The sequence below is a fragment of the Aquarana catesbeiana genome, linkage group LG01, assembly GCF_042186555.1.
Source record: "Aquarana catesbeiana isolate 2022-GZ linkage group LG01, ASM4218655v1, whole genome shotgun sequence".
Lineage (NCBI taxonomy): Eukaryota > Metazoa > Chordata > Amphibia > Anura > Ranidae > Aquarana > Aquarana catesbeiana.
Window position 1 is genome coordinate 752,278,495 of NC_133324.1, and position 576,716 is coordinate 752,855,210.

General features: G+C 42.2%; 1 protein-coding gene and 1 long non-coding RNA gene across 16 annotated transcripts; both read left to right on the top strand.

The window, feature by feature from the left end:
- The first annotated feature begins 3,444 nt into the window (after positions 1-3,444).
- RAPGEF2 (Rap guanine nucleotide exchange factor 2) lies at positions 3,445-400,385 on the top strand. Of its 15 annotated transcripts, none has more exons than XM_073605965.1 (30): positions 3,445-3,767; positions 154,079-154,149; positions 161,381-161,437; positions 186,468-186,551; positions 249,171-249,246; positions 252,277-252,444; positions 257,122-257,139; positions 330,576-330,707; positions 351,283-351,460; positions 355,902-356,038; positions 357,832-357,990; positions 359,536-359,688; positions 360,510-360,674; positions 362,097-362,204; positions 362,433-362,636; positions 362,860-362,968; positions 364,924-365,170; positions 368,198-368,355; positions 373,510-373,750; positions 374,728-375,111; positions 376,343-376,554; positions 377,860-377,983; positions 380,824-380,847; positions 383,955-384,178; positions 387,835-388,014; positions 389,017-389,169; positions 389,448-389,667; positions 392,193-392,323; positions 395,327-395,647; positions 398,679-400,385. In XM_073605965.1, the coding sequence occupies exons 1-30, from the start codon at positions 3,699-3,701 to the stop codon at positions 398,702-398,704; spliced, it is 4,533 nt and encodes a 1,510-aa protein (XP_073462066.1). In that variant the 5' UTR covers positions 3,445-3,698; the 3' UTR covers positions 398,705-400,385. The 15 variants fall into 15 exon arrangements, with proteins under 15 accessions (XP_073462066.1, XP_073462073.1, XP_073462001.1 ...); XM_073605972.1 differs by having other exon boundaries at positions 395,345-395,647; XM_073605900.1 differs by having other exon boundaries at positions 3,446-3,767; positions 392,193-392,752.
- Positions 22,189-26,175, top strand: LOC141122123 (uncharacterized). The gene is made up of 2 exons (XR_012240622.1): positions 22,189-22,409; positions 22,444-26,175. It is a non-coding gene; the product is annotated as an uncharacterized lncRNA (long non-coding RNA).
- Positions 400,386-576,716: the final 176,331 nt, after the last annotated feature.

Here is a 576,716-nt window from a genome sequence, read left to right on the forward strand (position 1 = left end):
CCTTATGCCGTCACAGTCCCTGGGCATGCTGGGACTGTGACGTTTTAGGGGGCGTGGTCATCACCCGATAAGCCCCCCGCCCGCAGACCCCGACAACCAACGGCCAGGGTTGTCGGGAAGAGGCCCTTGTCCTCATCGACATGGGGACAAGGTGCTTTGGGGTGGGGGGGGCCGCAGCGCGCCCCCCCTCCCCCAAGGCACCACCCCCCATGTTGAGGGCATGCGGCCTGGTACGGTTCAGGAGGGGGGGGGGGGCGCTCGCTCGTCCCCACCCCCATTCCTGTCCGGCCGGGCTGCGTGCTCGGATAAGGGTCTGGTATGGATTGGGGGCGACCCCCCACGCCGTTTTTTTCGGCGTAGGGGGTTCCCCTCAAGGTCCATACCAGACCCAAGGGCCTGGTATGCCTCTGGAGGGGGAACCCATGCCGGTTTTTCATTTAAAATTTGGCGCGGAGTTCCCCCCTAAAGATTCATACCAAACACAGTGCCGGCATTGGCGGGGATCCAAGTCGGATCCCCGTTCATTGAAAGTCGGACACATGCCGGCTTCATGTCGCAGGGCAAAGTCGGATCCAAAGTAGGACGGCTGTCGTGTCGCACCAGTGTGAACCCAGCCTCAAAGTCGGACCAAAGTAGTACAGGGAGCATTTCTAAAGTCGGAACGACTTGTGTCGGACCAGTTAGGACGGCTCCCATAGGGAAACATTAAATTTCACACGTCATGCGACATGAGCTCCCAATGTCGGAGCGTTTGTCGGACCAGTGTGAACCCAGCCTGAGACGGTTCTATACCTTCATTTGAGTCCAGCTGTGTTTGATTATACTGATTGGACTTGATTAGTGTTGTCACATGAAAATATATAATAAAATATTTACAAAAATGTGAGGGGTGTACTCACTTTTGTGAGATACTATATATACAGTCTAGTGTGTGTATATATATATATATATATATATATACACACTCTGCATTCAGTGTAGCCTATGTATACAATGCATTCGGCAGTGTACAGTATATAATACACTTCAGGCGGTGTATTTATATATATATATATATATATATATATATATATATATACAGTTGTGTGTATGTATATGTGTATATATATATATATATATATATATATATATCTATCTATATATATATATAGATAGATATATATATATATATATAAACTCTGCATTCAGTGTAGCGTATACATACAGTGCATTCGGCGGTGTACAGTATATAATATACTTCAGGCGGTGTATCATTGTATATATTGTATATATTGATACACTGCCTGCACTGACTGCATATAGAGTATACACTGAATATATAGCCAATGCTAAATGCAGAGTGTATATATATAATCAAGTACACTGCCACTAACTGATTAACCTGCCTGCTTAATCTAACTCAAGCTATCTCTCTGTCCAGGCCACCAACACTATACACGGCCGCTAGGTAAGCAGCCTTATATAGTGTGGGGCGTGGACTTAGTCCCCCTGAGCCATAATTGGCCAAAGGCACCCTGCCTTTGGCCAATCATGGCTCTCACAGCAGAGAGCGCTGTGATTGGCCAAAGCATGCAGGTCAGGTACATGCTTTGGCCAATCATCATACAGCAATGCACTGCGATCTTGCAGTACATTATGGGGAGTTCCATGTCGCTCAAATTTCCCACGAACACCCCATAATGTTTGCTGTTCGCCCGATGTTCGAGTCGAATTTACGTTTGATTCGAACATCGAGCTCATCCCTATTAACCTCCCTGGTGGTATGATTATTTCAGAATTTTGATGCTGAAAGCGGTACAATTATTTTGCATGGAAATTTGGCGTTTTATATTATAGGCCTGTAATTCTTAGAAATAACTCACTTGAGTCTGTCCAAACCAGAGTCTAGTAGACATCCCGGGTATGATAAAGTTTGAAAAACAAAATCATAATTTATAATATAATAAGTAACTATAAATTATTGCAACAAATAATAATATAATAATAATAAAAATTATTCAATAATGTAATCAAATCAAAAACACTGAAATTTGCTCAGTTGCAGAATTGTCGCTTTTGTTACTTTTAGTGTTTGATGACGGATTTCCCCACAAATCACTATCGCTCAATTCTGCAAACGATTCTGATTTATTATTGCTGTTTTCTAGCTGGTCTAAAACCACTTTTGATGTAAAGGGACGGTTTTGGTTGCTATGGACAATCTCCAGTTTCCAGGAAGAAAGAACGGTATTTATGATAAAAAACTCCATGCAGGGCACTGGACAAACCACTAGGGACAAAAGGGATGTGAAATAAATTGATACAGTAATGTAATCTGTAAGATTACAGTGTACAGTATATGTATTGTGTGATTTACTCTCCGTCCCCATGTGTCACGATGCTCGCAGGGAACGGAGCCCGGCTCCGTGGTAGATCGAGCGGAGGACGGCTCGCTCACACAGCAGGGAGACATCGCAGGATCCTGGGGACAAGGTAAGTGACATGTACCAGGATATTGCAATGCGATCCCGAGTCTGGCTCGGGGTTATCGCTTTTGGTACTGAAAATCCACCCCGAGCCACACTCGGGAAAACCGCCGGGGAAGTTAAAAACCAGCTATTCTTCACACAGAATTTGAATCGGGCAATCATTTATTGACCGATTCGAATTCGAATCTTTCTGAAAATGTGGAATTTGTTAGAAATTGAATAAACGAAGCGAAATTAAACGAATTTCACCAAAATGACTTACTATTTCATTCGGATACATCTGAATCTCTGAATAACCCAAAAATTGTCCGAATTTACATTCAAACCGAAACAAATTGCTCCTGTCTAGTAGAATTTCCTTCAAAATGTTCAAACATTGGAACATTCATTTGTAGTTCTTATCATTAGCGGGGTCAAAATCAGGTTGGTTATCGTGTAACGCGAGGATTCTAAGGCGTGGGACAGGGAATTTTTGTGGAATGTATGAATTTCTACCAGTGAATGTTGTTTTCCTCCATATATTCCAAAACCAAACGTTAAAAGTAAATATAATCATGAAGTGCTGAGAATTGTTGTTGGGAAGCCCCTCTCATAGAGGAATGTGGATTGTCTGTATGTCTGCCATTGAAAGGATCACATATGTCTATCAATGAAGGATTTCTTTCAGTGAATAAACCAGGTAACGTGGTGTGTGTGTACATTAGAGTGTGTGTACATTAGTGTGTGTGTACATTAGAGTGTGTGTACATTAGAGTGAGTGTACAGTTAGTCGGTATACACGAACCAGTACGGCTGTGTGCGGATCAGACAATGCGGCTCCCCTCAGCAGTCTACTACCTCAGCATCAGCCCTCCCCACCTGTGTGTACGGCGGATGCCTGCACTCCCTGTGTGCTCCGCCGGAGGGCAGCACAGAGCCGACAAGTGCGTTCCAAGGCTGAGACAGGAAGGGGAAGGAAGGGGCGGTGTGTCCGTCTTGCTCCTCCCCCCTCCCTCTTCCTGCCCTGTGTGATGCTCCTGTGTGCCCCTCTCACCATGTCTGCAGTGCTGAGAGCCCAGTGTGTGCCCGCGGGGGGGATGTGCCCGCCCGGGAGTCTATGAGTGCCAGGCCGGGCCTCTTTCCCGCACTTTCAGCGCCGCACAATAGAGCTGATAACTCCGGACTAGTTGGTGTCGGGGAGGGCGGTGTAGCGGACTCCGGGCTCTGCTCCCGGGACTTCCCTCCACCGACATGGCGTCCTATGTGGATAACAGTTTCCGACAGGCTGTCATGAAGCCCCCGGCTGACAGGAGCCCCCAGGTATGAACTCTGAACTGTCTGTGTGTCCTGTGAGGGGGGGACCGACTGACAGCTGGGGGGGGCATGGACCGCCCGGACCAGGGCAGGGCTGATTACCTTCTGGATGTCACACCAACACCTTAGATTGTGCTGTAGATCTGGGGCCCCTCGGGGGAGTGGCTGTGCTGTAGATCTGGGGCCCCTCGGGGGAGTGGCTGTGGTGTAGATCTGGGGCCCCTCGGGGGAGTGGCTGTGGTGTAGATCTGGGGCCCCTCGGGGGACGGGTTGTGGTGTAGATCTGGGGCCCCTCGGGGGAGTGGCTGTGGTGTAGATCTGGGGCCCCTCGGGGGAGTGGCTGTGGTGTAGATCTGGGGCCCCTCGGGGGACGGGTTGTGGTGTAGATCTGGGGCCCCTCGGGGGACGGGTTGTGGTGTAGATCTGGGGCCCCTCGGGGGACGGGTTGTGGTGTAGATCTGGGGCCCCTCGGGGGACTGGCTGTGGAGTAGATCTGGGGCCCCTCGGGGGACTGGCTGTGGAGTAGATCTGGGGCCCCTCGGGGGACTGGCTGTGGAGTAGATCTGGGGCCCCTCGGGGGAGTGTTGCCGTGCTGTAGGACTTGGTCACGCTCCAGCCCCTGGGGGGGGGGTATAGGTCGCAATCCAGCTGCGGGGGGATATCAGGGGATATACTGCGCTCCAGCTCTGGGTCCCCTCGGGGGGGGGGGATGATAGGTCACCCTCCAGGTTTGGGGCCCCTAGGGGGGGATAAGTTGTGCTCCAGTTCCCCCTGGGGGGGGGGTAGGTCATGCTCCAGGTTTGGGGCCCCTAGGGGGGATAGGTCGTGCTCCGGGGGAAAGGTCAAGTCCTAGCTCAGGGGCCCATAAGTGCAGCTTTCCCATTCCAGTGTGCTGCAAGTCCCGGTCATTGTGGGACACTGGTTGGGTGTCAGTCTTCATTGATCACCATAAAGAAGTAGTATTGTTTACCTCTGGTATCTGTATTATTGTAACGTTCTCCGCACACAGTACAATCTGATTGTACAATTGCCTTTAGATCTACTAGCACCGTTTGTAGTACAAGCGACTCCTGATTGGGTAGACTAAACAGCCTGTCAAGTTACAAAGATCTCATAAATTTGAAGTTGATTGTGTGGGCAGATTGTGATGTGTGTGTGTTGACCTCTGCGGACTTTATTTTGGGTTGACTTTGATTGTATTCAGCCAAACTTCTCATATAAAGTGTATCTGTGTTGGGCTGCATTTGTCAAATTGTCGGTAAGCCCCCCACCCCCCAAACCTCTGTTTCCTGTGTGATTCTCCTTCCATTGTGTGATGTGTACACTGTCAGATTCTGCTGTCATTGTGTAATGTTTACTGTCAGTGAGCTGCACTAGAGGAGCTGTCAGTGTCACCCATAGGAAGCCCTCCCCCCCCCCCCTCCTCCTCCTCCCCCCCAGGACTGGACTCTTCTGGAAGGTGCATTGATATTCCAGTCCAGGTCCAGAGACTGGGATAAAGTGCAGCTCCTCACAGATCCTGACATGTGGCCCATAGTGCACTCATTGGTTTAGGTGAACTTTCCATAAAGTTCTGTAATAGCCCGGCCCGAGGATTCTTACCATCACATAGAAACTTTGACCACCACAGGTCTTTTTAACCCACGCTGCAACAAAGCCTAATCAATGAAAGGGATTACTTCACTGCTATGTTGAAGAATTCTTTCTGGTCCTTTGTTAGGTAAAGCTGACAAGTCTTCACTTAGAACTGATGTTTCTGAAGTTTGACTTATTGGTGTGACCGGTCTCCTTATTGTCCCATGACTTTGTGTTGATGGGCTGTTGCAGTTTTGTTTGTTGCTTGGGACATTTTGCAGGGAATTGCCTTCACATCGGATCTGCAAGTCACATGTAGTTATTTTATTTGTAACAAAATCACACAGCAGATGTACAGGGCTGTCATCCCGCAGTAGTCAGGATAGTAGTGTGCTGTGACCCTTTCCCTGGCTTGTCATTGTTACAGTTATTGTATTTCTTCTACCTGTGCATTGTTGGCCAGTCCCTCATTTCAGGGAGATGACAGAGGAATATGTTGGCCATCCTACTTATCTAGAGCGGCGGTCGGCTTGAAAATCATAGAGGGCTGCGCAAACAGCAGCTCATTTTCATGCATTTTTAGTGCATTGTGTTAGACAGCTTGTTCACAGGTTGTAGTGCACCTCAACATCTGAACATTTCAATCTTGCTATATTTTTTGTTAAGGGGGAATAAAATAAGCCCCATTGTTGGTGTCGGTGGTAGTAATAGCTACTTCCAGCAGTGTTGTCGCTGGCCACAATAGTATCCCCCAGCATTTTTTCTGTGGACACAAGAATAACCCCCAGTATTGGTATTAGTGACCACAATAGAAACACATGCATTTGTGTCAGTGGATGCAATAGTAACCCCCAACGTTTTTTGTCAGTAAAAGCAATAACCCCCCCAGCATTGGTGCCAACCCCCCCCAGCATTGGTGCCAACGGATGCAATAATAATTCACAACATTGGTCCTGGCGGACGCAATAATAACCCCTCAGCATTGGTACGGTGGATGCAATAAAGATAATAACCCCCCCAGCATTGGTGCGGTGGATGCAATAATGATGATAACCCCCCCAGCATTGGTGCGGTGGATGCAATAATGATGATAACCCCCCCCAGCATTGGTGCGGTGGATGCAATAATGATGATAACCCCCCCAGCATTGGTGCGGTGAATGCAATAATGATAACACCCCCCCCCCCCCCGGCATTGGTGCAGTGGATGCAATAATAACCCTCCTCAGCATTGGTGTCGGCAGATGCAATAATACCCCCCCCCAGCCTTGGTGCCGGCAGATGCAATAAATAACCCCCTAACCATAGTTGCCAGCGGATGCAAAATTAATCCCCAGGATTGGTGCCGGTGTCTTGTTCCCTCGGCGGATAAGTTCCCCCCCCTGTACTGTGCAGGCGCAGCGCCTGCGCAGTACATACTACTCTCAGCCGCCGGAGATAGCCGAAGCTCAAATGCTTCAATCAGCTGTACACGGCGCCTGCGCTCTGGGTCCCGGTTCCTTCCCCACCATCCAAGTGGACCTAGAGGGGGAATCTAAAAGTGCCGAGCACAGCGAGGCCGTGCCCGAAGCGTGGCGAGCGAAGCGAGCCCGCGAGGGGCCCTCTTCCAGGCACCGTGTACAGCTGATTTTCAGCTGTTGTGCTTCGGCTATTTCCGCCGATACCTACTGCGCAGGCGCAGTAGAGGGGGGAACTTATACGCCGAGCGGAACTTTCTTGGCAGAACACCGGCAGACGCAAAAATAACCTGCAGCATTGGTGCTGGTGGACGCAATAATAACCCGCAGCATTGGAGCTGGCGGATACAATAATAACCCACCCAGCATCGGTGCCAGCGGATACCATAATAACCCCCCCCCCAGCATTGGTGCAGACGGATGCAATAATAACCCCCCCCCGCATCGGTGCCAGTGGATACCATAATAACCCCCCCCCCCCCAGCATCGGTGCCGGTGGATACCATAATAACCCCCCCAGCATCAGTGGCGGTGGATACCACAATAACCCTCCAGCATCGGTGGCGGTGGATACCATAATACACCCCCCCAGCATCGGTGCCGGCAGATTCCAAAATAACTCCCCCAGCATCGGTGCCGGCGGATTCCATAATAACTCCCCCAGCATCGGTGCCGGCGGATTCCATAATAACCCCCCCAGCATCGGTGCTGACGGACGCAATAATGACCACCCCCAGCATTGGTTGCCGGCGGATGCAATATTAACCCCCCCCCCAGCATTGGTGACGGCGGATGCAATAATACCCCCCCAGCATTGGTGCCAGCAGATGCAATAATAACTAGAGGTCGACCGATATGGGTTTTTATCAGGCCGATGCTGATATTTAGAAATCTCGGTGGCCAATGGCCGATATGTGATGCCGATTTTTTTGGGCCGATATATTAGGCCGATTTTTTTTTTTTTTTTTTTCCCCTTCATCTCATAAAATCTAACAGTTGGACCCCTTTCACACTGGGGCATTTTTCAGGCGGTTTTGGGCTAAAAATGCTCTCCTGCAGTCTCAGTGTGATATCACCAGTGCTTTCACACTGAGGCGATGCGCTGGCAGGATGTTAAAAAAAAGTCCTGCAAGCAACATCTTTGGAGCAGTGTATACCACCACTCCTGCCCATTGAAATGAATGTGCACCGCTGCCGAAGCGCCTGCAAAGCGTTTCGGCAGCGGCGCTTCAGGGGCGCATTTAACCCCTTCCTCGGCTGCTAGCTGGGTTATAAGCGCCCCGCTAGCAGCCGAATAGCGCCGCTAAAATGACGGTAAAGCGCCGCTAAAACTAGCAGCGTTTTACCGTCAACGCATGCCCGCTCCAGTGTGAAAGCAACCTAAAGTGATACAGAAATTTTTTTACATTTAAACATTTATTAAACAAAACAAACCTCCAATCAGTTCACTTGTATGTAGAATTTAGAAAAAAAAAATATATTAAATATACAAAAACAGTTTTTTTTTTTTATTTATTAAAGCGGGGGTCCACCCACACCGCCAAAAAAAAAAAATATTAAAAGCCAGCAGTTACAAATACTGCAGCTGCTGACTTTTAATACATGGCCACTTACCTGTCCCAGGGTACAGCGATGTCGGCAGGCGACGCCGAGAACCTGCTCGGTTCTCGGCAGCTGCCGCCGCCATCCTAGGTTAGGGGATCAGGAAGTGAAGCATTGCGGCTTCACTTCCCGGTTCCCTACTGCGCATGCGCGAGTGGTCCCCGCTCTCTCCTGGGAGCTGTGTGTTTCCAGGAGACAGCGCAGTGGGGACGGGAAGAGGCGTAGACTCCCATGGGAGTCTATTGCGGAAGTGGGTGCAAAAACCTGTCTTAGACAGGTATCTGCACCCCCCTCCCCCCTGAAAGGTGCCAAATGTGACACCGGAGGGGGGGGGGGGTTCCGAAAAGCGGAAGTTCCATTTTTTGTGTGGAACTCCGCTTTAATGTATTTTTTCAAAAAAAATTGCGTTTGAAAGACCGCTGCGCAAATACCGTGTGACATAAAATATTGCAACAACCGCTATTTTATTCCCTAGGTCTCTGCTAAAAAATATATATATAATGTTTGGGGGTTCTAAGTGATTTTCTAGCAGAAAATACAGGATTTTTATTTGTAAGCAACAAATGTCAGAAAAGATTAAGTCTTTAAATGGTTAAACTGAGAGCTTCTACACAGCTCAGTTCATTCATAAGTGTAAACCTTGTATCCTTCAGGTTCTTTTTATCAGATTTGGCAGGCTGCCTGGAGGAGGGAGAAGTCACTTCACAGAAGATTTTAGGCAACTTGCACTGACTTCTATTACAGAAGTCATTTGCAAGTCGCGCTGAAGTTATATCGGCCTTTTTTTATCAGCACAATCGGCCGATGCCGATTAAGTAAAAAACACCAAATATCGGCCGATATATTGGTGCCAGCAGATGCAATAATAACCCCCCCCAGCATTGGTGCCGGCAAATGCAATAATAACCCCCCAGCACTGGTGCCAGCAGATGCAGTAATAACCCCCCCCAGCATTGGTGCCAGCAGATGCAATAATACCCCCCCCCCCCAAGCATTGGTGCCAGCAGATGCAATAATAACCCCCCCCCCAGCATTGGTGCCAGCAGATGCAATAATAACCCCCCCCCCCCAGCATTGATGCCAGCAGATGCAGTAATACCCCCCCCCCCAGCATTGGTGCCAGCAGATGCAATAATAACCCCCCCCAGCATTGGTGCCAGCAGATGCAATAATAACCCCCCTGGTAATCTGGACATCGCATGTCTGTTGTTTTTGAAAAGAACAAGCTCTTCTGCAGATGTATCAGTTACAGGGATGAGACAAACCATTTAACAATGACAGGGATGCTTGGAGGGTTCAGCTTTTATTTATGTAAAGCCTTTCAAATGGAACAAAACTGTTTGCTGCAACTGATTGTAAATTATTAACTGGAGTTTGGCGTCGGTTTGGTAGTGTATCTAAATTGGCTAGTACATCTAACATCCCCTCCCCCAGATTAACAATGCTGCTGTCCAAAGATGGGCACCTTCATCCAGAGTGGGGGCACTCTATTACAGGAGGCATGTTACTGTCCAGATTACCAGGTGAAAAAAGAAAACTAATTCAACCACCACATCTAATGATTGGTAAGCTGCAATGTATTACGTTTTTGGCTTAATACCGCTTTAATGATTTCATCCAGGCCGTCTCAGGTAAGGCAGTTGCAGGCGTTGCTGTACAGCTGAGTCTCTAAGCTGCCCCAATCCAGCCATAGCATGCAAAACACTGAGATTGCAAGCTGGAAGTGGGAAGGTGGGTTACAAAGGGTGGGATTAGCGGGCACAGCTGTGACAGTCAATGTAGGCGGACAGGAGGCAGGGCTAGTGGGCAGCGCTATTACTGCAATCCTCGGCTCCCAAACGGGGTGGGGGGACCCAGCCCAACACATGGCGGGCATATAAGGCACATAGGGAGGCCATATGTTGGGCACCAGGGCTGTAGAATAATAAAGGTTGATGGCACTTCCACTTTAATGCAGTCTGCTCCTTTTTTTTTTTTAAACACTTAAAGTGGTTAAGGCACTATGCTATGTTTATACCATCCCCTCTGTTAGATAACGTGTCCTAGTATCTGTGCTTTATAAACAAAAATGCAGATTTCTACTTGATTTCACAGCGCCTCCCGGTGCTCACGTGACTCCTCAGCTCTCTCCTCTCCCCATCTGACAGCTCTAACAGGCGGGGCCAAGAACTCCCACTGACGTCAGCCGGGAGGAGAGGAGGAGAGAGCCGAGTGCTGGGAGGCGCTGTGAAATCAGGTAGAAATCTGCATTTTTTTGTAAAGCACAGACACTAGGACACATGTTATCTAACAAAGGGGATGGTATAAACATAGCATAGTTTTATAGCATTGGGGAGGAGAGCAGAGCGTGGCGCTGGAATGAGTTGACAGGCAGGGAGGGGAGGGGAAGAGGAGGACAGGAGAGCTGAGGATGACGGAGGCACGTAAACTGACCACGGTGTCAGGGCTCAGCAGCCTGATACCTGTGGTCAGTTTACAGGTTGGAGGAAAGGAACCAGGCAGGATTAGCCAGGTATTTCAGGTGATACAGCGGGCCCAAATTACACAACATAAGCACTGTACTGTACAGCTGAACTCGCACGGTTTTAAACCGACAATGCAGTCCAACTTTGGGGGCGATTTGACAGACATCTGTGCGGGTTCATGCACAGATGTCTGGTCAAATGGCCCCCCAAACTCGCCTAAAGTGGTACAGGAACTACGTTTGGAAATTGGTGTGCGTCGCACTGATTTGGAAGGTGCCATTGTCAGCAATAGCTGCCAATTTAGCATGCGATTTGACACGGCCCAATGTGAATGTGGGCTAAGGCTGGGTTCACACTGGTGCGACACGACAGCCGTCCTACTTTGGATCCGACTTTGCCCTGCGACATGAAGCCGGCATGTGTCCGACTTTCAATGAACGGGGATCCGACTTGGATCCCCGCCAATGCCGGCACTGTGTTTGGTATGAATCTTTAGGGGGGAACTCCGCGCCAAATTTTAAATGAAAAACCGGCATGGGTTCCCCCTCCAGAGGCATACCAGGCCCTTGGGTCTGGTATGGACCTTGAGGGGAACCCCCTACGCCGAAAAAACGGCGTGGGGGGTCGCCCCCAATCCATACCAGACCCTTATCCGAGCACGCAGCCCGGCCGGACAGGAATGGGGGTGGGGACGAGCGAGCGCCCCCCCCCCCTCCTGAACCGTACCAGGCCGCATGCCCTCAACATGGGGGGTGGTGCCTTGGGGGAGGGGGCGCGCTGCGGCCCCCCCACCCCAAAGCACCTTGTCCCCATGTTGATGAGGACAAGGGCCTCTTCCCGACAACCCTGGCCGTTGGTTGTCGGGGTCTGCGGGCGGGGGGCTTATCGGAATCCGGGAGCCCCCTTTAATAAGGGAGCCCCCAGATCCCGGCCCCCCACCCTATGTGAATGAGTATGGGGTACAGCGTACCCCTACCCATTCACCTAGGAAAAAAGTGTCAATTTAAAAAAAAACACTACACAGATTTTTAAAGCATTTTATTAGACAGCTCCGGGGGTCTTCTTCCGACTTCGGGGGTCTCTCCGGTTCTTCTCCACGCTCTCCGGATCTTCTGCCGGGCTCCTCCGCTCTCTTCTGCTCTTTTGCCGCTCTTTTGCTAAAGCGGAGGAGCCTGGTCTTCAATCTTCTGCCTTCTGCCTTCTGCCCTCTTCTCCTGATGTTGACACGACGCTCTCCCCGGCTGGAATGCTCTCTGTGCGCTCTGCTCTGACTTATATAGGCGGTGACCCCGCCCCCTTATGTCGTCACAGTCCCTGGGCATGCTGGGACTGTGACGTTTTAGGGGGCGTGGTCATCACCCGATGACCACGCCCCCTTATGCCGTCACAGTCCCAGCATGCCCAGGGACTGTGACGGCATAAGGGGGCGGGGTCACCGCCTATATAAGTCAGAGCAGAGCGCACAGAGAGCATTCCAGCCGGGGAGAGCGTCGTGTCAACATCAGGAGAAGAGGGCAGAAGGCAGAAGACAGAAGATTGAAGACCGGGCTCCTCCGCTTTAGCAAAAGAGCGGCAAAAGAGCAGAAGAGAGCGGAGGAGCCCGGCAGAAGATCCGGAGAGCGTGGAGAAGAACCGGAGAGACCCCCGAAGTCGGAAGAAGACCCCCGGAGCTGTCTAATAAAATGCTTTAAAAATCTGTGTAGTGTTTTTTTTTAAATTGACACTTTTCCTAGGTGAATGGGTAGGGGTACGCTGTACCCCATACTCATTCACATAGGGTGGGGGGCCGGGATCTGGGGGCTCCCTTATTAAAGGGGGCTCCCGGATTCCGATAAGCCCCCGCCCGCAGACCCCGACAACCAACGGCCAGGGTTGTCGGGAAGAGGCCCTTGTCCTCATCAACATGGGGACAAGGTGCTTTGGGGTGGGGGGCCGCAGCGCGCCCCCTCCCCCAAAGCACCAACCCCCCATGTTGAGGGCATGCGGCCTGGTACGGTTCAGGAGGGGGGGGGGGGCGCTCGCTCGTCCCCACCCCCATTCCTGTCCGGCCGGGCTGCTTGCTCGGATAAGGGTCTGGTATGGATTGGGGGGGACCCCCACGCCGCCTTTATCGGCGTAGGGGGTTCCCCTCAAGATCCATACCAGACCCAAGGGCCTGGTATGCTCTTGGAGGGGGAACCCATGCCGGTTTTTTATTTAAAGTTTGGCGCGGAGTTCCCCCTCAAGAACATCTGAGCACAAGTCGCGTGCCAAAGTCGGATCATGCAAGACGGCAATCCGACTTTGATCCGACTTCAATGATAGTCAATAGGCTGAAGTAGGATCAAAGTCGGACCAAAGTAGTACAGGGAGCATTTCTAAAGTCGGAACGACTTGTGTCGGACCAGTTAGGACGGCTCCCATAGGGAAACATTAAATTTCACACGTCATGCGACATGAGCTCCCAATGTCGGAGCGTTTGTCGGACCAGTGTGAACCCAGCCTAAGGCCCCTTTCACACGGGCTTTCCGATCAGGTCCACCTGTCAGTTTTTAAGGTGGACCTGATCGGACCCTCAATTCAACCCTATGGAGCGGCGGATGTCAGCGGTGACATGTCTGCTACTATCTGATCCGATCCTCTCCGCCAAAACAAGACGGATGGTGACCCTATTTTCCATCTATCGGATCAGATGAAAATGGACAGGCGGACCATTCCTTTACAATCACTTTAAGGATATCACAGAAATGCTGAAAATGTTTTGAGCTGCCATAGGTGTATACTTATTCACAATTTTTTCACACCCGATTCCTAGACACAATGTTATAAGATCATATTTATGAAGCAGTTAGTGTGACATTCACCATACATTTCCTGGTGGGTAATCATTCACTGGATATGGAAACGCATTTGTCTGCAAAATTGTAGTGAATGTTTGGTGAATGTCATATTCCCAGCTTTCCACATACATCCATAAGTATTTATAACCTGATATGTACATTTAGCACTGCTGTGGATGGCAAGTAAACCTAATTTTAGACTGAAGCGCACAGCCAATCGGCTGATACTTTATTTTCTATGCTGTGGGGGATGGGGGAGGAATGAAAGGAAGCCAAATGGTTGCTATGGGCAATGGTAGAAGTTGCCTTGGACAGTTTTTGTTATGTCCTCCTAGGGAGCCAGCCATTGCTGATCTCTCCTATGAGAACATCACTCCCTGGGTGTCATGCTGATCCAGTGGCTGTAGTACTTTTGCAGATTCTGATTGCTCTGACCCACATGCTTGTCTCAGGTCAGTGGCCTAGAAAGTATTGAAGACAAAGGCAGTTGGACAACAAGCATTATCAGAAGGAGGTTGTCAGTACAGGTTCCCTTTACATCTGGCAAATAAGGGCTGCCTATGCTCCATGTCCTGCTGTGGAAGCTATATGGACATACACCTGTGTATGATATGGTGTATTTGTGTATATGTGTTGTGTATCTTACATGTAGTCTTGCATTGTCTGGCATTTTAAAACTCTGCAAGGAAGGCATTGGTTATTTATAGATATTCCTGCAAGACTGCACTGACACAAATTCTACAGAGCGGCCTGGAGTGTTAGCACACAGATAAGTTGGTTGTGGTTTAGGAGCACTTCTTTACACTCATCTTATCTCTATCACTTCCTCCCAAGATTTCTTGTATGTTTCATGTTACTTATCACAGGGACAGTCTGCTTTAAATGCAGCTGAAGACAAGTTAGTATGATGCCTGGTCCTGTGGACAGCAGGCCAATTAACACATCAATACTGAGTGAAACTACTCGCAACACAAGAAGTGCTGCATTGAATTGCTCATTGTTGTGAGGGAGTCACAACATGTATAGCTGGGTACACACTCTGAGTTTTGATTCCTACATCCACCTAAGCGATGTGGATACAGGGATCACCCCTACTGTGCTGTAATATTATGACAGCGAATACTGTTCTAACGATTGGCTTGTGTTGAACAGATGACCTCAGGCATGTTCATAAGTCCACGCGCCCGCCAGGAAAATGAGTCTCTGCAGCACTAATCACAGGCAGTGCGTCATTTCCTGATCTCTGCAGCCACGGATTGGGAAATGTCTCACTGCCTGGAGTGTCGGCTTCCTGGCGGGCACGTGGACTTGTGAACACGCCTGAGCTCATCCTTCTTGAACAGAAAGGGCTACACACAGATCAAAATGTATCTGACTCCTGCTGAACAAGCCAAATTTCAATCCATGTGTACCTATGTTAAAGCCCTGTATACACGGGCCGAATTTTTAGGAGACATCGGTTGGTTAAAAAAAAAAAAAAAGTCTGACATTTGGCACGAAAACCAGCAGCCGACCGACTCCCAATTAGCGCTCTCAGCCAATGGCAGAGATCGCTGATAGGAGTGTTCTGGTGGGGGGGTTGGCGTCGTCCCCCTGTCAGAACACCACAGCTTAGTGGGGAAGATAGCTATACTAACTTTGCATAGTTAGTACAGCAGCTCCGACTGGAGCTGACCATTTTTTATTTGTTTTGTTCAGTGTGTACCAGGCTTAAGTATGTTTGTTGTTCTTCACTGAGATATCTATGAAAACACTAGTACTAAATAGGTAACTTAACCTGCATTAAAGGGGAAGTAAACTCTCCCACTCTGATGCTGCTTTTCATTTAGTCCATTATAATAAGTAATTATCAAACTATAACCACTGTAATCCAGCCCAAATCGCATATTACTTACTGTTTAAAAGCTTTAAAAAATTTGTTTTCAGGGGTAAGGCAGCGCCATCTTAAGTATTGTTTTCTGAGTCCACAGTAGAGTGTATTTCCACCCTTACATTGAGCACTTCCTGTACTGTTAACCAAGCCTCCTTCTCAATCCAACGTTTCTATGGCGATCCTGCTTTACTGCTCATAGCTGACTTGTTTGATTTCATAGTATTTACTTGTGCCTATTATCTAGTGTTTGCCTTTGTCAGTCTTATCAGATTCAGCTGATAAGGCTGCAGTAATCCTGTTCAATGCCCAAGTTTACACTGCATGTGATGTCATATGGTCACATGGGGTGTAGTAGGAACCTCTGAGTGATTATGCAGTCTCCTGGGATTTCAGAGTTGTGCTGTAGGAAGATCTGGTAATAGACAGACAAGTATACAGTGTGTGCCATAAATCAGGGGAGATCTGGGCATGCTCAGTGAAGTCATTCTATACAACAATACTAAGCAAGTAAGGCGATATCTACAAGCAGTGTTCATTCGGGTTTTTTTATGCTGATTTACATGGGACAAAGTTATCGGGGAGAGTTTACAACCACTTTAAGCTACTTCTAACACCTTGAACAGTCATGGAGCTTACAAACACACACGTCAATGCACATTTGTTCGTGCTTTGAGGCGCAACTCTAGGAATTGCACAAAAACGATCCGTACAGTGCCCCCTCACACTGCAAGGGTTAAATGCTTAACTCTAGGGAGTAGAGAAATAAGGTACAATACTTGCCTTTTTTTTTTTTTTTGGCTCTGGCATTCTTCCCTCCTCCCTGACACTGGGCATTTCCCTGTCATCCTTTCATACAATGCAGGACTGTTGGCCCTGTGTTGTACTTGATAATGTCATTGTGCAACTGTCGACTGCTATTGTGCAATATAGCAGCCTCTATATCGGCAGATGTATTTTAATGCACCTAACCCTAGTGAGGCTGATCTAATAAAGGATTTGAGCCAGGTGTTCACAATACATTGTGTGAAGATTCACTTCTGTTATCCAATCATGTGCATATGAAATAAGTAAACAGAGGTTTTCTTTTCACATGATTGGGTAATTGCAGTAAATCTTCACACATTTTATTGTGTGAATATTCTCATATCTTCTAGGCCAGATTCACATTTCTTTTTTTCTGTGTGTTGTGCTGTTTTGCATTATGTCACGTTTTTGTTAATTTTAAATGGGCTGCCAAAACACAGGAGCTTTTGTTTCTCCTGACATAGCAAACCGTAGTGTATTACATGTATGCATTGTGGTACACTGAAATGCATGTATGTAGGAGCTGCATTGAATTAGCGCATTGGGATGCCATTAATGGAACTACCATACGCTAATGCATGGTACACAAAATGACAATGGCCGAATGAGTGTACTTTTTTTTTTTTTTTTGCATGCTAGTTCTCATATTGAAAATTAAGAGTTTACTAAACTTAAAAAAATCTCGTACGACAGATAAAAATTTGGAAGTGATGTAATGTGTTGTAGTGTATTTGTATTGTATTTTCAAATACCACTGTACTGATTAAATGAATATCATATGATCTGTTATCGTACGAGAAAAATATTTGTGCTTGTCCCATTGGATAATTTCGCATGAATTGTCATGATTGGCTCTCGAAAGCTGTGTACTAACAATAAGATTATTATACAATCGCTTCGAAAGCGGTATTTTGTGTACGATTTTCTGATCGTGTGTATGGGCCATAAGGCTGCCCCTTGGCCCTTAGCAAATTAACCTCTTTATCTCAACCGAGACAACAGGTCCTAAAGGAGGAGGGAATCTTTACTGAAGAAATAGTGTGGACATTCACTTTAAATATCCAAACATGTAAAATGCATTTGGAAGTTGCTTTTCAAATGATTACATACATTTTTTTTGTAGTGAGAATTCTTAACTTCTTTAGTAAATCAGTCCTAAAGCACAGTATTGCTTAATGCAAGCATCATCAGTAGTGATGTTCTAGTCCTTTGTGCATAGCTAAACATGGACTGGCTTTCATTGGTCCTATGAAAGGCATTTCCTTTGATAAATAGGTCCCGTTATTTTCCCTGTGGAGTAAATGAAATAAATTTTTAAGCAAATTGTAGTAATTGCCTACAAGACCTGAAGCCTCTGTCTGGGCTTAGTACCTGTCCTCATTAATCATCTGGTAGTTGTGTAGCCTGTATGTAGATGTATATTGCATAAGAGTGACGACTTGATGTGTTTTATGAATTCATGGAAAGATTGTGTTTCTAAATGTTGGCAAGGAGGTAAGTGACAGATTGTGCCTATTTCTAAATAAGGCATCCAGACGGTACCAGCTTTCCTTGTATCCATAGCTGGCATCTTATCCATACTACGACCACATGCCTTCTAAACTATTGTTTTGATGTAAGAAATAAAATGCTTGTTGCTTACAGCCCTCTTCTAGAAAGAAAAACTGCCTGCATTTATTGGGAAATAGTTTATTTTGAATGGAATCCTATCAAACAGTAGCTTATTTCACTATTTCTTTGTTTTGCCTGAAGCTGGTTGCTCTGATCCCCCAGGGAAAGGGAACACTGTTGCTTGCCAGTGATTCATAGATTTCTCTGGAGTACGGCTGAAAGGAAAAGTACTGCTTGGATTTAACATGAAAGGAAAAATACAAATGTTTCCAAAATGTACTAAGTGGGCATGGTCACATGTAATATGTGAAGGATGCATGAATTTGCATTTGCTGGTGAGAGGAACAGGATGGGGTTAGCACACAATTACCTGATCTGTGCAAATCCTTATTAAACAGGCTTATAGTGTTGTGCTGGCAAGCTACTGGTGATGTGGAGTGTTTCTTGTTATCTCTAGTGGTGTGTAGCAAGGACCTATCTGTCCTACTGATCTCTCCTTTTCAAAAGATGTGCCCTGTATTTTATCTGTTTGCTACAAGGGTTTGTCATATCACCCTGAGATATGCTTCTTGCGTATTTATCTGCTTTATGTTGAAAGGTCCATGTACATTGTTGCAATTTAATACTCATGTTGCAATGCACTTAAAAACCCATTCCCAGTACATTTAAAAAAATATATGTCAACTTTTTTTCTGCATTTTGGTGCATTTGGTGGTCTATAGATGGTCAATGGCGATGCATAAAAACGCATTACATGTATTTTTAATGCATTGGCAACAGGTAATAAAAAGCTTTGTGGTCAGTGGCTGTTAACCTGATCCATCAAAACTGCATTGAAAACACTCAACATGAATCAACAGGCATGTCTGTGCATAAAGAGAACACACATTGATGTAGGATAGTGCACTTGCCTAACACTACAAAAAATGGACCTGTACACATGTGTATAGATCTAAATGGGACCTAAAGGGTGCAAGGAAACAAATTAAGTAAATTGGTGAATTGATAGATGCTATCCGGCATACATAAATGTTAAGAAAAAAAAAATGGCCAGCAAGTTTAGAGGAAGCCTCCTATGTGCTTCTAAGTGGCTCGGCATCAAGATGCTTTTTCCTGTTCTGTCGGATTTTCTCGTCGCTTTTTAGAGCGATCATCAGAACTCGCAGTGGGTGGGATTATTACCTGCCCTGTACTTTTATAGTCTCAGTAATAGATGTTCCAGACAACACATGATAACTGGCAACAAGGTCATTTTAGGTAAGGGGGGGGGGGGGTGACCTGCTGTGCTATGGCTAGATAAAAAGCGGATGTCCTGGCAGTGTTCTTTGTAATGCACTTTAATGTTTTAGTTTTCATTGGACTGTACCTTAAGGCCTCAGGCACACTAGATGTTATAAAAAAAAAAGCCTGAAGAAAGCTGTAGCTGTAGAATGAGTTTCTCAGCGTTTTTGCAGTAGCGTTTTGGGATGTGAATGGAGCCTAATAGCTGAGAGGTTAGCCAATGACGGTATGGATCAGGAGAAGGTGTTTGTTGAATGATGGAAGTTGTTCAAATAGGAAACTAAAGTGGGCTCAAGATAGCTGTTACAGCTTCTGAAACATGCTTAAAGGGTAACTCCACTTTCGTGAAAAAATAATTAGCAATAATATAGCATATACAATTGTGACATAAGTCCTATTATAATTGATATTAAGAATGACATTTCCTTTTCAATGTGCAGCACTGTAATTTGCTGTAAAATGCAATGCATTTTACATTCCTTGTAACAGCAATAAAACTTTTTTTTAAAAGAAACAATGTAAAAAAAAAAAATTAAAGCTCCCCCGTCCTCCTGTGTTCGCTCAGAAAGACAAACGCATACTGTGGTCCCGCATGCATATTTAAACAGTAGGGCTGCAACTAACGATTATTTTCATAATCCATTAGTTGGACGATTATTGTTTCGATTATTCGATTAATCGGTTAATAACCTTAAAAAAAAAAGTGTGGTGTATAATTTAGTTAATATGTAAAGTTTTAAAAAAAGGCAATTTATTCTTAAATATCTCTATGCAGTGATAAATATAAATAACCAACTATATGGTTAGGGAGCAAAATATTGAATCGACTCTGAGAATAACAGACAGAAGAGATATACTGTATATACTATTAGAGGAGAGATATACTGTATATACTATTAGAGGTGAGATATACTGTATATACTATTAGAGGTGAGATATACTGTATATACTATTAGAAGGGATATACTGTATATACTATTAGAAGAGATATACTGTATATATTAGAGGAGATATACTGTACATACTATTAGAGGAGAGATATACTGTATATACTATTGGAAGATATATACTGTATATACTATTAGAGGAGATATACTGCTAAATCTGGTAAATATCAGACTCAGGGATCACATTTAAAAAAAACAAAAAAACAAAGTCTTCCTTCAAAAAACAATTTCATTTTAAAGTGGAGTTCCACCCACTTTTACAACTCTTCAGCATCCCTCACTAAACTGTGCACTGTAAACGAATTGGATATTTTAAAAAACATTTACTCAGCACCTACTGTATATCTGCTGCATTCATTTTTCACTTCCTCCTCCCTGGCCGTTGCCCATCGCATCATTTCCGGTTTGCAATGCCTTTTGGAAAGGGGCGGCAACTTCCACTGACACTGCCGTTGCTATGGAAGCCTGACCTGAAACCTATTACACTGCTTGTGCGGCACTGAGCATGTGCGAGATCTGCAAGGATGAGATCCAGGAAGAAATACAGTCTGGCTTCAGATGCCCACACTTAAGATGGCCACGGCCTGCTGTAAGTTTATAAAATAACAAACTACTGCTAGTGACTAACAAAACAGACCTTAGTTTACAGACTAACTTTACTAGAATACATTAAGCTTGTGTATTATAGGGGTATTTTTATTTAAAAAGTATAATTTCGGCCGGAACACCACTTTAAGAACGTTCGTTTGATTTTCTAATCGTTAGTGGGGTCAAATCGACATTCATTTTCAACCACGGAAAATTTGGAAATAGAAAACTTCTTGGTCAAAGGAATTTTCAGACAGTGTATGTAGTTTTCGTTTAGAAATTACATTCATTTTAAAAACAGAATGTTAAAAACAAGTCTTTCATTCAGCGAACGTACAAAGATTTTTCGTATGAATATTCTCGTCTGAAAATAGATCCGTGTGGCCAGCATAAGGTTCGGTATACACCTATGCAGTTTGCTTTTGATCTATTTCTACAGTGCTTTGTGCTGTGCATTATGATTTTTGCGCACGTGATTTTGCGGCGATTTGCGGTTTTGCATTTTTTTTGGCCAATTTGTTGGGCAAAAACACAAATTGCAGCAAAAACGCATTACATGCTTTTCTGCAGCTTCTCCATTGAAGTATATTGAACCAAAAAAAGCACCGTTTTGCGTTAAAAAAAGCACCTGACCCTTTCCAAATACAAAGCATAGATGTGAACGTGTCCCATAGGAAACCATGTAAATCAACTGTGGTGCATTTCTGCAAAAAGCACCAAAAAACACATAGATGTGAACCAGGTCTAAGACGTTTAGTAACATAATGGGGTAAAAAAAACTAAAATTAGCCCTTTATAGTAGAAAAAAAAGCAGATAATCACTACTGTAAGGGGTTAATTTTTTTACTGTAGAACTGTGAAAGTAATATTTACAGTAGCGATTCTTTGCTCTTTTTGTACTATAAAAGGGGTAATTTTTGTTTTTTAATCCCATTATATTGCTTGGTGATTAATCGATTCATTTCATAATCGATTAGTTGCCGATTAATCGATTAGTTGTTTCAGCCCTAATAAACAGCGATCGCACCACAGGTGAGGTATTGCTGCCAACGTCAGAGCAAGGGCAGTAATTCCAACACCAGACTTCTCTTTACCTCCAAACTGGTAAGCTGTAAGTGTTAGTGTCTCCCATGAGCGTGCACAATTTTCAAGTGTGACATGTTGGGTATCTATTTCAAAAATTGGTTATTATATTGTTTGTGTGCATTAACAAATATGTGTTCACGGCTTGAAGGTGTTATACAGGGGTGATGCATGCAGCTGCACGCATCACCCCGTACCATTTTTGAGAGCCAGCGGTTGGCTTTTTAGTGATGATAAACGATGCCGCTCGGCTGTTATCCTAAGGAGCGGAACATCCCCCCCCCCCCCCCCCCCTTCCGCCGCTCTCCCGTCCCACCGGGGAGGCCCAAGCAACCAGCCGACACGTCTGCCCCGGCTGGCCGAAGACCCAAATGAAGCCAGAATCGGGTCTCCTATCTAGTAACCAGGAAGTGATATCATGACATCCCTTCCAGTTTACTAGGCTGCCAATGGCGCAGATTTTTAAAAATTCCTAGTATTCCAAAAGGAGGAAAATGGAGGGATTTGGGGTCTTAGGCCCCTTTCACGCGATCGGACCGTTCAGGTCCGCCTGTCAGTTTTGACGGCGGACCGTTCAGGTCCGCCTGTCAGTTTTGACGGCGGACCTGAACGGGAACTCCATGTTAGCCTATGGAGCGACGGATATCAGCGGAGACATGTCCGCTGACATCCGACTCCGTCCGATCCGAAAAACGCAGACAGATGGCCCTACGTCTGGATCCGTTGCTGGCGGATCGGATGAGATCTGATGAAAACGGACATGCTGTCCGTTTTCATCCGATCCCTCCATAGGCAGCAGCGGCGCCTGACAAGCCCCTCCCCGCTCATTGAGCAGAGAGGGACCTGTCATCCGCCGGCACAGCGGAGATCAACGGAGAGATCTCCCGCTAAGCCGGCGGATTGAGGCGGGCTCCGTGGAAGCGGAGTCCGCCTCGTGTGAATGAGGGCTTATAGACCCCAGATTCCTCCATAAAGAGTATCTGTCACTGACTATTGCTGTCACAAGGGATGTTTACATTCCTTGTGACAGCAATAAAAATAATCCAAATTTTTTTTTTTTTTTTTTAAACGGTATAAAAAAAAAAAGTAAAGCGCCCCATCCCTCCGTGCTCATGCGCAGAAGCGAACGCATACATAAGTCGCGCACACAAATGTAAACGGTGTTCAAACCACACGTGAGGTATCACCGCGATCGTTAGAGCGAGAGCAATAATTCCAGCACAGGAACTCCTCTGTAACTCTAAACTGCCAACCAGTAGAAATTTTTAAAGCGTTGCCTATGGAGATTTTACCATACCATAATTTGTCGCTATTCCACGAGTGTGTGCAATTTCAAAGCATGACATGTTTGGTATCTATTTACTCACCATAACATCATCATCTTTCACATTATACAAAAAAATGGGGCTAACTTTACTGTTTTGTGGTGTTTTTTTTTTTTTCATTCATGAAAGTGTATTTTTTCCCCATAAATTGTGTTTGAAAGATCGCTGCGCAAATACCGCGTGACATAAAAAATTTGCAACTATCGCCATTTTATTCTCTAGGGTCTCTGCTGAAAAAATATATATAATGTTTGGGGGTTCTAAGTAATTTTCTAGCAAAATATATGGATTTTATCTTTTAAGCAACAAATGTCAGAAATAGGCTTAGGCACGAAAGGGTTTTCTTTTTGTAACCGCTGCATAAATACCTTGTGACATAAAAAATTGCAAAACCCACCATTTTATTCTCTAGGGTCTCTGCTGAAAAAAAATCATATGTTTATGGAGTTCTAAGTCATTTTCTAGCAAAAAATACAGATTTTTACTTGTAAGGGAAAAGTTGTAATAGTTGTAATTTACAAGTTAATATTTTGTTTTTATTTAGCAGTTTGTTCACGGTGTTGGGTTGCAGGTTTAGTAGGCATGATAACATTCAACTCAAGCACAATAAAAAGAAAATAAATATTTCTTTTGTTTTGAGTTAGTTATTGCTTAATGTTTAGGAGTCACTGACAGGTGTGGGTGAACAGGGATATAATGAGTAAGAAATGTATCAATTGGCTATGGCAGGTATTACAAAGATACTATTGTGTGGACAAAATATATTGTAATTTCTTTTGTTCTTTGTATCCTTCTTGGAAATACAAAATATCCTTGTGTGTGTGCGTGTGTGTGTGTATATCTCATTTTCAGAGTTTTCTAATTGCCTTTTAGAATCCAGAATCCTAAAGCATTACAAAAGATCTGTTGCACGTGACTGGATGTAATCCTGTTAATCTTCATGTGTAAACCTCTTTGTGCTCTGTGTAGCTGCAGCTTGGGCTACATACACATCCACAGGGCTGCATCTTTTCCTTTAATTGCTTTTGCCATGATCATGATCTGCTGCTTTATACAAGTCTTTCTGTGTTTGTTATTTTGTCGGTTTGTATATGATCACATCACGTTCTTCATATGGTCCAAGCTATATATTATAGATCCTCCCTTTCGCATTGTTATTGAATCTACTTACCCCTTGCATAGTTGTTGGTAAGTAGATTAATTGTACAATAAGATTAATATGGGTTGAGCCTTGTGAAACTGGTCATGGATTTTTGAAAAAAATAAAGCATTATTCATCAGGAATATGTTACAGCAAGTTATGCATTTAATAATTGCTTTGTATCATCCTTAGTATTTGCATTATTTTCTAAATGACTAAAAATGCAGATTAGTTTTATAAAAGTGGGCAGTTCTGATGACTGTTTAAGTATATATGTGTTACAAATTTATTACAGAATGTAGCTTTGATCTTACATCAAATAAGCGGTTTTATAAGTTCAATACAGTTGAATGTGTTTAACAGGGAGAGCTGTTCTATATGATTTCTCATCCAGTCTCTAATCTTTTTATTTATGATGTGCATTTGTCATGGTTTATACATTTCTTTCTTCCCTTTTCTGGTGACTTTTGCTCATCAATTTTCTATTGTCTTGGAACTTGGTAAATATTTTCTCATTACTCTGTATAATACCGGCCATAGATGGTGTGATTTTCTTTTGCAGGAAAGAAAATCGCTTGATTTCCCCACAAACAGCTATTGTGTTCTCCCTGCGGGGGGGAGCCATCCCTGCCTCGGAGAACACACAGTGATTATGGCCAGTGGCTAAAATCGCATAAAAAATCTGACAGGCTGGTTGTACCATGTTGATCGATCGATCCCTGCTGAACCGTCTATGGCCGGCTTAGGATCAGTTAAGATGGGGGATGTGCTCACCATTACCTCAATGATTGTAGGCTAAAATGTAACCTTTAGAATCACCATTAAAATGTGGTGCCTCACTTATCACACGTTTTAAACTTTCTTGTATGCATCCCTGACAAAGCTCTTAGCCATAGAGTGAAACCTTTTGGATTTTTTAAGGCCAGTACTGGGAATATCTAACATTTTTAGACTAGGGGCTCCTGTGGTCACTGAGAGGTTTCTAGGCACAGAGTGCTGTGACTCTGGAGCTGGACCAGGTGGTGTGTTTGGAGAATAGCTAGGCCTTACAGTAGGCACTGGATTCCTAGAATAGAGCTCCAAGCATTCAGAGGATAGGGGCATTGTATATGTGCCCCTTTGCGTGTCTGCAATATATACTGGTCCTCAGCTTGGAGATATATCAGTTATCTTGACCATGTAAGAGGGCCTTATGTCATATTCACTGGTGCTTTCCTTATTAATGAGTACACCTATTCTAGATCGATCTATCTATCATTTTAATGATGATAATAAAGGTCACGTTTTAGCCTATTGGCATTGATATGTGGGTGAGCTTTTTATTTATTTATTTTTTTACATTGGGTATGTATTCCTTCACTTCCTGTGTTGCAGACATAGTAGGAAGTAAGACAAAAACTTGCCCAAGTGAAGGAAGTTGTCACGGGAGGTATTCCTTTTGGAAGATTCCCCCTATATTACTGTCCTGGTGTCAACTCCACAATTTGAATTCCCCTCACTTACAAGTTACAGTGTTCACCAGGACAAAAATGTGAGTCTTCCAATGCGGCAAACAGGTGGCAATAAAACATACAGAGGTTCTAATCCATAAAATCCCTAACAACACTTGCAAAAAAAAAAAAAAAAACACTTCAGCCCCGGAAGATTTGACTGCTCAATGACCAGGCCATTTTTTGTGATACGGCATTGCATCACTTTAACTGACAATTGCATGGTCGTGCGGCGCTGTACCTTAACTAAATTGACGTCCTTTTTTTCCCACAAATAGAGCTTTCTTTTGGTGGTATTTGATCGCCTCTGCACTTCTTTTGTTTATAGCGCAAAAAAAAAAAAAAAAACAACAATTTTGAAAAAAACCCTATCTTTTACTTTTTGCTATAATAAATATCCCACATTTTTTATCAAAATCACAAATTTTTTCCTCAGTTTAGGCCGATATGTATTCTTCATATTTTTGGTAAAAAATCGCAATAAGCGCATATTGATTGGTTTGAGCAAAAGCTATAGCGTCTACAAAATAGGGGATAGATTTATGGCATTTTTATGTATTTATTTTTTCTCTAGTAATGGCGGCGATCTATGATTTTTACCGGGACTGCGATATTGCAGCGGACAAATTGGACACTTGTGACACATTTTTGGGACCATTGACAATTATACAGCGATTGGTGCTATAAAAATGCACGGATTACTGTATAAATGCCACTGTCAAAGATGGGGTTAACACTAGGGGGCAATCAAGGGGCTAACTGTGTTCCCTAGGTGTGTTCTAACTGTGGGGGGATAGGACTGTCTAGGAGGATAGAGAGATCGGTGTTTATACTTAGATCTGTGTGTTTACACACACACATCCCGGTTCTCGCTCTGTCACAAGCAGTTGCGGGAGACCGGCAGCCATCGCGCCCGCTGGGCACTCGCATCGGCTCCGGGCACACGCTGCAGGCCCCTAGTGTCTAAAAGGCAAAGTGATATAAGGTAACGTCGTTTCGCCCAGTCGTGTCATTCTGCCTCTTTAAAACTGAGGTGGCTGGTCGGCAAGAGGTTAAGTACACTTTTAGGGCTCGTTCAGAATATGCGGAAAAACACAGACTACCTGTGTTTTTCCAGACTGGATGAATGCAGATTGTCTATGTGCCCTGTTCACACCACATCGCTGGTGTGATGTGATGTGCAGTGTGGCACTGCATGTCAATGCATAGCAGCGCAATGTACCTGTGAACCTAGCCTAACCTAGTGATCACTTCATATTCATTTTGCACCTACTGTAGCTCAAACAGTAATCTTACTTTTGCACAGCATTTATTCAAATATTAAATGGTGCTCTTGTTTCACTATTATTAAAGTGATTGATTGTAAGTGATATATGGTGAGGGAAAAAGTATTTGATCCCCTGCTGATTTTGTATGTTTGCCCACTGACAAAGAATTGGCCAGTCTATAATTTTAATGGTAGGTATATTTTAACAGTGAGAGACAGATTAACATCAAAAATATCCAAAAAAAACGCATTTCAAAAAAGTTATAAATTGATTTGAATTTTAATGAGTGAAATAAGTATTTGATCCCCTATCAATCAGCAAGATTTCTGGCTCCCAGATGTCTTCTATACAGGTAACGAGCTGAAATTAGGGCTGGCCATACACTATACAATTTCCTTTTATCCTTATGATGGCATACAAATTGAAAGGGTTTAGGTTTAACCTCATATTATATGGTTTTGGTAAATCTAAAGGAAAGTTGAACTAGAAAATTGTATAGTGTATGGCCAGCCTAAGCTCACTCTCTTTAAAGGGAGTGCTCCTAATCTCAACTTGTTACAGATTGCCGACCAGCCACCTTAGTTTTAAAGAGGCAGAATGACATGACTGGGCGAAACGACGTTACCTTATGTCACTTCGCCTTTTAGACACTAGGGGCCTGCAGCGTGTGCCCGGAGCCGATGCGAGTGCCCAGCGGGCGCGATGGCTGCCGGTCTCCCGCAACTGCTTGTGACAGAGCGAGAACCGGGATGTGTGTGTGTAAACACACAGATCTAAGTATGAACACCGATCTCTCTCTCCTCCTAGACAGTCCTATCCCCCCACAGTTAGAACACACCTAGGGAACACAGTTAGCCCCTTGATTGCCCCCTAGTGTTAACCCCATCTTTGACAGTGGCATTTATACAGTAATCCGTGCATTTTTATAGCACCAATCGCTGTATAATTGTCAATGGTCCCAAAAATGTGTCACAAGTGTCCAATTTGTCCGCTGCAATATCGCAGTCCCGGTAAAAATCATAGATCGCCGCCATTACTAGAGAAAAAATAAATACATAAAAATGCCATAAATCTATCCCCTATTTTGTAGACACTATAGCTTTTGCTCAAACCAATCAATATGCGCTTATTGCGATTTTGTATAAAAGACACCTGTCCACAGGAGCAATCAGTCAATCAGATTCCAATCTCTCTACCATGGCCAAGACAAAAGAGCTGTCCAACGATGTGAGGGACAGGACTGTAGAACTTCACAAAGCTGGAATGGGCTACAAGACCATTGTCAAGCATTGATGGAAGAAACACAAAATAACTCAATCTCCCTTGGTCTGGGGCTCCATGCAAGATCTCACCTCGTGGAGTTTCAATGATCATGAGAACGGTGAGGAATCAGCCCAGAACTACACGGGAGAATCTTGTCAATGATCTCAAGGCAGCTGGGACCATAGTCACCAAGAAAACAATGGGTAACACACTATGCCGTGAAGGACTGAAATCCTGCAGCGCCTACAAGGTCCCCCTGCTCAAGAAAGCACATGTACAGGCCCATCTGAAGTTTGCTAATGAGCATCTGAATGATTCAGAGGAGAACTGGGTGAAAGTGGTGTGGTCAGATGAGACCAAAATCAAGCTCTTTAGCATCAACTCAAGTCCCTGTGTTTGGAGGAGGAATGCTGCCTATGACCCCAAGAACACCATCCCCACCGTCAAACATGGCGGTGGAAACATTATGCTTTGGGGGTGTCTTTCTGCTAAGGAGACAGGACAACTTCACCGCATCAAAGGGACGATGAACCGGCCATGCATCTTAAAATCTTGGGTGAGAACCTCCTTCCCTCAACCAGGGCATTGAAAATGGGTTTGTGGATGGGTATTCCAACATGACAATGACCTAAAACACATGACCAAGGCAACAAAGGAGTGGCTCAAGAAGAAGCGCATTAAGGTCTTGGAGTGGCCTAGCCAGTCTTCAGACCTTAATCCCATCGAAAATATGTGGATGGAACTGAAGGTTCGAGTTACCAAACGTCAGCCTCGAAACCTTAATGACTTGGAGATGATCTGCAAAGAGGAGTGGGATAAAATCCCTCCTGGGATGTGTGCAAACCTGGAGGCCAACTACAAGAAACATCTGACCTCTGTGATTGCCAACAAGGGTTTTGCCACCAAGTACTAAGTCATGTTTTGGGAAGGGGTCAAATACTTACTTCACTCATTAACATGCAAATCAATTTATAACTTTTTTGAAATGTGTTTTTCTGAAATTTCTTTTGCTATTCTGTCTCTCACTGTTAAAATAAACCTACCATTAAAATGATAGACTGATCATTTTTGTCAGTGGGCAAACGTACAAAATCAGCAGGGGATTAAATATTTTTTTCCCCTGTGTTTAGGAATGGGAACAGGGAAACAGGTATCTGAAAGTTTTTTACCTCAATGCAGAATGCATTGAAAAAAACAAAAACCTTTTAAACTACTTTTATTAGAATTTCAGCCTCATTTTTTTTTTTTTTTCCCCTGTGAATTTTTGGATAGAAAAGGAAGTGGTTTTGCAACCCTGAGATGTGAAATGCTAGTCACATGATCTGGTTGTAAATGATCATTTTGGCCAGATGATCCCTTTCGTTCCCCCATGTGAAAACAATGCTCCCCTCCACCTAAACTGAAATGTTCTACCAAGCAGAATATTCCTTTTCATAGAATGCTGCACAGTGACATTTGCTGTCAGTTTTATCCAGCTGCTTGACCATCCACTCTGCTGTGTTTTTATAGGCAGGTTTCTTTGCTTCCTGTGTTCTGTGTTCTGAGAGATTCCCCTCACTTGTCCCAGTGGCACCCAAAGTACAGACGGTCCCCTATTTACGAACAACTCCTACTTACAAACAGAGGGAGACAACAGGAAGTGAGGAAATCTACCCCTAGGAAGGGAAATTCACTCCTGTAATGCCTCGTACACACGGGCGGACTTTTCGACCGGACTGGTCCGACAGACTTTCCAGCATACTTTCGACGGACTTTTGACGGACTTTCTAACGAATGGACTTGCCTACACACGATCACACCAAAGTCCGACGGATTCGTATGTGATGACGTACACCAGACTAAAATAAGGAAGTTGATATCCAGTAGCCAATAGCTGCCCTAGCGTCCTTTTTTATCCGTCGGACTAGCATACAGACGAGCGGATTTCTGGGTCCGGCGGAGTTACGACGTAAAGATTTGAAGCAAGTTCCAAATCTAAAGTCCGTCAGATTTGCGTCTGGAAAAGTCCGCTGAAGGTCCGGTGATGCCCACACACGATAGGATTGTACGCCGGCTTTGGTCCGTCGGACCAGTCTGGTCGAAAAGTCCGACTGTGTGTACGCGGCATAAGAGATATTATGAGAAAAAGGTACCTCCACTGAAGCTTTATCACCAATCCTTGTTTCCAAAACAACCCAACCCTGTGATTGGGACAGAAAGTGAGGTGAAATCTTCTGAACAGGGCCACAGACAGCAAAACAAACGTTACAGGGGTGCTAACCCTTCCCTATGCTATCCAAAAAGCTTAAAAATATCCCATTTAATAATGTACCTGTTCCGACTTACAGATTCAACTTAAGAACAAACCTACAGAGACCCTATCTTGTTTGTAACCTGGGGACCGCCTGTATTGCTGTGCACTGAGCTGCTTTTTTTTTTCTGGACTGTCTACTAGGGGCCTGCAACCAAAAGATCAGTACACAGCAGTGTCATCACAAAATCAGAAAGAGAAGACCGATATTCCCAAAAGAAACCCAAATGGAAGGAAATCTTTTAGGCCTCCTGCTCACTTTTCACTTTTAAAGGCATTTGACATTTTTTTTCTCTGCCTTTAAACGCCCCTATTAGCCCATGTGTCCTTGCACACGCAGGTGGTTATAAGCGTTTCAAGGCAGGAGTGTTTACAGGAAAAAAAATACCTCCGAGCCAGTGCATTCAGGAGAGGAGCATTTTTGCCGCAAAAAAAGCCCAATGCGTGTAAATGCATCTAAACACTAATGCCCCGTACACACGGTTGGATTTTCCGATGGAAAATGTCCGATCGGAGCGTGTTGTCGGAAATTCCGACCGTGTGTGGGCTCCATCGGACATTTTCCATCGGATTTTCCGACACACAAAGTTGGAGAGCAGGAGATAAAATTTTCCGACAACAAAATCCGTTGTCGGAAATTCTGATCGTGTGTACACAAATCCGATGGACAAAGTGCCACGCATGCTCAGAATAAATAAAGAGATGAAAGCTATTGGCCACTGCCCCGTTTATAGTCCCGACGTACGTGTTTTACGTCACCACGTTTAGAACGATCGGATTTTCCGACAACTTTGTGCGACCGTGTGTAGACAAAACAAGTTTGAGCCAACATCCGTCAGAAAAAAACCTAGGATTTTGTTGTCGGAATGTCCGAACAAAGTCCGACCGTGTGTACGCCCTATAAGGGTTCATTTCAGTGGCTAGAATAAATGAATAATCTGGTGAATTTGCGCAGCGGTCTTTCAAACGCAATTTTTTTAGGAAAAAAATACGCTTTAATGAATTAATATACTAAACAGTAAAGTTTTACCTAATTTTTTATATAATGTGAAAGATGTTACGCCACGAGAATCGTGATATTTATTCTAAGGGGAAAAAAATGTGATTCTCATTGTGAACAGAATCGTGCAGCTCTATTAGTATGTCAACAGGGCCATCCACTGCTCCATATTCTGTGCATGGCCAGCTTCATACTGTTCTTTTATCAAAATCAAGACTAAAAAAGTGCAGATGTTTAAAGCAGTAAAAAGATCAAGTAGGATGAGCAGGAAAATGGCTTCTGGATTTTCGTTCATAGAGATGATTGGCTTACTTTAGTGATAGCAATCTCTGTGTAAGCTATAAGAAAACCAGATTAGAATGCTTAGATCAAGCATGCAGGTTAGGTGCAAATTATCACTTCATTTATGAAAGGGCACAGCAGCAAATAGATATGGCATGGTTATCACGTGATTTGTGGATGAAAATTTCTAGGAGTTAATGTTTATGTTAATGTTTTTCAGCTTTTGTTTTGATAATTTTTTTAAAGGGGTTGTAAACCCTTGTTTAAAAAAAAAAAAAAAACCAAACACATCATACTAACCTCCACTGTGCAGTTTGTCTTGCACAGAGTGGCTCCGATCCTTGACTTCTGGGGTCCCCCGGCGGCGCTGGTGGTTCCTCCCTGCATCGAGTGCCCACGTTGGAGAAGGCTCTCCTAAGGTGTACACCTGTGCGGGCGCGCCCCCGGGTCATGCTTCTGTGTACATTCACACAGAATGCAGGACTTGGCCTCGGTGCCCGCGTCATTGGATTTGATTGACAGCAGCGAGAGCCAATGGCTGCGCTACTATCAATCTATCCAATCAAGAGCCGAGACGACAGGCAGAGAGGTAGAGCATGTCTCGGCCGAGGGAACGAACGGGCTCAGGTGAGTAAAACGGGGGGCTGGGGGACTGCTGCACTACAGAAGTTTTTTCACCCTAATGCATAGGATGCATTAAGGTGAAAAAACACACAAGGGTTTACAACCCTTTTAACTTTTTTTTTTTATGACTTTTCGATTTCAGTCATGTCAACTCAACGTGGCATCTTTTTATGCTTCCTTAGTAATCACACTGGGCATTGTTGCCTTGCGTTTTTGAGGAGTTTAGTATATATCCAGTTAATAAACACATTTTTATTTATTTTATTACAGGTACTTATATAGCGCCGTTAACTTACACAGCGCTTTACATATATATTGTACAATTGCATCAGTCCCTGCCCTTAAGGAGCTTACAATCTAAGGTACCTAACTCACATTCATACACATACTAAGGCCAATTTAGACAGGAACCAATGAACCTACCAGCTTATCTTTGGAGTGTGGGAGGAAACTGGAGTACTCGGAGGAAACACACACAGGCACAGGAAGAACATGCAAACTCCAGGCAGGTAGTGCTGTGGTTGGAATTTGAACCAACGACCCTAGTGCTGCTAGGCGAAAGTGCTAACCCCTTAACCACTGTGCTGCCTCCAAACATAAATCAGTTTGTATGTCTGCATGGATATCCACTAATTGGCCTAGAATAATTCTGTTGTGGGTTTAAGGTCCAGTACTAATGTAAATTGAACTGTAAGCTTCTCTGGGACAAGGGCGTGTGTCTCTTGACAGCATGCTCTGATTGTGTGGATTGTGTCTCCTGACAGCATGCTCTGATTGTGTGGATTTTCATTTATCCCAAACTCCAAAGACATGCTAGTAGGTTAATTGTCTCCTTTCTAAAATTGGCCCTATTATGTGTATGTAAAAGTATTAGTTAGGGATCTTGGATGGTAAGCTCCATAAGGGTAGGGGCTGATGTGAATGTATAATATACAGTATCTCACAAAAGTGAGTACACCCCTCACATTTTTGTAAATATTTTATTATAAATTTTCATGTGACAACACTGAAGAAATGACACTTTGCTACAATGTAAAGTAGTGAGTGTATAGCTTGTATAACAGTGTAAATTTGCTGTCCCCTCAAAATAACTCAACACACAGCCATTAATGTCTAAACCGCTGGCAACAAAACTGAGTACACCCCTAAGTGAAAATGTCCAAATTGGGCCCAAAATGTCAATATTTTGTGTGGCCACCATTATTTTCCAGCACTGCCTTTAAAACCCTCTTGGGCATGGAGTTCAGCAGAACTTCACAGGTTGCCACTGGAGTCCTCTTCCACTCCTTGTAACACTAACGAGTCACATGACACCAGGGAGGGAAAATGGCTAATTGGGCCCAATTTGGACATTTTCACTTATAGGTGTACTCGCTTTTGTTGCCAGAGGTTTAGACATTGAGTTCTTTTGAGGGGACAGCAAATTTACACTGTTATACAAGCTGTACACTCACTACTTTACATTGTAGCAAAGTGTCATTTCTTCAGTGTTGTCACACGAAAAGATATAATAAAATATGTCAGATCTCAATGGGGAAAAATGAACATGCTGAATATCTATACTGATATGGACTGGGCAATGTTTTGGGTATGAAAGGATGCCACATCGTTTGATGGAAATGAAAATTATCAACCTACAGAGGGCTGAATTTAAAGACACCCCCAAAAATCGAAGTGAAAATAGGATGCAGCAAGCTAGTCCATTTTACTAAAATTTCATTACAGCAACTCAGAATGGTACTCAGTAGTTTGTATGGCCCCTACGTGCCTATATGCATGCAAAAAGTTTTCTTAAAAAAAAACAAAAAACCCCCCGCTAAAACGCTAACGCGGGAAAACGCTAAAAACCACTAATAAAGGCTAAAAAATGCTATTGCATAAACATTGAAAAAAAGTTGAAAAACTCACTGCAAAGCTACTGACGTTTTTATAACGTTATTTTAACGTCCAGTGTGCATGAGGGTGTGGAAGGACAGAATATACTACATATGCCTGTGTGCTTTTAACAAGTTTTGTGTGTGTGTTACACTTGGAGTCCACAACTGGTTAATGGAGTAGGGATGTAAATTGCTGTTTTAACTAAGATTAAGCATTCCTTGTACACTCAAAGTGGTTGTAAAGTCAAAAGGTTTTTTATCTTTATGCATTAAGATTAAAAGCTGCCTGTGTGCAGCAGCCCCTCTAATACTTACCTGAGCCCATCCCTATCCAACGATACACACAAGTCCCTCAGCCGTCCGAGACTCTCCCTACTGATTGGCTGAGACACAACAGCGGTGCCATTGGCTGACGTCGCTGTCCATCAAAGTCAGCCAATCAGGAGAGAGAAGGGCGAGGATGAACTGCAGCTCTGTGTTTGAATAGACACACGGAGCTGCAGCTCGGCTCGGGTGCCCCCATAGCAAGCTGCTTTCTGTGGGGGCACTCGACAAGAGGGGAGGGACCAGGAGCAGCAAAGAGGGACCCGAGAAGAGGAGGATCTGGGCTGCTCTGGGCAAATCCACTGCACAGGGCAGGTAACATGTTTGTTATTTAAAAAAAAAATAAAAAAAACAAATGACTTTACAATCACTTTTTAAATTTTTAGTGTTTGTGTGGTCACCTAGTATGATATAAGATGTGGAAATATTTCACGTAGTATTGGCCATGAAAAGAAGTGGATTGAAGCTCATCCTATATTACTATAAAGACCCCCACCTTTTCATACACGGTTTTAAAGCTATAAAATTTGTATTTCTCTTTACCAGGTTAGCCACATCTTTGAACACAAACATTGTTTTGTATAGTTACTTTACTTTACATATCACACTGGTAATCCGGAAGCTTCGCCTCAGCAACAAATCCATTTGTTTTGCTTTCACCTAGGTGATTAAATTGGCCTAGACACAGGGTTTTGGCATTCACCCAAAAGACCGGATCACTTCCCATGATACCTGGGCCTTACTGCCTAGATATTGATAGTGCTCATCTCATTGCACTAGGTCTTGTTGTTCTTACCTGGTTGTTGATCAGGTAGCAGTTTGCATGTGTTTGGAGTAAGTAGTATTCTATGCTTGCAGAAGCAATAACCCAGCAAAACGTTTGTGGGTTTTTTTTTTTTTTACAAACTACATACAGTTTAGCGACAACACTTTTAACCAATATACTCACATGCTACATTACAGAAGACCGTAGCGCTCTCTGTGAAGAACGTAGGCGTATTATGTATGCAATCTTTTTTAATTAAGCCTGCGGGAGCACAAAAAGGAAACCTGTCAAGTCAGAAATAATCAAGTTAGAAGATTCGGAGATCTAAGCTCACTTGTTGCATGCTTATGCCGAATAGCTCCAGACAAAAAGCTTTTTTTGTGGCAGGAATTACATTCATGCTTATAGTTTACACACATACAATAAATAAATATACATATATCATTTTTTTCTATTTGTTAGAAACAAGATGCCTAAAAAACAGTAATGACATTTTCCCTGCAATGTTGGCCCTCAGCCTACCCTCATAGCTGTTGTTGTGTGATTTCATTATTTTTTAGATTGTGTTCCGTGAGAAGGATTTTGTTTACACATCTACCTATTAAATACCAGAGCTGCATTGTTTATTGGAAATGCGGCAACATGCAAATTATTGTGAAGCAGCCGAGATGAGGTGTTTCATGCTACAGAACGCCAGTTTATTAAGCCTGATCTAGACTGTGACGTTATGGGCTTCTTTATTCCAGATATACAGAATTTTACCTTCAGTTTCAGATGAACTTCCATTTTTAAAATTATTCAGTTTACGTTTAATTCATGCAAGTTATCTTTTTGACAATTTTTTTTGTTGCATATACAATGAAGACCTTTTGGTTTTTTTTTTTTTTTCCTGTTTTTTTTATTTATTTTTTCCAGTAAATATTGAATTGTTAGAAGTGAGGACTATGCTATGGGTATTTTTCTAAGAAGTGCAATCCTGGTTCACACGTATGCAAATCTGATGCGGTTCTGATGCCTTCCAGGACGCATAGATTCACATGTCAAGTAAAAAAAACATTGCTTCCTATGAAGGCTGTTCACATACATACAATGTGATTCTGGTGTGTGATTCTGGTGCGGTTGAAAAGGGGTCCTGTGTGGAGGCTCTATAGCCGGGATATGCAATTAGTGGACTTCCAGCTGTTGCAGAACTACAAGTCCCATGAGGCATAGGAAGACTCTGACAGCCACAAGCATGACACCCAGAGGCAGAGGCATGATGGGACTTGTAGTTTTGCAACAGCTGGAGGTCCGCTAATTGCATATCCCTGCTCTATAGCATAACTTCTGAAAAGTACAAATCCTACTGCATTGATATTTCAAATCGCATCAGTGTGAACCCTGGCTCAAAATGGGATAGTTTGTATATAGAAATCTAGCGTGGCTTGTATAATGTCTTAAAGAAAACCTATTCTAAGGAAATATTTTCCAGGACAACTATTGGCTATGTCTGCTCTTATATCAAAATGGCATTTGTCACCGAGTTCAAATGAATATGGATTCATCTGGGGATAGAGGATCTTTACAATCTTTATAGGTATAAAGCAGAAATAAACATGCCAAAGGATTTTATCATCTTTTGTGCTGGCTATACACAAGGCAGATTTCTGCAAATATGAACCAGTTTTTATAACCTAAAAAGACAAAATCCTTTAGTCTGGGTTGACACTTGAGAACGCAGCGGCTCACAGCAGGAGTCCGGTGCATCTCCACCATTTCAGGTCCTATTTCAGCCCGAATTTTGGCTGAATTCGGACGTGAAACGAACCAAAAGATGCACAGGACTCCTGTGCAATTCGCGCCGGAGCCGTGTGAACCAGCTCCATTGAGAGCCGGTTACAATCTCCTGCTATGGGAATTGGATGCAGTGAAATCTGCATCCAATTCGCAATACACTGCATCCAATTCGCAATAGTGTGAACCCAGCCTTAATGAAGACAATAATACTTTCTGTTAGATAAATAATACAACTATCTGGCCCTCCCCCTATGCGAGGGTGATAGATGTAATCCTGGACTCTGACCTGTCCAGCCCTACATCCAATCACTGTCCAAATTGTGCAGACTTCACCTCCATGACATCTCCAAATTCACTTCCTTGTTATCTCTCCCCTTGACTACAACTACCTCCACTTAGGCCTACCTTTACAAAGGATTTTCCCCCACCAAGTTTATCACATATGCTGCTGCCAAACTCCTCTACCTTACTAACTACTCGCTGTTCACTACCCCTCCCTGCTATCCCTTCACTGGCTTCCAATTGCCCAAACAAATACAATTCAAAATACTAACAACAATATACAAAGCCACTTGAAACTCTGCCCCCAGCTACACCAGTCTTGTGTAAGTATATCTCCTCCTCCTGTGCTTGTCTCCAGAAATTCTCCAAAGCCTCTCCCATCCTCTGGAGCTCTCTACCCACATTCTGTCCTACTCTATCCATCCCTCACATTCATTACCTCTTTGTTCCACTCCCCCCCCCCCCCCCATTGGATTGTAAGTTCTCAGAAGCAGGACCCTTCTAACCCTTTTGTATTGAGTTGTATTGTAACTCTACCGTCTCCCTTTATATTGTACAGCAGGTACTATACACTAGAAATGTTCTTCAATCTCAATAGTTCTTGCCTATAACTATTGCATGTGAAAAGCTTCTAGCAGTGGGGTTGTGTCTGTGATTTCTTCCATGCACTGGATGTTATTGTCATGGTTCACTTGGCATGTCCTAGTTCTGCTAGTTATACAATTTGTGCTTTTTGAATAAAGTGAATTTTGCTGCTGATGCTGTTATTTCTTGTATCTAGATTATTTTGCTACAGCTTGCATTTCTCTCCAGATTCGTTCTCATCCTAGACCCTTCCTGTTTTCTGCATAATATATACATTGTGCAGGCATGTGAAAATGGCTGGAAGGCAATTGTCAGAATAATTATGTATTTATCTTTTCTTCTGTGTTCACAGTGTAATGAGGGTGTATTAAGGCCACCCGTTTTCTAATCTGATCCCTGGATGCTTTTCAGGATGATTACTGGTTGTTGAATGAGATGCTTTTCAGGAATATCATCATGGAAAGACCATTATTATTATTCTTTAGATTTCCGACTTAAGGATGATGTGACCAAAGCTCACCCGCCAATTAATGAAGCCATTGCTAAGTAATTAGATGGGATATGATTCATACCATGGATCATATATAGCTTTGGAATGCACACTTGTTGCACCTGTTAACCACACTGGTTGTGCAATCCAAAGAAAAAAACACCCACAAGAATGAGGGGTCCCAGCAGATGAATTCCCCTTCCTCTGCATATCTCACTTGCTGTACATGTGGTTGTGTGTACTTTACCACATCTTCAGTTTGTCATAGTGTGTGGGTATTTCATTTAGCCACGCTCTACTTTTCTTATGTTTCTGGGCGATAACAAAAATACAGAATTTTAGGGTACACGTTTCTAAAACTGGACCGTGAATACAAAATACACGATTACTGTGTCTAGAGAGCTGTATTTTGGGGATCTAACTTTGTGTCCCTTGTACCTGGCAGGGTGGCTGCAAACTCCAGTCACTGCCAGGGGAACTGAAGTCTCTTAGCTCTGCTCAAAATCCTGAACTCCCCAGAAAATCCTATGTATTATATTTTCAGAGTGGTGACCTGACCATTTTTATTCTCTCATGGATATAGCAGGGTATGAAGTCAGATGATCCTGAGTATACCCCACACTAGGCACCCTGCAGTCTCCACTTATCTTTAAATAGAGCACCATTCCTGTTTTGAAATGATTATCTGCAGCAGGAAAGAAATATACACAGTTAATACTTAAAATGGTATTAAGCACAAAAGCAAACATTTATTATATAGTGGCTTATCATTTCTTAGGTGCGATGGTTGCTTTTATTTTCTTTTTTAGGTCTCCTTTCTTCTATTTTCACCTGGTAATCCAGCCAGCGAATCAGTTGTTTTTCCAAAGAACAAACTCTCCAGCAGAATGTATCAGTTACAAAGATGAGACAAACTATTTAACACTGGCGAGGTGCTGACAATGTTCAGTTTTTCTTTATTTAAAATCTTTATCCCTGAAGGGAAAAAAAAATGTTTGCTGTACCTATTTATGAAGTATTAGCTGGAGTCTTGCTTAAATCTCAGTTCACACTGCTGTGACCCCATTGTCTTACAAATTCCAGTACAGTGTGACTTGCTTGCAACTCTCGTGATTAGAGTCGTTGGGGGCTCTAAGCTGCATTGAAACCGCATCAAAGCAGTGCAGGAACCTTTTTAGAAAGTTGCTGCAACTTGAGTGACATTGATTGGAATGGCTGCCATTCAAATTAATGTGTTTTCACTTGTCATGTGACTTCATGTGTTGCAAGTCACATGCCAAGTCGCACCAGTGTTAACAAGGGCTCAAGTTGTAAGTGTATCTCAATCTGCTAGTGCATCTACCGGTATATAACATGCATTGTTTTTAATTATTTTTTTCACATTTGCATCTAATTTGAAATTGTTACTAAACCCATAAAAGTAAAATCAGTCTGTATATGCAGCATAGCATGCTTGTTATACTCACTGTGGAACTTAAGGGGTTAATTTTCTACATTGTGTAAAAAGGCTGTTTTATCCTGTATGCATAGATCCTTCCCTCCTGCACTGTCTATCTGGGGAAGGCCAGCTAACACAGGTAATAGCCAACCTGCACATGCTCAGTTGTGTCTTTTTTATGCTGGAGAGAACATTTACTTGTTCTCAGAGCTGTACAGGCTGCAGTCGAAATCTCCTCCTACCTGTTTTCTCAGCACTGGAGAAACTGTGCAGTTTATCATGTAACCGTGGTATACAGATCATCAAAAAAGGTATATAGTGGCAGTATTTTAATGTAAAAGGAAGATTTATAAGCTGTGGGGGGACCGGATAAACTATTTTCATATTACTGGATTCAGTAACACTTTAAGGGATGTGGATCTAGAAATAGTAGTTGCAGAGAAGAGTTATTGTTAGCCCATAGCTTTCATGTGCCATGTGAGCCCTTCTCCCTCAACCACTATGTATATAGAAGGCCATGGTGTGACCTACATTCAGCGTTATATGATCATTGAGATCCCATCAGGAGGATGGAATGCAGAATAGTGCATTTTTCATTGTCCATTCTGGCATTTTGTTAGCACGGTGAGGAAGCTTTGCTGATGCACTTGCAAATGTTCATGAATATTTTAAACATGCTTAGATAATATCCGCTTACTGTAGACATGCAAATAGAGGAATATATGGGAAATAATACACAGTGGTAATATGTAGTCAGTGCAACATGCAGATCTAGTAATATGGTTTGCTGTCCCAGTAGTTATGCGCTTTTCTTTTCCAGGTGTATTTAGATACTGCGCATGTTTGGATTTACCTGGATTTATGTGCAGTTGTGGTTTTATTTTTTTTAACTTATTTTTTTTATATAGATGGTTAGTCTACCACAGAGTGTTCTTTTTTTTTTTTTTATGCTATTACAGTCACACATGCCAAGTATATGTCTTTTCATCATCATCAATCCCAACTCCCCCTCTCAGTCATTATTCCTATAATTATGCTTAAAGCTATACCCTAGTGATTTTTACACAACTAAAAAGGCAGGTTCATTCACCCACCGGCTTGTATACAATTTTGGGGCAATTTTTAGGAATTTTACCATGGCACCCCCTGAAGAAACCTCAAGGCACCCTGGTTGAAAAAGGCTGAGTTGTGCAGTAGTTGGTCTAGTAAGGCTCTGCATCAACCGCATTTGAACTAATTCCAGAGGGCTTGGACTTTGTGTGTCTAGCCACGGCACCCAGAGTCTTTCGTCTTTACCCGGACAGCCTCTGTGCCGATACACATAGGATTCACAAAATATCATTACTTTCTTGGTTGTGATTAGGTTGTATATGTCTGAATTATTAATAAAAACATGCAGGGATAATATCCAGTGCAGGGTTTAGTTCCTCATCTTGTTTTTACACAGTATGCAATCCAGTCCTATTGACAAGGGGTCTCTGAGCAGGTTTCCTACTGAATCAAAGCCAAACTAGATGTCAGTTTTTTTACATTTGTGCCTGTCAGATACAGGCAGACCCGTGACTGATCTATACTCGTTTACTTCAGGCTACCTCTGATCTGTTTAGATACACAAAAGCAGGTAAGGACATGGTCCTTGGCCCCCCCCCCCCCCAAAGCTTGACATATTTGGAGGTAGTTGGATGTAATACGTACAAGGACACAGGTCCTTTTACATCTGACTGTCCATAAGGCTGCATTGAGCTTCTGATCTGGTCTGCCTGAAAACCTGATTGGAAAGCCCATGTGAAAGGGCTCTGAAAATACAACAATAATTATCAAATTTTTATTTTCTTATGTTTTTTTTTTTTGCTTTTAATATTTTATATAGCGCTAATGATTTATTTAGTGCTTTACATATATAGTCTACATTCACATCAGTCCCTACCTTATAGGAGCTTACAATCCTAAGGTCCCTAACTCACATGCATGCATACACACACTAGGGCCAACATAGACAGGAGACAACCAACCAGCATGTCCCTGGAGTATGGGAAGAAACCAGAGTACCTGGACGAAACCCACGCAGACATGGAGAACATGCAAACTCCAGGCAGGTGGTGCAGTGCTTGCGATTTGAACCCGCGATCTTAGTGCTGCCAGGTGGACATGCCAACCACTTAGTCACTGTGCTTTTGTGGTCCCTAAGTCTGGTGGCTGTTGTCAGAGGCTCAGTTCTATAATGCCAAATAGTGCCAAAACCTCTTTTTAGTAGAAACCAGTTTAGTATTCAATTAAATCATTGAAGAGGTCTGGTAATAATACATGTGAACTAGAAGGTTTCTGTCAGGGGGAGGGATGCTTTCTTAAGCTCTTGCTTAAGAGCGGGGTTTATTTGAACTGGAATAGGTACACAGCTCGGAATGTTTATTAACTAAACAAGTCCAGTTTTCTAAGCCGCCTTCTTTTTCTGAGTCAGTTTCTCAAATCTTTCCAAACATTGACTAGAATTGCGTAGGGTTCATTACACGCCCTACATACTTTGGACGTGTACAGTGTGTTATAGGGCATCTGGAAACATTTGCTTCAAAGCATATTTTCAATGTTTTATCCAAATAAAGAGCAGAAATAGTTTCCTCTTTGCACTTGACTGTTGGTTTTCATTAGCTAACTACTTGGTAACTATTTTGTAAGCATTTCTGAGGGGGCGTGTAAAAATGGTCTTAAAATGGAGATGAATGTTATAAAGTTTTGGCAAGTGCGTTGCAGTAGTGGAAAAATATGTCAAACATGAGCGGTCCATGAATAAATAGCCTGAAAATACAGGCGTGTGAGCTTGGAAATGTGTTGTCTGGCTTTTACTACAGGTACCTACAGATATAAAACATATATCCAGTCACTGTTTGATGTTTGATTGACGACTGTTTGTCTGTAAGCTCTCCTTGACCACAGCAGACACCCTCATCTGCCACACACTTCTTGTTGGATTTTTCACCCACTTAGGTAGAATTCTTCCTGGTCTATAGTTCTCACCCAAGACGGGCCTCTACCATGGAAGTATTTAAAGTGCTCTCCTACCCTCCCGAAGCATACACATTGGTCCAATACAATTCTGCATGTTTGTGCCATGATCATTCCTTACAGAAGACCAATACCTTTGCTATAAGGACAATGTGGTTGAGATGACGTAACCTGGTGATCATTTTATCTCTGATCTAGCTGATCTATTAGATCAGACACCCATAATAATCTTCTTTTTCTATACCTTCTCTGCGCTCAAGTTAAACTCCAGGCAGAAACAAAGGACACAACGGGGTTTACATTGCTTTGAAAAAGTATTAATACCCCTTGAAATTTTCCACATTTTGTCATGTTGCAACCAAAAACATAAATGGAATTTATGTGATAGACCAACACGAAGTGGCACATAATTGTGGAGCGGAAGGAAAATGATAAATGGTTTTCAAAATTTTTTTTACAAATAAATATCTGAAATGTGTGACGTGCATTTGTATTTAGCCCCCCTGAATCAGTACTTTGTAGAATCACCTTTCGCTGCAATTAGAGCTGCAAGTCTTTTGGGGATGTCTCTACCGGCTTTGCTCATCTAGAGTGAAATTTTTGCCCATTCTTCTTTGCAAATAGCTCAAGCTCTGTCAGATTGGATGGAGAGCGTCTGTGAACAGCAATTTTCAAGTCTTGCCAAAGATTCTCAATTGGATTTAGGTCTGGACTTTGACTGGGCCATTCTAACACATGAATATGCTTTGATCTAAACCATTCCATTGTAGCTCTGGCTGTATGTTTAGAGTTGTTGTCCTGCTGGAAGGTGAACCTCCACCTCAGTCTCAAGTCTTTTGCAGACTCTAACAGGTTTTCTTTTAAGATTGCCCTGTATTTGGCTCCATCCATCTTCCCATCAACTCTGACCAGCTTCCCTGTCCCTGCTGAAGAAAAGCATCCCCACAACATAACGCTGCTACCACCATGTTTTGCGGTGGGGATAGTGTGTTCAGAGTGATGTGCAGTGTTCATTTTCTGCCACACATAGCGTTTTGCTTTTAGGCTAAAAAGTTCAATTTTGTTCTCATCTGACCAGAGCACCTTCTTCCACATGTTTGTTGTGTCCCCCACATGGCTTCTTGCAAACTGCAAGTGAGACTTCCTATGGCTTTTTTTTTTTTTTTGCCACTCTTCCAAAAAGGCCAAATTTGTAGAGGGCATGACTAAGGCCTCATGCACACGGACGTTTTTACAGCCGCTTTTTTGAGCGTTTTTTGCAGCTTAAAAAGGCCTGTCTATGTTAGTCTATGGCTTCATGCCCACCTAGGCGTTTTTGAGCTGCAAATGGCATAGGCGTTTTTAAGTTGTAAAAAAAAACCCAGGACCAGTGGGTTCTGAGAGACGTTTTTCAGCTGTAAAAACGCTCTAACGCTGATAAATGCTCAAAAACGTCACTCACCAACGTTTTTTAACGTTTTTGATCCATTGAAAAAAAAAAAAAAATTTGAAAAAAAAAACCACGCTAAAAAGCGCTAATAAATGCTAAAAAACGCTATTGCAAAAACATTGAAAAAAGCTGAAAAAAGTTTAAAAAATCACTGCAAAGATACTGGCGTTTTCATAACGTTATTTTAACATCCTGTGTGCATGAGGCCTTATAGTTGTCCTGTGGACAGATTCTCCCATCTGAGCGGTGGATCTCTGCAGCTCCTCCAGAGTTACCATGGGCCTCTTGGCTGCTTCTCTGATTAATGCTCACCTTGCCCGGCCTGTCGGTTTAGGTGGACGGCCATGTCTTGGTAGGTTTGCAGTTGTGCCACACTCTTTCCATTTTCAGATGATGGATTGAACATTGCTCCATGAGATATTCAAAGCTTGGGATATTTTTTTATAACCTAACCCTGCTTTAATCTTCACAACTTTATCCCTGACCTGTCTGGTGTGTTCCTTTTGGCCTTCATGATCCTGTTTGTTCACCAAGGTTCTCTAACAAACCTCTGAGGGCTTCACAGAACAGCTGTATTTATACTGAGATTAAATTACACACAGGTGGACTCTATCTACTAATTAGGTGACTTCTGAAGGCAATTGGTTCCACTAGATTTTAGTTAGGGGTATCAGAGTAAAGGGGGCTGAATACAAATGCACGCTACACTTTTCAGATATTTATTTGTAAAACATTTTGAAAACCATTTATCATTTTCCTTCCACTTTACAATTATGTGTCACTTTGTGTTGGTCCATCACATAAAATTCAAATAAAATACATTTACGTTTTTGGTTGTAACATGACGGAATGTGGAAAATTTCAAGGGGCATGAACACTTTTTCAAGGCACTGTATTTACTAAAGGCGAATCCACTGTGCACTACAAGTGCACTTAGAAGTGCAGTCGCTGTAGATCTGAGGGGGATATGCAAGAAAAATAGAAAACAACATTTTTGCTTGCATGTGATTGGTTGAAAAAAATACAATAAAATTTTCAGATCTTTCCCTCAGATCTACAGCAACTGCACTTCATAGTGCACAGTTAATTTGCCTTCAGGCTGCATTCACACCTGGGCAGTTTCAGCTTGTAAAATGCCAGAAAAACACCCAACAAGCAAAATCCCATTCATTTAAATGGCCCCTGTTCACATCTGAGCGTTTTGTAGCCTGAAGTAAAACGCCTGAAGCTCAAAAAAGTACAAAATCGGGGTAAGACGCTTGATTTTCTGCCTGAAAAGGAAATGCTCAGGTGTAAATGCAGCCTCAGTAAATAAACCCCAAAGTTTTCAACTCTATAAATTATGACGTAGGCCCGCTCTATACATTTATGCAAGGACTCCTTTACATTTGAGCGGTGTGCTAGTGCATGTGCATTAATACACATTAATGTGCTTTGCATTAAAGCGGAGTTCCACCCTAAAGTGGAACTTCCGCTCATCGGATTCCTCCCCCCCATCCGGTGCCTCAATTGGCACCTTTCAGGGGGGAGGGGGTTGCAGATACCAGTATAATACAGGTATCTGCACCCACTTCCGGGAATAGCTAGCTGCAAATGCACCCCCCCCCCCCCCCCCGTTGTGTTGTGGGAAACACACAGTTCCCACAACACAACGGGGACCAGTGTAGACGCGCAGCGCGACTCGCGCATGCTCAGTAGGGAACCGGGCAGTGAAGCCGCAGCGCTTCACTTCCTGATTCCCTGACCGAGGATGGCGGTGGGGGCAGCCGAGAGACGAGCGATCGATCGGCTTCGGCTGCCGACATCGCTGGACCCTGGGACAGGTAAGTGTCCATTTATTAAAAGTCAGCAGCTGCAGTATTTGTAGCTGCTGGCTTTTAATATTTTTTGTCTAAGGTGGAGCTCCGCTTTAAGTCAGGCCATTGAACCAAAACTTTCCAAATACTGGATGTCAATCAAACTGTTTTCCGTACTATGTTGGGCTGCAGTGCATTGTAGCTCATTGCAACGTGTGTTGCCTAAGTGAGTAGGGGTGTGATTCAAAATGAATGGCACCACAACACATCAATGCATGTAACGTGTTGTGGCAGGGTTGTCTTGGTGCATAGCTGTAATGTACCTGATTTTGATTTGATCTCAGCCTTCCTGATCCCTTGTATAAGAAAGCTCAGTCTAATTAGTGTCCGCTCACATTGGCAGTTTTAAAACCTTGGTCCAGTTCATTTGTGTAGTGTGAGTATCTGGAACCTTGCCTGGTAACATTTGGAAGAGGTGGTCCTGGGCATTGTTCATTTTTGGTCTGGAAAGGTTCACTTCAGTGTGAGCCCAGAACTCCCTCTAGGTCAATGAGCACAGAAGCAAATATCACTGTGGTCTGGATCACCGAAATGTGGCCGGGAACACAGTGTGAATATAGGCCGGGGGGGTTACAACTTGGGCATGGTTCGGGTCATGTGTGCCCAGTATGAGTGCACCCTTTTACTCACCTGCTCATGGCCCAGCCAGATGTCAGTTGTGCAGCTCATCGGTGCCACACAGCTGCTTGTCAAGCTTCTTCATCATGTAAAAGAGGGAGTGGGTGCCCTGCATATTGGTAAAGGTCCTAGTTGGAATGGTAGACTGTCTGTGGTCCTCCACAACATTTATTTCAAACTTTTGATATTGTTTGATCAGCAGATATGTGGCTGGCATCTTTTCCACATGTGTAGCATTTTAAGCATTGTAAAGCCCTGAAGCTACATATACATAACAGGAAGATCTGGGTCTCTGGGGCAGTTGTAGTGTTAATAAATTACATTTGCCAGATCAAAAATTGTGATGCTATGGTAGCAATCCCAAGAGATCTGATGTTGCATCACTAAACCAGCTCAGTAATTGCTGTGTGTGTTTTGTCTTTGTGTGCAAGTCTCTAGTGTCCACCATCATTCAGTGCTGGCTGCTCTGCTTCTCACTACCACTTTACTGATTATATTTGAACAGTCTTCTGTGCCTTTCTCATGGGGGCTCTCAGCTGAGTTTACATCAAATGTACCTTTAATAAATTAACTTTGCTTGAAGTGGGGTCCCTGCTGCAGCGTGTGTACACATTCCCTTTCTACCATAAGGATTAGTTGTTTATTGTTCTAGTGTAGCTTAGCATATTGAAAACTGAGCTAAAATTGCATTTTACTGCTCATGTTACTGGCAGATCATTTTCGGCATGTTTTTGTGTCATCTTGCGATTGGTTAAATGAAGCTGATTATATAATACTAGCAAAAGTGACAAGTGAGGAGGGCAGTGCTTGGATCCAGTGATGAGATGGAGGAGGAAAACTTTAGGGGAGAAGAATGTGTGTGCCAGTAGGACCAGAAAGGTGCATGCTCATTGAGGAAGCTAAGATCTGTTTCTTAAAGAGATGATGGGGTTGATTTACTAAAATTGTAAAGCGCAAAATCTGGTGCAGCTGTGTATGCTAGCCAATAAGCTTCTAACTTCAGCTTGTTCATTAAAGCCTCGTACACACTATCAGATTTTCCGTTCGTCCATTTTTTGTTGCATGCTAGTCTCATGTCAAAAGTGAAGAGGTTACTCACCATACGAAAATTCTCATACGACAGAATTCAACTTCAGAAGTGACACAATGTGTTGAATGGTATTGTATGTATTCTTTAGTTTCTGAGCATGCAAAGTCATGCTCTTACAATTTTTTTCGGACAAAAACCATACCAATTAAACAAAAATCGGACGTTGAGTTCACGTACGACACAAATTTTATAGTCTGCACATCCAGCTTTTGTCAGGCGAAAAACTAGAATCGGCTGTCAAAAGCACGATACTAACGATACGAAAATCAGCAGATCGTTGGACGAAATTTTACTTTACGATTTTCGTATCGTGTGTACGGGCCTTTAGGCTGGGTTCCCCACATCCAATTCGCAATAGCAGGAGATTTTGACCGGGTCTCTATGGAGCCGGTTTACATATCTCCACTGGGGCTCCAGTGGGAATTTGCACAGAAGCCCTGTGTGTCTTTTGGTTCGTTTCAGGTCCGAATTGGGCCAAAAATTGGGGCTAAAATTGGACCTGAAACTAAACGGGGACGCACCGGACCTCTGCTGTGAGCCCCATGTGAAGATAGTGTGAACCCAGCCTTAAGCTTTGACAAAAAACTGGAAGCCGCACTAGGTTTTGCACTCTTCAATTTTAGTAAATTAACCTCACTGTTTTCAGAAGTTACATATGGAGTTCTTGAGTAATTTTGTGCTGTGTGGTAGTCTTGTATGGGGGTTTGCAGCTTTAAAGCTGAACTCCAGGTATGATCCTAATTGTATACCAGTTTGGACCAATGTAAGAATGCATATCTCACTTTAGGCTGGGTTCACACCATTGCGAATTGGATGTGGGTGCCCCGTAATAGCAGGTGGTGTATAAAGTCAAAAAGATTGGAATTGTGTCGATGTCCCAATATTTATGGACCTGACTGTATCTTCTGGGGAACCACTGTGAAAAGGTGCAACTACGGTGATTGTCGCGATCTTCTGGGTCCTGTTTACCGAGTGACTGGCTCTCTATGGAGCCGGTTCACATAACTCCGGTGTGAATTTGCAGAGGAGCCCTGTGCATCTTTTGGTCCGTTTTAGGTCCGAATTCAGCCAAAAATTCGGGCTGAAATCGGACCTAAAATGGTGAACCAGGATGCATCGGACCCCTGCTGGGAGCTGCATACGACGATGGTGTGAACCCAGCCTTAGGGTGCGCTAAGGAAGCAGACAATTGCTGTAGTAGATGCTACTTCAGTGACCACCACAATCTTCCGAGTTATGTGTGCTTCTCTTTTGCACACTTACCACAAGGAGTTTATTGCTCGGCACTTAAACCATTCACAGGAAACCCTGTATTTTCTAAAATTAATACAAGACATTCTCTGACTGGATGTGGTCAAAATTGGGACATCATCGCTCCTTCTCTCCCCCTCATCCAATCAGAGAATACCTCATATTTACTGAAAAAAAAAAAAAAAAAAACGTTCTAGAAATAGTGCCGCTGCTGAGCAAGCACTCGGTAAACAGGACCCAGAAGATCGCGACAATCACCGTAGTTGCACCTTTTCACAGTGGTTCCCCAGAAGATACAGTCAGGTCCATAAATATTGGGACATCGACACAATTCTAATCTTTTTGACTTTATACACCACCACAATGGATTTGAAATGAAACAAACAAGATGTGCTTTAACTGCAGACTTTCAGATTTAGTCCTCATGCACACGGACGTTTTTACTGCTGCTTTTTTGAGCTTTTTTTGCAGCTTAAAAAGGCCTGTCTATGTTAGTCTATGGCTTCATGCCTACTTAGGCATTTTTGAGCTGCAAGTGGCATAGGCGTTTTTAAGCTGTAAAAAAAACCCAGGACCAGTGGGTTCTGAAAGACGTTTTTCAGCTGTAAAAACGCGCTAACACTGAAAAACGCTGAAAAACGCTCAAAAACGTCATTCACCAACGTTTTTTAGCGTTTTTGATCCATTGAAAAAAAAAAAAAATTTGAAAAAAAAAAACGCTCAAAAACGCTAACGCGGAAAAACGCTCAAAAACGCTAAAAAACGCTATTGCAAAAACGCTGAAAAAAGCTGAAAAAAGTAAAAAAAAATCACTGCAAAGATACTGGCGTTTTCATAATGTTTTTTTAACAGCCTGTGTGCATGAGGGCTAAATTTGAGGGTATTTACATCCAAATCAGGTGAACGGTGTAGGAATTACATGTGCCTCCCACTTTTTAAGGGACCAAAAGTAATGGGCCAATTGGCTGCTCAGCTGTTCCATGGCCAGGTGTGTGTTATTCCCTCATTATCCCATTTACAAGGAGCAGATAAAAGGTCCAGAGTTCATTTCAAGTGTGCTATTTGCATTTGGAATCTGTTGCTGTCAACTCTCAATATGAGATCCAAAGAGCTGTCACTATCAGTGAAGCAAGCCAACATTAGGCTGAAAAATCAAAACAAACCCATCAGAGAGATAGTAAAAACATTAGGTGTGGCCAAATCAACTGTTTGGAACATCCTTAAAAACAAAGAACGCAACGGTGAGCTCAGCAACACCAAAAGACCCGGAAGACCACGGAAAACAACTGTGGTGGATGACCGAAGAATTCTTTCCCTGGTGAAGAAAACACCCTTCACAACAGTTGGCCAGATCAAGAACACTCTCCAGGAGGTAGGTGTATGTGTGTCAAAGTCAACAATCAAGAGAAGACTTCACCAGAGTGAATACAGAGGGTTCACCACAAGATGTAAACCATTGGTGAGCCTCAAAAACAGGAAGGCCAGATTAGAGTTTGCCAAACAACATCTAAAAAAGCCTTCACAGTTCTGGAACAACATCCTATGGACAGATGAGACCAAGATCAACTTGTACCAAAGTGATCTAGAGTGATGGGAAGAGAAGAGTATGGAGAAGAAAAGGAACTGCTCGTGATCCAAAGCATACCACCTTATCAGTGAAGCATGGTGGTGGTAGTGTCATGGTGTGGGCATGTATGGCTGCCAATGGAACTGGTTCTCTTGTATTTATTGATGATGTGACTGCTGACAAAAGCATCAGGATGAATTCTGAAGTGTTTCAGGCAATATTATCTACTCATATTCAGCAAAATGCTTCAGAACTCATTGGACGGCACTTCACAGTGCAGATGGATAATGACCCGAAGCATACTGCGAAAGCAACTAAAGAGCTTTTTAAGGGAAAGAAGTGGAATGTTATGCAATGGCCAAGTCAATCACCTGACCTGAATCCGATTGAGCATGCATTTCACTTGCTGAAGACAAAACTGAAGGGAAAATGCCCCAAGAACAAGCAGGAACTGAAGACGGTTGCAGTAGAGGCCTGGCAGAGTATCACCAGGGATGAAACCCAGTGTCTGGTGATGTCTATGCGTTCCAGACTGTAATTGACTGCAAAGGATTTTCAACCAAGTATTACAAATTTAAAGTTTAATGGATGATTGTTAATCTGCCCCATTACTTTTGGTCCATTAAAAAGTGGGAGGCACATATACAAACTGTTGTAATTCCTACACCGTTCACCTGATTTGGATGTAAATACCCTCAAATTAAAGCTGAAAGTCTGCAGTTAACCTCCCTGGCGGTTTTCCCGAGTGTGGCTCGGGGTTAAAATTCAGTACCATTAGCGGTAACCCCGAGCCACACTCGGGATCGCATTGCAGGATCCTGGGGCGGCGTTACTTACCTTGTCCCCGGGATCCTGCGATGTCCCCCGCAGTGTCCGAGGGCTCCGTCCTCTTCCGAAGCCTCTCCGTGCCAGGCTCCATTCCCTGCGAGCGGCGCGACGCACGGGGGCGGAGCCTGGCGGCAAATTCAAAAAACTGTCAAAATCATAACACATACAGTACTGTAATCTTACAGATTACAGTACTGTATGAAATTATTTCACATCCCTTTTGTCCCCAGTGCTCTGGCCCATGCCCTGCATGCAGTTTTACATGATATATACTGTTCTTTCTGCCTGGAAACTGGAGATTGTCCATAGCAACCAAAAAGTGTCCCTTTACGTCAAAAGTGGCTTTAGACCAGCTAGAAAACAGCGATAATAAATTAGAACACTTGCAGAATTGAGCGATAGTGAATTGTGGGGAAATTTATTTTATTACTATTTTTTTTAATTTTTTTAAATTATTTATTTTTATTTATTATATTATAATTTATGTTTTTGTGTTTCAAACTTTATCATACCCGGGATATCTACTAGACTCTGGTTTGGACAGATTTAAGTGTGTTATTGTTAAGATTTACAGACCTACAATATAAAACGCCAAATTTCCATGCAAAATAATGGTACCGCTTTCAGCACCTAAAATCCGAAATAATCATACCGCCAGGGAGGTTAAAGCACATGTTGTTCGTTTCATTTCAAATCCATTGTGGTGGTGTATAGAGCCGAAAAGATTAGAATTGTGTTGATGTCCCAATATTTATGGACCTGACTGTATGCTTACCGACACTGGTCCAAGCTAGGTTTGTACCCAGAATTCAGATTTAACATGACTGATATTGCCTAAAATTTTAAGCCTGCATGTCAAAGATGTATGTTGTATTATGTCATGGAAGGTGTAGATTTTGATGACCTTGACCCTACTGGCTAATTGCAGACATCAACCAGGACATTTGATCTGGCAATCAGCACTGGAGGAAAGCTGCGAGCCGTCCCCACCGGGAGAAGACAGTGATTGCTAGTGGCTATAGTTGTTGCTAGTGATAATTGCAAGTAAATCCAGCGATCAACTTGGTAGAGTCAGCCTGCCCATACATGGTTCAAATCTCGGTCTATTCCCACTAAATCTACCTATATTCAAACCATCTATGGCTGCCCTTATAAGCACATATATTCTTTAAATTGGACTTTGTGTATTACCATTAAAATAAGACATTCATGTTAAATCCTGACATAGTAAAGTACTGCCTGAATGTCGACAATGCTATCTCTGCTTTTAAGCAATCTTTTTCTTCTGATGCATCTTGTTTTGCAGCTTCAATCTCTGGCTCTCATTATTGAGTGCAGTATGTCGAGTAGAAAACATTCCTAAAGGAATAGGAATTTTCCCCCGACACACAGGCTTTATTGATGGCAGCCTAGTGTCTTCACATGTGGGGCATGAGTATGTCATTAGGTACAATCAAATTTCATTGGTTTTGATTAAGCCCAGGTTCACACTGACAGGGGGAATGAAACTGTGCGAGTTCAGCTGATTTTATCCCCTCATGTCGATCCGACTTCGGGGGCGATTTCAGAGACGTCTGTGTGGGGTGCTGCACAGATGTCTATGGAAATCGCACCCCGAAGTGCAATTGCTGCCGACTTGGCATACGATTTGCCATGTCAAATCGTATGCCAAATCGCTCCAATGTGAACCTAGGCTTAAGGGAATGAAACGGAAAAGGTTAGCTTGAGAACAAGGAGGCTTTGTCCTAACCCAGGTTGGCAGATAACCATAGGAGAGAAATCAAATCTATATAGGAGGAGTTGCCTTAGTAAACGCTGTAGATTATTGACAAGCCTGTAAGTATCATATAGCCCTGGCTGTACTTTTTTGGGTAACATGTCTCGGTATGAACTTGGTCATGCTCTGTAATAAATATTATCACAGCATTACCTAAGGACCCTTTCACACTGGTACGCTTTTGCTGAGGTATAACGCACCTTTCCAGAGTGGAGAATGTGCATGAAAATTATTCCCCTTCAAACCCTGTGTAACTGTTCACGTTGATGTGCTGCGTTTTGAAAAGTCCGGCATGCCGCACACACCTACCATTAATTTTTATAGGGAACGCACCAAAAACACATTAAAATGCATCCGCTGTGTGTTTTATGAGTCACATGTGCAAGTTTTACAGGTGCAAGCTGGGAGACGGGAATCCAGAAAATGCATTGACAATACGCTAAAAATACAATATGCGTATTTTTAAGTGCACCAGCATGAATGGGAAACTAAGAGAGGCTTAGATTCACACCACAATTTCTGCATTCCAGATGCATTTCTGCATGCACGTTTTTGATGCTTTCTGGTGCATTTTTTTTTTTTTAATCTCAATTTAGGACATCTGCATTTCTTATGCATTCAGGTGTGTTTTTGATGTGTTTTGCCACGTTCCAGATGCTTTCCATAACCATGGTTCACACCAGATGCAGTCCAATGAGTTTTTTATTCTGCATCAAACATGCAGTGTTCCAGTGCAATCAACAAAAATAGAACAGTTTTTTTTGTATGGAACGCATCTGAGATGTGGAAAACGCATCACAAAAGCACCAGAACTCACATGTCCTCTATTGTCAATTGAAATAAGGGAAAAAATGCACTGGATCGCATCAAAAACTCAACGTGTACTTGTTGAAATGAATGTTTAGTTTTCCATTCAGAGAAAAGCAGAGCTATGTCAGCTTCTTTATACATTTCCATTTCCATTCAGTCTGAGACCTCCCTCACAGCCTTTCTCCAAGACTGTCTGACCATGATGTCATTGAGCTGTTCATGTCATGCAAGGACAGGGTTGTTTCTTAAGTCATTGCGGTGTTGGAATCGCTCTCGTTGACTGGCACAGGCCATCTTGCTTGCCCAGCAGAACATTCCCAGGTGAAGGTTATCCACTTGGAACAAGCCCCAGATTTTTTCCATAATTGCGAAGAAAAGTGGCTGCCAATGCAGCAGATTTATTTGTGGAGAGCGGTATAATAAAGTGCCTGTTCAGGATTTTAGCATGCCTGGTCTGTAAGAATTGCACAAAATAACTTCACCCTGGTCAAGCACTGTTGTTAGCAGGAAAGGCCCTGGTTGGTGGTATCTCACCTAGATTTTCTGTGCAGTAGCACAATTTTCATTATCAAGTTCTAGTTAAAACATGGCGCAATATTTTCTTTGTTTTTTGTATGCTTTATGATTTATATATATATAATCTTGTTGTTCAAGCGCCTATACTATAGATGACACCACTCCTTACTCATGTGCGATTTGGCTACCTGAGCTCACAGGCTCAGTTCACATATGCAAATTGGATGCGGTTTTTACCGCATCCAATTTGCATAACATGTGAATTGGATAGGCTTTCAATGGAGCCAGTTCACATATGTGCGGGGTGGCCATGGTGCGGTTTTCAAAAAGGGTCCTGTGCGATTTTAGGTCCGGTTCAGGTGTGATTTCAGGTAAAAAATTGCACCCGTGTCGCACCGTGGGGTGCAGGATTTGTGTGTTCCATTTTTGACAGCCCATTTATTCCAATAGGCTGCCAAATGCACAAGCAATTTTTAAAAATCACGCCGCACCAAACTAATAATAATAATAATGTGGTACCATGTGGTTTTATGGCTGCACGTATACTGCATTTGCTAGATGTGTTTGGAGTGCCATTCACAATTAATGGCACCTGTGCACATCTAGCAAGGGTTCCTGTGAGGTGCGGAAAACACGCATAGAAACATGCCTTTCCCAAACAATGTTATGGCGTTAACATCTTGAAAATGTGATTGTATCAGTAAAAAACCTAAGCTGGGTTCACACATGTCCAGCTGTGGTTTGAAGTCCGGTGCAGTTTAGTTCACTAGTACAGGTGTGATTCAGGTGCAAATTTTTGCTTGAATTCGCACCTTAACTGGATCCAAAATCGCACAGGACCCTTTTTAAGGGCCTCGTCACACTGCTGCAATGCCAGCCATCACATGTGATTCGCACCGCACTGCTGTGCAGATTGTATGACTGAATTTGCATCGCACTCAGACCAGAATCATGCAGGACCCTTTTTTTGTCTGTACCAGAATCTGATCGCATTTGTGTTCACACCCATGCGATCAGATTCCTGTCCGAATTGACAGTTCGCACTGCGATATATCTGAAACGATCTGTGGGTGTCATTAACTTTGTATTGACACTCCCAGTGGTTCGCATAGGGCAGTGTAAACCCGGGACTTCGGGTGTGATGCGGGAACCTGCACTGGAGTCGCAGGGTTTCCCACATCACAGCTGTGTGAACAGGCCCTAAAAACGCACCACTCCACACGTGTGAACCGGCTCCATCGAAAGCCAGTCTGATTCACATGTTATGCAAATTGGATGCAGTAAAAACGCATCAGATTGGCGTATATGTGAACCGAGCATTACTGTTCTAGGGTGACAATGCTCACTTACCCTACTGTTCCAGAATAACAGAAAAATTGCCGGACTCTTCCTCCTCCTCTTTTCTTCTTTATAACATAGAGCGTTTTCATTTGCAGTCAGAGACTCCACTAGTTTAGATTTAGTTCTGTCCTAACAGGAAGTAATAGGCAATCTCTCTAATGAGGCCAAAAACTACAACAACAGTTGTTTTCAGTGTACCGAGGAAGGGTTAGAAACTCTTTCGGGTTGCTATTACTGTTTGTTTTCTCCTGTCCCGGCTACCACTGCTTCCCTTATTAGTTGTCCTGTTTTCATAGGCTCACAGGGACAGGAAGTGAGGTGAAATCTTCCCATTGCTGTCAGGACTGCAATACAAGCTTGACAAGTGTATTAACTCTTCCCAAGTCCATCCAGAACTAATAAAGCTGTTTGGAAATCATGAAACAACAAAAAAAAATCATACTCACTTTGATGGCTGCAGCACCGATCCCAGCTGCAGCTGCCCCCCGCCACCTCTACAACTGAGAGATCAAACAGATCGCTCAGCTCTCAGTCCTCCGCATGCAGAGAGCTGGTGACTGTCAGTCTCTGGCTCTCTGCCCCTCCAGCACTCACTGGAGTTCTGGGCTATTGAGGGGAATGGCTCACTGAGAGGCTGAGCCAGTTGTCGGTCCAGGCTTCTGGGCGGATCCCGACCATATGGTGGGGATCTTTTCAGAGCCTGGACAAGCTCTGTGACATCAGCCGACAACAGACTTCAGCCTGCTGTCGGCTGAGAACACTTCGCAGTAGTGCAGAACTAACTGCACTCCTGTGACCCACAAGAGAAGTACAGCCAAAAAAGCTTGGGCCATACTTCTCCTTTTAAAGTGGAAGTAAACCCTCCTAACGTTTTCAGCCAAGGAAGCTGCCATCTTTGCCTCTGTTTAACCACTTGCCAACCGCTGCACGCCGATATATAATGGCACAATGGCAGCGGTGGGCAAATGGGCGTACCTGTACATCCTCTTTAAATGGTGGGGCTAGTGGCGCACACATCCGCCGCGTACAGCGTGACCGTGCCCGTGGGTCCCGCAGACTCGATGTCTGCTGGTGTCCCGTGGACTTGATGTCCGCCGGTGTCCTGCGATCGTGTCACGGAGAGGCAGAACGGGGATGTAAACAAGGCATTTCCCCGTTCTGCCTAGTGACATGACATGGATCTACTGCTCCCTGTCATCGGGAGCAGTGATCGCTGTCATGTCAGTGGTAGCCCATCCCCCCACAGTTAGAATCACTCCCAAGGACACACTTAACCCCTTGATCGCACCCTAGTGTTTAACGCCTTCCCTGCCAGTGTCATTTACACAGTAATCAGTACATTTTTTTTAGCACTGATCACTATAAATGACAATGTGTCAAAAGTGTCCGATGTGTCCGCCATAATGTCGCAGTCACGATAAAAACCACAGATCGCCGCCATTACAAAAAAAAAAATAATATAAATGCCATAAATTTATCCCCTATTTTGTAGACGCTATAACTTTTACGCAAACCTATCAATATACACTTATTACGATTTTATTTACTTATTTATTTTCTTTTACCAAAAATATGTAGAAGAATACATATCGGCCTAAACTGAGGAAAAAAATGTTTTTTTTATATATTTTTGGGGGATATTTATTATAGCAAAAAGTAAAAAATATTACTTTTTTTTTCCAAAATTGTCGCTTTTTTTTTGTTTATAGCGCAAAAAATAAAAACCGCAGAGGTGATCAAATTCCCCCAAAAGAAAGCTCTATTTCTGGGAAAAAAAAGGACATCAATTTTGTTTTGGTGTAACGCACGGCCGCGCAATTGTCAGTTAAAGCGACGCGGTGCCGAATCACAAAAAGTGCTCTGGTCAGGAAGGGGGTAAAATCTTCCGGGGCTGAAGCAGTTAATCTACAACTGCCATGATGCTGCACGTGTGATCAGTTATGACACCAGCCATTGGATGGTTTGACAGTTTGGTTAAGAACACAACCAATGGGAGTGTTAGATTTCCGGTACGTTCTAGAATGAAACAGTTTTATGAATGGGTTTACTTTTGTTTAGTTGTTATTTGGTTTGATTAAAAAAAGTGATGGATACCAATCTACCACACGTCTTGAACAAAAACCTTTGCGAGTGCAGGGACACTGGAGGAGCAGGTAGTTTTTCCCTCTGTATTAGAAAATTAAGCCTTTGAATAATTAGCTGAGTAAAACAAGTTGTTCTAAAACTGACGCTTGTTGTTTAAACCTGGATTTCTGCCATCCCGTAACAGAAAAGTCTTGGCACAGTTCCTTGATATATAATGACATTTATATAATACTGCTTTTCTTCTAATGGGGAGGTTGGAGAAGATTGTGCTTGTGTTTTCTATCGTTGTTATTATTATAATTATGGCGGCTTTTCACTTTGTGCTCCAGTAGGCAGTTACCATGCTTCTATTTTCTTGGTGGAATAGAAATCTTATTTAAAGCGCACCTGTGTGCATATAAACCAAAGATGGAGGAGTGCTTTGGTGGAAAAGAAATGACTGTAGGGGACATCTTCTGATTTAAGGGGAGTATTTCAAAAAGGTGTTTTGTTTATTTTAATAGGCAGTTTGTATTTTTTTTGAGCCGGACTGAAACAAATGTTGATCTGTGGACCGATACCCAAACACCTCTCACTAAAACACAGTAGGACCCCCTTTTAAACTTGTGTGTGCATAAGGCAGGCCATTCATAAAACGCACCTGCAGCTTTTTTGGCAACTCCGTCGATGACAAGACATGCTGTGTGCATCATGTAGAGCTGTACTGAAGCTACATGGGTGCTGGGGGGCCATTGTGAATGATTGGATCCATGTTACTGTGTGCTTTATTAATATGTGTATATTACTACAATGCATAGCTGTGAAGTCAGTCTAAATCTAGCACTGCATGCTCTGTTCCCTTGTTGTCGTGTAAATGCTTGTTACAGCCAACAAACACCCTCATTATCTAATGGACGATTGTGGTAAGTATTATTGGGTGCTTGAGATTGAATTGCTATGGCTGTTTCCCCAGCTCACCCCGTCTCATAATAGAAGTAGTGAGCACTATATGAAAGGATTTCTAAATAAAGCTTTCTGGTATTCTGAGTGTGCTCAGGAAGGATTGGCTCTACACCTAGAAATGCTTTCACAGTTGGATCATATGCTTTGATTTTCTACTGATGTTTCTTTTTCCTAGCCCTTTGCTGGTGTTCTAAATTACCTCATAGTGATTGTTATTGTAATATGTTGTGTTTTTTAACACATTATAATAATCTCATAATGATTTGCTTGTTTTTCTGGGTGTATCAATCTGCAAAGTTTACTCTAGTGGCTCAGATGCTGAGGTTTAATGAGTATACAAGACATTGATCTGCGTTTTATATTGGTGTCTCATAAATGTGTCACACGATATCTCGTTTGCTGACAACAGTGGAATGCATCAGTGAATTTCTGTGCATTTCACTCCTTTTGTATTCACGAGTGACACATAGTCAGGTGGGTGGACCTAAGTAAACCTGGGTGTGCCCAGCTGCACCGTTTTTAACTAATTACAGATAAAATATTGAAGAAATGTACCAAACTAGTTGGCATTTTTCCTGATATAAAAAAAAAAAAAACATATTTTACTGTCAACATAGTTTTATATATATATATATATATATATATATATATATATATATATGTATACATATATATATGTGTGTGTGTGTGTATGTATATATAATTTCAGTAAGCTATCTATATTATTGGCTTTGTTCATACTTTGTTTTGGTAATCTTTATGAAAGGAGAGCTCCAGTTAAACTGATTGTAAAGTCTTGTTTTTTTTTCCCCATAAAAATAATAAACAAATTATACTTGCCTGCTTTGTTGCAGTGGATTTGCACAGAGCAGCCCGGAGCCTCCTTTTCTCTGGTGCCTCTTCTGTGATCCTGGCCCCTCCCTCCTTTTGAGTGCCCCCACAGCAAACTGCTAGCTATGGGGGCACCCGAGCCGAGCCACCGCTCCTTGTGTTCATTCAGATACGGAGCCCTGACCCAGCCCCGCCCCCTCTCTTCCCTGATTGGCTAGATGACTTTGATTTACAGCCAATGGTGCTGCTGCTGTGTTTCAGCTAATCAGGAGGGAGACTCTCGATTGGCTGAGACACTTGTGGACATAGAGGGACCTCAGGTAAGTATTAGGGGGCTGAGGGCGCTGCTGCACACAGATAGCTTTTTATCTTAATGCATTGAATGCATTAAGATTAAAAAACCTTCTGCCTTTACAATCACTTTAAGATAAAAACACCACTATGAACTTTTCAGTGAAGTTGCGTGTACATTATACTTTTTCTGTTTCAGTTCACTGCACAGAACCCATAGAGCAGTGTCAGGTGGCCCTGTGTTATGTTTAGAGTGTCACTAAACCCACATAATAAAATAGGATCAAGAAATGGTGCATTACATACTGTTCAGGCTCAGTCATTCACTATGGTATTTGTTTTCTGTATTCTGCAAAAAAACTGGTTGATCCTGCTGTTCTCTATCTCTACGTTCTGTCCATGTCCCCAATTCAGTGAATGATTTTGCAGCTGTGGTGGCGACTCCACACATGCTGCACATGCTCAGTTTTCAGTGAGTTTCTAGGCTGAGCATTTCCTCCCTATAACATCTGTGTGACTCTATAGAACAGAGTCATATATGTGGCCATATATATATACAGTGGTAAATGACTCCCTCCCTCCTCCATGCTCACTAACCAGCTAAACACAATGGGGGCGGGATATTACATGTAGATGAATGGAGGCTTCTCCTCTCTGTTATTCTAAGACAAAGGCTGGAGGGTTGTGACACATTCTATGATTGGCAGAAATCCACCCACACCATGTTATTTTCACAAAATAATAAAGATTTGATTTCAAATATATACATAATTTGTATGACAATGCAAATCCGTTTATTGATATTATTCATTTTTACTCTGTATTCCAAAGCCTGTTTTTTTCTTTTTTGAACATGTGACCATCAGCAGAGGACTAGAAGCTCCTCCTTCTTATGTTTCCCTGCAGACAGGCTGGGAAAGAGCTGGGTCATGCGACAGCTGTATATCGATTAGGAGAAAGATACTTGGATGTTTTTTTTTTTTTTCTTCTTTTTTTTTATATTAAAAGTAATTACAGTGCCATCATCCATATACAGAAAAAAGAAGGGACAATATAAATTAAACAGTGTGTGTTTAGTATGACATTAACCGCTTTTATGCTGCATAAAGACCACTGTAACAGACTCCCGTTTTACTTCTACAGGATGAAAGGTCTTCAGGATGCTTTGTTTTTATCAAAACATCCAGACATCGATGCATTGAATTTGCTTCATTACTGATTTTAGTGTTTCGTACTAAGTTGAAGAATGATGATTAATGCACGTTGTGCTTGAGCTAAAATCTATAGTAACCCTTTCCTCCTTCTCTTTCTTTTCAACACTGACATAATTCTTCTCGGAATGCAAGTGGGTCTGTCTCCAGGTGCTGCTGATAAAGTGTTAGCAAATAGGGCAAAATGTGCTATTATAAAAAGACATCATGTCAGATCAGAATTGCTTCCCTCGTTGCTTTGATCCCGTGCCACGTTCTACTTTTATTCTTCTTTAGTAATTGTTTGAAGACAATCGTATAATTACAAAGTATTTCTCCTGTTCCTTCTAGGTGCATATATAAAGTAGCTATGCGTGTGTTTACAGGGAGAGCATGAATCTAGTACACCACAGCACATAAGAATGCATTGATAAAATATTCATGGGAGTTTTCACAGATGCTCCCCATTACTGCTATTACTAGAAATAATGGGAACAGCACCAAACAGACATAATAGCGGATGCAGGTGTGAGATGAATGCAGGACTATCCAGGAACCTGATTACTTGATTCTAAATGATCAGTTAACACCAAAATATAGCCAGCATTTGTCTCTGTATAGAGGCTTGTTCACACCAGAATGCATGTTAAAGGAGATCTATGGCCACACCATACACATTCATTTTATAACATCAGCATTGTAATAGCAGTGTTAACAATAGCTGTTTAATAAGCTTAATTGAAAAATCTCCTTTCTTATTGTAGTGCTGCCTGTTTGCTGGCCATCTCTTTCCACAGGTTCCTGGATTCCCAGCATGCTTTGCAGCTTCTCCTCTGCTGTTTACTTTTAGTTTCTGGGGACTACATATCCAATAGTACTTTGCTGCCTAGAAGCAGTGACTCCTGTACTGACTCCTCATAAAACTCCTCCTCTCAGCACCTCTGTAGGTCAGAAGGCAGGCTCTATGGAATGTGTGACACATTGGTGCCTATAAGGGCATATTTGATACGTGTCACTGAATTCAAGGAAGTAAATGTGTGGAGATCTTCACAACGTAAGTTTACAAACTTCCAGATTGTTCAGATTTATAGGAGTAAGCTAGATATAATTGAAATACATTGTGAAAATGACCTGTATTATTTTACATTTTGACCATACGCTTTAAAGTGGTTAGCTCACATATTTAAATCACTGGCATCCCCTCTGTTTTAGGAAAATATAAAGCATAGTATAATTTTTTTTAAATTATAATCCTAAATACCTTCTTGCACAGGTCTACTGTGCAATCACGTGACCTCCCTCCGCTCCTCTTTTTCTAAGGAGCGCAGCGGGAGGAGCTGAGATTCCCCTTTAATGTATGCCAGCCAGCAGAGGGATGACTGCACAGGTGTTTAGGATTATAATTTAAAAAATACTGACATACTGTGCTTTATATCTTCATAAAACAGAGGGGATGTCAGTGATTTATATACATTACTTTACAACTACAGCGGAATAATGACGGGAGCGGCGGGGAGGAGATTGGCTCTCACTACACAGACTACTGAGCTGACAGACTGGGAGGGAGGGGGACAGACTAAACACACAGCGGGATGGCGGAGGCACGAAAAACTGACCACAGTATTGTGGATCAGCAGCCATAATTACCGTGGTCAGTACACATAGGGGGGACACAGGAACAGGCAGGATCAACCAGGTATTTTACAACATAGAATGGGACAAATTACACTGCACAAGCACTATGCTATAATTGGATCATGTTTTAAAATTCAGGATATTTTCTTCTTTTTAGGGTTAGAGCCACTTTAACATGTGTTGTGCTTATTTGTATTTGACGGCTTCCAACTGAATTGCATAGAAAACCTACCCAGTATGCAGGCAGCAGGGTTTACTTTTAATGCAGTATAAGGAAAAGCATAGTATGAACAGACCCTACGGCTTTTCTCTTGTGCCTGCACTTTGCCTGTGCATAATGCAGCATTTTAACTACTTGCCGACTGGCTCACGCCGTTATACGCAGGCAGAATGTGTCTCCTGCGCAAACTGACGTACCTGTACGTCAATCCGTAAAGGCAGGATAGCGGGCGGGCGGGCGCACGCCACCAGAGCGTGCCCATGGGTCCTATGTCCACCAGCGGCCCACGATCACGGCAAGGAGAGGCAGAACGGAAAACTGCCTATGTAAACAAGGTATTTCCCCATTCTGCCTAGTGACATGACAGGGATCCTCTGTTCCCAGTGATCGGCAGTGTCATGTTTCAGTAAGCCCATCCCCCCTACAGTTAGAACACGTGGAGGGAACACACTTAACCCCTTGATTGCCCCCAGTGTTAACCCCTTCCCTGCCAGTGTCATTTTTATATTGATCAGTGCATTTTTATAGCACTGATCAATGTAATAATGTCACTGGTCCCCAAAAAGTGTAATTTGGGGTCAGATTTGTCCGCCGCAGATCACCGCCATTACCAGTAAAAACAATAAAAAAAAATTAAGTCCCTAAATCGATCCCATAGTTTGTAGACACAATAACTTTTGCGCAAACCAATCAATATACGCCTATTGCAATTTAAAAAAAAAAACATAAAAAATATGTAGAAGAATATATATAAACCAGGGGTCTCCAAACTTTCTAAACAAAGGGCCAGTTTACTGTCCTTCAGACTTTAGGAGGGTGGACTGTGGCCAGTGGCAGTAGAAAAGGTCCCAGCATCAGTGGAAAAAAAAATATTGCCCAATGTTTGTTTTAGTGAGAATAACTGCGCCAAATTATTGGTGTATCATCATTGATATCATTGGGCCCCATTGTCAGTGGGAGGAATTGTGCCCCATCGTTGGTGTCATTGGGAGGCAATGTACCCCCCCTTCATTCGTGTCAGACAGGGGAATTATGCCCCATTGTTGGTATCAGTGGATTAAATGGTGCTCCAAGGGCCAGATAAAAGCAAGCAAAGGGCCGCAGTTTGGAGACCACTGGCCTAAACTGATGAATAAATTATTTTTTTTTAATATTTTTTGGGGGGGTATGTATTATAGCAGAAAGTAAAAAAAAATTTTTTTTTTTTTTTTTTTTCCAAAATTGTCGCTCTTTTTTTGTTTATAGCACAAAAAGAGATGGTCAAATACCACCAAAAGAAAGCTCTATTTGTGGGGGAAAAAAGGACGTCAATTTTGTTTGGGCACAGCGTCGCACAGCCGTGCAATTGTCAGTTGAAACGATGCAGTGCCATATCACAAAAAGTTCTCTGGTCATTAAGGGGGGGAAAATCCTTCTGGGGCTGAAGTGGTTAAAGGAGTAATACATCAGAACCGTGGAAATGTGAGTAACCAAATTTAGCAATTCCTGTTGAAGTCCAACTTATTTTTAGCCAGTGATGTCAATGGAAGCCCAGGTGTACCTTTTTATTAAATACTCTCCTCTGGGCTGAAATTCTCCATCAATTTCTATGCCTGTGCAGTGAACCCTCCTCTGAGCTTCTCCAGTCTTGGTCTGTGAGGTTTCCTGCACAGGTTTGGTCAGCGGTGAAGGGGATGAGAACCAGGAGCTTGCTACTATCTTACTCTGGTAAGGTGGGGAGTATAGAGCAGATTAGTCAAGAAAGTTCAGGGAATATGGGTTAGTGTTTTCCTGAGAGTTTTTGCTGTTACCACAGGGACATGGTACATAGTGGGGTTGTTTTACGAAAACACTAATCAGCTCACAGTTTTTTTTTTTTTTTTTTTTTCGTCAAAGCTTAACTGAACCAGCTGAAGTTAACCTTGCACAGCTGCACCAGGTTTTGCACCCCCCCCCAATCTTAGTAAATCAACCCCACTGTATTTTTGTACTATTTATACTCCTAGGTCAGGTTGACTTGTAGTTGAATTCTTCATTTTAATGTCCACCTGGAATGTATAGAAACATAACCCTTATAAAGTTTGCATTTTCTGTTTGCCTGGACCTACAGAGTGTTAGTAAATGCACCAAAGAACAGATTCTAGACTCTCTCTAGCTCATAAGTCATATTTTGTGTCTTTTTTTTTTTTCTGGCCCATTTAACAGTCTCTCGTTTATTTGAGCAACTCTGTTGCTTTCGGGCTTTGCTGAGCTGCTTTGACTTTGTTCTACCATTCTCAGAAAGTTAAAGAATAGCAACTGGATGTGTGTCTGCTCTGAACATATCCTGTTGATTATGTGGATACATCCTGTGGCTGTCTAGTCCTGAAATAAAGCCTCTACATTGTGATATTCTCCTGTCGGGAAGCCTATTCTGCAGAATACTGCAAGGTCAATAAACAGGAAGAATATTTATAGAAACCGTTCATATTTTCAAATCCATAAGTATGCTTCTATCTAAACTGAGAGACAGCAAAGCTTTCTTCAAATACCCATTGTCACTGGAAGCACAAGATCAAGACTCAGTGGATGCTGTTTAACTATGCTGCTCGGCTAAATAGGTCATCATATCTGCAGAGTTTTTGAAAAGTCCTCAGGTGTATTGTATCACTAGCACAAGCTTCAAAGTCTGTGAATGGCTTAAAGTGAAAATGTGCTTTATCCGTGCTGGGCAAAGCAGAAGGTTCACTTTAACGCCAGTTGCCACAACTGTTACTACTTGCCTTCCCTCCCACATTGCTCCTTTCACTCGGCTGAATTAAAAAAAAAATGCTGAATTTCCACTTTAAAAGCCAGATTTTCTAGCCGGAATATTGAGTGATGTGAAAAAAATGTATGTATGTCATCTCACTTGCAGATGGACTTGCCTATTAATAATTCATTCTCCATAAGGGATCTAGTGGGATGTTTGGGCAAACATAGCTTTTAGATAAAACTGGGAATTCTTATGGGGAGCTCAATGTTCAATAAGGGATCAGCTTCCTCAAAACCAAAAGCTGAAATATCAGTTGTGGGAGAGGATTTTTTTTACCCATTTTATGTGCTTTGTATTGGCATACTTTTAGTTCAGTACCCTTAATGTTGTGTTATGTGTGTTTTACCCCTCCATTGTAAAATTCTGATTCACAGTCTGCTTGCATTATAGAAGTGAAAACCTATTCTCCTTCGCATGGCTAGAAAATGCACGCTCCCAAGTCCTTTTTTTTTTTTTTTTTTTTTTACAGCAAGTGGCATTGACACTCCGCATATTGACCACAGGTTGCTCAGGGAATGCTATGTGGTGCTATAGAGCTCTTAAATTGCCCAGGTGTGTGAAGAATGAAGCCCAATTGTAGAGAGACTTTCCAGCAAGTTGTGCCATCCTAATGAGGACATCCAACCACCAGTGATACTACTTGTCTGTTTCTTGAAGATCAGAATTAGTCAGATTTATGCAAGCAGTAATAAAAATTAGTGGAATCACTTGTTATTATCTGGCTGTTTATGACCAGCTTGACTATTTTATGTGCCTGTATAATATTTGAGTCAGTGGCTTTTGTGTGTCTGTGTGTGTATGCCGGCGTTTGCTGTTTCCTATAACACAGTTGATACTGTTTTAGGCATGTTACTTGGATGTTTTCTATATTATTAATCATACCAGGAGCAATTAGACATCAGGTATGCCACATGAGGTATCAGTAAAATGACATCAATGTCATGTAAACAGAGTTGAGTAATGAATGGGCATTTTCCTCTGAATACAGAAAATAGATTGAATCTCGACATTTGTTATAGTGGGTAATGCCAGTTGCATTTTTCTGATAACAGTACTGTAAATGGCTATGTATCTTTGCAATGGAAAAAAAAAAGTTAAGGTTTTCCATTAAAAAGAATTCTGCAATTCTGGTCTATAGGGGGCAACAAGCATAAGAAAAGGGATTTCCCAGAGAAAAAGGTTTCCTGGGAGCATTTTTAGTAGTGGGTGGCAATACCATCCTTACCTTTTTGGATACATTTTAATCAACCCTGTCAATCACCTGAAAAACTAAATGGAAGTTCCCTGCGAGAAAAGAGCTGTAAAAGAAGTGACGGTAGACATGAGCCACCAGACCACCAGTTATTCTATTGCAGGAGACTCCCTTTTAATTTTTTTTAGGTGTCTGCTGCTCTTTTGCCCAGTTAGTTCAACCCCATGTACTCTCATGTTGGTTAATGTGAATGTCCATCGCTTTTTGTGGTCCATAGGCAGGTAGAGAACACAGATGTATGCAGGAAAAAAGCATAATCATGCAAGTATAATTATCTTATTAGAACACTTGGGTTTCAGGGATTGGTGGTGTCTGATTTAAAGCGGGGGTCCACCTATCTATCGTTTTTTTTTTTTTTGGAGTTCATTCACAAACTTTTCTTCTCATGATTATCTACTCACATGTTCTGTGTAATAAGTCCGCCTGTGTCCGATTTCGTTGTAAAGAATAACTTATAAAATTCACTGAAGGCGGTTTCCATCTTCATTGTGGGCATTTGAAGCCCACAAGCATGTATTTCCTGGATGCAGTGAATGCTGTGCTCCCAGCATTCACCGAGATGTTGTGATGACGCTGTTGCACAATGCATGCTGGGAAGCCTGAGACTAACTCCCAGGGGACTGTGGGAGGTCTGGGAGAGGCTAGAAACACGCCTACTCCCATGGGAGGAAAACCAGGAAGTGCAAAGAAGAATAGAAAAAAAATGTAATTACGGCGATTTAAATTTTTTTACACAGCATGTCAGCATCTAGGCAAGGAAGATAATGCATAGAGATAATGTTCAAAATTTGGGTGGAACCCCGCTTTAAGGCTGCGTTACTGGTTCTGGTGAGACTACTATAAGTAGCCAGGAAATGTATTGTAAAGAAAAAGCTCACAAAGGAAGGTTCAGTGACTTGTACACATGATGAGAATATCAGATAAATTATCGTACAATATAATACAGATTCGGAAGTTTAGTAATGTGTTGTATTGTAATGTATTCTTTAATTCCTGAGCATGTCTTGGTCTTTCAATTACTCTACGAATATATACTCTGATTGAAAGAAAATCATTCATTCTGGTATCGTACAAGACATTTTTTTTGTTTGTCCCTTCAAATATTTTCACATGAACTGTCTTGATCGGCTCTCGAAAGCTGTGTACTAATGGTCAGATTATCGTATCATCACTTCGAAAGTGGTATTTTTCTGATTTTCTCATCGTGTGTACAAGGCATTATGTTGTTTTTTTTGGGGGGGGGAGAATTATAGTTGCTTTACAAATCACCTCTAACATAAAAGTGAAGTTGCATTCATGGAAATGTTTAATTACCATTGGTTATCTGTTGAAAATCTTTTTTTTTTGTAGATAAGGAATTTTATGACTTTTTCTGATGCCTTTGGAATGTGAGTACCAAAGTCGGCACTAAGGTGGTTGAAACACAAATCAGGAATACTGTGGTCAGGGTCCTCATAAGGAAAAGTACTGCTGAGCATGTTGTCTAGGTGAACTCTGTTACCTTTTGTGTTTCCTTCCTAAATCCTAATGCCCAACATTGTTTGCATAGTGTAGTTCATGGGTGCTCAACTTGTGGCCCTCCAGCTGTTGCGTAACTACAAGTCGCATAAGGCGTTGCAAGTCACTGACGATTACAAGCATGACCCCCAAAGGCAGAGGCATGATGGGTAGTTCCGCAACATCTGGAGGGCCACAGCTTACGCTCCCGTGGTGTAGATTCAATCTAGAGGGAACATGAACTGGCCCACCATCTAAGCTTTTACTTCCTAAACCAGACTTCTTGGCTTGGAGCTAATATCCGGTGACCATGACTGTCTTTGCAAACCCTGCTAGCAGTAACTGGTTCAGACCCAGCACAAACCCTTACTTTACTTCCTGATGAAGAGGGTAAATGTGTTGAATAATTATCTGAAAAATGTAGTTTTTCCTTAATGTTCCCAAACACTGCATTATTCAGCGTTTTACCTTGTATTGAGGCCAGCTGTAAATTCTATTTTTTTTTCAAATTTCTCTAGTTGTATTGGTAAGTTTTAGGACTTACGGCGATGAAGGGTGATGATGATCAGCTCTTTTTTTTCATTTTGGAACGTTTATGAAAAAAAAAACAATTAATGGCTGTGTGTCGGTGGTGCCACCCAGCTTGCTATAAACAATGGTGGCAGAGATTTTCCTTTCTTTTATAACTTGTGCCAAAACATGGTAGCCAGGAACATTAATTGTGACTCGCCTTGTAAGCTGATATGCCTTGGCTCAAGCTCTATATCTGAACAATAAAGTTGAAAGAGAAGCCGAAAAATAGGATCATAAATACAAATCTTCTTTGTCGTCTGTTTATGCCTTTGTATTTGGGATAAGCTAAATGCTTGTTGTAATTTATGGGAAAGTAGAATGCCTTTCTCTATATGATTTGAATTGAAATGTCTGTGATCCCCCAGGAAAAAATCAGTTTGTTGTAGAATTGTCCAGGTGGTTATTGTGCGCCTATAAAGAACGAATACTCCCTCACTTTAGTGGAAGTCTAAGTTGCGCTTTCTTTATCATACATCACAGGACACAGCGTTAGGCTAATATTCATTACCTACTGGGTTATACGCCATCTCTAGGTGAATGGACAATGGTAGACAAAGTCTTAGACAGGAAGTCTGCCCCTATATAACCCCTCCCATACAGGAAGTTTTTTTTACCAGTGTCTGCAAGGTGGATGGGCACATTTGTTGAGCTCCAGGTCTTCACTCCCAAAAATGGTTCTTGAATAAATCAAGGGATTGACCGATTGGATCCATTTGAAGAAAAGCTTTTATGCTTAAATGGTACCCGAGCCTCGCAAAGATGCATGGATTTTGCCTGTTAGACAACCTTCGGGCGCTGGACCCTGCGTAGTGGAATCCTGGACACCACAGAGCTAAGGCATTCCTGCAGGGTGCTGTACAGGTCCAAGTGGCATACGTCGAACCCTAAAACATTAAAGGATACCCAGTCCTTGAAGGTCCCCAAGTGACGGAACCCGCCGTGATGGGTTCAGATTGGGCTCTTAGTTTCTAAGGCTGCCCTGCACCTGGACGGGCAAGTGAAAACCCCCTTATTTACTTATTGTGGGGTGCCCCAGTGATTGTAACAATCAGTCAAGCTAGCTAGAGGCTGTGTGCGGTGACCACAGGGGGGATTTTGGGCTAGCTGTGGGTGTTAGTAAAGAGTACCTTTTTTACCTGTTGTCTTGGCTGTTTTTTCTTATGGCTGGTCCGCGCATGAGGGTGCGCCATTGCGCATCTTGGTTCGCCATGACGTACGTGTATTCGCCAAAGTGCACGAGAGTTCGTGGCTGTTTGGCGGCCATGGAGCACGCAGCTTTGCGACAGGTGTTGTGCGCACACGGAGCCGCCCATGCGCCATAGCCTAATCTTGGTGCATAAAGATTCACGTCATATGCGAATACAGCCGCGCCCGTTCGCCGGGAACGCACGTATATGCCGAACGTCCGGGTGCACAGCCAGCTTATTTTGGCTAAGTTTGGTAGACACTCGGTGCTTCCAGGGGACAGCTGTGGGACACAGAGCAGGCTCTGAACCAGTCATTTTCATCAGTTCATTTCTCCTTTCCCTGGTCACGTGAGTCACCAGGTGTTGCTTGGCAGGCTAAGGTGCTTAGCAGGATTGTTGCATAGGGGCTTGGTGAGCCCTATTAAAGGGTCTCCCTTCTGGGGTATGTAAATACTAAACCCAGGTACTCCCTTTTTGTGGCTTGCAATGTCTTCAAAAAAGAGGAGCGGGACTAACCCTACAGGGAAGGACACATCTATGTCGTCAGTAGCTCCTGAGGAGCCTAATCGAAACCCTCATATTGTATCCCCTGAAAGACCAGAGGCTTCCGGGCAATCTGAGCTGCTGCACCTGTTTGGTATTGTGCCTACGGTCAACGCTGCTGCTTCAGCCTTTATCACTAGGGATGATCTGTCCTCAGCCCTAGCGGGTTAGAAGACAGGATTGCTGGCATGATTGCCTCTATCTTGCAGGGTTGTAAGAAGCATGACAGAACCCCCTCCCCTTACCTGAGCCTCCTATCTTGGAGCAGGAATGGGTTGAGGATGGGGAAAAGCTAAAGGCCAAAGATTCTGTGAAGGGCCAGGCAGATGAGTCTGCTTCTGAGCAATCTGGGCCAAAAGATGTCCAGTTGGTATCAGCCTCTCAGTCGCAGAGGCTTTTGAGACAGACTCTTACCGAGTTGGTTCATTCTGCCTTTAAGTTGCCTTCTGCAGAGGTTTTTGAGCCCCCCGGTCCTCTTTGGGGTCCCTGGGGCCTCCTCAGGCCGCACAGGTTTTCCTCTTGCACCCACTGTTGGAACAGGCAGTGTATGCTGATTGGGAACATCCTGACAGGATTTTCGTTCCTCCTAAGAGGTTTTCCCTTTTTATATCCCATGAAGAAAAAATGTAAGAAGTAGAGCATGTCAGCCGTAGATGCGGCAGTCTCTTCCTTAAATAAGAACTTAACTTGTCCAGTGGATAACGCACAGGGCTTGAAGGACCCTGTTGACAAGAAGCTGGAGTCGCTATTAAAGGCTTCCTTTTCTTTGGCCATTTCAGCTATTCAGCCAGCTGTCGCAGCAATTGGAGTTTGCAGTCCTTAAAGGATCAGGTCAGACAGCCTGACAGACCTAACCAAGAGGATGATTCTGATGAAAGCAGAGCAGCTATACCTCGAGCACTGTGTTTTGCTGTTGATGCCTTGAAGGATTCAATACAGCTGGTTTCTTGTTTTGGCTCTCCTGTCTGTACACACGTGCCGACTTTTGTGGCTTAAGAGCTGGTCAGCCGAGCTTCCTTGTAAGAAAATATTGGCAGGCTTCCCCTTTCATGGGGAATGTTTGTTTGGCGATGATTAGAGGTCGACCGATATGGGTTTTTCTCTGGCCGATGCCAATATTTAGAAATCGGGCCGGCTGATGGCCAATATATGATGCCAATTTTTGCGGCCGATATTTTAAGCCGATTTTTCTTTTTTTGGCAGGTGGCACTGATTGGCACTGGCAGGTGGCACTGGCGATTGGCACTGGCAGGTGGCACACTGAGCCGATTTGTCAGTTTCAGTATATGTAACTGAATGCAGAGACCAGCTGTCAGAATTCAGCATGATGTCGGGGGTGGGGCGGGGCCCTGCAGCTATTAAACACCAGCCAATGAGTGGGCTTGCTTAAGAAAGTAGACGGGGCCACATACACGTAGCGGCCCGCCCAGATCCCAACCCATTGGCTGGTGTTTGATATCTGGGTCACGCCACCCCCGACATCACGCTGAATTCTGACCGCTCCTCTCTCTGCATTCAGTTGCAAATCAGTTTCACACACTGAGCACAGAGCCGCTCAGTGTGTGAAACTGTCAGTGGAGTGTGGAGAAGGGAGACCAGCTCAAAGTCTGAAGTATTTAGGTCTGATCCTAGATACGGTCCAGGCAACGGTATTTTTGCCACCCGTAAGGATCTGTGCCCTGAAGGATCAGGTGCGTTAGATAAGGGGCACCAGACAACCCTCCATTCGGCTCTGTATGAGTCTTCTGGGAAGAATGGTGTCCTCCTTCGAGGCAGTGCCCTATGCCCAGTTCCATTCCAGGCCTATACAACAAGACATCTTGTCGGCTTGGAACAGGAGGGGCAAGCCTGGATTATCCCATGTTCTTATCTGCTCGGGCACGTTTAAGCCTAAGATGGTGGTTGCAGGATCAGAACCTGAGAAAAGGAAGATCCTTCCTCCTGGTGTCATGGAGCGTACTGACCACAGACACCGGTCTCTCGTGCTGGGAAGCGACCCTAGAGGGGCTCACAGCTCAGGGGTCAAGGCTAGAACAGAGCTTGCCCATCAACGTCCTGGAGTTGCGGGCAGTACGTCTGGCCCTACGGTCCTGGACAGTGGAGCTTCAGGACTGCCCTATCAGTCTGATGGTGCCACTGCTGTGGCCTATATAAACCACCAGGGCGGTACCAGGAGTTGTTCAGCTCAGAAAGAGGTGAACCACATACTAGCCTGGGCAGAGGGACATGTGCTTGTTCTATCGGTGGTCCATATCCCGGGGGTAGAGAACTGGCAGGCAGATTATCTCCGCCACCAGCAGATCTGATCAGGGGAATGGTCCCTTCACCTGAAGGTGTTCCAGGAAATTTGCCAGCGCTGGGGATGGCCGGATGGTGATCTATTGGCATCTAGGTTCAACAAAAAGCTACATCAGTTTGTGTCCTTAAAAAGGGATCCCCTGGCAATGGGAGCAGATGTTCTGGTAGTTCTATGGAGCCAGTACTCCCCGATTTTATGGTTTCCCCCTGACCCCTCTTCTTCCACATTTGTTGGGCAGGATTCAGAGAGAGGGGGTTCCAGTCATTCTGGTGGCACCAGCCTGGCCCAGAAGCCCTGGTTCCCAGAGATTGTGAGATTGGCAATAGACGGGCCATGGACTATTCCGCGCTGCCCGGATCTACTGTCTCAAGGTCCTATATTCCACCCCAATTTACAGTCTCTAAATTTGGGTATTGAAACCAGGGTGCTGAAGGATCGTGGCATCTCGGGATCGGTGGTGCCTACCCTAGTGAATGCTAGGAAAGCGGTCACTAGGAAGATCTCATAAGGTCTGGAAGACTTATATCGCTTGGTGTGAAGCCAGAAAATGGCATCCTCGGGAAATACGTGATTGGGAGAATTCTCTCTTTTCTACAGTCGGCTGTGGAAATCAGATTGGCTTTGAGTACAATCGGAGGTCAGATTTTGTCCCTGTCATTATTCTTCCAAAGGCCTTTAGCCTCCTATTCACTGGCCTGGTCCTTAATGCAGGGGGCAACTCATTTGCTTCCCCCCATTAGGTCATCTATGTGTCCTTGGGACTTAAATTTGGTGCTGTCTGTGTTACAGAAGCCACCATCTGAGCTTATCAAGCTAATTCCATTAGTCTTGCTGTCACGCAAGCTAGCCTTCCTGATGACCATCATCTCGGCTAGAAGGGTGTCGGGATTGGCCACCCTTTCAAGTACGAGAACAATACCTAATTCTTCACCACAACAAGGTGGTGTTGCATCCTATTCCATCCTTCTTGCCAAAGGTGGTGTTGACCTTTCATTTAAATCAGGACATTCTTCTGCCTTTCTTCTCTCTCCGCCTCGTTCGGCAGAAGAGAGATGCCTGCATTCCTTGGACATTGTCCAGGCAGTCAGTTTGTCTAGATCTGCAGAGATCCTAGGATCAGACTACTTTTTTGTTTTACCAGAAGGACCAGGCAGCTTCCAAAGCTTCCATTGCCAATTGGGTCTGCCACTTGGTCATTCAGGCCTATGGTCTGAAACCTAGGACTCCTCCCTTTAGGATAAGAGCTCATTCTACCAGAGGTGTAGGAACCTCCCCAGGCTTTTCGCCATCGGGTATCTGTGGCTCAGATTTGTAAGGCTGCTACCTGGTCTTCAGTGCATCCGTTCACAAGATTTTATCAGGTAGATGTTAGAGCAGCCGAAGATTCGTCTTTTGGCCGTAGTGTACTACAGGCTGCCGTTGAAAGTCTGATGGCTATTTTTGTTTGGTAGGCTGTCTCCCTCCCCTCAAGGCTATTGCTCTGGGACATCCCAAGTAGGTAATGAATATTAGCCTAACTCTGTGTCCCACGATGTATGATAAAGAAAATAGGATTTTTCGTCATACCTGCCTGTAAAATCCTTTTCTTTGAATACATCACGGGACACAGAGTTCACACAGTAGTGCTTACTACAAAACTGAAGTACTTCCTGTACGGGAGGGGTTTTATAGGGGAGGACTTCCTGTCTAAGACTTTGTCTACCAGTGTCCATTCACCTAGAGATGGAGTAGTAACCCAGTAGGTAATGAATATTAGACTAAAGCCTCGTACACACGTTTACATTTTTGGTCGACCAAACGTCCGTTTTTTGTGTCGAAAGTGAAGAGGTTACTCGCAATACAAACTTTTTCGGACGACAGAATACAACATCAGACATGATGTAATGTGTTGAATAGTTTTGTATGTATTATATGTATTGTATGTATTATTTAGTTTCTGAGCATGCATAGTCTTGCTCTTACGATTTATTTTGTATGAAAACCGTACTAATGAAACAAAAATAGGACATTGAGTTTACATCCGACAAAAATTTTCTAGTCTGCTCATCCAGCTTTTGTCTGACGAAAAAGTGAAATCAGCTGTCTAAAGCACTGTACCAACGATCCGAAAATCAGCAGACATTTTTTCATCCGATTTTTTTGTATCGTGTGTATGGGCCTTACCTCTGTGTCCCGTGATGTATTCAAAGAAAAAGATTTTACAGGTAAGTATGACAAAAAAATCCTATTTTTTGTGGCTTTCCTCAGCCTGCACCGTTTTTATATTTTTCTGTGCACCTTTGGTTTTGGGGTGTAATGATTACTGTCAGCTTGTAGCTAGTTAATGGCTGTTTAAAGGCTCCTGTGTCTGAGGCTAGTAGCCGGATCACTTCTGCATGTAGTATTTCTGGTGCCAGGCTTATTATTTTGTCCTCCCGAGCCTGCTGTATCCATGACGACTGTCGGTCTCCTAATCATTCCACAGACCCTTCTCAGCAGAAGACTACCACATGACAATGTTGGCCTGTTGCAGGCATTTCATAAACTGAAAAACAGAAATTAAGCCAATTCTTAAAGCTTTTATGCTGTAAAACAATGGCCTTATTTATCCCCAGCTTACCCTTACCTAAATCCCCCTCCTCTCCCCCCAGCAGGAGTTCAGTAATGTAGGTTGTATGAAAATCACTTGAGACACAGGCTGAGCCTTGTCAGAGTAGGACAAAGATTAGGGGACTTGGAGTGGAGTATAGCTGTTTCGAAAACCATTTGTATTTAGTTATTTTTAATACAGCAATGATATTGTGCTTTAGAAACTTTGTTTTTTTTTAGCTATTTTCAGAACCCTGCATTTACTGGACAACAACACATCTTTGTCCTGTATTAGAAGTGGACTAAATGAGGTGAAATTATGGTAAAACTTTGGATAAAGCATTTTTCTAGTTGAGGATAGTGCAAAGAAATGTTAAAGTCAAACTCCAGCCATTTTTTGTTTTTATTTTAGATGTGTGAGAGTCTCGGTCTGTGGCTGTATTGAGGAGATTTTATCCTTGCTTTCCCTCCTTGTGACACCTATACAAGATATCGGGGTGCAGTCATATCTGGTGCAGAGAAGGAAATGAAAACAATGTCCGAAGTTCTATCCCATAAGCACTTCCTGTCCTGAAATATTGGGGAAAAATCGCCTCAGACACCAAAACATATTCTAACCCTTCCTGCCATATACAGGATGAAATAAAAGTTTTTTTTTGGAATTTGGCATTAAAATCGCTGTCCGCTTTCTTTGCTGTTTGTCCATTAGGTAGATATATTCACACATTCTGTCCTGGTGGCTGGTAGGTAAGTGAGGGGTAATACAAATGTTAGTGGTCACTGAACAGGAAGCTATTCTAATGTACACATGCTGGTAATGGTAAGAAGTGGTTAAACAGCTACACATTAACTTTGCCCCAGAACCCCAAAAGGTCTTATTGCCAGAACTCCGTAAATATTTAGCTGATGAGAGCTCCAGGTGGTCGGAAATAACTTGGCTCTTTGGAATGGAGGGGAAGTAAGGAAGCTTTCAAAATATGCTTTTTGAAAGTTTTATACTTTAAAGCCCTAGTGCACAACCTGCAGCCAGGGAGCTGTATACGGCCCTTTTGACACTTCTTGTGTGGCCCTTGGGCCCCTGCAGACCCCAATCTGTGTTTCCCTATTGCCTTGTTATAGCGTTGATCTCTAACTTTCTTGTGTAATGTGTCGCCAGTCTATAACTCTCTTGAAACATGTTCCCAGTCTAAAACAACTCCTATATCACTTTCACAGTCTCTGACCATCTTTTGTATCATGTCCAGAGTCTCTGAACATCTCTTATATCTTGCCCGCAGTTTTTGAACATCTCTTGTATCTTGCCCGCAGTTTCTGAACATCTCTTGTATTTTGCTCGCAGTCTGACCATCTCTTGTATGTTGCCCGCAGTTTCTGGACATCTCTTGTATGTTGCCCGCAGTCTCTGGACATCTCTTGTATCTTGCCTGCAGTCTCTGGACATCTCTTGTATCTTGCCCGCAGTTTCTGGACATCTGATGTATCTTGCCCGCAGTCTGACCATCTCTTGTATCTTGCCCGCAGTCTGACCATCTCTTGTATCTTGCCCGCAGTCTGACCATCTCTTGTATCTTGCTCGCAATCTGACCATCTCTTGTATCTTGCCCGCAGTCTGACCATCTCTTGTATCTTGCCCGCAGTCTGACCATCTCTTGTATCTTGCCCGCAGTCTGACCATCACTTGTATCTTGCCCGCAGCCTCTGGACATCTCTTGTATCTTGCCCGCAGTCTGACCATCACTTGTATCTTGCCCGCAGCCTCTGGACATCTCTTGTATCTTGCCCGCAGTCTGACCATCTCTTGTATCTTGCCCGCAGTCTGACCATCACTTGTATCTTGCCCGCAGCCTCTGGACATCTCTTGTATCTTGCCCGCAGCCTCTGGACATCTCTTGAATCTTGCCTGCAGTTTCTGAACATCTTGTATCATGTCAACAGTCTCTAACCTTCTCTTGTATTATGACCTCTTCCTCTGACCATCTTGTTTTATGCCCAGAGTCTTTAACTATATCCTGTTGTATGTTTGCAGTCTTTGAGTCTGAATAGTCATTTAACTTTTTGTGTTGCCCAATGGTGATGTTGGGGGCTGCATGTGAGGTCCTGCATATCAAGACAATTGACTACCACTGCTTTAAACTGTGCCTTTCCTGAGAAAAACAGAGACTGCTGTTGCATGACCTGCTGGCGTCAATGCTTTGTCACCGCCAAAAAAAAAAAGAAAGCAGAAAAAGACTTCTGACTTTCCTGATTTCAAAACTTATTTAGGTTATTCCAGTTTTAAAGTTATTGTAAACAATCACGTTGTAAAACATCCCATTCAGTTTAAAATAGAAATGAAAGGCAAAACATTTATTTATATATATAAAATATATTAATATTTTAGGGAAAGGGAAAAAGGCACTTAAGTTTTATATATATATATATATATATATATATATATATGTGTGTATATATATATATATATATATACACACTTAAGTGCCTTTTTCCCTTTTTAGAAGTGGTCACATCCCTACTGTTCTCAGCTGCATAAGAGTGGGGGGGGGGCAACAACACACTGAGCTTCCCAGTGAATAGCTGTGCAGTGGGGGCATGGGCATGTCAGGGCAAGTCTGTCATTGGAGGAGAGCACACAAAGTTCCCAGCATAGCTAGAAAACTGACTACGGTGTGTTCTCCTGCTTAGTGTGGTCAGTTTTTAATAGGAACGCAGAGGGAATTGGCAGGAACGTCAGGGATGCAATACAAAGAGAACAGGATACTTTTTCATACAAGTACATGGTACAGCAGATTCGTATCAGGAATATGAATTGTTGGGTTTACATATTCTTTAAGTATTGAAGGTTAGCATAATAACCAGGCAGCCAGAATTTTCTGATGGTGATCAACAGCGGCAGCCTACATATTTCTTTCAGGTTGGTTGGCTTGTGTAGACATATATTTGTTGTTGACATAATTAACATTTGGATAATTGTGCAGTTTACAGTCTGTCCATTTCATGAAATGATTCTGAATACTTTTTGAAGGTAATGAAATTTATATAAAGAAAAGTGACAGTGCATTTTCATAGTATAAGAATGGAAATTGCAGGTAAATATTTGAATCTTCCTTCATGTCCAGCTTTTGCAATGCTTTGAGTTGTGTTCAGGGTATACTGCAGTGCGTCCTGGAGGAAGGTTGGGAAGAGGGAAATTGGATAGTGTTTGGATGTATGGACGTTATCTTGCATATATGTTTTAGATGTCTGTTGCCATTGGCTCCTATGCATAGAAGTGATGGTCATGGGTAGATCCAGTGGAAATTGCCCATGTCTTTAGGTACCTTTACACACACATTTAGCTGGTTTTCTCTGTCAGCATTACTGCTGTTCAAGGCTTCCAATTGGCTGTGAGTGGATGGCTAGCTAGAGGCATGTGGCTTTGTGGGTTTTATTAGTGGCAGACTTGTTCAGTACAAGGAGGTGCAGCTGCTTTTCAGGTGGTTTGTGGATGACCTATTCAGCAAGAAAGAATGAGAAGAAATTGGAAGTTGGCCAGTGAAATATTGTGCATTACAATGCCTTCTTGTTTATTCCAAGGACAAAGAAAGGGAGTAGTTGTTGCAAAGTAATGAAATAAGAGAGATGCTGAATAAGGCATGGCCTCCTGAAAGGCAGACTTGTTCTTAGAGGAAAATAGTGTTTAGAATCCACTTCATCTGGAGAATGTTTAGGTTATTCCTCTCTTGATCATGAATTATGCACCTCCCATAGGATAGTGGAAATGTTAACTCTCAGCCCTTTTATTATGTATTATTTAGTAGGTCTCTAAGAAATAAGTGCTCCTTTTTAAACACTATGAGGGGCTTGCCCATCCTTTGCGTTTTTTCCCTACTTGATTGAAATTGTTAGATGCTTCTGGATCAGTATAGTCTGGATCAGTATATGAAGGCTTTTTATTTTCAAATCCTTTACTTTTACATTTGTGATGTTCAGAGGGAAGGACATAATGCCACATTATAACACTTTGAAGCTCTATGTGCCAGAGTTCAACATTGATTCTATCAGGCAATTAGATGGTTTAAATTGGCAATTTTCAACGGGGGTTGGTTCCTAACATATTTCAAGGAGGCTACAAGTGAAGGTCATGTAAGATGCCGTTGCATTGCAAAAACTGCTCATCAACTTAAAGAGCAATATATAAGGTTGAGCTTAGCCACTTAGGGCAATACAGAATATAATTCTTACATCAGGCACTTCATAAATGAAAGTGGTTGTGAAGGCTGAAAGTTTTTTCCATTTAAAGGCATTCTCTGTGTTAAAGTCATTGCACACATATGATTTGCTAAAAAAAAAAAAAAACGAAAACAAAAAAAAAAAACAATGACAAAAAAGAGATTCATCCATCTGGCGCTCCTGGCTCCTCCCCCTGCTGAGTGCTCCCATAGTTAACTGCTTACTATGGTGGCACTCGTGCGTGTTCTCTCCTGAGCCCCGCTCTGTGTATCAGTCGACTCCCTCCTCACTGGCTGTGATTGACAGCAGGAGCCAGTGGCTCCCTCTGCTGTGTCCAAGACAGTGAGAAGGGAGAGAGCCTCTGCTCTCGTGCACATCTCTGGATTATGATAGAGCTTAGGTTAGTAAGGGGGGGGGGGTAGCTGAATGCAGAAGGTTTTTTGTTTTGTTTTGTTTTTTTGTTTTTTTTACCTTAATGCAGAGACTTAATTAAGGAAAAAAACCTTCTGGCTTTAGAACCACTTTGGGTTAAAAAAAAAGGTTCTTTTGTCATCTTGTTACCTCAGTGACATGCTTGTCCTGACCTGGAGTCGTATTCCTAGTTCAGAATGTGTTAAAGTAGAAAATATGATCTAAATACAAGGTAAATCTATATTCCTGCTTAAATCCTGGTGTTCTTTGTGTATTTCTTCCAGATCTGTTCAGTTATCCAGTGTGAAACTTTGCCTGTGTGCATTCGCTTCCTGCGATCAGACCGGTCACTACTGCTCTTTCGCCGTCTGCAGGGTGATTGGTCTTGTATTAATCCCCAAAGTAGTTTTCTGCAGACAGCCTGTAGTGAGTGGGACTGCTAGGTCCCTCCCCAGCTCAGCTCTCTACCCAGGCATCTCACCACCATCTTTACAGGGTAATATCTGCATTCGCACAGGTATTTGGTGAACATAAATATATTTTTATCCTTTTGTGGCTTTTGAGGAAAGTATTTAAATGAGAGTTTTGTGCCCAGAGTTCAGATTTAAAGGGGTTGTAAAATCTTGAGGATTTTCACCTTAATGCATTCTATGCATCAAGGGGAAAAACCTTCTGTAGTGCAGCAGCCCCCAGAGCCCCCCTTTTACTTACCTGAACCTGATCTTTCCAGTGACAAGAACGAGCACAGCAGCTCCAGCCGCTGTCTCGGGTCCTCATTGGATAGAGTGATAGCAGCAGGAGCCGGGGGTGGGGCTGTGTCTTGCTGTCTGTGTCAATAAATGCAGCAGCAGGACTCAGGAGTGTGTCTGCACGAGTGCCCCCATGGAAAGCAGCTATCCGTGGGGGCACACAAGATGAGGATCCAGGAGCACTGCTGGGGGACCCCAGGATAAGAGGATCAGGGCCACTCTGTGCAAAACCCTTGCACAGAGGAGCTAAGTATAACAGGTTATTTAAAAAAAAAAAAAAAACTTCTACAATCCCTTTAATCAATAGAGTTAGCATTAGAGTCCAGCAGTTAGTATTATCAGAAGATCATCTGTGATGATAGCCTACAGATTTTTCTCCATGCAGATTTTGCTTGCGTTCTGTAACCAACGCCCTCCTTAGCCTGTGACTAGACGTCAGGGATGACAAGGCTTGTTCACACCATTGAGTTGCGGTAATGCAGGCAAACTGCGTTGGATATGATGTGATTCCATTCAATCCTAATAGAACCCCAATGTACCTTGTAACAGACAATTTGGGGTACTAATTCTTAGAGAGTGAAAAATCTGGTGCAGCTGTGCATGGTAGCCAAACAGCTTCTAGCTTAAGCTTGTTCAATTAAGCTTTGACAATAAACCCTTGTTCACATTGAATGTGGCTTTGAAATTGTTTTCAAAAATGTCAAAATTTCAAAGCCGTATTTCAGTCCGACTTTGGGGGGTGACTTGAAAGACATCTGTGCAGGTTCATGCATAGATGTCTATTGAAGTCGCCAAAAGTAGTGCAGGAACTACTTTTGAAAATCAGTATGGCGCTGCAAAGTCGGTGTCGCACCAATCAGGACGTGCCATTGCTGGCAATAGGCTGCGATTTGACCTCTCAAATTTTGCCGATGTGAACGGGGGCTCAAATCTGGAAGGTGATTGGTTTCTATGCAGAGCTGCACCATATTTTGCACTCTTTAGTTTTAGTAAATCTTCCCCACAGTGGTATTCCCCTTCATTGTACAAGAGAGCTCTGACTTGCTCCGGTGCAATTCCCTTTCACTATTTTTATTTTGATTATATTGACTGATTATTTTTTTTGTATCTAGCTTGAATTAAACTTTAAAAAGGAAAATAGAATGTATTACAACTGGTAAAGGTACACTTGAATTGCCAGAGTAGTTGTAGGATCTTCCACCTGCCCATGGGTGGGCACTGCAGGGTTGCTTAGTTGATAGATTCATCAGACTAACAATGTAATATCTGGAAACTTGTACTTTTGTTTTTTCTTATTATGTTGTTTTGATGTCTTTTTGTGTCACCTTTGTCAGCATGGCTGATTTGCTTGTCTTGGCTGTCACTCAATTTTCATGCTTCTGTCTGAGAACAAATGTGGCCATTTAAAGCTGCACTTATCTTTCCCGGAGTCTCATCCAGCAAACAATTTGCAGTTGTCTGCTGTTCTGTGTGTGTGTACTTTCCGTTTTCCTATTTATTAGCACAACTCCCACAAGCAGAGGAGGTGGAATAAATCAGCTGTCCCCAAGCATTGTCCCTCACTTTGTGACAGGAAGATTGAATCCGAGGTTCTAGAAATGAAATTGTAGATACGGGTCAGCACAAAGATGTTATGTTTGGCATATAGGCTTGTGGTCAACCTTTGTGACCCAGCACTTAGGCATGCTGGCTGTGTGTGTAGGGAGGGGGTGCCAGCCAATTGGAAGATTTATTTCAAGTGTCACAGATGAAGACTATGCCTTCGTTATGTGAGATCATCTGATTAGCAGGATAGTTTTACAGTATTTGTGTCCCATCATCATTTATCGTTTCTCTCATACGATGTCTTGTAGACTATACAGATATCCTGGAAATAAATGCTTTTGGGTGATGCTAGTTTTTTTTTTTTAAACACCATTGAAGATGTAGTTTTAGTGATACCGCTTTTCCAACTATCCTGTACTAGTGAGATTTCAGTGGTTGTTTTAAACATCTCTACATGCCGATTGAGGTGTTGGAAGCAATTTACTCACAGAATTTGGCTTATATACAATATATGTAATGCTAGGTTTCATTGAGTAAAGCCTTTGCAACAGCTTTTGCATCCATTGTGCCTGCTGTTGTTAGCAGATAAATGTGACAGTTTTGCTAACATGTACAGCATGGTTGCCACTGAACATGTGACAGGTTGTCAGGCTATATTTTATTGGTGCAGTTCTACTTCTGAGCAGTAGAGGGGGGGATTTTATGAATCAAGCTGGTATTATAAGAAATCTGACTGCTGCTCCAGATGTGTACGGCTATGAATTTTTCTGCACACTTACTTTATGATGTGTTTATTATATAGCAGTTGGGCACTGACTGCAAGCGGCTGTTGAGGGCATCTCTTGCCACAGGAAAAACACATGTTTATAATTATATTAAATGCTGTACACATCAAAATGGAAACTTCTGTGCTTTGGGCAGTGTAAAGTCCTGCATCAGTCTGTTTATCCCTATTAGAATAAGATGCAGCTCACAACTGGAAATGGGAATGAATTGGAGTTTTAACATTTTGTTAGTAAAAAACAAAGTCCCTTTATTTGTACCTGAAGTATGTGGTGACAGGAGGCCTTGCCAGACCCATCACAACAGACTGGGGAAAAGCAGGATTTTTCTGCAACTGATGATCATTGTATATAATATATATACATGTATACATTTATTTTGGACAGTAGATGCTGACTGGCCCACACTGCAGCACACCACAGAGCACATAGTAAAAATTTTGAGTGAAAAAAGTGCAGGTCTAGTGTGTGTTCCGTTATATGCATTGCCACTACTAGGGCTTGTTCACAGCATTTAACAATGCAGGCTCAGCACAAGTGTATATAGAAGATCTGGGGAAGAGGAGCAGGATTTTGCTGCGACTGATGATCCTTGTGTATGTATGATGATCCTTGTGTATGTATGATGATCCTTGTGTATGCATGATGATCCTTGTGTATGCATGATGATCCTTGTGTATGCATGATGATCCTTGTGTATGCATGATGATCCTTGTGTATGCATGATGATCCTTGTGTATGCATGATGATCCTTGTGTATGTATGATGATCCTTGTGTATGCATGATGATCCTTGTGTATGCACGATGATCCTTGTGTATGTATAATGATCCTTGTTCAGGCACTTCTGTTTTTGGATGACAACACTCTGTCCCATCCTCCCATTTGTGTTGCTATGTTTTTACCCTGTTGCAAGGACTTCTAGTTGAGACAGGCATGCTCTACCACCAGAAAACCCACATGCGATATGCCCATATAGCCGTCGCTGGAGTGCATGTATGCAGAAAATCTATACATAGAGGGTGGGGGGATTAGCAGCATTGGCATGCTTTAAGAAATTATTTTATTTAAAAAAAAAAAAAAGGCAATTTTATGATGCGTTGCGCTTGAACGAACCAATTTCAGTCATTCAGTTAGAGGTAAAGATCTACCTCAGATGTCTGACATTTGACAGCAGAATAGAGCACTGCAGAGGTTGACATGAAGTGACATCTGTAATTGCTCAAATGGTAATAATTAGATGACGTGTTCGGGAATAATGAACCCCCTCCATCTGAGCTGATCAGACCCTATATTTACGTTCATTGTACCCTAACAGTTGAGTTCATGGGCATTGGAGGTATGTGTTATGACATCTGGCACTTGTTGGCTATAGTAGTAATTTTACAGCTATTGCATTCTCATGTGTTTAGATGTACCTGGCTGGTAAGTGTAGAGCTTTAAAACGTTTAAACATTGAGGCTGGCAACTGTGTTGTAGTAATGCAATGCACACTGTGGAGTGCGTTGCAGTGCTATTTATTTTAGACAGTAGATGCTGACTGGCCCACACTGCAGCACACCACAATTCACATACTATACATTTTGAGGGAAAAAAAAGGCATGTCTGGTGTTCTGTTCTATGCATTGCCACTACAATCTAAGGCAGTGGTCTCCAAACTACGGTCCAGAGGGCCAGATGGAACTTTTTGCTTGCTTTTTTTCAGCCCTTGGGGCACTATTCCACCCACTGATACCAGCGATGGCGCACAATTTCTCTCAACGATGTCAACAATGGGGCCCAATAACATCAATAATGGGGCACAATTCTTCCCAATGACACCAACGATGGGGCACAATTACTCCAACTGAAGCATACAATGAGGCATTATTTTTTTCACACAGATTTCAGGGCCTTTTCTACTTCTACTGGCCACTGTTCAGCCCCTCATAAAGTCTGAAGTACAGTAAATGGACCCTTTATTTAGAAAGTCTGGAGACCCTTGTTCAAGCTCAGCACAAGAGCATATAGAAAATCATTATTCTCTATGTGGTCTGTGCATGCTATAATGTGCATGGCATAAAAATGCAGCATGTCTACATTTTGTACATTGAGGTCACCCATGTAACATAGTTTTCCAACTCTTCCTGGTGGAAAGTGGTCAGGTTCAACAGTCCTGATGGACAAGCAGTGCTTGTAGGGAGAGGATGATGTCGTACATGTAGAACGTGTCTGTGTATTATTGGCTTGGTGTAAAAGTTATAGCAATGTTGGAGTTAAATTCTATTTCACATTTATGTCTACTTGGCATATAAATATTTTAATCAAATTAAATATTCATAGTTCATCTTGCCCTAAAAATGTCACTGAAGCCTAAAAAGCAGACAAATGAAGCATGTCAGTGCTCTTTTCTGCTATAGCTAGTCAGAATTTACCTGTCAGTTGGTAAAAAGAAAGAGGCTTTATAAATACAGGACAGGGATCTTAATAAGTAACTGGTCTAATGATGAATTTCTCCGCTCTTGGGATTTATTTTGGCATTTTGTTTTATTCAGGTATTATTTAAGGTAGCAATGTTTGCACAGGGATAACTACTTGTACAAAGCTTTGTTTGATCCTAAGAAATGTTAACATAGAAGCCCAATAATGCAGTGAAAAAAAAAATGCTGGGGACATTTTTAAGATCATCATTAGTTCAAAACTCGACAATCTTTACTAAAAGCACAATTTTCCTAAATATTTAGCTAACAAATTCATAGAAATGCAGATTTGTTGTTAAAAATTACATGAATGTACTTTAATCCCATCTCCAGGCCCCTTCCACTAAGGCTGCTTGCTGTTCCCTCCTGATATTATTCTTTCCTTGGAGCCCTTCCTGCAAATGATTAAGTGTAGAGTAGATATACACAGCCTCCAAACTAACCTGGGCACTTATAAATTGAAGCCTACGTGGATGACCTGATCTTCTTTATGACATCGCCTTTAACATCCTTTCCCAACCTATAGACAAACTTAAATGTTATGGGTCTTTGTCTAATTTGCTGCATTGGGGAATGAGATGGGAGATACTATGCAATATCACATCAGTGACCACTTCCCATTTAAGTGGTCCACATCACTCATTCCCTACCTAACATTCCTATAATCCTCGGACGAGTCTTTGAACTTAATTTCAGTACCTTCACTAAATCCATCAATCAAGATTTCTGATGGTAGGACAAGGAAACGTTCGATTGGTTTCGCCGTAACATAACTATGAAAATTAACGCTCTTCCTCGTCTATTTGTATTTGATTCAGGCCCTTCCAATTCTACTACCAACTAGTTTTCTAAAAGGTTTGAGAACCAAGTTCCTTCAAGCCCACACACATCAAACGTTCAATATTAACACTAACCAAAAAGAAAGGGAGCCATAGGTTTCCCACCTTCATACAGTATAGAAAACAAGCAGAGCTCTGGAGAACAGTCACAGGCTGTGCTTCAGCGCCCTCCCCAGGAAGCAGGGAGAAATCACACTCAGAGCTTTGGAGAGAGAGAAGTACACAGTATAGAATGATGTGCTTCTTTCACATTTCATATCTGAGGTTTACAACCACTTTAAAACATAACAGACTTAGGCTACTTTCACACTGAGGCACTTTACAGGCACTTTAGCGCTAAAAATAGCACCTGTAAAGCGCCTCTCCTGTCACTCCAGTGTGAAAGCACAAGTGCTTTCACACTGGAGTGGTGCGCTGGCATGACGCTAAAAAAAAGTCCTGCATTGAGGCGAAAGCTCCCCTGCCCATTGAAATCAATGTTAATAAAGGGTAACAATCAGCGCAAACACATACAAAGAATCAAAAATTGCAAGCTGAACACTACAGGTAAACACATATGCCTGAGAGGTAACAAAAATATAACAGGATAAGTGCAGCGCAAAAATATATAAATAAATGAATCAAAAAGGAATTGAATATGTTCCCCAAAAGTCTATCAAAACAGATCCATATAAACTTCAGACGACAGGAATCGGTCATGCATACAGTATCCAATTGCGCTTATCAGAGATAGTGGACCTCTGCAAAGCAGGGGTCAAACTCGCATGTATCCCCACAGGGATGATGGTATTCCTGGTGGTGTCACTGGAGGAGATCTCTGTGGTATGGAAACCCAGATATCCAAAAGAAATGAGACAACCTTCCAACAGGGAAAAACCAAGGATGTAGACCGCCAGATTGGAGATGTAAAAAATAATAAAGGATACCATCTAAGAGTAATCCATCTATTTATTGTAAAGTCCAATGCTACACTGTAAAAACGAGCGCTCTCAAGCGCAGAAAGTTGAAAAAGGTTGGACTACAACACAGTGCAGTACCGACACACACAGTCTGGCAGCGGGTGACGTCCGTGACGAAGCTCCTCCCCCCGCGTACGTCACCCACTGCCAGACTGTGTGTGTCGGTACTGCACTGTGTTGTAGTCTGGTCCACTATCTCTGGTAAGCGCAATTGGATACTGTATGCATGACCAATTCCTGTCGTTTGAAGTTTATATGGATCTGTTTTGATAAACTTTTGGGGAACATATTCAATTCCTTTGATTCATTTATTTATATATTTTTGCGCTGCACTTATCCTGTTATATCATTGAAATCAATGGGCAGTGCCGGCAAAGTGCCCCTTTGCAGTCGCTTTTAACCCTTTTTCGGATGTTAGTGAGGGTTAAGTGCTGCTAGCGGCCGAAAAGCACCGCAAAAACGCTATGCTGCTAAAAATAGCACTGACGCCCGCCCCAGTGAGAAAGCGCCCTTACTGGCTGGATCAATGAAGAAATTAAGAGATGAAAATAAGGGGGGGAAAAAAAGCCTAATAAAGAAAATTAATGTTGCCCCCACATCTAAGAATTGGTAAGTTGCTCTAGTTTAAATGTTCGCTTTCAGGCCTATTACCACCTTAGTTATAAAGTGAAGGAAAGTCATTATAGACGATGCAGTGTGATCATATAGTAAAACTTCTCTCTGCCCCATGCCTGATTGGATAAAGCTGTTTAGCTGCTGTGGAGGATATGGATCATCCTCTGTATGTATGTATGTATTGCTGCAGCTTACTGTACACAGCCTAATATCATAAGTAGGCTGTTTTTTCCTGACTGAGTTCTCATTTAATTAGGTCCCTGATGCTTTCACTCATAACCATTAGTGTTTTCCCCCTCTGCCATTACCAGGCATAATAATGATAGCATGGTGAGTTTTGCAGGAATCTTCAATATGATCCGAGTTTAACATGGACACAATAGCCTGGCACTCTGTCATAGCCTATCCCCATCACGGATGGAAACAGATGCATCCTCTCTCTACAAATGGAAGCTTCCCCATTGTTCATGCCTTGTTAACGACTTGAACTCAACCACCATGGGAGAGTCTGAGCGATCCCATTCCCTTTACAAGGCTGAAATGTGAAGGAAGTCCTCTAATTTAGTGGAACAGGCTGAAGGTCTTGCTTTGTTTAATAAGAATAAAGCCACCTTTCTGTGGATGAACTTTTCAAACGGTTGATTGATTTTTTTCTTTATTGCTTTTTGTTGTGCCGCAAGTTGAGTATTAAGGGTTATCTACTTCACTGCTGCATTCCTCAGCTGCCGCCATGAATCTACATGTGAAGCAGGAACATTGTTCATTTAAATATTTCTGTTTTAACAAACATGTATGGCTGGCTGTATAAATGAAAGCAATTGCTGATAGTTAGCGTGTTAATTTAAACATTGTGTTGGAGTAGCTGCAGCATGGTAATTTGCTGCTATCTGATCTCTTATCATTTTAAAGGTAAAATTACAGACAACCTGTTGACCTAAATGTCATATCTCCAGCAATACGTTTAGGTACAGTATTCTGCACTGCAGTTTTACTATTAGTGTTTTCACATCTAAAGGAATGCAGGGTATGCTGTGTTTCCTATTACAACTGGAACTGATTCTATGATTAAGTTTTGTGAACCTTCACCTTGTAAAACAAACCATTCAGTTTAAAATAGAAATGTAAGGCAAAACATTTGTGTACAGAAAAAAAGTTATAAATACTTTTTTTTTGATTATTTCATTTTTTATCACATCACTGATCTTCCCAGTGAAGAGCTGTCCAGGGGGGTGCGAGTCAGCACAAGTCTGATCATTGGAGGACAGGCAGGCTGTTCTCCTAACACAGCCAGTAAACTAACCACGCTGGGAAAGATTTGCCTAGCTTGGTCAGTTTGAAATGGGAAAATAGGGCGACTGGCAGGATCACCAGTGATTTTGGTTGCCAGGTGATCCCAGCAACCAATCACCAGCCTGTTAATGTGAAAAGTTAACTTCAGCAGTTCCTGCCCCCATCCAGCCCTGTGATATCGATGTCTGCTTTCTGCACACCTGTGTAATGTAAGGGAGTTCTACCTACACAGCGTGTGTTTGTGGGGGACAGAGGACACTAAAGTGGGGGGGGGTTGCAGGGGACAGAGGACACTACAGTGGTGGGGTGCAGGGGACAGAGGACACTGCAATAGGGGGACCCCTTCTCGCTTGGGGACAGGGACCCCATCACCCCTGGGGACAGGGCCCACATTACCCCTTGGGACAGGGGCCCCCATCTCTCCTAAGGGCAGGAACCCAGTTTTCCCCAGGGACCCCATCTCCAGGCTATGTTGGCTGGCAGGGCTGGCATCAGCCACCCTTGGGTGCCTGGATGGGGGGAAGTAAAATCCGAATCCCCAGCTACATACTCCCTCAGGGTGAACTGGCTTTGTATTAGTGAAGCACCTTAAAGTGAGGTAAACCTGTACTGTTATTACTGTATTATCTTCATTTATTAGCAGGTGAATGCGGCCCTCCATGCACTCACATACATTGAATCCAGCCCTTAAGTGGAAAAAGGTTGCTGACCCCTGTCATACATGCTTATATGACCAAAGCTGAAGTCAGTTAAGTGGAATATGGCAGTGTTTTGCATACCTTGTCCCGCCCCTGTCAAGTTAAGTTAGCATAGTGAAATCATGAGACACAGTAAATACTCTGCACCAAATTTTAGTATTTAGAGACCACAATTTAGTAATCTCTCTGCTTAGGAAAAGGTGGTAAGGTCAGTGTGAGTTATTCTAACTGGTATGTCACATGTCTTGTTGCCCTGGCTTTAAAGGCTGTAAAGCAGTGGTACCAAGCCTGTTTCAGCTTGTGAGCCACAGTCATATCCTACAAGTTACACTGAGTTACGCTAATACACTGTAAAAAATTGTTCACAACTCCTGACGTTAGTATTGTATGAAATGTTTAGACAGGTGGTAGTTGTCACTAGAGGGTTCTGAAACATGGGTCTCACATTGTAACTGCTCAATAGTCCTGAGTTGACTTTGTCATATATTTCGTTTTAACATATGCCAAATATTTTCAATTGGTGAAAGGCCTGGACTGCAGGCCGGCCAGTTACTCTTCTAGTACGAAGCCATGCTTTTGTCATAGATGCAGTATGTGGTTTAGTAGTGACCTGCTGAAATATGCAAGACCTTCCCTGAAAAAGAAACCATCTAGATGGGAGCATATGCTGCTCTAAAACAGATTGATTTCTGGATGTTCTCCTGAGCCTATGCAGTGATGTCCATCACAGACTCGTGCCTGTTTTAAAGCGGTTGTATACCGGTGGAGGTTTTTTTTTTTTTTTCTTCCTGCAAGGTAAAGTCATAATGTGCTGGTATGCATCGCAATGTCAGCACAGTAGCCGCTTCCATTTTCACCCATCTTGCTTCGGGGTTCACAGGCTCCAGCTCTGTGATTGGCCGGAGCCACGATGATATCACTCCCATGAATGCACGTGGGATCCGCCGTTCACTGCACAGGGCTTGGAAGGAACGGCACCCATGGCCATTCCTTGAGAGTGCATATACCAGTGATGTCTCTGGCTGCATGTAATGTAAGTATCTCCTAAATGGTGCATGTTTAGAAGATATTTACACTACCTTATTATAGGCTTATCTATAGGTAAATGTTAGCAGAGGAAGTTTACATCCTCTTTTAATGCAGTGGCATCTAATATTGTGTTTTGGCCTCGTCAATGGCACACAGAGATTTCTCCAGATTTTTGGAATCTTTTGATGGCATTATGTATTGTAGATGATACAATACATGACCTCTTTATCGCTAACTCATTTAATCAACTCGCCATTACCAAAACTTAACTTCATGAATCCGACACTGCGTCCTCTGCTGCCCTATCCCATGGTGGTGTTCTCTGGACTCACTCCCCCAGATCCAGTAGACATGGGGGAGGAGGTGTCGGAATCCCTCTAGCCACATATAGCACCTTTCAGGTACTTCAACCACCTCCCTCTCTGTCACTCTCCTCTTTCGAAGCACACTGCATTCGTCTTTTCACTCCAGTTTCTATAAGGCTGCTTTCACACTGGGGCGCCGGCGGTTAGGTTTTTCGGCCGCTAGCGGGGCGTTTTTAACCCCCGCTACCGGCCGAAAAAGGGTTTGGCGGTTCAGCGGTGCTGCCCATTCATTTCAATGGGCAGGGGCGCTTTAGGAGCAGTGTATACACCGCTCCAAAGATGCTGCTTGCGGGAGTTTTTTTTAATGTCCTGCCAGCGCATCGCCTCAGTGTGAAAGCACTCAGGCTTTCGCAATGAGGCTGCAGGGGAGACGTTTTTCAGGTGCTTTACAGGTGCTATTTTTAGCCCAAAAGCGCCTGAAAAACGCCTAAGTGTGAAAGGGGTCTAAGGATAGCTGTAATCTATAGGCCCCCTGGACCAGTATCAACCTTTCTTGATGACTTATCTGCCTGGCTACCCTACTTTCTTTCTTCTGAAATCCCCACAATCATTCTGAGTGACTTCAACATCCCTATTAATACTAACTCTCCTGCCACTTTCAATTTTCTCAGCCTAACCTCCTCCTTCGTCCTGAAGCAGTGAATACACGCTCCTACTCACTCTGAAGGCAATACCCTTGACCTTGTTTTCTCTTACCTTTGCACTCCATGCAACCTCCCTAACTATCCATTCCCTCTCTCTGATCACTACCTTATTAGTTTCACTCTCTCCCTCTCCTCCACCTCCTCTCCCTCAAAACGCCTAAAAGTTACCCACAGAAACCTATGTCATCTCAACCCTTCTCTTCTCTACTTTGCTACCGATGACCTCTATGACAAAATCTTACCCCTATCCTGCACCAACCTAGCCACTTCTGTCTACAACGCTTTGCTTCTAGCCTCACTGGACTCACTGGCCCCCTCACAGAATCAGGCCCGACCCCTTCAACCTTGGCAAAGAGATGATACTAGAAGTCTGAAAAAACATAGTCGTGCTCATGAGCGCCTGTGGCGTAAGACTAATGCCCTGTACACACGATCGGACATTAATCGGACATTCCGACAACAAAATCCATGGATTTTTTTCCGACGGATGTTGGCTCAAACTTGTCTTGCATACACACGGTCGCACAAAGTTGAAAACACGTACGTCAGGACTATAAACGGGGAAGTAGCCAATAGCTTTCCTCTTTTAATTTATTCTGAGCATTCGTGACACTTTGTGCGTCGGAATTGTCCACACACGGTCCGATTTTACGAGAACGGATTTTGTTGTAGGGAAAATTTTAAAGCCTGCTCTCCTTGTGTGTCGGAAATTCTGATGGAAAAAGTCCGATGGAGCCCACACACGGACCGAATTTCCGACAAGCTCCAATCGCACATATTCCGTCGGAAAGTCCGACCATGTGTACAGAGCATAAGTCTCAAAGATTTCAACCAATATATATCTGCCCTCCAAAAATACAATTATTCCAGCCTACTCACTGCCATGCAGACCTATTTTTTCACTCTCATTAGCAACTTATCATCCCGTCCCCTTCAACTCTTCTCTACCTTCAACTCTCTACTTCGTCCTCCACTGCCTTCACCCGCCAAACTCACTCACTGCCCAGGAGATCGCCAATCATTCCAGACAGAAGATTGATACAATTTGTGAGGGGAACTCTACTGTTCAGATACCCTCCACGCTTTACACTTCATGCCCACAAGTACAATCATTACTTCCCTCTTTCAACCCCACCACTAGTTGCTAAACTACTTGTTAACATCCACCTTATCACCTGCCCTCTGGATCCTGTTCCCTCGCAAATGCTACGTTCACACTCTTGCTCTAGTATACACTCTCTAACCCACATCTTCAATCTCTCCCTCTCTTCTGGCATCTTCCCCAACTCTCTAAAACATGCACTTGTCAGCCCCATACTTAAAAAGCCCTCACTGGACCCATCCAATCTTAACAACCTACTCCCCATCTCTTTGCTCCCCTTCTTATCCAAACTCCTTGAACGTCTGGTCTACAACTGACTGAGCGTCCACCTTGCTGATAATAACCTTCTTGATCCCTTTCAGTCTGGATTTCGTCTTCAACAATCCACAGAAACTGCTCCCCTAAAACTAACAATCTACTAACGGCCCAAACCAATGGACGCTATTCTGTACTACTACTCCTGGACCTCTCTGCTGCCTTTGATACGGTTGACCACCCCCTCCTCCTCAAAAAACTCCACACCTTTGGTCTCCGTGACTGTATTCGCTGGTTGTCTTCCTACTTATCCAACCGCACCTTTAGCGTTTCTTACAACTCTACTTCTTCCTCCTCCTCTTAATTTCTCTGTTGGGGTTCCCCAAGGTTCTGTTCTTGGACCTCTCCTATTTTCAATCTATACCTCCTCCCTGGGTCAGCTGATCGCCTCCCATGGCTTCTAATACCACCTCTACGCTGACGACACCCAAATCTACTTCTCTACCCCTCAGCTCACTCCCTCTGTCTCCTCATGTATCACTAATTTACTATCAGATATATCAGTCTGGATGTCATACCACTTCCTCAAACTCAGTCTTTCCAAAACCAAACTTATAATTCTTCCTCCCCCATGTGTCCCTTCCCCTGATCTCTCTGTCAAAATCGATGGCACAACTATAAGCCCATCCCTGCATGCCAAGGTTCTAGGTGTAGTCCTGAACTCTGAACTCTCCTTTAAGCACCACGTCCAATCACTGTCCAAATCTTGCCACCTCAACCTCCACTACATCTCCAAAATACTCCCCTTTCTAACCAATGACACAACAAACTCTTAATTCACTCGCTGGTCATCTCTCCTCTCGGCTACTGCAACTCACTTCTCATTGATTTACCTCTACATAGTCTATCATCCCTTCAATCCATCATGAATGCTGCTGCCAGACTCATCCACCTTACCAATCTCTCTGTGTCTGCTACTTCTCTCTGTCAATCCCTCCACTGGCTTCCGCTCACCCAACAAATTAAATTCAAAATACTAACAACTACTTACAAAGCCATCCACAGTTTAGCCCCCAGCTACATCACTAGCCTAGTCTCTAAATACTACCCTACTCGTTCTGTTCGTTCCTCTCAAGACCACCTGCTCTCTAGCTCCTTCGTCACCTCCTCCCATGCTTGCCTCCAGGACTTTTCCAGAGCCTCTCCAATCCTATGGAATGCCTTACACCAATCTGTCCGCTTATCTCCTTCTCTATTAGCTTTTAGACAATCCCTGAAAACCCTTCTTTTCAGAGAAGCCTACCTACCCACACCTAACAACTGTATTTTAATTTTCTCCATCAGCTCACCCCCACAGTTATTACCTTTTGTTCCACTTGACCCTTCCTTGATTGTAAGCTCTAACGAGCAGGGCCCTCTGATCCCTCCTTTAATGATTTGTATTGTAAGTGTACTGTCTGCCCTCATGTTGTAAAGCGCTGCGCAAACTGTTGGCGCTATATAAATCCTAAATAATAATTATATATTTAAAGGCTTTGCAATTTTACATTAAGTGATATTTTTCTGAAATTAGGCAATTCTTAAACTCAGCTTTTCACAGATTGGTGAACCTCTGGCCATCTTAACTGCTGAGACGCTCTGACCCTCCAAAGGCCCGTACAAACGTTCAGAAAATCATACAAAAATACTGCTTTTGAAGGGATCGTACAATAATCTGATCGTTGGTACACAACTTTCTTCCAAAATTTTCTGAAGTGACAGACACGAAAATACAATACAAATACATTACATCATTTCCGATTTTTTATTCTATTGTACGAGAATTTTCATACTTTAGTAACCCATTTGTTTATCTGTATATGGAGACTATCATCCAAAAAAATAAAAATGGACGATCGTGTGTAGTAAGCTTAAGAGGCTTTATATTCTCAATCATGTTACTGACCTATTGCCAATTAACCTAATTAGTTGCAAAATGTTCTTCCAGATTTTCCTTTTTACCCCTAATGCTGGCCATACACTATACGAAAAATCGACCAACCCATTTTTCAAAAAACGAACATTCGGCTGTGAGCGAAAACAATAGTGCCATCATGTAATGACCGATAAACAGTCAGTGGACATAATGCATTTTTTGTTTGTTTTTTTACATATGCCTAGTGCAGTCAGTTCAGAGGGGAAACACATTAACCTTTCAATTTATCGTTCGTTCAGCAGGAAATTTCCAAACTTGTACTTCGTTTTGTCGGCTGAATGATTTAACTTGACAACTAGAAACCGACATCTAAAAGCGTCGGTTTAGCCGCGTTTGTGTCTAGAAGCGTTTGCGAATTAAAAAAAAAAATTGTTGTGTTTTATTTATTTTTTTGTTAAAATGAAAAACGACTGTAAACAAAACCCTGCTAAACGTGATTTACCGCGTTTAGCACCATTTACAAGCTGTTACAGGCATTTGGCGTTTCAAATGCCTCTGAACATCCGTCTGAACCTACTTTTTTGCATTCCAAAATTGGCTTCTAAACTCGACTACATAGAATTGACTAAAAATTACCCTGTGTACATGTACTGAAAAGATAACAGAGGAGAGTACAGGGGCAGCTGAAAAAAATGCCCAACTGCTCCTAAACGGCTGTTTACCAGCAGCTGTGTACAATGAGGCCTTAGTGCCGGTTCACACAGGGGCGACTTGTCAGGCGACCTAGTCGCCTCCCATTCTGTACAATGGAACCGTTCTAATAGGAGCGACGCAAGTCGCTCCGACTTAGAAAAAGGTTCCTGTACTTCTTTTGGGGCGACTTGAGGCGACTTGCATAGACTTCTATACAGACGTCGTTTTGCAAGTCGCCGTGGATGTCGTGTGCAGGTCGCCTCAGTGAGGCGACCTGCAAGTCGTGCCGCCCCTGTGTGAACCGGGGCTTACTTTGCCAGATTTTGTTGCCCTGTCACAACTTTTTTTGAAACCTGTTGCTGCCATCAATTTTTAAATTACCTTTATATTTTTCTTAAAATTGGACATGTTCACGGTTTAAACATTTGATATGTGTACTATTTTCTATTGTGAATAAAATGTTGGTTTATGAGATGTGCAAATCATTGCATTTTGTTTTTATGTAGATTTTACACGGTGTTCAAACTTATTTGGAATTGAAGCTGTAAAGGCCATGTCATTTTTGCCCAGTGAATCTGACATTTACCAGATATCCACTGCAGGTGAATCTTCCTGGTGGATGTACTGTATAATCCAGGGACCATGATTTATCACCAGTGAATGTTTTGTGAAAGTCACATTTACTGCTTCTAAATGGACCGTGATAACATGGATTGGAGAGAGCAGCGTTGTGAATAATGGCTTTTCATAGCAAGACTTTTTTTTTTCACTCCAAAGATAATGTTATATGAGGATATAATATTGTTTGGTAGGATAGTGTCATTACTTATGCTGAAAACAGATCAGATTTTATTTTCTGTTTTAGATGTACTGTATATTTTCAAAGGTTGCTTACTGGTGAAGGACCATAGAAGCTCCTGTGAAAGGAAGCTGCTGATGACCAATGCAGTGATGCTACCCCCATATTTCTCTTGCACCTGGAATTTTAGCATGACTAAGGACAGGGGAAACACGGAGCAATGCACTTTACTTTCGGCTAGTGTTTTACTAGCACATCTTCATGATTGTTAGTTTTACTGCTGTAATAATGCAGGCCATTAAAGCCCGGGGAGGGGGGGGGGGGGGGGGGGGGAGTATAGAGCCAGGTACTGAGGGGGGTCCACAATTTGCTGTGAGGCCCCTACAGCTTTAGCTACCCTGCTAAATTATTTCTGTAAACGGGCACCAGTTTTTCACTTTTGGGTTTGTTGTTCCAAGTGTGAAACGGCATCTGATGTGATTATGGGCATAGCCCTTTTTTTTGTCATTTGTAGCCCATCTACTTGCTGGTTCTACAGAATACACAAACGGCATGCTTTATGCTGTTTATATGAAGGGCCTCTATTAGTGGACTGAAAAGAGCGCTTCCTTTGATGGTGTGAAAGGAATAACACACAAAAGTAGCACCATCATTTGGCAGCTGCTGCATTGTAGAATACTGAACGGGTAAAACTGATGTTTTGTTATAAATTGTCTCTATTTGCCCTGATCATTTTTGGGATGTTGAAAAGAACACTTGTACAGTCAGGGCTGGTCTTCGGCCTGCTTGAAAGAAGGCAAGTGTCCTGCACAGCTGTGTCCAGAACCTGAGAGGACCCAGTTCTCTGCACTATGGCAACATTGCTGTTATTTTATGATTCCCTATTACAGGCAATGCAAAGTTTTTTTTTTATGTAAATGTAATAAGGACCAACTTGATTTATTGTATATTAAAAAAACAAAACAAACCCTGTACTTGCATATGATTTGTTATGTTGTCTATATTTAAGGGAAGTTCAAGTCAAACCGGCACTTTTGAGTTTATATAATAAAAGAACAAATTTCAAAGAGTTGAAACTGCATTTATATTTTGACATACTTCACTGCTACATTTATACACTTATTCCAGCGTTTAATGCCTGGAAAGCTTTGGCAAAGGAAGATTTGTCAGTATGCCTGAACCGTACTAGGACAGCTTGCTTACTTCCTTATCTGTGCTAAAATGAGGAACTCTTTTAGGGGTCTAAAGAGGTGGAAATCACTCGGAGCGAGGTACGGGCTGTAAGAGGGATGTGGCAATACCTCCCAGCCGAGTTGCTGCAATGTGCACAGTGTCCTGAGCAGTATGAGCTTGTGCGTTGTCCTGGAGAAACAGTATGCCCTTAGTGATCAAACCATGCTGTTTTTCTTTTTTATTCATTGAAAAACACAGTGCTCCATTATTCAGAACCATAGGAGGGCTCGTTTCCCTTTGGCACCCATAAGCCATCTTGCGAGGCGAAAGCATTCCCTTCTCCCTCTTATTTTTCTAAATTTGTCCATGAAGACTGGGAGTGTCCAAAGTGCCCTTTGTGCTTCCGAAAACGCTTGCTGTGAGGTATCCCTTTGAGGAGTCCCTCCTTCAGGTGTGGACTGTTCCACCAGTAGTGGACCCCCCAGGCTCTAGGCTGCTCAAGGCAACCATAATTCCAATAGAGGAATCTCTGGCAGCTAAAGATCCAGCTGACATATCTAGAGGGGCCTGGACCTGTTGGGCTAGGCGCTGCAGTTTGTCTGCTATGCCTCTTGGCCGCAGTTCCCCTGGTTGGTGAGCTCTCTGTTTCCGCAGTGGTGCTTAGACGTGTATTGTGGGGGGCTATCCTGGATGACATCACGCGTCTTGATTTTGTCTGGTTACAAGATGGTTTTCCGGCCTTGTTCCCCAAGAAGTTTTTTTGCTTCCAATGTGCGTCTGTCGCCGGACCCTTTGCTGTTCTCCTCGTGGAGCTGTGCAAGCCGTGTTGCTTCAGAGTGTGATTGTCCCGGTTACTGTGTCGGAAACAATTTCAGGGGTTTTATTCAAACCTGTTTACAGTCCAAAAGATGGAGGGCATGGTGCATCCAGTTCTGGACCTCAAGGCCCTGACCTGCCTTGTGTGGGTACAGAATTTCAGGATGGAGTCCGTCCGCACGGCGGTGGCACCACTTCATCATGGGGACTTTCTGGCTTCTATTGACATCATGAATGCTTACTTACACATTCCATTATGTGCTCGACTCCAGCACGTCCTCTGTTTTGCTGTGGGTGCTGAGTATTATCAGCGCATGGTGTTGCCTTTTGGTCTTGCCACCACTCCTCAGGTGTTCACGAGGTGTTGGCCCCGGATCTGGCGTGGTTACATCTGGGGGTTTGAGGTCCTGGGCTGTCCTTGACTACCCCATTTACTGTTATCTGGCAGGTGGGCCTCCCTGCGGACCTGCATGCGGGTGTTGGGTCTCAAGATATCTACCTTTTTAGGCGATTCCATTTGCACAGTTCCATACAAGCTCCCTTCAGGGAGATCCTGGCATAATGGGACAAGTGCCCAAGGTCTCTGGACAATCGGTTTCGGCTGAGCCAGGAAACCAGAGGCTCTCCCTGGTCTGGTGGCTTTGCTCTCTGGTTCTTCGGCAGGGTAAATCCTTTCTCATCTTGTATTGAACAGGGTGACCACCATTTCCAGTCTGTCCGGGTGGGGAGATGTCCTGGGACTGAGCTTTGCTCAGAGTCGGGGGACGCTGGTGGAATCCCGACTACCGAGCATTATCCTGGAACTTTGAGCGATCAGATGTCTGGATCATGGACGGATCGATTTTGGGGGCTCCCGGTATGGATTCAGTCAAACAATGCAACAGCGATGGCTTATGTCAATCACCAGGGCGGGCCAAATAGGGTGTTGGCAGCCCTGGCAGTTGCCAGTATTCTCTGGTGGGCAGAACGTCTCTTACAGGAGTATTCCAGGAGTGGAATACTGACAGTCGGATGCCTCAGTCGGTTAGGGTTGGACCACGGGGTGGGCCCTTCACTGGCCCGTAGAATTTAATTGTATATGTCTCCGATGGGCCACTCCTGAGGTAGATCTGTTTGCGTCCTAGCTCAACAGGACAGGACCAAGGTTTCTGGCAAGGTCACGGGATCCTCTGGTGGGCGCCCCAATCGCTCTGGTGGCCCACGGGGCCGGTAAAGTTTGTTCTATGCCTTTCCTCCTCTCCAGCTTCTGCTGTGGTTTTTGCACAGGATCACAGCCACGGGGGTTCCGGTCATTCTATTGACTCCAGATGGGTCACGTCGGTCTGGGTACACCGACCGGGTGCCCCTGGTCGCCGACATTCCTTGGCGACTGCCTCTCAGGGAGGATCTACTGTCCCAAGGGGCGTTCTTCCATCCTGCTTTGGAGTTGCTATTTTTAACGGCCTGGCTGTGATGAGCCAGGTGCTGCAGTTCCGACACTGCTGATGGCTAGGCATCCTCCGCATGTGGAAAGCGCATATATCCTGGTGTGAGTCACCGGGCATTCATCCTCGTTCTTTCTCGGTGGCTCCGATTCCGACCTCCCTTCATGGGGGGTTGAGCAGGAATGGGCCTCGAATACCATCAAGGGCCCGGTGTCAGCCTGGGTGGTCTTCTTCAGCGTCCATTGGTCTCTCACTACCTGGTGCGTACCTTTTTATTCTATGTCTGTTTCCACCGGTGGGGTCTCTTCTACCGCCATGGGATCTGAACTTGGTGATTTTGCTTCTCCAGAAACCTCTCTCTCAAAATATTCTGGAGATTCCACTGCTTACTCTGTCTCAGAAGGTGGCCTCTTGGTGGCTATCACCTCTGCTCGCAGGGTGTTGGTAATGGTGGCGTTATCTTGTCGTATACCTTACCCGGGGCTACACTAGGTTAAGGTGGTTCTGCACCCTTCTCCATCGTTCCTTCCTAGGATTTCCTTTTGAATAAGGACATTGTGTTGCCTTCCTTGTGTCCCTGGTCAACACATCCTAAGGAATTTGACTTCTCTGCCCTGGATTTGGTTTGGGGGATTCGATTTTATTTGGCAGCCACTTTTTGGAGGTCAGACTCACTGTGATCACGGACGGCCAAGAAAGGGGTTGTCTGCTTCTTCTGCGACCATAAGACAGATGATGACTCTGGCCTATTCTGTTGCGGATCGGGTTGCTCCTTTCCCTGTTACTGCGCATTCTTCCTGGGCGCTTAGTGCTTCTTGGGCCTTCTGTCATCAGGCGTCCGTTGCGTAAGTTTGCAAGGCAGCCACTGATCATCGGTGCACACTTTCACAATGTTCTACGAAGTGAATGTGTTGGCATCTGCGGGTGCCTCTTTTGGCCGCAAGGCTTTGCAGGCTACTGTTTAGAGGGTCTATTCCCTCCTTGATGGGGTATTGTTCAGGTTGGGCTCCAGCTTGTTCTGTTTTGAGCTCCTGTTTACCTGGTTGGCTCTTGTGTTAGCCTTGGGATTTTTTGTTGTCCCACTCCTCGTGTTTGGCACTGCTTTGGGACGTCCCTATGGTTCTGAATAATGGAGCTGTGTGTCTGTCAATGAACGAAAGAGAAAATGGGATTTTTGACTTGCCATTAAATCCATTTCTCTGAGTTTAGACAGACAGACACAGCACCCACCCCTCTAAGGAGTTTTAATACTTCTGACACTGCTTGTTACTAAACTGAAGGCCTATAGCAGAGAGGGGTGTATATCACCTAGGACTGCCCATAGGCATAGCCAAGTCTTTTTTCTGCCTAGTGTCCTACTCCTGTAGGGGGCGATATAACCCTACGGTTCTGAATAATGGAGCGCTGTGTCTGTCAATGAACTCAGACAAATAGATTTTACGGTAAGTCAATAATCCCATTTTTTCCGCAGACGTATGCACGTCATTCAGAACACGAAAATATTATTTACTGTTGATAGTGGCACCACGGGGTAGAAAATACATGAGTAACGCCACATTCACAAAGGTTCATGAATGATTGTGTTTGCCGTTCCCGCAGAAAGATTCATCTCTTGTGCAATTTCACGACAGGTTATGTGTCCGTTATCCAGGATCAGGCATTCCATTGAATGTTCACAGGAATGACTGCTGTGGCCTGGGAACCACCACGGCTGTTATCGTCTACGCCGTTAACGGCTATCCTTGAAACGTTTACACTATTCAAATGTCTTGCTGCAGCTGAGAGTCTCATCACCCTACTGTGCTTAAAGTCTTCCGTAGATATCCGCGGGTTTTATGCCTTCGTTCACAAGAAACTTCATCACCACACTCTGTTCCATGCGCGCACTAAGGCTGGCCATACATTATTCAATTTTCTTCTACAACTTTCCTTTAGATTTACCAAAACCTTATAATATGAGGTCACACCTAAACACTTTCAATTTTGTATGCAATCAGGGCGGCCCTTGCACTACATAGTTGAAGGTAAATCTAAAGGAAATTGAACAAGAAAATTGTATAATGTATGGCTAGCTTAACACTGTTGTCTGCCATCGTGATTAATGGTCTCTGGACTGGCCCACGACATGTGCGCCGCCTATCAGTAATAGGACACACTTGCCACTTACTACTGCGTGTAGTACCGCCATTCTAGCATCTTTTTTTATACCTGTAAAATTAAAAGTCCTGGTTTGACTTGAACGCCCCTCGTATGTTTCATGGGGGGGCAGCCATATTTGTTTATTATATATGCGAACACCTGTTCTAGTGTTAAGGGGGTTGTAAATCCCTGTGTTTTTTCACCTTAATGTCCTCCAGTTGAATGACAAGCTCTCTATGTAATGCATTGTGTAATGCCGCGTACACACGACCGGACTTTGTGGCAGAAAAGGTCCGACGGAACCATTCCGTCGGACATTCTGATCGTGTGTGGGCTTCATCGGACCTTTTTTTCCGAAAATTCCGACGGACCTAGAAATAGAACAAGTTTCAAATCTTTCCAATGGACTCAGTTCCTATCGGGAAAACCGCTCCTTTGTATGCTATTCCGAGGGACCAAGAACGACGCAAGGGCAGCTATTGGCTACTGGCTATTGAACTTCCTATTTCTAGTCCCGTCCTACATCATCACGTTTTAAACAAACAGACTTTGGTATGATCGTGTGTAGGCAAGTCCATTTCAGCGGAAGTCCGTTGGAACTTCGTCGGAAAGACCGTCAGACTTCGGTCCGCCGGAAAGACCGGTCGTGTGCATTAGAGTAGTAATACAAGCAATATGAATGGTGGAGTGAGCAAGCGATGCAACTTTTCTCAGTAGCAGTGGCTGTTAACCTTCATAGTGCCGGAAAACAGCTGCTCAGGGCAATATTTGACGGCTTTCGGGGAGGATTTTTTTTTAACCAGACACAGCCTCCTGCAGGTAATGGGGTATGCACCATTGCACATAACTAATGTGTTTGGTGCTGTGTCCCCAAAAAATGATCAAAATAAAAAAACACAGCTTTAAAATAAACCTTTCAATTCCATAAAGGTACAATTCAGTGGCGGATCCTGTTAATGTCAATTTTTTAAGAAGTTGATGGCTGGCCCACTTTTTTTTTTTGCCTGTTTCTATTGTCCCATCCCTATGATGGGGCAGCCTTAGTGACCAATAGGAGCTGGCAGTGTTGTCCAGCTGTCAAAGTCGGCAGTATTTTTTAAAAATGTATTATCCTTTTTATTCTAATTCATTTTTTATTTTTCTTTATGGTCAGGCCTGTATATGTATAATTATCACAGTATGCTTGGACCCTGCAGTGACCTAAAAGCTAGGGAAAATGAGTCTCACTTGTTTGGGTCTGAGCTGTGTACTTATATTCATAAATTTCATAAGAAGAAGGGTTTTTTTTTTTTAATTTAAGCAACAGTCATCCTGTGAGGGTGAATCGTGGTTTAACTCCAATGATTAGGAAGATTTATCTTTTGTTTAAGGCTGCATAATTTATATATAGTGGTTGTCATGCATGTAGGAATGGAGGACATGGAGGAATGCATGTTGTACACCTTTTGTCTCTTGAAAGTATGGTTCAGTTATTTGAAATATAGACCCAAAATCACTGAATAGTTCTTAAAGTGGATATAAAATTGGACAGCCAACGATAAACAAAACTTACTTATTACATTTTGTGAGGACACGGTGAATGAAGATGACATCATCTGAAATATTTCAATGTAAACATTATGTGGATTTGTGATGTGTGATGAATGCATTTGTATTGTGAAAACAGTCTTGGTGTCATAAAACTGTCAGGAGAAAATGTATGTGCATAACTATTAGGAAAATTGTGAACAGAAAAAAAAAAGAAAAACCTGACCTTGCATGAAATATCAGTTGTTTATTTGAATTGAACAGAAGGGAGTTGGCATACACATTGACAAAGTGCATCAATTATTCCACTGCTAGACGTTTTTTTTCCATCTGACACCCATATAACTCTACATACCTGTATGTGGTCATATCATTTGATTCAACAGAGGACAATAGGAAATCTGAAATTTACAGACTAGGGCCACTGGCATTTTTTTTTTCTTTTTTTAATCCTCCATTTAAAGTGATATTAAACAGAGAAGCGTTAATCGATTTCCATACTGGTTGGCCTTTCTTCATCTGACCTTTGTTCAGGTATTAATTTATACGCTGTATTTATCGGCGTATAACACACACCCCAATTTTAAGAGGGAAGTTTAAGGAATTTTTTTTTCACAGCCCCCTTTAAATTACACAGCCCCCCTCCCTCTGCACATTACACGGCCCACAACTCTGCACAGTACACAGCCCCCCACCTCTGCACAATACACAGCCCCCCACCTCTGCACAATGCACAGCCCCCCACCTCTGCACAATGCACAGCCCCCCACCTCTGCACAATGCACAGCCCCCCACCTCTGCACAATGCACAGCCCCCCACCTCTGCACAATACACAGCCCCCCACCTCTGCACAATACACAGCCCCCCACCTCTGCACAATACACAGCCCCCCACCTCTGTACAATGCACAGCCCCCCTGCACTCCCAGGAGACCTCGAATCTCCTGGGACAGCTTGCAGCTTACTCTGCAGTCAAGAAAAAAACACTGCCAACCCCTTCTACACTACTCCTCCTGTGTCAATGTCATTGTAAAATGAAGCTTCTAAATACCTCAATAGTTCAGTTTTTTTTTAATGACCCGGTCACATGACTGCTCTTCTCTGACATTTCCTAGATGATCATGTGACTGCTCTCCTCCTCCAATCTAAAGCTACACTCGGAGGAGGAGGAGAGCAGCCAGAAAAAAAAACAGAGCTATTGATGTATTTAAAAGCTTTGTTTTACAATGACACAGGAGAAGCAGTGTAAGACAAGGGGCTGGCAAGTGATTTTTTTTCTCAACTTTAGACTATGCAGACAGCACTGTCCCAGGGCCAGGAGAGGAGGGGCGGCCAGCCTGACACCCCCCAATGGCTCATGGGGTGGACCTCCCAATCCCCGCCTCCCCCCCGTTGGTAAAAAAAAAATATCGGCATATAACACGTAGGCACTGTTTACCCTCTATTTTCAGAGGAAAAAAGTGCGTGTTATATGGTGATCAATACGCTACCTTTTGTTGTATGATCTCCACATTTGTTGGATCGCTGATATTGTGCACCACTAAGTGGTAACTGGACCGCTTTTGGACCTCCCGAATGTTTTCGAAGTCCTATGATTCTCCTACAGTATTTTTGTACTTCCCACAAAATCTTTTGAAGTCTGTTAAAGGACACAGGACTTGCCCCCTCTGTTATTGCTTTTTGTACTGCTTGCTCTCAAAACTGAGGCATGACGGTTGGGGGTTCAGGTGATAAGTGGTCTTACTTGTCCCTCATAAAACTTCAAGAAGAATGTGTTGCAATTAGTGCAAACATCTTATGTTGATTGAGGTCTTATCAGAGGTATTGGGTTAAAGGCATTTTGTGGGCTCTATGACCCTTCTGTACATATCCTTAGTTCAGATACACCAGCGTAAGGTCTTGATCTGCTGAATGTGCATTTATTGGACATTCTCATTTAAGTGAGACATTGAAATCAGGATTTTCCCATGTTTCTAGCCGTATTGTAAAAGATACAGGTGAATAACATGAGCTAAATAGTGGTAAATATGCAGAGAACAGGCACATTTTGTCTGGGTTATCTTACCACAAATTTATCTTCTATTTCCCTGTTTAAAGAAATAGATGCTGAAAAGCAGTAAAGATTATTCTTATCTATATTGATTAACTCTGCCTGTCAGGTAAGCAGTGTGGGTGAGATACTGCTCTGTCTGCATTGTCCTATTGGTATGGCTGGACCCTGATGTAAGGGGGGCTTTCTGGGGACCCTGATGTAAGGCAGGGAGGCTCTCTGGGGACCCTAATGTAAGGAAAGGGAACATTAGAATGACTATCTTGTAAGAGGGCTTCCACTTTCTATTGATCAAAAAGCCTTTTGAGGCCATTAATGGCCTGTTATCAACAAATACCAGTAGCATAAGTTGCAGAGCGCTCTATCTCTGTCCACTCTCTGGCTCACACAGTAAGGGTAAAGGTTCCCCTGAGACCTCTGAGGTAAAAAGGTTGAGAGAGGCTGGTGTCGGGGTAAGTAAACCAATGATAATGACCATTTGCAGACGTTGGCCACCCACTGATACGCTTAGCGTTTTGCCATTTTATGCAGCATCTATTGAGCAGTCAAGCTGGGACAGAGATTAAATGCAGGTCTTAGTAAGCATACGTTTTTTAATCTGTAGAGATATCTGCTCACCTTATGGCATGTCCTCTGTCTTTTGTAAATATACAGCGGGTAAAATAAGTATTGAACACGTCACCATTTTTCTAGATAAATGTATTTCTAAAGGTGCTATTGACATGAAATTGTCACCACATGTCAGTAACAACCCATGCAATCTATACATACAAAGAAGCAAAAACAAATACTGTAAGTTCAGAAATAAGGTTATGTGTAATAAAATGGAATTGCACAGGGAAAAAGTACTGAACACGGTAACTGAAATGTATTTAATACTTCGTACAAAATCCTTTGTTGGTATCATTACCAACAAAGGATTTTGTATGAAGTATTAAATACAATTTCAGTTATTATTATAGCATAGCACTGTACTATGTTATATTTACAGAAACTGTGAAACAGAATAACGGCCTTCTGCCATATTTCTGTTATGGTTAGTTGAGAGAGTTGTTCTTTAAAGTACACTACTTACGTGTACATGGTTTGTTGAAGTTCTGTTGTTGGGCCAAACTGTGTCATTGTCTCTCTGCTCTCTCCCTAAGCTGTCAGCCCGCTGCATGTGCAAAACTGTATGTTCTGTATCTGTGGCTGTCTACATACAGTACTATATACACTATACCGCACTGTGTTCCGGGTATGGACAGAGACTTCTATAAACACAGACTAGTCTACATTGCTTGCTGTGATTGGCTGATCACCACTGTTGTAGACTAGTCTGTGTTCCAGGATGTCTCCGCCCATACCCGGGGCCGGAACACAGTGCGGTCTACTGTATGACTTTGTATGTAACCCGCAGCTACATACATACATTTATCGCACATCCAGACGCTGACATCTTAGGGAGAGAGAACTGAATTACTAGTTCTGATGTAAGTTGGAAATTAATAAAATATAAAAAAAGTCAGTCTTTGGCATTTTTATATTATTATATTAATTATTATTATTAATATTATATATTATTATTTATTTTATTTTTTTTATGCCTGTTTTATTTGGTATGGTGGTGCAATGTTCACTGACTGCAGTCTTATTTTATTATATTTTTATCTTCTGTGTCCACTGTCCAATTTTATATGGGTTACTTTTTATTAAAGTACTTTTTGACATTACTGGATTGTAGTATTCTTTTCTTCATAAAATTAATAATTAAGTTGAATATAAATAATATAACGAATACGAATGTAACACAATTTTGTATATCCAATAATTTTTGGGTAATATATAAAAAAAAGCCTATTTCGGTTTCGGTGCTGTTTCGGTATCGGTTTCGATTTTGGGAAACGAGGAAGATTTATTTTCGGTATCGGTTTCGGCCCCAAAAAACCCATTCGGTGCATCCCTACCTGATACTGTAGAGGATGTAAAGTCATAAGGCTCTGAGCAATCCTCTTATCTTTTTTTACTAAGATAAAAACAACACACAGATAAATGTGTCACCACTTCCGCCACTGCTGTGACTGACATCTGATTTCCTTATCTCATGAACAGCATGGAGAGTGTTATGAATCCTCCATTTTAGCCGGCAACGAGTGTATAGCACATGTGCAGGAGTGACGGGGCCGTGAGCGCGCTCTGCTTCTGGCCAAAACGTGCTCTGCTTCTCCTGCGCGCACTTTTCACTTCCCAGGTGCGAGGTTCCTCCTCTCGACGCTGCATGGCCAAGGGGAGTGTAGAGGTGAGTCTTGTGACTTCTCAACCCCGCCCACCGAGTTTTGCAGGGCTCCAACTACAGAAGGGGGGGGGGGGTCATTTCAAAAGTAGGGATACATGCAGGAGGCGTGTATATACATGAATAGTACGCCATTAGTTTATAAATGATGAGCGGTGGGTTTACATCCACTTTAAATGCATATTTTTACAGGATGTAAGTCTTTTGACAGCTGGTAAATACTATGATTATGTATGGACATTTAATTTGTGCTAAAGCTTTTAGAGATCAAAAAAATTAAATACATTTTTGTCGCATCACTTTTCTTTCATTATCTATCAAAGCAATTGGAAAGTGGTCATCCGGTTTAGTTTTTATATTTTTTCTGCATGTTGGTGGACAAAAAGATCAAGTACAATTTCTTCACTACTAAAGCTGGATATAAATTGCCTTACCCCACCCTTATCTGACTGAGCAGTGTGGAGCTACAATGAGCACTGGGTCATGTGGGGGTACACATAGGTGGTCATAACGATCACCTGCTCATAGAGACTGGAAAACATGCCTTCTGCCTCACTTTTCACAACAATAGAGAATAGAGGTTTCAACCATGTGTACAGCTTTAGAAAGGTTTGTTATGGCAAAAATTAAACTGGAACTTTAGTCAGAAGATTAAGTCCTGATAGATCACTACATGCTGGCCCCTTTTTGCAGGTATAGCTATGAAAAATAAGTGCCTATACGGTTTAAAATACAGTAATACACTGCCTCACCCCGCTCTGCACATGCTCAGTTGCTTTCTGTTTTTAGGCACTGGGCCAAATTTGTAAAGGTCGATCTGCTGACAGCCTAAAGATTTACTGCTGCTCAGGGGCTCTGGGCTTAAGCAATATGGCGGGCTCCAGCAAGAATAAACAGTAACAATGCTGGAGGCAATTTACAACACACACTAATTTTTGGTAGCATAATTGGCATATGTGGAATGTATGTTCCTAAAGAACAATTATTTTTTATCAAGGTGTTATGGCTAAAGTTCCACTTTTGTGGGCAGTATTTTGCAATAAATTTCTGATGTACAATTCATTTTACATGTTCTAACAGCTTCATTAGCCCAACTACATGGTGGTAGTTTGTATTGTGTGAGAGCAATGTGATATAAGAAGGAAGTCCTATTTAAATGTTGTTTTTGATGTTTGTAGTACACTCCTTTTAGAATGAATTGGGGTGGGCACAATGTGGGCCCACCATCATGGGCTTGCGGCTGCGGCTCTGATATAAATCCCCCCCAGTCAGATGCAAACTAATTGGGACAGGTGTGGGGCCATTGCCCCTTTAATTGTAGCAGCTTACCTGTACAGGTGTTATTGATTTCTCCCTTCATCACAGGCCGTTCTGAAAGTTTCCTTGGCTGGAGGAAGGTTATATAAGCAGCCTTCCCTGGAGAGCGGTCCTTTTCTGAGAACCTCAGGACAGCAAACATCCACCCGCCCTTGTCGCTGGCACTGTTATGTGGTTTGTCACCCTTGAATCAAGGGAGGACTTGTATTTGAAAGACTTTGTTGTTATCTGGCTTGAGTCCTTTGACTAGGCCTAAGTAGAATATGCCATTTTAATTTGTTATCATTTTGATTAAATCTGTTGGATATGTATTTTATTTTGTAAACCAATAAAGTACCACGGCCAATTTTTTGCCAATTTCTGGTCTGTGCATATTTTCTCTAATGGTATTTGTGATATTGTGGCCATGCAACCTGCAATCCCATGATGAAAATCTTTCATGGTTTTGTTTCTATGTGCCCCACAAAATATTTCCCAAGTGAGAAATTTCGCATTTCCCCCTCATAGGCAATACAAAGCAGTTAAGTCTTCCTATCCACGGATGACTCGTGCCTAGGTAAATTATTTGTGTAATCGGCCATCTTTAATCCCCCAAAGGCATGTGTGCTCAGTTTCTCTCTCAATCTGTTGTAGTTGAGCTTGAATGGCTGTGAATAATGCATTTTAAGTCAATAAAGCAATTAGACTGAACATAGCACAAATGACTTCTAAAACCAGCCTGAAACCATTTGCCCATTGAGCCGCATAGCTCTGTATATAATGCCAGCCCGTAGAGTGTCCTAACTTTTTCCACAGTCGTTTTCTTCCACTTGCACGTTTTGTGTGTACTTAAGAGAAATAAATCATAGAAGAAACAAGTGAGCAAAAGATGGTGCGTGGTTGTACTTCCTGTGCTTTGATTTCAGAAAAATGCATGTATATAGAGTTCGTGTACAATGTATGCCTTCAGTATTATGGCCATATAAAGATTAGGTTAAGGGCTGAGTTTGAGCTTATACTGTAAATTTGTTGGCACTGCTCTTCCAAAGCACAGTACAGAAGCAAAACATTGCTTTATTGCAATGTTTCTCAACGTTTTTCCAGTCGCAGCAAAGTGTATCAGCAATCTACTGTGAGTCTCCTGCAGCTGTTTGCTCGTACCTCCACACGGGCAGACAGACAGTTACTCAGCTGCAGGAAGTGTCAGTGGATGAACAGGGCACCGATGAGTGCCCCGGTAGTTCATTGAGAACTACCAGCCATCTGCTGTGGTGGCAGACGGGACTTGTAGTTAATTTGTTCACATATCTCTGAATGAATGACTGTTGTGTGGGTGGAGCCCTGCACAGCCGTGTTGTTTTAAAATGTGACAGCGAGAGTGGAGAGAGGATTCCCCACCCGCTGTCACAGATGCTGATCAGGGGGGTGAGCAGGGCTGCTGCATTAGTAACTTGTTACATGTGGGAACTCAAATATGGATGTAATATGTTACTAAAGGTGAATTTATCCTTTAGAATTTATCCTTTAAAGCGATGTTGACTTCTGTGGATTATAAGCTCTTCTCTATATTATGGTGATTTGGAGAAGGGGAGAATTTCTGTAGTCCTAACACAACTTTTTTGTCTTAACCACTTGCCGACTGCCCGGCGTCTAATGACGGGGGCAGAATGGCATTTCTGTGCAAATCGCCGTAGCTGTACGGCGGGCGCTTTAAGGAGTATAGGGGGCGCATGCCCGATGCTCATGCCGGTGGCCGCGATCACTGCCGGGCACCCGCGATCGCTCCTGACAGAGCGAGGGTGGGGATTTGTGTGTGCAAACACACGAATCCACGTCATGTCAGGGGAGTGGAGACAGATCGTGTGTTCCTAGTATATAGGAACAACGATCGGTCTCCTCCCCAAGTCAGTCCCATCCCCCCACAGTTAGAACACAAAGGCAGAGGGAACACATTTAACCCCTTGATCGGCCCCTAGTATTAACCCCTTCCCTGCCAGTGACATTTACACAGTAATTAGTGCATTTTTATAGCACTGATCGCCATATAAAATGTCAATGGTCCCAAAAAAAGTGTCTGATCTGTCTGCCGCAATGTCGCAGTCCTGATAAAAATCGCAGATCACCGTCATTACTAGTAAAAAAAAAAAAAGATTATAAAAATGCCATAAATCTATCTCCTATTTTGTAGGCGCTATAACTTTTGCGCAAACCAATCAATACACGCTTATTGCGATTTAGTTTTATTTTTTTTTTTAACAAAAATATGTAGAAGAATATATATCAGCCTAAACTGATGAAGACATTTTTTTTTAAATTTGGGATATTTATTATAGCAAAAAGAAAAAAATAATGTGTTTTTTTTCAAATTTGTCGCTCTTCTTTTGTTTATAGCGCAAAAAATAAAAATCACAGAGGTGATCAAATACCACCAAAAGAAAGCTCTTTTTGTGGGAAAAAAAGGGTATAAATTTTGTTTAGGTACAATGTTGCACAACCGCGCAATTGTCAATTAAAGTGACAGTGTCAAATCGCTAAAAATGGTTTGGTCAGGAAGGGGGTAAATCCTTCCCGGGCTGAAGTGGTTAAGGTGACAACCCAGTTTGTCTGCCTAGGACATGCTATCTCAGCTTGGATTCATTGAATGAGTTTACCAAAAATGTAAATATTGCAGAATATACAGCCCCATACTATACAACTAAGCTCCATTTCATGCTGAATAAACTAAATTATTATTATATCTTAAATAGGAAGCTATCTTTAGATAGATTTTTACTCCAGAAGCTTTTTTTTTAAATAAATTTGATAATAATCAAAAAAAATCTGATTTAAATAAAAAAAAAAAAATCAATTTTTTTTTTTTTAAATCATTGATTTATATGCACTCTGCTTTTTTCTGTATGCACCAGAATAAAATTAAAATGAAACAATCCAAATGAATTTGAAGTGCAGACTTTCAGCTTTAATTCATGGGGTTGAACATATATATCATGTACAAATTTTAGGAACTGCAACCATTTTTATACAGGGCTCAAATGTAATTGGACAAATAAATATCATAAATAAAATGTAAATTTGTAATATTTTGTTGCAAATCCTTTACTGGTAGTGACTGCCTGAAGTCTGGAACCCATGGACATTATCAAGACTGGGTCTCCTCCTTTCTGATGCTTTGCTAGGCTCTAACTGCAGCTGTCTTCAGTTGTTCTTTTGTGGGTCTTTCTGCCTTTTAGGCTACTTTTACACTGGGGTGGTGCGGGCGTCGGCGGTAAAACACAGCTATTTTTAGCAGCACTTTACCATTGTTTTAACGGTGCTATTCGCCCGCTAGCGGGACGCTTTTACCCCACACTATCGCCCGAAAAAGGGTCAAAACCGCCCGCAAAGTGCCGCTGCAGGGACGCTTTGCCGTTTGGTTTGGCGGCACTGCCCCATTGATTTCGATGGGCAGGGGCACTTTAGGTGCGGCGCTCCTACAGCGCTGCAAAGATGCTGCTTGCAGGACTTTTTTCACCATCCTGCAAGCGCACCGCTCTAGTGTGAAACCCCTCGGGCTTTCACACTGGAGAAACAGGAGAGGCTCTTTATAGGCGCTATGCAGGCGCTATTTTTACTGCTGTAGCGCCTGTGAAATGCCTCAGTGTGAAAGTAGCCTTTGTTTTGCCTTCAGCAAGTGAAATGCATGCTCAATGGGGTTGAGATCAGGTGATTGACACAGCCATTGCAGAAAATTTTACTTCTTTTCCTTCAAAAGCTCCTGGGTTGCTCTTGTAGTGTATTTTGGATCATTGTCCATCTGTATTATGAAGAGCCGTCCAATTAACTTTGCTGCATTTGGCTGAAGCTGGGCTGACAGTATATCTCTAAACACTGCAGAATTCATCCGGCTGCTTCTGTCACATCATCAATAAACACCAATGACCCAGTGCCACTAAAAGCCATGCATGCCCATGCCATCACACTGCCTCCACCGTGTTTTACAGATGACGTTGTGTGCTTTGGATCATGAGTTTTTCCAAGCCTTCTCCACACTTTTTTCTACTGATCATTCTGGTACAGATTAATCTTAGTTTCATCCGTCCAATGAATGCTTTTCAAGAAGGGGTCTGGCTTTTTTAGATTTTTTTTTTTTTTTTGGCAAAGTCTATTTTGGCTTTTCTATTCTTCAGGCTTAGGAATGGTTTGCACCTTGTGGTGAACCCTCTGTATTTGCTCTTGTGAAGTATTCTCTTGATTGTAGACTTTGACAATGATATGCCCACCTCCTGGAGAGTGTCCTTCACTTGTCTGGATGTTGTGAATGGGTTTTTCTTTACCATAGAGAGAATCTTGTGATCATCCACCACTGTTGTCTTCCTTTGGACATCCAGGCCTTTTTATATAACTGAGCTCAACAGTGTGTTCTTCTTTCCTCAGAATGTACCAAACTGTTGATTTGAACACGCCTAATGTTGCTGCTATCTCTCTGATGGATTTATTTAGTTTTTAAAGCCTTACAATGGTCTGTTTCACTTGCAATGGATATTCAACTCCTTTGAACGCATGATGTAGGTTCACAGCAATAGATTCCAAATGCAGATACCACACTTAGAATCAACTCCAGACCATTTGCCTGCTTAATTGATGAAGAAATAACGAAGGAGTAGCTCGCACCTGGCCCTGAAACGGCTTTTTATTCAATTGCCCAATTACTTTTGGTCCCTTGAAAAAGGGGGATGACCATTCTTAAGGGTGCAATTCCTAAACCCTTCCTCCGATTTGGATGTACATACCCTCAAATTAAACCCGAGAATGTGCACTTTCAGACTATATCCATTATAGAAATATAGCTTGAATATGTTTTGGTAAATACCTGAAAAAAAATTAAATTGTGTCCTGTGTCCAAATGTATATGGACCTTACTGTATTTTACTGATATGATCACCAGGTAAAAGAAAATGAATGCAGCCATCACATCTAAGGACTGTCAAGCTGAAGTATATTACATGTACACTTTAAGTTGTCTAACTAGGATCATGATGATGGTCCTGGGCTCGCACCTTCAAAAACAAGTCAGCACTGGCAGCCTCAATGTTTTTCCTTTTCCAGATTCCCTTTAAATATGACTGATGTCAGTGTAGGAGGATCCAAGTGGCCCGCTCTCCTTACCACCTCTGCACTGGCTAGACTTGTGTCATAAGTGGAGACTTGTCAGTGAAGTCATTTTTCCATGGTTGGGAGTTGTGCCTGTTAAATTTATTTAACTTTTTTTTTTCTCCCATTCTCCCTTCTCATTTTTGGAGAAACCATTAGCTGTTAAATATTTTTTTTTTTAACCTTACACTGCGAAGAATGGAATATAAACTTCACTGAACTGTGAACTTTGTTCCTCCTGGTAAAATGGAAAAAGTCACGTTTCTGAAGTTCCTTAAATTTGTATAATTGAAAATGATTGTAATGGAAATACCAAATGCCACTTCTAGTCTCTCTAATATAGGCTCATGCACACAGACGCATTTCTTCTTAGTGTAAACACACTGGCTTATTTTGGTGCCGAAAGCCCCTGGAACTGTGTGCAGCCATCCATACTCTACGCTTGTAGACAGTTGTGCGCAGTGAAAAGTGGCACATGTGTGCAGACGTAAGTCTCTGAAAGCAGACCGTCTACATTTACATCTATACAAATTAACCACTTTTCCCAAGTAGTGTAACGTACCTGTGTACAGCCACCTACAACCATTCATGTCTATGTGCGTCTGTATGCAGCAGAGCTCTGTTAATAGCTATATTTAAATAGGCAATGTAGAGTAATGTGTGCTTCTAAAATTCACTTTGCCTCCTCTTTTCAGTTCACATTTTTTTTTAAAATAAACACCACTAAATATAAAACCTAACGTGCCTCACAACATAGAACAGCAGTTGTAGGTAATTGTGATGTTGATTACAAATAACCACTTGCCTGTGCACATTAGTTGTAAATAAGCTTATTTTAGAGCAGTAGTCTCTTGGGGCATAATTCCTCCCATTGATGGGCACCATTCCTCCCCCTAATCCCAACAGTTGGGCGCCATTCCCCCCCCGACCCCAACAGTCGGGCGCTATTCCTCCCCCTGACCCCAACAGTCGGGCACTATTCCTCCCCCTGACCCCAACAGTCGGGCGCCATTCCTCCCCCTGACCCCGACAGTCGGGCGCCATTCCTCCCCCTGACCCCGACAGTCGGGCGCCATTCCTCCCCCTGACCCCGACAGTGGGGCGCCATTCCTCCCCCTGACCCCGACAGTGGGGCTCCATTCCTCCCCTTGACCCCGACAGTGGGGCGCCATTCCTCCCCCTGACCCCGACAGTAGGGCGCCATTCCTCCCCCTGACCCTGACAGTGGGGCGCCATTCCTCCCCCTGACCCCGGCAGTGGGGCGCCATTCCTCCCCCTGACCCCGGCAGTGGGGCGCCATTCCTCCCCCTGACCCCGGCAGTGGGGCGCCATTCCTCCCCCTGACCCCGGCAGTGGGGCGCCATTCCTCCCCCTGACCCCGGCAGTGGGGCGCCATTCCTCCCCCTGACCCCGGCAGTGGGGCGCCATTCCTCCCCCTGACCCCGGCAGTGGGGCGCCATTCCTCCCCCTGACCCCGGCAGTGGGGCGCCATTCCTCCCCCTGACCCCGGCAGTGGGGCGCCATTCCTCCCCCTGACCCCGGCAGTGGGGCGCCATTCCTCCCCCTGACCCCGGCAGTGGGGCGCCATTCCTCCCCCTGACCCCGGCAGTGGGGCGCCATTCCTCCCCCTGACCCCGATAGTGGGGCGCCATTCCTCCCCCTGACCCTGCCCCCCACCAACGTCTAAAGGAAAATACACTGGGCCTTAGAAAGTTTGGAGACCCCCTGTTTTAGAGTTTTTCTGTGTAAAAGTATTATCTGTATAGTGTCCTCCCTAATTTTTCTTGATTTTAGATGTCATTCAGCATAATGGTAGATATGTTACCTAGGGCCATTTTATGCTGACCATACATACATACATACATACATTATTTTTCTCTTTCACTTTACGGGCTAAATGAAAACAAATGTGATAGTTTTCTCCATCCATGCTACACAGCATGAATGGATGAATCTGCTGTCTATCTCAATACCTATATTGTGCCAGCATCTGATGCCGGTACTGTTTAGCCACCAATTTTCCTCTGCCTTCTTTGACTTTTAAATCAAAGGCTGTCTTGTGGAAGGGTGCTGACAAGGTCATCCATGGAGCCGGAATTTGCTCCAGTTTGCACCTGTCTGGTCTGCTGATATGTCAGATTTGGCCATCAAAGGGTATTTCCACATCTGTTGCATATTATTAGACTGCTCATTGTTGCACATAGGTGGTTTTGGTTGGCTAATCTACTAAATGTGTGTTCACAGCCTAAACTAGTGAGTGTTGGTGTGCGCAATTATTTATAGTCTCTAGACAAAAATTTTATATTTGCTTCTTGTTTTTTTTTTTTTTTTTTTTTTTTCCATACAAAGTTATTTGCATATTCTTATACAAGGAAATTTGTATTTGTGGGTGAGGGGGAAGTACGAAATAAACGTATGTATAGTAGATATCATAAAGTGCCTGAATGTACCATTACTTGTGATGGCAATCCTACCAAGATATTCCAGCTTCCTGGCTACAGGGAAAATAGGTTTACCCCTCTCTATCCTGGTGAGAGTCCCCCAAGCACAAACACTGTAATGCAAGGGACACCGAGACACCTGTGCAAATACTGACTCTAGGGTCTTTGTGACCATCAATAAGATTTTTGTTAAATGGTGCTTAAAATCTAACATAAAAAGGTCTTTCTGTACAATGTGTGGTTGTAGTCATTCTGGATTGGATGCTCTGGGTAGCAGCTGTACTTTTACTTTCTTTTACTGACACTGCGTAAGCAAAGGCATTCAGAATACATTTCATAATTTATCTAAAGCTGAAGCCTTACCTTCATTCTTGAGCAGTTGTAGAAGATCCTTGCTTTTAACTGCAATTGCTTAATCTGTTTGCTTTAGAAATGGCAGCAAGTCAGAGTCCACCTTCTTTTTCTGGCTGGACATCATCTTACCCTTTCCTCCCCAGTCTGACTGTCCATGGCCCACCCCTTTCATTCATTGAATTTAAGCTCTTTCAATGATGGACGCTCAGCATTACATATGAGTGTTATATAGGGCAGTTTGCATACAAGTGCAACCTGCCTAGGAATGCTCACTCCTCCAAACTGACAGTCACCAATTAAAGTGGTTGTAAACTCTTCCGTATACCCAGTGATGTGACTGGCCTCAGGTGATACAGAGATAAAACAAATCCTCCTACATAGGTTGTACCTGTATATCTGCAGTCTTCACTTCTCTACATCTTTCCAATGTCAAGAATTTAGTGAGGTAAGCTCTGAGCGCTGATTGGAGGGAAGGGACACACCTCTATTCACACAGGAACAGAAGCTATGAGTAAGCACTTGGTGTAAGTGTGAAACGCGTCAGCTATTCTTGTTCCACCCCACAGTTGTGTTTTGTGTACCCCATGATCCTGTATTTTGAATAAAAGATGGATTTATCCATTCCGGTGTGCGGCTGTCCAGGTCTTCTTGTTCTCTTCTACTTGCATCAGCATTTAGCCAGCACCTGGGGCTCTTCTCTTCCTGGAGGTAATGAGACACAAGCACCCTGGTTTAAGCCCCTCTTTGAGTGGAGGATCCCACATCACACAGGAGCAGAGCTGAAGCTGTCAATCAGCTGGAGATCTCTCCCCCTTCACCTTTTTTCTCTTGGTGTCAGGAAAACTTGTCAATGATTCATGCTGATAACAGAGGAATGAAGCAGCAGACAGCAATGACACTTAGTGCACCTAATTGAGACAAGTACACACTATAGAGGGATATGCTTTGTTCATATTTCATGTTTGAGGTTTACAAACACTTTAAGGCATTTTGATATTTTCATAACACCTCCCAAGAGCTAGCATACTGCTTGTACCAGGACTGGATGCTCTTGGGGGAAGTACTGAGACAAGGTTCTTTTGATGTTTGCAAGAAGCTGCATATAACACCCTGCTGGGCCCTCCCACCAGCCATGATCTTCCTGCATAGAGAAGCACAGGGCAATGGTGAGAACATCACTAAAACTGGCCATTCATGGTTTAATTGAACAAAAACTGAACTGATTCCCCCATCCACACATTGAAGGTGGACACGGTAATCCTCCCTGCTATGCCATTGTATCCTCACAGTGGGGAAACTCCCTGCTGTCAGAATACACAGATCAGCTCTGCAGTCACTGATCGAGCTGCGTTTATTGGGCAGGGTGGTTGAACAGAAGTCGTTCGGTAGATCGACTTCTGTTTAACTGCAGTTGCCACACATGGATTGAAAATCCGCTTGTCCTTGCTGCCAAATTTCGATCCGTCTATGGCCACCTTTAGTCTAAAATAATGTACATATGAAAAAGAAATGCTTTATGTAAAAGTGAGCATGGCGATGACGGGGGAAAGGATGAACAAAGGAAGGCAAAATATATGCAGATTAAATGTCAGCTCTTCTTCTATCCTTGAAAATAATAATGTAACATTTTGTATTTAGCATAGCCAACTGATCCAAAACAGAATGCAAATACCTTTATGTATTATTTCCTGAAATGTTTATTGATCCATTCTTTGAACAGAGATCTTCCCAGGGAAACATTTTTATAGTCTAGGAATGCAATAGACAAATATTTTACTTGTGAAGCCATTTGTAGAGAAAACAAAACTTTAAAGAATGTGGTTGCACCACTAAATTCTCATTGTGCGGAAATGATACCGGTTTCTATGTGATGTCGGTAACCTCACCAATTCCATTTTTACACAAATCGGGAAAGAAATGAAACAGGAAGAACCAGTTCTTTATTTGTGTGTCCAGCTCATGTAGAATGTGAAGCTAGTTGTTCCTCTTCCTTCTCATTCTATAAAATGCTTTCAGGGTTTTTTTTTACATTGAAAAGGGGAAGACTACTTTGCTGTAGGAGTCATGTCCTGAGCATCGGGTTTTACTTCTTCTTTACACAGAACTTTGCTGTTCTGTATCTGTGATTGGTCAGAGCTGGCTGGGTTTCTATAGGTAAAGTGACCCATTGCCTCTATGCTTGACTCCCAAACTCTGCAGAGGTTCTGTTGGTTTTACCGGAAAAAAAAATCCATTGTTATTAAAGGACACAGTTTTGATTGAAAAATTAAGGAAATCAGTAGGTTGTACTACTACTTGTAGGGGGAGGATACTAAATGCAAGTAAAAAGCCTTAAGAGGGGCAGCATCACCTGGTAATCAAAAATCTACAACTGCCAGATAGACTTGGTTTTTGCCTGGCATCCAAGAAGGAAGGACCTCTCTCATCTAGTTCTGTGGATTCAAGATATTCCTATTTAGATCTTCTATCAAGCAGCTGGCTGGATGTCCGTCAAAGAGAAAAAAGAATTTTTGTACTCACAGTAAAATTTCATTCTCTGGTTCTATTGAAGGACACAACTCCTGCCCCTCTGGTTTTGTTGGGCCTGTTGCTGATGCTTACAATTTTTTTCTTGTACTGTTTGCTATAGAGATGCCCTGAAAACTGTGTTTTCGGCATTTTGCCAATAGAGAAAAATGTGCCGGTAATAGCGCAAAAACCGCTTATGGTGTATTTTTCTTAGGCCATGTGACTCAAAAACATAACGGTGTATTATTAATACATTGTGTTGTGTTTTCAATGCATTTCAACGGGGAGGAGCATTTTGGTGCGTTTTTTTTAACTGACCAAAAACGGAGCAGGCAAGATTTTTTTTACACCACAATGGAAGCGCAACAGACCAGTGTAAAGACATACATAGAATTTAAAGGGATGCATTTTTCTTGAGCTTTTCTTGCGCTATAGGTGTAGATAATGGGCGACAATAAATTCATATTCATTCATAATGCCATTATATTTAAAAATAATATATATATATATATAAAAACTGTCCTTTTCAGTTTTGCCCAGTTGCATCCTAAATTTTCGGTTTTAGGCACCAGAATTTTCAATTGGTGCACCTATAGTTTGCTACTAACTGAGACTTTCTGACAGTTATGTGTGATTTTAATTGATTGATCTAAGCCAATGTTTCTCAACTCCAGTTCTCAAGGTGTCCCAACAGGTCATGTTTTCAGGATTTTCCTCAGATGAAAAGGCTGTGGTAATTACTAAGGCAGTGAAACTGATCCAATCACCTGTGCAAAAATAATGGGAAGCCTGAAAACATGACCTGTCGGGGCACCTTGAGGACTTGAGTTGAGAAACACTGATCTAAGCTTTGTTCCTTGAATAAACTCAAAGAGAAACATTTTATAGTGAGCACAACAATTCTGTTCATCTTGGGAAACGCTTTTGAACTGTAAATTTATTCTCAGAGAAGTGCATTTAGGAAGTCGCGGAGACATTTGCCCATTTGAAAAAATATCCTTGTATATAACTGAAACATTATCTATCGTTTTAGGCCTCATTCACACTTGAGCAGAGCAATTTTAAAGCGGTTTTATGCCAGGGTTTTGCAAGCATATGACAAGCAATGTACAAGGGTATTCAAGTTTCAGGTGTTTTCATTTTAGCCAATTAAAAGCACCAGGGGAAGGACAACAGAAAATGTATACTCAGCGCTACCTCTCTAAATCATAAATATGTAACAAAGTGCCAATATAGTGCAAAAAATGCATTCAATAAAGTTCAAAAAATACAATATAAGGTGCTATCAATAAAGTTCATCAAGTGTGTGGTGCAGGGCTGGTGACAAGTTGATGTAATCTTGGTGGCTTCCTGTGCTTCCCTCCTGGATCCCCACTCACCAGATAAAGATGATAAATACGCCTGTGTATATCAAGATGGTGTCTCCTGTCCAGCAGATATGTAGATTGGTTGTGCCTCAGAGAATGGAATCTTCTCTCCTCCACCACTTGATGTAGATCCTGCATACTTTACTTGGTCAAAGACAGTCCGGGTAGTAAAGTTTGGACAAGTGAAGAGAAGATGGCATATAGTGTAATACTGCAAGGTTTATTAAAAAGTTTAAAATCATTACACTTACATCAGAATCTTTAAAATGTGCAAAAATTGCCGCCTTGGCATCAAAACAGCCTTCACAGATTATCCTTAGCTTGACATGTTTCGCCCCTCCCACTGGGCGTTATCAGAAGCTCCAGGGGGAGGAGATTAGGGGTGGAGAGCTGATGTTTTGCCAGAAAATATGCAAACAAAAAATGTTCAGCGTTTTCCAGGCATTCCCATTGAGGTCTATGGGGCCCAATCTGCCTAAAAGAAGCTCTTGTACTTTTTAGAGCGGCAATCGTTTTGCTGCAGGTGACAAAATGCTCAGATGCGGCCATTGAAATGAATGGGATTTTATTTGTTGAGCATGTAAGAGCTGCAAACAGAAAATCTCTCAGCTGTGAGTGGGACCTTATTATCACAGGAGAAAAAGAAATGTTAAATTGTTCAGATCTTTAACTGTTTGCCTAGTGCTGTCTGCATGTACCTTGAAAATTCTTTCTCTGACATCCTTGGAATGTGTTTCTATTTCCTCTTTACTATAATCAGCAGCTTCACTGACCTATAGGAATATGGATGTGATGAAAAAAAACTGTTTACCACTTTCAGGAAGTGTAACAACTAGTGCTTATAGCACCCTCAGATTCAGGCCCAGAAGTTGTGCTGTGCCTGCATTGCAATGCATTAGCCTGCCACATTTTGAGCGTCCATATTTGTCTCCAAAGACATGCTGGTAGGTTAATTGGATCCTGTCTAATTTGCCCTAGTATGTGTTTGTATGAGTTAGGGCCCTTAGATTGTAAGCTTCTAGAGGGCAGGGACTGATGTGAATGTAACATATATACGTGTGTGTGTGTGAAGTGCTGTGTCAATTGACGGTGCTTAAAGCGGGGTTCCACTCAAATTTGTAACTTAATCTTACCCCCTTCAGTTAATTGCATAGATGTTCAAATGCTGCACGAAATTTTTTTTTTATCGCTGTAATTATCTTTTATATTGTACTTTATTGTGGCACTTCCTGTCTCTCCTCCCATGGGAGTTGGCGTGTTTATTGCCTTTCCACGGCGCTGCACTACCTGGGAGCTTAGTGTCAGGCTTCCCAAGATTCAGTGCGGGAACAATGATCATGCGTGTGAACAAGCTGTGAATGAACAGCATTCACTGCATCCCGGAAATCAATGCTTGTGGGCTTCAGATGCCCACAAGCAAGATGGAAACAGCCAGCATCACATTTTTTAAGTCATTCTTCAGTACGAAAACAGACAGAGGCGGAAATATTACACCCAAACTGTGAGTATTATTTTGGGGTTAGCAAAGTGTCTCAATGACCTAAAAAAGCTTTAACGCTTTAAGTACACATAAATGGATAAAAATTAGGCCAACCTTTACATTAAAGGATCTAAAGCAGAGATCTCCAAACTTTTCAAATGGCTAGTTTTTTGTCCTTCAGACTTTAGGGGACCAGACTATGGTCAGTGGAAGTATAAAATATCCCAGCGTCAGTGGCAGTAAACGATGCCCCAGACATGGTGGTCATTGGGACTAGGAATAGAACCCCATCTTTGATGTCACTGGGAGGAATAGCACCCCAGTGTTTGTGTCAGTGGGAGGAATAGCACCCCAGTGTTTGTGTCAGTGGGAGGAATAGTGCATCATCGTTTGTGTCAGTGGGAGGAATAGTGCACCATTGTTGTTGTCAGTGGGAAGAATAGTGCACCATTGTTGGTGTCAGTGGGAGGAATAGTGCACCATTGTTGGTGTCAGTGGGAGGAATAGGACACCATCGTTGGTGTCAGTGGGAGGAATAGTGCACCATCGTTGGTGTCAGTGGGAGGAATAGTGCACCATCGTTGGTGTCAGTGGGAGGAATAGTGCGCCATCGTTGGTGTCAGTGGGAGGAATAGTGCACCATCGTTGGTGTCAGTGGGAGGAATAGTGCACCATCGTTGGTGTCAGTGGGAGGAATAGTGCACCATCGTTGGTGTCAGTGGGAGGAATAGTGCACCATCGTTGGTGTCAGTGGGAGGAATAGTGCACCATTGTTGCTGTTGGTGGAAGGAGTAGTGCCCTATCATTTCTGTTGGTGGAAGCAATAGTGCCTCGTATCAGTTGAGAAACAGTACCCCCGTCATTGGTGTCAGTTTGAGGAATAGTAATTTGTATCAGTGGGTGGAATAGTGTCACAAAGGTCGGAGGAAAGCAAGCAAAGGGCCGCAGGCCACAGTTAGGAGACAACTGATCCAAAGGTATTGGAAAATACAGCCAAGTGCTGTGAGCATTAAAGGGTTATATCGGATATCCTTGTTACACAATAGCTAGTTAGATATTTGAAATGGTATGCTCCCCTATAGGGAAAAGTGCTTCCTGCTGCAACTGTAATGTTAACTACCACATTTCAGCAAGCTGTTTGTTGCTTGGTGTTTTCTTCATATTAGAACTTCTCTGTAGGCTTAAATGCCTTGCTGCTCCTCTGTGACTCTCCGCTTTTACCAGTGTATGCTAGTCTGAAACAGATAGCAAGGTCAGTTTTACTTAATTATTTCTGATTTCTTTTTTTTTTTATTTTTACATTTTTACAGGGAGTGCTTTTGTTTTAAAAGTGTGTCCATTATTTTTAATTAAGCAGAAGTCTTGTCGCATTGTAATGTGAAGGACATTGTACAGAAACTCTTGCTTATGGAGATTCGGCACTCTAAAATATTAAAAAAGTCATTACATTTTACCAGATACAATCTCCATTTGTTATTTTTTTGAGTTACAAAGGGTGTCGGTACTTAAAAACTGAGATCTTGATATATAAGTGGGGGTTTGCTATATTACGCATTATGGGTACTTGTGCACAGTGTTGATGTATGAAAAGCATATTCTTGGCAGAAAATTCCTGCGTAAAAATGAGAGGATGGGCAGTATAGTAAATTTAAAAATTCTTCTAGTTTCTTGGGATGTCATATCCGCGCAAAATACTGTCCAGCAAAACAGATTTTTCTTCCAATCTATATGCAGAGAAAGTTTACATGCCTGTGTGTACAGGCACATTAAAAACAATGGGTTGCAGTAAGATCAGTTAAAATAAACACCTGAATGCCTAATAATTTTGTGTTTTTAGGCATCCGTGTGCAAGAGACCTTTGAGCAAACTCTGGTTAGTCTACAGAGGATGTTAATGTTACAGTCCAAAAAAATCTGGGACTTTCTTTTTAATGCTAAGCTATGCTAAGCACTGTTTGCATCCTATTTGACCACTAACAGCCATCCAAAAATTAGGAGCTGTTTGTGGCTACTCTCTCTTCCTGACAAGTCATAGTAAAACCAATCCATATTAGAGAAAAATCCTTATGTGAAATCATAGATGCTCTCATTTGTGTCAGTCATGATGACGCAAGCCAAAAGCTGCATGCCCCTACACACAGGTAAAATGTATTGCCACCTTCTGGTGAGCACACTGGCAAATTAAGTTGTTAGGTCAGCTCATATATCCTCTCCAGCTCCCATGCAATAGCCAGGCTTTTGCTAGTCCACTTATGCATGACCGCTGTCCTGATGGCAGGTTTTTGGCTTATGATTCTGATTTTCTACCTGGAAGTTTAGACTACAGGTCCAGGGCAATGGCGATCTCCACCAGTGTGACCCTTTCCTTTAAGACCCCCTCCATGGAACAGGAGGGTATGCCCTCCTGAAGTGGGGAGTCCCTATCTGCTGGGTTCTCCCTTGGATATGGTGAATCTGGAGCTTTGCTCTTTCCGCTGTGCCCTTCTCCCAAAATTCCTTTTACATATCCCCTCCTTCCTTTCCTGGAGGTAGTCCTTGGACAGTGAGCTGTATGAGTACCTTAGGATGGGAGTAGAGTGTCGTAGGGCTGCTATGACACTTTTTAAATTGGGTGTTATAGGCATGCTGCGCCGTGCAACCCTTTTTTCTTTGTGTGATAGTTGTGTTGCATCCTCTGAGTCACATTTGGACAGGCGGTAGCCTGCTCTGTGTGTATAATTCTTCCCCTGGAGTTGTTACCTAGGTACTTCTCCACAGTGGCGCTATTTTGAGCACAAGCAATGCTACAGGACCGGGTACTCTGCTGCTTCAGGCACCGCTTAATCTGTTTTTGAGGCCCTGGTCCTATCTTCTGTCTTCAGACTTTGGGCGTAGGGTACATCCTCTCCAAGTTTTGAACCAGATTCTCTGGTTTTGGGCCTATTGGCATTGTTTGCTGTCATGCCTACCTCTTAGTTGTTTTGCTTGGGATGTCCCTTGGTCTTGAATAATTGAAGCCTGTGTCCTGAATTGTATTAATTTAAGAAATAACGATTTTTATTTGTCTGTAAAATACTTTTGTTGGAGTACAGTAAAGGATACATACCACCCTCCCCTCTGCCCTGGCATCTTCCTCCTATTGCTTGCTAAAAAAAGAATTGAGCATTGCTGGGAGCTCAAGGGGTCATTTTGGCTGTCTTAACAACTTTGTTTTCCCAGTGTCCTCATCTAAAGGTGGCAACATATAACCTATGGTCTTGATTAATGAGGGTCTGTGTCCTGTACTGCACCCAAAGAAGGATTTTACAGACAAGTAAAAAACCCTTATTTTCTTAGCCTATACAGTTGAGGGTGGTTTGCCACCTGCTTTGATACTGGATAATGGTATTTCCATATTTAAAACTCAGAGTTTGTGGACCCCCCAGGGCACTCGGAAATTAAGACCGCAAAGGTAACTCTCAGTGCTAGCTTTGCATTACCTTAAAATGCTGATGGTGTTTATGTAAGACATCCTGTGCAATTGCATACACTTGCATTTGTTACAAAGAGATGTATCCACTAGTAGTTCACATAAAAAATAAAGTGAATATCTAGTGAACATACAGTATTGCAACCTGTTTATCTCTTAATGGCTGTAATGGGGTTTAATGGGAGTGTTATGTGACTGGATTGAGGCTTGGCCAGTATCTTTTGTGGCTGACAAGCCATTGATTTTACATCGTAAGGTCTATATTGTAGATACAAGTCTATTAATAAGTTCCCCTAATCACAGATTCATTCTTGTGTCCTGTGCTTTTGAACCGGCGTCATGCCCTTTCCACTGGTGATGTATTAATAGGGCAAAACATTGTGTAGTTCCCACTATAATCTGCTAACAGGCCTCAATTTTCAGTTCTTTTTTTGGTATCCATGCTACTTTCTCATTAGGATGAGTCATTTTCTTCCGTGTGTATCTACTCGTTACCTTTTTTTTTTTTTTTGGGAAGCAGAAAACATCTTAAAAGTCAACGTTACCTTTACACATGCTTCCCAAAAATGTCCCCATGTGTCAGTGTCCTCCTGTATATTAAAATGCCATGGTCCGCTCCTCAAATAAATAAATGCCCACCTCTTAAAATGTTGACAGAAATGTCTTCCCCAATCTGTCCTGCAGATTGGCTACAGAGCCAATAAAGTGACTCTTTCTGGAGGACAAGCTGCCAGTTCTTCACTTTATACCTCCATATTCATAGATCCAGGGTTATAAGGTTCTGTGGTAATTGGGCATTCACAAAGCTTTTAGGGGATAAATTCATGCGCTGCTGTAGTTAAAAAGCTTTTGGACATGCCCCCCTTGGATATACCCCTATAACCCCATCCTGCTCCATGAGACCCTGTTTTTTTGCTAGTGTCCTGTAGGTGATGAACCTCTTCTGCCTTATTGAAGGGTTTCTATGCTGTTGGACACCTATGTGGCAAATTAGGTTTAAAGTGTTACTAAAACCTTGTTTTTTTTTCTTTTCATTTTTTTTTTTTTTTTTACATGAAAATAAAATGTTATACTTACCTGCTCTGTGCAATGGTGTCAGGTCCCGCGGCTGTGCTCCTGCCCCCTCCCTCCTGCCGGTTGCCCCCATAGCAAGCATCGCGGCTCTGTGTGTCCATTCACATAGGGAGCACTCTTTACGTCTGGAGGAAAAGAGATTTAAAGCAGTATTAAACCCATAGCAGTATTAAAGACTTTCTTTCCCAGCTATTTAGTCCATTTTTCAACAGAAAAGCTCTCTTGTAGTTACAAGCATTGGACCATTTAACATTGGCAGGGGTGCTTAAAATGATCAGCAAGACGTCTCATCTATCAAGCCCCCATTACAGTGCTCTGCTTTCTTACGGATCTCAATCTAGTCCTCTCTGCTCTGCATGCATACCTCTGCAACTCACCTTGGGTGATCGCTCCTGCAAAGTGGCCTTATTGGTGAGTATCTCGTTTATCAGATGTGCTTCAAAGTTAGCGCCCCTTTCTTTTTGGGAGCCTTTTCTAATTCTTCACAAGGTTAAAATGGTCTTAAATACAAGATCCTTCTTTCTCTCCAAGGTGGTAACTCTTAGTAAAGACATTGTCCTACCTTCCTTGTGCTCTACTTCTAAAGCTGGCCATAGATGAGGTTTTATTATTTTAACGGGGTGAATGAAAAAGAAAAAAAAAAACTCTTTCTCCATCCCTCCTCCCATTCGGAGATTATTTTATCTACCTTCTTTGTGTGGATGGAGAAATCGGACAGTGTATGGTCAGGTTAAGGTACTCTGCCCTGATAGTAATCTGCATGGAAGGACTAGGTGAATGGTAATTCAGTGCAGCAGTAGCCTGCAGGGGGATACTGAAGACACCATTGTTCCAGGAATTCCCGGTTGAGAAGCCCTGATATAATCTGTCTATATAATCTACATATTAAATATGTAATTTAGATATTTAGTTGCTTTAGTTAAAAAAAAAAAAAATCACTGAGCAAAAGTACCGGTAGTTAATAGTAAAGTCGATAAATAACAGCTGTGCTGAGGCTGGTGCCAGGAAAATGCTGTGCAGAGATGTCTATAAAAGAACAGCCACTGTCATTTTTCTACAGCTTATATTCATCAGCTTGGTGCTGTGCTCCACTATCTTACACCCTGTAAAATAATAAGGTTGTCTGCGGCTGTTTTTAATAACATGCCATTTTATATGCTAAAGATAACCACATTTACCTCTTGCCCTTTTAATAGATCTATCTTATGCATGCAATTGGGAAAAAGTCAAATGGTGGCTCTTATCTGCATCAAAATGTATCCCAATCATTAAGCCTAGAATACAGTGAGGATTCTGTGTATTCATTGACATGTGAGGATTGCTGAGGAACTTAGTAAAGCGAAAAACACCCCCTAACAAGTACAGCAATGTGTTTTCATTATTGTGTACAAAAAAATTACAGAATTCAGTTGTATGTTCTCTTTTACTATAAGTACCGTCTTTTCCTGGTACCTTTTATATATCAACGTTTTCATTGTATTTTATTTTTTTTTTGTTTTCCAATGTCCAGTTACTTTTTTTTCCTAGCTCTTTTATTCAACTTTCATTACATTAAAGTGCCCCGGCATCATTTGCCCCGTCCACTTTATTTTTTAGGACTTCACCCACCTCATGTACAAACATGGCATTAATTGTTTGAATTAAACAAGCATTGTTGAAAAATAAAGAATGTGCACACCTTCACCATACACCCAGGGTTGCACCGATGACCCCTAGGCAAGGGTGACATTTCACAAATAAAACAACACCCGGGGGGGGGCGCAAGCGCCTAGTGCAGGGTTAGGCAACCTTGGCCCTTCAGCTGTGGTGAAACTACAAATCCCATCATGCTTCTGCCTCTAGGAGTCATGCCTGTGATTGTCAGGGTCTTGCAATGTCTCGTGGGACTTGTAGTTTCAAAACAGCTGGAGGGCTGAGGTTGCCTATCCCTGGCCTAGTGCAATGCCTGAGATTTAATAATAGAAACACCAAAAAGCCAAATGGATACTCACAAAGGACAGAAGTAACAAGCATGACAACATACCAAGTGGTCAACCAGTGTAGCAACAATTGACCTGACTGTGGCAGTGTCGTTAAGCAGATACTTTTCAGGTGGATAGTGCTGTAGGGGTGCCTTTGCATTTATTAGGAGGTGAATACCATTCGGCTATGGCTCTGAGGAAGGGGATTTGTCCACAGTCAGATCACTCGTTGCCTCACTGGTTGACCTTTTGATTTTTTTTTGTTGCTTGTTACTTCTGTCTTTTTTGAGTATCCATTTGACTTTTTGTTTTTTCTATAAATAAATCTCGGGTAATGTACTAAGCGTTTGTGCCCCACAGTATGTGTTTTTTTGCAGTTTATTTTGGGTTCCCCCATCTGAGGAGGGCAGCATCTTTGAAGCATTTCACCAGAGGAAGTATAGACTCTGCACAATAATTTGATCTGGTGACTGTCTTTCTGAGCACTGCAGTGGTCAATTGTTTTTTCAATGGTGACATTTTGGATGTACTTGAGAGATTCTGGGATAAGCCAAGAATCCCAAACTTCTCATGCTAATGCTCTGCTGCAGTGATTCTCAGTGTATCCTACAATCTCACTGGAAGGCCCGTGATGGCACCCTTGCCTAGGTGCTGCAGGTAGACTCCAAGGTGTAGGGTTATGTTTATTATTTCTCTTTTGATGTTTGATACGTGATTTCATATGAATAATCTTTTTACATGGAAAGAGCGTCAAATAGATAAATGGACCTTGCATTTTACCGAATGGTCTGCTATAACCTCAGGTTTTCGGTATTGCTGCTGACCTAGTTGTTGTTGAGGGCTGTTGCTTATAACAACAAAACTGTAACTGTATGTAAATGAATACACACACACATATATATATATATATATATATATATTATATGCCCTTATCTGTTCTCTTTAGAGAAGGTTGGGAGCTCTTGGAGCAGGCATTTCTTGTTGCTCTGTATAAGTTTGTTGGCAATCTGCCATCTTAATTTTGTGGAGAGTTTAGATAAGGATAATGAGAAGAGGGAATCTAATCATTAGCTGCTCTTTAGCATGCTTCTTCATACATTCAAGGTATTACTGCTGCTAATGAGCACTTGGTGTAGTGTCTCTTATGCCATATGATTTGGAATTTGGAATTATACTGCTGCATTTCACATTCATTTCTAAAAAGGTACTGCCTGTTCTGGTAGCAAACAGTTAAGTCTTGTAAGCTTGGCTGATTCCTCATTAATAATTTTGGTACAACTACCTTCTTTTTTCAGATTTGTGAGCACTACCATTGTGATTCCAAGGGCATACCCACAATGGCCTTTTGGCTGTATCTGCACCACATTTGGGCATGTTTGATGTCCGTTGTATTCAGGGGTGTAGATAAAGAGGGGGAGGGGTGCCAGACTGTGGAGGGGGCAGGAGCAGCTGGCTCAGGATCTCTGTGGCTCACTGAGAGGCTGTTCGAGCTGCTGGTCCAGGCATCTGGGTGAATCCTGACTTTAAAGTTAAAATCTTTCCACAGCCTGGACCTGCTGAGCGATGTCAGCTGACAGCGTGCTATAGCTGGCTGATGGCTAAAAATGGGTCACAAAAGTGCAGAACGAACTGCACTCCTCCCCAGAAGTACAACCAAGCGGTATGCCATCCCTTCAGAGTGCATGCACTGGTGACATCACCGGCTGCTTTCCATGTGAATATCTCCTAAACACCACAAGTTTAGCAGATATTCACTATATCTACAGATAAGCATTATTATAGGTTTACTTGTAGGCACAAGTTCAAAAGCTGGGTTTGCTACAGTTTAAGACCAGGTACAAAGGGCACCATCCTGTGGTAGGCAGTGCACAATATTTTTTCATCTCTTAAAATATTTCATAAAATTTCTTAGGAAACATTTTTTTAAGGTTTAAATAAATCACTGAATTTACTGCCCACCACAATATGTTGCCCCTTGTACTTGCTCAGCTTGCACAGTTAGGTTAGCTACAATCCAGTCTCGGGTCTCATTTATACATCCTACATGACCATGGGGCAGCAAATATACTGCAAATACCTGCACCCAGGATCAGATGTTCTAATATCTGACAGCCTGTACACCTGAGTGATGGGCTGAAAAGAGCCAAGGCTGTCTGCTGCTGTACACATGTATCCACCTGTATCTGCACATTCAGTGGTTACCTGCAGGTAGGGATACATTTTTGCCCTTGGATAAAATCTCTGCATCCAGGGTCAGACATTTGTCCCTAACAGCAGGAAACCACTGTGACCCACGGTTTGTTAGTGTGTAGCTCAGGCTTAATCGATGTGGGGAGTAATGTAGATGATACCGAATGTGCTGCAGGAGTGCCGGCGAGGGATGGAGCTCATCCCAGCTCCTGTAGTCACTGAAGGGAAGAGAGAAAAAAACATCCCTGGTGCCTCACATCCACGGAGTCCTATGGTATTGTAGTAGTGATGGGAGAGACCTCAGCCCGGGTTCCCGCCAGGGCACACCCCAATGTGTTTTGCTTTGTCCCCCGTAGCTTAAACATGGGGACCACTGGATGTGCAGATACATGTTAACAGCAGGGGCTCTCTTCAACCCATCACTCAGGTGAACAGGATGAGCAGCTGACAAAAATTGGAACATCTGGGATCCTGGCTGTAGGTATTCATGGTATATTTGCCATTCCATAGCCATTTAGAACATATGAAGGAGATCTAAAGCCTGGCTCACACGGTAAGTTTTTTTTAGTTCAACCCAGTGGGCTGAACGAAAAAAAAACTAGGGAGTTTAGGAGGAGCTCGCTGTACTAATGAGTACACTACCGCACCACAACTGCGTGCATTGCGTTCTTTTCAGTTGAATGGGGATAATTTTTGCTGCGCTGCATTGCAAAGCCTCATGGCCTCACTCTGCTGTCACATGTTTTTACTGTACCTCCCTCAACATAAAAGTGTAAATAATGCAAAAGACCTGAACCCCCCCAGAAAAAAAATTATCTACGGCCCTGGTTGTATTGTAAATACAGAAGCTACACTCTACACTGTGCTGCTTATTCTATTCTGGCGAATGCAAGTTATATGCAGTAGTGTGCACCCTTCCTGCATGCATAGTACAGATTACTTCACTGATCAAGCCTTTTTGGACTTTTTATGATGGAGGAAGCTTAATAATTTTTAGGTCTTGAAGTCCTTGTAAAAATCGTTATCTACAGCCCACCGTACTGTAGCTTGAAAAGTAAGTTGTAGATATGCCTGTTGCACACAGTAGTAAAAAAAGCCATGTTTTTTACTGATCTGGATATAGATGCATTGAGGTCTAAGGTGTCATTTACACAGGCTGTAAAAATTTTACTGATGTTATTACACGTGTTTTGTAGGAGAAAAGGTCCTGCGTAATGATCAGTAATATACTTGCGTATAGATGCAAATAAACACCTAAAGATGTGTATGCATACATAACTCGTTTTTATGGTAATTTATTTTTCCCCTTTCTTATGACTTAATTTACACGCGTACAAATGAATTTATATGCGTAAGTGTGTAAATTGGATGTTCTTTGATGCAGATTTTTGGATCTGTGTTACGGATCTAAAAGCAGCTCATGTTTAGGCACCTGTGTGAATGGCTTAGGTGAAAACAATGCAGCTGTATTCAGATCCGTAATTAAAAAAACACTTTGTATATGTGTGTTTTTACGGGCGTGTGAATGAAGCCAAAGGCCGGCCGTAGACGGTTAGAATCTAGGCCGGGTCAGCAGAAACCAGACAAGTTCGATCCTTGGATGGGCAGTCTGAATGTACCAAGTTGATCGATCAACTTGGGTACAACCAGCCTGACGTATTTTACAGGCAATTATCGCTAGTGGCTGCTTTACTAAAGCAAAAAAGTAAAGCAGCCAATAGCGATAATCACGGTCTTCTCCCCCGGCGGGGACAGCTTCCCCCGCTGGGAGAATACAATAGCTCTGAGGGAGTGATTCCCCTGTCAACACTATTTGTTGATGGGGGGATAGAACCAATGGGTACAGGAAAGAAATTCGCTCCATGTATGGCCTGCCTAAGGAAACATATACACACAGCTGCATTAAGATCAGTAATAGAGAAATGAATACAGAGCCATAAAACAAAAATAGAACATTTTACATATGAGTGCATATATACACAAATACTTGCAACAAAAAAGAATTTTAACATTTTATATGTTTACACTCCTACACGTGGTTGACGAGAGGCCTTGATGGAACATTTAAAGTGTTACTAAACCTAGGACCCTGCATTCACTATATCTGGTCTCCCACAGTACACAGAACATGGAAATGCAATTATTTTAGTAAATATAAACTGCTAAATACCTTTTCTCATTAGCAGTATATAGCAGTCTTGTGATGTCTGTCAGTGTCTGGTTAAAGCTTGTAGGAGGAGTTTTCATTCTACTCTGACTGTCCTATGAAGCTGCAGAACCACTGACCCTCTGTCTGGACAGTGCTGATTGCACCCTCCGATGAAAAAAAAACCTCTAGCAATACACGCCAAACTGAGCATGTGCTAAGTGACTCCAAAGGCTCTGTTCTATTGAGAGATAGATTGGGTATCGAGGAAGAAGGGGAGGATCAGAGAAGACAGGATCAAACAGTCTTTTTACACAATGGGGGGGATTAACCCCTTAGGTTCCACAGTGAGTAGAACAAACATGCTTTACTGTATATAGAAAAAGGTGTAGTAATTGCGCAGGTGAGAAATGGTGATAAATAATCAAAATAAGCAGCTGGCAATCACACAACATAACATTTGTGTAAAAACATAAAAGACAAAAGATTGCCACGCTAGTGTCTGATAAGCAATATAAAATGAATATTATTAATTGATCCTAAAGATTGTCCATAAAGTGTCAAAACACTCCTCGTGATTCTTGGGGTGATGGATGACAAAAACATTCAAAGTGCATCTTCCACTGTGAAATATAAGTACCCATACCGGATAGCTAGACTCCACGTTATAGGAGCCTATACAGACATATACAGACTGATTTTACTGTTGTGGGTTTAGTAACTTTAATGCCCCTTTTACATGGGGCAGACTCCGTTAGGAGAATCTGTCCGCTGATCCCGCTGAGCAGTTGGATGGCTTGTCTGTGTCCGCTTCGCTTATACAGAGCCGACACAAGCAGGCTGCTCTCCTCTAAAGGTGATCAGTTCTGTCTGTTTTTATTGGATCGGATTGGATTGTATGTTGGCGGGTGTACACAGACACAAGTCCATTTACGTTCGCTGCTGTATAAAGTATAATGGAGTATCTGATGGGATCTGCCGAAAAAACTGAAAGGTGGGCCAGATCGGTGAAAGGGGCCTTACTCAAGGTTTTCTTTTGTCGACAAAATCCTGAGTATAAACATCAGTAAATTCATATGTCTGTGCAATAGTGAATAATAAAGAATGTGGAGTACCTAGTATGTTTGATGGAGATTCAAAATCTGTTTTGATTCAGTTAAAGGGACTCTCTTTTTAGTGCTTTTTAGATACGTTTGATAGAAATAACTTACCAATCTGTGTGAAATGCCCCCTTACATTGTTGGTTGGTTGTGAAATACCCCCCCATACTTTTGTGGTCAGAGGAGAATATGCTGCCTTATGTTGGTGGTCTTTGGTGAAATGCCCCTTTTATAGTCAGTCAATGGGGAGAAGGAACTTCAGATTGATAAGAAATATAATTGGTGTTGGTGATTATTGACTGGAGAGAAGAAAAAAGCTCCACTGGTCCCACACTACTGACTGCTGAGTGACATTGTTGCAAGAACTATGCAGACACCATCAGACAAGACACCAATCCACCATTGCTCAAGGATCCCCTAGCAACCTCTGGGTGAATTCTAGAGTTACAAGAAGTCCTGATTGAGAAAGGTTGCTTTAAACTAACCCAGGGGAAATGAAGCCACAGTCATTCAGAATTTAAGAACTTTGAAAAACACAAGCTAAATATGAGAGTGCACGCAACCTTGGGGCTTGTGTATGTGAGGACAGGATTTGTGACATGTTACCTATGATTCTGTCCAGTACATCTACTTGTATTCAGTCATGTTTGGGGACTGCTGTATACACGGGCAGTTACCCTCTGTACAAAATCAGTTCTTGTGACGGAGCATCAGGAAGATCCATTCAGAGCTATTTAAAGGTCTCCAAAGACCGAAGCTGAAACCTGCTTATCATGTCTGCCCATGGAAGGGCTCTTCATATCTAACAGTAACAAACACATTGAAGCTTGTTTGATTTGGGTAGGCGTTTCCTTAATCAGATGGGAAATCTTTAGCTTGCTTCCTGTTTTTTTACTTTGGGAATTTTCATTGAATCGGAAGCACCACCTACAAATGATCATCGTTACTGGAGCGTTTTATTTATTTAATACTTTTTTTAAAATCACTATGCAGTAATGACAAGCATGCATTCAGCGTTGGTCATGTTACTGGTATGTACAAGCAAAATGATATGTAAAGTCTGACGGGATGATGGAGATGACTGCTAGAGTGATAAATCAACAGAATGACACGTTCTACTGGTCATATATTTACAGGAAATACAGCTCAAGTAATTACAATGTTTTTACTTTAGTTTATGTGTTGGCTCATAGTCCAAAGATCGTGAAATTCATGGTGTTGCAAATAGATTTCTTTTTGCCATATTGTAGAAACTTGCATGCCTGGTTTTTGAAGCTATGGTGTTGGATTCCAGCGTGAAACCAGTTTGATATTGTATGAGCAGAGTGTCTCTTCATAAATGGATCACGTTACCAGTGAAGGACAGCTTGTCGGAGGAACAGAGGAGGCTCTGTGTTTGTTTACTGGCAGAACACATGTTAGCATTGTGTTTATTATAAATACCATAAACTGTATATGGTTGTACTTTCCTAAGTATCCAGCTAGTAAGGTAGCCATTACTCACCTATTCATTGTCCACTGTTATAAATAAATATTGCCTGGCTTATAATCAGATTACCATGAGTTTTACACACAATGCTCCGATTCTCTCTCTCACACACACACTGTATAGCTGATAGCTCAGGATGAGCCGCTGTACTAACTATGCAATGTTAGTACAGCAATCTTCCCTGCTGAGCTATTGTGTTCTGACAGGGAACGGCCTCCGCCAGAACACTCCAGTCAGCGCTCTCGGCCATTGGCTGAGAGCACTGATTGGCAACCGATTGGCAGACCTTTTTCGGTCATGCCCCTTCAAAGGAAGCCGGCCCGGCTGCAATACACACGGGCTGAATGTCAGATGGTTTATATTGAACCGTTCGATGCTGCCAACATTTGGCCCATGTGTACTAGGCGTTACACTGCTGCCTTACTTACACAGACTCATCATTGGATCTCGCCACCTAATCCAGCCATGTGCTCGACCTCCATGCTCCCACCCACAGTCTGTGATTAGCACTGCCATTGGAAGTCCCCTCCTTCACCGCCCGCTCTCTGCACTACTCCTAGAGCCAGAACTATAGAGGAGGCATTAGGTATCAATGTGTGCTAAAAGTATTGATCGACAGCACCCATGGAGAACAACACTGGAAACAACATTTAGCGGTATACATCCGCCACAGTGTTGATTTGTGGCAGAGCCCCTGGGGACCACCAAAATTTTCTTGTGGATCATTAATGGTCCATAGACCACTGGTTGGCAGCCACTGGTATAGATAACTACATAGGATAATTTCACAGCTAAGAAATTGAGCATGCCTTGTCATGGACCTATTCAAGATGGTGGGTGGGGCTGGCTAAGGAATTCTCTTCGGAGGATGGTACCATAAAGATTCTTGTGATGCCATTGTTCTTTCATAACTTCATAACATAAACAATAATTTTAATAAAGAATATAATTAATAATATAATATACTATTGGAAAAAATATGATCCACTGAATTCTTTTTTTTTTTTTTTTTTTTTTTTTTTTATGTCTTGGGTCATGAAGTTTGGTGTAAACATCTAGTACTAAGAATTGGAGAGGGATTAGAACACCTGTCAGTTTGAATTGCTGTCTGTGCTCATGTTAGGTAGATTCACCGTCTCTGTTTGTCCTGTTTACCATTATCATTGAAAGTAAAAGAAAATTTCCTCTTCCTGTTTTGGCTATGGGACAGGGAGTGAAGGGAAATCTCCCCAGTGGGACACAAATGGCAAAAATAAACTGACAGGGGTTATGACTTCCCTTACTCTATCCAAAATGGGAAAAAAAAAAGTTTTGCTATAGTTCTACTTTAAATGTGATTGGTAATGTAGGAGGCAGAAGGAGAGGAAGTTACGTGGTGCAAGCTTCATGAAGCGCACTCCTACTCATCCCGATACAGCAGTTTGTGCTCTTGGTGCAGAGGATGATCGAAAACTCAGATCAAAGAAAATTCTTTATTGAAACAAAAAAGTAGATTGCCAGTGCTAACTTTTCCTTTTTTAAAATGCTTGTTGCCTGGCTGTAATGCTGATCTTAAAGCTTTGATTGTTTGAGGCACTACAGCCGAAAAACTATTTAGGCATTCTGGATGTCATTCGATTTAACCGGCTGCGTGTTTTGTTCCAGGTTAAAGTGAGGTCTCTCGCACTACTAAGTGATAATCCAAAATAAAAATGTGCAGTGAATGAAACCGCTGCCAGATCTAAAGTGTACACTAAACACAAAAACCGTATATAATAATAGTAGTGATCTGCGCAGATTTCAGAGTAAACTCTAAATCGTGAATGATATGGTGAAATGTTCCAGGTTAGTGATGCAGAAAGTGTTGAGACCAGAGGACAGGTAGCTTGGGTTTTTATAAGAAGGTCAACAATGATGGCCTCTGTATTCAGGTTTCACTTAAAGTGAATGAGTACTCTTTTCAGTGCTTTTTAGTCAATGTTTTGATATTAATAACCTTTTTCCATCTACATTAATCTTTTATTAGCCTTGTTTCTTTTATAGCAACTATATGTACACGGCCATACTTCTTGTTACATATGCTAACACTGCTTCCTGCTTCACAGTGCTACTCAGTGGTTATGCTTTATTTCCTTTTCACAATGCAAGTCTATGACTTGGCTGACTTACTGAGAACAGTACATTGTTTGTGTGACTACCTGGAGCCTCTCTGTCTCTTGGCCACACGGAAGTCTTTGGAATTCTACTGCACAGGCATCTGGAAGAATAGGACCAGCCGGTTAGAGGTAAACACTGTGTCAGGAAGCAGCTGGACAGCATACCAGAACAAGGTATCTGTCTGAAGTCCCCATATTGGAAGTCGTGTGGCTTTGAAGTATTCATTGATATAGCAGGTATAGATAGCATTTCTCCTCTATCATTTATAACTCCTGTTCACTCAGGATGGAAATTTCAGGTTACTCAGGCCACTAATGATGTGGTCTAAGAGAGCCATTGTAACACTTCAACCCCCAATGTTTAACCTGTTTTTTTTTATCTCATTTGATTCCAACATTCAGCTATGTAATGTACAATAGAGGATTGCTAGGAGCAATGTCATGAGATGCCCATTGAAAAGCTCAGAATAGGATACGTTTTGACAGTTCTTTGTTCAGCTTTGTGGGGGAAAAAAAAAAAGCATTTCTAAAGCGGTATCTCATTGTGTGATGATGTAAGTGATATATTGATATTAAGGCTAAGAGCAGCTATACACCTCTAAAGAATCAGATTTTGCATCTAAATTGCTATCAGATGATAATTGTTTGAAAACAGCTATTTTTCTTTAATCTGCCATTACCATCTCACTGGCTCTTAATTTGTAGACCTGAAGTGTATGGAGTTTTAAAGAAAGAAACTTTAAGTTGCAGACTGCCATCTAGTGGTCACATAACATATCACAGTTACAGGATCAGAAAACAAAAGACGTGTGAGCTGTGGTTGTTTGTTGAGTCTGTCTGAATCATTGTATAATGCTCATCAGTGTGTCTTTTTTTACGTTGATTCTAAAATAGCAAGATATTGAGGTTGATGTTGAAATTCTATATGAAAGGAAAAAGTTTTTTTTTAGTTTTGACATCTAAAATTATCCTAAAATAATATATATATATATATTTTTTACTGGTTCTGAATTTGGAAGATCTTCATCTAGAATTTACAAAGCTTTCCTTGTACATAGCTTTCAAAGTCTCCCTTGGCTAATCCTTTGCCAAGGTATGTGTTTTCATTGTTTTGCCTAGAACCTTGTCCATTATTGTTTTTTTGTCTGCTAGACTTCTACCATATTGGTGGAGATTCAGACTATTGCAGCTGTTTATTCCTAAACCAATCCCCTGATAACACAGTCAATGTAGCCCATTGATCAAAAGCATTAGTGTGGGGATACGGCTGATGATGTGAAACTCCTAATAGTCTTCTGTGAGACTAGAAGCAATGGAGGGCTCTTAGGTATCATCGCATGTTCAGATGAGCTCTGCTCTGGGAATTATATGCTAAATATATAGGCACTTTTTTTTGTACTGCTTGATTTGTCACTTAAAACAATGCTAATGGATTCCTTCAAGATAGCAAAAGTTACGATTTTAACTATGTGTGCTTTAGGGGCAATTGCTGTTTTTACTAAATGCTTTCTTTTTAATTAAAGAGTTGTTTTCTTAACTGTTTTTGTATACAGACTGTTCCTTTAGTCACATCTAGGCTTATTTTTGTTATTTTCTTTTATTTTTTTCTAGTACTTGATTCTATATTCAGGTAGCTTTTATATATTCTGGTATATATTAGTTTGAGGTTACTATGTAGCCGATGAAGGTTTCCGCAAAACCTCTATTCCATGATTTGTTATGAGGTGCACATCTGATCTGTGGTTGTCCTGTTCTGACATCCACATTGGTATTCCTTCACCCTGTGCTGCTTATATTGATGGAGACATGTCCACTACTCATAAATGTATATCAGATATTCCCATATAAGTGTCTGACATGGTCTACCATTCATAACAGGGCAAGATTTTTTATCTTTATAGTGAATGTAAACCCTAATAATGAAATCTTCATATTTTGTGTTTTTAATATCCAATTGAAAGTGTTTGGTTGTATTTGTTTGATCAGTGCAAAGAATACTTTTTGGTCCTGTCAGACATCTTATGAGCTGATAACTTGATGAGCTCTCTGCCTGTGCTGCCCTCCTACCAGTTAGTGTTGTTCCCACCTCTCTTTGTGGGCTACAGAACACACCCCCTATTTTAATGCAGTGTGGAGAAAGGGAGGAGATCTGTAGTCCTAGCACTCTTCATTAGACCTGTAAAGCTAGCTGTCCATGGGGAATGTAAAGATTCCCCCATCCCATGGCTGTCAGAATACTTGACCTTGAGATTGCAACTAATTGGCTACAGGCACCGACTGAAAAGTTATTTCCTGGCTTCTTCGATTTTCAGATAGATCAAAGGTTGTTAAGTCAGGTGGTACCAACAGAGCCACAGCTAATTCAGCAGGGATTGGATGAAATTTGAGCCATGTATGGCCAGTATAAGTAAGAATCATCACCCCGGCACAGGAAGTGCTTATGGGAGTGCGACTAGGTGAAAACCAAAGAAAAACACAGTTGAAAAAAAAAAAAAAATCAATACAGCCATCACATCTAAGAGCTGGTAATCTAGAGTTTTGACATATTTTAACCACTAGATCTTTTCTGGCACTTTTTGTTTTCATGTAACAATCAGTATTGTTTCTAGAAAATGTTTTAGACCCCCAACCATTAGATATTTTTTTTTAAAGTAGAGGCCCTAGAGAATAAATTAGTGGGTGTTGCAATTTTTTATGTAACATGGTATTTCCCTAATCGTCTTTTAGGACAGCCACCTTTTGAGAGACCTTGGCTCCTCCCTTCACAAGAAACACCGCCTTAGCTTCAAGATTTAAGCCCCTCCTGCCCCACTGGACCCTCAGTTTCGTTGTTTCCTGCGGTAGGGAGAGATCGCTCAGAACCAGGGCTGATCAGCAGGGGAGGTTGAAGCTGTTTTTCACTGTGGGGAGAAGCTCTCCCCCATCTCTATTTCTTGGCGGAGCCTTGGGGAAGCCTCCTGAGGGTGGGGAAGAAGGTTGGGGGGCCCGCTCTCATTCTGTCCAAGGGGGCGTTGCCAGAGGTGCACTGTTCCTCCCCGCGTTTTGTGTGGCCAGTGAGGGAGCTCCAGGCTGGACCGGAGGACGTGGTGATGTCACGTCCGGTGGGGACGTGCACTTCTGCCGGAGCCACGCTCTGGCTGGTGCAAGCCTGTAATGCTGGAGGGGTCAGCGATCGGTTCAGGCGAGACCATCGTGATCCTCAGCGGGAGATGTCTGGGCAGAGGTGGCTGAGACTGCTCCTGACATTGCCAGCACCAGCCACTAAGGTAAGAGGAACCCTAGGGTGGGTGTTCCCTTCCCTTTATCCCAATGGCTCCGCAGGTGTAGACCTCCCGACAAGGCTGGGGGGGGGGTGTTAATTCCCAGAGTGGGGCTTTAACCACTATTGTCATTCACATGATGTGCGTTTGTATGAAGAGAACCCGCCTATCACCTAGATGACTTCTGAGAGTGGGTTTGTCTTGAATGTGTAATCTCTTAACCCTTCAGATCCCACAGCACAGGCTAGCCCTCTCTCAGCTCAGCAGAGCATTGTACCAGCCACGCCTGTCTTACCCTATACTAATGGAGGGACACCGGGGAGGGCACTAGTAAGAAGCTGAGGAGGAGCCAGTTGGCGCTTCTTCAGGCTCCCAGTGGAGTCAGAGAGTGAGGGGTTGGATGGTAAGTCCTCTAGACCCTCTCGCTACAAGATTGGAGGAGCTCTTGGGAGCTCTTGGGAGCCATTCATATCACCCTGGGCATCCAGAAGAAGCTGCTATCGCTCCATGACCAGATGTATCAGGGCCTAGGGGAACAGAAGAAGAGGGTGTTCCCAGTCCATGATCTGTAATATCCCCAGACTAGATGCAGCTGTCTATCAGGTTTCCAGGCATGGAGACCTTACTTTGGAGAGATCCTATGGACAAGAGGATGGATTCGCTCTTGAAGGAAACCTTGTACTCTACCCTGGGGCGCACATTGGGGCAGTGACCGGGACGGTGACAATCTTATCGTCCTTTCCCATTCTCTTGCGGGGGGTGGCATATATTGCGGATGCCTCGGCAGAATCAGTGCGTATGTCCACCAGATCCTCAGCTCTAGACATCTCAGCAAAAATGGCTTTGTGGCTAAAGCTTGGCGGGGACAGTACGTTCAAAGCTAAGCTCTGCGGGATTTCCCTCACGGTGACCTTTTGTTTGGTCCTGGTCTGGAAACTGTTTACACCTGACGGGAAAGGACTCTTACCTACCGCCTGTCGGATCTAAACGGGGGAGCAAGCAAAGAATAAGTCTCGCCCACAGAGAAAGGGCCCTGATGGCCGACTGTCCAAAGAGGTCTTTGGGTCAGAAAGGCAAGCATAAAAAATTTGCTAAGGTGCACCGAAAAAATGGCAGCCTTACTACCCTCCCTGAGAAATTCCAAACATAGTATCAACAGTGGCTTAGTGGCTAGCACTCCGGGCTAGCTGCACTCAAGCCATGGGTTCAGATCCCAAACTTGGTATCACCTACTTGAAGCTTAAATAGTAAACAGCAGAATGTAATGAAAATAGACAAATGCTGACTGCCAAGGCCACATCAGCATGTTTGTTTTAAAAAAAGAGTGTTCCCAGTCTATGAAGTTTGAGTGGAAGCCATCAAAGAATGGCAAGACCCGTAAAAGAAACCCTTCTTTTCAAGGGGAGGTAGCGGAGGAGGAGCAAGTTAGTGCATCTTTAGGCTCCCAGGTGGAGCCAGAGGGAGAGGGGTTGGACTGTGAGTCCTCTAGACCCTCTCACTACAAGCTTTCCCTGGAGGAGGTGGAGGATGTCTGGGGAGCCATCCATATTACCCTAGGAATCCAGGAGGAGAAGAAGCCGTTATCACTCCATGACCAGATGTATCAGGGCCTGGGGGAACAGAATAACTTACAGAAGGCTCTGTATGGACTCTGTCTTCTCGGTAAGGCTTTTTTTTTCGGTTTAATGGCATTCATAGACCTGAAAGATGCTTATCTGCACATTCCCATCATGGAGAGCTTAAAAAGTTTCTTGGGCTGGCAGTAGAAGCAGGGAAGGCACGTTCCTTTAGTTTCAGGCCCTCCCCTTTGTCCTATCCTTTTTTCCCAGCAATTTTATCAAGGTCAAGGCATTGCGACTCAGGGGCATTTTGATAGTCGAATATCTGGATGAGCTGCTCCTATGTGTCCTCAAACCAAGGGTAGATCTCTTATTCTCATTGCACCGCTTTGACCCAGGAGGCCGTGGTTCTCGATCTGGAAGTATCTGGCGTGGAACCTCCCTGGATTCTGCCAATCCGGGAGGACCATTCTTCTCAGGGTCCATTCTGCTGTCCCCAGGTAGAGCGGTTGAATCTCGCTGCGTGGCTTCCGAGGAAGAATGGCTAAAAGGCATGGGCTTCTCAGATTGGTTGGTGGCTCTGCTAAGTAGCAGGAAAGAGGAAACCCACTCCATCTACTGGAAGACGTGGAGACGTTGCAACAGCTGGTGCACAGGGGGCTCTTTCAATCAGGGCCCCCCTTTCTACAAATACTTCCACACCAGGTGATTTATAAGACGGTTACGGCCTTTTATCGAGGTTGGCCCCGAAGTTTCACAGCGGCCAAGAAATTATTTTGCCAACTTTCTGTTCGAATCCTGTGGGTAAACATAAACATCAGTTTCATAAGTTAGATTTTAAAAGGTCGTAGCACCTTTGTCAAACACTTCAGGTTGGACCTTTTATCCGCTAAGGATCAGGCCTTTAGGGAAAAAGGGTCCTGCAAGCGGTGGTCCCACCCTAAGGTGAAGTGCTCGTTTATCCTCTCAGGTGGCTGTTCTGGAAAAGACGTTACCGGTACGTAACTCTGATTTTTGTGCAGCGGTTTTTCAAACACAATTTTTTTTGGCAAAAATACAGTTTTTGAATTTAAATGCAAAAAAAAACACAATACATAACCACATTTTTGGTAAATTATAAAAGATGATGTTATGTCGAGTAAATAGATATCAAATATGTTGCAATTTAAAATTGTGCAGACCCATGCAATGGCTACAAACAGTGTAAATTTTACTATTCATAGGCGATGCTTTAAAAGCCTTTACAGGTTACCACGTTAGACTTACACAGGAGGTCTGGTGCTATAATTACTGGCCATGATGTGACGTTCGTGGTGATACCTCACATGTGTTGGACGAGCATTGTTTGCTCACATGCGGGACCGGCGCATGCGTTCGCCTTTGCGAGCAAGCACGGGGGGACGGGGGCACTTTAAAATGTATTCTTTTTTTTTTACACTGTCGCTGTGATCAAATGCTTTTCATTTTTAAAATAGAGGCGAACAAAGCAGTTCTGGTCTTTGTTCCTCTCTATGATCGGCTGGCAGAAGTGTCGGCTGTTTGATCAAATGTCCCGGTGAAACAGGACAGCCCGATGAATGCGGTGGGAGGGGACATCCCATCCCGCTGCTTGTAAAAAAAACAAACGAGCAGCTAGTTAGCTGCTAGGTTTTCTTTTACAAGAGAGCTGAACGTCGGCTCTGAAAAACGATACCACGATGATGCCTGCAGCTACAGGCATCATCCCGGTATAACCACTTGAAGTCCAGCTACGTACAGGTTACGTCGCTGGTCTTCATCAAGTGTTTAAAAGAGAAGAATAGCCAATCCTTTTTGTTGGCTATACTTCTCTTTTGGTTCACAGGTGTACATTTACTAATGTACACCTGAGCCCCCAAATCAGCTTAAGTGTGCTCCTATCAGCTGAAGGGGCAGAACAATGCCTCCTTCTGGAAAGAACCCAACAGTTATGTTGGTATCCATCCTGCTGCCTGATTGACAGCTGGCTCCGTCCTTCAGTATGTGGCTGGGAGCTAGAGCCATCCGTTCTCTAGCCTGTCACTCCATTCTGAACTGGAGGAGTCACTGACGGTCCACAACGAGCAGAGACTGAGAGCTGTCAGATCAGCAGTCACATAAACACTCAGCTCTTGATCTTGGAGACATTTTTTTTTTACTCAAAACTGCTTTAAAGTGGTTCTAAACTCAAAATGTTTTTTTTTTTTTTTTTTTTACACCTTAATGCATCCTCTTTATTAAGTTAAAAAAAATCTTGGAATACCTGTTCCCCTCACAGACTCTTGCTGCTGTCAGTCAAATCCTTTGAGAGCGTGGCTGAGCTGCACTGGGTGTGTCTATAGAGGCACACATCCTGGCTCAGGAGTGCGCCACAAGAGGAATTAGTGTCAGAGGAGGAGATAAAATTGCTGTGTGCAATATCCTTGCACACAGAGCAGGTCATTATAAAATCTTTTTTATTTTAGCAAAAAAACCCCACACAAAAGTTTAATATTAACTCAGATATGAGCTCCTTCTGGGCTTGGTACATTGTCATGGGCTTCTTGTAGATTAAATACTTGGTATGTGTTTTCTTTCCCTTTTTATATTTTTCCTTATATTTGCTTGTCTGAAGCTATTATTGGCAATGTTAGTTTGAAAATGCCTTTGACAGGCTTGAGGTCTCTCAGTTGGTCCTTGGAGATATCTGCACATTACATCAATAAATGTACTTTGTTAGATCCAGATTGTAGCATTTGGTGGGACTGATGCCACATGTTATGAGTCATATGTAAAAAGATAACGCAAAGTACTAGATCCATTATATTACAGTCTGTGGAACGGAAGAGATGTGGTAAACACTAACATGTTGGGAGCCATTCGGGATTATTATCAGCTATTTTTTATTTCCTTGTGTATGATACAGTAGCCTGGATAGAAGATGTATCTTTAAGTGTATTCTGTTTCTCCTAAAGGCAAGAAATTCTACAAAGGCTTGATTACCATAGAAGTTTGATAGTGAAAGTCAAAAACTAAGATTTTTTTTTTTCTTTTAAATAAATGACTTTCTTGAACCATACCCTTTTCACGTTACACCATAAGGCCTCGTTTACACTTGCTTCACAATATGGCAGTAGAACCGTGTTTTTAAAGCACTCTGAATGCCAATCAAAGCAGCTTGGAAATGTACTACTGAGTGAAGTGGGGTTTGTATGGGGAATGTACTACTGAACGGAGGAGGGGGAAGGTGGTTTTGGATCATGGTAAAATACTACTGAGTGGGTGGGGAAGGGGGATGCTGCTAAGCCAGGAAAACAATGGTCTGATTCCTCCCGTATTGAATTGTATTGTAACTGTACTGTCTGCCCTCATGTTGTAAAGCGCTGCGCAAACTGTTGGCGCTATAAAAATCCTGTATAATAATTATAATCTACTTAACCAGGTTTCTACTGAGCTGGGAGACCGCTGAGCCGGCAAACTAATGGGCTGGAGATCTGCTGAGCAGGGGTACTAATAAGCCAGGAAACTAGTGAGCAAGGGGTACTAGAGCCACCAAAAATGCCAAATTAAAAAAAAAACAAACACCAGATACCACACACCACACCAATACCTAACCACGGTTCAAATCTAGAGGCTTCCTCATCATCACTTTTCTTTTAAAACAAGTAGAAAACCAACACAAACAGGGCATTTGCCAAATTTCATTAATGCTTCAAAAACACATCACAAAAGCATCAAAAATGTTAAAGCGTGTGTTACTAATCAGTGCAAGTGTACACAAGCCCTAATGGCACCGCTCTGGAGTATCCTTTTCGGAAAAAGTAAAAGCAGTAAAAAGTCCTGCTTACAATGTGACCTTGGTTTTCAAAAGGGCAAATGGGTAGAATAAAATCTCCTAAAATTGTTATATACCGTAAAACCTTGGATTGCCAGCATAATTCGTTCCGGGAACATGCTTGTAATCCAAAGCACTTGTATATAAAATGTCCCCATAAGAAATAATGGAAACTCAAATAATTAGTTCCACAACCATTTATTCATAAGTCCTTCAGTTTATAGTCCATACAAAAATATTATAGCAATAGCAATGTGACTAGATTGTGTAACCATAAAATGTCCATCCACAAGTGGAAGCCTCCACAAGGGGATTAGAAGCAAAATCCAGCAGGAGCTACAAGGTATAAAATAGAAGAGAGGTGCCTCTAAGTGTAGCAATATGGTTACATTTAATGAAGGTCCAACATTTAGCAACTCACATGGTTGATGATTAAAATAGGCACATTTAAGTATGCAGGCATCTGGGGTAAAGCTGTCCACAAAGACCATCCCTCACACCGCCAGTTCTTACCGCTGTCAGTCTGCGGGAGCGGGAAGACTATCCTGCAGTAGAGCGATCTGAAAGAGAGGCTTGAACTGCTCGTGGAGCGCAGTGTGGAAGGGATGACAACGATGGCAGTTTGGAGAACAGTCTATGTGGACAGCTTTACCCTGGATGCCTGCATACTTAGATGTGCCTTATTTTAATCATCAACCATGTGACTTGCTAAATGTTGCACCTTCATTAAATGTAACCATATTGCTACCCTTTCACACTGGGGCGGTAGGGGGCGTCGGCGGTATTTTTAGCGCTGTTTTACCGCGGTATTCGGCCGCTAGCGGTGCGGTTTTAACCCCCCGCTGGCGGCCAAAAAAGGGTTAAATCCACTCGTATAGCGCGCTGTCCCATTGATTTCAATGGGCAGGAGCGGTTTAGGAGCGGTGAATACACCGTTCCTTCACCGCTCCAAAGATGCGGCTGACAGATTTTTTCTTCTCCTGCCAGCGCACCGCTTCAGTGTGAAAGCCCTCGAGCTTTCACACTGAACAAACAGTTGAGGCTGTTTTGGGGCGGTTTGCAGGCGGTATTTTTAGCGCAATAATGCCTGCAAACCGCCCCAGTGTGAAAGGGGCCTTAGAGGCGCCTCTCTTCTCATTTATACTCAGTTGTGACGCTACTTGTATATCTAGACAACGCTTGTATATCAAGTCAAGGTTTATTTAAAAATTTTGCTTGTCTTGCAAAACACTCTCAAACCAAGTTACTCTCAAACCAATGTTTTGCTGTATTAACCACTTCAGCCTGGAAGGATTTACCCCCTTCCTGACCAGAGCACTTTATGCGATTCGGCACTGCGTCGCTTTAACTGACAATTGCGCGGTCGTGCGACGTGGCTCTGAAACAAAATTGACGTCCTTTTTTTTCCCACAAATAGATTTTTCTTTTGGTGGTATTTGATCACCTCTGCGATTTTTATTTTTTGCGCTATAAACAAAATAAGAGCGACAATTTTGAAAAAAACGCATTATTTTTTACTTTTTGCTATAATAAATATCCCAAAAAAATATATTAAACATTTTTTTCCCTCAATTTAGGCCGATACGTATTCTTCTACATATTTTTGGTAAAAAAAAATCGCAATAAGCATTTATTGATTGGTTTGCGCAAAAATGATAGCGTTTACAAAATAAGGGATAGTTTTATGGCATTTTTATTAATAATTTTTTTTTAAATAGTTTTGGCGGCGATCAGCGATTTTTATTGTGACTGCGACATTATGGCGGACACATCGGACATTTTTGACACATTTTTGGGACCATTGTCATTTATACAGCAATCAGTGCTATAAAAATGCACTGATTCCTGTGTAAATGACACTGGCAGTGAAGGGGTTAACCACTAGGGGGCGGGGAGGGGTTAAGTGTGTCCTAGGGGAGTGATTGTAACTGTCAGGGGGATGGGCTGTGTGTGTGACGTCACTGATCTCTGCTCCGATGACAGGGAGCAGAAATCGAGTGACACTGTCACTAGGCAGAACAGGGAGATGCCGTTTACAACGGCATCTCCCCGTTCGTCCTCTCCGTGCGGAGATAGAGTCCGCGGGACCCACGACCCGACCCACGGAGATCGCGGCAGGTGCGCACACGGCGGCAAATTCAAAGTAACTTAGGGGTACGTTACTTTGCGCAGCCGTGCCATTCTGCCGACGTAAATGTACAGGAGCCGGTCGGGAACCGGTTAAAGAGAAGGGGTTGTGGAGGATTCTCTGATGAGGATTTACCAGGAAGCTAATTCTCTATTATGGGCTTTATTATTCATGACACCTGTTAGGGCTCATGTATACATAGCGTATTGTGATCGCCAGCCATGGGAAAACGCGGCAAGATCGAGCCGTCATTTTGCTGCGTTTTGCGGTTAAAACTTTCCTATTTTAAAAACGATTCTTCCGCGTTCAGGAGAGGGAGGTTGAACCTCCCCTAACTGCAGCAGCTCCTAAATGATCCTTAAAGCTTATGTGTACATGGACACATAGTCTTTTATGGACTTGAGTTTAGGAGCTTTGGCAAAAAAAACACCAAAAGCTCCTAAACTCGGGTTTAGAATCTGCTAGTGTACATGAAGCCTTAGGAGTGTGCGGTTTAGCAAATAAAAAACTAAAGACTATGAATTTTGGGCCAATTTTGGATGTTCTTTAGCCTGTAAGAACTGATCCCCTCCGCTTGCTGCTTTCCATTGCATTTTCCATTCTAAAACAAAATTGCTTAAAGGCTCACCTTTGTTCATCTTTTTTTTTTTTTTTCTTTTAATACTAAATTCCAGCTCCCCTATGTACCAATATAGCATTACTGCACTTTATCGTACATCACAGGACACAGAGCAGCTATAGTAATTACTATCTGGGTTATACGCCACCTATAGGTGAATGGACACTGGCACACCCAAAAGACAGGAAGTCCTCCCTCTATATAACCCCTCCTATATAGGAAGTACCTCAGTTTTTTTGCCAGTGTCTGTAAGGTGGTGGTCACTGATGTGATTGATACATGTGCTCTTGGAGCATACTTTGAGGTCCGGACGGTTCTATTATATTGATTATATGCTGCATATTTACTGCTTATCCGGAGGGGACTGTACAACTGTAAGTTGATACACCCCTGGATAGTTAGCAGTTCACTTTAAAATGTTGTTGACTGCTCTGTAGACAGATGCAACATAGTATACATGCTTGCAAGTTTAAATATACACGTTTGGAAAAACATGAGCATGGGTGCATTTTAAGGAGTTGTATCTCCAGTATAGTGCATATGTGCTTAGCCAAGTCCTGCAGGTCTAGTATGGGGCCAACTGCAGTTAAGCAGATGCTTGTTCGCAAACTAGCTGGAACGCACGGTTGCTGAAGATACATGTTTTTACATAGTCACATAAATATATATGCTTATGCATGTTTGCATAAAGATACATGATCATGGTTGCACAAGGATGCATGATTATTCATGGTTATACATGATTGCATAAAGATGCATGTTTGGACATGTTTGTATAAATAGACATGGTTATGGTTATTCATGATCACATAAGGATACGCGATCGAATAAAAATGCATGTTTATACACGTTTGCTTGGATATACATAGTTATACATGATTGCATAAAGATACATCTTTAGACTAGAGTTCGACCGATATGGGTTTTTCTCTGGCCGATACCGATATTTAGAAATCGCGGTGGCCGATGGCCGATATATGATGCCGATTTTTTTTTTTTTTTTCCCCTTCATCTCATAAAATCTAACAGTTAGACCCCTTTCACACTGGGGCGTTTTTCAGGCGCTTTTGGGCTAAAAATAGTGCTATCACACTGAGGCGAGGCGATGCGCTGGCAGGATGTTAAAAGAAAGTCCTGCAAGCAGCATCTTTGGAGCGGTGCATACCGCTGCTCCACCACTCCTGCCCATTGAAATGAATGCGCACCGCTGCCGAAGCGCCTGCAAAGCGTTTCGGCAGTGGTGCATTTAACCCCTTCCTCGGCCGCTAGCTGGGTTATAAGCGCCCTGCTAGCAACCGAATGGCGCCGCTAAAATGACGATAAAGCGCCGCTAAAACTAGCAGTGTTTTACCGTCATCGCCTGCCCGCTCCAGTGTGAAAGCAACCTTAAGTAATAAGTGATACAGAATTTTTTTTTACATTTAAACATTTATTAAACAAAACAAACCTCCAATCAGTACACTTGTATGTATAATTTAGAATTATAAAAAAAAAAAAACTATATCATCTAGCGAACCTTGGCACCCCAGATGTTTTGGAACTACATGTCCCATGATGCTCAACTACACTGCAGAGTGATGAGCATCATGAAAAATGTAGTTTCAAAACATCTGGGATGCCAAGGTTCACCATCACTACCCTAGGGAATAAAATGGTGATCGTTGCAATATTTTATGTCACACGGTATTTGCGCAGTGGTCTTTCTGATGCTTTTTTTTGGGGGAAAAAAGACACATTCATGAATAAAAAACAAAAAACTAAACAGTAAAGTTAGCCCAAATTTTTTGTATAATGTGAAAGATGTTAGGCTGAGTAGAGTACAGTAGCAGTTACTAATCTAGTGATAAACGCACTGTTGATAGATTCTGGAGTCTCACTGGCATGTAATCCTGAATCTGAAGCAAGGATTTTTTTTCTGTCCGTAACTGTTTGTATCTGCCGTCACAGGGGACTATTTGCCCTTGTAACCCACATTTAACCGATGACTCAGATCTTGTTGTGTCCCTAGGTGTTGCACTGCAGCTCCTCAGCCTTGCCAGAGACCCAGGATCATTTTTCCCATCTGTCTGCATCCCTTGAGGAAGACACTTATTTTACTTGCCACCAGAGAAGAAAGCAGTCTATCAGCCAGACTTGCAATATAACTCTATATGTGTGGATTTGTTTTCTTTCATGTATATCTTTTTTATCCCCCTCCTCTTCCCCTGGGCCATATGGATAACCGTATTCTGATCCATTGTGAAAGCCGGATTGCTTATTTTCTAGCTTGATATTTATTCAGCAGGAATCATAGCATTTAAAGCTGCATTATACCTTCACCAATGACTACTCCATATTTTTGTCAGTTACTCAAGCCCCTTTTCTCCATTTCAGTTATGACTCGTTGTGGGTGGGAAGGTTTAGCTGAGAACACAGTTGAAAATGCAGGGAACCCATTTTTATCAGTCTTGCTTTAATCCAGTTGAAAGGAAAGGGGAGGCATTGCTCCTAGCAAGCAGAGTTCATGTGTTGCAAAGCAAATGGAATCTAACACATATGAAGAGTAGCAAATTCAATTTAACATCCTACTGGTTACTGTTGGTGAAACTTTTTTCTCTTAGCCGATGTGGACGTTAAAGATTTAATTACATAATAGTTGTTGCCATGCATTTTGTTGCATTTTCCATTTAAGACACAAAGCATGGGCATGCAAACTTCCTCCTCTAATAGTCTGAAATGGCATCTGTGTGAAAACTTCAAAGATATTTGTAGTAAAATATTAGGGGTTGATTTGTTTTTCTTTTGTGTTGGCTATTGCTGATATGTACTCTTTGTGAAGGTAGTTCTTATAGTTATGGTTTTATAATTGCTCGTTGTCTTTTCAGTAGGACTGTGGAAATTAAAGATTAATTCCTCGATTAATCGTTAATTTTTTTGATCGATCAAAACTTTTTTGATCGGTACTCACCTCTCCGCCGGCTTCCGGGTCTTCAGGGAGTTCCGTCGGAGATCCGGTGATGTCACGGACATCTACGTCACCGGACTCCTCCCCCTTTCCCAAGTGCCTCCATCTGCTAACGAAGGGAAGGGGAGAGGAGTCCAGTGACGTCGATGTCTGTGACGTCACCGGACAGCCTGGACAGTGATGGTAAATATGGATGTGGTTAACTGGGATCATTCAGTGAGCTAAGTGTAGGCAAATTTGATAACCAAATTTGACAGTCAATATACTAGATAAGTTTTATAATTAAAGTTAAACTAACTTTCTACGTTTTTTTTAAAGTTTAATAAAAAAATTACTTACGTCAGTGCTACAGTTTGAATTTAAAACGTATTTGTGTGAACTGTAAAGTTAAGTCATGGATTGTGGAAACTAACTAGTGTCGGGTGATTGTATATAGTGTATACCACATTTACCACTGACTAATGCAGAGTTGTAATGCAAGGAGATCAGCTAAAAGTAGTTGGATTTGTATGTGCATTATAATTAATCGAAATTAGTTGATTAATCGATGAAAAAAAATCGATTAATCGAACACGAACATTTTAATCAGTAACAGCCCTACTTTTCAGTAGTCCCTGTACAGTTTTGCTGTCTCCAATTTTGTTGGCGACATACGGGTTTAAAATACAAATCAATTGACTTTTACAAAGCAATGACTTTTGTTGTGATGGAATATGTAAATTTAACAGGAAAAGCCCTGTTGAACATTTAATACTGTGCATCATGATGCAATTTGTGTTGACCACTAATATATCTCAATTGTAAGCATGTTTCTTTTGTCTTGTAGGATCTGGAGATCGTTTACTCATACCTCCATGGAATGGAAGCACTATCAAATCTTCGGGAGCATCAGCTAAGGTAAGTTGGTCTTCCATTGTCAAATAAAAAACACTACTCGATGTATGTGATATTCAGGAATATTTACAAGAATGGACCTGTAATCATATGTTTGTGCCAAAAACAGAACTCTGGCCCTACTGAATTTTTCCAGCTTGTCCGTGTTTTATATGGTCCCTACTATGTTATGGGTTGAATTTGTCATACATTACAATAAATTGTTTTTAGAAGAAAACACTGCGGTTATTATTCTTTAAATGTAAGTCGGATCACCCACAATGTAAAATTCTTACTAGATACCTTCACTGAAAAACAACTTGGTTAAATGTGATGCCACTTACAAGGCTTTAGTCACAGTTATAATGTTGAATGAAATGGCAGCTGACAGGTATGGCTGCATGGCAGCTGACGGGTATGGCTGCATGGCAGCCGACATCTGCCAGTGGCCATTTTCCAGAAACAGCAGCAGCCATTTTACCATCTCTTGTGGCCATATTTTTGAGGACAGGTTGGATGGCCATTTTGCACTGGACTATTCCCATAGACATGCATGGGAGCTTGCTGGGGTTATGCATGGTGGCTATTTTCTTGTAGCTGCATGGTGGTGACCATCTTGCTTGAGACCAACTTCTGAGAAGGTGTGCTTGGGCGGTCCTTGGGACATAACTTGGCGGGCAAATCTCTCCAGTTTTGCATGCAGGCTCTGGGTCATATGGTGTCCACTTTCAAGGCGGACCCGTATCCGCAGTCCCATACGAGAGTTCTGCAGGAAATCCTGTCCAAATAAGATGAATATTTAGCCTACCTGTACAATTAGATTAGTCTGGACTGGTTGACGAGGGCCTCCCTCCTCTGGTGGCTCTAGTCCCCTGCCTTGCAAACGGGGAAGTCCTTTCTTCCCCTCTACTGGATGATAGTCACAACAGATGCCAGCCTGCTTGGCTTGGGAGGAGTCCTGGGTTCCATATCAGCACAAGGGCGTTGGATTCCAAAGGAAGCTTGCCTGTCCATCAATGTCTTGGAGCTGCAAGCGAACAGGTTGTCTCTGGAGCACTGGACAGCCCTTTTTCGGGGCTCCCGGTCAGGATCCAATCAGCCAGTGCACCACAGTGGTCTATGTCAGCCACTAGGGTGGCAGAAGAAATTTGGCAGCGGAGCTAGGGGCTTCCTACATTCTGCGGTAGGTGGAATAGCATGTTCTGGCTCTCTCCGCTGTGCACTTTCCCGGCGTCGAGAATTGGCAGGTGAATTACCTCAGTCGTCAGATGCTGAATCTGGGGGAGTGATACCTGTACCTGGACGTGGTTTGTCAGGTCTATCTACACTGGGAAAGCCTGGATATTCTGCATCCCGCCTTAACAGAGTATTGTCTCATTTATGCCTTTCCTCCCCATAAGCTGCTCCCTCACCTGCTGCACAGGATAGAGTCTGAAGGGATTCTGGTAGCTCCAGACTGACCTTGTATGCTCCCTGGCTTTAGCCTCTTTGAGAGGACATCCTGTCCCAGGGTCTGCTTTACCATCTCTGGCTTCGACAGCATGGCTATTGCAATTCTGGTTTTGAGGGATGGGGTTGTCGGGTTTGATGATCCCCACAATACTGAAGGCTCACAAGTCTGCCTCTCGGAAGATATATCTTTGAACCTGGAAGGCTTATATTGCCTGGTGCAAGGCTCTAGGTCAGTGATGGCGAACCTTGGCACCCCAGATGTTTTGGAACTACATTTCCCATGATACTCAGCTACACTGCAGAGGGCATGAGCACCATGGGAAATGAAGTTCCAAAACATCTGGGGTGCCAAGGTTTGCCATCACTGCTCTAGGTGTCCTTCTGTTTTCCTTCTCAGTGGCTCGGGTGTTGACCTTTCTTCAACTGGGCCTTGAACAAAAACTTGCCTTGTGTACCATTTAAGGGTCAAGGTTTTTGCCCTCACTGTCTTCTTTTCAGGGTCCCTTGGCCATGCATTCCCTGCTTTGCATCTTTATTCAAGGGGGTCATTGTTTGGTGCCCCGTGTGTGTTCCCCATTACCACTGTGGGCTTGAATTTGGTTCTTTTTAGGATATTCCCCTGCTTACTCTTTCTGAAAAGTTGCCTTCTTGGTCTCTATCACTTACGTGAGATGGGTCCTGGAGCTGGCAGTCTTATCTTGTAAGTCTCCCTATTTGATTCTACACAAGGATTCTATGTCAGTACACCTGCTTTCTTACAAATGCGGTGTCAGATTTTCACCTAAATAAAGACATTGTCCTGCCTTGTGTCCATGGTCGTTGCATCCTAAGGAGGTTGTGCTGTTCTCCTTGGATGTGGTCTAGGCGGGTCCTGTGTACCTGTCTGTTATGGCCTACTGCCGGAGGTCAGACTCTGTTTTTATGCTCATGGACTGCCCAAGGAAAAGCCTGGCGGCCTCTTCTGACACTGTTTCCCTGTAAATCTGGCAGATGCTTGTTCAGGCGTTCGCTATCAAGGGGCAGTCTCCTCCCTTCTCCATTACGGCACACTTCACCAGGGCGCGCTTGGTGCCTCCTGGGCTTTACAGCATCAGGTGTCTGTGTCTCAGGTTTGCAAGACTGCCATTTGGTCATCTGTGTACATTTTCACAAAATATTATAAAGTTGATGTGTTTGCATCTTCTGATGCTTGTTTTGGCTATAATTTTTTGCAGATTACTGTTTAAAGTGGAACTTCAGTCATTTTTTTTTTCATCTTTCCATATGTTAAATCTTCCGACCTTGTTTTAACTTTGGATAGTAAAACATTTCTTTCTGCCAGTAAATACCACATACAGCCCACTTCCTGTTTCTTGTTTGGTAAAATTCCTAGGCTTATGACATCATCCACAGCTCTCTCTCTCACTCTCGTGATAGTTTGCCAGGGAGGGAGGGGGGCATGAGTCATAAAAGGGCCAATGAGAGCTTGAAACCCGGAGGTGTGCCTCTGTGTAAATCCAGGAAATGAACAGGCAGCAGCTTCAGCTGCCCACAGTTAAAATGGATGCAGCCAGACTTAGTGGAGGGAGATTTCTGCAGCATATTTGGCAAGTACAGAATCACAGTATATATAAAATAATATGCAAAGTGGTTGGAGGGAAGCTTCAGAATGGCAAAGATGTTTTTATTACAAATTATGTGAGAAAACTGCAGTTCCTCTCTAAGGTTACCTGTTTGCCCCTTTAGAAGCTGTTTGGGTGGTTGGCATGTTTGCCTGGTTTGCTTCAGTTGTTTTTTGGTTTTCCCATCCCTCTTTGATGCACTGCTTTGGGACACCCCAGTGGTCAAGATTCAGAAGAGCTGTGTCCATCTATGAACATAAAAGAAAACAAGATTTTTTTTGTTGTTCACTGTAAAATCTCTTTCTCAGAGTTCATTGACAGACAAAGCATTCACTCCTCTATTGGAGTTTATACTTCTGACACTGCTTTGTTACAAACTGGATTGCCTATAGCTGATAGGGGGTTTTATACCAAAGGGAACTGCAGTGCTGTTTTTTTTCTGCCTAGTGACCTACTTCTGGTGCTATAAAACCCTAGGTCAAGATGCAGAAGAGCTGCATCTGTCACTGAACTCGGAGAAAGGGATTTTATGGTGAGTAACAAAAAAAAAAAAATCAGTTTTTTGGACTACACTTTGGCACTGTAAGCTTTCTTGAATAGCATTTGCGGTAGTATCAAAACTCACCACTGCGTAGTCTTTCTGGCCACAAACAAATGCTTTGTCGTTTTTTTACCTGTTTGACACAATATAGTCTTTCTGAAAGGACTGTCATGTACAAAGACCAATAATAATTATTGGTACAAAGACCAATAATAATGGAAATACTCTTTGGCCTACAGTATTTTTTATAAATATGAGCTGATATCTCTACCTTTAACATCATTTGTCTTTTAATTTTCTCTACTGCAATTATTCTGAAAACACTAGAAAAGATTTGGCTTTGCTGGGACACAAAATTATATATAATCATTGCCTGTAATTAAAGGCAGAGCGTGGGTTGCATGAGTAATTTGGCAGGTTCCATTTTATTTTGTTACCTGGCATAGTATTCATCTCTTAAACTGTCTCCGTTAATTCTCTTCTGCTTTTTTTTACCAACATGCTGTAATCATTTTAATATGAAGCAATTTGCAGACATTTTTGGATAATGATTTACATTATGTAGTTGCTTGCAGTAAATAAATGTCTCTGAAACTACAGGTTCTGAGTGTGTTTTTTTTTTTGGTAAAGGATTCTTGTAAATCTGGCAGATGCTTGTTCAGGCGTACACTATCAAGGGGCAGTCTCCTCCCTTCTCCGTTATGGCACACTCCACCTTTAAAACAGCAGTCTGCAAAACATTACAGCCAAAACAAGCATCAGAAGATGCAAACACATTAACTTTGTAATATTTTGTAAAAATGTGCACAGATGACCAAATGACAGTCTTGCAAACCTGAGACACAGACACCTGATGCTGGAAAGCCCAGGAGGCACTAAGCGCCCTGGTGGAGTGTGCCATAATGGAGAAGGGAGGAGACTGATGGTGTACGCATGAACAATTCTTGTCAATTTGGCTGTAAACCTTCACATCCAAGACCTCCATCCAATGCTGGATGCCAATTTTTTTAGCAGGCAGACACATCATTGTGCATAATCCTGCAGAGGTGCACTCTGCTGTGGAGTCAACCTCAAAGATTCAATCAACTACAGCCTGGGAACCTTGCTCTGTGACAGATAACAGCAGAAGTTATTCTCAATCGATCAAAAAAAAATAAAAAAACAGTGCTGTTTAGCAATTATTGTTAAATAATGTTAGCTGTCACAAATTAAAGTTTATTTATAGCCAAACCTTTTTTTTTATTAACCATACATCACAGGACACAGGAGAAATCATTCTTAGACTCCTGTATTAAGTGATTGGACACTGGCAAATTGCAAAGCTTGACATCACCAAGCAGAACACCTCCCATTCCCACCATTGCCTTAGTTTTTTTTTTTTTTTTTGCTAGTGTCCATAGGCGATGGACCTGTCCATATCTGCTGAGAGAGATCTCTCCTTCTACTGCATTGAGATGCTGAGCCTCATTGCTCTAGAGCAGTGGTCTCCCACTTGTGCCAATGATAGGGCATGATTCCTCCCACTGACTGCATTGATGGGGCACTATTCCTACCACTGACAGGATTGATGGGGCATGATTCCTCCTACTGACACCATTGATGGGGCACTATTCCTCCCACTGATACCAATGATTTGGCATTATTCTTCCCACTTGCACCAACGATGCGGCACTATTGCTCCCACTTGCACTAATGATGGAGCACTATTCCTCCACTGACACCAATTATGGGGCACAATTCCTCCCACTAAAACCAACGATGGGGCATTATTCGTCCCACTTGCACTAATAAAGGGGCACTATTCCTTCCACTTGCACCAATGATGTGGCACTATTCTACCCACTGGCACCAATGATGGGGCATTATTCCTCCCACTTGCACCAATGGTGGAGCACTATTCCTCCCAATGGCACTAATGATAGGGCACTATTTCTTCCACTTACTTGAGAGCACAGTATTCCTCCCATTGACATCAGTAGGAGGGCACTATTCCTCTCATTGACACCAATGATGGCGCACTATTCCTCCCAATGACACCAATGATGGCGCACTATTCCTCCCAATGACACCAATGATGGCGCACTATTCCTCCCAATGACACCAATGTTGAGCACTATTCCTCCCACTTGCTCTAATAATGGGGCACTATTCTTACCACTGGCTCTAATGATGGGGATACTATTCCTCCCACTGACATGAATGAGGGGGCACTATTCCTCCCACTGACACCAATGATGGCGCACTATTCCTCCCACTGACACCAATAATTGGGCACTATTCCTCCCACTGACACCAATGATGGGGGCATTATTCTTTCCACTAAAGATTTGGCATTGTTTATGCCCACTGACACGGGGATATTTTCTACTCCCACTGGCAACAATCTGGCCCCCCTGAAGTCTGAAGGACAGTAAACTGGCCCTTTGTTTTGCAAAGTTTGGAAACCCCTGCTCTAGAGCAATGCCAGTTACCTACTAACAATGCCAGGTCCACTACTGATACCTAGAGGGGTTGTACCTGGAACCTGTGAGGAAAAACGTGGATTGCCTGTAATATTTGGCTGCTTTGGATCCTGTATTTTGGGGCTCATCTTGGCAGGTGGTTGCATGGTGAGAGCTGCCTAGCAGGGTGCTATACATGTCAAAACGTGGTCTGATGAAGCAGATCCCAGTCCCTGAAGACCCTGTGGGGTAGACCTGATGTGGATATGGTGAAGACTAAGCCTACTGGCTCTGCAGTGCATTTGCCCCTTAGGTGGGGGGTGGTCCCCATGTGCTTGTTCCCTGCTTCTAGGCTGTGAGATTTTGGACCAGTCAGGGGTTTCCTCGGCGCACCTTGGAGCTATAGCCTGTCACCTGGAGTGCCACCAGAGGTCGCTGTGGGTCTTCTTGCTCTCTGGCAATTTGTAGTTCATGTTGGTGCTGGGCTGCATGGACCAGTTTATGGTGGAAATGAGCAGCATGGATGTTGCACAGGTGCGGCCTGCCCATCTTGCTGGTGCCATCTTGTATCTTTCTTTGTTTCCTGCTCAGGAATGTGTCTCATTCCTGGGCAGCTCCTTTTTCAATAGGAAAAATAGCACAGGCTGCAGGATGTCAGCGCTGCGTAAACTCTTGGTGCTATAAAAGTACCTGTAATAAATAAATAAATGGAGACATCCCTAAACGCATACAGATGTAAACTTGAGTAAAACTTGGTAGAGCATCCAGATGAAAAGTATTTCAGCCTGATTTTTGACAGGCTACTGGTAGGTGTTTCCAGAAAAAACAATTGTCAGCTTTTTTCAGAATGAAGGAAAAGGTATCATGGTGTGAATGGTTGAAGGGTTAAGGTTTTTTTGCGGACTGTAGACATATTAGCACGTTTGCATAGTAATGCAATTTTGCTAACGTACCAGCAATAAATACAAACCTTTCAATTGTATTAGCTGTTAGCCTGGGCTACATTACAAACCATATAAACATGTCCTGGTGTATGATTTATTCATGTGGACTTTTTGTCCAATCCAAAAGCAAGTCAAGTAAAGCAAAGCAGCTGGATAATGGGCGTATAGTGTACACATAAGGATAATACTGTACATAGCACTGTTGTGTCCTCAGATTATAACATATACGGTATTTTTTAGATCATTTCAATGTTAATGCCTCTCTCTCTATTGCAGACTGATGTGTGAAACTGTCCGTTATGAAAGACATGAAGCTAATGAAGTGTTATACTAGTAAGTGCATTTTCTTTATTCACCTGTTAATTTGGAGTTTCGATTTTTTTTTCTTTGTAACACAAAAGGTTTGTATAGGTTTCTCTTCACAGAACAGATTTTAAACACATTTTACTAGTGAACAATGGACATTTTACTTTGCCATTCTTGGCTTAGGTGAACAAAGCATGCCTCCATTCTGTAGTATGCAGAGATTGTTTAATTATAGGAACTTACGTCAGTCAGTGGAGTGATTCCAGCCTTTATTAGATTCCAGCTTCCAGAGTTCTTGTCTGTCATTTGTGATCTTGAATGCTGCAGCTTTGGAAAATACAGCAAGCTGTCTGTAGCTTGCTCATTCTGATTTAGCTTAATAATTGCATGTGCAATGTCCTGCGTTGTGTTTTGTCACTCAAATGCTCAGTAGCTTTCAGTGCAAACGTGTTTATATCTAAAGATGAGCAAACCAAATATTAGCCTAATTCTACCCAGATCAGACGTATTCACTTTCGTCTGAATATCCACTTCCCCTTCCCAGTGCAAGCAGCACAAGGATGAGGGAGCCACAGTTGCTTGCGCCTTTCCATTATTTAACTTGGTTGTAAAGCTAGAAGGTTTTTTACCTTCTGGATTCTGCTATGGGGCACTTGTTGGGGGGAGGACCTAGGTGCATGGGTGGGAGAGCCAAAAAAGAGGAGGGGCAAAAACATTGCACAGAGCAGGTAAGTATGACATGTTTATTTAAAGAAAGAAAATGTAGATTTACAATCACTTAAAGGACATCAGCTTGGCTTTGCTTTGGACTTGGATATTTCAACACCTTTGTGGATGATGGAGTTCATTCTAGTAGAGGTTTAGGGTTAGTAGGTTTGCAGAAAAAAAGATATACCTGTGCTCAAATCCCAATAGGTTGTACGTGTATATAATCTGTCAGGTGCTAAAGGAGTGTGACCACTTGTAACACTACAAATTCTGTATGAACCCTCTGCACACTGCTATTAGGGATGGACAAACGGTTCGGCCTGAGCATAAGTTCAGCCCAAACTTTGGTTGTTTGGATGTTCGGGAGAACACTGAACAATATGCGGTGTTCGGGGGCAAATTCGAAAGCCGCTGGAACACCGTTAACGTCTATGGGACACTAACATGAAAAATCAAGAGTGCTAATTTTAAAAGTTTATATTCAAGTTATTGTCATGGAAAGTGTTTGGGGACCTGGGTCCTGCCCCAGGGGACGTGTTTCAATGCAATTTTTTTTTTTAAAAATGCCCGTTTTTTCGGGAGTAGTGATTTTTTTTTTTTTTAATGCCTAAAGTGAAACAATAAAAATGAAATATTCCTTTAAATATCGTGCCTGGGGGGTGTCTATAGTATGTCTGTAAAGTGGCGCATTTTCCCCATGTTTAGAACAGTACCACAGCCAAATGACATTTCTAAAAAAAAAAAATTGTTATTTAAAGCTGATCGTGGCTATAATGAATTGTCGGGGCTCGGCAATATAGATAAAACTCAATGAAAAAAACGGCATGGGGTCCCCCTCCAGTCCATTACCAGGCCCTTTGGGTCTGGTATGAATATTAAGGGGAACCCTGCGCCAAATGAAAAAAAAAAATGGCGTAGGAGACCCTTCAGGTCTGGTATGGATTTTAAGGGGAATGCTGTGCCAAATTTTTAAGAAAAAAATGGCGTAGGGGTCCCCCCCAAAATCCATACCAGACCCTTATCCAAGCACGCAACCTGGCAGGCCACAGTAAAAAAGAGGGGGATGAGAGAGCGCCACATGCTCTCAACATGGTGAGGGTGTTTTGGGGTCTGATCCCAAAGCACCTTGTCCCCATGTTGATGGGGACAAGATCCTCATCCCCACAACCCTTGCCCGGTGGTTGTGGGGGTATGCGGGCGGCTTATCGGAATCTGGAAGCCCCCTTTAACAAGGAGACCCCCAGATCCCGGCCCCCCTTATGTGAATTGTTAACAGGGTACATTGTACCCCTACCATTTCACAAAAAAAACATGTCAATAATGGTAAAAAAGACAAGAGACAGCTTGGGACAAGTCTTTTATTAACCACTTCAATACCAGGCACTTTCACCCCTTCCTGCCCAGGACAATTTTGAGCTTTCAGTGCTGTCGCACTTTGAATGACAATTGCGCGGTCATACAACACTGTACCCAAACTAAATTTTTATAATTTTCTTCCCACAAATACAGCTTTCTTTTGGTGGTATTTGATCACCTCTGCAGTTTTTATGCTTTGCAAAACAAACTAAAAAAGACCGACATTTTTGAAAAAAATACGTTTTACTTCGTTTATGTTATATACCCTTTCTAGCAAACATTACAATGATCAACCGTTCACACATAATGCAATACATGTTTAAGCTGGCTAAAGTAATCCCTCTTAAGGCCAGTCCTACTCGGCTCTGCCAATGGAAATGCTACGGTGGACACAATGCCACCATGGGGCAAACAGACACAAAGTGGGGAGAGCTACTAGGTTCAGGTCTGGTCACTAACCTGCAATACAATAGAAACAAGATATACCTGTGCTTAAATCCCAATAGCTTGTTCATGTATATAATCTATCAGGTGCTAAATAGGGTGTGATCACATGTTAGTAAATTTGCACCCACATTATTGTTAACGGGAACTTAAGATGTGTGACCTTTCTGAAAATGCTAACCGCCTGGCTGTCTGACTTATGTACATGCTTGGAACAAGCACACGGCTGCTATTGGAACCTGGAGGAAAATCTGAACTCCTGATTTGTATACTTGTTCCAGCTTAAAGTGGAGCTCCACCCTAAAGGGGAAACTCCATTTGTTTGATTCCTCCCCCCCTCCGCTGCCACATTTGGCACCTTTCGGGAGGAGTGGATACTTGGTTTGGACAGATACCCGCCCCCACTTATGGCTAATCTTGCTGCCGTGAAGTCACCTGGAAGTTCTGCCCCCCTCCTCCTTCCCCTGCTGCCGGGCCATTCACAAAGCGCAGCGCACTTCGCTCATGCGCTGTAAGGCTTCACTGCTGGTTTTCTATACAAAAGATAGGGGCAGCGGCACCCAAAAGCCTATTGAAAGATCGGCTGGGGTGAAGACACTGCTGGATTTGTGGACCGGTAAGTGTCCTAATATTAAAAGTCAGCAGCTACAGTATTTGTAGCTGCTGACTTTTAATTTTTTCTGAAGGAGCCTGGAGCTCCTCTTTAACAGCTTCAGATCCGGGCCATTGCCAAATGACGGCAACAGCGCGGATCTAAATTGCCGGGACGACGTCAATAGACGTTCCGGTTCCGTCTTTAACAGCTTCAGATCCGGGCCATTGCCAAATGACGGCAACAGCGCGGATCTAAATTGCCGGGACGACGTCTATTGACGTCGTCCCGTGCATGAGCGGCCTGCGCGCCCCCTGCAGGGCGCGCGCGGCGCGCTCGGTGATCAGCGAGTCTATGAGACTCGCCTGATCACAGATCAGAGTAAGGGGTTGGTCCCGACCCCTTACCACATGATCAGCTGTCAGCCAATGACAGCTGATCATGTGATGTAAACAGAGCCGGTAATCGGCTATTTTTCCTCCTCGCGCTGACAGCGCGAGGAGGAAAAAAAAAAACCCGATCACCGGCGGCCGTGATCGGGACATGAGTCCCGATCACGGCGATCTTCTAACACAAGGCAATAGGCAGCAGTGCTGCCAACCAGTGCCCACCAGCGTCACCCATCAGTGCCCACAGTGCCAACAATCAGCGCCACCCATCAGTGCCCACAGTGCCACCCATCAGTACCACCCATCAGTGCCACCCATCAGCACCCACATCAGTGCAACCTATCAGTGCCCATCAGTGTCACCTACCAGTGCCCATAAGTGCCCATCAGTGCCACCCATCAGTGCCCCCCCATCAGTGCCCCCCCATCCGTGCCACCCATCCGTGCCACCCATCCGTGCCACCCATCCGTGCCACCCATCCGTGCCACCCATCCGTGCCACCCATCCGTGCCACCCATCCGTGCCACCCATCCGTGCCACCCATCCGTGCCACCCATCTGTGCCACCCATCTGTGCCACCCATCTGTGCCACCCATCTGTGCCACCCATCCGTGCCACCCATCCGTGGCCATCAGTGCCGCCTTATCTGTCCCCATCAGTGCCGCCTTATCTGTCCCCATCAGTGCCGCCTTAACTGTGCCTATCAGTGCCGCCTTAACTGTGCCCATCAGTGCAGCCTATCAGTGCCCACCAGTGCTGCCTCATCAGCGCATATCAATGAAGGAGAAAAATTACCTGTTTGCAAAATTTTATAACAAACTATTAAACATGATTTTTTTTTTTTTCAAAAATGTCCATCTTTTTTTGTTTGTTTAGCAAAAAATAAAAATCCCAGATGTGATCAAATACCACCAAAAGAAAGCTCTATTTGTGGGAAAAAAATGATAAAAATTTCATTTGGGTACAGTGTTGTATGACCGCGCAATTGTCATTCAAAGTGCGACAGTGCTGAAAGCTCAAAATTGGTCTGGGCAGGAGGGGGGTTGAAGTGCCCAGTAAGCAAGTGGTTAAAGACTCTGAAAGTGTTGGTCACAAAGTATCAACTTGATAGCCACGCAACTAGCATTTTTAGAAGGGAAGATCAACTGTGGCAGACCCCAAGGGTAGTGATGGGCACACAAAATGTTATGCTATATATATTCTGACAGTACTGGTTTTCTTTAAAGTGGATCCATCAATATATGTTAAGCTGGCAATACACTGGTAGTTTCTATGAAAAATCTCGTTGGTACATTTGATAATGTCATGAGAGACTTGATTAACTGTCAGTATAAAGTAATTCAAAATTTTGTTTTCTTTTAATATTTTATTTTGTAAGGAATGGAATTTTCTTAGTGAAAACCACATTCACTGTTAGAATTTTTATTCATTCTTGAAAAGATTTTCTATCCTGCTTCTTTGATTTTATTTTTGTGGCTATGGTCAAAAAACTCTCATCGCTTTGACCCACGGCTATTAGAATATTGAATGTTCTTAAAAAATACTTTAGGGGCTGATGCGTTTCTGTGGTCCTGATAAAAGGGGATGAACCCCTAGAAACGAGTCAACAGCTAACAGATACCGATTAATGCAGTGCATTACGCTAGGGAGGTATCTAAAGGTTTTTCATACATCCGTTTTGTAAATTTCAACATGTTTGTTAACCCCCCCCAAAAAGAATGGATTCTACTCCTTTAAAGCAAGTCATACAGCACAGTGCTTGTGCTGTGTCATTTGGCTCCCTGTAAAACCTAAAAAAACTGGCTGAGCCTGCCAATTTCGGCCCTCCCCTATTTAAACTGACCACGGTTTATCATGGCTGCTTAGCCTTGACACCGTGGTCCGTTTACGTGCTTCCATCATCTGCAGCCTGCTCTCCTATGTCTGTGTCCTCCTCTGTCCCCCCCCCCCCCCCCCCCGCCTGTCAGCTCCCTGATCTTCCCCGCCTGCTCTAAAAATAAGTGTTTTCCTTCTAAAGTTCCGTCTGTTTTATAACAGTCAGCTCTGCAGTGGATGTCATTTATAAAAATATGCTATATAATCGCTTATTTCAGTGTGCTGTTCGGCGCTTACGTGACTGCCCTCTCCTCGTCTTGGCTGACATCAGCGGGGGTTTCCCAGCACCTCCCCCTGCAGTCACCTGAACGCCGAATGGCGCTTTGAATTAAGGTATTATACAGAAAATTATTAAATGATCCACTGCAGAGCTTACTGTTATGTAACAGACGGAACTAGAATAGGAAAGAAAATCACTTAAACACTTTAATGAGCAAGTAACTACTGATGTTTGTGAGTAGTGTTTTATCCTTTATTTCAATTAGTTTGCTAAATGTGTACTTCACAAGGCCAGTGTGCTTGAGATTTGGTGATGTCACTGCTGTTCTGCACACTGCTCCACTTGCTGCACCTATGGATATGTGCTTTCTGCACCACTTCTGCTGCTTCTTGACTATTTATCCACCTGTCATCAGGAGACCACTCTGACATCTGGAAGCAAGCCCTTCCCCTGCAAAGATGGCTGCCTTCACACATAGACACAGTGGACAGAACAAGACATTGTAAGTCAGTAATGGGGAAAAGATAGACTGTATGGCCAATACTTATTGTCTTTGCCCTCTGTTTGCAGTTTCTGCACAGTTTCACAATTCAGGTCTTACCCTTACCATTGGACATAAAGCACAAAAAACACAAATTCAGTTAAAGGAAAGAAAACAAGCTTTGCTGAAAATAAAAAATGTTTGCATGTTTTCCTTAAAAAGTAATTGTTATGAATTAGGCCAGCTTGAGATCTGTGATGTCCAGTAGGGATGAGCCCCCCTGTTCAGTTCGCACCAGAACATGCGAACGGGCAAAAAATTTGTTCGAACACTCAACACCGTTAAAGTCTATGGGACACAAACATGAATAATCAAAAGTGCTAATTTTAAAGGCTTATATGCAAGTTATTGTCATGAAAAGTGTTTGGGGACCTGGGTCCTGCCCCAGGGGACATGGGTCCTGCCCCAGGGGACATGTATCAATGCAAAAAAAAGTTTTAAAAACGGCCCTTTTTTCAGGAGCAGTGATTTTAATAATGCTTAAAGTGAAACAATAAAAGTGTAATATTCCTTTAAATTTCGTACCTGGGGGGTTTCTATAGTATGCCTGTAAAGGGGCGCATGTTTCCCTTGTTTAGAGCAGTCTGACAGCAAAATGACATTTCAAAGGAAAAAAAGTAATTTAAAACTACTCGCGGCTATTAATGAATTGCCGGTCCGACAATACACATAAAAGTTCATTGATAAAAACGGCATAGGAATTCCCCACAGGGGAACCCCAAACCAAAATTTAAAAAAAAAATGGCGTGGAGGGTCCACCTAAACTCCATACCAGGCCCTTCAGGTCTGGTATGGATATTAAGGGGAACCCCCGGGCAAAATTTTTTTAAAAAATGGCGTGGGGTCCCCCTCAAAATCTATACCAGACCCTTCAGGTCTGGTATGGATTTTAAGGGGAACCCCGCGCCAAAATAAAAAAAAAAAAACGTGCGGGGTCCCCCCAAAAATCCATACTAGACCCTTATCTGAGCACGCAACCTGGCAGGCCGCAGGAAAAGAGGGGGGACGAGAGAGCAAAACCGAAAGAAGATAGAAGAAAGAAGAAGCATTTAAATAAAGGAATTGTCAAAAACTGTCTCTTGTCATTTTTAACACTTTTGACACTTTTTTTGTGAAATGGTAGGGGTACTTTTGTACCCCCTTACCATTTCACACAGGAGGGAGGGCCAGGATCTGGGGGTCTTCTTGTTAAAGGGGGCTTCCAGATTTCGATAAGCCCCCCGCCCACAGACCCCCACAACCACCGGGCAAGGGTTGTGGGGATGAGGCCCTTGTCCCCATCAACATGGGGACAAGGTGCTTTGGGGGGACCCCAAAGCACCCTCCGACCATGTTGAGGGCATGTGGCCTGGTACGGTTCGGGGGGGGGGGCGCTCTCTCGTCCCCCCCCTCTTTTCCTGCAGCCTGCCAGGTTGCGTGCTCGGATAAGGGTCTGGTATGGATTTTTGGGGGGACCCCATGCCATTTTTTTTTAATTTTGGCGCGGGGTTCCCCTTAAAATCCATACCAGACCTGAAGGGTCTGGTATAGATTTTGAGGGGGACCCCACGCCATTTTGTTAAAAAAATTTTGTCCGGGGTTCCCCTTAATATCCATACCAGACCTGAAGGGCCTGGTATGGAATTTAGGGGGACCCCCCACGCCATTTTTTTTTTTTTAATTTTGGTTTGGGGTTCCCCTGTGGGGAATTCCTATGCCGTTTTTATCAATGAACTTTTATGTGTATTGTCGGACCGGCAATTCATTAATAGCTGCGAGTAGTTTTAAATGACTTTTTTTCCTTTGAAATGTCATTTTGCTGTCAGACTGTTCTAAACTAAACACGGGAAACATGCGCCCCTTTACAGGCATACTATAGACACCCCCCAGGTACGAAATTTAAAGGAATATTACACTTTTATTGTTTCACTTTAAGCATTATTAAAATCACTACTCCCGAAAAAACGATTCCCAAACACTTTTTATGACAATAACATGCATATAAGTCTTTAAAATTAGCACTTTTGATTTCTCCCATAGACTTTTAAAGGGTGTTCCGCGGCTTTTGAATTTGCCGCGAACACTCCAAATTGTTCGCTGTTCGGCGAACTGGCGAACAGCCGATGTTCGAGTCGAACACGAGTTCGACTCGAACTCAAAGCTCATCCCTAATGTCCAGCATTGGATAAACTGGAGAACCATCATTTTGTCCTGAAAACCCAAGTTTTGAGGGACAAATCTGTTTGTTTTTATTTGAATAGTTCGGTCATCCTGGCTTTAGCTTTTTTTTCTCTATTCATAATGTGTTGTATTGTTACGTTAAAGCATTTGAAGACACCATAGAATGACAGTGAATGGTTTGCTTGATTGGTAGTATGTTCATTTTAGATAACATTGCCAATCTGTAAATGGAGGAGGTGCACTGTTTGTACATTGTGTCCCTGTCATTACAAGATTATATTTATTAATTGTGTTTTGTCCTAATGATTTATTTTGGGTAATTCAGTGGACACTTTGTTCGAACATGTCACTTATTTACCTAGCATGTGTGTGCATGTTACCATCCTTTTGTCCTGTATCTTAGACAATTATTTTTTCTATCCTCTCTCACTATGCTTGGAGCTCAGATAGTCTTCATAGGAAGAAAAAATTGCTAAACATTTTTATTTAGACCAGGCATGGTGTGTAATCACCTGCAAGCCAGGTGTGTGTTGGGATTATATAAAATATTTTGTACTGTAGTCTTTTTTTGTCGTATATGCAAATAACCAATACTGTATATTGTGTTTTAATTCTCATATTTTATCTTTAGAAAAGGTAATTTCTAGACATAGCATGTTTGGGTACAAACGTTTTGAGCTTTGTAGTTTTAGAGGTCGAGTAATTTTATAAGTCTCATGTCCCAGGTAGAAGACAAGGGCCACCCACTTTTGTCATAGGCTGGAGTTTTACCAGAATGCAAAGACTCTCTGATACTCTAAGTCTATCATTTGACTAAATTCCAAAATATGCTCCACTTATCCTGCTATAAAAGGACTTATTTGTGTATGCTACCGTAGATTAGGAACCAGTCTGCATTCAGAGAACTACAAGAAACAGCATACTCAAAGCTCTGAAATCCACAGGACTACCTCAAACCCTGTTTCTCCTGATGTTAGAAACCATGGTATTGTTTCTTCTCTAAGCCAACATGTGAAAACAAATGGCATTCTAGCTGGGCTGTACTTCTAGAGAAGGCAGATGTTGCCTGACAAGAGCCATGATTGGTGCATTTTACCAAAAGGTCTCTCCCCTATAGATTACAGGATACAATGAGTTCCAGGCAAAGTAGCTTTAATGTCTAGGCATATACTTCCTATATGTATTGCAGACATGCTGACTACCAGCATTATGAGCAAGTATGAAAATCTATTTTACCAGCGGTGTTTTACTTAGGGGTGGATGCTGGTGGTCTGAAGTGGTGAGATCTTCTTAGCTCTTCTACTATTGCTATGAAGTCTCACTCTGCTTGTTTTTCTTTCTCATTCCTCCTAATGTAAAATGAATCTACAATCCACCAAAGAGAGTGGGACCTCCTTGCAATGATCAGCTGTGCTATACTGGGGTGAAACCTATATTAAAAGCCATTTCCTGTTACAGTGCTGCAGAATTCACCCAGAAGTAGTATTTTCGTTTTCAGTGGGCTGACCCTTTTTTAGTTATATAAAAATGTTTTATTTTTACAGAATTCTTAGCCAAACGTGCCATTGATATGTTTTAGTATAAACCAATGTATGACTTGCTTGAGAAAAGCAGAGTGATTTCAGGCATTCAAGTATATTTTATTAGTGAAATAGGTAATTGTAATTGGTACGTAATAATGTCTTTCTGCAGATTTCCTTGATTTCTGGCAGAATTCATCCTCTCTGTGCCTTGATTCTTAAGTCTTTTAATATGACATAATGTCTCCAACCCCATTTGATGACTAAATATGTAATTAAGGAAAGTATATCCCAGAGTGTGTGGTGAAGCCTGCAGTCCTAATTTGCGTCATGGTTTGGCAATGAGCAGTGCAAAACTGTATCAAGCTATACTCCTAACCGCCTACGCAGTTCACTCTCTTAAACAGCCTTCTCAAAATGGAGGCAGACATTTCACAGGTCCGTCTAAACCTAATGAGAAAGGAGGCTCCTGAAGTGCATGTGCTCATTGGATAATATAGTTTGTTAAGGCATGGTCTTACTGTCAGGGATCATAGGAATATCCATACACTAATGAGGCTTGGGGCTAGTTCACAAGAGCCATCCACTGTGTGCATGTTTTTTCACTAGCAGTAGTCACACTAACTTGGCATGATTTTTTTGTTTACTAGCCCCTTTACTGTGTCTACTACTGATTTTGTAGTTTTGCAAACCAGTGAGAGATTTTGAAGCCTCATTTCTGTTATCAGTTTCATTGTTTAAAAGAAGTTGACTATGTAACCCTGTAGACCTTGAAGCAGCAGGGGTATGTTGGTACCAGTGCGTTGTCCTCGCCTCATACACCTATACCCATATATGTTTCTTGATCATGGGAGATTTGTTTTGGATAGGGGCTAGTGGTTGGAGGGGTGGTGTAAAAAAAAAAAAAAAATACATTTCTGATCTTGTGTTGGTACTGAGCATTTACTTGCTGTAGGAGTGAGAAGAAGATCTTGTCTTAGCAGTAGGGCAGTCAGTAGTAATGTAACCCCTCTCTTACCAGACTTTGCTCCCTGATGTTAATGGTAGGAAAATCCTTAGTAGCATAATTTTTCTTTCTCTAGACTTTGCTCTTGGCTGTTAATGGTATGGTAATAACACTATCACTGGACAAAAAATCTAATGAGTGAGGAGTTAGGCATGCCATAGATGGTGTGAATTTCTTTCCTGCAACCACAATGCTGACAGGGGAATTCCTCCTGCTGAGACATTGTCTTCTCCCAATGGGGAGCGGGTAGGGGAAGCCGTCCCCGCTGGGTGAAGACAGTGAATATTGCTAGTGGTTATAGCAGCTGTTTGCGATAATCGCAAGTAACCCTGACAGGCTGGTTGTACCCAAGTTGATTGATCAATCAACTTGGTACATTCAGCCTCCCTATTGACGGTTCTCGGCCGGTTATTGCTGTTTTGCTGCATTTAGCTGGCCAATTCAGTAATCTTAGATGCATCTTCTAAGTGAATATGGGAAGTATGTAATTACATATGGCAGTCTAAAGCCTAGTGTACATCGCTAGTTTTTTTTTCGTTCAACCTACTGGGTTATATGAAAAAAACTCACAGCTCAGGTTTTAGCTGCTGTACTAACAGTCTGATATTAGTACAGCGATCTCCCCTGCTGTACCACAACACTTCGGTCAACGTTCTCAGCCATTGGCTTAGAGCACTGATCGGGAGCCGGTCGGCTGCTTGTTTTCCAGCATGCTCGTCCGACAGAAGCCGACCAAAAGGCCAGCTTGTGTCAGACCGGCTGCTCTACACACGGCCGAACAGTTGGCTGGTTTTTATTGAACCGGCCGATGTCGCCCGATGTTTGGCCCGTGTGTACTAGGCTTGAGTCATAGGTTATTTTCATTCACCCAGCTTTGTTGTTTTTCATGATATTACTGTAGCTGGAATAAGCTTCCGAGGTGCATTTTCTATGATTCATTTTGTTTTTTACATTTTACAAGATCATGGGCAACGCCTACAGGAAAAAATACAGGGTGAACAGCTCATTATGATAGTTAACCACTGTAGCGGGCATTTCATTAAAATGTTGCGTTTTTACTCTGCATGTTAAGTAGAACAAGGCCAAGGGTATGAATTACACACACGTGAAAATTTGATGTATGTGTCAGAGAAAATTGCACTAATACGACTACAATCACTTCAAGTATGTATGTGTCAAGTATTCCTTATACAGTATACTCAAAAAACTCAAGATATGACGTGACTCTTTGTAGAGAGAGTGCATTGTGTATGTAATTTGCAAGCGGGTAAACCTGCCTGATCCATAACATTTGCATTAGAGCTTTATCTGAAAAATAATAAAAAGTATATACAGGAATAAAAAGTTGCTGTGTACTCATAAACCAAAGACTATATAGTACATATACTTTTAAAGGGAACCTCTCAGGACAGACCTATGGGAAGTGCAGTGGGTTCCTGCTGCTTCCCTACTGAAAGTGTTTACCTCAATCATACAATACACAACAGAATGTCACAGGCCATGAATTTTATGCTGCTTTTCTAGAAACGCTGCTGGGTGCACCCTTAGATAACCCACTCCATGGTCCTTACATGATGGACATCTTCTACTATGAAGAAGTTTTCCAAACCATTTTTTTACTTTTTCTTCACTACTTTGATCCCTTCATGATCCAACTGCTTATTCCCTCAGGGTTTAATAACAGTTTCCAGATCAGTTACCCTTGATGTACAGTACTGTGCAGAGGTTTTAGGCAGGTGTGAAAAAATTCTGTAAAGTAAGAATGCTTCTAAAATATATATTTTAATTGTTTGTATCTATTTAAAAAATGCAAAGTGAGCAAACTGAAGAAAATATGAAATCAAATCAATATTTGGTGTGACTATGGCTTCAAGCTAGCATCAATTCTTACACTTGCACACTTTGTAAACTTGCACAAAGTCAGGGGATTTGTAGGATTAGACTCAATTATATCATGCAGGTGCTAATGATATGTAGGTCGAAACACAGTCATTAACTGAAACAGAAACAGCTGTGTAGGCTTAAACCCGAGTGAGGAACAGCCAAACTCTGCCACTAAGGTGAGGTTGAGGAAGACCGTTTGTGTCACAGGTCATACACTATGGCCAGACTGACCATAGCAACAAGACATGTGATGGTTATACTGCATCAGCAAGATCCCAGGCAAAGATTCCAACGCAGACTGTGGTTCCAAGATGAGCTTTTCACGCTCTTTTGAAGAAGCACAAAGAAATGGGCAACATTGAGGACAGTAGACGTGCTGGTTGCTCAAGGAAACTTAATGCAGCAGTTGAAAAACACATCATGCTTCTTTCCCTTCCACGTCAGAAGATGTCCAGCAGTGCCATCAGCACAGAACTGGCAGAAACCAGTGTGACCAGGTACACCCATCTACTGTCTGGATAGTCTGGCAAGAAGTGAATAGAAGAATTGCTGGGGGAAAAAAAACATGCCTCAGACATGAAAACAAGGCTAAGTGACTCAACTATGCACAAAAACATAGGAACTGGGGTGCAGAAAATGGCAGCAGGTGCTCTGCACTGATGAGGTAAAATTTGAAATAGTTGGCTGTAGCAAGAGGCGGTTTGTTCACCGAAGGGCTGGAAAGCGGTACAATAATGAGTGTCTGCAGGCAACAGTGAACCATGGTAGAGGTTTCTTGCTAGTTTTGGGCTTCATTTCTGCAAATAGAGATTTGGTCAGGATCAATGGTGTCCTCAATGCTGAGAATTACAGACAAATACTTATCCATCATGCCATACCATCATAGCTTCCATGCGTACAATACAATGAGCTGCTGAATAGGTGTAACCACTTTAAGCCTTTACTTATTCATAGCAAACTGTTACTTAAAAAAAAAAAAAAAAAAAAAAGAAAAGAAAAGGGGGGGGGGGGGGGGGAGAGGATTCTTAGTTTGTATATATTGCAATGCATGTTCTAGCTGTCCTGTCCTTACTCTATCTTGCAGATAGGCTCCTGCTGCCTTCAGTGAAACCCCTGTGGGGTGAAAGTGTAGGCATGGCTTACCAGCAAGTGTGTTGTGTGTCTGTGGATTCACACAGCCTGGCTTGGGACCCAGCGAGAGCTCAAACGCAAAGGTGCCTCCTGAGCACCTGGCTTTGCTATAGGAGGCACCTGGAGGAGCGAGGAGCATACAGCGCTGGCGGGGTGACCTTTCTGTGCAATAGTGTTGCACAGAGCAGGTAAGTATATTCTTATTTTTTATTAAACAAATACAATTTTAAACTTGTCAGCCACACTTTGTTTACTATTCATTGTGTCCCAAAGCTGCTTTATTGAATTGAGACTAGGGAACTGCACAGGAAGGGATGTTGAGTAAATGTCAAGGGGCCTAATGTTTGCCCAGTAACTATACTACACAATATATCATCACCTCCACCTCCACAGAAAACAGGATAGTTTTAACAGTTTGTAACATTTGTTGCAGTCACGTATTCACATACATACAGTGCATCCGGAAAGCATTCACAGCGCTTCACTTTTTCCACATTTTGTTATGTTACAGCCTTATTCCAAAATGGATTAAGCCCAGGTTCACACTGCTGCGGGAAATTGTGCAAGTTCAGCTGAACTTGCACGATTTCATTCCCGCATGTCAGTCCGACGATTTCCGACGATTTCAGGGACATCTGTGCAGTTTCCTGCACAGATGTCTATTGAAATGGCACCTGAAATCGCCAAAAGTAGTACAGAAACTACTTTTGGGAATCGTAAGGAAAAAACAGGGAGGGAAATAAAATAGAAAAAAGGGGGGATTAGTATGCATATAACCATGAAGAGGTGATGGAGGGGGAACAGGCTGTAGTGTAAAGAATTAATAATAATAATGAACAGTAAAGATAAAGTTGGTGCTGTGTTCCCTCTAATTGGTATACAAGGGATGTATATGTGTGTGTGTCCTCATGGTGTGGACACCAAGTGGGGTGCACCTAATGATGGATCATGCAATATGTATATATGCCTGCACATATACCTACTGCTAACTTTTGGAAGTCGGTGCGGCGTCGCACTGATTCGGACGGCTCCATTGTGGGCAATAGCCACCGATTTGACATGTTAAATCGCATGTGAACCAGGGCTAAATGTGATTTAAATGTGATCTGATTTTTTTTTAGTAGATTTGCAAAGATTTCAAACAAACTTCATGTTGTCATTATGGGGTATTGTTTGTAGAATTTTGAGGAAAATAATAAATTTATTCCATTTTGGAATAAGGCTTTACTATAGCAAAATGTTGAAAAAGTGAAGCGCTGTCTTCCGGATGCACTGTATGTTCCCAAATATTCGAATGATAGTAAACAATTGGATGTCTGTCTTTTTTCAGGATGGTGGACTGCCCATGTAGCCATAAGGTTCATGACTAGTTACATATCCCTTTCACACTGTACCCCATGATTTCCAATGAGTATCATTCATATCTGTGCAACTTCAAAGTAGTCCCTGTACTACTTTGGTCTGACTTTCATGTGAGTTACACAGTCATTCCCTGAAATCGCGGCAATAATCACGTCAAAATTGCGGACACGATATCGCGGCAAAATCACGCGGCTTTGACGGATCGGTACTGTGAAAGGGGCCCTACTGAATCCGTTTCTTCACACATACCATTGGATGGGTGATAAGTAATAACCCTTCTGACTATCTGGTTTGTACAATCTCTTTATTTGGGTATGTGACCATCATTACAGCAGTATTAAACCAAAAATGTAATATATTGCAGCTTACCAATCATTAGATACGATGGCTTCATTCATTTTTTTTTTCCCCTCTGTTTTCACCTGGTGATCTGCCCAGAAACACACCTCCTGCTTATACAAGTGTTAGGGCATTTTTTTTTCAGCCTGTAGAAGCAACTTTATTTTAGCCTATGCTATACCTTTGGGCATTTACAGACATATTTGTAGTGCTTTTTTGGGAGGAGATTTCAGGCAGAAAATAATGCTATATGCAGCGTTTAGGTGTGTCAAGCGTTTTTTTAAAGTGGCTGTAAACCCGATTCATGAAATTTAAGCTGGGAACATATATCTGTAGTGCTTTTTTATCTCTCTCCAAAGCACTATGTCCGGTAACTTTGTCCTGCTCTGTTCAGTCTGTTATCAGCCTGATCATAAGTTTTGACAAGTTCTCTAAGACAGGAGATAGAAGTGTGTGTTGGAGGAGGTTGCTATAAATAGATTAGCAGACTGCTAAACTATTCACAAGCATGCTTTGCATGTGTGAGGAGGGTGTGCGTACCTTTCCTCCAATCAGCTGTCTCATAGTGTCTAGCAATAATCCACTCCTACAGGGGAATGAGGAAGTGACAAATCTAATATGTGTACTTTTTAAACAGTATATAAAAGCTGAACACAGCAGATATACATGTAAAACTTATGTAGGGAAATTTGTTTCATCTCTGTGTATCATTTGAGGCTCTTCACTTCACTGGGTATATGTGAGGGTTTACATCCACTTTAAGTGTACATTTTTTTATTTCTGGGAAAAAAACCTATAATGCAAACAAATGTAAAAGCGTGTTCAATATGCTTCACAGGAGCATTGTCTCCGCTGCTTTTTCTGCCAGCGGTTCTGGCATTTTTTCCTGCTACCTAGTGTGCATGGCCCATTAATGAGAGACAACTCTGGAGGAAAGAGAACAGGAGGCACATCAAACAGTAATATTGTCAGTGTGAGGGGGAGTGTTGGGCCTCCTGCACACAAGACGCTGTTAAACGCGTGTTCAGAGGCAGTTGGACACTTTTTTCAACTGCCCCTGAACTCATTCAATGTTATCCTATGTGTCCATGTACACAGTCTCGTTTTTAGGCAGTTGTATTTAACCTCGTTTTTCCAGAAGCAAAAAAATGGGTTCAGACGCAAAAGTTTTCCACGTTTTAGACGCTGGTACCGCGTTTAGCCGCGTTTGCGTTCATAAGTATTTTTAAAGGAACCCTATTTTTTTGGACCAGAAAACACAGAAATATTATGGTAAACTGCAGCAGAGAATGACATTTTGCGACCCGACTTTGGGGCCCCATATCTCAGGGCCACTTGGTGTGCAAACACAGTGGAAGTAGCACTACAACATATCCAAATTTGGGGTTCCTAGCACCAAGTGGCCCTGAGATACGGGTCCCCAAATTTGGGTCGCAAAATGTCATTCTCTGCTCTGCAGACGCTTCTAGACGCAAACGCGGTAAAACGCCGCTAAACGTGGCATGCAAATGCGGCAAAACGGGCATGTCTAAACGCCGTTTTCAGCTTTTAAAAACATGTGGTCAGCAGAGTTTGCACAGGCGTCTGGTGTGCATGAAGCCTTAAACATCTTAGCAGATTTAGATATGCTAAAAAATTGAAGCCAACTTCCAGCTCACACTTTATAATCGGTTATAGCAAAGTTTTTTTTTTTTTTTTTTTTACCTTTGGGATAACATTTTTGCAGGAATACAAAAAAGCTGATCATTTTAATCAACCCTGCCAGTGTTAAGTGGTGTATCTCAAGTGGTGTTAAGTGGTGTGAAAAACAGAATTGCTGACTGGATTACCAGATGAAAATAGAAGAAAGAAATCCTAAAAATACTAAAAAAGAAAACTAAGGCTTTATGCACACTAGCATCCTAGAAGCTCTTTTTAGCATTTTTTTCTACTCCTAAATAGTGTTATCTCATGTGTCCATGCACACTACTTTGGGCTATTAGGCTGCATTCAAACTTGAACACGGGTGGATTTGCCACAATTCCACGTGCAATTTTTCAAATCGCTGCAAAACCCGGGACGCGTTTGTCATGCCATTACTTCCTATTGGCACCCCAGTTGCGCTGCGATTGTCGTGCGGTAAATGGTAAACTGTATGGCAATCGCAACGCTCGTTGCTCAAAGAAGCTCATGTTCCTTTTTGATAGACCAGAATCATGCATTGCGATTACCTGCATCAGTCGTGCAGGTAATGGCTTCGCAAACACGTCTCGCGATTTGGAATTGCAGCAGAGTTTTTCATCCAGCGTTTTTTTTCCCTAGCATTTTTTGAGCTTAATAAAATGCTTTTGCGTATGGATCCTAATGCAGCTATCGTATTTAAGAATTGGTAAGCTGCAATATAAGTGTTTGCTTTTGGGTTTAAAGGGATTGTAAACCCTCGTGTTTTTTCACCTTAAAGGGGTTGTAAACCCTCGGTGACCTGGCAGTCACAGCCCCCCCCCCGTTTTACTTACCTGAGCCTCTTCATCTCCTCGGCGGGGACACGGCTCTTGCTTGGATAGATTGATAGCAGAGCAGCAATTGGCTCCCGCTGCTGTCCATCAAATCTAATGATGGGGGCGGGGCCGAGTCTGGCATTCATGTCTGTGGACGCAAATGCTGGTCTCCGGAGCGTGCCCACAAGGTAACCCCCTCGGGAGATCGCTTCTCCCGAGGGTGTGCAAAACGATATGTTTGTTATTTAAAAAAAATTAAAAACGATCCTTTACAATCACTTTACTGCATTCTATGCATTAAGGTGAAAAACCTTCACTCAGCAGTTATACTTACCTGAGCCCTGTGTTTCCCGTGACGGGAGTGAGCACACCAGCTCCGGCCAGTTGGATAGATTGATAGTAGCGCAGCCTTTGGCTCCTGCTGCTGTCAATTAAATCCAATGACGCGGGGCAGAGTCCTGCTTTCAGTGTAAATAGATGCAGAAGCAGGACACGGGAGCGCGCCTGCACGGGTGTCCACGAAAAAGAGCGCTTCTGCGACGGGGCACTCAAGAAGAGGAGGAGCCAGGATCGCCGCTGAGGGACCCCAGAAGAGGAGGATCGGGGCCACTCTGTGCAAAACCAACTGCACAGCGGAGGTAAGTTATTTCGTGTTTTTTTTTTTTTTTTTTTTTAAACCCTGAACCTGTACAACAACCCCTTTAATACTGCTTTAAATATGAGTGATCTTCCTGTGAAATTTCTTGTGACATCAGTATGTTGCCGCAAAATGTCTGATGTGTCAGAAGGTGGTGTAAGCCATGTGTCTGCAGAGCTTCCTCGGTGACTCAGTAAGTTTTCTTGTCTTCACACTTCATTCCATGAAGATTTCATTGATAAGAGGTTAAAGAAACTATCATGCCAGCCTTTTAGTGCAAAGAAATGGAAATCACATTTTGCAGTCTATTTGTGGTTTATTGTGACACATGCTTTCTGTTAGATTAGCTACTGGTACAATGTAAAAAAGAAAAACCTATTAGCAAAAACAAAGCTGGGGTTAAGCTGTTAAGACAGGTTTGTTTTATTTATGTAGCTTTAAAGAGCTATAGGCAAAATCAAAACGACATACAGTTGTGCTCATAAGTTTACATACCCTGGCAGAATTTATGATTTCTTGGCCATTTTTTAGAGAATATCAATGATAGCACAAAAACAATTCTTTCACTCATGGTTAGTGTTTGGCTGAAGCCATTTATTATCAATCAACTGTTTACTCTTTTTAAATCATAATCACAACAGATACTTCCCAAATGACCCTGATCAAAAATGTACATACCCTGGTGATTTTGGCCTGATAACATGCACACAAGTTGACACAAAGGGGTTTGAATGGCTATTACATGTAACCATCCTCACCTGTGATCGATTGGTTTGCTTGTAATTATAGTGTGTGTGTGTTTGTGTATGAGGCCGGGTTCACACTGGTACGACAAACGCTCCGACATTGGGAGCTCATGTCGCGTGACGTGTGAAAAATCTGACACCTATGGTGAAATCAGGAGATAGTCTCCTTCAGCCCCTCCCACTTCACATTCCTCACCAGTCAGCTGATCTCTAGTCTCTGCCCCCCATCCATGCCATGAACTGAATGGACGGCTGCGAAGAGGCTGAGTGGGTGGCTGCAGGCTCCAGGAACAGCCCTGCTGGGCGGCCATGAAAAGGCTGGGAGAGCGGTGCGGGCTTCAGGAACAGCCCAGGATTCAGTGATCCCTGGCAAATCGTCATTCGACCCCCGTGGGGATCCCGACCCCCAGGTTGAGAACCACTGCTTTATTGAGACAAGTACACACTATAGAGCGATATACTTTGTTCATATTTCATGTCTGAGGTTTACAGTTAAGTATTTGTTCACAAAGATCACATTTAGACTGTTGCAGTACATTACTGCGTGCAGAGTCTTGTGCATTGGGATAAGGTAGCAAAGTAAGTTTTAATGAACCTGCTGTTTTGGTTGGCTGTTTTGTGTTGATTATACATCACCAGTTTGGCACAATTATTAAATGGAGAAATGTATGATCAATTTCTGAACACGTGTCTTTCCAGACTGAAATTGTGCATGCTTTAATCACCTGCCACTCAAGCCAGTTCTGGCATTTCTCTCCTACATGTAAAAATCATAATTATTTTGCTAGAAAATTACTCAGAACCCCCAAATATATATATATATATATATATATATATATATATATATATAAGCAGAGCTCCTAGGGAATAAAATGGCGGTTGTTGCAATTTTTTTATGTCACACAGTATTTGCGCAGCAATTTTTCGAATGCATCTTTTGGAATAAAAAAAAACCCTTTTATAAATTAAAAAACAATACACAAAATTTACCACAATATTTTCATTTATTGTGAGAGATGATGTTACGCCAAGTAAATAGATACCAAATATGTCATGCTTTAAAATTGCGCAAATGTAGAATGCCGCCAAATGACAGTACTTAAAATCTCCATGGGCAACGTTTAAAATTTTTTTACAGGTTACCAGTTTAGAGTTACACAGGACATCTAGTGCTAGAAATATTGCTCTCGCTCTAACGACCACAGCGATATCTCATGTGTGGTTTGAATTTTGTTTACATAAGTGAGCGCGACTTATGTATGCATTTGCTTCTGCGTGCAAGCATAAGGGGATGGGAGCGCTTTGAATCTTTTTTTTTTTTTTTTACTATTATTTATTTCTTTATTTAAAACGCTTTCCCTTTTCATTTTTTATTTTTTGATCAGTTTTATTCCTGTTACAGGAAATGTAAACATCCATTGTAATAGGAACAGGGCATGACAGGTGCTCTTTACAAAAAAATCGATCTCAGGCTTTCCAGCAATAAAATAGCAGTGTTTACTTCTGCCAGCACTGGATGACGTCGCTTTTGATCTCCGAGGGTCACAGCTCTATGGTAACCGCCGCTGGCGGATTAATCCCCCCCCCCCCCCCCCCCCCCCCGATCGCACAAATGGCTGCTATAATGGCTTTTTATAATGTGGGGAATCGCCGGCTGAAAAAATATATCTGGATGATGCCTGCAGGTGCACTAAATTAAACTAAATTATAATCCACACATTTTTTAAAGTTATCTGATTCATTGAAACAATAATCGGCCAACTAATCGATTATGAAAATAATTGTTAGTTGCAGCCCTAGAAGCTAGTACATCTCCCTAAAGGGGATTGGTCAGTTTGTAATGACATACCTGTAGCATTAGGTAAGCTAAGACAGTATTTTTTCCACCTTTTTTAGGGCAAGGCACCCTTTAAAAATTATGGACAATCTTGAGGCACCCTCTAAAAGTGATGGGCAGTCTTGAGGCACCCCATTCTAAAATGTATAAACTATTCTAATAGTTTTACATAATGTAGCACAAGTCCAAGTAGGACACCCAATGTTAGAGGTGATTTATTGTTCTAAAGGAAATTTTTTCTCCATCACTCAGCTAATGTGACCCTAGAGCTGATGGAGAGGAGGGGCAGGGGAGAGTCAAACAAGGATGCTGTGCAGGTGACTGACATCCTCCTTATCAATTGATGACACCATTGGTTATTAGAACGCCGGCAGCTAGAATGTTGTAATGGTGAACGAAAACCTGTGACTTAGTGTCATCCTCACACCTGTTTGTTTCCATTTTTTGGGCAATTTTTTAGGCATTTTGCCTAAATTGAAAAAGGCTGAGCTAAGGTAACCAGGCTTGGGATGAATTCCTATGTATTAGTGAGCTATAATTAGGAAAATAAAATTTCTCCATCATTAACGGACCTGATTAGACCTGGAGGTAAGCAGGTGTAAACGGACACAAGTCCATTTACACCCGCCGGTCCATAGGAATGCCTGGAGCTTACAATCGGGTCCAAAAAAATACTGAAAAACTGACAGGCTGACCCGATCGGTATCGCCTTTGTGAAAGGGGCCCAAATGTTTTCTTGTTGGATATACAAGTGATCAGCTTAAAGTAGTATGTGTAATGTTAAAAAAAAATGTTTTTGATTGTATATATTTGTAGTTATATTCTGCATAGGAGCCGCCATATTTGCTCATTACGTAAGCAGGCTTTGTTTCCTGATTTGCCCGTTACATTAAAAGGTTTTGTTTCCTGATGGTCCTCCTAGCTGAACACTATCTAAATAAGAAAAAAATGACTGGTATTTAATCATGTCCTTTACCCACATTATACCTGATAGCCAGAGATCATGTGATATTTGCCTAGATTGTAAGTGGCATGATAAAGCATTATTTGCAGCTGGAGTTTTTTTTCTTGTTGTTTTTTTTCTTGTTGTTTTTTTTCTTGTTGTTTTTTTTCTTGTTGTTTTTTTTTCTTGTTGTTTTTTTTCTTGTTGTTTTTTTTCTTGTTTTTTTTTTTTCTTGTTGTTTTTTTTCTTGTTGTTTTTTTTTCTTGTTATTTTTTTTCTTGTTGTTTTTTTTTTATACTCCAATATGTTACTTTTTTGGGGGGTAATGTTTACATGGGTCTAATTGATTCATGTGAGTTTGATTTTTAATTTAGTCATCCTAATGGGTCTCTTCATCAGTGCCAAGATCGCATTATCCCCTCAATTTTGGCTTGTGCCAAAGGCTGGCTAAATCCATCACATCCCTCTTCATATTATTTACATGTTTATACTCTTTATGCTGTCTGAAGTAAATTTTATGTGAAGCTGAAACCTACTTCTAAAATGCATTATTTTCATGTAATTGGAAGCATTCTTTAAACCTTGCAACTTGCTACTTTTTATTCTATTTGTTGTAACTTTACTCAGATCCCTTAATCCTGTTATTTTCACAAAATGTGCTTAAGTGGAGATGGACAAGCATTTTGAGATAACTTGTGCATAAAAGACAGGTTAGGTAGGACATTGTTTCAGCATTCTAATTATCTGACGGACCTCTTCATTCTCCTTGCCTGTTCAGAAGGCAGTGTGAAAGTCATCCAGCAGCATATTTAATAATGCAAAGTGCAGAAGGGGCTATTCTATCTCCCTCTCCCCAAAGGTGTATTATACCTCCTATTAAGTGAAGGATTGGCAAACTTGTGCGGGAACAATGCCAACCCTGCACTGCAGTAAATCAAGCCTTGTTTGAGATCTTTTGGAGGAGATATTTCCTATGTAAAGTGTTTACTGCTAGAAGAGACTAAATAAATCCAAGGGCTTGCCCTGCTCTCAATCAGATATAAAGGCATGAGATGTTTTACTTACCGCAGATGCAAGATAATTCACAATAAATATATTAATTAGGAATATTGAGACATGCACAGATTGTAGAAAGAAAAAAAACTTTTTATTATATGATACTTTCTTAGGACATTTTTAAAAATTGATGTTTAGCTTATTAGTGGGTGGTGGTGGGCTGAAACACAAAATATCTTCTTGTATCAAATGTTCCTTTTTTTTAAATTTTTTGTTTTTATTTTTTACCTTTGATTCGATTTTTGAGAAACCTATTTGATGTCCTAGTAAAGAAGTTTTGTATTTATTAGTCAGTTTTTTTTAAAAAACAACTTAAAAAAAAATAAAAAGGAGAACATGTATATAATGTAGTTAATAGTTAACTAAAATAATACACTATACAAATTTGAATCTTGAGTTAAAATGGTTTATTCACTGGGACAGAAATGAATGTCTCTAGTATATAGGAAGTGAAGCCATTCTGCTTGAAGTGATATTAAAGGTTAATTTTTTTAAAATTGTAAATATGTTATACTTACCTGCTCTGTGCAATGGTTTTGCACAGAGCAGCCCCAATCCTCCTCCTTCTTGGATTTCTCGCCTGGCTCCTTCTCTTCTCAGAGTGCCCCCATAGCAAGCTGCTTGCTATGGGGGGGCACTAATGCGTGCTCGCTCCTGAGTCCTGCTCTGTGTGTCCTTAAAACACATTGAATGGGGCTTGTGGCCCCACCCACAATCCCTCCTCACTGGTTGTGATTGACAGCAGCGGGAGCCAATTGCAGAGAGGCAGAGACCAGGGAGAACAACCACTTTGTGCAGATCGCTGGCTCTGGATTGGGCTCGGATAAGTATTGGGGGAGGGGGAGCTGCATACTAAAGGCTTTTTACCTTCATGCATAGAATGCATAGAGGTAAAAACTTCAACCTTTAGAACCAATTTAAGTTGAGATTTTAGGAGCAACAAAAAAAAAAAAAACAGACGCTCTGACCTAAAAAAAATAAAAAAAAAAGTCTGTAGTTGACTTGAAGTTCATTGTGCCTGAATAATTTTGTCATAGATATATCATTACGTACATAGATTAGAATTACATACATAGGTAATATGTATATGTAAGTATATGTACCAGTCTGCATTTTCTCTGCCCTTAAGCACCTGTACTTAGTAAATTAAGCAGAATAACTGAGCTTATTGTTTGAAAAGCCATGTCAATCAGCAAGTATATGCGTACAAGCTGTTCCCAGACTCTAATACAGTGGCTTGATTAAAGCATTCTGGCTCATAGATACCTGGCCTTTAAACAGTAAAGCATTGTTGATGCAAGAAGGAAAAAGAAAGGAAAATCCCCAGGAGCAGGCAGTCACGTGGATATTCACAACCCAAAGGGCCATCTGATAACTGAAATTGACCCTGGCACTTCCTCTGTGACCACTAGGTGGAGAGACGCTCATATGTGACCACAGGCTGGGCTGCGATGTCTTCACTATCATAGGGCTTTTTCCCTAAGGATAATGCTGAACGTTAAACTTTGATGATATTCTAGGTAATACAAGTATTAAATGGTAGTGATGGGGAAGTAGATGGGAACCTAGTACTTGGAAAAATGAAGTTGAGAAATTGGGGAAATGAATGAAAAGGTCTCACTTCCTATCTCAAATTCTCCTTGGTATTGCCAGGCTTGAGTAATACACCCTGTCATCTTACAGTAGAGATTAGATGAATTGCCTATGTTTACATCCTGTGAAGTCATGTTGTTAAACAGCAGACACAGAACTTTAGATTTATAGCATATTTATTATGTTTCTAGTATTATACAGTGGAGTACCTCTTTGATTGGTTTTCTCTCTGTTATTTTAGCCCTGATGATATTGGTACCTGCTGGTATATCCTTTTATCTGGATCTGTCTTTATCAAGGAGTCTATGTTTCTCCCTAGGAGCAGGTAGGTAACCTTCTTTTTACAGTAAATTGTTTAACATTTTCATGTTCAGTCACAATTCGTTTTTTTCACTTACCTGTTCAGTTCCTGGTACCTTATTCACTTTACCTAACCACAGTACAAGCATTTAATGTTGGCATTGTTTTCTTCACAAAGGTTTGGACTGGGAAGAACCTTAAAGCAGGCTGTACATGGTACAATTTTCTTTCCATGGGTTGCAGGCAGGGCTGGCTTAAGACATTGTGCTGCCTGGATCCAAGAATGAAATGCTGCCCCCCCCCAAAACAAAAATCACGCCTACCAACAGGCCCCCACGTCCATTATTTTACATGACAGCTAAAATGAAATGTATCAGGAAGTCAGATTTACATGCGTGGTGGGGGGATGTATGTCCAAAGCAACTGTGGTGGTAAGGGACATTCAGTCAGAGGCAGCGGTGGTAGTGTGGGGGTTCAGTCAGAGGCAGCGGAGGGGTTCAGTCAGAGGCAGCAGTGATGGTGGAAGAGGGGTTCAGACAGGGGCAGCAGTGGTGGTGGGGGGGTTCAGACAGAGGCAGCAGTGATGGTGGTGGTGGGGGGTTTAGTCAGAGGTAGTGGTGATGGGGAGGGTTCAGTAAGGGAGATGTGGTGGTGGTGGTGGTGGTGGGGGGGGGTCAGTCAAAGGGAGATGTGGTGGTGGTGGTGGTGGGGGAATTCAGTCAGAGGCAGATGTAGTGGAGGGTGGGGTTCAGTCAGGGGCAGATGTGGTGGTGGGGAGGGGGGGTTCAGTCAGTGGCAGCAGTGGAGGTGGGGGGGGGGTTACAGTCAGAGCAGATGTGGTGGTGGGGTGGTTCAGTCAGGGGCAGTGGTGATGGTGGGGGGGGGGGGGTTGTCAGAGGTAGTGGTGGGGGGATGGGATCAGTGGCACTGGCACTTGCTTACAGTGTCAGTTGTGCCTCCAGCGATGCCTTTTCCAACATAGGGTCTCTGCTCAGAGCAGAAAGCTCCTCCCCCTTCACGCTGTTGGCCATCAGCTGACTTTCTCCTGCACTTTCTGCCTCTTGTCCCGACATGGTATTTGTCTGCAGCAATGGGGGGGGGGGGCCCACGGAGAAGATGGACGGGCAGTCCGCAGTGTGGGTATGGCAGCGAGTGCTCTGCCCAGGGCTGGACTGGGACAAAAATTTGGCCCTGGACTTCATCCAGACTGGCCCACTTTACTCCAAACACCTAGTGTTGGCGCTTCAATCATCCCGGCACCATGGTTGTTATTGTGTCAGAATGAAGCTCATTATTTCTATTATTACATTGTAATATAAAATAAAATAGTTAAACTCACCATAATGCAGAATCAGTAGGAGCCCTGAGCGTGTCACTTGCCACTGTCTCCTGCCACCAGATGCAGCATGTCACTTGTCACATCTTTTGCCACCAGATGCAGCTTGTCACTTACCACGTCACTTGTCAGCAGATGCAGATTGTCACTTGCCACGTCACTTGCCACCAGATGCAGCTTGTCACTTGCCACGTCACTTGTCAGCAGATGCAGCTTGTCACTTGCCACGTCAATTGTCAGCGGATGCAGTGTGGGGTTTCTTGTGCACGTCAGAAGCTATCAAATACACCAACTGCTCTCGCCGCCGCAGTGCACTAAAAGAATCCTATCAAATACTCCAACTGAAATCGCAGCAGTGCACCTGCGCGGGAAGACTGACAGAATCCCCTGTCAGATCTTCTAATCGTCTCTTTCAGCCATAAAACAAGCCAGATACATGGAGAGTCAAGAAAAGATACAGGGTTTTATCATATTTTTGCAGTTGATCATGTTGAAGATCTGACGGGTTTCTATCAGTGTTCCCGTGCAGGCGCGCTGCAGCAAGTTCAGTTGGAGTATTTGATGGCATTCTTTTAGTGTGTGATATGCAAGGCGCGCTGCGGCAGCGAGAGCATTTGGTGTATTTGATGCCTTTTACGTGAAAATCTTGTGCACGTGGCGCTCTTCTGCATGGGCAATACAGCCACTCCTCCAAAACTACTTACTGAAATGGCGCAGTTGGAGTTTTTTGATGGGTTGGAGATTTTGACAGAACACCGGAAATGATGCAAGAGGTGGGAGGTGACATGGCAATCATTTTCAGCTGATGACATCATGTCCGCCCCATCGTGCGTTTCACCGCTACCAGGAAGAAGTACACTCCGGTGCTCTACTGGCCCGATCCATCCCTGTGAAATAAGCAGCGGAGCGGGTGGATCAGGCTGGCTGGCGGGCGGGAGTTTGCCACCTCTCTGAAAGTGCCGCCTGGGACCCATGGTTGGGCCAACCCTGGTTGCAGGAAAGAAATTTGCACAATTCCCCCATCAACACATAGTGTTGACAGGGGAATTTGTGGAGAAAGCTGTCCCTTCTGGGAGAAGACAGTGATTATCGCTAGCGGCTATAGCGGTGATAATCGCAAGAGAATCTGGCAGGCTGATTGTACCCATGTTGATTGATTGATCAATCGATCGATCAATCAACTTGATATATTCAGCCTACCCATTAACGGTTCGAATCTCGGCGAGTTCAGCAGGAACTGCTCGAGATTTGAACTGTGTATGGTGGGCCTACCATGAAATCTCTGCTGCTCCTCCCCCCTACTTGAACAAACATTTTAATTTTTTTCCTGACAGGTACTCACTCCTATCCGCAATTCTCACCTAGGTGAGAGGCAGGTACGTCGGCTCGGCCCACGCCGACCCTCAACCCCCTGGGACACATCACAGGAAGCTGTGGGAGTGGTCTGAAAGCACAGCGCGATCTCATGCATGTGACGTGGCGAGCCAGCTGTGAAATTATAGGAAGTCTCAGCCGGCTCCTACATTCAAGATGGATTTTGAAAAGTGTTGACAGATGAATTTGTTATTCATTAAATATGTACCACTAAATAGTTTAGATCAAAACCTAGCACACATTAAGCCCCACCCTTTTTGGACCCAACTCGCCATTTTTGGAGCAAAATTGTGGCTCTTGGGAGGCATGGTTAGAGGTGTGTCTCAAAATCTTCTGAAGGACAGTCAGATCTGTAGACCGCCCTGAACCATCTCTTCAGGGAGTGGTCAGCCTGATTCCCCTGGAGGAGAGAAGGGTAGAAAAGGAAGCGCCACCTGAGTGTAGTATTAACGAATGCTTTTCATGACACTAAGTAAGGTTACACTTACGGGATAAAAACATAAAAAAGGCTCATCTGTGTATATATGTGATCCTCAGTGTGTTCCTCTGGTCCTGATCCAGTGAAGCTGCAGGGATGCCGGGCTGCAGATGGATTACTGGCTGGGAGCTCCTTCTGTGGCCATCAGGAAGAGGGGCCGGCGTGGAACGCGCGTGACGTCACAGGTCGTCTGATCACTTCAAGGAACACTTCCGGAGGAAGGATGTGAATAGGCTATGCGCTCTGAACCACTGCTCCTTCAATAGGCCTGAGTGGAGAAGTGTCAGCAATGTGTTATTTATAAGCCGGCGCTGTGGGACAACAAGTCCCAGCGTCGGCTGAAAAAAGCACAATGCTGGCTGTAGACAGGAAGTGCAATACAATATACAATAAATTGGGAATAAAACAGCCAGCCAGCATTGTGCTTTTTTCAGCCGATGCTGGGACTTGTTGTCCCACAGCACCGGCTTATAAATAACACATTGCTGACACTTCTCCACTCAGGCCTATTGAAGGAGCAGTGGCTCTGAGCACGTAGCCTATTCACAGCCTATCCACAGCCTTCCTCCTTGGGTGGAGCCCTCCCCCGGAAGTGTTCCCGGAAGTGATCGGACGACCTGTGACGTCATGCGCGCTCCATGTGCGTTCCACGCCAGCCCCAGCCTCTTCCTGATGGCCACAGAAGGAGCTCCGGCCGGTAATCCACCATCTGCAGCCCGGCATCCCTGCAGCTTCACCGGATCAGGACCAGAGGAACACACTGAGGATCACATATATACACAGATGAGCCTTTTTTTACGTTTTTATCCTGTAAATGTAACCTTACTTGGTGTCATTAAAAGCATTCGTTAATACTACACTCAGGTGGCGCTTCCTTTTCTACCCTTCTCTTGCCCATTACAGAGCCTCTGAGGACAGCAGCCGCCTTTTTGATCCACTACCATACTTGTCTAAACCCTTGAACTGACAGTCACTTGTTTAACTCTTGAACTGCCAGTCTGACTATTATGGACTAAGTTGCTTAGCCATTTATATTCCCTGTATTGTATGCACTTGTGTATTTGCGCTTACATTTACCAATACTTTTCTGTCTGCTTCCCCTGGAGGAAAGGTTCAAAGGATTCTATTCACACCTGTTCATGGTGCCAAAACCCTACAGGGGTTTTTTAACTTATATTGGACTTCAAACCCCTAAACGAGTACTATCACGTTCCAAAATTTCTGATGGAATCTAAAGACTGGTTCTTGATTTTCTAAATCAAGGGGAATAGCAAAAAAAAAAAGCATTGGCAGACAACCACGATGCTTATCTACATATTTCCATCTACCCACCTTATCAACACTTCCTGCGCTTTGCAGTTCAGTTTGTAAGAAACACTTCTGAATTGTTGCCCTGCCATTTAACCTATCCTCTGCACTCAGAATTCACAAAGATACTTGCATCTCTTTTTACCCTCTTAAGAACTCAGGGCATTCAAGTAAACGGGTACTTTAACTCTGTAGACCAACAGATATTAGACTAGAAGCTCCAGTAGAGTTGATCAGTACTTTGCAGAGTCTTGGTCAAATAAGGAGATGTCTACAGAGGTCACAGAGAACTTACTGACATATGGATGTCAAACTGTAATCTATGGGGTCTAGCAGCAATTAGCTTATGTCTGTGTGCATCATGTGAATTGGCTTTCAGATGTTACTAGGTGATTAGTGTTTTCAAGCAAACAATTACAAAAACAAGATTTTTTTTTTAAATTAATCTTTAATCCTGTCATGATGGATTAATATATAATTGCTGAAATGTTTGGATAAGAATGTTAAAAAAAGGGTAAGCTTATATTCTGTAGACTTCTCCAAGGTCCAGGGACTTGGAATTCTTACTGTCAACCACTGTCATGAGCCCTATTTGTGGTCATCTTTACTCATAGTTTAGTTGGTCATGTTTAATATTTTTGCTGCTTCTGATGTAACCATTTCATTGGTGGCAAGACCAACATGTAATATGGCTGCCTGGATTTTTTTTACATTTTTCCACCAGACTGCTGCCATTTTTGAGATATAGGAGGCTGTACATGTAGCCGAATGTAGAAAGTGTTATTAGCCTCGCTGTGATGACAGTAAAGTAGACTTTTTTTTTTTCTTTTAAGCCCCCTGTCCCCACATACATGCATATATGTGCCCACACATACACAAACGACAATTGTGCCACACTTATTGATGCACAAATTGGAATGAGTGCAGTTCTTTTAGGGGCTTCATTTACTGTTAGCTCTGAACCAGTAATGGCGAACCTTTTTGAGCCCGAGTGGCCAAACTCCAAAACAAAACCAGCTTATTTATTTCAAAGTGCCAACACTGCAATTAAACCTGAATTCTGAGGTTTTAGTTTAGAAAAAACAGCTCCTACCATATGTTATATAGCGCCACCTTCAGGTGAATTGGACTTTAGGCAAACCAAATTGTAGGCCATATACCCCTCCACCACCAGCTTCAGTTTTAGCCTAGTGTCGGTGAATGAATGGGTTTTTTTTTCCCTCAGAGCTGCTGTTTAAAATGTACATTTTATTTTTTTTTTCAATGCTAGTCTACAGTTGGTTGTGGTAATGCTTGTAATTGCATGAATAGGCTCTTAAAGCCTGGTCCCAGTTATTTCCTCTTTGAACACCGCCATCTTGTCTGGACACAAGATAGATAAGAGTGAAGGCATATTTTAAGTTATAGCATGCATGTCATAGACACCTCTGCTGATCTTGCGACAGCCACCTGTCGCTGTTCTTTGCATACATTAGCAGCCATGGGGAGGGGTTAGAGGTGGAGATGATGGTATTTGCATAATGGTACCAGCAGTATAATGTGTCCACATTAAAAATCTCAAGGTTCCTGACATTCTGCAATGTAAAAATGGAAGTGTACATCAATTCCATCACAACTTGTACTTGCAAAAAGCAATGTCATTTTAATTTGTCATCCCGCAGGAAACCATGCCAACACCTGAAAAGATAAATCATTTGGATTCTAGGTGACATAACCTAGAGATGACTGCTGAAATGCAGGCCTAATAATATGCCCCAAGCCATTTTAATGTATGCAGTGTCACAAGCTGATCCTGGAATATTTTACCTATACAACATGTCCACATTAAAAATCTCACCTGGCTCCAGCGTCCAACCCGGCAACTCATTCCCACCCACACGTCACACCTGGCCCCAGAGCCATGTGGAAACCGCTTCCTCTCGTCCATGCCCACCCTGGACACATTTTTCCTTGCCCCAGAGCCGCCTGGGAGCTATTACTTCCATCCACGCCCACTCCAAATGCGTCGTCCCTGGCACCAGTGTCCTGTGGGAGATGTAGTTTGATGGAGGGTGTGGTGTGGATGGTGATACAGCGTGTATGGATGGCTGGTCAGTGTGCGCACTTCTTCCTAGCATACCCACGTAGAGGGCTCTGCATGACCTGGGAAAAGCATGTGGGCCGCTCAGGCTCCATAGGGAGGGGGGTATGTGGACAGTGTATCCGCAGCTCCTGCTAGAGTGCTTTCAGGGGATGGAGCCCGTCCTGGCTCCTGCAAAGGTTCAAGGAACGAAGGGTAACCCCTAGAAGTCGCACATCTATGGTGTCCTACTGCAATGGATGAAGTGGCAACCTCAGCCTGGACTCCGACCAGGCTACGCCCCCACGCGTGCCACAGGTTCGCCATCACTACTCTAAACTAAATACTTTTAAAACATCACTTGTGGACAATTTTGGGCACTGCAGTTTTTTTTAAATCTCCTTTTAGGCGTGTGCAATTTTGAGACTTGATATATTTGGCATCTCTTTTGATACAATTTCATCTTTTATATTTACTAACAATTGGGTATTGTGTGTTTATTTACTGAAAGTATATATTTAATAAACAACAGTTTAAATATTGTGTGCCATAAAAAAAATTGCAGCTGCTACAGTTTTTTATTCTTAAGTCCTCATGCACACGGACGTTTTTACAGCTGATTTTTTGAGCTTTTTTTGCAGCTTAAAAAGGCCTGTCTATGTTAGTCTATGGCTTCATGCCCACCTAGGCGTTTTTGAGCTGCAAATGGCATAGGCGTTTTTAAGCTGTAAAAAAAACCCAGGAGCAGTGGGTTCTGGGAGACGTTTTTCAGCTGTAAAAACGCTCTAACGCTCAAAAACGCTCAAAAGTGTCATTCACCAACGTTTTTTAACGTTTTTGATCCATTGAAAAAAAAAAAAAAAAATTTGAAAAAAAAAAAACGCTAAAAAACGCTAACGCGGAAAAACGCTCAAAAACGCTAAAAACCGCTATTGCAAAAACGCTGAAAAAAGCTGAAAAAAGTTTAAAAAAATCACTGCAAAGATACTGGCTTTTCATAACGTTATTTTAACAGCCTGTGTGCATGAGGGCTCATAGTCGCTTATTTCAGAAAGTCTTCAGGCCTAAAATGTGCATTTTAATAATGTTCAAAAGATGGCTCCAACAGGGGAGGGGCCAGTTCTGTCTCCATTGCTGTAGTATTTGTGGCCCACTAGGGCTGGCTTTCCATAGCACATCTGCAGATCCACAGCACTTCCATTTTTAACCTACTGTTTATATATAAAAAAAAATAAAAATAGAAAACTGCTGCAAAAGGACTGTGCAGATACTTTTGCTTCAGTTTTCATACATGAGGCTTTCTGTTAACCTGATGTACTGTGGGAGCAGTAATCAAAACTGCAGTTGCACATAATCTTCTCAGTCTGATAAAGGGCAGTATACATTAATCTATTAAATTCCTAGTTAATTCACTGTGCTGATTACAGTAAGTCAAAATCAGGTTGCTATGGTTTACTGGACTTTGGAAGTCATTACTATGCGTTTTTTCTGCATATACAGTGGGGACGGAACGTATTAAATTTTTCACTCTTTGTTATATTGCAGCCATTTGCTAAAATCAGACCCTTTGCTGTGACACTCATATCATATCATGTCCATTTCTTCTGATCATCCTTGAGATGGTTCTACACCTTCATTCGAGCCCAGCTGTGCTTGGTTATACTGATTGGACTTGATTAGGAAAGCCACACACCTGTCTATATAAGACCTTACAGCTCACAGTGCATGTCAGCGCAAATGAGAATCATGAAGTCAAAGGAACTGCCTGAAGAGCTCAGAGACAGAATTGTGGCAATGCACAGATCTGGCCAAGGTTACAAAAAAATTTCTGCTGCACTTAAGGTTCCTAAGAGCACAGTGGCCTCCATAATCCTTAAATGGAAGACGTTTAGGATGACCAGAACCCTTCCTAGAGCTGGCCGTCCGGCCAAACTGAGCTATCGGGGGAGAAGAGCCTTGGTGAGAGAGGTAGAAGCACCCTTTTGATCTAATACAGCCATGAGTCTTTTTGGGAAAGATGCAACAAGTTTTTCACACCTGGATTTGGGGATCCTCTGCCATTCCTCCTTGCAGATCCTCTCCAGTTTTGTCAGGTTGGATGGTAAACATTGGTGGACAGCCATTTTTAGGTCTCTCCAGAGATGCTCAATTGGGTTTAAGTCAGGGCTCTGGCTGGGCCATTCAAGAGCAGTCACGGAGTTGTTGCGAAGCCACTCCTTCGTTATTTTAGCTGTGTGCTTAGGGTCATTGTCTTGTTGGAAGGTAAACCTTCAGCCCAGTGTTTTTCTGTCAATATGGGGTGCTGTGTGTACATTAACCACAATCATATGACAGCGGGACGGTGCAGCTGTTATCCTCAGCCACCGTCATATGACGGAGCTGCCTTCCAGGACCCCTAGGGGGCGCGCGCGCACACGCCGCGTCACACGGGTCCCAGTGCGCATTCCCGGCGGTCGCGATGTCTGCCGGGCACCCGCGATTGCCCGGTAACCGAGCAGGACCGTGGATCTGTGTATGTAAACACACAGATCCACGTCCTGTCAGATGGGAGGAGACCGATGGTGTGTTCCTTGTACAGAGAAACACCGATCGGTCTCCTCCCCTTGTGAATCCCCTCCCCCCACAGTTAGAATCACTCCTTAGGAACACATTTAACCCTACAGCGCCCCCTCCTGGTTAACCCCTTCATTGCCAGTCACATTTATACAGTAATCAATGCATTTTTATAGCACGGATCGCTGTATAAATGTGAATGGTCCCAAAAAATTTGTCACAATTGTCCGAAGTGTCCGCTGCAATATCGCAGTCACAATAAAAATCGTAGATCGCCGCCATTACTAGTAAAAAAAAAAAAAAAAATTATGCTATAAATCTATCCCCTTATTTTGTAGACACTATAACTTTTGCGCAAACCAATAAATATACGCTTATTGCGATATTTTTTACCAAAAATATCTACAAGAATATGTATCAGCCTAAACTGAGGAAAAAATTTGTTTTTTTTTTTTAAAAAAAAGGATATTATAGCAAAAAGTAAAAAATATAGTGTTTTTTTCAAACTTGTTACTCTTGTTTTGTTTATAGCGCAAGAAATAAAGACCGCAGTTGTGATCAAATACCACCAAAAGAAAGCTCTATTAGTGAGGAAACAAAATGATAAAAATTTCATTTGGGTACAATGTTGTATGACCGCGCAATTGTTATTCAAAGTGTGACAGCGCTGAAAGCTGAAAATTGGCTTGAGCAGGAAGGGGGTGAAAATGCCCTGTATGGAAGTGGTTAATGAGGTAAAAAAAATGAACTTAAATGATTTTAGCAAATGGCTGCAATATAACAGAGTGAAAAATTTAAGGGGGTCTGAATACTTTCCGTCCCCACTGTATCTATAAGTCCTTAGTCATTTTTTATAAACTGTACTAGCAGCAATGCAATTTTTATTGGTTGAAGGGGTTTACAGTATTTAGTCTGTGCATAATTCTTCATGAATGCTCCCTTTGTTTCTTGGATTATATCAGTTTGTCATGCATTCTTGCAGCGCATTAGCTTATTATTTAAATGTTGGTTGTTTGATATATTTACATTTGGATTTCAAATCATATCTTTTTCCCGTGAAGGAGAACTTTCTCTCTCCCGGTATGTTTCCATTACAGGGACTTGCCCTACTGCATGTCTCTAAAATTCAAACATGATATTTGTTACTATGAAACTGTAACGGTTGGTCTGCGTTATTTGTTTCTAGTTTTAAAGAAATAAAAAATTTGTCTGGTTACTAAACTCCAAACAGCTAAATTCACAGTTTAAATATATGAGCTATTTTACCTGCCAAAGGCATTTTTATTTTTGACCATTCAGCCCTGAGATTTACAAAGCCTTATCACACAGAGCAGTCTTTCTTTGCAGGGCATGAGACCTGATATTTTCCTGCTGCAGTTCAGTAAACTGGCCATGCATGGGGCAAATTTTGGTTGGTTCTTAGCGAAGAGGTGCATCAAGGCTCCTCTAGACCTCCACCGATGACCACAAGGGGTTGTACCCCTGGGAACCATTTTCCCCCTACAGAGGCCACCTTTCAAGCCTTTCAGGGATCTACCCTCATGCACAAGGTGGCCTTCTCATTGCCATTACTTTGGTCTCTGAGTTAGCTGCCTTAACCCGTAAGGAACCCTTTCTTGTATTAAACAAGGACAATGTGGTATTGAGACCTAAGCCCTTCTTTTTACCTAAGGTGGTTTCTTTCTTTCAACTTAACCAGAACATGGTGCTTCCCTCTCTGTCATGCTCCAAAACATTTTAAGGAGGTCTCTCTCCACTGTTGGCAGCAGTATGGTCTGTTCAAATTTATGCAGCTACTGCCTTGCATTGTCTGACTAATGCAATTTTCATCCTTCCCGCAGGGTCCTGCGAGATGCAAGCTGCCTCCCGTTCTGCTATTTCTAGGTGGATTAGGGATCTCATCTTGCAAGTCAATCAGTTTAGGGGCAAGGCCCCATCTTTTCTTATCAGGGCACCTCCGCCAAGTTTCTTGGTGCACCTTGGGATTTCCAGCATCTGGCATCTGTTGCAAGGCTTGTCAGCTGGTCTTCTGTTTACACGTTCTCCAAGTTTTACAGGGAGATGTTCAGGTCTCTTCTGGTGCCAGTTTGGATCACAAGGTTATCTAGACAGCCCTGTGAGCTCTTCTGAGTATTTTACGTTATACTGTAGGCCTGTTAGAGCTTTATTTGTTGTGTTGCCAGCCTCACAGTAAGATTGCTTTGGGATGTCCTTATGTCTTTAAATGTGTCCTCTAATTAACTATTAAGAAAATAGAATTTTTGATTTACCTGTAAAATCTCTCCATTTCCAGTCTTATAGGACGCACCAATGGTAGACAGAGTTTTTATGTAGGAGATTACCCCCCATTTGCCTAACTATTGGAAACAAAATTCTGGGGTGGCCCTTGATCTCTAGGGCTCTGCGTGACAGCTCTTTTTATGGGGGGGGCCCGCTCCTCGCTGCTCTTTTCAGCGATTTGGGCCTTTCCTTCCCCTATGCTCCATGTCCCCCTCCTCCCCTCCTCCCCTCCTCCAATCCTGGGAACTTTTTGTTCCCTTCTATCCTGATAAAGATAAAGCTCCATGATTCAAAATATGTTGAGAGATAACTTCACATTCGCTTATAACCAATTGATACCTCAGAGGACACTACGAGGGATCAGAAATGGAGTCACTATAATCATGTTCTATTAAGAAAAACAGTCATTGATCTATGTGAGGTTGTATGCAGGGTATTATTTATGATGTGCCTGTGGGAATCGATATCATTGGTTTTATGGATTACACCTTGTGTTTATTTTATTTCTTTATTTTTTTTATGGATATAATACATTTTTTCATATGATTTGGTTTCAGTTTCTTTTCCCTCAAAGTGTTTGGCACATAAAAAGTCCCATTCTGTACTCATGTTATTTGGTTATTTACCTGTAAAACACAGGTTCCACTCCCTGCTCTTGTGTTTCTTTCTTTTTACTGCGTGCTACAAAACTGAAGCATGCTAAGAGTTGTCAGGGTTTTGCTGTGTTTTTACTGCAGCTCCGATTGTTTGCCAGTGTCCATTCTCCTGAAGGTGACTGCATAACCCTATTTCTCTGAATATCCTCCTGTGCCCCTTTACAAGCTCCAATAAAGGGAGTTTACAGACAAGTCAAAAATCTTTTTCTTTTTTGATCCCCAGAAATACAGAGAGTTTGTATGGTTTTCCAATATACTTACAACAGTGCCTCTGCTGCACTGAAATCCCAAGGAGTCCAATCAGTTCTACTAAGGTTACCTCTGTGAACTGCAGAACACCTCATATATGTTATAGTGCCAAGGGTTTTAATATAATTATACTGAGATATGTGTGTGCTTTTTTTAAGAATTGGCTGCAATTATATGAAATCATGATGGGGTACAATGGAAAATGTTAAATTTAATCTAAACAGTTTGTAAAACTGGCCACAAACCTTCACATTTTCTGCCTTCAATCAATAATTTTTTAAATATTTTGTTTGCAAGATATTTTATTTTAGTATGTAATCTAAAGATAGTGGATTGTATGGCTTTGTTAACCTTTCTTCCAGGTTGAATTTGCTCTTAATAAAATCTTGTATATGTCCCTATGTTGTTTTCTCCTAGATTTAAGTGAGTAGCTATGTGGAAGCAGATCCCACTCATGAACGAAACCTTAATGCTACAGTAATATTCCTCCTGTGGTGTGCAAATTGCTTATGTGTTACATAGGCAAAATGAATCACTTCCCGCTGAAGCATGACTCGTGAACAAACAACATGAATCACTGAAGGTCAATGAGATCCAACATTTGGATATAGAAGTTGAAGCTTTACATAGGTACATAAAATAAAGCTACAACACAGTGGCGGTGCGTCCATTAAGGACGCACAGGCACCGCCCCCTCTGTCACGCCATCCACCTCTGTGTAGAATGGATAGATTCATGCATAGCATGAATCTATCCATGGCCGCTGTAGCCACCCCCTATTCAGGCGTCTGTCCCCTTTTCGGATGCCGGGTGCCTGAATTCCAGCAGAAGGGGTTTTTTTTGAAGCACCTGATTGGAGCCATAGTCTCTAATCGGTTTAAAAAAAGGTGGACTTGGAGCGCAAAGCGTTGCGCTCGCAGTCCACCCAGGTGTGTTAGAAAAGCAAATTAATATTTGTTTTCTAACACTGAACTGCCTCTCAGCCAATCAGGAGGGGCGGATCTAAGACCCGTCACCTGATTGGCTGAAGGCACAGGCACTCCGATTGGACGCCTAACTGATCGGTAGAAAAGACGCACGGGAGGAAAGAGAGGCATGGAGGATGCAGGAGCCGTCACCTGACCTGCTGCATGTCCCACAGCTCGCTTCCGTCACTTGCTGCCTGACCCGCCACCAGGATGGGGTAAGTGCTGGTCAGGCGGCGAGCGGGGCTGCATATGATGGGCACAGGGTCTGCATATGATGGGGCACAGGGTCTGCATATGATGGGGCACAGGGTCTGCATATGATGGGGCACAGGGTCTGCATATGATGGGGCACAGGGTCTGCATATGATGGGGCACAGGGTCTGCATATGATGGGGCACAGGGTCTGCATATGATGGGGCACAAAGGCTGCATATGATGGGGCACAGAGGCTGCAATTGGTGATTTTTCAGTTTGTTTGCGCCCCCCCCCCCCCAAAAAAAAAAATTTGAGACAGCCGCCACTGCTATAACATAAAATGTCCTCTTTCACCTCTCAGAAAATATCTAGCCTGGCAGTATGTATTTTTATTAATAAACCATCTTGTAATAAGCAATCTTCCATCTATAAAAAAGTAGATCCTTCCTATAACTTAAAAAAAATTATATACCTAAATTCCTCTTCTCAAACCACCACTCTGTGGTCACGTGGCCCCCCCTTCCGCTTTCCTTCCCTGATCTAAGGAGTTTCCCCTTTGATGTCAGTCAGCTAGTAGAGGGGGGTCACGTGACCCCAGAGCGGCGCTGTGAAAGTAGGTATTTAGGACTATAATTTAAAAAAAACTGACACAGTACATTAGATCTTCATAAAACAGAGAGGATACAAGTAGTGGGGTTATGTATTCCAGCAGAAATAGGAGCAGGAGGGGAGGGGCCAGGAGGAGATCAGCTCTCACTACACAGACAGAGCTGACAGGCAGGCAGGGAGGGGGGAGAGGGAGAGACTGTGGGATGATGGAGGCACGTAAACTGACCATGGTATCCTGGATCAGCAGCCATGATTACCGTAGCCAGTTCACATAGGGGGACACAGGAACATGCATGATCAACCAGGTATTTTAGAAAATAGAAAGGGACAAATTACTTTGCAACAACACTATGCTGTTATTCATATTATTATTAGTAGTAGTATTTTTTTTTTGGGTTACAATGGTGTAACAAGCCCCTTGCTCGCTCGGTTCCACTCTCCCGATACTCCTCTGCGGCTATAGAATCAGATTGCAGATCGCAACATCTGATTGTTTGGTCATCCAATGCTCTGGGATTAGAACTATAGCTATGTGCCGTTCTAACCCAGTTGTGATATCTCAGAACAAACACCAGGCAGGCTGTATGTAAGTTCAACCAGGAATCTCTTTTATTGCAATATACAGGCTCTTTTATACACTAAAAGAGGAGGTGCAGACTCATTACTCTAACAATACAGCTGTAACCTAATTAACCTAATTAACATATCCCTTAAGACAGCCTAGATGACTCAGACATGACCTTTAGGCCAGACTGGCCGTCTTGTAGTTCAGAAAATCCAATCAACATTATCACAATAGCAGAGTTAATTAAACACAACCAACAATGGGGATCTAATGACTCTTAGATCCCATACTAGAGACTTATTTACAATACACATTTTAGCAGACAACAGACAGGTAGCTGGAATTGATGACATTAGCATTTAACAGTAGGAGTCCCAATGGTATGAATCAGTCACTATGCCAATATAGCAAATCCAGGGTCCCCAGAGTCTGTGTGTCCTGGGGGACCAGGACCCGAATCCACAGTAATACCACCTCAAGGGTCCCCAGGCATACAGCTCACAAAGAGCACCGTTCCCCCAAATGCCAGGGCCCATGATCGATCGGCAAGAGGCTAGCATACAGTCCCCTCCAAAAGTCTCTCTCCTGGCTAGGTCTGTCACAAACGGCTTTAACGATACAGCGAGAAGTAATAGTTTCTGTTGGCCTAAAGTTTCCCTCTCTACAGCAGTCACATAGGCACTTTAGTGGTCACAGGCAGTCTGCATATGTCATTTGAAACTCTTTTATGACAATATAAATGCCAGATTAGGCAACTCTGCTCCAACACACAGATGTGGCCAGTTCCTCAGTCAAATGGGGGGGAGATTTACTAAAACTGGAACACTTATGCCGCGTACACACGAGCGGAATGTCCAACAGAAGCTTTTTATCGTATATTCCGATCGTGTGTATGCCTCATCGGACTTTATCTTTTAGAAAATTCTGACGGACCTAGAAATAGAACATGTTCTAAATATTTCCGACTGAACCATTTCCTATCGGGAAAACCGCTCGTCTGTATGCTGTTCTGACGGACCAAAAATGACGCATGCTCTGAAGCAAGTACGAGACTGAAGCTATTGGCTACTGGCTACTGAACTTCCTTTTTCTAGTCCCGTCGTACATGTTATACGTCACCTCGTTCTAGAGGGTCGGGCTTTATTCCGATGGAAAAAACGGTCGTGTGTACGCGGCATTAGAATCTGGTACAGGTGTGCATGGTAGCCAATTGGCTTGTAGCTTCAGCTTGTTCAATTAGGCTTGGAGAAAAACACCTGGCAGCTGACTGGTTTTTAGGCAGAGCCGCACCAGATTTTGCACAATCGAGTTTTAGTAAATACACCCCCCTCCCCCCGTAGTGTTTCTTACAATTCTGCAACAAGCTTGAGTGTATTTTTCTTTTGATAAAATGTTACATTTTCTACAAACACTTATGAATTGCCAGATATATTAAAACAATGATTTTAGAATAAATACATTTTCAGTGTGATGTGATTATGCTTAGATGGTAGAATTTACATGTGAAAATAGCACATATGATGGGAAATAATTGAATTTCCAGTTGTACAAATCTTTGCGGTAAACAAATAGTAAGAGATGAAGAGCTTTGAGAACCAGAGGTTAAATATATACTGTAAAATAGCAACCGCATTCTTCTTGCGAAAAGGATCCCCCTACCTATCCCACAAAAGAAAATATATAAAACACATATGAGACCCCTGCACTCACCAGTATGTAGTAGAAATGTTTCTTCTGATTTATACGGTATGCTGGCAAGCCCAGAGTTCTCATAGATGCTTTATATAAGGTCTATTCAGTAGACCTGGTCACCATCAACCTCCCAAATGTTGTGTCTGATCCCATCTCTCCTTTGAATCATGTTGATTGAGAGGATATTTATTGCAGAGTTTGCACTGAAGGTGGGTAATTGTTTTTACTGGTTAGAACACAGGACATCCTAAGTAAGAGTGACAACATAAAGGAGCTAAAATTCTAATTTGTGCATATATTCTATGCTTGGGTCACCATAATTGGTATCTTTACCACAGAAGTTACAAAGGCGTTAATTAATATAATTTTAACAGTTTAGTTACCAATAGAATTTTGTGACCTTAAAGCCATTCTTCTACCAGCATACAGCTTGTATGCCATGTGCTGTTCTATGGGCATCAGATGGGAAGCCTAGAGAACTAGTTCTTAATTCTTCAGCCAAGATGTTTGAGTAATAAACTCTCAGTGACTGGTTCGTAAAAGAAAAGAATAGAAGTGCACTGCAGGATGCCACCAACTGAACTGAGAGGAGGGGGACTGCTCTTTCTGGAGACTGCTTTCTTAAAGATCTGAGGAGACACCACACAGAGAATGGCAATGGAGGGTAAAAAGGGTTTTGACAGAGTACTGTAGAGCTTTCAGCAGGAGGACACATGAGAAATGACCATGTCACTTTGCTATGAAGAGGTCACTGGAGATCGAGCAGAAACCTCAGGGCAGACTCCTGACTGAAGTGTGTCGGAGAAATAGGAAGAGATTTAGCGGTGCATCAGCAAAAGAGGAACTCAAAATAGCACAACTTCCCAACACTTGAATGTTCCCCTATACACACTGAAATTCTGCCTGCTCTGGCAAGTTTTTTCCATCCAACGTTGTCAGCAATGCATTTATAATGATATAATATTCATTTTTACTTTGCCAATTTCTTTCATTTGAAGTGCTTGAATGCCTTGTAGCAGGACCTCAAATATATTGTCTTGCTGTGTTGGCTCTCAAAGGGTTTTTTCAAATTATAATTTTACTTTTATCGCATGGAAGGAGGATATGCTGAACCTATCCCTCTGCTCTGAAAAACAAATTCCACATCAGTTCCGCACTGCCCGTGATGGACAGCAGTGGGTGAATTTTATTGCCGCTATTGGGATGAATAGCGATTATGCAATTCGCCCACTGCCGTCCACTATCAATCTCAATGCAGGCAGGCATGATGAGGAACTAGTCTCTCAGAGTTACCTGTCAGGCTCTGCCACTATCAGTGTGCGTTGTGGTTGCTAGGACGCTAGCAGCCTGCATCTTGGCAACCCATTAAAGTGTTACTAAACCCACAACAGTAAAATCAGTCTGTTTATGCAGTAAAGCATGCTTGTTATACTCACTGTGGAACCTAAGGGGCCATTCCTCCATGTTGTGTAAAAAGGCTGTTGGATCCTTTCTTCTCTGATCCTCCCCTTCTTCCACAGTCCCCATAGGACAGTCAGAGGAGAATGAAACCTCCTCCTACAAGCTTTAACTAGACACTGATATCATAAGACTGCTTTATACTTCTGATGAGAAAAGGTATTTAGCAGTTTATATTTACTAAAATAATGGCATTTCCATGCTCTGTGTATTGTGGGAGACCAGATATAGTGAACGCAGGGTCGTGGGTTTAGTAACACTTTAAGTAAATGCAAAACACAATAATGAAGTAATAAACACACAGCAGCACCCCTGCCCCCGTACACTGTAACTGTTTGAGCATCATGCTAATGTGCAGTTATTTGTGCGCCAGCGTAGGGCAGCCAATTCGCTTGGAAGGATGCATAGAGCTGTGCGGGTGAGTTTGTGTTTTGTACAGCCCAGCAATACAGGTAAGGGGGAGATGCATGAAGTTCCACTGTAAAGTGATTGTAAACGATCATTATAAAACAACCCATTCAGTTTAAAATAGACATGAAAGGCAAAACATTTGTGTGTGTATATGTATATATATATATATATATATATATATATATATAATATAAAATAAAAAAAAAACCCGCCCCCCCCCCCCCCTATTTTTTTTTTTTTTTTAAGTGATCACATTCCCTTTGTTCTCAGCTGCATAAGAGCTGGGGGAGAATGAGCAGCAGCACACTGAGCTTTCCCAGTGAATAGCTGTGCAGCAGGGGCGTGTCGGGACAAGTCTGATTATTGAAGGAGAGTACATGGAGTTCCCAGCATAGCTAGAGAACTGACCATGGTGTGTGGTCAGTTTTTAATAGAAAAGCAGATGGACTGGCAGGATCACCATGGATTTCACATAAAGGAAGCAATACAAAGAGAACATGATACTTTCTTTCCTTATGAATGTGTTGTAGCCGTAGCACACATGTTGGATTTCCTAACAAAACTATTGCAATTATTTTATAATTAAGTGCAGATCATTTTAATGAGACATACCACTAGAAAAGTGTTAAAGGCTTTTTTGTATTCTCCTCAATGTGCTTAAAGAAAAAAAAACAAAATACAAATTTGACATTTTTATATAGTATATGGGCTTCTATATATGTTTTTTATATGTCAATAAAAAAAAAACCATTGTAGGCTATCCTTACACACAGACTGCTATTGTTTAGGTGTTGAACTGCCTTGAAGCTCTGGTTCCTGGGTTTAAATCCCCAAGGGGTGCCATCTGCATGAATTTTGTATGTTTTCCATCTGTTTGTACCTGCTTTCCTCCAGGTGCTACGGTTTCCACCCACAATCCAAAAACATACTGGCAAGTTGATTTGTCTTCCTCCCAAGACTTCTTTTAGTGCCTGTATGAGCATCAAAAGAGAACAAAGAGGGGGGAGGGGTGCACAATTGTGTAAATACTAGGGGTTAAAATCTCTGCTATACTGTTGGAAAATCTTTTAGAATACCCTTACAGATTTCCACAGTCACCCAGTAATTTGTTTAAGTTGATTCAAATAATTTTCATGTGTCAGCATTTTAAACATTTTGTCATATACAACATTTCTTCTTACTTAGAATTTCCGCTATTACCACTTCATGAAAAGAATGCTTTCTTTAAATACTCTGTTTTTTCGACAAACCAATACTTCTCCTTTCTTTCTTCCCTATTGCTTCTGCTTAATGTCCTTGTTTTCAAGTTGTATGTAAAATGTTATCTGTTTAAAAGTACATACTCTTTATTTTATACTTGCTACTTTAAATGGATTCTGGTGAACAGTGCACATCCCATTTGGGTCATTTTATTGGGATCAATACCCCTATCCTAAAGCTGCAGTTACTGATATAATCACGTGAAATCTGGTATTGCATATGGTATTATAGAGGATTATAGTGTTCTTTATTGGGGTCTACTCTGTTACAGTGGTTGGACTATTGTCCTAATAGGTCTACAAACGGGTCCTACTGTTATCTACTTCCCATAAAGAAAAAACGTAATTTCTGTCCTAACTAAACTGGCTGCTGGTGTCTGAGCTACGCTGTGTTACCAAAAGTATTGGGACACCTGCCTTTACACGCACATGAACTTTAATGGCATCCCAGGCCAAATCATGTGGGGGAGGGGGGATTATGGTGTGGGGTTATTTGTCAGGGGTTGGGCTTGGCCCCTTAGTTCCAGTGAAGGGAACTCTTAAGGCGTCCGCATACCAAGACGTTTTGGACAATTTCATGCTCCCAACCTTGTGGGAACGGTTTGGGGATGGCCCCTTCCTGTTACAACATGACTGCACACCAGTGCACAAACAAGGTCCATAAAGACATGGATGAGCAAGTTTGGGGTGGAGGAACTTGACTGGTCTGCACAGAGTCCTGACCTCAACCCGATAGAATACCTTTAGGCTGAATTAGTGCAGGGACTGTGAGCCAGGCCTTCTCATCCAGCATCAGTGCCTAACCTCACAAATGCACTTCTGGAAAAATGGTCAAACACTCCTAAATCTTGTGGATAGTCTTCCCAGAAGAGTTGAAGCTGTTATAGCTGCAAAGGGTGGGCCAACTCAATATTGAACCCTACAGACTAAGACTGGGATGCCATTAAAGTTCATGTGCGTGTAAAGGCGGCCCAATACTTTTAGTAATATAATGTTCTTCATTTTTGTTAAGTGAAAGCATGTATCCTTGCTACTATTTATATCCTAATGCTGCCTTTGGGGGTCACTCTCTATAGAGGTGTTTTGCTAAGGTAAAACCCAATAAAACGATTTTGTAGTTATAAATCTACCAAGGAAGGGTTTATAATTACTGATCGTTTTCATTGCTGTCTTTGACCCCATTGGGGAAATTTTGGGTCACTAAGACAGGAAGTGAGGGGAATTTCTCCAGCTGGGCCAAAGGCAGCAATTAAACCTACTTCTGTTTATTACGATGTGAGGGGTTAGAATGTCGGAGTGAAGGGGAATCTGACCAGTGGGATAAAGAAGACCATTGCACACAGATAGGAAGTGAATGGAGTATTTACAAAACATATCCATGTCTCTGATATTGATAGAATGAAGCTTTGTCCTCCAGATTACAGAACAAATGTTTTAAAGGCTCATTGTTGTCTTCACATATTGGTTCCAGGATCTCCCCAAAACGCAAGACACTCAATGATGCAAAAAAGCAAATTAGGCTTAGAAAGCCAAGCCTCGGTTTGGTTGCTTTTCCCTGCCAAAACGCTCTATTGGTTACTACAGTGGAAATCCTTCTACATCAATACAAAGGTTTGGGAAACTGCAGTCTTTGATGTAACTAAACTCAGCTGGGATGTGTAAATGAACGCCTACGTAATGGCACAAGGGGAAAAAGATGCTGGATGGTCGCACATTTTTAGGTGCCGATGCTTCATGTAACTAGTTTTGTCTTTGAAACATGACAAGCTTACCTTGAGGGAAAGTCATATTGAAAACTCCATGATGACCAGGGCCTCTTCTATTTTACAATGAAGAGTTTGCCACATCCCCCTGGAAGATAGCAGTAGCTCGCTTTCTGCTGTGGTTTTCAAGTGCTTTTAAGACTGATTATTGACTGCAGCAATACAGCTGTTACCTTATGGAACAGAGCAATACTCTATCAATACTTTAAGTCACCAGCAGATGGCAACTTGTGTAAAATCTGTAATCATAGTTTCCATTACTTTTTAGTTCATACATAAAGGCATCATAGACAGACAGTGGTTTTCCAGATAACTTTGCCCTTTTACACTGGAACACCTACAAACACAGTATGCATTTTTCAAAGATGTATATCCTGTTTTAAATTCACTTTTTTATGTGCTTTTAATGCATTTTTGGTGCACTAACTGGTTTGCTGACTCCCAGTATTTGTACCTTCGAAACATGTCCAGGTGACTCAAGAAATATGCCAAAAACATAGATGTGGTGCGCTTTTAATGCACTTTTGATGTGTTCCTATTGACTTACAATGAAAAGTGCATTTTTGGGGGCGCTTTTAAAAAGGGCACCAAAGATGCAGCATGCAGAAGTTTTCAAGACGCAGTGCAAACACAGCACAGCCATATGAACAGGATTTAAAGGGGAATCGTTTTCATATGCTTATCTGGCACTAGAAAGTGTGGCAAAAACGCACCAATGTGAAGGTTTTATTTTCACAACTGCTTTGTTACTCCTGTACTGCAGTACATCTTTCCCCCCTTTTGCTGCATCCCCTGACAGCATTGCTTATCCCCCTATGTTTCTGTGACAAAAGGCTTGAAAGTTTAGGAAGTCTGACCTTGATGCTGGGCCCTTGTGCCCTTTTTTTGCACTTGAAGGCCTGCCACATAATCATGAATTGATAACAAACAGCTGTCAGACGCAGTTGAGCTCATGAATCTGGTATGCATTAACTATGTGGATGTAACATGTGCATCACTGTCGGATGCTGCTGGGCTGCTGTGGCAGGAAATGAAGTGTGTGATGATTTTGTCCCAGTTTTTTTTTTATTTTAGCCCCAGAGTGTATGGGAAGCTATGAGTCAGTAGTGCTAGCCAGTAGTCTAGTAAAGCATCCAGTTACTGTTCCACTGGTATTTTCTGTCTGCAGTCTACACTCAGTATGTCCTTGGACTGTGCACAGACCACCCACAATGATCAAGTGGCATGATGCCCCAGAGTGTTCTGCAAACCCAGGCAGTGACACCAGCCACTTCCTTCACATCATGTGATTACAGTTTTCTTTACGAGAAAGACTGCATATTAAAAAACTGATCTAAATGAGACATGTTGCCATGCAGTCTGTTGCAGAAATAACTGTAGATTGGACAAATATGACAGATTTTTATTAAATGATTTATGTTGGACACAACAAAAATATGCTCTGCATTGCATACAAAAAGCACGGCTTGCCTTTCCAAGAGCTCTGGTTTTCATCCAGACGTGGCGGTAATGCAGCAGGCCACCCCACTGCGTGAAATCTCTTGTGCTAGTAATCTGGTGTTTTTGAACCATTATTTTCTTAGCTGGGAAATTTCAGCTATTCTCTTGTCTACCTATTGTTAGCTAGGCTTACTTGCTTGCCGCCTTTCAAACGATGTGATCAGAACCTGCAGTCACAGTTCACGTAAAGGTCTTGCAGAATCTGGTAAACTCAGTGGAGCCTCAGTGGAGCATTTTAAATTGGCTATCATTACAACTAATTTATTTATTTTTCTGGTAAAAGGAACTTCTCTCCAGTCTATTTTTTGGATGGAGTAGGGAAGGGTTAGGACTTTGTCAGGTTGTTACTGTGTGCTCAATGGGGGGCATTCTACAATACTGGAAACACAGTAGGAAGTTAGTAGAATTTATCATAAAGTAATGGGTAATGCTTCCTTTGACGGCTGTTCTAAAGCACAAAACTTGGTGCTGATACGTTTTACGATTATTTGCCCCATCCAGGATGAATGCAGGTAAGCCCATCTGACTCTGAGGAAAGTGGAGTTTAGTGCTTCAATAAAATTATCAATCAGTGTAAAATTCATTCTGTAAGCTCCAAAGAGTGGTTCTTTCAAAGTTTTTTTTTTTTTTAAACTATGCGAATAATAAACGGAATATTCTATTTGCAATAAAATGTATTTGGTGTTTTCTCAGGGTGAATTGACTCATTACCAAAACCACCATATATTTGCCCCGCACCTACTTAACGGTTGAAGCCTCTACCTAATGCTGAAACTTAAAAGTGGGTCTGCAAGCTTGCAACCCTCTTTCCATGGAGATACCGGACTGCTCACATGTGGTGTTGTAAATCTGAGGGTGTAAATGGGGGACATGGTAATGCTTTTGTTTTAAATCTGATTTTTTTTTTTTAAGAAAGTGTACATTTTTGTGTATTTGCTTTATGTATTATATTTAAGGCTAAAACCTTGCCTCTCTTTAAATCAGATGGTATATTCACACACCGTATTAGCTGATAGGGTCTAGGACAGTGACACTCTACATCTATATTGTTTCCTCAGTGTCTGTTTTTGTTGGAAATCAGGTGAGTTTTCAGCAGCACCCATTCCTACACCTTTTCCAAGCTCCGTACAAGTTGTGAACTGTGGAGCTGACTCATGACTACAGTAACACAGGAGAACAAAGTGAAATAAAATTGCCATCATGTCCAGTTGACGCTGTATCAAATTGTAACATCCTGTTCCATGTGTTGCATTGTTTGTCTGTACTCCTCAAATCTACATATTAGTCTAGGGCAGGGGTCTCCAAACTTTTCAAACAAAGGGCCAGTTTAATGTCCTTCAGACTCTAGGAGGGCTGGATTGTAGCCAGCGGGGGCAGAAAATGTCCCGGACCCGGCATCAGTGAGAATAAATATGGCCCCGGGGTTGGTGGTCAATAGGGGGAGGAGGAGTGCCCCTATTAGTAGGAGGAAAAGTATCCCGTCATTGGTATCAGTAGAAGAAATGGTGCCCCATTGTTGGTGTCAGTAGGAGGAATCGTGCCCCAAGGGATGGATAAAGGCTAGCAAGGGGCCAGATCTGGCCCTCAGGCCATAGTTTGGAAAGCCCTGGTCTAGAGTGAAGTGATCATTCTCAGCTAGTTACGAAAAACAAAAACATTTGGGGATTGTATTGTTTTCATGCCATTTTGAACTTTTATGAAGTAATTGACCAAAACTCTTTTTGCATGCATTTTTTACTCTATTATCAGAGGCATGTGCATTTTTAGGCAGATGGCTGATACCATTGCAAATCACTGTTGTGAGACTGCCCAGCATTTTCATTGTTCTCAGTACTGTGGTATGTGATTGTTTCTGACTTCTATTCTGAGCTGTATTTACCTGTCTGCTGAACAATCTGTCTGCTCTGATTCTCGCCATTCTTTTCTGGACGCATTGAATCACTATTACTCATTTGTTTGGTTTTCACGAGTAGGAGATAGTAAATACAACTTTTCTGAGCAGTCTAATAAATACCCTAGCAGTCAACAATAAATTGAGGTGTGATATCTTTATTTTAATGTGCAAAAATCAATTAAACCTTGTGTGTATATAAAGTATATTTTAGTATATTATTTTATGTAGTTTAGACTAGATTTTTGGTGGGAAGTGGTGGCTGGGAACTCCACCTAATAATTCTAAGAAGGAGAAGCATGTGTCATAATATCCTGCCTCCTTCTGTGGGGCGGTAGATGCAGCACAGGACTCTGTTGTGACCCACCAACCTCATTTAATTAACAGGCATGCAAAAAGCCCTGCTCCATTCCTAGGTGAAAAGTTGGCATGAATGGAACCAGGTGTGATAATCGCCTAATAAGGGCAGAAGTGAATATACTGAACTGTGATCCTTAAGGCTCGTACACCCTATAAGAAATTTGGGTGAACATTTTTGCCCCAGGAATGATCGTTCAAATTTCTGATAGTGTGTACACAACTTTCAAAAGCCAATTCGATCTTAATGTAATGTATACTGTTTTCATAGGATTTTTATACAAGAAATATCAAAAATGAAAGACTGCGCATGATCAGAAACGAACAAAAAAAAAAAAGCCTTTGTCGTACGAGAATTTTCGTACATTGTTTCCTTCCTCAGTTCAGACTTACTATGAAACAAAGAGAAAAATAGGATTTTTGACTTACCGAAAAATCAGTTTCTCTGAGTTCATTAACAGACACAGCCTTCTTTATTCAGAACCATAGGGTTATATCGCTTCCTACAGGAGTAGGACACTAGGCAGACAGAAGACTTGGCAGTCCTAGGTGATATACACCCCCCTCTCTGCTACAGGCCTTCAGTTATGTAACCAGCAGTATCAGAAGTATTAAAAGTCAAAAATCCTATTTTCTCTTTCGTTCATTGACAGACACAGTTCTTTATTCAGAACCATGGGGATGTCCCAAAGCAGTGCCAAACATGAGGGGTGGGGCAGCCAACAAGAAAACCCAGGCAAACCAGACAACCTGGAGCTCACTGAAAACAACCTAGAGCTCACCTGACCAACAAAAAAAACCCCTTCATTAAAGCCGTTAAAGCCAGCGACGGTAAGGCAGGGTGGAAGATCGGCCCTTGGCATAGCAGATCCTCCCTGAGATTCAGCTGCCAGGGGGCATCTATGACCAGATGCACCAGGTCGGCATACCAGGACCGTCGAGGCCAGTCTGGGGCTACTAGAATGACCGGAATTCTTTCGGCCTCGATCCTGCGCAACAGCCGTGGCAGAAACTTGAGAGGAGGAAAGGAGTAGATCAGATGATACTGGCCCCACGTATCGGGAGCCCCTGAAGTCGAGCCGTCCAATGATCCAGACCGAGTCTGATGGCCTGGAGTTCCAAGATGTTGATAGGTAGCCTGGATTCCACCAGCATCCAGTGACTCTGAGCCGAGCTCAGACCCAGGACTCCTCCCCACCCAAACAGACTGGCAATGGTGGTATCACTGTCCAGTACAGCGAGAGAAATCTGCCAGAGTTTGAACAGTGATCTCCACGTCGATCTTCAGGGCTGCTAAGGACTCCAGATAGCCCAGAACAGAAATTCCCTGCTGCCGCAGCAGCGCCAGCACCGTGGCCAACACTTTTGTGAAGACCTGAATGAATGAATGAATGAATGAGTGACTTATGTATAGCGCTACCTATGCGAACTGAATCGCCTCAGGGCGCTTTTTAACCTACCAGCATGTCTTTGGAGTGTGGGAGGAAACCGGAGTATCCGGAGGAAACCCACGCAGGCACAGGGAGAACATGCAAACTCCAGGCAGGTAGTGCCGTGATCGGGATTTGAACCAGCGACCCTATTGCTGCTAGGTGAGAGTGCTACCCACTACACCACTGTGCTGCCCCTAAGACCCGAGGAGCGGAGGCGAGACCAAAGGGTAACGCCGCAAACTGATAATGCTCCTCTCCCACAGCAAAGCGGAGGAACCACTGGTGCTGTGCACAAATCGGAATGTGCAGGTAGGCATCCTTGATGTTGATGGAGGCAAGAAAATCACCCTGATGAAGCGAATGGACTCCATTCTGAACTTCTGCACCCGCACATAGTGGTTCAGGGCCTTGAGGTCCAGAATCGGACGTACCGTACCCTCCTTTTTGGGGATCGTAAATAGGTTTGAATAAGAGCCCTGGAAACGTTCCGACACCAGAACCAGGACATTCACCCCCTGGAGTGACAGGCCTTGTACCGCACCCCGGAGGGCTAACAAGCGGTCTGGAGACAGATGCAGATTGGATGGAAAATATCTGCTTGGGGGACAAGTCTGGAACTCAATCTTGAAACTAGACAGAATCACTTTGTGGACCCACTTGTCGTTTGTCAGAGAGGTCCACGGGCCCGGAAACCAGCGAAGATCCCCCCCCCCCCCGGACTACGGGTGAGGGCGCCTCTTCATGCCGAAGGAGCCTTATCTGGGGGTCTGGAGAAACCCGCTCTCGGTTTGCCTGACCAGGGCAGCTTAGAACCTCCCGAGGGGGGCTTGAAAGCCTTTGAGCCTTTGTCAGTGGACCCTGAGGGATGAAAAAACTTTCTGTGTGCCGAGAAGGAAGGGCCACGCTTGCGACTTGGCTCCTTCCCTTTCTTTGACTGTGGAAGAAAAGTACTCTTCCCCCCTGTGACATTCTTAACGATATCATCCAGCGTGGCCCCGAATAAACGATCACCTTGAAAAGGCAGATCAGCTAGGGCCTTCTTTGAGGCCTGGTCCGCAGTCCAACACTTCAGCCTCAATACCCATCAAAGCACTACCACTGAAACAGCTTAGAAAGCAAGGGAGCTGTGTCCAAAGAGGCATCGCAGACAAACTGCAGCCCCTGGACCAGTTGGCCCACTAATCCTGTGAAGGCAGGTGGAAACTGGTCCCCTTCCAGGTCACGCCGCAACAGCTTTGCCCACTCTGTCAGCGTTTGCGACACCAGAGCAATAGCCAAAAAAGGCCGAAGCGCCGAACCCGCAATAGAGAACATAGTGCGGCTCAGAGACTCTGCCTTCCTGTCAGCCGGGTCTTTAAAGGCTGGAGAGTCCAAAACAGGAATCATAGTGGTTTTGTTCAACCGGGAAATCGGGGGATCCACCACAGGCGGAGGTGTCCATTTTTTGAGCAGACTTTCCTTAAAGGGATAACGCACAGCGAAACACTTTGAGATGATAAAGGGACGTTTTGGACGCTCCCAATCTTTATAGACAAACTATAGGGACAAGGGAACACTTTTGCTGCGCGAGGTGGCTTGTGAGTGTCAAAAGGGACCGGCACCTCCACCGCAGCCGTGGCTGCATCCTCCATCTTTAAAGTTTCCCGCACAGAAGCAATCAGTGCATCTACCAACGCCTTCTCGTGCGCAACCACTGGGGCAGAGGAATCATCCTCACTGTCTGAGAGATCTAGGAGCGTGGCCACAGATCCCGCAGGGTGGGCCCCGTCCACGGCAGCTGAATCAGTTTCAGGATCTGACGAGACAGATGAAGCAGGGGAAAGCAGTGGACGCTTCCTGCTAGTCCGCTGCCCAAGAGGCACCTCCACCCGAGACACAAAGGACTCCAGGGCCACCGTCAGTGCGTCAACGGATGACTGGGACCCAGCCTGCATCCTCTGACAGGGGGGTCAGGTGGGGGAAACGTGCTCCTGAGACTCCATAAGAGAGAAAAAGGAGAGCCCCACACCAAGAGTGACCACTACAATGGGACCCCCCCCAAAACCAGTAGTGATACCGGACCACCAAGACACCCCACAGCCTGCAGCAGACTCACTACCCCACTAGCGTAGCGCTTGCTGCCTCAGATGTCGACCTGCACACACGTGGTGTCCAAGGGGGAAGAAAGCACAGGAGTCAGTGCCGGGTTAAAAAGAGGGACTTCCGTCTGCAAAAAAACAGCGTCCTGGGCTACACAGTAATGGCCACCATTGCCTGAGCCAAAAATCCACCATATCATAGCTGTCGAGCTACACAAACATGGCCGCTGGCCATAGGAAGTCATCAGGCACTAGGGAAAAGAATGCCGGCCATAGGAAGTCCTCGGGCACTAGGGAAGAGGCCGCCGGCCGTGCTACACGAGTCTACCACAGATACAGGAGAACCCTGTAGCCTCCTAGGATGAAAGAGAGAGAGAGGATCTGGGCACCGGACCCAGTGCCTCCCCCCGGTAAGCACAGCACCTAGGTGGTGCACACCCCCAGCCCACCAGTATTCAACCCCGTCCCCCAGGACCCACTACAGGCAGCCTACCTCATATGGAGGGAATAGGGGAAGAGGGGAGTTACCAAGGGACCTCCAGGGCTAGGAAAAAAGGGTGCAGGCATAGAGGAGACCCACAGGACCGACTAACCCGGGAGGTCCGCGTCCGCCATAAAAAAAACCCCTAAGGGGAGAGGGGGACCTTTGCTCACCATACCAGGACCAAGCAGGCATCACTCCAGACAGAACCTCCTCGCCACTGAAGAAGGGGGGCTGTCGGCCATGAGGGACACTGTAACTTGAGCAGATACCCGGTTGTATGTGAACTCGCGAGACGTTTAACTCACGGGGCCAGCCCCCTCCAGTGGGGCTATGTCGCGGCCGACCTAGCGCGTAGCTGCGGTCTGCACACGCTCGCTGGCCAGACTGAGGTGAACACTAGATCAAATATCCAGCCCGTCGGTTGATTGTAGATCTCACTGGAAAAATCCAGGGAAAAAATAAATAAAAATTGCCAGGACAAGGGATCCCGACAGGGAACTAGGTCCTTACTCCTGACTAGGCAGAAAAAAACTGGAGGCCTGTAGCAGAGAGGGGGGTGTATATCACCTAGGACTGCCCATGGGCGTAGCCAAGTCTTTTGTCTGCCTAGTGTCCTACTCCTGTAGGGGGCGATAGAACCCTATGGTTCTGAATAAAGAAGGCTGTGTCTGTCAATTAACTCAGAGAAACTGATTTTACAGTAAGTCAAAAATCCTATTTTTCTCTTTGTTTCATAGTAAGTCGGAACTGAGGAAGGAAACAATGTACGAAAATTCTCGTGCGACAAAGGCTTTTTTTTTTTGTTTGTTTCTGATCATGCGCAGTCTTTCATTTCTGATATTTCTTGTATTAAAATCGTATGAAAACAGTACACATTACATTAAAATCGTTCATTCTGTTCCCGTACAAGAAAAATTTTGGAATTTGTCCCATCAAATTTTCACTCAGAAGGTCGGAATTGGCTTTCGAAAGTTGTGTACACACTATCAGAAATTTGAACGATCATTCCTGGGGCGAAAATGTTCACCCAATTTTCTTATAGGGTGTATGAGCCTTAGGGATCAAAGTTCAGTTTATTCACTGCTGCCCTTATTAGGCGAGTATCACACCTGGTTCCATTCATGCCAACTTTTCACCTAGGAATGGAGCAGGGCTTTTCACATGCCTGCTAATTAACTGAGGTTGGTGGGTCACAACAGAGTCCTGTGCTGCATCTACCGCCCCACAGAAGGCGGTGTCTGTCAGTGAACGAAAGAGAAAATTGGACTTTCTTATAGTGTGTACCTCACTTTACCCTGCTTCCTGTACTTGATTTTGGTGCATTTTCAATTATTGTACAGCATTGGGACAACACGGTGTCTTAGTGGTTAGCACTGCTGCCCTGCCATGCTAGGGCCAGATTTAGACCTTGGGGGGCCTGGGACACTTCAGTTTTGGAGGCCCCTCATACACAGTTAGTTTACATTCTCAATGACAGTCAAACAAAATGCTTGACACAACTCCGTTCTGAGGAGACACACACACTCATAGTGTTCACTTGAGTTGCCAAAATTCATTTTTAAAAATGATACAATATACCAGTCCAAAGTAAAAACAGATGGCCAGCAAAATATTACTTCCCAAGATACATTAAATAAAGATTTTTTATTATATTTTATTTATTATTTTATATCATTTTTTATATGTTCTATTATTTTGGTATAGAGTGGGCCCCCTTTTGTAAGGGGGTTCGGGGTTGTTGCCCCTTATGCTTCCGTCTAAAGCCCCATACACACAGGCTAAATGTTGGGAGACATCGGCCAGTCGGTCTGTCAGACGAGCACGATGGAAAACCAGCAGCTGACCAACTCCTGATCAGTAGTGTGGGGTTCCCCCCCCCCCCCTTTCCCCCCATCAGCAGCTCAGCGGGGGAGATCGCTGTACTAACTTCCGATGGTTAGTACAGTGGCTCCGACCAGAGCTGACAGTTTTTTTTTTGTTCAACCCCCAAAAAAAACTTGTGTACCAGGCTGTAATTTGGCACTTCAATAAGCACCAGGGTCCTCTTTTCAAGTCATAACCAGGACTCCTGCATGAATTTCCATACTCTCCCTGTTCTAGTTTAGGTTTCACCAAGTGCTGCTACATTAATTAGCTCCTGTGTAAATTGGCCCCAATATATGTATGTATGTGTAGTAGAGACCTTCGTGTGTAAGCTGTACAATATGTAAAGCGTTGGGTAAATTGTCAGCTCTGTAGAAATACTTTGACTAATAAATAAAGATTGGACTGTTTGTAGTCGTAGTAACTCTAGCTGTGAGATGGTGATTGTCGTTTTCCAGAAACATACAGCTGGGGCTGGTTGTTGTACTTTCCCAACAACCCTAAAGAATCTGTTAGATTCTGTTTCAAAGAAAAAATTATACTTCACATAATTTTCCCCAGCCCTGTTTTATACAGATTTGCGTAAAAATACGAGTATTGTAACCATTTTAAATGAAAAATGTAGTTATAAAGCCAGTACAATTTTGCACACATGAACATGTTTATTTTTACACAGCCATGAAAACAAGCAGTGTTTTGGCTGATAATTTACATTCAGAATGATCTGACATTGATGTGCCTATTTACACCCCTTAGGCAGCTTGATTGATCCTTGCAGGTATGATGAGTGCTTGAGATTCATGGGCACTGAGACATTTACAATACAATATGAAATGCAGCTCTTGCACTTTCCAAAACCCACCTTTTTTGTTTTACAAGCTGGAAATTCCTCTTTTACACTCAGCCTTTCTAGTCTGTCCTGAAAAAAGCAGGATTTGTATGTAATTATGGTATTTGTGGCATGTCCTTTAGTAAATTGAGCTTTATGTGAGCTTGTCCTAGCATGTTCCTCTGGTTGACTGATAAGAGGGGAATGTACGCAGATTCTGGCTCCAGTTTTAGGGCGGCTCAAAATCCCCTTTATTATTCACAGACTGCCGCAAGGTAGTATAATGTGATGCGATTTTCTGTTTATGAAGCATAGTATAAGGGGCTGTGGCAGTGTGATTCAAATCAGTAGTGGTAAGGCCCGGATCACCTTCCCAGCCTATGAAGATCTGTACATGTCTCTGCTGAATTTTCATATTTCGCAGACTGTTTTCTCATTTTCCAACCTAGACAGTATATTTTTCCACTCCGCTTTCACACGCATTTACTGTTAACCTGCCTGGATGGAATAAGCAGTAATTACCATATACATATGTTGTCAACCTGCATAGTTTCCTTAAATTTGTCACAAGTAATTAAGGTAACATATTAATAAGCATGGAAGTTTATCAGGAGCCATTAAAGGCTCACTCTGCAATATCAATAATACATTTCAGGAAAAAGATTTTTCTCAGAGGCTGGGATGTGAAAGCTACAACACACAAGCTGTTGCTGATCTACAGCTCCCATAATCCTCAGCGCCAGCATTAAGGCTGCACATTGTAAAGCAGCAGTTTGTATTCTTCCCCAAACAAGCTCTTTGTCATGAAACTTGTTCATTTTCACCATGTGACAGGGTCATAGGAAAATCTTCTGAAGGCTGCTGAGTTTGTGTCGTCAGCACTCATACATGCCTCTTTTATATGCTATACTGTAGTATTCTTAAATAAGTGCTATTCAAAGTAACATGTTAAAAGATTAGTAGATTTCCCCCTCCTGAGCTTCCCTATTGGTCAGCAAGGCCAACCATTCCATTAAAGGACCAGGAGGGTGGCTAGAAAGGGCCGTGGCCAAGTTGTAATTACATGGAACAGTAAAGATTTGTATGCGAGTTGCTTGAATCTCGGATCTAATGACAAATTTGAGCTTTTACTGAAGGTAACCTATGCTTATGTACCAGAGCAGTTACTGTTCTAGTATTCTGAATGCTACAGGTTCAAGCTGTTAGTATATGATAGCCGAAAGGGAACATTTCTTCGTCCACCCTGTTTAGCATGAATGGAGATATCTAGTAGAGTTTTTCTTGTTCAGCGTGTGGGAAATGCCATACATGTATGGCTAGCCTACGAGCAAAGTCGTAACAATCATCATAAGATACAAGACTTCAGTCTTTTTTGTTTTCTTGCACAAATATTTGAGAAGGGATTAGAATTAAAGGTATATGTAGTCCAGGCACCTTGGATTGCAGTTAGTATCCTTTCAGAATGCTTTAGGTGTCACCTTTCGCAAAGGGCAGCCAATTGAGGTTGAGTATAATGGTTTTCCTAAGAGGCAGTGTAATAGTCAGTTCTCCCCCTACACATGAAGCCCACTTGTAACCTTAACCTTTCATTGAAACAGATCTCTTCTAATAGGTGTTATATGTTGGTGTTAAAGGTTTAGTTCTAACACACTGAGGATTGTGGTGTGGTGTAGTCTGATCTGTGATGAAATGGGAGGAGGTGAATCAGAAATGACTTTCACTGTAATCTAGCAGCTCCGGTAACACTTCCTGTCTCAGGTGTGTGAACCAGCTCAGGTCTCACTACGTCCCAGGTTCCTCCTCCCAGCTGAGAAGTGTTAATGTTGAATTGCCATCCCTCCCTCCTTCCCTTCCTATCATTCCTGTGATGATGGAGCTTGCAGAGTGTGTGGGGGTTGGAGCACAGAGATTCCTTTTACACTGATGAACAAGTTTACATTCCAGGCCTGAGAAGTGACATTCCAGAGTTAGCTGACGTGCCAAACAGGAATGTGAAATTGGAGGCCCTGAACAAGGGAGCAGTGGTGACAGAACATACAGTAGTTGGAGCTTCTGTGTTACACCACTGTTTCCTTCTTGGGAACACGGGACAGCAAGCCAGAACATCTCAAACTCCTGACCAGTTCCCATCCAGCTGCACAGCAACGCCCTGCTCTCTGTGGGAAGATTTGCACTCAGTGTGGTAATACAGAGACATTTAATTATCTTCATGCCTTGGTTAGCATTTCAGCTGAAAGGAGGGATAAAAAAAAACAAGTAACCACTTCCATGTCCCTGGATACGTCATCTCTGGGAGACTTGGCTTATTCTACCCTGCTCGCTGTCTGCAATACTTGAAACTCTGGAATCATGCTTGAAGAGCTATGAAGGGACCCATTGGATTTTATTTTCTGCGCCAGAAGTGTTCATCCACTTACTTTGTTCTGACCTCACTGCTCAGTAATCATAAGATCATCTGACATTTCCAGTGTGGCTTACAGACCTTGGCTTCTGTTCTGGATGTATTATTGGCGCTTGCTGTCTGAGTGCCGCTTCAACAGTTAGGTAGAAAATGCAGGATGCTGGGAGCTGTCCATGGATTTAATCCACCAGATTGAAAAGTGGGATTCAAATCCAGTGCTTACTGACTTGGAGTGTAAACCGTCATTTGTGTTACAACGTGGGGAAAAAAGTTTAATGAAATACTCTACAGCTGTAGAACACAATCCCTGGTAAGAATGAGGAAATGTTTACATATTCATGGGTGCATAGGTTCAGGAAATTATTTTTTATTGTATGATCAGCAAATAAATGAATATTGGACTGTGTGACTAAAAAAAGCAATCCACTATATTTAAAAAAAAATTATATATATATATATATATATATATATATATATATATATATATATATATATATATATATATATAATGTATGTATGATAGATATATATCTTATCTATGTGTGTGTGTGTGCGCATACAGTGGGGACAGAAAGTATTCAGACCCCCTTAAATTTTTCACTCCTTTGATATATTGCAGCCATTTGCTAAAACCATTTAAGTTCATTTTTTCCCTCATTAATGTACACACAGCACCCCATAGTGACAGAAAAACACAGAATTGTTGACATTTTTGCAGATTTATTAAAAAAGAAAAACTGAAATATCACATGGTCCTAAGTATTCAGACCCTTTGCTCAGTATTTAGTAGAAGCACCCTTTTGATCTAATACAGCCATGAGTCTTTTTGGGAAAGATGCAACAAGTTTTTCACACCTGGATTTGGGGATCCTCTGCCATTCCTCCTTGTAGATCCTCTCCAGTTCTGTCAGGTTGGATGGTAAACGTTGGTGGACAGCCATTTTTAGGTCTCTCCAGAGATGCTCAATTGGGTTTGTCAGGGCTCTGGCTGGGCTTTTCAAGAACAGTCACGGAGTTGTTGTGAAGCCCCTCCTTCATTATTTTAGCTGTTTGCTTAGGGTCATTGTCTTGTTGGAAGGTAAACCTTCAGCCCAGTCTGAGGTCCTGAGCACTTTGGAGAAGGTTTTCATCCAGGATATCCCTGTACTTGGCCAAATTCATCTTTCCCTCGATTACAACCAGTCCTCCTGTCCCTGCAGCTGAAAAACACCCCCACAGCATGATGCTGCCACCACCATGATTCAGAGTTGGGACTGTATTGGACAGGTGATGAGCAGTGCCTGGTTTTCTCCACACATACCGCTTAGAATTAAGGCCAGAAAGTTCTATCTTGGTCTCGTCAGACCAGAGAATCTTATTTCTCACCATCTTGGAGTCCTTCAGGTGTTTTTTTGCAAAATCCATGCGGGCTTTCATGTGTCTTGCACTGAGGAGAGGCTTCCATCGGGCCACTCTGCCATAAAGCCCCGACTGGTGGAGGGCTGCAGTGATGGTTGACTGTCTACAACTTTCTCCCATCTTCCAACTGCATTTCCAGAGCTCAGCCACAGTGATCTTTGGGTTCTTCTTTACCTCTCTCACCAAGGCTCTTCTCCCCCGATAGCTCAGTTTGGCCAGACGGCCAGCTCTAGGAAGGGTTCTGGTCATCCCAAACATTTTCCATTTAAGGATTATTGAGGCCACTGAGCTCTTAGGAACCTTAAGTGCAGCAGAATTTTTTTCGTAACCTTGGCCAGATCTGTGCCTTGCCACAATTCTGTCTCTGAGCTCTTCAGGCAGTTCCTTTTGACCTCTTGATTCTCATTTGCTCTGACATGCACTGTGAGCTGTAAGGTCTTATATAGACAGGCGTGTGGCTTTCCTAATCAAGTCCAATCAGTATAATCAAACACAGCTGGACTCAAATGAAGGTATAGAATCATCTCAAGGATGATCAGAAGAAATGGACTGCACCCTAGTTAAATATGAGTGTCACAGCAAAGGGTCTGAATACTTAGGACCATGTGATATTTCAGTTTTTCTTTTTTAATAAATCTGCAAAAATGTCATCAATTCTGTGTTTTTCTGTCAATATGGGGTGCTGTGTGTACATTAATGAGGAAAAAAATGAAATAGATATACACTTTTTTTTTTTTTTTAATAGTGGATTGCTTTTCTTGCATTTAGGGAAGAATACACCAACAAGTGACCAAGCAGGTCAGATTACTTTTCAAGGTGCTAATTAGGTACATGTCTCCCATGCCTTTAGCATAATTACATCTAAAAGCCATGTTTACTAAGCTTATCTTCCCAATCTATAGTGGTTTATATATCTACTGTACAATATGCATAAATCTGTTTCAGCACACTATATACGTAATACAACTTAAGAAATTGACAAGGGCATTGGTGAAACTGCTACTACATAGTATTATAATCAATATTCTTTATAAACTACTGCTGTAAAAACTGTAGGTCAAAACCCATTGCTGAATGTCAGGTCTAAATCCCATTGGCAGACCTGAATATATTCTACTCTGAAATCACAAACCACCCAGCATTTCTAGATTACCTAATTTCTTATACTCTGCTATGAAAATATAGGTTTCCCTAAGAGTGTAGATTGCAGTACATTTGCCATATGTAGGCTAATAAAACCTTTAGAATCTCTGGTGACAGCAATCTGAAGAAAACCGTTTTGAAGCGTGAATTTTCTTATTTTATTACATGCGCCTGAGCACGTTTTTCTTTTATAGATGCTTGGGCTAGGGGAAGCCAGAAGTAAATTACGATGAATTTGCATAGCGCCCAGGGATATACTGAAGGTCTGGAACTGGACAGCACTTGTCTAGGCTGTGATCCGCTTCTTTGTATTCTAGTGCTTGCCCAATTCAAATGTCTTTTTATAACATAAAATAGTAGAGCTCACAGGCTGGAGTAAGTTGCCATTAAATGATCTCTTTTAAGGAAAGGTGTAATTTCTTTCCTTTCTTCATATCTTTTTAAAGCAAGTAAGACATCAAGGTGAAAGCTGGCATTGCTTATTACCTTGCAATTTAAATGATTGAATAGAGGAGGTGCTGCTGGAAGAAATATTAATGCAAAGTGTCCAGCCACAATACAAGATTGCCAGTGCCCTGCCACTCATGCTGTCTATTTACAAGCTCTTTGAAAGCCTCCTGTGGGTCAGCCATGCTGGGAATCAATGTCTGCCACTCTGGCTTAATGCTGGGCCCCTAACCTTACCACTCAATTGTTTGCCTAAATGGGAGGCCGACATTGATCAAGAGCCTATATCCGCCAGCAACCCTGTAATTCTAAGAACAATTTTCCTTATTTTCCTTACATAGTGCTATTGCTATATGAAAGACATACTTCCAAATTGCACTAACAGGCTATGAATTCTAAATCTCCATTTTTGTTTAATGCAGTCACTTCATTTTTTCTAATCACTTTTTAGGAAGTTGGTTGGTATTGTGGTTGGTTTGGTTATGCTACACAAGCATGTTTTCTTGGTCCCCTACACAGTCACATGATGCTTCATACAGTGTCAGCACGCGAGGATGGGGATACTTCTGTAAATCATGCCGACTGACACCCAGACAGTTTCTTTATTTCTTTTTTTTAGCTCAAAATAGTAACAGTTATGCAACTGCGTACTTCAGAAACATTGCTAGCTTTTCATGCAAAAACTGAAAACACTGAAGCTGTGCACATTACTGTTCCCTATAGCACATTCTATGTCAATATGGTGTGTGTTCAAAAGCCTTCAGAGAACAGTGGAGGCTGCCAGAGCACACTTCATATTCCCTGGCTGCAATGTTAATCCTCCGATTTCAGTACTTAAAGTGATTGTAAAGGCAGAAGGTTTTTTTATCTTATTGCATTCTATGCGTTAAGATAAAAAACCTTCTGTGTGCAGCAGCCCCCCTAATACTTACCTGAGCCCTTCTCTATCCAGCGATGTTGCGCAAGTCCCTTGGCTGTCCAGGACTCTCCTTCCTGATTGGCTGAGACACAGCAGTGGCGCCATTGGCTCCCACTACTGTCAATCAAAGTCAGTAAGCCAATCAGAAGAGAGAAGACGTGGGGCCGGGCCGCGGCTCTGTGTCTGAAAGCTGTGGCTTGGCTTAGGTGCCCCCATAGCAAGCTGCTTGCTGTGGGGGCATTCAACAGGAGGGAGGGGCCAGGAGCACCGAAAAGTGACCCAAGAAGAGGAGGATCTGGGCTGGTCTGTGCAAAACCAACTGCACAGAGCCGGTAAGTATAACATGTTTGTTATTTTTTATTGAAAAAAGACTTTACAATCACTTTAAGTCATTAAACCCAACCCACATCATAAAAAAACTATCAATAAATGCTGTATTTCATGCTTGTTCATACTCCGTCACTAAGGGTTCATGTACACTGGACATTTAAAAACCTCTTTTAAACGATGTAACTTGACAGCTAGTAACTGACATGAAAAAACTTCTGGTTTGCCACTTTTACATGCCGCGTTTAGGGGTGTTAATGAGCATTTTAGTTTAGAAGCGTTTTGTATAAGGACTCATTTTTGACCATTTGCAAAGGGAAAAATATTGACTTTCCAGATCTCTCTCTCTCTCCCCTCCTCTCCCCCCCTCTCTCTCTCCCCACCCCTCTCTCTCTCCCCACCCCTCTCTCTCTCCCCACCACTCTCTCTCTCCCTCACTCTCTCTCTCCCCCCACTCTCTCTCTCCCCCCACTCTCTCTCTCTCCCCACTCTCTCTCTCTCCCCATCCCACCCCCTCTCTCCCCCACCCCCCTCTCATAACAATAACAATGAATGCTCAAAGTCCTCTGATGCGGCTATCTATGGAATGTTTAAATAAACTGCCTGCTTTAGCAGTGTTAACACATATGGTAACTGCTAGTTTCTAAACCGGCTGTATGTACATTTCCCAGCATTATGGAAGTTTTTTTTTCTAGACACTCCAGACATTTGCCATTTAGATGTCTAGCACATTAGCCAACTTGCTAGGTCTATGCCAGTGGTCGCTAATCTTTCAGACCCAATGGACCACTGAAGTCACAATTTTGAATCCCGTGGACCACTAACATGAATTTTACACGCCTTATATACACACAATGCTCCGGCTCTCTGCCACCTCCCCCTGGATCACCCTGTTACCTTATACACACAGTGCTCCGGCTCTCTGCCCCCCTTCTCTTGGATCACCCTGTTGCCTTACACACACAGTGCTTCGGCTCTCTGCCCCCCTCCCCCTGGATCACCCTGTTGCCTTATACACACAGTGCTTCGGCTCTCTGCCCCCCTCCCCCTGGATCACCCTGTTGCCTTATACACACAGTGCTCCGGCTCTCTGCCCCCCTCCCCCTGGATCACCCTGTTGCCTTATACACACAGTGCTCCGGCTCTCTGCCCCCCTTCTCTTGGATCACCCTGTTGCCTTATACACACAGTGCTTCGGCTCTCTGCCCCCCTCCCCCTGGATCACCCTGTTGCCTTATACACACCGTGCTTCGGCTCTCTGCCCCCCTCCCCCTGGATCACCCTGTTGCCTTATACACACAGTGCTTCGGCTCTCTGCAACCCTCCCCCTGGATCACCCTGTTACCTTATACACACAGTGCTCCGGCTCTCTGCCCCCCTTCTCTTGGATCACCCTGTTGCCTTATACACACAGTGCTTCGGCTCTCTGCCCCCCTCCCCCTGGATCACCCTGTTGCCTTATACACACAGTGCTCCGGCTCTCTGCCCCCCTTCTCTTGGATCACCCTGTTACCTTATACACACAGTGCTTCGGCTCTCTGCCCCCCTCCCCCTGGATCACCCTGTTGCCTTATACACACAGTGCTCCGGCTCTCTGCCCCCCTTCTCTTGGATCACCCTATTGCCTTATACACACAGTGCTTCGGCTCTCTGCCCCCCTCCCCCTGGATCACCCTGTTGCCTTATACACACAGTGGTTCGGCTCTCTGCCCCCCTCCCTCTGGATCACCCTGTTGCCTTATACACACAGTGCTTCGGCTCTCTGCCCCCCTCCCCCTGGATCACCCTGTTGGCTTATGCACATGGTGCTTCGGCTCTCTGCCCCCCTCCCCCTGGATCACTCTGTTGCCTTATACACACAGTGCTTCGGCTCTCTGCCCCCTCTGCACTTTGCATCACACTGCTGCCTTACACAGACTCATTGGATTTCACCTTCTTATCTAACCATGCACTCAAGTGCCGTGCTCCCTCCCACAGTCTGTGATCATCGCTGCCATTAGAAGTACCCCCCTTCACCTCCCACTCGCTGCTCTACTCCCAGAGCCAGAACTACAGAGGAGGCATTGGGTATCAACGCTCGCTGACAGTTTTAACAGTCAGCGAGGAAAGGAAACAACATTGGGCAGTATACATCCGGCACAATGTTGATTTACGGCAGAATCCCTGGTTACCACCAAAATGTTCTCTTATTTTCAGACCACTGCTTGGGGATCGCAGGTCTATGCTATGTTACAAGCAATGCTTGCAATTGTAAAATCACTTGCAAAAATGTGTCCAGCATTATCTGTCATGTATACATACTGCTGTTTGGTATGTGATAGAACAGGGACTTGTACTGTGTGAATCATTTCTTATCAGCGCTTACCTATGACTCCCATAATCCTGATTGTGCAAGGAGAGGGCAGGGCAGTCACTGTGCTCAATGACTGAAAAGTAACCCTGCTGTAATGAAGTCACTGCTGATCATCTCCTATACACAGCAAAACGGAGCTACTATTGATTTGTCTCCAATGAAGGTTAGGTCATTTGCTCTATGAGCTCTATGAGCCATGGAGCTTTTCTGTGTGAAGAAAGTAAACATAAAGCAAACCTCTCTTTTCATGTGTAACTACACTGAGCAGAAACTGAATTCATCACCGCTGGATATTTGCTTACTGATTACAGTCTAATTAGTTTTATAATCGCTCGATCTGTTTTTAGGTGACTTTGGAAGCTGTGTGGTGTCTCTGATGTTCTGTTGCAGAGAAGTTAAGCAAATTTGTTTATAGCCTGCTACTATGGAGGGATAGTTTTATTTGTGGAGTTAATTTTGTCTGTTTTTAAGGGCGAGTCTCTTTTTGCTTAGAAAAGATGATCAGAATGGGAACGGGGCTTTTAAAAGCTGAAGTTAACCACCGATATGAGCACAAGCCAACCAATGAGAAATCGCTAATCAAAAACTTTCCTAAACTTTTATTTACACTGGCTTTATATGCCTTTATATGATAGAGGGCATTTCTAAATGCATTTAAATGCATGCAGTGATTTTTTTAATGGCAGGGAAGCTGAGCTTAGGTGCAGTCAGTTTAGCTGCCTTTTGGGCTGGTTCACACCTGAATCACACAGGAACCTGCTCTTTGTTCCTGTGCGAGTCCCTTGCAACTCAGTGTGGTGTATTTTTCAGCCTATTCATTTAATGGGAGATCATACCAAGAGTAGTTCATACATTACTTTTCAAAACCGCACAGTACCAGATCACATGGTACTGTGACACCATGCGTTTTGGTGCAGGCAGGTACACTGTTTGCATTTTGCGTTTGAGATGTCGGTAGGATTATATTGACACCCGTAGAAGATCGCACATCCAGTGCGTTTAGAATGCAGTGTGAAAAACACGCACATAACATGGGCTTCACGCACTGCGTTCTGGTGTGAATGAGCCTGGCCAGACCACAGCGTGGCAGTGTGAAAGCGGCCTATCTCACAGAAAAGACCCCTTATGCAGTGTAAAGCTGGTGATTTCAGCAGGATGTTCTAGTTGCCAGATTCAGTTGAAAAAGTAACATTGCCAATCTGATATTACACTATGCCTAGATGTTTTTGATGGTTGGGGACATACCAAACTCTCATATGATCTTCGGTTTACACAACATGCACAGTTCTCACTAAGAAAGATTTTAAAGCTCCAAGAATCCTTAATTAAATGTTGTGCTCTTTGTGTCCATAGGGCGCTAAGTCCTCCGGGCAAGGAATCCATTAAATGTTGCACACCAGGAAGTCCTTACAAATAGTGATCTATTAAAGACAATGATTCAACTTTAAACTTATGCCACCTTCTAAAGCATTTCACTCCAGGCGATACTTAATTGTAGAACCACTGAAGTCCCATCTTGATAGAGACGCGTCAGAGGGAGGCGCCAATATGAAGCTGGGTCAGAATTTCTAATTATCGTTTACAAGGAGTTACAGCATGTTATTGATGCACATCCTTTGTTATGTACAAGCTGGTTTAAATCGAAATTTTTGCTTATAAAGCAGCTTGGGAGCATCTGGTTTTCTCTGCTTTATAAGCTGTAATAAATATTAGATGCAGCTCTCCTATGGTTTGTTAGTATAACCCATCACAATCTACATACAGGCAGTTTATTCCATGATGATGCAGAATTCATATCATATGACAGTCTTAAGTTTGTGTATGGCCACTTTTAATGGGACCTGTCCAGATTGAACTTGCCAGTACTGACTTTTAAAGTCTTTTAAAGCACGGGCATTTGTTGCTGCGGTGCTTATTTCTCCTTCCCTTTATTGGTGACATGGAGTGAGCATTGATATGCATATGGCTCTTCCTGGCCAGCGAGTCACTAAATAGTGGAGCAAAAATGAAAATGTTCACCTTTTAAAATCAAGGAACAGCAGCCCCTATGTTGTCTATCCTTAGATTATTGGTAAATGAAAGTATATGTTACCCCAACATTTCATATTACTGATATGTGCCTGCTGTAACATGTACTTGTATGAGAAAGTACCTTGTTCTCTTTGTATTGTTTCCTTTTGTGAGAAATCCCTGGGGGTTCTTGCCAGTCCCTCTGCTTTCCTAGAGAAAAATGGGAGAGTCCCTCTGCTTTCCTGTTAAAATCTGACCACACTAAGCAGGAGAGCACAGCGTGATCAGTTCTCTCGCTATGCTGGGAAATCAGCCTGCTCTCCTCCAATGATCAGAGTTGTCCTGACACCCCCCAGCTGCACAGACATTCACTGGGGAGCTCAGTGTGCTGCTGCTTCCCCCCAGCTCTTATACAGTTGATAACAAAGAGAATGCGATCGCTTATATAAAAAAAAAAAAAAAAAGTATTTATAATTTTTTTATATCTATACAAAAATGTTTTCCCTTTCATTTCTATTTTAAACTAAATGAATTGTTTTACAAGGTGATCGTTTAAAATCACTTTAAGGCTCGGTTCACATTGGTGCGATGTGGGAACCCTACAAATCCACTGCAGTTTCCCACATCGCACCTGACTCGCAGGCAGTTCACACTGCCTTATGCAAACCACTGAGAGTGTCAATACAAAGTTGCTGACACCCCAAGATCGGTTCGCATATCACAGTATGAACTGTCAATTTTAACAGGAATCGGATCGCATGCGATCTGATTCTGGTGCGGACCAAAAAAAGGTTCCTGCACGAGTTTGGGCCAAATGCGATGCAAATTCAGCCATACAATCTGTATGGCTGAGTTTGCATCGCACATACATTGCGTATGATTTGCACAGCAGTGTGGTGTGAATCACATGGGATGTCTGACATCGCACCAATATGAACCCAGCCTAAATCTAAAACGAGTATCTGTTTTGTAGTTTTAGATAAAATGTGACAGTGTAAAGACCTGTCTCCAGGTTTTTATTGCGGTCCATTCCCTAATCAGAACAAGTCAGCCTCTATTTGTCCTGGTGACCATGGTTATGCAGATAGCGGAGCTACGTCAATACATGGTGATGCTCTCTGGAACATTTAGGATCTGAAGAAAGAAGAGGACCTTTGATGTCACTTGACCAGACCTTTTCTGGTCAGAAAAGGTATGTATGGAGAGATTTTTAATTAATGAATTAATCGTTCTTTAAGGCTGTCAGATGAGGAGTTTTATGTATGCCAAAATTGACTTGTGCGGTTGAGCAAGGCTTTGAAAGGGATTTGTTTTACTTCTGTTGTATGCATGTCAGAGATCTCCCTTGTAGAAAACAGCACTCCACACCTAAAAGGTTTCTTTTTATGAATGTGTGTCTGTGCTGATCTGTTATAGGAATATAAGAGGTGGTGGAACAGTAAACCTAATAGGATGCTGAGAGATGACATACATATGGTTTTATTTTTAGCAGAGAGCAAGTAGTTAATTTTCTTTTCCTATTGTAGACCTATTTGTCAAGCTTTTTGCAAAAAACAAAATATCTCATTCAGAATCCCTTTCAAACAGTCTCCACACACCCTGTTTAAATTATGAAAGTTCATTTGAGGATATTCTTAGTAGATAGATCTCTACATGCTCTTCAGCTAAGATGCAGTAAAGACGAGGGTCCCTTTATATTACCTTTATAGATGGTTGTAGTTTATTTTGGTACTGAAATGCCATGCTTGGCATGTTTTTCCTGTGTGATCTGTGTTCATTTATCATTTAAGATATTTAGCAGATATCATCTTAATCAACAAATGATGACAGGAAGTTACATTTTTTAAAGTTTTTGCTAGAGCAGGTATCTGTATCCTGACTGGTGTCAAGGGACATTAAGTGAGGTGACATCTCTGGAATGATGACATGGACGTCTGCCTTCAGTGGGAAGGTTAGAACTCTTATCACATTTTTATTGCCGTCTGTGTCTTCCTGTTCCAGTAATCCTTATTCCTTGATGTCTTTGTGCTAATGTCATAGAGAACAGGAAGTGAGGGAAAGTCTCTAATGGCATCACAGACAACAATACAAATCTGACGGTAGAGTAAGCTCTTTCCACTAAAAGAAAAATGTTTTATCCAAAGATGGGCTTTAGGCTTAAGCCTCATACACACGATGAGAATATAAGACGAATGATCTCCATATTTTTTTGCATGCTAGTCTCATATCGAAAATGAAGAGTTTACTAAAGTTATGAAAATTCTCGTATGACAGAATACAACTTTGGAAGTAATGTAATGTGTTGTATTGTAATGCATTCTTTCGTTTGCATGCGTGGTCTTGCTCTTTTCGATTTTTGCGTGGTCTTGCTCTTTTCTATTTTTGCGTGGTCTTGCTCTTTTCGATTTTTGCGTGGTCTTGCTCTTTTCGATTTTTGCGTGGTCTTGCTCTTTCCGATTTTTGCGTGGTCTTGCTCTTTCCGATTTTTGCGTGGTCTTGCTCTTTTCGATTTTTGCGTGGTCTTGCTCTTTTCGATTTTTGCGTGGTCTTGCTCTTTCCGATTTTTGCGTGGTCTTGCTCTTTCCGATTTTTGCGTGGTCTTGCTCTTTCCGATTTTTGCGTGGTCTTGCTCTTTCCGATTTTTGCGTGGTCTTGCTCTTTCTGATTTTTGCGTGGTCTTGCTCTTTCTGATTTTTGCGTGGTCTTGCTCTTTCTGATTTTTGCGTGGTCTTGCTCTTTCTGATTTTTGCGTGCTCTTACTCTTTTCCGATTTTTACGTGGTTTTGCTCTTCCTATTTTTTTTTTCCGAGCGAATACTGTACTGATTAAACAAAAATCGTATGTTCTGGTACCATATGAGAAACATTTTTGTGCTTGTTCCTTTGGATCTTCTTGAAAGCTGTGTACTTACGATCAGATTACCTTAAGATCGCTTCAAAAGTGGTATTTTTGTCTGATTTTCTGATTGTTTGTACTAGGCATTAGAGTTCATGCGGGGTAAAATTAAGTTTTAAAGTAAGCAATCAGAGTCAGACGAAGGGCTAGAGGTCGTGCTGCCATTCTCTGCAGGTTTGGAGGCCCCTTAGTTTGAAAGCAGCATTTGTTTTTTTTTTACCAGTTTGTTTTTCTACTGAATATTTTTTATGTATACTTGGACATATTAAACTACTACATTATGAGCAAATATATTGTTTTTGGTTGGTGACTCTATGCTGATAACGCTACTAGGGGTACTGTCATCTGGTGGCGTGGATTAGAGCAGTCTGGTCCTGCCATCTGTGGAGCGAGAGTGGTGATGCTGGATGCCATTTACACAAAGATCTTATTGTTATTCTAGTAATAGACAGCATATCCCTCTGGTGAGTGTCTATTTCTACCATTGGTGAATGATTGGCACTACGGATGTTTTCAAGCTTTGGGTGAAGGCTGAAGTTGAACACTTTTATATGTTTTACACCCATAACAATATGAACTGTTTACTTTTGTTCTGACAAACTTCAGTTTATGGTCACATTTTTGTGGACACTTATTATTTTAGCGCTGCATTTTTGTTATCGTTTGGTTATTGGTGCACTTAATATCTACACTTATTGCACGCGGCTGTTTAAATTTCACTGAAAGAGCGCTGACTTTATTTTACTATTCTATCTTTGTTTATTGTATCAGAGTCAGACACTTAGCGATTGTTTCGCATATTGGCAATATTCGTTTTTTTTAATTTATTTTTTTAACATGAACAGCATTATGCTGTATTTTCTAGTAATATGTATTAAAAAATGTCCCTCGTATTCCTATATCATATGTTAATTAGGAGATATTTTTTTTTTTTTTTTTTTACATTTCCAATAATATCACATATTTCCATGTTTTTTTCCATGTTACAGGCCTGTAAGTAGATAGTAGAATGGTTACATTTGTAATATTGGCCATCAGTATGTCTTTTCACACAATTTAATGTGTTGGGTGAAATGGTGTTAGGATGGTTAGATATTGCCTGCAGCTCTACATGTCGAAAGGAGCTCAAATAATTGGGGTCTTTTTTTTTCTGCTGACAGGTCAGATACTTGCTCTCTGACCTTTGCAGTTTAAGCTTTATGATGTCTCCGCTTTTCTCTTGTCTTGTCTTTAAAGCTGAACTCCAGGCAAACCTCTAAATACACGAATTGGCAAATAAGAGAGCTATTTTATATGCCAAAGGATTTGCATTTCTGTCTTCAATCTAAGATTTACACAGGCCTCTGACACATATCACAGCCAGATGGATGACGCCACATTCTCAGTTACAGTTAACAACTACACTGCTGATACCGCCCTGCCCCCAATTTGCTGACATGGAAGAAGCAGCAGTAGACTGATGAGGTAATCGTTCTGCTCACTCTGCTCTCCTTATTTTTGTTAGCTTCTTCCTTTTTAGAATATTTGCATGCAGCTTACCTGATTGGCTGACAGTGCTTACCATCTTTCCCAGTTGTATTTAAAAATAAAGCTAATGATTGAGTAATGAATACAAAGATGCATTAAAGCAGACCTTCACCCTAAATTACTTTTAGTTTTGCTCTTCCTTCTCTCAAATTTGGAGAATACATTTTCTTTTATTTTTTTTAATTCAATGGATTTTTGGAGCTGCAAAGCAGCACTTTCCTATTACTTGTCTAGTCGTGAATGATATTTACATTCCCTCTCCCGGATTCTGCACATGCACAGATGTGCCTCAGGGCTTAGTGTACCAGCAGAGCTCTGAGGTACATTTGCACACGCATGGGATCCCCACACATCTGTATATCCATTTGTTTTCTACACTCATGCATAAATACAAGCAGTTGTGGAATTTTCAAAATCACCATTTTTGTGCATGCGCTGTAAATTCCCTGCGTGTGCGCAGGTGTGCCAAAGGCCGGGCAGAGCCTTCCAGCACATCTGCTGATGTGCCAGAAATACAAAAATGGCATCACCGGAGACAAACGTAAGGGGGCTGAAGTTCCTCTCTAAGGTGTGTCTTTTGTATCTGCCTGGAGTTGAGCTTTAAGATATCCGTTCCTGTGTAATATGGGAAAACCTGTTGTAATGATCATTTTCCTGCTGAAAAAGAGAGTATCTCCAGAAAAGCATGAATTCAGGAAAAGTGGGTGTGATATGAAGAATGCCTGATCCCTGTGGTCTGCTTTATATGAGGGCCTTTTCACACCAGATACTTCTTTCCACACATTGCAGCATTTTCCAGTAAATCCAAAATTTACTTGGAAATTCGCGTCTTTTTCATGGGGCAAGTTTACAATAATAGGTTGCACTGAGGTGCATTTGAGGAAAAAGTTCTGCTTGCTGCATCTTTAATGCTTTGATCTGTTTTTGTCCCTTCAGGTCAGTTGAGCTCTGGTTTTGAAGATTTGTGAATCTTTGTGTCCGGTTTGAATTTAGGAGCTCAGTTTCTGGCCTGCCACCTAATTGGAACCAGCACTGGGTTTCTGGGTTCAGGTTCTTCCATGCAGACTATCTGCGTGCCATTTTGAATATATCGGTGTGCTCTTGTGTTTTTTTTCAGTTTTTTTTTTTTTTTAGTTCTTTCGTTTGAAATTCATCTAGTGTGTGTGCATTCTGGTAGGGATATCAAAGTGCCAAATCCTTCACAGACAGGAACTGATGTGACTTAGTTGATGTAATAGCTCATCTGAATCTGTCTGTGCTATAAAAGCAAGTCAAATTATAAGAGAATTCACAGTAGCACATGTGAGTTACAGTGTGAAAGACTTGAGGGCTATTATCTGCTTAGAGGATCACATGATAGTATCACACACATTAACATTTTGGAGAGGTCACCGCAGAAATGTTGTAAATGTATTGCCAAGATAAAATGATATTCAGAGATATCTTTGTTCAGTGTACAGATATTTATATTGTTCACCATGCATGCTCCTCATAGTCCTCAGAGCAGCTGGACTTCAGGTAGACAGCTAAATATATATATATAGATGAAGTGCACATAGAAGGAAGTTTATATGCTAAAGGATTTGCAGTTCTGTTCAGTTACTTTTATGATCCAGCCACCCCTCCCAGACAGCAAAGCCAGACCTGGGACCTGTACATGTGCTTTCTTCAGCAGGGGGACCTTGTGGGCCCTGCAGGATTTCAGTCCTTCAAAGCATAGTGTGTAATCAATTGTTTTCTTGGTGACTATGGTCCCAGCTGCCTTGAGATAATTGACAAGATCCTCCTGCGTAGTTCTGGGCTGATTCCTCACCGTTCTCATGATCATTGAAACTCCATGAGGTGAGATCTTGCATGGAGCCCCAGACTGAGGGAGAATGGCATTTATTATGTGTTTCTTTCATTTGCGAATATTCGCACCAACTGTTGTCACCCTCTCACCAAGCTGCTTGGTGATGGTCTTGTAGCCTATTCCAGCCTTGTGTAGATCTACAATCTTATCCCTGGCATCCTTGGATGGCTCTTTGGTGTTGACCATGGTGGAGAGATTGGAATCTGATTGATTGCTTCTGTGGACAGGTATCTTTTATACAGGTAACAAGTTGAGATTAGGAGCACTCCCTTTAAGAGAGTGCTCCTAATCTCAGTTTGTTACCTGTATAGAAGACACCCGGGAGACAGAAATCTTGCTGATTTGATAGGGGATCAAATACTTATTTGATTCATTAAAATGCAAATCAATTTATAATTTTTTTTAAATGCATTTTTATGGATCTTTTTGTTTTTGTTCTGTCTCGCTGTTAAAATAAACCTGCCATTAAAATTATAGACTGATCATTTCTTTGTCAGTGGGCAAATGTGCAAAATGAGCAGGGGATCAAATACATTTTTCCTCACTGTATACACATACATAGGCTGCTGATTGGATAATGAAGGACTAGCAGCACACTGATGAATTATCATTCTGCTCTCTCTGTGACTAGTGTCACCCCTGTCTCTACTAGTCTGAAGCCTGGTACACACTAGCAGCTTTTTTTTCCTTCAACCCAACGGGCTGAACAAAAAAAAAACTGAAGAGCTTGGGAGGAGCTGCTGTACTAACTATCCATTGTTAGTACAGCGATCTCCCCCTCTGAGCTATTGTGTTCTGACAAGCGGACGGTTCTCCCACCACACTGATCAGCGCTCCGAGCCATTGCCATTGGTCATGCCAATCTGCAGACTTTTTTTGGTCATGCCTTTTCGACAGAAGCCGGACTGGCTGCCGTACACACAGGCCGAATGTCGTCCGGTTTCCATTGAACAGGCCGATACCACCCAATATTTGGCCCGTGTGTACGGGGCTTAAGTTTTTGCTGCGTATCCACACCACTGCAAGGTTTAAATTCTTGTTCTCTGCAAGGGGTTGTAGAAAAGGATGTTATTACCTTTTACCTTGCTTTAGCAGTGTCCCTCCAGCGGTGTAACTAGTGCCTCTGTAGCCTCCTCTATAAGCTGCTCTTCTCCATGGTCCCAGGCTCACCCTCACAATACAGGGTTGATGGCCCTGCATTTTATGTGAGGGATCGCTCACAGCCTGGACCTTGGAGAAGATGATGGCACCGGAGTCAATGGCAAAGGTATTTTTGTTGGAGTTGGGCTTTAAAAATACATTTTTTAAAGTATTACCTGTTAATTTGTGTGTTTGCCTGGAATTTAGGTGTAAGGTGTTCAAGATCTATGTGAGCTGACAATTATTACAGATGAACTTAACATTTTAGTAAGACAACCTAAATGAGCAAATGATGATTAGTAATTGCGATCTTTTAAAAAGCTCATCAATACAGTATACACAGCAGTGCATTGTGCCTTTGTTCATTCTGGCATTTTTTGTCACTGCATAGTGAATCTCTTCTCGAGAGAGAGAGAGAGAGACGCTACTCAGGAATAAACACAAAGAGAAGACAATAATAACTGCACTAATCCTGAATTTGGAAATAAAGTAAATAATCTCCCCTGATTCCTTTTCCCATCCTTGGTTGGTCTTTGATAATTAAAATTATTATCCGCTAATTCAAGGATAAGATGAGCTGAGTAATGCTGTGTGTTTTTTCTCCCTTTGATTTTGGATTTATGATAGGAGGGGTTTGTAATGTTTTCTATTACAGCTTTCTAGTTTAGCCTTCGCTGAGAGAACACGTGTTATGCTGGGAGGTCTGATCTCCAATCATGGCCTCTTCAGGCCCATTTACTAGATTTGATGCTCCTGGTTTGGACTCCCTGTCTCTGTACTGCATCCTGCATGTCTAACAGTGTCCCACAAATATCCTCTTTGGCAGTGGCACATATTTCTATTTTCCTTCTATTTTATTTTATTCATTTTTTAATCAGAAATTGATAACTTAGTGTCTAAAATATAAGAAGTCTGTGAAAACTGGTTCTCTTTTATCTATTACATTTGCCCTGGAAGGAAAAGTTAAATATGATTGCTGTTAAGTACTTCTCGCCCAATCTTTGACTAGTCAGAGCCATAGTTTTTACAGTGCCTTTTCAAAAAGACTCATGTCTAGTACACATAATGAGAAAATAGAACGAAAAATACCACTTTCGAAGTGATTGTCCGATAATCTGATTGTCAATACACAGCTTTTGAGAGCCGATTGCAACAGGCACAACATGCAAACTCCAGGCAGGTAGTGTCGTGGTTGGGATTCGAACCAGTGACCCTTTTTACTGCTAGGCGAGAGTGCTACCCACTACACCACTGTGCCGCCTAATATGTTTGTTAGATACATACTAGGTTGCTAGTATATACTAGTGTTCCCCATACCCAAAGGCATATTGAACCAAATTGCTTGTCTTCTAGAAAAAAGTATTTGGCTGTAGTACCTGCTCTTTTAGCATTCAAATATTCAAATAGCATTCAAATATTTTTAGCATTCAAATATTTAGCATTCAAATATTTTTATAGCAGTTTGTGTAAGTACCTACTTTTGTCTCACCTTTGATATGAACTTGTAATTCTCTTTACATCATTGCTCAGGCTAGGAGAGCTTTGCACTAATGAGGCTCTGCTCCAGTGTTCATGTGCTGACAGGAGAAGTGTAAGAAGAGAGATGAGCTCATCAGGGGTTTGCTTTTTCTACTTAAGCCAATCAGCAGCCTGGGGAAGGGTTTTTGACAAGGCTTCTACCACAATGGAGGTCAAAGACCTGACCACACTGTCTGGCAGGGTGTTTGGACAACAACATTGTCTAAATAAATATGCACATTCTTTGGCAATAAAAAAAAAGATATAAAATACATATTTTGGACACTTAGTGCCTTTTAGGTAGTTTAACTTGAAAATACCCAGCATTTACATGTACATTGACTTACTTTCCATAGTTAGCCCAATGCAGCACCTCAAACTCTTCAATTCTGCATCAGTTGCATACTTTGGGAAACCATAAAACAATGTGTGAATGACCTGCTGCACTGCTGTGGAGTTTTCAGTGGAGCCTAGGAGGACCTTATGCTGCTAACTGGTATGGCTAATTAGCCATGCACACAAAAAATATTAATATACAGGATTTATATAGCGCCAACAGTTTGTGCAGAGCTTTACATAATAAGGGGGGACATTACAATACAGAAGGAATAGGGGGGCCTTGCTCACGGAGCTTACAACCTAAAGGGGGGGGGTGATGGTGCAAATGGTAATAGATGCAGGGGATGATCTGGTGGAGGTTACTCAAGTACAGCTTTTTAAGTGGCGGTGGGGGTAGGCTGCCCTGAATAGTTTTCAAGGATCACCTAAAGGCGGACAGGGTAGAAGCTGACCAGACATATTGAGGTAGGGAGTTCCAGAGGATGGGAGAGGTTCTGGAAAAGTCCTGGAGAGCGACATGGGAGGAGGTAACAAGGAAGCTAGAGAGCAAGACATCCTGGAAAGAGTGGAGAAGACAATTTGGGCGCTCTCTGCAAATACGGTTGGTGATGTAGCTGGAGGGAATGTTGTGGATGGCCTTGTAAGTTGTGGTTAGTATTTTGAGTTTTATACGTTGGGCTAGTGGAAGCCAGTGAAGAGATTGTCAGAGATGGGTTTGTAAGATGTATAAGCCTGGCAGCAGCATTTATAATAGACTGAAGATAATAACATTTGTTTATCATATTGATTACAAATAAAAAATTTTGAATGAGAAATTTAGTTAAGAGGAATTATTTGGTCATTGTTCACATGCTGATTTTATCTTGATACCTGGTTATTTATGACACTACTTGACCTCTGGTTGTGATGCTGGAACGTTTGCACAGCGATCTGTCTGACTGAGGCAATGAAATCTAGCAAAGTAAACTTCTGTAGCATCACAGAAGCATTTTAATTCCCTGCATAGTTTTACAAGTCCTGTCAGACCCAGGAGAAGCTCCACTTGAAAGGGTTGTGGAGGCATTAGAAAAGCTAAAAGTGTGTATTGATGAAGGAAGCACCATAGCTTTTGTCAGAATGGGGTCAAGGAGAATGCGGTTTGCTAAAAAAGCTGCTCTCATGCATTTTTTAATGGCATTATAGCTCAACAGTTCTGTCTGTAAAAATGAAGATGTGGATTTTAACAAACTTAAGAGAAACGCTATATACGGTAAATAAGAAAAAGCTGACATCAACTTTACTTATCTTTGGGATAATTAGGGGGAGGATGTAAGCTGCAGCTAATAGAGGGTTCTTGACAGACACTAATATCTATTCAAATGTTTCTATACCAATGCGTCATTTGTAAAAACTCAAAGGATCTCTGTTTCATCACAGCAAGCAATTCATTCTCTTATTTGATTTGTAAGCCCTTGGGCTGATCCTTTCCTATCCAATTCAGGAATATACATCATGAATCCACTCATTTTTTTTTTTTAACATGTAAAACTGAATTGTATTGACAGATCTTCATTTTTTGTTGGTTGTAACAGTGACACTCTGATTTCCCATATGTAAGCAGTCTGTGTAACATGGAAGCAACATTCCTAGTTGTTGGTTTTAGCTTTGGATAGAAGTGGTAGCTGTAGTTACAGATTTCCTGCTTCTATTCTATTGATTCGATCACATGTAGTCGTTCAGGGTGGGGCTCCACCTTTGTTTACTGCAGGCCTGTGGAGACACTGTTGCTACATAATAGGAGTTTGCGCCGTGGAAAAGATTTTAATTTTGTTCGGGACTCCCTTTATCATTCAGTGCTCATTAGAGCTTTGGGCAAATTAGTTTGTGTCTGTCCCCCTCTGTCCCTTTACTCTCACAGAATGAAAACTGCTTTCTTTTTCTTTCAAGTAATATTTTTGACCTTAAACGTACCTTGACGATTCTGAGGGCACATGGAAAAAGGTGTTATGATGAGACTAAAATTGAATTATTTGGCCTCAACACCAAACGATATATCTGGCGGAAATCCAGTGCAGCTCACCATCCTAAAAAAACACCATTCCTAAAGTAAAGCATGGAGGTGGTAATATCCTGTTATTGGGGATGTTTGTTTCTCTGCAGCAGGGACTGCAGCACTTGTGAGGATAGAAGGAAAAATGGGTGGGTCAAAGTATCATCAAATTCTCGAGGAAAATCTGCTGCCCTGTGCCAGAAAGTTGTCAATGGGAAGAAGGTTTACCTTGCAACATGACAATGACCCAAAACACACAGCAAAAATGACCACACAGTGGTTGAAGGATACAAAGGTATATGTCCTTGCATGGTCTCTTCAGAGCCCAGACTTAAACCCCATTGCAAATTTGTGGAATGACTTGAAGACTGCAGTCCACAAACGGTCACCATCAAATTTCACTCAACTTCTACAAAGAAGAGTGGGCAAATATTGCAAAGTCTAGATGTGCAAAGTTGGAAGAGACATATCCCAACAGACTAAAGGCTGTAATTTTAAACAAAAGGTGGTTCAAAAAAATTCCGAAATAAGGGGGTGATCCTTTTTGCAACTCATTGATTCCGTTTTTGATTATTTTTCTGACATGGTGTTATTTCGTTCACTTGGATGCTATAAGTTGCACTGAGTAAATACAGCTGAATAAAGCAAAGACTATGTCTGTCTTCATTTTAGGCAGCAAAGCAACAAAATGTGATTATTTTAAAGGGAGGTGATTTTTTTATATACCCCCTCTCAAGATTTTTACAACCTTATTGTGGCAAAAAATACTGATGGCATTTGGTTACAGAAGGATTTCTAAACTTCTGAAGGTTCCAGTGAGCACTGTTGGGGCCATGATCTGTAAGTGGAAAGAACATAATTTCATGAAAAAACAGCCACGACCAGGTGCTCCTTGCAATATTTCTGTCAGAGGAGTGTAAAGAATTATCAGAAGAGGTGTCCAAGAGCCAAGGACCACTTGTGGAGAGCTTCAGAAAGACCTGGGATTAGCAGGTATAATTGTTTCAAAGAAAACAATAAATAATGCACTCAACCGCCATGGCCTGTATGCACGCTCACCACGCAAGACTCCATTGCTGAAGAAAAAGCATGTTGAAGCTCGTTTAAAGTTTGCTGTAAAACATTTAGACAAGCCTGTGAAATACTGGGAGAATATAGTCTGGTCAGATAAAACCAAAATTGAACTCTTCGGATGCCATAATACACTCCATGTTTGCACATCACCCCAAAAACACCCCCATACCAACAGTGAATATTGGAGGTGGGAACATCATGGTGTGGGGTTGTTTTTCAGCATACGGTACTGAGAAACTTCATATCTTTAAAGGAAGGATGAATGGAAAAATGTGCCAAGATATTCTTGATAAAAAATCTGCTAATGATGAAGAGGAAACAAGAGTGGACATTTCAGCAAGTCAATGATCTGAAACACAAAGCCAAGGAAACTCAATTGGTTTCAAAGAAATAAAATAAAGCTAGAATGGCCCAGCCAATCACGTGACTTGAATCCAATAGAAAATCTATGGAAAAAACTAAAGATCAAAGTTCATAGAAGAGACCCACGGAACCTTCAAGACTGTGTGGAAGAATGGGCCAAAATCACATCTCAGCAATGCTATATACATGAGGCATCTTGAAGCTGTCATTACCAACAAAGGATTTTGTATGAAGTATTAAATACATTTCAGTTACCGTGTTCAGTACTTTTTCCCTGTGCAATTCCATTTTATTACATATAATTTCATTTCTGAACTTGTTTGTTTTGGTTTCTATGTATGTGCGGGTTGCATGGGTTGTTACTGATGTGGTGTAAATTTCATGTCAATAGTACCTTTAGAAATATATTTACCTAGAAAAATGGTGACGTGTTCAATACTTATTTTACCAGCTGTGTGTGTATATATGTGTGTGTGTATGTATGTGTGTGTGTATATATATATATATATATATATATATATATATATATATACACACATACACAGACTGCATGAGCCCCTACTTAAATTACTTTAAGAAAAGGTATTGGGATAGGTTAGGTTTTGAAGTGCTGTAACTATTATCGTTCATATGTCTTGCTGTGTGGACAGCACTGACCTAATTTATCATGCTAAATATGTTTTTGATCCAGTAATCAGCTTTCCCTGCTTATCTGGGGCTGTTTTGTGTCCAGCATATTGGGTGAGCCACAGTATATCACATTTGTATGTTACTGTGTGCTTTTAATCACACTTTGTTGATTAGATGAGCCATTTGTTTTAATAACGCTAAGTTTAGTTCGATGTTTTAAGTGGCATAACCTATGAGAGTCATCAATCAGTGTTAAAGCAGAGGTCTATTCTTGGGAGACTGGCATTTTATCAGTCCATATAATGTACCTGAGTGTGTGAGTGTACATGCTAGACACAGAGAGGCCTGCCTGTGCCACAGACATCTTCTAACAACTGTTAATGGTGATTAAGGTTTTAGGTAAACACTCTTGTGGGTTTATTGATCAGAACTAAAACACAGCTAAAGCACAATGCTACTAGTGGCCTGGCACTGTGTTCATGCAAGACCTTAGTGATCAACACTCGTGGATTAGTGTGGACAGAAGTTAGATGGGCAAGCTTAAAGTACATTTTACTTTTTCATTTTTGCCTTTCCTGCCTTATTTTGGTCACTTTAAGTGTCTAGGATAAGAATAGTTGGAAGCTTTACATACTGCACAGAGGAGTCATAAGATTCATTGTGACTCAAATAATACATGTATGAAACCATCTATACAGTATTGTCCCAAAGGTAGCAAAAGCTTTGAACACAATCCTGTATGTGGTAAATGCTTCAAATGTTAAGCGTATAGTGAGGAAAGAGTGTCTGCTATTTTCCAGCATGATAAACAAAAATATTGGCACCAAAAACAGATAAGTGTAAAAAAATAAACATTTTCATTTTTACACATTAAGGCCTATTCACATGTAGTTTTTCCTTACTCTCCCTGGCGGTATGATTATGTCAGATTTTTTAATCTCAAAGTGGTACATTGTTTTTCATAGCAATTTGGCCTTTTATATTGTAGGCCTATAATTCTTAGTAATAACGCACTTAAATCTGTCCAAACGAGAGTCTAGTAGACATCCCGTGTATGATAAAGTTTGAAACACAAAATCATAAATTATAATATAATAACTATAAATTATAAAAAATAATATAATAATAAAATTACTTTCCCCACAAATCACTATGGCTCAATTCTGCAAGTTTTCTAATTTACTATCGCTGTTTTCTAGCTGATCTAAAACCACTTTTGACGTAAAGGGACACTTTTTGGTTGCTATGGACAATCTCAGGTTTCCAGGCAGAAAGAACAGTATATAATATAAAACTGCATGCAGGGCACTGGACAAAGCACTAGGGGCAAAAGGGATGTGAAATGATTTGATACAGTCTTACAGATTACATTACTGTATGTGTTGTGTTTTCTGTACTTTTTGAATTTGCCGCCGGGCTCCACCCCCATGCGCCGTGACGCTCGCAGGGAATGGAGCCCAGCACACAGAGAATGGGGCGGATAATCTGGCGAAGGACACAGCGTGGTGGTGGTGGTGGGGGGGGGTGAAAGAGACATCGCAGGATCCTGGTGACAAGCCAAGTAACCTGGACCAGCATTCTGCAATGCAATCCCGAGTGTGGCTCAGGGTTACCGCTAATGGTACTGAAATTTAACCCTGAGCTACACTCTGGAATACCGGCAGGAGGGTTAAAGGTGATATATTTTCAGTATGCCTCTTAGGCCTGTTTCACACCTATGCAGTTTGCTTTTGATCCGTTTCTGCAGTGCTTTTTGCGTTGTGTTTTCGTTTGCATTTTTTTTAATGTTTTTTTTGGCCAATTTGTTGTTGGGCAGAATAAAATGCAAAACGTGTCATAAACCACACTATATGCCTTTCTGCAGCATCTCCATTCCAATCTTTTAAAGTAATTGTAAAGCTTCTTTTTTTTTTTCTAAATAACAAACATGTTATAATTACCTACACTGTGCAGTTCGTTTTTCACAGTGTGGCCCCTATTATCCTCTTCTGGGGTCCCCCAATGGCGCTGGTAGCTCCTCCCCGCATCGTATAACCCCCGGGAGAAGCGCTCTCCCAGGGGTTACCTTGCGAGCGCATTCCCGAGTCCAGCATTTGCGTCCATAGACGCAGAATGCCGTCCCCGGCCCTGCCCTGGCATTGGATTTGATTGACAGCAGCGGGAGCCAATGGCTGCACTGCTATCAATCTATCCAGTCAAGAGCTGGGAACCCCGGGCAGAGGAAGAGCGCGTCTACGTCGTGGGAAATTCCAGGACTCAGGTGAGTAGAACGGGGGGGCTGGGGGGCCGGTCACTAGAATTTGTTTCTTCACCTTAATGCATAGGATGCATTAGGGTGAAAAAACATGTTTACAACCCCTTTAAATGAAAAACACACCGATTTGCATTTAAAAAAAGTCCCTGTGAATGTGTCCCTTAGGAAACCATGTTAAATGTACTGTAGTGCGTTTCTGCAAAAAAAGCACCAAAAAATGCACAAGTGTGATCCAGGGCTTAGTTTTTTTGCTGTGTGCTTTGTGCATTTTTTAGAAGTTTGCTATGTGTTTCTACCAGAGAGGTTTTTTTTTCTTTGTGTGAAGCTCATTGCATTAAATCACCTGTATAGTGATTTCCCATGCTGTGCTGCTATGGAAGATGTGCTCGACAGAAACCACAACTAATTTGCAGATAATTGAATTCTTAAAAATAAGCCATATGAAATTGCATATGAAAACACTGCCATTGAAGACGGAGAATGCCCTTGAAGTGCATTGGATGCTGTTTAAGGTGTGGTAAGCGTGCCAAAGTTTGGCCTCTGTTTTACTTGCCAAGGTCAGTTTTCTTTAGGTTCTAATGGCAGATTTGGTCTTTCTTCCAGTTGCATAAGATACATTGTTTCCTCTGTTATATCAGTAACAATGTTTGGTCTCCTTTTTAATGAAACAAAGTAGCCATTGTTATTTATACAACTGTGTTTCTTTTCAGGCTAGATGGTTGAAGCTGACATTATTAAGTAAGGCAGTACGAGGAACACATTGCTCAATAACCAGATATTAGGAGTAGGGCTGCAACTAACGATTATTTTCATAATCGATTAGTTGGCCGATTATTGTTTCGATTAATCGATTAATCGGTTAATAACCTTAAAAAAAAGTGTGGTGTATAATTTAGTTAATATGTAAAGTTTAAAAAAAGGCAATTTATTCCTAAATATCTTTATACACAGGGTTAAATATAGATAACCAACTATATGGTTAGGGAGTAAAATCTTTAATCCTCTCTGAGAATAACAGACAGAAGAGATATGCTCTATATACTATTAGAGGTTGAATCTGGACTCAGATAAATTTTTTTTATTAAAAAAAAAAAAAAATTCTAGACTGTTTTGCAGATTTTCAAACAGAACTGTAATATTACATGCTTTTCTGCAGCTTCTCCATTGAAGTATATTGAACCAAAAAAGCACCGTTTTGCATTGAAAAAGGTCCTTGACCCTTTCCAAATACACAGCATAGATGTGAACGTTAAATGAACTGTAGTGCGTTTCTGCAAAAAGCACCAAAAAACACATGGGTGGGAACCAGGGCTAAGACATTTAGTAACATAATGGAGTTAAAAAAAAATAAAAAATTCATTTTTTTTACTGTGCAACAGTGAAAGTAATATTTACAGTAGAGATTATTTGCTCTTTGTGTACTATATAGGGCTAATTTTAGCTTTTTTTTACTGGCCGATTAATCGATTATGAAAATAGTAATCGATTAATTTCATAATCGATTAGTTGTCGATGAATCGATTAGTTGTTTCAGCCCTAATTAGGAGCAACTGAGGTTGTCCCAACAGAGCCCACAAACACAATGTTTGCAGAGATGTGCAGCTAGGGAGAGATCCCTGAAATCCAGATAGGACATATAATTAGAAAAATTTGTAACAACAGGTTTATAAAAGTGAATTCTAGGGTATTTTTAGAAGGCCGGTGGATTGGTGCTAAATGTGAATTTACTTTTACAAGAACCAATGGTATGTGTGACCCCTGTAATAACAATAAAATATATATATATATATATATATATATATATATATATATATATATATATATATATATAAAATTGCCTGCGCAAGCACAGAATAACACATTTTCACATGAGATCTCTTGAAACTGAGATCAGGACAGGTAGTCCTGCTAATCATTGAATATTACATATGAAATGTCATAGACAACTGGTCATCTTTAGTCTGTTTACAGACCAATTGTAGGTTCTGCATTATATACGTGAGCATGGGTTGAAGGGGATACAACTTTTTAATACTCTAGTTCAACCTATTTCAACCAGGGTGCCTTTATGGTTCTTCAGGGGTGCCTTGGCAAATGCCAAAAAATTGCCCAATTTATGTAGACGAATCAGTGAATAGATTAAGCCCGCCTTTTAGTTACACAAAGCCACAGGTTTTCCTTGCACACTATTACAATGTTCCAGCCACTGGCGTCCAAACAACCAGTGGCATCATCGGTTGGGCACCTACACCACATCCTTGTTTGCCCCTCTTCTGCCCCTCTTCATGGGGTCACATTAGCTGAGTGAAACATTGGCATATTAGTCAGTACCAGTGTGCAAAGATGTAATTGTTTTGGAAGAATAAACCACCTCTAATATTGGGTGTCCTGTGTGCGGATGTTGCTGTGATATGTAAAGCTATTGGTTTTGTTTTTTACATTTTAGAATGGGGGGCCTCGAGATTGTACATAATTTTAAAGAGTGCCTTGACTTAAAAAAGATTGAGAATTATTTTATTTCTTGCTTTGAAAAATTTTCAATAAACAACTTGGGAAAAAAAAAAGATTGAGAAATACAGCTCTAGTTCCTCGTAGAATTCTTCATTGCGTTCTGATGTTTCCTCATTACAGCTGGTCCACTTTTTGAACTGCAGTTGGCTTATGTTAAGTAGGAAACAAGATACATCACCTAAAACCGGCCTAAGACAGTTCTAATTTTGGCCGTTTTAGCCGCTAGCACTAATCATTGTGTACTCCCAGCGAGGACTGCTTCCCACGTGGTTGCGGGAAAGAAAATAGTTTCATCTCCAGCTGGTTTTACACATTCATTATGTGTAATGGTGTGTTTTCCAGTAGGTGTAGGCTGTTGCTTCTGCTAAAAATCCTTCCTGCTGTGCCTCCTAAAAACACTGGACACCGTCCTGAGTGGATGTCTTCAGTTCTCTGATAGCCGCTGCTACTGAGAAAAGCTGCATCTCTTGCCCCATCACCTTCCCACAATGCATTGCGTTCTGTGAATGGGTGGCATAGCTGTTATAAACTGCTAAGTCTCTTTTGTAAACTGCAATTTCCATCAGCCCACTATGTAACGGAGATTAACAAAGTCAGGCTTGTTTAAAGACCAGTCATTATGACATTTATGGTTACCTCCATAGATACAATGGGGAAATGAGTGTAGGGATGAAAGGATAGAAGTGTGTTATTTGCAGGTGAAAATAAAGGGAAAAAAATGAAAACTGGACTTCCAAGCTGCAATATTTGAAATGTTTGTTTTTGGGTTTAGATGCACTTTGTTTCCTGTCCAGTAAAAAGCATGTGTGGGCTCCAGAGATGTATACTGTCCTGATAATAATATCACCTGTCCTTTCAAATGAATACTTTTGGTTGTTTGTGGTCAACTTCAAGCCATATACACAGATATGAAAGGGGATGATTTGTGCGCAACAGCCACAGAACACCTATCGACCTCATCCCTGAAAAGGGATATTGACCCAAAGAGCTTAATACAGACCCATCCACTTAACACATTTGCTCTGTGCTGAAGTATATTGGCAGGACCTTCCATGCAATACCAGTCTGTAGCTGATATGGGGTGTTCCCTCTGCAGGATAGTGTTTGGAAGCCAGGCAGAATGTGTCCTTGAGGCGTGCATTCGCCAAGGATAGATTAGTCGAATCTAAAATAGGACTTGTAGCTTCCAGAATCCCAAAAACAGTGTCATGCTGACCTTACACAACTACCACAGTTGCCACATTACTCCTATCAGTGACATGTGTTTTTTTTTTTTTTTTTTAAAGCAATCCCTTAATCTGAAGTCCTGGTCAGAAAGGCTTCATGAAACATCCATGGAAGTGGCTTCACCATGTTTGTGACATTGGGTTTCATTATTTTAATTTCCTCCTTTTATTTATTTAATTTTAAGAAAAGTGAGCCTGTGCCTGAAAGAGTTTAGCATGTCCAAAACCTTTTATCTAGGTTGTTGTCAAACAACATTCTGTTTTCCGTTTAATCCATCTTTATCTATAGGTCTTTAGATTTGGGGGGAGCCTGTGTGTAAAAAGCAAAAACCAAACATCTGTCAACAAAAGTTTTCTCTGGGAATAATTTGCGTAGGCACCAGGAGGCTTGTCCAGCAATGGTCGGGAGCATGTGAACAGGAATCATAACTGCAGTCATGGTTTATCTATCTGGAGACCTTGCAGTTCCAAGAAGCATTTTCTCACGAACGTACTGCACATGTACTGTTGTCAGGCTATATTTATTACTGATCTGTGTGCCCTTAATTGTCCAGAATTAGACTACACACATTTTAACATTCCTGCAGAAATGATTTTTTTACTCCTAATCAATGTTTTCTTTTGTTTGGTGTTTCTACAGCTTTGGCAAAAGATCTGCAGGAAGCTTCAGGCGTGGCTGTGAATGCATTGTGTTGGAACCTTCCGAAATGATTGTGGTAAGTCTTCTTTGTACTCTTATCATATTCTGCTCACTGTGCTGCTGATCAGTTGCAGGCATGCCTCGTTCCTCGCTCCAGTCCTACTCATCTTCCCCGCATTACCTAATGGGAGATGGGTGTGGTCTGCAGCCCTCTGTGAGAATATTGGCATTCCAGAAGGAGTAATCAGACCACTTCCTTCCTGAGGGCAAAACATGCACAGTGCCCCTTGTTTCACTCCATGAAAGCAAAATGTCCTCATTTCTGAATCCCATCTAACATCCAGATTAACTCTTTCAGCAAAACTAGAATGTGTATGCTTTCCTTTCAAAATTGTCTTGCCTGTGGAATACAATGTGATGAAGCATTTTTATCATTTACTCGACTTTGTAACAAACGCTGCCGTCACTCGTTCTCCCTGACTTTTCTTGGTGTGTGCTCAGTGGATAAGAGGGAGATTTTCTAGAAAGCTGTATCAATACTGTGACCGATTCTGAATTCTGCATCAAATGCTCTTTGGCGCTATGCTGCCTAAATATGGGTAATATGGGTAATGGAAATCTAGACGTGTCTTAGTCTGCCCGTACATTTTATAATCTGACCATGCAACTTTTTTTTTTTTTTTTTTTTTTTTAGTCAACTTTTAGATTTACTATATCATTTAACTTAATATTTAGTTATATTATGATGTCCTACCTTAACTAACCAGTCCGTTTGTATCTAATGAATAAATCAAAATAACCTCTGCTCACTATGAACTTTTTCCGAAGTTTAGAAGAGAAAAGTTGCATATTAAAAGTAGATTAAGGCTTCGCTCACACTAGGGCGGTTTCAGGTGCGTCTTGAGCATGGTTGAGATCCATTCACATCAATACGGCAGGGCTGCAATGCGACTTTGAAATGGTTTTGGTACTTTTTTGGAAAACAGACCCCCCCCCCAACCAGATCAGGCCACATGCCTCCAACATGTAGGATGGACCCCCGCCCCCCTTACAAACCAACCTTTTCCCCATGTTGATGAGGACAAGGGCCTTTTCCCCCACAACCCTGGCCCGGTGGTTGTAGGGGTCTGTGGGCAGAGGCTCCAGATCTGGAACCCCCAACCCCCCTCAAAATGTGAATAAATGTGGGTTGCGTTGTACCCCTACTCGTTCACACAAAAAAAGTCAGCAGTAAATAAAGCACAGATGGTTTTGAGAAGTCTTTTATCCTTTGGCACACCTGCAGGCTCGCTCCCAAGCTGGGCGGCTTGGCTCTGCCTTCTATTCCCTCCTCAAAGGATTTACTTGAGCCTGTGAGGAGAGAGACAGGCCTGTGCTGCTATAGACAGACACAACACTGGATTGAGAGAGGACGCGGGTAAATATAAAGGGAGTGAGGGAGGAGTGATACAACTAGTGGGACATTTTTACCTTCATGCAGTGAATGCATTAAAGGGGTTGTAAATGTTTTTTTACCTTAATGCATTCTTTGCATTAAGGTAAAGAATGTTTAGGTGTCAGTATCGCCCCCTCAGCCCCCCTTTACTTACCTGAGACATCACGTCTGCAGATCTTTTCTCCCCTCACTTCGGGGTCTCGCTGGCTTTGCTGGGACACAGGGAGCCATTGGCTCCCAGTGCTGTCAATCAAAGCCAGTGACGAGGAATTGGGGGGCGGGGCCAAGTCCCACTGTGTCAATGGACGCAGCAGAGGGACTCAGGTGCAAACACGCACGGGTGCCCCTATGGGAAGTGGCTTCACATGGGGGCACTGGCCAGAGGGGGAGGGGCCAGGAGCGCCGGCGGGGGATTCAAAAGAGGAGGTTCCTGTCCGCTCTGCGCGATTCCATTGCACAGAGTAGGCAAGTATAGACACGTTTGTGTGTTTACCTTTACAACCCTTTAAGGTAAAAAGCATCTAGACTTAGGTACCACTTTAAGACATCATTACATTTATTTTTTGTATATGTAAGCAGTAGAAGAACATGAATTTGCCTTGATATCCGCCTATTGCGTCACTGTACAGCAGGGTGTGAATTTCAGGGGAAGAAGCAGTATAAGGAGCCAATGTGCTAACTTGAAGCACACTGCTAGGATGAGAGAACAGAGTGACAGAGAGATGAGCTCCTTACTCTGTTGCTTCTTTCACTGTTCATTGACAAGCTGAAGCTACTCCAAGACATTCTGGGTTCAGAGAAAGTTGGGTAAATGATGCTGGCTATCGGAATGAAAAATAAAGTGCCGTGAGGGAAATTTCCAGATTGGAGTTGATTATTAAAGCAGGAGCTGGTTTTGTTATTTTATCTTTTAACTGGCTATTCACCTTTTATCTTGTTTTTTTGGCTGGAGTTCTATTTTTGGCTTGTTTTCACAAATATGTTGAATTAATTTTTTGTCCGATCAGTTTCTATGTACCGTATTAGGCCTCATGTTCATAGGCGCAGGATACTGTACAATGTGATTTACAGGTTTATCTTCCACACATGGGAGACACAGCTGCAATGTACAATCGCCTATATTAATAGATGGCTGTACACTAGCTGTATAGAGTTATAAGGTCATATTTATGTAAACTCCCCTGGATTCACATAAGCCATGTTCAGGCATTTACGTGTGCGCACAAATTAACCTAAGTAGATGATTTACATGTGTACAGCCTTTCATTACTATGGGTGGTTGTACGCTGCAGCCATGTTTCCCCAGGCACAGAAATATGCCTGCAATTCAACTTGTCTGTTTACTCAGTAAGCTTTATAACCTCTCATTTGTGTCGGCCTCTAACATGAAACGGCTTCCATAATTTGGCTGGCTTGTGGTTAAAAGATTAGGTTCTGCCATTTGCAGGTACCGACTAATGCAGGTCACTTAAAAGTTTCACAGACTGGTCTGACCAGTTTGTAGTTTCCTAGGTAACAAATGTTCTGAACTGATTAGCGGTTTCAGCCCGGGAACGACTAGTAATAGAACTTTAATAGCACTCTGTGCCTTTTGTTACTTAAGCATGTTCAGTTTTACTGATGAATAGTTGGAGCCTTTTATCTGTATGTGAATATGTTTGCCTTCCTAAGGTGGACTATATGGATGAAAATGAAGAGTTTTTTCAGAGACAAGCATCTCACCGACAGTCTCGACGGAGGTTCAGAAAGATCAATCAGAAAGGAGAGAGACAGACCATCATCGATACTGTGGATTCTTATCCTGTTGGAAAACCCCCGCTGCCAAGAGGCTACCACACAGTGAGTAATAACTTTTATACTTTACTGTATTTCTGTTTATTCAGACAGCTGCAAACGCCTGATTTCTGATGTAAAGTGACAATCGAGTGCACTGTGTGCAGCACAATTGAAATATCTGGAACATTACTAAATCAAGGACAATTTACTTTCATTCTGCTGGAATGATTAGCAGAAGAGATGGGTCTCAAGAGCACCGTTAATCCCATGACCCTTGATGCAGAGCTAGGAAATGTTGAAATTCTATTAAGGTGCTGGAAGGAATTAGCCTAGATCTGGAGAGCCTGTGTTTTGTATGCGTGGTTACATCTGTCTAGACTTGTACCTCTCCCCTACAAGGAAAACTTTGCCCCTTTTTACCCTTTAAGCCAGCATTATAACACGCTGCATTATCTGCTGTGTTGGAGCAGAGTAGAGATCATCTTTCTGAATCTGTCTCTTGTTAGACACTGATGTATCCTCACACCCAGGCTGGGCAAAAAGCTTTGGTTTGTGTTGTCTTCCAGACCATGGGAACACACACCCTGATCACACACATTGTGTTCTGCTAGTACAGGCTATTCTGCCTGTTCATTTGTTAGTCATTTCAGGCACAGTTGGTTACAGCAAGGCATGACTTTATTTTAAAAGTGAGTAAAAAAAAAAAAAAAAAAAATCCCCTATCTATTTAAAAGGGATTTTTTTTTTCTGTGTGCTTCTGTGCGTCGCGTTTAAGACAGCCCATCAATTCCAAGGTTAGTACTAAACATTGCTGTACATACATAGTTAATTATGTGGGAGAACTACTAGACATGTGCAATTCGTTTCATTCAGAATCCATTTTGCAACAAACTCGTTCGAAAATATTCGAATTAACAAATTTTTCTAAAATTCGAAAATCCAAAAATCAGGAAATTGGAAAATCAAATTGGAAAATCCAAAAATTAGAAAAACAGACAATTCGAAAATCTGAAATAATAACTAACTAATAACTATTAAATTATAGGTATTGGAATTTCCTTTTCAAATTTGTCTGCTAGTGAACGTAACGAATAGGAATTTATCAGAATTAACGAATGCCGCATCTAAACAAATGAAACGTAACAAATTAATAATAATAATAATGTAAACTTTATATTATTATTTATTATTATTAATTTGTTACGTTCCATTCGTTTAGATGCGGCATTCGTTATTTCGGATAATTCGTAACTTCGGATAAATTTGTTACGTTAACTAACAGACAAATTTGAAAGGAAATTCCAATACCTATAATTTAATAGATGTTATTAGTTATTTCGGATTTTCTTTCTTATTTTCAGATTTTCGTTCTTTCGAATTTTCTTTTCGGATTTTCAAATTTCCGAATTTATTCGAAATAACGAATGACCCAAAAAAACTCCCCCAAAACGAATGAAACTAAAAATAACACATTTTTTGGCCGTGCACATGTCTACGAACTACCCAATTTGAAAATGTCTTGGCATCAGTAGCTATTGTGAGTTTTAATACCTGTTTGAGAGATTTTCCTTCTACAGTGGAACCTCGGTTTGTGAGTAACGCGGTTAACGAGCGTTTCGCAAACCAAGCACTGTATTTCTAAAATTCCTAACTCTGTTTGCGAGTGTTGTGTCGCAAAACGAGCAGGATTCAGGCCAAAAGCGGTGTGCAAGTACCGCTTTTGGCCTGAGGTGGGGGGCGCCGGAGCTTAGCAGAGCCGAAAGTGGACGATCGGCGCCGTTCGGAAATGCACGGAAAGGCCCGAGGACAGTTCGGCTGACCTTGGCAAACCTCGGAAAGGCTGAACGGAGTCTTTCCGAGGTTTGCCGAGGTCCGCCGAAGTGTCCCTCGGGCCTTTTCGGCCTTTTCCAAGGCTCTCTGGCGCCCCCCGCCTCTGGCCGCATGCGGTATTGCATCCCATTGAAGTAAATGCGGAACAAATTATTTTCGTTTCCATTGGCTTCAATGGGAAAACTTGCTTTGATATTCAAGTTCATTGGATTACGAGCATAGTCCTGGAACGGATCATGCTCGTAATCCGAGGTTCCACTGTATAGGCATTGTGAAGTATCTAAACAACACGAGGGGCACTTGAGTATGAAGCAATGTGTAAAAGAATAATTCTCAGAATGGCATTTTTTCTTACATAGTTATGTTGGTCCAACTTGGGACAAATGTAAACTATGTAACCATACGTATACTCTACCTGTGGGATCCCCCTAGAAGCTAGAAATCCCTGAAGTAGACACTGGTACTACAGTGATTTATTTTTCATTCTTACAGGTATTTATATAGTGCTAACAATTTTTTGTATATGTGTATATATATATATATATATATATATATATATATATATATATATATATATACACATACACACACACACACAAAAGTATTGGGACGCCTGCTTTTACACGCACATGAACTTTATTGGCATCCCTAATCTTAGTCTGTAGGGTTCAATATTGAGTTGGCCCACCCTTTGCAGCTATAACGGCTTCAGCTCTTCTGGGAAGGTGGTCCACAAGGTTTAGGAGTGTGTCTATGGGAATGTTTAACCATTCTTCCAAAAGCGCATTTGTGATGTTGGACGAGAAGACCTGGCTCGCAGTCTCCGCTCTAAATAAATCCCAAAGGTTTCGGGTTGAGATCAGGACTCTGTGCAGGCCAGGAAAGATAGCTAACATGTTTCACGCCCCATCATGGCGCTTATTCATAGCTCAGTGACTGCATTTGGATTTTATTTCTTCATATCAATAAAGATGTCTTCTATGGTGTGCGGCCGTCCAGGATATTTTTCTCTTTCCACAAGCTTGTGCAGAGCCAGCACCTGTGAGTTCCATTAGGGCGGGTGTCTTGATACGGATTTGAGAGATTGGAGCGGCAATCTTTTGCTTCTGTGCAGGCCAGTCAGTTTCCTCCACCCCAAACTGACTCATCCATGTCTTTATGGATCTTGCTTTATGCACTGGTCCAAATCATTTGGTGGACGGGAGATTATGGTGTGGGGTTGTTTTTCAGGGGTGGGGCTTGGCCCCTTGGTTTCAGTGAAGGGAACTCTTAAGGCGTCAGCATATCAAGACATTTTGGACAATTTTATGCTCCCAGCCTTGTGGGAACAGTTTGGCCCCTTCCTGTTCCAACATGAGGAAGGAAGGTCCATAAAGACATGGATGAGCGAGTTTGGGGTGGAGGAACTTGACTGTCCTGCACAGAGTCCTGACCTCAACCCGATAGAACACCCTTTGGGATGAATTAGCACGCAGACTGCAAGCCAGGCTTTCTCATCCAACATCAGTGCCTGACCTCACAAATGTGCTTTTGGAAGAATGGTCAAACATTCTGTACAAGATGAGAAGTTGGAAATATGTGGTCATTAGCCTTTAACGTATCTATGCAAGTCAGTTTGACTAATACTGTTAATTGTGGTGCTGGTATGCAGTGAAAAGATCCACTAAATAGAAGTAACATAGAAACCTTTAAGAGCGATGGCAGAAAAAGACCAAGTGGTCCATCAAATCTGCCTCTTCTTAATTTTATTAGTTTCTTTGGTGGGGATTGGGGGCTGGACCACAGGGAAAAGAAGAACAATGTTGTAGGAATCCACCTATTCTCAAGTAATGTCTGTGTAATGGAAGGCAGCTTGCATCACCTAGGTCACTTGTTACTTTGTGTATGATTGATGAGATCTTCAAAGGCTCTGGCTGCCCTTTATGGTGTAATCAGATGCTTGCAGGTATAGTTTTATACAGAATAAAGTAGGCTCACTAGAAGTTGCTGGACTATAAGTGTAATATTGACAACTGCAATGCCTTACCCCTTACCAATGTATTATATTGACACCCATTAATACTGGCAGGAAGTCATCTGTTGTTTTCTATGTGGAGGTTCTATGTACTCTTTACTGCTTATACTATTACAATATATAGCATTGTGAGATCAGATTGAAAATTAAAAATTAAAAATTGACAGAAAAAAATAATTGGACAGCATATAGGTAAGTTTTAGGCATTGTAATTTCTTACTATCCAATGTAGAAATCTCTGAGATTAAGAGCGATACCTTCTTCTCCATAGGGGAGAGAAGGGCCTCTATACTGTGTATATGCCACATGCCAATATTACAGAAAAAGTGGGCTCTGGCAGGTCTGATGTCTCGACAATGACGAGATGACCTCTCACCACCCATCAGTTTCCCTTAAGGATTCGTCCATGTGTGGTCATCCATACAAACTTTGATTTCCTTCTGAAAAGAATGCTGCTGTGCGACTATATAGATAAAAACAGCATGAACATTGTTGTGTTCAGATGTAATAATTCATACTGATAAAAATGAGGATAGTTTAAATAGAAAGTTCCCTGGTAGAACTTTTCCTAAATTCCATCCTTCCTTTTCTTTTTCTATGCATTGATTGACCATAGTTGATCTCTGTGAGAATCTGTAAGGCTGGTCTAGAAAGCGCTAAAATGGCATGACGGCTGGTAGAATTCGCCAGGCTCTCAGAATTGTGCTTGAATGGTTTCATGGCTCTCCAGATATTTAAATGAGGAAGGGCTGATTGGGGAGCCATACAAAGGTTCTCATTATCATATGCTCTTCTCCTCTCAATCTTCATACTGATGGAATATTTATTAGCATGTCTTGGTAATCTCCATCTTTTCCTTTCCTCTCCTATGGCATTCATTTCATTTTGGCTCACAGGAATGCACTAAGCCTCAGGTATTTTGACTGTTACATGTCTTGTCATGCAGTTCACTGCTTTCCACCTATTTCTGCCCTTCCTCCAGTCTTGTTGCATTATGAATGTTTGTGTTCTGTGCCTGCTTGCTTTTGATTCATTGCAGCAATTTTGGGGTTAATTCGGAGATTATGAGTACTTCTGCATTGTGATTTTATTGTAATTCTTTCTTTCTTCTGGGCCATGAAGTTTGTCATCTGTCCCTGGTTTAAAGTGTTGCTCATTTAAAGTGTATTTCTACTTTTGCAGTCAAATTGGGGATAAACTATATTTGTGACATGTTCCTATACACATATAAAAAAAAATCTGCTGAAACCGGCAATGAATAAAAAAAAAAAAAAAAAAAAAAAAAAAAGCTGTCCTACAATCTGTCCCCTAATTGCACTCTATTTTGAACAATTTCAAGCTGTTTCTTCCAAATGTGCTTCAATGAAAGATGAGAAATATATTTTTAAAGCTGAACTCCAGAAATGATGGTCATTGGATACTTACATTGGACCAGCTCCACACAATGTAAGTATTTATTTCTCCAACCTGATGGACAGGTGGGGAAGCTGGATCACTGTGGTTGTTGGATTTACTATAATGGTAGCTGCACTATTCTGAGTCCTGCTCGGAGCCACTTCCTCTCTGTACACTGACCACAGTGGGTTTTATTCTCAGCATTGCTACCATTCATAGAAAACATTATGTTTTTTTTTCCATGAATGCAAGGTGTTTTCTGATTGGACAAGGAAGGGTGGTAATGTCACAATCATCGCCTTGTCCAATCAAAGAACACCTTGTATTTATTGAAAAAAATGAAATGCATCATAAGAATGGTAGCAGTGACCCCTGTGGTCAGTGTGCAAAGGAGAAGCCACTTGCCTAGGACACCAGCAGGACTCGGAAGATCACAGCTATCACTGTAGCAGTTCTGACTTGTACAATGATTCCCAGTGATCCATCAGGTATGATATATACATATATATTTTGTGCAATGAGTATAACTCCCAGGGTTCAACTTTAAATATATTAAGGTACGCTGTGTGAATGGGAACACATGACAAACAAATAGTGGGGGTGGTGTGTGGGGGGCAGGGGGGTTCAAATTTGACTGCAAAAGTAGAAACACGCTTTAACGTCTGACAGGTGAATCGGTCTCACAGACATGCTGTAAAGCGACCAGTTGTACAATGCTCTAACACCTAAAGTTTCCAACATGTTTACTAAGCCTTTACATATTTGACTCCTAAAACCCGATTTAGTGTAAAATATCTGCTTTTGTTATAACATTTTTATTATAGATGCAGACTTTATTGCATGTCTGTGCTGGTTCTCCTGCTAGCTCCAGGTATAGGGTATATTCTGCTGGCAGCATGTATGTACCTGTGCTGGGATATAGTGCTATTGTAGAAAGGCTCTGGGGCGTGTCTGTATTTACTTTTGTTTTGCTGCTGTGTGGTTCATTGCGCTAGTGTCTGTGCAATTGTATAGATTCATATTGAATTCATGGACAAAGGTATCCACAGGAATGGTAAAAGTACATTTTAAAATAAGATATTGCAATGTGGTTATTTTATATTGTCATCATCTCTCATCTCGCATATTTATCAGATAGTTGGACATTTTTTCTATTTTGAATGCCCCACAAACATATTTACAAGTTGATGTATGTTAAAGCATCCATACAGGAATATTAAAAGTTTCATGCTTCTATCAGAAATTACTTAAAATGGAACTCATAGAATTAAAGTTCACCTTTGGAACATGTTAAATGTGCCACCCATTTTTAGGGTGGAACATGGTTACATGTTTCAGCACCTGCAGGCTCTCCCCACTAATGCCCCTCCCCGTGACAGAGGATACGCTCCCCACACCCGCTGTCACTATTTGAAAACAGTGCATCCATGCGGGGTTCCGCCTACACAGCTGCGCCATGAATTCACAGTTTCCTGTGATTTAATGCCTAAAAGTACCATCAGCCTCTGACAGCCTACTGTAGTTCTTTATGAGCTGTGAGGGTACTGGTGATCGCTTTCGTAATCGATTGATCTTCCAGCTCTCAGGTAGCTGTCTGCCTGTACGAGGTACAGGCAGACGGCTATGCTGAGAGTCTGCGGGAGCCTGGGATTGCACCATTGACCTGCTGATTGTGGGTGCAATGCTCTGCAGGCTCCTTAGAAAAAAAATAATAAATGCACATTTTTTTACCTGCGAAAAAATGTTCATTTTATTATTATTTTTGAAAGGTGAACTTAACCTTTTAAATGAAACCTCACCGATTTCCCAAAATGTCTTCTCCCTAGGACCACATAAATTGAGGGAGCACTCTTGCTGGGAACACAGGCAGTATAAGGAAGGATTTCAGCCCTTTCCTATTTAATATATATTTTTTTTATTACTGTGCCCCCTTTGGAAAGATCTCTTACTTCCTAGCTGCAGTTCTCTTTTGAGACTGGGTTCACATTTATGTGAATTGGATGTGGGTTTCCCCGCATCCAATACACATGACAGGAGATTGTGACCGGCTCTCAATGGAGGCGGTTCACATATCTCCGGAGCGGCTGCGAAGTGAATTGCACCGGGGTCCTGTGCGTCTTTGGCTCTGTTTCAGGTCTGAATTCAGGCAAAAATTCGGGCCTGAAACAGAGAACAGGGATGCACCGGACCCCTGCTGTGAGCCGCATGCGGCATAATTGTGTTCCCAGCCTAAAAGAACTACTCTTTAGCAGATCAGGTAATACTGGTATACCATCATGTTGGTGCCTTCTTTAGCTAAAGATGGCAACTAACAATTAATATGCTTTCCAGGATACACAAATGTGAATGCTGTTAGTGTGGTCTTTTAAATACCATGTCTAATCTAAAAGAGTTACACAGTTCTCCTGTGGTCTTACAAAAAACAAATGCTACATAATAATTATGTTGCATAGTGCTGACCACAATTCTTTCTTGTGAATGTAGTAGAGAGTGGTGAAATGGTAATTTATGTTAGGCTGGCCATACATGTTCAATTCTCTTGTACAATTTTCCTTTCGATTTACCAAAAACCATATAATATGAGGTCAAACACTAAACAATTTCCAATTGTTTCCAATTAGGCAGGCCCTTGCACTACATAGTTTAAGGTAAATCTAAAAGAAAATTGTACAAGAAAATTGAACATGTATGGCCAGCAAGTAGGGTATAACCAAATCTTTGTGAATATAAATTGTAACCCACAGAAGGTTAGCATTAAATACAGTATGTTTTCATTTTATGCATTACATTATTGCCATTTTGTGTATAAATGACTATCTTTGGGAAAGAGATGAAGCTCTTCCTTAAAGTGGAATTCCTGTCTATATTTAATCCTAAAACTGCTCCCTCCCCCCTTCTAGCTGCTATTCTAACTACCCTGTAGAAGAAATGTGCTTATACTTGCCTATACTCAGAGTGCCGTGGTCTGGTCATGTCATCTCCTCAGCAGCCAGTTACAGGGGAGAGGAGAAATCCCTGACAATGGCTGAAATTCCTGTGTGGTGATGTCACACATAGGTTTACTATGGGGCATCCGTTGTTGGCTGTCTCTCCTCTCCCCAGAAGCTGCTGCTGGAATCTGTTCAAATGTCCAGACTGGAGCGCCCTGAGAATAGGTAAAGGTATAAGCATCTTTCTTCTACTTAGAGTAGCAGTAAGAAGGGGGATGAAGCAGATTGGGAGCAATTTTAGGCTTTGTTAGATATAGACTGGAACTCCAGTTTAAGTTCTTAAGAGCATAGATCTCCATTTATTTACTGTGTATCTGTGGGCAAAAAAAAAAATTGTATTTATTGTGTCTTTGACTTTGCGTGTTTTTAGCATAGTTGTTTTAAATATAGTGCTCGTCCGGTTGAAAAACCTACCTTTGCTCAATTATACTAGACTAAGTTCCTTGGTTGCAGTGAGACAAAATCATCTTGCCTTTCAACATGTAGGGTCGTGTCACCTACTGCACTGAGCTTTTGCCTATAGCTACAGTTGGATGGTCGGTGCATCCAGGACATTGAGCAATGTCTACAGCCATAATCCCACCTTTTGGGCATCCCCTATGTGCCAGTTATACCAAAACGCTGCCTCTCTTAACTGGAGTTTTACAGCGACGGCAGTGTCCTTAGAGGTAATGCCCCTTTGTATGACATCATCATTGCTGGCCTTAATGCAACATGGCAATTGTAGTGTATACAAGGTATGAATGCTTCACACAAAGCAACCCAAGAGATACGTAGTTGTGGAAATGGAGAAAGCAGTGGTGGAAGCTAGGAAGTGAACGCAATATGTAAAAAGGCATTTGTTACAGTAAAGAAGCATTTTATAGAAATAATTATGTAGGGTTTGGAAAGGTAATATGGTGCTGATATGCTGGCAAGAGCTATATATTGTATATTGCCTTCAGATTCATTTTAAGTAATCCCAAGAATTGTAGCAAGGCTAGGCCCAAGATTACTGATTAGGTTTTGTCTGCTATAGGTCCAGTTCAACTCTAGAATGTCTTGATATGATCTCGATACTTTGAAGTTGGACTTATATTTTTTGCAGCCATTGGCCAACCCCCAACCCCCCCCCCCCCCCCCGTCCTTAAGAAGTATTTAGATGGTTTCCAGCAGTTTTAATAATCCTTAAAGAAACTCAGTATTTTCGTAACGCATGTGTAATCCTCAGCAGAGCAAATGTAGGACCATACAGAGTTTTACTCTACCTCCTTGCCACATGACTCCAACAAGGCTACTGTACATGCATATTTTAAAGCCTACTTAAGTAATACATGCGATTTAAAAAGAAAAGGGCTGTCCATTATGCTTTGGAGTTCTGCCTGTGAAAATAGATGTACTGAAGGAAATCTGTAAAGGCTTACAAAGCCAGTGTGTGCTTGTAGGATGACATGGAGCCGCCCCTTCAAGCGTAAGAATCTTTTACAACACTTCATGAAAAGAGGAGGCTGTAACCAATTACAACTAACCACAGTGAGCTAATGTGATGAATTACAGTCATATAAATAAAGAATATGCTACAAATTGTTATAGACCCTTTAACAGATCCTCAGTTCTAATTTGTTTTTTTTCTTAGCATAGTATTGAGAAATGTCATTGTTGTCTAGAACTAGAACCTTCTTCTCAGATGGCCCAAAGGGATCAATAATACAGAAGAAGCTAAAACTGTTGTTCATAGATGCATCCTTCACAGAATGTCATTAGATGCACACAGCCCAGCTCGGGAGCGAGCTAGCAGATGTGCCACCATAGAAAACGGCTTCCTATGAGGGCGCACCAAGAAGAGGAGCGGAGAGTATTGGCAGGGGACCCCAGGAGAGGAGGCTTAACCACTTGACTACTGGGCACTTAAACCCCCTTCCTAACCAGACCAATTTTCTGCTTTCAGTGCTCTCACATTTTGAATGACAATTACTCAGTCAGGCAACATGCTACCCATATGAATTTTTTGTCCTTTTTTTCACACAAATAGAGCTTTCTTTTGGTGGTATTTGATCACCACTGGGTTTTTTTTTATTTTTTGCGCTATAAATGAAAAAAGACCGAAAATTTTGTTTAAAAAAAAAAAACATTTTTCTTTGTTTCGGTTATAAAATTTAGCAAATTAGTCATTTTTCTTCATAAATTTTGGCCAAAATTTATACTGCCACATATCTTTTTTAAAAATAACCCAAATCAGTGTATATTGTTTGGTCTTTGTGAAAGTTATAGAGTCTACAAGCTATGGTGCCAATCACTGAAAATTAATCTCACCTGATACACTGACGGCCTATCTCATTTCTTGAGACACTAACAAGCCAGGAAAGTACAAATACCCCACAAATGACCCCTTTTTGGAAAGTAGACAATCCAAGGTATTTAGTAAGAGGCATTGTGAGTTTTTTGAAGTTGTATTTTTTTTCCACAATTCCTTGCAAAATGAAGATTTTTTTCTTCTTTTTTTGTCATATTAACAGATTTCTCTCACACAGCATATGCATACCACAAATTATACCCCAAAACACATTCTACTACTCCTGAGTATGGAGATACCACATGTGTGAGACTTTTACGCAGCCTGGTCATATACAGAGGCCCAACATGCAGAGAACACCGTCAGGCGTTCTAGGGACATAAATTACACATTTCATTTTTTGACTTTTGAAGGCCCTGGAGCACCAGGACAATGGAAACGTCCACAAAATGACCCCATTTTGGAAAGTAAACACTTCAACGTATATTCTATAAGGCATAATGAGTCTTTTGAATATGTCATTTTTTTCCCACAAGTTTTTGGAAAACGTGGAAAGAAAATGAAAACACATTTTTTTTTTTTTTTAACAGAAAGTTGTCCATTTCTAAGATATTTCTAACACATAGCATGTACATAGTAAAAATGACACCCCAAAATATTTTCTGCTACTCCTCCTGAGTATGGCGATACCACATGTGGGAGACTTTTCCACAGCCTGGCCACATACAGAGGCCCAACATGCAGGGAGCACCATCAGGGACATACATTATAAATCTAATTTGACTACCTATTACACTTTTGTGAGACGCTAATGGGCACTGTAGTGGCAAGCATGCGCCACGGATGAGAACTGATGTGGCATGGATGTGGTACAGATGAACACTGCTGTGACATGGATGAACACTGCAGTGACATGGATGAGCACAGTTAAGGCATGGATGAGCATGAATGAGCCATGGATGAGCTAGGGATTAATGGAGCATGGATGAGCACGGATGAGCCAGGGATGGATGGAACATAGATGAGCCAGGGATGGTTGGAGTATGGATGAGCACGGATGGATGGAGCACAAATGAGCCAGGGATGAATGGAGCATGGATGAGCCAGGGATGAATGGAGCATGGATGAGCCAGGGATGAATGGAGCATGGATGAGCCAGGGATGAATGGAGCACGGATGAGCCAGGGATGAATGGAGCATGGATGAGCCAGGGATGGATGGAGCACGGATGAGCTAGGGATGAATGAAGTATAGATGGGCACATATGAGGCAAGTATGGAGCATGGATGAGCCAGGGATGGATGGATGTAGCATGGATGGGCACAGATCAGCTGCTGCACCGGACAAGCTCCCTCCTCTCCTCGCACACTGTATCAATTGGCGCAAGGAGAGGGGAGGAGCTGCACCAGATAAGCTCCGGTCTGTTGACAAGTGATCGCTACGTCATTGGACGGAGCGATCACGTGGTAAAGGACCGCTGTCATTGGACCTTTACCCTGTTCCGTGACATGCCGGGTCCAGAGGACCCGATGGTCACGGACTTTCCCGGATGCAAGCAATTCGGTGAAGATGGCCATGAACGCCCTCCCAGAATAAGCCGACCACGCTGTAGCTGTCTTTTGGCTATGGCCCAGTCGGCATGTGGCTAAGTCCACTCTGTGCAATACTATTGTACAGAGCAGGTAAGTAAACCATTAGGCTGTACATTGACAAACAAATTGATTTACTAAAACTGCAGAGTGCAAAATCTGGTACAGCCGTGCATGGTCCCCAATCAGCTTCTAACTTCAGCTTCTTCAATTAAAATAGAACTATAAGTAGAACTTTTTCATTTTGGATAGAGCAAGGGAGGGTTATAACCCCTGTCAGATTTTTTTCCCCATCTGTGTCACATTTTGGAGATTTCCCTTCACTTCCTGTCCAATAGCCAAACAGGAAGTGAGAGGAAATTCTTGCAAATTTAAGGGAATCCCTTGGAGACCCCCAGGTCACCAGAACTAGTGTCCCCATTGGAAGATTTCCCCCTCTATTTCTTTTCTGGTGACAACCCAAAATTTGGAGTTTTCTTTACTTTTAATGATGATGGCAGAAAGGACAAATAGAGAGGGTGAATTTCATTAATGGGGGCACGGACGGCATTTAAAACTGACAGAGGTTCTAATCCCTTTAACTAAAACTAAAATAAAAAGTTATACTTTAAGCTTTGGCAAAAAAAAAAAAAAAACTGAAAGCTGATTGGTTTCTTTGCAGAGGTGCACCAGATTTTGCACTCTTCAGTAAGGATGAGCTTAGGCGTGTTTGCAACTCCACGTGCCCAGACGTGTTACATTTTGAAAGAAGCTGGACGCCAGCAGTAAGAAGGTGGCAGAGGCCATGTTGGTACACCCTTCTCTGCTCAGCACTAAAACTATAGGCTGTCAAAATTAAACATCCAAACGGCATCAAAGATTTCAAAATACTATATTTATTTATATACGCTCACTTTATTGCTAAAATTACTCTGACATTCAAGACGTAGCTGGGTGTAGTAAGATATCCACTGCTGCCTTCTGACTGCAGGTGTTCTGTCAGATTAGCAAACCTGGTAGTGGTGGAATGCAAGGTCAGCTGACGGAATGTCACTTCTCTTACCTGATCTGACGGGTTCGCTAATCTGACAGAACACCGGCCCCCAATGACATGATCTAGGTCCGTTCTTTGGCCGCTTTGTGTATTGTCTCCTTCAGCCTCCTAGAATATGTGATGGGCATATGTCATTCTTTCGTAGGCTAGTAATATAAGGAAGAAAGGCAAGGACTTGGGGATTGTTCACACCAGAACATGGTACAGGAAAGATGCGTTCCCCACACCACATTCAGAATACACAGCCTTTGTGATCTCCTGTGGGTGCTAATGCAGCAATAACGGCACCCCAAGTGCATATCAAAAACGCAGATTGTGAACATAGTGTGTTTGCCTGCACCAGATTGCATGCTTCCGTAGTACAATGCGATTAGGTGTGGTCCATGTGTGTGGTGCATTGCGTTCAAATGAATGGAGCACAAAATCGCAGCACACTGCGATTGAGATGTGAGCTGGGCCTTAAGGTCCATTTGTGGAGTGAAGTTCTGCTTTAAAATTAGTATGTGTTGGTTTTAGTAACAATGAAGTTCAGTTCTGAAAAGGTTTAACCTTCTCACATTTCTCTTAGCCCAGGTTCACACTGCTGTGACTTTGCATGTGACTTGTGACACATAAAGTTGTGTGACAATTGAAAAACCATTTATTTCAATTGCAACCGTTCCAACCAATAAGACTGAAGTAGCAGCGACTTTTAAAATGGTTCCTGCACAACTTTGATGCGACTTGGGTGCCATAGACTCCTAAAGTCGCATGAAAGTTGCAAGCAAGTCACATTGGAAATCGCACGACAGTGGGGTCGCAGCAGTGTGAACTGAGCCTAAAAGTTCTGAACTGCTAAGTCCTGGTGCCTCATATATTTGGGTTACCTTCTACATTGGCGTTTAGCTTGCACTATCATCTATATGTAGTTCACTTCAATATTAGAAGTGGTAAGAGGCGCTAGTAGTCAATGCAGATCTATTGTGCGCTCTGCTACACAGGAAATATGAATACAATGACAAACATCTCAGGATCTGTCAGTGTACAGAAATTTTTCTCATATATATGTAAATGTTATTACTAGCGCTAGCTATATTCCAGGCTTTATGGCCTTTTAAGGGCCACACATGTCTCTTTATCTTTGCAGATCGTACAAAGAATTTAAGTGGATGAATGTGTCCCAGCCCTTGTTTTGCTTTAGCTTTCTACCATTTTTCGGGCACTGTTTTATTTTCAGGGCCTATTCACCAGTTGCATCTAATGTGTCCATGCCCCTTAATATCCAGTGTGGAGGGGGTGGGCTGTAGTGTTTAGAGGGCAGGAGGTTAAAGAAAAGCTGTAAACTAGTTGTAGCTGTGCTGTGGGAGTTTGCATATAAAAGTAACAAGTTAATAAGGCTGTGGAGTTCTCCTACCATCAGACCTCAGAGACTCTTATCAGAGAGGCTGGGATTAAGAGCGTTATTTTTATTTGACAAATCACTCCACTCTGCAGTGAATTACTAGCTCTGTGCTTCCTGACTGGGTGGGGCGCATTACACAGCCGAGGTTACCATGTGAACGCTCTACTGCAGACTCTACGCTGGAATATTCAGGAAAAAAATTAGCCTTGTTTGATGTGGAAAGTGTAACATAACACAGCTGAAAAGCAATATTCCAGGAGCTGTGGTGGTAGAAAGGAGGCGGCTCGGGTACATTTCACTTGGTCCAGTAAAATGAAGGCAGGCTGTCATAGGAAAATTTGCATGTACTCAGAAGAACCACTTCCATGCTGGTGGAAATGCCGATATGTCTGTATGAACGCTGACATCATCCATAAAAGAAATGTTACCACGTTGTTAGGATGAAAAATAGTTGTACATTTTACATGCAGTCTTGTGTCACACTTCAGTTTAAAGATATTTAATCGATCTGTAAAAATTATTATTCCTGAACCCTCTCCTCCATCCGCAAGCCAACAGAAATAAAGAGCGCTATAGATTGATCTGTACATCTTTTACCTCCCATATTATCTGGATCGACCAATCCTACTACCTCAGCTTCCCATAATGTAGTGCCTCAACACCCATGCGATCCGAATCACAAAAAAAAGGGCCCTGCACCATTTGGTGAGAATGCGATGCAATTTCAGCCATACATACTGTATGGCTGAATTTGCACCGCTCAGACATCGCATTTGATCTGTACAGCAATGTGGTGCAAATCACATGCAATGTCTGCAATCGCATTAGTGTGAACCCAGCCTCAGTGGTGTATAAGTTGTTTAATGGACTGTTTAATTCATGATTAAAATGCATAAAAAATGTATATACAGTGCCTTGCAAAAGTGTTCACCCATTTTTCGTGTTTTTGTTGCCTCACAACCTGGAATTAACATAGATTGTTTGAGGAATTGCATCATTTAATTTACAGAACATGCCCACAACTTTGAAGATTTTTTTTTTTTAATAGGACAAAATAACAGAAAAAGTCAATCTGTATAACTATTCAAGCTCCTAAAGTCAATACTTTGTAGAGTCACCTTTTGCGGCTATCACAGCTCCAAGTCACTTTGGATAAGTCTCACATCTTACCTCTGGGATTTTTGCCCATTCCTCCTTGCAAAACTGCTGCAGCTCCTTCAAGTTGGATGGTTTGCGCTTGTGAACAGCAATCTTTAAGGCTCGATTCACACCTATGCATGTTGCTTTTGAGCGTTTTTGGAGGGTTTTTTTTCATGCTTGCCACGTTTTTGAGCCGCGTTTTTGCCGCGTTTTTGCGGCGTTTTTGCCGCGTTTTTGCCGCGATTTGCGTTTTGCGTTTTTTTTTTTTTTTTCATTTTTTTTTACAGTCTTAAAAAAAAATTACAAAAAAAAAAAAATAAAAAAAAAAACGGCAAAAACGCACCAAAAACGCACCAAAAACGCTGCAAAAACGGTGCACTTGCGTTTTTGATGCTTGTCCATTGAAAACCATTACATGCAAAACGCTGCTTTTTGCATGAAAAAAAGTCCCCGACCCTTTCCAAAAACGCAGAGATACAAAAAAGCATTGATGTGAACATGTTCCATAGGAACCCATGTTAAAAAATTCCCGTGCATTTCTGCAAAATGCAAAATGCATCAAAAAACGCGCTAGTGTGAATGGGGCCTAAGTCTGACCACATATTTTCTATTGGATTGAGGTCTGGGCTTTGACTAGGCCATTCCAACACATTTACATGTTTCCCCTTAAACCACTCAAGTGTTGCTTTAGCGGTGTGTTTGGGGTCATTGTCCTGCTGGAAGGTGAACCTCCGTCCTAGCCTCAAATCACACACAGAGTGGTACAGGTTTTGTTCAAGAATATCCCTGTATTTAGCACCATCCATCTTTCCCTCAACTCCAACTTTCCCTCAAAAAGTTAATGAGCTGCCACCACCATGTTTCCCTGTGGGGATGGTATTTGTGTGATGTGATGTGTTAGGTTTGCGCCAGACATAGCGTTTTCTTTGATGGCCAAAAAGTTAAATTTTAGTCTCACCAGAGCACCTTCCTCCATACATTTTGGGAGTCTCCCTAATGCCTTTTCACAAACTCAAAACGTGCCATTTTGTTTTTTGCTGAAAGTAATGGCTTTTTTCTGGCCACTCTGCCATAAAGCCCAACTCTATCGAGCGTACGGCTTATTGTCGTTCTATGTACAGATACTCCGGTCTCTGCTGTGGAACTCTGCAGCTCCTCCAGGGTTACCTTAGGTCTCTGCGCTTCCTCTCTGATTAATGCCCTCCTTACCCGGTCCATGAGTTTTGGTGTGCAGCCGTCTATTGTCAGGTTTGCTATTGTGCCATTTTTTTTCCATTTGGTTATGATAGATTTGATGGTGCTCCTAGGGATCATCAAAGATTTGGATGTTTTTTTATAATCTAATCCTGACTTGTACTTCTCAACAACATAGTTCCTTGGTCTTCATGGCAGTGTTTGGTTAGTGGTGCCTCTTGCTTAGGTGTTGCAGCCTCTTGGGGCCTTTCAAAAAAGGTGTGTATATGTAATGACAGATCATGTGACACTTAGATTGCACACAGGTGGACACCATTTCACTAATTATGTGACTTCTGAAGGTAATTGGTTGCACCAGAGCTTTTTATGGGATTCATAACAAAGGGGGTGAATACATACGCACATGCCAATTATCAGTTTTTTTATTTCTGAAAAATAGTTTTATGTATATATTATTCTAATTTTACTTCACCAACTTAGACTATTGTGTTCTGATCCATCACATATAATTCAGATTAAAAAAACATTGAACTAAAGACTGTAATGTAACAAAATAGGTAAAAAGCCAAGGGGGTGAATACTTTTGCAAGGCACTGTACATTCCATACTGCTGTCCAACAACACAGAGAAACCTTTATCTGTAAGTACTCATTTGCATTGTTACAGGTAATATCTGTCAGTTTACACATATATAATTGAGCATATGAAGTTCTCTAGTCGCATAGAGTGACCTCCAAACTGCTAGGGGTTAACCCTCATTGCTGGACATTTCCTGGTTATTTTCCTGGGGCTTTAAAGGTGTATTTCCACGTTCCTCTTACTTTATTTTTGTTCCATGTTTCCATTTATATAGCATAACTTTTAAAAAAAATGCTGCTTACCCTTTTTCCTTGCTTTAAAACCCTATATAGCTTTAGCCCCTTATGCAATGTTAATTTGGAGGCTGGGAAATTGAGGTTTACAGTAATTAAATTTGTTAACCCAAAATAAGGAAAGATTCTGTTCCTTTAAAGCATGTTATACATCACAGCCCCCTGTAACACCTAAAAAATAAAAACCTGGCTGATCCTGCCAGTTACTGCCCTCCCCTTTGTAAACTGACCACGGTTCATCATGGCTTCTGAGCCCTGACACTGGTCAGTTTACGTGCCTCCGTCATCCGCAGCCCTGCTCTTTGTCTCCTCTGTCCTTTTTGCTCCTCCCCTCCCTGTCGGTGAGCTCCATGTCCATGCCCGCCTCCTCCCCTTCTGCTACTCAAATTGGAGTACAATTTACATTATCCTCTTGGTTGATGAATCTAATGTCCCCCTGTGACTGGGCGCAGATCGGTGATCACGTGACCTGCCATCTTTCTCCTCTCTCGCATTATAGCTGCAGTGGGTGGGGTCGACTCTCTCCTCCTCTCCTCCTGAATGACGTCAGAGGGGGATCCTCGGCTCTGCCCGCTGCAGCTGTCAGGCCGAGAGAGGAGAAAGGTGGCGGGTCACGTGATCGCAGATCTGCGCTCTGTTAACAAGGTATATAGATGCAAAATATCTGCGTGATTAGACCAAACTTAAGTCTGCAGTCACACACACTGAGGTGAGCAGATTCACATGGGGGGGAGCACCAGTTTGCTGTCATGTTGAAAAGTTTGGAGCACCATCACAAGAACAAAGAGAAAAAAGTTTGTTTTTTTCAAAATTTTATTTTTTTTTTCCGTTTATTTAGCAAAAAATAAACAAACCGAGTTATGATTAAATACCACCAAATGAAAGCTCTATCTGTGTCAAAAAAATTATAAAAATGTCATTTAAGTACAGTGTTGAATGACTAGGTAATTGTCATTTAAGAATGTGACAGCACTGAACTCAGAAAATTGGCCTGGGCAGGAAGGGGGTGGAAGTGTCCCTTTTTTAGGGCGGACCATTTCTCTTGCAGCATTATATGGAACCACCCTTGCATGCAGGGACTAGAGTTGTGTGTTTCTATACCAGTGGTCTCCAAACTGCTGCCTGGGGGCCAGATGCGGCCCTTTACTCATTATCTGGCCCTTGGGGCAATATTTAATCCTCTGACACCAGCAATGGTGCACAATCCCCCCCATTGACACGCACAAAAGGGCAAAATTCCCCCCACTGACACCCACAGAGGGGCACAATTCCCCCCAATGACAACAATGGGGCATAATCCCCCTCACTAACACCCACAAAAGGGGCACAATTCCCCCCAATAACAACAACAATAGGGCATAATCCCCCCCATTAACACCAACAAAGGGGCACAATTCCACCTAATGACATCAACAATTGGGCACAGTTCCTCCCAGTGACACTAAGGATGGAGCATGATTCTTCCCAGCCAATGACACCAACAATGGAGCACAATTCCTCTTACTGACACCAAACATGGAGCATTGTTTACTCCCACTGATGCTCAGACATTTTCTATTTCCAATGGCCACAGTCTGGCCCACTGTAGTCTTAAGGACAGTAATCTGGCCTTTTGTTTAGAAAGTTTGGAAACCCCTGTTCTATATTGTGTTTAACAATTAAAACACACAGCCCTGTAGTTTAGGATGGAAAGGCTTTCCTCTGCTCCTTCCTCCTCTTCCCCTTCTCTTTTGGAAGCTAGCAGACTGGCTTTAGACGGTACTGTCCATTAGTGTTAACTCTTCCTGTGAAGACCAGACACGTTCAGGGAAGCAGCACTGAGAGATCAGGAGCTATCACCAATGAAAGTAGTAAACAGCAAGTGCTGGGGTAAGAGTTTTAACAAATGGTTTACTGGGGAATGTTTATTTTTTTGTACTCAATGTGTTCAGTTAAAAACTGCTACAGGTTTTAATACAACTGTAAGGATCCCGAAGCTTGAATTATGCATATGTTAAGGAAACTGATTCACCCCCTTCTTCCTACTGCATTTCTTCAGAATATTGTGCAGTCTTGTGTATAATCATGCTCCACAAAAACATCTAGAGAGGTAAGAGATTTTTAAAAATTATTTTTAGGTATGCTGTGTGAATGAGAACACAACACATAACAAAATATATTTGGCGTTTCTCAAATTTGACTAACAAAGTGGTAATGCACAATGTTAGGAAAAATGCATAGGTAGCTTCAATATCAGGCTACTGAGTAATGTATAGAAAACCTGTTAGGAGAATCTATAGCTGCCACTACTGGCCACCTTTTGTAAATGCTAGTTTCTTTGCTGCCTTTGGCATCAGTACTTCAAGACGAAGACTTGAACATACAGCAAACTGAGATAGTTTGGTGTTAGGATTCCTGATCTACACGCTTGTTACACCTTAAGGAAGGATTTTCACCCTAGAAAGAAAAATAAATAAAAGTCAGCAGCTATAAATATTGTATTATGTATACTTAATAAAAAGACACTTAGGGCTCCTTCACACGGCACACGTGTCCGTGTACGGAGCCCGCTCTGCTCAGTGGGGGATCGCTCCATCCATCCCCACTGAGCAGGCAGATGACAGGTCTGTCTCTGCACACTGTGCAGGGATCGACCTGTCAGAGCGCCGCTCTCCTCTGTGGGGGATCGGATGAAGATGGACTGTAGAGTCCGTTTTCATCCAACCCGCAGACGGATGGAAGAGTAGGGTTTTCCTCCATCGTGCTTTTTCAGATCGGAGTGGGTCGGATGTCAGCGGACATGTCCATAGACCTGTATGGAGCGTCCGTTCAGGTCCGCCAAAAAACTGACAGGCGGACCTGATTGGATCATCCATGTGAAAGAGGCCAGCATGTCAAAGGATCCAACACCATCCTCACTGGGCCATCATGTTTAGTGTAGAAAGCCGGCTGTGACTCCATGCGACTGCACAACTGGCTACCCACTGCACATGCACAAGCCAAGCTATGCTTTATGAATGGTTCCTCAGCATTCTGGGACCTGTGGTCTGTCCCACTAGGCACCCCCCCCCCAAAAAAAGTACCAAATATGATGGGGGGGGTTCTGGAGGGTTAAGGAGGACATCCTTTTGGGTGAAGTTCTGCTTTTTTCTATGGGTTAGGTCCAACGAGGTTCATTCCAACTGAGGGCCGGGAGCATAGCCATCAAATGTCTGACTCTCCGATGCTGGTCTCAGCATTTTGGAGAGTGGTAAAATCCCATAGGTAAGACATGTTTTTACCACCTCTACCCCAATCGCACCCCTTTAGCTGCAGTGGCCAGGAATGTACACATGCCGCAGCAGGAGTTATAAGCCCTGTCATGGTTGATGGGTGTAGCACCTGCCAAGTATGACCCATTCATCTGAATGAAGCTACTCTGCAAATGCCTCGCAACCTTGTGCAGTAAAGCAAACAGGGGGTTAAATCAGGCAGTGTTTTGTTGCATTCTCACCACCTGCTTTAACCCCCTGGACCCCACGGAAGCATGCTGTTGTGGGTTGCTTGCAGTGTGGTCCCATTTACTTGAATAGGGCAAGATTGGCAGGCGGTAGCACTCAGCAAAAGCAACAGGGGGTGTTATTACTGCTGCGAAATGGTAACACGTTTGGCTGCTACCTCAACAGCTGAAGGGGGTAGGGATTAAAGGCAGTAAACTCAACCTCAGGGTTTTACCACCCCCCAACTTTGTGTGAACAAGCCATAAGGGTGCCGCGGTGAAATGCAACTTAGGTTCCATTCACACCATTGCATTTTTTCATGCTTTTTGCCTTCTGCAGAAGTGCAGGACATTTTTTTTTAACGGGTTCCTATTAAGGATGAGCTTCGGCGTGTTCACACAGGCCACGTGCAGAGCCTGCCAGGAAGTTGGCATTGCGCTAATCACAGGCAGTTAGACATTTCCCAATCTCTGCAGCCGGCGCATCGGGACAATGTCTCACTGCCTGTGATCAGTGCAGTGCCGACTTCCTGGCGGGCTCTACAGGTGGAGTGTGCGAACACGCAGGAGCTCATCCTAAGTGCTGACCACAATTCTTTCTTGTGGATATAGTAGATGGAGTGGTGGAATGGTAATTTATGTTAGGCTTGGCCATACATGTTCAATTCTCTTGTACAATTTTCCCTTCGATTTACCAAAAAACATATGAGGTCAAAACTAAACAATTTCCAATTGTTTCCAATTAGGCAGGCCCTTGCACTACATAGTTTAAGGTAAATCTAAAAGAAAATTGTACAAGAAAATTGAACATGTATGGCCAGCCTTGGTCCCATCATCTTTTATTTACATTTTAACTGAAATTAGTAAAGTAAGTAGGGTATAACCAAATCTTTGTGAATATAAATTGTAACCCACAGAAGGTTAGCATTAAATACAGTATGTTTTCATTTTATGCATTACATTATTGCCATTTTGTGTATAAATGACTATCTTTGGGAAAGAGATGAAGTTCTTCCTTAAAGTGGAATTCCAGTCTATATCTAATCCTAAAACTGCTCCCTCCCCCCTTCTAGCTGCTATTCTAACTATCACATCAATGCATTTTTGTGCCTCTACGTTTTTGAGAAGGGTCAGGGATTACTTTTTAAACGCAAAACTATGTTTTTTGCTTTTTTTGGTTCGATATGCTTCAATGGAGAAGCTGCAGAAAAGTTTGTACTGCGTTTATACCACGTTTCTACTGCGATTTTGCAGCGATTTGCGTTTTTAAATCTGCCCAACAACAAATTTTCCCCCAAAAAAAGCAAAACGAAAATTGCGGTTAAAAAAGAAGAAAGTCCAACAAAAAGCACTGCAGAAACGCTCAAAAGCAACATGCATAGATGTGAATTGATCCTAAGGGCTCATTCACAAGTGCAGAAGGCACTGCTGCTCCTCTGAAAAGCGATCCGAGTGTGTTTGACGGGTATTAAGGAGGTGAGATATGTTGCCTCCTCACCCCCTGATTTAAACCCCTGAGTGCCATGCAAAGCATGCGATTCCGACATGGTAGTGTAGCAATTAGAGGTTTAAATCCGTGTTGTTGTTCAGGTAGATCTCCACCTCTAAGGTTGTCTACCCCTGCTTTACCCTGTTGTTGGCAGTTACCGCATTTACAGCACCGAAAAATTGCACAATAGAGATGAGAAAACAGCACATTTCTTTTCCTAGTTTTTGGGAAATGTGCCTGCAGTATATTCTGTCCCTGTAGATTTTCTCCATAATAAAATTTTACTTGATGGATTACAAAGGCTACACGCTGATATTATCAAAGGTTTTCTTTGTCATGTTTAGTGACCTCATCAGAAGCCATCTGTGTGACTGATTGACAGACTTGATTCTTGGTAAAACTAATCACACTGCATGGAATGGTTGGCTCATTTTTCATTCCCTGGAGTCCTACAATTAGGCCTTATAGCTATGAATTATTATCCCATAATGTTTTCATTTCAGATGTGTGAATCGCTAAGAAAACGTGTATGGTACAGTTAAGTAGTTCTATATATAATGCAGACTAGTAATGTACTGAAACGGCATTTTTAGGTCCCAGAAATAATAATTGTAATGTGCATTGGCAACCAATCAGATATTAACTACAGTAAACTGAAACTCGAAGGGATCCCGTGGGTTACTATGTTTTTCATATCTGAACTACAGTTTGTCACATTGAAATAACCTTTTAGTTATCCAAATAGGATTTTAAAAAATACCACATGCCTGATAACTGGCGATAAAGGTAGAACCCAGCAGGTTTATGAGCAGATCATTTGACAAAACAATCTAATATGCACATTGTGTGTTGATTGTTCAGAAATGTCTATTGTAATAATGTATATGCAGGTTTTTAGACTATTTTCAAGGAAAGCTAAGAGAGGTAATTAGAGCATTTGAGCAGAAAGTCATGTGGCTCAGCTGTGACTAGTATGCTGCACAGGTCTCCAGCTCTGTTGCTAGAAGTCTATTTTTACAAGTTGCATCATCTTTGCTGCAGAGCACAGAGGTCTACAGGGAATTGCTGTTCTTTTCACTTGTCTTGAAAAGAAAGCTTCACTTGATGTCATAATCTGTGTGCACAATATTTCAAAATTAAAGGGTATGTGAGAACATTTTATTAACAAGGTTGATCATTTTCCATTAATATCTGGTAATTTGGACTTAAGCTATGGACGGTGTCTCTTCTCCTCCAAAAAATAAAAAATAAAGCTTCACTACAGTAGTGCCTCTTTAGACAATTTCAACAAATGTCATTTGTTTTGCTGAATAATATATATATTTTTTTTTTGCAAGATGTTTCAGCTGGAATCACACCTATGTGCTTGTGATAACTCCTGATAAAACCTAGGTTTTATTTATTTTATTTATTACAGGTACTTATGTAGCACCATCAGTTTATGCAGCCCTTTACATATTTGTATTATACATTCACATCAGTCCCTGCCCTCAAAGAGCTTACAATCTAAGGTCCTTAATACACACACACACACACACACACACACACACACACACACACACACACACACACACACACACACACACACACACACACACACACACACACACACACACACACACACACACACACACACACACACGTCAATTTAGATGGGAGCCAATTAACCTATCAATCATGTCTTTGGAGTGTGGGAGAAAAGGGGAATACCCGGAGGAAACCCATAAAGACACAGGGACAACATGAAAACTCCATGCAGGTAGTGCTTCAAATCAATGACCCAAGTGCTGCTAGGTGGAAAAGCTAACCACTTAGCCACTGTGCTGCCCCCTTTTTTTTGTGCACTATATGGCAGTTCATTTGAATGCATTGCATATGTGATGGCACTCCAGCTCATATATATCTTTACACGCAAATCTGTACATTTGTGAATACACTAGGCATTGAAACGTGATACATTGTCCATGTTTTTCATTCGTTGAGGCTTGTCAATGTGAATAGGCTGCCTATGATGAATTCCAGGTATGGTAAATTTTTGCATAGTTATATTGGTCCATCTTGGACCAATGTAACTATGTATATACCATACCTGGCCGATGCACCTGAAAGCTGAATATCATTGAAGTATTCACCACTACTTCAGTGATATCTACTTGCTTCCAGGTCCTGTGCTAAGCAACTGGCCTGATGCATTCTGAAAACAGAAGGTCGACCACTGAGCACAGGCTACATTTAAAGAATGCTTTGCATTCTCTGAATGAATGAAAAGCTTTCTCTGATTGGAGAGTCAAGGTGAGATCCTAATGATAGAACAATGCAGACATGATTATGTAGAATAAGCAATAATCCCCTCCCAAAGCTGCCGCCTACTACTGCTTGCCTATCCAAACTGATGCAAGTTCTGAAGCAAGGCACATCTCTGCAGCATGGCAAACTTGTTTAGTGTGTTTTGGATACATTATGGGTGAATTGAACTGTATGTTTAGTCAAAACTTTTCTTTTTAGTTTTGAAAAGAGTGGGAAAGGATCACAACCCATGTCACCTTCTCACATCAGGTACTTGGGAACCAATATTCCAGCAGACCTTACCAAACCCTCTGACCTCAATTTCCAAACTCTCCTGGCAACAGTCAAAAAGATCTTGCACACAACATACCTACTATAAACTCTCTCACTTGTTCATTCCTTCAAAATTCCTTATAGATGTACATGTCACTTTCCTTCAATTTTTCTGGCCCAGTAAAAAGCCAGGATTAAACTTAAAGCTCTTAAAGCCGAGCAAGAATTATCTGTATTGCATACTTGTTTCAGCTTGGCACAATATATAAGTATACATATGCCATACTTCAGGGGCCCTAGGGAAGCTAAAAGTCACTGTAGTAGTTGGTGCTACTATAATGCAAACTTTCACTCATGTGCTCAGACTTGAAAGATGCAGTAATCAGCTCCCCACCATCTAACACATGGCAATAGGAAAGGGACCTTGGTTGTTCTCTCTCCCAAACCCAAATTGACACCATCCTCTTATTAGCTCACGAATCCTCCCTATCCAACATTCAAGAATCTGGTTATAAGCCATTAACCAGATGGTACAAAACTTTACATCAGTGGTTCTGAAAGCGGAGTTCCAGCCGTTTCTGTGTTTATTAAAAGTCAGCAGCTACAAAAAGTGTAGCTTCTGATTTTTAATAAACATCCACTCACCTGTCCCGCGGTCCCGCGATACGGCCACCCCAAGCCTTGGTTCTCTTCCTCTCTGCGGCGCCGGCATCACTACTGTGGGCACCCAGCTGTGACAGCTTGCGGCCTCACAGCCATGCGTGAGTCATGCTGCATGTCCTGAATGGATGGGCAATCTTCAGGGACCTGTGACGTGTCCCAGAAGATTGCAGGGAGGGGGGCCGCCTTGTTGGCCCAACTGAAAGTAGGAGCTGGGTACCTGTCAAAACTAGGTACCCACTACCCCCACCCCAAAAAAAATGACATGCCAAATGTGGCATGTCAGGGAGTATGAATTCCTTAAAGCGGAAGTTCCACTTTTGGGTGGAACTCCGCTTTAACCTTTTTCCAGTCCCGACCCCTTTTAAGAACCTGATGAATGCTGTGGAGTTTTCTGTGGCACTGAAGAGGTTATATTGTGCCATTGCAGATAACACTTGTTTTTTACATTATTGTGCCTTTTACTTCACTTTATTACTTTGTGGTATTGTACACTTGTGTGTTTGTATTCATTTAAGATATGGTAATGATTATTATTTCATTTAATTTTTAAAAGAAACAGCACAACAAGTTTTTTGCATGTATAGTTTTTCATGTTCCTGTATCCTGTATTTTTTTAATTAAATACAATCATCTTGTACAAATGAACACAAATCTACAACACAAATCTACTACTACCACTGGTACTAGAAAATAAGAATTAGCACTTCCTATTATGGAGTGACAAAATATGTTGGTTGTGCAGAAAATGATGATATCAATTTAAATGCACATGGGCCAGCAATGAGTTAGGTCAGTGCTATAAGCAGTGGCAGGGTGCTGTTTTTTAACGGACTCCATGAAACCCATGGACCCCGGGTTAAGAAACCCTGCTTTAGATCTTCTGCATACACAACACAATGCTCTTAATTTTTTAATTTTTTTTTTTGTGTTTTGGAAGATCTTGTCATATACCTTTTTCGGAGTTTAGGGATATAAGAATAAGGCAAAACTGGTCTATCAGTATGAAGCAATTTATTGTCTTGCTGCTCAGCTGCTATTCATAAGGACCTCTGGTAGCACATGTTTTGCTTACTTCCATGTAGAGACTCGGCTGGCAGTATACAGAGACTCATTCCAATTCAGGGACAAGCTGCTATATTCCTACTCAGATGTCCTCAGGGAAACATCTGTCCGTTTTTGGACAGCATAAGATAACATTTTTACACATATGTGCTTTTTCATAGCTTTTAGTGTGATTTTTTTCAAACACAGTCTTTGATGTGAATTCCACTTTGTATTCACATCCTTGTGACCTCACTTTTTACTCCTGTGATATTCCATACAAATGGTCTGTGGCATCAGATTGCACCTTTAAGCTGATCATATACTGTACAGTAGAATTTTTTTTTTTTTTTTTTTTTTTTAGAACATTTGATGAACACAACCACACAGTCCTAATAGTTTACTTTCCAAAATATTGGTGATGACATAAAAATGGGAGATATCAGTTGAATAGATTTATCAAATAACAGTAAAATATACCCTCTGCAGACTAGGGTTGCTGACTCTTCCATTTAATTTTAAAAATTACATTTAATAAGGAATGATAATGTTTTACACAGGGTCTGGGACATCCTGCCATAAACACAAGGAGATGACTAGTACATTTTACTTGTTACTCATCCCCAGATTCTTTGTAAAGGAGTGGCTGCCTATCGAAAGATGAATTGTAAACCCCAATGCAGTGGTTGCGTCATTTTTGGCAAATTTATCAGTAAATCGTGTTTATGTAATGTGAGGGGCAGTTACAGTATATATTCATATAGCAAATGATAGAAAACCAACCACTGTACCAGCCACATAAAATCATTTATTTGCTTAGAATCACTCATAAAAACAGACGCTATAGAAAAATGTCCTGTTTTGTTTTTAGTTTTTTAGGAGGGGGGCAGTGACATTGGAGGACATTTTTTTTTTCTTTTTAAAAGGTAGCCTGAAGCTTAGAATTTAGAATGGGGTCATGCAGTAAACGTACAGATAACTGGATCTGCCCCCATCCTATCGGTCAATTTTCTACACTATAACCAGCCTCAGGTGATGTTCTCAGACAGGCAGTACAGACAGGAAACTGACCGTGTAGTTATTTAATTAGTAATGGTGACATTGTTCCTTGCAATGCGCATTTGTATCTGTCTGTTAAAAGATTACTGAAATTATGTCAATGGATTGTGAAGCTAGTGTTGCCTTCTCCCATTACTGCACCATTGGGTTTAAAAACCTGTAACCTTTAGCAACCAGTAATACTTAGTGGAAGATGATTTAAGGTTATTGAAAAAGCCTTCACGATCAAATAAAACCACCTTGGCTGTGTAGTCTGTGCGTTATTGGTAGAATATTTGAACCGAACACTGTTGTAGTCTGGCCAGGTAAAATTTGCAGGTTGTCTGCAGCCTAGAAGCTGGCCCACTGTAGTAGGCATCGCTACTCCAGCGATCTGCACTAGCTTCGGGTCCCATGCCAAGAAACTGCCCTATTGCAATGGGAAAACAGGAGGTCGGCCACTGGACATAACCACCAATCAGAGAATGTGTTTTTTTTTTTTTCAATGAATATTCTATTTTTATTCTCTGCGTTCTTTGATTAGACGAAGTAAAGGGCATGAAGTTACTACCCCACCTCTCTAATACATCCATTCAGAAAATGCTTTGCATCCTATAAGAAAATGTAAAGTGATCTCTGAATGACTTCTGTACTGAGCAGCCGACCTGCTGTTTTCAGAATACTCTTTGGCGCAGGACCTGGAAAGCAGCAGAGATCACTGCAGTAGTCATGCCTACTACAGTACTTTGTTCCAGCTTCTAGAGGGATCTTACAGGTATGGGATATGCATAGTTAATAGGTCCGGGCTATGTAAATGTCTAAAAATATCTATACCTTGAACACTTTAAAAGATTGGCTTAGTAGTATGGCAGATATTGACTTGGTTAAATGGCATACCTCCCACATTTATGAAATAACAAAAAGGAACACCTTTTAACATGTAGGAAAAAAACACACCCCTGCCATGACCCAAAATATGTAGACCACAAAATATTAAAACATACAAAAGTATTGATAAAACCCATAAGTGCTTCTTTCACAATTGTTATTTTTAAAAAGCCGCATTTAAAAAAAAAAAAATGCAATAATACCTCTCTGTACTGAAATTGCTAACTTACTTTGCTGCGTATTGTGAACTCCCCACATTGTGCAGTGTAAGCTGCAGCAAGGTAGATAAGGCCAGCTTCATTTCCTGGCTAGAGGATATCCAGCATCATCTAACTCTCTTCTCCCCAGCTTTTCTGTTCCTGGCCCATTGGATTTCAGTTCAGTCAAGGAGGTTCAGCTTTACTTGTGGGAATTACAAAAGCTTCCTATTTTCAGAAAAATTTGTACAGTACATTAATGGCCATTCCCACCATAAATGATCTTCCTGCATTGCATACAGAAGCACAAAGATCTAGTGATGATGTCACTAAGTTTAAAATAAGGTATCTTATAAAAAAACAGGTTTTATTTCATAATATCATTAGCATTTTGCTAGGGTGGAGCAAAAAGCACAACTGAGGAGGAAAGAGGGACAAAGGGCTTTTGGTGAAGCCTGGTACACACTAGCAGTTTTTATTTTGTTCAACCCAGTGGGCTAAAAGAAAAAAAACAAAACAGAAAAGCTCAGGCAGAACCGCTGTTCTATCTCCCCCGCTGAGTTATTGTGTTCTGACAGGGGGACAGACAGAACACACCAGTCAGAGCCAGAGCACTTTATCGGATGCCGATTGGCAGACCTTTTTCAGTCACACCCTTTCGACAGAAGTCAGGCATTTGACCAGTTTCTGTTGGACTAACTGCCACACACATGGGCCGAAGGTCAGCTGGTTTCTATTGAACCGGCCAATATTCGGTCCGTGTGTACGGGGCTTAAAGCCCTATGCAGGGAAATCCCCTGTAATTGAAAAACAAACAGCCAGAAAAAGGCTTAAAACATCCGCAACTCTATTCAATTATGAAATTTTTTTTTTTAGCTTTAAATACATGTTGAGTGATCGGAGCATAGAGGCTCTTCCCAGGTGGTGACACCCACCCTATAGAAAAGTAAAATGGTGAGTCTGCTTTTGAGAAGATTTTCCAGCCATCTGGAAAATGTATCTTCAAAATAACAAGCACCTCTTACTAGGGGTCGACCAATATTGTTTTTTCAGGGCCGATACCGATTTTTCGGCCGCCTTTCAGGCAGATAGGCGATATAAAGTGCCAATATTCTGTACATCACCGTCACCTGCCACCCAGATGCAGCATGTCACTTGTCACTGTCTCCTGCCACCCATATGCAGTTTGTCACTACTTACACTATTTCTGGCAGCCTCTCCCCAGCGGCATCCAAGTAGATAAACTTCCACATGCGGGTGGGCGGTGAGAGTTGACGCAACTATCTCTCTGCTTGCCCATGGCTGCAACTCTCTGTTAAGAGTAGCCTTCACGGCCCTGCTGTAGGGGCGGAACAGCGGTGATGCAAGGTGGGCAGTGAGAGATGATGTAATCTCTCTGCTGCCCACCGCACTGCTGACAGAGATTGTCAGAGACTGCAGCAAGCGCTGCGCGGGGACAGGGGGAGGAGGTCTGACCAATATTGGTAAGTTTCTGACTCATACTGATTAGGTGACTATCGGCTCCCAATAATCGGCCGCTAGCTCTTACTGCTGGAGACTGTTATCAACCTCTTGGAGATCAGAAACAGCCCGGTTATGCTTACAGCCAGTTGAATTCATTTTTAATATTCAGTCATTTAGCCAGCCTATATATGACTTGATTTAAAGCATTAAAATTTGGATTATTATTTTTCTGTCTTGAGCATGGACACAGCCCTAACTATATTCTTATTAGTTTGGTCTTTTGTAGTGTACAGTGGAAGAAGCTTTCACTCAACAGGAAATCTTTGTCTGCGTAAGTTTTGGAAACGCAATTAAAATGTGTGGAAGGAAACCGATTTCCGGCACCAGCAGATTGTTTTGTGTGAGCCACCACCCTGCCTTTTCCTCATGCTTACCTACAGCTGGGCATGGGGTTCTTGTGACTTACTAGTTTGACATCTGTATGTTGCAAATATGAAAACTGTCCATTTATATAAATGATAGGACTTTTACACGCCCACCATATTTTTCTTCAGTGTATAGTCTGAGGGCACCAGTTACCGCTACAATTTATCTTAAAATAGGAGTGGCTGTTTTCTTTGTTTTCAGAAAGACAGTCCATGCAACAAATAAGATGGTGAACTGCTAATTCCACCCTGGAAAGACTGTTCACAACTCAGCCCATATTAGCTGGGGCTCCCTTCCAGCAGTGGGAGCTTCCACGGCCAGAGCCCTAGAAGTGGTATTAATTCTGAGCATACCTGGCATCGCATTGGTGTGCTTGCCTAGAACCCTGGTTCCAGGGGGTGGACAGAGGCACTCTTTAGCACATTACAGTTTCATATTCTGAAATGTACTTGTCTAATCTTTGGCAGACCTGTAGCCTTCTGTTACAGTGCCTTGCCAAATTATCCTCCATCCGACGCCCCCCCCCCCCCGGCATTTTTCATGCTTTGTTGCCTCACAACCTGGAATTAACATGGATTGTTTGAGGATTTGCGTACTACTCAACAACATTGTTCCTTAGGAGCATCAAGAGACTAAAAATTTGGGACTCTTAAAGGCACAACTGTAATGGACTACAAAAAGTATGTAAAAAAGTTTATTTTTATTAATAACATACAAAAAACATAGGGAGTGGACATGAACATTTAAAAACACATCGGATATAGGCATACAACACATGTAATGACACCATTAAGGATCCTATCCTGCAGTCTTCCTAAGTATTTCTATATACTCTCAACAATACATTCATAATCCAGGTACAAGAAAAGGGTAGACTTCCCCTAGAGAGTTAAGATTGAGGGAGCACTGCAGGTCTGGTATTCCAGAGTGGTGTATTCTCCAATTGCTCTACATGTTTCACGTTGACAAAAAACGCTTCTTCAGGAGCTAGAGGTTCGATTAGATATGAAAAAGAAAAAAAATGTATTCACAAGGGTGGACTTAGTCAATGGATCGCTAGAAAGCAATCAGAGATAAAGGTATCTTTGAAAAAGATCAGGCTGGCAGCAGACAGAGACCAAGGCATCCCAGATAAATATCACATCAGGTAGTTGTAGGTAAGGGGAGAGCTTGTATAAGCTGCAGTTCCCACGATAGATAATAAGAAAATCTGGAGTGCACCGCTCTGCTGGGTTGCTGCCTGTTGTATGTCTCAGCCCAACATTGTTTCTTACTTGTTTGGAGAGTTCCTTGGTCTTCCTGGCAGTGTTTGGTTAGTGGTGCCTCTTACTTATGTGTTGCAGCCTCTGGGGCCTTTCAAAAAGATGTGTGTATGTAATCACAGGTCATGTGACACTTAGATTGCACACAGGTGGACACCATTTCACTAATTATATGACTTCTGAAGGTAATTAGTTGCACCAGAGCCTTTTATGGGATTCATAACAAAGGGGGTGAATACATACGCACATGCCAATTATCAGTTTTTTATTTCTGAAAAATAGTTTTATGTATATATTTTTCTAATTTTACTTCACCAACTTAGACTATTGTGTTCTGATCCATCACATATAATTCAGATTAAAAGAACATTGAACTAAAGGCTGTAATGTAACAAAATGGGTAAAAAGCCAAGGGGGTGAATACTTTTGTAAGGCACTGTACATTCCAGACTGCTGTCCAACAACACAGAGAGAAACCTTTATCTGTAAGTACTCATTTCCATTGTTACAGGTATTATCTGTCAGTTTACACATATATAATTGAGCATATGAAGTTCTCTAGTCACCTAGAGTGACCTCCAAACTGCTAGGGGTTAACCCTCATTGCTGGACATTTCCTGGTTATTTTCCTGGGGCTTTAAAGGTGTATTTCCACGTTCCTCTTACTTTAATTTGTTCCATGTTTCCATTTATATAGCTTAGCTTTTTAAAAAATGCTGCTTACCTTTTTTTTTCTTGCTTAAAAACCCTATATAGCTTTCCCCTTATGTAATGTTAATTTGGAGGCTGGGAAATTGAGGTTTACAGTATTTAAAGCGTTTGTTAACCCAAAATAAATAAAGCATGTTATACATCACAGCACCTGTTCCTTTAAAGCATGTTATACATCACAGCACAGCAGTGCTTGTGCTGTGTGATTTGGCCCCCTGTAACACCTAAAAAAAAAAACCTGGCTGATCCTGCCAGTTACTGCCCTCCCCTTTGTAAACTGACCACGGTTCATCATGGCTTCTGAGCCCTGACACTGGTCAGTTTACGTGCCTCCGTCATCCACAGCCCTGCTCTTTGTCTCCTCTGTCCTTTTTCCTCCTCCCCTCCCTGTCGGTGAGCTCCATGTCCATGCCCGCCTCCTCCCCTTCTGCTACTCAAATTGGAGTACAATTTACATTATCCTCTTGGTTGATGAATCTAATGTCCCCCTGTGACTGGGCTTTATAGAAAATGCAGCTATATATCTTGTTTACAGATCACAGATCATGGATCACGTGACCCGCCATTTTTCTCCTCTCTTGCATGATAGCTGCAGCGGGTGGGGCTGCCTCTCTCCTCCTCAATGATGTCAGAGGGGGTTCCTCGGCTCTGCGCGCTGCAGCTGTCAGGCTGAGAGAGGAGAAAGGTGGTGGGTCACGTGATCGCAGATCTGCGCTCTGTAAACAAGGTATATAGCTGCAAAAAATTTGCGTGATTAGACCAAACTTAAGTTTGCGGTCACACACCCTGAGGTGAGCAGATTCACATGGGGGGGAGCACCAGTTTGCTGTCACGTTGAAAAGTTTGGAGCACCATCACAAGAACAAAATTATATAGTATATTCTTTGTTTTATTGTTATTGTTTTATAATATATGCACCTTTAGCACTTTATGCATTATTATGCAATATTCACAATAGTCATCTATTGCACAGTTATTATTGTTTTTATTATACAGTTTTGGAATCTTAGTACCAGTGTATAGTGCGGCACTATTTTTTAATTCATTAAGGTATATAGCTGCATTTTTTATAAGGCACAGTCACAGGGGGACATTAGACTCATCAACCAAGAGAATAATATAAATTGTACCCTGTGGGTTAATAAACACTTTAACCATTTCTATACTGTACTGGCAGATCACATTATCAGTTGTAAACTAGATTTCAACATGTCAACACGTTCAACACATGTCCTAACAAAGGATTAAAGTAATGACAAACCCTCATATGTTAAGCATGAAATAAAGTTTAAAGCATAAAATATTTTATTTTATGTGCTGAGAGAATTGATTGCTATATTAAACAGAACATGCAGAATTTGCAAACTATGGTCTTCAATATTTTGTTTTTGGTGGGGTCCTTTATGTGCCGGGTAGGAACACAGCTTGGTAGTCCTTCCAGCAGAAGCTAAGGTGATTCCATCATAATCAGACTACATCGGTTGGTTTCTCACTCACAATTGTACTTCATGTAGAACTGTCCCTGGTTCTCAGTACTGGCTAGTTGTGCAGAGTAGCTGTTCTCATTATGTGACTTTGCCCCTATCTGCTGTTACATTAGCTGTGTTCAGGAGAAGGAATAATGTCATAATGTAGCTTTTGGGACTAGGAAAGTGAAAAAGGAGTCCATATTATCACTTTTGCCATCTTAGCACTAAACAGATTCCAAGTTCTTTCCTCTCTAATGGAAATCATACTTACCTAGGTGGATGCTGCATCAGTCCCCTGCCGGCTCTAAGACTAAAAACTGAGCAATCAAAGCTGTTCGCTCAGTTCTCAGTGCTCCATAAACAGAGAGCTGGTGACTGTCAGTGGGCTCTGGGCTGTGCAGGAGGCAGAAACATGGCTGGCTCAGGCTCTCAGCGAATCGCTGACAGGCTGAGCCTGGTGCTGGGCCAGGCCAAAAAGCTCAATTTTGGTCTCATCACTCCAAATGACTTTGTGCCAGAAGGTTTGAGTCTCTGCTGTTTGGCGTATTGTAAGCGGGATACTTTGTGGCATTTGTGTAATAATGGCTTTCTTCTGGCGACTCGACAATGCAGCCCATCTTTCTTCAAGTGCCTCCTTTATTGTGCATCTTGAAACAGCCACACCACAGTTTTTCATCTGAAGTTATTTGTGGGTTTTTCTTTGCATCCCAAACAATTTTCCTGGCAGTTGTGGCTGAAATCTCAGTTGGTCTACCTGACCGTGGTTTGGTTTCAACAGAACCCCTCATTTTCCACTTCTTGATTAGAGTTTGAACACGGCTGGTTGGCATTCTCAATTCCTTGGATATCTTTTTATATCCCTTTCCTGTTTGATACAGTTCAACTACCTTTTCCCACAGATCCTTTGACAATTCTTTTGCTTTCCCCATGACTCAGAATCCAGAAACGTCAGTGCAACACTGGATGAAAGATGCAAGGGTCTGTCAGGAATCCATAAACTCATTGACCTTTTATACACACACACTAATTACAAGCAAACAGATCACAGATGAGAAAGGTTACCTTTAATAGGCATTCAAACCCCTTTGTGTCAACTTGTGTGCATGTTATCAGGCCAAAACCACCAGGGTATGTAAACTTTTGATCAGGGCCATTTGGGTATTTTCTGTTGTGATTATGATTTAAAAAGAGTAAACACAGTTGAATGATAATAAATGGCTTCAGCCAAACACTAACCATGAGCGAAACAAAAGTTTTTGTGTTATTCATATTCTCTGAAAAATGGCCAAGAAATCATAAATTCTGCCAGGGTATGTAAACTTATGAGCACAACTATACATTTGCGATCTTTCCGCAGGCTGGACTGGCTCTGACGACAGCTGACAGTCGGCTGAAAACAGGTCACAGGAGTGCAGAAGGAACTGCACTCCTGTGACCCACAGGAAAAGTACAGCCAAACCAGCTTTGGCTGTACTTCTTTAAAGAGCTTTTACTTCCCCTAGACCAGGGGTCTTCAAACTACGGCCCTCCAGTTGTTCAGAAACTACAATTCCCATCATGCCTAGTCATGTCTGTGAATGTCAGAGTTTTGCAATGCCTCATGGGACGTGTAGTTCTGCAATAGCTGGAGGGCCGTAGTTTGAGGAACCCTGCCCTAGACTAAATGAGCATTTAACCCTTGCAGTGTTTTGTTATATCGGTTCAATAAGTGCAAACAAAAACAAAATATCTGTTGATCCTGTCAGAAATGTGAGCTGAAAAGCTGCCTGTGTTCCCAGCTCTGTCTGTGAACTACAGGAAGCCCCCCCCCCCCCCCATATTATAGAGATGAGATAGGGGGAAGTTTTTGGTTGACAACGCTGCTCCTTCATAGTCTGGTGAGAGAACATCATCTTCTTAGATGAGAAAGTATCTTACTGGCAGGATCACCAGGTGAAATTTAAAGCAAAAAAAAAAAAAAAAGGCTGAAAACTAGCACAGACACCACATCTAAGGATTGGTATGCAGCAAAATATAAAATTTTTGTTTTTAAGTTTAGTTGTACCTTATGCAACCCGGAAGCTTTGCTGTTTCCTGATTGTTAACGGTATCCCAAGTAGAGGTTGCTTAAATGCTTCCATGGGCATAGTGTTTATGGAAATAAACCTAAACCTAGTCGTCATTATCCTCTAATATCTACATAAATGTGGTTTGTCCTTGGTGCACACCTTAAAAATTGACTACCAGCAAGTTGTGTTCATTTAGAGCCCTGTTATCAGGCTTGTTTTATGGGGCATCTCCAGAGCCTATAAAAGCTCCAACATTACAAGGACGTAGGTGGAAGGACATTAAAAGCAATGGCACTATGCTTTCATGCTTGGTGGCAGAATCCTAATTAATAAGCTTAGTGTTACGGTATTCCATTGCACGGCTTCTGTCTCTTGTACAATTTTCCCATGTGCTGCCATTGACAGCCCAAATAAAATGCCACACTGCCATGCAGTACTGTTGCTGCTGAATATTAAATGGAGGTTTTTCTTATTTTGTGAGTCTGTGGGAGTGAGTCAGATGTGAAGTCATCAAGGTAAGAGCTGTTTAACCTTTTCCCTGCTGAAGGGCATTCCTAGCTGTTGCAGGGGCACAGTGATGTGGTCTTCCTAGACTGTGCCAATGCAGTGTCAGAGCATGGGTGTGCCACACTTGCATGTGGAGGAGGAGGTGGGGGATTATTATCTGGGAGCACCTTTTTGGATGATTTGTCATTTGGTTCTGCTTATTACTTTGACTTCATTGGACTGATTAGGAGCCAGTATTCTCTGGAATCCCACCCTCTAAAAGCTGCTATAGCACCGACCGAAGGCTGCCTCTGTCTTGTCCATTTTTACTACCTTAAACGACTGAAAGAGTTAAGAACGTGAGGGGGCGATCCTGGAGGAATGCGCCTTTCATGTGAGTTGAATATTTCAGAATATGAGCAGCGAAGACACTAAGGGGAGAATTCTGCTTACAGTTACATCACTAGCCTTGCACATCATCTGTGCCTGTGCAGGTTAGCAGAACACACTGCAGTCACTTGTTTTTTTTCGGCAGGAAGCAGCAATGCCGATCCCTTCCTAAGAGGAATTTATTTCTTATTTAGAAAAGGAAGCCTTCTCGCTACCCAGGAAATGGCTTTCCTTGTGCGTTGCTATGCCAACTGCCTGCAGCCATGGTCCCACAAAGTAAGCACAATAATGTAATTATATTGGCGTATTACATTCTGACTCTGGGTGTTAGAGAGGAGGGGGCTTGTATTTGTGTGTATGTGCATTACCGTAATGCTGGTCTTGGGGTTAGAGATATGCTTGTTGGATGCAAGGGGGGACCGTCGTGGTATAGGGTAATGTCCGTCAGTGTCACCCAGCTAGGATTAATTGTGAAAACTTGGGTTAGTTGAGCATAGCAGAAAGCACTGGTCACTGATCACACTGCATCTTTAGCATCCAGGGAGGAGGTGCCTGAAGCCCCCCCCCTCCCCATCCACACATACATACATTCTCCTCTAGAACATTATTGTATGTCTGTGCATGTCAGACTGAGAGCGAGTATCTGTAAAACCCGCATTTGCAAATGAAGCCGGAGTCCTGTATTTGCAATGCTTGGCTGCTCACAGAGGGCTGGCTCCTACTATGACTAATCCAATACAATATTAAGCCTTTTTGGAAAGGACTCTGTGGGCGGTCAGCCATTTTAGTTTTTTTTTTTTTTTTCTTCTCCCTTCACCCCTCACCCCCTCCACTTCCAATCCACCCCCTCTCCTCCTCCTCCTCCGCCTCTTCTCTTTTTCTTTTCCTCCTATTCTTCAGTTTCAGCTATGGTCTTGCTTCTCTAAAAGAATGCTGGATGGATAAGATTTCATTAGTCACTTTGCATACAGAGATGCTGGGGCTCCCAGCATTGTAAAACATGGAGACAGATGCTGCTGTGAGGACTGCTCCATTGCATTCAGAGCTGAGCGATTCTCCTCTGCTGCCCGGCACCTTCTCCCTTTCTCTGCCTCGGATGGTTTTAACATTGTTGTCCTCCTTGCCTGCCTGTGTCTTCTACTGCATGTCTGTGGATGTGATTGCCGCTGCCCTTCAGAAATTCACACACCATGTTTAAATTCATCCTAGCCTCTGTTACCTCATTATGAAACCTCTTGCATTCTCATCTAGCCATGGAATTATGGGCCAGCAGGAGAAACACTATGTGAGTATTTGATGTTTGGCATTTCATAAATATAGGTGCTTATTTGTCTGTGCCTTGTGTGGAGTGAAAGTTATTGCGACAAGTACTCGGCGGAATGACATTTCTGTCATTTATTTCGTAGTTTATGGTGCTATACTCTGAAACTCGGATTTACAAGCTGCAAATGACAGCAGCTGGTACATGTTGATTGTGAGCCCCTACTTATTTCATTTTCAAGCATCTCCTTTTCTGTTTCCTTAGCAACAGAGTATCCCAAATGTCTTAATTTTCATAGTCCTTTAAAAGGAATTCTGTTCTAATCAGCAGAAGAAAAGTCTGTATTTACATACATTTGTTGAGAATTTTGTATGTGTTCCCATGTCGTTGGATTTTGTGCACATATTGCATGCAAATTTGTGTTTCTATATTTATCGCATTTGTAATCGTAAGTTGCACATTTTGTAGTTTGTCAGGCATTGAAGTTTTAATGAAAAACATTGTGCCCTTCACCAAGGGTGATAATTACGGGTTTCTATGGTGACGGGAATAAAATTACATAGCTTGAGTAGATACGGTACCTTACAGCATGCATCCTCTCTCTTCCTCCCAAAGCATGAACATATATTTAACTCTGCTTCATTTAACTGTTTAATTTCTAGCTAGGTTAGCTAATGCCCCTGGCGATGTTTAACCTCTGCCATGATAATTGTATAACACGGGGTGGTTTCATCTGTGATTTGTTTTTTTTTTTTTATCTGGTCTTTGGCACAACAAGGGTTAAGTATATTGTCCGCTTGCGTTATAATTGATCCCATGAGTCAGCTCCACTTTTGTCACACAGTAATCCCTATGTTTGTTTGAATTGCTCACATAGGCAGAACACCAAAACTACTTTTGAGCTAAAATAAGTGAAACCGGATTGGCCATAAAGTAGCAGGCCCCTCGGCCCTGTACTGTGCATAGTCAGTTGCCCAGCTTGTAATTTTGGTGTCATCTTGGCATATATAAGTGAAATAGATCTGCGTTAGGAATGCAGTAATTGGCATGGCGCATCATGTGGTTGTCGTGTGGTCACGTTTCCTTGGCTGTATAGTGGGTCAGGGAGGGATAAACTGATGTGCGCTGTAGGCCAGGGCACAAACGGTGGCATGTGGTGTTTTGATTTGAATGTTTCCCCCATCCAGCAGCACTCTCCTTATTCTCTCTCTGTCTCTGGCTGTCTTGCCTCACTACAATGCAGGTCATTAAGTCCAAAGATCTGCTTGCACACGGCTCCTTTAAAGCGGGTGTGATTGTTAAGGATATGAATAGTGTTTTCAGACAAGCCATTCCGGTCACATGACTGCTGTAATGCAGCATTACGAGGGACTTTTATTTTGTGGCTTTGTCACAGAATCGTTTTTGGAAGTAATTAACTTATGTAGAAACTATTTGGAAAATCCTAAAGAAAAGTCAGCATGGTTTTTGTTTTTCAATGTAAAACTTCTGGTGCATAAAATCTTTATTTTTCTACAAATGTTTACAGGCATTTTATAAATCTATTGGTAATCCATTCATATCATAATATGTAGCCTTTCCTCTGTTATATACACAAGGTAATAGACTCATTTCACAACCCTTGCTTGGTTGGCTTGCAGAAAGACATTCATGATTAAAAATGTTGAGAAGGTACTTTATTTGAAGGTTATCTACAATTAAAAATATACCGTAATCTGTTCTGTATGTTTACTGACAAGCAGAACAGGACACTACCAGAATGGAAATCTGCCGAAGAAATCCTATTTCTTATTCTGAATGTCATGATGTATCTATACTTTTGTGTTCTCTTTAATGTGTATTTGGGGAACTAAAACATATTGTCTTAGTGTTTGGGTATGAGGCATTGTTTCCAGCGTTTAAGGTCGGACCTGCATTTCTGTGGTTAAAGCTATAGCAAAGATTGTGGTTTAGAGCAGCCTTTCTCAACCTTTTAAACATAGAGGAACCCTTGAAAAAACTTGCCGGTCTTGGGGAACCCCTGCTAAAAATTTACTTTATTTACATGTAGGCAGGTGCAGTCTACTTTCTTCACTGCAGGCGGCACGCTTCGGTAGCGGCACTGTTGGAGAGGAAGTCAAGCGGAAGATTCCTCTGATTTCCTGGGCCACTGGGAAAGCTATCCTATTGGATGCTGCCACTTCATGTGACCCTAGCAGCCATCTTGGGTCAGGTAGAGCCTATTAAAGGCCATGACTCCTAGGTTTGGCGGCTTTTGCAAGTTGGTACAGTAGGGATAGGTACCCCGCCTGTTAGGGACAGTACTAGCAGTAGGGGAAGCGTAGGGTCAGAACTCCTTTTGGACATCATCCTATTTGGGAACGCAATGGCCAGGCCTCATTCTGCTCCCTTTACAGATGCTGTCAGTCCGGCTGATACCCGCTCTTTTCACATTACTGGAAACTGTGAGTGGACCTGGTTGGGCTGCCTTCCCACTGGGTTTGTGTTGAACTGTTGCTGTATTATTTCAATACAAGTTTTTCCATTGCACCTGACTCTGTGAATTATTGCCGCCCCACCCTGTTGCACCCCACCTACATACAAGACATGATAGATTAGTGTGATGGTCAGTGGGGAAGAATGCTCCTTACACTTGTGGACATAGGGAAGAATTAACCCCTTACAGATAGTTAAAAAGATCAATGGTGTCAGTGGGAACTTATCTGACAGGCAGACATTGCTTAATGCTTAAGGAACCCCTAGCAACCTTTTTTAGGGATCCTAGTGTTCCATGGAACTCGGATTGAGAAACCCTGGTTTAGAGTCTAGGCAATGGTCTCTATTTACTAAGAGATGTCTGTGTAGAGTGCTGTGACCAAAAGCAGCCAGTTAAAAACCATATTCATTAGTCTACTCAGTCTAAGCTGCTGAAAGATGAATAGTGATTGGTCACCAGATCTCTTTTCTCTATTTCTATATGAGTGGTGACATCTTTTATAGATTAGAGTAATGGTGAATAGGTCCTGTATGTTTGTTGAAAGACAACTATCCAAGCGTGTAGCAAATATTAAATATATAACAGATTATCATCAATTTTTTTCTAGGCTTTTGAATAGACATATATATATTTGAATCTTTTAATAGGTGATAACAAAACACGTACGGTGTTTGTATGTGCCTGTCAGTAGTCAGTTAACAAGTCCTCCCACCAACAATATGACACGATTCAGTTTCTCTGAATTGAGTATAAGTAATCAATTATAATTCTTTAAAACATTGGTGACACTGAAGGTACTGACTCTATATTTTATAGTACATATAATACATACATTGCAGCTGGTTTGGAGGTGTGATGTCCTTATGTCAGCTTCCATCAGATGATAGAACCATGTTGTTAGCATTTAATTAGCAAATATTACCATTTGGTTTCTTACAGCTCTGTTAGAGATAACTAGAGTAGCTGACACTCGGCTATCTGTAGAACTTGGGTTGCTTAGCAACATATTAATGTTTCGGCAACTATCACAAAGTCATGTTGAGAATAAGATGACAAATTATATGGTAGTCAAATCATACCGGACACAAAGCTGACTTCAGGTGCTGGTTTTAACTATCCTGGTCGTAAAATATATATATATATATTTTTACATTTTTATTTTGTATAACGGTGGTTAGAAGCTCAGAGGATGTCTGAACCCTGACGCTTCTCTCTGTATTTAGGGTGCTTTAATGTGGCGTATAAAGTTTGTTGAAATTCATTGACCTTACATCTGCCATGTACATTGATGCCTTGTAATCAATACTAATTTAGTCCACTATGCAGTGGGCTAAATGCAGTGAGCATCAGTTGAGTCTCAGGTACTCCTTGAGTGCTTTTGAATTTGGACAGGAAGATGTCCTAGAATAATGCAATGAATTATCACATTACACATGGTAGAACTGGAGTTGTATGTTATGGAGGTGTTGCCAAAATCAACAACTTGGGTATTTAAATTTTATGCCCTGTGCTCTAAAGTAGGCACATTCTAAATTCTAGTTCTGGGTAGAGTGTGATGTTTTCTCCCTCCTTCCCCCTATTGGATTCCCACTCACTACAATACTTTGGGAAAGAAACCTATGTATCTAAGTGCTTAGTATATTCGGAGATGTATGCAGCAAAGTGATATGCAGAACCTTACTTTGATTGTAAAATCTGAGCTTACTCCAGCTAATTGAACCTCTTTGGTATTTATTTAATGTAAAAATCTGTCATATTTTTCAACAGCTGAAAGTGTGGGAAGGGGGGACTCTGCTATGCTTGATTTTTATAGGGAAATTGAGATCTTACATCATCTGCGATAAATGTGCATCACTCTGTGCATTAGTCCTTTAACCACTTAAGGACCGAGCCTCTTTCTGAGATTTGGTGTTTACAAGTTAAAAACTTTTTTTTTGCTAGAAAATTACTTAGAACCAACCCCCAAATATTATATATATTTTTTTCTAACACCCTAGAGATTAAAATGGCGGTCATTGCAAAACTTTCTGTCACAGAAAAAATACACTTTTATGAATTAAAAAATAAGACAACAGTAAAGTTGGCCCAATTTTTTTTTTTACATTGTAAAAGATAATGTTATGCCGAGTAAATTGATACCCAACATGTCACGCTTCAAAATTGTGCCTGCTCGTGGAATGGCGACAAACTTTTACCAATAAAAAATCTCCATAGGCGACATTTAAAAAATCCTACAGGTTGCATGCTTTGAGTTACAGAGGAGGTCCAGGGCTAGATGGCAGCTAGCTGCTGCCATAACAATGATATTCACCTTCAAAGTAGCGATGTAAAACGACGGCGGGCGGTCCGTAAGTGGTTAAAGCACAACTCAACTTTTGTTGAGGAAAAAAAACATTCCCCTTTGGGTGATCTATGTACATTGCAAGGATTATAACAACCTTTGTTGCAGATTCCTACCTTTTTGTTATTCTGAAGTAATCCATTTGTGTTTGTCTGTGCCTCTGTACTAAGTGGGGTCTAATGGGAGTGGTTTCATAATTAACTGTCAGGTGTGAAGATGCAGGACACTAATGAGGAAATCTTCTGGGCCTGCATCCCTTTAGACATGTTCCTATTGAAAGTATTTCTCCAAAAATGACATTTTTGTTGCAGGGGATGCCTGAAATTTGACTTGTATCTTAGGCAGACTTCTGGGGAAATTGGTGAGCCAATCACACAAGCAGGAAATGTTTCTGGGGAGTGGTCAGTACATGCTCTGTGTAGAGAACAACTCCAGGTAGCCACATTGCAATGTATTCTCAGAAAATTACAGTGGCTGCAGATTGAAAAGGAAAGGTAATTTTAATAACATTCAATTACAATATGATTAGTGTCACAATTATATGTGCTATATTATTTTTTGCTATTTTTTTCCCCCACAAAAGTGGAGTTACCCTTTAAAGAACCTGCAAGTACAGAAAAATACCTGTTGATCTACTAGAACTGCACTCAGCTTTTTGTGTAGGCATAAATATTTGCTTTAAAAAAGTAAAACAATAAATCATTTTTACGTTTATCATCCTGTTCCGGATCCCTCACTGCAGCTTCCCCAAACCTCCAGTTGCGGAGTACTTACTGTGTAACATGTCATAATGGACAGTGCAGTCTCCAGTGGCTGGTAGTTGGCTATAAGGATTGAGAAGGCAGGAGCAGAGGGGTGGCTTGTCGTCCTAGGCTGTGTGCATGCTGACGCATGTTGGTTCAGGGGTTACCTCAAACCTGGGAATTGGCCTAGCACTGAGGGGACCAGAATCATCATAAGGAAAGAGCAACTTTATTCATTGAGAGACATACTTTATTGTAAGTTTTCACCTTGGTAGGACAAATTTATAGAAAATGTAAGGCTTTAATATCACCTTAAGGCCTGCTGTAGGCTGACAACACACACAGATTTTTGGTGAATGTGTTAGTCACAACCAGTATGTTTGGCTGTAAACTACTTGTCAACTTCCACTTAAAGACTCTACAACATAAAGGCTAATCATTCTGTATATTGAAATAACATCCAGATGGGTATAACAGGCTGCTTGAGGTAGCACTGCAAGTGTGCAGAGGACACAGGACAGCTCTGAATTTCTGAGCAGATCAACAGGTTTTTTGTACACTTGTTAAACCGGTATATCAAAGTGCTTCCAATGGTATATAAAACAGACCAGAAGTGATCAAATAGAGATGTTAATTGTTAGGGTTTACATATGCTTTAAACTAACATCTGATTTAACAGACTGGTAACACATTTCCTATTAGAAGAGCCATGAGTCATTACAAAAGTGACACCCATGTTACCGAATATATGGATGTATTTCACATACATCCATTTTTATGTACATTGTCCATTGTACAAACGTTTTAGGGAGGAAAGGTTTAAATCTCAGTAGGATTTTCATTACGTGGGCATTTTGTGTTTGAGATGTACTCACTCACCTACTCCTCTTTCCATAATTGTGGTATCCAAGAGCCCTCACAGTTCATTGAGAACTACAAGTCGTCTGCCACACTGGCACACCGGACTTTTAGTTCATTCATTAACAGACTGCTGTCCTTCTGCACAGCCAAGCTATTTTTGAAAATTGACAGTGTGAGTGGGGAGAAAATCACTTGCCCACTGTCATGGGGCTTCTGGGGAGGCAGGCCTGGAGCATGTTACACATTACACCCTATATATGGGTGTAATGTGTAACATGCTCTGAAAAGTGAATCTATTCTTTAAGGCTGGAGATCAACTTTAAGGTGCCTGCAAACATCAGAGAATGTCCACCTGATATTCTTGGTATATACCGGGGAACACAGTCAGTGTTGATGGGAGAATACCTCCTGTGGAGTTATTGTGTTCTCCTAGGGAACTGTACAAGCCGGGAGAATGCACAGTGATTATTGCTAGCAGCTATAGCCGCTGTCAATAACAGCATGGAAAATCCAACAGGCTGGTTGTACCCAAGTTGATTGATCAATGAGTATGCCCATACTTGGTTCAGCTGGTCCCTGCTGATCTGGCCAAGATTTAACCATCTATGGCCAGCTTAAAGCCTGGTACACACGTTTTTTTTTTTTTGTTTTTTTTTAACAAAAAAACTGAGCTCTGGTCGGAGCCACTGTACTAACTATTAGTACAGCGATCTCCCCCACTGAGCTGCTTGGGAGCCGGTTGGCTGCTGGTTTTCCGCCATGCTCGTCTGACAGAAGCCGGCCAAACACTCGGCTTCTGTCAGACCGGCTGCCATACACATAGGCTGAATGGCAGCTGGTTTTTATTGAACCGACCAATGTCTACAGACATGCGACCATGTGTATAGGGTTTGAGTGTGCCCAAAATCCCCTACATGAAGTTTTTCTCTGGGAGAGCTGATGCTTACCCAAGTGAAACAGGAGATAAATGCTAAGTGCTCCTCCTACACTTTTCATCGGGATAAATGTGGATGTTCTTGTGATCTAGTCATATATGTTGGCATCGTAATCATTCAGTAGCCAAGTTATACATAGCTCAGAGTCCATTGTAATGTTTGTAGGTAGCGGCAAGGTTTGCTCATATAGCATGGGTCGGGTTTCTTGTACTAGTTCCATTGTCCAAGTTGTCTGGTAGGGACATTATTATTTACATTCTTTAATATAGCAAAAAAAATGATTATAGATAACTTTTTTGCATTGTTTTAATCGAAAAGGAAGGTTTTAATCTTATTATGTGGGCACATCTTAAAATAAAAAATATGTTTTATTCCAATTTCCTATGTTTGTTCTGTCAACGCTGACATGCGTAGCCAAATACCATATAGCTGACATATTAAGTTATTATGGAGAGTGAACGATGCAAATAATGAAGTGTTTGCTTGTATTAGCTTGATTCTCCAGAGCATTTGGTCGAGGGACAGGAACTTTGCAGATTCTAATATATTTATAGACCTTGTGCCAAGCTGTGAATTATAATAAATCAAGCCTTCAATAAATTACCTTTTTATATGCCTATGATTACATGGAAGCAGACTTTATTTTAGTTTGTCAATATACAGATGTACATGAAGGTCAGAGAGATTTATTATTGACTAACGTTTTTCTTGGTTTATTTAGTACTAGTTATTGTGAAGTGATTTGCCATTCTCTTTTGTGAAAGGTTCTTAGGGGACTGATTGCAATAAATCCAGTAGACATGACACAGTGTTCAGTGGATTTCTGGCTGTGTAACCTCTGCGGACTTGTGAAAACCACATTCAGGATAATTTACTCAGACCTTTACTTTTTGAAGAGTTGAGCTTAAAATATTTGGAATACAATTCAAGGTTTCTCATTTTTCTCCCAAGGATACACTTGTGTGCTTCAACTATTCTGACTTTTTTTTTAACTGGAAAAAGATATTTTTTGGAGTAAATGGATGAAGTGAGATAATGAAGACGATCAGTGAATAGAGGAAACCCAGGAATGGCTTGAGAAAGAGGGCAAGTTCTTACTTTAAAGCAATTGGATAAGGGAAAGTAGGTGTTCACCTCATTACCTACAAAACTTTAACCAATACAAATCAGCAAGCCAATATATATTTACTCCCCTTAGCAATTTGTAAATCTTACTCGGTTGATAGGAGGGTTTCAGATAAAGGTGTAACATGTATGTCAGAGCTGCATCTGTGTTATCCCAGTGGTCTGTAAGAACAAGTTTGCATGATTAGCATTTGTTACAGACACTGGTAGAGCTGTCCATATGGTAATAGGTCCTCAGCAAAGTTAGGTTGTGCTGACTACTTCTGACAATTGGTGCTTAATATACAATCCATGCAGACATCTGTTAAGATTAGACCATCTGAACTTTGCATCTGAGGAGCAAGGTGTCCTTTAGGGGTTCAGTTCACAGGAGTTTTGGTGAACCCAGTGGGAAGTCTGTGAAACTCTAACATAGTGCTGAACGCTGTTGAAGTCTATGAAAGCCGAATTTTACTATTTTTCCTGGCTATTTTCCATGGCTAATTTTGAAAGCTTTTGTTAACAAAAAGGGGATTGGTAGCTGGGCACAGCCATGTTGTAGTACCAATACATTTTTTGGGAAAATACCATTCACCGAAGAAATGGAATTTAATGTTGCTTAAATAGCAATAAAAAAAGCTGGCAGGTGTCAATAGTTACCCAGAATCCATGGCTGGTTTGTTAGCAAATACTAGCTGGCCAGGAATCTTTCATTTTATGAGAGAAGTTCAGCTGGTGGGGTCGTCAGGGTGTCAGGGCAACATTGTCTGTTCATCATGCTGAAGGGTCATCACAATTGTCGCTGGATCTGCATTTTTGAACAATGTGGGTGATGATGGATATGTGGGACATTGTTTGCTTTTTTATTTCATCAAATCTTTATTAAGGAACTTTTTCACGGTGTCAATGTCCATTTTTTTACATTATTCTGGGAAAGAGTAATAGGGGGTACACATGTACCTCATATGCTTTCCCTACTGGATGGTGGAATATCCTTATTATAAAGGGGGTTTCCATATTCAGATAAAGGAGTTGAAAGGCATGCGTCGTGGTTTGTTACAGCAAGGGGGGGTCTGCATGCTTGCTGCTCCCGTCCCCTTTCTGGCCACTCAGGCAACGTGCCTGGATAAGGGTTTGGTATGAATTTTTAGGGGCATCTCACATTAGTATTTTTTTATTAAAGGGACAGTTTACAGTTTTTTTTTAAATTGTGTGGGAAAAAAATGGCGTAGGGTTTCTATTAACAATTAATACAAGGTCAGTTTGTCTGGCGGTTTGTTAAACTGTCAGCATGCTAGGTTTGGGTGGAACACTCATCCCTAGTGGCTCAGGCTTTGTGCATAGTCAACTTTATCCCTTCATTTAATCTTTTAGAATACTGTAAAAAAAAAAAAAAAAAACATTTGGGATCAACAGGCTGGGATATTCATAGTGGAATAAACATAACCATTACTAAAAGTGTTAACATTTTTGTGCATTCAGTTTACAGAAAATTAATTGCCATGGTTTAAGATTAGCTGTCTATACAAAAGGAATAATAATTAAGTAGCATAATCTCCCAGAAATACCATGCTCTCCGTAGCTTTCTGAGACCTTATCGTGTCAAAGTATATAAGCATTTCAAAGCTTGTCTTTTTCTTAATTTTGTTAATGTGAATATTTTATGTTGTATCCAACAGGAAAGAAAATATGTAATGTATGTGTGTAACGCAAACCATGAATTCATAAATAGAAAGGACTTGTCTAAAAAGTGTTATACATTATATGCAGGGCCATCTTCTGGGTCTTAGATATTTTTGGAGAAAAGCATTTGCAGAAATTTGAAAACTAAAATAGGCTAAAATGATACCCATTGTAGGTCTGAAGTGACATTGAAATATGACTCTAAAGGTCAGAGGTTGTCTATTTACATGTAAGAGAATTTGTGTCTATTGTATTGCTTTCCCTTTGTAAAGATGTGAACCAGATCAGTAGAAAATCCCAAGAAGGCTGCAGTCTGTTGTCCTACTTGTTAAACCTCTGTTACTGTATGCCATCTTTAAAGCAGGAGTCCGGCGACCAATCTTTTTTTTTTTTTTTAGGTAATTGAGACACTTTGCTAACCCCAAAATAATACTCACAGTTTGGGTGTACTATTTCCGCCTCTGTCTGTTTTCGTACTGAAGAATAACTTAAAAAATGTGATGCTGGCTGTTTCCATCTTGCTTGTGGGCATGTGAAGCCCACAAGCATTGATTTCCTGGATGCGGTGAATGCTGTTCATTCACAGCTTGTTCACACGCATGATCATTGTTCCCGCACTGAATCTTGGGAAGCCGGACACTAAGCTCCCAGGAGACAGTGCGGCGCCGGGGAAAGGCAATAAACACGCCTACTCCCATGGGAGGAGAGACAGGAAGTGCCACAATAAAGTACAATATAAAGGTAATTATAGCGATAAAAAAAAATTTTGTGCGGCATTTGAACATCTATGCAATTAACTGAAGGGGGTAAGATTAAGTTACAAATTTGAGTAGAACCCAGCTTTAAAGTGTTTGTAAAGGTTCTTTTTTTTTTCCAAAATAATAATAATGTTATACCTACCAACTCTGTGCATTGGCTTTGCACAGAGTGGCCCCTAACTTCCTTTCTGGGGTCCCCCGCTGATGATCTTGGCACCTTCTCTTCCGTAAGGGGCTTGCTATGTGGGCATTGATGCGGGCTCTATAGACACACACACAGCAGGCCCCCCCAACCCTCATCACAGAATTTGAGTGACAGTAGCAGAAGCCAATGGTATATTGAACCCCGGGCTTTTTTATTTTTTATTTTAAGGTACATGTACCAAAGCCATTGCCTTCCTCTGTGCATCTTTTTAATCACTTCAATACCAAGGACGTCATATGACGTCCTTGGCTTTGAGCAGGTATATCTGAATGATGCCTGTAGTTACAAACATCATTCAGATATTGCCGGTTTCAGCCGGCGAATCTCTACACCATAGGAACGATCATAGCGGCCGTTCCGCCGCTTGATCGTTCCTATGGGAGGCGAGAGGGGACGTCCCCCCCCCTCCCGCCGCCCTCCGGTGCCTGCTCCAACTCACCGTTACGATCGGTGAGGCGGAGAGTGGATCCGCCGGCGCCGGATGTAGATCATAGAGATTTCCGGCGGACCAGATGGTCCCCGGAGTCTCTATGATCGTCGGAGGCCGGGCGCAATGTTATGAAGTCACGCCCGGCCTCTCCATTCAAAAAAACGACGCCGCTTCGGCTTGGAAGCGGCGATCGTTTTATTTTATTTTTTTTATTTCAGGCTTCCCAGCCTAGTGGTGAGATATGGGGTCTTATTGACCCCATATCTCACTATTAAGAGCACCTGTCATGTTATATTGCTATTACAATGGATGTTTACATTCCTTGTAATAGGAATAAAAGTGATCAATTTTTTTTTTTTTTTTTTAAAGTGTCAAAATTAAAAAAAAAATATATAATTAACAATAAAAAAAAAAAAAAAAAAATTTTTTAAAGCGCCGCTGTCCCCGTGTGCTCGCACGCAGAAGCGAACGCATACATAAGTCCCGCCCACATATGAAAACGGTGTTCAAACCATACATGTGAGGTATCGCCGCGAACGTTGGAGCGAGAGCAATAATTTTGGCCCTAGACCTCCTCTGTAACTCAAAACATGTAACCAGTAAAAAAATTTCAAGCGTCGCCTATGGGGATTTTTAAGTACCGAACATTGGCGCCATTCCACGAGCGTGTGCAATTTTGAAGCGTGACATGTTAGGTATCTATTTACTCGTCGTAACTTCATCTTTCACAAAATGCAAAAACATTGGGCTAACTTTACTGTTTTGTTTTTTTTTTTAAACTCAAAACAGTTTTTTTCCCAAAAAAAACGCGTTCGAAAAATTCCTGCGCAAATACTGTGTGAGATAAAAAGTTGCAACAACCGCCATTGTATTCTCTAGGGTCTTTGCTAAAAAAACATATATAATGTTTGGGGGTTCTATGTTATTTTCTAGCAAAAAAATTATGATTTTTACATGTAGGAGCAAAGTGTCAGAATTGGCCCGGTATTGAAGCGGTTAAATCTGATGGTTGAAGGAGATGGCTTTTTTTTCCTCTTTCATTTCATCTACACCAAACCAGGACAGTCTTCTCCTGTTTGCTGTATACAGAGAGCATGTTCTACAGGATCTGGATTTAGTCTTAAGCCAGCCTTAGATGGCTCAAATTTCAGACGGTTCAACAGAGACCAGCCGAGAGGCGATTCATCTATGGGCAGGCTGATTGTACCCAAGGCGATTCGTTGATATTTTGAGGGAAAAAAAAAATATTAAAATGTGGTGATCCCAGATAATATTGAAATGATACAGTCATATGTGAAACACGTCAGAAAACCGAAGATTAGATTTTTTTACTCTTATTATATACAACAGCGAACTTTTTTTTTTTTTTTTTATACTGTAAGACAAGAGCTTATTGTGTGGTGCTCTGACTTACAAGCATTCTTTTGATGTTTACATTGCAGTAACATGTAATTTAAAATAGCATACTACAAGGATTAATCTTTAGCTGAGATATAGGCGCTAAACACAAAGGCATTATGTAACCGTGTAAATACCTTCACTGTCTTCATCTTATGTGTTGAAGAGCAAGAGATCATTGTCTAAAAGTAGAGGGTAATGGTTGCACACCTCTGGTTACTAAACCAAAGACAAAAAAAATATTTTGCAGCTTAAAAATTCTTAGATGTGGTGGCTGTATTTGTTTTCTTTAAAAATGTTTTCACCTGGTGAGTGTTACATATATATATTTTTTTTTTACTTCCTTGTACAGACCAAGCTGTATAACAAAATTGACAGTTAATCCAGCCTTACACGGTTCGAATCTTTGCTGGTTCAGCAGGAACTGACCAAGATTTGAACCATTAATGGGCAGGCTGAATGTATCAATTGATTGATCGATGCTGGATAATTTATGATTATCGCAAGTGGCTGCTATAGCCGCTAGCGACAATCACTGTCTTCTCCCAGCAGGAACGGCTTCCCCCGCACTTTGGTCTGCACTGGATTCCTGTCCAATTTCACAGTTCGACCTGTGATCTGTGAACCGATTTGGGGGTGTCATTAACTTTGCGAACCGCTGCAGGTGTCAATGTAGAGAGTGAGACGTGATGTGGGAACCAGCACAGGAATCGCGCTGTTTCCCACGTCGCACAAGTGTGAACCGGGACTTAAACGCAAACCACCAAAAAATGTACCAAGCTGATTTGAACCAACCCAAATCTGCTAGTGTATCTAACACTACCTTTTCCTTAAAATGACCATTGCTGCAGTCCAAAGGTGTCTCCGTTGCACCTCCATCCAGAATGGGGACACCTTTAGACAGAAAGTGTGTTACTGGCTGAAAAATAAAAACAAATACAGCCACTACATGCAAGAATAGGTACACTGCATTATATTAGATTTTTTTTTTTGGGGTTTAATACTGCTTTACCTTCTAATAAACTGTGCTTTATTTACATGTATGGCACAGAGCTCAGACACAAAGTGGGGAAGCCGCCTTCTTAGAACATGAATTATTCTCTGACCTGAGCTAGCATTGCACATGGGTGTCAGGTAGCTTATAGCTAAGCATGGCCCTCTGTTTCTTACAGTGCAGGCAATGTGGTCTGTGTTTGTACAGGATGAATAGAAACATTGAGCCAAGTTCCCTTGTCTCTGACCCTGCTGCACTCATGGAAAAGTTTATTTTAGCAGGGATTTCCAGCTGCATACGGCACATTCGTCTGCATTAAAACATATTCTCACTTCTAATACACTGCTACTATTTAACATGGAAACATTAACAGCATACCTGGTGTGCAGCTTTATGATAAACAGCGTCTGTTGATTTAAATAGCGGCAGACTTTATTTTGGCCCGCATTCATTTTTGTTGTTTGAAGGTGTGACTGCCCCCACATTTAGTAAGCAGGGTGTGGGGGTAACACTTAAGACTGTCAGTCAGCAATCTCCTTGATATTGGCTTCTTTGCCCTTTCCCTGGTGCGCTCATAATACATTCATTGATTTGTTAGCGTGCAGTAGCTGGGCTTGCTGTGCATATATCTCTTACAATGAAGCTTTGTTGGGACTCGAGTGTGGTGGTACCAGTATGTGAGCTCCCACAAGGAACATACAGAGCAACGTATCTCACATCTAGTGTTGTTCTGCCTCTAGCTGACAACATATCCCTTCTCAGTGGTTGTTGGAACTTACAGCGCTCTGTTGCTGTGTGTGATTTATGTTATGCACATTACTGGAATTTGAAATTATAGGGAACCTAGAGTGTCATTTCAGGGAGTGCGTATTTGTCATTAATGTAGCATTTCTTATTGTTTTTCATGTGACTTTGATGTGACGTTCACAATTTCACATGTTCGCGGTTCATATTTCAGACTTATCATTGTAGACTTTCTAGTGGCTGGCTTTTTTTTTTCTGACCATGTGTCTGGTTGCGCCGCATGTAGCATGGCACGAGCCCTTAAATGGGCTATTGTTGTCTAGCAGTCTGGGCGGACCGATCAACATTAAGGCCTCATGCATATGGCGTTGAGCTTTGTTTTTTTTTTTTCTTTTACAGCCTGTAAAATAGAGGTGTCAAACTTATTTTCATTGCATGAGTAATAATAATTGTCCCCAACAGGCCGGTTGTATCTGTAAGACTATATAAATGTATCTACTCTCTATCTTATTAAATAATTGCCTCTGCACTCGATTATTACTGGTTTTAGTAATAATTTAATAGTAATAATTTAAACTGTGAAGGGCAGGTGCAAACCAGCAAGGAGCCCACTCACACTCCTGTAGCAGATAATGCAAGTCTGAAAAGGGGGGTTGCACATCGCTGGTATCATCCACAAGAAACTTTATTGGAGACTGCTCATGGCTCAGAACATGGTTCTGCCAAGGTCCTACAATGTGTTCTGTCACCGCGTGAAACCCTCCTTTTCCTTCACGGAGAAGTACAGGATCTAATGAAGGAGTTCTGTTCCCCTCTCTGCTACTAACTGCTGACATAAGGGGGGGGGCAGAGACGAGGAGGGTGCTGCAGGTGAGTGTGAGGGCCACATGAAATGACCTGGCGGGCCTTGTGTTTGACACACATGTTGCACCTCTATGTAAGTCTATGTGTACAGGCACATGTAGGCTTTTACAGGTGTATTAGAATAGGAACGTTTACAGGCAGAAAAAAAAAAATCTCAAAGGTTTATTGAGGAGAGAAAAAAAAATTCTGAACGTGCCTAAATGCATGTAAACACTAGACATGTATAAGAGTTTGAGTGTTCATGCATTCCAAAGCCCAAATAAATTATTTTTCTGACCAATGGAATCCATTAACACTTAAAAGCTTGACATGCATAAACGTGTCACTGTTTTGTCTTGCGGTGCACCTAAAAATTTTCATGGCACACCTGAAAAGGTTTAACAATTTTTGTGGTCAGCAGTAAATATAATATATACAAAAGCAGAAGTCTTGTGTGATCCCCAATATTATATATCACTGATATTTAATATTGGGGATCACACGAGACTGCTGTTTTTGTATATATTATATTTTCCTGCTGATAAAATATTTGGGGAATGGAGATCACACAAGACTGCTGCTTATATATACTGCTAGTATAGCCACACACTGGTCCGTCCGTCCCCATCTCTTCTTTTCTCTCGTCTTACCTTCTCAGCGCCAAACCGTGTGGGACAGCCAGGGACTGCGAGCTCCTCTGCTCTGTTGTGGGTGGGACTGGAGGCGCGCCATGCTCTGCACCTCATTGGCTGGAAGGGCCTGGCACGGCACCTGTCCTGGCACACTGCTGGCAGCCATAGCCTAATTGCATTCATGATCTGGGTTGGCGGGGTCTGTTGGCAACGAACATCAATCAATCCGTGCACAGGCCAGGCAGCACAGATGACCATGTCCGTGTGAGGCCTGCACACTTGCTCAGTGAGTGACAGACAGTCAGCACTATGCTGGCGGAGCCTTTGCGGTGTGGCGCGGGTACAGCCACCGCTGGGCCTGGCGAACAACATGAATGATCCCACGGCACATAGTTTGAGAAACACTGGCCTAAACAGACCCCCTGTGTGCATAAGGCCTAATCATGGGGAGTGGTAAAGCCCAATCATTTGTATTCCTTTTAGGAAGGCACCTGGTTGCCTCTATGTAAATAGTGTATTCAATTATGCTGTATACTTACAAGCAATATTTGTAGATAATTATACACACAATAGATATTTACAGTAAGCAGTTCACATCCACATGTATATCCAAATCAAAGTTCTAAAGGCTATATTTTCATTCTTTCTGACCTAAGAAGATTGCTAAAAACACCAGTATTGTGATCTGTGATTTCCAGCTCTCCTTTCTAATTTTATCTCTGCATGTCTATTATGCTAGTATGGTTAGATGCATCCTACTTCTATTTCACCAGACCAAAGGGTCAATGTTCACCTACTGCAGAATGTTCTTTATTATGTGTGTTGAGCCCACGTTCACATCGGGGCGATATGGCATGCGATTTGACATTTGCGGCACCGCACCGATTCCCAAAAGTAGTTCCTGTACTATTATTTGCGACTTCGGGGGGCGATTTGTATAGATATCTGTGCAGGAACCCGCACAGATGACTGACATGTTGGTATGAAATCGCGTTCATCTGAAAAATTTCTAACCCGCAGTCAGTGTGAACCTAGGCTAAATCATCAGTTTGGTTAGGAGTTCTATTAGATCATAACATGCCTAAGAAACACAACGTATTTTCAGACTCCCTCTCTCTGCTAGAGAATGTTTTGTGTGAATTTGTAGCTTTGTCCACGGAGAGTGCTTATTTTCTGCACAGCTAATTATATATATATATATATATATATATATATATATATAGTAACTCGTTGGGATGTCAGGCTCATTGTTTGTAGTATGATGTTAGGCAGGTAAAACAAATATGGAGCAGAGTGTTTTCATGGGGAAATGACATCAGGTCTGGTAAGAGAAGGATCAAAGGTTGTGCAGAGTATTTGGTAAAGCTTTGTGCACACATACACCTTTGGCCTCGTGTTGGATTTTGTTGCTTCAGGTTTATCTTGTTTTATATATCACACAATAAGAGAAGCAGTAATGCATGTGAACCCAGGTGTCTGTCATCGGTTGGAAGGTGTGATAACACAAGTGGAATCTGAGAACAGGTTTTCTGTTGCTGGACTTCAATACCTGGAAGCCACGAAGAGATCCCCTTTGCCCCAGATATCTTTGATCACATTGCAGACATTCCATGCATGCCCTGCTGAAAACTGTGAATGCAGGACTTTTAACATCATTTGGTAAATATAATAACATTTGTGTACTATGAAGTGAAGCAGATCTGTGCCAAAAATCTGCTTGACATCCAGTTGTGTAATAATGCAAAGGTCAGGGCAAATCTTCAAGTGTAATGTGTGTGATTTGTCTGTCATGTATAACCATAATTTAGCTTTCACTGCTTGATCTGCATTTTGGTCTCTTAAAATGGTCTAATAGAAATATTGGCAGTCTATACAAGTAGTAATGTACTGCGTGAAATTTTAATTTTTTTGTATTGTATTATTTAATATCTGCAGACAGAACTCTTATTCAATACAACCATTTTTATTTAGTTTGATTATCCTTCTTATGCTACTGTTTTGGTTCCATATATCAAATGTGTGTGTTATGTTGCTCAGCTATTTATTACATTAGAGTTTTATTCATTAATTCTTTTTGATTTTCATGAATTCCTCTAACATTTTGTAAGTCTTGGCTGGATCTTGTGAGAACAGCGACTGTCAACTGCACATACAGCGTCGTAGGTTGTTTTTCCTGTAGATTAGTAGACATTATTGGGTTGGCAAGATGCTTTCCAACACTGCTGTCCAGTAACTATGATATCAGCCATAGCAGCTCCACAGAAGAGCCAATGTATGTCTAATGCCGGGTACACACTAATAGTTTTTTTTTTTTTTTGGGTTGAACCAAAAAAACAACTTATAGCTCTGGTAGGAGCCGCTGTACTAACGATCCAACAATAGTACATCGATCTTCCCCACTGAGTTGTTGTCTTCTGACAGGGGGATGGCCCTCTCGCCAGAACGCTCCGGTCAGCACGCTAATCAGGAGCCAGTCAGCTGCTGGTTTTCCCAGCATGCTCGACCAGCTTCTGTCGGACCGACTGACATACACACGGGCTGAATGTTGGCCAGTTTTTTTTTGAACCGGCCAATGTCTTCTGACATTCGGCCCATGTGTGTACATAGCTTTAATGCCTTCCCCATTCATTACTGAACGTGGCTTTTAATGTAAACTGATAAGAAGCAGGCACCTCCAACACCTCCCTGGAGAATCAATGAGAATGCAGGTCAGGAGGAGGTCAGAAGCACCTGTGCAAAAATAGAATGAACTCAAACTCTGTGAACAGATTGTTGATGTCACCTGCATTTAAATTTTTAGACAGAACAGACAGCTATTATGTGACATAGGTCATAGTAAAATTTCCTTAAAGCGGAGTCCTGCCTTCCCCTCAAAAAATTAAAAGTCAGCAGCTATACATAGTGTAGCTGCTGAATTTTAATATTAGGACACTTACCTGTACTGGAGTCCAGCGATGTAAGGACCGCAGATTATGTTTCCATAAGCTGTCTGGTGCTGCCGCCGCCATTGCCGGTGAGGGAACCCGGCAGTGAAGCCTTTCAGCTTCATGGCCGGGTCTCCACTGCACATGTGTGAAGCGTGGTTGCACTCTCCTACTGGCCCGACCGTAGGGGAAGGATGAGGGAGGAGGGGGCAGGACTTCTGACTTACCTCGTAGTGGCGAGGTCCAACAGAAGTGGGGACAGGGTACCTGTCAAAAACAGGTACCCGCTCTACCCTACCCCTGAAAGGTGCCAAATGTGACCCCGGGGGGGGGGGGGGGGGGGGGGGGGGGGGACAGATAAGCAGAAGTTCATCTTTTGGATGGAACTTCGCTTTAAAATGATGCAATGGCTCATTATCAGACCTTGGCAGCACATATTTCCACACACATTTTCCTCTACTGATGTGAAAGCCCATTGTTTTGTGTATATATTGACTGAATAACATGCATACTCATAAGCAGTTGTGCATCACCCAGTTTTGCATTTCCCAAACTCTGTTAGGAAGGTAAACATACATATTATGCCACTGTGAGCCAAAGATTAACCCTACACTGTCATCGCTGACTTCAAATGAATCGATTTAAGCCTATATGATATCTAGATGTTAAAGCGGGGGTCCACCTATCTATAGTTTTTTTTTTTTTTTTGAGTTCATTCACAAACTTTTCTTCTCAGCATTACATACTCACATATTGTGTGTAATATGTCCGCCTGTGTCAGATTTCGTCGGAAAGAATAACTTATATTATTCACTGCAGGCGGTTTCCATCTTCATTGTGGGCATTTGAAGCCCACAAGCATTTATTTCCTGGATGTGGTGAAAGCTGTGCTCCCAGCATTCACCGCTCATTCCCGCACATGCTCAGTGGCATCCTGGGAAGCCTGAGACTAGCTCCCAGGATTTAAATTTTTTTAAACGGCATGTCAGCATCTAGGCAAGGAAGAGAATACATACAGATATTGTTCAAAATTTGGGTGGAACCCCGCTTTAAAGTCCATCCATTTATGTTGAGCCTGCACTGGGAATTTTGGATAACTAACTGTGACCATCTTGTATTTTCCCCAGATATATCACTGTGCTTCCAAGTTTTTTTTTTCTTAAACAGCTGGTCAGATAGTTTTATTTTGATGGAATACTACTGGGGACCAGCAGGGAGGAATTTGTGAATCAAACGATTGTCCCAAAGTAAATAGGCTACAAATAAACTAGAACTCTATACCTATTCTGCAGTCTCTTCCCTGGAAGCTTGGCTAAATACATCTACAGAAAATATTTTTATATTGGAAAAGATTATTTACTCTGCTGTCTTCAAGAATATACCTGGATATGTGATTTTATACTTGCCCTCAATTATGTTCGCAGAATAACGTTGGTGGCAACAAATCCTTGCGTAGAATGCTTTTCCTTTCCCCTTTGTGTACTGTTAAAGGGTAGTCGTGACTGGGCATATGTAATAAGTATAATTCATCATTTTTTTTTATTAAGAAACTATCTAATGACATACAAAGCTGGTGACCTATCACTCTAAATTATGCCTTTAAATAGGATCAATGGAAATGAGTTTGTTACGTGTAATTACATGTATTGACTTCTGCTGTTAAATCACTGAACCCTGCAACTGATGCGCTCTTTAATGTTTGCCTTTTATAGACAGTGAATGAATATGCATCATAGAGGATGATAAATGGGCCCTATTTGTACACGTCTTTTAAGTGTCTCATTAGTCCCTAACTGCTAGTTACTGTTCTTAACGTGCATTAAGCATATAGTAGATGTGAATATGAGATACCCCTTCGGTAAGGTTTTCGTGAAATCTATAAACTCCTGGACAACACAAAGAGAAACTATTGATGAAGATATTATAATCACACAACTCTAAAATGTGCAATTTGGGAGCAAATGAATGTTTTATATTTGAGTTATGACTCTGACATTAAGTAGAAAATTATAAAGCTCAGTTCTTTCAAGCTGAACTCCAGGCATAAAACCTTTCATTGAAATCTATCCCTTAATTGCCACAAATGATATATATTCAATTTGTTTGCACCAAATGCACTTGCAAACTTCGATATTGTATAAGTAATGGTAACATCTTTGGGCTACACATAGCCTTTGAGAGCAGAGCTATGGTAGGGACTGAGCAGGTCCTCCCGTTACAACTTACCTGTAGAAAACTACAGAGGGAGCTGACCCAAGACCAGTCATCCTGCACAAGGAGAGAGATCAGCACTGACCGGTCCTTACTACAGGAAACTCCAGCGCAGAAGTACAGATGTTGTTTCATACTGGATTGCTGCACACATTTGAAGGCAATACAGATGTGATACAGATAAAGCCCCGTACACATGGGCCGGATATCTGGTGCTTCTGTCAAAGGGGCATGACTGAAAAAGGTCTGGTGATCAACATCCGATCAGCACTCTCGGCCAATGGCTAAGAGTGCTGACCGGTGTGTTTTGGAAGGGGGGTGGGGAGCGGTCCCCCTGTCAGAAGGCAATAGCTTGGTGGGAGAAATCACTGTACTAACATTGGATAGTTAGTACATCGGCTCCTCCCGAGTGCTTCAGGTTTTTTTTTATTCAGCCCGCTGGGTTGAATGGAAAAAAAAACTGCTAGTGTGTACCAGGCTTCAGATTTACGTAACAATAAATTCACTTCTTGTATTCAGATATTTGCTTTACCTCGAGTTCAGCTTTCAGAAAGAGTGTATATTCAGATTCTCTATCGCTCACTCATAGGTAGATTTACATTGAAGCCAGTTAAATTACTCATATATTTTTTGAGTTGAGACAAATCCATGCCTACATAGGTCATTTAATGCTCAAAAACAGTGGTTCAATGCAAAAAAAAAATAAAAATTAATGTTGGTTACATTTGATTGAATTTTACATCAAGACCAATCATTCCTCTTTGATGGAAACATCTATTATTTAATTTTACAGTGATTTATAGAGCACCAACAGTTTGTGGTTATATCAACAATAACAGTTTACATTATAAAGGGAGACAATACAATTCAATACAAGAGGGTGCTCCTGAAAATTTACAATCAAATCTGTTAATGGAACTGCACCATTTTCTGCTGTCCGTTTCTCACAAACCCAATTCTTCTCTCAAGAATATTGTTACATTGAAAGATTGTATTGTTACCTGTGTGGTCGCAATTATATTGTGCAGAATATGTTTGAAAGTAAATGTCCAATTGGCTTAAAATTACATATGGTTTTCCTCCCTCCCCCATATATTCAAATTATAATGCTTGTTTACTCTAGGGGGAAAAGAAAACTATCTTTAATTTAATTAGTGACCCTATATGCTTTCCCTACTCAGGTTCCCATAGTAATGACCTGTCCCATGCACCATTATCATTACATACAATGAGGGGGCAGTGCCCATTGCTGGTCTGCATTATACATGACGACTTTGAGGGTTCTGCCCACATTTCCTGGAGGAAGAGTAGTAGACTGAATTACTGGCTGTCATAAGTCTAAAGCCTGGTACACATCACTTGTGTTTTTTTGGGTTTAACAGAAAAAACATGGACTTCTCCGATCAGAGCCGATGTACTAACGATCCAACGTTAGTACAGCAATCTCCCCTGCTGTTCTTTTGTGAGTGTGTGGGTACATGCAAGTCATTTCTCATGTAAAGAAGGCCTTACTCTCACTTCCTGACCTGCTAACAACATTTTACTGGACAAGGGAGAACTACTTTCCAAACCGTAACACAAAAAGAAAGAAAAACATTTTTCTTTAGTAGAGTAGGAGAAGGATAATCCTTGATGTTTATTTCTGTCTGTGTCCCTATTGCAGATTTTTCCTCACTTCCTGTGTGGTTATGCCATTGCCAGCAGGACAGGAAGTGAGGGTAAATCTCTATAAGTAATTTTCACATTATAGAAAAAAACATTGACAGTAGTTCCAAATCTTTCCTCAATCTATCCAAAACTAGAAAAAAAGTTTATGGCTTGACACTTTAGGGTGACTGGATTTCATGCTTGCAGTCAAGGATCTTTGTTTTTTTTTATTTCTTTTGTAATTAAAGCACAAATCCGGACACAAGAAAAACCACTTGAAGTGGCCCCCACCCCTCCCCTTCCCCTCGTCCGCACTACAAGAGTTGTCTAGGGGGTAGCAGAAAAGGCTTTGTTACTTAACTGACTGCTCACCAAAGCTCTGGTCTGTGTGTGCAGAGGCTCAATGTTATCATGTACAGTACAGGACTATTAAACCTGTATTGTATGTGTTAGAGTAGAGGTAAGAATGTGACCGCGCCTGGGAGAAGCTTACCCAGGAGGTTTGTGGGGGGAAGGAAAAAGATAAGTAATACAACCTTTTCTGCAATCCCTTTTACTTAACGAGCATCTAACCCTTGCATCCATGTTTGCTGCATACATTTTAGCCAAAACACCATTCCAAACGTTATCTTTAGATAGATATTTCCTCTATTTTCCTAGCATGTGGTGTTAGACTTGTGTTAGACATATGCTATACCTCTTAAAGTGTTACTAAATTCACAACAGTAAACTCTGTCTGTATATGCAGTGAAGCATGCTTGTTATACTCACTGTGGGATCTAAGGGGTTAATGCTGTTCATTGTCTAAAAAAGCAGTTTTAGTCCTGTCTTCTCTGATCCTCCTCTTCTTCCCCAGTCCATCTCCTGATACGACAGAGCCTTTGGAGTTACTCTTCACATGCTCAGTTTGGTGCGTACTGCTAGTTTTTGTTTTCTTGGGAGGTTGATCAGCACAGGGCCAATCAGCACTGTCCAGACAGAGGGTCAGGGGTCCTGCAGCCTCATAGGACAGTCAGAGATGAATGAAAACTCCTGCAAGCTTTAACCAGACACTGATAGAAGCCACAAGACTGCTATATACTACTGTTAAGAAAAGGTATTTAGCCACTTATATTTACAAAAATAATTGTATTTCCATGCTCTGTGTACTGTGGGAGACCAGATATAGTGAATTCAGTGTCCTGGGTTTAGTAACACTTTAATGGTTGGACTAATTCAAGAGAAATAACTTAAGCATTTTCCATAGAAAATTTTCTGTAGAATAATCTGACCATGTGCAAGCTTGCCTGAGATGATCTATTGGCACGTATGTACTGAGCAGAAATGCAGCATCATGGAAGAGAAGCCACTACTGCTATGGGCTAGGTTGCTACCTTCTTATATTAGCCTAATTTTTACTGCAATATCTGTTGGGTTGCTCTGGATACAAAAAAATGTACATGCTTTCAGAGAATATTTAACCGTTAGGTATGTGACTGAAATGGCACAACTAATGAGGAGTTAAAGGGTGCTCTATTTATTGGCATTTGCAGACCTTCTTATGTATGTATGGCGATGGATGTGTAATGTATTCTCAAAAGTTAACTGATTCATAGAAAATATATTCAAATATGCAGCAATCATATATTTGTTTTACTGTCTTTTTAAACAGAAATTAATGGAAATTAAATTCAAGTCTCAACTTGGCAAAGTGAACCCTTTGACATACGTTTGACAAGTTTTGAACTGTAGTCCCGAGTGTTTGCTTTGTTTGGCTTCGTTGCCTTTTGAATATTTAATAGCAAAACGGGTCTTCAATGGTTTAGGACTAAAACTGATGACCTAAACTTTAGGTCATCAGTTTGAGTGTTCTGTCCTAGGTGTTCCCCAGCCTTTCTGCTAAGATGTGACTACTTGTTCAGTCCCCCCTAAAGTATGTTAAACTAACTTGATCAATGTTAATTTTAGAGCCTCGCACACCCAGGTTCCTATTAAATAAATAGAAGCCTGCGGGCTAATTGGAAGATACAAGGTCATTTTAAAATAAAATCATTATTAAAGAACTTGTGAGGGTAGAAATATGGGGGCTATCATTACTGACTTGTTTGTAAAGTATAAGCGCTATGATTGTTCTGATACTTTGGGCCATGGCACTCTAGATACTTTGTAGCTGACATTTATGACCCTGCTTGCTTTCTCTGGTGATTGTAGCTAGATACAGAGTTAAAGAGTTAATAAACCTGCAACAGTAAAATCAGTCTGTATATGTAGTAATGCATGCTTGTTATACTCATTGTGGAACCTAAGGGGTTAATCCTGCGCATAGTATTTAAAGGCTGTTTGAACCTGTCTTCTCTGATCTTCTCCTTCTTTTACTGTCCCCTATCCATCTTCTGATAGTACAGAGCCTTGGAGGCAGTCTGCACATGCTCAGTTTGATGCGTATTGCTAGAGAGTGTTTTTTTTTTTTTTGGGGGGGGGGGGTGTATGTGATCAGCACAGGGCCAATCAGCACTGTCGAAACAGAGGGTTGGGGGTCATGCAGCCTCATGGGACAGTCAGAGGAGAATGAAAACTCCTCCTACAAGTTTTAACCAGACACTCATAGAAGTCACAAGACTACTGATGAGAAAAGGTATTTAGCCGTTTATATTTACTAAAATAATGGCATTTCCATGTTCTGTGTACTGTAGAGAAGACCAGATATACTGAATGCAGGGCCCTGGATTTAGTAACACTTTAGTGCTCTGACTGACTACAATTCTCTGGTGTTCCATGTTCATCAGCAGCTATATTGGATAACATGAGTAGTCTACTAGAGCTGGTAATTCAGTCACTAGCTCCCAGTGCTGCAATAGTCAATAGTGACTGAGCTACAAATCTTTTAAATTTTCAACTACACAGATCTTTCATTGACTGCTGGAAATTGCTGCTGCAGAAGCATTAATGTGACCAAACATGTTACTCATCTAATACAAACATGGGAGTCTATCACCTTGTTTTAGATGAGCCCCAAAGTAAGTGCAGTGCACATTCATAAAAAACAGCTGAACTGATGATGACTTTTTTTTTTTTATTTCCTTTAAAACCGAAGTATGCACATGTATGTGGATTTATCATTCTGTATGCATGATAGCATTAAGTGCAGATTAATTCAGTAAAAAATATGTTTTAATTCTAGAGAGTTCAGAACTTTGCTTTTGCCATTTAGTACAATATTGTTTGAAGCAACTGGCTTTTTCCTTAATTAGAAATCATTGGTGTCACTAAACTGCATTGCCTCCAGAAAACGTTTTGGTCCGAGCATTAGGTAGTATAGTTTAGGATTCAGGTGAGTTGTCACCCAAACTGTCTGATAATGTGGTGGTGAAAGGGTTGTGCCGAAGGTATAATTCTAAGAGACTGTGCCACTGCATATAGCATAATATCTCTAGCTTACTGAATTGTTGGAAGCAATTTGGTTGGGGGATTATTTTTTAGTGGATGCTAGTTGAACCAATCCTTTAGCTTTCTAGTTATTGGTTTAAAAATGGTTGACTGAGACTACCTGAGTGCTGTAACATAATTTCTCCATTACTTATACTATACTGTATGTTTGTAATTGTAAATTGATTTCTGTTGTTGGCACCAGAAAATGTCTCCATAGACTTCAATGAAATTTTGCATCAACTACACATGAAATACACATGAAAAACGCATGTACATATGTTTTTGGTGTTTTTTTTCTGCATGACAACAGACACCTGGATGCTGGACTCTTGGTGCGCTTTGGGAAAACACACAAAAGCTGTCTGATCTCATGGAAGTCTATGGCAGGCGTGGGTACTTTGTGCTGCACCTGTGCTGTAGGGAAACCCCAGCAGTGCAGTGTAAAAGGGGCCTTAAAAGCAAAGGGTGGACATATCAAGTATTGATTTGGTTTTGTTCTTTTATGGACTTTACATTGCATTATTCTCCCTTTACAGCATAGTTTCTAAGTGCTTACAACTTGTGCATAGTACTGTATATATTTGTTAATTTGTAGAATTCTTCTAGTTTGACTATGTATTCAGTGTAAATGTTTTCAAAGATTGCTACCTAAACAAAGGTGCAGTTTGTACACCTATACAACATTATTCCAAACATCATACATTTTAGTCTGGGAATTAACAAGCGGTAGGAGCATGTTATAGGAACTTACATTATCTTTTTGTTAAAGATGTTGGTAAACTTGCAAACTAAAAGCATAACTGCAAAAATTGTATAAATCAGTGTATATCAGTGTTTTTTTCTATCCATGATATAGAACAGGGATATGCAATTAGCGGACCTCCAGCTGTTGCAAAACTACAAGTCCCATCATGCTCTGCCTCTGGGTGTCATGCTTGTGGCTGTCAGAGTCTTGCTATGCCTCATGGGACTTGTAGTTCTGCAACAGCTGGAGGTCCGCTAATTGCATATCCCTGATATAGAAGATTGAGAACCCTCTTCTGGAAGGGTTTTAGTTTTTTTTTTCAATACTCGTGTCTAAAGATACTGCTATCACCGCCCTGAAACCAGTATGCATACTAGGAGCTCTGATTCTTGTGATCAATATGCTTGTTCTAATAGACAGCCTTATAACTAGAATTGGCAGGATCTGTATTTATTTCAGTACAGCCTGTCATTCATGATATATAGAGAAGGTGTTAATACTCTACACTAGCTTAGACCAACTGCAACCCTTCCCTGCAGGTATTTAGTCTGCCAGGGGAATCATTTTGGTCATATATCAGAAGCATATTGTACCAGTTCTTTGCAAAATTTAAAACATGTTCATGATTCCCATTACGGTATGGACTGGTTGGCTGACATTTCCATGATGGGTACTCTTAAAAGAAAAAAAATGTTTTTGAATATGTTATTGTATACACACACACATGTATAATATTGTATACACCAAATGAAATGATCGTTTCACAGGATATTTATGGGCAATTTCCACAAAGCAGTAGTTTTTGTTAAATCAGCCAACATTTCAACCACAACTCAACTGCCGGATGGCTGAGACAGGCAAGAAATCTGGAGAACAAATAAGGGCCATTGTTTGTTACTGAGACTTTTCGTTAGTATTTGCTGCATGGTAAACTTGTTTTCTTTCAACCTGTTTGCAGCTAAAGGGCTCTAATTCTCACCCCCTCTTTGTGCTATTAACCTTTTCACCTTTGGCCAAGCTGCCAGAGCAACAGCTTGTTACAGTGTACAACCCCAATTCCAAAAAAGTTTGGACGCTGTGTAAAATCTACATAAAAACAGATTGCAATGATTTGCAAATCTCATAAACCCACATTTTATTCACAATAGAAAATAGAAAACATATCAAATGTTTAAACTGAGAGAAATGCACCATTTTTAGAAAAAAATAAGATCATTTCGAAATTGATAGTTGGAACATGCCTCAAAACAATTGGGACAGGACCATGTTTGCCATGGTGTAGCATCCCCTCTTCTTTGAACCTGGTTGCCGCCACACACGCTGGACACCATCTGAACCAAATAAGTTTATCTTGGTCTCATCAGACCACAGGACATGGTTCCAGTAATCCATGTCCATAGTCTGCTTGTCTTCAGCAAACTGTTTGCGGGCATTTTTGTGCATCATCTTTAGAAGAGGCTTACTTCTGGGACAACAACCATGCAGACCAATTTGATTATTTGTTTATTGCTATTTCCCAAAGACAACCTCTGGATATAACGCTGAGCATGAGCATTCAACTTCTTTGGTCGACCATGGTGAGGCCTGTTCTGAGTGGAACCTGTCCTCTTAAACCGCTGTATGGTCTTGGCCACCGTGCTGCAGCTCAGTTTCAGGGTCTTGGCAATCTTCTTATAGCCTAGGCCATCTTTATGTAGAGCAACAATTGTTCTTTTCAGATCCTCAGAGTTCTTTGCCATGAAGGTGCCATGTTGAACTTCCAGTGACCAGTATGAGAGAGTGAGAGCGATAACACCAAATTTAACACACTTGCTCCTCATTCACACCTGAAACCTTGTAACACTACCGAGTCACATGACATTGGGGAGGGAAAACGTTAATTGGGCTCAATTTGGACATTTTCACTTAGGGGTATACTCACTTTTGTTGCCAGTGGCTTAGACATTAATGGCTGTGTGTTGTTATTTTGAGGGGACAGCAAATTTACACTGTTATACAAGCTGTACACTCACTACTTTACATTGTAGCAAAGTGTAATTTCTTCAGTGTTGTCACATGAAAAGATATAATAAAATATTTACAAAAATGTGAGGGGCATACTCACTTTTGTGTGATACTGTATCTTTCAGCATTGATGGTGTCTCTCCAGATATACAAGCTGATCATTCCATTCGCACGGTTGCACCCCCATACCATCAGAGATGCATTGTTTTGAATGGAGTGCTGATAACAAGCCAGAAGGTTCCTCTCCTCTTTAAAGTGATTGTAAAGGCTCATTTTTTTAAAATACCAGCATGTTATGGGGAAAGTGTAGGGTGTCGCCGCCACAATGAAAACCAAAAAGAAAAAAATAATTGACTACACCAATGCTGCACCTAAAATTAGTAGAAACGAATACACATTGAAGAAATATATATGAAGGATGCAAAGGGAAAAATAAATGAATTAAATAGCAATGAAATCATATACCGTATAAGCCGAGTTTTTCAGCACATTTTTTTTGTGCTGAAAATGCCCCTCTCGGCTTATACTCGAGTCAGGCTATCTGCCGCTGTGTCACAGTAATGATGCAGGGGGAAGGAAAAGCCATATTACGCCGTACATTGTCCTCTCCGATTCACAGCAGGGCTGTGTGTATAGGAAGTCTGCGCTGTCCTGCCTCCTCCTCGTTCGTCCATGACAAGGAGGAGGCGGAGCTTTGTTACAGTGGCTGTGTGTATAGGAAGTCTGCGCCGTCCCGCCTCCTCCTCGTCCGTCCGTGACGAGGAGTAGGCGGAGCTTTGTTACAGTGGCTGTGTGTATAGGAAGTCAGCGCAGACTTCCTATACACACAGCCCTGCTGTGAATCGGAGGGGGCAATGTACGGCGTAATATGGCTTTCCTTCCCTCAGCATCAATACTAACACGGCGGATAAGGTACATGGGCACAGTGAGGCTTGCAATGGGCACAGTGAGGCATGCAATGGGCGCAGTGAGGCTGCAGATGGGCATTGTTGATCCTCTTCCACTTACAGTAGCTGCTGCATTCTCACCCTAGGCTTATACTCGAGTCAATAAGTTTTCCTGTTTTTTTGTGGTAAAATTAGGTGTCTCGGCTTATATTCGGGTCGACTTACACTCGAATATATATACGGTACAGTGTGTATCTAATTAGTAAAGTGCACAATAAAATGAACCATCAGAAATGTCCATAAAAAAAATATGTGATCAAATCTTCTTGTGTCTACTCCAACACCGTGAATAATAAAGTGCAAACGTCCTTCAATAAACTTGCTTAAAGTGCTTCACCCGAAGTGAGCACAAAGCAAGACTTTTAGGAAGGAATCCTTAATTGAATGCTGTATCTCCTTCACGTATCCCATTCCAATCAAGCAATCATGTGTGGAGGAAGCAGGAAGCTGAATCCCAATCCACTATGCAGTATCTTCACCTTATAACATCTCTCCACTGCATATATCAACTTGCACCAAGTACTGTATGTCTGTGAAAAAGCTCCAATAAAGTGCCACAGAAGGCAGGATATAGTATAATACCACTTATGTTTTATTGCTTAAAAAGAGCACTTACGCATTTTGTTATCACTTCAGCTGATGCGCTTTAAGCAAGTTTATTGAAGCATGTTTGCACTTTATTATTCACGGTGTTGGAGTAGACACAAGAAGATTTGATCACATATGTTTATTATGGACATTTCTGATGGTTCATTTTATTGTGCACTTTACTAATTAGATACACATTGTATATGATTTAATTGTCATTAAATTCATTTATTGTTCCCTTTGCGCCCTTCATATATATTTCTTCAACAAGCATGTTATACTTACCACCTCTGTGCAGCTGGTTTTGCACAGAGCAGCCCGGATCCTCCTCTTCTCGGGTCCCTCTTTGTTGCTCCTAGTCACTTCCTCTTTTGAGTGCCCCTCAGCCAGCAGCTTGCTACAGGGGTCACCCAAGCTGAGTCAGAGCTCCGTGTATCCATTCAAACACAGAGAGAGCCCCTAACGGCCCCGCCCCTCTCTCCCCTGATTGGCTGACTGACTTTGACAGCTGCGGGAGCCAATAGTGCCGCTGCTCTGTCTCAGCCAATCAGGAGGAGTGTACTTAATGGCTGAGGGGATGGTGGACATTGATGTAGAGAGAAGGAGCTCAGGTAGGTAATTGGGGGGTGCTGGGGGGGGGGCTGCTACACGCATAAGGTTTTTTATCTTAATGCATTAAGATAAGAAAACCTTCTGCCTTTACAACTCCTTTTATCTTGTGGATGTGGCGCCCATGGTTTCCAAAAAGAATTTCACGTTTCAATTATTCTGTACATAGAACTTTTTTGGAATTGAGGTTGTAATTCTAACCACATTTTTCTTTTTCATTTTTTCACATTTTGGTATAAAAAAAAAAATTGTGGTATGTTCTGAATGAATAAACAAAAGTGAGTATTTTTCCATGGTTGGTGAAGGATACAATATGTGAATGTAGCTATGCCGACATTGCAAAGGTCTGTGGCAGAGATGCATACACTGAGTTTTTGGCTAAAGCTTGTGGTTTAATAATAATTGTATGCCCCTGTCCTTACAGAGGTAATGGAGTTGCCAAGGACAGGTGATATGCTTTACTGGAACGTTTAATTATTCTGATGCTCCTTGAAGTAGACTTGCAGTTAAAGCTGGCCATACGTGGCATTATATTCCTTTGTAATGGTGAGATCTGCCTGCAGTAGTATTGTGCGTTGTCACTGCCTCCATTTTCTACGTCATCCAGTTATATATCTGTCATGTGATACTAATGAAATACACATTTAGGGGAATAAGCTGGTATGAATCTGCCGCCTTTATCTAAAATGGAAAAAACTAGATTTGGGTGGTTCTCAGGTCGCTGTGTAACAGAATAATGACACGTTTACCACAATTCTTTTTAAAGTGGAACTTTAGTCTAAATTGCCCATCAATGCACCCTGCTCAGTGTCTGCAGCCATTAAATTGACCAACAATGCAGCCTGTTCAGTGCCCATCTGCAGCCTCACCTTTCCCATCATTGCAGCCTCGCCAGTGTTGGATTATCCCTGCTGTCTCTGAGGGAAGAGAAGGAGTGAGCGCCGTTCAATTACACAGATCCGCGATCTCCTGTGTACCCGGCGCTCCGTCACTTACAGCCACGCCTCCTGGCCCTGCTCATATGATAGACAAAACAGTGGCCCAATGCGGGGCCAGGAGGCGTGGCTGTGAGTGACGGAGCAGCTGGTTGCAGCTCTGTGTAATTCAGTGACGCTCGCTCCTCTTCCCTCAGAGACAGCAGGGATCGGTGTATAACGTGCACTCAAGATTTTCCCCTGATTTTAAGGGGGAAAAAAAGTGCGTGTTATACGCCGATAAATACGGTAAACCGCTTCTGTTTGATCTGCAACTGCCATGGTGCTGCACATGTGATCAGTTATGACACCAGCCATTTAATGGTTTGACAGTTTGGTTGAGGACACAAGCAAATGTGATAGTTGGCATTCCAGGCATGTAACAGTTTTTTAAACTGTTAAATCAATGGGTTTAGTTCCGCTTTATGATTTACTGCTGCTCTGGGCTTCATTAAAATGGCAGCCTCCAGCAAGAGGAAACAGGAGCAATGCTGGAGACAGTTTACAGCACGCACTCATCTTGGTAGCATAATTATTAATGTGGAATGTATGTTCCTTGCTAAAGAACATTATTTTTTATCAAGTTATGGGTAGCCCTGACAGAATGACAATTCTTACTGTCCTGTTTGTTTAGTATTCTAAGCCTGTTTGCCTGCACATTTAATAGAATTTACCATTTTCTTTGACCATATTCCTTTGTTCTGTATACAAGGATGTAAAGCAGGGTTATTGGTAAGATTGTCAGACAAGGCTTTCTAGAACTGTGTCCTGTATAAATAGTGTTGAGGTAGATTCACACCAGATCCATGACATCATGTTGCTGAAGAGTAATGGCATGAGCTCTGCAGAAGTGAAACTGGAATCTGTTAAAGCCACATTAATTAACTGGAAAAAAAAATGTGTAGTTTAATGTTTGGTTGATCGTTACTTTAGGTGTTGGGGCCTGTTCACACCATATGCGTTAGGCCTAACCCATAAACAAGGCAAAGCGCCTTGTGTTCTATGTGTTCAGTTCAGACCATTGTGAAAAAAAGTATGACATGCACTACTTTTTTTTAAACACAACATGTTGCCTCTTCCAACCTGCTCAGCCATAAAAAATTGAATGAAATGTCACTTTGTGACATTTCAATAAAGTTGTAATAATTCTCAATGGTTGCTTCTGAGCACACACCAGCGGCCATGGTATGGTAAAGCCACTGGCGCGAAGGAGCTGGTAGGCACAGAAAAATTGGAGTATGGTGAAAGCAATAATTAAAATAGTCAAAAGTAAATGTACAAACATGCCCATGTGCTGCTGTTATGACACATAACATTTTTTTCCCCTGATGATGCCATGGCAGGTGGTGAAACATGCTGGAAGTGCCCTACACTGTATAGATTTTTAGGGGGAGAGGGGATTACTATGCATTTAGATTTTTGATGATGCTTGGCAGTATGTGAATATGAGTAATAAAAGTATACGGAAGTAATAAATAGGGACCTATAAGGCAAACCTAGAGTAAATTGTGTCAAAAGGAGGCACATGTAGTAAGAACAAAGGAAAATTTAATAAATCTATTTTTATATTCTCCTTCTTAGAGAAAAGGTATTATAGATAGTACTTGTGTCCCTTTACTGTGCAGCCATCACTATTGGGAAAATTTTCACATAGAGTTGGGGAAAGGAATTGAGATTAAAAATGTATAAAAGGAGAGGATTGTTTTAATTTCTAAAAATAAAGAATAGGGGCAATATCTGTGAGAAGTGCATTCATTTCTGCAGTTTTTGATGAATTACCTCTCCCATGAAAGATTAATGTATATAATAATAAATAAGGGGTTGTGTATGTAACACAGTAGGAGCATTTGTAAAGTGAAGTTATTTCTAGAATTTTATGTGTAAAATTGTGGCACAAGTTTGTGTCATTTGTCTTACGCTCGTTTTAAAAAAATAAATAAAAAATAGGTGAAGAATTAAGCTACTACATATACATATTGTGATGAAGCCGATTTACGTTTGCTTTGTTTTAAGGTGAACAGAAGTTTGTTTTGTTTTTTGTTTTTTTATACATAACAATAGCAAGCAACTAAAAATCTCCCATATACAGGTGCATCTCAAAAAATTTGAATATCATCAAAAAGTTAATTTATTTTAGTAATTAAATTCAAAAGTGAAACTTTTGTATTATATAGAGATGTGTTGCACACAGAGTGATTTATTTCAAGCATTTATTTCTTTTAATTTTGATGATTATGGCTTACGGCTAGTGAAAACCCAAAATTCAGTATCTCAGAAAACTAGAATATTTCATAAAGGATTTTTAGAACAGAAATGTTGTTTTAATGAAAATCATGCCTATGTACAGTATAGTATGCACTCAACACTTGGTCGGGGCTCCTTTTGCATGAATTACTGCATATGGCATGGAGGCATTCAGCCTGTGGCACTGCTGAGGTGTTACGGAAGCCCAGATTGCCTTGATAGCAGCCTTCAGCTCGTCTGCATTTTTGGGTATGGTGTCTCTCATCTTCCTCTTGACAATACCCCACAGATTCTCGATGGGGTTTAGGTCAGGCGAGTTTGCCACTCCTTGTGAATCTCCACCTGAATTTTTGAATGGCCTCTGCTTCACAATCCTCTCAAGGCTGTGGTTATCCCAGTTGCTTGTGCACCTTTTTCTACTACACTCTTTTATTCCACTCAACTTTCCTTTTATATGCTTGGATACAGCACTCTGTGAACAGCCCGTTTTTTGTTTTTTTGTTTTTGTTTTTTTTTAGCAATTACCTTTTATGACATACCCTCGTGGAGGGTGTCAATGATTGTGTAACCTACTGAACCAAACTGAGAGACCATTTAAAGCAGGGGTGTTCAAACTTTTTTTTGATGAAGTGAACATGCGTGAGGGCTGACCATTTTGCCTGACATTCTTTGAACTATTAAAATTCGGTCTGTGTGTTTGTTCGAGCACTAATACACTGCCCAACAAGATTTCTCTTGCCTTTGTGGCTGTGTGTGAGTAAAGAGATGAGCTCAGGCGTGTTTTTTGGATATATTTATTATTGGCGTATAACACGCACCTTCACTTTAAGAGGGAAGTTTCAGGAAAAATACTTAAATTTTAAATAAAGAACTGTGAAGCAAAATAAGTCGGTGCCCATCTGCAGCCCCACCGTTGCCATGAGTGCAGCCCCACCGTTGCCATGAGTGCGGCCCCACCGTTGCCATGAGTGCGGCCCCACCGTTGCCATGAGTGCGGCCCCACCGTTGCCATGCGTGCGGCCCCACCGTTGCCATGAGTGCGGCCCCACCGTTGCCATGAGTGCGGCCCCACCATTGCCATGAGTGCAGCACCCCCACCATTGCCATGAATGCAGCTACCCCATTGCCAGGAATGCAGACTCGCCATAGCTATCAGTGCAGCTTGATTGATGCCCATCCATCTGCAGCCTGGGAGGGGTGGGATGAGCGCCAAAAGACTGCATACAAGAAAAAACTCCTGTTTTCTCTGTGGCCTCTTTAATAGGAAGTCATCCAATGGCAGCGCAGGAGACAGGACTTCCTATTACAGAGGCTGCCATGTGCACAGGGAATACACCTGTGTGTACGGCACTCGCCATTGCCAGGAATGCCGCACCCACCATTGCCATGATTGCAGCACCCACCATTGCCATGATTGCAGCACCCACCATTGCCAGGAATGCAGTACCCACCATTGCCAGGAATGCAGACTGATTGATGCCCATCCATCTGCAGCCTTGGAGGGGACGGGGGGGGGGGGGGGACGACGAGCACCAAAAGATTACATACAGGAAAAACTCCTGTTTTCTCCGCTGCCTCTTTAATTGAAAGTCCTGCCTCCTATGATGGACAGAACAGTCGTCCAATGGCAGCGCAGGAGATGGGACTGCCTATTACAGAGGCTGCCATGTAAACAGAAAATATTCCTGTGTGTACGGCACTCATCCCGACTCCTCCCTCTCGCCTCCAAGGCAGCCAGCATTGTAGCCCCGGTGCTGGGAGATTGTTGGGGGCCACAAAAGATATATATATATGTCCAAATAATCCGGTAGCCCGTTCAAAACTGGAACTTTGGACATGCCTGATTTAAAGGCTCAGGAAACCTTTACAAGTGTTTTGAGTTAATTAGATGATTAGAATGTGACACCATGAATCTACAGTATTGAACTTTTTCACAATTTCTAATTGTCTAAGATACTGAATTTTGGGTTTTCACTAGCTGTAAGCCACAATCATCAAAACTGAAATGTATTACTCTGTGTTTAATGAATCTATATAATATTTGAGCTTCACTTTTTGATAATAATCAATTTTTTTTTGAGATGCACCTGTAGCAGTTCTCAGAAATGGTAATATGTTGCAAACACTCATTTATTTTGTGGAATTTTAGTAAAGTGAGCAAGAGCCAAGTAAATAAATATGCATCACATAGGAATATCCTCTCATTGCACAATCATGTATGTTTGTCCTTACACCCCTGGCACCATCCTTAGGTGTTCTGTCAGTTCTAAACCTTGACAGTTTTTATGGATGAGATGGTTGTTTTGATGATGATAGAAGTCTGACAATAGGCATTTGATATCTGAAGGAATCTCAAAGGAAATCTATCACAACACACAATACTTCTTTGTAAGAAGACTTGCGTGGAAATTCCTCCTTTGGCCACTGACTAGCATGTTCTTTCTATCAGTTCTGAGGGTAGAAATTGGCGTGGTATGCTAGCCAATAAACCACAAAGCAGAGAGATTACACAAAGAAAAATGATTCTGGGTGTCAGATTTAGGTGATTATAGTTTACAATTTTTTTCTGGGATACTACAGTGACTGGACATGTAAGTAAATGCCTTTAGTCTCATGATTTCTGCTGAAGGAGAAAGAATCAGAAGGTCTCTGATCTTCCACTTCAGCTGAGATCGCCTGCCCCAATGCCTAGGCATCTGTTCACATGAAATATGGGGACCTGGACCGCCATTTTTCCAAGACAGGTATTTCCAGACTCCTTAACATTGACTCCATTGCAGTGAAATGGACAACATGCTGTTATCACACTTTAGGTTGGCTACCTGCAAGGAATCTTCAGCTCAGTACTGCCTAAGCTCACAATCCTACCAACGGAAATGAATGCACACAAACCTGAGATTTTATTTCACATGGTTTCTTCTTGGCTGTAGTACTCTGTTATATCACGATTTAAAATATAAACATATTGTTATAATCCATACATTTTATTGTACGTGGTGTATAATATGTGCGTACATTACAGTGAAAATATATGCACTCCGAATGCAAAGCCACAAGTGTGTAATGAGGAAAATGGCTGTAAAGTTTGTAGCTGGGATGTTAGTTTTTAAAATGGTCAGATTATTCCAGAAATTGTTCAAGACTTGAGATCTCTGCTGGTGAAATTTTAGTGGCTTACATTGTGGTAGACTGTACTGCCTTTCTATCTGCTCATGTCTGTACCCAGGAACTTCAGTCTTTGTCAGTGCAGCTGTTCCACTTAATGCTAGTAAGTGAGGTAGGTTGGGAGGTGGGGGTGCTGCAGCCTGATGCGGAGAAGAAAGGGGAGAGGTGATTTAGCATGTTGAATACTACCTAATTATAGGCTTCTGGCACATTTTATAGAGCTTGTCCTTTTCAATATCTGTAGTATTATAATAACAACTTGCTTATGCCTACGGATAAAGAAGCAAACTGGTAATTGCCAGCGATTAGGTTCTGCTTATCTAAACATTCTTCCTTTTCATTGAGATGTTGTCTGTTGTATATGTGTATAGGTTACCTGCATTATGAATAAGAATACAATTCTGTAAAAAAAACGAAAAAAAAGAACATACCAGTGGATAGCATTTTCTCTAACTGTGCTGAAAGGAATACAGCTGTTCTTCCTTCCATAAAACCTTGGTAGTTTGCAGTACCCTATATTCATTTGCATGGTTTGTTTCCTGTGTATTGGACGTTAATCTGAATTAGAATTAGTTATATTTAAAAATGCATGACATTTTTTTTTCAGTGAACAAATTACTGCATTAATTTTGTGCATAATAAATATATATATATATATATATATATATATATATATATACAGTATATATATATATAATGTCTATAGTTTTGTCATTTTGTTTTGGGCCACAGCTATAAACCAGAGATGGTGCTTTGCTATCGTGCAGTATCATTATGCTTTCTGTCTTTCCATGCTAGAGTTTCATTCCCTAGGGTCACTGCCTTTATTGAACGTGTACATTTTCCTGAGTTTGATTCAGTACTTATTGGTTGTTGTGTCTGCATGATTATATTCAGAGGTAGAGACTGATGTGAGAGGTTCAGTGTTCGCTTTTAACTATGGTGGAAATATCTGCATGAGTAAAATATATAACTGAAATATTTGTTGCCTTAGATGTAAGGGTATTTTCATGTTGTCTGGTGTAGATTATGATCATGTCTATAGCTGACTGTTCTCTATCTGCAATAATATGTTTTTCCTCTCAAATACTATATTTTCCACAGAAGACTGTAATTTTTAATCTAAAAGGAAAATCTTGTGGTTTGAAAAAATGATTAAAGCGGTAGTAAACCACTGGCAATTTTTCCTTTTTAACCTGCAGGGCAAAATATAATGTGCTAGTATGCATCTCATACTAGCACATTATGTGAAACTTGCCTTACAATGGAGCCCTTCCAGCGGCACGCTATGACCGGTGACAGGGCTTTCATCTTCACCCGGTCTTCCTTTCCGGTTTCGCGGACTCCAGGTGTGTGAGTGGCCGGAGCCACAATGACATCACTCCAGCGCATGCGCACTGGAGCTGCTGTTTATGGCAGAGGACTCTGAAGGAACCCAGGTGATGTCACTGGCTGCATGTACAGTAAATATCTCCTAAACGGTGCACATTTAGGAGATATTTTTAGTACCTATAGATAAGCTTTATTATAGGCTTACCTATAGGTAAAATTCATGTATGGGAGTTTATGCCTACTTTAAGGTTCTAAAAATACAATGCCTAATGCAGTTTAAAGATTTTGGTTTGCAGAACTCATATGGTTACGTACAGAATAGGAATTAAAGACAGCATTGTTTCGTATGTGTCCTATTGGCTTCCAATAATTACCAGGGTTGTGTCACATATTTAACGTAGCATCTAAATTGTCTAATTACTTCAGGAAATACATCATCTATAATCCAGGTAGGGGAAAACACACCATCTGTTGATTCATGCATTCCATTGTTCCTAGGGAACCCATGTCAAAATGTATTATTTTCTGTATAGTAGCTAGCACAGACATTGGAATCTATTAGCCTTGCATGATAAATGCCTCAGAATTTTTATTTTTATCATCACATGGGCAATACTGTAAGAACATATTGTGTATTAAAATCAGCCAACCTCGACTTATTTCTGATGATTGCCATTTTTTTTCTTTTAGCTACCTGCTGATTTCACCAAACTGCATATCACAGACAGCCTACATCCACAGGTGACCCAGGTGTCCTCCAGTCATTCAGGATGTAGCATCACTAGCGATTCTGGGAGCAGCAGCTTGTCTGACATCTACCAGGTAAGATATGAGATTACTTCTTCAGTGGTGTACAGAATTTGTGATGTTTCATTTGATGTATGTATGCAAGGCATTATGTGGTCATTAAATGGAATCTGTCAGGGCAGCTGTCACCTCACATAGCTGAAGCTGTAATGAGCCATGTGATCCTGTACAAGTCTGTTGTGCCCAATAGCTGTACCATAGTCATTTTACAGCTTTACTGGGTACATTATGGACAGCAACACATACGTTACAAAGCGGCTGTGGGAATAACTGTGAATCCCCCCCATTGTACAAGGCAGATGCCTATGTATGAAAAGTAACATTTTGGATGGGCTACTATGCATCGCATTGTAGTCCATTATGTGTCACTTACCTGACACAGGAGCCTGCGTTGTCACCGCTGTCCCCTCTTCCACGAAGCATCCATCTTCCTTCTGGGTATCGCGGCTCTGGCGCTGTGATTGGCCGGAGCCGCGATGACGTCACTAACGGCACGATTGCCGTTGGAAACGGCACACTCAGTGCGCATGCACCGTAGACATCAGTGCAAGTCTTTTGCAAATGTCTCCTAAACCTTGTAGGTTTAGGAGATATTTCTTACACCTACAGGTAACCTTAATCTAGGTTTACCTGTAGGTAAAAGTGGTCTGTAAGGGTTTACAACCACTTTCAGTGCTACTGTGGATGAGGAGGGTAATAATAAGCACTTTCAGCATTTGGGGAAGTGCTTTTTATATTGGATCTTTTCCCTCTTTGAAATATCCATGTCACATGGGATGTCTGACTGCAGATTATGCTCATTGGCTACATTACAAGATACATTGACAGTATCCAGTACAATTGTCACCCTGCACATTATTCCCAGGAAGCCGTCCTCTGTTTATGGCCACCCTTAGTGCAGGCACAGTACTTGACTGGTAGTAATCGTAAAGAAGTAAAGTGATTTGAGCTGTATATAATCAGAGAATCATTTATATTTTCCCTTCAAACTCCTTAGAGCAGTGGTTCTCAACCTGGGGGTCAAATGACAATTTGTCAGGGGTCACCGAATCCTGAGCTGTTCCTGAAGCCCACGCTGCTCTCCCAGCTTTTTTGTGGCCGCCCAGCTGGGCTGTTCCTGGAGCCCACGGCCGCCCACTCAGCCTCCATTCAGTTCACGCCATGGCTGAGGGGCAGAGACTAGAGGTCATCTGACTGGTGAGGAATGTGAATTGAGATGGGCTGGAGGAGACCCTATCCCCTGATTTCGGCATAGGTGTCACTGTTACGAGACACCACAAAGTCGGAGACACAGTGAGTAACACTACCTGTGATTATAGTTGCCATTAAAAGTCCCCACAACAGTTCTCAAATCAGCAGATGACCTTGATCAAGAGCACCTAAGTTGGCTGATCAAAACTCCCCCCCAGCATTGCCACGCATCCCACCCCCCGCCAAGGAGTAAGAAAAGGAATAAAAATAGAGAATACACAGAAGGGAGAGGAAAAGAGGGGGAGGAACAAAGAAAAAGAGAGAGAGAGAATAAGAGAAAGAACAAGAAAAGATGGCTAGAGAGAGGGATGGGGGAAAAAAACAAGAAATTAGGATAGAGAGAGATAAAAGGAGAACAAAGAGAAAGAGTGGTACATCCTAAAATGTACCATAAGGGGTTTTAATACTGTACGAGTAGAAGGGGCTTAGGGAGCGCTAAATGTCAGTGGGTTAGGGGCACAAATTACTTGTCTTGCCTTGGGTGCTGATAACCCACGCTACAAAAATAATTTTACTGTTAGGGGTCCCCACAACTTGGGAAATTTTATCAAGGGGTCATGGCACTAGAAAGGTTGACAACCACTGCCTTAGAGGGACATGAAGCTTTGTGTGTGAACTCTGTTCTCAAACATCTACAGTCTACCAAATTGTTAAATATTCTGAAAATAATTTAGAGAGGAAACACATATATAATTTTCTTTTGTTTTTGTGTGAAAAGTCAGCACTGTAAGAAGTCATACTATATGTGGGGAATTGTTCATTACTTTTTAAAGGACCTCTCTGGTCTAAGTTGTATGAACAATGAGCGGTGACTTTCAGAGTATACACTTCTGTGCTTTATATCGTCCACTGAAGATGGGTTTTTTTTTTTCAGTTTCATAAAGTTGGAGTCATGGGAAACACTTGGCAGGTGTCTAAAAGAAATTGCTGTGCATTAGCCAAGGTCCATTAGCTCTCTTGGCTAGGCAAGTGCTGTCATTATCCCACCATTCACGCAGATTTGAGCAAGCCCATCCTTGTCTGCTCATGTTTTTTTTTTTGGGTGGTAACTTATACCCCATATATATAAAAAAAAAAAAAAAAAAGTTGGTCTTTCAAGGCAAAATCTAGCTCTGATGTAACAGTTTATTCTTGTTATAAAGCAGTACCAGATTAATATGCAAAGGAAAACAAACTTAACCTGTTCTCCCCCCTTTCTTTTCCTTTTACAACCCTACAGCATCATAGCTGGGATGCTATGTAAAAGCTACATAAAAACAGAATGCAATTATTCGCAAGTCTCAAATGCATAAATTGAGAAAATGTACCATTTTAAGAAAAAAAATAAAGGTAATTTTGAAATTGATGGCAGCAGCACAAAAAAGTTGGGATACGACCATGTTTACCACATTGTAGCTTCCCCTCTTCTTTTAACAACACTCTGTAAACGTCTGGAGACTGGTTGCTGGGGTTTTGGAAGAGGAATGTTGTCCCATTCTTGCCTGATATAGGATTCTAACTGCTTGATAGCCATGGGTTGTATTTGTCATATTTTTTGTTTCACAATGTGACAAATATTTTTAATACCTGAAAGGTCTGATCTGCGGACGGCCAGTTAAGCACCTGGACCATTCTACTGCGAAGCCTTGTTGTCATAGATGCAGAATGTGATTTAGTATTGTCCTGCTGCAATATGCAAGGCCTTCCCTTAAAAAGATGTTGTCTGGGAATATATGCTGCTCCAAAACCTGGATATATTTTTCAGCATTGATGGTGCCTTTCCAGATGTGCAAGCTGCCCATTTCATATGCACTAATGTACCCCAATACCATCAGAGATGCAGGCTTTTGAACTGAGCACTGATGAGTCGGAAGGTCCCTCTCTTTTCACTCTAATCCGGAGGGAGTGGAGGCCATGGTTTCCAAAAAAGAATGTCAGCTTTCTATTTGTTTGTCCACACAAGAGTTTTCAACTTTGCAACAGACCATTTTAAATGAGCTTTGGCCCAGACGAGACTACAGCGTTTCTGGATCATGTTCAGATATGGCTTCTTCTTTGCATGATAGAGCTTTCATTTGCTGTTTTGGATGGCGCATTAAACCGTGTTCACAGACTGATTTTTGAAAGTAGTAGTCCTGAATCAATGCAGTGATGTCCATCACAGCATCAGGCCTGTTTTTAATTCTGTGCATCCAGTATTGCGTTTTGGCCTTGTGCACAGAGATTTTATGATGATATGTACTGTAGCTTATGTATTTAACCACTTGCAGACCGCACTATAGCCGACAGCTATAGTGACAGCAACAGTGTGGCTCGATAACTCTGGGAGGGCGTACTAAGATGTCCCCAGAAGCCTCCCAAAGCCCCCCAAACCCATGACCCTGTTGGTAAAACATATTATCGGCGTGTAACACGCAGGCACGGTTTATCCTCTGTTTTCAGGGGGAAAAAGTGCGTGTTATACGCCGATAAATACGGTACCTTATTTTTTTCTTAAATCTATACATTTTCTCATTTGAAACATTTGATATGTCCTCAGTTTACTATTGTGAATAAAATATGGGTTTATGAGATTTGCATATCATTGCATTGTGTTTTTATGTAGATTTTACACAGTGCCTCAACTTTTTTGGAATTGGGATTGTATTACAAGTGAGGAAATACTGGAACCTCAGTGTCATTTGGGAAGATTTTCCCCCTATTGCTGTCTTGTTGACACAAAATGAATTAAGGAAATCTGGTGAGTGGGAGGAAGACAAAAAAAGGGAAATTTGACAGCTTAAACCCTCCCCATTCTATCAATAAATGTGCACTGTATGTGTTTTGCAAATACTTTGGTAATGTAAACTGTTCCCGCATCGGCTTTATATAGCTATAGTTGTACAATTTATATTGTACCACTAAACAATGCGACAATACTGCAGTTAATTTATATAGTCTATATTGGGAACATACTGTATCTCAATAGTTTAAACTTAAACAACACAAACCACACCCCTGAATAATAGATGACAGACTCATCCTTTCCTCTCTATGCTGTATATAGGATCCTGTTTGAATTTTAATTTAGACCAAGACTATCATAAAACAAGCAGCAAGAGGTAAGCTTTCTCTTTAGAAAGCCCAGATAACATTGCACAATTAGTGATTAGCACCATAAGACTATGATATAAAAATTATATAATAAATCAGTTTACACTTACACTGTTAAAATTGACATTATTTTCCCTTTTATATATTTCCTTTTCTAATGTATTTTTAGATACTTGCTAATTATTCCAGGACTTCTGAATCTTAACTGCTGGCTTCTCTGTATGCGGTAAAACCTTGGTTTGCAAGCATAATTCGTTCCAGAAACATGCTTGTAATCCAAAGCACTTGTATATCTCAGCATTTTTTTACAGGGTATAAAAGATTAGAGAGGCACCTCTAAGTGTAGCAATATATTGCTAAATGTTGTACCTTCATTAAATATAACCATATTGCTACACTTAGAGGCTCGTCTCTTCTTTTTTATACTCAGCTGTGACGTGACGCTACTCTTATATCAAGACATTGCTTGTATATCAAGGCAAAATTTATTAAAACATTTTGCTTGTCTTGCAAAACGCTCTCAAAACCAAGGTTTTACTGTACTTCATCTTCTATTATCTGTAGTTCTTTAATTAGTGTTACTGCATTATATTTGTGCTGATTTTGCTATGAGATTGAATTAATATTTGAGTAACTTGATGACCTATGTATAGGGTTGCCCTGATAGTGGCATCAGTGCCGATACTAAGCATTTGCACGAGTATCGGTACTCGTGCAACTGCTCCGATACCTGAAACCAATACTTTCAGGCTCACTTTTTTCAGCTGTCAGTGGGATTCCCCCACTGACAGCTGAAATAAAAAAAAATAAAACATGCAATTATTGGTTGTTAAGGAGCGGGGCCGCCACATGACTCATTCAGCTGTCAGTGGGGTTCCCCTGATGACAGCTGAAGTGTAAATGAAGACCTGGCAATTGGAGCTGTCAAAAAAAAAAAGCAGCCGGGCAATGTTTATCAACAACATTGCTCAGCCGCTCAAACAGAAAGGTAAAAAGAAACATTTTCTTTTTGTAGCTTTCTGTTTCTTAATCTAAAGATCAAAGGGATGAACTTTGATCTCTAGATGAAGTCAGTTTAAAACAACCTGTCAAGTTTTTTTTTTTATTAAATGTTCCTCTGTTTTAACCCCTTATTAACTCTTAATTTACTCTAATCAGCCTTAATTAAATGGAGAAGAGAACAAGGAGTTAATTATTTTCCTGCTGATTTTTTTTTTTTTTTTTTTGTTCACTTCTATTTTATAAACTATTATTAATAAAAAACGTTTTATTTTTTTTTGTTTGCTTTGTTCGTTAATATTTTTACACCTTTAACATATATTTACATGTTTCACATTAAGAAAAAAAACACAAAAGAAAAGGTTTAATTTGTAAATAATGTTTAAATGCTTTGTACCATTGCTAACAGCTGAAGTCTAAACAAAACAGTTGCAGTAGGTATCGGCAAGTACTAAAGAAAAGTATTGGTATTCGTACTCGGTATCGGTGCATCCCTAACTATGTATGTAGGTAGCTTCTGTGGACACAAAGAAAAACAAACCACACAATGTGGTCTGTACACTTGGGCACAGGGGGAAAGTATGAGCCATGGCTTTGGAAACCTCCAAGTATTGAACTGCAGCTGCGTGATCGGCTTCAGGACCATTTATACGACATTCAAAAAGATCACAACACCAATGTGGCCAGGCACTGGAATGACATACACCACAAAGATGTCTCTGGTCTAGTTATTCAGGCAGTTGAGAAAATTGTTTCACTAGTTAGAGGAGGAGATAAGTTCAAGATCCTATGTAATAGAGAGGTTTATTGGATCTTCTTAACGCTAGGATACCGGCAGGTATGAATTTCGAGTAGGATGTCACTCATTATTATGAGTGAGTTCCTATATCGATCTACTTGGGTTAAAAGCAGGGTCTTCATGATAATTCCAATAGGATGCACAACTATTTGCTTTTGAGACAACGAGATTTGTCATTCACCACTTTGATCTAAATCTATACCAGTAGAAGTGACAATGTGTACCACTACACTGGTAAAGGATTAAGCAAAAATAAAATAAAACACATTTGTGGAAATGTTGTGCACCTGCACGTATGTGTGTGTATATACATCTAGACACCATAACGATGGTCCTTCTCCTTGCCCCCAATGCATACATTTATCTTCTTAAACCTAAATATTCCATATTCAGTCCTTCTATTTTGGGAAGGCAGTTAAAATGTTAGCATCACGGGTGATTAAGCCTGTTAATGGTGTTCGGAGTGCTCTGTATCAAGCTGTGGGAATTTTCGTGCTGATAACCCTGCGGGCCAATTTTTATGTATGGTATATTTGCACAAACATAACATTTGATGTTTTGTACAATCTTATATATAAGGGTTCTCCACTAGTGTCACAGGTCCCCCCAGCTTTCAATGCACACATGTAACATGTCAATACATGTGCCCTGTTTTCTTTTGATGGTTTTATTGTTCATTTTTTATCCTTAGATGAGGTGTATTTTTCTGGTAAACCTTTATATTAAGAAACACATGTATTGAAGTTGAGATTTGGAGTTAATTACCTAAACCGCATCACCAAGAATGTGACTGTTATGGCATTTGTGAAGATCTTGGTTCCAGCTGATTTGTTTTAGCACTAACTAGCAATCTCTCAATCTTTCAAGTCCATCTTGTATGTATTGCTATAGGTATATACGAGTCATTGTCACGAGTATAAGATTCAGCTATGAGTAAGCACCAGTAGTTTTGGTGTGTTAGCGATCTTTTTATCCTTTTTTGCTGTATGGATTGTTATTAATAAAGAGAATTTTGTTGGAGTGCAGCCATCTGGATAATTATTTCTGTTATATGCTATCTGCATACTGAGCCGGCACCCGTTACCTGTTAGGGGAGGAGATATCGTGGCTAAGACACCTGGAGCGGGTCTCTCTGTTTATTGAACTGCAGCTCCTGGGAACTGCTGCCTGCATTTTTAGGCCTCATGCACACATGGACATTTTTAAAGTTGCTGTTAGGGGCGTCCAGAGTTTTTTTTTTTTTTCCTGCTTCTAAACACCCCTGTATTGTTAGCCTATGAGTCCATGCACAGATAGGTGTTTAGAGGCAGAAAAAAACCCCACAGCCAGCACGTCCAGGAGCAGCGTTGTTTTGGCAGGAAAAAAATGCCTAACGTGTGTAAACGTGTGTAAATGCGCGTTAATGCTATGCACAATTAATTCATTTCAGTGACTAGAAAAAATATTATTCTAGCCAATGAAATGATCTAACACCTAAGCAGGTGCCTAAACGTGTTACATGTGTCTACAAGCGTCAAGCGTTTTTTTCTGCCAAAATGCTGCTGCCAGGAGGAAAGGTGTCCAGGAGATATAGCAAAACATCCAGTGTGTATGATGCCTAGTTCTTTAGAAATCATTGCAATCTTTTGCATTATTTGGAAAAGCTTATTACTAGTTCTTGTATTAGCACTGATTAGTACTGCTGCTCCAAAAATAGGTATTGGTGGAGTGTAGCATTTTTATTTGTTTGGTGACCTTCCAAATTATTCATGATGCTCTCTTTTGACTTGTGACCTATAAAATATGTTGCTCCAGCCTGTAACATAGCCATATATTCAGACTAGCATGGAGACTAAATACTGCTATTAAAGTGTTACTAAACCCAGCAATATAAAAACACATCATCTGCCCCCCTCACAGTGCACACAGCTTCTAAATATTCTTTTTATATGCAAATACTGCCGCTATATATGGTTTTTTTTTTCTGCTGTATATCGCAGTCGGGTGGTAATCTGCAGGGTCCCAGCGATTCCAGAGTGTTTATGGGGGAGGAGATTTCACTCTTTTCTGACGAAACTTCCTCTGTATCTGTGAACCCTCACCTACGATCCGGCCAGTGCTAATTGGTGCTGTGCCAATGACATGCTCAGTTCACAAAAAAAAAAAAAAAAAAAAAAAAGACTTACAAACTTAAAAAACAAAGTTCGCACAACACAGCAAAATATTTAAAAATGAGATGTATGCAACATAAAATGTATTATTAATAGGTAATAAAATTGTGTGGGCGGAGTTACATTTGCGTGACATTCTCTTTCATTCTGTTCACACGGCTCCATTAAGAGTGGGAGGGAGGGACTGGGCTGTCATTCAGAATCTGTATACACACCCACATGTGTGATATCAATAGCATGTGACCTGAAAAACTCAGCTCAACAAGGAAATGTTTTCAGCATAAAAGACACAACTGAGCATGTGCAGGTTGGCTATTACCTGTGTGTTAGCCGGCCTTCCCCAGATAGACAGTGCAGGAGGGAAGGATCTATGCATACAGGATAAAACGGCCTTTTTACACAATGCAGAGGATTAACCCCTTAGGTTCCACAGTGAATATAACAAGCAGGCTATTCTGCATATACAGACAGATTTTACTGTTGTGGGTTTAGTAACACTTTAATTGTTAATTATACAAATAAATATGAGGTTCTCTTTTATAAAGTCAACATGGACTAGACTTTAGATTTCTTACTGTACACACCCAACCTTTTTTCAATTTTTTCCATTTTTTTTAGTTTGTTATATCATTGGATCTCTGGATCTTTTGGTTTCTCAAAATGCCACTATTAACCCAATATTTGGCACGCAGTGCCCTACATTTCATTGTTGTATAGATTCAATAAATATTTCTATAGATATATTTAATCTAGAGAGAGAACGAGAGCTATCTCTATGTAATAGATGTGCTTGAGGGAAGTGATAAAAGTATTGTTGTGCCATGACTGCCTGCTCTCTTTCTGAACTTGAGTTCACTTATTTAAATGCTGACTCACATCTATTTTAGTCTAACCTTGACAGCATTATCCTTTTGTACAGCCAGGGTGACCAGAGCACTAATAGCTGTTTAGGTTCCTGTACAGATCACATGATTTCCAGACACCCAAGAGGGTAGAGGTATAAAAAGACTATTGGATTTTCAAGGAGAACAATCAGACCAGTGTAATAGATGCAAAGTGGAATTTTTGTGAGTGTTAAGTGCCATGTGTTTCAAATTCTCGTGCAGCTATTAATGTCTAACACATGACTTCCATTGCTGGGATTGTAGTACATGATGCACACTAATTAGACACCAGATTTGTTTTTCAGCTATGACAGATCTCACTGAATATTTGGCTTTAGGACTTTTTTTTTTTTCATACTCGGTTTATAGTTGTGGCAGAATATGATTTCTGATGCCATTTATTCATTAATTGTGGGTCTTTTCAGCTCATCTTGTGTTGACAGATGGTTTCAGCAAGAGCCGTACAGCACTTTCAATCTGTGGGCAGCACTGAGAATCTGCTTGTAATTTAATTTCTGCTTGCAGACCAGAAACATTGGACAGAGATAGGAAGGTGCCATCATATCTACAGTATAATGATACTTATATGTAGCTATTTAAAATGTTGGAATTTTTTAATGAACTTTTATCTGCTGTTTAACCGATTGCCGCCCACCCACCGTCAAATGACAGAGGGGTGGTGCAACTCTCGTTCTGGGACGACGTCATTGCTGCCCATCAATTGCTGTCCATCAGTGCCTCCCTTTAGTGCCACCTATTAGTGCCCACCAGTGCCACCTATCAGTGTTCATCAGTGACGCATATTAGTGCCACCTCATCAGCGCACATCAGTGAAGGAGAAAAACTACTTATTTTTAAACTTTTTTTTTTTTTTTTTCAATTTTCTGGCTTTTTTTGTTTTTTTAGTAAATAAAAAACCCAGCAGTGATTAAATACCACCAAAAGAAAGCTCTATTTGTGTGAAAAAAATGATAAATTCATGTGGGTACAGTGTTCCATGACCGCGCAATTGTCATTCAAAGTGTGACAGCGCTGAAAATTGGCCTGGGCAGGAAGGGGGTGGAAGTGCCCTGTAGGCAAGTGGTTAAGTTTGTGATATGATTACATTAAAGTAAAGCTGTACTAAGGAGAAGTACGTCCTTAACCACTTCAGCCCCGGAAGAATTTACCCCCTTCCTGACCAGAGCACTTTTTGCGATTCGGCACTGCGTTGTTTTAACGGACAATTGCGCGGTCGTGCGACATTGTACCCAAACAAAATTGGTGTCCTTTTTTTCCCCACAAATAGAGCTTTCTTTTGGTGGTATTTGATCACCTCTGCATTTTTTATGTTTTGCGCTATAAACAAAAAAAGAGCGACCATTTGAAAAAAAATGATTATTTTTTACTTTTTGCTATAATAAATATCCTTACATATTTTTGGTAAAAAATGGCAATAAGCGAATATTGATTGGTTTGCGCAAAAGTTATAGCATCTACAAAATAGGGTAAAGATTTATAGCATTTTTATTATTATTATTTTTATTTTTACTAGTATTGGCGGTGATCTGTGATTTTTATCGTGACTTCGACTTTATGGCGCACACATCGGACAATTTTGACACATTTTTGGGACCATTGGCTATAAAATTGCATTGATTACTGTAAAAATGTCACTGGCAGTGAAGGGGTTAACACTAGGGGGCGTTTGAGGGTTTAACTGTGTTCCTTGGGAGGTGATTCTAATTGAAAGGGGAGTGGACTGACTGGAGGAAGTGACGGATCGTGCTTCCTAGCTAATATGAACACACGATCTGTCACTCCTGTCAGAACAGAACAGGGAAGTGTGTGTTTACACACACTCGTCCCTGTTCTGTCTCTCCTGCTCACGATAGCTCGTGGCAGGCGGTCATCACGTCCGACGACCACAAGCACCGGCACCCCCGCTGTGCAGCGGGATCGCGCCTGCTATCCCTACCCTGCGAGCCGACGTATAGCTACGATGGCTCGCGCAGGGGAGCCAACCTGCCACAGTGTAACTGCGGCGGTTGGTCGGGAAGCGGTTAATCTATCCTGGGAATTCTATAACAAATGTGGCAGTTTTAGTTATGGGACTCAGATGAACCTAGCCACATGCTGGCTGAATTTCAGAAAACTGACAGTATAAGATTAGGATGGTGCTTAAAAAGATAGTAATAGGTGGGCTTTGATTCTTGCTATACAGTGTCGCTCTTATTGTGACTCGTAGGCAAATACAATAGGCCCATTTGAAAGAATATTTTAAATACTTACAGGAAAACACATGTCACCAATAAAAAGGAAACATGAAAACAGCTTCTTGACCATGTCTGCATGGTATAGAGGTGTTCATCATTCTATTACACAGCTAAACTAGTTGAGCTTGTAAAATATTTGCAAAACTCTGGTTCAGCCGCATCTTGAGTATGCCGTCCAGTTCTGGTCACCAATCCTCAGAAACAATGTCCTTGAACTGGAGAGAGTCCAGAGAAGGGCAAGAAAGCCAATAAGGGGGTTGAAGGAACAACTGCTAACATTAAACTTTTTGCTTAAGGGGGAATATGATGGCGATCTACAAAATCCTTGAATGATGATTCTAGCATTGGGAGGAAATGTGATCTTGGGTTTCCAAAGAAGACACACGTCCACACAATAAAGTTGGACGAGAAACAGGTCAATGTCAAACTTTGTACGGGGTTCTTTACTGTTAGAGCCATGAGGATGCTGAACTCCCTTCCACAGTTGGTGGTGTGTCAGCAGAGAGTGTAGATAAGTTCAAAAAACCTTTAGATGTTTCTTGGCAAATGCAGCATACAAGAATATTGAAAACAGTAGTTACACACACATATTCTCAGGCTGAACTGGATGGACTGATATCTTTATTTAACCCTACTAACTACGGTATATAACTATGTAATATTTGGGGGAGTGGGGAGTCTGTTAAGAAAGTAACCTTTGATTTTGACATTGTAAAATACAGTTGAAGTGTACATGTATATTTATTCCTTTTTTTTTAATTTTATCTATACAAAAGTGAAACCATAAAAAACTACTACGCTACAAAATAAGCTGTTAATTAAAAATGATTTGTGCCTTATTTTGGCAGTGGTAGTTTAATAGGCATTTTAATTTGTATTAATGACCATTTAATAGCTTGTTTATGATTAAGAAAGCAAAAACATTTGATTAAAACGTATTAGCATGTTTTAGTAAGCTACCCTCATGCATATTCAATGCAATAGAAATGAGCCAGAATAATGTGAATTATCACTAAGTATTGTAGGCATGGCTGTCATGGTAAGCACAAGGGCCCCTAATTGGACAGCTAGCAATTTAAAAGAAAAGATGTTCCCTCTTGCTTAATCAACATCTTGGTGAGATAACTAAACCTGTGTAAAGAGTTTTCTATGTTGTGTATTTTTTTTTTTTTTAACATTTTGTCATCACGACGTTGCATTACCACTATTGTATTTTTGAAATGTGCGTATGTAGAAGGTAAAATGACGCAGCCAACACTATTCACTGCTGCCTCTTTTTTTCCTTTTATTTGAATAAATCATGAAACGGCATCTTCAGATGGCTCTCAGCATTGATCTCATAACAGACCTCTTTAAATATTAATTTTACTCCTGAATTTTGTATGTCAAGCATTTTGCATGGAAGAAACACTCATTACAGGAGAGACAGACTTATCTGGTTAAATGAATGAGACAAAACAATCATTCAGAGAACTTCCGTTGAGGCCCATGTGTGCTTTTTGCGTTGGCTTCCTTTGTCTTGTATACTGTTGGAAAATAAAATGGGTAGACTGTCAACAGATCTGTTTCTTCTTCAGCATTTAACCTTGGTGCAGTTTGTATACAAATCTATTAATGTGGTGACTGGTATCTTTAGATCCCACATTTAAAAAAATAAAATAAAAACAGGTAACCTATTGGCATGGGGTAGAAGGAGCTTCAACAATAAACCTGTTCTATGTAAACTTGTAACAGAGAGATCTGGCGAGGCCTGTTCACATTACCATATTGAAAACTGAAGGTCAGAATTGGTCCTTATTGACTCTGATGGAAGATTCCCCTTTACTCCCTGATGCAAGACAGACACCTGCCCTTACTTTAAAATAACTGCTGCCCATGTACCAAGGGGAATCTCTCTGATGGGACAAACATACCCTTCCCTGGACTAACCAAAACTAAAAGAAAACAAGTATTTGATTTTACGCACTCTTTGGGAAAAATGATTGTGATACGTACCTCTGTGTCTTCTGTCACACTTTTATTAAAGGTTCTGGTGTTCATATTTCATGATTGTCTAAGTGACAATGCGTAATGCATCAGGCCTTACGCATTTTTTTTTCTAGGCACCCCCTCACACTGCATAAATAACACATATAAACTATATGTGTATATGCTAGTGGATAGTAATCGTATATATTTTTTTTAACTTACAATTTAGCTGATCCTCCTCTGGCCGTTACCATGATGAGTGTGAGCATATGAAGCCCAATCGCAACCTCTTCCTGTATAACCGATCAAGAGGTGCATGCTGGGTAACCAGCATGCACCTCTTGATCTCGCGCATGCGCAATGCTCCAGCGGCCATAGCACCGATTGTTTATCAAGTTGCCATAACAACGGGCGGCGACGGAAGAAGGTCCCACCCTGTTGGTATGGCAACATAGATCCACCTTAAATTGCGTCATTTTCCTGCCCACTGACTCCTGGGAAATGATGACTCGCATTTCCCAGGAGCACAGGCGAGGGAGGAAGTGATGCGGAGCGCCACGGAGCAGGAAGTGGCAGATTAGGCGCCACCATCTAGCAACAGGGCACTTCTGGTAATAAAAAAAAGTTTTTCACTCCAAATGTTTTCATTATTAATCAAGGACTGGGGAAATGTGGAAAATTTTCAGGGTGGAACTCTGCTTTAACAAGACAATATTTTGGTGTCCAATGGCAATTTTGGATGTACTGTGTGTAGACAAAACAAGACACAGATGTATGACATGTTTCTACAACCCTAACTCCAATAAAGTTGGGACAAGTTGTGTAAATTCGGAAAAAAAAAAAAAACACAATGCAATGATTTGCACATGTCATAAACCCATTTTATTCACAGTAGAAAAACCTATCAAATGTTTAAACTAAGGAAATTGACCATTTTAAGAAAAAAAAAAATAAGGCAATTTTGAAATTGATGGCAGCAACACATCTCAGACAAGTTGGGACAGGCAACAAAAAGGTGATAAAGTACAATCCCAATTCTAAAAAATTTGGAGCAGGACCATGTTTATCACAATGTAGCTCCCCCTCTTATTTTAATAACAACTTTGTAAATGTCTGGGAACTGAGAAGTCCAGTTGTTGGAATTTTGGGAGAGGAATGTTGTCCCATTCTTACCTAAGCATATGCTGCTTTTAAATTCCGGATATATCTTTCAGCATTGATGGTGCCTTTCCAAATGTGCAAGCTGCCCATTCCATACACACTAATACACCCCCCATACCATCAGAGGTGTAGGCTTTGGAACTGAGCGCTGATAATCCAGAAGGTCCCTTTCTCTTAGTCCGAAGGACTTTTCCCCAGTCCATGGTTGCCAAAAAGAATGTGACCTTTTAAATGAGCTTTGGCCCAGAGAAGACAGCAGTGTTTCTGGATCATGTTCATGTTCAGATGCTTCTTTGCATGATAGAGCTTTTCCTTTCGGATGGCATGGTGAACGGTGTTCACAAGCAGTGATTATTGGAAGTATTCCTGAGCCCATGCAGTGTCCATGCCTGTTTTTAATGCAGTGTCATGTCGCCTAATGGCCTGAAAATTACAGGCATCCAGTATTGCGTTTTGGCCTTGGACAGTTGCACAAAGATTTCTCCAGATTCTCTTAATCTTTTTATATTGTGTATTGTAGGTGGTGATATGTCTTTGCAATTTTATGTAGAAGAACATTATTCTGAAATTGTTTGACAATTTTTTGATGCAGCTTTTCACAGGTTGGTGAACCTCTGCCCGTCTTCTGAGACACTGACTATCTCTAAGATGCCCTTTTTATACCCAATCATGTTACTGACCTGTTGCTGATGAACCTAATTTGTTGCATAATGTTCTTCTAGCTGTTCCTTGTTAATACCACTTACTTTGCCAGCTTTTTGTTACTCTGTCCCAACTTTTTCCAGACATGTTGCTGCCATCAATTTCAAAATGACCTTATTTTTTCTCTTAAAATGGTCTTTGATTTTTCTTTCATGTTTTCTATTATGAATAAAATGTGGGTTTATGAGATTTGCAAATCATTGCAATCTGTTTTTATGTAGATTTTACACAGCGTCCCAAATTTCTCAAGGCTGAGTAACAGTTACTTTTTTATTGGTTTATACTGCAAAATTGCTGATCACATTATTTTACAAAAGCGATTTACCTGTACAGAAACACAAGTCTATTGATCTAATAAGTTATTGTTTAAATATTTAAAATATGTAGTAAATTGCAGCTCAACAGTTCTTAGATGTGGTGCTGCATTTTTTTTTCACCTGGTGATATGACCATTAAATCTGTTACTTTTCAACTTCCTTTAAAAGACCAAGCTGTCCAGACAAAGTAGCAGTTAGAGGGTTGAGCCAAACCATTTAACACAGACAGGGGTGCTTACAGTGGGCAACTTGTATTCATTTATGTAAAACCTTTATCCCAAAAGAACAAAAAACTGTTACTGTAAAGTGTTAGCTGGATCTTTGTTATTCATTTTCATCGAAATCTGTTAGTCTAACACTACCTCTCCTCAGACTGACAATGCTGCTACCCAAAGGTGCCTGCTTTAGTACTTCATCTAGCATGCAGACACCCTAGGATGGGAAGTGTATTATTGGCGGGATCACCAGGGTAAATAAAAGGAAAAAAGCCTTAGAAAATAAAACAATAATAATCACCACATCTAAGGATTGGTAAGCTGCAATATGTAAAATTTTTCATTAACCAAAAATTGTTGCGATATATATCTTTATATAGATATGAAACAATGTAAAAAGACCTAATTGTGTAAATTCCACTTCATGCTGTGAATGAAACTTAAAGCGGGGGTCCACCTATCTATCGTTTTTTTTTTTTTTTTAGTTCATTCACAAACTTTTCTTCTCAGCATTACATACTCACATATTGTGTGTAATATGTCCGCCTGTGTCAGATTTCGTCGGAAAGAATAACTTATATTATTCACTGCAGGCGGTTTCCATCTTCATTGTGGGCATTTGAAGCCCACAAGCATTTATTTCCTGGATGTGGTGAATGCTGTGCTCCCAGCATTCACCGCTCATTCCCGCACATGCTCAGTGGCATCCTGGGAAGCCTGAGACTAGCTCCCAGGAGTCTGTGCGGAGTCTGGGAGAGGCTAGAAACACGCCTACTCCCACGGGAGGAGAACCAGGAAGTGCAAAGAAGAATAGAAAAATAAAAGGTAATTAAGGCAATTAAAATTTTTTTAAACGGCATGTCAGCATCTAGGCAAGGAAGAGAATACATACAGATATTGTTCAAAATTTGGGTGGAACCCCGCTTTAAAGTCTTCAATGACACCTCGTGAAATCTGCTCCCAGTATTACCATCTGCTGCTAACAGATACTAAGACCCCATATAATAAGAGGTCTACCACACTCAATATATGCTAAAGGGGTTCTCAAAAATCTATATGCAGCAACCTGGAACCATTTTTAAGTGTGCAGCAGGGCCCAAATATAGCCTTCGATCTCGCTCGGCCAATGTCACAGATATTAAACAAAGACACAGCTTCATAGTGTAAAACCACTATATTTATTTACCAAATGGCAGAAAGGTACTTACGTTGCATCAGTACATAAAGGCACATCAAAGAAAACTTACCCATAGCTACATCTAGCAAGTGTGATGACTTTATCACAGGCTCCGTCCTAATACGTTTTGCCGTAAGCGACGTTATCAATAGGCCAGTTCCTTGTGCTGAAGATTACAAGTCCTTATATACAGCCTGTAAGTGCCATTCTGAGATTGTATTCTTGAATAACTAATAAAAGCATACAAACTGTTTCTCTTATCACCATTAATTGTTGACAAATGTTAAGCATTTTTAAAATGCTTTAATTACTAAAATATGATTAACAAAACTATTAAAAACCATTGAAACTGGGCAACATTTTTTTGGTTTGTTTTAGGCTAGGTTCACACTTATGCAGGTGGGTGTGGGAATCGCCAAAACACACTGCTCTTTTACAGATGTGCAGGGCTGCCATTCATTCTTACTAGCACCCCCACTCATCTAAAAATGCAGTGCAAGTGGCATGGGGCAAAATTGCACGGACATTTTTCCTCCGTTTCCAACAGGTACAGCAGCCCATTCAAGACAATGAGCTGCTGTGCCTGCGCAGACTTATAGTGCATTTGTATCTAAATGTTTTTGGGTGCTGCTGTACACATAATTTGTTTGATTTATATTCCATTTTGCACTTAGTGCAGGGATTTGCTACATTTTCGTTTTTGAGTTTAATACTGCTTTAGGCTGGGTTCACACTATCGCGAATTGGATGCAGATTTCCTCGCATCCAATTTGCATTGCAGGAGATTGTGACCGGCTCTCTATGGAGTCGTTCACACATCTCCGGATCGGGTCCGGTGCGTCTTTTGGTCCGTTTCAGGTCCAAATTCAGCCCAAAATTCGGGCTGAAATCGGACCAGAAACGGTGAATAGAGACGCACCGGACTCCTGTTGTGAGCCGCTGTGTTCTCAAGTGTGAACCCAGCCTGTAGCAGCAACTTTACAATTAGATTTTGCTTGTGATTTTGTCATCTTTTGACTGGCCACCTGATTAGGATAGACATCACAAAGACACACGTTGTTGCGAGTCTGTCTGTAGCCTCGTTGTCTTGCCTATAATACGTTTTTGGCTTGTGTTGGAGCACCTGAGGACACACCTGAATAATACATTTGTGTAGTGAACGTTGTATGTTTAGCTGCAGCACTGATTCCGGAGTGTGATCACGTGCTGCCATAAAACAATTATTGTGTGATGGACTGTGTTGTTGCAAATGCAGGGAAGAAACCACAAGGGATTGCTGTATTTAGAGTAAGAGGAATGATGGAAGCACTCATTTGCCTTTATTTAAGGTTTGTCAATAGCAAATACCAGCAACATTCAGTAAAGTAAATAAATGAAAACGTTATTACTAGAGGCTTGTGCATTTAAGATGGATGTCTGCATTGTACAGACACATTAACAGCGGTAAACTGGATTTGAGTGTCTAAGTAGAGAATTGGATGTCGCTGTGCTCTGACATGACTTGGGAAGTGTGGTGGTAGGAAATGTAGTCACTAAATGCTAAATCAGGCTGGAGAAGTGTGCGCCCACCCAGTTCTGACAAAAACATAAAAAAGCTGCAGGACTGAATTTTATGGCAGCTTTTATTTCCCCATGCAGACGTGTCTACTTCCAATTTTTATAGCTCACCTTTGGCGTTCTTTCCTGAAGTTCTGCTGCCTGTGGCTACCTAGCAGCATTTGATAGCAGCTGCTTATTCACCGTGGCAGCTAGGGAACACTGCATTAGTGCAGACAAATTGAATGTTGGTTCATTATGTCCTCAGCGGGAGTATTGTCACACTTATCTGTTTTCTAGAATATTATTATTAGTCATCCGTGATTCATTAACTGTTTCACTGCTGACAGGACTGCGTCATAATATAGTGAAGTACGCTACCTAGTCTTGTTGGCCACAGAAGGTCACTTATTATGCAAGTGAATGTCAGTCATACTGATACACTACATCGTAATCCTCATCAGACAATTTAGGTTTCCACAAATTATTAAATATTGGCTCTGGCAACTCCTTAATTAAATATTTTTTTTTCCTAAAGGGTTCTTTTTTTTAAAGCCTACAGCTATAATAAAATCTATCAGGTTTTAGACAGATATGTGCTATTGGGATAAGAGTTTAGTAACTGAATTTGTGTAAGGTAGCGCTGATGGCATTAGAAATGTCTGGAAGCGGATTCTACACATTACATGCGTTAACAGTCGTCCCCATAAAAATTATTACAGGGTTCATTTTCACAGAGGATACTTTTTAAGCAAGTTATGTTTTGGAGAATGGACTAAGTGCTCATATGCATTGCAAACTGCCAGTCTGAAGTTTACGCCATTCCTGAATTAATAAACTACATTGTTCTGGGCTGTGCCTGACTCCACTATATGTAGTCAAGGCATTTGTTTTTCAAAAGACCCTCTTTTGGGGGAGGAATTTTTCCATGTTCACGGTCTATTCTTTGCTGTCGCCAGTATACAAACTAGAACTTTAACAGTTGCCTTTAAATGGCTTTTCATATTATCCGTAGGCAGCATAGCAGCATGGGATCAGGAGGAAGAGCTGCCTTATGTGCTTATAATATAGCTATGGAAAATGTTCTCCAGGCTAGAAGCTGTGCAGGGAATAATGACAGCAGTGTGATAATACTAGCCTTATGCAACACATTCACAAATGTCGAAGTAAAATTGCAGAGTATTGCATTTTCCTATAATCGCCAGTGACCTTTTAAAATAGGTTTAATTACAGTAGCATGTTCTGTGTTTTTGAAAAAAATAATGTCTGCATTGACACTTTCTGAAACTTTTTGATTTTTTTTAAAAAGCAACATACACAAGCAATTATTTTAACCAGTGGGCTGATAACTAGTGGATATGGTCACAATTGCGTGGTATCTGAGAATAAATCTTTTCCTAGCAATGGGGTATGAGAGAATGTCTCATGTAGACAGTGGCAAAAAAACACACAGTCTATTAAACAAAGTAATATACTAGATATATATATATATATATATTTTTTTTTTTTAAATGCACAGGCAAATGGAACTTTGCTGTAGTATTCCCAGTTGTGGAGCAGTAAATTAATGAGCGGAATCTTTGAAAATGTCAGAAGTATCACAAGGGTTTGAATAAATCTAACATTGAATCTCTACTGACTGTGCTATCATTTCTGTGCAAGTGCAGGCAATACATTAAGAAGATTTTGATGCTTTATAATTCAGTAATTATTTTTACAAATTGTATTACACTGCAAAATAATTTGAGGGGAAAAAAAAACAGTTTTTGCTCAATCAGATGCCGATCTACAGTTGGAGTATGTTTTTACCCTTTAGTACTGTGGGGTCAGTTTATCAATATTTGAACCATTGATTCAATTATTTCTGCAATTGAATCATATGAGGGAAATGGGTGAACATTATGTGAATTTTGGGGTGCACCGTTGATCAATAAACCCCTGAATTTGATCTAGACAGGTGGACTCTTGGCATCTGCTCTGGTTAAGATAAAGGCAGTTCTTTACTATCACAAATTTGAATGAAGCACGTTCTATTGTTTGTCTAGAAATTGTGAACCGTCGCATATTACTGTTTATTTTTATTTTTTATTTTTATTTCTACAAGGCCACAGAAAGTGAGCCCGGAGATATGGACCTGAGTGGACTGCCAGAGACTGCTGTAGACTCAGAAGATGACGATGATGAAGAGGATATTGAGAGAGCATCTGATCCCTTAATGAGCCGAGATATTGTTAGAGACTGCCTAGAAAAAGATCCCATTGACCGAACAGACGATGACATTGGTAAGTTGACAAAAAGCCAGATTGCTAGCAGTGAACAGACAGTCCCACCTTTTTAATTCTGTTTATTGCTGACATAAACACGTCTCTAGTAAAGGTCAGAATCTAGCAATCATTTACTGGCCTAACCCAAAATAGGAGAAGAATGGGATTAAAAAAACAAGCTCCATCAATATGCTTGTACACAGAATGTACTGTGCATTCGCCTTGTAACCTGTCTGAGCCTTTGTGATGGCCAGTAATCCCTGGGCTAAAGTTCTTGCTGGTATGCCTTATCTCTGCTGTTCCACATGTTTTTTTGAATGTACTCTAACCAGTGCACACAGTGTACTTTAGAAGGTCGTTCTTTATTCTTCATTTGGGGTGATTCATCAGTTCTAAAAATGCTTTGCTGTTGTAGATCAATTTTGTCTTTTTTCAGTGTACCTGAAAATGAAGCATAAGTTCTGTCTTTATGTACTGGAAGCACATGATTAATAATTTGCTTACAATTTCCAGCAGTGATATTTGGCCCCCACCCCAAACATCTTTTGCTGCAAGTGTTCATCACATCATAAGAGTGTGCTCCGGAGTACACGCTAAAGTGGAACTAAGCACTCCTAACCTTTACAATTGAGGAAGCGGCCATCTTAGCCTTGGTTTGATCTGCAGTTTCCATGGTGCTGCACATGCGATCAATTACGGCATCAGCCATTTGATGGTGTGACAAGTTTGGTGAAGAGCACAAGCACTTCTGACAACTATCATTCATGGCATACCTTGAATTTAACAGTTTAAATTGATAGGTTTAGTTCCATTTTGAAAAAATACCTGAATGTATGTTTAGCTTCTTGCCAGGTTTGTAGGAATTTACAATTTATTTACATTATAATGATTTTCATACCTGTTGAGGAGAAATTGGTTTAATTTGCTTACCTTTACATGAATGACTTGAAGATTAGTATTCACGGAACAGTGCAGTAGCTTAATATTGTACAGGGCACATATTCACATGCACTGACATCATTTGTATATCTTCATTTCAGTCCTGTAACCATGGCAAAGCTCACCAGACAAAACAGTTTCTTCATCCGTCTAGTTATTAAAAAGTCTTTACGTCTTTACTTAATACTATTGCTGAACCAATTTGCATCTTCCTACCTAAAATCTTTGTAAATAATTCAAAAGTTCATGTAATAGTCAAACCTTGCTGTCCAAACTCTGATAGTCAGATTTCATTTTGGGGATTTTTATGACAACTCACATGGAGATGAAAATGTAAAGACCAAATAAATCCACGTAATTTATTACAGTAATGCAGTCAAGCTATATGTTCAGTAATATTATTATTAATGATTTAAATAGCGCCAACAGTTTACGCAGTGCTTTACAATGTAGAGGGGGGACAGCACAATTACAGTACAATACAGAAGGGACAGGAGGGCCCTGCTCGTAGTGCTTACATTCTAAAGGGAGGGGGTGGTGGTACAAAAGGTAATAGATACAGGGAATGATTTGATGGGGTTGTTAGGTGGGTGTGGGATAGGCTTCCCTGAATAAATGAGCTTTCAGGGATCTCCTAAAGGTGGACAGGTTAGGGGCTGATCGGATATACGGGGGCAGGGAATTCCAGAGGATGGGAGAGGCTCTGGAGAAGTCCTGAAGACGAGCATGAAAGGAGGTAACAAGGGAGCTAGAGAAAAGGATAAATAGATAGATAAAAAGCTGGTGTTGGCAGCACTACGAGAATTGGGTCATTGGCGGTCCAACACCCCCTCCCTGTGAACACCAGTCTAATTAACAGCACACGCTGCCTCTCTTTCTGTGTTTAGTTGCTGTTGAACTTATTCTCTATCTTTGCTGCCAGTTTCAATTGATATTGATGCCTTAATGAACTAGCTTAAGGATATTGCAAAGCTGGGATACCTGCATGTTCCATTAAATTTTATCTGATATTGTAAATCATTTCATGTTACTTTGCAAGATTATTTACCCAATTGCTTATGGTTCACCAAAATCGCAATTGATTCAAAAATAACATTCTGAAGATTTCCCTTAAACCTGAACTGTTGGATAATAGTGTCTAAATAATAGTGTCTAAAAATGGTTTGCAGCTGCACAGATCAGGGAAATGTCTCACTGCCTGTGATTAACCGTGTACAGTGTCGGCTTCCTGGCAGGATCGGGCGCGTGGGATATCAAACACGCCCGAGCCCATCTTTACTGTGCAATAATCCAGTGTAAAACCACTTCCAGTAATAAAGATCGGTCACCGCTGCTCTCTCTCCTGGTCTTTTCCCCTCCCCCTTATATTATTTTTGCAAGCAGCCTGTAGTGGTTGGACCTGCTGGGCCCCTCCCACCAATCTGCTCTATGCACAGTCTAGGTACAGTACAGTGATGATGTCACTGCTACCTTTACATGGTAAATATATAGATTTCTAAAGGCACCTGGTCACACAAAGTGGATTAATACCCTTGTGGCTAATGAAGAATATATTTAAATGAGAATGTTTGTGCCTGGTGTTCAGATCTAATGCAATGGGGAAAGATGCAACAAGTTTTTCACACCTGGATTTGGGGATCCTCTGCCATTCCTCTTTACAGATCCTCTCCAGTTCTGTCAGGTTGGATGGTAAACGTTGGTGGACAGCCATTTTTAGGTCTCTCCAGAGATGCTCAATTGGGTTTAAGTCAGGGCTCTGGTTGGGCCATTCAAGAACAGTCACGGGGTTGTTGTGAAGCCACTCCTTCGTTATGAAGCCACTCCTTCCTTATTTTAGCTGTGTGCTTAGGGTCGTTGTCTTGTTGGAAGGTAAACCTTCGGCCCAGTCTGAGGTCCTGAGCACTCTGGGGAAGGTTTTCGTCCAGGATATCCCTGTACTTGGGCGCATTCATCTTTCCCTCAATTGCAACCAGTCGTCCTGTTCTTGCAGCTGAAAAACACTCCCACAGCATGATGCTGCCACCACCATGCTTCACTGTTGGGACTGTATTGGACAGGTGATAAGCAGTGCCTGGTTTTCTCCACGCATACCACTTACAATTAAGGCCAAAAAGTTCTATCTTGGTCTCATCAGACCAGAGAATCTTATTTCTCACCATCTTGGAGTCCTTCAGGTGTTTTTTTTAGCAAACTCCATGTGGGCTTTCATGTGTCTTGCACTGAGGAGAGGCTTCCGTCGGGCCACTCTGCCATAAAGTCCCGACTGGTGGAGGGCTGCAGTGATGGTTGACTTTCTACAACTTTCTCCCATCTCCCGACTGCATCTCTGGAGCTCAGCCACAGTAATCTTTGGGTTCTTCTTTTGCTCTCTCACCAAGGCTCTTCTCCCCCGATAGCTCAGTTTGGCCGGACGGCCAGCTCTAGGAAGGGTTCTGGTCGTCCCAAACATCTTCCATTTAAGGATTATGGAGGCCACTGTGCTCTTAGGAACCTTAAGTGCAGCAGAAATTTTTTTGTAACCTTGGCCAGATCTGTGCCTTGCCACAATTCTGTCTCTGAGCTCTTCAGGCAGTTCCTTTGACCTCATGATTTTCATTTGCTCTGACATGCACTGTGAGCTGTAAGGTCTTATATAGACAGGTGTGTGGCTTTACTAATCAAGTCCAATCAGTATGATCAAACACAGCTGGACTCAAATGAAGTTGTAGAACCATCTCAAGGATGATCAGATGAAATGGACAGTACCTGAGTTAAATATATGAGTATCACAGCAAAGGGTCTCAATACTAGCATGTGATAGTTCAGTTTTTCTTTTTTAATAAATCTGCAAAAATTTCAACAATTCTGTGTTTTTCTGTCAATATGGGGTGCTGTGTGTACATTAATGAGGAAAAAATGAACCTAAATGATTTTAGCAAATGGCTGCAATATAACAAAGAGTGAAAAATTTAAGCGGGTCTGAATACTTTCCGTCCCCACTGTATATTTGTGTATATATATAATTTTTACTTTAATCACTGTGTTGATGTTTACCCAGCAGGTTTGAAGGGGATTTTCAAGTAAATGTAGATTTAGTAGTAATTGGAAAAGTCCCCAGGTCTCGCAGCCCTTCCGTGAACATCACCCTCCCTCCTACCCTATAATGAAACTGCTTATATCACTTGGCATACTGGAGTTCAGCCAGCAATTTACATTAGCTTTCATTGTGATCCTTTCTTATTTATGATTGCACTGCAGTAACCGTTTTCACCTGGAAGCTGCAATGCAAATGAAATCTGTAACTTCCATTGTTCCTGGAAATGCTTGAGACCTGATTGGGGGGGGGGAGAGATATGCAGTCTGGGAGTTCAATCAAGTAATACAGTGTTATCAGCCTTATTTAGTGTTCATATTTTAGCTCCACATGTCTGTATATATTAATTCTTATTGTCTGTGTTATATTGTGTTAGGCTGATAACACTATAGCTGATTGGTTAACTGTGTAAACTATGCATCACCTCAATAACCACCTCTGTTCTAGAACAACTCCTGGAGTTCATGCATCAGTTGCCTGCCTTTGCCAATATGACGATGTCTGTCAGACGGGAACTGTGCGCTGTAATGGTGTTCGCTGTGGTGGAACGGGCAGGGACTGTCGTACTAAATGATGGAGAGGAAGTAAGAGATTTGCTCTTTGATTTCAAGCTTTAAAATTTGAGATGATAGGAATAGAGTTGTTTAAAGGCATGACTGCATGAGCGTTGTTGTGCAACTCCATGTGACAGTGGGATAATATAGAATGCGGTCTATGAAAGTTAGAAGAATATTTTAATGTGCTTAGATTTAGGTAAAAAATACTTGTCATGTGAAAAACATGAAAAAAACCATGTATACAACTGTTTTTAGAAAATGCCAATCTATGCCATGATGACAACTGCAAAGGATATCTGATAGCTAATAAAGGGTCTAGTTTTTGTAAAGAGGAAAGGATTGACATTACTCCTGATAGCCCAGGTAAATAAACTGTAAGTAGCGTCCTCGGCTTACATGTCTCCACCAAATCACACGCCCTGATGCATTTTGCCCCGCCCACCAAGCTTAGTCATATGACCGGTCGGGAGTAGAGGCGATCCTTTCCTTTTTACATTTACTAGCCCTCTGGATTGGTATTAAGATGAGCCTGTACTCCTTGTTCTGGGACACAGGGATATGCTTTCACCTCTACTTTGAGCGCTGTCAAAAGCAATATAACACACCTAGCTGTTTTTGTTTTGTTTTATTTTTCTTTATCCTATGTGCTCTTTTAGTTTAGTCTAGGTTCACGTCTGTGCGTTTGCTGCGGGGTACTTTTGCGTGGGTACAGTTCCCAACCCATTTGAATGGACTGCTGTACCTGTGGGAAATACAGGGAAAAGATCCCCAGCCCTTTTCTGAAATCACAGCCGCACAGAAACTGCACTGCATTTTCCGATGTGTGGGGGTGCTGTTGAAAATTACAGGCATCTCCTCGCATTTTGGCATGTAGGTTATCCACATTCCCACACCCGCATCAGCGTGACCCTAGATTTATTTGGGAACCATCAATAAATCTGAATCATTTGCCCAACAACAATTAGCTGATGAAACCTTAAATGTGGTTGCTATTGATTTCCACATGACATTGCTTGTCCTGTTTTATGAAATAACGCTACTGTCAATTTTTACATTAATATTTATGGTACTGTTCTTTAAAGTGTATTTAAAGGCAAAAACTATTTTTATTTGATAAAGTAAAGCACAGTAAGTAAGGAGCTCAGTGGATTTTTGTCAGGATCAACTAGTATACTGTACTTGCTAGAAGACATTTACTCACTTGTTTATAATTCCTATTAATTATTTTATTTTATTTTGTGTCCCGACACATTGAGATGTATTACTTTAGAAGATACTCCTACTTTTCAAATGGTGAAGGTGGTATATATGTGTTTTTCCACATTATTTAGCTATATTAAATTGCATTTCATATATTGTAGAAGAGTGTATGTGTGTATATGTATATATATATCACACATTATCATTATGGCTAACATGGCTTATAATAAGGCTTGCATGGTTTAGGAGATATCCCCTGTATCTGCATGTGCCGACTTCATCGGCACATGCGCACTAAAGCAATGGCACGTACGTGCCGTTTGCTTTAGTAAGTGTGCCGTTACTGGCGGCTCCAGTGCGCATGCCAATCACAGTGCCGAAGCCACGATACCTGGAAGTAACTCCGGGGAGAAATGTCCCCGGCCGGTGCTATGTAAGGGCACGGCAGCGAGGGGTTCGATCTCAGGTGAGTATTACATAAGAGCTAGTATGTAGCTCATTATGCCTTTGTCTTGCAGGTGTTAGTTTTTTTTTTTCCCCAAAGTGGGTTTACAACCACTTTAACACTAAACGATACCTGTGTGATTTTAATCATATTGGCTTGTGTCTTGGCCCTGCAGCTCGATTCCTGGTCAGTCATTTTAAATGGCTCAGTGGAAGTGACATACCCTGATGGGAGAACAGAAATACTTTGCATGGGAAACAGCTTTGGAGTCTCTCCAACCATGGAGAAGGAATTAATGAAGGGAGTGATGAGAACCAAAGTGGATGATTGCCAGGTATGTAGGTGTAGAGCAGTGCCAGGCTGCCAGCACACTGTTAGATTGAATCCGACAGCCGGGCACTTCACGTGAGATCATTGGGAATCTCAGAAGCAGTTAGTGGCTTACTTGGGCTGCTGTATGTCATTCATGATGTATTCATCTGTTTATGAAGTGTCCGCTGATTTTACAGTGCTATTAATAACTAATTAGCTGTGTGTGATTAATTTATTGTGTTAAGCATAATAGAGCAGCTTGTATTAGTCAATGTTCATCCCATAAACACCTCTGTTTTTCTTAGTTTTTATGAAATTGTCGAAAAGGGGCATTGCTACAAATGGGCCCTAGTCTGTACTTAGGATGGGTTTCTTATGTGCTTGTATATACAATTGACTTTGTACTAAAAAATGTTATAAAGAACCTATGGTTTTCCACCTGGAGTGTGAATACCTTTTGAAACTACAAGAGTAGTTAAAGGCAAAGGGTAGTCACACCAAATAATTTATTACTTCTGTTGATTTCACATTCTAGCAAATTTTCAGTTACTTTTTTTTCTGTTTATAGCAGTACATGCGGTCCCTGGGTTACAAACAAGGTTCTGTAGGTTTGTTCTTAAGTTGAATTTGTTTGCAAGTCGGAACAGGTACATTTTTTAAGTGTAGCTCTAGCCAAAAAAACATTTTTTACGTTTTGTGGATAGCATAGGGAAGGGTTAACACCCCGTATACCATTTGTTTTGCTGTCTGCGCCCCTGTTCAGAAGATTTCACCTCACTTTCTGTCCCAATGACAATTGGATTTTGAAAATTTTGGGTTGTTGTGGAAACAAGCCTTTGTGATAAACCCTCAGAGGAGACACCTTTTTCCCCATAACTCTTACAGGAGTGAATTTCCCTTCCTAGGGGTAGATTTCCTCTCACTTCCTGTTGTCTCCCTCTGTTTGTAAGTAGGAGTCGTTTGTAAATTGGATGTTTGCAACCCGGGGGCCGTCTGTATTTATTACAATCATTTCTGATTTCCAGCATTTTTTTTTTTTTTACAAGTGTCTAGAAAATTTGCTTAGCGTAGTTTGTGTCAGACTTCCACTAGTACAAGAACTCACATAAGTGAAGTCATAAATGGCCCTTCAGCACAATACATATAATCAAACCAGGACTTGCCTTTGCAGAGGCACAAAGAACTGGTACTAATCTGCAGTATAAAGTATTTGTTCCAGCTTAACCCATCTAAACATGTAAAGGAACAAATAACATCCAATACAGCATTTTAATATATGATGAAATTAATTATATTTTATATCTTATACTGTATATATATTAATATTATTCTGATCATTTGGACCACATGTAAGTATGCACTAACTAAAGGTCCTATACAGTCTCTACATCTGCCACATATTATTCATCTTGGTGGTTGCCATAAGCCACTACCTGTATAACCCAAGTTTTCCCCCTGTACTTCTCCCATTACTACTTTATTTTTCTAATGCAACAGTAAAGCAGTTATGGATATGTCCAGGGACATTTTTGTGATGTTGGAAATTGAGTATTTTTTTTTCTACCAGTTTGTTTGTATAGCTCAGCAAGATTATTGCCGCATCCTGAACCAGGTGGAGAAAAACATGCAGAAAGTTGAAGAGGAGGGAGAAATTGTCATGGTAAAAGAACATCGAGAACTTGACCGCACTGGTACAAGGAAAGGTCACATCGTCATCAAGGTAACAATGAACTGAGACACATTACCTTACTGTAAAATCTATGTAAAGCCTTTCTTTTCTGCATTTGCTGAATTGTGGACCTCTTGTTTGTGTACTTGCCTTTCTCCACGCAACTGTTAGTTATGTTGAGGTTAGGTGTGGAAAGGTTGAGCAAGATTATAGTTTTGATTAGAGTTAAAGTAATCATGCATCATCATTTAAGACAGGTCTTTAGTATTAGGCCAAGATTAAAATATTGATGGAACCATTTAGAAATTATTTGTAATTATTGTGGTGGCTGCTCTAAAGGTGAAAGCTGCTGGGAGCCCAGAACATCATAGCTCTTTACACTTTCCTAATAAATTAGTTAAAAAAAGTCTTGGTTTAAGCAAGAATAAGCTTGAAAATGCACTACCTTATGCTAGCTAGAAATATAGAGTGTCTTAGTGGGTATTTGCCACCATATCCTTCCTTCTCTCAGTATTTACAGTGGTTTCCTCCTAGCACTCGTGCCTCTTCACTACAATCCGTAATGCCTGCTGATATAGTTGGCCCTCTATTATGTGCTTAAACTGCTATGGAAGGATCATTGGTTTACTAGCTTTTCCTGGGCAGGAGCTGAAATGATTTGGTTGATTTGAAATACTGTGTAATATTGCTGGCATACATTAGAAATGTACTGGGAATCATATAGTGCTCTACCTGCTTTAGGCTTGGAAAGCTTACACTTTAAAAGTAAAAGTGGGTTAATGCACATCATTGCACTTGTCACTATTTTATGAAATAGTCCAAATTTTATTTATCTCTCAAGCATTAAAGCTTATGATATTGTTTATATACAGGGAACTGCAGAACGTCTCACAATGCACCTTGTGGAAGAACATTCTGTGGTTGACCCAACGTATATAGAGGATTTCCTGCTCACATATAGGACCTTTCTGTCAAGTCCCATGGAAGTGGGGAAGAAGTTATTGGAGTGGTTTAATGACCCTAGCCTCAGGGACAAGGTAAAAATAGAAAATATCCATAGTATATTCTGTAAAAATATTGCATGAGCTGGTGATTTAGAGGTAAACATATTTATCCTTTGCATTGCATGATAAACCTTTCTCTGTGTGATTTTTACTCATGTCTTTATAATAACTCATTTTTAAAGGACACCTGTCACTTATACACATTTAAGTCAGTCTTTTTTTTTTTTTTTATGCAACTAAAAATGTGTCTTTCAAGACCAGCCCTGTGCCTCATGCTTTATTATAATTATATGACAAAAACAACTTCTATCACATATAAATGGCTGCAAAACTCAATTAATGACAATAATGGACAAAAGCATGTATTCTAGCGCACAAGTGCTCTATAAGCACAAAGACACAAGAAACATCTTACAAATTACTCACAAACTGGTATATTACTCCGGCCAAATTGCACACTTGGTGCTCGCAGACCCCCCATGTTTGCTGGAGACGTGGGAGTGGAGGAGGCACGCTAATACACATTTGGTGGCAGTGTCCCTGTTTGACCAAGTTTTGGCAACAGGTTAGAGACACTATTAAATTAATTACCGAAACTAAGATCGTATTGGATGCGGCATTCTGCCTTCTCCACATCACCTCATTCCCATTAAAGAGATACAAACATTCGCTAACCAAACATCTGCTAAACGCGGCCAAAACTTTGATTCCTGCCCTCTGAAGAACCACACGGACCCCTACCATCTCACAGTGGTTAACAAAAGTTTCAGAGATTTGTGAAATGGAAGATATTCTGGCACAGGCCTCTGATGGGGTGGACAGGTTTCATAAAACATGGACCCCATGGTTTGAATTTCGCTATTCCGATGCTTATAGAGACTTAAGAGGATGCGGAGCAAAGCCATAATCTACCTCTCTCGACACAGAACACTTGAATACAAAAGTACTTGCAAACTGTATCCGATACCCCTCCCTGACCCTACCCTATTCTTCTTTCTTTTCATCACTTTATAATCTTTATAAACAAAAACATATTGGTATGGAATGATTCCGATTAAAAACTAATTGTGCCTATTTGGGTTCTAATTAAAACATGGTTACAGATGTTATTTATATATTACCGAGCTAAGGAACCAATAACAGAAGTTAGATAGCCAAGAACTGTATGTGTAACGCTTTACTGATCTCAGGTTCAAAGGTTTCAATACGTTATATAATATAATTGATTACATATGCTACAAACAGTAGATATTTACATGTAAGGTACATTTTCAATGTAAGTTTGTATACTTTTCTATACTGCTGTGGAAATTTAATAAACCTTGAATGTTTAAAAAAAAAAAAAAATTATATAATCATAGTAAATAAACTAGTCAAAAAGAGCATATACAGCTGTCAGTGTACTGTTTGACCATTTCACACATTGACCCTCATCTTCTGTCCTTTACCTTGCAGGTGACTCGAGTTGTATTGCTCTGGGTTAACAATCATTTCAACGACTTTGAAGGTGACCTGGCTATGACTCGCTTTTTAGAGGAATTTGAGAACAACTTGGAACGCGAGGTAAAATTCTTTATCATCTTCTATTGTGCTATTAAAAACAATATATAGAGTGCAAATGTATTGTTCCTTTCCATGGTTGATTTAACAAAAGGTAACATTTTTTGTCAAATGAAAGCAATATTTCCTATTGTTCTACATATATAAGCCCAATTATCAATAGATATGGATGCTTTCCAGGTTATTGTGCCCTTGTGGAGTTTTAAATGCTGTTTTCCTACTTCTTTTCAGAAAATGGGAGGACACCTGAGGCTGTTAAATATTGCATGCGCTGCCAAGGCAAAGAGAAGATTGATAACACTAACAAAGCCATCTCGAGAAGCCCTCTTGCCTTTCACCCTTCTAGGGGGATCAGACAAGGGATTTGGCATCTTTGTTGACAGCGTGGATCCTGGAAGTAAAGCTGTGGAGGCTGGCTTAAAGAGAGGTGATCAGGTATGTAAGACCACCATCTCCCTGGGAAATCTTTTCTATTTACTGTTAGGGAAGAGACTCAAGAAAGGAGCAGTTCAATAATTCATGTCAATTAAATGCATTACCTTTGCAACTTCTATACATTAAAGGGAAAAAAGCCAACACAGAGCCATTCTTTCTCAGGAAGGTAAATGTCACTGCTTGGATTATTAATCACGTTGTGTTCCTTGCCCTTTACTTGTAGATATTGGAGGTGAATGGTCAAAACTTTGAAAACATTCAGCTAACGAAGGCAATGGAAATTCTCAAGAACAATACTCACTTGTCTATCACTGTGAAAACAAATCTATTTGGTAAGCCAATTTGATCCTATATATTATGTTTATTTACTTTTATTATTTAATATATAAGACAATCAGTGCAGACAAAATATTTACAAAAGATTGCGAGCTGAACACTTCAGGTTAATCACATCACCTCGGATACATATAAAAATAGAAATATGCGCAGCGCAACATCAATAATGTCCTTCAGTTTCTAAAATATCCACCAAGTCCCAGAAAGGAAATAGGGAAACCACATGAGAGGATGACTCCAATCCACTAGTAATGAGTGACAATCCCTCCACTGGGTGTAAAATGAACGCTTACCAGAGCAGGTAGACACCTGAATCACCAGGAAGTCAAATACACTTGTCTCCACAGGAGAACTGAAAATGGATCGCCAGCACTCCCGTAGTGTGGAACAGCCCAAATGAATATGTAAAATAAATGCAATCTAAACGCTCTCCGTTAAGCTTCCCAAAAGTATTTTATTTTAAAAAATATTGCACTCACATAAGATGCCATTTTGCAAGCATAAAACATCAACAGTATGAGGTTGTCAAAGCTCCATAGGGAACTCTGTTGAATGTGAAGGATGGCAGCAGGTGACATCCTTTCTGGGACTTGTGGTTCCTTGGTGGATATTTTAGAAATTGAAGGACATTATTGATGTTGCGCTACACTTATTTTTATATTTACTTTTATTGCAACATTTTTTTAAATTGTTCATTGATCTTAAACATTGATAATGCACTTTTTGAAGCATCTTTGTTAGTGCTCTGTCAGACTTGCGACCGCAGTTTTGTTCATTAGTTCAACCCACTGGGTTCAATAGGGCCACACCACAACTACAAGCTTTTTCTTCCTTTTCACAAGCCAAGGCTTGCAATGTAAAATTGCTGTTTCTCAATTTAAAAATAAAAGTTAAAAAAAAAAAAAAACAGATGTTCAGGAGGTGGCAGTATTGCCTCCTGAATGCCTATCAGCTGCGGCTATACCTCCCTCTGAAGAGTGATCCACTGTGGATTACTATCCAGAGGGTGGTTAGCAGTACCGCAAGTCTGAAAGAAGTCTTGCTGCATCTAGGTGGCTGGTTCAGTGTATTGTGTTCAAGTGAACACAAGATCATTATTAGTATCTGGGCCTATCCTTGCTTTTGTGTTTTTATGCAGTAAAAGACCATGCATTTACTAAATGAAAACATGTTTCAAGTAGAAATCCTATTCATTCCTTTGTGCTAAGCTGTTTCAGTGTTGCAGATTAGAGTATTTTTAAAACCATGACATGCTGCATTTTTGTGCATTTGTGCATGCTAAGTAGCGAAATTAAAACATATGGTAAATGCAAAATAAAGCACATATCGTGCAATTTTGTGTTAACATGTCAACCATGAAAATTTCCTATGCAAAATGTTTCCTTCTATCTTTGTTTAATGCCCAAAAAAATGATATATATGCTGCACATAAGCGCATATGCATTTCTTAAGCATACGTTTCTGCATATGCTGAGGTGGAAAAGGGCCCTTAGGTCTATTTGTCGTGCTGTAATTGCTGGTTTTGAAAAATACATAACCGGTACATATTGGGGGCGTGGCCTGGATGAATAGAGCGAAGGATGCTTTTACCTGCTAACAACTCAGGCTGGGCGAGGTGGGCGGCGGCCGGACTATCTCTTCAGCTTGCTTTGGGTCTGGATGAACCTTTCCCCAGCCTGCACACTCCCTAGTCAGCAGCATCCAATTTATCAGACCTTGTCAAACTGAGTTGGGGCCCCTAAGCATTTATTGTGGGTCACAGCAGTACATCTTAAAATTTTATTCAGAAATCTAATGGGAGGGTCCCTGTCTAAGTTTAAGAATATGAAGCAAATTGGGTAAATTATTTATGACCCTTTTCTTTATATACATATATTAACAACATATAAAACTTCGATAGTTTTGTTTAGTTACAAGCACATTAACACAAATTTGTTGCATTTTTTTCCAGTCTTCAAAGAGCTTCTTGCAAGAATGTTGGAAGAAAAAAGAAATAGTGCCCCACATTTGCCCAAAATTGGCGACATCAAGAAGGCTAGTCGTTATTCTATTCCAGATCTTGCAGTTGATGTTGAACAAGTTATTGGACTTGAAAAAGTGAGCAAAAAGGCCAAAGCCAACACAGTCGGAGGAAGAAACAAGCTGAAGAAGATTTTGGATAAAACTCGGATCAGTATTCTTCCTCAGAAACCTTACAAGTATGTATGTTTAGAGAATTAAAAAGAATATTTTACTTCTCAAACATTTTGTTGTTTTCTTCCGAGTTTGCGGCATTTTGTTATTGTGATCCAGGTATAACTTGCAGTGCTGCTGTAAGCTGAGATAAAAGATATCCCCATCGGTTGCAGTGAAGGGAGCAGAGGCCTATGCACCATTAAGAGGTGTAGATGCATCATCAGAAAAATGAAGGAACATCGCTCACCTACCCAGTGCATGAATATGTGAATGAATATGGCCTCTGACATGTTTCGGCCGGCACACTAAGCATGGCGTTTGGGGCAAAACATGTCAGAGGGTGTGGATGAAGCGGCACTGGCTGAGGCCATACTCATTCACATATTCATGCACTGGGTCATTGAGCTGTGTTCCTCATTTATCTGATTTTGTTATTGTAAATATAAATTGTAATAAAATGTTACATCTCATGTCCTACTCCGTGTTAAAATAAAGTTTTCGTACTAAGATGCCCACTTGCCAAAGCACATCAGTCTAATATCTAATCTATTCACCAAAAGCATGTTTATGAGAAGTGATCAGACCTACTGCCTTGATTCTATCACATAAAAAAAAATTGATTTGGTTTTTAATCCCACCAGTTGACTTTTTCCTTTAAAGAACCATTAGCCTATAAATTCAGTAATTTATACAAGAAGCCTTATCTGACCTATTGGTTAACTTGCCCAGTCTTCCACAGAAAAGATACAGGCTCTTACCTGACGCGGGATTTGTATAATAACCCAAGCACATTTCCTTTCCAACAATTGGTCTAATGTCACAAACTGGTTTTGTTAGATGAGAAATAATTAATTACACCGTACACACCCTTCAAGTACTGCTTGCTACTTCATGTCCTGAAGTAATAAAATAGTCCATTGTATTGCACCCTTCTGCCCAATCTGCCTACTACAGAGAAATCCTCAAAGGAATCGGGGATCGTTTCCCTGTGAACGGATTTGGGCCTCTCCCTTTTGTATTGTAGTCACAGACAACAAAAGCTGATAGATGTAAGTTGTGCACACTCGTACTCTCTCATACTCTGTGCTAGAAGGAATCTTTACATAAATGCATCAATCAGTGGAAACTGGCAATTAGTTGCTTGTTGGTAAGAAGAGTGAAATCTTCATCGTCCTATAAAGAACATTATGCAAGCCTTTAGCTAATAAATTCTCCAGTAAACGTTTAGGCAGAATGAAGGAGCTCCTGGCTATAGAGTGATGTAATCTATCAGGAGGAAAGTCACCTGTAGTGTTTAACAAAAGCTGGAGTGCTAGTGTCCTGGATACCTAATAACACAGCATCATAATATTTCCTCCTGCTGTCGGAAATGAAGGTGTCATAAATGCAGTTTTTACTATTGCTGACTGTATCAGGGATTACATTTAGATCTGTCTTTCCATTTGGCGTTTATGTGTGATTGTTGAAGCAGAGATGGGGGAAGGATTTACACTTGACAGAATTTCTGGTTCTCATTTAGCATTTTCTAAGTGTCAGGTGAAAATACATTTACCTCTTGAAGTTCACTGACATTTCACTCCGTCTCCAAAGTGTTATCGCTGCACAGTGAGTGGGCATGCAACTCCCACGCATACAGCCTAGCAGCAACCATCCATTTGGCCTTAATGAGCTTTTTCATGCTTTCTATTTAAAGGTGCACTAAACCTTATTACAAGCTGGCTTATATAAATACGTTATGACTAATGTATTTCATGCTTTCTATTTAAAGAAACATTAAACCTTATTACAAGCTGGCTTATATAAATATATTATGAGTAACTGTTGGTCAATTCATCCAATAGTTCTATGTCTATTGTTGGTAAAGCTTTTAGGCCAAATCACCTCCTGGCTTCTTATATCTCTGGATGTAAGATGGGGACAACCATGGTTTAGTTCATACTTTCTCTGTCATTTTGGAGTCTTAAGCTAGGTACACATGGGCCAAAAACTGTTGGTTCGGAAGTTACCGGGCTGTTTTCGGCTTGTATGTACAGCTCCTCATCAGGCGCAGCTGGTCTCACGACCGTCTTCTGTAGAACGAACACGCTGGAAAACCAGCAGGCTGCGAGCGCTGATCACTATGTTCTGGCGTTGGGCTAGTTTCAATCTTGGGTGGATTGACCCTTTAGGGAACTTAATAATCCTTCTAATCTGACAAACTTCCTTGAATCTGGTGCAGTTTGTGATGTACAACGTGCAGATCGATTTAAGGTAGAAGTCACTTCTTGCAGACATTTTTAGGAGAGAAGATACTATTGGCTAGTGTGGTTTTTGTGGCTGATAGCATATTCGTCTCCGGAGATAAACCCCAGCAGCAGGAATGAGTTCACTAACATTAAATACTTATTGCTTTCAGACACTTTCAAAGGTGGGTACACACTATAAGAAAATCGGGGGAGCAATCGTCCGGTTTTCCTCGATGTTTCACAGCAAGTCGGAACCGAGGCAGTGTAATGTATGAAAATTCTCGTACGACAAAGACTTTTTTTTATTTGTTTCTGATCATGCGCAGTCTTTGTTATATGATTTTTCGGATATGAAAACGGTACGCATTAAACGCTCTGTTCACGTACGAGAAAAATGTTGGCGTTTGTCCCTTCGAGAATTTTAATTTGCAAAGTCTGAATCGTATGTCAAAAGTTGTGTACACAATATCAAAATTGAATGATCATGCCTTGTACGAAATTCTTCTTTTGATTTTCTCATAGTGTGTACCCCCTGAACTTGGGGACTTTTGGGTAGTAGGCTATCACTGGGAATTCAGTAGATCATTTTTGTTCCATAGGCTGTTGTTCTTGCATTATCTAGTCACCATCTCACCTACATCTGTTTTATATGGATAAACAAATTAGTTTAATAACAATAAGCCATCATTGCCTCTACAAAAGAGTTTGATGAAACATAAGTAATATGAAGTAATCAAAATCTTCTGTAGCAATGGGAATTTGTGAATGTATACACCAAACGTCAGGTGTGCACGAAGATCTTATTTAAGTGTTTTTTTTTCCCAGCGACATTGGAATTGGCCAGTCTCAAGATGACAGCATTGTTGGTCTTCGACAGACCAAGCACATGCCAGCTACACTCCCTGTCAGCGGGACACTGTCATCCAGTAATCCAGATCTGCTGCAATCTCACCACCGTATCTTAGACTTTAACACCACTCCAGGTGAGAATCGCTCTTTCCTATTTTGTCACAGCACCTTCCCCCATCTGGGTTTATTTGCCTATAGCCTTACAGTGGCATTCTCAAGGAGCCACCAATGTTGATCTGTTTTCATTAACTATGCTGATTGCACGAGTTCTCTTTCAGCAGCTGCTTACTTATGCCTATGTTTATTTTTCCACATTTCAGGATATTTTTAGCCTACTTAATGATAAGCTGTACATCATTTAGTCTAATGTAACCTCTTTATTATAATGGATCTTGCTGTTGAATGGTCTGGTAACATTTTACAGGGGATTCCTGCAAGCTACTCCAAATGGCGAAGCACATAGAGCTGTGTGTCAGATTTAACCAAACAGAAAAAAAAAAATCTTTAGATTTTTATTTGTCATGATCTCACGTTGTGATCCTTGTCCTTCTAAATTAGTAGTGTGTGTAATCAAAGTGGAATCACTGTTTTAGTGTCAACATGCCACAGAGGATCATGTTGTTATGTTCAGAACAATGCATATATAGATTATGTTTTGTGTGTATGTACTTTTCCACCACTGGACTGCTTGTATATTACAGGCTGCAACTGTGGAAGGGTGGGTGTCATGCTGTAACAGTGGGAAGATGGAAGGATTTAGCACAGTTGGTGTTTGACGATACAGTGGGTCTGAGGCTAATAGTTGCTTTGTAGGCTGTATATTTGAAAGCATTACCAAAGGCAAGGTCCTGTGACACCCAAGGCGAAGAAATCTAAATGTGACACCATCCTCCATAGCTGAGGTGGTTGAAAATTGCATGTTCATATGTAATGTAAGCCTCGTGCACACAGAACGTCGGGTCACTTTTAAGGATGTTTGACTTCTTTTTTTCTGCCTTTAAATGCCCTTTCTATTAGTCGTTGTGTCCTTGCACACGCCATTTACAGGCAGAGAAAAAAAAATCCAGAGCCAAGGTGTGCTGGAAAGGAGCGTTTTGCCGCAACAGCCTTGCCCAACTCGCCTAAATGCGGTTAAGCACTAGGCATGTTTAGCGTTCATTCAAATGGGCAGAATAAAGGTGGGAATGAGGAGGGGAGGGGGGGCACCAGCAAGGTGAGTAGTTGTGCTTTACAGTAGTAAGCAGAAGAGAAGGAAGATGGAGACAAGTTGGATCAATGATACAAGAACATCATATTGTTACAGTACATTTTGGATGTGTGAACCAAGATGACCATTTAGTGAGGAACTTTGCCATACTTACATTTTTCATGGCAACTAGTCTCTTCATCTTGCATTGGAGTTTCAGATCTGCAATTGTACTGGAAATGGAAGGGGCTTCTGACGTTTTCCAGAGTTGGATGATATTTACTTTTGCCGCAAGTAGTAGATGTATAATTGCTACCCGCGATCCTGATGGGAATTTCTCTATCCCAAGATGTAGTAGTGCTAGTGAAGGGTTAGGAGCAGGTGGGGTGTGGGATATTGAAGAGATCAGAGCAAATATCTGTCTCCAGTATGAGCATATGGATCTGCAGAACCATTAAATCACGATTTAAATCACTAGTAAAAAGGCTTGATTTAAATCAACTCAATTTAAATCATGATTTTTAAAGAGCCACTGTCATCTCTGTCCCGCAGCAGCTCATCCTCTGATCCACTGTTGACTCACCGACAGTCCCATTCACTTTAATGAGACGGCTGGTGATGCGGCAGTGACACAACAAGGTGAGGGATGTGGCGGCAGCAGGTGAGTGGATGTCCACTAACAGGCGCTGCCATGATGGATCTGAAATTACAGGTGCCCTTTTAATGTAAGGACTCATTCTTGCTGGTAGTTAGAATCTTTAATATTTGCAAACAAAATGAAGGTTTCCTATTTAGAATAATAAGGGTGGTAAAACAGCGATATCAGAACCGGTTTTAGGTTAATCACATATAGTTGGAGAACTACTCAAATTATTTTATTTAATTAAAACATTAACATTGCCAGTGCCTATTATGTAAATATTGCAGACTATACAGCCTCATGCTACATAACCAAGCTCCATTTCATGCTGAATAAACTAAGTTATTAATGTATCTTAAATAGAAAATCTTTAGGTAGATTTTTACTCCACAAGCATTTTATTAAAATAAATTTGATTTTTAATCAAAAAATCTGATTTAAATCAAAAAATCTGATTTAAATTAAAAAAAAATCCGATTTATTTTATTTTTTTTTAAATTATCGACTTTTATCCAACCTGATATTAGACTTGATGCGCCTAAATGCATTTGCAAAACACGGCTTTAGATGTGATTTTAACGCCCAGGCTCCAGGGGAGGAAATATTGTCCTGAGACCTTAGGAGTATGCTAGCATTTATTATAATTTACAGCAGGCATTATCTGCAGATGAAGATGATACGTGTCTGAAGAGAACTAGTGGGATGAAAGGTTACATTATCGCTAAATTGGCCAATAAATATTATAACACACACTTTTCCTGCTTTCAAATACCTATGAGTATTTGTAATGAGCAGAACCACACAAAATACATTCTTTGTTAAAGCACCAAGCTATACTTAATAAGCTGCAGGTGTATTCACAGATCATGCAATAACAAGTAGATGTAACAGGGTCATACTTTATGTGAAACAGTGCTACGGGGCTCTAAGCTAGTGAACTGTTTGAAGTAGGTTATTGTATTTAAATCTATCTTTTGATCGATACCTGCAGTCAGTTAAAAGAATAGATGGTGGTTAGGGATTAGTTTTTCTCTTTAATTGCAGCTGTGTTTTGTGCAGCTATCTTCCTTTTAGCATACATTAAATCAGGGGTAGGCAACCTTTTGAGCACAGTATGCCAAAAAATATTTTCAAAGGAATTGAGAGTGCCGATTTTATAACAAAAAGTCAACTTCACACTCTCAATCACGAAAAGGATTTTTTATAAAGTAAATGCTGTAATGTAATGTCTGTCTCCCCACTGAACCATCTTGTCATCTGTCTTAACACTGAACTTATCTTCTCATCTGCCCCACCACTGTACCTCCTGCACATCTGTCCCACCTCTGTTCCCCCTGCTCATCTGTCCCACCAATGCACCTCCTTTCACTTCTGCCCCACCGCTGTTACCCCCCTGCTGTTCTGTCCCACCGCTGAACCCCCTTCTCATCTGCCCCAACACTGAACCCCCTCTGCTCATCTGTCCCACCACTGTAACCCCCTGCTCATCTGCCCCATCACTGTAACCCCCTGCTCATCTGCCCCATCACTGTAACCCCCTGCTCATCTGCCTCATCACTATAACCCCCTGCCCATCTGCCCCATCACTGTACCCCCCCTGCCCATCTGCCCTATCACTGTACCCCCCCCTGCTTTTCTGTCCCACTGCTGAACACCTTTTCATCCCTCCCACTACTGTACCTCCTGCACATCTGCCCCACCACTGTACCCCCTTGCTCTTCTGTCCCACCACTGTAACCCCGCTGCTCATCTGCCCCATCAATGTACCCCTTTTCTCATCTGCCCCATCAATGTACCCCTTTTCTCATCTGCCCTACCACTGCACCTTTCCTGCACATCTGCTTCACCACCATATCCCCATGCTCTTCTGTCTCACTACTGAATCACCTTCTCATCTGTCCTAACACTGAACCCATCTGCTCATCTGCCCCACCACTGTAACCCGCTTTCTCATCTGTCCCACCAATGTACCTCCCTGCACATCTGTGTCACCTCTGTACCCCCTGCTCTTCTGCCCCACTTCTGTTCCCCCTGCTCACCTGTCGCACCAATACACCTTCTTTCACATCTGCCCCACTGCTCTACCCCCCCTGCTCATCTGTCCCACCACTATAACTTCCTTCTCATCTGGCCCAACACTGAACCCCCCTGCTCATCTGCCCCATCACTGTACCCCCCTGCTCTTCTGTCTCACTGCTGAAGCCCCTTCTCATCTACCCCATCACTGTACCCCCCTGCACATCTGCCCCACTGCTGTATCCTCCTGCTCATCTGTGCCACCTCTGAACCCCTTCTGCTAATTTTCCCCACTGCTGTACCCTCTTCTCATCTATGATATGCGTGATATGCAGAGTGGTGGAAGGAAGCAGGGATGAGACACGGCTTCCTGCCCTGGCACACTCATCCTGCTGATCCACGTCTCGCATTCAGTCCACGTGCTTGTATGGGATGTATGGGATATATGGAATGTATGTGATGTCACATACAAGCATCTAGAAGGGATGTGCAATGATGAGCTCAGGTCAGGGGTATTTTCTAAAAGCAGTGGGCCTGTGTGCAGGATCATAAGTTGGGCCCCCGCTGCTGAGAAAAAGTGCAGCGCTCTGCGCCACAGCAAGAGTTGGGTGTGATTTTCATTGCACTGAATACTGGGTGTGTCTTATAGGGACACAGAGTGCTGGGGTTCAGTAGTAAGTGACGCAAAGGTTCAGGAATAATTTTTAACAGTTCCCAGAATCTCAAACGTAATTCCACAAACTGTCACCTGACTGTGGTTTTCTCAATCACAGTGAAATCCCTTCTTTCTGAAATTTGTAGTGACAACCAAGCGAGTCATCTCTGTGATTGGCTTTAGCAGTGGCCAACAACAGTCCTCCTTCACCTGGAAACAGGGACCCCCCTAGCAGAACTGCACCCAATCTCTTCCCCATCACAAAAGCTGACAATCGCAGCTACAATGCACAGTGACTCCCCCTCAGTGCAGGTGTGGCGTGGGGAATTCTGAAATTGGAATGCATTAGTGTCTCTCTGTCACTTCCCTGCACTGCTGGGGAGGGAGTCAAGTGCCGGCAAAAGAGACTTTGAGTGCCGGGGGTTACCTACTCCTGCATTAAATCATGAAACTGGTTTTCATGATGAGGTAATCAGATACATGTTGTGGTTTTTGACTCAATAGTGCCACACAGTGGTAGCATTTGTGATTTTTTTTTTTTTTTTAGTCCTGACTTGTGTGCATTTACTGTACATTTCAAGATTCCTATTAAGATTCTTCCTTCTCCTGACAGCAAAATTTATTTTATAAGATAAAGAAATGTACTTTGATCAGTTTTGTTTCAAGTTAATTTAGGAAAAAATAGTTATTGTTGCAAACTGAATATTACTAATCAAGAAAACACATATGTGCCTTTCTGTTTTTACATCTGATTTACTGATATACTGTATCTTGAACTATAATTTTTCCAGATCTACCTGACCAGGTGTTGCGAGTTTTTAAAGCTGACCAGCAGAGCCGTTACATTATGATAAGCAAAGACACCACGGCCAAGGAAGTGGTTATTCAGGCTATCAGAGAGTTTGCACTTACTGCTGTGCCAGATGCTTACTCTTTATGTGAGGTTTCTGTCACCCCTGAAGGTGTTATCAAGCAGAGGCGACTTCCAGATCAGCTTTCAAAGCTGGCAGACAGAATCCAACTGAGTGGAAGGTAAAGTAACATTATTTATTATTACCGCAACTACCGATGATCTTTCTGAGGAGATATTACCAAAGTAGCGTAAGATGAGCCAAAAGTAACAAAAAAAAAGCACTTTGTGCTAAAACGCTATAATACTTCTGGGTCATCAAGTCAAAAAATAATTTTATTTTGCATGTATGGATAGCGAATTAAAGGAAAAGTTCACTTTTGGGAACATGTTACATGTTCCACCCATTTTTAGGGCGGAACATGTAGCATTCCCAATCCTGCAGCCGCTCCCCAATCCCGGCACTCCCTGTGACAGCAGGCTGGGGATCCTCTCCCTGTACTAGCTGTCACCATTTGAAAATAGTGCAGCTGTGAGGGGCTCCACCCAGGAGGCCGCGTAGTTGATTCACAGATAACTGTGAATCAATGAACTACAAGTGCCGACATCCTTTGCTGCTGTCTGCTTGTAGTTCTCCGTGAACTTCTACGGCTCTGTTGAGCGCTCGAGTAGTTCTTTGAGTCTTCCTGTTGGTGTGCCAAATGCCTGCCTGTTCCAGGTTTGGGCAGACAGCACTGATGGCCTGTAAGAGTCCTGCATGGCACTTGCAATCTGCTGATCGCAATTGCAATGTTTTCGAGGCTACTACAAAAAAAATAGTAAATGCATGTTTTTTTTTTTTTACCTGCAAAAACATGTGAATTTATAGTTTTAAAAAAGTGAACTTATCCTTTAAGTTAAGGCATACAGATCATTGTGTATATGAATATATATGTACTGTATATACAAATAATGTTCTCTGCACTACACTGCAGCTTGTTTAAAAACCAATGTGCATTCTCAGTTCACAACATTTATTTATTTTGTTGCCTTCACATAGAATATTTCTTTAATAAAAAAATGCGGTTATTTTCTGTGGTTTTATAGATCAGTGAAGCTATTTTGTAATTAAGGAATTATGTCATTCTTAAATAACTAATAAGAGTCTTTATTTTTGTAGGTATTACCTTAAAAACAACATGGAAACAGAAACCTTGTGTTCAGATGAAGATGCCCAGGACTTGCTGAGAGAAAGCCAGCTTTCCTTGCTTCAGTTGAGTACCATTGAGGTGGCTACACAGCTCTCCATGAGGAATTTTGAGCTGTTTAGGAACCTTGAGCCCACAGAATACATTGAAGATCTCTTCAAACTGAAGTCAAAGATTGGTTGTACCAACCTCAAGAACTTTGAAGATGTAATTAACCAAGAAACCTTCTGGGTGGCTACAGAAATTTTAAGGGAAACCAACCAGCTGAAAAGGATGAAGATCATCAAGCATTTTATCAAGATAGCACTGCACTGTAGAGAATGCAAGAACTTCAACTCTATGTTTGCAATCATTAGGTAAAGGATTGTGACAGATACTTATAGTTGCTCCCTAATGTCCACTATATGATATGTAAGGCTTGTTAAAGTGTATGTATCTCCTAACAATGAGCCTTCATATTTGTTCCTTTTTGGTTTGTTAAATATTCAATTCAAAGCATTTTGTTACATTTGTTTGAGAAGTGCAAAAAATACCTTTTGATCATATTAGGTGCCCTGTGTCCTCTCCACACTACCTACGTTTACGCAAAAGAGGTTGCTTAGCCCTTCTGTTTCCTATCCTGGACTACAAAATGTTTAGACTTTGTTATACAGATCTGAGAGTGTCAGTGTTTGACCAGTTTAGCAAAAGAGGATGGGAGAGCTGACACCCACCACAGAGAAAAAAATACTATGTTGGCAACCCACTCAGTGCATTTCTGACAAATCTATAGGTATATTTCTCTACTTGCAGGATATTTAAAGGGACACAACACTGGGAAATATGCAGAGGTGTGCTGTATTTTTATTTTTTTTGTCTTGATAGACACTTTAGAAGTTGGTTAAAGTGCTACTAAACCCACAACAGTAAAATCAGTGTGTGTATGCAGTAAAGTATGCTCGGTATACGCAATGTGAAACTTAAGGGGTTAATCTTGGCGCATTGTGTAAAAAGGCTGTTTGATCCTGTCGTCTCTGATCCTCCCCTCCTTCCACTGTCCTCTAATAATTTCCTGATAACACAAAGTCTATGGAGTCAGGCTACACATGCTCAGTTTTGTGTGAATTGCTAGGGAGGCTTTTTTTTTTTCTTGGGAGGGTGCATGTGATCAGCACAGGGCCAATCAGCACTGTCCAGACAGAGAGTCAGGGGTCTTTCAGTCTCATAGGACAGTCAGAAAACTCCTCCTACAAATTTTAACCAGTGCTAGGCGGGATACTGATAGAAGTCACAAGACGGCTCTAACTACTAATGAGAAAAGATATTTAGCAGTTTATTTACTAAAATAATTGCATTTCCATGTTCTGTGTACTGTAGGTGGCCAGATATAGTGAATGCAGGGTCTTTGGTTTAGTAACACTTTAACAACCTCATAAAGACCCAGGGATTGCTATTTCTAACCTGTGGTTACTGGTTGCAATGTAGCCCAAGTAAATGTATCAGGAAGAGAGCAGTAACGATCTATAACTCTTTAATGCAGGGAAGCTATTATGTGTGGTGTTTCATATATTTGCATATTAAAGGTAGTTGATTTTTGTTTGATTCCAGTGGCCTAAATTTGGCTGCAGTATCTAGACTAAGAACAACATGGGAAAAGCTGCCTAGCAAATATGAAAAACTTTTTCAAGATCTTCAAGACCTTTTTGACCCATCGAGGAATATGGCAAAATATCGTAATGTGCTGAATAGCCAGAACCTACAGCCACCTATCATCCCATTATTTCCTGTTATAAAGAAAGACCTAACTTTTCTACATGAAGGTACTCACATTGCTGTTATTTTTTTGATATTTTTAACAGTGTATATGCTATTTAATTCAGTACTCTACATTAAGGCTTCACCTACACTGGGTACTCAGCCCCTGTGCATCAAAGGAGGCACAGGTGTAGTATCCAGCCCCACTGCCTGCAGGCTGTCAAAGCCAATGACAGGCTAAACATTGCCACTGCTGGATGCTGTACTGAGTGGTACTCGTATTTAGACACTATTTAGTGACGTGTGGCTGGAACATACAGAATACCTGAGCACAAGGCTACAATTCTGTAATAAAAATGCAAACTAGGGAACCTTGCGTCAGACTTCACAAATTTTTTTTCTTTAAATAAAAATGGTCAACATTTTCAAAAAATATTTTTAAAAGCGGACTTAAATTAATCTGTAAAATAAGTTGTCCAAAATTCCCCATCATACGTCCCTCTCCCCCTTTAAAACTTGTGCAAGTATGCATTGGTTTTCTTTTTTCATTAGGGAGCTACTGATTTTCTTACTGTCTTTGACATCATCAGGATTGTAAACAACTCTCAATGGGTGGGCAGGCTCTTGGAAATCAAGGGAGCAGCATTGATTCGCTAGGAAAGAGATCAGCGTATGCATGTGGAAAGGGAAAGAAAGGGCTGAGAGATAGGCAGTGCTGGCAATCCTACTTTTGGATTTCAGTTCAGCTAAAGCAGCCCATAGATGATTCAATTTTCTTTCTTTCCACTATGGGAGACGGGTATCAACTTGGGTACAATCAGCCTTGCCCATGCAGGGATCAAATCTTAGCTGATCCCTGCTGAACCGGCCAAATTTAGATCCTTGTATGGCCAGCTTAATGCAGTGTTGTCAGCTTAAACAGAAAGTTAACCCACATGGATCGAAATTTGGCCAGTTCAGCGGCCTTTTGTGTTTTGCCGAACAATCAGTGCCTCCAGCTATAACCAGCAACACTGTATTCTGACGGCAGGGAAGTTTGCCTGCTGTCGGAACACAATAGCACAGCGGGAGTGATTTGGGAATTGGGTCATTTTTTTTTTCCATTCAACCAGTGGGTTATAGCCAGCCTTAGCCCACTGGATTTCTGGCAAAATAAATAGGTTTTTTTCTGTACTTGCAGTGTTTTTAAAGGGATATATACTGTCTATATTTTGATTTTTCATTGTGCCAATTTCAACTCTCTGGTGTCTACCATAATTGAATTCTCAGTTTCAGGTGAACAGACTTTTTGTGGCGCTTTGTTGCTTGGTGCCTGCCTTATTGAATAAGCCTAATTATATTTACTGATTGAATATTTTTTACTCAACCAGGAAATGACTCCAAAGTGGAGGGGCTTGTGAACTTTGAAAAATTAAGAATGATTGCTAAAGAAATCCGGCACGTTGGTAGAATGGCTTCTGTGAACATGGATCCTGCCCTAATGTTCCGAACAAGGTACTATGTCAGGTTTTCTCAGTTAAATGTGAATGCATACTTGATTTCCTCCTGAACTGTGGTATGTAGAGATTAGGCGACAGAAATTCAGTGAGGGTCATTTTGGTAATCTGCATGCAAAGCTACTCTGAAAGTATATTTTTCCCTCCCTTCGCTCCCAGGCCAATTACTTGATGTTTTAGGAATTCCCTTCCTCTAGTATAGTTATCAAGAATTGTTTCATTATTTTTCTCTCCATCTTGGGCCTAAGTAGAGTTTTGTGTAGGTTACATTATTTCTCAGCTGCATTACTACCAATGGTTTTGCACTGAGTGCTGCCAAACCACCTCTTCTGGGGTCCTACAGGCTCTCTTTGCTCCTCTTTTTCTTGGTGGGCCCCCATAGAAAGCCACTTCCAATGGGGCCAAACTGCAGGCTGCCTCCCGAGCTGCGCTGCCTGCATCCATATGACACAGAGAGCATAGTTCAGCCCCGCTCTCTGCTCACAGAATTTGATTGACTGCAGCAGGATCCAATGCCTCCTGCTGCTGCCTCTGTTAGCAGAGAGAGCGCCGCTAAAGACAAGCACAGCGCTGGATCCAGAAAAGACTCGGATAAGTATACAGGGGTGAGGGGGACAATACCGATACAGAGATATTTTTTACCTTTAATGCAGGGAATGCATTGAGGAAAAAAATGTCCAGCATTTACAACCACTTTAATTGTGGAACCTGCTCTTTAAGATGACCCTGTTGCTATGAAAGGGTAAGTTCACCTTTTACAAAAAGTAATGAATGCACATGTTTTTGCAGGTACAAAAATGTCAGTTTGTTATTTGTTTTCCTCAGCCTGCAGAGGGAAGTAGATCAGGTGCAATGTCAGGCTCCTGTCAGACACTTGCTTCAGCTATCTGCCCATACAAGTGCATCTGGAAAGTATTCACAGTGCTTCACTTTTTCCACATTTTGTTATGTTACAGCCTTATTCCAAAACGGATTAAATTCATTGTTTTCCTCACAATTCTACAAACAATACCCCATAATGACAACGTGAAGTTTGTTTGAAATCTTTGCAAATTTAATAAAAATAAAAAAAACTAATAAAAAAATCACATGTACATAAGTACAGCCTACACCCTAATTTACAGCCTTTGCCATGACACTCAAAATTGAGCTCAGGTGTTTTCACTGATCATCCTTGAGATGTTTCTACAACTTGATTGGAGTCCACCTGTGGTAAATTCAGTTGACTGAACATGATTTGGAAAGGCACGCACCTGTCTATGTAAGGTCCCACAGTTAACAGTGCATGTCAGAACACAAACCAAGCCACGAAGTCCAAGGAAGTGTCTGTAGACCTCCAAGACAGGATTGTATCAAGGCACAGATCTGGGGAAGGGTACAGAAAAATTTCTGCAGCATTGAAGGTCCTAATGAGCACAGTGGCCTCCATCAGTAAATGGAAGAAGTTTGGAATGTGAATACTTTTTGTATGCACTGTACCTCTGTATAGGCTTTCTGTTTGAAAGCTGTAGGGAATGTTGATGAACTACGAGCACTCACCAGCACCCTCAAAGCTGAGAACTACAGGCTGTCTGCTGCAGTGGCAGACAGCACTGGTAGTTCATTCATTGACAAATTCCAGTTCAGGCAGTCCCCGAGTTACGAACGACTCCTACTTACGAACGGCCTCAAATGCTGGCCACTTGTGCTCCACGCTGGTCCTGGATACCTCCGGACACATCCCATACTGCACTACTACATGTACTGCATGGCTAAAAGAGCCCCAGATAACATAACAAGTGCCCGGAACATCCCACATCCATGCACAGGCGGACGTTACACTTATGAATGCAGTGTTCCGACTGGAAGTTACTAAGTATGAACTCAGGCGTGTTCGCACACCCCACGTGCAGAGCCCGCCAGGAAGTCGGCACTGCACAGCGTTAATCACAGGCAGTGAGACATTTCCTGATCTCTGCAGCCGTGCATCGGAACAATGTCTCACTGCCTGTGATTAGCGCAGTGCAGTGCCGACTTCCTGGCGGGCTCTGCACACACGCCGGAGCTCATCCTTAGAAGTTACACTTACAAATGCAGTGTTGCGACTTACGAACAACTTTGACTTACGAACAGACCTACAGTCCCTATTGAGTTCGTAACTCGGGGACTTCCTGTATATAAATGAATGACATGGCTGTGCAGCCATGCTACATCTGAAATCTGACAGCGGTTGTGGGGAAAGGATCCCATGCTTGCTCTCACAGGGAAGGGGGAATTGGGGGTGCAGTGGGAGGTTGCTGAACATTGTTACATGTTACACCCTAAATACGGGTGCAACTTGTTCAGAAAGGTGCACTTATCCTTTAAGTCTTTTCTCCTACAATACGTGTAGTAGGAGCATGAACACAGATCCACCATATGCTTTGCCTTGCAAGTTGCTATATTCTGAGACTGACGGTTTTCCGTTCAGTTTGTACTCCTCAAATATCAGCTGCTAAAAGGGGATGTTTTGGCACTACTCATTTTGTAAATGTATTTGTATATGATTATTGAGGTGACTGGATTGTGGAAAGAAATGGTAGCAGCAGTGGACAATTAGAAGTATGGAGATCATTAATAAAAACACATCATATAAAACTCTGTATGGCAAATACAGCTGTGTGGAGCATAGGTGTCTCTTGTAATGAGATCCTGAAGAATAAGTCAATTAACTTCCCATACCTTTTACCGATGTCTGTTGGCTTCTAGTGTGTCTTGTCTTGAGGACTGGGCCTTTCTTTCTGAGCTTGTGATCTTTCTCTCTCCCTTTTCTCTCCGTCTTTGTACCTGTGCTTCTTCCTTCATGGCTATCACTTGCAGGAAGAAGAAGTGGAGAAGTTTGGGGTGAGTTTGTTGATGGCCTTAATGCTTACTGCTCATAGTTTCATTCTGCTCATTCGCATTTCCCCCTTCCTTTTGCTTTTTTGCTTTTTTTTTTTTTTTTGTACCTTTTAACCCTCTGGCTGGCAGACTGCTGATTTACCCAACCCATGCTCTTATATCCCTCCATTTAAAAATTGATTACAGCCAGAATAATCCTTGTTCAGGGATCTATAAGGATGTGCAAGCAGATGATAACACACTGTTGCCGTAGTAAAGATAGGATTTTTATTTTTTTGGAAAATGTCTTAGAGACATAATGCATAAAGCACAACCAATCGTCAGATGTGATGATAAAAGATTTTTGTTGTTGTACTTGGGTGCCCTTTACATTAGGCTTTTTTCAGTGTAAAGCAGTGATGTACAGGAACCTGTGTGAAGCAGTCAGAATTCAGCAGCCTTGAAGGTGCAGACTAGTGGAAGCTGAATTTTTACTGGATATCGCAGCATGCCTTTATTTATTGCACGCTATACTGCAAAATGAGCCCACATTGGTTTACAATAACTTTCAGTTATAGTTATCAAAATGTCAAGATAATTATTAAACTATCAGTTTAATTCGATGTTTGGATGCGCAATTCTGATAGGAAAGTTCGGATAGGAAAGGTAAGTGGGAAAAATAAGAAGTGGGTAATTACAGTAACAAAAGGGATTGCTTTATTCTTATCCTTAATAACTAGAAAAGGTCCATGTTGCATGGTGATCAATCCAACCCTCCTCATATACTAACTGGCTACTTTACTGACCACAGAACATGAGTAGTTAACACAGTAACTGTCATTAAGCCACCCACCAGCCACTTCTCAAATTTCATGACCGCAGTTAAACCATCTTTATTTTGCAGCATGAGCTTTTCTTTTTGACAATTATATATTTATTTGTACTCCTATAGTGAATGGTGTGTATGGCTTAGTTTGCACTTAAAAGAACTACAAGAGCTTTCTAGTAGCAAATCTATTAGGGGAGGATTTAAGTTCTAGGTTACATATTCTGGGATGTATGTACTTTTCTTTGAATATTTCCTAATTAATAGAGATTTAAAGCAGTATTAAATCCCAACCAAAAAAACGTATTAGATTGCAGCATATCAGTCATATGTGGTGGCTGCATAAGTTTCCTTTTTTTTTGTCTTTTTTTCCTCTGTTTTCACCTGGTAATCTGTCCATTAACACACCTCCTCTATTAGAGTGCACCCGCTCTGGATAAGGGAGCACAGAGGGCACATTTGGACAGCAGCATTGTCAGTCTGGGGAGGGGAGTGTTGGATGTACTAGCAGATTTTGATAGATACACTAACAAATTGAAGCCAAACTCCAGCTCAGTGTTTATAAGCAGTTAAAGGGCTTGTAAAGTCAGAAGGTTTTTTTTCTTAATGCATATGCATTAAGATAAAAAGCCTTCTGCGTGCAGCAGCCCCCCTAATACTTACCGGAGCCCCATCTTTGTCCAGCGATTTCCACGAGTATCTCAGCCATCCAGATTGACTGAGGAGACAGCAGCAGCGCCATTGGCTCCCGATGCTGTGAATCAAAGTCAGCCAATCAGGAGGGAGAGGGGGCATGGCTGAACCACAGCTCCGTGTCTGAATGGCTACACAGAGCTGCAGCTCGGCTTGGGTGCCCCCCATAGCAAGCTGCTTGCTGTCGGTGCATGCAGCAGGAGGGAGGGGCCAGGAGCATCCAAAGAGGGACCCGAGAAGAGGAGGATCTGGGCTGCTCTGTGGAAATCAACTGCACAGGGCAGGTAAGTATAACATGTCTGTTATTTTTATAGATAAAAAAAAAACAAGACTTTACAATCCCTTTTAAAGCAGTTTTTTTCTTTTGGGATACAGGTCTTACATAAATGCTGATCATTATAAGCAACCCTGTTAGTGGTGTATGGTTTGTCTCATCCCTCTAACTCCTACATCTACAGGAGAGCTTGTTCTTTTGCTTAACTGCTTGCTGACCGGCTCACGCCGATATACGTCGTCAGAATGCGCAAATTGACGTACCTGTACGTCAGTCTGCCAAAGCAGGATAGCAGGCGCGAGCGCCCGCCGCACTGCTGCTGAAGTGTGCCCGCAGGTCCCATGGACTCCGGCGGCCGCCCGCTATCACAGCGAGGAGAGGCAGAACTGCCTATGTAAACAAGGCATTTTCCTGTTCTGCCTAGTAACATGACAGAGATCTTCTGTTCCCTGTCATCGGGAACATCGATCTCTGTCATGTCAGTGGTAGCCCATCCCCCCTACAGTTAGAACACGCTGAGGGAACACACTTAACCCCTTGATCGCCCCCTAGTGTTTAACCTCTTCCATTCCAGTGACATTTATACAGTAATCAGTGGCTATTTTTAGCTCTGATCACTGTATGAATGTCAATGATCCCAAAATCGTGTCCGATCTGTCCACCACAATGTCGCAGCCCCATTAAAAATCGCAGATCACCGCCATTACTAATAAAATAAAAATGCCATAAATCTATTCCCTATTTTGTAGACACTATAGCTTTTACACAAACCAATCAATATACTCTTATTGCGATTTTTTTATTTTTTTTTTGCCAAAAATATGTAGAATACATATCGGCCTAAACTGAGGAAGAAATTTGCCTTTTTATATATTTTTGGGGGATATTTATTATAGCAGAAAGTAAAAATTGTCGGTCTTTTTTTGTTTATAGCACAACAAATAAAAACAGCAGAGATGATCAAATACCACCAAAAGAAAGCTCTAATTGTGGGAAAAAAGGACACAAATTTAGTTTGGGTACAGCGTCGCACGACCACACAATTGTCAGTTAAAGTGACGCAGTGCCAAATTGTAAAAAGTGCTCTGGTCAGGAAGGGGGTAAAATCTTCTGGGGCTGAAGTGATTAAAGTGCCTAAAAAAGAAAACAAATGCAGTAATAACATTAAAGAATTTGTAAGCTGCAATGTAATAAATGTTTGCTTTTGGGATTAATACCACTTTAAGCCAATAATGTTGCTTAGATGATATTCTCAGTGCACTCTTTCATGGGTGCTTTTGTACCAGAGCCAGTCTCCGAATGATTTATTTCATTTTTTTCCTGTCTTTTTTTCTGCAGGTCACTTAGTCAAGGGAGCACCAATGCTGCTGTCCTGGATGTGGCACAAACAGGTGGTCACAAAAAACGAGTACGTCGTAGCTCTTTTTTAAATGCCAAGAAACTGTATGAAGATGCACAGATGGCTCGCAAAGTGAAGCAATACCTGTCCGACCTGGATCTTGAAATGGATGAAGAGAATCTTCAGACGTTATCTGTCCAATGCGAGCCTTCAACAAATACATGTAAGTAACGTGCTTAATTTTCATGCATAGCTCATCACATGGAAGAAGCCTTGTTGACTTTGTGATGCTTCACAAACCTCAAGGATTGCTTTTTATTCATTAAGGAACAGTTCACACTAGAACGTGGTGCAGGAATGGTGCACTCTGTGCACGGTTTCCGCAGCACCCAAGAATGCTGGTGAGTTGCATATGGATACCATTATTGTTAATGGCATTCCAAATGCTTCTTGTAAATGCAGTGCGTTTGCAGCCACCAATTGGCATGGTACTGCAGTCCCATGCAGTTTGGTGTGCAATTTGCAAAAGTAGCGCCTACACTACTTTTTTGCGTGTTCCAGTGTGCTTGTCAGCCTTTTTGTAATCAATGGAACCTGCAAAATGGTGCACATGCTAGTGTGAACTGGCCCTAAATGTACATATTTGAAAAAAGATGCTATTGCAGAAATGTATTCATACTAGAGGTCGGCCGATATATAGGCCGATATTGGGCATTTTTTAATTAATCGGCATCGGCTGATTGTGCTGATAAAAAAGGCCGATATAACTTCAGCGCGACTTGCAAATGACTTCTGTAATAGAAGTCAATGCAAGCTGCCTGAAGTCTTCTGTGGAGTGCTTCTCTCCTCTCTGGGCAGCCTGCCAAATCTGATAAAAGAAGCTAAAAAGATACAATGTTTATACTTATCAATGGACTGAACTCTGTGTGTAGAAGCTCTCAGTTTAACCATTTAAAGACTAAGGCCCCTTTCACACGGGCACTGTCAGTTTAGCCACGTTAAAAACATATCAGTTCTTATCCGTTGCTTCATCCGTCTTCATCCGTTCCGTTAATCTCCGTTTTCATCCGTTAATGTACACATTTACATCCGTTTTTTCATCCGTTTTTATCCATTTACAGCAGTTTCTTTGCATTTAAGGAAATTACCTAGAAAGCATTGCTCCACCCATCCTACATTGCCATGCAAGAACAATTTGCCGACTACTTTCTACCTCCATCAGGAGAAGTTTCATGGCAGTACCTATATATATATATATATATATATATATATATATATATATATATATATATATATATATATATAATGCAGTGCAAATTTAAATTTATTAATTCATTAATTTGGGTATTTCATTGTGTTTTGATAGCATAAAAAGACACAAAAGCACATGATATGTTCAAAACAGTTTTAGTTTTATTATTCTGCATAACCCTTTTAAAATAAAGGTTTTTTTTCACTTTGTTTTTTTATTTGTCAAAGTATGAACTTTGAATTATTTCTTCAAAACGGAACTTAACTGATCGGACGTTGACGGACATTGACAGTTAACGTCAGTTAATATCCGTTTTGACGGATCTGGACGTAGCTTTGTACGTTAAAAAAAACGGAAGCGGAGGTTAACTGATGGTAACGGATGGTCATCCGTTTGCCCATAGGAATGCATTGTCGTCGGTCGACGGATGGAAGAAAAACGGATAGACGGTCCGTCCGTGTGAAAGGGGGCTTAATCTTTTCTGACACTTGTTGCTTACAAGTAAAAATCCTGTATTTTCTGCTAGAAATTAACTTAGAACCCCCAAACATTATATATATATATATATATATATATATATATATATATATATATATATATATATATATATAATTTTTTTTTTTTTTTTTTTTTAGCAGAGACACTAGGGAATAACATGGCGGTTGTTGCAATATTTTATGTCACGCGGTATTTGCGCAGCGGTCTTTCAAACACAATTTAAAAAAAAAAAAATACACTAATGAATTAAAAAGAAAAAACTAAGCAGTAAAGTTAGCCCATTTTTTTTCGTCCAAAAGTTTTGCTTACCTGTTTTTGTGTATTTAATATTTAAGATTTTTTTTTTGTAATCTAAATTATACATACAAGTGAACGGATTGGAGGTTTGTTTTGTTTAATGTTTAAATGTAAACAAAATTCTGTATCACTTATTACTTAAGCTTGCTTTCACACTGGAGCGGGCATGCATTGACGGTAAAACACTGCTAGTTTTAGCGGCGCTTTATTGTCATTTTAGTGGCGCCATTCGGCTGCTAGCGGGGCGCTTATAACCCAGCTAGCGGCCAAGGAAGGGGTTAAATGCGCCGCTGCCGAAGCGCTTTGAATGCGCTTCGGCAGTGGTGCACATTCATTTAAATGGGCAGGAGTGGTGGAGGAGCGGTATACACTGCTCCAAAGATGCTGCTTGCAGGACTTTTTTTTAACATCCTGCCAGCGCATCGCCTCAGTATGAAAGCACTCGGTCTTTCACACTGAGACTGCAGGGGAGCAGTTTTGCAGGTACTTTACAGGCACTATTTTTAGCCTAAAAGCGCCTGAAAAACACCCCAGTGTGAAAGGGGTCTAACTGTTAGATTTTATGAGATGAAGGGAAAAAAAAATCGGCCTAACATATCGGCCCAAAAAAATCGGCATCATATATCGGCCATCGGTCACCTCGATTTCTAAATATCGTCATCGGCCAGAGAAAAACCCATATCGGTCGACCTCTAATTCATACTCACAGTTAATAAGCCCACTTGATTAGTGGCAAAATAGACATAATATATGTTATAGCAGATCTCTTTAAGTACAATTAAAGTCGCCTAAATAGATACACTATACTAAAGCCAGGTACACACTACAGTTTTTTTTTTGTGCAACTGACAGCTCCGGTCAGGAGCCGCTGTACCAACCATGCGAGGTTAGGCCCCTTTCACACTTGTGCGACTTGTCCTGCGACTTGGGACTGCAAAGTCGCATGGCAAGTCATACCCCATGATTTCCAATGAGTACCATTCACATCTGTGCAACTTCAAAGTAGTCCCTGTACTACTTTGATCCGACTTTGATGCAAGTTGAGGTCCATAGACCTCAAATTTACATAGGTATTCTCTGAAATCGTGGCAATGTGAAAGGGGCCTAAGTTTAGCGATCTCCCCCACTGAGCTGTTGTGTTCTGACAGGGGGACAGCCCCTCCACCAGAACACTCAGATCAGGGCTCTCTGCCATTGACTGAGAGCACTGATCGGGAGTTGGTCGGCTGCTGGTTTTCCAGCACGCATGTCGGACATACACACGGGCAGAATGTCGGCCTGTATTTTTTGTACCGGCAAATGTCTCGCGACATTCTGCCTGTGTGTACGAGACTTAACAGCATCCATTTTTAATTGTCCTCAGCAGTTGTGCAGGGTGCTTAAATATGACAGTGCAGTTCAAAAGTATCAGTTAGACCCACCTCAATCTGTAATAAGCATTCAGTTACAGAATTAGACAGGACCCAATGTTCATTTGTGATACAAGTCTGTGTGAGAAGACTTGCCATGAGATATGTGGCTGTTACTCTGCCAGCATGGAGCATTAAAGTGGGAAAACAGAAAGTGGCATTTCGTTTCAGAGAAACATTTTACTGCTTTTTTACTGCTATTTTAATGCATTTCCAGGAAAGAAAATCTGTCAGATATTATAACATACAGGGGGCAGGAAGATAAAGTGATGAAATAAAAAGGTGTGAGACTTCAAATGGGCTTTTACGTTTTAATGTAAATATATATATTTACACTTATATTAGCAAAGTTGATAAGTGATTTGGTCCTTTTAAATAATGGGGTTACAAACCATTATAACCAGAGCTCAAATGTTTCCTCAGTGCCAAAAACGCCTTGTGACAAGAGATCAGGGAAACCAGACACATCACCAGTAGCACCGCGAGCAGCAACTCAGCAGAAACAGCAACAACCAGTGAAGGTGAACCAAGCATTGCAGGTGCCAGCTGTGGCTCTCTATCCTTCCAGAAAGAAGGTGCCAGTCAAGGATCTTCCGCCTTTTGGTAAGTGTTGCTGAGTTTTTTTATAGAGTCCTTTGCATTTTAAATAGCTTTAGTATAACATACATTTCATCTTTATTGTTGAGTCCATATACCTGTTATGGGTAAATGTTAGTGGCCTGAATTATCTTCTGGCTACTTATGCCTAATGCCTGGCATTGACTTATCCCCCTGTATGTGTCTCAGTCTTCTCCTTTAATGTAAACTATACTAAACATTTTGAGGACTAATCCTCAATTACAATGATTATAATCTTCTATAAAAATTTGGTATGCACGTTAATCTGTCCTCATCTACCTAAAACATTTTTTTCAGATCCATTAAAAACTTTAAATCTGGTGCAGCTGATGTATGATAGCCAATCAGCTTCTAACTTCAGTTTGTTAAATTAAGCTTTGGCAAAAAAACCTGGAAGCTGATTGGTCTCTATGCAGAAGTTGCACCAGATTTTGCACGCTGCAGTTTTAGGCTGAGTTCACACATGTGCAGTGCGAATTTCAGCTCCGTTTTCTCTGCGAAGAGAAAAACAGCTGTTCAGCGGTTCCTCTCTGTTGTAGCTGCGGATTAGTGAGCAGGGAGAGAGGGGAGTTGTAGTGAGGAGAAGGAGAGAATTTGTGTTCAGAACGGAATGCATCCGCAAATCAGATGCGTTCCTATAGAAGATAATGTGCTTGTGATTCACACTGCAATGCCCAGAAAACGCACACGTTTTTTGGGCAATGTGCAGTGCGAATGCAATGCACATATGTGAACCAGATGCATTCAAATGAATGTATTTTAAAATTTCTTGCAAATTGGATGCGATGTAAGCCGCATCTAATTCGCATAGGTATTTAGTAAATAACCCCCACAGGCTTTAACACATAGCTAGTTCTGTGATGACATCTTTTTCTGCATTCATCTGCTAATTGATGCAGTTAATTGCACTCCTCCATCCACCCTATGCCCATGCCCAAAAAAAACACCCTACACATAGTTTATTTTCATATCTGTCTTTTCTGTAAGGCATCAACTCACCACAAGCGTTAAAGAAAATTCTTTCCTTATCAGAAGAAGGCAGTTTGGAACGACACAAGAAGGCAGCAGAGGACACTATATCCAATGCGTCATCACACCTTTCATCTCCTCCCACCTCCCCACAGAGCTCTCCAAGAAAAGGTAATAAAGCATTCTGAAAATGAAAGCAGTTGTATAATATTGTGTGAATACACTGTACACAAGGTGTAAACTTCTGAAATAAGTAGCAGAGAATCGTATTCTGTGTACGCTTTTATGTAACCTAAGGAATTATACCATGAAGAGCCTACATTATGAGTCTACCTGCTTTATATTTGCCATTCTGTTGGCTCAATCCATACAATTAAATATGACATAAATGTACCTTGAAAACCTTGTCATTGTGACCCTGGGTTTTCATAGCTGTTTTTATCTTACAGGGTATTCCATGCCAGCAAGCGGCACTGTGGATAATTTCTCTGATTCTGGGCACAGTGAGATTTCTTCCCGCTCCAGTATAGTCAGCAATTCCTCATTTGATGGCATGCACCTCCATGACGATAGGCGGCAGCGACATTCAGTGAGCATTGTGGAGACTAATCTTGGTGTTGGGAGGACAGACAGAAGAACTGTAATGGAAGCCGAGCCTTGCTGTATGGGGTATGCATCTCTCTTTTGCTTACATAGGACGTACCTGTTTGTTCAATATTTAGTAAATAAATATATTTTTTAAAATAAATGTTATTTTTGACCATTATGGTTGTTTGTACAAGCCCATAGCTTTAAGAGAACTATAGGTGATAGTGAATGCAAAATTCTTCAGGGCTTGTACACACCAGCAGGGCATGTTATTATCTGTATAATGTGCAGCCTCTGGTGTACACTGGTGTGAAGGAGCAGTGCAATGTGTTTAGAGTGCTTTGCGCTGTTTGTTTTTTTTTAAATGTATTCAAATATCACAAAAATTACATTTCATTCTGTATGCAGAATATTGCAATGTAATGTAGGGTGTTGAAATGAACTGCATAAAAATATAGCACGTACTACTTTTTTTTTCAGCTCACATCACCACAGCATGGTGGTGTGAACCAAACGAATAACAAAATAAGGCAAATTGCCATGTTTGTACAATGGGACTACGTTTGGTTAGTGTGCCAGTTTTGTCACTTTTTGAGAACCGTACCTTGGCCTTACATCAGTGGGACTGGCTTGAAAGGTTTGCTTTGAGTATTGATACCTGCATTTGACACTCGTTTTGGCATGTGGCAATGTATGTAGTTACCCAAAAAGGTGCTATAGAGGGCTCAGGGCTGTGGTCCATTCCTATGGCAACCAGACTCTGGCCCGACATGACAGGTGAAGTTTGGTCCCTTCTTTGGAAAACGTTGCCTTCTGCCTCTGCCATCTGAATCTATTCAGGAGTATGACCCTGACTCTCCTAACCTCTTTGAGGAGGATCTTAAAAGTGTGAGGCGGATTCAGGAGAGGACCCTGCAAAGGAATTTTCTGTTGCATTTTACGAGACACAAGCTAAGGCTTCACACCGTATACTTTCTACCATGAGCTCAATTAGTGATGTGCTGCATATTTGCCTTTGTGTAACAGCACCACCGTAATCTGCTTAGCCAAACAGGCTCTTATAGGCACTAAACAGCTGTCAAAATATAACATTACCTCTGCACACACAAGCAAACTGTGCTTTGCCTGAAGATTGGCCAAGTCTTGACAAGGTATTTTTTCCCTCCAAACATTCTTTGCCGAGTTATATCCCATGAACAAATTGTCTGTTGCTGGTAGTAAATCCTGTTATCTCCGCTCTCAACAAGGACCTTAAGCTGGGTATACAGATACTGAAAGTCGTCCAGGTCAGCTGGAACCGGATGACTTTCGCTTAGTGTGCACCGCTGTCTGCTCATCAGAAGCCGGTCTAATGATCGGCATCTGTTGAATGGTCATGCTGGAAAACCAGCATTCAGTCTTGTGTATTCTAACGGTAGGGGGGAGTCGTCCACTCCCTCCCTTTCTCCTATCCTCCCTCCCTCCTCTCCCTCCCTCCTCTCCCTCCCCTCCCTCCCTCCTCTCCCTCCCCTCCCTCCCTCCTCTCCCTCCCCTCCCTCCTCTCCCTCCCTCCTCTCCCTCCCCTCCCTCCTCTCCCTCCCTCCTCTCCCTCCCTCCTCTCCCTCCTCTCCCTCCTCTCCTCCCTCCCTCCTCTCCTCCCTCCCCTCCCTCCCTCCTCTCCTCCCTCCCCTCCCTCCTCTCCTCCTCTCCTCCCTTTCTCCTCTCTTCTCCTCCCTCCCTCCCCTCCTCATGTCTTCAGCAGGGCTATTTTTTGTTGATGCCCTGGATAATGTAATTCACCAGGTCTCTAGGATGACACTTCTTTTTGTTCACATGCACAGAATATTGTGGTTAAAGACTCGGTCTTCTGAACCTGCTTGTAAGAGTTTTCTTTTAATGCATGCCTTTGGATGGTGAACACCTGTTTTTCGAGTATTTTGTTACCTTTGTGAAGGAAGTTACTTGGGGGAAAGTATTTCTGCCCCACAAATAACAGCCTAAGCCTATTACTACAAAGGCTATTATCTCTTCTCACCAAAAAGGGGCCTTTCTCTTCTCCCAGCATCCTCTTGTAAGGTAAAGGTGAGTCCATCCTTTTGCCACAAGCCTTGGACCCCAATACACTCCAATTTGCTACATATTTCTCCAAAAAAACAGATTCCCTTTTCCTCCTCTTTTGAGGGTCCAAAAAAAGGGGTATTTCGCTTCCTCTTCAACCAAGCTAGTTGGTTCAGGCAGCTCATTTCCAGGGCTTACGCCTTCAAGGACCCCCACCTTCACCGCCCCTACCCCCAAAACCACAGGTGTAAGGGAGATTTAAAACATTTTTGGATTTATATTGGACTTACAAAGAGGAACATTTCAATTGCAAAGAGCAATAACTCAAAGCAGCCAATCAGGATTCACTTTTCTGAAGACAGACCAATCCCAGACGGTTTTCTATTGTTTGCTGGATTTCTATTGAGTGCCACAGATTGCTACATTTTGCTTTATGCCCCTTGCACTATTTTATTGGCTATTAATTCAATGAAATAAGTGCATTTGTGGTTGTGTGGATTTTGCATCGATAAATTACTATATGCAGCCATTACTGTTTGCTTATTTGTATTTTCTTAATACTCTTCTAGGCACTATTCACATTTGGTGGAGAATAGAGGCTTGTACGCGAGTGGAACGGTTTTGTCCTCTCCCAGCATGGAGGAATTGTCCCAAGATCAGGGTGATAGAGCTTCACTGGATGCTGCAGACAGCGGACGAGGTAGCTGGACCTCTTGTTCAAGTGGCTCCCATGACAACATACAAACTATACCACATCAGAGGAGTTGGGAGACTCTGCCATTTGGCCATGTTCATTTTGACAGCACATCAGATGGGGCAGGTTACTGGCCCTCGGGAAGTCATATAGACCATTTAATATTTTCTGATCATAGCACAAAGCATGGCAGACACAATCAAGGAAGAGAAGCTTTAGAACAAGCACAGTCCAGAGCAAGCTGGGCATCTTCCACTGGCTACTGGGGTGAGGACTCTGAGGGGGACACTGGCACCATTAAGAGACGAGGGGGAAAAGACGTTGCTCTTGAAGCAGAAACAAGCAGCATATCCTCACAAACTGCAGAAGAGACAAAGCCTCTACCTGTGCCCACACACATAGCTGTGACAGCAGCTTCCTCAAAGGGTCTTATTGGTAAGAACAGCTTATTTTCTAGTTGTGTCATACTCATTACATGCCTTGATATTGGGCTTTCACCTTAGATTTTAGGTGGCAGTTTAGTGTTTTGCTTTGTATTCTGGTGTTGTTTTACACATGTTAAAGGAGAACTCCATGCAAAACTGTAAAGTCAATTTTGGGCTGAGGCCTTCTAGTCCAAATTGTAAGGGATCAGGGTGGGCCTTAGATCTGATTTGATTTTAAATATGTAAGTAGTATATTTCATCATAAAGTAGGGCTTATACAGTATGTTTAATGTGTGTACCTTTCATTAACTTGTTTGTGAAATCACATTATTAATCATATGTCTTTCTTAGATTGGGCATCTTGTGGATGTTAGGGTGATAGGGAACTGGTCTGAGTAACAAACCCTCTAGTTCCCTTTTATAGTATATTTCCCTGAGAGCTGGTGAAGGCACTTCACCTGCTTGGGTCATGCATTTTAATTAAAAGGGGTTGTTAAGGCAGTGCTCACAATCACTGCCAGCCCCTCTGCTAGGATAACATGTAGTATATAGTGTATGTGGTTTTTTAAAATTCATCTTCTAAATGCCTTATTTTTTCTCGCCGATCAAGCGGTCAGGTGACCGCCCATCGCTCTCTTCCTCCTCCTCTGTAGTAACAAAGGGAGGGGCCAAGATCTCCCTCTGACATCTACTGGGCAGTCACGTGACCTCCCTCTGTAGTACATACATCGGAGAAAGAGGGTGAGGGGGCAGTCACATGAATTTTTAAAAACTATATACACAATATACTACATGTTATCCTAGCAGAGGGGCTGGCAGTGATTGTGAGCAGTTATTTTTGCACTGCTCAGAACACTGCTAGAAGGGTAGGGGAGGCTCACACACAGAGCTGACAGGTAGGGGAGGGAGGGGGGAGAGCAGACAAGAGAGCTGCGGATGACAGAGGCACATAAACTGACCATGGTGTCAGGGCTCAGCAGCCATGATAAACCGTGGTCAGTTTACAGGGTGGAGGGCAGAACCAGGCAGGATCAGCCAGGTATCACAGGTGATAGAAAGGGTCAGATTACACAGCCCAAGCACTGTGCTGTTATTCATGCTTAAAAGGAACAGGATCCTTTACCTAAAAAAAAAAAAAAAAAAAAAAAAAAAAAAACGCTTTAATGGAACTTTCTGGTTGTCACAGGGATTATCTGTGTGCCTATATACAAGCCCTTCATTACTGAACATTTGAAAGAGAAAGCAAAATAACTATGTTGCTTCTCTGTTCCCTTTAAAAGAGCATTGAGGATTTATGTATTTACAGTATTGCACACAGCTATCAGAGAGTTTTAGAAATTACGAATAAACCATTAAGAATTATAATTTATAGATTTGCAAAGGCCAGTGGTCTGTAACATTGAACAGTAGCAGAGTTAATGTTATTTTACTGTTATTTAGCCTGGGTTTACATACATGCATCTTTATGCTATTTACACATGGTAAAAATGTAAGAAGAGCATGACTTAAAAAACATACACAACATGAATTTGTTCAGTATTAATGCATTCTTGAACAAAATTAAAGTTCATCCAGGTGGCTTGGAAATAATTTTCACAGAAAGTTTTCCACTTATTACACCTGATTTTACACCTGAGTTCCGAGTCCCTGTTTTTTCCCTGGTTTTTTTTTTTTTTTTTTTTTTTTTTTCACAGGGGCTGTAATATTTAATGACGCCTTCCCTCGCTACAAAATGGAACCCTGATCATCTCAGGTTAATTATTTGTAGTGCTTAGCTCTCAGAGATAGGTATTTGTCTTATTATTTAATTATATTCTCTCCCTTTTATCATTTAGTGTCACCTTTCTGTCACTGGAAGGCCTCCTTAAAAGCTCCTATTCCCTGCCTTGTCTCTATTCTGAAAACACTAGCTCTCTCAAGGCTGCTGAAATTGTTGATCAGCGCACTGGTTGTTTTCAGCATTAGGTAGGGGCAAGTGATATAGCTTTTGTAGGGCTTTCAGCCAGCCACTGAGTTCATAGAGAGTTAGTGACTGACTTTACAGCCAGTTCACTGAAAATGAGAGAATACAAGTCAATAACATTATAAAGATCATTCTCTGAGAGGTAAGGCTTCATTGTTATAAAATTCAGAGTGTATCTCTTTCAAGGGCAAGTTCAGTTTTGCCCTTGAATCTGATCTAAGTAAGACCCCTCCCCGATGCTTTTTTACTTCTCTATGACCTTGGAGACCTTCTCTGTACAAAATACAGAGGCTCTGGCCATAGCTGCACAGTGAATCTCTATAGACTTGGGGCTTCACCCACTAGGTTCTCTAGTGTTGGCATGTCATCCCATTCAAGAATATGAGCACTTACGTTTCCTAAAATATTTATTAAATATATATTAAAGAAGAGTAAACCAGTCTTTTTTTTTTTTTTTTTTTTTTTTTTAGTACTACCTTTTGGGTGTTTTATCATTTGCTTTTGTTTTATTGTTTTAAATGTATTTGTACTTTATTTGTACATTAGAACATATGTTTATTTTGTGTTTTTTTTTTTTTTATGTTACGTTTCTGTTGTGACAATAATTGTCTCTTATGGTAGTGTATTGTGTTACCACAGCACGGAAAGAAGGCCGGTATCGAGAACCACCACCAACACCACCTGGATATGTAGGAATTCCTATAGCAGATTTTGCAGAAGGACACCCACAATTATCCAGAAAGCCACCAGATTACAACGTAGCACTGCAGCGGTCCAGGATGATGGCTCGGAGGAGTGACAGTGAAGGAGCACCTGCAACATCCCCACCATCACACAGTCAGCCTTCTAGCAAGATCGTTAACAAGCCGCAGTGGCATAAACCAAATGAGGCAGACCCAAGACTAGCTATATATCAGGCACAAGGGGTTACCAAGGATGATGGTAAGTATACAATATGTGAACTGTTTTACCTGTCAAAATATTTGTAATTTTTTTTATACTACTAGTGTGATTCTCAGGCCCCTTCACAATGTATAGCACAAAGGATGACACCATAATTTCTTACTAGCTACCTTTGTCACCTGTCTGCTTATTGGCCCAGCCTAAAACTTCTAATTGTTTGCTCGCGTCAGCAGAACCTTATTGGTTTATAGTGCATAACCTCAAACCTTCACACAAACCTTTGTGTGAAAACTTTATTAAACAGAATTTCATAAAATGCCTGTTAATAAATGTTAATATATATATATTTTTTTTTTCTAATGAATACACTAGCAAAAGTGCACCTGTTTCAGAACAGCCAAGGTTGGTGTGGTGAGAATATGAGAGGGGTGGCAGGCTCTGTGGATAGATTAGGAGAAGATGAGGTTCAGGGGTATTCAGTGCCATACAGACCCTAAATGATGGGGGATTGTCCATAGGCTTGATGAGAGAGGTAGTGTAGGTAAGGGAAGGGGGGGTGCAGTCCTGGTAATGAGATGAAGAGAGGTGGGAGCAGTGTTGGGGGCAGTTTGTACAGATTCCTCCATCTGGTCCCTGTCTTCCTTTTTGATCAGGAGTCAGCAGAACAGGCTCCCGATCATGTGAGCACTGTGAGACTTGGTGGGGGGGGGACAACATTTACAGGTGCAGTCATGCAAAGCATGGTATAAGTGCTTTGATGGATGCAGGCAGTGCAGATCTGGTGGATGGAGACAGAAAGGGAGGTACAAACACAGAAGGTGGTGAGAGAAAAATAGTAAAGAAATGTGCAGGCATTGCCGTTGGTGATAGAAAAATTGTGGCAGTGTTAGGAATAAAACTCAGCAGCATTTTCACGTTAGTTTATTTTACTTTGTAGTATAATGTCTTTATTTAAATGTTTTATCACTATTACATTCTGTCCCCCTAACCTATTCAAGCTACTATATTAATCATTTGGACATACAATCGGTATAATGGACTGAAACTAAGGGGGAATTTAAACTCCATTCTACTTCCTGTATTTTGCTTTTAATATAATTATGGGATAACTGGGAAAAAACTTCCCAGACTTCTCAATTACATGATCAATGTGATTGGCTGTCACAGTGGTCACTTGATCAGGAGCCTTCCCGCCGATTCCTTATCAAAAACAAAGACTAGGAGCTGTCTGTGACGGCTGAATCAGTGTGCTGTGAGTGCAATCTCAGAATCCTCGGCTGCCATGAACACGTGTGGCATGTAGATGTTAAAGCTGAACAAAACCAATTGATTTACATGTTTTCCAAAACCGTTATGTTCAAGGCATGCCGTGAATCGCATGTGCTTTTGTTTTCAACTGAACTGTCAAGCCACCAACTGGATGATGTCATAACTGATCACATGTGCAACGCTGTGACAATTGCAGATCAAAAAGAGGCTAAGATAGCAGCTCCTGTGGCTATAAAGGATTGGAGGGTTTAGCTACGCTTTGAGCCCCACCCTCCTATGCGTTACGTGGTCAGCAACAGGGGAAATGTTGGTATGACATTATTGCTATTAACTAAAAAATAGAACTATCGTTCTTGTGCTCTCTGTATGCATTCTTTTAACTCCTGGTGACACCTGATGAATAGGGTAGGGGCACTGTGGTATGTTTGCCTTATCATCCCCATTTAATCAAAACATAATAAAAAATGATTAGCTGTTAAAACATTTAAAAAAAACACATAAATAGTATAATGTACAGTAGAGCAATACTTAAAGATTGATATCGCCAATGACAACTGACCTACAATAGCTTTCAATGGGATTCACTACATTAATGTTCTTTTGGCAAAACTCAAACAGCCTCTTTATAAAAAAATACCATAGCTTTAAAACTTTCACAACAGATAACTTTTGTACGTTTTAGCATGATTGTAAACCCCATATTTCACTAGCAGCTCTGCCAACAAACCAACAGTTACAGTTTTGCTGTTCATAGTAAAGTAAATGCTCACCTCATGCCATGTGGTGTTCCTTCTCTTTCCAGATGAGTCATGAGGTAGCAAATAATGGTGTTTTGTAGCATTTCTGTCACTAAGGGAGACACACTTCGCTCATTTAGACCGTGTAGGGGCAACACTATGAACTAAGTATTTGCTCTTTATAGTGATCCTGTTGCTGGCTAGTTGTTACAAGCATCAGGATCATTAGTGTGACATGGCCCTAGGACAAGTTTACTTTTACAGTTCACATATGCAGTTCAAAACCTACAGACATTACTGTTGAAGCTATTGATAAACAGTGAATAATTAAATAGTTGCGTGCTGCCCCCTAGTGGTAAGTAAAAATTAAAAATATAAATTGGAAAGGCTGCGGCTATCACCTATGTGTTCCCACAGTGACCGCAATATGATATAATGTATGTGATAGCGCTGCTAACAAAGAATAAGTGTCAGTGCCAAAATAATACAAAATAATCAATATAAGCATAAATTCTTAAAGGTTCATAAAGGTCCATGATCATATTAAATAAATGGTGATCGTCCTAAAGCCAGTGTATAACAAACTTCGCCGTGAAGGGCGTGCATCACAGAAAATTAATTGACTTGTGCTCCCTTCACCAGGTGTAATGCAAGCTCACCTGCTTATTATACCCTAAACAGGGTCAAATGCGCTCTGGATAATAACTGATGTTCCTTAGGAAATGACTCCACACTAATCACTAGCAGCTCCAAGCAAACATGAAAAGACAAGAATGCTTCCAATATTGCAGTACCTGGGTATTAGTCTTGTATAAACCTCACAAACCCAACTTCATACATTGCACTCATATTTATTGAATATAAAAACAGCATGTACAATAAAAATCCAGCAGGTCTCACGTAATAGCGTCACTACCACCGCCAGGCTCTACTTCTACACGTTACGCCACCATCCTTGTGGCAAGATTGATAAACAGTGGCACAGGAAAGCATCTAAATTGTCTTGTGATAGTAAAGGTTGCTAAATAATTCTTGTTTTTTAATTGTATTTTCTATTATGGCAGATGATGAGCAAGTATCTGCGGTGTGAAGATGAGATCTCGCCCTGTGATAGGATAAGCCGCCTTGAAAGGAGAGCACAAAAGGACATCCCATATGACTGTGGAGCCTGTGGACCTGTTTCCTCCTCTTCTGCCTTAAAGGAGCACTGGGATACATCAGACCCTCTGTCCCACTCCCTGGCATGTGAAATACTGTGAAAACATCATTCTGGCACTTTTTGTCCTTGGCAAAGCTGTGTTGCTTGAAACGGTGCAGGAAGCTGCCACCCAATGGTAGCTGGCTGGACCTTGCACATTATCATTCCAAACTCCACAACTACCACATCAGCAATGACCCCGACCCTGATTACACTCCCACATGCTGTGAGGGTGTCTTTATTTTTAAATACATTTTAACTTTTATTCACTTTCTTGGCTTTGTCTGCTGTTGTAGGCCAAGCTAGTCATGTGCTTCTATCAACCTTTTTTAACGTGAGCTGAGATTGCATTTCATAAACCTCTGTGCACAGATTCTTGAGATGGTTTAGCTTCGTTTACAGTCCCGTTTGTTACACTATGATACCTTTAATGCGCGAGGAGCCCTCTGCGGTAAAGGAGATGCACACTTTGCGCTCAGAGAGCTTATTTGTTACATCAGGATACTTACAGTGTTATTTCACACATAAGTTATGAATTATTTTTATGTTTATATAGAGATTTTTAATTCTGATAAAAGAACTGGATTATATTAAAGTGATGGCAGCTTGGGACTCTCAACAAATGCTATTAGTAGTTATTAATACAAGCTCTCTCATTGCTCATCTGAAAACGGAAACCTCTTCATCCACCATAGTCATGTTTTTTTCTAGGCCATCCATAATGACGCAGCACATTCATGTAGATGGGAGGCGGACTGGTCAGATTGGCCATTGTTGGACACTGCACTTGTAGAGAAGACCAATGTGTAGCATTTACCTGCTCACAGCTGCTATTGCACACCTCCATGACTCAGATCGCCATCTACTCCCTTTGCACAGACTCCGGATATCTGAAGGCTGCCAATCCGAGTTAAACTCCTGTGTGAGGAACTTGTGATCTTGGATTATTATGAATATTATTTTTTTTTCCATTTGAGCTGAGCTGATCATATTGATCAGTGGTTAAACATATATATATATATGTATGTATACAACTTTAAAGAAAACGATGAAACAGAATGCAGTGTTTTTTCACTGTTTATAATAACATCAGTGCTTTATTTAATGAATCTTTATCCTGTTACCATGGCTTTTGTCTACCTTACTACTTCACAATGTCAGTTATGCCTATGTAATTTTACATGTAACATACATTTATTTGCCAGCTTTTTTAATTTTATGTAGGCGATGGAGCTTGTGCATCTAAGCAGACAGAAGCCCAGCTCGGTGACACATTGCACAAACGTTCTCAGCATCATATAACGGTAGAATATAGGACCGCTAACCTCAGTTTGCTCTGTGATGTCAAGTGCAGAATGTACAACTAACTGTTGATTTCATCATGCTTTTGATACTACTTGTACCTGTATGTCTTTTAGAAAGACATTGGTAGAGTCTGTATCCTTTTGTATTTTTAATACAATAATTGTACATATTGGTTATATTTTTGTTGAAAATGGTAGAAATGTACTATGTTTATGCTTCTACATCCAGTTTGTATAAAGCTGGGAAATAAATAAATATAATAACAGAGTTTGATAGTCGATTCGTTGACAAGTTATTTTCCCGTGAAGTGTTAAAGGAAGGGATCTTCTGTCAGGTTTGTATTGCTGTCTGTGGTCCCAATGAAGAGATCCCCCCCCCCACTTCCTGTCCAGTGAAAACCAAAGATAGATTCTTTACCACTCGCAAAAAGGCAATGTTCAAAAAATGAAAAATGTTTTAGATCGTTAGGTGTACAGTTGTATGCATACGTTTAGGAACCCCTGACAATTTCCATGATTGTCATCTATAAATATTTGGGTGTTTGGATCAGTAATTTCAATTTGATCTATCAAATAGCTGAAGGACACAGTAATATTTCAGTAGTGAAATGAGGTTTATTGGATTAACAGAAAATGCGCAATATGCATCAAAACGAAATTAGACAGGTGCATAAATTTGGGCACCCTTGTCATTTTGTTGATTTGAATACCTGTAACTACTTAGCTCTGATTACTTGGAACACACAATTTGTTTGGTGAGCTCATTAAGCCTTGAACTTCATAGACAGGTGCATCCAATCATGAGAAAAGGTATTTAAGGTCGCCAATTGCAAGTTGTTCTCTTTGACTCTCCTCTGAAGAGTGGCAACATGGGGGCCTCAAAACAACTCTCAAATGACCTGAAAACAAAGATTGTTCTACATTATGGTTTAAGGGAAGGCTACAAAAAGTTATCACAGAGATAAAAGCTGCCAGTGTCCACTGTGAGGAACATAGTGAGGAAATGGAAGACCACAGGCACAGTTCTTGTTAAGGCCAGAAGTGGCAGGCCACATAAAATATTGGAGAGGTGAAGGATGGTGAGAACGGTCAAAAACAGCCCACGGACCACCTCCAAAGACCTACAACATCAACTTGCTGCAGATGGTGTCACTGTGCATCCTTGAACAATTCAGCGCACTTTGCACAGGGAGAAGCTGTATGGGAGAGTGATGCGAAAGAAGCCTTTTCTGCACGCATGCCACAAACTGAGTCCCTTGAGGTATGCAAACGCATATTTGGACAAGCCAGCTTCATTTTGTAATAAGGTGCTGTGGACTGATGAAACAAAGATTGCTTTATTTGGTCATAACAAGGGGCGTTATGCATGGTGGCAAAAGAACACAGCGTTCCAAGAAAAACACTTGCTACCCACAGTAAAATTTGGTGGAGGTTCCATCATGCTGTGGGGCTGTGTGGCCAGTGCCGGTACTGGGAATCTGGTTAAAGTTGAGGGTTTCCACTCAATATCAGCAGATTCTTGAGAATAATATTGAGGAATCAGTCATGAAGTTGAAGTTACGCCGGGGCTGGATATTTCAACAAGACAACGACCCAAAACACTGCTCAAAATCTACTCGGGCATTTATGCAGAGGAACAAGTACAATGTTCTGGAATGGCCATCCCAGTCCCCAGACCTGAATATCATTGAACATCTGTGGGGTGATTTAAAGCAGGCTGTCCATGCTCGGCAATCATCAAACCTAACTGAACTGGAGATGTTTTGTAAGGAGGAATGGTCCAAAATACATTCATCCAGAATCCGGACACTCATTACTGTCTATAGGAAGCGTCTAGAGGCTGTTATTTCTGCTAAAGGAGGCTCTACTAAATATTGATGTGATTTTTCTGTTGGGGTGCCCAAATTTATGCACCTGTCTTATTTCATTTTGATGCATATTGCGCATTTTCTGTTAATCCAATAAACCTAATTTCACTACTGAAATATTACTGTGTTCTTCAGTTATTTGATAGATCAGAATGAATTTGCTGATCCAAACACCCAAATATTTATAAATGACAATCATGGAAATTGTCAGGGGTTCCTAAACTTTTGCATAGAACTGTAATCTGTATGCCTCCCATAATTGTTTTCACAACCTTTTTTCACCACTAGCTTTACAACACTTTTTTTATTTTTAAAAAACTTTGCAAGTAATGCTGATGACAAAGGTGCACTGGGATCCATAGCAAGTTTTCAGCAGGCAGACTAAAGAAAGTGATATACTAAAAATGAAGAAATTAAACCTCAGGACACCAGACTGGAGTAGGGGGGTGTAAATGTATCACAACACACAAAACTAAAGTAATATTAAAAATAAAAAATATATTTATAAGTACATAAAAATTTCATATTAAAACTTAGTCCAAATCAACATGATACATGTACAGTCAGGTCCATAAATATTGATACAATTCTATTCTTTTTGGCTCTATACACCACCACAATGGATTTGAAATGAAACAAACAAGATGTGCTTTAACTGCAGACTTTCAGCTTTAATTTGAGGGTATTTACATCCAAATCAGGTGAACGATGTAGGAATTACAACGGTTTGTATATGTGCCTCCCATTTTTTAAGGGACCAAAAGTAATGGGACAATTGGCTGCTCAGCTGTTCCATGGCCAGGTGTGTGTTATTCCCTCATTATCCCATTTACAAGGAGCAGATAAAAGGTCCAGAGTTAATTTCAAGTGTGCTATTTGCATTTGGCATCTGTATCTGAATATGACATCCAAAGAGCTGTCACTATCAGTGAAGCAAGCCATCAGGCTGAAAAAACAAAACAAACCCATCAGAGAGATAGCAAAATCATTAGGTGTGGCCAAATCAACTGTTTGGAACATCCTTAAAACGAAAGAATGCACTGGTGAGCTCAGCAACACCAAAAGACCTGGAAGACCATGGAAAACAACTGTGGTGGATGACCGAAGAATTCTTTCCCTGGTGAAGAAAACACTCTTCACAACAGTTGGCCAGATGAAGAACACTCTCCGGGAGGTAGGTGTATGTGTGTCAAAGTCAACAATCAAGAGAAGACTTCACCAGAGTGAATACAGAGGGTTTACCACAAGGTGTAAACCATTGGTGAGCCTCAAAAACAGGAAGGCCAGATTAGAGTTTGCCAAGCAACATCTAAAAAAGCCTTCACAGTTCTGGAACAACATCCTATGGACAGATGAGACCAAGATCAACTTGTACCAGAGTGATGGGAAGAGAAGAGTATGGAGAAGTAAAGGAACTGCTTATGATCCAAAGCATACCACCTCATCAGTGAAGCATGGTGGTGGTAGTGTCATGGCATGGGCATGTATGGCTGCCAATGGAACTGGTTCTCTTGTATTTATTGATGATGTGACTGCTGACAAAAGCAGCAGGATGAATTCTGAAGTGTTTCAGGCAATATTATCTGCTCATATTCAGCAAAATGCTTCAGAACTCATTGGGCGGCGCTTCCCAGTGCAGATGGATAATGACCCAAAGCATACTGCGAAAGCAACCAAAGAGTTTTTTGAGGGAAGGAAGTGGAATGTTATGCAATGGCCAAGTCAATCACCTGACCTGAATCCGATTGAGCATGCATTTCACTTGCTGAAGACAAAACTGAAGGGAAAATTCCACAAGAACAAGCAGGAACTGAAGACAGTTGCAGTAGAGGCCTGGCAGAGCATCACCAGGATGAAACCCAGTGTCTGGGGATGTCTGTGCGTTCCAGACTTCAGGCTGTAATTGACTGCAAAGGATTTGCAACCAAGTATTAAAAAGTGAAAGTTTGATGGATGATTGTTAATCTGTCCTATTACTTTTGGTCCCTTAAAAAGTGGGAGGCACATATACAAACTGTTGTAATTCCTACACCGTTCACCTGATTTGGATGTAAATGCCCTCAAATTAAAGCTGAAAGTCTGCAGCTAAAGCACATCTTGTTCGTTTCATTTCAAATCCATTGTGGTGGTGTATAGAGCCAAAAAGATTAGAATTGTGACGATGTCCCAATATTTATGGACCTGACTGTACATGAAATCACAGATTTAGAGCCTAGTGGACCGAATCGTTTCACATACAAAGCTTCTCCAGGGTCCACACGCTCTCAAAATCAAAGATATGGACATAATGTCTAAAAACATTACTGAACAGCCAGCCAGTGCATCCAGGTTTATCAAGTTGTAGAACGATACACAGTGGGCATCTCAGACATTGGCCAGGATGGAAGAAGCTCTAATATCCTATGTTGAAAGATGCTCCCATACAGTCAGGGGTGAATATAGCCGTTACCCAGTGTCAAAGCAAGATAAGATTTAAGGGAACCCACAGCAAATTAATAAAGGGTCTCACATCCCAGAGTATGCAATTCCATTCCTTCAGCAGATGAAATGACTGGCATGCATTGGCTACCAAACACACCAAACAATGGCGGCTCCAAATGCTTTTATTTGAAGGTTAGTAATTCTAGTCGGCAGGTTGCCATATTCAGGTTGATTTACCAAAACTGGAGAGTGCAAAATCTGCTGCAGCTCTGCATAAGAACCAATCAGCTTCCTGTTTTTTTTCTTTACACGATTTCAGGGCATGCCTGTGTAAACTTGACGTCTATGGACCTCAACTCGCATCAAAATCGGACTAAAGTAGTACAGGGACTACTTTGAAGTCGGTGTGACTTGAAGTCGTACAGATATGAATGGTTATCATTGGGAATTATGGGGTACGACTTGTCATGCTACTCTGATGTCCAAAGTCGCAGGAAAAGTCGCACAAGTGTGAAAGGGCCCTAATTAAACAAGCTGAAGTTAGAAGCTTATTGGCCACCATGCACATCTGCACCAGATTTTCCACTCCTAGTTTTAGTAAATCAACCGTATTGTGTGCTCCTGTTCTGTATAACCTGAACACTGAAATTGTTTTAGCCTGCTAGTCTGTTGTAAAAGATGGGACTGTGGAACATGGTTGGCTTGTGTTTTCTGCTTTAAAATGAGTCCATGCATTTCCAGCAAGTTCAAGTGCTGCAGTATCTGGAGCTTTCCTGATTAGAAAATGGATACTGATCAGGTGAGTATAACACATGCATCTGCTTTTCACCATGTTACATATTATGAATGTAACATGGTCTTAGAATTGAACGTAGGCTTTCATACTGATATTCTTCTTCCATTTTTGCGGAAGAAAAATGCACGACTGTTAAATCCTATGGAACTCTTCACACTGGTCAGCTGCGGGCCAATTGCGTTTTCCTGCAAGCTGTATTTTTGGTGCGGTGAGGCAGTGTGAAAGTAGCTTTAACCTTTAAGGATACCCTTCAGAGTGACACAAATTGCATCTCCATTATTTCAATGTAGTATTTTGTTTTTTAACTGGTATAGTTACTATGATAAATATCTCATAGTGGAGTTACAGCTTCTTATATTTTACGTTTTTCACCTTTTGTTTTTTTCATTGTATTTTTATTTCATTTTTTTGGTACAGTTTTTTTGTTTTATATTTTCTTATACATAAGGAACATAATTTGCACTAGTATGTTCTATTTTATATGTCAATAATGATTGTTTACCTCGCTAAGCTTCTACAATATTGTTTGTGTTTATTATCTTTGAACATTCAGTGTTCCTAGTCAAATGTTCACAAAACTTGGCTGCAATCTCATGATTTTTACTACCCTCTGAACTGTGTTTAGGGGTATGTGATCTTGTTCTCCTCAATAGTGACAGGCATACAAGAAATGTTGTGATGCCTCTTGTGTTTCTTGATGTGCTTGAAATGGACCTGTGTAGGGAACACCTAGACTAACTTTTCCTCAGAAAGTTAAGAGAAGTATGGCCAAAGCTTTTTTTGGCCATACTTCTCTTCTGGGCCACAGGCCTGCACTTGCTTTTGCTCTCCTGTGACCCAGAATCAGCTGACAGTGGGCTTTAACCTAATAGGCAGCTGGCTCATCTTCTCAGCATGCGGCTCAGCCCAGCGCTTCAGTGAGTGCAGAACGGGGCAGAGCAGAGAGCGGTGACAGTCACCACTCTCCGCTCCAAGTGGTCCGAGAACTGAGCGATCAGCTGTCATGTGATCGCTCAGTTCCCAGGCTTAGAGCCGGCAGGGGACAGCTGCAGCATAGAGGCGAGAATCTCCATACTTCTCCTTTTAAAGCTTTTTTATTTCTTGATTTGCCTGATTTCACTAGGAGAATAAACTGTCATATACCTACTCTTTTTATGGGAAAAAATGCTTTCAAAATTCTTAACTGTGTTTGAGAACACAGCACTTCCCCAAGCTGACTGTTCCTCTAAATTTCTGGGATCACTCATATCCCTGTCAACTTTCTCAAGTCCTCCCAAACAATCATGTTCCCTGTTATTTCATCATGCCATGGCTTTCAGATATAGGCGTCATGCACACAGAGCATCCGTTCAGCCCCTCTGAAAAAACAGAACTCCTGACAGGAGAAAAGCTGCTTTAAATATGGTAAAAGCTGCGTATTGCACACACCTTTTAAGCATTCAGGCGTGTCAAGCGTTTGAGTGTTAATTGATATTAACTTATTCTGGCCATTGGGATGCATTTACGCTCAATCGCTAGTGGTTTTTCTGCTCTTCATCTCTCCTGAATGTGCCTTTGGTGGGCTTTTTTTCAGCCTGTAAACGCCTGTGTTTGAATTGTCTTCCAGGTCAGCATCCGAGAGATAGGCTCCTCCTCCCTGGAACAGGAAACACATTAGTCCACCATTATAAATTTCACAGTCTTACCTGCATGCCTCAGTTGTTTGTGTTACCTCCAGACCCACAGGAGCTGCAAAGAAACGTTTTTTATTTTACTTGTCTCTGTGCTAGTTGCAGGAGACCCCCTGCCAGCAACCAATACAGCCCAGCGGGCCTTGGGAGGGCGAGCAGCAGCAGCAAATTTGAACAAACTTGTTCTGCCTGAGATTTCACCCCTACAGAGGGGTCTGCAATCATCCCCCCAAGCTGGAACAATGCACTGGCATTTCCCCCATACCGTTTTTCCATGCTGGTGGAGGGACCTGCTGCAGCTTCCATGTGGGATCTTTCTCCAGGTGACAAGCAAGACATCGCCCGTGTGACAGAGGTGGAGTGAGAGTCTGGATGCTTTACCCCCTGCCACAGGCGCTGCCGAACGGGTAGGTGTTGGATAGCTTCCGCTTCCGCTTTCTCTTTCCATGGGGTAGCATCCGCGCCCGCCTGCCCGATTTACTCTGTTTGCCACCACGTTCGGCGTCCTCCACACCCCGCACAATCCGGTTTCCCTCTTGGAGGCTCTGTGGGGTGTACCAAGATGGCGCCGACGCCGGAAAAACGTCACTTCCGGTCGGCAGCCATTTTCCCGGAGACTAGAAGACTTCTAGAAGAAAACAGAGCAGGGCACTTCCGGTGACATTTCCGGGAGGCGGAAATTTTTAAAAATTAAAAAAAAAAAATAGAGAGAGAGAAAATTTAGAAAAAAAAATAAATATAGCAGCAGAGTCCCCCTCCCTAATGGAAGCTCAGGAAGGAGGACACCAGCAGCAGCGGTATGTGCAGGTACATCCACCAACCTGCACGGGATCAGCTGGGGGCAGGGCCGGAGCTTAAGCAGGAAGCAGTTAAAAAGGCTCCTCTAAGCAGAGGATCCTGGAGAAAAAACTCTTCATACCAGCTGCGGTCAAGCGCAGATATCCATTTGCAGAGACAGACACCAAAACCTGGGCTAAATGCCCCAAAGTGGATGCCTGTCTGGCAAGAGTTACAAATAAATCTGACTTAGCCTTCGATGACACGGGTACCTTAAGCGACCCCATGAATAAGAAAATAGAAGCCCTTTTAACCACTTCCCTTCCCATTTGAATTCCCCGCCGTGCCATTGCGTGCATGCCGCTGGTGGCGTGAGCGTGCGCCGGCCGGGAGCTCCATGAGTCGGGCCCCGGACCCGCGGACTCTATCGCCGTGGGGATACCCGCGGTCGCCTCACGGAGAAGACGAAAGGGGAGATGCTGATGTAAACAAGCATCTCCCCGTTCTGCCTAGTGACAGGCTCACTGATCTCTGCTCCCTGTCATCGGGAGCAGAGATCAGTGACGTTCCACAGCTAGCTCATCCCCCCTACAGTTAGAAATCACTCCCTAGTACTGACTTAACCCCTCCCCGCCCCCTAGTGGTTAACCCCTTCACTGCCAGTGTCATTTACACAGGAATCAGTGCATTTTTATAGCACTGATTGCTGTATAAATGACAATGGTCCAAAAAATGTGTCAAAAATGTCCGATGTGTCCGCCTTAATGTCGCAGTCACAATAAAAATCGCTGATCGCCGCCATTACTAGTAAAAAAAAAATTATTAATAAAAATGCCATAAAACTATCCCCTAACTTTTGCGCAAACCAATCAATAATCCCTTATTGCGATTCTTTTTACCAAAAATATGTAGAAGAATACGTATCGGCCTAAACTGAGGGAAAAAAAATCTTTTTAAATTATTTTTTGGGGATATTTATTATAGCAAAAAGTAAAAAATAATGCGTTTTTTCTAAATTGACGCTATTTTTTTGTTTATAGCGCAAAAAATAAAAACTGCAGAGGTGATCAAATACCACCAAAAGAAAGCTCTATTTGTGGGAAAAAAAGGACATCGATTTTGTTTGGGAGCCACGTTGCACAACCGCGCAATTGTCAGTTAAAGCGATGCGGTGCCGAATCGCAAAAAGTGCTCTGGTCAGGAAGGGGGTAAATTGTTCTTCTTAAAGAGGCCCTGGGAAGCAGGGGCTGCTAACCTGAATCCAGCAATAGCTTCCACCTGCACAGCCCGCACCTTACTAAACTGGTTAACTCAGCTACAAGATCTACTGGAAAGTTACACACCTAGAGAGGAGTTAATAAAAACCATCCCTATATTGACCAAAGCGGCAGCTTTTTTAGTGGATGCCTCAGCAGAAACCATCAGGATAGCTTCAAGGGACACAGCGCTACTCAACTCAGCCTGGAGAGCCCTGTGGCTGAAGTCTTGGGAAGGTGATATTCCTTCTAAGAACAGACTGTGCGGAATTCCATTCACTGGAGACCTGCTGTTCGGACCTGGACTAGAAACAGTACTAGACAGGACCGCAGCAAAGAACAAGGGTTTTCCCCAAACCAAAAAGAAACAAGGGAAGGCGCCCTTTCGGCAATTCAAAAATTTCAACAAGCCGGGAACAAAGAAGCGCTGGGGACAAAAAAACAAAAAAGACAAGGGTGAATTCATCCTCAAGCCTCCTAACCCAAAGAACAAAGAAACAATGTCTGTCAGCAGGTGGGAGGCAGACTCGCAGCTTTTGCCCACCAATGGATGGAAGCAACAAAAAACAAATTCATCATACGCACCATAACAGATGGCTACGCGATAGAATTTTCTGCCCTCCCGCCCCCCAACCAAGTACCTAGTAACCATGCTACCAAAGGACGAAGATCGGGCAAAGGCCTTTTTGGAGTCCCTGGAGAATCTACTAGATCAAGAAGTGATTCGCCATGTACCTCAAGAAGAGGAACAGACAGGGTTTTATTCCCATATCTTTGCAAAGAAAAAAACATCAGGCAAGCTAAGGCTCATACTGACCCTTAAGCCACTCAACAGAGGAATAAAATACAAAAGATTCAGAATGGAGTCTATTTACTCGATCAGAAACATCCTGCCACGGGAGACATTAATTTATGGCAACAATAGACCTATAGGATGCCTACCTACATGTTCCCATAAAGGATAATCATCAAAAATTCCTGAGGTTCGCAATACAAGGTCCAGCAACCACTCTGCACCTGCAATATACAGCTCTACCTTTCGGCATCTCTTCGGCACCCAGAATCTTCTCAAAGATAATGGCAGAAGCGCTAAAAGGTCTAAGACAACATTGGAGTATTACCATACCTAGACGATATACTGTTCTTTGCAGATTCAGCAGAGACCCTAGAGAACAACCTGCGCACAAGTATGTCCTATCTACAAAACCTGGGGTGGATAGTGAATGCAGAAAAATCACAGATGACCCCAAGCCAGAGAGTGGTGTATTTGGGCTATGTACTAGACGCCAGACTAACTAAAACCTTCCTAACAGAAGAAAAGAACGAAAAAGGCACACAGACAGTAACCTCTCTAAGAGGGAACAACGCCATTACAATCAGACAAGGAATGGCAGTACTAGGGCTGATGACATTCCTCTCACTGGATCCCACAGATGGCAACAGCGGTGTAGATGCCTTCAGCCAAAGCTGGGGATGGCAACTGTTATGCATTCCCTCCAACTGCCATAATACCAAGAGTGATTCAAAAAATAAAGACAGAGCGAGCAACGGTGATTCTAATAGCACCGCACTGGCCACAAAGGGCATGGTTCTTCCACTTGAAGAATCTCAGCATCCAACCTCAACTGACACTGACGGACCGACCAGATCTCTTATCACAGGGTCCAGACAACCATCCGAACCACAGAATCCTGAAGCTTTCGGCTTGGTTACTGAAAGGGTAAGACTCCAGAACAAAGGGCTGTCAGACAAAGTGATCAATACCATCCTAGACAGCAGGAAACCCGTGACTAGGGCAATCTACGAGAAAGTGAGGAAAAAGTTTGTCTCCTGGAAAAAAACAAACCGATTCCCAACAGAGGGATAATCACAACAATTCTGGACTTCCTGCAAGATGGAGCAGACAAAAACATCTCCCAAGGTACGCTGAAGGTACAAGTGGCAGCACTCTCCTCGTTCATGGACATCAGAGGATCCGCTGCTAAAGCGATTCCTAATATCACTTAAAAGAGCTAGACCGGCTAAAATGAATAGAACTCCAACTTGGGACATGTCCACGGTGCTTAGAGGGTTTCTCTCTCCCCCATTCAAACCGATAGAAGATAGCTCAGACAAAAACCTTACACTAAAAATGGCACTTCTTGTGGCCCTAGTATCGGCCAGAAGAGTGAGCGAAATCCAAGCCCTGTCCATGATGGAACCATACTGCCTAATACATATAGACAAAATTATTCTCTCGCCAGACCCGGCCTTTCTACTCAAGGTTTCTTCAACATTCCATAGAACCCAAAATATCATCATCCCTTCGCTTCCAAAAACTATGAACAGCAAAAAAAGAGACACAACAAACTAGATGTAAGAAACACACTCATAACATACCTCGAAAGAACGAAGGATTGGCGAAGAACGACCTCTCTTTTTGTCCTCTATGCGGGAGTTAACAAAGGGAAGCAGGCATCCAAGAATACCATCAGCAGATGGATAAGAATGGCCATTCAGACGACCTATGAGGCACAAAACCTCGTCCCTCCAGGCGAGCACACACAACCAGAGCCTGGGCTACCTCTGTCGCAGAGGAAGCAGGGGCAACTCCGGAGCAGATCTGCAGGGCAGCGACATGGTCGAGCTTCAGTACCTTCGTAAGGCACTATCGTATAGACCAGCTGTCTGACCAAGACTAGGCATTTGGTCGCAAGGTGCTCCAGTCTCTATCCCCACCCTAGTAAGTATTGCTTGATACATCCTCTCAGATGCTGGAAGACGATTCGAGAAAATAGAGTTAGGTACCTGGTAACTCTTTTTCTAAGAAGTCTTTCAGGGCAACATTAGTTCCCACCCTTAAAACGATAAATACCAGGTACAATGAGGGAGCTTTAAGCTTACTGAGATTTCCTTTGGTGCTTTAATACAACTGAGGCACGCAGGTAAGACTGTGAAATTTATAATGGTGGACTAATGTGTTTCCTGTTTCAGGGAGGAGGAGCCTATCTCTCGGATGCTGCCCTGGAAGTTTTCTTAGAAAAAGAGTTACCAGGTACCTAACAGCCTGTAAAAGCATCTCTATGTAAGCCTAACACTAAAAGTGGTGTTTGTTAAGCCTAGTCTGCATGAGGCAATATAGTTACTGAAAAGGAACTTGCTAATACCAATGTATATGATCTCATTAAAATAATCAATTTTGTGTCATTGTCTTAACCACTTCAGCTCCGAAAGGTTAACCCCCCTTCGTGACCAGGCCATTTTTTGCGGTACGGCACTGTTATTTAACTGACAATTGCGCGGTTGTGCAACGCTGTACACAAATAAAATGTATGTCTTTTCTTTCCCACAAATAGACCTTTCCTTTGGTGGTATTTGATCACCTCTGCAGATTTTAGTTTTTGCGCTATAAACAAAAAAAGACCGACAATTTAAAAAAAAAAAAAAAACTATTTTTTACTTTACTGCTATAAACCATACCCAATATTTATTTTTTAAATCTAATTTCTTTATCAAGTTAGGCCAATATGTATTTGCGCAAAATAGTGTCTACAAACTATGGAATTTTTTATTTTATTTTAATGTAATGGCAGCAAACAGCGACTTACAGCAGGACTGCGATATTGCGGCAGACAAATCGGACACTGACACTTTTTGGGGACCAGTGACACTAATTAGGGGTGCAACGGATCAAAAAACTCACGGATCGGATCGTTCCTCGGATCAGAGTCATGGATCGGATCATTTTTCGGATCAGCAAATAATTGAATTTGCAAAAACCTGTGAAAATTCCACCACCATGTAGTCCCCACCGTAATATCCACAATCTCCCCACTGTAATATCCACGTTATCTCTCCCCTATTGTAATATCAACGTCATCTCTCCCCCACTGTAGTATCCACGACATCTCTTCCTACTGTAATATCCACGTCATCTCCCCCACTGTAATATTGGCTGAGTATGGCTGGGTACGGCTGAGCATGGCTGGATACGGCTGGGTATCGCCGAGTATGTCTGGGTATTACCCAGTATTGCAGAGTATGGCTGGGTATCACCGAGTATTGCAGAGTATTGCAGAGATTTGGCAGGGTATGGCATAGTATTGGCATAGTATTGGCAGGGTATGGCAGAGTATTTCAGGGTATGGCAGAGTATTTCAGGGTATTGGCAGAGTATGGAGGGAGCATCCGGCTGGATCCATGGATGTGACTGCAATTGTCACAAAGCAGCACTGTGGGCACTACAGATCCAGCCCACAGTGCTGCTGCCATCCGATCTCTCCCCTCCACTGTACAGATCAGTACACAGAGGGGAGAGAGGAACCAGCGTCATGACGTGACGCCGGTTTGTTTACAAGTGATTGCTCCGTCATTTGACGGAGCGATCACGTGGTAAACGGCCAACGGGTGTACCAAGATGGCCACCGCTCCGGAGCTAGGCTGAAGCCGCGGCCTTTCCTAAGGCCGACCCAGCGGAGCGCTCCGCGGATTGCGTGGTGTGCTGATCTGAACAGGTTGACCCGTTCGGATCACGGATCGGTGATGATCCGTTGCACCCCTAACACTAATACAGTGATTAGTGCTAAAAAATATTCACGGACACTGTACTAATGACACTGCCAGGGAAGGAGTTAACACCAAGGGCAATCAAAGGGTTAAATATGTGCCTAAGATGTGCTTACTCACTGTGTGTGTGGGGGGGTGCTTTGACTAGGGAAAGGTAACGATCCGTGTTCCTGCTTAGCAGAAACACAGGATCAGTGCCTTCCCTTCTCACAGAACGACAATCTGCCTTGTTTACATAGGCAGATTGTGGTTCTACCTGTGTCCTGTCTACCCGCTGCTGGGCTCCCACTGTGTAGCGTCACAGCATGAGCGGGTTGCTGGCAGCGCACGCTCTCCCCAGACCTGGAGGTGTCAGATCACGTACTAGGTTCGTGATCTGGTGCAGATCAGCTGCCCTACACCGTATATGTACTGTTGGCTGTCCGCAAGTGGTTAAACCAGCCAGGGCAGACATTCCTCTCTACTAGTATTCACAACAGGCTCCTTCATTGGCTGAAAAAGTTACTGAAATGGTTGCCATAATGAGTCTGGACAATGTAATGGTGAAAGTGTATGATATGCAAGAGAGAGGTTCATCCAAACTTGGGCCTCATGGATTTGATTTGAATGTCAAATTGAAAACTTGTTATGTTCAACCATATTTAGGACACAGGTCCTTTTATTCTCCTTCTACTTCCTGCAGTTTTTCTTTAATTCATGCTATTTTTTTTTCACTCTCCCTTTTTCCCTCTTTTTCTGCCTGTTTGCTATCAGTTTTCTCTTTCTTAGTAGCCTTCACACCATCAGTGGATGGCAGAAACAATACCTTTTAAAGCAGGGGTCGCCAAACTTTTTAAGCAATGGGCTGATTTACTTTTCTTCAGACTTTAGGAGGGCCAGACTGTGGCCATCGGGAGTACAAAATTTCCCATTGCCAGTGGGAGTATACAATCCCCCATTATTGGTGTCATTGGTAGCAATTGTGCCCCATCATTGGTTTCATTGGGCCCCATTGTTGGTGTCACTGGTGAGAAATGTGCCCCATCATTGGTGTTATTGGTAGGAATTGTGCCCCATCATTGGTTTCATTGGGTCCCATTGTTGGTGTCATTGGAAGGAACTGTGCCCCATCATTCATGTCATTGGTAGGAAATGTGCCCCATCGTTGGTGTCGTTGGGAGGAAATGCGCCGTTCATTGGTGTCAGTGAATAAAAATAGCATCCCAAGGGCCGGATAAAAGCAAGCAAAGGGACGCAGTTTGGAGACCACTGCCTTAAAGGATAAGTTCACCTTTTAAGAAAATATAATAAATGCATATTATTTTGCAGGAAAAAAATGTGCATTTATTATTTTTTGTTTCTGGAGCCTCTAAAGCATTGCACCAATGATCAGCAGATCACTAGTGCCATGCAGGTCTCCTGCAGATCTGTCAGTGTATCTGTGTGTCCGTACATCCCGTACAGGTAAGCAGATCTGACAGGAAGAGAGAATGAACCACTATATCGCCATGCTAGTTCATTGAAAACTACAAACAGACAGCCGCAAAGGCCACCAGACCTTGTAGTTTTCCAGTCACAGATCACTGTGAATACGTGATGCAGCTATGGATGTAACAATAACAATACAAAAGGTGAACTTATCCTTGAAGCAAAAGTATTAACTTTTGCTGTTGTTCCCCACAATGTACCCATACATTGCAGGGGTATTTCTCTGTGGTTAAACGCAGCACAAGTTTGTCAGTAGGTTCACAGCCAATGATTTTGGCTGTGAACCTGCTGATTGATGGATGTGATCAACCACAGTACAGAGATCATGAGTGTGTTAGTAAACACCAGTGGCAGCTGGTGAAGTTTTAGGATGGGACCCTGCCCTTCCTTTTTGACCCCTCCCACTTGGTGAAATTGGGCGTGGTTTCAGCAAAATAGTGGGCGTGGCTCTAAGGTGGTGTGGTTGGCATCTGAGATGAACGAGGGATGGAGGGACAGCAGGCCCTGATCCTACACAACCATAGAAATATGTGTATTCTTGAAAGTTTAACAATCAGCAGATAAAGATATTAAAAACACCTGGTGTTAGCACTTCAATCATCCCGGCACCATGGTTGTTATGGTGTCTGGATGGTTGAAGCGCGTTATTTCTATTATTACATTGTATTATAAAATGAAATCATTCAACTCACCATAATGCAGAATCAGTGGGAGCCCTGAGCGTGTCACTAGCCACGTCGCCTGACATCAGGTGCCCCCAGGGGAGTCCGTCCTTACATGCAGCCTGTGTCCCGCCAAATGCAGCCTTGCCCGTGTCCCGCCAAATGCAGCCTTGCCTGTGTCCCGCCAAATGCAGCCTTGCCCGTGTCCCGCCAAATGCAGCCTTGCCCGTGTCCCGCCAAATGCAGCCTTGCCCGTGTCCCGCCAAATGCAGCCTTGCCCGTGTCCCGCCAAATGCAGCCTTGCCCGTGTCCCGCCAAATGCAGCCTTGCCCGTGTCCCACTAAATGCAGCCAGCCGTGTCACATCAAATGCAGCCTTGCCTGTGTCACATCAAGTGCAGCCTTGCCCGTGTCACATCAAGTGCAGCCTTGCCCGTGTCACATCAAATGCAGCCTTGCCTGTGTCACATCAAGTGCAGCCTGTCTGTGTCCCATCAAATGCAGCATTGCCTGTGTCCCACCAAATGCAGCCTTGCCTGTGTCACATCAAATGCAGCCTACCTGTGTCCCACCAAATGCAGCCAGCCTGTGTCATCGGACCAGGCCGCCTTCTTTTGCTCTGTGGTCCAGTTCCGATGCTCATGTGCCCTTTGTAGGTGGCTGTGGACATTGGTCAGCATGGGCACTCTGACCAATCTGAGGCTAACCAGCCCAAAACACAACAATTTATGATGCCCATTTTTTCTGCTTTCAATACATTCGGCTTTAATGGCTGGGTGCTGGTGGGCTCAATAGTTGACTGACATTTTATATTTGAAAATGCAAAGCACAAGCATTGTCTTACTAACCTGAGCAAATATGCAGCCTTGCCTGTGTCCCGCCAAATGCAGCCTTGCCTGTGTCCCATCAAATGCAGCCTTGCCTGTGTCCCATCAAATGCAGCCTTGCCTGTGTCCCGCCAAATGCAGCCTGCCGTGTCCCGCCAAATGCAGCCTTGCCGTGTCCCGCCAAATGCAGCCTTGCCTGTGTCCCGCCAAATGCAGCCGTGCCTGTGTCCCGTCAAATGCAGCCTTGCGGTGTCCCACCAAATGCAGCCTTGCCTGTGTCCCATCAAATGCAGCCTTGCCTGTGTCCCATCAAATGCAGCCTTGCCTGTGTCCCGTCAAATGCAGCCTTGCCTGTGTCCCGCCAAATGCAGCCTGCCGTGTCCCGCCAAATGCAGCCTTGCCGTGTCCCGCCAAATGCAGCCGTGCCTGTGTCCCGCCAAATGCAGCCGTGCCTGTGTCCCGTCAAATGCTGCCTTGCCTGTGTCCCCCCAAATGCTGCCTTGCCTGTGTCCCCCCAAATGCAGCCTTGCCTGTGCCCCTCCAAATGCAGCCTTGCCTGTGCCCCGCCAAATGCAGCCTTGCCTGTGCCCCGCCAAATGCAGCCTTGCCTGTGCCCCGCCAAATGCAGCCTTGCCTGTGTCCCGCCAAATGCAGCCTTGCCGTGTCCCGCCAAATGCAGCCTTGCCGTGTCCCGCCAAATGCAGCCTTGCCTGTGTCCCGCCAAATGCAGCCGTGCCTGTGTCCCGTCAAATGCAGCCTTGCGGTGTCCCACCAAATGCAGCCTTGCCTGTGTCCCGCCAAATGCAGCCTTGCCTGTGTCCCGCCAAATGCAGCCTTGCCTGTGTCCCGCCAAATGCAGCCTTGCCTGTGTCCCGCCAAATGCAGCCTTGCCTGTGTCCCGCCAAATGCAGCCTTGCCTGTGTCCCGCCAAATGCAGCCTTGCCTGTGTCCCGCCAAATGCAGCCTTGCCTGTGTCCCGCCAAATGCAGCCTTGCCTGTGTCCCATCAAATGCAGCCTTGCCTGTGTCACATCAAGTGCAGCCTGCCTGTGTCCCATCAAATGCAGCATTGCCTGTGTCCCACCAAATGCAGCCCTGCCTGTGTCACATCAAATGCAGCCAGCCTGTGTCATCGGACCAGGCCGCCTTCTTTTGCTCTGTGGTCCAGTTCTGATGCTCATGTGCCCTTTGTAGGTGGCTGTGGACATTGGTCAGCATGGGCACTCTGACCCATCTGAGGCTAACCAGCCCCACACACAACAATTTATGATGCCCATTTTTTCTGCTTTCAATGCATTCGGCTTTAATGGCTGGGTGCTGGTGGGCTCAATAGTTGACTGACATTTTATATTTGAAAATGCAAAGCCTTGCCTGTGACCCGCCAAATGCAGCCTTGCCTGTGTCCCGCCAAATGCAGCCTTGCCTGTGTCCCGTCAAATGCAGCCTTGCCTGTGTCCCGCCAAATGCAGCCTTGCCTGTGTCCCGCCAAATGCAGCCTTGCCTGTGTCCCGCCAAATGCAGCCTTGCCTGTGTCCCGCCAAATGCAGCCTTGCCTGTGTCCCGCCAAATGCAGCCTTGCCTGTGTCCCGCCAAATGCAGCCTTGCCTGTGTCCCGCCAAATGCAGCCTTGCCTGTGTCCCGCCAAATGCAGCCTTGCCTGTGTCCCGCCAAATGCAGCCTTGCCTGTGTCCCATCAAATGCAGCCTTGCCTGTGTCACATCAAGTGCAGCCTGTCTGTGTCACATCAAGTGCAGCCTGTGTGTCACATCAAGTGCAGCCTGCCTGTGTCCCACCAAATGCAGCCTTGCCTGTGTCCCACCAAATGCAGCCTTGCCTGTGTCACATCAAATGGAGCCTACCTGTGTCCCACCAAATGCAGCCTTGCCTGTGTCACATCAAGTGCAGCATTGCCTGTGTCCCACCAAATGCAGCCTTGCCTGTGTCACATCAAATGCAGCCTACCTGTGTCCCACCAAATGCAGCCAGCCTGTGTCACATCAAATGCAGCCTTGCCTGTGTCCCACCAAATGCAGCCTTGCCTGTGTCCCACCAAATGCAGCCTTGCCTGTGTCCCACCAAATGCAGCCTTGCCTGTGTCCCATCAAATGCAGCCTTGCCTGTGTCCCATCAAATTCAGCCTTGCCTGTGTCCCATCAAATTCAGCCTTGCCTGTGTCCCACCAAATGCAGCCTTGCCTGTGTCCCACCAAATGCAGCCTACCCATCTCCCACCAAATGCAGCCTTGCCTGTGTCACATCAAATGCAGCCTTGCCTGTGTCACATCAAATGCAGCCTTACCTGTGTCCCACCAAACTCAGCCTTGCCTGTGTCACATCAAATGCAGCCTACCTGTCTCCTACCAAATGCAGCCTTGCCTGTGTCCCAACCAAATGCAGCCTTGCCTGTGTCCCAACCAAATGCAGCCTTGCCTGTGTCCCACCAAATGCAGCCTTGCCTGTGTCCCATCAAATGCAGCATTGCCTGTGTCCCACCAAATGCAGCCCTGCCTGTGTCACATCAAATGCAGCCTACCTGTCTCCTACCAAATGCAGCCTTGCCTGTGTCCCAACCAAATGCAGCCTTGCCTGTGTCCCAACCAAATGCAGCCTTGCCTGTGTCCCACCAAATGCAGCCTTGCCTGTGTCCCATCAAATGCAGCATTGCCTGTGTCCCACCAAATGCAGCCCTGCCTGTGTCACATCAAATGCAGCCTACCTGTGTCCCACCACATGCAGCCAGCCTGTGTCATCGGACCAGGCCGCCTTCTTTTGCTCTGTGGTCCAGTTCTGATGCTCATGTGCCCTTTGTAGGTGGCTGTGGACATTGGTCAGCATGGGCACTCTGACCAATCGGAGGCTAACCAGCCCCACACACAACAATTTATGATGCCCATTTTTTCTGCTTTCAATGCATTCGGCTTTAATGGCTGGGTGCTGGTGGGCTCAATAGTTGACTGACATTTTATATTTGAAAATGAAAAGCCTTGCCTGTGTCCCGCCAAATGCAGCCTTGCCTGTGTCCCGCCAAATGCAGCCTTGCCTGTGTCCCGCCAAATACAGCCTTGCCTGTGTCCCATCAAGTGCAGCCTTGCCTGTGTCCCATCAAGTGCAGCCTGCCTGTGTCCCATCAAATGCAGCCTTGCCTGTGTCCCACCAAATGCAGCCTTGCCTGTGTCACATCAAATGGAGCCTACCTGTGTCCCACCAAATGCAGCCTTGCCTGTGTCACATCAAATGCAGCCTTGCCTGTGTCACATCAAATGCAGCCTTACCTGTGTCCCACCAAACTCAGCCTTGCCTGTGTCACATCAAATGCAGCCTACCTGTCTCCCACCAAATGCAGCCTTGCCTGTGTCCCAACCAAATGCAGCCTTGCCTGTGTCCCACCAAATGCAGCCTTGCCTGTGTCCCATCAAATGCAGCCTTGCCCGTGTCCCACCAAATGCAGCCAGCCTGTGTCACATCAAATGCAGCCTTGCCTGTGTCCCACCAAATGCAGCCAGCCTGTGTCACATCGAACCCCTCTCCCCCCCTTCTCCGTGGGAGCAGCACAGCGGTACTTACCTTTCTGTGTTGTCCTCTCCTGCGGTGTCTCCTTCCACGGCGGCGATAGAGGAGTCCGCTCCGGCTCCTCTTACTTCTGGTTTTCTCTCTCCCGGGCGCAATGGAAGAGAGAAAACAGAAAGTGACATCAAACTCAGATGTCAATCAAACCGCCCAGGCGTAGTAATAAATACTACAAGCGCCGGGCGAAAGCTACTCGGCACATCGGAAAGCGCCGCAAGGCAGGATAAAAGCCGGCAAATGAAGCAACCGCTTCTGCATTCTCCTGATTGCATAGATGTGGCGCTTCCCCTAGTGCACAGTGTCCGGCGTCCGAACATATTGAACTTAAGAACCTTTTTTTTTTTTCTTTTTTTTTTTTAAAGGGCCAGTTTAACAAAAAATTTTTTGACTGCTTGGAGGTGGGGGGGAGCCTGTGCGCCCTCTATGGATGGGCCGCCACTGGTAAACACACAACCCAGATCTGGCTGGTTCAACTCTGTTATCTCACTTACTGTTCTGTTTACCATACTGAGTTTAGAAAGATAAGCCAGCCAGTCTGTGCGTAAAATCAGCACACATACACTTGCTAGGCACACAGTTAACCACTTGATTGCCCTTCTAATCACCCCTGTCACCCATCCAGTGTAATTTGTACAGCGATGGTGTACAGTATTATCACCGGTCACTGTATTAGTGTCGCTAGGGACTTCAGTTATTGTCCCTCCCAGCAAGTGTCAGTGCAAGTGCCTTATTGCCCACCACATTATCAAAGTCACACTATAATTCGCTGACCACCTCCATTACTAATATAGTGTCTGTCCGGGTCAGTATCCTGTCATGGTCAGAACTATACTAGTGTCCCCAAAAATGCAGTGTTAACAGGATTAGCCCCAATCACTGCCAGTACTTGCGTTTAGCTCCCCCCCTAACAAGTACAGTGTCAGCATAATTTTTGTGATCACTGCCACCTCTGATACATTGTCCACAAAACCGCAGTGTTAGCAAGACCAAGCCTGATTTCTGCTAGCACTAGCTCTTCATTTTATTTCTAATGTGCGAACAGTCCCTGATTGCTAGCCAGGAATTCTTTTTTCACATAGTCACCACTAGGTACCTGTAAAGTTAGTGCCCAAAATGTCTAAAAAAAAAAAAGGTACACTAGTAAGGAGGCATGCAGGATTCTAAGCATGACAGATGAGAGCGATGAGGAGGCCTCACTGTCAGAATCAGGCGCAGATTATGAACCTGTAGAAAGCAGCTGCACCCTGACAGCTAACTTGGACGTTGTTGAAGAGGTTGCTGCAAAAATTGGGTGTACTCAACCCCATGTTGCTAAAGTCCTAGAAATACATGATTATACTCGAATGCAGCAGGGTGCAAGTACTAGCGCTGCACTACTTTTTGGTGACCTGGCAAACACCAGCAGCGTAGTACATCCTGGCCTTTTAGACACCAGCTCTGCAATATTTCATGGTGAAGTGGAGAGCACCAGCAGTGCAGTACAAGCTGGTGAGGTGGCTAGCACTAGTAGTGTAATGCAACTGCAGGCACCAAGAATTCAAGCACAGGCCCATAGAGCCTATAGTAGCCTTCCAGAGGTGCTTGCAAACCCTTATTAACTGCCCCCAGATTCAGCAGCACCCGTTATCCCCCCACTCACAGTCCAGCCCGGGATTCAGGTGGAAACAGCCAACTTAACGCCCCTTGAATTTTTTGACCTGTTTTCACAGAAGACCTCTATAATTTGATTGTTGACTGAAGTGATGTTTATGCCCTACAGTACACTAACCCTAACCCAAATTCATAGCTTGCCAGGCCATTCAAGTGGAAACCATCACGGTTTCTGAATGTAAAACTTTTTTTTGGACCTAACCCTTAAAGAAGTTGTAAAGGCAGAAGGTTTTTTTTTATCTTAATGCATCCTATGCATTAAGATAAAAAAAAACTTTTGTGTGTAGCGGCCACCCCAGCACCCCCTAATTACTTACCCGAGCCCCATCTCTCTCCAGCGATGTCCACGAATGTCTAAGCCGTCCGGAACACTCCTCCTGATTAGCTGAGACACAGCAGCCGCGCCACTGGCTCCCGGGGCTGTCAATCAAAGCCAATCAGGGGAGAGAGGGGGTGGGGCCTTGTCGGGCTCCGTGTCTGAATGGACACACGGAGCTGTGACTCTGCTCCAGTGCCCCCATAGGAAGCTGCTGACTCTGGGGCACTCGATAGGAGGGAGGGGCTAAGAGCAGCAAAAAGGGACCCAAGAAGAGGAGGATCCAGACTGCTGTGTGCAAAGGACACAGCACCCACCCCTCCTGTTTGTGTTTGCTACAGGCAGCTCAGTTCATTACAAAGCAGTACAGAGTGGGGGGTTACTACCAGTAAGGACCACCCCTAGGCGGTGCTGTGTTTTGTTCTTTTTTCTGCCTAGTCCTACTCCTGAAGGTCGTGATATAACCCTAAGGTCAAGAATGAAAGTGCTGTGTCCGTCAATGAACTCAGAGAAAGTTATTATGGTGAGTAGAAAAAAAATCACGTTTTCCATGAAGGGATGCACTTGGTCAGCAACAATGTTTAGGTAGGTGGTACGTGTGAAGTAACATCCACACAAATGGAAGGACCAAGCTTTCCCAGCACAACATTGAATCACTGCATCTACCGGCTTGCCTTTTTCCCCATACTGCATCCTGGTGCCATCTCCCCAAGTAAGCGACGTACACACACCTCACCATTCACATGATGTAAATGAAAATGGGGTTCATCGGACCAGGCCGCCTTCTTTTGCTCTGTGGTCCAGTTCTGATGCTCATGTGCCCTTTGTAGGTGGCTGTGGACATTGGTCAGCATGGGCACTCTGACCAATCTGAGGCTAACCAGCCCCACACACAACAATTTATGATGCCCATTTTTTCTGCTTTCAATACATTCGGCTTTAATGGCTGGGTGCTGGTGGGCTCAATAGTTGACTGACATTTTATATTTGAAAATGCAAAGCACAAGCATTGTCTTACTAACCTGAGCAAAAATGCCTGGAAGAATGACCTAATATCAAGTACAAACCCAGAAGTGCCGCAAAAGATGGTTCTATAAAACACTTTAGTGTTCACACCAGTGGTGGCTGGTGCTCAAAATTTTTGGGGGGTGCAAACAAACTGAAAAATTCTGAAAAAAAAACCCATCAATTGCAGCCTCTTTAGATGCAAGTCATATAGAACAAAAAGGTCGTCGATGATTAACCTCATGACTTGCTGAAGAGCAAAGAATGCTAGCAGTTAACATTCTTTTGTTAGTTTGACATAGGTATGTGAGTATTTGGTAGTGTTCTATCTATTGTATGGTGCTGCCAATTCAATATACCTATAGTGACATCTAGTGTTCAGTATGAGAAATGCAGAGGAAAAGTTAATTTTTGCAGCACAGCAAGGCAGTGTAAAACAGGAATTGTGAGAGTTATATATTCAGGTCCCTTCTTATTTGTAAGAAAATGACTTTAGGCCTAGGAACAAGAGGTAAGAGGCCATCTAAGGTATTTTCACCTGCTAATAGCACACCCCATCTCCTCAGAGATCAGTGTCCATAAAGATAGATCATAACAGAGACATGTATTTAAAAATAATGTATTTTCTCTGTGTTTAATAAGGTTCTTTTTACTCCTTACTACCCAGAGATCCCTGCACTCTTTTCTATGCAGAATGACTTTAATCAAGTTTAGTCCCAGTTTTTTAACTGACACAAGTGCTCTTGCAAAAAAATTGCAAATTGTCACTGTTGTTGAGCTTCACTTCTCCAACCAATGTAAAAAGCTTGCTTGCCACCAAATTTGCCTTAACCACTTCAATACTGGGCACCTTTACCCCCTTCCTGCCCAGGCCAATTTTCAGCTTTTAGCACTGTCACAGTTTGAATGACAATTGCGCAGTCATGCAACACTGTACACAAATTAAATTCTCATGATTTTTCTTCACACAAATAGAGCTTTCCTTTGGTGGTATTTAATCACTGCTGGGCTTTCTTTTTTTGCTAAAAAAAACAAGAAAAGACTGAAAAAAAAAAAGTTCTTCTTAGTTTCTGTCAGAAAATTTTGTAAATAAGTTGTTTTTCTCCTTCAATGATGTGTGCTGATAGGCGGCACTGATGAGAAATCACTGAAGGACACTGATGAGAAGGCACTGATATGCAGCACTGATGAGCACTGATAGATGGCACAAATGGGCAATGCTAAGTGACACCTATGGGCACTGATGGGCGGCACTAATGACCAGGCAATGATGGGCACTGAAAGGCAGCACTGACTAGCATCACTGATGGGCAGAGATTGACATCACTGATGGGCACTAATTGGACACAGCTGATCACATGGGTAAAGAGACTCGTCATTGGCTCTTTACCCGAGATTGGGGTTTACGCCGTGTCCCAGGGAGAGAGACTGGGGCGACGTCATATGACATAGTCCCAGAACAAGAGAACATCCCGCCCACCGTCATTAGTCCATACGGCGGGCAGGAGGTTGTTAAACTGGTTGTAAACCCTTATATATAACCAGTGACGTGAACAGCCTCAAATGATACAAAGGCCAAGAGGCTGCAGTTAGTGTGTTACAGTTACAGCTGATTGCAGTAAAGAAACACACCTCCCTCCACAGGGCTGAATTAAGAGCATCATGGGCTTAGTGCTGAGGATTTTCGTGAGCCTTTTTATGGAAATAAAATGAAAACAATTTTTTGTTAAAACAAATTAAATATTTTAATCACTAGCTAGTTAGGTTAAAGTGGGAGTCCAGCGACCAATCTTTTTATTTTTTTATTTTTTTTTAGGTCATTGAGACACTTTGCTAACCCCAAAATAATACTCACAGTTTGGGTGTAATATTTCCGCCTCTGTCTGTTTTCGTACTGAAGAATAACTTAAAAAATGTGATGCTGGCTGTTTCCATCTTGCTTGTGGGCATGTGAAGCCCACAAGCATTGATTTCCTGGATGTGGTGAATGCTGTTCATTCACAGCTTGTTCACAAGCATGATCATTGTTCCCGCACTGAATCTTGGGAAGCCTGACACTAAGCTCCCAGGAGACAGTGCGGCGCCGGGGAAAGGCAATAAACACACCTACTCCCATGGGAGGAGAGACAGGAAGTGCCACAATAAAGTACAATATAAAGGTAATTACAGTGTGCCCGACATCGCTACCCTGCTGAGGGTGTGCTTTGCTTGTAACTGCATCCGCAGGACATTGGTTGACAGAACTGTGGACTCTGGTGGTAACTCCATGTCCCGTTTTTTCCTCCTGTCTCTTTGGAGGACCCTTGGATGGGACAAATGGGACACCCCTTGGTACTACTTGGACACCTTCAAGTTTATTAAGGAGCTGGGGCTACATGGAGTGAAGCCCGACTTGTGGAAGCCAAAAACTATCCACAAGTTGATTAGAGCATCGGACATTGTTGAGACTGTTCCAGGCCTCCCTTCAGCCACTTGTAAAGTGGTCTCGAGGAATGTTTCTTCAAAGAGACTCACCAACAGGCACAAAGATCTGGCATGGATGGCAATCCAAGGGACATTCATACATGTCAGAAACCTGTGCAGATACAGGCACTGCCCCTTTTGCATCATCCAGGAGGAAACTGCTCTGCATGTTTTCTGGGAGTGCCCCTTTGCACAGGACCTGTTGAGGGCCTTGGAACCTGAACTGAAAGACTTTGTGCCACAGACTGCTATCACACACTTTGGTGTGTTGAACGGACTCTTCTGTGGAACTCATTCACAGGAGGACATTGATGGTGCCTGGCGGGTGCTGTGTTGCTTTAAGGATGCTTTGTGGTGCGCCAGGAAGCGCCTCATTCACCAGCAGGAGAGGATGACCATCGAGGACTGTCGCAGACTGGTTCACAGTCTGCTCAGAGACTATCACTTGATGGACTTCAAGGAGGAACAGGAGGTCTGAAGATTTCCCCTCCCCCGTGTATCCTTTGGCAGTTCAATAAAGCTTCGGGCCTGTGAACTCTTTTCTCCCTCCCCTACCCCACCTTCTCCACCCCCCCCCCCCAATCACTCCCGTTGCCCATTTGAATGTTATTAGACTGTATGACCGGACTTTTTGTGACATGTTTTTGAAGTAATGCTTTCAGGGTAATGCGGCGTCATGCATGATCTGATGTTTCGGGGTATTATTACTCTGCACGACACATTAGGCCTCATACCGCAGGATGAATGTAATTTATTGGTATGCTTGGCAATGTATTGTTATGTAGTGTATTTATGCGCTGCGTCGCAGTACAGATTGGAATGTACCCTGTTTAAGTATTTGTTTTTTGTATATTTTCTTGCAAAATAAAGTATACATTTTCAATCAAAAATAAAGGTAATTACAGCGATAAAAAACATTTTCGTGTGGCATTTGAACATCTATGCAATTAACTGAAGGGGGTAAGATTAAGTTAAAAATTTGAGTGGTGCCCCGCTTTAAGCTGGTATTCTACTTTAACCTCTTCCATACCGGGCCTATTCTGGCACTCCTCTCCTACATGTAAAAATCATATTTTTTTTTTTGCTAAAAAATTATTTAGAACCCCTATATTATATACATTTTTTAGCAGAGACCTTAGGGAATAAAATGGTGGTCATTGCAACTTTTTATGTCACACTGTATTTCCGCAGTAACTTTTCCAAACGCTTTTTTTTGGAAAAAAAACTTTCATGAATTACAAAAAAAACATAATACTAAAGTTAGCCTGATTTTTTTGTATAATGTGAAAGATGATGTTACACCGAGTAAATAGATACCTAACATGTTGCACACAATCGTGAAATGGCGCCAAACTTCAGTACTTAAAAATCTCCATAGGCGACGCTTTTTTTTTTTTACAGGTTACCTGTTTAGAGTTACAGAGGAGGTCTTGGGCTAGAATTGTTCCTCTCACTGTAATGTTAGCGGGGATACCTCACATGTGTGGTTTGAACGTGATTTACATATGCGCGATATACGTTTGCGTTCGCTTCTGCGTGCGGGGACGGGGGTAGTTTAATTTTTTTTTTTTTATTATTGTTTATTTTACTTTTGATCACTTATATGCCTATTACAAGGAATTTAAACATCCTTTTTAAAAGGAATAGGGCATGACGGGTCCTCTTTACAGCGGGATCTGAAATAAAGAATAAAAAAGATCCCAGCCGAGGAAACGGCAGTGTTTACATCTGCTGAGGCCGGAAATTACATCATAATGTTGCGCCCGGTCTCCGAAGATCATAGAGATGACCGGGGACCATCTGGTTTGTGGCCGCAGCCGGTAGACGCACCAGAGGGGGGCGTGAGGGAGAGGACGTCCCCTCCCTCCACCCGTAAAAACAATCAACAGCCGCTATGATTGTTTTTACATGACAGGGAATCGCCGGCAGAAAAAGAAGATATCTGAATGATGCCTACAGCTGCAGGCATCATTCAGATTTAACCACTTAAACTCCAGAATCTTCACTCTACAAAACTTTATTCCTCTGCTGTACCCCTTCTCCGGCTCTCTGTATGTAGAGCAAGCTTTTTTTTTTTTTTTTTTTTTTTTTTTTTTTTTAATGAAAATGTTTGCCCCCCGTACATCAATAATTTAGGTGAATGGCAGCACTGTGCTCCCTTTACTCTCTGAGATATGCATGTTACATTTTCCAAGAGGCATCCAGGAAAGTATTATTGGGAGGTGTGTCAGCTGAATCTGAAACAGATCATCATCTGACATCACAGTAAAATATGGTGGCGTGGGACCAAGCACTACCAGAAGAGAAGAGGTTCTCAGCTGGTCAAGGCTGGATCTGCTGGGTGTGGGTATCTGAAATGTGCTAAACACAGCACCAAGTAAGCAGGGGTTGTTTAAAAAAAAAAAAAATAACAATGCTATTAGTAATATGCAGCATTAAGGGGTTCATGTATTGCTACGGGTCACTGATACAATAATGACCAGTGGCAGTTAATGAATACCTCTGTGCTCTGTTAGTGGCACCATTGTGAGTGTTGTCAGAGAGGGAGAAAGACTGCTTTGCCCCCGCCAGGGCCACTGATGGGGCAGTACAACTGGCCCTGTTGCACCGAGCTCGGCTCAGTAGGGAGGGGGGGGGCGGGTAGACAGCGCAGAATAAAAAAGCAAACAAACCGGCTTTCTAAACTACACCCCCCATCTCAGCCGCTCCTACTGGCTTAGGAGGGTGTATTATTTCTATCTTCCGGGGCCCTCCTCTCTGATGATGTGGGAGTGGAGGGACTTTTTTTTCTCAGTTTTGGGCGCATTCGCATTGCATTCTGCGCTAGCTGCACTGCTTAAAGTCCCGGGCGCCAGCCTGCCACTGTGGCTGCCTGTTTCTTTCCCTGGCGGATTGATGTTCTCCGCTCAGCTCCCCATTCAGAAAGTAGTTGGCCCGTGAGAGATGGAGAGCAGGAGGCTGTGAGGCGGGCAGTGGCAGGCAGCTGACAGGGTCCAGAAGCCGTGGAGGAAGCCGAAATTCGTGGCTACTGCTGGGGGTGGGTGAAAGATATACTGCAGTGCACTGCACTGTGTACACATACCTCCCAATGTTTTGAGATGGGAATGAGGGACACCTACTAGCAAGCATATGTGGGCATAGGACATGCCCCTGCCACACCCCTTAAAGGGGACATAACCAAAAAAAAGGGTTAATTAAATCCACAAGTGCTTTTTTTTTTAACCACCAATAGTCCTTTATATTGGCTTTTAAAATTGACAAATGCAGCAATTTAGAATTTGGATGAAGAGTTTAGCACTGGGAAACACTTTTTGAAAGATAAAAAGTGCATTTTATATACAACTATATAAATCAGACCAAAATGAGGGACAAATGAAGAGGAAAGAGGGACATTGCTCCAAATCAGGGACAGTCCCTCGAAATCAGGGACACATGGGAGCTATGTGTACATTCCTATAATGTCACCATCTATAACACACAGGCAGCAGATTCTGTCACATTGTGTCACATAACATGGCTGTTGGGTGCTGATTTTGTTAACTTATTGGTCATAAGTTAACAATGTCAGCACCCAACAGCCATGTTATGTGACAGAGCCAGCCATGACAGAGCACCTGCTGACTACTGTTTGATGTGATATATGTAAAGAGACAGCACAAGCCATTACTGTACAGTATGAACCAGCAGGAACTGGAAACACCACACAGGAATAAGAACAACAGAGATGCACCATAGCTCTGCTCAGGGTATCGCTGATATACATTTCACATCCTGGCTTGTAGACAACATTGAGGTTGTAATGCTGCAATGTAAGCATCATGCTCTGCAAAAGCTTGGGAGCACACAAAAGGGGCTTTTTGAATATGGCTATCAGAGTTTTGTGATCAGTTTCAGCTGTAATTGAATCCCGTCCATAAAGATAATGATGGAAAAGCTGGCAAGCAAATACAATGCCTAAGAGCCCATTCACACAGGGGCAACACGACTTCCAGCGCGACTTTCGGAGGCAACTTGGACACGACTTGAGTATGAATCACAGCACGACTTGGAGCAACTTACAACACAACTTGAAGTTGCCTCCAGGACAGGGAACTTCACAAGTGGCCAATCAGAGCTTATCAGCTGTGTGTGTGAAGGAGGGGGCTGGCTGTTTAGTGGAGTAAATTACTTTCTGTTTCCTTTCTGCTTCCTGTAAAGTTGCCTCAGTATGAACAGTGATCAGACTTGGAGGCAACTTACATTGAAATCAATGGGTACAAGTTGCCTTCAAGTCGGATTGAAGTAGTACAGGAACCTTTTCTGAAGTCGGAGCGACTGCAGTAGTGTGCATTAAGACAGATCCATTCATTTACATTGATTTTTTCATGTAGCGCGACTTGAGGCGACTAGGGGCGACTTGAAGTCGGATCCAAAGTTGCCCCTGTGTGAATGGGCTCTAAACATCCTTCTCAATTTGAGCATAATTTTGCTCAGCTGAGGAAAGAGCTCTGGACACATATGCAACTGGCTGACCTTTCTGCAAAAGGCAACAACCTAGACCATTTTAACTGGAGTCACTTTTTATCACAACAGGCTTTGCAACATCATAGTATTTCAACACTGGGGCAGAGGTGACCAAGCGTCTTATATCCTCTACTGCCTGGTCATGCTTGGGAAGCCAGTGCCAAACTGCAGCTTTATCCAGAAGTCGCCTTAATGGCTCATACACCTCAGATAAGTGTGGCAGGAATTTTGCTAGGTATATAAAAAAGCCAATAAATCTATGTACTGCTTTGGCATCAGTAGACTGTGGCATGTCCACAATGGCTTTAATCTTATCCAGGTCAGCTTTTAAGCCTTGTGAAGACAGGATATGTCCATGGAAACGGACTTCTTCCACCTTGAACTGCAATTTCTTCACACTAATGCCGCGTACACACGGTCGGACTTTTCGTCTACAAAAGTCCAACGGACGCTGACGGACTAAAGCTGGCTGGTAATCCGATCGTGTGTGGGCTTCTCCGGACTTTCAACGGACTTTTTTAGCCTCAAATCCGACGGACTTTAGATTTGAAACATGCTTCAAATCTTTACGTCGTAAGTACGACGGACCCCGAAATCCGCTCGTCTGTGTGCTAGTCCGACGGACAAAAACCCATGCTAGGGCAGCTATTGGCTACTGGCTATGAACTTCCTTATTTTAGTCCGGTGTACGTCATCACATACGAATCCGTCGGACTTTTGTGTGGTCGTGTGTAGGCAAGTCCGTTCGTAAGAAAGTCTGCCGCAAGTCCGCCGAAGGTACGTCGGAAGTATGTCGGACAGGCTGTCGGACTTTTGTAGACGAAAAGTCCGACCGTGTGTACGCGGCATTAGCCTCAGGATCACCTGCCTACAACGATCCAGTAGTGCTATTAACTTTTCATCATGGTCATGCTCAGCCTCCTCATCTGTATTACCGCAGCCAACTATAAGAATGTCATCAGCTATTGGCTCAATTCTGTGAAGACCACCTAATAGTTCATGCTGCTTTCGCTGGTATACCTTAGGTGCTACAGAGACTCCAATTGGTAGTTTGAGCCATGTCTTTCTGCCCCAACGAGTCCAGAACGTGGTCATGTAGCTACTCTCTTCATCCAGTTTGCACTGCAAAAAGGCATCTCTAGCATCAACAAGTGTGAAGACACGTGCTTTAGGTAGTTTGTGCAAAATATCATCGAGTGTTGGCATTAAGTAGTGTGATTGTTTCAGGGCCATATTCAGAAACTTGGGATCAATGCATATTCTGATCTTCTCAGGCTTTCTGATAACAACCATGTTACTGATCCAATCTGTAGGCTCTGATACTGAAGTTAGATGTCCTTCAGCTTCATATTTATCTAACTGAGCTTTAACCTGAGGCTTAATAATGGCGATAGGCACATTGCGTGGGGCACATTGTACAGGTTGAATAGTAGGATCAAGCTCAAAACGAACCTCTCCTGGAACAAAGACAAATCGGGCCCTCAGACACATCACTGTAGGTGTGAAGAATTTGCTGTTTTGTCAGTGGCCTAGTCAGAGATTGTGCAGGCTGATTATCAAAATTATGTAGCTCAGCAGGATTGGTAAACAGCATCAGTCCAAGGCGCTCACATGTTGAACCCGATAATAGCAGTTTCTGGTCGGCATCAACAATTTCAAAGTTCAGTTTGTGTATACAATCACGTATGCTGCATTCTGTTTGGAATAGCCCCAATGATTCCATTAGTTCCCCTGAATACAACTTTAGTTTGGTGCTACTAGGCTGAAGGGGTGCTCTGGGTACCAGTTTCATTTTGTCCTTTATACTCATGACATCACACGTTGCACCCGAGTCCAGCTGGCAGGGTTGGACTATATTGTTTAATCTGAGGTTTACAAACCATTTTTTGCCCTTTGTGTTTACAGCACCAATGCATTCTGAGGAGTAAACCATATCAGTGCTAAGCAGGTGTGCGTCCTCCGGATCTGACATTTGCTCAATTGTGTGCAGCTTCCTTGTTTCAATTTTACTGGAGAGACAAACTCTTGCAAAGTGATTTGGTTTACCACATGCAGTACAGATTTTCCCATATGCAGGACACTTTTCTTTCTCTTGTACATGAAGAAACCCTGAAGAAACCCACGTCACAAGTGGCTGAAACATGTCGGTGTGTGTGCCTACACATGCCCTCTGCCGATAGCCAACTTGGGATTTTCATCACTCTTTAGCCCTCATCCTATCTCCGCAAACTGGAAATCCACAAACAACCGAAAACTGGAAGTAAATGGCCAGGCGGCCCCATGCTGGTTTTGAATGGATAACATCCTGTGTGTGTCACCAGAACTAGGAATACAGAGATTCGCATCCTGTACACCTGTGGACCCCTGCAAAGGACTCTGGATTCACCACCTTGTCGCTGCAATTGAGGACCAATCTAATATCATCTAGACAGTGAGTCTCTTTTCAACTGGTATATCCAGCAAGCAATCATAGCCTGAACATATTTTTTTTTTGGAGGCTCTGTGTTTTAACTTAGCTGACTATATTTTCCTATGCAAACTATATGCGGTGCTATCTTTAATGTTCCATGGAAACATGGTGCTGAATGACTAACAGGCTTGTTGTGGATCAATTGTTTCTCCTTGACTCAAGTCGCATGCTTGCATCACAGCGTGCTGCATTCTTTTTTTTTTTTATATTATCACTATGAGTGACAGTGCTACATCCAGAAATCAAACCTGTCCTGTTCACTAACTATCAGGAAAACTTTCTAGCCAGAATTGCATTTATTTGTCTGAGATAACCAATGCTTTCTTCAACATTGTAAAGACTTAATGCAGCAGCTCTATAGGCATATAGGGAGTCTGGAGGTCCATGGTTAAGCACAATACGGATACCGACTTGTGCTACCAAGGTTTCCCGGAACTCACCTCGCCTAAACACATATAAGCATTATATATTAAGTCACACTTAATGACTTGAGATGATTGACACGTGTAGATGACTGGAATATGGCTGAGCTCATGGGCATGCGTTTTTAAGTGACAATGTTGTCAGTTTTTACCTTATGCAATCTCCTATTGTTTATGCTTTCCTTTCAATGATTAAAATTTTTTTCTACTAATTGTTCTAATAAAGTTATATCAGGTTAAACCGCAGTTTGTTCCTTTTCCTTCACTGAAGGTAAGGACACCTTGGGTCCTATTCCCACTTCCCTTTTATTTTGACACTTTTCTTTCTCTTGTACATGCACATTGCCACAATACTTGCATGATGCAGGCTTCCTCCCAAGTGAGTTGTGTAGGTGACCCTTGTGCTGAAACTTATGCTGGTGGTTTGTGAAGCTTTGTTGTTGTTTATAGGCTGCATTGATACTGTCAATCAGTTTATCCTGCTCCATTGCTGTCATATGTTTGTCAGTAAGTTCTGCAGTGCGACATAGCTTAATTGCTGTTTGTAGATCTAAATCATGTTGCCTCAATAGGTGGTGGCGTGTGATTTCACTGGTGATATCCAAAACTATTTTATCACGAATAAGTTCATCTCTCAGAGAGCCATAATCACAGCTTGCAGCTTTTTCTCTTAGCCATGTGACAAACCTGTCTATAGATTCACAGTCTTCTTGCTTACAGCAGCCAAATATATATCTTTCATATATGACATTTTTAGAGGGTCTGAAGAAAGCTTCTAATGCATCCAGAATGGTTTTGGTGTCACTCTTTTGCTCCTCTGTGAGGTTCAGATTATGCTTGTAAACATGGAGGCATTCACTGCCCATCACCCTCAGTGTGGCTGCTTGCACTGCTGCAGGCTTCTCATTTAACCCTGTGGCTAGGGAGTAGTCCTCAAACTCTGCCCTATAATTGTCCCAGTTACTGCTGACATCTCCACTCACCCTCATTGCCTCAGGCAGTGGAATGCTGTTAGCTGCCATGATGCTATTTTCCTTGCTGCAAATACTCAGCATCCAGGACAGGACTGCAATTGTTAGGAGGCACAATCAGTTCCAAGAACACTCACTATTCTGACTCCGATTGTTGTGAAGCGATTTATCCCTTGTGAGACCTCTATGCCTGGCCTGTATAAGCAGATATAATCACTGAGGACAATCCTCAACAGATAGCTTGAACTCACCAATACCGATTTCCATCCACAGATGCTCTATTCTGAACATCAGATTACAGCAGATGACAGGATACAAACAGATGAACAGGTTGTGGTATTGTGCGGTCAAAAGATGATACTGTCTGTAGCTTACTTATGCAGAATACATGTGTCCTGCTACATGTGGCTTGCTGCTGCATCCATGACACAGGAAGTATAAAACACAGGAAGAAGGGTGGAGCATTACATTCAAAGGAAGTGTGTCATAACATAAGGAAAAAATAAACTTGAGAGACAAGTGCATTACCACAAAGGGTCACTAGATGGCAGTATGTAAACTAAACATAAAAGTCCATAGAAAAAATGGTTAGGAAAATAATATATATAAATCCTATGCACTGTTGGGGCAGCACACTCCCCGTCTGGCATTGGTAAATGTCACTATATATATCAGAACGGTAGTGATACAACTGCAAATAACAACAGTGTAATTTGCTGGATGTCTTGAAGACCTGAAAGACATAAAGAACATGCATATAATGCAAAAACAACAACTATAATTCAAGGCTTCAAGATATGTCAACTTAAGTCCAAGACACTTTCTTCTTGAAGTCGCAGATAGGATCCAGCAGCATAGTCAAACAAGTTCATTCTCCAAAGGGTAAGAGCAGAATAAGTTCCGTGACAGGTCTGATAAAGGTCTTTACAGTCCCTTATCTTGAAACCTTAACCTCCACCTTGCGTACCTTATTGTCATCACTAGAAACGCTCTTTACAATAAGTCCCATGGGCCATTCGATTCTTTCAGCTTGCTGGTCCTTAAGCAGAACAAGATCACCAACTTGAATGTTAGGGTTCAGGCGTTGCTATTTCCTGCGTCCTTGCAGAGTAGAAAGATACTCCATCTTCCAACGATTCCAGAAGCAGTTGGCGAGGTGTGTACTCGCTTCCACTGGTCATAGCAAAGGTTTCCTGCTTTAAAGTTTCCAGGTGGAACAGGAACGGACCCAAGCTTCTGGGTAAGAAGAGTAGCTGGAGTAAGGATAGTTGGGGTCTCTGGATCTTTGGACACTGGAACAAGTGGTCTTGAATTGATTATGGCAGATGCTTCTGCCAAGAAGGTAGTTAGAATCTTGTGGGTAAGTCTTGTGGAATTAAAGTCCATAAGCATAGAATCCAATATTTTACGTGTAAAACCTATCATTCTCTCCCATGAGCCACCCATGTGGGAAGAATGAGGAGGCTTGAAAATCCATGTACAGCCTTTTTCAGCTAACAGGTCTTGGATTGGCCTAGAGTTGAGCTGTAGCTCTCGACAGGCTCCAACGAAATTAGTTCCACAGTCAGATCTTAGTGTCTTGACTGGTCCTCTGATGGCTAGGAATCGTCTTAGAGCATTGATAAAACTTGACGCATCCATAGATTCTATTACTTCAATGTGTACTGCACGCACACTCATGCAAGTGAACAGCACTGCCCATAGTTTGCTATTTGCTTGACCACCTCGAGTTCTGCGGGCTATTACCATCCATGGCCCAAAGTCATCCAGACCAACATGAGAGAAAGGTGGGTCAGTACTTAACGTGTCAGCTGGCAAATCTGACATTTGCTGTTGCTGGTGTTTCCCTCTCAGTTTGTGGCACTGAACACAGTTGTGTAGTGTAGCTGTGATCTGTCTTTTTGCTCTTATAATCCAAAGGCCTGCAGCTCTTATGGCACCCTCTTCATGGTAGTGCCATATGAGCAAAGTGGTGATGTGATGGCGAGCAGGTATAATGAGAGGATTCTGTTCTTGCTCACTCAACTTAGCTTTGTTTAAACGTCCACCAACCCTTAACATACCATGATTGTCAATGAATGGATTCAGGTTGGCAATTGGGCTGTCCCTCTTGTCACGGATACATTTAATCTCTGAGCCAAAGACACTGTTGTACATTTCGTATTATGATCAGTTCACCTTCAGCAATGTCTTTTGCAGAAAAAAGTTTTTGGTACACGTGCCAACCTTGACAGTGAGCATCTGTGGGCTTTGTGTGGAAGCAATCTGCAATATGAACTAACCTTGCGATGGTGCGTACAAGCCTTCTCCACTTGGAGAAACGTTCAAAGCATTGACAGCCCAAGGCGAGTCTTTGTTCAGTTCTGGTGATGAGGGTTTTAACTTCGGGACGAATCTCTGGATCCTTGTCAGGTTCTAGAAGACTGAAGACATCATCTGTGGTTTCTTCTGGATGATCCAGCAGGTATTCAGGCCCTGTTAACCAAGAAGAATTTGCAAAGACACTTGCAGACACTGGCCTGGTGGCATGATCATTGTCAAAAATCCTTTTAATAAAGGTGATGACATGGTCCTTCATTTCAGGCCTGTTCTTTAGTGTTCGTTGAAGTGAGTTGAACCTGGATAGAGCCTGTTCACGATTGGTTGGGAGTTTAACCCTTGCAGCACGAAGAGGTAATGGTGCAACCCAGCTGCTAGACTCATCCTGGAAGAACTCTTTGTCCATTATTTTGATGAACTCTCTGTCTTCGACTGACAAGGCTATTTTGTTGTCATCGTTTGTAGAACAAAACACTGTGGTACCTAGGCTGTCATCACAAAGGTTAGGAGTGACATCAGGTACTTGGATGATGTCAAGAGGCTTCTCTTTTACTTCATAATGGCGAGGGCACTGTTTGAAGTGGGATGCATGTCCATTTCCTAACATGTAAGTTTTGAAGGAGTGGATATCGGATGACGTACGCATACTATCCAAGCATACGTTGCCCACGATTACCCAGCCTATGTCAAGTTTTTGTGAGTAAGGGGCATCATCAGGTCCATTGCACTGCTTGCGTACTTTATGTACTCTGAGAATGTCTCTTCCTAGCAAGATCAAGATTTCAGCATTCATGTCCATTGCAGGAATTTCATTTACAAGGTGCCTCAAGTGAGGATGGTGATATGCAGCCTCTGGAGTAGGAATTTCTTCCCTTTCGTCTGGTATCTGGTCACACTCGACTAATGTTGGTAGGGGTATGCCCTCTCCCTTATTAATATGAGAGACCATGAACCCATCGGCCCTTCTGCCGAAGGTCTCTTCACGACCAGAACAGGTTCTGAGAGTATATGGTGATGCGTGTCCCTCTATACCAAAGATCTCAAAGAATTTAGGCTTAACCAAGGATCTGTTGCTCTGTTCATCTATTATAGCATACATCCTAATAGCTTCCTCAGGTTGACCCTTTGGGTATATCTTGACTAGGCATATCTTTGCACAGCATTTGTTATCTAAGCCTTCTCCACAGACTTCTGTGCATGAAGAAGAAACGTTAGCTGTGGCTGGAGCATGACCTTGTTGCTCCCTTCCATGACTTGAGACAGGGCTGGAGGTAGGAGGCTGATGTGAATTGTCTGAGGGTGGACCCGGATGCATAGCTGTAACATGTCTGTCGCTACTGCATTCTGTGCACTTGATGACAACTTTACAGTCTTTAGCAAAATGTCCATAACAAGCACAGCACCTGTAGCATATTCCAAGTTTCTGAAGAATCTCCCTGCGCTCTTGTAATGTCTTTGCCCTAAGCCCATGACATTTCTTTAGGGGGTGAGGCTTCTTGTGAATAGGGCACTGATGGTTAGGGTCTTTATCTCTGTCACCCGAATCGCTCTGGTGAGCAGGAGGGGATGCGGGTGGTGAGATGTCTGTCCTTTTAACAGATATTGCTCTATTAAAGTCTCTGCGTTTAGCTGTTATGTTATCATACCTTGACGAAGATGATGATGATAAAGCAGGTAAGTTGGGTTCAATGAAGCTGAAGCTGGGATTGTTTCTTGTCCAGGCTTGATCGCTGCAAAAATATGCAAATGGAGGAAAAGATATATTATAGTCTCTTTTGTATCTTGAGCCCTGTTGTGCCCATTTCTCTTGCAGGCCGTTTGGCAGTTTAGACACCACTGGATTGACACCATGAGCAGTGTCCAGGAAGCTTAGTCCAGGTAGACGGGGGTCTGTCTTTGCCAACTCCAGCTCCATGAGAAGATCACTCAGATTTTGGGGCTTTGCGGTAGTCTTTGTTCCCTATTTTTGGGAAGTTTTGCAGTCTCTTGAATAGAGCACTTTCTATGGCTTCAGAGCTACCATAGGCTTGCTCAAGTCTTGCCCATGCAGCAACAAGACCTGCATCTGGGTGGTCAACATGCACTGTTCTCAGTCTTTTAACATGATCTGCAGATTCTGGCCCCAGCCACTTTATGAGCAAATCAAGTTCCTCCTTGGTATTAAGGTTGAGATCAGCAATGGCAGCTTTGAAGGTTGATCTCCAGGCCCTGTAGCTCTCTGGACAGTCGTCAAACCTTGAGAGGGTAGTGTTAATGAGCTCACGGCATACCATATATCTGGCAAAGTCATTCAAGTCTGGTCTCTCACTCTTCGGTGCCAAAGTAACTTGTGGAACCCCTCGGGTGTGAAAGTTCTCTGGTGAAGTAGGGTGAGGTTTGCCAGGATGAAATGATGTTGCAAGAGCGTTTAACCATGGTGTAGTCCCTAAGGCTTGTGCTGGTTGTGGCTTGACACTGGAAGTCACCTTGTTGTCAGCAATAGGTGATGCGGTTTGCTGCATAGATGCACTTGTGTTGTAGACTTGAAGAGGCTCAGGCATTTGGAGCTGAGAGGTCTCAATGTTGAGAGTCAGAACAGTGTTGTTGGTAGGAAGTACAGGAGATGACCATTACCATTGCAAACATTTTGCTTTCGTACATATTCACTTGTGTGTTCAACTGGGTCTTGCAGTTCTACTGGGATGGAACAGACTGAGTTAGCACTTTCTCCCGTCGCTTGTTCAAGAACTCTCAGCCTTGCTAGGGCAGCTGCTTCTTCCTTTTCCATTTGCAGAATCTTTCATTGGGAATTTGCCTCTGCTTGTTGAGCTGCTTGTTGAGCTACCATCTCTGCTTGGTGAGCTTTCATCTTTGTTTGGTGAGCTGCTTTTTGTGTTTCTATTTCTGCTTCCTTTCTGGTAAAAGAGGTTTGCACTTTTTTTGCTTCCAGACTTGCACGGGCCTTTATTAGCTTGTCGCTTAATGTTGAACTTCTGGAGCGAGAGGATCTGGTAGAACGTGCAGTGTGCTTGGTTGATGTGGATCTGTGGGATCTGGTCTCCTGCAGTTGAGCAATGCAGAGTTCTGCCTTACATTGGGCCTTTTGCACTAAGAGATCCCTTTGTTGGTTTAGTGCATCAGCTCTGGTCAGTTCTGCTGAGGAGTCCTCTATATTACAGTCCTGCAAGAAAGCTGTGTATTTTGCAAACAGCCACTGGTAGCGTTCGTACGCGGCAGATAAGCAAGCTATAGAGTCTCTTAGTTTAGCTGGTTGATCGTTAAAGTGTGACAAAACTGATGTGCAGTGTGAAGTTCTGTCCCATAAGTCTGACAGATTGCTGGAGAGCTCATCTCTAGTAGCTTCATAGTTTTCTCTGAGTTTCTGTGTCGGTTTTATTGTACGTTTGAGTCTTACACTCTGTTCAGCAATATCTGCAGAATCTGCTCTCTGTACATCTGCGGGTTCAGAGGCATGATGAATCTGCGTTGGTTCAGCCACAAAAGGGTGCTCAGAGTCTTGTGTAGACATTTTTTCACGTTTTTGCAGAAAATGGTACTGTCTCTTTAAGAAGACGAACAGCAGCTTAGACAGGTGGGGTAACACAGTTCAATGTAGAGAAACAGTTTTTAACATTTACATGAGGTGCAGTATATTTGTGCGACCATGTGCTTTCAAAAGATGGCGGATGGCACTGAGCTTGATTGCAGACCAGGCACACACATATACACAGCAGGCTGTAGGAATTCTATACATCTTTTGATTATTCTGACTCTGATTGTTGTGAAGCGATTTATCCCTTGTGAGACCTCTATGCCTGGCCTGTATAAGCAGATATAATCACTGAGGGCAATCCTCATCAGATAGCTTGAACTCACCAATACAGATTTCCATCCACAGATGCTCTATTCTGAACATCAGATGACAGGATACAAACAGATGAACAGGTTGTGGTATTGTGCAGTCAAAAGATGATACTGTCTGTAGCTTACTTATGCAGAATACATGTGTCCTGCTACATGTGGCTTGCTGCTGCATCCATGACACAGGAAGTATGAAACACAGGAAGAAGGGTGGAGCATTACATTCAAATGAAGTGTTTCATAACATAAGGAAAAAATAAACTTGAGAGTGCATTACCACAAAGGGTCACTACCCTGTTTCCCCGAAAATAAGCCCAACCCTGAAAATAAGACCTACAAGGACTTTAAGTAGGGCTTATTTGGGGGGTAGGGCTTATATTGCAGCCATCACCGACAATCACGCTAGGTCTTATTTTCAGGGAAACAGGGTAGATGGCAGTATGTAAACTAAACATAAAAGTCCATAGAAAAATGGTTAGGAAAACAATATATATAAATCCTATGCCCTGTTGGGGCAGCACACTCACATCAAGGCTAGCAGGCTTTCAACATCAAGTGTGTAGAAAGAGCATGGATCCAGAAATCTTCTGACATCATGTTTGATGTGATACATGTAAAGAGACAGCACAAGCCATTACTGTACAGAAGCCATGTTTACTGAAAAGACCCAGCAGGAACAGGAAACGCCACACAGGAAGAAGTACAACAGAGATGCACCATAGAGTTGCATTTAAAGAAACATATCATCCATAACAACTACTGCCCGTGTGTTGTGTTGCTGTTTGTCATCAAGACTTCTTTCACACGGAGTGGAATCCTCTTGTTCAGCGGGGGATCTGTGTCTGTGTGCAGCTGTGCAGGGGGCCTGTGTGCTGTGGAAAGTTTTTTCTTGAAATTAACCTCTTGAAATCTGGGTGCATGTTATACCCCGATTAAATAAGGTATATTGATTCATGATAATGATTCATAGTTTGGAAAGTCGTTTGTTTATTGAATCTATTAACACACACAATGACAATATCTCTTCTCCTCTGCTCAAATACAATACAACACCCTTCTCACTCAGTTCTCAGGAATGCACTTTGCCAGTAATCCAACCTCCAGCGTAAAATTAATCAGCTGATTGGACTGTAAGATTTACTTTGAGTCGGTGTTAATTTTGGCAGCAAATTTCGATTTAGTCTTAGGACTAAAATGGAATTTTAGTTTTAGTCCCATTTTAGTCTTCTGCAATTGTTTTAGTTTTAGTTGTATTTAGTCGACTAAATCTCCAGTACATTTTAGTTGACTCAAATCTCCAGTACATTTTAGTCGACTCAAATCTCCAGTACATTTTAGTCGACTCAAATCTCCAGTACATTTTAGTCGACTCAAATTTCTAGTACATTTTAGTCGACTAAAACTCATTTCAGTCGTCTGAAATCAAATAGGTGTAATTAAATTGTAATGCATTAGTTAATATTTCTCTACAATTTCCAAACTCATTATATACTGCTGGAGTGAAAAATCTCATATGTTATTATTTAAGATATTGAGGCAGAGGCATAGCTTGAAGCTTGTGGGCCCCGATGCAAAAGTTGACCTGGGCCCCCCCCCACTACTTCCAACGTGCATGCAGATACATCCACCGCACGCCAAGATACTCAAAGTGGCTTAAGAGATTTGAGTTCCCAGAGTTCCTCTTTACATCAGAGGGTGCCATAATGAGAAAGGAGCTCAACAGCCAGACATAGCATCCAGGGTGGAGGGGGTGGTCAGGGGGCTTTGGGGGGGCAACTTAGATCTGGGAGGGCAAATCCATGTGACACAAAATCTGGAGCCTGCAGCCCTTCAGGGGCCCCCCAAGGAGGTGTTAGGGGATTTGTTTAAGCAATTTCTGAAGGTTTCTCTGTCAGTGTTGGGGGGAAGGTCACCTCCCGGAGGTGTGTGTCTTTTCCCCAGTTGTCAGGGAAGTGGGGTAAGTCCACATCCCCGGATGGGGGGGTACAGAGAATCCCAGCTAGTGACTAGAAGACACTGAGCAGTGTCATACCTCACCAGTTACATTGGTCCCATCGTGGCTACAGGACGGCACTCTCCTCCTCTTGCCTTGCTGAGCTCGGTTACCATTCAGCAGCCCACAGCACAGACACTTCCCCATCCTGGGCTGCTGTCACCTCATGCTCCTCTCCATTCAGGAAATGGCTCACAGCTTCTCCCCAGTCAATGGAAACAGAGGGGTGTGGACTGTGGAAGGCAAAGTGGAAGCCCAGTATTGGAGTGTTGCTGTGGGGCCCTAGGGCAGATCGGAGCTGGACTTTGTGGAGGATATGATAATATGACAGAGAGGCTGCAGGGGCCCCCTGGAGCTAGGGTCGGGGTTGCGATTGTGACCTCTGCAACCCCTTATGCTACGTCCATGTATTGAGGTATACTGTACAAGGAAAAGGCGCAAAAAAACTGGAAAATATTTAGCAACATCACAATAAGCAGCAAACGATTTTACAATTTTAAAAGATACATGTGCAATGTAAAAGGGAAAATCAACATGAATAGTCCATTAAAGGTCCATGTAACAAGTCTATGTAAAAAAGGGATAAATGTATAGTCCACAAGCAGGGCTGCCTTCCAGGGAACTGAAACCAAGCTCCAGAATCTATAGAAAAAACACAAGGAAGGGAGGCGCCTCTGGGTGTAGTATAAAAGGCCGTTTTTAATTTTAAAAGCAATATGCAAACAACTCACATTTTAGTAGTGTAAAAAAAGCATATAGGAAGCCAGAGGAATGATCCATCATGGGGCAGTTCATCCAGTGAGTCACAGTGGTGCTGGCAGGTCTGCGTGTAGCTCCTGGTATACCGTTTATGCCGGCCGCGGCGATGATGGAAATCCAGGTGAGGCTTGGAACACAGATGGAGGGCAAGCGCACAGGCTGTGACGTCAAAGGGCCGCGATGCGTTTCTTGAGCGTACGGGCTACAATATTCTGGTAGCCGCGCTCCTTCATCAAGCTCTGTGACTCACTGGATGAACTGCCCCATGATGGATCATTCCTCTGGCTTCCTATATGCTTTGTTTACACTACTAAAATGTGAGTTGTTTGCATATTGCTTTTAAAATTAAAAATGGCCTTTTATACTACACCCAGAGGCGCCTCCCTTCCGTGTGTTTTTTCTATGTATTGAGGTATGAACATGCACTAAAGGCCAGTGTTAATTTTGAAGTCAAATTTCGATTTAGTTTTAGTCTTATGCCCCGTACACACGGTCGGATTTTCCGACGGAAAATGTGTGATAGGACCTTGTTGTCGGAAATTCCGACCGTGTGTAGGCTCCATCACACATTTTCCATCGGATTTTCCGACACACAAAGTTTGAGAGCAGGCTATAAAATTTTCCGATAACAAAATCCGTTGTCGGAATTTCCGATCGTGTGTACACAAATCCGACGCACGAAGTGTCACGCATGCTCAGAATAAATAAAGAGATGAAAGCTATTGGCTACTGCCCCGTTTATAGTCCTGACGTACGTGTTTTACGTCACCGCGTTCAGAATGATCGGATTTTCCGACAACTTTGTGTGACCATGTGTATGCAAGACAAGTTTGAGCCAACATCCGTCTGAAAAAATCCTAGGATTTTGTTGTCGGAATGTCCGATCAATGTCCGACCGTGTGTACGGGGCATTATTCTTTTGACTAAAATGCCATTTTCATTTTAGTCCCATTTTAGTCTTTTGACTAAAATGCCATGTTTTAGTAATTTTAGTCGACAAAATTAACACTGCTTTGAGTTTCATTAGATCTTTAATGAATTACCGAATCATGTCGAATTAATTCGTTATATCCACTATAATTTCTTTCGTATTAGTTGAAATTCATTATTTTTTTATTCGGACATTCAGATGCGACTGCTCCAAATAGTTCCCCACACAGGACTGCTCCAAATAGTCAGTCCACCACACAGAGACTGCTCCTCATTGTCCCAAACACAGAGACTGCTCCTCATTGTCTCACACACAGAGACTGCTCCTCATCGGAGCACACAGAGACTGCTCCTCATTGTCCCACACACAGAGACTGCTCCTCATTGTCCCATACACAAAGACTGCTCCTCATTGTCCCATACACAGAGACTGCTCCTCATTGTCCCATACACAGAGACTGCTCCTCATTGTCCCACACACAGAGACTGCTCCTCATTGTCCCATACACAGAGACTGCTCCTCATTGTCCCATACACAGAGACTGCTCCTCATTGTCCCATACACAGAGACTGCTCCTCATTGTCCCATACACAGAGACTGCTCCTCATTGTCTCACACACAGAGACTGCTCCTCATTGTCCCACACACAGAGACTGCTCCTCATTGTCCCACACACAGAGACTGCTCCTCATTGTCCCATACACAGAGACTGCTCCTCATTGTCCCACACACAGAGACTGCTCCTCATTGTCCCATACACAGAGACTGCTCCTCATTGTCTCACACACAGAGACTGCTCCTCATTGTCCCACACACAGAGACGGCTCCTCATTGTCCCATACACAGAGACTGCTCCTCATTGTCCCATACACAGAGACTGCTCCTCATTGTTCCATACACAGAGACTGCTCCTCATTGTCCCATACACAGAGACTGCTCCTCATTGTCCCACACACAGAGACTGCTCCTCATTGTCCCATACACAGAGACTGCTCCTCATTGTCCCATACACAGAGACTGCTCCTCATTGTCTCACACACAGAGACTGCTCCTCATTGGAGCACACAGAGACTGCTCCTCATTGTCCCACACACAGAGACTGCTCCTCATTGTCCCATACACAGAGACTGCTCCTCATTGTCCCATACACAGAGACTGCTCCTCATTGTCCCACACACAGAAACTGCTCCTCATTGTCCCATACACAGAGACTGCTCCTCATTGTCCCATACACAGAGACTGCTCCTCATTGTCCCATACACAGAGACTGCTCCTCATTGTCCCCCACACAGAGACTGCTCCTCATTGTCCCACACACAAAGACTGCTCGGCATTGCCCCATACACAGAGACTGCTCCTCATTGTCCCCCACACAGAGACTGCTCCTCATTGTCCCCCACACAGAGACTGCTCCTCATTGTCCCACACACAGAGACTGCTCCGCATTACCCCCCATACACAGAGACATTGACTGAATCTGTGTCTGACTCGTGCACCTGCCTCTGGTACACCAAATACTCTGGGTGGTTCCTGTGATATGGTTTCTGTCGGGAAAAACATATTGAGGGGCGGGGCTTTTATTCAGCACCCGATGTGCACCTATTAGTCATGGTGCATGATGATGTTACATGCAGGCGCACTGGAACTGCCCCCCCTACTGAGCAGACAGTAGCAGCAGCACTCAGTCTGAGCCCCAGTCGGCCTCGGCCAGCTCTGGGGCTGCACCACATGGGCAGCAGAGTCAACCAATAGAGCGAAGCCATGTTTTTAATGGCCACTTTTCTCCTGTCACAACACATTTACTGACAGGAGAAAAGTGCCCTGTTTTTACAACGCTGGCAGCCGGGCCTATATTAAGGTTGGGGCCTGGAGCTGCAGCTCCAATAGCCCCTATGTTAATCGGGCCCTGCCCTCCACACAGCAGAAGAAATGTGTTGTGAATAGACAAGCTGCTTGCTGAGCTCCTTCCCCAACACAAATTTTATCTCATGTGTCCTCATTCTAATAACAGAGGAATGACGCACCAGAGAGAAACGACACTTAGGCTGAGTTCACACTGGCATTAAAAGCAGGCATTTGAGGGGCGTTAAAAAGCCCCTCAAACTCCTATGCAAATGATACAATGGACAGCACATAGTGCTGTTAACATTATAAAAACATGAAGCATTAGTGTTGCATTGCTTTGCTTCAAAATTGAAGCCTCATGTCCAGGGGCGTTGGGAGGGGGTGGTTAGGGGGGGCTGAAGCCCCGAATGTGACCCCGACAAGCCCCAAGTCTCAGGCACGCCATTGTTAGCTGCGAGCGCCGTGACCGATCTGATCCCGAGCGCCACCGAGTGTGGCCGAGCGCCGCCGAGTGCCATAGCAGGTCCCGCCTTCTGGAGCCTGCAATGCCTATGATGGACATCCCATTGGTCCAATGCCGGGACCGCGGGACGTGTGACGTCCATTATAGGCGCTGCAGGCTCCAGAAGGTAAGAATTACAAAGCGTCCACCGCACCATATCCCCGCTCGGTGCTCGGGCGAGCCGCTTTGCTCTCCTCTTCTCCTCCCCCTCTGAGGACTGACTGACTGACTGCTTGGCTGCTGTGACACCGCACACCACAGCTGAGCTGAGGTAGGTCAGACACTCAGACTGACAGTGTATGTAAATGTCAGTGTATGAGGGTCAGGCAGGTCAGTGTATGTAAATGTCAGTGTATGTAGGTCAGTGTAGGTAGGTCAATGTATGTAAATGTCAGTGTAGGTAGGTCAGCGTATGTAGGTCAGTGTAGGTAGGTCAGTGTAGGTAGGTCAGTGTATGTAAATGTCAGTGTAGGTAGGTCAGTGTATGTAAATGTCAGTGTAGGTAGGTCAGTGTAGGTAGGTCAGTGTATGTAGGTCACTACCGTCAGTGTAGGTAGGTCAGTGTATGTAGGTCACTACCATCAGTGTATGTAGGTCACTACCGTCAGTGTATGTAGGTCAGTGTATGTAGGTCACTACCGTCAGAGTATGTAGGTCAGGTAGGTCATGGCCCAGCCAAAAAAAAAAGCCTGCATCACGTACATTTACACAGTAATCAGTGCATTTTTACAGCACTGATCGATGTATAATTGTCAATGGTTTGAAAAATGTGTCAAAAGTGTCCGATGTGTCTATCCCCTATTTTGTAGATGCTATAACTTTTGCGCAAACCAATCAATATACGCTTATTGTGATTTTTTTTTTACCAAAAATATGTAGAAGAATACATATCGGCCTAAGCGGTGAAAAAAATTTTTTTTTTGATAAAAAATGTGGGATATTTATTATAGCAAACAGTAAAAGATATTGTGTTTTTTTCAAAATTGATGCTCCTCTTTTGTTTATAGCGCAAAAAAAAAAAACGCAGAGGCGATCAAATACCACCAAAAGAAAGCTCTATTTTTGGGGAAAAAAGAACGTCAATTTTATTTGGGTACAGCTTTGCACGACCGCGCAATTGTCAGTTAAAGCGACGCAGTACCGAATTGCAAAAATATGGCCTGGTCATTAAGCTGAAGCTTAAAATGGATGAAGGTTAAAATGGATGTAAACCCAATTAATGAAATTGAGCTGGGCACATATATCTGTAGTGTTTACTTATCTCTCTCCAAAGCACTGAGTCCCCTGTCTTTCTGCTGTTTCATTGCTCTGTTATCAGCAAGATAACTTCTGGCAAGTTCTCCGTCAACCAAAATTAAACCAGCCTGATTTTTGTGTTGTGGGAGGTTGCTATAAATAGATTAGCAGAGAGCTTGTCTTGTCACAGCACAGCTCTGCGCATTCCTTCCTTCCTCTGCCTCTGCCTATGTGGAGGGAGGGTGTGTGCCTTTCCTCCAATCAGCTGTCACACAGAGTAAGCCAAGACTACACTCCTACTGCTGAATGAGTAAGTAAAATTTCTAAACTGATGTTAGAATTCTAAAGACTATAGCAAGCTGAAGACAGCAGATATACATATAAAACTTATGTAGGGATATTTGTTTCATCCCTGTGTATCTGAGTCTGTTCCCTTCAATGGGTATATGTGAGGGTTTACATCCACTTTAAGTTCCCCTCAGTAAAATTTGCCCTGTATTATATTGGGCCTTATGTAATCACTGCCAAGATCAATCCAGTCTGCTACAAACTTTGTCTGCCTCAACATCTCAAGCTACTGAATGCCTTCTATGTTTCACAGCTAAAACATCCAGTTCTAAATAGATTCTCTCATCTGTTATCTATAGTTTCTACTTCAGCCAATGCATCTTAAAAATATAAGGTTCATCACATCCTGAACTTGAAGAATTCCTATGGAAAACTCCAGTACCTAACTGACAGGAAGGGTTTTGGCCCAGAAGAAAGATTCTGGGTTTCCCACATCTGCTATTTTGGCTCCCCACCTGATAAAATGCTATTTTCCACTAAAACCAGACACTGGGTTTGAAGGCCCTGTAAAATGGTGGGAAGGGTGTAATGCTGCATTTATTTACTCCTGGATCCAGCGCTGGATTACACTGAGAGCACTGGTGCTGCAGCTATTCTGGAGACGGCTCTCCAAAGTGGCATGGCTTCAAATTGTGAAGTGTGAATGATTTTTCCTGAGCCCCCACTGCTGTACCTGCTGTGACACTGACCTTCCTCCTGTGCACCCCTTTAAATTTCTATAGACATGCAGGGCTTTTTTTTCAGCTGGAACTTGGTGGAACTCAGTTCCACCACCTCTGGCTCAGACACCCTGCCTACCACTATCACTTGTAAACACAAGTCCGACTCCTGTGTTTACAAGTGACAGCTTGTCTCCCACCAGCTCCCAAAGATCTGATCTCCTGAGTGCCTCCCACTGAATGCAGGATGTGGACAAGGAGGTGCAGTGCTGATCCCGACATCCCCACTGGATGATCTCTCTGCAAATGAGAGGCGAAGCCACCTACAGTGTTTGAAAAGTAATAGAGCTGGTTGGGTGCTCCAGCTTAATACAGCAACAAAAGTAAGACGTGGACGATGGTGGAGATTTTAAGAGGGAGGGAGGAATTGTATGGAGAGGTCAGAGCTGAAGAAGGGTGAAAGTGAGATGTGGATGGGGAATGCAGCGGTAAGCGGCTGTGGAAGAAGTCTGAACTCTGCACTCTCTATGTAGCTCACCCCAGGTCCGTCTTTAACCAGTTCAGCCCCGGACCATTTGGCTGGCTAAAGACCAGAGCACTTTTTGCGATTCGGCACTGCGTTGCTTTAACTGACAATTGCGCGGTCGTGCGACGTGGCTCCCAAACAAAATTGACGTCTTTTTTCCCCACAAATTGAGCTCTCTTTTGGTGGTATTTGATCACCTCTGTGGTTTTTATTTTTTTGCGCTATAAACAAAAAAATAGCCACAATTTTGAAAAAAAAAACGCATAATTTTTTACTTTATGCTATAATAAAAATATCCCCAAAAATATATAAAAAAACTCTTTTTTTTTTTTCCTCAGTTTAGGCCGATACATATTCTGCTACATATTTTTGGTAAAAAAAAAATCGCAATAAGCGTATATTGATTGGTTTGTGCAAAAGTTATAGCGTCTACAAAATAGGGGGTAGTTTTATGGCATTTTTATTTATTTATTTATTTTTTACTAGTTATGGCGGCGATCTGTGATTTTTATCATGACTGCGACATTATGGCAGGCACATCGGACATTTTTTACACTATTTTTGGACCATTGTCATTTATACAACGATCACTGCTATAAAAATGCATTGATTACTGTGTAAATGACACTGGCAGTGAAGAGGTTAACCACTGGGGGCGGGAAAGCGGTTAAGTGTGTCCTAGGGAGTGATTCTAACTGTTAGGGGGTGTGGATTACTGTGACACGTCATCGATGAGAGGGAGCAGACGATCAGTGTTGTGTCACTAGGCAGAACAGGGAGATGCCTTGTTTACAAAGGCATCCCCCCGTTCTGCTGTTCTGAGACCCATTCGCGGGACACCAATGGACATCGAGTCCGCGGGTCCCGTGGGCAGGGTCACAGAGAGCGAATTTCATCCCAATGAGCTTATCTCTCACCTACCTCATCTATAGCTTTGACATTTCTTCTGTACAATCTCCTTTAGATTTACCAAAACTATATAATAAGAGGACACACCATCTATCCAACCACTCTGTATCCAATCAGGTGGGCCCTTGCATCACATAGTTGATGATCTAAAGGAGATTGTACAATCAGATTGTATAGTTCATAGTGAGCTTTACAGACTTCTAGGGACACACTTCTCCTGTTTTAAATACTACAAATTTGCTCTACAGGCTGTTACCTGATTGCTCAGCTCCTGTACACTTTGCCAAATGAAAAAGATAAAGAGAAGGTAGAAAAAAAAAAATCAATGGCTGTATATTTGGTGAAAACGGTGATTGTATTGAAAAAGTATGCACCTGCAGGGGTGGGTGGGAGCGATCTCCTGGAAGGGGAAGGCAGGTGCAGGGTGTGTGTTAATGAGGTCAGCTGGTGCACTCCTAACTGTGTCATAGGCTCAGTTCACAAGCTTTGCTTTTGATCATTTCTGCAGTGCTTTTTGCTGTGCATTTTGGGCACACGTGACTTTGCTGCAATTTGCATTTTTTATGCTTTTTTTTGCCAATTTGTTGTTGGTGTTGGGCAGATTAAAAAAATGCAAATCGCAGCAACAATGCATTACATGCTTATCTGCAGCTTCTCCATTGAAGTCTATTGAACCAAAAAAAGAAAAAAAAAACACTGTTTCGCTTTTAAAAAAGTCTCAGACCATTTCCAAAAACACAGTGGCTGGAAAAAGCATAGATGTGAACATGTCCCATAGGAAACTATGTTAAATGAACTGTAGTGAGTTTCTGCATAAAGCACCAAAAAACGCATTGGTGTGAACTCAGACCTAAGGGCTGGCCAGGAAGTAATGGAGAAGTTTTTTTTATACAACAAACTGGAGGCTGAGGTAATGCCTGGTAAGGCCTAGGACAATAAGAAAACATTTTTCCCCCCACAAAAGAAGTACATTAATGCTATATTGGTACATAGGGAATTGGTGATTTAGAAAAAAAAAGGTGAACTTAGCACTTAACTATGAAGAGTTTCATGTTGATGACAAATGTTTTCACGTGTTTCATGTCTGTTCAAGCCTGCTTCTTCAGTAACACAATAAACCAGTGTCCTTAAAACGTAAAATGAAGGTCATAATTATACATTTCTTGTTTCCTGCCCTCTCTGAATGTTACTTTCCAGCAAGCCTGGCATATGGATGTAAAGAACTGGAGGGGAGGTGAATCCCCTACCTTGTCAGTCCAGCTGTGTGACGGTCCCAGAGATGGAGAGCAGGACACTGTAATGAGGGGGAAATTCAAAATGATCACCAATGAAACAAGAGCATTCACAGTCATTGTGAAACAAAATATAATCAGCGCAGTATTGGAAAACCTTAGTGAAAAATGTATATATACTCAGTGCAAACAATACTATGCAAATTGATTTATCAATAACCTTCAGCTAGGCTTATTGTGATTGTTGCCAACACCTATAAGAGTGTATCCACACGTGACTCTCAAATAAAAAACAAATTAACAAAACTAGTGTAGCACAACCAATATATGATCAAAAACAAAGTCCCAATATTGTGAAAATGTCACCGTTGTGCAACTCTGGGTGATAGTTTATAAAATGTATTTTTAATATTTTTATAAACTATCACCCAGAGTTGTACAACGGTGACATTTTCACAATGTTGGGACTTTGTTTTTGATCATATATTGGTTGCTCTACACTAGTTTTGTCATTTTACATTCACAGTCATTGCCAATGTCACAAAGCAATTCTATGTCAACCAACAATGCTGCTGATAAAATGGTGGTAATTTTGTAATTATAAATGCCCTGCTTAGCAAACCTTGTGTACTGGCCTGGATTGGAACTGAATTAATTTTTTTTTCATTTTCTGAAGCTTGCAAAACTGCATTGCAAAAGCCACATTTTGTTACCTTTGTTAGTGTGACTTTACATTTCTCTGAATGCATAACATATTCTGTGGATATTTTCTCATTCATTTTTAGTAAAGTACCACAAGAGGGCACTCTAGTACATACATCCGGAATTGTGATAAGAAAAGGGATATTCCTGTAATCTGGAGCACTACATCCAAAGTACATTACATATATAAATTGTTCTAATGCTGCCTATTTCATTACAGTTTTCAGTAATCTGCTTCGCACTTCTCCTTATACAAAAAAAAAAAAAAAAACTTTTCTAACATTGCTAGTTTTTTTTGGAATTGTTACTTAAAAGAAGCACTTTTTTGTCTTATTGTATTTTCTGATTGTCCCTTTTAGATCCCATTAGACCTGTGCAGAAAATGTAAGCAGATTTTGAAGAAAGGAGATGGCCTTTGCATGGCTAATAGAGATACATACTTAAAGCACTGTAAATGTGAACCCTCACCTTGTAAAGCAACCCATTCAGTTTACAATAGAAATGAAAGGCAGAAGGAACATCTGTGAATAGATATAAAAAATCTACAAATATCTTTTTTTTTAAATAAGTGATCACATGACCTTTTCAGCTATAGAATGGGCTTAGAGCTGGGGGTGGAGACAGCAGGGGGTCTGTCAGCAAGAGGCTGAGCAGTACACTGATCCTGCTAGTTAATGGTTAAGCGGGGGAGACAGGGAGGTTTGTCAGCACAAAGCTTACTGTTGGAGGACAGACAGTCTGGTTGATGAGAGATGGTTCACCTTTCTTTTCATCATCTTTCCCTCTGTCCTATTCAGGAGATCAATGTTTGTAATGGGGGGATGTAGGTGTATGCTCTGTCCAAATGGAGACTGTCAGTATGTTCAAATACTGACCCCAACCCACCCCAACCCCAAAATATAACCTTAGATCTTAAAACTACTTTATTTATAGATTTAATATCACTATTTATCAGAAATCAAAGAAATTCAAAGGCAAAAACCTTATACAAACTGTAATAGTACTTTAGTACTTCTAAAAGAAATCATTGTTGCCTATAGTTTTAACATATGTAATACTGGGGAAAGAACATAAATCTTGTATCACAACAAACTAGTACAATATATTTACATTAATCTAAATACAATTTTCTTTTTAATTTTTTTTCTTGTCGTTTACCGTATATTAGGTTGAGGAAAATCGCCATCTCACTGGTCTTTGAAAGGGAAAGTAAGGGAAAATTTTAAAGAAAGTTGAGACAGAAAGTCTTCCAATGGTGTCACCTGTTGAGGTGAAAACTCTCTAAGAGGGGACTTTCCTCACTTTTATCTTCTTCATGCTGCAGCCCCTGACCCCTGCTTTGCCCAGGGGAGGATGACATGGTCTCTGCTCTTGGTAAACAACATGATAGTAGAGCAGGGGATCACATTAGATCAATACTGGATTCACTGGTTGTGTCAGTATGTTTATAGTGGATATCTAGTAAAAAAAGGTAAGAAATGGATGATAAAAATAAAGCACTTGGGGTGAAGCTTCTACTTAGGACCCATCCAGAAGCATTGGGGTTCCACTGACAGCTGTTCACTGCATTCTCAAAGTGTTTGACACTGGAAGGTGTCATCTCCTCACTGCCTTTTTCTACCCTGCTACAGGCCAGCATCAATATATGTTACCTATGGTTGTGATGCAGCCCCATTGATTGGCTCACATTTGGTGGGATATTGTATTGTACAATCTCATAGTTGCCAACAGTCCTGATTTTCCCAGGACAATCCCAATTTTGGGACCCTCGTCCCAATCGGAGGCCGTCCCGATTTGGGATTTTGCCTTTTGTCCATGGGAAAATGGGAATGATTGGCTCTGTAGCAGCTCTGGCTCCTGGCTCCAACAAAGTGGCCGCAGGTGCCGCCGCTTCGAGAGCTTTCCCCTTGTGTTCAGCTACATCTCCTCTCATTCCTGGAGAGGGGAGGGGTTGATCCGTGCAGCCAATGAATCAGCTTCTCTCTTCACAATTCTCCAGCCGGGGTTAGCTGCATGGAACGGCCCCTCCCCTCTCCACTGAACACAAGGAACGAGAGGAGATGTAGCTAGACTGCAGCCAACACTCCGTCTGCAGCCAACACTCCGCTGGAGGCACTGATTTAAGAGGCACTCCACTGGGGGCACTGATTTAAGAGGCACTCCACTGGGGACACTGACTGCTGGGGACACCTGATGTAAGAGGCACTCTGCTGGGGACACCTGATGTAAGAGGCACTCTGCTGGGGAAACCTGATGTAAGAGTCACTCTGCTGGGGACACCTGATGTAAGAGGTACTGTACTGGGCGCACCTGATGTAAGAGGCACTCTGCTGGGGACACCTGATGTAAGAGGCACTCTACTGGGGACACCTGGTATAAGAGGCACTCTGCTGGGGACACCTGTTGTAAGAGGCACTCTGTTGGGGACACCTGATGTAAGAGGCACTCTGCTGGGGACACCTGATGTAAGAGGAACTCTGCTAGGGACACCCGATATAAGAGGCACTCTGCTGGGGACACCTGATGTAAGAGGCACTCCGCTGAGGACACCTGATGTAAGAGGTACTGTACTGGGGACACCTGATGTAAGGAGGCACTCTGCTGGGGACAACTGATGTAAGAGGTACTGTACTGGGGACACCTGATGTAAGGAGGCACTCCGCTCGGGACACCTGATGTAAGAGGTACTGTACTGGGGACACCTGATGTAAGGAGGCACTCTGCTGGGGACAGCTGATGTAAGAGGTACTGTACTGGGGACACCTGATGTAAAAGGCACTCTGCTGGGGACACCTGATGTAAGAGGTACTGTACTGGGGACACCTGATGTAAGAGGCACTCTGCTGGGGACACCTGATATAAGAGGCACTCTTCTGGGGACACCTGATGTAAGAGGCACTCTGCTGGGGACACCTAATGTTAGAGCTACTGTACTGGGGACACCTGATGTAAGGAGGCACTCCGCTGGGGACAACTGATGTAAGAGGTACTGTACTGGGGACACCTGATGTAAGGAGGCACTCTGCTGGGGACACCTGATGTAAGAGGTACTGTACTGGGGGCACCTGATGTAAGAGGCACTCCGCTGGGGACACCTGATGTAAGAGGCACTCTGCTGGGGACACCTGGTGTAAGAGGCACTCTACTGGGGACACCTGGTGTAAGAGGCACTCTGCTGGGGACACCTGATGTAAAAGGCACTCTGCTGGGGACACCTGTTATAAGAGGCACTCTGCTGGGGACACCTGATGTAAGAGGCACTCTGCTGGGGACACCTGATGTAAGAGGCACTCTGCTGGGAACACCTGATATAAGATGCACTCTGCTGGGGACACCTGATATAAGAGGCACTCTGCTGGGGACACCTGATGTAAGAGGCACTCCGCTGAGGACACCTGATGTAAGAGGTACTATACTGGGGACACCTGATGTAAGGAGGCACTCTGCTGGGGACACCTGATGTAAGAGGTACTGTACTGGGGACACCTGATGTAAGAGGCACTCTGCTGGGGACACCTGATATAAGAGGCACTCTGCTGGGGACACCTGATGTAAGAGGCACACCGCTGGGGACACCTGATGTAAGAGGTACTATACTGGGGACACCTGATGTAAGGAGGCACTCCTCTGGTGACAACTGATGTAAGAGGTACTGTACTGGGGACACCTGATGTAAGGAGGCACTCCGCTCGGGACACCTGATGTAAGAGGTACTGTACTGGGGACACCTTATGTAAGGAGGCACTCCGCTCGGGACACCTGATGTAAGAGGTACTGTACTAGGGACACCTGATGTAAGGAGGAACTCTTCTGGGGACACCTGATGTAAGAGGTACTGTACTGGGGACACCTGATGTAAGAGACACTCTGCTGGGGATACCTGATGTAAGAGGTACTGTACTGGGGACACCTGATGTAAGGAGGGACTCCACTGGGGACACCTGTTGGCATCTGGTGGCAGGGGACACACTCAGGGCTCCCACTGAGTTCAACTCACCATAATGTAGAATATTTCATTTTACATTACAATGTAATAATAATAATAATGCGCTTCAATCATCCACACACCATAACAACCATGGTGCCGGTATAACTGAAGCGCTAACACCAGGTGTTTGGAGTATCTTTATCTGCTGATTGTTAAATTTTATGGAATACACATATTTCTATTTTTGTGGTGTAGGATCTGGGCCTGATGTCCCTCCATCCCTCTTTCTTTCCTTCCTTCTCTCTCCTTCCCTCCCTTACTATATCTTTCTATCTCCCTCCACCCCTCATTCATCTCAGATTCAGACACACCCCTTTAAGCCACGCCCACTATTCCGTTGAACCCACGCCACATTTTTCTTCCCCCTCTACACCACACCTTAAAATGCATGCCCCGCCCCCTAATTATAATAAGACTCCACCCACAGACAAAAAAGTGTCCCTATAATTTTTTTTACAGTGTTGGCAACTATGCAATCTCCTTCCAGCCAGATATGACATTACTGCATGGATAAATGCCACATTTTACTACACAGGAAGTTTCACATCTGGCTGGCAGTGCCTTATGCCTTTAAAACTCAGAGCACTATTTATTTTTGCTTTTAAACTTTATTGGAATGGTACATGTAACATTACATTCAATTCAATGCATTGCAGCTCAGATGCTGTATGTGGAAACACAGGAAGAAATGGAGGTGCGGATGAGCTGTGGTGTGGGATGGAAAACGCAGACATGTTGCAGATTTCTGCACTATAGCTCACCCAAACGCTGCGTTCATGTATGAACACGGCACACAGTAAACAATTGTGGGCTCTTGTGGTGATTGGTGTTTTGCTAGTGCAGATCAACGCTGATGAAAAATTAGGACAAACCAAATCAATGCAATCAATTTTTGTACAATGAGGCTGGCCCCCACATTACATAGCTGATAGTAGATGTAAAGGAGATTGCACAATCAGGCTACATTGTTTGTGGTCACAATAACAATTTAATGGAATGATTCTTTACAGAATTGGACAATGTAATAGAATCTATGAAAAACCAAAAAGACGCATACTGAGTTGTTTTATTTTAAGCACCATAATAATTTTGATCGGTCTGGACAGAAAACCCATAGAAAAAGAAATAGACCAATATGAGTAAGTGGCACAATGAACCATCTTTTCAATCTTCCTGAAAGCATGTCCTGAAAAAGTAACTGTTAGTGCAAATTTAAAAATTATGATGAACAGTACTTAACTGTTAAGCTTAGTTTGAATCCAGACGTATTCCTTTATAAACTTGGTGTGCTGTGTAATATTACTGTCTATATCTCCCACATTTGCTACCAGTCATCCTGGTGCTGAGGAAAAGCCTAGTTAAGATCTCCATTTAGTCACACCATATATGTTAGCCAGGATGGAGAAGTCCCTTATAATAAATATAGGTGATTTGGGAAATAGGTCAGGCTCAATGGAAATATTTCTGATGTTTCCGTGTAAAAAATGTTAACACTCAACCCAAGGCTATTTTTTTTACTTATATTCCTACAGTAATATTGAAAATATTGAAAAAATATATTTCTGTCTCTAATGCTTGTCTCCTCTCAGGAGTTGAATGAAAACAAGACCAAAGACATACTGTATAGGGTATATACAAAAGTAGATAACCTGAGGAGCAAAATGTTATTGGTTACTGTTGCACCATTAAAGAATGACGGCCACAGCGCTGACCTGAATATCCAGGAGGCCGTCATATGACATCCTCCCCTTTGCACGTGCCCCCTGCAGAGCGCGCGCGGCGCGCACTGTGATCACCGGGTCACCGAGACTTGGGTGGTCACAGATCCGAGTAAGTGGCCGGTCCCGGCCCCTTACCACGTGATCAGCCAAAATTGTTTTTTTTTTTCTCCTCACGCTGACAGCGCGAGGAGGAAAAAAAGCAGATCGCCGGCTTATCTGCAAGGGACATCGGTCCCTAAGAGGAAGAGGCAATTATGCCTCATCTGTGCCCAAAAGTACCCCCTGCCAGTGCCACCTGCTATTGCCATCTGCCAGTGCCCACCAGTACCACCTATCAATGCCCATGAGTGCCACCTATCAATGCCCACAAGTGCTACCTATCAGTGTAATCGATCAGTGCCCATCACTGCCACCCATCAGTGCCCATCACTGCCACCTATCAGTGCCCATCAGTGCCGCCTCATCAGCGTACATCAATAAAGGAGAAAAATTACCTGTTTGCAAAATTTTATAACAAAATATAAAAAAAAATATTAAATTCGGTCTTTTTAAATTTTTTTAACAAAAAATAAAAACCGCAGAGGTGATCAAATACCATCAAAAGAAAGCTCTATTTGTGGGAAAAAAATGATAAACATTTTGAAGTAGCAAGTATTAGGTAGGATATCGGTAATGACTGCTGGACAATGAACTCTGGTATGAGAGATTTTTATTCCACTCTTCTGGCCAGAAAAGAATGGACACTCCTGACCCGACTCGTGTCTACACGCCAAGAGATGTCCGATACAGTGAATACAGTGTACATATATCTTCCATCACATTACGTCACAAGCGAACAGACAATACATTTCCGTTATAAGACATTCTAACCTTTTAACCCTTTTTAAGCAGTCAACCTACTCTTATTGGTGCAAAGCGATTTAGCAAAGCAAATTCTTTTTGTACTCTTGCAAAGTTTGCAGGTTTTTTGCTCTTGCGGTTTCCTTATCTTTCTTGCTAATCAGCTTGACATTCTCTAGCTATAGGAAAGTGTGCATCAGTGTGCTAAACACAGGTGTCTGTGTTAAGGGGGGGTGAAAGGGTGAATTCAGTGTCTTAACCACAGCCTGTAAATACAGTGTACAGATCTCACAAATGTTCTTAGCATAGTATATAGGAATGGCTTCTTAGCTGAAATTCTAAATCAGTCTTACTACACACATAACCATGGCCATATAAACTGATCCCCGTTCCCACTTCATTCCCCCCTTTGATCATAATCATAGCGATTAATATGAGCGAGATTAAGCATCACTAGATAACATACAGTTTTTTTTTTTTTTTTTTTTTTATGGTGACCTCACTAGCAGGCACAAAACATTCTTCTACCAAGATTATTCCCCATTGTCGGCTCCAGCCGGGTCTCTCATTAACTTATAAAACACTGGGATAGTGACCCTTGGCCCATGGTAACAATAAGAATGCAAAAAGAGTAAAAAATATTAGCACTCCATACACTATAGGGAGAATCAGAAAATAATTAAAACTTATCTCTGCAATACTTGAGTTGGTGATCAGGGTATGGTTTACCAGCTTACCGGTGGAGCTAAAGCCAAGTTTTATAGGGAGCATAAGTAGGGTTATAACAGGTTATCTGATTTTCAACGGAGCACATTGAATAGGTAGTCCCATTATGTATGCAGGTACCAGTCTCTGTGCCCTTGCATTGATAATGGGAGTGCCACAGTAACATCTTGGTAGCTATGGATCCTACTCTGGTGGTCCTTATACAAGGGTCACATGAATTACCCTCCCCCTTTTTAGCTCGGCCAGTATCACTGCTATGACTATCAACAGTCTCGTTATAAAGATTTTAGTAAACATTACACCGATGAATATCCTCAGGCTTCAGCTTGTGCGTAGACCAACCAGCGTCCGGGGTGTGGTTGGAGCAGAGCTTAGTAGATATCCTTTATCTTCCGCCGTGCGTTGAGCCAGCAGCTTCCAGGAGTGTGTTGGCCGCAGGGCTGAAGTCTGTCTATCTTCTGCCGTGCGTAAATTCAGCAGCTTCCAGGGGTGTGCTGAACACAGGGCTGGAGTTCTTCCTTCTGATTTCTCTGGTCAATCTCAGTCTGAAAGGATCTTGGGGATCTACTGTACTGTGCCAGGAGTCTGTGAGGTCAGCAGCTCGTTTTACCCTGGAGTGGTGTATCCAGGGTGTCACCTCAGCTACCTTAATGGCTGTTGGGGTAGATAGCAGAACAGTGTAAGGACCTCTCCATTTTGGCCCTAGTGGGGTTAAGTTCCACTCCTTTACCCACACTGTATCTCCTGGTTTAAAGGTGTGTACTGGGTTCGACAAGTTATGGGAAGTTTCTCTTGAACCCATTTCCCTATGTCCTGCATACTTTCCCCAAGTTTCTGTATCAGTTCACGGTTAACTACCCCTCCTATCTGATGCAAGTCTCCTCTTATCCCTCTAATGATGGGAGGGGGCTTACCATACAGTACCTCAAAACGAGACAGATTTGTCCTCTTTGTTGGGCTACTCCGAATTCTCAGTAAAGCAATGGGCAACATCAAGGTCCATTTCATTTGGGTTTCCTGACAGAGCTTGGTCAGTTGTGACTTGAGCGTGCGGTTCATTCGTTCAACTTTTCCAGAGCTTTGTGGCCTATATGCAGTGTGTAGTTTCCAAGTAATCTTAAGTGCTGTTGCTAATTCCTGGAGGCACTTGTGGACAAAGTCAGGGCCATTGTCTGAGTCTATATTTGAGGATAAACATCTTTTACAAAACTGCTTCCGTCAGTAAAGTACGCAACGTTTGGATTTTCCAAGGGGCTGTCTTTCAAGTCTGGTCGGCTTGCATATCCATTACCTGGAGACAGTCATGAGTTAGGGGTTCTTGTGAGGTGGGGAGCAGAGTGGCTGGGTTTAAAGTGTTTACAGTCTCTAAGTGGATACGAGGATTTTCACACAGCATAGCTTGATATTTAACCATTCGACTGTTAGTAAACCAGTGATTTCTCTTGTAATCCATTAATGCCTGTACTTGGTGTGGGACTCGGACATAAGTCTCCTGACCCAATGACAACTTGTCAGCTTCGGCCACAAGGAGGGCTGTTGCTGCGATAGCCCGCAGGCAGGATGGCCATCCCTGAGCTACAGTGTCCAGTTGTTTTGAAAGGTATGCTACAGGGTGCTGCCAAGACCCAGAGTATTGTGTCAGGACTCCTACTGCTATTCCTTGTTTTTCACTGACATACAAATAGAAGACTTTTTGGCTATCTGGTAAGCCTAGCGCAGGAGCCTGCATTAGGGAGACCTTAATGTCTTGGAATACTCTGTTTTGTTGTTCTCCCCATTGAAAGGGTTCCTTTTCTCCCCCCTTTGTGGATTCATAGAGGGGTCTGGCTTTTGTGGCAAAGTCCGGTATCCAGATTCAGCAGAATCCTGCCACCCCCAGGAATTCACGTACTTGCCGTCTGGTAGTCGGGGTGGGAATCTGACAAACAGCTTCTTTCCTGCCTTCTCCCAATTGTCTCTGTCCTTGTGATACTCTGAATACCAGGTACTTTACAGTCTCTTGTCAAAATTGCACCTTTCTCCGGGACACCTTATAACCTGCCTCCCACAGTAATTGTAACAGTTCATTAGTGACCGCTGGGTGCATGGTCATTACAGCCTGATTGACCGCTCTGAGGTCTTGAACAGGGCGACAGTGAGCTGTTTCGGGTTTCTGTACTGGGAGTAGAGGTGTATTCCAGGGAGACTGACAGGGTTTTAGAATTCCATAGTGTAGGAATTTGTTTAAGTACTTTTGTATTCCTAATAGGGCTTTTAGAGGGACTGGGTACTGTTTCAGGCTGACTGGAGTGGCTCCTGATTTTAATTCAATAAGGAATGGGGAAATGTGTCTGGCTAATCCTGGTGGGTTGTCTTCTGCCCATAGTCCCGGGATGTCTTGCAGTATGCGGGCTTCAAAGGGATGGGGCAAATTTAGGATAGCCTGTCCGTCAGATTGGAAGTATATGTACGCTCTGAGTTTAGCAAGTAAGTCTCTGCCCAGCAAGGGAATAGGGGAATCCGGCATGTACATGAACTGATGTTGGACTTGATGCCCCCCCCCCAAAACTACAAAGTCTTTCTAATAGAAAGGGTCTTTTGCCTTTATACTTCTGCACTGCTTGGTTAATTCTGTGTCTCTCCTCAGTATTAAAAAGGGTCAATAAAAGTTGCTGGCAGTCCGACCAAGTGGGGTTATGGGTCTGAGTTATTGACCAGAGCAAATCTGTGATGGCTTGGGGCTTCTCAGAGTAGGCAGGGTTATGAATCTTCTAGTTCAGTAAATCTGTTGTGTTAAAAAGGGGTGTAAACTAGAGTCCGATGTTCCTCCACCGCCTGTTCTCTTAAGGGCATTTGCAGAGGTATGTTGAAAGACGGGGCAAGGGTCCGGCTATTTGCATCAGGATTTCTCGGAGTGGAAGTGGACACTTGATTGGGGAGCCCATTGACTACTACTGAGTTCCCTATTTCTGTCCTGCCTATACCCAAAGTGTTACGGTCAGGAGTATATTTACTGAGATTTGGCATTGACAAACTTGCTGAATCTGATGCAGGTGGACAACAACTTGAGTCCCCTTGTTTACTGGATGGGGCATTTGGACATGGCTCTGACCTGTCTCTATCTGAGGTCGGTTCATCTACATACGGGGGAGGCTGATCTGTCTCTTCGGGTTGAGAATATATGTGTCTTGTTTGTTTTGTCAGTGGTACTACTCTTTGTCATAACCATAATTCTACACTGTTCCTCTTTTTGTGGCTTCTATCCACTGCAGGTCTTTATCTCCCATTTGTCCAAAGGATGCACAATCATCCAGACGAACATTCCTCCTGACTGACTGGCTGAGGATTTATCCGAGAGATGCACAATCATCTGGATGGATATTCCTCCTGACTGGCTGAGGATTTATCCGAGAGATGCACAATCATCCGAACGAACAGTCCTCCTGACTGGCTGAGGATTTATCCGAGAGATGCACAATCATCTGGACGGATATTCCTCCTGACTGGCTGAGGATTTATCCGAGAGATGCACAATCATCTGGACGGATATTCCTCCTGGAAGGTGCGTCTTGGTCATGTTTCTGTGAGTCTGACATAATATTCTCAAATAATCAGTCAATGGTCTCTAAGTCAAGGGTTCCCTGTGGGGGCCACCGCGCTCCATAGCAGGGCCAATCTTTCTCACACAATGTTATCAATTTCTCAGGGCTAAGTTTTAAAATGCAGTTCTTAGCAAATCCCTTCCTAAAGTTGGAGATCATGGATTGTAGGGGAGATTCAATACTATATTTCCCACCCATACTTATAACCTAACAGACACCAAGACAGACACAGAGGGTAGGGTAAATGATGAGAATTCAGTAAGGGGTCTGAATCCTCGACACAAGTAGGAACAACAGACAACGCTTCCCTCGGTCAGTGGCCTGGGCGCGGTCTCCTGGCCTGGAGCCGCACTTAGAAGAGGACCACGGTCACTTCACCACAAAGTGATGTCTCATACACACATCAATTATACCAGACATTCCCACCCAAAAATTACTGACTGACTGAGGATTCGTCCGAAAGATGCACAATCATCTGAACGGACGTCTCTCTCGGAAGGTGATCAGGCTTCCCCTCTCTCTCTCCGTCGAGAGGCTGGCTGTCTGTCTGACTGTTATCCAAAAGCAGAAGTAAAAAGACTCTCACCTGTTCCCGTTGGAGCTCCAGCTATCTACTTCTCAGATTCCCAGGTCCTTTTGACGCTACGAAGGTCGTCCACAGCAGGCCACCAAATGGGACACAGCGCAGTCTCCTAGATAACAGTTCTAGAAGGCGCCTTTTGAGACTACGATATAGCCCACAGGGCTGGCCTCTCGGACCACTCCTTGTAGGTCTGGTGGAAAACAGTGCCACCTGCCTCAACAGGTCACACCGATATTCCCCCCTCACGGCCAAATGCACCAAATGAAGTAGCAAGTATTAGGTAGGATATCGGTAATGACTGCTGGACAATGAACTCTGGTATGAGAGATTTTTATTCCACTCTTCTGGCCAGAAAAGAATGGACACTCCTGACCCGACTCGTGTCTACACGCCAAGAGATGTCCGATACAGTGAATACAGTGTACATATATCTTCCATCACATTACGTCACAAGCGAACAGACAATACATTTCCGTTATAAGACATTCTAACCTTTTAACCCTTTTTAAGCAGTCAACCTACTCTTATTGGTGCAAAGCGATTTAGCAAAGCAAATTCTTTTTGTACTCTTGCAAAGTTTGCAGGTTTTTTGCTCTTGCGGTTTCCTTATCTTTCTTGCTAATCAGCTTGACATTCTCTGCTATAGGAAAGTGTGCATCAGTGTGCTAAACACAGGTGTCTGTGTTAAGGGGGGGTGAAAGGGTGAATTCAGTGTCTTAACCACAGCCTGTAAATACAGTGTACAGATCTCACAAATGTTCTTAGCATAGTATATAGGAATGGCTTCTTAGCTGAAATTCTAAATCAGTCTTACTACACACATAACCATGGCCATATAAACTGATCCCCGTTCCCACTTCAATTTCATTTGAGTACAGTGTAGCATGACCGCGCAATTGTCATTCAAAGTGCATCAGCGCTGAAAGCTGAAAATTGGTCTGGACAGGAGGGGGGTTTAAGTGCCCAGTAAGCAAGTGGTTAAATTAAGAAGCATGATATTTTAAAATAGAGGATTTGACAATCATATTTGAGACTAGAGAAAGGCCCAATACTGTAGTATAGATTGTGGAGGGCAGAAAAACACTTCTTCTGAATAGAGCAAATTCTCTAGCCCTGGATAAAAGGAAAGCATCCCCTACTATCCCTAGATGCTTTGTGAAGGGAATTTGTAGGGATATAATATTCCCTGAGAATGTGATATCTTTTCCTAGTTTAAAGGAATGTTTCATTACAGGATTCAAAATGACATTTTGTTCTTTGGGTGAATGTAATAGACCCCTGATGTCTCCATAAAGAGGATCTTGTCACTACTCTTAGTACACATATACTGTACATATATGGTTAAGACACATGTAAATACATCAATACCTTGTATACATCCCTAAACACACACCAGAAGTGGAAGAAAAAATGTAGGGCTGTTTTAGTTATCTTTGTAAATTGCCTTTCACAGGATAACTATTGCATACTGGAGCTAAAACTGCTAAATGTGGCCTCTGCATTCAAGTGTTAATGTCCCCTGGTCATGAAAGGGTTAAACAAAAGAGGAAGCCATTCAAATGAAAACATATCAACTTTTATTGTGAGTTTACGAAAGTATGCTCATGGACCTATAAACATCCATTCCTTATACAACTAATTTCATGTACTCTGATTAATCCAAGAGTCCTTTGGTGAAATCAATTGGGTAAAAGTGAAGATGTAGTGATCCTCTTCCATTCACTGACACACTTTTGACCAAGAGATTCCAAGCCTGCCCACCACGACAAGGTAGACTCTTCTAGGGCAGGACCTACACTAAACTACACTAAGCTACCCTACTGGATGCTAGTCATCATTTTTCTAATGTTGGATGTATGTTTGTAGTAGGCCTCATCCTATAATCTGTGTGTGTGGTCTACTCTCTCCTAATTTGGTTGTGTGTCTGTGAACATCTCTCTAAAGCATGTACCAGTCAGTTTATGTACATCTGGATGTCCTCTGTTAGTGTAGGTCAGTGCATGCCAGTCAATGTATGTTGACCAGTGTGTGTTTTTACCTGGGCACGTAGCCAAACTCCTCAGCAATTCGATGTTCATCTTGCCTTTGGTCAAAAAATCTTGGCCCTCCTGATCTGAGGCTGAAGGAATCACATGCTCAGTCCCTCTGTGCATAGATCTTCAGCCTAAGGATCTCCTCCTTCCTCTCAGATGGAAATGGCTTTGAAATCTGACACATCGGACACTTTTGGCACCATTTTGGGACCATTCACATTTATACAGCGATCAGTGCGATTAAAAATGCACTAATTACTGTGTAAATGTGACTGGCAGTGAAGGGGTTAATCAGTAGGGGGCAGGGAAGGGGTTAAATGTGTCCTAGGGACATGTTCTAACTCTAGGGGGGATGGGCTACGTGTGACACGACACTGATCACTGCCCCCGATCACAGGGAGCTGTGATTAGTATCCTGTCACTAGGAAGAATGGAGAAATGCTTGTTTACATTAGCATTTCCCCGTTCTTCCTCTCCAAGAGATGATCGCGGGATTCCCGGTGGACATCGAATCCGCGGGACCCGCGGTCAGACTCATGAAGCTCACCTGTACATTGATCTGCCCAGCCGTGCCATTCTGCCAATGTATATCAGTGTGAGCCAGTCGGCAAGTGGTTAAACGCTATTTTTTTATAATTAAAGTAAAAAAGATGTTATTTTTATCTGCTTTGTGCTATAATATTTCACAGAGCAGTCCTCCTCTTTGGCAGTCCCCCACTGACGCTGTCCTCTCCTTCCTCCTCCTAGTGTCCCCTTAGCAAGCCATGCACTATGGAGTCACCCATGGAGGCGTGCTCCTGAGCCAGGCTGTATGCATCCATAGACACATACAGCACTGGTAAGTCATGCCCCGCTCCCTTTTCACTGGAGTTTATTGACAGCAGCAGGAGGCTAGGGCTCTCAGTGTCTCCTGTGAGACTAGAAAGTCAAAAGAGCAGTGCTGCAAACGGGACAGAGCTAGAGTGGTAAGTGGTGACAAAAGTCAGGTAAGTGCTTAGGGGCAAATAATGGAGTGTTTTATACCTTAAAAAAATTTTGACTTTAGAACCACTTTAAATACACATTAAAGGCTGATTTTTTTTAATTTAAAAAAGATCTTATACTTACCTGCTCTGTACAATGATATTAGACAGAGCAATCCCTTCCCTCCTCTTTGGCAGCCCCCTGCCAGTGCTTCCTTTTTCCTCTGAGTGCCCCCTTAGCAAGCTGGGTGCTCAAGGGCCACTTCTGTGGGCACACTCCTGAACCAGGCTGTGTGTTTCCCTAGACACACACAGTGCCGGTAGGCCATTGCCCTCTTCCCTCCCCACAGGAGTTTGCCTGAGAGCAGCAGAGACCTATGGCTCCTGCAGCTCCCAGAGCCTCCTGTCAGACTAGGAAAAGAACAGAGTGCTGCTGAAACCGGGACAGCGGTGGATTTAGTGAGAAGAGTCAGGTAAGTGTTTAGGGCTGGAGGGAACAGTTAGTGGGGTATTTTTTTACTTAAAGTGATACTAAAGTCTCAGTTTTTTCATTTACAAGCCACGGTTCGGTCCTGCTCCCTCTCTCTCCTCATTGGCTCACTGACTTTGACAGCAGTGGGAGCCAAAGGAGCCGCGCTGCTGTCTCAGCCAATGTGGAGGGAGAGTCTGGGCAGCCGAGACTCTCCTGCAACATCGCTGGATTGAGATGGGCTCAGCGAAGTATTAGGGTGGCTGAGGGGGGCTGCTGCAAACATAAGTTTTTTTTTATCGTAGCCTCCCTGGCGGTATTCCCGAGTGTGGCTCGGGGTTAAAATTCAGTACCATTAGCGGTAACCCCGAGCCACACTCGGGATCGCATTGCAGGATCCTGGGGCGGCGTTACTTACCTTGTCCCCGGGATCCTGCGATGTCCCCCGCAGTGTCCGAGGGCTCCGTCCTCCTCCGAAGCCTCTCCGTGCCAGGCTCCGTTCCCTGCGAGCGGCGCGACGCACGGGGGCGGAGCCTGGCGGCAAATTAAAAAAAATGTCAAAATCATAACACATACAGTACTGTAATCTTACAGATTACAGTACTGTATGAAATGATTTCACATCCCTTTTGTCCCCAGTGCTCTGGCCCATGCCCTGCATGCAGTTTTACATGATATACACTGTTCTTTCTGCCTGGAAACTGGAGATTGTCCATAGCAACCAAAAAGTGTCCCTTTACGTCAAAAGTGGCTTTAGACCAGCTAGAAAACAGCGATAGTAAATTAGAACACTTGCAGAATTGAGCGATAGTGAATTGTGGGGAAATTTATTTTATTACTATTTTTTAAAATTTTTTTTAATTATTTATTTTTATTTATTATATTATAATTTATGTTTTTGTGTTTCAAACTTTATCATACCCGGGATATCTACTAGACTCTGGTTTGGACAGATTTAAGTGTGTTATTGTTAAGATTTACAGACCTACAATATAAAACGCCAAATTTCCATGCAAAATAATTGTACCGCTTTCAGCACCTAAAATCCAAAATAATCATACCGCCAGGGAGGTTAATGCATAGAATGCATTAAGACAAAAAAACCTTCTGACTTTACAACCACTTTAATGTACAAAAAAAAATTAGCCTTTAGAACCACTTTACTGTGAAAAATTAGCCTATGATTATTGCTTTTACCACCTTGGCATGCATGGACCCAGAACACAATAGATATTATTATATTATATACTTAATATATTATGCATATATACTGTGTCTCCATTAATGATCAGTTTGATGTTCTGTATATAGCGTTGCTCAAGACAAGGTTGTCTGTTTTTACTGGTGCTAGAGGGGTATTGGTATATTCGTATGTTCCTTTTTGTAATTTGTGGCACTAATCATAAATGTATACAATAATAAAGTCAATTTTTGTACGTATTTATTCAATTATTACATTTTTTGATACGCCACTTGAGTCCCTTCTAGGCATCTACCTTTTGGACCATAGTATTGACACTCTTTTCATTAATTTGTTTAATGCTTTTTCTGCTGCTGAGACCGCACTAACTGAGTGAGTTGGCAATAATATACTTCATGAATCTTTCATTTGTTTTGGTTTCTCATACCATGCTTAACCACTTGCTTACTGGGCACTTAAACCCCCTCCTGCCCAGACCAATTTTTAGCTTTCAGCTCTGTCACACTTTGAATGACAATTGCGCGGTCATGTTACACTGTACTCAAATTAAATTTTTATCATTTTCTTCACACAAATGGAGCTTTCTTTTGGTGGTATTTAATCACAACTTGGGTTTTTATTTTTTGCTAAACAAACAAAAAAAAGACAGAATTAAAAAAAAAACATAATTTGTTATAAAATTTTCAGGTAATTTTTCTCCTTCATTGATATTCACCGATGAGGCTGCACTGATGGGCACTGATAGGCTGCACTGATGGGCACTGATGGGCTGAACTGATGGGCTGCACCGATGGGCACAGATAAGGCGACACTGATGGGCACTGATAAGACATCACTGATGGGCCCTGATGGGTAGCACTGATGAGTGGCACTGATAGATGTCACTGATGGGCAATGATAGGTGGCACTGATGGGCACTTGTAGGTGGCACTGATGGACACTGGTAGGTGGTATTGATAGGCAGCACTGGCAATGATACACTGACTGGTGACATTTATAGGTGGCACTGATAACTGACACTGTGGGCACGGATAGGTGACACTGTGGGCACTCATAGGTGGTACTCTCGGCACTGGTAGGTGGCGTTGGTGGGCACTGGTAGGCGGCACTGTTGTGCACTGGTTGGTGGCACAGGTGGGCACAGAAGCCTCTGCAGAGGCTCCCCATGATCGGAACTGATGTCCCTCTCACAGCCGCCGGTGATTGGCTTTTTTTCTGCTCCTCACGCTACCAGCATGAGGAGAAAAAATAGTCGATTACCGGCTCTGTTTACATCACATGATCAGCTGTCATTGGCTGACAGCTGATCACGTGGTAAGGGGTCGGGATCGACCCCTTACTCCGATCTGTGATCAGCTGAGTCTCATAGACTCGCTGGTCACAGAGTGCACCGTACACGCCCTACAGGGGGCATGCAGGGTGCTCGTGCACAAGAGGACGTCTATGGACACCCTCCCGGCAAAGTAGGTCTGCGCTGTAGCCGTCTTTCGGCTATAGCATGGACGGGAAGATGTTAACGATATGTAACATGTGTGATACAATCTAGGTTTTTTTATGCGTAGGAGCATTCATATGTATGTAGAGGTGGGGGTGGGATGGGGGAGTTCCAACATTTTTTTTTGTAATTATTTGGAATTTAAAGCATATCTAAAGCCATTTTATTTTGGTTAGAGTAGGGCATGTAAATTTATCACTGAGACAAAGAGAGTGAGCTAGTCTCTCTAGCGGTGATACACACAGCAATAAAACCTTGACAGGGGTTCTAGATGATCCCTACTCAATCTGAAACACAGAAAGTGTTTTGGCTTTAGATACACAGTGTCTGATACCCTTTTCTCACACATTACCTCTAACTCTGTTATATATAGATATTTATATGTTTGTTCCTTTGTTGTGGTCACTCTTCCTCTGGGTGATTATTGTTTCTATTTTCCAGACCATTCCAGTTTGATTTGTGTGTTTTACCTCCCGGTTGTCCCTCTTTTGGAACCAAATCCTTCTGTCCTTCTTTCCTCCATAGGTGCCCCTCTTTTTTTGGACAGATGTGTAGACCTGTATAATAAATGCAATACTTAACTGCCACAAGTATTATAATACATTACTTTAAACCTTTCATACAGACCTTTTCATTCTCACATTCTCATTTTAAAAAGACATGACATAGGAAACATAACGATGAAAAGAGCGTTTGTGTGTTTATCCATTCATTTTTTATTTTTAATGCTTCATGGTATATGCAACTCACTCCTGGACGTATGTCCTTTTTCCACTTTCCCATCTCAAAAAGTTGGGAAGTTGGCTAAGATACCAATATGAACACTTGAGATCCTACCAAAATATTTGGAAGGTGATTGTTTGAATGTGTCACAAAAGGCGAGCCAATGATTATAAGTTTTTACTTGATGCCCCTCATAGTGTCTGCATTACTTACAGGGATCCATCACAATCATTCTGTAACTACACACTACTTCATTGTCATTTAGTCAATTCCTTCTTCATGAAGACAATACTATCCAACCATTGTGTGTAGATAGGCAAGGAGCTACCGTTTGGACCCAGAAGGCACAGCCGGTTCCCAGATAACATGAGCGAAGAAGATGGTGGTGCAGGACCTGGCATGCACTGCCTTTGGTCAGATTGCTGCAGGACAAAGCTGGATTCACTGGTCTGGTGTAGAACAAAACATTACACTCACTTTTCCTGCTGTTTAGAAAAAGTTATTTTTGACCCATGGATAAGCCATTGGATCAGCCAATTTCTTCCTTTGCTGTCTCTGAGTAATGAGGAGGGAGAGAGCAGAGAGAGTATCTGCTCCTATGCACATGGCAGGATCGAGATCAGGCTCAGGTAAGTATAAGGGGGGGGGGGGAAATGAGGGTAGAGCTGCATGCAGAAGGCTTTTATACTTTACTCCATAGAATGCATTAAGATAAAAAAAAACCTTCTGCCTATAGAACCACTTTAAGAAGTAGCCCATATTATCCATTAATCCTTTGAGTTAATCCTTACTGGTGTGAATCTGAGAAGGGTGTATTGAACTCTGCAATAGTTAGTTGTGCATTGTTAGTTTGGTACATGTTCCATGTACTTGTTAGCCGGGGAATACCCCAAAGGCTATGTTTTATGCTTCACTTCAAATTCTGTAATAAAAAGAAATTTCCAAAAAAAGAAGTAGCCATATTCACTTTTCAAGGGATTTTTCACTTATGTCAGTGAATAAGGTGAAGCTGTGCTGCCTTCAAATCTTAACAATAATGTGCGAGCATTTCATTTTCCTTATGTGTGATTGGGTACTCTTTGCCAAGTGAAATTTTGCTACTTTCACTAAGCAAAGTTAGAATTCACTTTGAACAGTGAACAAGCTTTAATTCAGGGTCACTGTATGTGCCGGGTGTTATGGACTCGCCATCACCACAGTGCCCTGCATTCACCCTCCTCATCATTGAGGATTGCTCAGCATTACTGGTTGGATGTGAGCCAAGAGTCTTTCTTTTGAGGTAGTAGTTTAAAATAAGGATTAGGAAGGCAAAAGAGAGTAAAGGCAATTGGGAAGGAGAAAAGAAAAACAGAAAAAGGAAAAAAACACATCTGCGCATCAATAATTGAAATATCATACACAGCCTAGTGAACAATTATATACTGCAAGACCCAGTGGCAGCTGATGTTTTTTTTGGTTTGTGGGGGTGGCAAACAACCAACCCCCCCCCGTGGCAACACAAACCCCCCCCGCTGTCCGCCGGTTGGTCCACCGGCATTTACCCCATCTAGGCGGCGGGGATTGGGCATCCATGGAGCGGCGGTGGGGATCGGGTATCCATGGAGCAGTGGCGGGGATGGGGCGGCTCTTCTCCTCCTCCCTTCCGCTGTGCGTCTACTCCACCCCTCCTAGGCATCCAACAGGATCGCCTGTCCATTTAGCCAATTGGGTGACTGGTATCAGATCCGCTTTCCAATTTTGCCGCAAGCAGGATTAGTGTTGCAACAGTGAATATTTATTCGCTGTTGCAACACACCTGGTTTTGCTCCGGATGCATCCTCAGCGTTAAGAGCCCACCCTATTTTGAAGCCTATTAGAGCTTTTGGCTCTGATCAGGTGCTTCAAAATAAAACATGGCCGCTGTAGTTCATGTGTCCGGTGACCCGAAAGGGACCGGACGCATGAATAGGAGGTGGCCGCTGCGGCCATGGACAAATACAAATAGGGGGGAGAGAGGGGGAGGGGGCCGGGCATGACAGTCAACTAACATTTACAGAGTTCAGCAATGGCAGCCTATGTATTTCTCTCATTACAGGTTTTCTATCATAAAGGAAAAGTGAGGACATACCAGTAAAGTTATAGAAAGCCTCTATATCCTGGGGGGAGGTTTCTGGGATCCACACAAGAGCCAGCGAGATGGGGTGTTCTCCATTGGTGCGTTCTTCTCTGCTTCTCTTTGCCGTTCTCTCCTCCTCTCTGGTTGATGAGAGATGGTTCACCTTTCTTTTCATCATCTTTCCTTCTGTCCTATTCAGGAGATCAATGTTTGTAATGGGGGGATGTAGGTGTATGCTCTGTCCAAATGGAGATTGTCAGTCTATTGAAATACTGACCCCCACCCCAACCCCAAAATATAACCTTAGATCTTAAAACTACTTTATTTATAAATGTATTATCACTATTTATCAGAAATCAAAGAAATTCAAAGACAAAACCTTATACAAACTGTAATTTACTCCCCCCCCCCCTCCCCCCCCCACAGCTGTGTACAGCTATCCCCCACCCCCAAACTCCCCAAAATCCCTTAATCTATACATTTATATCAATATCACGTCTATTTTAATAAATACAATGAAAAAAGAAATTGAAAATTGATAAGAGAGTAAGCCTGGTCAGCGGTCCGGGTTTCTTCTGTCTTCACACAGCGATGCGATATATAGATATATATCTATAGATATAGATATCTATATCTATAGATATAGATATATATATAGTTATATATAACTATATATATATATCTATATATATATATAGAGACAGCTCAAGTCTCCCGTGAGGTGCGGGAGACTCCTGCATTTCTGCGGCGGCTCCCACACACCTGCAAGCACCTCCCGATCTCCCGGGAATGATCGGTGTGGGGAACAGCTGTGAAGACCAACTCTGTCCCTGCTAGGGTTGCCACCTTTTCTTCAAGTCAAACCCGAACACTTTAGATGCGCACAGATTTTTTTTTTTAATATTATAAACTATACATATATTTTTCAATTAAGTAACATTTCTAATCATATGAAGTTAATCACAAGAGTCTCCCTTTACATCAGAGTCCACAGAGTTCCCCTTTTACATCTGGATCCACTTGCAGAGTTATCTTACACTGTAAGGGGGAACTCTGCAGACTCTGATGAAGGGAGAACTCTGGGGACTCTGACATAAGGGATGCTCTGGGAACCCTGATTTAAGGGGGAAACACTGAGAACTCTGATTTACGGAGATAACTCTGATGTAAGGGGAAACACTGCAGCATCTGGTGTAAAGGGGAACTGTGATATAAGGAGTGCTCTGAGAACCCTGATTTACCTTAGTGTAGTCATTCAGAGGCAGGAGATAGAAGGGGGGCGACTTCAGTCACAGACAGGGATGGATGGTGAGCTCACTCACCCCTTGGCAGTCAGCACCTCTCATTTAGACGTATCTGAGGCTGCTGGACTTCAAATTTCCATCCCTCACTATCCTTTTTCTGAGGCACAGAGCCAGGGATTGGAGTGTGGGCAGACACAGAGGGGTAAGGGTGGGAGAAAGAGGTGCAGATCGAGCCCTCTTACCTCTCCTGTGTGTGGGGGGAATTGTCAGTGCTAGCTTTGTGCAGTGTGAAAGAGAGTGTAACAGACACTCTCGGCTTTGACATCTGCAGCCAGCAACCCCGCTGGGAAGCCATAGTCCAGTCTGAATAATGTGTCCGGGTTTCAGGCAGTTTGAAACCCGGACACATGATTCCAAACCCGAACTGTCCGGGTGAATCCTGGACAGGTGGAAACCCTCGTCCCTGCAGACGTCTCTGCAAACAGCTTCTGTTCCTAGCATCCCCATCAACACTAAACAATCTGTCCTTGTAATTAGGGCTCCAGCTGGTGGCCATTTTGTGGTGGACCAAATTGCATTGATTTTAATAGGAGAATTCTCAAACGATAGAGAACAAACGTTCTTCTTGTGTTGAGTCTCCGACCATTTTCCTAAGTAAAACACCTCCTTACAGCATAGGACAAAAAAATATATTATATGTATACACACACACACACACACACACACATATATACACTGTTTGTTTATTTGTTATGTTTTTTACTTTATTTCAGAGTATATATATATATATATATATATATATATATATATATATATATATATATAGTAAAAAAATTCTAAAAACTTAAAAAGTGTAAAAAAATTAAATAAAAAAACTACTGACACCACTCTCCCCTGCCCTACCAACACTGCCCACTGCCCCAACCCCCTCCCCCCAAAAAGCATTGTGAAAAAAATTAAGACACAAATTAAATTGTAAAAAAATCAATTATTTAAAATAAAAAAAATGACTGACACCGTCCACTGCTACATACCACCCACCCCCTTTCCCAGAAGCACTGTGGAAAAATATTAAAAAGGTGATTTAAAAAATATTTTGCTGCGGGGGGGTTGCGGGCGTGAATCGCCACCTCCCTGAAATGAGTTTTTGTAGGTTGGGATGTCTGTATATATATATATATATATATATATATATATATACACACACACACTCAAATATATATATATATATCTATATATATAGATATATATATTTTTTTTCCCTTAGTTTTGGCTATTGTAGGGAAGAATTAAAATCCCTGTGGAGTTGTTATTGCTGGTTAATGGGAGGAAGTTTTTTTGGCGCTGTTTAGTACTTCTAAATGTAATCATTGTTGCCCATAGTTTTAACATGTGTCATACACGGGAGAAAACATAAATCTTGATGTATCACAACAAAATAGTATATTGTATTTACATTAATGTAAATACAATTTTCTATAATTTGGTGGTACATCCATTTTTTTTTTTTTTGTCGTTTACCGTATATTAGGTTTTTATTGCCGTCTGTGTATGTTGGGGAAAATCACCATCTCACTGTCTTTGAAAGGGAAAGTAAGGGAAAATTTAAAAAAAAGCTGAGACAGAAAGTCTTCGAATGGGGTCACCTGTTGACGGGACTTTCCTCACTTTTATCTTCTTCATGCTGCAGCCCCTGACCCCTGCTTTTCCCAGGGGAGGATGACATGGTCTCTGCTCTTGGTGCCTCATTGACATTGGCTTCCACACTTTCAACCTGAGGAGGCAGGACCTGGCAGCATGTTGTTAGGGGTCTGGCTCCTGATGATGTAGGACAGAAGATGGTGGTGTGGGAAACAACATGATAGTAGAGCAGGGGATCACATTAGATCAATACTGGATTCACTGGTGGTGTCAGTATGTTTATAGTGGATATCTAGTAAAAAAGGTAAGAAATGGATGATAAAAAAAAAATCACTTGGGGAGAAGCTTCTACTTAGGACCCATCCAGAAGCATTGGGGTTCCACTGACAGCTGTTCATTGCATTCTCAGAGTGTTTGACACTGGAAGGTGTCATCTCCTCACTGCCTTTTTTACCCTGCTATAGGCCAGCATCAATATACATTACCCATGGTTGTGATGCAGCCCCATTCACTTGATTGTCTCACATTTGGTGGCATATTGTATTGTACAATCTCCTTCCAGCCAGAACTGACATTCCTGCATGGATAAATGCCACGTTTTACTACACAGGAAACATCACATCTGGCTAGCGGTGCCTTATGCCTTTAAAGCTCAGAGCACTGTTTATTTTTGCTTTTAAACTTTATTGGAATGGTACATGTGACATTTCATTAAATTCTATGCATTGCAGCTCAGATGCTGTATGTGGAAACACAGGGAGAAATGGAGGTGCAGATGAGCTGTGGTGTGGAATGGAAAACGCAGACATGTTACAGATTTCTGCACTATAGCTCACCCAAACGCTGTGTTCATGTATGAACATGGCATACAGTAAACAATTGTAGGTTCTTGTGGTGATTGGTGTTTTTCCAGATCAACGCTGATGAAAAATTAGGACAAACCGAATCGATTCAATCAATCTTTGTACAATGAGGCTGGCCCCCACATTAAATAGCTGATAGTAGATGTAAAGGAGATTGCACAATCAGGCTACATTGTCTGTGGTCAGCCATACATGTAACGATTTAATGGAATGATTCTTCACAGAATCAGACAATATAATAGAATCTATGAAAAACCAAAAAGACGCATACTGAGTTATTGTTTTATTTTAAGCACCATAGTAATTTTGAACGTTCTGGACAGAAAACCCATAGAAAAATAAATAGACCAATATGAGTAAGTGGCACAATGAACCATCTTTTCAGTCTTCTGATGGTATTTTTCTTCCTGACAGTAATCCGCCGCTCAACTGTCATAGTCTGGGTTCCACACCGCCATCTTGATCCTCATCACTCGCTGAGAGCTGGCTGTCTCTTCTCAGTTCAGGTAGACAGCCCCCTGATGACGCGTGCCAGTTCCACCAAGCGGCTGCTGTGAGTCCCTGCTCCTTATGCCTCCTAGGATATATAACGTGGCATCCCAGGAGAATGGGGGCAGGGCCAGAGTAGAAAATTTCAAAAAAGTTAAACAAAAAAGGCACTTTACTTAAAGTGGTTGTACACCCTGTTTAGGGTTTAGGAGATATTTACTAAAAAGACGAACGCCGAAGACTACAGCGTCCTATAGAAAGGACACATCGTGCCGTTTCTATTAGGGGTCATGCCGTGACTGGCGGCTCCTGTGCGCATGCACGGGAGTGATGTCACGCGACTCCAGCCAGTCACAGAGCCGGAGTTCGCGGCCCTGGAAGGAAAAGGGGCAAAGATGGAAGCTCCCTGCTCCTGGGGACAACGGCGACAGTGCGGGCTTCTGTGTCAGGTAAGTGACACATAATGCTATGCTTTACCTTTGCAGGGAAATAAAGAGGAAGTAAAACCCACCAGGGTTTACTTCCTCTTTAAGGAGGGAGGAAGGGGATGAATGCAGGGATTGTAAGTTATTTAGATAGTGAAGGTCCATGCTCAACTCTCACAAGGTGTCCTTCCTCATTGCTATCATATCTACTAGTGAGTGGTAGCAACCAGTGGTGGCTGGTGTTTTTATTGGGGGGGGGGCGGAAAACAACCACAACCCCCGGCGCGGCACTACTACCCCCCACGGTGGCCGGCGGTGCGGCACTACCACCCCCTCGGGACCCCGGCAGCGGGCACTTACCCGATTTATGTGGCGAGCTGTGGTTCCCTCCAGCATGGTCCTTGCGGGCAGTGGGTGCAGGCAGCGGCTTTGGTGTGTGCTCCTCCAGCGGCTTCCTCCGCCGTGTGTCTCCTTTCTCTTCCGCCTAAGCGCTAGGCATCCAATAGGATCGCCTGACACTTTAGCCAATCAGGAAACAGGTCTCACAACCTGCTTCCTGATTGGTGGGGAGGACTTTAGTGTGAAAATAGCGAAAATTAATTTGCTATCCTCACACAACTGGGTTGGCTCGAAGCGCAATGCTCTGCGCTCCGAGCCCACCCTTGTTTGAAGCCTATTAGAGCCTCTGGCTCTAATCAGATGCTTTAAAAAAACACCCTCCATGCATTGTAATCCATAGTCCGGTGCCCTGATATGTAGATCCGGAGGCCGGACACATGGCTAGGGGAGGCGGCACCTATGCGCCCTCTATGGATGGGCCGATACTGGTATCAACCTTGTCTTGTATGGAACCCCTTCTAGTTCTCCACAAGAACAAGGTTATCTTGAGGCCTAAAGGCTCCTTTCTACTTAACCTGGGTTTCAACCTTTCACCTTAATGAGGACATTTGTCTGTCTGACTCTTATATACCCTAGAGCAGTGGTTCTCAACTCCTCTCCTGAGGACCCACTAACAGGCCAGATTTTAAGTATTACCTTGGGGAGATTCAGACTAGGATACTGCAATCACTGAGCAGAAAATGATATCACCTGTGATGTATTTCAGTTATCTTTCAAACCTGGCCTGTTGGTGGGTCCTGAGGACAGGAGTTGAGAACCACTGCCCTAGAGAGGTTTCAGTCCATTTTTTGGGTGTTGTCAGAGCTCTTGGTGTTTTCCTCTTAGCTGCATCTTTCTTCACAAAAACTGACTGTTTTTGTTATACCCGAGAGTCACCGTAAAGGACAACCTGCTTCCCAGTCCACTATTTCTTGGTGGCTTCAGCTCCTCATCATAAACACCTGTAGTCTTTAAGCTAAAAACCGAGAAAACAGAGACACTCCTCCATTCAGAAGAAGCCTTGACAAGAATTGCAAGTTTTTTCTGAATGGAAGAGGTGTAAAGATTGACTTGCTATGATCAGTCTACCGCAGCTGGAACTACAAGTATCAGTGCCAGACATTGAGCGCTTACAGTAATGTGGGGGCTGAATGAATGTAAACATTTTACCAAACAGAGCAGCAGCAAACATGGGACAGGTATCAGTAGAGATAATCCATTTTTAAGCAGCAAATAGATCAAAACTGTTCTTCTTCCCGGGGGGGTTTAGCATTATGAATAAGGTTTCATATTTTCCTATCAAAATGCAGTTTCCTGAAAGCAATCAAGGGACATGGATCCACCCCTCTAGGTTCATGGTCTACTCCTACTACTTTAAAAAAAAAAATTAAGTGGGGAGGGGTTATACCTGGCTGACTGATGGCTGTTTTTTTTTTTTTGGTTTTGTTTTTTCGTTGTTCCGTTCTTCATACAGGGAGCAGTATAGCCCAGTAGCCTCAGATTCTACTGACCCCTTTGTCCCGCGATGAACTTCAAGAGAAGGATTTTATGGTGAGTACAGAAATCCTGTTTTATTGCTGTCTGGGTAGCTGTTGGAGAGATTCTGCTCACTTCCTTTCTTGTGACACGACAGGAAGTGAGGGGAACCTCCTCAATGGGGACCCAGACAGGAATAAAAGCTTTTCATGGGATCTAACCTGGTAACACTCCACTAAAAATGGATGCTTTGTTTTATTCTGCTGTCTATAAAATGATCCCTCAATTGTCTCAATATTTACATTTTTTTACAGAAAAAAAAAAAGCAGCAAAAAAAGGTAAACATACAATTTAAAATGAGATTACACAAATAACTATAATAAGAGCCCTTTCACACTGGGGCGGGCGTCGGCGGTAAAGCGCAGCTATTGTAAGTGGCGCTTTACCGTCGGTATGCGGCTGCTAGCGGGGCTGAGGCTGAGGCACTTTGCCGGCGGTATAGTCGCGCCGTCCCATTGATTTCAATGGGCAGGAACGGTGAAGGAGCGGTATACACTCCGCTCCTTCACCGCACCGAAGATGCTGCTAGCAGGACTTTTTTTACCGTCCTGCCAGCGCATCGCTCCAGTGTGAAAGCCCTTGGGGCTTTCACACTGGAATGAAAGCAGCGGCACTTTTGGGTCGGTTTGCAGGCGCTATTATTAGCGCAATAGCGCCTGCAAACCGCCCCAGTGTGAAAGGACCCTTAAAGAAGAAACTAACATTCCAATCCAAAGAGAGATGTTTAGACACCACTAAGAGGATGAAACTATTTGCGATATCAGAAGATGAGAGAAATAAAACTAAGAAATAATGCACACAACAAAGGGCTTCTTTATAAAGTTTAATTTCACATGGGTACTTTCCATTGATTTCCAAACAACATTACAAATCTTATATACATTCAAAACTAACAAATATGGTGATACATTTTGAGGCCTCAAGCACACGGGTTTATGAATAAGCAGCATTTTTTCCCCCAGAATTTGTCAGAAAAAACATCTCTTAATGTTACAATATGTACGTGCGTATGGCGTTTGAGCATAAATCCATTCTGGCCAGAATATTCATTTATGCTGGCCATTGAAATACATTTACTGTATGTATATACATGCGTGTTTATGCATATCTAATGCGTTTAACCACTTGCCGACCAGCCGCCGCAGTTGTACTGTGGCAGAATGGCATGGCTGGGCGAAACAACGTTATATAACGTTGCTTCGCCCTGTGGCCACTAGGGGGCACACGGAGAACCGGGATCTGTGTGTGTAAACTAATAATAAAAATGCCATAAAACTATGCCCTATTTTGTAGCCGCTATAACTTTTGCTTAAACCAATCAATATACGCTTATTGTGATTTTTTTTACCAAAAATATGTAGAAGAATACATATCGGCCTAAACTGAGGAAAAAATTAGTTTTTTTTATATATTTTTGGGGAATATTTATCATAGCAAAAAGTTAAAAATATTTCGTTTTTTTCAAAACTGTCGCTCTTTTTTTGTTTATAGCGCAAAAAATAAAAACCGCAGAGGTGATCAAATACCACCAAAAGAAAGCTCTATTTGTGGGAAAAAAGGACGTCAATTTTGTTTGGGTGCAACGTTGCACGACCGCGCAATTGTCAGTTAAAGCAATGCAGTACCGAATTGCAAAAAGTGCTCTTGTCAGGAAGGGGGTACAATCTTCCAGTGCTGAAGCGGTTAAACTCCTCTCAAAACACGCCTTTGGTGGATTTTTTTTCTGCCTGTAAACGCTCCTCTTCAAATACTCCTGTAAATGCCTAGGTGTGCATGGCCACTTAGCCTAACATAGAGATGCTTTTACAGGCATTAAAAATGCTGAAAGCCTTGTATAAGCAATGTTTTTTAGGTGTTGTGTAGGCCTAAATGTTGAAGACCCTAAGCGCTTACTATGGGGGCAGACATGCAGGCTCGCTCCTGAGCTGGACTCCCTGTGTGCATAGACACACATCCCTGCTCCCTCCTCAGAGGATTTGATTGACAGCAGCAGGAGCAGGGCCGGATTTGCCACAAGGCCACCGAGGCCAGGCCTCGGGGCGGCAGTGGTGTAGGGGCGGCGCCGCTCCTGCAGCGACTTCGCGGCCGCCCCCCCTTTCGTGCTGCCTATTAAAGTCTATTATGGGCACCAGTGCCCATAGAAAACATGGCCGCGAGCCAACCACGCAACTGCGCATGCGCCGTTCCGAAGCCGGCCGGGCTCGGGAAAGCTCGTAAGCGCTCGGCCGGGCGGCGCATGCGCAGTAGTGTGATTGCGCCGCCTGGCGCCATTTTAAAAAAAACCGAGAGTAGCTAGTAATGTCAGCGGTGTGGCGGCGGGGGAGAGAGATGACATCTCTCATTGCCCGCACAGCTGTTCCGCCCTCCTCCTTCTGATGGCAGGCAGCATGGCAAGGGACATCCCAATCTGGTGGCAAGTGACATCCCCATCTGGTGGCTGGGAGCATGGCAAGTGACATCCCCATCTGGTGGCAGGCATGGTGGCAAGTGACATCCCCATCTGGTGGCAGGCATGGTGGCAAGTGACATCCCCATCTGGTGGCAGGCATGGTGGCAACTGACATCCCCGTCTGGTGGCAGGCATAGTGGCAAGTGACATCCCCATCTGGTGGCAGGCATAGTGGCAAGTGACATCCCCATCTGGTGGCAGGCAGCGTAGCAAGTGACATCCCCATCTGGTGGCAGGCAGCGTGGCAAGTGACATCCCCATCTGGTGGCAGGCAGCGTAGCAAGTGACATCCCCATCTGGTGGCAGGCAGCGTGGCAAGTGACATCCCCATCTGGTGGCAGGCAGCGTGGCAAGTGACATCCCCATCTGGTGGCAGGCAGCGTGGCAAGTGACATCCCCATCTGGTGGCAGGCAGCGTGGCAAGGGACATCTCCATCTGGTGGCAGGCAGCGTGGCAAGTGAAATCGCCATCTGGTGGCAGGCATGGTGGCAAGTGACATCCCCATCTGGTGGCAGGCATAGTGGCAAGTGACATCCCCATCTGGTGGCAGGCAGCGTGGCAAGTGAAATCCCCATCTGGTGGCAGGCAGCGTGGCAAGTGACATCCCCATCTGGTGGCAGGCATGGTGGCAAGTGACATCCCCATCTGGTGGCAGGCATGGTGGCAAGTGACATCCCCATCTGGTGGCAGGCATGGTGGCAAGTGACATCCCCATCTGGTGGCAGGCATAGTGGCAAGTGACATCCCCATCTGGTGGCAGGCAGCGTAGCAAGTGACATCCCCATCTGGTGGCAGGCAGCCTGGCAAGTGACATCCCCATCTGGTGGCAGGCAGTGTGGCAAGTGACATCCCCATCTGGTGGCAGACAGCGTAGCAAGTGACATCCCCATCTAGTGGCAGGCAGCGTGGCAAGTGACATCCCCATCTGGTGGCAGGCAGCGTGGCAAGTGACATCCCCATCTGGTGGCAGGCAGCGTAGCAAGTGACATCCCCATCTGGTGGCAGGCAGCGTGGCAAGTGACATCCCCATCTGGTGGCAGGCATAGTGGCAAGTGACATCCCCATCTGGTGGCAGGCAGCGTAGCAAGTGACATCCCCATCTGGTGGCAGGCATGGTGGCAAGTGACATCCCCATCTGGTGGCAGGCATAGTGGCAAGTGACAAGAGATGGTGGCAAGTGACACGCTCAGGGCTCCCAATGATTCTGCATTATGGTGAGTTGAACTATTTCAGTTTATATTACAATGTAATGATAGAAATAATGTGTTTCAATTATCCTGACACCATAACAACCATGGTGCCGGGGATGATTGAAGCACTAACACCAGCCATTGCCTTGAAAATTTGCCTGCGAAAAATCCTTACCCCTCGCGCGCTTACCCTGAAGTATTTTTAGTCTGTACAATTAAAGCCAGTTATTTTCAGTGTTCTCGTGTATGGAGATATGTTTTTAATTGATCTATTGTAGAAGTCATCGATAAAGGACGTGGTGTGTGTGTGTATGTGTGTGTGTGTGTGTGTGGGGGGGGCGGCATTGAAGGACCCGGCCTTGGGGAGGCAAAGGGAGTAAATCCGGGCCTGAGCAGGAGCCAATGGTTCCTGCTGCTGCCTCTGCGACTGTGAGACAGACATGAAATATGAACAAAGCATATCAAAACATAGCAATGTTTCCTAAGCAGGGATTCCATGGCACTCTAGGGTTCCTCCTGACTTTGCCAGGGGTTCTTTGAGCAATAAACAACTTCTGACTCTCACATAAGTAAAATCAGGTAAAAACCTATATGCTACCACTTAAAATTATTGGAAAGAGATTAAAAAAAGGAATTTGAGTAGCTGCTCACATTAGTTATATGTGTCCCTGCTGCAGGCTGCATCCATCTTCGCCCATCTTCCTTCTGGAGCCGCGGACTCCGGCTCTGTGACTGGCTGGAGCCGCGTGACGTCACTCCCATGCATATATAGACAAAAGGTTATATGTTAAAGAGCATAGGTGTGCATAGGCTATTGCATTAGGGTGTGCACCCCAAAGCTCAAACACATATACCTTTCTCTGCAGCCTCAGCTGCACGGGGTAGCAGGGATGTGCAGTCAGGGGAAAAAAAATTAAAAATGATCAAGCTTCGCGGGTCGTAGCTCGGTGACCTGGAGTCACAGAGACCCCACATTTAGGGGTATGTAGCTGAAGTCTTGCCCCACCACTGGGGCTCCTATAATCTATTTTTCCAGGCACTGAGCTCAATGGACAGCTTGGAGTCTTGGCCCAATGGTAAAGTACCATTGGCCCAAGCTGTCCAATAAAAATGCTGCAGTGGAGACACGCCTCTCACTGCAGTGTCATAGAAGGGGGCATGTGTCTAAAAGACACATGCTTCCTTCCAGCCCAGCCCTCTTAACTAGAAGGAAAAAACATAAGTTTATGTGTATAAGATTTACCCATAATCCCAATGTTTTTCTCACACAGTTAAGAGGGAGGATCTGGTGCTGTTGAAAAGGTACTTTTTTAATTAAGCTAAATCATGTATTACTGTATTAGAATATATGCTATAACATAATAATGTATTATTTATCTATTTACTGTGAAATGACTGGTTTGAAGTTATACAGTTTTTGAAAATATAGTAAATTACCCTAAAAATAATATATAATAATTATTTTTATATTACTTACTTAGTAATTGGTAATGGTAACTGGTAATGGTAATTAACCCCTTGTCACCCAGGCCAATTCTGACACTTCTCTTCTACATGTAAAAATCATAATTTTTTTGCTAGAAAATGACTGAGAACCCCCAAACATTATATATATTGTTTTAGCGGACACCCTAGGGAATAAAATGGTGGTCATTGCAACTTTTTATGTTACACGGTATTTGCGCAGCAATTTTTCAAAGGCGTTTTTTTTTAAAGAAAAAAATGAATTAAAAAAACCCCACTAAAGTTAGTCCGATTTTTTTTTTTTTTGATCAATTTGAAAGATGATTGTTACACCAAGTAAATAGATACCTAACATGTTACATAGTTACATAGTAGGTGAGGTTGAAAAAAGACACAAGTCCATCAAGTCCTACCTGTGTGTGATTATATGTCAGTATTACATTGTATATCCCTGTATGTTGCGGTTGTTCAGGTGCTTATCTAATAGTTTTTTGAAACTATCAATACCCCCCCGCTGAGACCACCACCTGTGGAAGGGAATTCCACATCCTTGCTGCTCTCACAGTAAAGAACTCTCTACGTAGTTTAAGGTTAAACCTCCTTTCTTCTAATGTTAATGTGTTTAATGAGTGGCCATGAGTCTTGTTAAACTCCCTTCTGCAAAAAAGTTTTATCCCTATTGTGGGGTCACCAGTATGGTATTTGTATATTGAAATCATATCCCCTCTCAGGCGTCTCTTCTCCAGAGAGAATAAGTTCAGTGCTCGCAACCTTTCCTCCTAACTAACATCCTCCAGACCCTTTATTAGCTTTGTTGCCCTTCTTTGTACTCGCTCCATTTCCAGTACATCCTTCCTGAGGACCGGTGCCCAGAACTGGACAGCATACTCTAGGTGCGGCCGGACCAGAGTCTTGTAGAGCGGGAGAATTATCGTTTTATCTCTGGAATTAGTCTCCTTTTTAATGCATGCCAATATTCTGTTTGCTTTGTTAGCAGCAGCATGGCATTACATGCCATTGCTGAGCCTATCATCTACTAGGACCCCCAGGTCTATTTCCATCCTAGATTCCCCCAGAGGTTCTCCCCCCAGTGTATAGATTGCATTCATATTTTTGCCACCCAAATGCATTATTTTACATTTTTCTACATTAAACCTCATTTGCCATGTAGTTGCCCACCCCATTAATTTGTTCAGATCTTTTTGCAAAGTTTCCACATCCTGCGTAGAAGTTATTGCCCTGCTTAGCTTAGTATTGTCCGCAAATACAGAGATTGAACTGTTTATCCCATCCTCCAGGTCGTTTATGAACACGCTTTAAAATTGCTCACACTCGTGGAATGGCGCCAAACTTCAGTACTTAAAAATCTCCATAGGTGACGCTTTACATTATTTTAGAGGTTACATGTTTAGAGTTACAGAGGAGGTCTAGTGCTAGAATTATTGATCTCGCTCTAACGTTTGTGGCGTATGTAATCTGTGTGTATCTGGCTCTGATACTAGCCAGTGCCTCACCAGCCACTGACCTCACCGCACGTCCCTGCGGGGCAGGGAATGAATGGGAAGTGCTCTGTGCTAAGCAGCTTCCTGTTCATTCACAAACTGAAGCATAGTAAAAAAAAAACAGTTTACTGTGCTTCAGTTATAATTGAACACAGTGGGTGAGTGTGTTCACTGTGTTTATTTAGAAAAGGAAGGGGTTGATAAATGACATTGATTAGCTCCTTACCCCACTATCCATCCTGAATCATCTCCCCACAGCAGCCGGGGGGAGAGGAGGGAAGCCAGCAGCACTGCGGTGGGGTGGGTGTGCAACATAGGGGGAAGCCCGGGCAGTAGGGGGAATCAGAGTGATTAGGGTGTGCCTGGGCACACCCCCTGCACATGCCTATGTTATAGAGGCTGTATATCCTCCTGTATACTTTGTGCCTATAGGTAAGCTTAGAATAAGGCATACCTATAGGTACCTATGGGTACTGTCATCATCACATGTGCTCTGAAGGAGCAGCCACTCGTGCTGTTTCTGCAGGAGCGTGTGCTGTGACCGGTGGCTCCCGCGCATGCACGGGAGTGACGTCACGCGGCTCATGCCAGTCACGGAGCCCGCGGCCCCAAATGGAAGTCGGGCTAAGATGAATGTGGCCTGCAGCAGGGACAGCGTAGGCTTCGTTTTCAGGTAAGTGTCACATAATGGGCTAGTATGCAATGCATACTAGCCCATTATGCCTTTACTTTGCAGGTAAGAAGAAAGGAAGAAAAACCCATTAGGGTTTACTTCCTCCTTAAAATATATCTTGCTTACACTTTATTACATTAAACGAATAATTTATATATACATATATGAATTATTCATTTGATGTATTTAAAGCGGAGTTCCGACAAAAAAAAAATTTACAAGTCAGCAGCTACAAATACTCTAGCTGCTGACTTTTAATAATCGGACACTTACCTGTCCCAGGGTCAAGCGATGCGGGGGAATGAAGCCCTGCCCCCCCCCTCTCTGTGGACGCCCGGCTGTGGCTTCACAGCCGGGCACACACTGCGCATGCGCGAGCCGCAATGCGCGCTGTGACTGGCCGGGCAATCATCTGGGACCTGTGACGTGTCCCAGATGATTGCTGAGAGGGAGGGGTGAGAGGTGAACTTACTTCCGGCACCGCAGTGCCCCAGGAGGAAGTGGGAGCTGGGACCCTCTAAAAAAGAGGTTTTCCGCTCCCCCCCCAAAAAAATGACATGCCAAATGTGGCATGTCAGGGGGTCACCTTCCCTTAAAGCGGAAGTTCCATTTTTGGGTGGAACTGCGCTTTAAGTATGAGCAAGATATAGAATTCCTCTTTTGCTGTATATTTACTTTTTTGACTTTCACATAAGTAACCCCTAAACCAATGATTTTTTTATATATCTGTATTGCGGGCATTCTTCCTAATAACCACACAATTAAGGAGCATTCTTCTAAGTGCCCATCATGCCAATGTACTGTGAGCTTCAGATGGAGTAATTATTAGCAGGGGTTCCCTGAGACCTGAAAGTTATTTCAAGGGTTCCTTCATGTCAAAAAGGTTGAGAGAGGCTGCTCTATAGTGTGTACTTGTTTCAATAAGAGCCCTAAGGCTGGCAATACATAATGCATTTTTTATATTCAATTTCTTTTAGATTTATCTTCAACTATGTAGTGCAAGGGCCTTCCTGATTGCATACAAATTGAAAGTGTTTAGGTTTGACTTCATATTACATGGTTTTGGTAAATCTAAAGAAAAATTGTACAAAGAAATTGTATAATGTATGGCCAGCCCAAGTGTTATTTCTGTCTACTGCTTCGTTCCTCTGCTGTCAGCATGAGTCACTTCTGACACATTTTCCTGACACCAAGAGAAAAATAGTAAGTGTAATTTTAACTCTCTGCACCCCTTTTTCTGACAGCTCAGACAAGCTTTATAAATTCAGCACTTTGAACAGATGTAGAGAAGAGGGCAGATAGACAGGTACAATTTAGGATTTATTTAATCTCTGCATATCACCTGAGGCCAGTGACTTCACTGTGAAGTATGTGAGGGTTTACAATAGACGTATGCAATTTGTTTTGTTCCGAATTAGTTTTTTAACTAATTTAGAAAAAATGAGTTAATTCAGAAATATCTGAATTAACAAAAACCCGTTTAATTAATTTTCCCAAAAATTCCTAAATTCATATATTTGAAAATTCGGAAATTCAAAATTTGAAAATCCAAAAATCCGAAATTTTGGAAATGTGAAAATCTGAAATAATAACTAACCAATAATAACTTAACTAGGGATGTCTCGATACCGATACTAGTATCGGTATCGGCACCGATACCGAGCATTTGCCCAAGTACTTGTACTTGGGCAAATGCTCCCGATGCTTCCACCGATACCTGGAAGTCAGCTGTGATCGGCGCATGGGGGAGATACAAAGATTCTCCCCCAGCGGCTTTCAGCTGCTTTAGTGACATACAGCGGTGATCGCTCACAGCTGACTGTCACTGCATCTTCCTCCGTGCCCCCTCCGTTCCTCTGTGCCTCTCCGCTGTCCCCTGCATTCCTCTCTCCTTATCTGTCCCTCTCAGCTGTCCCCTCCGTTCTGCTCTTCTTATCTGTCCCCTCCATTCTGCTCTCCTTATCTGTCCCCTCCGTTCTCCCCCTCCGTTCCTCCGTCCCCCTCCTCCTCCTTCCTTTGTGTATGGAGAGAGTCAGCTGACTCTGTCCATTCACATAACTGAAACATTGTAATCTCCTGTGATTACAATGTGTCAGTTTATGAATGGAGAGAAGCCGCTGTCTCCTCTCCATTCATTCTCAGTGCAGCTGACGCTGCAGAGAAAGGGACTGGGGAATCTCTATCCTCTGTCTCTTTCTCTGTCTCAAGGGGGAGATATCAGAGGTCTGTTAAGACCCCTGATATCTCACCAAAGCCCCCCAAAAGGGCTGATTAAAAAAAAAAAAAATAAATAACACACACATACAACGTTCACCCCCTCCCCCCCCCCCCAAAAAAAAAGCAAGCACTGTTAACAAAAAAAAAAAAAAAAAAAAAACTGTCACGTGACATTAAAAAAAAAGTATCGGTAATCGGTATCGGCAAGTACTTGAAAAAAAGTATCGGTACTTGTACTCGGTCCTAAAAAAGTGGTATCGGGACAACCCTAAACTTAACTATTACTAACTATTAAATTATAGGTATTGTAATTTCCTTTCAAATTTGGCTGTTAGTGAACGTAACGGTTTTGGGAGTCTTGCAACCAAAGAATGGGAAACACTTGTTTTGTCTATTTGTGCTAAATCGCTCGCTCCAGCAGTTTAGGCTAGAAATGAATACACCAAAGTATTTCCAGAAACTTATTGGTTATGTCTATCCGCAATGGCCATATTGATGTTTTTCAGGATACTCAATCCCGCTGTGTGCGCGGCAGGCTGGGCTCCTCCAGATGAATAATATCCTCTCTCTCTCTCCAGCTGCTGGATGTCACACTCCTCTCTCTCCCTGGATCTCCTCCGGCGCCGCTCTCCGGCCCTTATTCCCCCACACACAATAAAAGGAGCCCAGTGTTACTGGGGGACTAAGTGAATCAACTAGCAGGGAGCTAGTTGATTGACTCACTGCCGCTAGCATGTGAGTCCACTCCGTCCGGTAAGAGTACATATCCCATTTCTTTGGTGGAGGACACACTATTCCTGGCGTTTCAACCGCAGTCACCTGTTTCCATTTTTACAAGTGTCACCTCAAGAGTGGATCCTGAGTCCTTCACATCTATGGACACTTGTTTTAATTAGCTCACTACAGTGGTGAAATCACATTTTCACTAGTTCATAGTCACTGGACTGTATTAATATCATTTTCACAGTACTGTATATATCATTATAATTTTTTTGTTTCTTTTTTATTTTTTGATCCATCACAGTATGCTGTTTCTTTGATGGTTTTCTAGCGCTACAATGTGTTTTTACAATAATAATAAATAACAATAATAATAATAAAAACTTTGTATTATTATTAGTATTATTAATTAATTCCGTCCTATTTGTTTAGATGTGGCATTTGTTATTTCGGGTAGTTCGTAATTTCAGATAAATTTGTATTCGTTACGTTGACTAATAGCTAAATTTGAAAGGAAATTCCAATACCTATAATTTAATAGTTAGTTATTATTAGTTAATGACATGGAATTTTATAGATAGCCAACTCCTATCCTCATATTGATTAATGGTTCCAAATTAATAATAACTACTGCAGTAAGCAACAGACACAAAAGATACACTCATCTTTCCAAATAACTGTTCTGCTTTATTATGACGCAATTGAAGGTTTTTATACACATCATTACGTAGGTATTGAAGAGAATCAAACAGTATTTCCGTATACCTGACAAGATCAGCTAGGTATAATCACAGCAATTACCACACTCACAAGACCCTCTCAGTACTGAGGAGATAGCTTCTTGGTGAACACAAAAAGAGATGATGCAGAGGTTATGTTCAAAGCTATCTGATTTAATTCTGGGCGGGTATACAATTTATATACGTTATCATTAACCAATCATTATATGGAAAATGAGAGTGGTTAATACAGGGGTGTACATTTCATATCATTACATATCATTACATATCATTAATGGTCAGATGATTAACCTTTCACAAAATGGTCACTAGAGTAACTTATGCCATCTGCTTTCATGACTCATAGTCATGAGTCCTGCTTCCCTGTTTCATGTCTCATTACACAGGGAAGGTGGCCCAGACATATTGAGCCACAATTATTTATTTTGACAGTGTAGAATAAAACTGCTTACGCAAGCTATATTTTCCTATATGTGTGCTTTATAGAAAACCTGTTATAAAGCTAAAAAAACAGAACCAGTTGGCTTTAACTAGAGCAGGGATATGCAATTAGCAGACTGTTGCAAAACTACAAGTCCCATCATGCCTCTGCCTCTGGGTGTCATGCTTGTGGCTGTCAGAGTTGCCTCATGGGACTTGTAGTTCTGCAACAGCTGGAGGTCCGCTAATTGCATATCCCTGAACTAGAGTCTGAATATACAAGTTAAGATATATGAATCCATATGACTCTATGGCCGCACAAAATTGAGTCACTTCTGTTCAGTCATATTACTACAGGTATCACATCAATATTACACTTGTACGTTTATGGTAACAAGGGGTGTAACATAGGCAGACTAATTCTAATCAGGACTTAAAAGAATGCAAACATGTAATGAAAACATTATTATTGCCATGTGCACAGTGAGTGCGGTGTGTAATACATACTAAATAGAATACAATTATATACAGAACTTACAAATTTCCTTTACAATCTCATCTCTTTTGATCAATATTTTGATCACTAACCATACCTGCTATCACCTTTAACCTGGAACCTCCATATGCTTAGGTGGAAGTAGTCCTGCCCAAAGAGGCAAAACTCCATTGTGAAGAATATAATAGCTGAGCAGCTTTTTCATTACAAAATTACTTTTCATTGTGAAAAACAAATGATTAATAAGACATATTTACAGAGTATTGGCTATACAATCCTGCGGCCAGAATTGCCTTCTAGCTTAATTGTTGGCATGCTGACTTATCAGCATATGTAAACACAGACATGTGTGTGTGTGTGTGTGTGTGTATATATATATATATATATATATATATATATATATATATATATATATATCCGTTACAATTAAAGTATTTGAATAAATAGTATCCTAGACTGTGATCGCAAGAGGGAAACAAATCAAACACAGAGATTTCTTTAATTTAGTCATTTTTGCAGTGTCTGGTGTGGATCCAGGTGACTTTTCCTTCAAGTTTTGCACAACTGTACATGAAATAGATGCTGTATTGAGTCTCCAAATATTTCCTTATATATAAATGTCTCCTAACAATCCATAAATCAGCTGGCTTTAGTTTTGGATCCTTTCAAACTGTTAGGATCTGGAATTGGGGAGAAAACACATAAATAAGTTTGTCAAAGACCTTAAAAGATCAGCAACATTCTCTGTAAGATCCGAATGGAGGACTTCATCTGCTGAGACAAAATATAAGCAAGTGAGTAACACACTCCCAAACAAAATCTCATAGGGAGAGAGTCCAATACCCCCTTAGTGGCGTAATAAAATATAAATAAACATTCAGGCAATAGTTTTCTAGTTTCTTACTTACTTTTTCCGCTACGTTGTAGACAGTGGGTGGTGTAAAAATAAAACCTCAAAACTTCTAGTAGGGACTCTGCTATAAAAATGATTTTCTCTGTTACTCTCTGTAGATTCTGGCACTCTGTAGTTACAAACTACTTCTGATAACACTTTTTACTGTAGCCTTTGCAGTAGCATTTGCCACTGGACATCCAGAAATCATGTTCATACAGACAAAATGCATACTTGTAAGATCCTGACTTGGGCATATCTTTTTGTAATCTCTGGAAGGAATGTTCAGCTTTTGGTAACATCTTTGGTAACAGGTAAAACAAGAAGTGGTATGTTATAAAAACAACTATGGTGAACCCTGGCTCTATCCCATGCTCATTTACTAAGGCAGCCATAACTGCTTATGACTGATGACACAATCCATGTGTCAAGCTGGAGGGGAAAGAGTGGCTGGCAGACATAAAAGATCACCTTTTTCCAAATGCTTGTTTCATAAGAAGTTGCCCCCTGTGGACCACTTGTTCTCCTTGTTCTGGGGTCCTTAAAGTTGATTTATTAATCCCAACAATACTGGGCCAGAACTAGGGTGGAATCTGTGAGTTTCACAGACCCAGCAAGTGTCCAGGGCTGTAATGCAGCATCCTTAGTCACCTGGTCTGCTTCCATATATAAGTTGTAATGTTAGTATGGCCAGGGGCGGATCCAGGGGGGGGCAACAGGGCAATTGCCCCCCCGAAGCACACACTCACTGACACTCTGAATGTTATTGTATATATCCTGCCGCAGCGCCGCTCCGGCCGCTGTGCCGGGCCGAGTCTCTCTCTCTCTCTCATGAGAGAGACTCGCGTGTGGTACAGGCGGCGGCGGTCAATAACACTGAAGGAAGGAGGTGGGTGGAGCCTCTTCCCCCTGCACTCGTTGCTAGACGCCAGGCGGCCCTGGCGTTAGCAACGAGTGACGTCATCAGCCGCGTCAGTCACACTCTCAGCCGAGCCGACCGGCGGCCGGTGTGAGTGTGACTGTGACACAGCCTGGAGCGGCGCCTCCAGGCTCCTACATTACATAAAGCAGACTGAGCAGAGTGAGTCTCAGAGAGAGCAGACAGCAGCCTAACTCAGTGAGTGTGGCTGAGTCTGTCTGTCTGTGACACAGGCAGCCTGGAGCGGCGTCTCCGAGGAGTCTCTAACAACAAGTCAAGTGCACTGCAGCAGCAGCACACAGCACAGCACACGTCCACTCCAGCCAGGCTGCCAGCCCGTCCGCCCCTGACTGTGTTGGCCCCACCCACCAGCACCCTCCTCCTGGCTCCCTCCATGTTGTCCACAGGCCACCACCGCCCATGAGTTATTGTTAGCTCCACCCACCTCCTCCATCTTCTCCACCTGTCACCCTGGGCAGTCTGCAGTGCAGAGCAGCAGAGCGCAGTGAAAATTAAAATACAACTTATTGAGAGAAGATTACTGGATCCATCCGATCATCATCCATCTAGATTTGATTCTCCACTCAATTGCTCCGAAATCCTGCATGGGAACCCCTACCAGTACCCTCAGAGCATAAACGTGAGTAAAAGAATGTATGAATGTATGTCATGTTTCAAATCGCAAAATACATGTGTGCCACTGTGCCATGCATTATGTATGAAACAAAAAATGCCCTTTTAGTCTTGATCTTAAGCCCTTCAGCTCCGAAAAGTTTTACTCCTCCTTATGACCAGGCCATTTTTTGTGATACTGCGCTGCGTGCGTTACTTTGACTGGCTGACAATTGAGCGGTCGTGCGACGTTGTACCCAAATAAAATTGATGTCCTTTTTTTCCCACAAATAGAGCTTTCTTTTGCTATTTTCAAATAATGAAAATGACTTTTGAAATGAGACACATAGGATACTTTAATGATTTTGTTTTTATTGATTTATTTATTGTTAACGACAGATATAAGAGTTTAGTGTTTTAATAATGAAATGACAAATAGGAGATCTTAGCAATTGTTTTGTTTTTTTTTCTTACCCTAAAAACATGAAAATGGCTTTTTAAAAGACAGAAATCAGATTTTAGTCATTTGTTTTATTATATAAAATGATATTTACTTTCGTTTTTAATAATGAAAATGACAAAAAAGGTGAGATTTTAGTGTTTTTTCCATATACAACAAAAAAAGACTGTAAAAATAATAAAAAAATTAAAATAACTTTTAAAATGACAAATAGGAGATCTTTGTGATTGTGGCTTTTTTTTTTTTTTGTTAAAAGACAGAAATAATTCTCCACTCCATTGCTCCGAAATCCTGCATGGGAACCCCTACCCTCACCAGAGCATAAACGTGAGTAAAAGAATGTATGAATGTATGTCATGTTTCAAATCGCAAAATACATGTGTGCCACTGTGCCATGCATTATGTATGAAACAAAAAATGCCCTTTTAGTCTTGATCTTAACCCCTTCAGCTCCGAAAAGTTTTACCCCTCCTTATGACCAGGCCATTTTTTGTGATACTGCGCTGCATTACTTTGACTGGCTGACAATTGTGCAGTCGTGCGACGTTGTACCCAAATAAAATTGATGTCCTTTTTTTCCCACAAATAGAGCTTTCTTTTGCTGGTACTTGATCACCTTTTTGCGATATAAGCCGAAAAGAGCAACAATTTTGAAAAAAAAAAAATATATATATTTTTTGCTTTTTGCTATAAAAAAATGTCTTTCATAGTTTAAGCCAATACGTATTCTTCTACGATACGTATTCTTCCCTATGGCCAATCAGCGTGCGCGCCTTTGCTGGCTATTGCACAAAATGGCCTACAGGTATGTAGTTGCGTGCAATAGAGCCGACCTGCTGCAGTATATGTACTGCAGCTGGTCAGCAAGTGGTTAATCAAATTATAATGCAGAATATTGATTTAAATGCGGAGCTGCAGAAGAGCAAACAGTGCTTTAATCTGGCCACCTGAATTTATTTTTATATTTACATTTTTGAAACATTTGTTAACCTCCCTGGCGGTATGATTATTTCAGATTTTTGCATCTCAAAGCGGTACAATAATTTTGCATAGAAATTGGGCGTTTTATATTGTAGGCCTGTAATTCTTAGCTGAAAAACTGACTTGATCATTCATCTTGACAATTGTTTTTTATTGCTGTTGGGCACTGACAAGGCTGCATTTAATGGGCACTGGTGAGGCTGCATTGATGCATTGATTTCTTGTATCATTTCTGCAGTGTCTGACCATCTCTTTTATCATGTCTGCAGTCTATGGCAATCTCTTGTATAATGTCTACAGTCTCTGATCATCTCTTGTATCATGTCTGCAGTCTCTGATCATCTCTTGTATCATGTCTGAAGTCTATGGTCATCTCTTGTATCATGTTTGCAGTCTCTGATCATCTCTTGTATCATGTCTGCAATCTATGGTCATCTCTTGTATCATGTCTGCAGTCTATGGTCATCTCTTGTATCATGTCTGCAGTCTCTAATCATCTCCTGTATCACATCTGCAGTTCTGATCAGCTCATGTATCATGTCTGCAGTCTCTGATCAACTCCTGTATCATGTCTGCAGTCTCTGATCTTCTCTTTATTTATGTCTGCAGTCTCTAATCATCTCTTGTATCATGTCTGCAGTCTATGGTCATCTCTTGTATCATGTCTGCAGTCTATGGTCATCTCCTGTATCATGTCTGCAGTCTCTGATCATCTCTTGTATCATGTCTGCAGTCTCTGATCATCTCTTGTATCATGTCTGAAGTCTATGGTCATCTCTTGTATCATGTTTGCAGTCTCTGATCATCTCTTGTATCATGTCTGCAATCTATGGTCATCTCTTGTATCATGTCTGCAGTCTATGGTCATCTCTTGTATCATGTCTGCAGTCTCTAATCATCTCCTGTATCACATCTGCAGTTCTGATCAGCTCATGTATCATGTCTGCAGTCTCTGATCAACTCCTGTATCATGTCTGCAGTCTCTGATCTTCTCTTTATTCATGTCTGCAGTCTCTAATCATCTCTTGTATCATGTCTGCAGTCTATGGTCATCTCTTGTATCATGTCTGCAGTCTATGGTCATCTCCTGTATCATGTCTGCAGTCTCTGATCATCTCTTGTATCATGTCTGCAGTCTATGGTCATCTCTTGTATCATGTCTGCAGTCTATGGTCATCTCCTGTATCATGTCTGCAGTCTCTGATCATCTCTTGTATCATGTCTGCAGTCTCTGATCATCTCTTGTATCATGTCTGCAGTCTATGGTCATCTCTTGTATCATGTCTGCAGTCTCTGACCATCTCCTGTATCACGTCTGCAGTTCTGATCAGCTCATGTATCATGTCTGCAGTCTATGATCAGCTCATGTATCATGTCTGCAGTCTATGATCATCTCGTGTATCACGTCTGCAGTTCTGATCAGCTCATATATCATGTCTGCAGTCTCTGATCATCTCTTGTATCATGTCTGCAGTCTGTGGTCATCTCTTGTATCATGTCTGCAGTCTCTGATCATCTCTTGTATCATGTCTGCAGTCTATGGTCATCTCTTGTATCATGTCTGCAGTCTATGGTCATCTCTTGTATCATGTCTGCAGTCTATGATCATCTCTTGTGTCATGTCTGCAGTCTATGGTCATCTCTTGTATCATGTCTGCAGTCTATGGTCATCTCTTGTATCATGTCTGCATTCTCTGACCATCTCCTGTATCATGTCTGCAGTCTCTGACCATCTGCTGCATCATGTCTGCAATGTATTCTTGCAATATTTAAACAGGGGGTCGGTTCGGTTATGGTACATGTACATGTCAACAATGTGTGTGCACAGTGCTGTTCTATAAAGCCAATTACTTTATTTAGTGTCCACTTTTGTACTTTAATTATAGAAACAGCAAAATGAGTCAGAAAAGAGTGAACTGCAGGACTATAGATTCTTTCTTCAGTACCAGTGCAAAAAAGTCATCCGGAGAAAAGCCAATAGTAGAAAGCACTTCAACTTCAAGTATGGAAGTTGACACTACCCTCCCATCCTGTTCTGGTACGATTGTAGAGCCAATATCTGGTGAAACAGATCGTAATGCGTCGCTACTGTCTGTTGATACCCCACCTCAAACCAGCAGTATCCTAATTAATGACATTGGCACACATCTTGGGAAAAAAATAGATGATTACACCAAATGCTTGCTATTGGAAAATCCATGGCAACCTCCTCCTGGATATGAATTACCTTTCTCTGTTCAGAACATGACTTCCAAGGATGGAGAAACTCGGGAAATAAAGAGATACCTGTCAAAACAACATATTGACAGTTTTCCTTGGCTCGTGTATTCACCTGCCAAAAAGGGATTGTTTTGCAAGTACTGTGCATTGTTTGCGCAACATCGCAAAGGTGGTCATAACAAAGGTATGGCCCTTGGAAAACTAGTGATGGAGCCCCTTACTAATTTTAAAAAGCTTAAGGGCAAGGATGGAGATTTGGAAGTCCATGCAAGGCTTGTTTATCATCAGGAGAGTGTATTTGAAGGAAATGCATTTTTAAAAACCTACCATGCACCGGAAAATGAAATTGTTAATCAAATAAACTTGCATCGTCTGCAGAAAGTGAAAGAGAACCGAGAGCGAATTCGTCCTATCGTTGAGTCAATTATATTTTTGGGTAAACAAAATATACCTCTGCGTGGCCACCGAGATGATGGTGCTTTAATGGATGACTCCACCCCGGAGGTGAATGAAGGCAACTTTCGGGAATTGCTGAGGTACTGTGTTGCATTTGGAGACAAAATATTAGAGAACCACCTCCTTACTGCATCTTCTCGCGCTACATACATTTCAAAATCCACACAAAATGATTTAATCGGGTGTTGTGGTGATGAAATCAGCAATGTCATTGTAGCTAGAATTAAAGAGGCTTGCTATTTTAGTATTATATTCGATGAAACTACAGACATTTCCCATACCGAACAACTTACACTCAACTTTCGATATGTCTACAATGGATCAATTCGTGAGGATTTTATAAAATTTGTAGATGCCTACGAATTTGCAACCCAGAAGGAGTCGGGACTTGATAGTTCAGGTTCAGAACCAAGGCTTACAGGAAAAGTTTTAGGCCAGATGGTTATCCAAATAATTAAAGACCTCTCCCTGGACATCACTCATGGTGTTGGCATTGGAACAGACAGTTGCAGTGTTATGTCTTCAGAGGTGGCTGGTGCTGTGTCAGAGATTCTCCGTGTAGCACCCAACAGTTGCAGATGTCCTTGCTACAATCATTGTCTGAACAATTCAATTTCAAAGTCCTCACAAGTGTCAGCAGTTCGCAATGCAGTAGCAGTGGTCAAATCAACCATTTCATTCTTTAACCAATCAGCAAAGCGTCATTTTATTTTAAAGCAGGAGTTAGGCTCTCAGCTTACCAGTCTTTGTGAAACTAGATGGGTAGAGCGCCATGATTCTCTCATAAGATTTCGAGATGGACTTGTAAAAGTGGTGAGTGCACTATCTGCAATATCTCAATGGAAATGCTCAAGCACTAGCTCAACAGCATCTACTCTCATCCATTCTCTGTGCAGTGCAGAATTCATATTTTCCTTGGTTTCACTCATCAGTGTTTTGAAAGTAACCCTTCCTCTGAGTTGCTTCCTTCAATCCCCAACAATTGATTTAACAAGTGCATCGGACTGTTTGACTGATACCATGGCAACCATAGAGAATATGCGATGTAACGCTGATAGCACTTTTTCCACTTTGCATATGGAGGCTACAGAATTGGCTTCAGAACTTGGAGTGGAACTAAAATTGCCACGTCTTGTAGGCAGGCAAGTGCACAGATTCAATTACAATGTAGAATCAACTGAAGAATACTACAGGAAATCGTTGTATATTCCCTTGCTGGACAACATTATTAATGATTTAAAAACTCGTTTTCCAGAGAATTCGATGCAGTGTTTCCAGATTCAAATCTTGATGCCAGCAGTACTTTTTGGGAAAAAAATGGAAACCATGGTTCCTGTGGCTGTGCAATCATTATCAAAGCGTTTCCACCCTCTTCTAGCTGATGGTAAGCAGAAGATAATGGAGACATTGCTGCAAGGAGAACTAAGTCTATGGCTTACAAAGTGGAAACGAGAGTTATCACAACATAAGGAACTTCCAAAAACAGTTCTTGAAGTGTTGAACTTGTGTGACCAGGACCTCTTCCCAACCATCAGAAGTTTACTTCTGATCTTAGCAACTCTCCCTGTAAGTGTGGCCACAGCAGAGGGATCTTTCTCAACCCTCCGTCGTGTTAAAACATGGCTTCGGTCACGAATGGTGGAGGACCGGTTAAATGGCTTGTGTTTACTTTACATTCATAGAGATATTCCTGTGAATACTGACCGAGTTATCGAGCTGTTTGCCAAACAAGGAAAACGAAGAATTGAGCTAATTCTCTGAATTTTTCATGTTATGTAACTTACAAATAAAATGTTTCTGTTGTTGTGTGTTTGGAGACAGTGGAGAGTGATAATGTTTGGGTTCTGCTATTTGTTTTTTTACACATAATTTTATATTGTTTGTGAATATTTTGTCTGGGAATATTCTGTTATAAGTATACAAACTGCTTATGATCTTTGTAATAATAAAGTTGTGGTTAAACCTATCCTGTCTGTTTGTAATGTAATAATTTAATCTGGAATGATAAAAGTGTCACTGTTTTAAACAAGGTTAGGACTGTATGATACGTTAAATAGAGTTCTGTAAGCAACACCTTATTTTCTGGCAGTGCCCCTCCCGAGACTAGACTCTGGATCCGCCCTTGAGTATGGCTACCTCAGCTAGACGCTGGAAGGCTGAAGACAGCCAATCAATTAACTTAACATACTTGATTGCTTTACCTGCCAAAGTAAAAACAAACTTCTGGCCATTGAAATGGAACCAAAAGCTCTTTAATTCTCTACTATCTATATAAATATATATATACTCTTTTTATAGCTCACATGCTAAAACATGGAGCTCTGCTTCTTGAGCTGGGGAAAAGGGATCCAATGACTCTGAATACAGAGTATCCCTCTGGGTGATAAACTGCATACTCAGTATGGGTATTGCCATCCTCAGTATAAAACCGGGATCAAATCTACAAAAAATCTAATATCTGGGTCTTCAGGGAGTGTGTCCTGCACTGGGCTCACAGCAGCTGATTCCTACGTCATCAGTTTTACACACGTGGTTTTTCTTTGTCTTCGGCCTCCTCCAATAGAGGCAATAAGGTGGCTGAATTCAAATGTATGCATTTTTCATTGTTAGATTTGTACATAAACAAACAAATTCATATTTTGAACCTTTCATTAGACAAACATTTAGCTAGCTGTATATTTGCTGCCCAGAATGTGGGACCATTAAAAATTATATATTTGACCAAAATAATGTCTGTAACTTTGTCTAATAGCACCTTTGCATAAAGCTACAGCTCTGATATATCGTGGTGAACCCTTCATTTATGGTTGCCACCTCATCCCTTTAAACCCGAACACATATGAATTACACAGCTTCTGTGGCTGATTAAGGTGGTAATTAAACTCACTTGGTGCCTTATCTGCATTTAATTAGCCTCAAAACCTGTGTAATTCAAAGGTGTTCGGGTTTAAAGGGATGAGGTGGCAACTCTACCTTCATTACTGGGTCCAGCTTGCATAAATATATTACAATGGCTTGTTTTTCTATCATGCTGTTTGTGTAAGAACTCCAGTTTTATGTTTCAAAAAGACAACTTTTTCCTGGCAATATTATAATTTCTCATTGCTTGCTCTGTTGCTAGTTTTAGCTAGATAACACAAGTCCTTAGTTTCCATCTAACATTATTTTCCTGATGTCATGACATAATAAGTATTCTTCTGCTTATACCACGGCACTTACAAGGAAAAGGGACACATCATTTCACAATCCACACATTCTGCTTTGGATTTCAAAAATAAAAATAAATAAAAACAAAAGGACCAACAATCTGTATATGACAGAACAGAAAGCTCTCAGCCAGATCAACAACTATAAAACAACTGGCTGCAGGTGGTATCTATCCTAACAGGGTGTGTGGACTTGATGTGACGGGTCTGTTATATTTAAATTGTATTTATTATTGCTCTCACATCATGGACCGCACATCAAGTTATTATCAGACCTTTAGATTTCATCTTTGTAGAAAAACTTCTTATGTATCCCATGCATCTTGGCTTTGTTAAATATTATGGCAGCTGTATTCCAATTAACAACCTCATCTTAATCTTTTTTTTCTCCCTCAATAAGGGTTATTGTATAAATGTAAAATTACAAAATTGTTATCTTAATCTAAACTAATCCCATTTTACAAATTTCTCCAATAACCTGGATTTCATTTCCAACCAAAGGTTGTCTAAACCAGGTACAATATATCTATATTATTAATAAAATTGTTAAACTCATATCAGAAATTAATACTCAAGTGATAATCTCAATATCACACCCTAATTCTAATATATCCATTTCTGTCCATTTCTTCTGATCTGATCATCCTTGAGATGGTTCTACACCTTCATTTGAGTCCAGCTGTGTTTGATTATACTGATTGGACTTGATTAGGAAAGCAACACACCTGTCTATATAAGACCTTACAGCTCACTGTGCATGTCAGAGCAAATGAGAATCATGTGGTCAAAGGAACTGCCTGAAGAGCTCATGGACAGAATTGTGGCAAGGCACAGATCTGGCCAAAGTTACAAAAAACTTCTGCTGCACTTAAGGTTCCTAAGAGCACAGTGGCCTCCATAATCCTTAAATGCAAGACGTTTGGGACGACCAAAACCCTTCCTAGAGCTGGCCGTCTGGCCAAACTGAGCTATCAGGGGAGAAGAGCCTTGGTGAGAGAGGTAAAGAAGAACCCAAAGATCACTGTGGCTGAGCTCCAGAGATGCAGTTGGGAGATGGGAGAAGGTTGTAGAAAGTCAACCATCACTGCAGCCCTCCACCAGTTGGGGCTTTATGGCAGAGTGGCCCGACGGAAGCCTCTCCTCAGTGCAAGACACTTGAAAGCCCGCATGGAGTTTGCTAAAAAACACCTGAAGGACTCCAAGATGGTGAGAAATAAGATTATTTGGTCTGATGAGACCAAGATAGAACTTTTTGGTCTTAATTCTAAGAGGTATGTGTGGAGAAAACCAGGCACTGCTCATCACCTGTCCAATACAGTCCCAACAGTGAAGCATGGTGGTGGCAGCATCATGCTGTGGAGGTGTTTTTCAGCTGCAGGGACAGGATGACTGGTTGCAATTGAGGGAAAGATGAATGCGGCCAAGCACAGGGATATGCTGAATGAAAACTTTCTCCAGAGTGCTCAGGACCTCAGCCTGGGCCAAAGGTTTACCTTCCAACAAGACAATGACCCTAAGCACACAGCTAAAATAACGAAGGAGTGACTTCACAACAACTCCGTGACTGTTCTTGAATGGCCCAGCCAGAGCCCTGACTTAAACTCAATTGAGCATCTCTGGAGAGACCTAAAAATGGCTGTCCACCAACGTTTACCATCCGGCCTGACAGAACTGGAGAGGATCTGCAAGGAGGAATGGCAGAAGATCCCCAAATCCAGGTGTAAAAAACTTGTTGCATCTTTCCCCAAAAGACTCATGGCTGTATTAGATCAAAAGAGTGCTTCTACTAAATACTGAGCAAAGGGTCTGAATACTTAGGACCATGTGATATTTCAGTTTTTCTTTTTTAATAAATCTGCAAAAATGTCAACAATTCTGTGTTTTTCTGTCAATATGGGGTGTGTGTGTACATTAACGAGGAAAAAATGAACTTAAATGATTTTAGCAAATGGCTGCAATATAACAAAGAGTGAAAAATTTAAGGGGGTCTGAATACTTTCCGTCCCCACTGTACCTGTGAACAGCACTAATCTTCCCTTACTTATCGATAACACTCCGATGGACAGTAGACAGTGATGAGATAACATATAACCACCAATCAATACAGTTTGATTAAGGGGAGTAAAATAGGTACCCTTTGTCCTGAAAATGCCTTACTGATCAAAGAAGTCTGATAACTCAAATGTAAGCAAAATGCTTACCTCAGCCGGTTGATTATCAGAAATTCCCGGATCGTCTCAAGCTCCTTGTTTCAGATTCTCAGGGTCACCTGTAAATAATAACTACTGTAGTAGGGAACAGACACAAAAGATACATTCTGCATCTTTCCAAATAACTGTTCTGCTTTATTATGACGCAATTGAAGGTTTTTATATACATGATTACGTAGGTATCACATTAATATTACAATTGTACGTTTATGGTAACAAGGAACATAACATAGACAGACTCATTCTAATCAGGACTCGAATGAATGCAAACAGTGCAGTGTGCACAGTGAGTGCGGTGTACAATACATACAAAATAGAATACAATTATATACAGAACTTACAAATTTCCTTTACAATTAGTTAATTATTTATAATTTTTGAATTTTCTGATTTTAGAATTTCTGAATTTTCGAATTTACAAATTTATGAATTTATGAATTTTTGAATTTTCGCATTTTTGTATTTTCAAATTTTCTGATTTTTGAATTTATACGTTTACGAATTTTCGAATTTACGAATTGCGTTCATAACGAATGACCCGAAAAAAAAAAAAAAGAATGAAATGAAGACGAATTAATTTTTCAGCAGTGCACATGTCTAGGTTACAACCACTTTAATGCAAAAATGCATTAAAGCTGTGTTTTTTAAAGTCAGCAGCTACAAACACTGTAGCACTGTAGCACAGTAGCTGCTGACTTTTAATAAAGACACTTACCTGTCCAGGGAGCCCGCGATGTCGGCCCTCTGAGGCCGATCCATCCATCAGCTTGGGTGCAGGCGCCGCCATTGTAACTTAGGGAATCCGGCCGTGGAGCCTTCAGGCTTCACGGCCGGATTCCTACTGCAAATGCGCGAGTCGTGCGGCACTTTCTGAATGGCCCCATCATCTTCTGGGACACACACAGGTCCCAGAAGGCAGTGGGGGAGCAGGAGGAAATGACGGCCTGGGCCGTGGCTGAGGTAAAATGGAAGTACACTCAACAGAAAAAAAATACAAAAATAATAATTATCCAAAAACGAGTGGTGGAGGCGTGGACTTTCCTTTAAGATTTAGTTGTAAAAGTGGGTGGAAGTCCGCTTTAAGTTAAATAAATAATAAAAAAAAAACATTAAACGTTTAGAACCACTTTAATTAAAAAGAAAGGAATTAAAAAGAAAATGTACCATTTTTTTTATTGTGTGTTTATAAACATAATTATGTACCTATAAACATCCATTCCTTATACAACTAATTTTAAACTGAAGCTCTCCAGAGAGTAGTGATCACTCCTATTCACTGGTACACTTTTACCAAGAGATTCCAAGCCTGCCCACCACTAGGGATGAGCTTGATGTTCGGGTCGAACATACATTCGACTTGAACATCAGGTGTTCGCCCGTTCGCTGAAGAGCGAACATTATGGGGCGTTTTTGGGAAATTTGAGCGCCGCGGAACGCCCCATAATATATTTTAAATAAGATAAGATACCGTATTTATCGGCGTATAACATGCGCCGGCATATAACACGCACCCCAAGTTAGGAGGGAATTATAAGGAAAAAAACTTTTTAAGAAATAAAACTTACATTTTAATGTCCTTCAATGCAGCCTTATCAGTGTCCATCTGCAGCCTTGTAGTGTCGTTTGCAGCCTTTCAGTGTCATTTGCAGCCTTTCAGTGTCATTTGCAGCCTGTCAGTGTCATTTGCAGCCTTGTTGTGTCATCTGCAGCCTTTTGTCATCTGCAGCTTTGTTGTGTCATTTGCAGCCTTGTGTCATCTGCAGCCTTGTTGTGTCATCTGCAGCCTTGTTGTGTCATCTGCAGCCTTGTTGTGTCATCTGCAGCCTTGCCCAGTGACACTGCAGCCTTGTAGTGTCACTGCAATTTTTAAATATGGCGCCGCCGAGAGACACAGAGCCGGTCCTGTGTCTCTCGGCGGCTGCTTTCGGCTCCTCTCGTAGTCCTGTGGGCGGAGCCGAGCGCCGCCGACATTCATAAATAGCCGAGTGTACTCGGCTAGGTTCGGCTAGCTCCACTCACAGTCACGCCCAGTCCCTGTGTTATGTCCATCTTAGGGCAGGACTGGGCGTGCCTGTGAGTGGAGCTAGCCGAACCGAGCCAAGTACACTCGGCTATGTATGACTGTCGGTGGCGCTCGATCCTCCACTCACAGTCAGCGGGTGATCGGCGTATAACACGCACCCGCGATTTTCCCCTGATTTTAAAGGGAAAAAAAGTGCGTGTTATACGCCGATAAATACGGTAATTTTTCCTTGATGGACAAATGTCTTTTTTTAAACCTGACTAGCTATGTAACTATACTCTTCTAATCTCTGCATGTTAAATTCATAAGAAACCCTTACACAAGCTCACTAAAGTGACTGGCCTCAGCTGATACACAGTATGAAGTAAATTCTCCTACCTAAGCTAAATTCTCCTACCTAAGCTGTATCTGCTTATATGAAGCCTTCTTTTTTTCAGAGCACAAAAGCACACAGCTCAAAGGGTATTTCTCAGCTCGCAGGAGGAAAGCTGAGAAATACACTTTACACACTGCACAGAATAGAGCTGAGTGTATTCTGAGACCCGAGTGGAGGGAATGCACACACCCTCTTCCACATAGGGAAATGTGCACAGCTAAGGTTAAGGCTGCTGAATGGTGGGTGGGCCGGTCTCCAAGGATTGCCTTGTGTCGAGAAAAACTGTCAGAAGTGACTCATGCAAATGGAAAAGAAGATAGAGAGCGCAGACAGGATCTATAGTATGTGCAAGTATACACTATAGAAGGATATACTTTGTTCATTTGTAGCGCCCTGCTCCTGAAGAGAAGACGCTATTCTTTTCAAATTTAAGTCAGTTGAAGCTACAGTTCGGCTCAGCTTATTATTACCTAAAGTTATTGGTTTCTGTATCAGTTTGGCTGGACTGTGCAAATTTCCATCCAACCATAGGTGGCGCTGTCACCATTGGTGGATGTTGTAAATACAGTCTGGTTGGACATATTGAATACTCTTTGCCCAGAGAGAATTCGGTGGGAGTGGTTCATCCGCTGTGCATTCTGGGTAGGGGTATTTAAGGAGCAGACACCATTTTTTAGGGGTTCGCGCTTCCTGACCTCATGGCTCTCCTGGCCAGGGGGAATTGCTGCTGCCTAAAATTCTGCCTTGGGGTCGGCGAACCCAAGGCCCAGCTACTAGAACAAGGCCCAAAGTTTTAGTGGTCTATTGGTATCATAGGATGGTCTTTTTGCTCTCTGGCCTGTGGGAAGAAGCAAGGGACTGTAGCAGCCAGGGGAGGACTCTTCAGGAGAGGACCGAGCATAAAGCTGGTATCTTGAGAAGAGCCTGGGAACTCAGTTGGAGATGCATCTGGGATCAAGCATAGCAATCAGTTTATTCACGATTGTCAGGTCTGTGGCAGAGACCGTATCAAGCACAGCAATCAGTTTATTCACGATTGTCAGGTCTGTGGCAGAGACCGTATTCTAGCTTCACATTGGCTGCTAGGTTGGTGAGAGAGACCTATCCGGTGGTTGCTAAATCCAGCTGTGGAGCTGCTGCTCACTGGATACAGGAATTACCTCTAACCAGGTACCTGAATCCCTTTCACCCTCTACCCTGCTATTGCATATTTTGTTTCTTCAATAAAACTTGGAAAAAGAACTAAGTGTTGGAACCAGTGTCTTCAATTGAATATCTACTATGGGACCCCTATGATGAACACTGTGAAGATGGTAAAGGTAAGCCCAAATCTATTCAGCAGCTCCTTCGGGGGTTAGTGCTTCACATTTTTAATTCCAGGGGTTTACAACCACTTAACCACTTAACATGGGTGTAAACCTGATTCATGAATTTTGAGCTGGGCACATATATCTGCAATGTTTTCTTATCTCTCTTCAAAGCACTAAGTCCCGTGGCTTTCTTCTGCTCCGTTCTTCTATCAGCATGATAAATTCTGTCAAGTTCTCCGTCAACTGAGATAAAACCAGGCTGAATTTTGTGTTGGGGAGGTTGCTATAAAAAGATTAGAAGAGAACTAAACTATTCACAGCACAGCTCTGAGAGTCTGTGCCTATGTGGGGGGGGGGGGGCTTAACTCCAATCAGCTGTCTTGGTTGTATGCCCAGACCTCACTTCCAGTGAACAGGAAGGGAAAATCTAACACAATCTGAACTTTCTAAACCATATATAAAGCTGAAGACAGCAGATATACATGTAAAACTTATGTAGGGAGATTTGTTTCATCTCTGTGTATCATCTGAGGCTGTTCACTAGACTGGTTATATGTGAGGGTTTACATCCACTTTAAATAAAGTTTATATATTAAAAGTACTGCAAACAGCATTGTTGATGCATTTAAAAAACAAAAACAAAAATCTTCCATAATGATAAATGAAACTGCATAAAAAACACAACACATGCACTTAAATACAAGCAGTGTCCTGTACTCCTGAAAAACACATGAAAAAAACAATCTTGAAATGTGAAAAAATGCATACATTTTGAAATATGAATTGAAGTGTGAGTCATCCCTATTATCTACACAATTTCTACAAAAGTAGAACATCTAGCTTTTGCCATAACGCAAGTCATTGCGCTGATGTGGAAAAGCCTTTACCAATTTATTACATATTTATGTCGCAGACATCAAGGAAGTTGACATGTTTATTTCCATGTTACACAGAATCATGTCAATTCTGACACCAAAAAGACATCAGCAACTGAGTTTGTAAAAAGATGAATTTGCAATGAGAATTCACCTGAAGAGTTGCATACATTCAATTAAAGATGTGAGTGTCATCAGTGAGACAGGTGCCTCTAAGTTCTATAATCTTCTCAGCATGGTTCCTGTCTCACAATTTGTGTGACCTCAAGATAATCACTGTGGCTAAATAGGAATAAGAGGTAAAATTGATATTCTACTTAAAATCATAACTATAATAGTCACACAGCTGGAAGCAGATGATGTATTCTTTTCACCTCAGTGCATCATACAATGGACTCTGACGGGAAGTTTCCAGCAACTGAGCTGATTTACAAAACCTATTTGCAAAAACTGGAGTAAAATATAGCAAACTAGTCAGGTTTTGTGTTTTAATGAAAAAATGAAAGCCAGTTGGTGTTGGAATAAGCTCTACTTTTGTTGTACTTTTTTTTTTTTTTATAAATGACCTCTTTTTCTGCATTTTGGGTGAGCTTTACATTCAACACAACCAATAGACCAAAAGCAAATCTACTTTTATTCCTTAGCGGTCGTTTTTATAAATGGGACAGAATAACCCTGGAATGTGGCAGACACATGGATATTTTATCACCTGCATACCGCTGAACTCATCTGATTTATCTTTACAATCTGCCAAATTATTGCACTGTCACTTGCTGCAGTTTTATTAATGTTATGGGACTTGACTGTTGTCATAATGACAGAATTAATCACACAAAATAAGTTTTAGTTTTTCTTTCCCCACAGTGCTTAAACGACCCAGGAGCACATTTTCCAAAGTACTGGAAATTAAAATCTGGATCCTTGAGAAAATCTAAATACCAAATGGTTTATAATTTGATTAGATGTGACATAATTACCTTTATTGCTGTGTGCCTTCTAAAAGCCTTTCTTACATTCATTACAAATATTAAACAACTTTTTAGCAGTTCAATCAAATACCTGTTGTATGCTACAACTGTTTACTCTCATTTTTATATTGCTAATGCTTTTTCGGTTGCTGAAATGGCTAAGCTGTACATGGAAAAATGTATGCTAATAGTGCAAAGGGACAGATTTTCTAAAGAATATGTGTATACAATGTTGCATTGCAGAATCCGCAAATCAGTCTAAAAAATAAATTGTATTATCACAGTATTTACTATGATTGCCATCAAGTACAGCAAATGTAATGCCGCGTACACACGAGCGGATTTTCAGTCGGAAAGATTTTGGATGGTTTTTCCGACAGAATTCCGCTCAAGCTTGCCTTGCATACACACTGTCACACAAAAGTTCGCTGAACTTTAGACCGTCAAGAACGCGGTGATGTACAACACTACGACGAGCCGAGAAAATGAAGTTCAATGTTTCCGAGCAATTTTGCGTGTCAGAATTGGTACAGACGATCGAAAAAATCCAATCAAAACTTTTTCGGACCGAAATATTGAGAACCTGCTCTCAATCTTTTGCTGGCTGGAATTAGGCATACACACGGTCGCATTTTCCGACCAAAAGCTCTCATCGGATTTTTGCTGGTGGAATTTCCGATCGTGTGTACGCGGCATAAGTCCAATTGACTAACAAATGTTTCCTAAGCAGCACATTTTTTTGGGCATCATACACCTGTTAGCTATTTTGCATGCATATTTAATGCAGGAACATTAAAGCATAAAGTGTGCACTGGTATCACTAAGACCCCATACACACTATTAGATTTTCTGCAGATTTTTGTCTTCAGATTTACTAAAACGATGTAGTGCAAGGGCCTGCCTGGTTGCATACAAATTGAAACTCTTAAGGTTTGACCTCATATTATATGGTATTGGTAAATCTGAAGACAAAAATCTGCAGAAAATCGAATAGTGTGTATGGGGTCTAATGCTGGCCATACACGGGTCGAATTTCGAAAGAACTTTCTGATGGTACCACCATTGATTTTGAAATTCGACCAACCAAACCTTCAATTTCACCTGATGTTCCTACAGAAAAGAATTTTCGTGTCTGGGAATCTTCTTTTCTTTCTGGGAATTTTCTTTTCTTGAACATGCGCATTTCTTTTTTGATTACATTTCTTGCACGATTCTCCCATCATTGATTAGAAAATCGTTTGTTTTTTCAAAAAATTTCCAACTTGTCCGATTATTAAAATTTTATGGCCGCCCGAAAATCGGCTGTTGCTGCAGCCCACTAATGGTGCGAAATATGAACGAAAATTCTTAGATAAGATTTTTCGAAAGAAAGTTCTTTTGAAATGCGACCCGTGTATGGCCAGCATTAGGCTAGCGTCACACTTTTGTATGGCAGTAATGAGCAATCTGATTGTAACAGAGGTTAAAGTGCAAAATACTGTGTGTTAAAGTGGAGTTCCAACCCCCCCCCAAAAAAATTAGTAATGTGTTACAAAAAAAAAAACATTTGGAGAAAATTTTTTTTTTACTCATCTCTAAATGCCTGTTGCTAGGGGGTTCTTCGTAGTCTGCCTCCTTCGGTGCCTGGGCTCCTGACGTCACTTCCCTCGGCGCAGGAAGGGAGATCGCCTCTCTCCCCTCCTTCTTGTCAATCATCTGGGACACGTGACCGGTCCCAGATGATTGCGGGGCCAGTGACAGCGCGCGGCGCGGCTCGCGCATGCGCAGTGGGTGCCCGGCTGTGAAGCCACAGCCGGGCGCCCACAGTCAGAATGCCGGCGCCGCCAAGCGGAGGGGGGGGATGAGCAGGGCTTCGATCCCCTGCATCGCTGGACCCTGGGACAGGTAAGTGTCCAATTAAAAGTCAGCAGCTGCAGTATTTGCAGCTGCTGACTTTAAATTTTTTTTAAAATGGGAATGCGCTTGCAATAACGCAGCAACTATGAATGTACAGGTGTGAAGGCAGCCTAAATGTGATTGTAAAAATACTGAGAGCATAAAGGCTATAGTATAATATAGTACATGCCTCCTGAAGGTTACCGCAGTGCTTATGCTCAAGCCTGCATACAAATTTTTTATATTGCTTCTTGTGAATAAATGTAGTAGTGATAGGTGGTTATGTTTGTTTTTTTTTGCAGCTGCTGCTTCATTTGGCAAATACGCCTTAGTGAGCAATCATGCAGTTTGTAAAAGGGTACGCATAAACCTGGTATGCTTCCTAGGACAATGTATTAACGTCACAAGCACCAGGGCTAGTGCATTTTTAAATGTGAGTGGAACAGATGTATGTTTTTTTTAAATTAAACTACGTTTATAGTACTACACTATGTTAGTTCCTTCTTTACCCATATATTGCCATCACCTATGAGAGACCACGCTTGCAGGAGCCCATTGATGGGAGCTTAAAAAGACATCTTGGATTGTGACCCCAAGAAGGGAAGGTGCTACTAGGCCAAATTGGGGGCCATTCTGGGAAGTGAGCGCATAGTGTGACTGGTGGAGGGTCCACTTGGTGTTTGTCACTTACTTGCTATCTGTCACTTACTTGTCATCTTTTCACGGTTGGATACCTTGCGGATTGAAGAAGAAGTTTGCACTTATCATATGGACTTTGTTTTGTTTATTTAAAGTTCCAAGTATCATATTTATTACTCCCACTATGGGCCACTGTTGTGCACTTTGTTTTGTGAAGTTATAAATGTCATATTTACTACTCCCACTAGGGGTCACTGTTGTGCACTTATTGTTCATATTGCTGGGTAATTGTTATATATGTGTGATATAAGGTAGCGCTCCATCTCTTTATATTTTTTTTCACCTTTCATCATAGGCCTTGTTGACTCCTCTCCAAATGTAGCTTTTATGGTTGTATCCAAAAAGCTCAATTTTGGTCCTATCACTCCAAATGACGTTGTGCCTGAAGTTTAGAGGCTTGTCTCTGTGCTGTTTGGCGTTTTGTAATTGGGATACTTTGTGGCATTTGCGTAGTAATGGCTTTCTTCTGGCGACTCATGCAGCCCATCTTTCTTCAACTGCCTCCTTATTGTGCATTCTTGAAACAGCCACACCACATGTTTTCAGAGAGTCCTGCATTTCACCTGAAGTTATTTGTGGGTTTTTCTTGGCATCTCGAACAATTTTCCTGGCAGTTGGGGCTGAAATATTAGTTGGTCTACCTGACTGTGGTTTGGTTTCAACAGAACCCCTCATTTTCCACTTCTTGATTAGAGTTTGAACACTGCTGATTGGCATTCTTAATTCCTTGGCTATATTTTTATATCTCTTTCCTGTTTTATACAGTTAAACTCACTTTTCCAGCAGATCCTTTGACAATTCTTTTGTTTTCCCAATGACTCAGGATCCAGAAACGTCAGTGCAACACTGGATGAAAGATGCAAGGGTCTGTCATGAGTCCAAAAACTCATTGGCCTTTTATACACATACACTAATTACAAGCAAACAGATCACAGGTGAGGACGGTTATCTTTAATGGCCATTCAAACCCCTTTGTGTCAACTTGTGTGCATGTTATCAGGCCAAAATCACCAGGGTATGCAAACTTTTGATCTGAGTCATTTGGGTCTGTTGTGATTATGAATTAAAAGGAGTAAACACAGTTGATTGATAATAAATGGCTTCATCAAAACACTAAGGCTACTTTCACACTGGAGCGGGCGCCGGCGGTAAAGTGGCGCTATTTGTAGCCCCGATTTACCGTTGTTTTAGTGGCACTATTTGGCCGCTAGTGGGACGGTTTTAACTCCTGCTAGTGGCTGAAAAAAGGGTTAAAACCGCCCGCAAAGCAAAGCTGCTGGCGGTTTGGCGGCGCTGCCCCATTGTTTGCAATGGGCAGGGCCGCTGTAGGAGCAGTGTATACACCGCTCCTACAGCACTGCAAAGATGCGGCTTGCAGGACTTTTTTGACTGTCCTGCAAGCACACCACTTCAAACCCTCGGGCTTTCACACTGGAGAGACAGGTGAGGCTCTTTACAGGTGCTATACAGGCGCTATTTTTAGCGCTGTAGCACCTGTAAAGTGCCTTAGTGTGAAAGTAGCCTAACCATGAGTGAAAGAAAAGTTTTTGTGTTATCATTCATATTCTCTGAAAAATGGCCAAGAAATCATAAATTCTGCCAGGGTATGTAAACTTATGGGGTCAACTGTAGCTTGAAATATTTTGGCAAACGAGACAATCTTGCCACACCCCTGATCATACGGACCATGTGCAAAACAACAAAAAAAAAAAATGCATTAAAATTATATGTGTAATTTATGGTCCTAGAATGCCTGACGGTGCTCCCTACATGTTGAGCCTCTGTATGTGGCGAAACTGTGTAAAAGTCTCACAGATGTGGTATCGCCATACTCAGGAGGAGTAGCAGAATGTATTTTGGGGTGTAAGTGCAAGTATACATATGCTGTGTGTGAGAAATAACTCGCTATTATGACTTTTGTGTAAAAAAAAAAAAAAAAAAAATGGAATTTCTTAATTTTCCCCAAAAGTTGTAGGAAAAAAATTACAACTTCAAAAAACTCACCATGACTCTTACTAAATACCGTGGGGGGTCTACGTTCTAAAAATGGGTTATGTGGGGGGTATTTGCACTGTCCTGACATTTCAGGGCCTTAAGAAATGAGATAGGCCATCAGCACATCAGGTGTGATCAATTTTTGATGAATGGCACCATAGCTTGTAGACGCTATAACTTTCACACAGACTAAATAATATCCACTAATTTGGGTTATTTTTTTACCAAAGATATGTAGCAGTATAAATTTTGGCCCAAATTTATGAACAAAAATTACTTATTTGCAAAATTTTATAATATAAACTAAAAAAAAGTGTTTTTTTTTCAAAATGTTCACTCTTTTTACTTATATCACGAAAAAATAAAAAAAACCCAGTGGTGATTAAATCCCACCAAAAGAAAGCTCTATTTGTGTGAAAAAATGATAAAAATTTTATTTGGGTATAGTATTGCATGACTGAGTATTTGTCATTCAAAGTGCGACAATGCTGAAAGCTGAAAGTTGGTCTGGGCAGGAAGGGGGTGAAAGCTCCCTGTATTGAAGTGGTTAAAAAAAAGTTAGTTGGGGGCAGGAGGCGGAGCCTAGAAGAGCAGACATGCATTGTTAGAGGAGAGAAGAGAAGGACAAAGCGGAGCCTGCAGGCTCAAAAGGTATCCATTTGAACCTTTTTGCCCCAGGGAACAAACTGTGAAAGTTTGGGCAGGAAATATGGTACTGGGAGGAAACCGTGGCAGAAATAAAAATCACCTCACAAAGAGCTCACAGGCACTCACTGCAGCTGAAGCAGCTCCAGTCACCTCACAAGATACAGCATCAGGGCGCTCTCACAGACAGAAAATGTCACAGCAAGACTCTCCATTTGAGTCAGATACAGAACAAATCCTCTCACAAACTTCTCCACAAGCCTCCTCAGTATCCCCAGTAATATTATTACAATTTGAAAAGATGCTTCATAAGGCTTTAAAACAAACCTCAGACCAAATAACAAAAAGCCTAACCAAAGAAATAAGAGAGCTGGGAAACCGCACCGCAGCCTTAGAAATAAAAATGGATGAAATTGAAATTACAACCCAAGAAAATATAACAGAATTGGAACAATTAAAAGAAGAGAATTTAATACTTCAAACTAAGCTCGAAGATTACGAAAATAGAGCCAGACGTTCAAACTTGCGCATAAGGGGAATACCTGAAACTGTGACAGACCTGCAATCTACTATTACTGCTCTATTACAAGAACTAAAGCCAGATATCCCTATTGAACGTTTAGAACTGGACAGAGTACACAGAGCCCTCACAGCCAAAAAGAAAGATGGACCCCCACGTGATATAATTACAAAATTTCATTATTACAGAACGAAAGAACAAATACTAATTGCTGCAAGAGAAAAAAAGGAACTTAATTTTCAAGGACACAATTATCAAATTTTTGCTGACCTATCCCAACTTACTATTACTAAAAGACGATCCATGAAACCCCAACTAATGGAACTGCAACGCCACAACATTATGTATCAATGGGGCTTCCCCTTTTCAGTCAGATTTAACTACCAAGGTACAATTTACAGAAGCAGATCAGTAGATGAACTACAACAAACCCTTTTAAAATTAAATCTGACAGAACCCACAAGCAGCAACACCCCCACACGCAGAAGAATGGCGTCATCTTCACCTTCAGGCAGCACCCAGAAAATTTCAGAACAAAATGGGAATCATCATTCTCACAAAAGAGGCCGTTATGCCACATCATCCATGGACCAAGAAGATTCAATGGACTGACATCCTAATTCCTGATATCTCTTCATTTATTATACTAAGAGATGGTTCTCTATAAAAAACCTGCATTTATAACTGAATGTAACTGCATTCTGATAGTCACACACTGTGTGGGATCATGTTACATTCCAGTTATATTTCTTATTGCTTCTGATTCATATAGCCTTAGAATATATAAGTGAAATAAGGAAATTCTTGTTCAGTTATATATTATCAGGCAATAACAATAGATTTATTACTTTTTAGGACAAATATGTTCAATAATCCAGAAGTACTGGAAGCTTTTTCTTTCTTTTCTTAAAACAAATATATTATTACCTAACTAGTTCCTAGAATTATGTTTTTGTTTATTCTAATCTGAAGCAATACAACCTCAATTTTATGAGTTAACATATCTAAACAGTTACATATGAATAAAATATGTAATTGTTTACTCTAAAAGGGTTAAAATCCCAAAATAATTCAAACTATCTTCATCAATACCAAAGTTATTAACAGTACCTTTCTAACTGAATTATTTAGCCTAGGGCAAGACTAACCATATACAACCACCCTGGAATAAATAATTTCAACAAAAACTATATTCTGCACTCCAATTAATGAAACATCATTTTGATATCTTTTGACATAGCACTTCTCTCCTGTAAGCGGAAGATCCGTGTACCCCCATTAGCCCTCCTCATTCTCCCAACCATATTATGTGGGAGTGTGACGAAGGCACTTATTCCCCTGAGAGAGATATTTATTCTCTTTCACGGGTAAATTGTGATTACTTGCAAAAAATAATTTATACAATGTATCATCTAATCTCATATGTTTTTTGTTTACTCTTTACTCCAGAATTCACTGGTTTCTTTTCTATCTATTCATCTCTTCAGTCCACACAGGTTGATCTGCGCAGTCAGCTCTGCATAACAAAAAGTAAGTCAAAACTATTTGATCTATTGCCATGGCACCACTGAATATACTTTCCCTGAATGTTCAGGGAATAAATGTCCCTCAAAAAAGGACCAAAGCCTTCCGTACTTTCCATAACAAGAAGGCTCACATAGTATGCCTCCAAGAAACACACTTCACCAAAGATTCTACTCCAAAATATATTTCTCCTTTTTATCAACAAATTTACACGGCTTCTGCCTGTACCAAGCAAAGGGGAACTCTAATTGCATTTCACCGATCCACACCATTCACCTTATCATCAGAAATTAAAGACCCAGAAGGTAGATACCTGATACTCATGGGTTATATAATGGATACAGCAATCACGGTGATTTCCTACTACGCTCCTAACAAACAACCTACACCATTCCTCTCATATATATTACAAGTGATTAATACACACAAAATAGGAACAGTGATAATGTGTGGGGATTCGAACCAGGTCCTCCTCCCATTTCTAGATAAATCACCTTTTACACCATCCAAAATAACCTCTAGATTACCTTTTTCTCAACTTCTTTCCAAATACAATCTGGTAGATTCATGGAGAGAAAGTAACCCAATGAAAAAGAAATTCACTTATTTCTCGCACCCTCATCAAACCTTCACCAGAATAGATCATATTTTTCTAACAATAGGAATGATACCAGAAATTATTGCATCAGATATAATTCCGATTCCGTGGTCTGACCATAATGCAGTATACACTACTATAGCCTCAGCCATACCAAAAGCGCATGACCCAACGTGGTACTTACCAGACATAATGCTCAAACACCCACTACATCAGATGGCCATTGAACAAGCTTTAAAGGAATACATATCAATTAATAATACAACAGACATCTCCCCAATAACACTGTGGGAAGCTCATAAGCCTGTCTTGCGTGGTACAATACAAAGACAAATGGCACTATTTAAACGGGAACGCAAAAATCTAGCAAAAAAACTAGAACTCAATTTTAATGCAGCCTACATATCATTTCAAGATAATCCATCTCAGAGTACAAAATCTCATCTGGAAAAATCTAGATTGGAATACGATCTATTTCTCACTGAGTCAGTTGATAAATCCCTCAAACGCTCCAAACACAATTTCTACATGAATACAAACAAACCAGGTACATATTTGGCTCGGGCATTAAATTCAACTAACAAATCTTTCAAACCAATACGTTTGAAATTATCAAAAAATGTTTACACTTGTAATCCAGTTAAAATAGTCCATAAATTTCACTCACATCTCGCAACTTTATACAAAACAAACAATGAATTTAATCCTACAGAAGCTGAATCCTTCTTCTCAAAAATAACCTTACCTGAGTTATCTCAGAATCAAAAAAGCAGTTTGGATGAGCCTATAACTATAGATGAAGTTGCTAACGCCATAAAAGACCTAAAACTTAACAAAAGACCAGGCCCAGACGGCTACTCGGCTTTATACTATAAAACATTCTCAGAAATACTCTCTCCCATTCTCACTGAAACTTTTAACAAACTTCTAGATGGACATTCTTTTCGGCAAGAAACACTAATGGCTATTGTTTGTATGATCCCAAAACCCCTTTCTGATGATACTTCCTGTGTGAATTATCGGCCTATCTCTCTGTTAAACCTCGATATTAAATTATTAGCAAAACACCTCAATAGCATTATAGGAAAATTAATACATAGAGATCAAGTAGGCTTCATGCCAAATAGACAGGCAGGCGATAATATACGCAGAGCAGTGTTATTGGCACATATTGCTAAAAAACGGAAAATCCCTTTATGTTTTCTATCTCTCGATATTAAGAGGGCATTTGACACAGTATCCTGGCAATATATGCAATATTCATTACAAAAATGGGGTTTTGGACCCCACTTTTTAACATGGATCAAAGCATTATATAATAAACCCAAAGCCTATATAAAATATGCTGGATACAAATCTGAAGCCTTTAATATCGAAAGAGGTACCCGACAGGGTTGCCCATTATCTCCCTTATTATTTGCCCTTATACTCGAACCCATGGCCCAATACATCAGAACAAACCAAACTATAACTGGCATTGAAGTAGGAGGTATTACACACAAATTATGTATATTTGCAGACGATATATTACTTTTTCTATCATCACCACAGGTCTCTGGTCCTAACTTAATACCAGCTCTTGATGGATTTGCAGCCCTATCCGGCCTTATGATTAATCCTAAGAAATGCCTAGTGCTTAATATTTCACTCACAAACATGGAATTGATCCCGGCTAGGGCTGCACTCCCATTCACATGGGCAGAAAAATCAATCCCATATCTTGGAATTCATTTAACAGCATCTCATTCTGACTTATTCTCAACCAATTATCCTCCTGTATTAAGACAGATCACAAATCTAATAAAACAATGGTTGCAACTTCCTTTATCCTGGATAGGGAAGATTAATGCAATCAAAATGACTATTCTACCCAAATTGCTTTATCTATTCAGAGTCCTCCCTATTCCAATTCCTTCCTATTTTTTGAGAATAGTACAAAAAAGAGCAACTTCGTTTATATGGGGCTCTTCTAAACCACGTATACCTATACACACACTACATCTTCCCAAAAATAAAGGAGGCCTGGGATACCCTAATTTTACTAACTACTACAGAGCAGCACATTTGGCCAGTCTGTCCAAATACCATGCAAAACAGGAAATCCCATTATGGGTATTTATAGAGGCTTCAGAAAATGACCCTCTATTAATATCAAATTTATTATGGCTTGATCCTAAAGACCGCCATAAAATTCATAATCCCATAACTAAACACTTCTTATCTCTCTGGGATAAACTAAAAACCAAATATCAGTTACAATCTCCACACAATCCTCTCCTTTCTTTTATCAGAAATCCGGCCTTTTATCCGGCATGGATCTACCCAAATTCTTTTAAAGCTTGGACAACATCAGGCATTCAGACACTAAATGACTTCATAGCATCTAAATCATTCCTTACATTCCCATCGCTTAGAGAAAAATATGATCTACCAAACTCTGAGATTTTTAGATATCTCCAAATCAAAAATTTCTATACACCATTCCTAAAGGGGGATACACCATTATCCCAATTATCCATTTTTGAATCAATCTGTACAAAAGATCCATTTGCTAAAGGTACAATTTCATCACTTTATAATCAATTATATGGAGTAGCAAATCTTAATAGACCCTCTTAGGTTCAGAGGTGGGAGGAGGACCTGGGACGAACTTTAGAAGACACGGACTGGTCTAATATATGGCTCACATCTAAGTCATCTTCACCCAACATCTTAGCACTGGAGACAAATTATAAAGTCCTAACTCGCTGGTACCTTGTACCCACTAGAGTGGCAAAATATTCACCTAATACCTCAACTCTTTGTTTTCGAGGATGCCCAGAAATAGGCACATATTTACACATATGGTGGACGTGCCCAGTAATCCAAACCTTCTGGAAGGAAGTCTTCGTGATTGCATCTAAAATATTTAAAAAAATAATACAACCAGATCCATATTTAACTTTACTTAATCTAAAACCGGAATGGTTAACACTCTCTCAATTCAAACTTATGATCCAACTAAAAACGGCTGCAAAACAAACAGTGGCCAAGGCATGGAAATCTCCTACATTGGTACTAGCAGAAACAATTCACAGAATGAATAATACAATGTCCCATGCTAAGATGGTAGCCATCGATCAAAATCAAATTCCAAAATTTGAAAAACTTTGGCATCCTTGGATAAAACAACAGTTCCTGTCAAATTTCAATGACTCTGTCCTGTTGCCATGGTAACAGATTAAATGACTTACAGAGACACCCATTCTAAGGCTTCAAAGAGAACTAAAAAGAATAATAAACTGACGAGCGGGACAACCTTGTGGACCATACCTCTACCTTTCAACCCTTTTTCTTCTTTCTCTTTCCTTTGCTCCACCTTACGATTAAAGCTCATTATCAGAATTTATTTGACCTATATACACTCTACTTGTAAACAATATGTATAGTAGGTATAAATCATTTAAATACCTACAAAAGTAACTAAGGAAATGATATATATCTTTAATTTAGGTTTACGTGAACCCAATGTTTAATATTTGAAATTTCATGATATTTACCTATATTAACCCTACTGTAAAACAATGAGCTTACTTTATAGATCCTTGTAAACTTACTTTATGTATCTTTATGTATCTTTATAACATTGTATACTCAATAAACTTCTTTTGACAAGGAAAAAAAAGTTAGTTTATATGCAAACTCAGCATACTGTCAGTTTTCACTGAGAATGGATATCATTCGGCTTTGTAACTTAAGCCATAACATTTAAGATCAATCACCTATTGACTTGTTAATCCTTCATTTCAAGGGTTTTGTAGCCTGAAATGGCTGACTTTATAGAACTGAATGTCTAAGAATCACATGGAAGCTGTACAAATTATTAAAATACAGCATTGTATTCGTTCTAAAATAAACAACTCTCATTTATAATGGGATCAGGGCCTGATTTTTTTTCTTTTTCTTTTTACTTAACTCTCTGTCAGAAATTGCCTTCTGTTAGGCATAGGAATAGACTTTTGTATAAATCTGTGCACATAGATGTATTATAATATTATAATGTGCACCAAATATCACTCTAAAAACTATGCTGGGCACTTTTTTTTCTTTTTTTTTTTTTTTTATTATAAATTAAGAAAATAGTACTCGTTTTATAATGAGCCCTTCTCATTAGATCAGCGGCTGACTGGTATAAAATATAGGCCCCTGTCTAGAGCAGCTTTCATTGCGTCTGCTCTGTTCGAGTGTCAAGTAGTTTTGGTCTGGTGAAACTCCAACTCTACCTGATAGTGTCAGAGCTGCTTCATTATAAACATCTGGTGTACTGTCACAGTTCTGATGAACTTCACAAAAAAAAAAAAAAATCTAATTTCTGTTGCTGACAATGCCTAAAATCTGACTTGTATATGAGTGCACAAGTAGGTAATGACATGATGGTGTACAAAAAAAAATCCAGGTTGCGATATTGGAATGAATTTTACAGAAAATTACAAAACTGCAGATTGAAAAGGAAAGGTAATTTTTGATAACATTAAATTTCAGTATAGCTTGTGTAGCAATTGTAAATATAATATTTTTTTATTTGCTATATTATTTCCCACAAAAGTGGAGTTACCCTTTAAGGCTGGATTCACAGAGTTATGATGCGGTAATGTGAGTGTTAAGCCTCATACACACGATAGGACTTTGTACAAACTTTCCCGTGGATTTTTGTACAAAGGGCGTTGGCCGTAAACTAATTAAGCATACACACGACAGGACTTTTTCAGCCAACTTTCACCAAATCACGTGGTTTTTCAGCTCTTTACCGCCACCCTTTAGTCAACTTCTGTATTGTTGTCTGATCTTTTGCATTGGTTCTTAGCATGCGTGTTTGTACTTTGGACTAAAGTTCTATGGACTTGTGTACACACGATAGGATTTTGCACCATAGGACTTTTGTTGCCGGAAAGTTTGTCTGTTTGCACAGCCAACATTTGTCCGATGAAAACCGAAAAGTTTGTATGATGGAGCGTACACACGGTCAGATGTTGCCTTAAAACAGCTAATTTGCATGTTTGTTGTCAAAAAATCCTATTGTGTGTATGGGCCTTTACAGTGTGTGTTACTACAACATGTGGCAACCTATGTTTTTGTGGTACCTCAACATACAGAAATGCACATATTTGTATTTTGGTGCACTGCAGTGCTGAATGGCACCTCAATTCACCTTTCTCAAAGCACCTGTGTTTCAGCGTACCACAATGCACTATGTTGCTAAAAATTTACATTTTTTAGTGTGCTTTGGTGCATTAGGAAGCTGTCTTAATACCACACACATTTTATATAATATTTCTGACTTGATTCATTGTAGCTAAATAAAAAAAAATGCATACATTTTTATACTTTCTTTTCAAAATTACTTTAGGAAAACACGGATAAGAAATCTTAATTAAGATATGAGAACATTACATTAATCAGGCAACAAATGCTATTATAAAAATACTTAAAGCAAGCAGAAATTCTAATCCCATAATTGTAGCATGCGGAACATTACAAAATCCACTTATTGTACATAACTGAAACTTTTGTTTTACTGTATAGAGTACTTGGTTGTAAAATTATTGGGATTAAAACAATCTTCTTACTCATTTTCATGCAATTTCTTTTTATGGTCTATTATTATGAAAAAATCTATTTAATAAGACGAGGTAAAATCACTCAGTGAAATCTACCTTATTTTGCATGAAGTTATCACATACTCCCTGCTAAAGCTATTACCAAATAATTGGTTCTGAACAAATGACATACTTCAGACAAGCTCGCAAGAGGCACTGAGCTTTCTTTTAGCGTTCATTAAGCTCAATTGTGTTTATGCAGTATGTAAGCTCACCAACAGAAGCCTAAATTGAGGAATACAAAATGTTTTCTAGAAGTACCAAGATTTTTCAAAGCTGGATGCCAGAAGATGAAAGAGAGTTCACTCATTAACTTCACCCATGTTTTCTCTAAAATATAAGCCAATTACCCTCTGTGAAAACGTGCATAAAATCTGTAAAGAGCCCACTGTAAATGAAAATGGCATGTACACTGCTGTAAGCAGAAGCTGTACATTTACTATCAACTAGAATGTTTAACACAGTCAGATTATCCATTGAAGTAGTATGATTGTACACGTATAAAAACAGAGGAGAAAAGTAGTGGGACTTTGAATGAGGGATGTCACTGCTGACAGATATTGCATAGAGTATAAATGTATATTTTATTGATCAAATACAGGGACATTTGAACATTCTATATTCTGGAGATACATAATGCGTTTATAGATGGTGATTAATCATATGAAAAAGAGCTACCATGTACACACACACAAGAATATACATATGAGCATATACATATAACATTGGACTTGATAAAATGTAGGTACAAACAGGGCCGTCTTTTCGCATGGGCACTGGGCAGTTGCCTGGGGCCCCACTTGCCTGGAGGGTCCCACCTGCGACCCCAGCCAGGGCCGGACTGGCCTACCGGGATACCGGGAAATTTCCCAGTAGGCCGCCTGCCCTGGGGCCGCTTTGAGTTGCAGCTGCAGCGCTCCGGTCTTTCCCTCTCTCTTACTCCTCCTGTGTATCACAGAGCTGGCTGGGTCTGTGTTGGGTGGCCACGCTGTAACAAAGTCCCGTCCCCCTAGACCGGCTCATGTGATAGTAGATTGAATCAGTGTTTCTCCTATCACACAAGCTGGTCTAGGGGGGCGGGACCTTGTTACAGTAAGGCTGCAATGGTGGGCACAATGAGGCTGCAATGGTGGGCACAGTGAGGCTGCATTCACGGGCACAGGGAGGCTACAATGGTGGGCACAGTGAGGCTGCATTCATGGGCACAGTGAGGCTGCAATGGTGGGCACAGTGAGGCTGCATTCATGGACATGGTGAGGCTGCATTTGATGGGCACAGTGAGGCTGCATTCATGGACACAGTGAGGCTGCATTTGATAGGCACAGTGAGGCTGCATTCACGAGCACAGTGAGGCTGCATTCACAAGCACAGTGAAGCTGTATTTGATGGTCAATTGTGCATGATTGTGCAGACAGGGCCCCAGTGCTCTGTATTGTCCGGGGGCCTATAATGCTCTTAAGATAGCACTGGGTACATAAGTTGTGTATACGGGCCAATAAAATTGATGAATAGTACGCCGACCTTGTCAGGGAACCTTAAAAAACTCTACGTGTTTCATGGCTCTTTACCATTTTTCAGGAGTTGGGTGCAAAGATAAAGCTATAAATGCAAAAGATTTGGGTTAATGAATGCTACCCTTTGAAAAGGGTGAAAAAGCTGTTAGGAAGCAAGGGATCTGTACTCACAAGTCGGCTGTGAACTGTGCCCAGCTGATATTAAGGGAGGAGGAGTCACATCTACATGACACGTTCCCCATGTGTAGAGAGTGTGTAGACTGTGATGATCTAGAAAAAAGTGTGAAAAATATGAAAAAAAAAGAAACTGCGTGGAAGGATGTGAGTGCAGACATGAGTGAATAATGGACAGGATCCAATGTGTGTGAATGGGGGGAGGGGGGTCATAAAAATTGCCTCCCTGTGACTTACCTGTAGGATTCCAAGGGGTGAACTGTGTGTGGTGCCTTTCTGATGGTAGACACATAATGAAAGGTCTCTCGATCTGCCCTGGCTATATATGAGCCCGGTCAGGGGCGTGTCCCCCACCAACATTATGTTCAACCTGACCACCACCGCAATGATAAGCCTCTATCCCTGGTATACATATAAAAACAGAGGAGAGAAATAGTGGGACTTTAAATGAGGGATGTCACTGCTGACAGATATTGCATAGAGTATAAATGTATATTTTATTGATCAAATACAGGTACATTTGAACATTCTATATTCTGGAGATACATAATGCTTTTATAGATGGTGATTAATCATATGCAAAAGAGCTGCCATGTACACACACAATAATACACATACATGACATTGGACTTGGGAGGCACATATACAAACTGTTGTAATTCCTACACCGTTAGCTAGGGATGAGCCGAACACCCCCCGATTCGGTTCGCACCAGAACTTGCGAACGGACCGAAAATTCGCACGAACGTTAGAACCCCATTGACGTCTATGGGACTCGAACGTTCGAAATCAAAAGTGCTCATTTTAAAGGCTAATTTGCATGGTATTGTCCTAAAAAGGGTTTGGGGATCCGGGTCCTACCCCAGGGGACATGTATCAATGCAAAAAAAAGTCCGTTTTTTCGGGAGCAGTGATTTTAATGATGCTTAAAGTAAAAAAAAAAAAAGTGAAATATTCCTTTAAATATTGTACCTGGGGTGTGTCTATAGTATGCCTGTAAAGTGGCGCGTGTTTCCCGTGTTTAGAACAGTCCCTGCACCATATGTCATTTTTAAAGGAAAAAATCTCATTTAAAACTGCTTGCGGGTTTAATGTAATGTTGGGTCCTGGCAATATGGATGAAAATCAGTGAGACAAACGGCATGGGTACCCCCAGTCCATTACCAGGCCCTTTGGGTCTTGTATGGATATTAAGGGGAACCCCGCACCCAAATTAAAATAAGGAAAGGTGTGGGGCCACCAGGCCCTATATACTCTGAACAGCAGTATACAGGCGGTGCAAACAAGACAGGGACTGTAGGTTTGTTGTTAAGTAGAATCTGTTTGTAATTTTGAACGGGTACATTTTTAACGTGTTTAGCTCCAACCAAAAAATCTTTTTTAAGCTTTTTGGAAAACATAGGGAAGGGTTATCACCCCTGTGACATTTGTTTTGCTGTCTTTCCTCCTCTTCAGAAGATTTCACCTCACTTTTTGTCCCAATGACAAATGTTTTTTGAAAATTTGGGTTTTTTTGTGGAATAAGGATTGGAAAGCATCAGTGGAAAGGAGCAATGTTTTTCCCATATTAACTCTTACAGGAGAGAATTTCCCTTCCTAGGGGTAGATTTCATCTCACTTCCTGTTGTCTCCTTCTGTTTGCAAGTAGGAGTCGTTTGTAAGTTAGATGTTTGAAAGTAGGGGCCTGCCCTATATACTCAGCAGAAATTTGGGCCTTAGGTGTTGTTGTGGCCACAAAACTGTAAGCCCTCACAGGGCCCTGCTGTGAAATATTAGATCAAGAATTGTAATTACATGCCTCTGAACATGAACAGGGGCAGAAAAATTGGGCCTTTGGTGGTGTTGGTGGTGCTGGTGCCACAACACTGTAAGTCCTCACTCGCTCTTGGTGGGTGCAGAAATGGGCCCTGCTGTGAAATATTAGATCAAGAATTGTAATTACATGCCCCTGTTGAACAGGGGCTGAAAAATTAGGCCTTAGGCACTGGTGCTGGGGCCACAACACTGCAACCCCTCACAGACACTCTAGTTGGAACGCAGGAACGAGCCCTGCTGCAAAGTATTGCATCAAAAATTGTAATTACACGCCCCTGTTAAACAGGGGCTGAAAAATTGGGCCTTAGGCAATGGTACTGGTGCCACAACACTGCAACCCCTCACAGATACTCTAGTTGGAATGCTGAAATGAGCCCTGCTGCAAAGTATTGCATCAAAAATTGTAATTACACGCCCCTGTTAAACAAGGGCTGAAAAATTGGGCCTTAGGCACTGATGCTGGTGCCACAACACTGTAACCCCTCACAGATACTCTAGTTGTAAAGCAGAAACGAGCCCTGCTGCAAAGTATTGCATCAAAAATTGTAATTACACGCCCCTGTTAAACAGGGGCTGAAAAATTGTGCCTTAGGCACTGGTGGTGGCGCCCAGAACCAAAAATTTTCTTACAAGCTATCAGCGTGATCATTGAGGAGGAAGAGGATAATTACTCAGGGATAGTCACTCAGCATCAGCATAGGCAGTCTTTGAAGGGATCTGAGATTTCAAAAAAAATTATTCGGTTACATCAGCATCAGGTGCTTGGTAGCTGGTGGTGATCCAAGACTGATTCATTTTTATGAAGGTCAGTCGATTGACCAAGTCGGTGGACAGACGCACCCTGTGATCAGTTACAAAGCCTCCAGCAGCACTGAATGTGCGTTCCGAAAGAACGCTGGATGCAGGACAGGCCAGTAGCTCAATTGCATACTGTGCAAGCTCTGGCCAGTGATCCATCCTCAAGACCCAGTAACCCAGAGGATTTTTGGTGGGAAACGTGTCCAAGTCAGATCTTGCCCCTAGGTATTCCTGCACCATGTAAAACAGACGCTGGCGATGGTTGCTGGAACTGATCATACCTTGGGGCTGCGGACCAAAAAATTGTCTGAACGCATCGGTCAGACGGCCACCTTCTCCACCGCTCCTTCTTTGAGTGACCGAAGCCTCAGCAACACGTTGTCCACAAACAGGAGTTTGTAACCTCCCAGTCTCTGGGAACGCATTGAACAGACCTTTCTGCAAGGCCTCCCGAAGATGTTTCATCCTCTGCTCCCTCTGCGATGGCAAGATAAGGTCTGCAACCTTACCCTTGTAACGTGGATCAAGGAGGGTTGCCAGCCAGTATTGGTCCTTCTCCTTGATACCACGAATACGAGGATCCTTACGCAGGCTTTGCAGGATCAGGGAGGCCATGCAGCGTAGGTTTGCTGAGGCATTCGGTCCAGAGTCCTCTGGGTCACTAAGGACGACATGGTCCGCAGCCACCTCCTCCCAGCCACGTACAAGTCCATGTGTTTCTTGGGACTGATCCCTTAAAGACTGCTGCTGATGCTGAGTGCCAGGCTCCACCTCCATACTGACACAATCTTCCTCCTCCTCCTCGTCCTCTTCCTGTGTGATCGGCGGGCATGCAGGAACACTGTCTGGATAAAGGGGGCCTTGAGAGCTAAGGAAGTCCTCCTCTTCCTGCCTCTGTTCTGCCTCAAGTGCCCTGTCCATTACTCCACGCAGCGTGTGCTCCAACAGGTGGACAAGGGGGACAGTGTCACTGATGCATGCACTGTCACTGCTCACCATCCTCGTGGCCTCCTCAAATGGTGACAGGACAGTGCATGCATCCCTGATCATGGCCCACTGGCGTGGGGAAAAAAAAACAAGCTCCCCTGACCCTGTCCTGGTGCCATAGTCGCACAGGTACTCATTGATGGCCCTCTGCTGCGTGTGCAGCCGCTGCAGCATGGCCAACGTTGAGTTCCACCTGGTGGGCATGTCACAGATTAGGCGGTTCTTGGGCAGGTTAAACTCCTGTTGGAGGTCTGCCAGCCGAGCACTGGCATTATATGACCGGCGGAAATGCACACAGACTTTCCTGGCCTGCCTCAGGACATCCTGTAAGCCCGGGTACCTGCCCAAGAACTGCTGCACCACCAAGTTAAGGACGTGAGCCAAACAGGGCACATGGGTCATTTGTCCCTGTCGGAGGGCAGAGAGGAGGTTGGTGCCATTGTCGCAAACCACCATTCCTGCCTTAAGTTGACGTGGCGTCAACCACCTCTGAACCTACCCCTGCAGAGCTGACAGAACCTCTGCCCCAGTGTGGCTCCTGTCCCCCAAGCACACCAGCTCAAGCACCGCATGGCATCTTTTGGCCTGCGTACTTGCGTAGCCCCTTGAACGGCTATGGAGCACCGCTGGTTCCGAGGACAAAGCACAGGAAGAGGCCATGGAGGAAGAAGAAGAGGAGGGGGTGGAGGAGAGAGGTGTGTCACAATCATTAGCATTTTGGAGGCGTGGTGGCGGAACAACCTCCAACACTACTGCACCTTGTCCTGCATCCTTCCCAGCTGCCAGCAGAGTCACCCAATGCGCTGTGAAACTTAGGTAACGTCCCTGTCCATGCCTGCTGGACCATGAGTCAGTGGTAATTTGCACCTTACCGCTGACCGCCCTGTCTAGCGAGGCATGGACATTGCCTTCCACATGCCGGTAGAGAGCCGGAATCGCCTTCCGTGAGAAAAAGTGGCGTTTAGGTACCTACCACTGAGGAACCGCACATTCCACAAACTCACGGAAGGGGGCAGAGTCTACCAACTGAAAAGGCAGCAGTTGAAGTGCTAGCAATTTTGCCAAGCTAGCATTCAACCGCTGGGCATGTGGATGGCTGGGAGCAAACCTCTTTCGGTGGTGCAGCAGCTGGGGCAGGGAAATTTGCCTGGTACAATCTGACGTCGGTGTACCAAAAGCAGATTGCCCACAAGTACTTGGCTGTAGCACACCTAATTCTACACCTTCATTCCTCTCAGTGCAGGTCTCAGAGAGGACTGAAGGTATAGTGGGGTTGGAGATCTCAGCTGATGAGGAGCAAGGAGAGGTCCTCTTTGTTCTTTGGTGTGGGTCTTTTAGATACGCTTGCCAACGAACTGCATGGCAGGTCAACATATGTCTGGTCAAGCATGTGGTACCCAAGCGGGAGATGTTTTGGCCACGCGAGATACGTTTGAGACATATGTTGCAAATAGCAGCGGTGCGATCTGATGCACTCGTCTAAAAAAGGCCCACACCAAAGAACTTTTTGAATAACGCGCAGAGACTGCAGCGCCCTGCACATGTGGAGCTTTGGGGTGTGATGCAGTCAATGTGCTGCCCTTAGGCTGGCCCCTGGAGGGCATCCTGCCTCGTTGGTGATGTGCCGCCTCCTCCTCCTCCTCCTCCCCTCTCCTATCAGGCACCCACGTTGAGTCAGTGACCTCATCATCCCCTCCCTCCTCATCACTGGAGCAAACCTGGCAGTATGCTGCAGCAGGGGGAGCATGACTGCCTTCTTGGGCACCCCCTCTGTCCGTGCTCATGTTACTGCCTTCATCGAGGTCAGTATCATCATCAGAGCCTTCCAAACGCTGGGCATCCTCCTGGAGCATGTACCCAACACTGTGGTCAAACAGTTCGAGAGGATGAGGAGGATGAGGACAGCTTGGTCATCCACTCGACCAAGTCTTCCGCATGTTGCGGCTCAACACGGACAGCTGCCGAAAAAAAGGCCAAGCGTGTCCCACAGCCACGTGCTGATGAGGATGCACCATCTCCACGACCAGCACTAGACACAGAGCCTGCTTGCCCTCTCTTATTGGCTTGTGACTGTCTGCCTCTCCTTCTTGGCCTTCCAGACATACTAATGGCCTGTAGCTGCACTAAGCTGGGATATATATATATATATATATATATATATATATATATATATATGTACTGATACTGCAGCTAGCAAAATCAACTGCCTGCCTGTAGTATGAGAACACCACCAACCTTCTACAGGTAGCTTTAGCTGAACACTGTGCAGAGCTCGCAAAAAAATAACTTGTAGCTTTTTTAGCTGCCTGCGGTAGTGATAGGATCAGGAAAACACCACCAACCTTCTACAGGTAGCTTTAGGTGAATACTGTGCAGAGCTCGCAAAAAAATAACTTGTAGGTTTAGCTGAACACTGTGAGGTGGACGCACCACACTAACTTGTAGTTTTAACTGAACACTGTGAGCAGGACGCACAGCACTAACTTGTAGTTTTAGCTGAACACTGTGAGCAGGACGCAGAGCACTAACTTGTAGTTTTAGCTGAACACTGTGAGCAGGACACACTGCACTAACTTGTAGCTTTAGATGGACACTGTGCAGAGGTCTCACTAAACTAACTTGTAGGTTTAGCTGAACACTGTGAGCAGGATGCACAGCACTAACTTGTAGTTTTAGCTGAACACTGTGAGTAGGACGCACCGGACTAACTTGTAGGTTTAGCTGAACACTGTGAGGTGGACGCACCACACTAACTTGTAGGTTTAGCTGAACACTGTGAGCAGGACGCACCCCACTAACTTGTAGGTTTAGCTGAACACTGTGAGCAGGACGCACCCCACTAACTTGTAGTTTTAGCTGAACACTGTGAGCAGGACGCACTGCACTAACTGTAAATAGTCTAGCTGCCTGACTGTGGTACTAATAGGATCAAAAGAACACCAGCAATTTTCTTCAGGTAGCTGTAAATACTGTAACAAGACAAGCCTGCCTGTCAGTAAGAAGATAACAGGAACGGATCTAGCCAAACTGAATACAGTGTATATATATATATATATATATATGCAACACCTGGGATGCATATATATACACAATACACTGTAAGTGCAGCTAACTGACTGTTCTGCCTAATCTATCTAACTCAAATCAAATGACACTGTCTCTCTGTCTATCTCTTTCAACGCCGGAACACACACTACACAGGGCTGCCGTGCAGGCGGCCTTATATAGTGTGGGGCGTGTACTAAATCCCCTGAGCCATAATTGGCCAAAGCCTCCTTGGCTTTGACCAATTACGGCTCTCTGTTCAGACGGCTCTGTGATTGGCCAAGCATGCAGGTCCTAGTGCATGCTTGGCCAATCATCAGCCAGCAATGCACTGCGATACCGCAGTGAATTATGGGCCGTGATGCGCCACACGAATTTGGCGCGAACGGCCCATATCATTCGCAATTCGGCGAACGGGTGAACAGACGATGTTCGAGTCGAACATGGGTTCGACTCGAACATGAAGCTCATCCCTACCGTTCACCTGATTTGGATGTAAATACCCTAAAATTAAAGATGAAAGTCTGCAGTTAAACCACATCTTGTTCGTTTCATTTCAAATCCATTGTGGTGGTGTATAGAGCCAAAAAGATTAGAATTGTGTCCATGTCCCAATATTTATGGACCTGACTGTATATACGGGCCATATGCATATGATTAATCAGTAGCTATAAGAGCATTATGTATCTCCAGAATATGGAATGTTCAAATGTACCTGTATTTAATCAATAAAATACACATTTATACTCTATGCAATATCTGTCTGCAGTGACATCCCTCATTTAAAGTCCCACTTTTTTTCTCCTCTGTTTTTATATGTATACCAGGGATAGAGGCTTGCATTGTGGTGTTAGGTCAGGTTCAGTGGCAGCTGGTACTCAACATTTTTGGGGGGGCGCAAACAAACTGAAAAATACTTAAAAAATAAAAATAAATTGCAGCCTCACTGTGCCTATCAAATTCAGCCACTTTGCCCATCAAATGCAGCCACGGTGCCATCAATTGCAGCCACTGTGCCCATCAAATGCAGCCACTGTTCCCATCAAATGCAGCCACTGTGCCATCAATTGCAGCCACTGTGCCCAGCAAATGCAGCCACTGTGCCATCAAATGCAGCCACTGTGACTATCATATGCAGCCACTGTGCCCATCAAATACAGCCACTGTGCTCACCAAATACAGCCACTGTGCCCATCATATGCAGCCACTGTGCACGCCAAATACAGCCACTGTGCCCATTATGTGCAGCCAGGCATGTCCCCCGGCTGTCACTTTAACCAACCCCCCCACGCAGCGGGTCCGGTGGTACTTACTGCTCATGTGGCAGGGCTCTGCTCCTCTCCTGAAGTGACGGGGCTCTCCTCCTCTTCTGTAGTGGCAGGAAGTGGCGACTCCTGTGTCCGCTCGGCTCCAGTGCTCAGGCTTCCTCTGCCATGTCTCCTCTTCCGCCAAAGCATTAGACATCCAATAGGATCGCCTAATGCTTTGGCCAATCGGGAGACAGGTCTCACTGACCATTCATAATACAGCAAAATTGCCTTTTGACATATAGCACATCACCTATTAGACCAATAGTAATAAACTGTCTATTCATCAAAAGGACCATGAAAACTAGGTCCATTGGTATTGTTGCATCAGACTTGGCGTTTGTGGAGTAGGAGGTGTGCCGTCACTCAGCTCAGCTCTACATGTTATGCATGAAAATGCTTCTTCGGGAGCTTAGGCATGTATTCTAAATGAATGGAAAGCAAACAGTGAACTTCATGAACACTGATAGTTATCCATCACTCGGTGCACAATGAACCAGAAATCACAGCCCAATGGTAGAAAGAGCATACCACAGCTATGGGAACACATATAACATTAGTATACTGATACAAAGGTAGACAAATATTAAATGAACAGCTAATGTTAACCCATAAGGAATAACACACTTCATGACCAGGTGTGAAACCACCTGTACCTGTGTAGATACAGTTTTTTATTGTAAAAAGGTAAAAAAGGTGGAAGAAAAAATCGTACTTTCTTTCAATCATGGTAGTATTTTGCTATTTGAAGATTATGTACAGGAGAACAGGTATCCACGACGCAGTGAATACAGCAATATATTGCCAAATATTACACTGATCTGTTCATAAAAAATGAATGCTTATTGAAAATTGCAAAGGGTATGTTTTAGTGGTGTCACGATGAAGGGATTGCCAATAGGTATAATAAGTTGTATCTTACCTATAAATGACAGAGGTTGCACAGCAGACCCAGCTCTATAATTTTATGTTGTTATGGTATGTACCAAACATAGGGTAAGATAGATAGATGCGGCTTGGGTGCTGTTATGGTGACTGAGGTTGTAAGAGGTTTTTCCAAACCTACCATAGACTTCCTCACACTGTAAAGTGCTTACATGCAGTCACCTAATAGGGCATAGATAGAAAAAAACATTGCTAAAAATCAATCCAAGTGTCCTTTAACAGAGCAACCCCCATAGGACAAGCCACTTAGAAAAGGCATACCATGTAAAAAAGGTATCCGCTACAGAGCTCCACTGCTCCTGTACCACCAGGCGGGGTAAAATCCCTTTGTATACATGTCTCGGTCTTGACATTGTATCCGCGCCTCCGGAAATGGCGTTAATCGACCCGACCGCTGTCCACTGCGCCTGCGCCTGATACACGCACAAGCGCCGCAGTCACGTAGTGACGTGGGACAGTCGGAAATCCCTGACAGATGATGCAGCGGCAAGGGAGGGGCCTAGCAAGGGGGGGAGGAAGGAATCCGCCCCCCATGTTCAAAGGTTCGCACTACCGCCAGGTGCAGGAAGTGGCAATGGGCACCAGTTGTGCTCCAGCCTACGCCAACCTGTACATCATATTTTTTCTGACAAATCCTTATCTGTATTTACTAATCAAGCACTTAGTTGGATGCGTTATATCGATATTATTGTTATATGGGCTGGCACTAGAGACCAATTGGCAGCTTTTGTGGAAACTCAATTGCAACCTTTTCAATCTAACATTCACAGTCAACTGTGATATATGTGAAATCACATTTTTAGATCTGACAATCTTCAAGGATCAGGATTGCTGCTTAGCAACTAACCTGTTCTGTAAGAAGGCTGCTGGTAACACCTTGCTACATTCAGCTAGTGCGAACCCACCGGCATTAATACGTAGAATCCACTATGCGCAATACATTAGACTTCATCGCAACTGTACACACCTAACTGATTTCAAATTACAAGCCAAATCACTACTCACACTCCTTTTATGTAGGGGATACAGCAAATTGATCTTGTGTAAAGCCTACAATAAGGCACTACAACAGACAAGAAATACACTACTTTACAAAACCAAAAAGTCTGAACCTAGACCTACGTTCAAGTTAATTACATGCTTGTCATCACAACATCTTGAAATTAGAGCTATTTTGCCAGTCATTAGTATTTACTACATCAGGACCCTATTTTATGGAAACATGTTGGACCACGTCCTGAGCTGACATTCAGACAAGCCAACTCACTACGTGATAGACTGGTATCTAGTAATTATTGCCCAACTCCAACATCTACAGATAAATGCCAGGGCATCCATAAATGAGGCGGTTGCAATTTCTGCCCATGGATTTCCCCCCAGCACAAATTTTACCCTTCCTAACGGGGAACAATTTATACCCACATTTTTTGTAGATTGCAGCACTCAGGGCATTGTATATCTAATTCTCTGCAGATGTGGGGCATTTTATGTAGGTGAGACAGCCCATCAGTTCAGAGAAAGGATCAACGATCATGTCTACTACTCAGCCAATGGCAAGAAGCTTAGCCCGGAAAGCAGACATCTAGACTTGTATCACAAGTTTGATACCTCGTTTGTATCTTTTATTGCCCCGGCTGTAGTTCCCCAGGATTTGAGAAGGGGAAACTGGGACAAAGTAATACTTTAAAGGTAGAATGTGTGGATTGAATGCCTGGATGCTACACATGCTCCTGGCATCAATGAAACTCAGTCTTACAAACCCTTTCTATAATTTCTTTGTTAAGTCTCAGAAACGTATGCCAATAATTCAATGTATCTTTTGATTTTCACTGACTTAATCCATAGTGATGCCTTAATTCATCATTGCCCCTATGTCAATTTAGATATCAGGGCTTTATGAGACACCAATTGAATATATGCCTGAGGGAATTATCGGTTGAATATCATGCACTCCTGTACGGGACATTGATCTTGGCCAACATCTTTATTAACTAACCCTTTGGGTTATATGCTCTGTTGTTTGTTATAACTATATTCAGTATGGTTGTGGCTCAAAGGGAGATTTTTTTAAGATATTCTTATAATATTACCCTTTTCTCTTTATACAAGGTTGTTTCTTCCCTTGTTCAAATACATGTGCATTGGTTGTTATCTATTTCCCTAGGTCAGACTGGTCATGGTTATGGTCCCTGTGGTTGACCGGGCAACAAGCCCACAGCTATGTGGCCGCAAAACGCTGTTCTGACTGGATATCCCGTAGGATGTTCAGCCTGCGGCGCTTGGAGGACCGACTTTGGGGTGGATTTCTTCCTTTATCCCTCACTAGGCCCCTCCCTTGACTGCGGCACATGTGCGGGTATGCATGCGCAGTGGACAGCGGCGGGGTCAATTGACGCCATTTCCGGCGGCACCGATATGACATCACGACCGGGACATGTATACAAAGGGAGGCAGTGTTCAGTATCTCAGACCATCACCATTTATTACCCCGAGTGGTACAGGAGCAGTGGAGCTCTGCAGCGGATGCCTTTTTACATGGTATGCCCTTTCTAAGTGGCTTGTCCTACGGGGGTTGCTCTGTTAAAGGGCACTTGGATTGTTTTTTAGCAATGTTTTTTCTATCTATGCCCTATTAGGTGACTGCATGTAAGCAATTTATGGTGTGAGGAAGTCTATGGTAGGTTTGGGAAAACCTCTTACAACCTCAGTCACCATAACAGCACCCAATCTTACCCTATGTTTGTTACATACCATAACAACATAAAATTATATTTTCTGTGCAACCTCTGTCATTTATAGGTTAGATATAACTTGTTTATACCTATTGACAATCCCTTCATCGTGACACCACTAAAACATACCCTTTGCAATTTTCAATAAGCATTCATTTTTTATGAACAGATCAGTGTAATATTTGGCAATACATCGCTGTATTCTCCGCTGCGTCCTGGATACCTGTTCTCCTGTACATAATCTTCAAATAGCGAAATGCTACCTTGGTTAAAAGAATGTACGTTTTTTCTTCCCCTTTTTGCCTTTTTAGAATGAAAAAAGCTGTATCTAGGTTTCACACCTGGTCATGAAGTGCATTCTTCCTTATGGGTTAACATTAGCTGTTCATTTAATATTTGTCTACCTTTGTATCAGTATACTAATGTTATATGTGTTCCCATAGCTGTGGTATGCTCTTTTTACACTTAGGCTGTGATTTCTGGCTTCTTGTGCGCCTGGTGATGGATAACTAGCATGTTGTAGCTAAGGTGTGTAGCTGTAGGTGGTGTGCTATATGTCATAAGGCAATTTTGCTGTATTATGAATGGAAAGTGTTTTTAGTATTGTTAATGTGTATATTCTTATAGCCTAGGCCATTATTATGTAGAGCAACAGTTCTTTTTTTCAGATCCTCAGAGAGTTCTTTGCCATGAGGTGCCATCTTGAACTTCCAGTGACCAGTATGAGAGAGTGAGAGCGATAACACCAAATTTAACACACCTGCTCCCCATTCTCACATGAGACCTTGTAACACTAATGAGTGACATGACTCCGGGGAGGGAAAATGGCTAATTGGGCCCAATTTGGACATTTCCACTTAGAGGTGTACTCGCTTTTGTTGCTAGCAGACATTAAATGGATGTGTGTATAGTTATTTTGAGGGGACAGCAAATTTACACTGTTATATAAGATGTACACTCACTACTTTACATTGTAACAAAGTGTCATTTCTTCAGTGTTGTCACATGAAAAGATATAATAAAATATTTACAAAAACGTGAGGAGTGTACTGTGTGTGTGTGTGTATGTATATGTATATATTTACTGCTGTTGGCAATAACTCTCTATGGTGACGAAACTGGTAGATGCACATTCATACTATCCGAATCTTCATCAATACTGTACAAGTGAGCGTATTTCCTATTATATGGTTCTGGGATCAGCATGTCCGTTTCACTGCAGCACAACTGATTCACTGTTTGTGCTGCTTCTCCCTCCCCAAGTCTGAGTTCTGCTGTACAAGGACTGCAAGAGGTGGATACCTAGTCAAATTCAGGTACTTATACTAAGTACACACTATCAATTTTTGTTCGTTCAACCCAGTGGGCTCCTCTCGAGAGGAGCTCGCTGTACTAGCTATCCGATGTTAGTACAGCGATCTCCTAGTTGAGCTATTGTGTTTTGACAGAGGGACTGCCCTCTCCACCTGATCAGATGCTGATCGGCAGATCTTTTTCGGTCATGCCAGCTTCTGTCAGATAGGCTGTTGTACACACGGGTCGAATGTTGGCAAATTTCTGTTAAACTGGCTGATACCAGACAATATTTGGCCCATATATGCGGGGCTTTATATTGCTTGTATTTAAAAATAAACATTTGTTAATTTGGTCTTTTATATCTGCCTGGAGTTCAGCTTTAAGTATTGTTTCAACACAATCATTTTTGGAAAGATAAACATAATTTAAGTAAAACCATATCTAATGCGGTTGGAATCTCCCTCCAACAACAATATAAAATACTTTTACAAATGACCACAAAAAATCATAAAATTAAAATATGTTTTAATTACATTAAGTGGATAGTAGATGTTTTTCAGGTTCTGAAATGATGCTAAAAGAGGCCAAATGTAATTTTATAACTTCATTGGATATGGTTATGAATTCTGATCTATAAATCTAACTTCACCATAAGGCCATAAACAGTGGGAAATATACCCTCATTCTGTAGTACATAAAGAAGATCTATGATTCGACTTACAGTAATACTCTTCTTGCCTGGTGTAAATTTCAGTCTTCAATAATAAGCCTTTCCTTTGCAAATATGTACTATAAAATCAGCTTAAAGCGTATCTAAGGGCCTGTACAAACAAGGTGTGCTGGGACTGCACTTGGCAGCCTTGCCCAGCGCAGTAACAATGCAGTACAAGGCAAGAAGTCTTTTTCCCTATAAAGCCATTTCACAAGACTGCATTGCAGTGGAGGGAGCTAAAAAAAATCACTGCGTGCAGTCCTTTTCTTCACTGCAGTATCGTGCGACTCAATCCTCAGCTGTGCGCTGCACTTCTGGCAATAGAACTGGATGATATCTCACTTGGGGCTTGCTGATGTGAACAATTACAGAAAATAACTGTTGATCTTGCCAAGAATGCATCGTCCTTGTTACGTCTTATGAGCTGAACAGAAAACACAAACATCCTTATCTTTCTTTTGTAAAGTAAAAGTCCCATTATTCCACCATGTAAAGGAATTTAACTAAGACGGACATTTAACTAATTTAACTAAGGCGGACATGTTTGAAGTTCATCTTGTGTGACAACCATGAATTCTTCGAAAGATAGAGTGGAGAAATGAACATAAGGTGCGTTTTTTTTACAGGATTTCGAGGTGGAAAGAAAAGGAAATAAATGGTATGCTGAAATATATTCCATTTTTGTTTTGAGTTTAGATACACTTTAACAGTAAGCTTTACACAGAACTGTGGGGGGAGTGGTGATTCTCGTCAATAAAAATTGCAATACAAAAAAAACTCCTTTGTTGATCCAAAAGTTAATTGTAAATATAACCAAAGATGGACAAATGAGAAGAGAAATAAGCTTCTTTTCAGGTTTCTGTCCAAGAGATTAGGTCTTCCAAACAGATGTATTCTTTACTTTCCCACTTACAGGTGTGAACCAGGTGCTTTTACGCCTTGTAAGGCAGATAAAATGATCCCCATTATGGCTTCAAAGTGGTGTTCCGGACGAAATTATACTTTTAAAATAAAAATACCCCTATAATACACAAGCTTAATGTATTCTAGTAAAGTTAGTCTGTAAACTAAGGTCTGTTTTGTTAGTTTATAGCAGTAGTTTGTTATTTTATAAACTTACAGCAGGCCGTGGCCATCTTAAGTCTGGGCATCTGAAGCCAGACTGTATTTCTTCCTGGATCTCATCCTTGCAGATCTTGCACATGCTCAGTGCAGCACAAGCAGTGTAATAGGTTTCAGATCAGGTTTCCATAGCAACGGCAGTGTCAGAGAAAGTTGCCACCCCTTCCCAGAAGGCATTGCAAACAGGAAATGATGCGATGGGCCGCGGCCAGGGAGGAGGAAGTGAAAAATGAATGCAGCAGATATACAGTAAGTGCTGAGAAAAAAAATTTAAAAATATCCAATTCGTTTACAGTGCACAGTTTAGTGAAGGATGCTGAAGAGTTGTAAAAGTGGGTGGAACTCCACTTTAAGGAGTGTTTTTTGGCAGTGAAGTTACTGAACTTTGTTTGGGATAAACCATAAATTTATTCTGGTCGTCCAAGAAGCTTGGTCTCAAAAAGGTACATGTACATGAGTCATTTACAAGCATTTTCTATGCTTCGCGTAATATCCTGGCACTTTCCTACAATCAGGAGACTGCATCTGTGCTAAACAGCCTGCCATACATTGCATCTCATACATACACACTCATCCAAAATATTTTCCAAATGTGGAAGTTTTGCATTCATAAAATATGCCAGATGTGCTTACTCGGGTAAATGCAAAGAAGGATCAGCATATACATTTGAAAGTGCATGGCCGCATACAGCTTTTCACTTGTATGGCAAGATAGGTAGGCTGTACACAGGTGTGTCTCCCCGGATGCAAGAAAACGCTGGGAAATTACGCTAGGCAAAGAAAATGCGTTATACTGTGGCCCCTGAACCCTTACAATTATTTTTGGTTCCTAAAAGTTAGACTTTAGGGAATGAGAGTCTAAAAGCTAACTAGCCCTGGTTTGGAATTAGCAAATTCCTTTCTGGTCTATGCACTCTTTGAACTGAAATACATTTTGAATGGTTAAAAGCTTTCACTTTTTGTGGTATAGAGTCAGAGTGAGTGCAGAAAAACTTTTTGTTTAACCAATGTTAAATGCTTTCATTTTCTAAATGAATCTAAATTGTAAATTTTTGTAGAGAAGAATTGAATGCATTTTGCTTATTGTTTAAGATTGTTGATGGGATTCCTCAATATCTAATATCCTGTGTCCTGCTTCAGTAAAGTGACTTTGTGGTGATTCAAACATTAAAAAAACATCCTTTACTTTGCTGATGACAAATCCCAGTCCTTAAATGTCAGAACAATTTCCATTTACAGTGTCTTATGGGCTCTGAATACTGGTGTAGCAGACCCCTGACTTGGTCCGCCTGTCTGATCCCAGGTTCTGATCCCTTCAAGGAGCAAGCAGCCAGGCACATGGAATTTTCAGCCAGATGCATAAAATCTCCCTCAGTCCTCAGACAGTAGTCAGGCAGATGGTCTTTTTTATTGTGGTTTTTATTGTTTTGTAGAATTGGGATAGGCATTGGGAAGAGCTTTGGGATGCCCAGAACTAAACAACTTGAATGAGGACACTATCTTGAAGCAGCTATACAAAATAAAGCAGAGTTTCCCTCCACAAAAAGGTAGCACACGGTTTGAGTACAGGGAACTTCTCTTCTCTAAAGCTCAACCCTGGCCTGAAGTCTGGAACAATCCCACTATCAAGAAGAGGGTGTACAGGCAACAGTCTTTCTCCTGAGAATTCTCTAAGGCCTACTCACTGTGACCCAGGCAGTCTGAAGACCTCCTCTTAGCTTCAGCTTGACTCTGTCATGAATTCTCCAAAGATGATCCTCTTTGGATGTTGCCTTGAATGTTCCTGCCAATTTAGGGGTGACTCCCACTGAGCGAGAATCATCAAGGACTTCTCCTTAGCCTTGGAAGGTTTTAAAGCATTTCCAGGCTGGGTCACTCTCAGAAAGCAAAAGGAATCTGCTACTCTCTGCTCTCAGCCCTATATACACCTGTCAACCACCTGCTGGCCATTCCTCTTGACCAGGGATTGGCTGAAGCTGAAGCCAAGGCCAGCTCAGACTCTGTCCTCACCTGCTCAGTATGTATCCAGAAGATTCTGGAAAGACAGGGGGAGACCAACAAGCTGCAGAACTCAAAGTAGGCAAAACACAATTAAATCACCACTTCTATCAGTAGAGCCAAAAACTAAATTTGCCTCACTTCTAGCACCTGACCCCCCGGGTAAGAGGGTGCTACACTGGAAAATTCTGACATGCAAATAGTGTATCTAACACAAAAAGCTTAAAAACAAGCTGCAAGTTTATCAATGTTGCTATTTGTATTTACATCCATCTGATTTAAATAAATTCTTATTAAACTTTAAACAGTAGATCATATATATGATTCCTGGCAATAAAAAATGAAAACTTCTTGTTGGGGTAAAGAGTTATTGCACTTTCTGTCTTTCTGATGACCACACAATGAGATTACTAACAGAAATATAAATAAATGTGCTACCTGAAAATTGCAGTTTATAGGGGATCCATCCCTGTTTATCTACAGACTATAACATTTATGTGCTTGAATGACAGGTGATCTAAATTCTGGAGAGTCAATGGAATTCTGACAGATTTATGTCCAGGCCCTTTAAAATGCCCTTACTGCCATAAAGGTGGCCCTGTAAACGGGAAATAATTTCATGTGAACAGCATTACCTGGCAAAAAATCTGTACTTCTGTTCAGGCAGTTTCTCTATTCCAGACCCTATAAATGACCAAAATAACACAGATCAAGCAGCAGTCTCCGAAGGTAATTTCTGTGCTCCCTCCTCCAACCAAGCTTCATTTGTTATATTCACATAGCATTTCATATTGTGGGAGTGCAATTATCCATTTATTTTGCATGTACTTTTTTTGTGGCAGATAAGGGTGAACCGATCTGGAGCGGTATTTATCTTTTTTACTGATTGAATATCTGCTGACATGTTTATGGCAGATCCAGTATAGTACAATTAACGGAAATGGGCTATCGAGGGGTACACAAATGAACAAAGGTTGGGAACCACTGTATTTGGATATAAGCAAGGAACCAGAAGCTTACTTAGTTTATAATCCATTACACAATAAAGAAGTAATGTAAAAGATTTTCTTGAGGAGAAAAGATTTGTGCTTTTTTATTGTTGTATTATGTGAACAGGGTATGCATATGAAAAGTGACTTTGGGTGAATTGAGGTGGTAAAGCTATAAACCTACATAGGGCCCTGTTTAGTCTAATCTGGCTCTGGGACTGAGCTATTGTAAGCAACCAGTTCTATGTAGTACTATGTAGTGTTAACTGATGCAGAGATGTATCACAGAAAATAAGAATAAAAAAATATATATTTTTTCATATTATATACCTATGAACCCTCTAGCATACTGCCTAGTAAAAATATCTTTTTGATCCTCAGAAGCAATTTTGAGAAAAAGATTAACAGTGTTTTCTAATGTGCTAAGTAATAATCCAAGCAAGTCCAACCATTTACCTCTTTTCCATTTTTGTGGAATGGTTGAATACATTTTCAATAGAAGGACACATAAAAATTGTTGTTTGAATAGTGCAGTTAAAAAGTAAAGCTTTAGAAAAATAGAAAAAAAACATATATCCAACATTTATGTAAATTCTCTGATTTGGTGTTATGCCAGCAAGGCTCAGTATAAAAAGTGACAGAGGATACTCTGTCAATTCATGAAAACTGATGACAGAGATGAAGTTCGGCAGCTTTCCTTATCTTTTTTTTTCTCCTGAATGCTGGGCTGTTTGGATTTGGTAAAATTCCAAAAAAGTCCTACCCCACCACTGGTCTTTGGGGCTCCTGGGACCTATGGTTCCGGAGATACGGGGCTCCTTGCGCACCCTGTCAGAAGTTACATACAGAGGGGCCAGTTTAAATACAGGCTGGCACACTCTGTTTGCAGCAGACTGAGAGGATGAGCTCATAGTCCCTCTCACTTCTTGTCAGAGGCACTGAGCTCAATGGACAGCTTGGAGCCTTGGACCAATAGTAACGCACCATTGGTCCAAGCTGTCCAAAAAAATGCTGCAGTGGAGGCTTTCCTCTCACTGCAGTGTCATAGGGGGCATGTGCCTAAAAGACACATGCTCCCTTCCAGCCCAGTAAATTACCTTAAAAATGATATATAATAATTATTTGTGTATTACTTACTTATGGTAATTAACCACTTGCCACTCAGGCCAATTCTGAGACTTCTCTCCTACATGTAAAAATCATAATTTTTTGCTAGAAAATTACTCAGAACCCCCAAACATTATATATATTTTTTAGCAGACACCCTAGGGAATAAAATGGTGGTCATTGCAATTTTTTACGTTACACTGTATTTGCGTAGCAATTTTTCAAACACGCTTTTTAAAAAAAAAAAGAAACTTTCATGAAAAAAAAAACACTAAAGTTAGCCCAATTTTTGTTGTATAATGTGAAAGATGATGTTACGCTGAGTAAATAGATACCTAACATGTCACGCTTTAAAATTGTACACACTTGTGGAATGGCGCCAAACTTCAGTACTTAAAAGTCTCCATAGGTGACGCTTTAAATTTTTTTTTACAGGTTACCTGTTTAGAGTTACAGAGGAGTCTAGTGCTATAATTATTGCTCTCACTCTAACATTCGCGGCGTATGTAACCTGTGTGTATCTGGCTCTGATATTAGCCAGTGCCTAACCAGCTACTGACCTTATTGCACGTCCCTGCTTAAAAGTTTACTCACTTTTGTTGCTAGCGGTTTAGACATTAATGGCTGTGTGTTGAGTTATTTTGAGGGGACAGCAAATTTACACTGTTATACAAGCTGTACACTCGCTACTTTACATTTTAGCAAAGTGTCATTTCTTCAGTGTTGTCACATGAAAATATATAATAAAATATTTACAAAAATGTGATCGGTGTACTTACTTTTGTGAGATACTGTATAGCTTTATAGATTGTAAGCTCTTCCCTCAAAGTACTGAAGAATGCCCGCCCCTTCCTGCAGGCAAACCACACTACTGTACTACAAAAACAATTTGTTGGATTGGGTTTTTGGCATACTTAAATACTATCCGGAAATGTTGGAGCATTGGCCAACCAGAAAAGCTCTCTATTTCAGCAAAACTGAGGATACTGGAAGTTGCTACAGGTATGTACAGGAACCTCTGGGAGTCTGTACTTCATACCTGTCAGAAGCTTTCACTATTCTTAAAGTGACAGAAACTGTTTAAGACTTTCGATATCCACTATTTCAATCCTGACTTCCATCAACTGAGGATGCTGTATATGATTGCTGACTACGATCAGGTTAGTGATTTCAGCCTCTATACACATATCAGCTCTAGTTATACATATTACGAATAGCAGTCAGCAAAATCTGAAAAAGTAAGTGGCCAGAAGGATACAGCAAAGTGAAAGGTTAAAGAATGACACTTACAAATAACTAAGAAAATAAAAATATACAAATATGTAATATGGTACGTAGAAAATGTAAAAAAACCCAGACTTGGTCTCCAAGATGGCTAGCACTATAATCCTAAATGAGACATTGGAATGATGGAGATCTGGTAGGAAATTGGATCTTTCTTTAGCAGGAATACCCAGTTGTATTATAAATAGGGTTGCACCGATACTAGTATCGGTATCGGTGCCGATACTAAGCATTTGCACGAGTATCAGTACTCGTGCAAATGCGCCGATACTGGAAACCTATACGTTCAGGTTCGATTCTTTCATCCGTCACTGGGATTCCCCCACTGACAGATGAAATGTATACAAAAGAATGCTGGTAATTATCAGCTGTTAAGGAGCGGGCCCCCTTAACAACCAATGATGTTTTAGCTGTAAGTGAAATTTCCCTTCCCTGCCTCCTCCTTTCCCTCCCACCAGCTCTACCGGGTACCTTCCTTGCCTACTTTCTCTCCCTCCAGCTGCAAAATGTTTTCCTAGCTGCAGGGGTGGACTGACCAGTCAGTCATTTTGGCCATGGTTCGAGGGCCCGGCCGTGAAAGGGGGCCCGCCGGCAGTGGCATAGCGTGGGGGGGAGCATAATTATAACTGTGCCGTGCCGAGTCTGCCAACAGTGCTGTGACAGACCTAGCTGGGAGAGAGACTTTTGGAGGGGACTGAATGCTAGCCTCTTGCCGATCGATCGTGGGCCCTGGCATTTGGGGGAACGGTGCTCTTTGTGAGCTGTATGCCTGGGGACCCTTGAGGTGGTATTACTGTGGATTTGGGTCCTGGTCCCCCAGGGCACACAGACTCTGGGGACCCTGGATTTGCCATATTAGAAATAGTGGCTGATTCATAATGCTGGGACAAATACTGTTAGGAGATGCTGATGTCAATTCCAGCCACCTGTCTGTCTGTTGCCTGCTAGAATGTGTATTGTAAATAAGTCTCTAGTATGGGATCTAAGAGTCATTAGATCCCCATTGTTGTTTGTGTTAATTAACTCTGCTATTGTGATAATGTTGATTGGGTTTTCTGAGCTACAAGAAGGCCAGTCTGGCCTAAAGGTCATTGTTAGGTACCTGGTAGTAGAGCCTGACTTGTAGGAGAAGGCCTCTCATTCAGCGCTGGTTCAGGAGTCACTGGAATGGGAACAGTGGCCTCCTGAGCGCAGAGGGGTAGGAGTGCCTGTGGAGTGGAGTCTCTGATGCTGAAGAAGGGTAGAGATTCCTCAGGGATGGCTGGACTGCAGATCAGATGGAGACTGGAAGCAGCAGGCTGGAACACTGAGATGCAGAGATCACTGGAGCTGAAGCTGATGGTGCAACAGCAAGACAACAGCAGGCACAAGCAAGGTCAGACAGTCCGGGTCAGCAGGTAGGTGAGGCAGGCAATAACGGCAGGCAGAGGCAGAGTCGGTAGGCAAGCAGCAGTCGGCAACTGTATCAGGCTGGAGCAGTAGAATAGTCAGGCAGGCCGGTTCGGGTTGGAGCAGGACGGATGGTCAGACAAGCCGGTTCAAATCAGGAACAAACAATCAGGTGCAGGTTGCAGGAATCACAGAGCTGAGACGAAGCAGCAATGTGCCAGTGGCACAGGGGAACCTTTAAGCGCTCTTTGGCGCCAAAACGGCGCGAACGCGCATGCGCACAAGCGCCGCGCACCCGCGCGCGCCCGAGCGCCGCGCTGATGCCTGGAAACAGCAGGACTTTGCCGTAATGCTCGTACAGGGGCGCGTCGGCGCATAGGCGCATGCAAACGCCCAGGTCTGGCGCCGGCGGTTCCCTGACATTTCCCCCCCAAGGGGCAGCCTCCGGATGCCCACAAGCTTTTTCTTCTCAGGATGGGTAGAAAAATAGGCGCAAACTAAATGCCTAGCATGCACATTACTATCTGGTTCCCAGGAGTTGCTTTCTGGGCCGTAGCCTTTCCACTTAATTAGGAACTGGGTTTGCCCCTGTCTTCTTCTGCAATAGAGGATAGCCTCAACCTCAAATTCCTCGTTACCATCAATCAAAACAGGTTCAGGAGGTCTAGTTCCTCTACCAGGGAAGGGATCGGGTACAGCAGGTTTAAGTAAGGACACATGGAACACCGGATGAATTCTGAGAGAGTCAGGTAAGGTCAATTCATAAGAAACTTCATAGATTTTTCTCTTAACCGGAAAGGGTCCCATAAACCTAGGTGCCAACTTCTTAGAAGGACATGCTAATTTGATATTATTTGTAGAAAGCCATACCTGGTCACCAAGTTGTAGCTTCAACTCCCCTCTTCTTTTTCGGTCGAAGATTCTCTTGCCGTCTGCCTGAGCCTTGGACACCGCTTCCTGTAACATCTGGTTGTTTTGACTGAGGAAATCCACTGTGCTCTGTACTGCCGGAACTGCAGACTCTGGAAGGAAATCGGGTAAAAAGGTTAGATGGAAGCCATAATTGGCGAAAAAGGGGGATTGACCGGTGGCAGAATGTTTAGCATTGTTGTAGGCAAATTCTGCCAAAGGCAGCAGGGATACCCAATCATCCTGTGAGAAGGATGTAAAGCATCTGATGTACTGCTCCAGGGTCTGATTGGTCCTCTCCGTCTGTCCATTAGTCTGGGGGTTATAAGCCGAGGACAAGGCCAGTTCGATTTTTAAAGCTTCACACAGGGCTCTCCAAAAGCGTGAGGTGAATTGAACCCCTCTATCAGAGATTATGTTCACAGGGATTCCATGAAGTCTAATGATTTCCTTGATGAATATATGAGCCGTTTCAATAGCTGATGGAGTTCCTTTTAATGGAAGAAAATGAACCATCTTGGTTAAACGGTCCACTACCACAAAGATGGCAGAACACCCCTCAGAACAAGGAAGCTCTACGATAAAGTCCATAGAAATCATCTTCCAGGGTCTATCGGGTACAGGTAAAGGTTTTAGCAAGCCCCAAGCTCGATTCCTGGATGTCTTATTCTGGTTGCAGATAGGGCAGGAACTGACATATTTCTTGCAAAAGTTTTTCAGTTCGTGCCACCAGAATGTACGCTGCACCAATTCCAGGGTTTTGCGAACCCCAAAGTGACCTGCCAATGGGTGATCGTGAAGAAGTGTCAAGACCTTAACCCGAACTTCCTCAGGGACAAAAATTTGGCTTCCTTTCCAGAACAAACCATCTCTGTTAGTCAAGGTAATTCCTGTAGGTCTGGCTGATTTAGAGGATGCTTCCTTAATCTGAGAGAGAAGGTCTGTTTGTAGGAGCAGGAAATTGTTTGCAGGTAAGATGGTGTCAGGAGTGGATAAGTCCTTTGGGTTGTCATGCATTCGTGACAACGCATCTGGCTTAATATTTCTTGAGCCTGGCCGATAAGTAACGTGGAAGGAAAACCGTGAGAAAAACAGAGCCCAGCGGGCTTGTCGAGGCTTAAGTCGTTTAGCAGACCGCAGGTACTCCAGATTTTTATGGTCCATGTAGATTAATACTGGATGCATAGCCCCCTCCAGCAGGTACCTCCACTCCTCTAGTGCTGTCTTAATAGCGAGAAGCTCCCGATCTCCAACATCATAGTTCTTCTCCGCAGGAGAAAGTTTTCGGGAGAAGAACCCTACAGGATGCATTACGTCTTTACTGCCTCTGCGTTGTGACAGTATTGCACCAACCGCAATCTCAGAAGCGTCTACTTCTAGAATGAATGGTAAAGATGGTTCAGGATGGCTGAGGATAGGTGCAGAGGTGAATAGGCTCTTGAGTTTCTCGAAGGCATCTTGGGCTGATTGATTCCAGGAAAAACGGGTATTCTGTTTGGTCAGCTGCGTGATGGGTGCAATTATGGCTGAGAACCCCTTGATAAACTTCCTGTAAAAGTTTGCGAACCCAATAAACCATTGAACCCCCTTCTTATCCAGGGTTACCGGCCAGTCCAGAACAGTGGAAACCTTCTGTGGGTCCATTTTGATGCCCGTTGAAGAGATTATCAACCCCAGGAATTGAATGCTCTGTTGTTCAAACTCGCATTTCTCTGCTTTTGCATAAAGTCTGTGTAAGCGGAGACGACCCAGCACCCGGCGAACATGTTCTCGATGTAGGTCCAGAGATTCTGAAAAGATCAAGATATCGTCCAGATAGGCAATCACGAATACATCTAGGAAGTCTCTGAGGACATCATTAATCAGGTGTTGGAAGGTCGCAGGGGCGTTGCAGAGACCGAAGGGCATAACAAGATATTCATAATGCCCAAATCGGGTCCGGAAAGCTGTTTTCCATTCGTCCCCGGCCCGGATGCGGATCAGATTATAGGCCCCTCTTAGATCAAGTTTTGTAAGAATAATGGCAGTCCTTAATTTCTGAAATAGTTCAGGTATCAAAGGTAGGGGATACCGATTCTTGACCGTGATCTTGTTCAGTTCTCGATAGTCTATACAAGGCCGGAGGGACTTGTCCTTCTTAGCGACAAAGAATATTCCGGCACCAGCTGGGGAGGTGGAGTGGCGAATGAATCCCTTGGCCAGGTTTTCATCTATATATGTCTTGTGTGCTTCTTGTTCCTTGTCAGATAAGGGAAAAATGCGTCCGAAAGGAATTTCGGATCCTGGTAGCAGCTCGATGGGGCAATCGTAGGGATGATGAGGTGGAAGAGAGTCTGCCCCCTTTTTACTGAAAACATCAATGTATTCATGATAATGATCAGGTATGACCTGGTAATTTTTCTGGTCGGTGTCCAGACAAAGCAGAGTAGCTGAAGAGTCCGGATTTTTCAGCAAACAATGCTCTTGACAGTAGGATGACAGGAATCTTACTTCTCCGGATACCCAATGGATGTGTGGGTTGTGGGCCCGCAGCCAGGGAATGCCCAGGATGATGGGAAACATAGGAGAGGTGATGGCATCAAGGATCAGCAGTTCCTTATGTTGGGAAAGGGTGGTGGCAGGTAAAGGCAGAGTCTCTTGTGTTACTTGTCCGGACCTGATGCGGGAGCCATCAGCAAAAAATACAGAGAGTCCATGGGCTTTAGTCCGTAAAGGGATGTTGTGTTGGTTGGCAAAAGTTAGATCAATAAAACAACTGCATGCTCCGGAGTCAATAATGGCGTTGACTGGGATTACCTCTTCTTGGAGCTGTAACGAGAGAGGAATGGCTAGGTGGGTAGAATTCGTAGACAAGGCAGAGAGACTGGTATGTACAGGAGATGGACACTTACTTATTTTAACTGGACAATTCTGAACATAGTGCCCGGTTACTCCGCAGTAGAGACACAGATTGAGTTGCCGACGTCGGGCACGTTCTTCGGAAGACAGAGCAGGTCGCATCAGTCCTAGCTGCATTGGTTCAGAGGTGTCAGGCGGGACATGTGCAGGATTCACACTGGGTGAGGGTAAGTAGCGTGCTGCAGGAACCGGAGCTCGTGCTGTCATCCAGGTTGGACGGGTCTGTTGAGCAGAGCGTTCAGATCGACGTTCTCGGAGGCGGCGATCGATCTGGATGGTTAAGGAGATCAGGGCCTCGAGAGTATCTGGAACACCCACTCGAGCAAGCTCATCTTTTAAACCTTCGGATAGACCCATGCGGAACTGGTGGCGCAGGGCCACATCATTCCACTGTGTGTCCGCTCTCCAACGCCTGAAGTCAATAACATAGTCCTCAGCGGGTCTGCGGCCTTGTTGGAGCGCGAACAGAGCTGATTCGGCTGTGGCGGTTAGTTGGGGGTCCTCATAAAGTTGCGCCATGGCCTCAAAGAAAGATGATAAAGATTGGGTCAGAGCGGAGTCCCCTTCAAGTAAACGGTGGGCCCAGGTCTGAGGTTCTCCTTGCAGGAGGGAAATTACAAATCCCACCTTGGTGACTTCCAGAGAGAAGGTTCGGGGCTGGAGGGCAAAATAGAGCTGGCAGGCATTGCGAAAGGCCCGAAACTTAGCCCGGTCTCCGGAGAATCTTTCAGGAATAAGAACCCTCGGTTCAGGTGGAAGCATCACAACTGAAGGGGCAGGAACAGTCTGTGTTGGAGCTGCAGCTGAAGAGGAGACCGTCGGGTTAGACCCTGCAAGGTTCTGAACTTGTCCCTCCAGTCTGTTGTAGTTGTCCTGAAGAGATTGCACTGCTTGAGTGAGGGCCGCCAGATGTGTACATATCTCTTTCATTGGAAAGGTGTCTCCTGCAGGCTCAGTCATGGCTACTTCGTACTGTTAGGTACCTGGTAGTAGAGCCTGACTTGTAGGAGAAGGCCTCTCATACAGCGCTGGTTCAGGAGTCACTGGAATGGGAACAGTGGTCTCCTGAGCGCAGAGGGGTAGGAGTGCCTGTGGAGTGGAGTCTCTGATGCTGAAGAAGGGTAGAGATTCCTCAGGGATGGCTGGACTGCAGATCAGATGGAGACTGGAAGCAGCAGGCTGGAACACTGAGATGCAGAGATCGCTGGAGCTGAAGCTGATGGTGCAACAGCAAGACAACAGCAGGCACAAGCAAGGTCAGACAGTCCGGGTCAGCAGGTAGGTGAGGCAGGCAATAACGGCAGGCAGAGGCAGAGTCGGTAGGCAAGCAGCAGTCGGCAACTGTATCAGGCTGGAGCAGTAGAATAGTCAGGCAGGCCAGGTCGGGTTGGAGCAGGACGGATGGTCAGACAAGCCGGGTCAAATCAGGAACAAACAATCAGGTGCAGGTTGCAGGAATCACAGAGCTGAGACGAAGCAGCAATGTGCCAGTGGCACAGGGGAACCTTTAAGCGCTCTTTGGCGTCAAAACATACATACGTACAGGGGCGCGTCGGCGCATAGGCGCATGCAAACGCCCAGGTCTGGCGCCGGCGGTTCCCTGACAGTCATGTCTGAGTCATCTAGTCTAAAGGGATTAGTTAATTAGCCCATGTTAATTAGGTTTCTGGTCACAGGTGTATGTTCAGAGTAATATGAGCCGGAGGTATGCACCTCCTCTTTTACTGTATAAAAGAGCCTGTATTTTTCAATGAAAGAGATTCCTGTTTGAACTTACATACAGCCTGCCTGGTATTTGTTCTGAGCTATCACAACTGGAATGGAATGGCACATAGCTGTAGTTCTAATCCCGGAGCATCGGATGACCGAACAATCAGATGTTGCGATCTGCAATCTGATTCTATAGCAGCAGAGGAGTGTCGGGAGAGTGGAACCGAGCAAGGGGCTCGTTACAAGTGCCATCCCAAGTGTGCTGTGGAGCGGCTGGGTGGTGGACTCCAGAACAGTACCCTGTGCTGGGGAGAGCCCCGATCAGATGGAAAATCATGGAGGCCATGGAGAGGCAAGCAAAATCCACTGATCTACACTGTACATGGGGGGGGGGTTGTGAGTAGTGCAGGAAGTAGGAGTCAGATAGGTCAGTGTAGGAAACAAGTAGGTCAGTGTAGTGGTCAGGTAGGTTAGTGTAGGGATCAGGTAGGTGAGTATAGGAATTGGGTAGGTTAGTGTAGGGATCAGGTAGGTTAGTGTAGTGGTCAGGTAGGTTGGTGTAGGGATCAGCTAGGTAAGTATAGGAATCAGGTAGGTTAGTGTAGTGGTCAGGTAGGTTAGTGTAGGGATCAGATAGGTAAGTATAGGAATCAAGTAGGTTAGTGTAGGGATCAGGTAGGTAAGTATAGGAATCAGGTAGGTTAGTGTAGTGGTCAGTGTAGTGGATCTGTGTGTGATTGGCTGCATTGGAGGCCAGGGGAGAGATTTGGGGTCTAATAGACCACAGATCTCAACATAAAGAGGACCTGTCATGGCCCATGCTATTGCAAGGGATGTTGTTCATCTCTTGTAATAGCAATAACATTGATAAAAAAATATAAATAAATGTAAAAAAATTTAAAATAGGTATTGGTATCGGCGAGTACTTGAGGATAAGTATCAGTGCTCGTACTTGGTCTTAAAAAACTAGTATCGGTGCAACCCTAATTATAAAGAACACAAACTTTTGAAACAATATAAGCCCTCAGGAGGAAAAGTATGCAAAGCTGAGAAATTGATAAATCTTCATTCTTAGCTAGTTTGTTAAAGTAAATGTAAAACCAAACACAGCCTTTCTCAATCTTTTTGACATAAAAGAACCCCTAAAATAACTTTCAGATCTCAGGGAACCCCTGCTAATAATTATTATATTGTATATACAGTATTCATATATTATGTAACATTACGTTAAATGAAACAAATAATAATAATGGCCATTGGTGGTGGTTAATGGAAAAACGACCCTTTACATTGGTTGTCATTGGAGATGTGCCCCTACACATGTAGAGGGGGCCTAGGGTTGGGGTACCCGGTGTGGGAGAGATTACACACACAGTCCTTGATGTTGTATTTTATATTTAGGTTAGCAGTGATCTATAGAGACAGTTTCTGTAGGCACTGATATTGAAGCAAGTATACAACAAGCTGCTGCTCAGGTATGCATGTCTTCAAGTGCAGTGCAGCGGAAAGCTCCTGTCAGCTTCTACACATGAATAAACGTAGCCGGCACTCGCTGTAGCTCTTGCGGTACTTTATATACTTGAGGGAACACAACATACAGTCCTCCAGGCTCATGCATATCGGCCCTAAGTGGGTCAGATGATAGGCTATGATTAAGACCCACTGAGGGTCGATGCGTGTAAGCCTGGAGGACTGTATGTTGTATTCCCTCAAGTACATAAAGTATCCCAAGAGTTATAGCGTGTTCGGATTATATTAATTAATTCATTCACTCACTGACATTCAAGCAACAGAGCAGTGGATATTTGCACATTATTGCAAAATAGCAGCTGGTAGTTGTAGAATATTACCAGTCTTAAGCCAGCTTTACTGGTGGACTGAATATGAGTCACCTGATGCACAAATCAATCAATTATATAAATTAAGAGTGGCAGCCAACTTAAAAATGTGTGTGTCCCCACTAGATAAATATGAATAATTGTATAAGTGGCGCATACTTAAACAATATGAGGATTCTCAAGTATGAAGTGCAAAGTGTATGTGCAATATACAAAGTCCAATAAAAATTAATAAACTCAATGGTCCATATTCAGTGGAACAAAGTGCAAAAAAGAGCGATGTGCAGATAATGCAAAATGACTTCAATGTCCAATGACGGACGTGCAAAAATGGCGCTTCAGGTCACTGTAGACCATTAAGAAAACCTCTCCTTGCAGTATCTCATAAGGTTGCGGTATAAAGAAATGGCAATGGATGAAGATACAATATATTCCTTCTGGATAAATAAATTCTCCTTAGGTTCCTCCACTCTCTCATAAGAAAGGAAACAAGATCTCCATTGTGTAGTAATTCAAATAAAACACATTTAATCATAAGTAGTAACTCACATAAAATTTCACAGTAGTCAGCATCGATCTATTCATGAACTTCCGGTCGCAGCCGTGACCGGAAGTAGTACGCCACCCTGTTTCTTACTGACGAGTTGTGTCACAGATCACATGACTTTTTCAAGGGTTTGGAGTTAGGTAGACGTGGTCGGCATTAAATACGTTTCTGATTGTTATAGCAACCTGATACATCATGGTAACTCAAGGATAACTTCAATTTTCAATGCATAATGGTCATAACACAATAAAAAAAGAGATCTAATCACATAGATCAATGGCAAAGTAATTACAAATAAAAAACAAGATCATATACCCCATAGCGACATCTAATGATAGTAATTAAAATGACATCTAAAAAATGTAATAATCCAAATACTTCTAGAAATCGGACATAACATTTTTTTAATCAAATTCAACATTATGTCCAAGAGGCATTAGCGATTGTAATTCATGGATCCATCGAGATTCCATTTGACTAAGTGTCACGATTTTGTTATACCCTCTCCAGTGGGATTTAAACTTCTCTATGCCACATACCATAAGAGACAATGGATCTTTATTATGGTATTGGGCATAGTGCCTCAATGAACTATGCTTAGGGAAGCCATTTTTTATACTCTGTATATGTTCTTTTAGATGCTTCCATAGTGGTCTCTTTGTTTTTACCCACATATTGAATTTGACAAGGACATTCTAAAAGAGAAACTACTTCCTCAGTTTTACATGAAATAAACTCCTCAATTTTATAGCTAGTGCCAGTTATTACAGATTTAAAATCCCCCTTTTTCTTCTTAATTTATTTCGTATTTCTACAAGTATAACAAATCTTACATGGATAAAAACCTTTTCCCTAAAAAAGTAAAATTCTTTCTAGATGGTGGATCCACTATAGTCTTTGCAATTTTATCTCTCAGAGTGGGTGCTCTTCTATATGTAAATTTAGGTATATCAGGTAATATTTGTCCAAGATGCTTGTCCGCTTTTGGAACCCCTAATGCTTTTTGAAAATATTCTCAATCCGTGTATAATCACGCCCGCCAAAAGGCCCCCACATTCATTATTTTATATCATGATAACTAAAGGGGACCCATCATGGCTGTCTACATGTATAGGAGTATAAAGGGGACCTGTCATGGCTCTATACATGTATATATAAGTATAAAGAGGACCGGTCATGGCATTATACATGTATATATAAGTATAAATAGGACCTGTCATGGCTCTATACATTTATAAAGTGGACCATTCATGGCTTTTTACATGTATAAAGGGGACCAGTCATGGCGGTCTACATATATGGGAGTATAAAGAGGACCTGTCATGGCTCTATACATGTATACAGGAGTATAAAGAGGACCTGTCATGGTTGTTTACATGTATAGGAGTATAAAGAGGACCTGTCATGGCTCTATACATGTATATAGGGATAGAAAGAGAACCTATTATGGCTCTATACATGTAAAGGAATATAAAGAGGACCTGTCATGGCTCTACACATGTTTATAGGAGTATAAAGAGGACCTGTCATGGCTCTATACATGTATAAAGAGGACCTGTCATGGCTCTATATATGCATATAGGAGTATAAAAGGACCTTTCAGGGCTCTATACATGTGTATAGGAGTATAAAGTGGACCTGTTATGGCTTCGTACATGTATATAGAAGTATAAAGAGGTCGTGCCATGGCTCAACACATGTATGTAGGAGTACAAAGAGGACCTGTCGTTGCACTATACATGTGTGGGGTATACCCAGGGTGTTAGTGGTCCCACTCATATGGCAGGCCATACCCTGGGTTGGGTTTTATATGGTGAGCTCCTACTTAAGTTCTTCCCATCCTGTGAGATGATTTGGAGCGACCATTATTTAATCTGGTTTACCCATGATGTAAAATTTAATAAAAAGGAACCTCATATTCCTAATAGAAACATCCCTGTAAAAATGATACGGAATATATCCAAAGTGTCTGCCGATGATTTTGGCAGACACTTTGTGAAAAATATAGATAATCTAAGCTTTTTTAAATCTGAGTCGGTTGCTGAAAAAATAGATTTTTTCAACGCTGCTATTATAAAAACCCTTGATTTCCTAGCTCCTATAAAAAAATCTCTATAATAAGGGAATCTGAGAAAAATCAGCTCTGGTTCTCTCAGGAGACAAGAGAATTAAAATGGCAATGTAGGGCTGCTGAAAGAGCATGGAGAAAATCCCCAAATTAATCATCATAATTAAATGATATGATTAGGTTAAAAAAATACAAGGAAGGCATCAGAAATGCCAAGAAAGAATTTTTCACAAGCAAAATATAAAATGCGTCTAACTCATTGGCGGAGCTCTTTAGGGTGGCCAGGCGATTGGCTAATCCCACGTGTGGTCAACCTGAAGAGAAAAACTCTGCTGAATTGTGTGAAATGTTATCCTGTTATTTTAAAGAGAAAATAGAAATTATCAGAAAAAAAAACATTTAATCTGTGGAGATGGAAGAAACATGCCCACCATATGTAGGGACCCGCTTCTCGGTATTTTATTCGGTGACTCCAGAAGATATTAAAACCATCTTCAAATCTCTCAGAGCCTCGTTCTCATCACTTGTTCCCTGCATTGCACAGTTGGTAAAGGACTCCTCAGATGCTCTGGTGCCTTTTATTGCAGACATTGTCAGCATGTCTTTTACTACCGATGTCGTTCCATGTATTCTCAAGCGGGGAGTGGTTATACCCCTGCTAAAGAAAGCTAACGTGGAGCGTACCATGTTGAGCAACAATCGCTCTATTTTCACCCTGCCGTTTTTGGCAAAAATCGCGGTGTGGCAACTTCAACCTCACCTGGAGTCTAATAATATTTTTGATGACTTCCGGTCAGGATTTCATCCTGGGAGAGGTTCAGAAACTGCCCTGGTAAAAGTCCTGGACGATTTGCTCTGGGCCTTGTATGTGAATGAAGCTTCGGCCTTGGTACTTCTGGATCTGTCGGCAGCTTTTTTTTTTTCTTTTTTTAACTTTTTATTTAAGATTTTACAGAGAAACAACAAAGAAGATGAGAAAATACATTCTCAGAATACATTCAGTATAACAAGTGGATTCCTCAAGATCAAACGTACATGTAATATCCAAAATACATATATATGAGTATGTAAATTACCGTCCAAATATATAATGGTTACATAAGTCAACTGAAGAGTAACTATGCAGTATTTATATTAAGTTCTTGTTGCAACTCAAGTAATGCTTGGTACCAGTTGGTAATCACATATGTAGATCTGTGCTATCAAACAGTGTTACTAGGTGCACAATGCTAATAAATGTGTATTACCCACAGTATATCAGATAGAGAAGTAGAAGGTGCTTCAGGGGTTTATAGTCAGGAAAGGCAGTCCAGATTTATGCTTCTAGAGTCCATGAGCCAGGGTTCCCAATTATTGTAAAACTTTGCGGTGGAGAGCTTGGCTTTGGAGAAGAAGTATTCCATTTTGAGTGGGTTGTTTAAGGTTGTGATTACGTGTTGGAGAGATGGAGGTTGAGGAGATTTCCATTTTCTTGCTATCGCTAATCTTGCAGCAATGAGGATGTGCATGGCCACGATTTGAAATTGACTAGGCCACGTGGGAATTGCCAAGGCAACTAGAAAATCCACTGAGGATAAGTCAGTTGTCATATGGGTGATTGAGCGGAGGAGAGTTCGCATTTGTGTCCAGAAATTTTGTAGAGTTGGGCACTCCCACCAAATATGGAGCAGAGTACCTGGCAGACTGCAGTTTCTCCAGCACAAGTGAGAGGTGTTGGGGTAAATCTTAGAAAGTCTGGTAAAAGTATATATATACCATTGTTGAAAGAGTTTTTGCAATGACTCCCAGTGTGTAGTACAGTGAGAGAGTCTCAAGGGAAGCGATAATGCTTTGTACCATTGGTTCAGTGAGCGAACTGAGGTAATGTGCGTTGACCAGAAAGTTATTTGTTTCTGGATGGAGTCATCGGATGATTGTGAAAGGAGATCATAGATGTGTGAGATACCTTTCAGTGGTTTATTGGGAGAATCATAGAATTGTATCTGCAAGATGGTGTCCTGCGTAATCCAATGGGTTTTTGTAAGCAAAGATCTAATCCTGAGGTATACATGGAACGTACTTGTAGAAAGGGCATACGTGGTTTGGAGATTTGCAAAGGACATTCCTGTCAATGTGAACAGCCTAACTACAGCTACAATTTTTTTTTTTTTTAAATAAGAAAAAGAAAAACCAACAAAAAGATAAAAATATAGCAACAATAAAGAATTAAAAGATGCAAATTAAAAATCACTGCATTCCTCTCTCCACTCACATTTTAGGACCTCTTCCATCAGTTAAAAACACGATTTTATCTACCCTCTGTGGTCATCAATTGATCCTCCGGCTGGGGTTGCTTCTTGATCTAAACAGCTTAACCACCTGAGTTTCCATTCAATTTGTTATCCCAATCTTTTACAAGATCTGCATACAGGTAAACAGATCCCATACTTGGCTTAATTGTCGTATTGGCAGCTTGGATGTGTGGTACTATTTTTTTGCCTTGTATTGATAGTGTTTTGTTTTTGTCTTCTTTGTGTATTTTGTAACTTACTGTATTGTTCTCTTAGTGCCTGATAGATACTACTCTCCTGAAGAAGCCACGATGTGTGGTGAAACATGTTGAGAAATTAATCCTTTGGTTGTAAAGATTGTTCCAGTATATTGCATGTAAACTCTTTTTACAACCTCTTTTTACAACCATGTTTTTATTAATTTTTCAAAATAAAATGTGAAAATTTTATATAACAAAATATTGTGTCACCCTGTTTGTACCTTTAAAATCCCAATTTTCCCTTTATTGCATCCCTCACTCACATCTTCAATCTTTCACTTTCTAGTGGCATCTTCTCCTCCCCTCTAAAACATGCGCAGATCACTTCCATACTTAAAAAGCACTCACTGGACCTACCAACCTGAACAACTTAAGACCCATCTCATTGCTCCCATTCACCTCTAAACTTCTAGAATGCTTAGTCTACAACCGTCTTAGTTCCTACCTCAGCGAAAATAACCATATTGACCCCTTACAGTCTGGCTTTCGCTCGCAGCACTCCACGGAAACTGCCTTACTAAAACTCACGATTTACTAACTGCTAAAACCAACAGCCAGTACTCCATACTCCTACTACTTGACCTCTCTGCGGCCTTTGATACTGTTGACCACCAGTTCCTTCTTAATAAACTACATTCCCTTGGCCTCCGAGATTCTGCTCTATCCTGCTTTTCTGCCTATTTATCACAGCTCTCCTTCAGTGTCACCTACAACTCTGTCTCCTCCTCTCCATTGCCCCTTTCTGTGAGGGTCCCCCAAGGCTCTGTTCTTGGACCCCTTCTCTTCTCTATCTACACCTCCTCCCTTGGTCACTTGATAACCGCCCACGGCTTCCAATACCACTTATACGCTGATGACACCCAAATCTATCTGTCTACTCCTCACCTCACTCCTTCAGTCTCCTCTTGCATTACTAACTTACTAACTGACATATCAGCATGGATGTCGCACCACTTCCTTAAACTAAATCTCTCTAAAACTGAGCTATTAATATTCCTCCCCGTCCGTGCCCCCCTCCATGACTTTTCCATCAAAATCAATAATGCAACCATCAGTTCCTCCCTTCACGACAGGGTACTAGGTGTAATTCTATACTCTGACTTGTCATTTCAGCCTCGAATCCAATCGTCAAAAGTTTGTAGAATTCACCTTCGTAACATTTCTAAAATTCGCCCCCTTTTAACTTATGAAACCACCAAGCTCCTCATTCACTCCCTCGTTATCTCTCACCTTGACTATTGCAACTCCCTTCTCATTGGCCTGCCTCTCCATAGGCTATTCCCTCTTCAGTCTATCATGAATGCTGCTGCCAGACTTATACACCTTACCAACCGCTTAGTGTCTGCCAACCCTCTCCTCCAATCCCTATACTGGCTCCCTATCACCCAGCGAATTAAATTCAAAATACTAACCACAACATACAAAGCCATTCACAACTCTGCCCCAAGCTACATCACAAATCTTGTCTCCAAATATCACCCAAATTGTCCTCTCCACTCTTCTCAAGACCTCCTGACAGGTCCATGCAATATGCAGGACCAACATGGGAGAGCTCAAAGGGGATGCAGGTTTCCTTATGTTTCTTACAGGTTTGCTATTGGTTACAGCAGCAGCATCTGCTGCACAGCAACAAGCAGCTGATTGGAGGAAATTAGCGGTTTGCATACCCCGCGTTTCTGAAGGAGATAAAAGGGGCTGTCCGGCCGTTAACAAACAGACCCTGTGGAACCAGACCGGGACTCAGGAGCATGAAGCGCCGCTCACCTGAGAGAAGAGAGAGCTTGCTCCGCCGCCTCATAGAAAAAGCTGAGGGCTCCGGAGGTGAGGAGTGGCTTCTGAAGTGCCTGGAGGATGGACATGCTGAGTCTCCGCCCGGCCCATCGAATGTCACAGCTCAAGAGAAGATGGAGGAGCCAGAAGCGGTCATGCGCAGTCTGCGCCAGCAGCCAGGGAGGAAAAAGAAGAGGCAGAGAACGGAGGCTTCTTCTCAGCCCAAAGGAAAGGAGAGAGCTGGCAGCGTTCCTCACAGGAATGCACCTCCAAGGAAAGAAAATTCTGCTACTCAGTCTGCAGCTGCTGCGGCCAGAAGTGAGCAAAATAGGAGTCTGCCTGCTGGTGAGACATTCTCAGATGTTAATGTCACTGAATTTAATGCTCTTGTTAAATCGTTATCTGATATGTTGCAAAAGCTTAAAGGGGCACACACAGTTGGTGTTTTTGCTGAGGAGGCTGAGGGTGCACAGTTTTCTGGTGCTTTATATGATGCTGATACTGTTAATGATTTTAAAGGGGCACAGTTACATGGTGCTTTTTCACAGCAAGCTGAGAATATTTTACAACAGTATGAAAGTGATGACATAAGTACAATTTGGCATAATGTGATAGAGAACCCCGTGGGTGAGAATTTTAAACATAATACAGGTGGTATGGCCCGCAAGCCGGTTCAGGTTCGTAAAGCTGTCATGCCTTCTGCATGCTCTGCGCATTCCATAGTTGCAGAGTCCTCCTTTAAGGTGCCTATGCCATGTGAAATATCACCGCTGGGCTTCCACTTATCCACTTCTGTCAAAGAGAAAATTTGGGGGGGTGAATTTGTTGATCTGTTGTCTTTATTGCGAGCTTCCAAGGAATTTCTAGTTAAATCTGACAAGAAATCAGATGAGCGCACAGAAGAGGATAGGCGCAGGGCTGTACCTAAAACCTTTCAGAACTGGCTGCAGGCCTTTTGCATTTTTGCATCCGTGTTGGGAGAACAATTTCCTGAGAAATGCTCAGGCCTTTTTCAACACGTGGATATAGTTTCTGAAGCATTTCGTAATTTTGGTGGTTCAGCCTGGTTCACCTATGATGAGAATTTCAGGCAAAAATTAGCAGTTCACCCTTCCTTGCAATGGGGATGTAAGGATGTGGGTTTATGGTTGAATCTCATGCTTCCACAAAAACCGCAGTTCACACCTAGAACTGGGCCTAGCCCACAAACTGCCTTTCGTAAAGGTTTCTGTTTTGCCTTTAATGAAGGACAGTGCAGATTCTTATCTAACTGCAGGTATAGGCATGAGTGCACCTTCTGCAATGGGAACCATTCTGCGAATAGATCTTTAAAAAAATCATCAGTCGCTTCCCTCCCATCCTTTCCACGCGATGCTGGTGGAAAAGGCCAGGACTCCAGTGAGCCTACTAAGCATGCAACCGTGGCTAGATCTCTACCCAGACCGCTTGATGGCTCGGCTGCTATCTGATGGTTTCAAGGTCGGTTTCTTGGTTCCCTCCTTTTCAGGGTCTGGTTGCACTTTGGTTAAGAATTTGCGCTCTGCTAGGTGTCATCCTGAAATTGTACAAGAAAAAATTTTTAAAGAGGTGTCAGAAGGAAGAGTAGCTGGCCCCTTTTCCTGCCCACCTTTTAAAAATTTTCGCATATCCCCGTTGGGCATTGTTCCTAAAAGAGAGAGGGGTAGTTTCAGGCTTATTCACCATTTATCATATCCAGTGGATGCGTCACTCAATGATGAGGTTGCAGAGGTTATAGCTCCAGTGTCATACTCTTCCTTTGATGAAGCGCTAGAACTTTTACGTCACTTTGGGCACGGTGCGCTGTTGGCAAAAGCAGACATCAAATCTGCCTTTCGCCTGCTACCGGTGCATCCACAAGGATTCAATTCCCTGGGTTTTCATTTTCAGGACCAATTTTATTTTGATAAATGTATGCCCATGGGTTTCTCGTTATCATGCTTTTATTTTGAGTCCTTTTCAAAATTTTTGCATTGGGTCCTGTCTGAATGTTCCCCTGTTGGGGGTATTCTGCATTATCTAGACGATTTTTTATTTTTAGGTCCAGCAGACTCCCCAGTATGTTCTGTATTGCTGGGGAAATTTTTTCATATTTGTGACTCCTTCGGTATTCCCATTGCCCATGAGAAGACGGTACTCCCTGTATCCTCTTTAGAATTTCTGGGCATCACTATTGACTCATTGTCAATGGAGTTCAGATTGCCCGGGAATAAATTACACCGTATGAGAATAATGATCTCCTTATTTTTGTCAAAACGCAAAGTTTTATTAAAGGAGGCCCAATCCCTTTTGGGTCTGTTTGCTTTTGCGGCTAGGGTTATTCCCATAGCTAGAATTTTTTCCAGACGTTTTGCTCTAGCTATCAGAGGTTTTAAGAACCCTGGTTCTCATATCCGCATCTCTAAGAGTGTTAAGGAAGATCTAAACATTTGGGATTCTTTTCTCTGCAACTTCAATGGGTCCACAGTATGGCAGCAATCCTTTACTAATGATTTTCAGTTAAACTTTTTTACAGACGCCGCTGGGTCATCTGGTTTTGGTGCTTTTCTTGATGGCCACTGGTGTGCCTCTAGATGGCATTCCAGTTGGTTGCAGCAAGACATCTTGCACAATATAGTCCTCCTCGAGTTATTCCCGGTTGTAGTTTCTATTGTAATTTGGAAAGAACACTTTGTTAATCGTAGGATTATTGTTAATACGGATAATAAAGGTGTTCTATTCGCTATCAATATGCTTTCTTCCAAATCAGAGCTAGTCATCAAACTTTTACGTTTTTTGGTGTTGCACTGCATGAGATTTAATATCTGGTTAAAAGCCAAGCATATTCCTGGGATTGATAATAACATAGCTGACTCCTTATCTCGTTTACAGTTGCGGAGATTTCGGGAGTTGGCCCCATCGGCGGATCAGTATGGAACCCCTTGCCCGGATTTCCTCTGGGGCTTGATCTGGGACTGATTTCTACTCACCTTAGGAACTCGGTAGCACGTAAGACATGGCTGGAATATAGTCTGGCCTGGTCCAAATGGTGTTCCTTTTGCTCTAGCAGGAATATAGATGAGTTATAAGTGAACGCGTATGTCTCTTTAGCCTTTATGTCCTTTATGATTCAGTCTGGTCTTAGGCCTGCCTCCATTAGCAAGGTGTTGGCTGGTGTTTCCTTTTTTCTAAAATTTGCAGGCTTGCCATCCCTATCTTCCTTTTTTCAGGTCAGCCAGGTCCTCAAAGGTTTCAAGAATTCGCACCCTTCCCAGGATGTCAGACGTCCCATTTCAGTTAATTTATTAATTCAATTACTATCTATATTAGAAGAGATTTGTTTTGCCGAATTTGAACTTCTGCTTTTCAGGGCAGCTTTTTCTGTTACCCTTTTTGGTGCCCTCAGAGTTGGTGAACTTACTGCGCAAAACAGGTCATCTTCATCTTTTCTGCTATTTTCTCATGTGTTGTTGGAATCCGATTGCTTAAGTTTGTTTATCTGCCGGTCCAAAACTTTTGGTTTGGGCAATGGTCAGTGGATATATCTGGGAAAATCCCCCAATAACTTGATTTGTCCGGTGTCACATACGGCTAGTTATATGTCTGTGAGGCCTTTCTCTAACAGTTCATTTTTTATCCACCAGGATTTGTCCCCTTTGACTCGTTACCAATTCTCAGCGGTACTATCCGCATGTCTCAAGCGCCTCAACCTCGGGGGTCTCGGATTCTCTTCGCACTCGTTTAGAATCGGGGCAGCCACCACAGCCAATTTGTTGGGTTTCTCTCCTGAAGGTCAAAAACGGGTTGGTAGGTGGGTTAGTAGTAGATATAAAATTTATGTTCGCCCTGAATTATTAATTGTGTGATTTTCTATTTTCAGATTCTTCTATATGTACAATCTGGATAGTAGGCCACTCCTACATTTTCTGGGCTGAAAAGCAGGCTGCATCCAGGATCTATACGAACAATTTAGGTTTGGATAGTAATGTCTTTAAGGTGTTATGGTCTGGAGTTAGGGGCCTAAGATGGCGTAATCTTAAAGACCACTTAATTCAATTATCCGCAATTTGGCCTTCTCCCCAAGTTCTAGTGCTTCATGTTGGAGCAAACGATGTTGGTAAAGTTAAAACATGGGAGCTCCTTTGTGAAATGAAGAGGGATATTTATTTCTTTAAACTTTTGTTTCCAAATACCAATTTGGCCTTCTCTGAAATGGTTCCTAGACTCCTTTGGTCCCCTTCTGGGAATTTATTTTATTTGGATAAGATTCGGAGACGGCTAAATAGGACCATACATAATTTCTTAGTGTCCTCGGGAGGAGTGTCCTTCCGCCACTTGGAGCTGGAAGGTTTCGTTCCGGGGTTATTTAGGAAGGATTTAGTCCACTTGTCAGACATAGGTCTGGACATTTTCAACATGGGACTGCAAACTTTAATTGAAAGGGCCGCGATGTTGGGGGGACCTCAGCCAAAGGTTTCTCTATTGGCCTCGGTCGGTGGGGAATAGTCGTCCAGCATTGTCTGGATGGACACAGTGTAAATTTGAGTGATGTATTATAGCCAAGATGGCTTTATAATTATTTTAAGTTTATTGCTTTATAAGGTTACCCCTTGAACAACATCGTGGCCAAAATTTAATTTCCAAAATAAATGAGTTGTTATAAAGATTTATCGGTGTGTTGGTTTTTTATTGTAGCATTGTCTCCTTTGTGCTAGCCCATGACAGGTCCATGCAATATGCAGGACCAACATGGGAGAGCTCAAAGGGGATGCAGGTTTCTTTATGTTTCTTACAGGTTTGCTATTGGTTACAGCAGCAGCATCTGCTGCACAGCAACAAGCAGCTGATTGGAGGAAATTGGCGGTTTGCATACCCCGCGTTTCTGAAGGAGATAAAAGGGGCTGTCCGGCCGTTAACAAACAGACCCTGTGGAACCGGACCGGGACTCCCACCCGCCCTCCCCAATTTTCTATCAGTCATGGTGTTGTTTAGTGGGGGAATAGTCGTCCAGCATTGTCTGGATGGACACAGTGTAAATTTGAGTGATGTATTATAGCCAAGATGGCTTTATAATTATTTAAGTGTTCTTGCATAGCAAGACCACTTACTGTTATCTCACATATATATTATTCTTATTATTATAGCCAAATTTACCACCCTAACTCCTCCCACAGTTTTTACACTACATAGACAAGTAATATACCGAAACGTGCGGATTGTTCCCGAATGGTGTGCTATTACTTTGTGGAACGTTTCACCGAATGGTTCACGAAATATCGTCATTTTTGCGGCGAAATTGGTCCCATAGGAATGAATGGGGAAACTAGAGTGGGAGATGACAAAAGCTGGAAAATCAGAACATGATTTCTAAACTGCCGCCACTCCCTCATTTTCAAGCCCACCTACACAAATCTTATATCAAAACGTTCAGCTATCCCTGCTGCCACTAAACATGTCCACGGCTAAGCCATAGTCCTGATAGTTTTCACAATATGACCATTTGTTTGTAACTCACGCCGTCCATTGACATTCATTAGAACTACACTCTAGCCCCCTCCAAATTTGAAGGGCAGTTTCTAAACTGCGACCGTGCCTTCATTTTTAATATTTCACAGACATACTATACATCAAAATCTAGGTCTGGGTCTTGTGATTCTCACAATATAAAGATCTTCGCTGTAGGATGTATAGTTTTTAAAATACGGCCATTTGTTTAGAGGTCATTTCAGGAAATTTTAGCCATTAATCAGAGTGTACTGTTAGTGTTTGTTTTGTTGCCATGGTTACCAAAGCTTCTGTTATACACAGGGGGGGAGGTGGCTGGAGCATCTCAGCTGATTACAGAGCCCGGGGGAGGGGACAGACACACCATGTACTGATTTATAACAGAGGAATATGATGGGGCAGTTTTGATGGGGTAATTCTGATGGGGCAGTTTTGATGAAGCAGTATTTGGGAAGCATAAACAGGGCATGAGCGTTGCTAGGAAACAGTGGTTGTAAACACAAGATGCTGAGACACTCCAAATGCATGTGACTTCATCTGCTAGACTTGATAATGCTTGTAGACTCCTCCCACAGTTTTTACACTACAGAGACAAATAATATACCGAAACGAGCGGATTGTTCCCGATTGGTGTGTTATTAATTTGTGGAATGTTTCACCGAATGGTTCACGAAATATCGTAGTTTTTGCGGCGAAATTGGTCCCATAGGAATGAATGGCGAAATGTTCAAAACTAGAGTGGAAGGTGACAAAAGCTGACAACCCCCTGATTGGCCAAAACATTATGACCACCCCATGATCAGCCAAAACATTATGACCGCCCCATGAAAAAAAAAATATTTTTGAAAAAAAAAAAAAATTCATTTTTGAAAAAAAAAAATATTATTGAGAAAAAAAATATTTTTGAAAAAAGAAAAAAATTATTTTTGAAAAAAAAAATTCTTTTGAAGAAAAAAAACATTTTTGAAAAAAAAAAATTTTGAACAAAAAAAATTATTTTTGAAAAAAAATATATATTTTTTTTAAAAAAAATTATTTTTGAAAAAAAAATTTTTTGAAAAAAAAAAGAAAAAAAAAATATTTTTGAAAAAAAAAAATATTTTTGAAAAAATAAAAAAAAATAATTTTTGAAAAAAAAATCATTAAAAAAAAATCATTTTTGAAAAAAAAAATCATTTTTGAAAAAAAAGTTCAGCTCTTTCAGCTAATGATGGGACTTCAACTGTTTTACTACTATTTATACTTTTTAAAATATTAAGCTTTTTAACACTTTTCACAGTTACTCAGCCCACTCCACCCAGTTACTCCGCCCACTCCAGTTGTAGAGGCAAGAACACTTTCACAATTTCCCCAGAAATTGTACCTTTTCTAGTTTAAGTTTATTGCTTTATAAGGTTACCCCTTGAACAACATCGTTGCAAAATTTAATTTCCAAAATAAATGAGTTGTTATAAAGATTTATCGGTGTGTTGGTTTTTTATTGTAGCATTGTCTCCTTTGTGCTAGCCCATGCTCTCAAGTTCTCTCGTCTCCTCCTCCCATGCTCATCTCCAGGATTTCTCCAGAGCCTCTCCCATCCTCTGGAACTCGCTACCTCAACCTGTCCGGCTATCCCCTACTCTTGCTACCTTCAGGCGATCCCTGAAAACTCATCTCTTCAGAAAAGCCTATCACGTCTCCAACTAATCTCCAAACCACTTCCAACAGCTCATTCCCCACAGTTACAACCTTTTGTACCACCTGCCCCACCCTATTAGATTGTAAGCTCTTCTGAGCAGGGCCCTCTTAATCCTCTTCTATTTTATTGTATTATAACTGTATTCTCTCCCCTTTATATTGTAAAGCGCTGCGTAAACTGTTGGCGCTATATAAATCCTGTATAATAATAATAATAATATTTTTTAGATGCTATAACTTTTGCGCAAACTAATCAATGTACGTTAATTGTGTTTTTTTTTTTTTTTAGCAAAAATATATAGAAGAATACATATTGACCTAAACTGATGAAGAAATTAGTTTTTTTTTGGATATTTATTATAGCAAAAAGTAAAAAATATAGTTTTTTTTCAAAATTGGCGCTCTTTTTTTGTTTATAGCCCAAAAAATAAAAAACGCAGAAGTGAACAAATACCACCAAAAGAAAGCTCTATTTGTGGGGGAAAAAAACGTAAATATTATTTTGGTGCAACATCGCACGACCGTGCAATTATCAGTTAACCGCTTCCCAACCGGCTCCTGTATATATACGGTGGCAGAATGGCTCTGCTGCGCGAATCACCGTATATATACTGCGGTCACTTTAAGAACCATAGCAGGCGAGCGCACGGTGGGGGACCCCATGCGCATGGCCGGCGGGTGCGTTTCCCGCCGGCCACCTGCGATTGCGGGCACGAGAGCAGGAACAGGATTTGTGTGCGTAAACACACAAATCCCTGTCCTGTCAGGGGAGGAGAAACAGATTATGTGTCCATACTAAGTAGGAACAATGATCTCTCTTCTCTCCCAGTCAGTCCAATCCCCTCACAGTTAGAACACACCAAGGGAACACACACTTAACCCCTTGATTGCCCCCTACTGTTAACCCCTTCCCTGCCAGTGACATTTATACAGAAATCAGTGGCTATTTTTAGCTCTGATTGCTGTAGAAATGTCAATGGTCCCAAAAAAGTGTCAAAAGTGCCCGATTTGTCCGCCGCAATATCGCAGTCCCGATAAAAATCGTTGATCGCCGCCATTACTAGTAAAAATAATAAAAAAATTAATAAAAATGCCTAAAATCTATCCCCTATTTTGTAGACGCTATAACTTTTGCGCAAACCACTCAGTATACGCTTATTGTGTTCTTTTTACCAAAAATATGTAGAAAAATACATATCGGCCGAAGTTGAGGAAAAAAATTCGTTTTTATTTAAAAAAAAAAATGGGATATTTATTATAGCAAAAAGTTTAAATATTGTGTTTTTTTCAAAATTGTTGCTCTTTTTTTGTTTATAGCGCAAAAAAAAAAAAAACGCAGAGGTGATCAAATACCATACATTTTGTTTGGTTACAGCATCGTATGACCGCGCAATTGTCAGTTAAAGCAACGCAGTGCCATATTGCAAAAAATAATGATTGAAGTGCATTATTTCTACTATTACATTGTTATGTAAAATGAAAGTTCAACTCACCAAAATACAGAATCAGTGGGAGCCCTGAAAGTATCACTTGCCACCGTCACCTGCCACATGTTGCGGATTGTCACTTGCCATGTCACCTGCCACACGTTGCGGATTGTCACTTGCCATGACATCCCCTGCCACATGTTGCGGATTGTCATTTGTCACGTCACCTGCCACACATTGCGGATTGTCACTTACAACGTCACCTGCCACACATTGTGGATTGTCACTTGCCATGACATCCCCTGCCACATGTTGCGGATTGTCATTTGTCACGTCACCTGCCACACATTGCGGATTGTCTCTTACAACGTCACCTGCCACACATTGCTGATTGTCACTTGCCACATCACCTGCCACACATTGCGGATTGTCACTTGCCACGTCACCTGCCACACATTGTGGATTGTCACTTGCCATGTCACCTGCCATACATTGCAGATTGTCACTTGCCACGACATCACCTGCCACACGTTTCGGATTGTCACTTGTCATGTCACTTGCCACACGTTGCGGATTGTCACTTACCACGTCACCTGCCACACGTAGCGGATTGTCACTTGCCACAACGTCACCTGCCACACGTTGCGGATTGTCACTTCCTGTGTCCCAGTGTGAAGACAGGCAGCAGAGAGATGATGTCATCTCTCTGCTGCCCGCGGCTGCATAGTGAGTGAGCTGACTGCTCCCCCCTGGGCAGGGAGTGTTCTGCCCGCAGGCTCCTGTCACCTTTGCGCCTGGCTCCCTCACAATGGGATAAGCAGCGGAGCGGGCAGAACAGGCTGGCTGGCAGGTGGCAATTTGCCGCCCCCCTGAACATGCCACTCGGGACCGATTGTCCCACCGGGTCCCATGGTAGGGCCAGCCCTGAATATCACAGTCAATCATAATTGGAACAACTTGATTTCGTTCATCTGTTCTTGTTATATCACTAATTAATCCATCTCTCTTCATTTACGATACTTCCTGATTTTTCATTGGATAAATTCTTCTTGGTAGCCTTTCTGTATGAATCTATCTCCAATCAGTTTTGCCTGTTTCTTGAATTCAGCTCTTTCAGTACAGTTTCTTTTTAATCTTACCAGTTGACCTTTTGGTATATTGATTAGCCAGGGTGCATAGTGGCAACTATCTGTAGGTAGATATCTATTTCAATCTACTGGCCTAAAATATGTACAAGTGGTTAATTTTCCTCCTTCATTCCTTATCTCTAGATCCAGGAAATGTGTCATCTCATCACTAATTTCCCACGTTAATTTAATATTCTTATCATTCATATTTAAATTGAATTCAAAATCAACTAAACTCTCCCTATCACTAGCCCATATAATGATAATATCATCAATAAAACGTTTAAATATTAATAACTGCTGAGGTTTGTTGTTATATAACATTTCTTCTTCCTACTCTGCCATATATAAGTTTGCAACGTTTGGTGTATACTTAGCACCCATTGCTATACCTTGCGTTTGCCTTTAATAGACTGCATCATGCCAAAAATAATTGTGCTTCTAACTATAATCTAAACACTTCAGAACTAATCTTCTTTGGGCACATTTTAATTCACTTAATTCCCATAAAGCCCGTTTTATCACTTGCAGGGCTTCTTGATGGTTTATGATGGTATATAATGATGTTACATCTACTGTAGCTATCTATACAGGGCCATCATTCATAACAATCTCAATTAATAACTGGATGAGATGTTTGGTATCTCTTCAATACGCCTTTTCAACGTCCATCATTGGACATTGAAGTAATTTTGCATTATCTGCACATCACTCTTTTTTTCACATTTTTGTGCTTTACTGGTGGACTGCTTCCACTGGAGGGATAGTACTTTGCGGAGTACTGAGATGGCACTCAGTGCTGCTGAGGGGAGCCAACTTCACTGATCTGGCTACCGGAATGTCCACCATACACAGGCAGTATCCCTGAACTGACCCTACTTGAACAAGAACCTCTCTCTGCATCATTAACTTTTCCTAACAAGCAGGGTCACTACCCCTCACTTACCACTAGGGATAAGCATCGGCTGTTTGCAAGTTCGCCGAACAGTGAACAATTTGAGGTGTTCGCGGCAAATTTGAATACCGCAGAACACCCTTTAAAAGTCTATGGGAGAAATCAAAAGTGCTATTTTTAAAGGCTTATATGCAAGTTATTGTCATAAAAAGTGTTTGGGGGCCTGGGTCCTGCCCCAGGGGACATGGATCAATGCAAAAAAAAGTTTTAAAAAGGGACGTTTTTTCAGGAGCAGGTGATTTTAATAATGCTTAAAGTGAAACAATAAAAGTGTAATATCCCTTTAAATTTCATAGCTGGGGGGTGTCTATAGTATGCCTGTAAAGGGGCACATGTTTCCCGTGTTTAGAACAGTCTGACAGCAAAATGACATTTCAAAGGAAAAAAAGTCATTTAATACTACTCGTGGCTATTGCATTGCCGGTCTGACAATACACATAGAAGTTCATTGATAAAAACAGTATGGGAATTCCCCACAGGGGAACCCCGAACCAAAATTTAAAAAAATGACGTGGGGGTCCCCCTAAATTCCATACCAGGCCCTTCAGGTCTGGTATGGATATTAAGGGAAACCCCGGCCAAAATTAAAAAAAAAAATGACATGGGGGGGTCCCCCCAAAAATCCATACCAGACCCTTATCCGAGCATGCAACCTATCGGGGGGGACGAGAGAGTGGCCCCCCTTCTGAACCGTACCAGGCCACATGCCCTCAACATTGGGAGGGTGCTTTGGGGTAGCCCCCCAAAACACCTTGTTCCCATGTTGATGAGGACAAGGGCCTCATCCCCACAACCCTGGCCGGTGGTTGTGGGGGTCTGCGGGAGGGGGGCTTATCGGAATCTGGAAGCCCCCTTTAACAAGGGGACCTCCAGATCCTGGCCCTCCCCCCTGTGTGAAATGGTAAGGGGGTACTCCTACCATTTCACAAAAAAACTGTCAAAAATGTTAAAAATGACAAGAGACAGTTTTTGACAATTCCTATATTTAAATGCTTCTTCTTTCTTCTATCTTCCTTCATCTTCTTCTTCTGGTTCCTCTGGTTCTTCTGGTTCTTCTGGTTCTTCCTCCGGTGTTCTCGTCCAGCATCTCCTCCGCGGCGTCTTCTTCCCTTCTTCTCCTCGGGCCGCTCCGCATCCATGGCATGGAGGGAGGCTCCCGCTCTTCTCTTCATCTTCTTCTCTTCTTCATCTTCTTCTCTTCTTCATCTTCTTCTCTTCTTCATCTTCTTCTCCAGGCCGCTCCGCATCCATGCTGGCATGGAGGGAGGCTCCTGCTGTGTGATGCTTCTCCTCTTCTGACGGTTCTTAAATAACGGGGGGCGGGGCCACCAGGTGACCCCGCCCCCTCTGATGCATGGGACATGACGGGACTTCCCTGTGGCATTCCCAGTGACGGGGAAGTCCCGTCAAGTCACCGTGCGTCAGAGGGGGGTGGGGTCACCGGGTGGCCCCGCCCCCCGTTATTTAAGAACCGTCAGAAGAGGAGAAGCGTCACACAGCGGGAGCCTCCCTCCATGCCAGCATGGATGTGGAGCGGCCCAGGGAAGAAGATGAAGAAGAGAAGAAGATGAAGAAGAGTAGAAGAAAAGAAGATGAAGAAGAGAAGAAGATGAAGAGAAGAGCAGGAGCCTCCCTCCATGCCATGGATGCGGAGCGGCCCAAGGAGAAGAAGGGAAGAAGATGCTGCGGAGGAGATGCTGGACGAGAACACCGGAGGAAGAACCAGAAGAACCAGAAGAACCAGAAGAAGATGAAGGAAGATAAGAAGAAAGAAGAAGCATTTAAATAAAGGAATTGTCAAAAACAGTCTCTTGTCATTTTTAAAATTTTTGACAGTTTTTTAGTGAAATGGTAGGGGTACTTTTGTACCCCCTTACCATTTCACACAGGGGGGGCCGGGATCTGGGGGTCCCCTTGTTAAAGGGGGCTTCCAGATTCCGATAAGCCCCCCACCCGCAGACCCCCACAACCACCGGCCAGGGTTGTGGGGATGAGGCCCTTGTCCTCATCAACATGGGGACAAGGTGTTTTGGGGGGCTACCCCAAAGCACCCTCCCAATGTTGAGGGCATGTGGCCTGGTACGGTTCAGGAGGGGGGCCGCTCTCTCGTCCCCCCCTCTTTTCCTGCGGCCTGCCAGGTTGCATGCTCGGATAAGGGTCTGGTATGGATTCTTGGGGGGGACCCCACGCCGTTTTTTTTTTTAAATGTTGGCGCGGGGTTCCCCTTAAAATCCATACCAGACCTGAAGGGTCTGGTATGGAATTTAGGGGGACCCCCACGTCATTTTAAAAAAAAAAATTTGGCCGGGGTTCCCCTTAATATCCATACCAGACCTGAAGGGCCTGGTATGGAATTTAGGGGGACCCCCATGTCATTTTTTTTCTTAATTTTGGTTCAGGGTTCCCCTGTGGGGAATTCCCATGCCGTTTTTATCAGTGAACTTCTATGTTTATTGTTGGACCGGCAATGCAATAGCTGCGAGTAGTTTTAAATTACTTTTTTTCTTTGAAATGTCATTTTGCTGTCAGACTGTTCTAAACACGGGAAACATGCGCCCCTTTACAGGCATACTATAGACACCCCCCAGGTACGAAATTTAAAGGGATATTACACTTTTATTGTTTCACTTTAAGCATTATTAAAATCACTGCTCCCGAAAAAACGGCCGTTTTTAAAACTTTTTTTTGCATTGATCCATGTCCCCTGGGGCAGGACCCAGGTCCCCAAACACTTTTTATGACAATAACTTGCATATAAGCCTTTAAAATTAGCACTTTTGATTACTCATGTTCGTGTCCCATAGACTTTAACGGCGTTTTTTCCTGTTCGCATGTTCTGGTGCGAACTGAACAGGGGGGTGTTCGGCTCATCCCTACTTAACACTTGCTCCAGGCACACCTGAATGGCAGGGGTAGCCTCATTTATAAAGTCCCACACCAAGATGACTGCTGACAGCTACAGAGTTCCATGAGGGAACAAATCCCTCTAAAGACCCCACTTCACCTGTATAGTGTACAGTGCCACTTACTGGATGGAGGAAAACCTGCCCCTGTCTACACACTGATGGTCAGGGAAGGGCCTAGTACACTTGAGGTCAGTGAAAGAATACTTCTTACTTTGGTGGTCAGTGAGACAAATGCTCCTTACATTGGTGGTCAGTTGAATGCATTTTACATTATTGGTCATTGGGAGGAATGTTCCTTACATCAGTGGTCAGTGAAAAGAATGCCACACCCCCCATTACAGATGCTTGGTGTAAGTCTTAGCTCAGCCGAGGTAAAAAATTGCTCATTGCTCAAGAAAGCAGTAGAAACCTCTGGAAGAACCCTGGTTAGGAAAGGATGCCCCAAAAATAAAATATTTAGTTTGATAAAGCACTATAATTCAAGAAATTATATTTAAGGTACACAATTACAACAAGGTTATTTATAGAAAAATAAGAATTTATTAGAAAAATATCTAGAACAAACATCACAAAGATCAGTATTTGAAATTACAGTACATTTAGCAGTGTAGACTGATTACATCTCTACATGTTTCGCCTTGGTTATTGGCTTCTTCAGGAGAATTTTTAATAACAGGCACAGTATACACTAGAAATAGAAAGAATTTTTAGAAAAAATGATAAAATAAACCATCAAAATACATAACAAATATACAACAGACACATACAAATTTCAACATTCAAGAATTTGCAAAGTGTATGGCGCAAACAACTCCAATAAGGTCATATAAATTACCTGTATATTCAAAAATCAATTTGCTAGTTTATTGAGGCTCCGGAGTCATAGGGGTATAAAAAGTCAGATCATCAGGTATAACCATAGAGGGGGATGTATCTTTAAATACACAACGGTTTGTATAGTCCAACTGAAAAGGAGAGTAATAGGAACAATTAAACCTGAAAATGTAAAAAATCCCCAAATCAGTGTCATTAAAAGCCACAAGAGGAAAAGGGTCTATGGTTGTTATCTCACAAACAGGATCCTTTGATGTATTCAGAGACTTGAACTTGATTGATAACTTCCAATCCCAGAATAAATAAAGTTGCGAAAGATGATAAAAGAGATGAAATGGATTGGTTTCTGAGATTTCATAAAGTCAGAAAATGACCCTTGAATCAGAAAAATGATAATAAACAATCCAGTCACTATTCAATTATTTCAAGGCTTCAAGAAAATTAAGAAAATAATAATACTATAAGGATAGATGAAGTTACCTTAAACAAGAAATTCCACCATAAGTCTCTCCCCTCCTTATGCTGGACCACAAATGAGGATCAAAATCGGCAGGTTTATATACCCCCCCACCTTCCTGTTTGTGAGCTGCTTTGGCGCCAAAAGAGGAGGGTGAGGATGCTTTGTAAGCGCCAACTGATGAACCGTGGTCTCGCCAGAAATGACGTCTGCAGAGGAAGGGATGCACCGGAAGTGATGCTGTGATGATGGCGGTGCACCGGAAATGACCTATAAAACGCCAAAACTGGAAGCTCCAACCACATCACAGACAACCAAAACCGGAAATGACGCTGAGATGTAAAAAATCCAGCGTCAGACTGGAATTAAAGGGGCATCAACCTGCCGAGGTGAATGTTAAATGATGTATGGAATAGGAGGTCCCAATTGGGGGCTGCCTAGATCTATCACAAGCAGCCACCCAAACGGAAGGCCGGAAACAACACTGAATGTGATGCCCTGGGCATCCCTTAGGCTACCAGGTCCGAAAAAAACCCCTAGATTATTGAAGATATGTAAAAATATAATATATTATAAACATATTATAATGAGTGTCTCCTATACAGGGTACAAAAAATTAGAAAAAAAGCAAAAAGACTAGGTGCCTCCTCAAAAATAACAACATACAAAAAATTTAATTCAAAAAGGACATGACCAATGGTGAATAAGGACATAATACAAATTGCCAATCCAAGTTACAAATCAAGGTAAACAACATTCCAGTTGAGATACTGGAGATTTTGCCAGACTATAAAAAGCGTGGCAAAGATAAATTTTTTATTTCTTCTTTATATATGAAGAGCATAGCTATAGTAAGGTCTAGAGGAACGGTTTGCAGTTGATGGATTCATTCATTCCTGGATAGACAATGGCTGCCAGGGAATGAATCCATCTTGTCTCATGCTGAAGGAAAGCCTTGTCCATATCACCACCTCTATCATGGGTCGGGATATGTTCAAGTGCGAAAAATTTCATTTTAGACACCTGGAACGAATGGTAAAGTCCCATGTGTTGGCTAATAGGAGTTTCCATTCTTTTCTTTTGGACAAGGGAAACATGGTCCCTTATTCTGTGAAAGAACTTTTGGTCTTTCCTACATAGAATGCCTGGCATTCACATACCATGTAGTAGACAACCCCAATTGACTGACAATTGGCAAAAAAGTGAGGTTTATAGATGCTTCCATTAGGAAGGGCCAGCTCAGCAGAGTTCATGAGAAATCTGCAGAATTCGCACCTTTCACATGGAGCTGTACCCCTACGGCTTTGTCCTCCCAATTTGGGCATCAAATGACTGTAGACCAATTGGTCCTTTAAAGATCTAGACTTTCTCCTACGCTCCTCACCAACGGTCCGCAGCATCTCAATAGGCCCTGTAGAAGAAAAAAAATCTCCCTCTATGCCGACGATACCCTTCTGTACCTTAGCAATGCTACAACCTCACTGAGGGAGGCCTTCTTACTTATAGACATTTTCTGTAAGTACTCGGGCACACGTGTCAACTGGGGAAAATCAGTCCTCTTTGCACTACACTCCTCGGATGATAGGCTACCAACTGATACTCCCCTGCAACGGGTCTCACAGTTCAAATACCTGGGTATTGTTATACACCGAGACATCTCACAATTTGTCCCTCTCAATTTAACCTCAGTGATGTCCCTCCTGACTCAGAAATGCACTGCATGGAAAACACTGCCCCTCACCCCGATGGGTAGAGTAAATCGGATTAAAATGTCTGTACTACCTAAATTTATTTATCTTTTCAGACAAACCCCGGTTCCCGTCCATTTATTTATCTTTTCAGACAAACCCCGGTTCCCGTCCCACACAAATTTTTTGAAAAACTAGATAGTCTACTTATCTCCTTTGTATGAAAGGTGGCACCCCCAGAATAGCCAAAACCACTTTGCAATTACCAGTCACTCTGGGAGGCCTGGAAATGCCATGTTTTGACAAATTTTATTGGGAGGCTGTCCTTGTGACGGTCAGGTGGTGGCTGCCTGAGGAGCCGGCCAACCCTGCAGCTACATTGGAGGGGGCGTTGCTCTGCTCCTACTTGGAACTCAGGAACTTGATACATAGAGGTCCCAGATCTAACCCAAACTTTACCCCATTAATACGTGTCACGCTTTGGGTCTGGGAGATGGTGAGGGCTAAGGTGGAGATACCCAACAGCTGGTCCCCGCAGACTCCTCTATGGGGGAATCCGAGACTGCCACACTTTTGGTCCATCCCGGACCCAACGATATGGGCCCGATATGGTATCAAAACACTGGCAGATATTACCTTGCCGAATGAGTTGTGCACGTTTGATGCTCTAAAGAAAGATCACGGAGTGCCTAACCATATATTTTTCAAATACCTTCAGCTCCATCCATCAAGCTCAGTTTCCCCTCCCTATCATGCTGGAGACCACGAATGTTGAGTGTATTCTGGGTCTGGAGGAGGACCTTAAACCACTGTCGGCTCTCTACTCTGACTTTTGTCGGGCTGGACACCTCCAGGGTATCCCGATTGTTCTCCAAATGGCAGACGGGCGTGCCGGCACTTGCTGACGATGATTGGGAGGAGGGTATACAGCAATGCGTCCCCCTCATGATCTCTGCGAGAGATAGGTTCACCCAGCTTAAGTTTATACACTGAGCATATTACACCCCGGATCGGCTAGCCAAGATGTACCCCACCAGGAGCCCAATCTGCCCCAAATGCAACCTAGAGATGCGTTTATTCATCCATGTTACCTGGTCCTGTAAGCGACTCCAAACTGGGAAGGGGTGGTTAAAGATATCAACTCAATTAGCAAGCTACATGTCCCACGTGACCCAATACCACTGCTCCTGGGTATTGTTGATACACTGGAGACTACACAATCTA

What these genes read in the sequence shown, in the direction of transcription:
- RAPGEF2 (XM_073605900.1), top strand. Translation starts at nt 3,699, where the DNA reads ATGGCGTCCTATGTGGATAACAGTTTCCGACAGGCTGTCATGAAGCCC. An exon ending in CCTAACTTTTCTACATGAAG is followed by an intron (nt 376,555 to 377,859) that starts GTACTCACATTG and finishes TTACTCAACCAG; the next exon opens with GAAATGACTCCAAAGTGGAG. An exon ending in GCCCTAATGTTCCGAACAAG is followed by an intron (nt 377,984 to 380,823) that starts GTACTATGTCAG and finishes TATCACTTGCAG; the next exon opens with GAAGAAGAAGTGGAGAAGTT.